At 46.4% G+C, this 501,236-nt stretch overlaps 20 protein-coding genes, 1 long non-coding RNA gene and 1 other non-coding gene across 33 annotated transcripts; 9 read left to right on the plus strand and 13 right to left on the minus strand.

Moving 5' to 3' along the window:
• Nucleotides 1-598: 598 nt before the first annotated feature.
• Nucleotides 599-6,455, plus strand: LOC119176184 (uncharacterized). Of its 2 annotated transcripts, XM_037427349.2 has the most exons (4): nt 599-809; nt 1,323-1,881; nt 2,207-2,400; nt 6,259-6,455. In XM_037427349.2, exons 1-4 carry the CDS (start codon nt 599-601, stop codon nt 6,378-6,380), a joined length of 1,086 nt encoding a protein of 361 aa, XP_037283246.2. In that variant the 3' UTR covers nt 6,381-6,455. The 2 variants fall into 2 exon arrangements, with proteins under 2 accessions (XP_037283246.2, XP_075745417.1); XM_075889302.1 differs by lacking the exon at nt 6,259-6,455 and having other exon boundaries at nt 2,207-3,804.
• LOC142803692 (uncharacterized) lies at nt 4,362-8,488 on the minus strand. Its single transcript, XM_075889304.1, has 4 exons — nt 7,731-8,488; nt 7,505-7,652; nt 5,469-5,513; nt 4,362-4,841 (listed from the first exon to the last, which is right to left on the minus strand). The coding sequence occupies exons 1-4, from the start codon at nt 7,953-7,955 to the stop codon at nt 4,438-4,440; spliced, it is 822 nt and encodes a 273-aa protein (XP_075745419.1). The 5' UTR covers nt 7,956-8,488; the 3' UTR covers nt 4,362-4,437.
• A 37-nt stretch (nt 8,489-8,525) lies between these two features.
• Nucleotides 8,526-30,949, plus strand: LOC119173574 (uncharacterized). Of its 2 annotated transcripts, none has more exons than XM_075889306.1 (4): nt 8,526-8,712; nt 26,023-26,166; nt 26,351-26,479; nt 30,809-30,949. In XM_075889306.1, exons 1-3 carry the CDS (start codon nt 8,526-8,528, stop codon nt 26,365-26,367), a joined length of 348 nt encoding a protein of 115 aa, XP_075745421.1. In that variant the 3' UTR covers nt 26,368-26,479; nt 30,809-30,949. The 2 variants fall into 2 exon arrangements, with proteins under 2 accessions (XP_075745421.1, XP_075745420.1); XM_075889305.1 differs by lacking the exon at nt 30,809-30,949 and adding an exon at nt 26,954-29,598.
• A 3,251-nt stretch (nt 30,950-34,200) lies between these two features.
• Nucleotides 34,201-35,488, minus strand: LOC142803693 (uncharacterized). The gene is made up of 2 exons (XM_075889308.1): nt 35,043-35,488; nt 34,201-34,773 (listed from the first exon to the last, which is right to left on the minus strand). Exon 2 carries the CDS (start codon nt 34,770-34,772, stop codon nt 34,497-34,499), a length of 276 nt encoding a protein of 91 aa, XP_075745423.1. The 5' UTR covers nt 34,773; nt 35,043-35,488; the 3' UTR covers nt 34,201-34,496.
• LOC119161762 (scoloptoxin SSD14) lies at nt 35,039-46,598 on the minus strand. Its single transcript, XM_075887824.1, has 9 exons — nt 46,543-46,598; nt 45,300-45,596; nt 43,670-43,792; nt 42,543-42,631; nt 41,577-41,784; nt 40,496-40,659; nt 37,507-37,787; nt 36,175-36,428; nt 35,039-35,156 (listed from the first exon to the last, which is right to left on the minus strand). Exons 1-9 carry the CDS (start codon nt 46,596-46,598, stop codon nt 35,039-35,041), a joined length of 1,590 nt encoding a protein of 529 aa, XP_075743939.1.
• Nucleotides 46,599-48,734: 2,136 nt separating this feature from the next.
• On the plus strand, nt 48,735-50,373 carry LOC142803694 (inosine-5'-monophosphate dehydrogenase 1-like). The gene has a single exon (XM_075889309.1). It carries the CDS (start codon nt 48,760-48,762, stop codon nt 50,281-50,283), a length of 1,524 nt encoding a protein of 507 aa, XP_075745424.1. The 5' UTR covers nt 48,735-48,759; the 3' UTR covers nt 50,284-50,373.
• Nucleotides 50,374-70,453: 20,080 nt separating this feature from the next.
• Nucleotides 70,454-86,977, plus strand: LOC142802784 (uncharacterized). The gene is made up of 7 exons (XM_075887825.1): nt 70,454-70,735; nt 73,067-73,161; nt 79,518-79,632; nt 83,330-83,334; nt 83,453-83,699; nt 85,029-85,148; nt 86,523-86,977. Exons 1-7 carry the CDS (start codon nt 70,454-70,456, stop codon nt 86,670-86,672), a joined length of 1,014 nt encoding a protein of 337 aa, XP_075743940.1. The 3' UTR covers nt 86,673-86,977.
• Nucleotides 86,978-90,916: 3,939 nt separating this feature from the next.
• On the minus strand, nt 90,917-102,412 carry LOC142803696 (uncharacterized). The gene is made up of 3 exons (XR_012894233.1): nt 102,276-102,412; nt 91,380-91,511; nt 90,917-91,087 (listed from the first exon to the last, which is right to left on the minus strand). It is a non-coding gene; the product is annotated as an uncharacterized LOC142803696 (long non-coding RNA).
• On the minus strand, nt 92,109-98,646 carry LOC142803695 (uncharacterized). 3 transcript variants are annotated; one of them, XM_075889311.1, is made up of 8 exons: nt 98,286-98,642; nt 97,245-97,374; nt 96,940-97,115; nt 96,422-96,481; nt 96,291-96,350; nt 96,121-96,225; nt 95,952-96,065; nt 92,109-95,655 (listed from the first exon to the last, which is right to left on the minus strand). In XM_075889311.1, exons 2-8 carry the CDS (start codon nt 97,358-97,360, stop codon nt 93,494-93,496), a joined length of 2,793 nt encoding a protein of 930 aa, XP_075745426.1. In that variant the 5' UTR covers nt 97,361-97,374; nt 98,286-98,642; the 3' UTR covers nt 92,109-93,493. The 3 variants fall into 3 exon arrangements, with proteins under 3 accessions (XP_075745426.1, XP_075745425.1, XP_075745427.1); XM_075889310.1 differs by having other exon boundaries at nt 97,245-98,642; XM_075889312.1 differs by having other exon boundaries at nt 95,621-95,655; nt 95,952-96,225; nt 97,245-98,646.
• A 3,831-nt stretch (nt 102,413-106,243) lies between the features above and the next one.
• On the plus strand, nt 106,244-114,622 carry LOC119160065 (uncharacterized). 2 transcript variants are annotated; one of them, XM_075889314.1, is made up of 4 exons: nt 106,244-106,930; nt 109,564-109,843; nt 112,660-112,698; nt 114,481-114,622. In XM_075889314.1, the coding sequence occupies exons 1-4, from the start codon at nt 106,739-106,741 to the stop codon at nt 114,489-114,491; spliced, it is 522 nt and encodes a 173-aa protein (XP_075745429.1). In that variant the 5' UTR covers nt 106,244-106,738; the 3' UTR covers nt 114,492-114,622. The 2 variants fall into 2 exon arrangements, with proteins under 2 accessions (XP_075745429.1, XP_037268702.2); XM_037412805.2 differs by lacking the exon at nt 112,660-112,698 and having other exon boundaries at nt 106,253-106,930.
• A 748-nt stretch (nt 114,623-115,370) lies between these two features.
• BCL7-like (chromatin remodeling complex subunit BCL7B-like protein) lies at nt 115,371-131,884 on the minus strand. 2 transcript variants are annotated; one of them, XM_037427330.2, is made up of 8 exons: nt 131,654-131,884; nt 130,960-131,018; nt 130,613-130,629; nt 130,064-130,105; nt 129,392-129,476; nt 129,136-129,207; nt 128,533-128,658; nt 115,371-116,323 (listed from the first exon to the last, which is right to left on the minus strand). In XM_037427330.2, exons 1-8 carry the CDS (start codon nt 131,743-131,745, stop codon nt 116,232-116,234), a joined length of 585 nt encoding a protein of 194 aa, XP_037283227.1. In that variant the 5' UTR covers nt 131,746-131,884; the 3' UTR covers nt 115,371-116,231. The 2 variants fall into 2 exon arrangements, with proteins under 2 accessions (XP_037283227.1, XP_037283233.1); XM_037427336.2 differs by lacking the exon at nt 130,064-130,105.
• A 49,936-nt stretch (nt 131,885-181,820) lies between these two features.
• LOC119176131 (uncharacterized) lies at nt 181,821-247,502 on the minus strand. 3 transcript variants are annotated; one of them, XM_037427285.2, is made up of 15 exons: nt 247,077-247,502; nt 241,563-241,596; nt 240,977-241,030; nt 239,268-239,339; nt 236,047-236,364; nt 232,172-232,446; nt 222,043-222,290; nt 220,834-221,036; nt 220,199-220,390; nt 213,415-213,676; nt 201,096-201,280; nt 198,029-198,167; nt 197,532-197,816; nt 184,794-184,817; nt 181,821-182,371 (listed from the first exon to the last, which is right to left on the minus strand). In XM_037427285.2, exons 1-15 carry the CDS (start codon nt 247,115-247,117, stop codon nt 182,364-182,366), a joined length of 2,340 nt encoding a protein of 779 aa, XP_037283182.1. In that variant the 5' UTR covers nt 247,118-247,502; the 3' UTR covers nt 181,821-182,363. The 3 variants fall into 3 exon arrangements, with proteins under 3 accessions (XP_037283182.1, XP_037283173.1, XP_037283190.1); XM_037427276.2 differs by having other exon boundaries at nt 241,563-241,599; XM_037427293.2 differs by lacking the exon at nt 184,794-184,817 and having other exon boundaries at nt 182,008-182,371; nt 241,563-241,599.
• Nucleotides 247,503-249,325: 1,823 nt separating this feature from the next.
• Nucleotides 249,326-268,810, minus strand: SmD3 (small ribonucleoprotein particle protein SmD3). Its single transcript, XM_037427265.2, has 2 exons — nt 268,368-268,810; nt 249,326-249,572 (listed from the first exon to the last, which is right to left on the minus strand). The coding sequence occupies exons 1-2, from the start codon at nt 268,684-268,686 to the stop codon at nt 249,523-249,525; spliced, it is 369 nt and encodes a 122-aa protein (XP_037283162.1). The 5' UTR covers nt 268,687-268,810; the 3' UTR covers nt 249,326-249,522.
• A 651-nt stretch (nt 268,811-269,461) lies between these two features.
• On the plus strand, nt 269,462-281,252 carry pyd3 (beta-ureidopropionase pyd3). 2 transcript variants are annotated; one of them, XM_037427234.2, is made up of 12 exons: nt 269,462-269,841; nt 272,758-273,017; nt 273,142-273,236; nt 274,794-274,949; nt 275,113-275,167; nt 277,581-277,777; nt 278,026-278,083; nt 278,187-278,213; nt 278,691-278,731; nt 279,470-279,556; nt 279,650-279,782; nt 281,004-281,252. In XM_037427234.2, the coding sequence occupies exons 1-11, from the start codon at nt 269,738-269,740 to the stop codon at nt 279,752-279,754; spliced, it is 1,185 nt and encodes a 394-aa protein (XP_037283131.1). In that variant the 5' UTR covers nt 269,462-269,737; the 3' UTR covers nt 279,755-279,782; nt 281,004-281,252. The 2 variants fall into 2 exon arrangements, with proteins under 2 accessions (XP_037283131.1, XP_037283140.1); XM_037427243.2 differs by having other exon boundaries at nt 278,026-278,068.
• LOC119176109 (zinc finger SWIM domain-containing protein 7) lies at nt 281,197-289,219 on the minus strand. The gene is made up of 5 exons (XM_037427257.2): nt 289,029-289,219; nt 288,909-288,930; nt 288,604-288,785; nt 282,715-282,740; nt 281,197-281,553 (listed from the first exon to the last, which is right to left on the minus strand). Exons 1-5 carry the CDS (start codon nt 289,108-289,110, stop codon nt 281,449-281,451), a joined length of 417 nt encoding a protein of 138 aa, XP_037283154.2. The 5' UTR covers nt 289,111-289,219; the 3' UTR covers nt 281,197-281,448.
• Nucleotides 289,220-289,633: 414 nt separating this feature from the next.
• Nucleotides 289,634-325,772, plus strand: kz (putative ATP-dependent RNA helicase kurz). The gene is made up of 26 exons (XM_075889315.1): nt 289,634-289,818; nt 290,306-290,491; nt 291,576-291,676; nt 297,902-298,325; nt 301,156-301,304; nt 302,081-302,267; nt 302,994-303,107; nt 305,415-305,516; nt 309,595-309,675; nt 310,948-311,180; nt 312,143-312,329; nt 312,728-312,835; nt 313,458-313,582; nt 313,682-313,778; nt 314,723-314,788; nt 314,872-314,950; nt 315,294-315,487; nt 317,014-317,061; nt 318,185-318,341; nt 319,356-319,476; nt 320,201-320,264; nt 320,892-321,006; nt 321,592-321,729; nt 322,667-322,835; nt 323,705-323,802; nt 325,626-325,772. Exons 1-26 carry the CDS (start codon nt 289,735-289,737, stop codon nt 325,706-325,708), a joined length of 3,510 nt encoding a protein of 1,169 aa, XP_075745430.1. The 5' UTR covers nt 289,634-289,734; the 3' UTR covers nt 325,709-325,772.
• Nucleotides 325,773-327,667: 1,895 nt separating this feature from the next.
• On the minus strand, nt 327,668-347,829 carry Ald1 (fructose-bisphosphate aldolase). 2 transcript variants are annotated; one of them, XM_037427209.2, is made up of 7 exons: nt 347,631-347,829; nt 343,125-343,249; nt 341,647-341,913; nt 340,074-340,234; nt 338,969-339,227; nt 332,514-332,713; nt 327,668-327,956 (listed from the first exon to the last, which is right to left on the minus strand). In XM_037427209.2, exons 2-7 carry the CDS (start codon nt 343,234-343,236, stop codon nt 327,864-327,866), a joined length of 1,092 nt encoding a protein of 363 aa, XP_037283106.1. In that variant the 5' UTR covers nt 343,237-343,249; nt 347,631-347,829; the 3' UTR covers nt 327,668-327,863. The 2 variants fall into 2 exon arrangements, with proteins under 2 accessions (XP_037283106.1, XP_037283098.1); XM_037427201.2 differs by lacking the exon at nt 327,668-327,956 and adding an exon at nt 329,211-329,475.
• A 236-nt stretch (nt 347,830-348,065) lies between these two features.
• Nucleotides 348,066-351,725, plus strand: LOC119176069 (rRNA methyltransferase 3, mitochondrial). The gene is made up of 5 exons (XM_075889316.1): nt 348,066-348,423; nt 348,525-348,769; nt 349,092-349,253; nt 350,096-350,299; nt 351,188-351,725. Exons 1-5 carry the CDS (start codon nt 348,197-348,199, stop codon nt 351,610-351,612), a joined length of 1,263 nt encoding a protein of 420 aa, XP_075745431.1. The 5' UTR covers nt 348,066-348,196; the 3' UTR covers nt 351,613-351,725.
• Nucleotides 351,726-357,689: 5,964 nt separating this feature from the next.
• On the minus strand, nt 357,690-422,773 carry LOC119176062 (piwi-like protein 1). Its single transcript, XM_075889317.1, has 20 exons — nt 422,694-422,773; nt 422,529-422,608; nt 414,668-414,798; nt 410,302-410,698; nt 399,104-399,321; nt 398,230-398,354; nt 398,009-398,089; nt 396,516-396,710; nt 396,298-396,406; nt 395,154-395,277; nt 387,633-387,750; nt 386,865-386,982; nt 386,088-386,275; nt 382,138-382,286; nt 381,916-382,040; nt 372,074-372,248; nt 371,254-371,407; nt 361,218-361,349; nt 359,063-359,210; nt 357,690-358,368 (listed from the first exon to the last, which is right to left on the minus strand). Exons 3-20 carry the CDS (start codon nt 414,794-414,796, stop codon nt 358,252-358,254), a joined length of 2,802 nt encoding a protein of 933 aa, XP_075745432.1. The 5' UTR covers nt 414,797-414,798; nt 422,529-422,608; nt 422,694-422,773; the 3' UTR covers nt 357,690-358,251.
• Nucleotides 422,774-443,982: 21,209 nt separating this feature from the next.
• LOC119176053 (malectin) lies at nt 443,983-451,958 on the minus strand. The gene is made up of 4 exons (XM_037427168.2): nt 451,418-451,958; nt 450,020-450,199; nt 447,348-447,405; nt 443,983-444,635 (listed from the first exon to the last, which is right to left on the minus strand). The coding sequence occupies exons 1-4, from the start codon at nt 451,772-451,774 to the stop codon at nt 444,397-444,399; spliced, it is 834 nt and encodes a 277-aa protein (XP_037283065.2). The 5' UTR covers nt 451,775-451,958; the 3' UTR covers nt 443,983-444,396.
• Nucleotides 451,959-452,307: 349 nt separating this feature from the next.
• LOC119176040 (protein phosphatase PTC7 homolog) lies at nt 452,308-479,093 on the plus strand. Of its 2 annotated transcripts, XR_012894234.1 has the most exons (7): nt 452,308-452,709; nt 453,019-453,198; nt 462,793-462,991; nt 463,456-463,579; nt 466,304-466,433; nt 476,105-476,250; nt 478,714-478,850. XR_012894234.1 is itself a non-coding variant. In XM_037427155.2 (6 exons), the coding sequence occupies exons 1-6, from the start codon at nt 452,466-452,468 to the stop codon at nt 478,827-478,829; spliced, it is 993 nt and encodes a 330-aa protein (XP_037283052.2). In that variant the 5' UTR covers nt 452,308-452,465; the 3' UTR covers nt 478,830-479,093. The 2 variants fall into 2 exon arrangements, 1 of the variants encoding a protein (XP_037283052.2); XM_037427155.2 differs by lacking the exon at nt 476,105-476,250 and having other exon boundaries at nt 478,714-479,093.
• Nucleotides 479,094-489,185: 10,092 nt separating this feature from the next.
• On the minus strand, nt 489,186-489,258 carry TRNAT-CGU (transfer RNA threonine (anticodon CGU)). Its single transcript has one exon. It is a non-coding gene; the product is annotated as a tRNA-Thr (tRNA).
• Between the last annotated feature and the right edge of the window lie 11,978 nt (nt 489,259-501,236).

Here is a 501,236-nt window from a genome sequence, read left to right on the forward strand (position 1 = left end):
TCCTATCTCGCGTTTCCGTGATCTCGTTATTATAAGAGTGCGCCCGGGTTTGGTGGGGGGGGGGGGGGGGGGGGGCACACTTTTCAGTCACCCAAGGGGTGGAGCAAAGGCAGCCCTGCACACGGACATAATTGAAAGAGGGGGTGCTGCGAGTCCGGGGAGGGGGGCGCAGTCAGCCCCATACATTCACATAATGCGAGAGGAAGGCACTGCGACGAATCTTCACTCCCCCACCCCCACTGAAGAGGCACCTGCGCCCGCTGTTGATCGTCATGGCCCTTGAGTTTGGGCGCCGTTCTATATGCTGACGAACGCCAGAAAGAACATAAATGACGCCGATTCAGCACGAAAACAGCATTCCCGTGTACATGGACGCGACGGGGGCGGGCACAGTTGAGTGGCGGGTTCAGCTTACCTCGACGCGCCCGAGTTTATATGAACTCGCACGGACAAGTTGAGGTGAGCGGTGATCGCAGCGACGCTTTGCGTCGAGGCGAGCCGAAAGCCCGTCTTCCGGTACCGGTTTCCGCTCCTCCAAGCCTGCGCTCTCGCCGCTGTGGGCTGCGGTTGTTTACGCAGTTGTCGCTCCGCCACCGCGATGGCTATCTCAGCTCCCGTCTTGGTATTTTTTCTTAGTTTGCACCAGCTGTGCTTTATGGTTGTGTTGGTGTCTTGGCTAACACTGCACAACGCGATGGTAGCAGTGGTTCTGTTTCGGCACAGCGCTCGCCGCAGGCGTATCCGCAGCCTGACGCACCGTCCCCTGTTCACCCCTGGCTGGTCTCTCCAGGAATTCGCCGTGATTCATGGTTTGTAACGCCTTTCATTTGTGTACCTGATGCTGTGGAAAATCCTTTGAAGCCCTACACGCGAGTTATTTTTTGCAATAGTTGTGGCTTGTCGCTAATACGAATTAAGCGGCGGCCTGAACCTCGTTGAAAATTTTAAATTGAAAACAATAAACAGTTTTTAAATGAAAATGACTAAAGACCCTCATCAATTCTTGGAACAAAGTGTGCAGTTCCACCACAATTAAGTGCACCGTGTTCCTCTTGCCTCGTACGCTCACCCTGTTTGGCTAATCTGATTTCTGTGGCTTTTGGACTGGACAGCGAGATCCTTACACGATGAATCTTTAATCTGACGGCTTGTAATTTCAATTGGAATGCAATATACATTTTTGAGTAAAATTTCTATCGGCTTACGTAAAAATTCATACGGCCGCATACCATTTTGCCGTAATTTTACACCTCTATTTCTATTGTGCCTCGTTTATGCTTAAAAATGAAAGTAATTTGCTATTTTTTTATATTTCCTTGCAGGATTGGAGTGTACAGCACCACCGACTAAGCGGGCCGTGTGGATGCGAGAACGGTGCCAAGATTGGTGGGACCGAATTGTGGCTACCAACTTCAATGACAATGACTGGCGGGAGAATTTTAGAATGTCGAGGCATAACTTCTGCCACCTTGTTGCTGCCGTGGCGCCATTCATGTCTCCTTGTGAAAACTACGTGCGGATTCCTGTTCCTCTCGACAAGAGGGTGGCTATGGCTCTCTACAAATTAGCAAGTTGTGGAGAATATGGCATTGTGGCCAACCGATTCGGCGTGCACAAATCAACAGTAAAGAAGTTTTTTTATATGTTTTGCCAATCAGTGACAACGCACCTGGCAAAGGAGTATGTGAAGTTGCCGTCAGCAAATGAAGCAAAAAAAATTGCTGAACGGTTTGAGGCAAAGTGCCACCTACCTCAAATTTTTGGAGCGATTGACGGTACTCACATACCAATCGCCGCACCAAAGACCGGCTACCGAGACTTCGTGAACCGGAAGCACTGGGCGTCATACAACGTGCAAGCAGTTGTGGACGACGGAGGACTGTGAGTGCATGTTCATTCTAAAATGCATGGGTACGCGCGCGGGGGCTAGCACATCACTACGTGAGGCACAAAACATATTCTGTTCTGGAATAATTCTAGGCTACATTAACTGTGCTCGGTAACTTCTCTGGTCTGTTTGGGGGGGGGGGGGGGGGGGGCTGAAAAGTTCGAGCCCAGTTTCTGTTATTGGCCATGTTTTGCACAAAATTGATCCTTATTTCATATGTGCTTTGCTACTGCCTGTTCAAAGGTTTTTTTTTACTTGCAGCAGCAGCTACGAGTACCCCACTTTGTATTGTCTCACGTTAGAATTTTCGCTGTGCAGGTTTATGAACGTGTCATGCCGAGCCCCGGGCAGCGCTCATGATTCCACAGCCTTGAAGATGTCAGCGCTGTACAAGCGCAGCGACAACTTGGTGCCGCATGGGTTCAGCATGCTCCGAGGCACAGCCATCCCTTTCATGCTGGTTGGAGACCCGGCCTACCCTCTTCTGCCATGGATAATGAAGGGATACACAGGTAGACTCTCAAGAGAAGAAGAATCCTTTAATGTTTATTTAAGCAGCGCACAGAATGTTGTGGAACAGGCATTCGGTAGGCTGAAAGGACGCTGGCGCATCCTGCTGAAGTGTGCTGACATATATTACAAGTTTATGCCAACTGTTGTTATAGCAGCGTGCGCGCTTCACAACTTCTGCGAAACGCATTCAGAAGGCTATGACGCTTCGTGGGATCAGGTTGTCACGGAAAGTGAATCAGTGCTCTTCCCACAACCCTCAAGCAGACCTCGCAGCGGGGTGCGGTCAGAAATCAGGGACCTTCTCAAAGACCACCTTGCTGCTAATTTTCCACTACGCAGAAGCACACTGGTATGATTTCTGCTCTAAGAATTGTCTATGCAATGAGACGTAGGTAAGAGTTCTCACCATAGTTCCATTAAAATGCCTCGTTTTCAACTGAGTTCAACATTTTATTCATCCATCTAAAATTCAGTGTTGCGAACAAAGTTTTTTTGTTCAGCTTTTACAAAATATATTCATTTCAAGACCAAGTCTTCGTGTGTATGCTAATTGGAACACCTGAGCTACTAACAACCAAAAATGTGCAACAGATGTAAACAAATCAGGCACCGAAACGTACCATTGTCGTGATATGAAGTTAGCTTTATGAAGTAACTATGCTCAGGCATGTTCATTGCCAATCTCTTGGTATATAGCTTGATTGCACTTTCTAGGTCAACTGTCTGTTATCATTCATTGAGACGACTCCATTCATAAAGGGAAGTCAAACTTGTTCGTGAACTGGAGAGACTATGACGATACAGTACCAATGCTCGCAAAGCTATGTAAGAAGCCAGTTTAGGTTTGTGAGAAATGGCATTTTGACTGCTCAAGTGCAGGGTATTGGTCGCTGGGGATTTTCGTTAAGCTTCGTCCATCACTGTCCCAGAATTTTTTTTTCATGAAAAATTTCTGTGCCTCAGCAATGGCTGTACTCACAAAGGCAACATGGCAGCTGTAGACAAGTAATTTGTTTGTTTCAGCACTGTTATAGTGTCAACTGTTTAAAGTGGATAATGCCTGCATACAGCTGGTGTATGCTTGTTTCGAGCTACATGGTTTTTTTATTACTTTATATTGCCAATACCCTTATTTTTAACATTTATGAAGTTTTTTGCTATGTAAATGTACTTTCATTGTAGCCATCCTTTCCTTTGTGAATTTTAAACCGCAGTCCCTGAGTGTGTGTGTATTTATTGCTCAAACTTGTAATGTCATTTTTTTCCCCTGTGGTGCTGTATATTCCCTGGTCCCTTCTGTTGTTAGCACTAAAAGTTGACGCTTTTTTCTTTTCCAATGTTGTCTTCCAGTGTGTCAAAGTTGTGATTTCAATTTTGTATGCAAATAAAAAATTTCAAATATAGTTTCGTCTGAATGGTGCTATAAATTTACGCTTTAGGCTATTTCAAGCAAAAAAAAAACAAACTTTGAAGCAATTTTTGCCTTCTACGGTTGAGGCTCCATTTTGTGAAACGTTATTTGAATTTCTCAATTTAAGTTTTTTTTTTGGCTCTACCCCGCTGTTGCCTTTAGGCTTATATAAAGGTTTCTTGATTTTGGGAAGTTTCTGATTTAAATAATTTAATTCATGGGTCCCGGGCGACTTTTCAATCGCGGTTTTACGGTAGTCGTGTCCCACTGCCGTTGTGTGTATGCATCGTACTTGTGTTAAGCAGTAGAAACCAAGTGGAATTCCAGACAACGGAATGGGTGTGATGTGACCATCTTCCACTCAGGTCCTAGAATTTCCTAAGATGCACAGCATTAGTCTCTCACTACTGTGCCTTGTTTGTTATCCAAAGAGGCAGCGAGGCGAGACATTGCACTGTGGCATATCTGAAAAATCAGAAGAAAGGGCAAACGCGTAAGCCTGGAGGTGAAATACTGGGCTGAACTCAGTAGCAGTAGGCGACAAATGGGTAGATGTTTAGGGGTTTTTATTTTGTTAACCACACACAACTCCACACATACATTGCACACACAAAGAAAAGTTGGTCTATTGCTTCGGAGCGTGACTGTGTTCTGGCAGGTCGGACATGAACGGTGGCATTTGGGCAGGAGGAGGGGTGTGCATGCCTTGAAGACTGCTTAGAAGGTTGGCCTGATGGGCAAGAAACTGTCCCATAAGGGCTTGTGTTCCCTGCAAGAAGGAGTTTGTGACTCCTGCCAGGAGCTCCTTCATATTTTCATGCTCTCTTTGGAGAAGCTGATTTTCCATTTCGAAGCGAATGGTATTTTGCTTCTCTTGCTGCTCAATGTTCTTTTCATACATCTTATCCAACACCTTTTCAAACGTGGTTGTCTTGCGGCGCTTCGGGGGGGGTGTTGCATCAGGGGTCAGGTTTCCACGTTGTGTTCCTGATGTGCTTGGTTCTCCTTGCGATGGCGTAGATGTTGCAGCTGAAAATAGAATTCCCATGAGAGAGCCTTTTTCACATTTATCACAGCCTCTTTAGCTTTTTTTCTTCTTCAGTCTTGTGTAGTTTTGTCTCATCCATTTCAGAGGGGGATGTAATTGACCTTGATGTTTTATGTATGCTCCTTTTTATGACATGTGTAGAAATACGTGGTCTGTCTGCATGTTGGCTATAAGGCGAGTATGTGAAAAAGGCTTAACCTCTTCAATTTGCAAGTGCTACAAGTGTTATTTAATACTTTGTATTTTCCCACATATATTATGGTCTGAGGCTTTACTGTGTATGGAGGGAGTCTAAGAATCGAGAAAAGTAATTAATATCTCGAAGAATTCTTGTACATAGAAAAACTGAGGAACTGTGGAGTAAGTCTTTTAAAAAGTGACTTGTGCCTTAGGGAAAACATGAGCCGCATATGTCTTGGAACACCTGACCACACTTGTTTTGCTGGCAACTTTGTTCCAAGAGTGGACATGACCTACTATGAACTCATGTATATGCAGTAAATAAAGCTTGCAGGCATGTTCTCTGCATCATTTTTTTCAGTCATATTGAACATTGAAGTAGGAAACATGACTGCTGTGGCATTACAGCGCATAAAGAAAGAACTTACAGGTTTCTAGATCGTCGGACGCATCTCCTTCCTCTTCGCTGCCATCTGCAATTATAAGTATTGGATTAGTGCATTTGCCATAGGTCTTCATTGTAATCAGGGACGGGAATATTGACAGTACAACCATGTGCATGGTCAATTCATGATCTACATTTATCCTGCGTAGCATTCCTTGCCGAGTAGCCCATTACCTTAGACTGTGGAATGCCCTGCCTTCAAACAAAAATGCGTGACGGGTGGAGTAACACATTTAATTGTTATAACCGAAATGGAGATAATTGGTCAAACAGAATTTTATCGCCATAAGAGCGCAAATTCCCTTAATTGGCCATACGTCATTATCAATAAAAAAAAGAATAACCACAATTTAAAAATATCACAAGAACGAAGTTACGAAATAAATACATAGCTCATTCCACGCTAAACGTTCCAGGCAGTACGCTCGACCATCTCCGATAAGAATATAAAATTTCATGGTCAATCGTTTGACTACACTAATCGCTTCCATTTTTGTTTTGAGACCAGTTTTCGGTGGAAATTTTTTCTAACTCCCAGAGCAATTTAAATATCGTGGCAGCGCCCAATAACTAGGTTGTGAAAAAAAAACTTGTGGGTAGAAAAAACGCAGCGTTTCCTTGGCACAACGCATTCACAGCTACTAGGTTGTCTCAAGATGTTCTTTGAGGGGAAGCAATGCGTTGTTCTTGGGCGATATTTAAACATTTTTTACAGTTCTTACAACTTTTTATGAGATAATGCAGCTGCATAATTTGTTTGTATTACTGCGCAGGAAAATGGAGCACGAACCAACAAGCCGGCTTTGGTGCATTTAGGAGGCTGCCGAGGAACCCTCGGTGCAGTGAAGTGCGCTTACGGTCCGCCGTTGACAGCCTTGGGGGCAGCTCAATATAAATAATATTTTCTCGCGTAAAACAAAGATTCGTATTAAACTTACAGAAATAAATATCGTTTCTGCACCCTTTGAAATGATCCAAAGTGTATATTTTTATATGGAGCGCCACACAGACCGATAAGTGCCTGAACATGAGCAATATTGCAAATTTTTCAAAGTTCATGTGCCAGCGCTTCCAAACTACTGTCTTCGCGACTCGTGTTTTTCCCCCACTTACCGTCAACAATGCAAGCAAGCTATGCAGCTGCGTTGTCTCTGGAAAAGTTGAAAAGCTGTAAAAATTTCTGACTTTGGTCAAGAACACTGCATTGCTTCCCCGCAAAGCACATTAACATACACTAGTGGTGAATGCGTTTTAACAAGGAAATGCGGTTCTTTTCCTACCGACTGGAATCGTTTTACCGTGCTGCGTATAATATTTCACTTTTTCGAAGTTTCGTCGCAACCTAACTGCCACCATATTTAAGAAATTAAAATTTTCTTTAGAAAATTGGTTCCAAAAATGAATAGTGTAGTAAAGTGACCAACCACTACTTTTTATAGTGTAATCGTAGATGGTCTAGCGTACTGTCTGGGATATCTGGCGTGGAACGACCCTCATATCCTCCAAAATCCGAACACTAAACCCGAAAAAACGTTCGAAATGCCTAAGTCCATTCAGGGATTCATGAAACACGAATTAAAAAGAGCGAAACCAACCCTGGACTACGCTTTTCCTCTGGGGGAAATTACATGCATTGGTAAAGGCACTTAATTTTTGTGATAAAGTCAATTTACACCACTTGCAAAAAAACCCAAAACAAAACTTACGAAGAATAAAATACCCGAAAGTATTTGCCTTTTCATAGTCGAACCTGGCTGTGAAGAACGCAAAATAAATGCAAGCGGAGTTGGAATGCTGCGCATTAGTAGACAATTCTGTGAATTTACGCAAATGTATTCTGATGGCGAGGTGACCAGAAACTTTATTAAAGCGTTCATGTGCACGTATTTGAGATTTCTGGCGCACAAGCCGATTTCCTGCTACGTGCAGAGCAAAATAGCCGGTCGGGAGAACGATAACCAACAAGCTCTCGTAAAACGTGCCAAGCAAGATTTAAACGTAAAAGTGATCTGCATTTACCGCATAACAGAACGATGTCTTCGGCGGCGGTGTCAACGCCGTAATCTCTTGCTTGCACCATCGGGCGGTCGCCAAGCAGAAGGCTCATTTTGTCAAACCACTTCCACTTTGACGGCTCCCCGCCACTTTTGCATAGGAGCAGGCGTTCCTGCGAATGCCAAAAAAGTCATTAGAAATTAAAGCGCCTGCAAACTTTTCGAATCAAAGCGAACAGGGAGGTACTTACAGCCGTGAAGCGTTTCTTCAAATTCTTCCAACAGGTCCTTATTTGCTCCCACCTCCACGTCAGGCCCTGTTCCTTCAAACATCTTTCCAGGTCCATGAATATGTCCTTATTTTTTTGCCGCTTGCTATCGAGCAAATCGCCCAGTTTTTTCTCGTTGACTAAAGCTAGCAACGTCGTTATTTCATCATCTGTCCACACGGTGCGTGGAGCCCGCGAGGATGTCATCGTGCCTAGCGCGCGCGTACCGGCCGACAGAGAAAGAGCAACGTCGGAGTGATGGGGACAGGGGAAGCGGATGTCTTTCGTGTCCTTGTTGTCTCTGTGTCGTCGTTTGGTCTCGCGCTATAACTATCGTCATGCCATACCAACTAGCCCAAGCTGCCACACTTCTAAGGGCGGGAGAGGTCACGAGCCGTCAACTCAGCGCGACCGTTTATACATGCTCTTTCTGAGCGCGGCGAGTTCGGTGAACCTACCCCCTGTCTCCGGGTCTCGCCGCGACGACTCTCCGCCCCGACGTGTCCGCTTATACATGGGGAGGGCGAGCATAAAGAAAGGAAAAGACCTTTTTTTTATTTCTCTATGGGGCGAGTCCAGAAAACCTGTTTATTTCGACTCAACGTGCAGGGCGGGGCCTCGCCGCGATGACGTAGCCACCATTTTCTTTTTTTTTTTCTCTCTGTCTCTCTCTCTATCCGTTTGACGGCGCGGTACGCGGTCGCTGGTGGCGTGCACTCCACGTGAGCGAGAAGCGTGCACTGTCTTGTTAAGTGGCCGGAAAATCTGAACGCAACGATGAGCGAGCCTCCTGACCGACAGAAGGTGATCGAAAAGTACCTCCAAGGATTACGTCATGACGACGGCTACTCTCATGGCTACCTGAAATCAGACGAAGAGCTAAAGCTTTTTGAGAGGTCCCTGGCTGCCGTCAACGAGAGGTATGCTGTGCGGACATCAAGAGACCTGAGCAAGTCGTCTAAATGTGAGGATGTCTCGATTGCTTCTTAATGCATTGATCTGCGCGTAGATCTAGCATTGAAACACGCAGTAGTAATTTAAACTAGCTAGGGACACGGCAGGACAGGCTTCTTCTCAGTTGCGGTTATTGGTTTTCGCCTTTTTGAAGTTAGGGTTAGGTATCATTGTTTTCGTTACCGGTTCACAGCATGACCTACTACACTCCTGACCTGTTCAGATAGCGGGGTTCCTATGGGAGCGCGTGTCCCCGCTCTCGTTCAATCGCTCGCCGTAGGTGGCGCTACCTATAACCTGTTCGTCTGCTACTGTGCGGCCGGCAGGAGGGCGACGGACTGATACCATGCGTCTGCTTCTGTGACAAACTGCCTATACGTGTGATTGTTTTTTGCTGAAAAGGCTAACGTGTGCTATGTGTTACATTTTAGTAGTTAGGCTATACTGGTTGATTGACTTCTAAAGCTGTATATTTGCGTAGAAATGTCTTGCTGCATGGTTGTTTTTGCCATTCCAGCCTAAAAAAACTTCAATTTAGTATTCATAAAGCTTTTGACTAATAATGTACTCATTGGTAATAGAATATCAAACTGATTTTAGGTTGTTTAGGACGCGTCAGGTGAAACGCAGTGCCCCTGTTGAGCACTTACCTTGGACACTCGCCCTGGACAGGTGTTACACTTGTAGTCAATTGATAGAAGAGAATAATGCACATACGCCCACGGACGCATATCAAGGAGAGACACAGGAATTGAAGCTTTAACTCTTACTGTGACCTACACAACAAAAATTGTGCGTCAAATTTCGCTACGGGAGTTTGTCTGCTGGAACGGGGAGCGCTGGCCGATGCGCGTTTCTATGATTTTATATGTCCGTGCGATGAGACGATATGGTAAAGGCAGTGATGTGCCTATCGAGGGCAACACATTGCGACCCCAATAAAGTTTTTATCGTCATCATTATCATCATCTTGTCGAGCATAGTTAATAATAATAATAATAATAATAATAATAATAATAATAATAATAATAATAATAATGTTTTATTTTTCATCAATAGTTTGATGAAGGACAGCGGCAGGTAAAAGCTGCTCTTCGAAAGAGGCAGCTTGACATAGGCCCACAGACGCCTTTAGCACGACAGCACTGGCAAACAGTTAGCAATGTTATCTAAGCAACAATTACAAAAATATCAAGTTCAAATTCTAAAAATAAAAATAGCAACCATGATAACAATGTAGCAACTGCAAAGAAATCTTGAAAACTATACATGTGTATATCGTGCAATTGAGTTCGGGTACAGAGTAAGAAATCTATGCCAGCTTTCACATATTTATCAATTAACGTAGAAACTGTGTAGAACAACCTATCTGTGGAGTAGTTTGTTCTCGAAGTTTTTATTTTCCATGTTTCTTTATGTCATGTTTCGAACAAATTATTTGGCTGCAGTTTCGAGAGGTCGTACAAATAATGTCGACTTTCTTGAAATTGACGCCTGACCACCAATGCTAACTTAAAATCGTAGAGACGATGTAGGGGTGGTATTCCAGCCTGTTGAAACAATTCACTTCTGCGAGCATCATACGACCAGTAAAAAATTATTCTAATATACGTCTTTTGCATCAGGTACAGTTTTTGTAAGCGCGTGTTAGTCGTAGTCCTTCATACCAAGAAACAATAAGCAAGATGCCAACAGAACAGTCATTTATAAAGTAAGAATTTTACCTTGTATAGTAGAACAGTTTTGCCACTGTACACCGTGCCCTCTACGCGAGATAACTGACCCAGCACACTGTAAATGCGATCGTTTCAAAGCATATTGCTCGAAAATGTAACTCCAAGAATTTTTATACAATTTACTAACTCAATAATAGTATCGCCATACTTGAAATGTATGTTTTCATTAACAGACTTATTTTTAGGGCGGAATAGTACCGCCTTTGTTGTACTAGTGGTTATGTTTGATTGATAGCGCCCAAGGGCGACACCCGCAGTTGGGGCGCGTACACATGCTGAAAATGTGCCATTATACTCGTTTGTCAATGAAAAGCAGATCCCTCAAAGTGATATCAAGGTTTCTGCTAAAAGAATTTGGCGAGTGTATGCGTGTGATTCGAGCAATGTTACAGCACTTCAAAATGAAACAAAACACATTTGTCGCTTTACTTATGCGTGCCACAATATGCCAGTTAAAGCTGATGTTTCAAACAAAGTTTCTGCACTTTCGAAGAATATCCTACTTGCTGGCACACAGTGACGGCTTGTGTCTGCAATAAAGAAAAACATATGTACGCGTACAGAGCTGCGTGCATTTGGGTCATAGTTCAATAAAATGTGCTAGCAAGGTTCTGGGCGCGTACATGATACAATGGAGGCATGCAACTAAACTTTTAAAATCTTGCGAGATTTTGGCTTTTCGGCTATTCTCTTTCTCTTTCCTTCTTTGGCTGTTTTGTCCCGCACGTAGTTTGAGAAGAAAGGACGGCTAAATTTTTGCAACACTAGCCGCGCCATGGCTTCTCGGTGCTCGCTAGTAGCGCCTTTATGGCTGAAAAGAGGGTTCAAGGCCACTGCAGGTAGCACAGTTTGCACAAAAAGTGCCATCGGCCTCTTTTTGGAAATGGCCAATGGCGCAAATGCTTCCGCGGCCCTTTCTAGAGTGCTCACAAAGGAAAGAAATGAGATCGTTGGGTATGAAAGCCCTCCCCTGTCTAAATTAAATATCACAGCAGTAGCTGGTCCAGATGAGCTGGGAGCCTTGATTTTGCCGATGCAGTCGTCGCAAGTAATGCAATCCTCAGCTGCTTTCACCAGGAAGCCCGCTATAAGGCCAAGCGTGCTGGCCCTTATGCCTGGCTGTGGGGCACCTGTGGGAAGGTAGAAATGAAAAGTGTGCAAGAATTTTATCAGTATATAGATAAGCATGCATGATTAAACCGACACGTGTCCGTATACAAAATATGAGAAATATATATATATATATATATATATATATATATATATATATATATATATATATATATATATATATATATATATATATATATATATATATATATATATATATATATATATATATATATATATATATATATATATATATATGGATGTTAATGCGCTTTCAGATAACAACTGTTGCCCCACCGCGGTGGTCTAGTGGCTAAGGTACTCGGCTGCTGACCCGCAGGTCGCGGGACCGAATCCCGGCTTCGGCGGCTGCACTTTCGATGGAGGTGAAAATGCCGTAGGCCCGCGTTCTCAGATTTGGGCGCACGTTAAAGAACCCCAGGTGGTCGAAATTTCTGGAGCCCTTCACTACGGTGTCTCTCATAATAATATGGTGGTTTTGGAACGTTAAACCCCACATATCATCAAGATAACTGTTCATTCAGCCGACGTTTGCGTCGGGAGAGCCCCGTCTTTTTCAAGGTATAATAATATTTACACATTTTCCGCGTCGATTTATAGCTTGTCACGACAGGAGGGAAGAAGTCCGGAGAATAGTATAAACAACAACATAAAAAAAACTGAGGGAGAAACGTTTAAAAATAAAAAAAAATCTAGGAGAAGAAGCAAGAGAAAGACGACGGGATTAGGAAGGGACAGCATCTCAAGAGAGTAAGGCGAACGCAAACGAGCCATGCCATCATCTGTGTGCCAGTTATGACAGCGATTCAAAACCGCCGAAAATTTCTTCCCCGATTGCGGGAAAGGGACGTCGGTTAGTCGAGTTGTGTGGGCGCCTGGTGAAAGCATGTTATATTTTTAAATGTAAGCCATAGTACCTGCTTGTACCATGGACTTATCGTTACATACATACACAGTATAACTGATTGAGAAGCATGTTTTCATCTACATCGTGCACTGACGCAAACGCTGCCTCACGCGGCTTGCATGTAACACAGTAAGCAGCGCAGAGTTTATAATATATGCATAATATCGTATAGTGGGGAATTGTTGGACGGTGTGTAATAATTTTTAAATAATGTAAATCATTCCATTACACGGAATCAACGAGATATGAAAAGCGCACCACGGCAAGTCTGCAGGGCTTCTAGATGTGGCCGCATCGTCTGGGTTATAGTAGCAGATGTCGATGCCGCGCACTCGCCTGACGACCCTTGATTCTGGTTTACTAGCGAGTGCATTTCCAGAGGTTGTCCGGCTTGCTTTACTGCTGTGGAGCACGACGCCTGCCTTGCACTGGGCGATCCAAGAGGAGACGTTGTTTGCTCTGTACTGCCGCTTGGTGATGAGTGCATCATTCCCATCACGAGGACTTTCTGCAGTGATGAAAGCGCAGCACGGGCGTCTGTCTGATCGTTGCTTCCTTGAAGCTGTCTGATGGTGGAAAAAAGTGCTTCGACAGGGTCACTGGAGAATTTGGCAGTCAACACGTATAGGAAACCTGAACGGATGAGAAATTGTGTGCACTGTACTGTGGACATTGTGGTCAGTTGGAGAGCTTCGTATGTTTCAAGAGATATGAATGCCCTCTTATGTGGTGCCGCGGCTTTCCATGCTGCGAAAAAGGGCAGAAATTCCTGCTCCAGCCATATCAACCTGAAAATAAAGCAGTTTATTGTAGAAAATATGAAACCTAGCGGGATAAATGGAATGTACCTGTCATCATCTGGGGAACTGAACGGCATCCTGTTTTGGTCCCGGCTTACTACGTGGAAGGTTGTATTTCTTATGTTGTGTATGGTGAACCATTTAAATATCATTTCCATCAGCTCGATGGTTGGCAGGCAGTCTTCAAACCCGAAAATGCCAAATCTGCGGCCGTATTGTAAGAGGTATCGTAAGGCCGATGTCACCTAGAAACCAAGGAGACGCGACATATTAAAAATGATCGGAATTATTTAGAGAGAGGTTTCTAAGCTTGGACGTTCGTATACAGCAAGTGAGACGAGTTACAAGTGGCACTGCAGTCATCAATAACGTGCACTTTTAAGTGAGTTTGTGTTAGTGAACATATATTTATAGAAGCTCTAATGATACGTAATTATTGTGTGGTAAGCAATACGCGCAGGTACATTCGTTAAGAAAGGGAAATTGTATGTTCAGATAACCATGCGCTGTTAGCAGCAGCAGTAGCAGCAGCTCATGTGCATGTTTTTATGTGACCATACTGATAAATATGTTAGCAGTTATATACGTATTGAATTACATTTTCACCATTTGCTTCCGTTTGGGTTCTACAAACAAATAAACCAGAAACTAACATGAATATTCACGTATCGTTTGCGGTGAATTACTATTAAAAGGCAGTTTTTGTACTGCTTCATTTGAACGAAAAGCTGCAAAATTTTTTCTGCTTCTGCATGAACATTCACTTGACGTAATATGATGTAAAATGAGTTGTGGCGTAATATTAGCGCATAAAAGTTTGCCCGAGCGCGCCAAAGAATTTGAGAAGTATAAACGTCACTACTGATAGAAAACTGCGAGCATGATTCTAGCTCAATTAGATGTATTTTTTTGTGTAATACAGGTTGCAGGAAGCATACATAATTTACAGCTAACGAAAAGGCATTTCCTGCATGACCTGTGTGCGTCACGCATTGTGATGTCTACAAGGAATACAGAGAATCTGGGAGTGTGTGACACTAACGCTAAATGGGTTTACACCTTTTCTTATACATGCCTGTGGAGAGAACACTTCAACGGCCCTCTTCACGCTTAATTTCTCGAAGTTCGTCGGGTAAACGTGCTTCTGCGTAAGGTTCCGAACAAGCTTGAACGACGACTGTTTTTCTGTTATGTCCAGCAACTTTCTCAAATACGTGGGGCTGTAGTAATGCCCATTGTTGAACAGAACGCGTTTGGTGGACAACATCTGGTTGCGGAGATTTTTCAGGATGTGGCAGTGGTCAAAAGAAAGGAAGAGCCTCCGATTCATATCCATTGGATGTCTGCAACAACAACAAAAAAAAATGAATAAATAAATTGGAGAAAGGCGGCGTTTGCGGTGTGAATAATTAGTTGCATATACGGTTTTCTGTTTTTTACCAAAGTAATGTAAATGTTAGCCATTCGAAGGACGTGTGCGTTGTTAATTATTACCTTATTATAAAATTTCTCCACTCATGCCATGATCCTGCAGGTCTGTGTGTGTGTTTTATTGAGATTACCTACACCTTAAATCTTCCGAAACTTTAAGTATACTCACCCATTCATACAGTCGCATGCAGGTGCGCATACATTACGCAAACGCGTAACGTCAATTGATTTGTAAAGACGGGCTATTTACAGCGATTGTACTGTTGATAGCAATCTTGTTATGGACACGGCTTTCTTATATGGCAGCGCTGATTAAAAAAAAAGAAGGGAGGGGGGGCTCTGATGCTGATACAGGCTTTTTTTTTTGTGCGACCAAGTCTTTTGTTTTTTTTTTCACTCAAACACGGCATGCATGCGCGTGCATACATTGATTGATAGATATGTGGGGTTTAACGTCCCAAAACCACCATATGATTTTGAGAGACGCCGTAGTGGAGGGCTCCGGAAATTTCGACCACCTGGGGTTCTTTAACGTGCACCCAAATCTGAGAACGCGGGCCTACAACATTTCCGCCTCCATCGGAAAAGCAGCAGCCGCAGCTGGGATTCGATCCATGCATACATTGAGGGCACACTGCGAATACATATAAAAAAATATTTACACTAGGCATTGCGCACAGCTTAATGCGAGCTGAGAGCAAAAATATATACTTAGCAACTTACGGCACAACTGGCATCATACGACCATTCCCTAACATGGTGAACATCTTTTTGTTCGAAGCGTGGTTGTCAGCTACAAGTCGGACCACTTGGAATCCTGCTTCTTCGATGGACTTAATTACTTCAAGTGTTAGTTGATGCAGGTGGTCTCCTTTTACTGACTGCGTGAAATAATATCCCACGGGTAGCCTGAAAAAGATAAAAATTAGCAGTATTCTGTAGCGTCGGTGTCAGCTGGGCTTAAAATCTCACTCCGTTGGAGAGAGGAGGAGAGCCAATTGCTCATCTCGAGTGCTTGTCAAATAAGTGCACAATGCTAAAGTTGACTTGCCGGGGGAAAGGGGGGGGGGAGCCCTCCTTAAAAAATAGAAGACGACTCCCCCTGCCCCTCCCCAGACTTTCAGCCCTGGTCGCGGAATAGCACATCATTGGTTAATTAAAGACAACGTTTTCTTTTTATATCTATAGGTGGGGTTAGTCTTTCAGTCACAGCGAAACGTATAGTGATAGACAAAGTGATGATTCACTTACGTGTAGTGCGTTGATAAGCCTACAAATACAAAGGCGAGAAGGTGTGTGGCCAGCTCGTTCTGAATGCCCACTTCTTTTTCTAGGCCTCCCATTTCGACTAGGCCATGGACTTTGTCTCCTTTTTTTTCGTACGTCAGTGCTTGCTTTAAAGACATTTCATCCACAATCAAAGAGCCCATTTTTTCCTAACAAAAAAAATGGGGGGGGGGGGAATTCACTGTTAACAGACATGCGTTATATATCGGCGGAGACAGTTAATTATATAAATAACCTTCTTTGTTGTTCCGTACATGACCCATAATTTAACAGAAATGATTAGGGTTTAGAGCAAACATAGCGCACTGCCGTATACTCTTAAACAATACATCTTACGTTCGAGTAATCCTTGCCACAGGTCTGGTCCCTGTTTATTCACTTTAAATCACTTTTCATTCGGCTATACTAGCATGTATTTTGATCAGTCAAACACTGCCGCGTGCGCTGCTTCCTTCGTTATTCGCGTGCATATTGTAAATAATTCTGATCGAAGTAACGTACCCGTTCGGACAAGTGTGTGCTTTCCGTGTGCAGCCTTTGCTTCATTAGCGACGAAACAACTGCTCCAGTACAGTAGCCAATGTAACGCTTCAGTGTCATGCGACTTGGAAGGGTGAGGCACCCAGACCTCCGCAACATTTCGTACCCGCAGGGTGATTTAGCTTGCCACATTATGGCCTGCCTGATGGTCACCTCTTTCCAACGGTGATTTTTCTCACGCAGGCATTGCAATTGCTCCTTCAAAAATTCAGCCTTCTTGTCGTTCTCGTCCAGCATTTCCTGATGATGAAAGGGCAGTTGAAATGCGTAAATCACGCGCAAGATAACATACTGGAAGAAAGCGGAAGTGCAGGGGAGAATGGAAGCTTGACCCGCTGAAACATCGTAGAGCAGGGAATGCCGGCGCATCCAACAATTCGACATTTACGTACTGGACTTGCCCTTGTCAAGACAAGTTTAGATGTTGTGGGAGAGTGAGCAAACGTTCACACACACGCTACTAAAGGAGGCTGTTGCTGTCCTGACAAAGAATAGTGCACCTGATTGTCGAAACCTTGCATTTGGCATCATTCCTTATTCAACAATTCATAATCGCGAGAAAAGATATGCGTTTACTCTTAAGACAATAATAGATGTTTCATGTCACCACGTGGACATTCAATTGCAGCTATGCTACATTAATGAATTGCGCAACTTCAGACTTGCGTCATGTTCAGTAACCGGCCACCGACTCACACATACGGACTAGCGGAAACTGTTCACTTACACTTTCCAAACCATTCCTTCCTTTTTGAATGCAATGCTGCTCGCTCAAGTTTATAAGGCAGACATCACATGTGCGTCAAGCGTGGCTTCCTGTACGAGCATAAACCGATCGGCCCATAGCACCAACACAACACAGCTTGCAAATTACTGTCTTTCCAGTTGTCAGTCCAATGTCCCTAATTGTTTGCGACGACAGAAATTTGAACTCGTTGTTCGCAGGATAAAGGAATAAACTCGGGGTGCGCCAATCACGCAAGGGGGTACACACCGACCTTCGTATCTTAAACACTTGCTCATGTGCGCGCTTACCCACCAACCTTCTTTTATTCCGTGTCCTTATGTCAGGCCTACACCTTCGTATGACCAGAAAGATTGCCAGCATCGGCGTACACTAAAATGTCACGTAAATTTATATGAAGAAGAAAATCTATAAACAGAGTTTCTCTCGAGCAGACATCATGACAGCGGACTTGTCATCCTTAAGGCTATAATTGTATTTCAGTCTTTCAGAAAACAAGCCTGCTTGTCGAAACGCCGCCTCGAAACAACTTTGCTAAAACTACTGATTAAGCGAGTTGGTTCATGATTATTTTCAGTGTTTGTGTGTGTGTAAACAGCGATTAAAGAATGGGAACAACCCCTGTTCACAGGTTTTTTACTGCAAGCTTCCATCCTCCCCTTTCTGACGTTTCTTACAAAAAAGTATAGGGACACTAAGTTAATAGACTGATAAATGAGTACCTGATAATTCTCTATCGTTCCTGTTCCGATCATACGACTATTAGAACAGAAAAAATTAAGACTAGGTTTAATGTTCTGAGTTTGGCGAACAATCTTCGACACGTGCACGTCGCTTTATGTTGCGTCGCTCCTTGTGTACTTGGCCGCATTGGCTGAGAACATTTCTTTGAAACTTGCTACTTCAGACCTTGCATCTACTAACACAGCAGTCTTAGACATTACCTGAGGCCGTCAAAGTATGACGTCACTGCTAGCCGATGCGCGAGAACTTAAGGGTAGCATCGCCACCTTTACAATCTCTTATAGTTTCGAGAATTCCTTCGCTCACCGGACGTCCTCTCGTAGTACGGGTGATGTTGATAGAATTGACTTACTCCTAAATTGTTATTATGTTCAGAGTCATTTAAAATTAAGTGCGAATATAAAAGGATTAATATAACATTCGTCCACTGACGTAACTGCGTACCTGCAGCGTTAGAGCGCCATTCGCCTCGGCGAGGGCTTTCATCTCGAAAAAATCTTTCTTTAGCTTCTCTAGCTGTGAATGCAAATTACTGTTCATTTCTTTCAGCCTGCTGCACTTCCGCCGCAACGTCTTAGTTGCCGCGACCAGGGAGCGCATCTTCTTCAAACCGATCGACGTTTGCGACGTCATGGAGCGCCGCACTGGCCTCTTCTGGTGTTCCCCTTGTATAACTGAACTACAGTCCTCCATGTTGTCCTGACTTGATGGAAAATGCAACCACTCGGCCTCTTGTGCAGTTTCAATTGGGTTTTCAGAACTATATACTTCCCCAGGCTCCGCTGATGCTCGCTCTTCTTGAGAAGAATCTGCGTTGGACGTTCCCCTGTTAAGCCGAAAAAATAGCGAAGCATGACAGATATATTGTCCCGCTAAACGCATAAGGGAATACTGCTAACATTATTCTTATCCGTTGTTGTGTTAGACTTCAAGTTTTACTTACAGTATTTTTACTTGTATGGGTGCCAGCGTTGTTTCCCCCTGCGTTCGTTTTAGCCGCTTTTTCCGCGGCATTGGATCTTGCCCACGTGGATCAGGAGAAGCGGGAAATAAGGAAGGCACGGCTGTGGGCTTCAACATCTTCCTTTTCGTCACTGTTCTGTAATCTTCAGCGGTAAAATGCAGGCTGCATACCTTCGACCGGTCGCTGGGCTCCCAGCGATGCTTTCCTGAACCTTCATCAAAGGTAAAGGCGTATACGCATGGCTAGCAAGATTGCAAAATAACAGTCCATAACACCTTTTTTGTAATTAATTTTTCCAAAATGTAACAAGCCAAATGGGGAGGTTAAGAAAAAGCATAGCCACGATTTTATTCTGGGGAAGTACCTGTATACCCATTTAGTGCATTTTCATATTTTCTCGCAGCCTTTGTAAATGTCTTTTTAGATGACTACATTCGTCGATTGATGTTTAGTGATGGTACGTGGTCGAGTCCAGTGGCATACTTGAAGCCCTTTATTCGAAGAGCTCATTGGCTATACAAGGTTTCATAACAAAGCTGAATTTCCTAATGGCTGCTCAGTAACGAAGCGCGACCCAATACGACAGAGCCGAAACCGAGGCGCACTTGAGCGCCTTGGTCTTGGTTTAGAGCGCAAACCTCTAACCTGTACAATGACTCCGCCGTTGACGACGATGACTTCAGTGGTTTTTGTTCTTTTGCATTCTCCAAAACGAATCTTTGTCATGCATGATGTAATCTCAGATGCAGCACGCACATAAATAGAGTATCTGTCGCTGATTATTCCAGGTTCCTCATTTCGGTTTCACCGGCTGGGTCTCTTAACCCTCACAGAGCCGATGGGCTCATTGCACGAAGGACTTCAATTATGTCATTATACCCGACCGCCTGCCAGCCCTATATAGAGTGAACAGTTAATCGCCACATTTCGTTACCGGCGTAACGTTTCTAATTACCTTAAGTAAGCTTATACAGAAACGAACAAAGCTGTATGGGAAGATAGAGGTTTGAGATGAGAAATACATTTGACCAAATTCGGTCGCTAACTTCAGTGACACCCAGTGTTCAAGAGTTGTCCATCGCTAAACACACACACACACACACACACACACACACACACACACACACACACACACACACACACACACACACACACACACACACACACAGAGAGACAAACTGTGGAGGCAGCACGTAAATATTTCATATCATTAATTTTTTTATGGATTTCGGCGGCATTTGTTGAGGCAGCCTTCGGGAAGGGTGCTCGAACCCCTCGCAACCCACCGCTACGCATTTTTACATAATTTACAGATTTCGTATATTTACTTTTTTCTTGTGTGCTATATTTAAATTTCTTGGCACTATTTGTGGAGCCTGCCATATTAGCCGCGGTACTTTAAAAAAGCTTTCATGTTTTTTAGCTCAGTGAATTAGCATAACACACGGAAATAAAGTTTACTAAAGCACCCTGGTGCTTCTTGCTAGCTTGCAACTCGTTCTGAATTGAAACGACTCTCAAAAACACAAGACTCACCTTTTCTTCCAATTGCCTCGATCCATTCTTCCCGTATGTCTGTGGCAGGAAACTCGTGAAAACTTACTTTACTTTGTTTGCCTTGTTCCGATTTGCAATATGGCACGCAGCAATACACCATACTTACATTTGAGGTGTCAGCTCATCTAAAAAAAAAAAACTGCACGCGGCCACTATTAGAGCTGACTACTGCAGCTATCTGCCGTCTGCAAGTTTCTGCACACGACCTACTGTGTTTCTGCGTATCTTCTGCAATTTGTGTATGCGTATCGTCTGGAACCATCGTGATTCAGTGTGAACAATGAATGCCTAACAATAGTTTTTTTATCTCGTTGGACTACGTTTTCATTCAAGAAATATTTTCATAATAAATTTTCCTTCATTTGTAGAAAAGTTCCCGTCTGCTTGCCACTGTGACCCTTTGTGTGCTTTTTTTACGGTTCTATTTCTGCTTCAAACGTCCACACGAATGCAGCCAACTCTGACGAGGAATCATATCGCTTTATTTGCCATATTTTACACATTCATACACAATTCATGCACAATAAGAACGATTTGCACTGCCACAGCGATGGCTGAAGCAGACGACAGCGAACAGGTGCTGCCTAGCGCCACGCCGCTCGTAGGTGACGGCCCTAGCGGCAGAAGGTATGAACTAGAACGTGGGCGCTGGAAGAGGTGCTCTCTGGGCAGGTCAGGAGTGTAGTAGGTCATGGTTCACAGTTCCCCACAGAACACCTACCAGTTTAGAGAACGGAAACTGTACCTTTGGGCTGTTGTATCAAAATAACATGCAAATACGTAGCGGCGGCGTACTGAACTGCAATACCGCGAGGCCAGATGGCGCTGGCAGTACTATTATTATTAATAAACAGACGCATGTTTTTTGGCTGCAGGGGGGGGGGGGGGGGGGGGGGGCTCGCGGCTGGTTTGCGCTGCTCGCTTCCTCTGTTTTTTTTTTGTTTTTTTTCGTTGCCCAATCGCGTTTCGCGTCTGTAATTATCGCCAGGGGACCTATCTGGCCTCGACTGGCAAAAACAGCGTCAATCAAGTAAGGTTTGCATCGTTTATTGCGAGTGTCCAAGCCGGTACAATCAATGTACACGGTCGGGTCCGAACAAAACAAGTCACTCATACATATCGAAAGCTTTCAACCCATGTGTAAAGACTCTTGAAAGCTAACAAGCATATGCATATAACTGAACATCGAAATCGCTGAATGAACGTCGCTCTCATTGTGTTGCGGCTCTCGAGTTTAATAGCGTGGCTTCAGGACAAGGGTCCGATTCTGCCGTCAGATGCGGCGCTTGCCCCGTAGTGTTGATCTTGAAGGGAATGCATGATGTGGAATCGGGAAGGAAACTTGCACATTGCCGATAGATAGCTCGCGCAGTTAGAGCAATGTAGTTTTGCTAAATTTGTTAAATAAGCAATTGCGGATGCGTGCATCTCTGAATCATTCTTGTTCTGCAATGCTACATTGAGTACTTCACAATTCTGCAATGTCGTGTCGAGAGGGTAGGCACTAGTTTTAATACTCAGCCGTGAGCCCATATCATAGGTATTATGTATTTAGGGGATGGGCCTAAAAATATTTCAGGCTTGCTACATTTATTGTTAGAGTTAAGTTACACAGTTACCACAGCTAGAATTTCTCGTCGCAGGTAATGACCAGTCTGCTGAGTAGGCAGCGAACATGTATGCTAAAGGGACACTTATGAGGTGTGTGCTTACAGATCGAAAAGGCCCAATTCTAAGAAAATAAGTTTCAGGTATGCATTGTACAAATTTGTTGTCTGTACATCTTTGTTGGTACTCTTACATCACACTATCTGCTCAGCCCTGAGCACAATCTCTTTTTTTTTGCATAGACATATCCATAGAACTTGAGTACTCTCTTGCAAGCAAGCACTCCTGAAATCAATTGGTGGTACATGATGTGAATCTGTCCGAATACTGGTTCAATAAAGGTCACATTTATTACACGCTTGTTATTATGTTTACTTTTTCAGTATACTTGTGCTTGAAATGAAGTTGTTTTCTCCCTGCTCTTTTTAGAGGTTAGGACTTGAAATACGTACTATCTTGCAGTGTGGCTGTAGATAAATGAAGATCATGTATGTTTCAACTACCTGTGCGATTTCCTAAATTTTTTTTTCATGACCGTAGTGCACAGAATTTCACTTCGAAGTGGTAGACACTATAGTTATGACAACTTAAGTTAAACAGAAGCAGATGTGCACAAAGAAATCTGGAATGTTCTTCTGCCAAAAAAAAAAAAACAGTACCACATGCAATGAACACAATCTTGCTCTTCATGACAGCATTCACGTCTTTAAAGAAGCTGTGCTGCAAGTGCTCATCACCTTTATGATTGATTATTTTAGGAGCCCAATGAACATATGTGCAAAGCTAAAGCGATTGAGTGCAGTCTTATGAGCTTTGGTGAATTTTTTTGTAAACTTGTATGAGCTAAACACAGTTAAGACAAAACAGTTCTCGGTGTGTTTGGTAAACTGTCACAAGGCACAACTAAATGTCGGAAAGCCTGTTAATGCCCATCACTGTGGGTGTGTTCATTATGTAGTGCAAATAATAATTTACGACGATTCACATGCCAACTATGAAGTGATCGTGAGTCGTACAGTAGTGGGCAAATTTAGATTGATTCTGGCTTCCAGGCGTTCAAACAAATGACATTGTAGGCTCACAGGAGACAAGACTGCTTGTCGAAACATTTGCTTTGACCCCTTATGTTAACATGTTTTTCATATTTTCAAGCTTCCATCTTTTAAGGGTCAGTTTAGTTCACCTGCGCCAATCCGAACTGGTTCACAGCTGTGCACGAGAAGTTCAGAACCTGTGCGGCAGGAGTTCAGCGGTGCGGCATCACAAGTGAATGACAAGGTGCCGACAAGGTGGAATCCTTATTTTCGTTCACTTAATTTAATGAGATGCAAACATCTTGGCAAAACACGCCGCATTTATAGGGGTGCGTACAGCACCTACGTCTAATGCTATGTTGTTTGTTAAGCTGTGCGAGCGGCTGCACCAAACCAGCGCCGTCAGAGCAGAAGGTACAGTGTCATGAAATAGTTCTGGTTCTGTACTTCTCCTGCGCTTTTTGAAATGAATGGCAAGATTTAGAAGATGCCATTGCTGCGCCACTGAAACGAATGGCAAGGTGCAGCACTTTGTAAAATGGATCATGTGGTGCAGGCGAATCGAACAAACCCTTAAGCACACAAGCGTCTTAGCGTTTCACCCCCATCGAAATACGGCTACAGCGGCTGGGATCGAACAGTGTGTTGTTGAGCTCAGCAGCGCCACACAATCTAACTAATAGTGTTACAGTTTCAACATTATTGAAGTGTAGATTCCATGCCACGGTAGGCAGGCAATGCTTGTAGCCAATCTAAAGCACCTCTCCACGATATGCGCAGTAAAACATTCACAAATACAGCATTACATGTGTGAAGTTAGAGACGACATGTGTGAAGTTAGGGCATTCAGATGTTTTAACGTGCTTGCAGAGTGGACATTTGGGGGTAGTCATCCTGTCATTGCATGGCAGTCTGGAAAAACAAGTAACATCACCAGATATCAATGCATGAAATCAATGCATTAAGTTTTCCAAAGTAAACAAATAAGCTCAGTTGATTAGTAAACAGCAGTATTTTATACATATATGTAGTGGTACCTCATAACACGTATATCACTCAGGGCTGCTTCTTCACAAGGCATGTCATGTAGCAGGTTCCTCGCCCATTGTACACATTTGCTTCCATGTCAGGTGGGCCAGGAGGCTGTGGCAGAAAAAGAAGTATTTCTTATTTATGTGACGCTTCTTTTGTCACACTATAGCAAAATCAGACCCATAATTATGTGATGTTTCTCCAACGCAACTGCAGTACACTATTAACTAGTAGGTTTTTTGCACTACTATATGGGCTAGCTAAGAAGACACATGCGAAGCGACAGTGATTTATTTGCCTTCTTTTATCGCAACGGCCTGGTTGGTGTTACCTGGTGATAGAATTTCAGAATTAACTATTGAGTCAGCGACTCGTTCCCACGTGAAGCCATGCACGCTGCAAGTAACGCACATTTTTCCGGTTACAGATTGATACGTTCAACAATTTTAAAATTTAATACTGGAATGCGCTGCCACCGCGTGACGCCTACGCAGTCATTGGCAAAAAAAACTACATATGTTGAATTGAACCAACTAGCCCCGCAAGCAACCATTCTTAAAAAACTGAAGTGGTTTCTACTCACCGGCCCGGGCTTGTAACGGGTGTTTATCCGATGAAAGCTTCAACGGTCGCTTCGTTCCGCGAAAGTCACTCGAACTGCCTTCGCGAAAGCATTTTAACGAGTCAAAATAAACAGAATGAGAAGGAATGTGGCGGTCGGCAGAGGCTCGAAATATTTACAGCAAAACAAAACAGTCCGAGACACCTCCGAACGTACCGCGAGCCGTTACCTGCCGTAGCAACCGTTGGCCGCCGCAAACTTTGAAATGAGGATAATGATGTCGATAGGCTGCTACTGACATCGAGTCAGCTGGATAAAAAAATTATTACAAAAAGTTCATGACGCAACACATATTTAAGAAAACTACTTGCTAGAAGAACAAAATGTTTTTTATGTGTAGCAGTTTGCAAACGTGTAGTATTTGATCATTTTAAAATAAAATTTGGCCCCGACGAAGGCGCCTCTACAAGAAAGTGCAATAGCGGGAGTGGCGAGAGAAGTTAGTAGATCCACTCTGGGTGCTTGAAGCAGAAACGCGCTGTGGTTGATTTTTTCGCCCCCTACAGGTGAGCATTTGAACTTGAGAGTTTCCGGGGCCTGAGTTCCCCTGGAACCGATTCATTTCGGTGTGAGTGAAGTATTGTTCGGATTACCGGGACATGACCAGATCTTCAGAGATTCTATAAACGTTATTGGAGCTGTAATTGGCGCCTTGTCTGTGTCTGCGTGTTTCTTTGGTCCCCGTTGCTTAGCGCCCCAAATTATTCAGTTGTAACTGAACTGTATTTTTTCGGTTTTAGTCATGATTAGCACCGCGCTAGCAAGCTAATTGTGACACGGCCGTGCGTGCCATCCGTGGTCCTCCAGGAAGTGTGAATTAGACGTCTAGAGCAAGGCGGGCCTGATGTTGAACGCTGTATATGAGAAGCTGAAGGGTCAGGGTCGAGGTTTTTTGCCCAATTATATTAAAATCCAAAGGCCCAACCAAACTGTAACGTGTTGGTGCTGCTTGTAAGTTGTAACTTAAAAACCGCATAAAAAGTCTGGGTAATTATTAATAATAATAATGATAATTATATTTATTATTCTGGTTGACGAAAGCCAGAATTTCTTGCCAGAGGCAGCGCACCTTAAAGTTTTTTTGCTGCCATTACACAAAAACTAAAACAAGATTTGATATTGCCCTCTGCCATGCATAAAACTAGGTGCCTTCATTAAATCATCTTTGTTGTTTATTTTCAGCCAATGTCGTCTTCTCCATGATCCACTGCGGATCTCGAATCTCTCTGGACAATGTGCCGTTCCGAGTTGTCAAGGAAACCGTCAAAGTGTGCATATTTGGAACGGAGTACTACAAGAAAACTCAGGAGAAAAAGAAAAGAACAGGTATGTTACATGGTGATGCACTTCCAAAAGTTTCAATCTCATGCATGTATCCAGCAGTTTCAATCTCATGCACATATCCAGCAGTCTTCCAGTTCAAAGATTGTGTGTAGGCAGTGTAAAGAAGATTTACTTTAAGTTACTACAAGTTTACACGAGAAATAAATATTGTTAACTTCATTTACAGAGTTCAAGTACCACTGACTGGCAGAAGGAGGTGTACGAGAAGAAGCGGGTGAACTTCCAAGGCACAAAGAAGAAGGGGTGTGCAGCAACAATGAATTTGAAGTGGATTGAGTTGTACCCAGATTTCCAGGTATGTAATGTGCAATGACAAGTAAAAAATAATTCCAGATTAATTTCTGGGGACCTTTATCATGTCATTTATGATTGTGAAATCCGACACAACACTGTTGGTTGAAGATCATTATGGTTTCAAGCAGCGCAACAAAATGAGGGCAAAGTCAAGATAAGACAGAAGACAGTGCTCTATATTTCCACCATTTCCAGTATGTATACACGTGGGAAATAGCAAGATAAACAGGGTGTGAAAGATAAAATGAGCACAACGCATACAGTCTCGGCATCTAAGTTAAGACTGTATGTGTTTTGTGCTTTGCGCTCTTATTTTGCTATTTCCCACATGTATACATACTGGCAATAGTGGAAATATACTTCCAGCTATTAGTTCAGCGCTGTCTTATGTCTCATCTTGACTTCGCCCTCATCTTGTCGCACTGTTTGAAACCATAAAATATGATCTGTGTACTTAACAGTGCCTGCTTTCTAGGTGGATGTGCCCCAGCCATGCGGCCAGACAAGAGAGGGTCGTCTGAAAGCCGACAAAGCCAAGGAGCTGCAGGAGGCACTTGACGCAGAGCAGCAGACTGTGGCCAAAGAGACGCGGGTATATGTTAGGATTGCCGATTGCAGTTCCCATCAAAACCATGGTTTCGAGGACATGGAAGCTTTCAGCCAAAACATGGACAAGAGCGTTGCTGAGCGAATTCAGATGTTGGCAAGAGAAGGCATTACTTCTGTATCAGATGTGAAAAAGTACCTTCACTATTATGTGCACGACGTACTTTTTGCGAACAAGGAGAAGCCTGATAGCAGCTGCAGAGCCTTTTTCCCAACACATCGTGACATCAGCAATCAGATCCAAGCTGTGCTTAAGAAAGACCGCTTCAGCACAGTTGATCAAGAGAATGCTAGAATCCTAATTGAAAAGATCAGGGGTGAGCAACCCGAATCCTCCGTTGTCTTATCGGCCGTATGCAGCTCACAGCTTCGTGAATAGTAGCGACTCGGACAACGTGGAAGAGGGCGTTGCCAGCGAGTGTGAAGACACGTTAATGTTTTGCTTCCAAGCAAAATTCGTGAAAAGCATGCTTAAAAAGTACGGAGGCTCAGTAGTTTGCCTGGACGCAACGCACAAGACGAGTGACTATGCCCTACCACTTTTCTTGCTTGTCGTGAAAACACTGTCGGGATACACACCAGGTGGTGTGTTTATCATACAGTTCGAGACGGCCCACTGTATTGCTGAGGCTTTAGACGTTTTCAAGCAGTGGTGTGACAACTGGTCCCCACAATACTGGATGGTAGATTATAGTAAGGCAGAAATAAGTGCCATCAAGCAAGTGTTTCCAGAGAGTCAAATCTCCATCTGTGACTTCCATAGACTACAGGCGTGGCAGAGGTGGCTGCGCAAAAAGGAAAACAACATATCCGATCCAGATGAGGCCCTGAGACTCATGAAACACGTAGCCAGTGCTTCAAATCAGCATGACTTTGACAAGGCGGTTGAACTCCTTGTTGACTCTGAGTATTGGAAAAACGAAAGATTCCGCAGTTACTTTGAAGAAGTGTGGCTGTCAGTAAAGGAGCTGTGGGTCATGTCTTACAGGCTGGTGTTTGACGTTGTGTTGACCACAAATAACGGCATTGAGGCCCAAAAACCGCATGTTGAAGGCACAGTACGTGAAAAGTTCTAGTGGGAAACGGTCGTTAACATCCCTGATCATGACTGTCGTTCATGGCTACCTTCCAGACAAAGAAGGGAAATTCCATGAGGCAGCAAGGAGGCAGTCATCAGCGTACAGACAGTACAGTGAAAATGTTCCTGCATACCTGCACAACCGGCCTCATGGGTTCGTTAAGCATATGCTGAGACGGCTCGTTAACACAGAGGAATACACCCCCACAGATATGGAAGAGCTCCCCGTTGAAGGTGTGTTTACGGTTCATTCTGAAAGAAGTGATGATGATCTGTACACTGTCGACTTCACCAAGCCATCGTGTACCTGCCCTGATTTCAGGAAGCACAAGTACCCATGCAAGCACTTTTGTGTTGTTTTTAAGTACAGCGACAGGTGGGGCTTTTCCTCTCTTCCGCAGAGTTACCTCAATCGACCGCAAATTACTCTTGGAAGCTGTCCAGAATCCAAAACAAGTTCCGAGATTCCCCTTGTCAATCAGCCCAGCCCTTCTGAAGTGTCTTCACAGGATCTTGGTACAGCAGCATCAGAGTCAGACATTCCCTTTGTCAATGAGACCAGCTTCTGTGAAGTGCCTTTACAGCCTGGGGTTGCTATGCTTCCTGGGACAGCAGCCCCCTCAGTGTCGGAGCTACACAAAAGTATAACCGAGGAATAGGAAAAGTGCAGTTCCCTCCTTTACTGCTGCCATGACGTTTAAACACTGGTGGAGGCTAGGGGCTTATTGCAAGCCACTTTCCGTAAGCTGGCTGAATCTGTGTCACAGAGTTCTGGCCTTCACATTCGGGGCTCACTGACAAAAGGATGCTCGTCTCTGAAGCCTCTTCCGAAAAGAAGACGCCTATAGTGTGCTGTCACTCTGCCATTGACTGGAGCTTTGACTGCTGGGAAAGGATCGGGGGAAACAGCAGAGATGGACCACTCGGTGATTTTTTTTTTTTCATTCTTTTTAAAAAAATTGCAATTGTTGCAAAACTCAATTTATTTTACCATTCGTAACTTTGGCCTAAACACAGTGTTCGGACATCTTTGCGAATAATTTTTAGAATGTTTAGAGCTTTTAAGATTAATATGGTATGTTTTATACTAGACTTCATTATAGTCATGCAATTGTGACATTGGCAACGACTGTGTACGTGTATCAATGCAGCCGTAATTTTTTGTGTTGGTGATACTCTCAATTCAGAGAGTGTGTGAAAGTATGTTTTTAGGCTTCTGCTTTCAATCTATGTGTATAAAACTGTTTGTAAAGTTGCATTCTTTCTGTACTTGCTACGGACGTGCTTGCTTTTATACTTTCCTTTTGACATTTTAATGTAGTACCTGTTGTATGTGAAAGCATGTTAGTACATTTTTTTGGGTGGTCATTTCAAGATGTATTCATAGCGTGCTTGTAATATCCATAGACTGTAAATAAACCAAATGTGAGAGAATGCGTAATGTGCACAAAAAGTTTACTGTGAAAATGTGAAGTATGGTTATCTACACAGCAGAGCAATTTCATCAAGACTGCTGCAACAGCTGTGACCGATTGATGTAGAGGCTGGGCAAACAAACTGGCCTTTTTTTTTTTTTTTTAGGGCAACTATGGGAACTACCCCCTCAGTGAAACGCTTTAGGTATACATATTGATACTGCAAATGAAAGTTTGACATCCACCTAAATGTGGATGTCAAACTTTCCTTTGCAGAATCTTACTCCACCTTGGGGGTTTCCCCTAAATCTGGTCCATATTGATACTACTGACTTGGGCGAGCTGCTTAATTATTCAATCTGAAAACTTTTTAAATGGCACCATATGGGAATGGGGATATAAAAAGGGGTTGCATAAGGAACACGAATGCACAAGAAAATATTACCGGAAGGTGATCACCTCAACTTAGCATTTATCAGCTAGTATTTTTCAACTTAAGTCATTAACATGTACATTCAGTATCGTGAAACTAGAAATAGTCAACGTAGAGCTGCCTAATTTTTGCCCATCATGTATCCAAAACATGCAGCCCAATGTATGGTGCATACTACATAGCCTTTCCATGCAAAGGAGAGAAACCTCATGAACCCTCGTCTTTGTGCCTTGGAGGTTTGGTCACTTTTTCCGTACACTCCTTCGGCCAATCAGCGGTACTTGCATGCTGTAAATGAAATAAAGAATATTTATTTCTGGTGTTTTTGCATGTTAACAGACACACAGGTCGGCTTTGATAAGTGCAAAAAAAAAAAAAGCCCATGTTTTTATAGCTCACACCAGGGATGTAGCCATGATTGTCTTTCGCTCGCAACTACTGATGGGGGGAAGGCATGGCAAAACGTCAAAGGTGGGAGAGGAGGTAGAAGAGGTCCCAGCAAAACTGAACATTTCGGTGTGCAGCAACCCCCAGCTATGTGTCTCGTTCACAGTCATAATGCTCTTGGGCTTTTCCTAAATGTATTCATTGGCTAGAAATACCCTAAGGGCACCAAAAGGGGCATATGTATAAGGGAAAATACGTTAAATACAGCTGCCACAAAGTATGCACCTTACACTGCCTGCACACAATCTTTGAACTGGAAGGCTACTGCATATCTGAATGAGATGAAAACGTTTGCAAGTGCATCACGGTGTAACATATTTGGTCTTCTTTTTCTCCTGTGTCTTCTGCTAGTATTCCATTCCAGATATGCATACTTTGACGGTTCCCTTGACAACTGTAAACCGCACATTGTTCAGAGGGATTCGAGATCCGCAGTGGATCACGGAGAAGACGACATTGGCTGAAAATAAACAATAAAGAGGATTTAATGAAGGCATCTAGTTTTATGCATGGCAGAGGGCAATATCAAATCTCGTTTTAGTTTTTGTTTAATGGCAGCAAAAAAACTTTAAGATGCGCTGCCTCTGGCAAGAAATTCTGGCTGGCTTTCGTCAACCATAATAATAAATATAATTATTATTATTATTAATAATTACCCAGACTTTTTTCGTATGGCTTTTAAGTTACAGCTTACAAGCAGCACCAACACGTTACAGTTTGGTTGGGCCTTGGGTTTTTAATACAACACTACAAAAAAGCTCGACGCTGGCGCTTCAGCTTCTCATATGAGTTCAAAACCGGGCCTGCCTCGCTCTAACGTGTAATTCACACTTTTAGCAGGACCAGGGATGGCACATACGGATGTGTCACGAATAACCCAACCACAATTCGTGTCTCGTGTTGCGCACGATTGCTTTTTCGGTGTTGAAAATAACATAAATGTTAATTCTGAAACGCACAAATGGAAACAAAATAAACGCCCAAGCACAGCTCTGCCTTGAATTCAAGGCAATTATCTAAAGAGCACAGGAGCAGAATAGATAAGGTATGTGACCCTATGGCAGACCTTTAATTTTTTTTAAAGTCATGATTAGCTTGCATGCGCTGTTCTAATCATGACTGGAGCCCGAAACTAAAACAGTTCACTCCCAATAACGTTTCTTAAAATTTCTGAAGATCGGGTCATGTCCCGGACCCGGTACTCCACTCAAACCGAAATGAATCGGTGCCAGGGAAACTGAACCGGCAACCAGAACAATGATAACCCGACCTTCAAAAAGGCGAAAACCAATCAATTGTCTAGTGTTGCACTAACCGCAACTGCAAACAAGCCTGTCCTGCCGTGTCGAGTCCCTTCATCTACGTGTTTCAATGCTAAATCTACGCGCAGAGCAAAACATTAAGAAGCAATCAAGACATTCTTACATTTAGGTCTCTTGATGTCCGCGCAGCATACCTCCCGTTGACAACAGCTTAATATTCAACAGCTTAATATGACAAGACAGCGCACGCCGCCACAGAACAGGGAGACGCCGCGCACAGCGTACAGCCACAGAACAGCACACAGCGAACCAAGTCTAGGTGGTGTTGAGCGAACGCGCTGCCAAACAGAGAGCGAGGGAGAGAGAGAGAGAAAAAAAAAAGAAAATGGTGGCTACGTCATCGCGGCGAGGCCCCGCCCTGCACGGATTTGTTGTGAGAACAGTCGCACCCGCCCTCGTCGGGTCAATGTAAACGGGCCTAATAGGACTTGAAAGCTTACGTAAAAAAAAAGACCATTGTACGACCTGCCCCCCCACCCTCCAAAAAAAAAGGGGGGGGGGGAAGCGATGAGTGGTTTGTGAAGCATGCCCACGCCAAGCTACGCTTGTTCCCACTGCTCCAACAGAAGAAAATACTCTCTTTTTTTTCTACGGCATTTTACTCTGCTATCTTGCATAGCTTCATGTTGTGTTAGGGTAATAATAATTATTATTTCGGCCTTGATCAGTCAATCGGTCAAGTGATTGTTCCACGACATGATTGTAGTCTAAACCAGTACTGCTCATTAAAACAAAACTAAAGCAAAAACCTTGCCTCTTGAAACAAAAATTGGGGGACACTTAAGCTTCGTTTCCAAAAGGTGAACGCGATAGCGATATCCTATGCGTAGTGCGTACTTCAAACACTTGGTGCATGAAATCTTTTCGAACTTGTCATGCACCCACTACGTGGCCTTAAGGAAATAGGCGCAGTAACGTGTGTGCCTTTTGTAGTGGGGGACCGGCTTTAAACCATAAAGTTCTTTGGATAATGGCATGTTCTGACGCCCGACGGCAATTTACGCTTGTACGACGCATTATTACTGCAATATTTCATGTTGTATTGCGAAGCATGCATACAGGGCACGTGTGTTTTCAAAGCATGAAGGTTACGTTCACTGCATTTCAAGCAGACAAGGGGACTTCCAAGCAGACTTGTAGCAGTGTTGTAGAACATCCGCTTGCCACTCAAACTGTTCGATTCTCACCCAGTTCAAGTATTCTTTATTATTTACTATCAATTATATGGACACGCTAGGCCTAATTTTGCCACTAGAATCGACGCCGCCGTCACTCACCGTATCTATATATATGAAAACGCAATAAAGAAAAAAAATAATTAAAAAAACTTCGGCGCGTGAAATCGAACGTGGGACCTCTGAATCGTAAGTGCGAGGCCCTAACCACTGAGCCACAAAGGTGCACCTCCTTGAACGTTCAAACGGCAACTTCTTTATATCCACCATTTACCGCTAATGGCAGGCATCTCGGGGGGAACTATCGTGCTTTCAGCATTACCGTCAAACTAGCGCAATGAGTGCGCGTCGCCACATCGTCACGACGCTGCGGTTCACGCTCTAATCTCCCACGCGTACTTTGCCCCGCGGAGAGATAGCAGGGTGAACGCTAACGCGCGCGCGCGCGCTTATTTCGTGGTTGGGACAGTCGTACGTCTTGGCTGGCCTTGGGCTTTCTCCGGAATGATTTTGATGTAGTCACCGGGTGCGCAAAGGTCACTGCAATCGGTGCACAGTCCCTGTTTGCGAAAAGGGCGCGCTTTTCAGATAGCGAAGTAACAACGGAGACGTTTACGTTATTTGGGACGTTTTGATCTGCTTGCCATTCTGCGTGTGACTTCCAATCTGTTGCTATCGCGTTAATTGCTTCGCCTTTGCGGAAAAGCTGTGACTTTGTTTATTTCAATCTTTCTCGATGTTTCAGTCACGCACGAGATTTTTCGCTCACAAACAACGACGCCGACACCGGAATTTCTTCGAAACGAGCTCTTTAATGATATTGCGTTAAAAGGCACACAACGGTGAACGCATCGCACGTTGTCGTTGGTGATTGAGATATTTGGTTTGGTGATTGCATCCGGTGACAAAAAAGGATCCGTGTGCCCAGCGATGTCGAGACAATTCTTCCCGAGGTGTGCTTTCAGATTTGAGCAATCGTGCAAGTGAGGCCGACACTTGACCAAGAGGGACATATTATCACGGAGTGGAGCAGAACTGGTCCATTACATACTGCATAATTAAAGGAAATATACGGGTGGCGTCGCCGCCTTGAAGTTCCCGCACTAGCGTGCCATGACGTTATACCATGGTGCGGAAGCCAACAAGTGAGCACTTTGTATATTGTCCAATAATGTTTTCAATCAATCAATATATTTAACGGTGCATCTACGGTCACCTACGTAGTCGTTCTTGGCTAAAAATTGTGTTCTGTCCAACGAGATATGTGATAGCATAGCAAGTTTAAGAAAATTTCACTAAATTCATGTGGCCAAAATGCGCAGAAAGACTTGTAATTGCGCGAGGTCCCACTAACGTTCATGGGCTGAAGTTTCCGTGCGATATTCAAGCACGAAAATACTACGTTCATTTGCCCTTATAACAATTAAACCATAATAGCGAAATTCACGACAATGGAGTTCTGAAAGATTATAACTTATCTGTCTAAACTGTTCTGATGTGTTACTTTATGGTGTCCCTTTGATACATATCCGCAATCCGATTTTATGGATAGCGCTGAACAGGACACCTGCTCACCCATGCGGCGTACTGCGGCAACTCGAAGTCTTCGGATGTTGCGAGCGCAGCGACAAGCCGTCCTTCGGCAGCGTCCAGCAGCACCGAGGGAGCCAGCGGTGACAGGGGCCGCTTCCCGGGTTGCGCGAAGTTGAGCGACACGCCGGCGTGGCCCAGGTAGCGTTCGGGAAGGCGCGACGTGAACGCGCTCAGCTCGTTGTTCAGTAACAGGCCAGTGGACGTCGAGGCCTCGTGAGAACCCATCCTGCGGACGTTTGCCGCCGTTTGGATCCACTTTGTGGCCCCGACAAAATGGCCGCGACTCCGGTAACTCTTAATTTCATTCCGCTTTCCATGAGCAATGTTCCTGCTGTATACATCGTAACCGCCCTAACGTCGTTTGAAGACGTATACCTCAGTAGAATGCTGGATCGAATTTACGCGTTTCAAACACGTAAATTCTCGACCAAGACCTAAAAAATTAGAGGATATGTATGCGATACGCTGCTAGGCTTAAGCCAAAGCCCCACTTACAGCGTGCCGAGGCTGCCGGAGAAAGCGATGGCATCGCCGTTAGGTGCCAAGAACACCGCGTTCGCTGCTGCGTGCTTGACCTCGAAATGCGTCGCCGTGCTCTTTTTCGAAGAGCTGCAAGAACGGGCGCAAATGTATGACGGCCGTGCGCGCAACAAAATACGGGTGCGCTACGTCACCTATGGAATGGAAGTACGCGAGCACGCAACACTCGCATCAACCCAGGAAAAGCATTAGGACTTCTTTAGGAGTCGAAGTGGAGCAAGGATTCCAGGAGTTGGAAATTAGGAGTGGGGTAGAGTTCTTTCAGGAGTGGTTAAGATCCGATCTAGCGTAACTCTACGCAATGCTAGTCTAAAGAAATACGGCCGCTGAAGCGAGCAAAGAGGTCCTCGCGCTGTCTCTTTTCGCGGTTCAACGCGAAGTAAGCGGTGAAAGTACAGTGCGTACATATATCTATGAGCCATCTACTGATCTTGGTAGACACATAGCGCGAGCCCTTTTGACCAAGCATAAAGGAGTGCTGGTGAGGGGATGCGTCACCGACTCTTACCGGCACTCCTTTAGACTTTTTCTTGCGGCAGAACCGGCCGTGGCGTGCACGCTTCATCTCTGCTTGAACCGCGCCTGTCTGCAGCATTTGCACGCTTTGCTCGCACATAGACGTTAGGCGATGTTATCGATTTGGACTTTATGCGGAGCATGACGGTGACGGTGACGGCACAAATGCGCCTCGAGTGTCCATGTTAACTGTTATCGCAACAAAAGAGGCCCTCATATAGCTTCTGCATCTTCTACAAAAGCACCGAAGACCTGTAAATGAACTCGCGCAGTCATAATATGAAAGGTCGAATCGGCATGCAGTGACAAAATGAATGTGTTCAGCAGAAACTCGGACTGCTTTTATCACGCTCTTCCATGCAGAGAAGCATGCATGGAATGGCACGCTTCTTACGGACACTGGCTGAGCCAATTGGGAGAAGTGCAGACACATTCTCCAACTTCGTGAGAAATATGACTCTTTGCCGGCGTCCACTAGGGCTAGAGAAGACAGCGCCGTTCTCTCTTCTTCAAATAGTAAATATATTTTCTATTTGGTTTCATACATAGAGAAGACACGTTGCAGGCTTACCGTGACCTCGGCCTCCGAGTAGCGCGGTCGTAGTGGACGCCGCCATGGCGATTACCACTGCTGGCGTCGTGCTCGGGTTCTCTCGGTATGTCGCCGTAGTGCTCCAGCGACTCTCTCTCGGCGACGCCGCGAATGGTGTCTCGCACTAGCTGCATGTCGAACACGTAGAATATGACGTCCGAGAAGGTGGACGTGTCGCTAATGCGGCCACTGGTCTTGAGTGCTTGGCCTCGGGACACTAGATTGGCCACCGTCTGCATTTGTTTAGCGAAACCACATAGTTCTCAAACAACCGCTTCAGAGCACCATGCATGTAGATAGATACCATGCATATCTACCATGCATGCATGGTAGGTATAGGTAGGTAGGTAGGTAGGTAGGTAGGTAGGTAGGTAGGTAGGTAGGTAGGTAGGTAGCCAGGTAGGTAGGTAGGCAGGTAGGTAGGTAGGTAGGTAGGTGAATGCTGTGGCCTCTCTATTACAGGACTTGACAATATGGCGGACTTCAATACTTTCAATCCAGAATATCGAAGTTTTAGGGTCTTGGATGCCTCAAAACGCGTATACTCTTCATCACGGGACCACTTTCTTTTTTTTTATTGGCACCAGTATGCCCTACGGCATCAGTCAAATAAAAAGAAAAAAAGTTATGTTTCATGTATAAAGGCCAGGAGTTGTCGATGCAGTGGACCGTGCGTCCAGCGCGTCAAGTCAGGTGGTCGGCCGGGGTGGTGGTGAAGTTCCGTAGTGATGATTTTGCACCACTGGTATTGACTGTCAGCGCCAACACAGTGATGAAAAATGATCACCACGTGATGACGTCACCATACTGTCATGACGTCAAAGCAGAGGTGTTAGCGCAAAGATCGAGGTAACACAAGCAAGTCGTTCTCGTTTTAATAGAGCGCGCCAGCGAGTTCTCTTTTGTCCTTTCTATTGTCCTTCATGGCACATGCATATGTAAATGTACTGTTTTTCTTGCTTTCTCGCCGAAGTTAAGCACGTGGCAATATGATATCATCTTGACGTCACAGATGGCCAAAATGTATAACGTCACTATGAAGTCACGTGATGACTTTTTCATAGGACAACGTAGCTTGATTAAAGTTGGGCCGATCACTGAGGCACTGCAAAACTTGCTGAGATGCAGAAATCTTGGAATGCTTTGCCTCTGAGGCAGTGCAAAATCAAGTTAAGGCAGAAAGCTTCTGGAGGGGGGCCGGGAGGATATATCCAGTGACTGATATGTAAAACAAAAAAATGGCTTCACCTTCGAGTCATCTATAGCGAATGCAAAATGGACCCTGGGAGATTCGTTTCAGCGCACACGTACGTCATCGACGTTCTCGACAGCGTCGTCGCCGAGGTCTTCCCGGAATGGATGCGCGAACTTCATCGCCTCGATAAACCGGTGGTACGTCAGTGGCCCGTCACTCAACAAGTCCTTCCTGCTGGAACGGAACATGTCCATCGTGGCCAGCATGAATGCTAGCAAGGGGCCACTTCCCGGAGGAGGCGGGGCGTGCAGCCGTGCGCCGGCCAGTGACACGCTTTGTACGGGCGCTTTCCACGCGGGACGGTAGAGCACTAGGTCCTCCTGCGTCACTGGAGACCCTGGGGCCGTAGAAGGCAAATCATAGATGAAAAGTAGGTATTTCACAAATAGGCGCTCTGTAGTCAGTTATCGCTTAGATGTCGGCTACGTCCACAGACATCGCTCATGCTCCCACAGGGAATTCGCATAAGTGCAAAGAGACAGACAGCGATACTTAATGCTACGCAAAAGCACAGGCGGCCGCAGGGTTCCCCATCAGGGGGGCGAAGGTTGGTTGCAGCGTCCACATCCCTATTAAAGGGGCCCTCTAACACTTTTCAACCCCCCATTTTTTACTCGTTGACTGCATAGACTGACGCACGGACAAATTGGTGCAGCAAGAACGGCAGCGATAGCGGCACGTATTCAATTAAAACAATTCAAAATAGAAGAAAAAATACCCTCAACTCGAATTTCGCGCGGTGACATGGCCACAATTCACTCTCTGCTGTGGCGTTGCATGGGGCCTCCAATGACATGGGCTGAAAGCTCTTACATAGAGAAAGCTCCTACACCATTATTGCCTGTTCATTCAAATTTGTTTATGACGCTGTTGCTACAGCAACAGGCAACGTGGTGCCTGACCACGCCGTTTTGTTTACGCGGTCGAACAGCTGGGTGAGGCTGGTAGAAATGAGCCTCCCCGACTTGTCAGAACTCGAGCAGGCCTGACGATAGTTATAGCGCGAGAACAAAACGACGACACAGAGACAAGAAGGACACGAAGGCCCTTTTGCTTCGGAGCGAGGCTTTACGCGTCCTGTGATAGGCTGTGCTCATCGTGGTCATTTCTGCCCGCGTAGTTCATGCGAGCGCCACTGTGCGCCGACGTGGTCGGCAGCAATGAAGTGACTTAATTGCATAATTAAAATACTAAATGATTTGATATCGGTGCGTGGACCTATGCTAAAATTATCCCCGGCCATCGGTCTACGCAAAAGACATACGAAAAATAGGCGCTTCAAAAGGGTTGGAGTCAATGTATGGTGCAGATTTTACACACACACACCCCTTGGCTGACTAGGGAGGGGGCATTCACCCCCGCCCTTGCCCCCACCTGCCACCCTGACAAGTACGCCTATCCACAGGACGGCTTGCCCTACTTTCGTTCTTCGCAGTCGTATAACGCCCTTGTGTGTATAGAAAAAGTGGGCAACGGTTTAGAGTACTTGGTACTCTACTATGGGAGAGCATAAAGCCGTCCCGTGGGCCTCACACCTGATGAGGGTCTGTTGAGAAAAATCACACCGTGAACGAGTTCATGGCATGGGGGGATAACTACCAACACGCAGTGGACGTGCGGACTACTTATAAGGAGACACAAGATCGACTTTGTAATGCGAATGAACTTAATCCAATAGCCCTTACTTATTTTCGTGACGTCAAGCACTTCTCGAGTTTCAGATAGCCGGCTTGCCAAGCCCAGGTTCGTGTCACCGGTACAAGCTCAGAAACTTGGACGTCCTGGTAAATTTCATGAGGCAATCAGACAACGTTGCTCAACGAAACGTAATGGTTTATGTACTATAATCATGATATTTAATTCTCAGCACGCATTGTACATACTTTAGCCGAGAAAAAGCACTCACGGTAAGAGCGGAAACCAGCTAGTACGACTGGTTAAGCGTAACGGGTAAGTGATTTTAAATAAAGAAAAAAAAATGAAAGGAAAGGGAACCCCGCAACTGTCTGCAGCTAAGTGTGACAAGTCAGCACTTGGTCGCAAGGGATGGGTAAGGAGGGACTAAAAGAGACTGACAGAGATGTAGAGATAGAAAAGTGAGAAATAGGGAGATGGTTAGAGAAGTCTGTGGACGGGGCCCCGATCGGCGAGCGGTTGTCGAAGAGAGGAAGTCGTGGACCGTCAGCTTGTACAGCGTGGCGTCGTTGGGAGGGGGCAGGGAGGCGAGCGATAGACGAGAGCGGGAGGGATAGCACACATTCTCTCCACATTTGAAAAAACTGGTGAGTTTCTGGCAGCACTTGGAATCGAAGCCAGTACGGCCCGCTCTGGAGGTGGACGCTCTAACCACTCGTGTACACAAACATGTACAAACGCACACAACGAAATTAACTTTTGCAAATTGTATGCTTCACTTCTATTGGAACGTGGACGTCGGCTTCCATATTTAACTGAATTAAGCTTCAGCGCGGTAAACAAGGGCTACGCAGCCAAGTGCTTTTCAAAGCTGGCGCCTAACTTTTTTTTTGTACGAACTTTCAACGTTTTCAGGACAATTGGTCGCAATTTTGACTTCCATGTGTAAGCGGCTTTGATCAGCTTTTCGCAGTGTGATAAAAGAAGTTAAGGCCAACCATTCGCTTTCTCTCACCATGGCCTATAAAGTGTGGCCTTCTACAACGAGAACCAAGACAGAGACAGACGACGACACTTAGCCTTACACAGGAGGGTGTGTCTACAAACAAAAAATTACTTTCATTATTCACACCCTTACCATTACTTTGTGTCTGACTGTTTTATTTTTTATTAATTGTGCGATTAGCAGAAGTCTACAACCGTTCTTACGTTGTCGTTGCTCTTTGTTTCTAAGGGTTGTTGTCGTGCACAGTTAAACTGTTGTGTCGGTTGGAGGTGTCCGCCTGTCCTTAATGACGTCGTCTGGCGTCCCGTTCATCCATCGTCGCACCACAATTCTAGTACTAATCCGATCCATTAGCTCCGCGTGAACTCTCTCAGAGGCCCACAGCGCGAGCGTCGTGAACATACCGAGCCCTTCGAGGTCCCCGACGAACTGACTGGCCAGCGTTCCTTGGCTGAGTGCCTTAGGACCTTCGCGCGCCACTCGGAGGAGGGTGAGGGCGAGCTCGGGCTGCAGGAGAGTCTCGTTCTCGCGGTACACAGAGCCCGTTTGTCGGTTCCAGAATATGTGCCTGCGTGAGGGCGCCCCGTGAGAGAGACAATTAAGCCCGCTTGAGCCAGAAAAGCGCGCTTTGTTTTGTAACGCGTGCTTCTCCGCGTAAATACCTTTATGGCGGATAAGCAGCTGTTACATCGCCACTGGCTATTTTGTTCTCTTCAGGTGATAGCTTCGCAAAATATAGAGAGAGAGAAAAAGGGAAAGAGAAAGAAATAGAGAAAAAAGTAAAGACAGACAGACAGACAGACAGACAGACAGACAGACAGACAGACAGACAGACAGACAGACAGACAGATACATAGACTGATCGATACATAGACAGATAGATACATAGACAGATAGATACATAGATAGACAGATAGATAGATAGATAGATAGATAGATAGATAGATATATAGATAGATAGATAGATAGATAGATAAATGGATCGATGACAGACAGACAGACAGACAGACAGATAGATAGATAGATAGATAGATAGATATATAGATAGATAGATAGATAGATAGATAGATAGATAGATAGATAGATAGATAGATAGATAGATAGATAGATAGATAGATAGATAGATAGATAGATAGATAGATAGATAGATAGATAGATAGATACTGTCTCTAATGTTTGCCACAAGAGTACCTTATTTCCGCTATAGCCTTAAAGTGGGATCAACAACAGTCCGCGACGGTAGTGCAGCGAATACGGTTTTCGACTGCCAAACCAAAGGTCACGAGTTCGATGCCGGCCGTGGCGGTCATATTTTGATGGGGGCGAAATGTTAGAGGCCCGTGTACTGTGCAATGTCGTACTGTGCAAGGTCAAAACTTCCGGAGCCTCTCCACTACGGCGTCCCTCATAATTGTATCGTGGTTGTGGGACGTAAGACCGACCCCATATATTTAGTGGGATGAACATCGTCAATGTTCAGCTTACCTGAGAGAGTGTCTCCGGGCGATGGTTTTCTGGAAACGCGCCAGAACGGCAGCCAGCTCCGGGTATACGGGAAAGCCGAAGTGCGCCAGCGAGACGGCGCTCTCGAACAGCGATGACCACGTAAGCCGACCGAACCGCGAATGCAAGGCTTCGAGCCCGGCAAGGTAACCCGGGGTGGCAATGACCTTGCCGCCCGAACTCGATGTGGCTGCAAACGGACCGTAAAACACGCCGATAAGCCAAACGGACAACGGCAATAACCATTACGTAAAACTCACGGGGTCTCTTATGCATTCGCTTAGGGCGACTCGAAAGTGACAGCCATCACCTAACGCAGTTTTGTAAGGCCTCCATGATCGCGGACATTGCAAGAACTGATTTTGTGCTGTCTCCGACATCGGCCCACCTTTGAGTCAACAGCAACGTCATGTGACGATGTCATCATGTCACGTTGCTTGACGTAATGATGATGTCAAACTTCGGTGATGTGTGACATCACCACGTCCATCACTCGTCTTGACGCTGATGTTCAGTTTTTGCGTTTCATGAATCTTCTAAGGGTTTCGTCCTAAACCAGCAACGGCAGCAGACAGTCGTGTTTTCTATCAATATTTGTCTTTGGGGGGGGGGGGGGGGGTTCGCGACAATCTTTTGACCATTCTTCTTACATGCGCGTGTCCTCTCAGTCACGCAACTTAAAACAATGGAACGTTTGCTTGAAATTTGTAAATAATTTTGTTAAGGTATATGGGAAGGTCCTCAATATGAGCCACGGAAGAGGAGGAAGAAAGAGAGGTCAGCTGGTTCGGCACGTGGACTCCATCGAAGCCTATCCCTGCCTGACCTCATCTGCAAGTATGAAATGAATATGCCAGTGGCCTACCACCCCGTCTCCGTCTCGATATTTTGACGACGGCTTCGACGACATACACACAAGCACACACATGCGGTGGCGTTGATACCTACCTACAGAAGCATTGACGTCCTCGTCCACCTCGCTCAGGTTCCTCGGAGCCATCGGGAGCGCGTCAAGTACGAACACCTGCTTGGATTTTCTGCGTCAACAAAAAAGGACCAGGAATTTAACCGGCTTAGAATTTACACAGTCATTCTTTTTGTCGAATTACGCTTATGGGGGACAACTTTGCACAACCACTGGGGCCGGAAATGGAAACCGACGCGATTTACATGGCAACGGAGTGCCGCAGCCCGTACGCTTGCTCGTACAGGCCTGTGGTTTTTGTGCGTCGTATGAATATTTCAAATTGCGTGAGGCGTATGTTGAATTTCTAAACGAGTGGTGATGACACGCACTAGAAAATCCTTTTCGAAAAAAGAGTGGTTGGAAAGATGCCACCATCCTTAAAAAAGAAAAAAAGAGTGGTTGGACTTTATACGAAACTTCACAACGACGGCACTAGTTCCGCCTAGAGTGTCCACTTTATGGCTATCACAAAAATCTCAGGCTCCCTTGTGCATACGCCTAAGACGACCCGAAAGCAAAATCCACCTACACATTTTTTTATCTTTTCCGTCAATGTAGTAAAACTGCCGGCGCCCTGCCCCATAACCCCCTTAAGCTTTCTGCAGATAACGTGGCTTTGCGTTGCTTTAAGAATAGGATATATTGGGCAATGCAATACACATAAATACTTAATAACGTAGCTGTCTGAACTAGTTGGTTATTCATACTCAAGCTAAACAGTGCAAAAATGCACTTCCACGAAAAGCAAACACACAAGACAAGCGTTCACTTCCAGCCGAGTCTTTAGCTTGTCCCAGGTGTTCGCTTTTCATGGCTGTTCAGCTTAAATTTATGAACCCATCTGAATTTGCACTGCCACGGTGATCGGCCCACCTTCGACCAGATGGTCGATCTTACGTGATTATGCCGCCATGCGACGTCACAATGACATCACATATTTCGCCGATATGTGATGTCCTAATGACGGTCATCAAGTGATGATTTTCTGCCTCGCTCCATCGTGCAGACATCGTCAACATTGAATTTTCGCGTTTGTTGAGGGATCCAAGGTTGTCATTCGTAATAAATTACCGGTGCATATGGCGTGCGACGCGTACACGCCCCGTACCTCTCGTAGATGGTTGCGAGGAATCCTCCACCCAGGCCCACCCGGTGTGGGGCCACCACGGCCATGCAGAGGGCGAAGGCCACAGCGCAGTCGGCGACCGTGCCCCCTCGGCTGTACACTTGCCTGCCGAGCGAAACGAGTCGGTCATGTATTTCACACTGCGGCGAGCGCAGGGGTCAAGGCTCGGAGTCATATTAGTAGTAAACAGGATCTTAATACAACGTAAAAATAAATGAGTGGAGCGGTCGCATTGTCCTAGTTACTTCTGTGTACTTTAATTTGCTTTTGTTATGGCATGTCGTACATGTAATTGGTCACATTTCACATATGCTGTCGTGTATATAATGCTCACATATGTCTTGTCAAGCCCTTCGCACGGCCTTTAGCCCAGCGGGCCCTCGAGCATATTGTCTGGTGAACGAAATTCGATTCTTATATCTACATGCGGATGCCCACATAGAAAAAAAAAATCACAGCGTATCCACGGATTGAATGATGATGAGTGGGGCGAAGCTTTGAAGGGATCTATGGGCAAACTGTGAATCATACGCTGGCCGCGTCCGTCCGTCCGTCCGTCTCTGTCTGTCTGTCTGTCTGTCTGTCCGCCCGTCTGTCTGTCTGTCTGTCTGTCTGTCCGCCCGTCTGTCTGTCTGTCTGTCTGTCCGCCCGTCTGTCCGCCCGTCTGTCCGCCCGTCTGTCCACCCGTCTGTCTGTCTGTTTCTGTCTGTTTCTGTCAGTCCGTCCGTCTATCTAGTGCACACTCCAAGTACCACCATCTCGCATATTTTCATCATATACAGCCATCCAGTCGACGTACCAAGGACTAAAACGAGAGGTGGCTACTTCGGTAATTTTAACTACACGCGGCTATACATGTTGCAGAGTTGACGCGACTACCGCCACCATGCAGAGCGGGGCGAAACTAGCCACGCCGCGCAATCTCGGAAGCTGTGGAGCATGATAAGCGCGGAGGTATTTGTTGACGGACACGAAGAACACACGGAACCGTGTCTTCACTGCAAGAAAACTCACATGGTTCCTTACACATTCGTTTAAGACGACTCGAAGGCTTAAGCCATGGTCTAATTTCTCGTTCGATTGTGTCGATCTCCCCGTCCCCGAAATTTTTTGGACGTAGCGCGTTTTTCGCACTGCCTCCGTGACCACGACCAAAGTGACGACGTCATGTGATAACCACCCAATGCGGCTTGTCAGTGATGTCACAATGACGTCACAGACTGATAATTTGTGACGTCATGATGACGTCATCGCCCCGCCGCGGTGGTCTAGTGGCTAAGGTACTCGGCTGCTGACCCGCAGGTCGCGGGTTCGATTCCCGGCTGTGGCGGCTGCATTTCCGATGGAGGCGGAAATGTTGTAGGCCCGTGTACTCAGATTTGGGTGCACGTTAAAGAACCCCAGGTGGTCAAAATTTCTGGAGTCCTCCACTACGGCGTCTCTCATAATCAAATGTGGTTTTGGGACGTTAAACCGCACAAATCAATCATCAATGATGACGTCATCAAACAATATATCGCTTTGAATCACTCGTGTTGACGCAGACATTCAGTTTTTTTTCTTATTTGTGGAGGCACCTAAGGTTTTCGCCTTAATATACGGATTGCTTCACCTCGGTATCGTTCCGCACAGGTCGGGCACGTCGGCCGCGGTGGTGTGGTTGGTGTAGGGCGTGGTGACTCGTAGATCGCCGCCCGAGAGGCGGAACACGACGTTGCTGTCGCCGCTTCCACCAACGATTCGGCGTGCGTACACCACAGCCAGTATGAGGCTCAGCTCGACCACACCGGCCACGACGAGCGAGCAGAGCAGCGACCATTGGCTGCCTCGACGGGGGCTCACGCTCCTTTGCAGCGAGTCGCCACCAGCAGCGACGTCGACTGCGGTGCGACCACTCGCACTGCGTTGTCTGACAAAGTTAAAAAATATATACATACTTATGCATATACAAAATCACATGGTGACGCCGACGCCAAAAGCCCGCCGAAAGTGTTCACGCAGTTTCTTTTCCAATAAAATGATATATACTCATAGCTTCGCACGTAAGGCGTAACGCTGCTCAGCTCGAGGGCGTGGAATAGATGAATGGCCTCGGCAGCCGCATTTCGATGGGCGCGAAATGAAAAAAAAAAAACCCCAATAATCGCGTTCACCATTCCCCGAGAAGGTTAGCCACGTTATCTAAAATAGGAACACAATAGCGTGACTCATCAATAAGCGGGAGCCCCACCTCAGTGGTCTAGTGGCTAAGGCTGCTGACCCGCAGGTCTCGGGATCGAATCCCGGCTGCGGCGGCCGCATTTTCGCTGGAGGCGAAAACGCTGTAGGCCCGTGTACTAAAAACTCAGGTGGTCGAAATTTCCGGAGCCCTCCACTACGGCGTCTCTCATAGTCATATGGTGGTTTTGAGACGTTAAACCCCACATATCAATCAAATTCAAGTCATCGAGGCGGGATAGTAACAATGAAAAAGCTATGCCTTTCCTCCCGTCACCAAATTGTACAATCTGCTCGATAACATTGTGTAAATAACTGAAACAAGTTCACCAGTTGGCTCGCAAAATGCACCGCAAGAGAAAAGTTTATTGAATATAAACTAACGTCGATTTTTGGGTGCTTCTGTGCATGACCACCCTGTTCACTTCAGTCGTTATCCTCGTCGTGGCATCGCATCTTGTTTTTTGTATTAGGCACTGATTGATATTGCTGTCTTTATTTAAGAACCGCGAGTTTTTTCGTTGGGGTGAGTGAAAGTAAAGTTCCCCTTCTAAACCTGCGACATTCACTCACTCACTCACTCACTCACTCAATCAATCAATCAATCAATCAATCATTCATTCATTCAAAGTACTTACTCAGTCCTTGCCGACTGACGAAGCTGGTAATCGGGGACTCCTTCGTCCAGTACCATCGGCCTGAGAGCAAGGATGGATATAAAAAGAGAGATGTCGTAAAACGACAATCTTTTGCTATTGCAAGATCATAAAGGAATGGAGAACTATTTTCTAAACCTTAACCAGCGCCTCCTAATGAATGTAGGTGGACCGCCGGACATACGCGAATGAAGAAGGAAAAAGAAAAAAAAAATGTTGTCGTAATTCTTTACGCACCGTACTATTTCGATTGCCGGTGTCGCTAAAAAATATCGCTGGCAGGATACCATCAGGACTAGTATCCGTGCTGCTCTAATCAAGTCTACGCTATTGAACGCTCTCTCGCATCTGTGTTTGCATCATCCCATCGGCAGAGCAAACGTGCCACTCGAATACAAAAAAAGCGGATATATTTTACTTGCCTCGGCCACTCTGGTTGCTGAGGAACATTCATAATGTTTGCGGCAGGTCAATTACAGACGTACAAAATGGCCACTATGACTTCGTCTTCTTTCTCATCGTGGCCGAAAACCGTGCGGTGAAATTAGCCACAAACTGCTGATGTGGATAGCACCGTTAAGTCTATCCGAGACTTCAACCTCGACACGTCCCCGAGTAGGTAGGTGCCTATTAATCATCATCTTCATCATCATCGTCGTCGTCGTCACTACCACCACTACTCCAACCATAACCACTCTTGTCGTCATAATCGTGGCTTTTCATAACGGCAGCCCACAATACCGAGACCCCGTATAAACACGGATCTAACTTACCAGAAATGGCCACAAAGTAGCCTGGTAGTTGCCAGAAAATTGTTAGCATTAAATCCAATGTTTTATTGATTGAAGATATGCTTAGAAATGTATATTATTGTAAAGGCAAACAGTGGTTCCATTTATAGGCAGATGTTACAACCAGCTACTTTATTTAATGCAGTATATTCGCGTGCTCAGCCATCACGCGGCTTTATTAGCCAATTTCGCACCCAGCCTTTGTAGTCAACGGGAGTCGTCAAAGCCGAATATTCTACAAAATCGATTTATTAACACGAAAGTGTTTATTGCCGGCTTCCACCACGGCTCCACTGACGTACTTCTGTCACGGAAATGACGTTGAAAGATATACTAAGTGATTGCAAACAACAACAAAAAAACACAGCAGACGAGCATCTGTTGCGCGGAATCGAACCATCAACCCCTAGATTTTCAGCGCGTGGCGCTAATAACTGCACCACAGAGCATATATTGCCTTGTGTGCTAACGGCAAGCTATTAATATACACCTGAAACCGTTTAGCAGTGATCGGAGCTTCGAAACGTTAGCGCGTTTTTGCTATCAATGGCGAGATGGCGCGACAGGCTCGTGTTATTGTTGGGCGCGCTCTAAAGGTCGTCGTCTCCACAAAGCGCAGCCTCCACGGAGCGTGGTCTCTCCTACGCGCTTCTCGGACTCGTAATTCGGGAGAGGACGAAGATCACTTCGCACGCTTCCACGGCCGCGTTTACAAAAGAAGAGCGCTGCTGACGGACAAAGCAGGAAGAATTGTGACAGTTGTTCGCGCTTGTCCTGTGTATCTTGTGCGCTAGTTTTGTGCGTCTTTATTTCTGTTTGAACGGCGCACTTTAAGTTCCGAACTGTGATAGTTTTTAGCCCGCACTCGTCCTGTGTATGCTAATTTCGTGCGTGCTTTCTCCTTGAGGTGTGCGCTGCAAGCTTTTAGCTCTTGCTGTTCCTATACCTGACTGAAATTTGTTGCTGCTGCTAAATATGGTACAAAAAACGCTCAAATAGCTCTGTAAAGACACATTTGAGTTTCGTGTTATACCGATTCCTATACAGGGGGATCAGCCACGTTTTTCTTAATATTATCTCACATTACTTATCCAAAATCTGTCGTAATCAAAAATTTCAATTGGTAACTTAAATATCATTTTGCTTTACCTGATTCTAGTGCGAGGCTTGGTAGTGGGTATGAGACTCGTTTGGTACATTAAGAAAAAAGAATATCTCGGTGAAAAAAGCATTATAATTTGTTCATTTTCATAGGGCATCGAAATTTCATTATAAAATTTCAAAGTTATATTCTATAACCCGCATTACTATAAAATTCCGCAAAATTTTATGAGACCGCCAAATTACTGGCCAACCCATCTCCCCTCCTTGTGGGTATGAGCTACAAGAGAAGGTGAACAAGAACAAGATGTCGGTGAAGCCAACGGTCCCCGAGGATGGTCTCACCGCCCAACAGTTACTTGGATCCAATGAAGGGCTAACCTACAACGACTTCATAATCCTACCCGGCTACGTTGACTTCGATGCTCAAGAGGTCGACCTAACGTCCAAGCTCACGAAAAAGATTGTTCTCGAGATACCATTGGTGTCATCACCCATGGACACGGTTACGGAGTCGGAGATGGCCATCGCCATGGCGCTCTGCGGGGGCATCGGCATCATCCACAACAACTGCACCGCGGAGCACCAAGCCGAAGAGGTGAAGCGAGTGAAGAGATACCAGCACGGCTTCATCAACAACCCCGTCGTCTTGAGTCCCGACAAGTGCGTGGCCGACGTGATGGACGTAAAGAAGACGCGTGGATTCACCGGCGTTCCCATCACCGACACCGGCGCGCTGGGCGGCAAGCTTCTCGGTATGGTCACCGCCAGAGACATCGATTTCTTTCCTCCGGACAAGCACGACACGCGTCTTTCTGAGGTGATGACATTGCTGGAGAACCTGGTCGTAGCGCCCTCAAACATCTCCTTGAAAGAAGCCGAAGCCCTGCTCCAGAAGAGCAAGAAGGGTAAGCTTCCTCTGGTGAACGAGCAGGGGGAGCTGATGTCCCTCATCTCTCGCACGGACATAAAGAAACGTCGCGGCTACCCGCTGGCTTCCGACGACGAAAACAGGCAACTGCTTGTCGGGGCAGCTCTCGGAACGCGGGAGGCAGACAAGCAGCGCCTCGAACTTCTAGTCGAAGCCGGCGTTGACGTCATTGTTCTGGACTCTTCGCAGGGCAACTCCATCTACCAGATCAGCATGCTGAAATACATCAAGAGCAAGTACCCGAACCTGCAGGTCATCGGCGGCAACGTCGTGACCTCTCCTCAAGCGAAGAACCTCATCGACGCCGGCGTCGACGGTCTTCGCGTGGGCATGGGTTCCGGCTCCATCTGCATCACCCAGGAAGTTCTGGCGTGCGGGAGGCCGCAAGCCACAGCCGTGTACAAGGTGGCCGACTACGCGAGAAGGTTCGGGGTTCCAGTCATCGCGGACGGTGGCCACCGACGTCTGGGCCACGTCATCAAGGCGTTGGCACTCGGTGCTTCCACTGTTATGATGGGGTCGATGCTGGCCGGCACGACCGAGGCACCCGGCCAGTACTTCTTTTCCGAAGGGGTGCGTCTCAAGAAGTACCGTGGCATGGGATCGCTGGAGGCGATGACCGGCGTCAAAGATAGCGGAAGCCTCAACCGTTACCACCAGAACGAACGGGACAGGGTACTGTTGGCGCAGGGGGTGACGGGCAGCGTCGTGGACCGTGGATCGGTCCATCGCTACGTGCCACAGCTCATCACTGGCATCAGGTTGGGCTGCCAGGACATCGGGGCACGCAGCCTGGACGCGCTCAGGACGAATATGTACTCGGGCGACGTCAAGTTTGAAAAGAGGTCTACCTCTTCTCAGGCTGAGGGGAGAGTGCATAACTTGAACTCGTATATATGAAAATGAAATATCTTACTTGGGATCACAAGTAAGGTGGCGACGAAAATAAAGATAATCGCTAAAATCAAACGGAACTTTGGAACCATCTCTTGGAGGTAGCGTGAAACCGGCGTCGACTACTACTATAGATGACACGACTAGGCGGCGCGGACGCTGTGTGTGATGGGATCCCGGACTAAGGAGCCCACTCACCGACACGATTTCCCCGGTCTCAAATAAATGTTTTATTCTCTCTCTGTGTGTTTTTGTCGACATCTTGCATTCATTTTAAATGCGGAGCACATTAGTGGCCAGGACTATCGCACGCTGTCATCGTCTCGCGTAACGCAGGAGAAATAACATTTAGCAGATCTGTGACATACTTAGCGCGTGCTCGCGCCAGACAGGAGTATTCTTTCTATTGTTCTTCGAGCATCTTGATGATATCAAATCATATTAGGCAAAACCTCATATAAGAATTCATAAAAAAAGGAAGCAGAGGAGAAAAAGAAAGAGAGAAAGAAGAAAAGTAGGAAGAAAGTAGAAATAAAGAGAGAGAAAAAAGGAAAAAAACTGGTGCGTAAAGAAACAAAGAAGAGAAAAAGAGAAAACCGAAGAAAATCAATCCGCCGATTTCACTCTGGTTCAGTACGGTGTGGCCAATCCACCTTACGGGTATGAGCCAAGATCTTTTAGGCGACAAACAAGCAAACAAACTAACAAACAATTAAACAAACAATCAAACAGCCCGGGTTTCCAAGCTGAGTTCCTCATGGCCGTCATCATGGCAGTGCGAACAATTCAGACGTGCGAGAGCCGGGCGGTAGTAATAGCCAATTCTCTTTTGGTATGCACAGATCTTTCGACTTCACATAACTCGCGGGCCCTCAAGACGCGTTGCTGCAGCACCTAAAATTAGTGTGGGTCCCAGGTCATAGCGGGTTTAAATTAAATGAAACGGCCGATAATTTAGCGCGCGCATCACTATAGATCTCCCAATAGTTCAAGTTCTTCCAGTGGTAGAATACTTCGCCGCAATCGTGATTTCGGTGATGAAAATTGATTGATATGTGGGGTTTAACGTCCCAAAACCACCATATGATTATGAGAGACGCCGTAGTGGAGGGCTCCGGAAATTTCGACCACCTGGGTTCTTTAACGTGCACCCAAATCTGAGCACACGGGCCTACAACATTTCCGCCTCCATCGGAAATGCAGCCGCCGCAGCCGGGATTTGAACCCGCGACCTGCGGGTCAGCAGCCGAGTACCTTAGCCACTAGACCACCGCGGCGGGGCGGTGATGAAAATTGGTGATACACGCAGATGGGATGGAATCAATAACAACGTAAATGGAATACAAGTACCTAAACTTCCCGTGGAAAGCTCATTGGAGATGAGCTTTTCAGTCAGAAATGACGATCGCCAGATTTCGATGCCATGTCCCCCCATCAAACTTATGCCTACACAGGGCTAGTATGACGATATCACCCTTCTGCCAATTCTATGGAGAATTAAAAAAAAAACATTGCACGCTACTTTCTGTCATATCGCAGACATTCAAATGTTAGAACACGACTTCGAATTAATATGCCTTCAAGAATTGGCTTATCCTTAACTGTAGAAACTGTATTAAGCCTCGGAGCCTGAGGTTTGGGATACTGCCACAGAGATGTATTTGATGCCGTGTGCAATTTCATTCTAACTATTAAACGAGTACCTTTTTATGTGAGGGCTGGGCGGGCTAGGCATGAAGGCTGAGAGGCGTTGTGAACGAGAAGATGGCAATTAAGGCAAAAGGAACATCCGACACTGGCATGAGACCCATTTTGCCAACACTTTTAGATATTGGGCGGTTGTTGCTTTGGCAGATCTGGCATGCTGTGACGTAGTGGGTCACTGAAGACGTAAGGTTTGGCCACCAGTAACGTTCTCTCACTTTGGTCAGTGTCCGGGTTACATCCATGTGGCCTCCACCGTCATGAACAACCTCCAGGACAGCCTGGCGCATCTTTGCCGGCACTACAATAGCTTGAGAACCTGAAGTCGCGTCACTATGGTACAGGATGTCATCAATTATGGCAAGGTCATGGTCCCACGATTCTGAAGATGACAGAGAGCGACGAAGGTCCTGGCACTCTTTGTCTTCTGCCTGCATAGCTGCGAGAGACTGTGTCTGATGGAGGACTGCTGCAGATAATCGTGACAGCATGTCAGCAACCACGTTTTGACGGCCTGGATGGTGCTGCACAGTGAAGTCGAACTCTGTAAGATCCATCAACATGGTCGTAAAACGACGTGAAGGCCTGATGTTGGCTGTTAAGCATGCAACGGTCCAGTTGTCAGTCAACAGGCAAAATTTCTTGCCGAACAAGTAGTGTCGGAACTTGATCGTAACCGCCCAGTGGACACCAATACACTCCCAAACGTTGCTATGCAACTTCTTCTCTGCGGCCGTGAGTGCACGACTCGCATATTCGATCACAGTTTCTTTTCCACACTGTTTCTGAGAGAGCACAGCACCAATTGCGGTTCCTGAGGCATCTGTTGTGACTGTGGTTTGGGCGTCTGGATCAAAATGGCCCAGTACAGGTGCCTCTGTTAATGCTGTGCGAATTCGCTGAAAGGCTTCATTGCAGTCGCTGGTCCAGGCAAACTCCTCAGACCGTATGAGACTCTGCAACGGTGCTGCTATCCGAGAGAAATTCTTCACAAATCGGCGATAGAAGTTTGCTGTCTGGAGCCATGACAAAACTGCTTTGCTGTTTGCAGGCTGTGGGATTTTCATGATGGCTTCGACTTTGGCAGGGTCAGGCTGCTTGCCGTCCCTGCTCAAAATGAATCCGAGAAACCTGATAGACTTCAAAGCAAACTTACACTTGTCAAGTGAAACTTTGAATCCACTGGCAAGGAGTGCACCAAGTACTTCGTCGAGTAACCTTGCAAACTCGTCAAAAGTTGGCGCAAAAACCAGAACATCATCCAAGTACACCCGCACACCGCACTTTGGGCAATGGGGCTGCAGGTTAGCAAAAATTGACTGCATGGCTCGCTGGAAAGTGGCAGGTGCGTTCTTCAGCCCAAATGGCATGCGGGTCCACATAAAGGTGCCATAGTGGGTCACAAAAGCAGTTTTTGCCTGGTCTTCCTTACGAACGCGAACTTGCCAGTAAGCAAACTTTAGGTCAAGGCAGGCGAAGTACTGTGACCCAGCAATGTCATCCATGATGTCATCCGCATGTGGAAGTGGTTGCACGACGTTCACAGTCATCTTGTTTAGGGGCACATAGTTAACACAAAGGCGCTTCTTGCTACCTCGGCTGACAACCACTGCGGGGAATGCCCAAGGTCCTAAGGCTGGTAGAATGATGCCTTGCCGAAGGAGTGTGCTTATTTGAGCCTCAAGAAAACGACGGTCTGCAGCAGAGTAACGGTAAGGGGATCGACTGTATGGCACAGCATCGGGAAGAAGGTCGATTGAGTGTTCAACACCCTCGTACAGACCTAAGTCATCCTCTTCACGAGCGAATACTTCAGCGTGCTTCGAAAGAATGCTCGTGATTTCCCGTTGTTGATGTGCTGGCAAATGGCTACCAACCTGAGCGGCAGGCAAGGATGGGTCAATGCAAACCTCTATTGTTGAAGAAGCACCTCGCCTGCATTCAGAAGACGGGCCGTTGGTGTTTGAAACCTCATATTGACAAGATAGTGCTAACCACGGGGGTTCATCTGGGCCTGGGAGTGGCATTCGCTGGAGGCCTGCTGAGCTGTGGTGTCCAGATACATGGTAATTGAAAGATGACCCCTGGATCATAACAGCGTTCGACATCCTGGGCAACAGTCGCTCATAGCACCGCACACTTGTTCCTGTGGTGGGATGACGAATTTCAGTTGGCATGGGTGGCTGGAACACCAACTGTGCGTGACTGGCAGCAAACCAGTCTTCCCCCAATATAAGTGGCATGGCATTGTTATCGAGGACGGCGGCTTCCACCAAACCGGTGATGGGTCCCACAGAGATCTTCAAGCAGATAGCACCAGCAGGAGCCACTGTCGTTCCTCCAACGACAACTAGAGGGGGTCTGGTCCAGGGCAGGAGGGGCAAAGATCTGACAAGGTGACGAGAAACAAGTGTCACCTTGGAACCACTGTCTGGAAATGCGTCCACTTGGCCGCTTCCAGCAATTGTGGCGTTTACAAGGGCGCATTGGACCAGCGATCCATCAAGGGTCTCGGAAAGTGTGCTGTGAAGAGCTGGCGAAGGATGCGTTGTAGACTGTGTGGCAGTAGCTCTGGATGGGCACTTTGAAGCTAGATGTCCTTTTTGGCGGCATTGAAAACACACGGCTTCGGCCAAGTTCTGGCCAGAACGGTAGGCAGGAGCGCCGTGCCTCGTAGAGATGGTCAGGTACCGAGCCTCTTGTTGGTCTGGTGGTAGGGCTGCGATTCGCTGCGGCTGTCTTGTTTTGTCTGGTACCGCCTGAACATTCGTGCCCTCTTCACTGTGGTGGGGCACCTGTGGGCTTGGCATTACTAGTTTGGTGCTTGAATACCCTGGGCGTGGGAGTCGACGAGACAAGTGGCTCAATGTTTGGTCAAGCTGCGTTACGATGTCCATATAGGCGGCGACGGTTTCTGGCCGTTGTGCTGCTATAGTAGTGGCCAGGTTCTCGTCGGAAATGCCCTGAAGGGCGTACTCTATGCGCTGAGTGTCGGTAAGAGTGACTGGGCATCCCGAAATGAGCTTCAACTTCGCCAAAGAATAGTGGACCAGGTTCTCTCCGTGCGCTTGCACGCGACAAGTAACAGCTTGTTGCCACTGTAGTAAGGTTTGCTTGGCGCTGAATTGATCCAAGAAAGCTTGCCTGAAGGCGTCCCAGGTGGGACACTGACGGCCAATGACTGCTTTCCAATCCGCGGCTGCTCCACGGAGCTTTCCCAGAGCGACGGCGAGTACGGTTGAAGGCTCCCACGAAGCTAGGTTTCGAGTTCGTTCCAACTCTTCAATCCAGTGGGACGCTGAAATGCTGCCGTCTCCATTAAATGTAGGAAGCGATGCGGACAGGTCTGGAAGGGTCGTGACCTGAACTGGCGCTGCAGCGCGTTGTGACACTTGAAGGAGCTGTTGAAGTAAACCCGTCAGCAACTCGGTACTTTGGGCTGCATCGAAGCTCGAAGGAAGCGGCGTAGTGTTCGGGCGCTGGCTGGACGCTGAGGAATCTGGGGAAGGCGACAAAGGCGTCATTGAGCGGTTTTGGGCTATATCGGCGAGGAGACGATTGATCACTTCTTCCTTCGGCCCCGTAGCGTCCAGGTTTCGGCGAACCAACTCTTCACGGAGGAAGTCTGCTGTAAAGCCGGCGAGGTCCTCAGGCGTAGCCTCGTTCCAGTTCACAAGCGGCATGGCGTTCACAAGAAATTAGCAGAAGGAGCACAAGACTCACGAGAGACGAAAAAGGCGGGCAGGTCAAGTTGGTTCGGCTCTGCAGGCGAGCTACTTCATCGGGCGGGTGGGCGTCAGCACGACGGTCGGCGAGACAAAAGGCAAAGGCACGAAATGACTCGGACGAAGCGGCCGAAAGGCGTATCGGGCGGCGGACGGTAAACACAGGACGGAGCGCCGCGCGGCTAGTCCGGCGGATCACTTCACGAGGCGGGCAAAAGGCGACGTTCCAGGCATGGTTCGGAGTCGACTGCGCCAGTTGTGAGGGCTGGGCGGGCTAGGCATGAAGGCTGAGAGGCGTTGTGAACGAGAAGAATGCGCTTTATTCGAACATGAAAACGTGCCGACCGCCCCGGAGGCGGGAGCGAGATTGATAAAACGTGTCCCCGGCCCTCGCTTGGGCTTGGAGTTTATCTGAGTAAAGGCGCCGCAGGTGGCGCTGCCGATTAGATAGGCCGCTACGCTATAGTGCGCATGCGGGCGCTCACATTTACTGTTGCCTTCAAAAATTTTTGTTATTAAAATGTGGCAAACATGACTAAACTCTTCTAAATTATTCCGATCAAGCTGTAAGTCTCAAATACGAGCTCAGAAACTCATTACTTGTAGTCATAATTTAAGGTAATACGTATCATTGTCATTTAATTTTTTAAATCACCTAACATTTTTGAATAACCTTTCAATTTTTGAACTACTTATTCTTGGCCAATCACTCAAAGTGGGTAAGTGCGCCTTTGTTTTTGAAGGCAAACAAACAAACAAACAAACAAACAAACAAAAATACCAAACAAAGATTACCATTTACCTTAGTTGGGAATTCTTAACGCAATAGCTACTCATGTATCCATGTGTAAAAAGGAAGCGAGGGTAAGCGTTCTCGAATAGGCTTTATCTTGGTTAGTCTCATTGCGTCTCCCGAATCATTGCGTCTTTCGGAGAGCAAAATTTTAACAGTTCTTTTATCATTTAGAAACTTTAACCTCCATACCTTTCCTTGCATCTCTCTCTCTCTCTTTAGAAAACATTCAATGAATGATTCGGCAGTAAATGTAGTAAATGAATGCGCTGTTCGTACGTAAACCTCTCACTCCACATTCTCATACCGAGTCTTCTATTCAGAATGCATTAACGTCATTTTAACCTAAAAACGTGCGTAGAGTTTGAGTGGTATAGGTTCCTAGCCATAGAGGAATATTCATAAACAAGATTTCCAGTACTTTGGGATTCTCACTTATTTATGAATCTCAATTATTAGCTCTATACTTAATTTATTCGTACGTAACCTCACTATAGTTCAGTTTTTATGTCCACTAGATGCCTGATTATTTAATTTTATGCTCAACATCCCGTACAAGGTACCCCCCCCCCCCCCCCCCCGTACCAGGTTTTGCCCGTGTGCTCAGATTTGGGTGCACGTTAAAGAACCCTAGGAGGTCGAAATTTCCGGAGCCCTCCCCTACGGCGTCTCTCATAATCATATGGTGGTTTTGGGACGTTAAACCCCACATATCAATCAATCAATCAATCGTACCAGCTTTTATTGCCAATCAACCGTACCAGGTACGGGTCAAAGTATAGATACAATCGATCACGCAAACAGGGTCAAAGTATAGATACAATCGATCACGCAAACAAGAGTCCTGATATCAGGGCTCAACTGTGGGCTGTCCTATGATGTGGTGGTCGGGATGGCCTGACTGTCCCAACGTGGGAGGCGGCCCTCTGCGCGTTGACTCGTGCTCCACAGGACGTACAATAAGGTTTTGCATCCATACATCCATAATAATATGGGTTCATCTGCTAACTTGCGTATGTGCACATGTCTCATTGGCTTTCGAGATTTGCCACAATCGTTCTTAGGACAATAGTAGCGTGCAGGATAACAGAATAACTGCTGATGTCGACAAAGAAGATAGAGAACTGTGGGAACGAATACACTTTCATGGATGCCGATTAGCTTTAGTCATAAGTTGCCTTAGCGTTGGTTAAGGAACATTAGCGATTTTGTGTTTCAATAGAGGGTTGGGTTCCTGGGACACATTTTCCAATACACCCGCACAGGAACACAATTGGGTTCGCGTGAACACGCGCACTTTCTTGTTCAGTTCGCGCGACCTGGGTTGCGACAGTTCCTTCATGCTAATGTTACATTAAAAAATGCATCTCTAACGTATCAAAGCTTACAAAATATTAATCATAAATCAAGTCTATGATCCACCCGACTGTTGGCCGATCCCCCCGAGTGGGTAGGTGCCAAAATTCCAAGAAGCATCATCATCAGTTCACTGAAGATCTACCGAGCAGCACCTTCTTTCGAGAGCTCGATCAGTTATGACGACACAGACCACTGACCAAGGCAGCGTTGCCACGCCGACACCGGAACCCGCGGTTACCGGTGAGCGACGCCGACGAAATAACGTTCTACGCATCACGGTGACCCCATGCCTGAGAAAATGTAACAATCGCGTTATGGCTTGCGCAGACGTCCCTGAAACGGCCATGTTGCATCGCATGGTAGAGCGCAAGGTTTAATGTTAAGCGTTGAGCGCAAGGCGTTGATGTTAAGGCCTAACCACAGCGCGTGGCCTTTCGACGCGTCGCCGAGCCCTCTCCCATATATAGAGAGAGGGCATGCAGCTTCGCGTAACCACGCGTCCACTCCCTCCATAGGGCGAGGGCGCGGCGCGGCGTCAATAAGCCGCGCACTGACGCGCTGGGACGCGCACGCGTGGTTAGGCCTTTATCACTACGTCACTGTTTCATTTGTTAATGGCGCACAGATGGCGGTAACAATGTGGTCGCATCATAATGAAGTGAGTTAAACGCGATGTTATCCCGATTCCGTTACGTCATTAAAGCCGGCATGTTGGTGAAACAGCCAATGACAAACAAATTTGAGTTCTGCTCACTGCCGCCGTGACGTCACGTGTCTTGACCTAGCGAGCGCGCACGGGGGGGCTATGAAGCAGTGGCAACAACGTTTTCCGCGAAAAGATTGATTGATTGATATGTGGGGTTTAACGTCCCAAAACCACCATATAATTATGAAAGACGCCGTAGTGGATGGCTCCGGAAATTTCGACCACCTGGGTTTCTTTAACATGCACCCAAATCTGAGCACACGGGCCTACAACATTTACGCCTCCATCGGAAATGCAGCCGCCGCAGCCGGGATTTGAACCCGCGACCTGCGGGTCAGCAGCCGATACCTTATAAGCCACTAGGCCACCGCGGCGGGGCTTCCGCGAAAAGATAGAACGCTCGCAGCGAGCTTTACGTGTGAAATAGCTTAGTATTGCATTTTGCGTCATTTATTGATTGATATGTAGAGTTTAACGTCCCAAAACCATCATATGATTATGAGACGACGTAGTAGAGGGCTCTGGAAATTTTGACCACCTAGGGTTCTTTAACGTGCACCCGAACCTGAGCACACGGGCCTACAGAATTTCCGCCTCGATCGGCAACGCAGCTGCCGCAGCCGGGATTCGATCCCGCGACCTGCTGGCCAGCAGCCGAGTACCTTAGCCACTAGACCACCGCAGCGGGGCAAAAACGCGAAATTTACGCAGCTCGTAACTGTCTCAGGACGCTACGTTATCGCGAGAGTGCATGAGCGTCAGCGACGCTTACCTAATGGTGGCTAATTTCAAGGCTAACACGACATCATTTCACAGAAAGAACTGAACGCGTCGGAAATTTAGAACAAACGAAAAGCATACCTTCGAACCACGGAGAGAGCGCACATATATGCCATCCCGGTGACCGGCCGCTCTCACTCCGCTTTTTGGCCGCCCTTGGGGAATGAAAACACTCGGACGTTCGTTACGTTGTCAATGAAGGCGACAGTTGGGCCCACATCACTGCCCACTGGGACAGCTTGCAGCTGTAGACTGCGCGAACATTCAGTGAACGAAGCACACCATATCGCCATGCACGCAGCACTTCACAAACGCAGAAAGGCAAGATATTCTTCATGAAGTCACGGTGTCTTCCATTATCATATGGTGTATTTGGGACGTTGAAACCTACATATCAATCAATCAATCAATCAATCAATCAATCAATCAATCAATCAATCAATCAATCAACCAATCTTTATGAAGTCGCCGAAAGAAACGCCCGCCCGCCATCCTGCTCTCTCGAACTGGGGAGCGTGCGTGCGCACGTCCGCTCGGTAGAACACGAGGGACGTGCGAACTGAGTGACGTCAGAAGCCATGCACGGAGTAGTGGGCAGACCCGATAACCACCACATCACGAAGCTGCGTCAATGACATCACGAGCAAGTTATCTCTGCGTTATCACTGGAGTGGGTGACCTGTGTGAAGCCACGATATTTGTGGTTGATTTGTGGCATACACGATCGCATGGGTACTCAACTGGTGGTGGAAGAAGGGAGGAGAAAGGGCGAAGTTCTTCAGCTCACTCAATTACCTTTGGTCGAATTTGAAAAGATAGAAGCTTGAGGATGGATGCAAAAATAAAAAAGTAAGCGTTGACACGCTTTTCATAACGGCCTGCTTTTGGTCCCCGGCTTGGTGAAGCTGAGAAGTACAGTCGGCCAAAACTTTACAGCTATTGTGCGCCGCGGTCACTTTTTCGTCTGTCAGTGCCATATTATGGAATGAAGATACGAAAAAGTGCTTTGTGGGCATGTGCTTTGTGGGCATACACTCATCCTTAATTCAACTGAAACTTCATTCAGTCGTATGGCAAAGATACCAAAAAAAAAAAGAACTGCCACTCATGCACGATAGGTAAAGATTTGGCCGACTGTACAAACGGAATAACACTTGTCTAGAGCACCCAGTCGGTCGCTTTAGCCGCTGTTTTCTCACGAAATATGCAAAATGAAAAAAAAAAGACGACACCGTCATGCTACCTATCATAATCACACTGCGTGCTAGGGACTTATAATTCAAGCATAAAAGAAAGCTTGTAAGCTTGTCTGAAATAGCAGCTGTGGACACCAACCGCGTTCACATGCATGCGCTCCGCTGCCCTATAGACAAGTGTGATTCCCCCTGTACTATAGTGAACTAGAAGTACTCTAGTGGCACGACCGCCAGGCCACGCCGCCTCTCTTGGCGGTCGGAAATACCACGGACCGCCGCTAGGGTTTCTCGTGGCGCTACTGCGCCTTTTCCTAGGCGAGGCGCGGTCACTTGGTGATTCAGCGCGTTAGTTCAGCACGTCTGCCGGTATCCTGCGCATCGCTTTGTCTGCAGCTACTGTACTGCACGTGTACCGGTATACTCTGCTCTGCATTTTCTCGCACGGACCGTTGTGGAGCAGCTGTCTTTACCTGTTCAGGTATTCCGTACCAACAATTATGTAGCTCGTGACATGTCGAAGCGGAGGACGGATTCACAATGTTTTGCTCCGGGTTGCCGAAGCGGCTACCCGGGCGCCCCGAAGGCATCGTTGTTTGCAGCTCCTAGAGAAGACGATCTCCGCAGAAAGTGGGAGCGTAACCTCCGGAGGGATGACAAGCCTCTGACCGAAACATCAGCGGTGTGCGAACATCACTTCGAGCCAAGATATATTCTGCGCGAATATGTGCACGTGATAAATGGCTGTGAAGTGCGCACTCCCCGAGGAAAACCGTCATTGGTGCCTGATGCCGTGCCAACGCTTTTGCCAGGTTGTCCAGCGTACCTTTCCGTCGCTGCGCCCAAGCAAAGACCCGAGAGAAGGAAAGCAGCCAAACCTCCTGAAGGCGCAAGCAGAAAACGCACCCAACACCACGCACCCAACACCACAGCAGTTTATTAGCACTATCAACTGCTTGAGCTTCAACAATCTTGCTCACTCAGCTTCAAAGGGAAACTGTGAGCCTGCAGTGCTCCATGCCCTTCTACCCGCAAATTCAGGTGCTGAAAATGTTCTATCTGGTAAACAGCGCTTAATGGACAAGTTTATAAACAGTGACAATGTAGCTGCCGTGCAGAGCTCGCTCCCACAGAGTGCGCCAGACCATGCGTCATGCATTATATCTGCCAGTGACAACCGGCTAACATCTTATATAGCAGGATCTGTAGCTAGAAAATGCCTACTGAAGTCTGGCTGCGAAGAGTGCCGTAAACTTCTTCTAATGCAAAAGGAGTCTGCTGAAAGTCTCAAACACCTTGCGCAATTGACACACATGAAAGACAGAGGTGGCCTGCTTTATCCGTCTAGCCTGTTGTTTAAGTTTGTTCATGATTTAGAAAAAGCCTTCACAACGTGTTTCAGTTTGCTGGAGCTGCACGCTGATAGCATACTCGACATTTTAAGCGAAGTTAAGGCAAAGCAAAAAAATGGGCTTGGTTGTCGTGACCATTCTGAAGGCATTGCAGCTGAGGTCATCGTTTTTTACATCACTACTCGTCTGCATTTCCTAACTAAAAGCGTGAACCAGAATAGTGCTAAAAAACGAGAATCAGCCAAGCACCTAAAGCTCAGTAGATGTTAAGTTCTGCACATGTCCATCTCACGTGTCTTCTTTTTTGCGAATCCTCATAATAGTTTTGGAAAGCTGTTAAACTAGTGAAATTTATTTTGTTATTTTGTATTTTTTGTACTCTTCCAACCATCACAATAAATAAAAAGATGTTCCTGTTTTCATTTTCGATGCTGAGCACTGTGTCCTTACCATGGTGCTGAAAATGACCTTCTATGTAATAAGCCAGCACCAAAACTATAGTGGAAGCGCGCCGTAAGCTTGTGATGGTGATGAGCAATCGCTTTGTAGCGAATGTTATTAGCGCGTGTGGTAAATATGAATATATATATATATATATATATATATTCTTGGCCAAACTATGTATATACAAACCGCTGAGCCACGCAATAACTAACCTAGCAATTTTACGTTTGCATGAGCCAGGAAGCAAACACGCGCGTTAGAATTGACCATAGCTGCGACTCAGAAGAAGCCAGCGACGGCCGGTCAACGCAGCCGAAGCTCCTAGGAAATGGAGCAGTGGCTCCACCTCGCGCCATCCGTGTGAAAGGCTGGCGCCAGAGCCTGGCCGGTCGCACCACTAGAGTACTTCTAGTTCACTATATTCTGTACAGTTCTTGCAATGCAGGTTTAGGGGTTATTTCTCACCACTATCGTTAAAAACCTGCAAAAATCCCCCCAACCCCACTTTTCAAACAATGACATAGCTAGTGCGACTGAGTAATGATATGTAATTTAGTGCTCTGCTTAGGTGATTTAAAGGACGCAGCTTGTTACGAAGATCGTTACAAATGTATTGAGCTATGTCACAGAGGCGTGCACATTATAAAAGTGAAAGTAGTTGATAAAAACGCTGATTTGCTAAGGGCCGCTATTCGCTCAGTTGTCCAGGTATCTCGGTGACGCCTTATATGTACCTTACCGTTTTGGAACTTGGGATTCGGTCATTCCAGCGACGCAGGCGGCGCCATGTAGCCGTGCTCCGAAGCTGTCAGGCGGTGATAAAACTGCGACTCAGTTCGGTCTCTCAGTAGTCATGAACCAATGAACGCGTCTTCACGCTCTGCGACGCTGACGTACACGTATCACCGTCTCGTCCACCATTTCGACCTTCTATTGCGCCGCCTATAGTCGCTGGAATTATATGCTTCAATTAGTGGGACACTTACACCTAACCTGGGCGAAAGGCATGAGAGCACGAAGGAACGCTATAGTTACTGCACTGTATACTTTCCCCCACGAAAGTCGCAGACGCCGACCAGCTGGTGGCGGTGCTGTCAGACGCTGAACTGGAGGCAGCGCGCCAGCTTTTGATGCAAGGGCCCTTCAAGCAAGAAGAACAGCAGCAGTGCTTAGCCGAGGTCGTCATAACGATTCCCGACACCGGTGAGACAGTCAAGCAGACCTTGCAGAAGCTCCGCGAGACTGCTGTGACCGCCGTTTCATCACCTGTCGGTACGGATTTCGTTGATGGATCGCATCACTGTGAAAAAAAAAGTACCGCCATATCCACGAAGTCGATGATGATGAGTGGGCGAAGCTACGGAGGTAAACCTGGTAAACCATGAATTCTCTGTACATTTTGCCCACTCGATTTTATTACATCGCTCCCCCTAGCGTACGTCACCGCACTAAATCGAACGATTGCCTTCAACCAATGACACGCGCCATATGTGACATCATTCTTATTTTATAACATCTCGCATCTTTCATCAACTACAAGTACCGCTATCTATTTTATAACATCTTGCATCTTTTCATCATCAGCTACAAGTACCACTATCTAGCAAACACTACAAGAACTAAACGAGAGGTGCCTACATACAAAAGACGGTACCGCCTCTAGTGAACACTGCAAGAACTAAACTAGAGGTGGCTACATACAGGGGACGCACAGCCCACGCCTTGAGGAGCTTCGCCCCTAAAAAAACAACAAAAACATTGAACCATTGTCAGACACCACTGTCAATGAATTGAACTTTGATAAATACGATGTTACTCGTTATATCAGTGGATAGCTAACACTAGTCAAATATAACAAATGTTGACCGAAAGTTATAGCCAAGGTTATAGCGTAACCAGCGCTCAAGAATAGTATAGTCTAGGTTGTAGAATTTCGCTATGCTGTAGAATTCACCATTTTGTCTATTTTGGTTGGCCCAGGGGGCAGTCGCAGCTTCTGTGATTGGCGTAAATTGCCGCCATTGCGAAACTATACAAAACGGTGGAGCTTGACAGTGTCTAGAATAACGCCCCTGATAGTGCGCGAGGAAATGCAGTAGCCTGCTTAGGGAAGGTCTCCACTTGTATCATACACAGTGTAGATATACACTAGTATGTGTATATCTACACTCTTAGTGAGGTCCGGCTTAAAGTGCTGGATATAGCCAGAAAATCGGACATTTCTCGTCCGATTTTCTGGATGTAGCCCGCATGTAACCAGGACCTGCTCAAGGATGTAGGGGGGGGGGAGAGTGTGCGAATAATGAACCTTAAAACCAAATTGCATGCGAATCGAATTCAATTACTAATCAAATACAATTACGAATTGAATACTATTCGAATAGTTTTCTAATAGTAAGCCTACAGTTTTCAAATCAGGCATTGACTGGTAAGGTGAAATTTTCAAAAGAGCCCAATAATTCTGCAACAATTTAGTTGAAATGATTATTCGAAACCTTTAAAAAAGAGAAATTACGATTACTTTTAATATACAGGCTTCGAAATATTTTGTAACTGCAGGCTAAATTATAGCAGTGACATTGACATTGTCATTAGCTTTTAAATAAACCTGATACCTAAATATCAAGCAATTTTTTATCATTTAACATCATGAACTTCATATTTAAAGTAAAGTCGATCAATTGGTGACACTGCTGTTTCAGCGACACCGTTGTTCTGAGCAAAACGCCTTCGTCCTGTGTTTTTTTTTCTTTCTTTAGACTAGACAAACTGCCCGTACATAGTCCCGCATGGCTGCTGTGGCCCCAACATAAAAAAAAAACGGACAGTCTAGAAACGTTCACAAGTGCCTATACCAGTTCGGACGCTTGGAGTGCTACCATCGTTGTAGATAGGCCTATGGGAAGCATCTCTTGAGAGCGAAAGCTGATGTCAGTTCACGAAAAACAAAAAAGAGCGCAAGGAACACGACAACAGAACAGAGACAGACTCTGTGTGCTGAACCTTGTCTAATCTGCTGTCCTGTTTGCGCTGCTTCTCGTCTTTTACGGGAATGTATCAGTATAACAATGACTGTTGGGGTTTAAATCCACAAAACCACGATGTGATTATGAGGGACGCCGTTGTGGGTGGCTTCGACCACCTTGCGGTTCTTTAACGTACACCGAGGTCTAGGTACACCGACCTCAGGCATTTTCCTTTCCACCAAAAGTACGGCCATTACGGCCGGGATTCGATCCCGCTACCTTCGGGACAGCAGTCAAGTGCCATAACCACTAGACAACCGTAGCGGCCGGTCCAAGTGAGCGACGTAGTGCAGTTCATTCCTTTGCGAGTTAGGCACAAGCTTTCTTATTCGAGTGCACGGCTAACGCAGCCTACAGCCCGCAAGACGACGAAGAAAGACCCGAGTCGATATTGGTCTACGAGCAGGCGTCGCCGTCAGAGGCACTTTCGTCCCCCGTAGCACCGACGACGGACGAATCTCCCGAGTCGAGCCCGAGCCCCGCGGTAGTAGAAGTGTCTCCGCGGACTCCGGAGCCTTTGTCGCCGGTCGAAGTCGAATCCACAGCCGAGGTCGGTGTCGCGCTCGAGCCTGCGGCATCGCCATCGCCCGCCGGAGCCGAAGCTGCGGCCGAGCTTGTGGTCGAGTCTGCGACGTCCCCGGCACCGTCTCCTGCTCCGAGTTGCGTGTCTTCGGGCAGTATCTGCGGCACTTGCGGCGAGAGTCCACACGCTACCAGGAAGCACGGCCACCACAGACACCCGCACCACCAGAAGGCGGCGGGACAGGCCGGCAGCGACGGCCACCAAAAGCACGTGTTGATCGACGAAGCACCCGGGCTGCACGAGGCCGGCCTCAAGACCAAGGGAAGTATGAAGCACAGGTCTGTATGCACCACTTACGCCATAGTCACAGCTGAGTACTCATAGCCACAACGCGCGAAAGAGGAAAAGCGCAATGAATGAACGAAATGATTTGAACTAAAGGTACGATAAAAACAGTTTGACACCTCTTGGGGTTCATCTATAGGCGTGCTACCACAGCGCCCGCGCTCTTACTCTTTGGAAGAGTACGAAACAAACAAACAAATAAACTGACAAACAAAAAAAACTGCATTGTGAATGCAAAAATGAAAATAAAGCGACAACGTGCTTCTCACAGAAGCCTTCCATTGGTCCCTTATTAAAAGTTCAATGTAAGCAGCTCTTGCAATGTTGCCTTGGTCTGTAGCCTGGCCGCATGCATATATGCGCCATACGCTAACAACTCCTTGGCTTATGACGTCCCAGCCCCAATTCTTCGCAAATAGCGTGCGTATCCAAGGTGCCCGCAAAATTTATTTGCGTGGATCTTGTGAAAATCCGAACACAATGCGCTCCCGTCAGAGTTCAAAAGAGGACAAACTCTGATAAGATCTATGGCTACCCGTTTGTAAAACGTTTTAATGTTGCTATTACACATGATGGCGCATTATCGTAACACTTGTCATCACTTATTTACTCTAGCCGATATTTGCCAATAAGTAGCCCACACCATCCAGCACTAGCAATCCGTTGGCCATGTTTATCCATTGCATTTACGAAAAAAAAAGAAGAAGGAAGAGGACAAAAAGAGGGCGCCAAAGGACGCCTTACACACCGCACCTCTCGTTAAGGCTCAACTACCGCAATATACTGCATGTGAATGCCTTTGATTTTGCTGCGCTTTTAAAACAAAGTCCCTAGACGTATCATAAGGGCACCGATTTTTGGGCCCTCGAAGGATTAACCCCCCTTTTCGCCAATAAAAGAGCATGAATCCAATGAAAGAGACAACATATCGTAGAGACTGCAGTACACAGTTCATTGGCATCAACAAGAGTGGCCAATGGCGCAGGCGCCATCGGCGCCGTCGAGGTCCTGCTCCGCCACCGACGGTTGCCGACGTGCTGGTCATCTTGTGCGGCTTCGTCATCACGCTCGTCGTGCTCACCGGACTGGCCGCCTCCACGCGACACTTGTTCAAGCAGAAGAGTAAGTAATGTACGTCGTGGAGGAGGGAATGGGTGCATTGATAGAGTCCCTGTGACGACACGTTACGAGAAGTATAGTTGAAGCCAGCGCCTCGAGAAAGGTGACTTGCTGAAAAGGACAAAAAAAAAGTGAAGATATCAGTCATCCAAGTGTATGCATATAATGAAGCTACAATGGAAGTACATGCGGATGTTACAAAAAAGAAAGCTTTCAAACATCTGAAAAAAGTAAAACTTTTGCGAAATGTGCTAGAACATAGTGTGTATAAGAAAACCGAATGCTCTTACCATTGTAGCACCCATTGTTTTCTTTGCAGAAAACCTGAATCAATTGAACATGTATATCTGGACTGTTTCGGAAAGTATTTCGTACAATACATTCTTCAACGGACTTTTGAAAAAAAGAACTTGTCGATAGACAGTTATGGCACTAGGTTTTTTACCATGTGACAATCAACAATGCATGCCTTTTAACATAATGCTTTTGGGCCTATTTAGTATTTGGTTGGTATAGATGTATAAGGTTGATAAAGAGTTGCTTTCGCGAATCTATTAGCCGAATAACTGGGATTACGAACTCCGAGAACCGGAACCGTACTGTCTTCTTGGGTTGAAAAAGCTGATGCCTAGTACACACCTGATCTTCTATCTTGGAAGCCTGTGTTTTCTGGTATTTCTGTATCTTATGTCCTCGTTGAATGAAAGCCGTGGATATCTGAAATAGCCGCCACTTTCCGCATTCCCAGTGTACTATAGCCTTCTCCTACCGTTCATTTTCAGGTCTGTTGGTCGTTCGCCTCCACAGAATCAATCAACCAGGTAAGCACCGTCCTGACAACTTTGTGTTTCATTTAGGAGAATGCTGGACTCTCAGTGCCGTTGGAGCACTATTCGTATACACGCTTTCCAAACTACACCACACTAAACAAACATATAAATGCAGAAAAAACAACCTTGTAATTAAAAAAAACGCAACTTACCACGCATCAGATAGCTTGGACTGACACGTGGCCAAGCTGGTAATAGCGGAGGACTTATAAAACTACTAGGAATATATTTTTTTTCGGAATAACGCACGCAGTGCGGCTATTTCCAGGGATTCCTTCTATCTTGCAATAGTTGCCGATATATTTGTTCCTTGTACTGAATGTCTTTGATTTCAGGGAGGCTCAATGCGAGGAGGCTCAAGACCTCGTACCAGGGATGCTCAATACGTCGTATCTTTTTTTATTTCAGGGAGGCTCAACGCGGACAGCTGTAAGTGCACGTTTGACATCGCAGCCGTATTGTTAGTGGCGTTAAGTGACGCAGAATAACCCCGCATGTTGAAGGGTTCAGTTAGCACATTTTGGTCTACTTGTTTCCTTGTATACTGTTTTCAGTGAGAAGCATTTGATTGTACTTAAAGTTGAGTCAGCTATCCCGACTTTCATCTCTGACTCGAAAATCGTAGCGAGACCTACCAGACTTTGAGATTTAAGCAAAAAAAAAAAAAAAATCAGTCACTTCACGTCATGAAACTCGTCCGAAAGCGAGAGCTGCTAAAAGAGCGAGTGTGTGCATGTGACTAGCTGGCGAGGTCACGTGGTGTCGTGAATTGATTGATTGATATGTGTGGTTTAACGTCCCAAAACCACCATATGATTACGAGAGACGCTGTAGTGGAGGGCTTCGCAAATGTCGACTACCTGTGGTTCTTTAACGTGCGCCCAAATCTGAGCACATGGGCCTACAACATTTCCGCCTCCATTGGAAATGCAGCCGCCGCAGCCGGGATTCGATCCCGTGACCTGCGGGTCAGCAGCTGAGTACCTTATCCACTAGACCACCGCGGCGGGGTTGGTGTCGTAAATCCACCGCGATGTTTGAAATGCGTGGGCTTGCACCTGATTCTGCAAGCGTGGGGGCATGACCTAATAACTATGCCACTTGCATTCGGCTCGTGAGAGTCTGTGGTCGAACGGCACTCCACCAAGAAAGTTTGTTTCGTTTGATTTACTTCACAATTCACTACCCACTCTACGTCACGTGACGTGCGTGATGCATTCTCCTAGCACTACCAGGAATGCAAAGAGTAGGCTAAAGCAGCATGGCTGTAATGTGAAACGCCGAGCTAATCGTCTCGCGCGCGACTCGCAGTCGCTCCCCCGACGCTGGTGTGCGGAGTGTCCCGGTTGTCCGGCATGGAGGAGCTGTCCGGCATCTGCTCGCACATCATCTACACCGGCGACATGGACATATTCAGCGACGGCATCGAGTACACGCTCCTGCCAGCCGGTATGCGTTCTCTCCTGTAGGCAAGAACGCAACGAACATCGCTAATTTAGGAAAAGTAGGGTGCCGTCTGTTTCAGAGCACGCTGCTTTGGACAGGACTCTAAAGCCAGCCATGACAATGTACCGACGGTCCGCTGGCTGTCGGGCTGCGTCCAATCAGCGCAATCTGAAATAGAGCGCGTACGAAGTGGACCCATGGAGAAGAGACTGTCGTCTCGAAGGGAAAAAATATACTAAAAGACAATGGGTGATTGGGCTGAAAAACAATAGTGCCCTTCCACTAACTGCTAACCCGTCCGCACCGATGAAAGCTTCAAGTTTTGAAATACCAATATACTAAAGGAAGTATTGCCAATTGCTTAAAAGCAGGAATGAAATATATTGCTTCTCTGTCAAGTAGCAGACAACTATATGCAGTCAGATGCGGCCATAACTTGAAGAAAAACTCATTTTTCATCAGCCGCGATGACTTGGTGGCTGATGACACGAAGGCTGAACACGAAATCGAGGGTTCGACCAGAGACTGCACTTCGATGTGAGGTGAAATGTAGGATCGTTTCTGTACTTAACGCAGATGTGGTGAAATAAATCCTAGAAAATCAAGATAAATTGGACCACAGCGACATCTACAGTAAAAAAAAAGAAAGTATTGTAGGATTCGTGAACTCATCTTTGCCTCAGTGCAGTAATAGCATGCGGTGAACTGAATAAAATGCGTAGCATTGAAGAGAGTTGAAATGGGGCACTGTCACGTAGTAAAATAAGTTACTCGTCTCCAACGTGTGTTTAGCGTTTGAGATTCAACTCACCGCAGTATAGATTACGTTACATGGAGCTAGTAATTCCGCGCTCACCATCGCGTGCAGACGCGGTCAACTTCGAGTCGTTCCGCAAACTGGGCAGTCCCGGTTCGCTGGTGCCTCAGCTGCTGGCTTCGGTGCCGCTTGCACCGCTGTGGGAGCGGCTGCCGGACCACGTGCGCTGGCACCGGTTCGGCCGCGGCATGGCGCGTTTCATCAACAACGCCAGCCTGCACGGCATCGAGGTGCGCCTGTCGCCGGGCCTCGCACTCCACGAGGACGTCCTCTACAGGCTGCAGCTGTCGTGCAAGGCGAGTACGTCGTCCGAGACGTCATCACCATCAGCCTGACTACGTCCACTGCAGGACAAAGGCCTCTCCCATGTTCCGCCAGTTAACCCAGTCCTGTGCTTGCTGCTGCCAATTTATACCCGCAAACTTCTTAATCTCGTCTGCCCACCTAACCTTCTGTCTCCCCCTAACCCGCTTCCCTTCTCTGGGAATCCAGTTAGGTACCCCGGCCGGGACGTGTCCCTGTTTTAAGGCGAAAACCTTGGATGCATCGTGGACTTATTTACAGCGCAACACCAGAAAACGCAGGGCAGGAAAGGATCCTCGTTTGAACGCGCAAATCGACCCGTCAACGCGAGTGGTGCCCAAGATAATCACGCGATGACGTTACCACGCGACGCCGTCATGATGACGTCACATGCAACGAACATTTGTGAAGGAAAATTGTACGATATATCAGTAGGGCTCGCTTTCTCTGTTACACACAATATTAATGAGATCTAACAGACAAGTATACCAATGAAAGCATAGGGTATGTTACTAGATGTAATTTATTTCCACTTTAGCAAGTGTAGAGGGCATTCATGAGCAGAAAATGCTCCTGCGAGCTTGACTATAGGCTTCCCAGCCGGTTAGAGTTCAGCAAGTGGTGATGGTACACAGAAACTGGAATACGGAAATAAAAGCACAAAAAATATACGTACGTTATTCTTATGCATAGTCACCGAAAAAACACTACACGTACATAGAATTCAGGAAAGAAGGAGTACACCAAAAAAAAAGCACAAAACTGCCATTTCAGTTATCTCACGAAGAAAGCATGCAGCGCGGGCCTGGAAGATGAAATGCAAAAACCACTTTGCGATAAAAGGTTCAATACAGGAGGCAAAGCTATTCGTAGCATCTGGGCCTCGTAGTTTGTGCGTGGTGCTCTTGTTCCAAACTTTTTCATGAACCGTAAGGGATACAAAGAAGAGTATTCAGCTAACTCTGCTAAATCTGCAAGCATTGAAATATTGTTCTTTATTTCATACTGAGAGCGAAAAACAAGGCGAAACTTGTAAGTTTTGAAAACCGTTGAGATATCAGCAGCTTGGAAGATTTGTGCGGAAGGATGATCTCTGGCCAAGTTGTACACGTGATGCAAATGTGTAGAAATAAAAGTGGATGAAAAAGATAACTTGCCGGGGGAGGAACCGAACCTGTGACCTTCGAATAACGTGGCCAATGCTCTATCAACTGAGCTACCACGGCGGCTATCCCTCCGTCTACTTTATGGGGTATAGGCGTTTTAGCCGAATGATTGCCGTACACCCCTGCAAGTTTCTGCAGAACAGCAGCCACAGAACAGAAAGACGGCACTGCAGCTCCTGTCCTACCACTTCCTTTTTTACGTGCGAGAGTCTTGGCTTACTCTCTTGGCTCAATGCCTTAATGCCTCGTACTGAACTTAACAAGGTGTGGGCTTGAGATAGTTGGTACTTCATGATAAACTACTCCTTGTGCAATTTTTTCTTAGACAACGGAGAGCGCCCGTTTTTGTCTGTTTCGTCCGTTGTCGAAGAAAAGTTTCACAAGAAGTATAGTTGATCACACTGAACCATAGCACTTAACATGAATCGCGTTGAACGGGACTCGTACCTCGGGAGTCTGAGAATCGGGCTTCCGGCCGAGTCGTGAACACAAATGCCTCGGTATGCCATGCGACCAAGTGACGACGTGGTCAATGAACTATAAGTCACAAGACGGCGTCATTGAATTACACCATTGCTTGGTAGAATATGGGCTGATTCCGGAAGTATTGCGAAACTGGATAAGGTTCCGCAAACGTCAGAGGAACGAAGAGGGGGAAACACAAGCGAGTGAGGACATCAGAGAAATTTTGTGTCTCGTGAGCACGTAAGTGGTTGTTATTTTTCATCTACATACATATATTACATATACATACATATATGAAACATCATATATGATTAGCACCGTATATTATCACTGTAAACTGCCTGTAGAGGTAGAGAAGCAAGGAATGAATATGCGTCCATCTATTCAAATACATATTCAGGCTACATATTCAAATATTAGAGGGTGTGCAACGCAACGGCTTCAACGGGGACAAAACAAACACGCTCAGTTAAGCATGGTTGTAGCCGTTAATGCGGTATACTTCCAAGGTGCCTCAACAACTATAGAACAACCAACTTTTGTTCTAAGTGAGGAGTAGCGCGGTGGCAGGCAGAGAAAGAAGAGGGCGCATGTTGACAAGTGAGTGATGCGATATAGATAATTGAGAGGCGTTGCATCGGGCCCTATACATCCTTTTGATTCGAGTAATCACCTTTTTTTTTTTTTCAATAGGAATTGAAGGCGAACGACCCAGATGCCATCATGTTCCTGCGACTCCGTTACGGCACCTTTCTGGCCAACAACAACAACATGGAGAGACTGGTCGAGTAAGTACGCCCCCACTGCTTCGTTAGCGTGAGATTAGAGTAATTGAATTACGATAAATAATGACACTGGTTATGAGGCGTATTGAATTATATATACATCCACTGGAGTGCACAGAACTGTGCCCAAAGCGTAGGTTGCGAAGAGCACTTTTGGGGGGGATATCCGCGTCTGGCACAGTTCTTGGAAGCATTAGCCAGCCTTATTTTGCTCTGGTGGTGAACACAGAGCGTTCACGAAACTATACAGACTTCACGCAACACGCAGCGCGAAAGGGCACTTTCGTGCGCTGCGTCAGGACGTCAACGCTACCGGAGCCGAGGTGTTTTTTTTTTCTTTTGACAATATAATAGAATAATTTCAAGAAAGAGAGAGATGAACAGCCAAAAATGGTAATGGCTGGGATATTACGAGCGAAAACGATATTAATATTGTTGCGGGTTCGCGGCTATGCAGCTATGCGGGCGGTGCGAAGAAGAAGACGACGACGTTTTTGGGCTGTTCGAAATACACAACGGCTGCCATCTTGACTGCTGGAGTACTTTTCTACTCTAAAGTAGTAAATACATTCGCAACATTTTGGTGGAGGTGCTGGGTACGACGCAAGACGGAACTTCGAAGCGGACGTGTTCTCGACTGCCCGACCATGGCAACAGAAACCAATTCTGCCGCTCCTGTTTCAGCCGCGACTCCGGCGCAGCCTGTACAGCCGGTCGTATTGACGCAACCGCGCGACCCTGGCAACTTCTGCGGCACCGACCATGTTGACGTTGACGACTGGATTCCGAAGTTCGAGCGGTTTGCAGCAGTGTACCGGTGGGACCCTACGATGATGCTCGCCAACGTTGGCTTCTATCTCTGCGGAACAGCTGGCGCGTGGTTCGAGGCTCATGAAGCGGACATAACCAGCTGGGATACTTGCAAACAGAAGCTTCGTGACCTGTTTGGTAAGGCCGTCGGACGCCAGCGGGCCGCTTCTAAAGAACTCTCTGGTCGGGCACAAACTACGACCGAATCATATGTCACCTACATCCTTGACGTTCTCGCCCTTTGCCATCGTGCCGACCCCAACATGTCCGAGGAAGACAAAGTAAGCCATTTACTTAAAGGCATTGCAGATGATGCTTTTAACATACTGGTTTCCAAAGACTGTTCCACCATTGATGACATCATCAAAGAGTGCCGCCGATTCGAAGAGCTGAAGAGTCGCCGGGTCGCCAAGAATTTCTTGCGACTTCCGAACACGGCCGCTACGTCATCTTGCGAGGACCTTCAGCCGCCATGCAGTCAACCACATAACAACGAAAGTGTGGTTCGCATCGTTCGTAGAGAAATCGAGGCCGCGTCTCCGTCTTTTCTGACCCGCCCATCTGATGATCGACCAACGATCTCGTTGATCCAACAGGTCGTGAGAGAGGAGCTGGCAAACGTTGGGCTGCAGCCTGTGTGTTCGTTGACGGAACCTCGGGTCAGTACCATAGCGCCTTCTCCTGCACCAGAAAGATTCCGCCGCTATCGTGATCCTGCTCAGTGGAGGACACAGGACGACAAGCCTATATGTTTTCATTGTCATGGTGTAGGACACATCTCCCGCTACTGTCGTTTCCGCACGTATCCACCTCGGTCGTTTCCTGGCTATCGACGTGACGACAACCACCGGCCCCTGCAGTACAGCGCTCGTGACGATGGACCGTACAATGGCACTCCTGCGACACCAGTCCGCCGGTCCAGCCGTTCGCCGTCCCCGCATGACCGTCGCTCCAGGTCACCTCAGCACCGCCGCTATTCGTCGCCCCACCCTAGTGGACGCCCTTCTTCGGAAAACTGAGCAATGCAGCTCCCGGAGGTGACGCTGCATTGGACTCCCGACCTGAAAACCCTCTGCTGACCTTGACTACGGACAAGAACCTGCTTGATGTAGAAGTGGATGGCCTTCCTGTTACTGCCCTTATTGACACCGGCGCACATATTTCAATTCTGAGCTCTGACCTCCGTGCACGATTAAACAAGGTCCTTACGCCGCCAGAGTCCCTATTTGTACGTGTCGCTAGTGGAGCGACCCCGGCTGTGCTCGGAATGTGCACCGCGCGTGTGAGATTCGCCGACCGCCAGACGTCCGTTCTATTCCATGTTCTCGCTCACTGTCCACATGACGTCATCCTTGGACTCGATTTTTTGTCCGACCACTCCGCTGTAATTGACTGCTCAGCCGGCGTCGTGCAACTTGACTTGCCTGCGGCCACCGAAGAGTCGAAGATGGTACAGAACAAGCTTTCGTGCGCTGAGTTTGTTCGCCTCCCACCCCAAGCCCTAACTTGTGTCATAGTTGAACCATATCCCAGTGTTCCGGATGGGGATTACGTGGTCTTTCCCTCTCCCGGTGTTTTATTGGCCCGCAACGTTTCCTCCCCGTACACCATATTAACTGTCACCGCGAACAAGACGTGCCTTCCTCTTCTGAACTTCGGACTCAGCCCTCAAATCCTACCACAAGGCATTGTTCTCGCCACTCTTTCACCGTCACACGAGTGCCAGATCTCATCAGTGTCACGTGAACTGGCCACAGTCGCCTCGCCGAACCTGCATAGCACCGACGCAGCCAAATCTACACGGCTCAACAATGTAACTAAGATGATTGCCTCAGACCTCTTGCCGTCTCAGGTCAAAGACCTCACTGATCTTCTCACGAGCTATTCGGACATATTTGACTTTGACGGTAGGCCCATAAGTCAAACATCGCAAGTCAAACATCGCATTAATACCGGTGATGCAGCTCCAATTCACAGGCGTCCCTATCGAGTGTCACCATCAGAACGCCAAGTTATCCAACAGGAGGTGAATAAGATGCTCACAAAAGGCATCATAGAGCCCTCATCGAGTCCGTGGGCGTCCCCTGTAGTCTTAGTTAAAAAGAAGGACAATACCTGGCGTTTCTGCGTGGACTATCGGCATTTAAACAAGGTCACCAAAAGGGATGTCTACCCGCTTCCTCGTATTGATGATGCCCTGGACTGCCTTCATGGCGCAACCTATTTTTCTTCGATAGACTTACGCTCCGGTTACTGGCAGATCGCCGTGGACGACCTCGACCGGGAGAAGACCGCCTTTGTAACGCCTGACGGTCTCTACCAATTCAAGGTAATGCCGTTTGGCTTGTGCAATGCGCCGGCAACGTTCGAGCGGATGATGGACACGCTTTTGCGCAGCTTTAAATGGTCTATCTGCCTGTGTTATCTGGACGACGTGATTGTGTTTGCCCCAACCTTTAAGTCTCACCTCGAGCGCCTTTCCTCAATTCTTTCAGTATTTCGAGAGGCTGGGCTCCAACTTAATTCCTCGAAATGCCATTTTGGGCATCGCCAAGTTACTATTCTAGGGCATCTCGTTGACTCCTCCGGCATCCGCCCCGATCCCGACAAAGTCCGAGCTGTCCTGGATTTTCCTGTACCGACTTGTGTCAAGGACGTTCGAAGTTTTGTGGGCCTATGCTCATATTTCCGACGATTTGTCAGAAACTTCGCAGAGGTCGCACGCCCCCTCACTGATCTTTTGAAGAAAGATGTACCATTTGAGTGGGGTCCTGATCAAGGCACGGCCTTTTCCCAGCTCATAACACTTCTGACCACGCCACCGATTCTCGCCCACTTCGACCCGTCTGCTCCAACCGAGGTCCGCACTGATGCTAGTGGCTACGGTATTGGCGCGGTTTTAGCCCAGCGTCAATCCGGTCACGATCGAGTTCTTGCGTATGCCAGCCGGCTCCTTTCTCCTGCCGAACGCAATTACTCTATTACGGAACGCGAGTGCCTGGCGCTTGTATGGGCAGTTGGTAAATTCCGCCCCTATTTATATGGCCGGCCTTTCACAGTTACCACTGACCATCACGCTCTATGCTGGCTTTCAGCCCTCAAAGATCCAACGGGGCGCCTTGCTCGTTGGGCTCTGCGCCTCCAGGAATTCACATACACAGTGGTTTACAAGTCTGGCCGTTTACACCAAGACGCCGACTGCCTCTCTCGGTACCCCGTTGACGCTCCAGATCTAGTAACCGACGACGCGTCCATCTGTATTTCCTCGCTCTCTGCTTTCGGCAACATAGGATGTGAGCAACGGCGTGACGCGTCCCTACGCGAGCTAATCGACCGCCTGAACACAGGCTGTACAGACAATTCGCTTCGCATGTTCGTTGTCATAGACGGCATTTTATACCGCCGCAACATGCACCATGTGGGAAACGAACTACTACTCGTAATACCCACTCATTTGCACTCGACCGTACTTCAGCAACTACATGATGTACCAACGGCTGGCCACCTTGGTGTTGCCAGAACGTACGACCGTGTCCGCCGACGCTTTTTCTGGCCCGGCCTCTACCGTTCTGTACAACGTTATGTTAGGTCTTGTGAGTCGTGCCAACGCCGCAAAAGGCCAGCGGTACACCCCGCCGGGCTCCTTCAACCGATCGACGTACCTGCCGAGCCTTTCTATCGTGTCGGCCTCGACCTGCTGGGCCCTTTCCCTCTTTCTACCGACGGTAACAGGTGGGTCGCCGTCGCCATAGATTACTCGACCCGTTTCGCAATTACGAGACCTCTTCCAAGCAGCTGCGCTACAGATGTCGCCGACTTTTTGATTCAAGACGTCATCTTACATCATGGTGCTCCTCGTCAACTGGTCACCGATCGCGGTCGCTACTTTTTATCTAAGGTAATTGACGATCTACTTCGTTCTTGTGCAACCAAGCACAAGCTTACGACGGCCTACCATCCTCAAACAAACGGCCTCACAGAACGTCTGAATCGCACACTCACTGACATGCTCGCCATGTACGTGTCGACGGATCATCGTGACTGGGACATTGCCCTACCCTTTGTCACTTTCGCTTACAATAGCTCACGCCACGACACTGCTGGATATTCTCCCTTTTACCTTTTGTATGGAAGAGACCCGACATTGCCGTTCGACACGCTTGTACCCAACCCTACCGACCTGTCCACAGCATATGCTCGCCGCGCTATTAGCACCGCGGAGAAAGCCCGTCAGATTGCCCACCAGCGCCTTTCGGACTCGCAGCTCCGTCAGAAACGTAGCTATGACAGCCACCATCGGGACGTCCACTTTAGTCCAGGTGACCTCGTTCTTCTGTGGACTCCGTCGCGACATGTTGGTCTGGCTGAAAAGCTTCTACCCAAGTATTCCGGACCTTATCGTGTGCTACGGCAGGTAACTGATGTTACCTATGAAATAGCACCTCTAAACCCTTCGATACCTTCCACATCTTCCGACATCGTCCACGTCGCTCGCCTCAAGCCGTACATCTCGTCCAACACCTGCTAACAAGCGCCGGGTCGGCGCTTTTCGCCGCCGGAGGTCGATGTTGCGGGTTCGCGGCTATGCAGCTATGCGGGCGGTGCGAAGAAGAAGACGACGACGTTTTTGGGCTGTTCGAAATACACAACGGCTGCCATCTTGACTGCTGGAGTACTTTTCTACTCTAAAGTAGTAAATACATTCGCAACAATATGAGACGCACAGAGGGGAACAGAAGTATAGGCGTGCACTCGGGGAAAGGTAAGGGGGGGGGGGAGCTTTTCTACCCTTCATACTAGTCACCAAGGGGGGGGGACACAAAGTAGGCCCCATACATTGAATTAATATAGGAAGGGCGCTGCAATGAACCGTCCCCCTCCCATAAAGAGGAGCCCTGTGCACGCTTATGAACAGAAGGGCACAGTATATTCCAAAAACCTCGCGAAGAGTAGTATTAGTGCGGTCGAGAGTTAATGAATGCCTATATAAATCAATAATAATAATAATAATAATAATAATAATAATAATAATAATAATAATAATAATAATAATAATAATAATAATAATAATAATAATTGTTGTTGTTGTTGTTGTTGTTGTTGTTGTTGTTGTTGTTGTTGTTGTTGTTGTTGTTGTTGTTGTTGTTGGGGTTTAACGTCCCAAAACACCGAACCTAACATCGGATTAACAGAGATGCCGTAGTGAAGGGCTCCGGAAATTTCATCCACCTTGGGTTCCTTAACGTGCACCTAAATATATATAAGCACGCGGGCCTCAAACCTTCCTGCCTCCATATATATAAAATGCGGTCGCCACGGCTGAGATTCGGACTGGATTTAGCCGGGGTTCGACTGCTCAGCCGTCCAGCACGTTAACCACTACTATACCACCGCGGCAGGTGATATAGATATCTTGTAAGCAATATCGGAGCATGTACTTTGGTGATTAACTCAAGGCTGCAAAGACTTGTCGGGCCTAACCTCAGTGTAGCTCTTTGTTCTACAAGCGTTCTCTGTACTGAATTGCGAGTCTTATCCAACTTGCGCAGCTGCCCCGACCTGGTGGTGTTCCGCACCGAGAACCACGAGCTCAGCACCCGGGTGCTGAGGGCGCCTAACCCGTACCGGCGCTACATCGGCGCCGACATGGCTGAGATCTTTCTGGTAGGAACATATATGCTTGTGAAAAAGAAAAGTGGGAGGGGGGGTTCAAAATAGGCATCATGCCAACATGTCTATCTTTTCCCAACATATTATTATTATTATTATTATTATCATCAGCCTGACTACGTCCACTGCAGGACAAAGGCCTCTCCCATGTTCCGCCAGTTAACCCGGTCCTGTGCTTGCTGCTGCCAATTTATACCCGCAAACTTCTTAATCTCATCTGCCCACCTAACCTTCTGTCTCCCCCTAACCCGCTTCCCTTCTCTGGGAATCCAGTTAGTTACCCTTAATGACCAGCGGTTATCCTGTCTACGCGCTACATGCCCGGCCCATGTCCATTTCCTTTTCTTTATTTCAACTATGATATCCTTAACCCCCGTTTGTCCCCCAATCCACTCTGCTCTCTTCTTGTCTCTTAAGGTTACACCTACCATTTTTCTTTCCATTGCTCGCTGCGTCGTCCTCAATTTAAGCTGAACCCTCTTTGTAAGTCTCCAGGTTTCTGCTCCGTAGCTAAGTACCGGCAAGATACAGCTGTTATATACCTTCCTCTTGAGGAATAGTGGCAATCTACCTGTCATAATTTGAGAGTGCTTGCCGAATGTGCCCCACCCCATTCTTATTCTTCTAGTTACTTCAATCTCGTGGTTAGGCTCTGCGGTTATTACCTGCCCTAAGTAGACATAGTCATTTACAACTTCAAGTGCACTATTACCTATCTCGAAGCGCTGCTCCTTTCCGAGGTTGTTGTACATTACTTTAGTTTTCTGCATATTAATTTTAAGACCCACCTTTCTGCTCTCCTTGTCTAACTCCGTAATCATGAGTTGCAATTCGTCCCCTGAGTTACTCAGCATTGCAATGTCATCGGCGAAGCGCAAGTTACTAAGGTATTCTCCATTAACTCTTATCCCTAACTGTTCCCATTCTAGGCTTCTGAAAACCTCCTGTAAGCACGTGGTAAATAGCATTGGGGAGATTGTGTCCCCCTGCCTTACACCCTTCTTGATTGGTATTCTGTTGCTTTCTTTATGAAGCACTATGGTAGCAGTTGATCCCCTGTAGATTTCTTCCAGAATGTTTATATACACTTCATCTACGCCCTGATTCCGCAGTGTCTGCATGACGGCTGATATTTCTACTGAATCAAACGCCTTCTCGTAATCTATGAAGGCTATGTATAGTGGTTGGTTATACTCTGAGCATTTCTCTATTACCTGATTAATAGTATAAATGTGGTCAATTGTTGAGTAGCCTGTTCTAAATCCTGCTTGTTCCTTTGGTTAATTGAACTCTAATGTTTTCTTTACTCTGTTAGCAATTACCTTTGTAAATAGCTTGTATACTACAGAGAGCAAGCTGATCGGCCTGTAATTCTTCAAGTCCTTGTCATCTCTTTTCTTATGTATTAAGATGATGTTAGCGTTCTTCCAAGACTCTGGTACCCTTCCCGTCAGGAGACACCTCGTAAACAGGGTGGCTAGTTTTTCTAACACAATCTGTCCTCCATCTTTCAGCAGATCTGATGTTACCTGATCCTCACCAGCAGCTTTGCCTCTTTGCATGCTTTCCAAAGCTTTTCTGACTTCTATCATTTCTGGTGGGGTGTCGTCTGGGTTACTGCTAGGTCTTATAGTATTAAGGTCGTGGTTGTCTCGGCTACTGTACAGATCTCTGTAAAACTCCTCCGCTATTTTAACTATCCTATTCATATTGGTAGTTATTTTGCCTTCTTTGTCCCTTAGTGCATACATCCTACTTTTGCCTATTCCAAGTTTCCTCTTCACTGCTTTGAAGCTTCCTCCGTTTTTCAGAGCGTGTTCAATTCTCTCCATGTTATACCTTCTTACATCGCATACCTTACGCCTATTAATCAACTTCGAAAGCTCTGCCAGTTCTATTTTGTCTGTTGTACTTGAGACTTTCATGATTTGACGCTTCTTAATTAAGTTCTTCGTTTCCTGGGAAAGCTTGCCAGTGTCCTGTCTAACTACCGTGCCTCCAACTTCCACTGCACACTCCGTAATGATACTCGTCAGATTATCATTCATTGTATCTACGCTAAGGTTGGTTTCCTCACTAAGAGCCCAGTACCTGTTCTTCAGCGACACTCTGAATTACTGTACTTTCCCTCTCAGTGCTAGCTCATTGATTGGCTTCTTGCGTATCAGTTTCTGTCGTTCCTTCTTCAAGTCTAGGCGAATTCGAGACCATACCATTCTATGGTCACTGCATCGTACCTTGCCAACCACATCCACATCCTTCACGATTCCTGGGTGTGCAGTCATTATAAAGTCTATTTCGTTCTTATTTTCGCCATTAGGGCTCCTCCATGTCCACTTGCGGTTTTCTCGCTTTCGGTAGAAGGTATTCAAAATCCACAAATTATTGCGTTCTGCGAATTCTACTAGTAGCTCTCCTCTGGCGTTTCTAGTGCCGATGCCATAATCTCCTACTGCCTGGTCTCCAGCCTGCTTCTTCCCTACCTTTGCATTAAAGTCGCCCATCACTATAGTATACTGTGTTTTTACCTTACTCATTGCCGATTCCACGTCTTCATAGAAGCTTTCAACTGAAGCGTCATCATGGCTGGATGTAGGCGCGTAAGCCTGTACTACCTTAATCTTGTATCTTTTATTCAGTTTAATTACAATACCTACCACCCTTTCATTATTGCTATAGTATTCCTCTATGTTGCCAGCTATGTTTCTGTGAATTAGGAACCCCACTCCCAGTTCTCTTCTGTCTTCCAAGCCCCGATAGCAAAGAACGTGCCCATTCTGTAGCACAGCATAGGCCTCATCTGTCCACCTAACCTCACTGAGCCTTATTATATCCCATTTAACTTCCTCTAGCTCCTCGAATAGTACAGCTAGACTTCCCTCACTAGATAAGGTTCTAGCGTTAAATGTTGCCAAGTTCAGGTTCCAATGGCGGCCTGTCCGGATCCAGAGATTCTTAGCACCCTCTGCTGCGTTGCAGATCTGACCGCCGCCGTGGTCAGTTGCTTTGCAGCTGCTGGGGACTGAGGGCCGTGAGTTATTTGACGTATGCATGTGGGAGGTAGTGGCCAGATACTGCACCAGGGTGGCCAATCCTTCTCTGGTGAGGGAGTGCGTTCCCGGCGGTGGTTACCGGTGAGGCCGCACCCCAGGCCTCTTAATGCAGTTCCATCAACACGCGGATTTTTTTTAATCCGGTTGGGAACTGCGCGGCACCGGGATTTGAACCACGGACCTCTTGCATGCGAGGCGGATGCTCTAACCACTACGCCATCGCCGCACCCTTTCCCAACATATTGAGTCACAATTACGGCCCTGCAATTCTATTTGCTTATGAAACACAGATAAGTGATCGAACACTCTTTTTGTGTACGTTCATAAGTACAACGGTAGCGAGGGGTCGTTAGCGAAGCTATGTCGTCACTACGTCTAAAATGTATCTTTTTCGCATTTATCTTCAAGGGAAAAGCTGGACAGGGAGGTGGGGGACCCTGCCTTACCATTGATTTTTCTTACGTTTTACTTGTCGTGGTGTACATTTTTTGTCGTCATGATGACGTCACCAAATGGTTTACGACCAATGCGCAGTAAGTAAAAAGTTTAGTTTACTAGAAATTATAAGGTCCTCAAGAGCTGAAAAGCTTTCGCAAAATTGTACACTCCAATGGCTAAAAGCTTATCGTTACGTGCAGTCCAGGTATGTAGCCTGAAGGTTTTTTATGGGCTTGGGAGGGGGGGTAGGAGAGGGGGTTTCAATCTGCCACTTTAGTATGTTTATGCGTGTGTTTGAATTCACCAAATTGTATGCTTTCTAGGGGTGTTTGTTTGAGCCACCTCCCCCCACCTCACCCCTCTGGCTACGCCAGTGATGCAGTACATGTAATTTCTCGCCAATGTCCACAGCTACAAGAGCTGGAGAAGATCGCTCGTCTGCGCAAGCCGCTGGACGGTCAGGAATGGTGCTTGAGCTTTGCTCTGGGAGGTCTCCTCTACCGCTACCACATGGGACTCAGCTTCGGAGACGACGCGCAGACGGGACCTCAAGAGATCTCCCTCTCCGAGGTGAGCCTTGTCGCTCTGCATACACGGCGTCATCGATGTTATTGGCAGCCTTAAATACGTGGAACTGTACCCGAATCACTCTACCACCCGAAAGAGCAGTAAATGTGCCATTCAGGTTGCCCCGACACTTTCAAATTTCGCCTTGTTGGAGTTTTGAGGCAATTGTAAGGGCCACAGACGTCATCTGCGCCAAGCACAGCGCTGACAAAACTTGTACGGTGTAAGACGAAATGGCAGTGTTCATAAGAGCATCACACCCGCCCAGAGTGGTCGAGCGCTGACGTCAAACTCGCGGGATCGGATCCCGGCACCACCTTTCCATGGAGGCAGAATATTGATTGATATGTGGGTTCAAGGGTTCAACGCCCCAACAGACGCCGTGGTGGAGGAGCACCAAAAATTTCCTGGAGGCGTAGTCTTAGAGGCCTGTGTGTTTAGATTTAAGGGCACGGTAAAGAACCCTATGTTGTCGAAATTGATGGAACGCTCCAACACGAAGTCTCTCCCAATCATATAGTGGTTTTGGGACGTGAAACACTAACAGTTATTATTATAGAATAACAGAACCCCACATTTGTTTTGAAACTGTGCTATACTCGCGGACAACTTTCCTTTGCAATGAAAGGAAGGCTAAAGGGGCGAGGCTTTTGCATATGTACTAATGCGCGATGTAGGGTCACGCGTTCAGTACAGCTATGGAAAGTGATGGCTGTGTGCGACAAGCGTTTCATACTGACGCATGCAGATGCCGCTTGGTATTCGAGGTACGCGTAAAATGTTCGGCTTCCTCTCGCGTTTGAAAGTTTGAACTGACGACGAATAAATTAAACTGGTCGACGAATAAATATCTTACTGCCGTGAGCTGCCTCCTTTGTAAGAGAGCTACATGAAAAAAAAATAAAGGCAGTATTCATTATATCTAATGTAGATAGTAAACGCTCAATCGTAGGACTATACATTCATTGGCGGCAGGATACGTGCGACTTGGCTCAGAAGCATTCATTGCGTTGCCAAGAAAAGTTGTCCGCGATATATTACGGTGATGATAGGAATTAGGATTGAACAAATGAGAACGCAAAAGCGCTTCATAGCTAGGTGAAGATAAGTTGATGGAGAAAATATTCCTCATGAATTACTCACAGTCGTTCTAGCTGCGCCATGACACATACTTCTGTCTACACTGATCACTAGCTTCCTCTAAGCTTGTCGCCGTTTATAAACCCTCTCAGCCAGGCCTATTAGGCGTAGTCACTCCGTGCGCATTGGAGATTCGACGTCCATACGCTTCATACACTAAAGCGATGAATGTGCTTTGTCTATTGCGTCCAGGTTTGCGAAAGGTTCCCGGTTCGGCACTTCGAAGATCTGCGCACGCTGTCGTTCTACGCCATGGAGCACACGAAACACACCTGGGTAGCCTTCGACGACGACTGGTCACTGGCGCGCAAGGTAACCGAAGACGTTTTATCCGCAGTGTGGGCTGATGTGTGATCCTCTCTGTATGCTTCGAACTAAGCCCATATGGGTATTAGTTGCCGCATATTGGCTAAAAGCCATGGTAGCCGGATCAACTGCAGGGCGGCCCATGCATGCCATGTCATCCGTCTCAGTATTTGCACTCGAATAATTATTTTCACCTTTGTTTCATTCGGTTTTCACCCGCAAAGCCCGTCAGTAATGCCCAGCGCGAACTGCTCCTCATTGTTAATGAGAAAGTTCGCGATTATTGTAGATCGTTCTGTTAAGACCGTGCGCAAGACGCAAACACTCGAGATTATTCCAGAGCTTGCGTGAAGACCAGTGATAAAAGTTGGAATATTCGACGTCACATTTATAAATTCCAACGTGTTTCGCCGCTTGTCAGTTGATCAATGGCCGATGCTTTGTTCGCTGCTATCAGTGTCAGTGTGTATGGCTGTAATGTGACCTTCACTTTACCGGCCACAAGTTCTACCAAACGAACAGTTTCGTCTTGGACGTATACAGCCCTTTCGTCGACGTTGCGACCCCATGAAAGCATGATCATTTATATCATTCAGGTCATGGTGCGTTCAAAGTACTACTAATGCTATAGGCTACACATTCAAGCGGTTTTATATGCAGACTCGACCTCAGAGATAGCTCTCGAAATATCCTTGTCGTATTATAGGCGTTCGTAAGGTTCTCTTTCAAGGTGGGGGGGGGGGGCGAAGGTTTCCCCTCCCTTCTTAACTAGGGGGGGGGGGGGGGGCGCCCTCCTGCACGTTTCCCATTTCGTGCGCATGCCTATGCTCGTAACACCTTTTGAAGCATAGATGATATCGCCATTTTTCCTTTGAAGTAATATTCTCAGAAATAAACAAGTACGCGAAATTGGCACTAGCTTGTCTTCACGTATATGAAAATTCTGTCGTATACAGAGAAGTTTCACGACGAAAAAAGCGCTTTAGATATACACTCGCATCGGTTAGCGCTCAGAACGACCCCGTATGTGTCGATCTCTACAAATATTCTACAGGTACAGGTTCTGTCGTTTATTGCTGAGCTCTTGCGTTTCGGAGGTTGGGGCACCTCCGAACATGAACCTCTCCAACGGGCTTCTGACGCTCGCCTTCGATCAGCCGGCTATGAAACGATCAGTCAAAGCGTTCTGAAGCGCTCTAAAGTGCTTTAAACGCTCTATAGAACGCGTCACCAATCGATTGCACCTAAAGTGGTGGTGGTAATGCGGCATGCAAATGTGGCGATTGAGGATGACATGAATGTCGTTAATAACTTTTCGTCCACATCAACACGAAGACTGGTCGGACCGTTCAACCACGGTGCCAATATTTCCGCGCGCAGGCCTTACTCGCCCGGCAGCGGGAGGAACCACGCATGTGCGTTGCCGTGTACCACGTCGAGCTGGACGACCACCGGCAGTCGTGCGGTGTCGGTCCGGCACCCGTCCTTCGCAGGCTGCAGCGCCTGGTCATCAATGGGACCGCGACGTAGAGCGGAGGCGCCGTCGCCCTCTCTATAATCGCCTCCACATCCCCGTCTTTTGTTCCTGATTTATTATGTCGATATTCTTTAGCTTTAGCGTTTATTATAGCACGATTGATTGTTGAGTTTCGCTTCTCGTTACGTTTTAGTTCTACCACACACCCGCGCACCACGCAAACACGCCCGCACTTTTTTTGCTGCTTTTCAAAAAGTCGACGTGTACATGTTTGTGAACACGTCTTTGTCATCATGAAAACTTCTGGAGAATTTTTTTTTGGTGACAGAAAGTCGACGTGTACATGTTTGTGAACACGTCTGTGTCATCGTGAAAGCTTCTGGAGCGTTTTTTTTTTTTTTTGGTGACAAAAAGTCGACGTGAACACGTCTTCCTCATCAGAAAAGCTTGCATCATGCTCACCATCATCCCCACCATTTCTTCACCATTATACGCACTCCATGAGCAGCAATATTGATACATAACAGCCACTAAACACGGCTGCATGAAAGAGGAGGACGAAGTGAGTTTTCGTTTGATGCTGGTCTGGCGCCATCTTGCTCGTCGAGTTCTGTGCGCTGTAAATAGATCATTAAACAAGTTACTCGTAACAATATGAAATGGGGGCACGGTTCGTGTGCACAAGTTCTGCGTTGGTTGAAGTGCTTCGCTAAATGTTTCTCGCGTTTCCATCGTACATGAAGGCGTACGAAGGATGAAAGAGTACATCATCGACACTTCTGCGGGCACATTGTCCACCGTACATGCCTGTCGCGTTTTAATACTGTCAGTCTGCAATGGCGGCATTTACATCATGTATCGCAGAAGCATGCAGCAGCCGTACGAGCTGAGAGTGACGAACCAATCGGCGCTAAGAAAATATCGAGAAAAAAAAACAGTGGATGATGACCTGAACTACAGATTACGAGCTTCAACTGTTGAATAAAGTTTTTACAATGAAGATATATAACTATGATCTCCAACTTGAAATTCGTTCTTTGGATAGCGAATAGAAAATTTAGAATTGAGCTGCATATATGCGTGTCATGTGCCAAGGGGCAACGGGCAGGTATGTGCCAACACCTCTCCTCCTTGCACTGTTCTACTGAAAATGCATAGTTCCTCTTGCTAACGACTCCCTAGAGCTCGGAGTTTCTATCACACTCTAGAGCCTCAGAGTTTGCACACTATATAAATAGAATTAGCCCTTTGCTGCCAAGTGTCACAAATTCGCGACCTACCCGAAAAAGTCCGAGCAAGCAAATGTAAAATGCGTGTCGTCTTTAATGGCGGCTGTCACCCAGCAGAGTCTTGTGTAAGGTGTTCAGTGCTAGAACAATGTGGTGTGCAGCTGATGGCGGAGAGCGCGAAACACGTGCTTCCTTCTCTCGCTCCTTCTTTCTTTCTCCGGAGTGATGCAAGTTCAATCTTCTATCATTTTTTTGTATGTGCACACTCAAGAGGTGGCACACGAAATGTTAGTATTTCTGACGTATACGTTTTTCGTAGGAAGATCCTCGCTTCTCTGCCATGTTACGCATTCGTGACATAGCTAAAAGTGTGCATTAAGGTTGCGTTTTAGGAAAAAAAACTTGACTTCAGAATCAATTAAAACGGTTGCTATTTCGTAGTTCAGGCATTTGAACAACAAAGTGAAAGTTCAAAGCATATAGTTTAACAGTACATAGTTCACTAAGCAGTATGGAACACGATCAAACCATAGATAAATAAAAAAAGGTTCTCTATGATCAAACGTTCTCGCTGGTTGCGAGAAGGGACCCGTGGCTTCGGGTTGACTTGCTCAACAGTCGGGTGAAGCATGGCCAGACAGCTGGAAGCACAGCTCGGGAGCCCATGGCTTGACTACTACTGATCGCCTGCCAGCATCGAAGCCCGCAGGCCTGGAGTTCGCGTACCATACTTGAGTTCTCTTCGCCCGGGAACATGACGGCAGAAGGTTTGCGGCTGCTTGAAGCCCTAGAACAAACGAACAAAAAAGAGCTATAGTGCGTACTGGACATGGACCGGGCATGGACATGGGCCGGGCATGTAGCGCGTAGACAGGATAACCGCTGGTCATTAAGGGTAACTAACAGGATTCCCAGAGAAGGGAAGCGGGTTAGGGGGAGACAGAAGGTTAGGTGGGCAGATGAGATTAAGAAGTTTGCGGGTATAAATTGGCAGCAGCAAGCACAGGACCGGGTTAACTGGCGGAACATGGGAGAGGCCTTTGTCCTGCAGTGAACGTAGTCAGGCTGATGATGATGATGATGATGATGATGATGATGATGATGATGATGATGATAGTGCGTACTTAGTTAACAATAAATTCAGAGGCAAATCGCGGGCATCCTACCGCCAGTGGGTGTAGTTCCACATCATCGCCCGTATTTTCACCGTGAAATATAGAAGTTCCCGCCTTATTTCTTACGTGGAGCTGTTTGATACAGGACGCAGCTCCCACTATTAAAATAGTCTTTTAAATTTATTCGTTGTGACTTCTCGTTTTTGTACGTGCGAGAAAGTCCCGTCTTTTTACGTGCACCTCGAACGCTAAGCGACGTCTGCGTCAACATGAAACGCTGATGGCGCGCTCCCTTCACTTTCCATAGCGTTATGAGACGCGGGCCAAAACGGACTACTTCGCGTAGTGATACATGTGCAGAAGCTCCGCCTCCGTAGCTTTCCATTCAGTGCCAAAAAAAGTTGTCGCCGAGTATGCATTCTGTGTAATGTGTAGCATGTTTTAAACCACGGGCGAAATTTTTTCAAACTTGCTGTGCGCCCCCTACGTGGCCTTATATTGCACAAGGCGCAGCAACGTATGTGCCCATCGTATATAACGAGTGGCCCACTTAAAACCATTGAATTCGTGATAATTCGTGTTTTGACACCCGATTGCAAAGTATGCAAGTACCACGCCTTACTACTGTGATATTACATGTCGCATCGTGAAGAATGTGGACGCGTGTGTTTTAAAGCATGCAAGTTACTTTCGATGCATTTCCAAGCTGAGTAATTTATTTTCACTGCATTTTGAAGCAGACACGTGACTTTACCACGCCAACCAACCAGGTTAGATTTTATTGAATTTCGTTTGCATCTTGATTTTTCGGCCACGCACAAGATTGTTTTTCGCTCACAACCACCGACACCAACACCGACACCGGAATTTCAGAGAAACGAGCTCTTTCACGCTATCGCGTTAAAATTTCGGGAGGGGTTGTTGAACCACAAACGTCCCTTTTCCTGGATACGCACATAGCGTACAAAAATGGAGCAGCTGGCGGTGTTGCTCAATCGGAGCAGCGCCTTCGTCCTTGCGCGAGCTGTACTTGTCGCACCCTCTCTTGCGGCCCCGACCCGTACTATACTTCACGTGTCGAAAGTGCTGAGGGTAGAACACCCGGCATTTGTCGCCGCGGACTGGGAGCTCGTGGAGTGGAGGCCATCCAAACCCACGAAACTTTTTCAGTTTTTTTTTTATCCTTTCTTCATGTTGATAAATCGACGTCACTTCCGTGACGGAAACGACGTCAGCGAACTCGCGGTGAAACCAGACATGATGAATTTCGATTCTGTTAAAAAAGATTCGCGTTGTGCCTTATGCATTCGCTCAAGACATTTCGAAGGCGAAAGCCGTCCGGTATGGTTACTTTGCCGCGCACATTATGTGATGATGCGAATGCCGCTTTTTCATGTCTTTGTGATGCAAGCGCCGAGTGACACTCTTGCTTCTTTTCCAAGCATACCGGTCGAAAGTGAGGCGTTACAAAATTGAACAAGCGCTATTGGACGAAGCATTTATGCACGTTTTACATGAAAGGGACAACAACGGCTGTGGGCTGAGCGGACATTGTTACGTTGTAACCGTGTATACTTTAGTAAAATCACGTAACTACATCGACATAAGCTATGTAGGAGTTTCCAACTGCACCACTGTTATGGGCATTTTGCCAAGTAGGGCTGTAGTCACCTTGCAAAATAGGCCGACACGTTATAGATGACATTTGTGGGCAACTGCAAGGAGACATGCAAAGTGGTGTTGGTAATATTAAAGGTGCAGGTATACATATACAGTTAACCGTAAACAGCGAAGTTGGCTGTATTCCATAACGAGACTCATTGACGAGCTCAGGAGCTGCAACGAAGCGGCTGAACCTGCGCATACAGAATATTGTCGCTCATAAATAGATAACTAAATAAATGAATAAATGCTGAAAATGAGTTCATGACATATGCTGGTGTGGCGTGTGGTCACCCGCGTCGTATAGATTCTTGATGGGTGCGGTAAAACTCCCGAAACCCTGTCAGGCGCTCGAAGGGTCCTTTGAGACACGTTTGCGTGAGGTCTGTGAGGTGCACGTTGAACAGAAACCAAGAGACGTTTGCTGACTTGTAAATCCTAGCTGTTCATGACGAGCTGAGCCTGCGTGGGAGAAACATTTAATTAGACTGTGGTTAAGATAAATTACTGAAACGTGGCCACGGAAGATCGGGTGCCTTGGCCCAAAGGTATGTAAGCTTGATGCTTTTACGGACAGCCCAGCATAATGGACACTCAAGGAGGATGTCAAAAATATACGGATTCCGCAATGAAACTTGTAGAAGTCTTAAAATGGCGAGTGTTTTACAACAGATATACCTTTCAATTGTTCAGCTTAGGCAGAGAGAGAGAGAGAGAGAGAGAGAGAGAGAGAGAGAGAGAGAGAGAGAGACACCTTGTTTTTCATGAGATCCAGCGTGTCGAAAGCCTGGAAGATTACTCGGCCCAAGTCCACCTTCTGCTCGCGAGTGCTCAAACCGATGCTCGTCTTCTCATAACTGAGCACATTTGTTTCTCCTTGGCACGCCTGAATAAGAATGAGCCGAGGATACATTAGAGTCAACATTATCAGCCAGACCTACGGATCGAACTATGGTACTGCGGTGGGCGACGGCAATATATGTACTACAGTGTCATAAACACTACCGTCGAACCCAAAGAGAACTTTAGCTTTCTTACTTAAAGCATTAAGTGCTGTAGCTTTAGTAGAGAAGCGGCGAACAATCTGGTTGAAATCTTGTCCGCCTTCGTAAAACGTAGACGAAGCACGAGCGAATGAACGCGCAGAACTATAGCCATAGAGAAATAAAAAAGGTGAAGAGTGGACACTCCCGTAGACCCCAGCGGCCCAATCGACTCTAGCACACCTAGTGGTTGATGAGAGCAAGTGGCTCGCGCTTCCGGTTTCGGTTTCACTGGCGCAACTTTTGAATTACTTTGCATAACCGACGTTTGGCTATGTCGTAAGTTCATAATTTCAGACCACTATTCATCGCCCAAATGGATAGTTTTTGTAGGTCGTTTTGATTTAGCGATTCCCTGTTTTGTTTTGTTCAGTGGTTCGTGCGAATCGGTCGTGACGTAATTTTTATTTTGATTAAGTTATAAAAAAAAGAGATGCAGGTAATGATAATTCACTATCGTTTTATTCATCGCGCTTGTGTTTTTCTTTTGGAACAAGTGATCAATGTATATATCAGTCAAAGAAACAGAGCATCCGCAATGTTTTATTCAAAGGCAAGGTAGAGTATGAGAATATAAAAAGCACAATATGACAAAGGTAGACAACAAATGCATCTCGCCTTACAAATAAATTGTAACAAATATTGTAACAAATACATAGAGAACACAGACAACGCACACATCGCTAGAGTTGGCAGAAGCCGAGAAACTGGTGAAGTATGACACACCGGGCCAGTGGGTAAGTAAGGATCTATGGCAAAAACAGAGCGAACAATGCTGATGAAGAAGGAAGAAGTGACATATACACAGCAATGAAGTCGCGAATCACGCCTGGGCTTAACTGAAATAATGCATAGAAAAAAAGAGCGCACAGAAACCACACGACACAATATAACAGAAAGGCAAAGGTGCAGTGTGCTGGCTGTGCTTAAGAACAGCTAGTCCAAAATGAAAAAAAGCAGACTTGATGCCTGCTTGTCCTCAGAAAGGTAGGGCTTTGCAGCTTGCTCACTACGTGAAAGACAAACTTTATGCTACAACACTGGCAGGTCTTGTGGCTTTTGTTATGCGTCGCCTTCATCAAAAACTTAAGATCCCAAGTGATTTGCGTTTGGGTGTTGCTGTGACGCTTGCGAGCTAAAATAGATTGTAGTCATCACTTTATCCAGAATTGTGGACTTTAATTGGTGCTACGAGAGCGGTATTACAGGGCTAATAAATAGCAGAAGGAAACCACTTTGGCTCATTATTTTTCACAAAGGCTCTACATCGTACGTTATCACTCACAAGCTATATAAAAATAAAATGGCAGCGTCCGCAGCCCCATCAAACACTACAAGTTTGGGTATTCTTTTGAAAATTTTGATGGGCAAGATGAGGAGGTTGATGAGAAGCTAAAATACGAAAAGCGTGATAACATGAACCGTGCCCACTTCATACTGTGTTCCTTACCCGCTCGAAGACATTTCAACAAGCGGTTTTGTTATCGATATATTACTTGAGCTGGAGAGATAAAGCATACACAGTGACCAAGCGACCCACAGTAAAGTGTACAGTTTGCCCGTATTTGCTACAAAAAATACAGACAGGATGCCCAACATTCTTTTTAAGGTTATGCAAATCACTTCGAGCGAATACACAGTGTTTGTACTCCTCATAGCGGGTAACCAAAACAATGAATGCAACGAAGGAGTGGTTAGTCCAGTTGAACTGAATATAAGCATATAAGACCATAATGAAGTCTGCTGTAACGAAGTAATAACATAACAAAGCTATTGCAGGATTCGGCTCAACTCCAATACTTTAGTGTAAACCCGCCGCTAATTGCTAACCTTTGAACTTGTCAAGCTGCATGCCCGAGATTGAAGACTGGAACCTAACCCTGTCTAAGTTTCGGTTCACAAAACGCACATGCCAACATAAACGAACCCGGCAAAACATTTTCAGAAACTTAGCGCGACACCCAGCAGAGCAGAAATGAAAATCGCCAACACTTGACAGATGGTGATACAAAACATCGCACACTTTCAGGTGATGTGCAGTGGCCTCAATTATGGCAAGAAAGCGAGATTCAAGTTGTTGTACGTATGCAAAAGCTGCTTCTGATGGCACAGTGAGATTCCCAAAAAGTTTGCTGGGGACGTGGTATGCTTTGAGCATTGTGAAATACTGGTGGGTACCCTTAAGCGTCTCACTGTCGTCTTTCAGTAACTGTGGGCAACTGCAACCGTCACATGCATTCCGAAGGAAGTGTTTGATGAGAAAACCAGCTACATAATATGCAGCGGAGTCATCGATAATATGGGAGTGAATGTTTGTCGCAAGTTCAGAGAGATCGTCTAGAGCGGGAAAGTCGTCAGGCTGTGGCTGTGCACACTCCTCATTATCCACAAGAGACGCACTGGTGAGGGAGAATGGCGACAGCTGTTCCTGGAGGAGGTCACATTCATCATCCTCGACATTTCCGTATTCTGACAGCTTGAAGAGTTTTCTTATGCAGATGTGCTTCAGGCCACAAATAAATTGTGCTACATTGGGGTTGGTGTTGCAACCCTGTTTTTGCCTAATGTGGCCAAATATGTTCTCCAGAGGATCCTGTTGAAGCCTGCGTGTTAACAGGTATTCAAAATTGTAATTTTTGGAGAGGTCGTCCCATAGTTGACAAATTGCCTGAATTGTAATTTGCCAACCTACGATGGTTTGTGGTTGACGTCTGCCAACAAACTGCCATGATGCAATCCAGGGAAGCTGGCCTCGGAGGAAGTCAATCAGCTCTGAATCATTTTTCATGATTGCATGCCGCAGCTTTTGCGAAGTTCTTTTTTTACTCGAGCTGTTCAAGGCATCGAAAATCCTGTCCATACGATCACAAAATTGAGCTGTAGTGATGGCCGAGGCAGGCAGCACCTTCGCATACACCATTGCCGTGATAGCAATCGAAACTGATGCACTGAAGACCTGAGTTGCTCTGCTGACCTTCATATTAGAAAAAGGTTTCTGATGAACGTGCCGTTCAGTCAACTTTGGAGCCAATCGCAACCGCAACTCATGTGAGGATTGGTAAAGGCTTACAATGTGCGACCAGTTAACGATGTCATCCCCAATGTATAACTTGTGTGCTTGGACATTATTGCGCGTTGTTTTAATTAAATGCGGAACATCAAAAATGTAATATACCCGCTCACCATTAACTTCAAAAAAAGGCTTTGCTACAGTCACTTTTAGTTGGTTAGCGAGACTTACATTTGAACTGCCCTGGTCACAAATGACTGCTTTCACTGCAATATTAATGCTCCTAAGCTCCAAAATGAGTGACACCAGCAAGTTATGCATAACAGATGATGGTGTTGATGTGTGCCCTATAGTAAAAGCAACCGGTTGAACCCACTTTCTCGAAACACCAACAAGAAGAAAAACCAGTGCTCGATCAGCGATGGTTGAAGTGCGATGAGTGCCATCATCTGTAAAACCCTGGACAACGTCTCTTGAAGCATCATAGTACAAATTCTTTTTGAGTGCTATTTCGTCGAAAACTAAAGCGCACACTCGGTCCCGTTCATTCCAAGCTTGAGTATTTGTTGCAATGGAAGAAAGGATTCCTGGAATTATGCCTGGAGTCATCTTTACATTAGCTAGCCACCTCCTTAATGAACGCCGGGAGGGCAAAGAAAAATACGGAGCCAGAAATCGGTATGCTCGTGGACCTCGGAAGTTTAAGTGAAGAGCGAATTTCTTGAACCACACGGGAAACCGCTTGCCCTTGCATTTGGGCCTCAAGCGAACATGTGCAGAAAGAAGTTTAAAAACCTCCTCGGTGACGTGCGGTCGGATAACTTCAAGGGCCTTCGTAGTCGATGACGGTGCTTGGTGAGGCTGTCTCTGCAGTCTTTTGATAGTTTTCCGCTGTGCTGCTACTTTGGCTTGCAGATGTTTAATGGTTTGCTTGTACTTCATTGATGGAGACATTGTCGCTGGCACACAGGAACGCACTGCAATAAACAAAAAAATTGATGTAAAAGCGAAGAACAACTAATCCCATACGAGCACTTTCCTCGCTCTTTCAGACCCAAGGTGCACAACTTTCTGTGGTACAAAGTTTTCGATTCCACTACCTAAAAACAAACCATTCACAATGTTGACAATGCACAAAAAAAATGAAAATCACTGAGAGCCCACCCTTACATTTTGTAAGTGCACACGTAGTGTCCTTTTGAGGATAGTTTCCTCAGAATGTCCTAAACATAAAATAGCACATTAAAAACTGCTGCAATAAAAGCATAGTCACCATTTTCTCTAAGGCACTCAGGCGTGGAGCTGTTGGCGGAGACGTCTTCTGGAGGGTCTTGTGAAGCTTGTTCAGTGCCTCGGACAATGCTGTCGGAACAATCTTGCGAGCGGCCTGCGGAAGTCTCTATATCAATCCACTCTGGTGTTGAAGTGAACATACAACTTACCGGCCACACAAGTTCCTTTTGTGACAGCTGAACGACTGGTTAAGGTTTTCTCCGGCAAGACGAAATCATCAGAAATTCTTTCACCAGCTACAAGGGAGCTGCCACCTGCAGAGGTTTGGTCAACAGTCAATTTGGGTAAAAAAAAAAAGAAATCGCGACACTGAACGCACCCTGTTCATCGGGGCACCTCAATGTGTGGGAGCCGCTTTCTGAAGCCTCTACCGCAGGTCCTGAAGAGATGAAATTACGACAATGTGTCAGTAAGAGGCTTATAATAACACAAACTGAAGCTCATCCGCACCTTGCAGTGCAGCTTCTGCAGCCATGTCACAGTCACTACTTGAAGCGACGCTCAGAGAACCTGCATATATGTGCAGTTGGTACAAGTTACAAAGCTTGTAGCATGGGGAAGCTTAAACAGCTCTTTCAAACGCATAAATTGGTCGAACGTGGAAGAAAAGAGACGGCACCAACTAGGAAACAAGTAATTTGTGATTTTTGGAATTATCAACAGTGGCAGCTTTCACTGATGAAAGGTATACGTACATGTGCACTCAGGCTTGAAGGTAACGTGAAATAGCCCTTTTAAAGTCTTTCAAAACAAGTTGCGCAGGTCCAGAGCATCAAAAAATGACAGAAATGTAAAGCTGTTGTTAGGAAGGTAATAGCCCACAATTCACAGAACTTAAGACTTTCCAAGTGTTACTTCTGTAGTGAGGTTTCTCTATCGGCTACAGAGATCTTCACGGTTAACTGTCGCCACTGATTCAATACAAGTGGCTGCTATTGCACATATTTGAGTTTCAGTCAATCACTTACATGGTGCAGCTGGTTGCACACTGGGAACAGCCATTCTTGTAAGCCTTGTGTGCCCAGGGTCCATGAAACTTTGAGCAGTAAAATGGTCGCTACAAACCCTGTACGTTGCGTACAATAGGCTGGCCGGCTTACTCAGGAGATCATCGCGTCCAGCATACTGCATCCATGCTTTCATCCTGCATTGGCAATGAACTATCAGCTGAAAGGGGAAGTGCTTGAATAGTGATTTTTTATTGTTACCCTCACTTAGCAAGTACGAACAGTAAGCCTACAGACATGCAAACCATACAAAAGCTTTAACACACCTGCCGTCCCGTGGTACGCGGAAGAAACTCGTCCCAGGCTTCTTGTGGGTTCTGCCATTGTTGAAGCACCACGATACACAGCAGTAGCTGCCGTAGCTTGGACCGCCGGACGGCATGGCGTCAGCGCGGTCTGAAAATGTTAGTAAGTGGATGCTTCGCTGTCAAATTACAAAAAAGATATGTGCACGTCATAAGTGTACCAGCAAACCCCTTTGAATGATTAGCTAATCGATGCACAATACAAAACCAGTGATACATCTCTGACCCATAAAACTCTGACTTACAAAGATATACGTCAAGACCACGAACAAAGATCTTCAGAAGTTTCCAGGCCGCTATCCCTTGTAATGCAATGGTATCGCGGCCTGGGAACATTAGAACACCTTCGTGCGTACGCAGTATCAGCAGTACATTGGGAAGAAAAATCGTAGTTGAAATTTGTGCGGTAAAATTATATTGGAAACGTCAAAAAAATTTGTGGGCAGCTTGCACTAGTGGCACAAGGCTAGCGAAGAAACGAAGATGATGGCCACTTGGCTAGTCCAGATTTGCCTCCGGCACACCAAGAATTATTCGTGTTCCGAGCCTTCGGGAAATGCGTCGTGAAGCATGCGAGGCCCAACAAACGCTTCTCAATATTTTGCACCGAGCCTACGACCTAGCTGCCCAGCTATGCTCAGCGCACAGACGATCGCGTCCGTGGCAGACGCAGCACGCGTCGCCTCGGCTTGACGCCGTGCCGCCTTTTCTATACTGCATACGTTGCACAATGTTCCCGTCTAACCGCCGCATAGAGCCACAAACTTTCTTTTTAGCGAACCTCCCAGTCCTTACAAGCTTCAGAAAAAGGTTACAACTGCGTGAATGACACGCCACGTAAGAAACAAACTCGCACACACGAAGCGCAACGTGTGTGTGTGCATCTTTCTATGTTTGTTGCATGGTGTCTTTTTCGCGCAGGCGTAACCGTTTTCTGAAAAAATGACCCAACAAGACCAACAACATGTCATTCAACAAGCTTCGCTTGAAAACGTGCCTCACCTGTTATCTCACGCTTGAAAACGCCGACGCAGCCGACGTTGACGAAAGCGACGAAAGCTTCTCGCTGTCAGTCATGCATGGGCTTGTCGCTGGGTAGATGGTGTTTATGACAGTACGGCTGAAGAAAAATAATCGCGTAAGGTGTGTTGAATAAATCGTTTTTATGTATAAAGAACATACCAAATTTGGGCGTGTAATTATTAATTTGTGAAAACAATTCTGTTGCATTGATTATAACTGTGTTTTTTTTTGCGCTTGCGCCCTCTGACGTGTGGTGGGAGCACTAGTTCGTTACGTAGTCGTGACGCACTTCCTGAGGCCAGGTTTCGCGGAGTGTCCGCTCTTGTCTTCTTCTTTCTCTATGCTATAGCCCTCGTCATCGCTTGTACGTCACAGGTGGGGTCGCTCTTTTTTTTTTAGAAATCTGTGGTCAATCTGACCAATGAACTATGCTTTTGGCCCGCCTATCCGGCGCACGTTAATGTGTCATACAATAACTTGTTAGTTCATTTCCGTGGTTTCAAGCAACCTATTTATTTATTTATTTATTTATTTATTTATTTATTTATTTATTTATTTATTTATAAAACACCAAATACGACCCCAGAAGTTATGGCGGGGATGGTTAGGACAGTTTATTAAGAATTGTTGGGGTTTGGCTTCTGAAAACCACGATATGAATTAGGGACGTACGCCGTTTAGTTAAGAGGTAGGTATTTTTAGGGGCGAAGCTCCTTATAACAACACTTGTTCGTTCCTTGTAGCCGTTGTAGTGTGTAACAGGTATAACATTTGGACCTTCAAGGTGATGCCGGTGAGAGATTTCTTCTGTGCGTTGTTGAACAATAAAAGATAGTGCTCAATGCACATGTCAATGGCTGCTAAGGGGGAATGAGGGGCAGGAGAATTCGGCTTTTAGTTAACGCGCACGCTGCGATCCCCATTAGCAGCCATTGGCATGTACATTGAGCACTATCTGACAAGAAAGGGTTGCTACGTTATACTCGCTGGGTGTAACCTCCTTAGCTTTAGAAAGGTTTAGCGAGCGTTGGGCCGCCGTGCCGTAAATACAGTGAACTAGTATATATACCATGAACTCGAGGTGGTTAAAGGTGGGAAGTAGACTCGAAGCGCAAGCCGTAAGAAAGTAAAAGCCGAATTCTCCTGTCTCTCATTTCCCATTAGCAGCCATTGGCATGTACATTGAGCACTATCTGACAGGAAAAGGTTCCTACGTTATACTCGCTGGGCGTAACCTCCTTGGTTTTGGATAGGTTTAGCGAATGTTGGGCCGCAGTGCCATAAATACAGTGAACCAGCATATCCATGAACTCGAGGTGGTTAAAGGTGGGAAGTAGACACGAAGCGCAAGCCGTAAGAAAGTGTGCGTGTGCCTCCTCTCGTTCAGTTCTTGGAATGTCCGCTGGACGGCGGTGCTTCTATATGAGGAATATATGATGAAAAGATGCGAGATGGTGGTGTTGAATAGGTGGACGAACGAACACACAGACAGATGCATGGACGGACGCACGGATGGCTGCACGGACAGATGGACGCATGGACGGACGCAGAAGCGGATGCATGAACGAACGCAGGGACGGACGCACAGATGAACGTGCGGACGCACGAACAGACGCACACACGGACGGGCGGGTGGGCGCACGCGCGGCCACACAGACGCACGCATTGATAAACGGAAGCAAGAACGAATGGACGGACGGATGCTTCGCCGCACTATCCATCATTCACTCCGTGGATATGCTGCAATTTTTTTTCCTTGATCTATGGTTGTAAGTTTCCTGCGCGAGTTTTGCATGCTCGAAAAGTTTTTACAAAACAAAGAAAAATTGTGGCTTACTATAAAAATCAAAATATTGCTTTCTGCAGAGTCGACAGACATAGAATTCCCTCACTTTGAGCCAACTTTCAATACCTTGTTTTTTCGGAATGTGTAATGAGAAAATATGTGTTGATAGAGAGACTGATTGATTGACAAACTGATTTTATTCATTTCTTTTCGTTTTCACACAGAAACAGAAGGAAAAGCAAAAGGGTGAAAAATCTGACGAAGGCTTTTTGCCTGGAATGCTGTTTGGCATGTAGAATTATACAGGGCACGCAGTCCCTCAGTTAAACTGCCCAAACAAGCACCTTGCCTCAGTTATATAAGATCGTTTTTTTTTTTAATATCTAGTCTGTCAACCTTTTGAAGCGGTAGGCCAAGCTGCATGACGCCGACACAGCAGATGCCCGATGCGAAATCATGGGGTGGACGAGGTGGAGCTGGCTTTGCAGCTAAAAAATGAAAATTCACCGAATTCGCAGCAATTAGAAAATTGAATCAGGAATCGGGCTCATTGTCAGCCCGTTTGTCGACAAGTTGCAATCAGATGTAGGTCGCATGCGAGAACCCCGTTTTAGGCCATGTTGGCCACCAGACAAGGAGTGACAAGGAAAAGGGGGGAAGGTGTTGATGTTGTTACAAAGCAGTAACGAAGTCCTTGGGCCGGCTGCCCCCAAGCGTGCCTTCCCGTCATCTCGGACATTCTTTTGTGGGGTGCGGGTTGTCACCTGCACCGGCTGTATTTGTCTCGGCTGTGCGCTTCACCTGCGGGACAGTGGCTACGGGCGGGCGCCTCTGGAATGTGCGGAAGGCCGGTTGTGTGCTACAGGAGCGACTGCCGTGAATTTCTCCTGCGTGGTCGCTTCCTAGTCCCCGCGCGTGTGCCACGTGCATCTGCCACGTGTGTGAAGGGATACTTGTGTTGTTCTCTCCATGAGTTGTTGGTTCCCCGAAGAGACATTCCGCCTATATCTTCGAAACTGCACGGCGAGGCAGCGGGAGCAGCCCGCCAGAAGGAAACAGGAGAGAGTCGCGAGAAGAGTCGTCGTTCGGACGTTACTGTCCAACATGTTGCAAATAAACGGCTTGTTAAGTTTTCATCTACGCCTGTCCCTCTGCCTCAGCTCTCTAGAGTTCTGAATGTCCCCGTGGCCTGCGGAATGACGACCACCACCCAGCTCCATGCTACCTACTGGGTCCGCTGCGGCCACCGACGCGGCTCGTAACAATGTCTAGGGTAGAGTTGCTGCGTACGCTACCTTCAGTTAGCATAGGGAGCACATACAGCGACTCTAGTGATGGGGGCCACATACTGCCACGTGAGCCGCATGCAGCCTGTAGGCCGCAGGTATAAAAAGCGTAATAAATAGCTGCCCAATAACAAACAACCAGGAAAATAAGCTAACATATAAACGTACATATACATAATTGACATGAATAAAAACTATAGAAGCTCAGATATAGAGCTAGAAGCAAGAAAAACGCACATCAGGGAGGGGGGATGCTACTTTAACTCTTTTTATTCATAAATCCTGACATGTCACATGTATGACTCCCTTCAAAGAGAGTTCACGTGCATTTTATAGAGTTGCATCGGGACTCTCAAAAAACACTCAACGATCCCTAGCGTGTGAAGTCTTTGGGCGAGAAGCGAAGTGCTACATCATGCAAGTTGTAAGGATGCATTGCACGTTAAATGTTATATGTTGAAGTTAACAGTTAAATTAAATGATGCATTGCACGTTAAATGCACGTAAAAAAAGTTTAGCCGAAGCCGTTTTTTTTTTCGAAGTTTCGTTTTTCAGGTCCGATATATTTTCAGGTCAATTTGAGACAAGAGCGCAAGCGAAAATTTTTTCGGGGGTAAGGGGGCACTTTTTACATCTGAAGTGGCCACCGGGCAGGCAGATGTGGTCGAGTGACATTTGAGGCTCTGTGTACCACGGCAAAGATTTTAGGAGGAAGGGGGGGGGGGGGGGGGGCATTGTCCCGGTGTGCCATGATTTGGCTACACCATTAATATGAGAGATTGGGCACTTGACATTTTGAACGGGGGAAAAAAATGAGGGGGATTTTGATTCGGATGTACACGTTCGTCCGAAGCAGAAGGCAATCGTGAAGTTTTGTCGCCGGATGGAACAACTCACATGCGTCCTTGTCGTCGATGTAAGGCGAAGCGCAGAGGTCGCTGGTGGAGGTGGTAATGCCGTCTTCACCCGCTTGGTATGATAGGTGCCAGGGCCACGTCACTCGAAGTGGTGGTCGCCGTCCTGTCGTAAGCGTGTATTTTGCCGCCCAGACTGCCTGAATATGCACACGCAAGAAATTTGATGGTAAGAACGAAGAACGTCTATCCCTCCTACATAGGTATCAGTCACAAAACTAAGGTGCCCTTTCGGTATCTGTAGAGGGAAGTCCCTTCTCATGGTCAGGCTTCGCTGCTTTGTTGACGTCATTTCCGTGACGAAAATGAAGTCGGTAAATTGTGTAAGAATCGGCCTAAAACATTCGGGCGAAAAAGAAAGGAATTTTATCGAAATTAAGCTGTCAAGCGCAGTAGGCGTTCATAAATGTCAAAAGCCCGCTTATTTGTAGTCAATTAACTATGCTTCACTAAATAACTTTTACCTAACTGCACATATTGCAGTCGTCGAATTGTAGATACTGCGTTTGAAAGGCGTATCTAATTTGGAATGAAAGTCATGACCGAAATTTCTGAGATATGCGCCGTAAGGCTTGTAGCTAAAAATGAATCGTTGTCATCGTTTTCTTAAAAAAAAAGGAAGAAACAAGAAAGGAAGCGCCGTCTTGTGCAGCGTGTAATGCCCACGTTTCGCAACGAATATCTCAAAACTGGTGTCGCGGTTAGAACTCGTTCTAAGTGGACATATAACGTGAATTACCCGGCTACAATTTATTAAGTGCAATATCAGCTGTACTGAAAAGTTCATGATTAAACGTTCTTCAATTACTAAGAGTGACCTCAAAGTTTGTGGACGTCTGCCGCACCTTACAGTCGACTTCTGGAACGATTTTCGATTTTCCCAGATTGATTGATTTGTAGGTTTTAACGTCCCGAAACAGCGATATGAATGTGAGAGACGCCGTAGTGGAGAGCTCCGGAAATTTCGACCACTTGGGGTTCTTTCCTATTTCGTTAACTATTTCTTTAAGAACATTCCGCAGTCAGATTGGAAAGAGCATTCGGTACACTGGCAATTAAAGAAAAGCCTTTACCCGGGGCGTATTGGCCGTCTGTGACCATCCAGCGTATATGTGCCCGCAGCGAAGCACGGGACGCCACTGGGTGACTCCAAGACGCAGCCCGGTCTGAAGTGCGGGAGTCGAGACTTCAGGGCGACACCCAAGATGGCGGAAGCCTTTGGGAGCGTTCAGAACAGCGCAGCGCACCGGACGGTTTCGAAGCTTCTTCTGAGCTCTCGCGAGTCCCACTCGTACCCGCTGATGATGATGATGATGATAATGATGTGTTAATTAATGATGATGATGACCTCTTATGGATGGCGCTCACCCACGAAGGGGGTTGGGCCGAGAACCGAGCGGCAGGATGCTCAAGGTAAATATACTGCGAAACTAAAGCCAAGCTGGGAAATTAGATTAAAAATAAAACTTCGAACAAATGAAACTGCTTACTGAGCAAATGGTCAGACTGTCTGAGTTTCCTGATAGAAATAACGACGAATATCAAACCACGAATCTGAATAGATAAAGATAGCCTAACACGGTGATCATTTTGTTGCTTTGATATAGCCGAAGACAGTAGAGCAGAAATCCCTGTGGAAGTAACCTAATCGTGTGTCACACGGCACGCAGCAGCATTACATCGTCGTATTCATCATAACTTACACAAATGCGCACGTGCCCACTGTAATTAGCCAAGCGCTTGATACTGATTTTATTATGCGAGAACTGTTAGCTTAGTGAACACCTTTCTCAGTGCTCGCTAATCAGCTCTATTACGTTTTCTGCTTTCAATTGGGCTTGACACGGTTAGCCTTTCCTTTTTTGTGTTTTTCTCCGCCAGGATCTATAATATTATAATAATTGTCGGGGTTTAACGTCCCAGAACCACCATAAGGGTATGAGAGACACTGTAGTGGTGTGCTCCGGAAATTTCGCCCACTTGGGGTTTATTAACGTGGCTACCAGGGGTCTCAAACTCAGTTATCGGGCCACCAGTCACGAAATTCAGTCCTCCCGCAAAGACCGGGGCATTGAAAAAGGTGGGACAGGGAAGGGGGGGGGGGGGGGTAATGTTGCAGAATATCAGCTAACATTTCCATTTGAAAGAAAGACTTCCCAGTATCTCATTGGTTCGTCGAGATGATTTGCCGTCATTAATAAAGAAACATGTTGCTTAGTCGCCAATGGCGAGAAAATGATACGGGTACCATCTTAGCAATGTCACACAACTTTATATTCCGCGAAGCACAAAATAAGTGATAATTTAAACACACTAACTTAATGCGTGACAACGCTTAGCTGCGGCGAGAGTAGAAACACCTGCCTTAACTTTTTTTGTGTGTGTGTGTGTGCAGATACGACCCTCATGGTCGATGGGTGCATGGTTTCGTCGTTCATTTTCGACCGAGAGCTGACTGAATCATTAGGAAGAAAAAAAAGCATCAATACGAAGACAGTCATGTGCGGACAGGGCCGCTACCAAAAATGCACTTGGGTACATTCCTGAGTATCCCCAGCTACATATTCCAGTCAACACGAAAAAAAAAAGAGTGACGGCCCCCAGTTTCGTGATATTCATCGCGCGGCCCTTGGCAGTGTCGCACAGTCTTATTGAACCGTGGGGAAAATGAGTGACGCGCTTCTTGACTACCACTTGTTCGTTTTCTGCCGTGTCACGGTCACATACACATACGGTTCCATTCCTGCGCAGCAGAAACGCATTAAACCGCATCGTGTTGATATCCCGAACAGGTGCGTCATGTCACGTGGCTCTTACGCACGGTAAAATTTCCACTTGGTGCCAACATCATAATAAAGTGGCTATATTATTAGTAAAGAAAGGCACTTCTTTGTCTCCCGTATCGGGGACACGGCTAAGCGCCCCAACGTCAGGCGTTTTTCACTGTATGCTTCTGTCGCTCTCCAGCCCATATCAGCCAGTCTTTATATTCCGATAAAAAGGAGTCGCTTATTGTCGACATTCTTCGCGGGATTGAATCCCGGCTGCGGCGGCTGCATTGCCGATGGCGGCGGAAATGCTGTAGGCCCGTGTGCTCAGATTTGGCTGCACGTGAAAGAACCCCAGGTGGTTGAAATTTCCGGAGCCCTCCACTATGGTGTCTTTCATAATCATATGGTTATGACACCTCACATATCATTACTATCGTCATTGTTACGGTTGTTCTCCACTGCCCAGATCACCACGTCACACAAAAGAACAGCATCGCTCGAGATAGCAGATAGAGGGTCCTTATCAAAACGCCAAAAATCAAAAGGCAGAACTATGGAACGCCGAAAGTTAGAACGACGAAATATTGAAATGCCGAAAATTCTTAATGATGAAAAAAAAAGCAAAATGCCGAACGATCTAAATGTGAAAGTCGTTTGGCAGCTGCTCTGCCCAACCGGGACAATGTGGATGTCATAAGTTTCCTACGAGGCATTGCACACAATTTATCTCCATGACATGAAATTCTATGAACAAGGAAATATATTCCTGTTTTCAAAGGGCTAAACCATATGCGAAGGGGACATGGCTATTGGAAATGAGGCCGAAAGCGCATGCACATCGAACAAAGCCGGTGGAACCTTTATCTTGTTATGAAACATTATCTGCCACTATAGCTGGGTTATGTCGGCATTTTGGTGCTTGTATTTTTCGGCATTTCACATTTTCGGCTTTTTATACTTTCGGAGTTTTAAATTGGCATATCGATTGTTCAGCCTTTTGTTTTTCGGCGTTTTGAATGCCACCCCCAGCAAGCATGTGCGCATTCCTAAAGAGTAATTTAACAAAGCCGCGTTAAGTTTTACATTCTTATTTACACCTTTCTTTTCTTTTTTTTATTTCCGGACTGTACAATAAGAACGAAAAGCTTGATCAGCCCTGCGTGAATGCCACAATAACGGCAAGTAGAGAGTGGAGAGGGCATTGCATCCGGCACGTACTCACGCAACGGGTCAAGGTGGTAAGTACATGGGACTCGGGTCAAGACGAGAAAGAGGCCGACAAGAGACGGAGAGAAGCCAGGTGGGAAAGGCGCCGGTTAAAAGGTAAAATAAAGAGCGAGTGGATTGATCGGCTTGCGGCGAACTTCCTGACGTCGCCCGGCGGCGAAGTGCGATCGCAAAGGGGGGAAACCCCTGGACCAGGAAGGACCAGTTTTTGGGAACGCACGAAGGTCGCCTCGCCGCTCGAGGGGGTACTTACCCCCGCCGACAACGAGCAACACCACCCCCTTCCCCGCCCCCTGCCACACCGAACCTCCACAGCCCCTTTGCGCACGAGAGGAGCGGTCCGCCGTCACCCCCGTGAACCGATCACTGGCAACAACCTCCCATCACCTCTGAGGCTTTCCAAATATCGCCGGGCTGAAGCAACACCTCGTACGTTGAAGGAGCCGCGATGTGTGCCCAACGGAGCAGTGTCAGAGTACCGTTGTCTACGGCGGCGTTCATAAGGATGACCATGTTCCTTGTGGGGGCCGCGGTCGTTTGCACGAACCTGCCAAAAGCGGGCGCCAGTCTATCGCCGCAGCACTTGTACGCTCTGGCGTTGAGCCTCAACGCCTCCGACGAAGGCACCGCGTTCAACAAGGTTAGTGACTTTCATTACGTAATTTTTTTTCACCTGCCCCTCTCCCCAAAGCTGCGCTGAATAGTTCGGAATTATATTCTAGTTGCCTGGTGGTGATAGTTTCAAGCTTCGTCTCCGTTTTGATCACTACAATGTGAAATAATATAATAAAATAATATAAGAGAAATCAGACAGCCAACTTAGCAGGAAAGCCGACTCCGCCGGGCAAGGTGCTTGGCACAACATACATCCCACAGAGGCACGCCTAAGTAAGTGGCTAACAATTTGATCAGAAGGGGTGAAGGAATAAGATAAGAAGGGGTGAAATCTGGAAGGAGTTGAAGATTCAGCACTGTTGGTGCTGGATGTTCGCCCGTGTTACGCGCTAAGAGTGTAGACATTGCGATCAGTGACACTGGCCGGCAGCTGTGAACATGACAGTTTGTGTTTGTGTGTCTGTGTACAATTACAAACAGTAAACAATTCGCCTCACGACAGCCCAATTTACTGAATGTGTCTGGAAGCTATAGTTTCAGTTTCTGTGCACGTGACAGCGTCACAATACAGTGACTTGCTTCGTTCTTTTCCGGTGGCTTCGTTCCTTGACCAGAAATAGTTTGTTACGTTGACGCTTGTTAAGCGAACGCAGCGACTAAAAACATACTCAGAGCTTGCTTTTTTTTAAATATCCAAAGCTGCTGCACGACAACGGCAAATCTCATTCAATGCCCAATGTACCATGACGTCACCAAGTCGATGACTCCAAAGACAAATGAAAGACTATTGTTACGACCGTCATCATTATTGAAGTTTTTCGGCCTTTGTGAACGGGACGAAAATATTTCGACGCATTCCAAGCAAGGGTGTGCCGTCAAGACGGATTAATTTCCTCTCGGCAAAACCTGAACGAGGGGTTCGGGACTGGTTCACGCAGAGAAAACGCACGAGCAAAGAGAGGCCATTGTGAGCTCGACTCAAGAAAGACCATTGTGTTTGTGCGAGCAAGGCTTTCGAGGCAGACAAGGAGGCAGCTGGACCATTTTCGAGGTCACCGAGAATCTGGAAATCTCGGAACCAGCATGGTATTTGCAGTTCAGGCTGCAAGCCAAAGCCAAATTGGTTGTGGATGCATCTTGCGAGGTCAAGCGGAGCCCCGAGATATGTGCAGCTAAGCCACAGCTTCTAGCAAACAACCAGAAATGGAATGTGGGGGTGAAGAAAAGGATGATGCGCTATGTGCTGCAGCCCTTGCGGGAGCCAGCCTCGACGACGAGGGATTAGTCGACCACTCCTCCTTCCCCCTTTCTCCATAAGATAGGCTGAATGGGGTGGCATATTTTGACGATATGTGGGCCCACCACTACATTGTCCTACCCAAACAGTCAGGCAAATTTGACACGTGTACTGGCAGCCGGTTTTTTGAACCTCACCTAGCTTCCAGAAGAATCTTGGAAGCCAATGTAATCAGGCGTGCGCGAAACTTGGTGACGTGTGTTTGACACGTGTACTAGCAGCCGGTTTTTCAAACCTCACCCAGCTGCCAGAAGAATCCTGGAAACCAAAGTCATCAGACGTGCGCGAAAACGTCGGTGCAGTACTTTGGCGACCATATTTGGGCATCGTGCGGACTGCGCCCTCTCCACATGCATTGTGTGGTGTCTTTCCCCTCATTCGTGGGGGAGCACCTAGACCATGGAGCGCCGTATTGGCTGAAGTCGCGGACAGTGCGCCCAGCGTTGGCAACGCGGCGCTATATAAACGGAAGACTCTTGTGTATTCTACAAGTTCTACAGTTCAACAGTTCTCCTGTACAGTTCTGATCACTTGATCACCTCCTTTCTAATTCTCAGTTACTAACCATGTAAATAAATTGTTGTCGTTATTACGAGCGCCTCATCGGACTTGTTCGACGATGGATCTTTGGACGGGGACCAGCTACCAAACTGAGACCCGCTGGACCCAGAGTCGCAACACCATTTAGCCAACACGGGATATCAAATGTCCCATCTGTCATCCCATTCGGCGTCTGTAGTATTGTCAAGTGGCCGTGACGTTTAAGAACGCTGCGCCTACACTGGAAAATACGGAACTTGTTGGTGGAAGAACTTGTGCCCAGGTATTTAAAACTCAAAATGAAGTACAAGCAATACACGCTGTACACTGATAGTAACGAGAACAGTCGTCGAACGTAATCTGATTAGCTGTAAGGTGCGCCGGCGTTTATACATGTGACAAAGACTCTAGCGTTATCACTGCCGATCCACTTGACCCACCGCGGTGGCCTAGTGGCTAAGGTACTCGGCTGCTGACCTGCAGGTCGCGGGATCGAATTTCCGCTGTGGCGGCTACATTTACGATGGAGGCGAAAATGCTGTAGGCCTGTGTGCTCAGATTTGGGTGCACGTTAAAGAACCCCAGGTGGTCGAAATTTCCGGAGCCCTCCACGACGTCTCTCACCATCATATGGTGGTTTTGGGACGTTAAACCCCCATATCATCATCATCGTCACGCTTCCCAGACAATCCTGCGCGGCTAGACAAGGCAGTGTTTAACGGACCGGTTAACGTATCAAGTGGATAATGTAGCACGCGTGGCGTTATTTACCTGTCTCCCCACGCTTTCACTTAACGACAGCGGGCACAACAATGTTACAGGTGGACGAGCCCGATGCGGACGGGGCCGCCGGCAACCGGCACAATGGCGGCCGGCAGATAGACCTGGGCTTCGGCATGTACGAGATGTGCCCGTTCCCGCTGAGCTTCATGCACGCGTGCGAGACGAGCGACCAGTGCAAGCAGACGGGCTGCTGCGCCATGCACGCCTTCCCCGGCACGCGCCGATGGCAGAGGCCCTGCTGCGTCGTCTCGCGGCTCGTCACGCTCGCCCGCATCACCGGCTCGTGCATCAAGAGCAAGGCCACGAGGCCCGAGTCCGGTAAGTGATGCGCGCGTACTTGGCGGAATAGAACAGAAAAAAAAAACTGTAATGAAATATAAGACATTGTTATGGGGCACACCTTATTCAAGGGCCCGCCCCACTTGCCTTAGCGGGCCGCTCGGCCTGGTCCGTCAGCGACTGTCCGTCTGACCAGGCCGACCATAAATGGTTGGCCTGGTCAGAGTTGGACAGTCGCGCCCTCCAGACGGCTCCAACTTGAGTGTTCTGATGTCACTTCCATGTCTGTCAGGTGCGGCGGATCCTGTGAGAAGCCTCAGGTGATGATGTGACACAGTGTAGGAGTACTTCCTTCGCACCAGGGGCAGGAACCTCGATAGCACGTCGGGAACTTTGTGTGCAATAAATTTTATGTGGGGATCAACTCCGCTTTAAACTTTTCTTCGCCTTATGTCCTTGGTGGGATGCGATGTTTGTCATGTCACGTTAATGTTATCAGCGCACCGCATGCTGGTTCTTTTGTTATTCATGTAAAATGGGCAGATATACATTTCAGCGGTGTAAGTCATCACATTGAAACAAATTAACCACTACACGATTATGCTGCTTTGACGTAATCAAAGCTGCCGTGTTTCAGTACTTACGTGCGCTCATGACATCATGTGCAAGGCATCAATTGCAAAATTTTATAGCGGGTTTAAGAGACAAAACTCCAATCAGCTCGTGTAAATTATGCTGATGACGCAGACTTTTTTATTGACATGTATGAAGATATATTCCTTAGGGCGGCACTCCTATGACTTCAGCGATGGCCTTACCCCTAGCTGTGATTATTCAGAACTGTTACAAAACTATTCAATTTCCCCCTTCCTCTTCTCACTGTCAACCATCCGCACTGTATACACGTGACCGCCACCCAATTGCAGGGGCGTATGCTGAATTTTTTTTTCTTTGGGAAGGATGGGGGGGGGGGGGGGGCTCTTTGACTTTGGAACAAGAGGGGGGCCGGCGTGCTACTGACAGGCTGCCCGAATTTCCGGCAGATGTCGCATGCAGGCGTCGTCGCGAACGGCGATATGTCATTACTCTCATAGCCCAAAAAGGGCGTTACGAACTGGTCCTGTACAACTGATCACAAATACGCGCATTCAGAGAACTTAGCTGTGCAGGAAAAATCCTAGTGATAAACTCGACGTAATCGGTAGGGGCAGTCTTGAATGATGATGCGTTGTTGATGCAGCTGACGAAGAGGGAATGTAGAATCCACTCTGTCCAGGCCATGGGGAAAAAAAAACGAAAAAAAAAACCCCGCAGTAAGCATTCAAACTACCCGAGTTGTTTATCCCAACATCGACAATGCCCCGACCAATATAACGGGCAGTGAATCTAGTTTCTTCTACATAACACATGTAGAACATTCTCTATGGTTTGAGAGCTCTTTCTCACTTTTCTAGCAATAATATTCATGCTGAAAAAAAATAGACCCATTTTAGTTTGCGTTCAATATCATTCAAGCGCAGTATCTTTCATGCCGTTTATATGTCAATTATGAGTGCAACGTACACTAAATCGGGAAAATAAATGGCACGGTAAAAATTATAACGAAAACGTGCCACGAATCGAATCAAGTATTGAGATGCACTTTTTTTTCCCTTGCACGGGGGGGGGGGGGGGGGAGAAAGGAGGGGAGATGGGGGGGGGGGGCAGACACCCTCTTGGCTATGCCACTATACCTTCATTAATGACAACAAAGAGGCCTCGTCAACAAAGCGGTGAAGCACGATTTTTGAGCCTTACCGAAATTTTCACATCCATCTATATTGTGCTCACATTGGGCAAACATCTGTCTCTATAAATGACACCGAGTCAGTTACACGCAGTGAAAAGGACTGTTTACTTGAGAATGAGTAGCACAAATATTCGAGACACCTGTATTTCACAATGTGGTGCGAAGTTTTGCTGTTTGTGCCTGAGAGAGAGAGAGGGTGAAATAGCAACAAAGAAAACTGTGGGGCCCACTACTTTGACAATCAGCGCTAAATAAATCAGGACTAAATAAAGGTTCATTTCACCTTCAGAGGAAGTATGTTTTATGTCTAAGTGAAATATAAAAATAATCGAGTAAACAAGGCAAATCAACCCAGGCGAAAATACAATCTGCAGCAAGTGGCGACTGAACCCACCTACATTCAGCATTCAAAGGTCATGCTCGCACGTAGTTTCTTAGTAGTTTGTGTATGCGCAAGAAATCAGTGTCGTTGGAGTACAAATGCATTCGACGGGAACTCCTTAACTACGGAAACACAAATTTACACTGGAGGAAATCTGCAAGAGTACATATACGCAGAGTGCAATGACACTCAACGGAAGCTTCTTTTAACTCCACAACTATCAAACACCATTGAAGTAGTTCTTACGGCATTACACATCCCCGGAGTCCAAGTACATTTCACGGAAATTCCTTTTACCTCCAGAAATATGTACTCCGTTAAAGGAACCGAACGAAGATGGAATCATGGCCGTGTTACACGGCACCTTTATTAGCTTTGAAAAGAAGCCAGGATGCATTTCTTTAATCAACGCACACTAACGCAGACTTAGGCAAGCGATGTCAGACGCACTTCTGGTGTTGCACAGTGTACAGTTGAAATTTTTTAGTTTTCTTCTATAAGATGTGTTTGTATCAGAGTGTATCAGCCAACTTTCTGTGAGAAAGCATCAAAATTTCATTTGAATTACATGTCCAGTGTACCATGTACTGGTCATGCCTAGTGCTGCAGCTGAAATTCGCACAGTGTTGCAAAATGCAAAATAACCATAACAGCGCGAGTAATACACTGCTGTGTTCCTTGCAGAGGTTGTGCGTCTGGGCTTCCCTCGCATACAACCTTTGCGTGAGTATTGGCCATGTACACAGTGTCACGCAACTTGCACATACTATAAAGGTGTGACGTGGAAGTTAAAACCCCGTGTTTTTCTTTTTTTCCTCGTAAACCCGCGAAAGTCACGATGCCGTGATCGGTGTTTAGTCGTGCCTTTTAGTTGCAACTCAATCGACAGTCTTCCAGCCATATTCACAGCGAAGCGACAATTTTCTGGAAATACTTCCAATTTTTGCCCTTCGCAATCCAGGTGAGAAAAACAATGTTGCCACTCACACAGAGCTTTAGATTGTCACATTTTAATTGCCTGTGATCCCATGAGAGATAGGGAGAATAAAACTTCATTATAGTACATTGCAAACGCCAAGATTGCCCCGCACCACCAGGCTGCTCCCGCGCGGCGGCATTCTTTTGCGCCAAATCCCGTCTGCATAATTAGCACGGGTCATGTGCACATGTGCGCCAAGCTACTTGGGCATGCATGCACTGGCGGCCCTGCTCTGAAGCGACGGACCGCGCTGAGGCAAACTGCCTAAACAACTTCATCAATATGCCAAAAATAATACCTTAGATATTGACGAGGAGCTTAGGCTCACCACACACATTAGAACATGTTAGCAGTGAACACTGTGTGTTAAATGAAAAATCATTTTATGGAGGTGTAACTGGAGCCAGCGTGTCGACAAGTGATCTTGTCTTCACTGCCTCCCAACGTTGGGCTGATCAAACCAATCGTTCAAGATTTAGAGGAGGGGGGAAGGGCTTGAAGCAAGACTAGAGAAAGAAGAGGCGGTGGTGTCCAGACTTTTTTAAGTAGTTACTATCATCGCAAGAACTCCATCGCAGCATAAAAACTGGTAATTGGTCCCACTCATTTGCCATAAGCGAGGTGGACTACAGGCACTGAAGGCAGGTGGAGGGGCTGTTGACAGAGACTTAGGAATCGTCCCTACCGCTCCCACCCCCCTCTTCCCTTTGGATACACCGCTGGCCTAAACGGGAGACTGCACTAAACGTAAATCTGCCAGTCTCAGAGTACAAGTCCACTTTACAATAATTGACTCCAGCGACGGCTCTGATGAAAAATTCATTGAATTTTTTGGTCTACTTTCCTTTCCCCGAGCTCACTACGTCCTGCCTCACTATGCGTTTGGGAATTTCATCCCCGCGGCAAAGCGACTGCATCATAGTACATTTATATGTAGCGGCAGTGGTGCAATACTAAAACAATCCGGGAAATTCTCACAAATCAGCTTACTCTGAATAAAGCCCATCGCGCCGCATGCAATATAAGCCCTCTAGCGACCGTCTGAGCGAGCCAGACAGTAAGCCGACGGACTGCATTAGCGTGTAGTGAATGCAAAACCGGGGTCCCATTCGCGGTCCTTAGAGCACACGCATGCGAATATTGCCTTCGCGGTTCAGTGTCGACAAACAAACAAAATGGAGACTGGGAGATGATTTAGACTCCAACCAAAAGTTTTGACTAAACCCGACCTTTCGAAACCGACTTGGTTCCTTCCTCAGGGGCGACTGTGGAGACTACGTAGCAGCGGCGTCTTCAACTGCTATGTTGTCTCCACAGTCACCCTTGAAAAAGGAACCAAGTCCGTTTCGAAACGTCGGGTTTCTTCAAAACTTTTGGTTGGAGTTTAAATCATCTCCCAGTTTCATACCCAACCAGACAGACTTCTGTCGAATGTTTACACTCAAAATGGAGACTGTGTTTCACACACGAGGCGTACGTCTGTTCCTGACCGAGTTTGTGTGCTTTTTGTGTTCTGGCTGTTCTAGATGACGACTGATGTGATGCCCTTCTTGTCCATGGCAGCGTGCCCTGCTAACTTAGTGGTAGACGAGTGCGGCGAGCCGTGCGTCGACAACGAGGACTGCAAGGAACCGGGACTCGCCTGTTGCCGCTTGAGCTGCGACGACGAACGAGGATCCTTTTGCTACGCCGTGCACGACAACCGGTAGAGCGACACCCAGGCAAAACACATATTTATTGCTTCAACAGTTCCCAACATTAGTGCCAAATAAAGCTCGACAACAAGGTTTGCTTGCTTTTTTCATTCGTTTGAGAGTGTGTGGTGAAGAAATCTGCCAGAGCAGTCTACAGCCCCTCACGAACTCTTCCTACACGATAAGAACTGCTACAAATCGTACGTAGTACGTACTACACGCGGAAGCAATTATGGCCTATGGGACGTGGGATCCGCAACAAATGTGAATTTTTTTGTTGATGCACACTATCATTCCAATAGACTACTCTGTAGGTAGCAAAAATCAGCATATGTTGAGGCATTTAACTGAATGAAAGGGAAAGGTTCACTTGCTGCTCTTTTTGTGCGTAGCGCGGTGTAACAAGGGAGCCTCAAAATAGTTCCTCAGAAGGAAATTAAATGTTTAGGAATACGAAACCGGGACCAACGCCGCTTTCAAACCAGTCGCTCTGCAATCCGAGCTACATGAATGAAGCCTTAGTAGCCACATATACTAATGGAAACCCATGCATGATAGTGCCCCCATTGTCCTTTTTTTTTCTTGCAGCGTGGGTGTCATTTGATGTCATCTTGAAGACTGCATGGACAATTAAAGATATAAGTTATCTAATAAGGACAATGATCCTTCTTGTGGACACCACAAGACGTCACCTTTCCAGTGATAAGGAGTGTAATGAGAAATGTTTGTTACTTTTGTTTTATTGTATCCTGTAACACAAGAGTTTTCATATTACTAAGATGTTTCTGTCAAACAAAAATGAACATAATGAGAAAAGATGTCTGCTATGAACATCACAATGAAAGATGAAATCATCGACAAGGACATAATTCATACCGCCTGTGCTTATTCACATCAGGTTCTCAGTAGTATATTTCGAGAAGATTTAGCTGTATCTGCCGAAAGTGACACCAGTGACAAGTGAACGAAACAAAGCAGATCGCTAAATCAAAAGTACGCTACTGATCAAACTGCTTCATAAGCACAAATTCATCCTAGTAATATATCTATAAAAGACTATAATATAAGCAGGCAAAAGGCGCTGCAGTTATGCAAGGTTAATACAAGTGCAAGGCATCGGGGCTTGTTGCAGTGGATATACAGCAGCTGTTAGCAGATGATTCAAAGAACGGGATCGTATCTGCTAGACCAGTCGGCACAGCCACACTTTTACATCATCAACCACGAAGAAAAGCTGTGGAATAAATAACAATGACCTAAGCATTTGCTAAAGTTTATCTACAGTTAGAGTACAAAGCTGCTTCAATTCAACGGACATCCTGAAGATCGCTATTCTCCTTCAGCCCTATATTTAAAGTTGTGCAAAGTGACATAGATCACGGCACAAAATATTCCTACACCCACCTGCACACAATGCACTTCATTATCGGTTCACTGCCAGCGCCGAGATACCGACTGACCCTTCTTCACAGCAGCACGTGGGCCGTGGCTATGGTGCACTGCACGACACAATGTGGGTGGTCCTGGCCAACACAAATGATCGTTAGTTGTGATGATGACGATGGCGTTTCGCCGCGATGCTACTATGCCTTGGAACAATCGCTGTTCATTTTCAACTTCTTTAGTGGTGCCTCCGTGCTGTCTTCACTCGACTCGTCTCGTCTTGTTGAAAGGTCTGCAAGCAAACACAAAAGCATTTGTCTCGTTCTCATGATCCTGTGCGCAGAGATCTCGAAGACAGAGTATAAAAGGCCAAGAATGAGAATAAAAGCCAAGCTAGCTGCCATGAAATGAGGGAGAAAAAATTTTCAATGCTGCCTAATGAGAGGAGTATGTTGTCACATCCATACACCATGTTCCCAACAAAACATAACTGGTACTTTTATTTTCTTTTATAGTCATAGTGGTGTAGAAAATAATGTAAGCAAGAATTGCACAACATGTTTAGATTTTTTCTATTTAGAGTATTATTCATGGATTGATAATGCCCATATAAACGAGTTACTAATCACATGATTTAGTCAAACAATTGTTAATCACTAAAAAATGTTGATGCAAGTGATCTCGTTGGGCTATGTAAAAATGCTTGCGACCAAAAATATAGCACATGTCGCGCTTTTTTTAATAATTTGTTCAATTTTGGGCCCCCTGGCAAAACATTTTCTTCTGCTTCCTTCTGTAAATTCTGCTTCCTTCTTTAAAAATCGCATCTGATTTCTACAATTTGACGAAACGAAAGTGACGTGGACGGAGAGTACAGGGGGAGGGCCCCTCTGGGCTGCATTATGGGGGGCGCAGCCCCCCTGGAGCTGGCCCAGGATATTTTTCAAAGAGCTTGGCTAAGGCTTTCATGCAGTGCCAAGGGCCATCCTGTCTTGCATTTATTTCACAGGGGACTGTCCATGCCTGTTCTTTTTCCTTTCAGGCTTTTCAAATTCGGATCATGCAGCAGTGACAAATAAGGAGTCGGACTTTGTGGTCCCATTGAGAATGAAGTTGCAGGATAACTGAAATTGCAGCATGTGTGTGGCTCATGCGCAATATAGGTATGGGATGTACGCGTGCCACGTACGCATGAAATCAATGGAACCCACTTTGTGTAACAGACATTTGTTTATGGTTTTAATACTTTCGAAAAGTCTATCTGCAGATATATATATATATATATATATATTGTTGCGGGTTCGCGGCTATGCAGCTATGCGGGCGGTGCGAAGAAGAAGACGACGACGTTTTTGGGCTGTTCGAAATACACAACGGCTGCCATCTTGACTGCTGGAGTACTTTTCTACTCTAAAGTAGTAAATACATTCGCAACATTTTGGTGGAGGTGCTGGGTACGACGCAAGACGGAACTTCGAAGCGGACGTGTTCTCGACTGCCCGACCATGGCAACAGAAACCAATTCTGCCGCTCCTGTTTCAGCCGCGACTCCGGCGCAGCCTGTACAGCCGGTCGTATTGACGCAACCGCGCGACCCTGGCAACTTCTGCGGCACCGACCATGTTGACGTTGACGACTGGATTCCGAAGTTCGAGCGGTTTGCAGCAGTGTACCGGTGGGACCCTACGATGATGCTCGCCAACGTTGGCTTCTATCTCTGCGGAACAGCTGGCGCGTGGTTCGAGGCTCATGAAGCGGACATAACCAGCTGGGATACTTGCAAACAGAAGCTTCGTGACCTGTTTGGTAAGGCCGTCGGACGCCAGCGGGCCGCTTCTAAAGAACTCTCTGGTCGGGCACAAACTACGACCGAATCATATGTCACCTACATCCTTGACGTTCTCGCCCTTTGCCATCGTGCCGACCCCAACATGTCCGAGGAAGACAAAGTAAGCCATTTACTTAAAGGCATTGCAGATGATGCTTTTAACATACTGGTTTCCAAAGACTGTTCCACCATTGATGACATCATCAAAGAGTGCCGCCGATTCGAAGAGCTGAAGAGTCGCCGGGTCGCCAAGAATTTCTTGCGACTTCCGAACACGGCCGCTACGTCATCTTGCGAGGACCTTCAGCCGCCATGCAGTCAACCACATAACAACGAAAGTGTGGTTCGCATCGTTCGTAGAGAAATCGAGGCCGCGTCTCCGTCTTTTCTGACCCGCCCATCTGATGATCGACCAACGATCTCGTTGATCCAACAGGTCGTGAGAGAGGAGCTGGCAAACGTTGGGCTGCAGCCTGTGTGTTCGTTGACGGAACCTCGGGTCAGTACCATAGCGCCTTCTCCTGCACCAGAAAGATTCCGCCGCTATCGTGATCCTGCTCAGTGGAGGACACAGGACGACAAGCCTATATGTTTTCATTGTCATGGTGTAGGACACATCTCCCGCTACTGTCGTTTCCGCACGTATCCACCTTGGTCGTTTCCTGGCTATCGACGTGACGACAACCACCGGCCCCTGCAGTACAGCGCTCGTGACGATGGACCGTACAATGGCACTCCTGCGACACCAGTCCGCCGGTCCAGCCGTTCGCCGTCCCCGCATGACCGTCGCTCCAGGTCACCTCAGCACCGCCGCTATTCGTCGCCCCACCCTAGTGGACGCCCTTCTTCGGAAAACTGAGCAATGCAGCTCCCGGAGGTGACGCTGCATTGGACTCCCGACCTGAAAACCCTCTGCTGACCTTGACTACGGACAAGAACCTGCTTGATGTAGAAGTGGATGGCCTTCCTGTTACTGCCCTTATTGACACCGGCGCACATATTTCAATTCTGAGCTCTGACCTCCGTGCACGATTAAACAAGGTCCTTACGCCGCCAGAGTCCCTATTTGTACGTGTCGCTAGTGGAGCGACCCCGGCTGTGCTCGGAATGTGCACCGCGCGTGTGAGATTCGCCGACCGCCAGACGTCCGTTCTATTCCATGTTCTCGCTCACTGTCCACATGACGTCATCCTTGGACTCGATTTTTTGTCCGACCACTCCGCTGTAATTGACTGCTCAGCCGGCGTCGTGCAACTTGACTTGCCTGCGGCCACCGAAGAGTCGAAGATGGTACAGAACAAGCTTTCGTGCGCTGAGTTTGTTCGCCTCCCACCCCAAGCCCTAACTTGTGTCACAGTTGAACCATATCCCAGTGTTCCGGATGGGGATTACGTGGTCTTTCCCTCTCCCGGTGTTTTATTGGCCCGCAACGTTTCCTCCCCGTACACCATATTAACTGTCACAGCGAACAAGACGTGCCTTCCTCTTCTGAACTTCGGACTCAGCCCTCAAATCCTACCACAAGGCATTGTTCTCGCCACTCTTTCACCGTCACACGAGTGCCAGATCTCATCAGTGTCACGTGAACTGGCCACAGTCGCCTCGCCGAACCCGCATAGCACCGACGCAGCCAAATCTACACGGCTCAACAATGTAACTAAGATGATTGCCTCAGACCTCTTGCCGTCTCAGGTCAAAGACCTCACTGATCTTCTCACGAGCTATTCGGACATATTTGACTTTGACGGTAGGCCCATAAGTCAAACATCGCAAGTCAAACATCGCATTAATACCGGTGATGCAGCTCCAATTCACAGGCGTCCCTATCGAGTGTCACCATCAGAACGCCAAGTTATCCAACAGGAGGTGAATAAGATGCTCACAAAAGGCATCATAGAGCCCTCATCGAGTCCGTGGGCGTCCCCTGTAGTCTTAGTTAAAAAGAAGGACAATACCTGGCGTTTCTGCGTGGACTATCGGCATTTAAACAAGGTCACCAAAAGGGATGTCTACCCGCTTCCTCGTATTGATGATGCCCTGGACTGCCTTCATGGCGCAACCTATTTTTCTTCGATAGACTTACGCTCCGGTTACTGGCAGATCGCCGTGGACGACCTCGACCGGGAGAAGACCGCCTTTGTAACGCCTGACGGTCTCTACCAATTCAAGGTAATGCCGTTTGGCTTGTGCAATGCGCCGGCAACGTTCGAGCGGATGATGGACACGCTTTTGCGCAGCTTTAAATGGTCTATCTGCCTGTGTTATCTGGACGACGTGATTGTGTTTGCCCCAACCTTTAATTCTCACCTCGAGCGCCTTTCCTCAATTCTTTCAGTATTTCGAGAGGCTGGGCTCCAACTTAATTCCTCGAAATGCCATTTTGGGCATCGCCAAGTTACTATTCTAGGGCATCTCGTTGACTCCTCCGGCATCCGCCCCGATCCCGACAAAGTCCGAGCTGTCCTGGATTTTCCTGTACCGACTTGTGTCAAGGACGTTCGAAGTTTTGTGGGCCTATGCTCATATTTCCGACGATTTGTCAGAAACTTCGCAGAGGTCGCACGCCCCCTCACTGATCTTTTGAAGAAAGATGTACCATTTGAGTGGGGTCCTGATCAAGGCACGGCCTTTTCCCAGCTCATAACACTTCTGACCACGCCACCGATTCTCGCCCACTTCGACCCGTCTGCTCCAACCGAGGTCCGCACTGATGCTAGTGGCTACGGTATTGGCGCGGTTTTAGCCCAGCGTCAATCCGGTCACGATCGAGTTCTTGCGTATGCCAGCCGGCTCCTTTCTCCTGCCGAACGCAATTACTCTATTACGGAACGCGAGTGCCTGGCGCTTGTATGGGCAGTTGGTAAATTCCGCCCCTATTTATATGGCCGGCCTTTCACAGTTACCACTGACCATCACGCTCTATGCTGGCTTTCAGCCCTCAAAGATCCAACGGGGCGCCTGGCTCGTTGGGCTCTGCGCCTCCAGGAATTCACATACACAGTGGTTTACAAGTCTGGCCGTTTACACCAAGACGCCGACTGCCTCTCTCGGTACCCCGTTGACGCTCCAGATCTAGTAACCGACGACGCGTCCATCTGTATTTCCTCGCTCTCTGCTTTCGGCAACATAGGATGTGAGCAACGGCGTGACGCGTCCCTACGCGAGCTAATCGACCGCCTGAACACAGGCTGTACAGACAGTTCGCTTCGCATGTTCGTTGTCATAGACGGCATTTTATACCGCCGCAACATGCACCATGTGGGAAACGAACTACTACTCGTAATACCCACTCATTTGCACTCGACCGTACTTCAGCAACTACATGATGTACCAACGGCTGGCCACCTTGGTGTTGCCAGAACGTACGACCGTGTCCGCCGACGCTTTTTCTGGCCCGGCCTCTACCGTTCTGTACAACGTTATGTTAGGTCTTGTGAGTCGTGCCAACGCCGCAAAAGGCCAGCGGTACACCCCGCCGGGCTCCTTCAACCGATCGACGTACCTGCCGAGCCTTTCTATCGTGTCGGCCTCGACCTGCTGGGCCCTTTCCCTCTTTCTACCGACGGTAACAGGTGGGTCGCCGTCGCCATAGATTACTCGACCCGTTTCGCAATTACGAGACCTCTTCCAAGCAGCTGCGCTACAGATGTCGCCGACTTTTTGATTCAAGACGTCATCTTACATCATGGTGCTCCTCGTCAACTGGTCACCGATCGCGGTCGCTACTTTTTATCTAAGGTAATTGACGATCTACTTCGTTCTTGTGCAACCAAGCACAAGCTTACGACGGCCTACCATCCTCAAACAAACGGCCTCACAGAACGTCTGAATCGCACACTCACTGACATGCTCGCCATGTACGTGTCGACGGATCATCGTGACTGGGACATTGCGCTACCCTTTGTCACTTTCGCTTACAATAGCTCACGCCACGACACTGCTGGATATTCTCCCTTTTACCTTTTGTATGGAAGAGACCCGACATTGCCGTTCGACACGCTTGTACCCAACCCTACCGACCTGTCCACAGCATATGCTCGCCGCGCTATTAGCACCGCGGAGAAAGCCCGTCAGATTGCCCACCAGCGCCTTTCGGACTCGCAGCTCCGTCAGAAACGTAGCTATGACAGCCACCATCGGGACGTCCACTTTAGTCCAGGTGACCTCGTTCTTCTGTGGACTCCGTCGCGACATGTTGGTCTGGCTGAAAAGCTTCTACCCAAGTATTCCGGACCTTATCGTGTGCTACGGCAGGTAACTGATGTTACCTATGAAATAGCACCTCTAAACCCTTCGATACCTTCCACATCTTCCGACATCGTCCACGTCGCTCGCCTCAAGCCGTACATCTCGTCCAACACCTGCTAACAAGCGCCGGGTCGGCGCTTTTCGCCGCCGGAGGTCGATGTTGCGGGTTCGCGGCTATGCAGCTATGCGGGCGGTGCGAAGAAGAAGACGACGACGTTTTTGGGCTGTTCGAAATACACAACGGCTGCCATCTTGACTGCTGGAGTACTTTTCTACTCTAAAGTAGTAAATACATTCGCAACAATATATATATATTGTTACGGATGTGATGGGTTTATTTTCAATGAAAAATGTCAGCGCTCTACCGTCACTGCCGAATCACCATCGCTCGAGCGCGTCTGATCTCTTCTTCTTCCTCGCTCTTTCAGTCCGCGTTACATTTCCCTCCGGGCCAGACGAAGCTCACCGAGCGAGTAGAAGCGATCGGTTGTTGTAGGGCTTCAATCGGGCAATGTGCACAATTTGCGTCTTGCGCGAACGCCGGTTCTGAGCTGTCACTCTCGCGACAGCGTAAGTGATGTCACTTAAGCACTGAGTAATCACAAACGGTCCTGAGTACTTAGAAAGAAACTTCTGGCAAAGTCCCTTTTTTCGAACAGGCGTCCACAGCCAGACCAAATCACCTGTAGCGAAAGTCACGGGCGGGTGTTTTGCGTCGTAACGGTCTTTCGCGCGAGCGTGGGCGGAAAGAGTTCGGAGCCGAGCAAGTCGACGAGCTTCTTCGGCGCGACACAACGTCTGCGCGACACTGGCATTTTCGTTCGTCGAAAATGGAAGTATGGTGTCAAGGAAACTTTGCGGATGACGAGCATAGAGAAGAAAGAAAGGCGTATAACCTGTGACTTCGTGTTTCGCGGTATTAAAGGCGTATGTAACAAAAGGTAATACGGCATCCCAGTTCTTGTGATCCGCTGCGACGTACATTGAAAGCATGTTGATGATGGTACGATTGGTGCGCTCAGTGAGGCCGTTGGTCTGAGGGTGGTATGGCGTGGAATGGCGATACTGACACCCACAAAGCCGTAGCAACTCTTCGACAACGTCAGCGGTAAACTGACGGCCGCGATCACTTATCACCACACGAGGAGCCCCGTGACGAAGTATGATCGAGTGTAGAAGAAACCATGACACATCAGATGATGTGGCTGAAGCAACCGCCATCGTTTCAGTATACCGCGTCAGGTAATCTACGCACACAATAATCCAGCGGCGGCCGGTGGTAGACTTGGGGAAAGGGCCCAGTAAATCTATGCCGACTTTTTCGAATGGTGATGTCGGTGGCTTAACCGGCTGCAGTGGGCCGGCCGATGGTGTGGTAGGTTGTTTGTGACGTTGGCAGACATCACAACTTGCGACGTAGTGCTTGGTGGTCTTCCAGAGTCGAGGCCAGTAAAAACGTTGTCGGATACGGTGAAGCGTTCGGGCAAATCCAAGGTGCCCAGACGTGATGTCATCGTGCATGGCTTGGAATACCGCAAGACGCAGGCATTCTGGCACGACGAGTAGTAGTGTGGAACCATGGCTGGAGTAATTCTTGCGATATAGTAGGGCGTCATGAATCACGAATGGCGTGGTGCGTTTAGAGCTACGAGCCACATCAATCATTGGTTTCAGCGAAGGGTCACGCTGTTGTTCGTGACGAAAGACATCCAAATTTGGGAAGTTGGATGAGATTGCGGCCAGGTAGTTGTCAAAATCATCATCATCAGCATCCACAGTTGGAGATGGAAGACGAGATAAGCAGTCGGCATCTGCGTGACATCGACCGCTCTTGTAGGTCACAGAATAATTATATTCTTGAAGCCGTAAGGCCCAGCGAGCCAACCGACCAGCTGGGTCACGTAGTCCGACAAGCCAACAAAGCGAATGATGGTCTGTGACGATCTTGAACTGCCGGCCGTACAAATAAGGTCTGAACTTTTGGACGGCGAAAACAACTGCAAGACATTCCAGTTCGGTGACCGTATAATTCCTCTCCGCCTTAGTCAAAGTACGACTTGCATACGCCACGACGTGCTGCCGGCTATCGTGATATTGAACTAGCACGGCACCAACTCCGATACCACTAGCATCTGTATGCAGTTCCGTGAGTGCCTCCGGGTCGAAATGGCGCAAGAGGGGCCCGGAAGTAAGCAAATACTTCAGCTGCTCGAAAGCAGCCTCACACTCAATGGTCCATCGAAATGGAGTGTTTTTGCGGAGCAACTCTGTCAGGGGATGAGCAAGCTGGGCGAAGTCTTTGATAAACCGACGAAAGTAAGAACACAGGCCCACGAAGCTACGGAGATCCTTCGAAGACGTCGGTTGCTTGAAGTCTCGGACAGCACTGATTTTGTGCGGGTCTGGTCGTATACCGTCCTTGTCAACTAGATATCCAAGCACAAGGGCTTGACGCTCACCAAAATGACACTTCTTTGCGTTTAAAACGAGACCAGCTTGTTTGACGCAGTCTAGAACAACGCTAAGCCGATGGTTGTGTTCGTGGAATGTCTTGCCAAAAATAATTACATCATCGAGATAACACATACATATCTCCCATTTGAGACCGCGAAGGATTGAGTCCATGAATCGCTCGAAGGTAGCTGGGGCATTGCATAAGCCAAACGGCATAACGTTGAATTCAAATAATCCATCAGGCGTGACAAAAGCAGTCTTCTCTTTGTCAGACGGATGCATTGGTATTTGCCAGTATCCAGACCTTAGGTCGACAGACGAAAAGTATGCGGCCGAGTGCAGACAATCAACAGCATCGTCGATGCGTGGTAGCGGATACACGTCTTTCTTTGTGACGGCGTTGAGACGGCGGTAGTCTACACAGAATCGCCAAGAGTTGTCTTTCTTTTTTACCAATATAACAGGAGCTGCCCAGGGACTGCTTGACTTTTGAATAACGCCTTTCTGCAGCATGTCGTTGACCTGATCGGCGATCACTTGCCTCTCTGACGGGGATACGCGATAGGGTTTCTGGCGTATCGGTGTAGCATCTCCCGTGTTGATGCGGTGGTGCATACGGGATTCGGGCAACATGGAACAACGCTTGTTTTGAGCGAAATCAAAGACTCCCGCGTAGCGTGTAAGTACCTCCTCAAGGACATTCTGCTCGGAAGAAGGCAACGACTTGTTGATCATACGTTTAATCTCGGCTGAGTAGTTGGGCGCAGTCTGACTGATAGCTGGAGACTCTGAGACCATTCTCACGTCAATTGTGGCCTGCTCCTCGAACGTACCCAGTTTGAATCCGGCTGGTAGAACAACAGGCTCTGAGGCTGCGTTGAGTGCCCACAAGCAAGCATGTCCGTCGATGGCTGTAAGGACAGACCGTGGGACCAGCACATTCTTCTTAATGGCGTTTGCATGATCAGGCTCCACAAGTCCAGTGCAGGGTCCTGAGCGGACATGAGAAGAGCATACGGGTACAAACACTGCTGTTCGACCAGGGATCGTCACATCTTCAGACAACGAAAGAGCATCGATGGGCAGAGTCGGAAAATCGTCAACTATTGCAGCGGGCAACGTATTTTGTAGAAGAATCTCTCCAGTTCCACAGTCAAGCGTAGCGGCGCATTCATGAAGGAGGTCTATCCCTAAAATGATGTCATGAGTTGTGTGAGCCAGTACGGTGAATTCAACTCGGAAATTTTGTCCACCAATCGTGAGTACAACTGAACAAATACCAACAGGGCATAACGTTTCGCCTCCAACTCCACGAAAAGTTTCTTTACGATTCCACGCGAACATAACTTTGTGACCCAAGAAACGATGTTTGAAACGAAGGCTCATAACCGAAACAGCAGCACCAGTGTCTACAAGAGCAAGAGTATCTACACCGTCTATACACACACGCACTTTGTTCATCAACATCACAGCAGAAGGAGGAATTGGCGAAACTGACCGTTCCGCGACCGCACCTCCATCGGTCGCACCAGTTAGTTTCCCAGCTGATGCGGGGAAGGTGACCGACGACGCGGAGACGGCGACCGGCGGGACCGTGTCGGAGGCGGGGTCAGGCTTCTCTCGGAGGCAGGGGACTCGCTGCGAAATTCGTTAGGCCATTGCTGTCGGGGACGGTGGTCGGCCGAGTGAGAGGTCCAGGTTTCGTGCATACGAGGCGGGTGCGTCGAAAAACGTGGCGGCACAGGCGTTTCGTACATGCGAGCCGGATACGTCGAAAAACGTGGCGGTGCAGGCGGCCGTCTGGGACAGAAGCGCGAAATATGCCCTGGGAGACCACATGTGTAGCAAACGGGGACTTGTCGACTTACGTTAGCCGGAGCAGAGGTGGCAGAAGTACGCGGAGACGGGTCGTGCTCCGCAGGAACATTTTGTGATGAAGCATAGTAATCTTCTGGTAGAGGCCTGGTTGACGACGGTCGGGGGTCCGCAGCGGCACGTCGAGATGATGACATCCGGTGGTGGCCACGACCTGTCGGGGAAAACGGAAGCCGCGGGGTAAAATCTGCAGTTTCTGTGCGTGGTCGGTTTTCGACGTGACGCTCTCGCATCCAGTAGGGAGGTGGTTCGGGGCACGCGGCGAACGAGCATTGGTGGTGAACGTCACCTGCTTGAAGTCGTACGAGCTCTTCTCGAACTACCCGACGTACGAGGTAGGAAATGTCTTCGCAGGTGGCGACGTCCATACTTGCGACAGTGGGAACATTGTCCAAGCGCCCGAACTTGGGTAAAATTCTTCGGGTCTTCAACGCCTCGAATGCGCGACACTGCTGCCTGAAAATCGAAGGAGTGTTCAAGTTTTCTTTTGTTATCAAAAAATTGTACACGTCCTCGGCAATGCCTTTCAACAAATGACCGACTTTGTCTTCGTCAGACATATTTGCGTTGACAATTCCGCAAAGCTTCAACACTTCTTCAATGTAGGTTGTGCACGTCTCGCCGGGCAACTGAGCCCTACGTGACAGCGTTTGCTCAGCTTTCTTTTTCATGGAACTCGTGTCCCCAAAGCAGGCCTTCAGTTCCTTAACAAATATATCCCAAGTGGGGAGGACATGTTCATGGTTCTCAAACCAAAGCAAGGCTGTCCCGGCAAGGAAGAATACTACGTTCACGAGCTTCGCCGGTGCGCCCCATTCGTAGTAGCGGCTCACTCTCTCGAAGTGTTTTAGCCAAGCGTCCACGTCTTCGTCAGTTTTACCTGAGAAAATTCGTGGCTCAGGTGCCCAGTAGTCTGGTTGTCGAGGTCGACGGCCACCTTGCGCCGTGTCGGTGGCACTGGTGGATGCAGCAGCGTAGTACGTCAATGGGATTGCTGCGTCGTCGTTCATGGTGATGTTGTCCGGAGGTAGGCCAGCTAAGCGTCTGCTTCTTCGAAGAACTTCTGCTGCGGGGTCCAGGATGGCAAGTTACCCAGCACCGCTCCACCAAAGCTGTTACGGATGTGATGGGTTTATTTTCAATGAAAAATGTCAGCGCTCTACCGTCACTGCCGAATCACCATCGCTCGAGCGCGTCTGATCTCTTCTTCTTCCTCGCTCTTTCAGTCCGCGTTACAATATATATATATATATATATATATATATATATATATATATATATATATATATATATATATATATATATATATATATATATATATATATTCTTATTTACATTACATTGGTTTTAATAACTTTCCTTATACATTCCTTGGCATTATTGTCTGTTAGATCTCATTTTTATTGTGTCAAAACACGGAAAAACGAGCCCTTAGGTATACACTTCATTCCCTTTTATATATATATATATATATGAAGAGAGATCCATGCAGAAGAGGAAGTTGGGCTCTCTGCCATCTCCAGGAATATAAGAACTAACTTTCATTTAATAAAATAGCAGAAATCGGATGTGATCCTTGAGGAAGAAAACAGAAAATTATTTTGCCAAGTAGCCGAAAGTTTGTTTTTTCTTTGTAAACTGGACAAATTATTTTGAAAAAAAAAAAAGGGGGTGGGGGGATGCAATAAGTGCTATATTTTTGGACACCAACATTTTGCATAGCCCAATGAGATTACTTGCATGACACTGCCACTTCACCAATTTCAACAATATAGGATTCAAAAATTACATTCAAAGACAGTCAAGCTTGTACTGATATATGTAGCCCTCAACTGGTAGCGAAGCTACAGTGCAATCTGAAAGTGAGGACAAGGGGGAGACACTTAGCACAGCTGGCCATAAACAGTTGCAGTGTCACTAGGCCAAGGAATTAGCTTAATAAAATGCTTCGCTGAGTGCACCGATTCATAGTCTGAATTAGCGTCAAAAGACGGGACACAAGACGATATGTCGTCTTGTTTGCTTGTCTCATCTTTTCGAGCTCGAATTTATTCCAGACATGGTTAACCCAGTCAAGTCAACTCGGCTTTCCTTACCTCCCTGAGAGTCTGGAAACTGGGTGTCACTGCTGTTCTCCGTAATGCATGTGCTAGATTCTTCTGGCCTTGCATCCCTCATGACTTGACTGTCACCCTGAGAGTCCTGGCTGAATTCCGAGAAACCTTAAGTGAATAGCATGTTGAAAATGTTTTAGTCAAACAGAAACGAAAAACTGTTACACATAATTGGCAAATTGTAATATTGGACTTGAGCACTTGAGAACTAGAACTTTTCATGTTTCACAAAAATATTACTCAGATTTACTCAGGAGGACCAAAACAATCTACTGCGTAACAATCAACCAGTCAAAACGGCAAGAGACAATGGAGGGAAGCGGCACGCACAATGAAAAATTCACTGGATACACATACTGTGGGAATGTCACAAGATAATAAACAGTACTGGGGACGCAACTTATAGCAATCGCCTCTGTTCTCTTGATTATCAACACTGGACGGTCCAGCAGGCCGAGGAAGCCACCAGAACTGAAGGACTGCAGGCCACTACATAGGTGGAATCTTTTGCCGCTCTCACAAGCTTGCAGGTCATTCCATTAAAGCTATTTGTATGTATGTGTCTCGATAATTTGCGTCACTTACCGGTGAAAGATTCCTCTAGCCCTTCAGACATGTTTGAATTAGACTTGTCTTTCCCTACCAAGGACTGGGAATCTGTAAGATTGTGAAACAACGTTAAGAAGAACTACATGGCAACTTAGCACAAAATTTAACTGAAGACTGTAAGACTTACAAAAGCAACATAAAATTACAAGTTTCATCATAAAAGTAAGTACATGTGTAGCATACAGCACTGAGCAGGCAGGGTTCACCGCACATCGAGACAACTAGTGCTTACCATCATTCTTGATGTCGTGTTTACCCGATGTTTCAATGTTTTCTTTGTTGCTTGAAGCTGCTGGTGCTTTGGTTTTCGCCCTAGCCTAAACAATGAAAATGAGTATCTTACAACACCACCTGTACAGGCACGTATAACATTGACATTTCTGTCAACAGAGCACTAGACACAAGAACACAAGTCATTACTTGCTGAACTTGTGAGCTTCCGATACCTGGCAGAAGCATTTCAGGTACAATATTGTGTACTGGCAAGCCTCAGACCAACCTCACGAAAGGCTTTCTATATACTGGCACCACATACACTATAATTAGAAGCGGATAATTGAGGGCGCCCTCCAATACTTTTTCAGGATGCTCAGAAAACACTGCCTATCAGTAGTCGACCCCCCCTCCCCCCCCCCCCGAGAACACACAAGCCAAACATTATAGCGCAACATGCAGCCTGTAATTAACGATTAATTCTTAAAAGTCAGCTAGAAATCATTCCCTCTTCTTTCTACACATGATGTCATATACATAATTCATGGCCATTGGTTGATTTGAACATAGTGAGCTGCGCAGCTACCGCAGTTGTTGGAGGCCCTCATGTGGTCACTAGCGGTAAATCTGCAAGTAAGCTGCGCAGTCGAAGAAAAAACAATAAAAGTGCTCAATGTGCACGTGACGTAACTTTTTTTTTCTGTGCCATCCCTCCTTGCTTAGCTTCCGGTGCCTTCAGTGAAATAAGAGAACAGAAAAAGCAATTACAGCATGTGAGAAATATCTGTAACTCCGCTCGTACAAGACACGATTCTACACGTTTTCGCAGCAGCTGGTTTGTGAATAATTAACTCCTTTGATTAAGCCATTTGATGATTGCTTTTAAAGTGTTGCAGGGCCCACTTGACTGTCTCGTATTTCACCAGCTAGAAAAGATTTCGAACGTCTCATGTGAAAGCATATTGCAGAGAAGAACCTTTTCTTTTTTTTTTTGATAGCCTATATTTGTCAGCTCCACCTGGCTGCTGGACTCCTGTTATTTGTCGCAACTCCTGTTATTGAACGCAACAGTAACAGGCCCAATCTGAATATACTATGTAGTTGGAAATACAAGCACACTGGGAGAACGAAACGAGAGGAAATTTATAATACAAAAACTCGCTGCTCAAACTTTCCCAGGACTCTCAACTGTGAATCGAAATTTAAATTTAAATTGGACACAGGAATGGTGTTTACATACCTGATCAGTGCTTGGAACTGAAAAAAGAAGAAAAACGAAGTTGAAGCAGCAGCATCCGCTATAGCTTTTCATCTGCAAAACACCCTCACCTATAACCTGCACGGCTCTGAACCCATTCCAAATTGCATTAAAACCTGCATTGAAGTATAGTGCCCCCCCCCCCCCCATGAAAAAAAAAAAAAAAAAACTCGTGCTGATTCGTTTCGACATTCTTTCTCCAACAGAACCCAAAACATGTACTGGACCCTCGGTCATGCTATTACAAGTTTGCGAAACACGGCACTTTTAACTAGATAAAACAACCTGGAGCTTTTTTTTTTTTTTTTCAACGTGTGTTTGATACTCGCCTGGGACCCATTTGTAGATTTTCATACTCGTGTCTCCTATGGTGACCCACTTCTTTTCCCTGAAAAAAAAATTGTCACACTAACGAGATTCGGTAGAGCGTGGTGATCAAGACAATTGAAAGTGTTACACGTATAACTTTCTAAGCTAAGTTTAAGGAAGGGCGAGTGAATGCATGGTCAACACACAATAAAGGAGAAAATGTTCGGATCAGCATACATGAAATGTAAATACAGGTTGGAGCACATGTACTAAAAGCACGACACAGTAAAAACACCACACAGCCACTGCACGGAACTAGAAAGAACGCCCGGCCGAGGTTTTCCCCTCCGTGTCAATTACCCGTAAAAAATAATTTCAACTCGTTCTGCCAATGCGTACTCATAATCGCGAAAACACCGAAGCGAGCCGCTGACAACAAACAAACGCGCCAATCGAAGCAGGGTGACAAGAGAAGCTGTGTTGCGACAATCCGCGGAACCAAGATTCACGACTATCATGTCTGCCGTTGCCAAGGGCCGTATGAATCTGCGGCTGTTGGTGGGATCGTACAACGACCGGGAAAGTGGCTACGGCGCGAAGCACCGCAGCGTAGTCCTTGCGGCAAGCAACGCCTAGAGCGCGCTTCGGCGTGAGCCGGTCGCGATGCACCGTCGAGACACCGGCAAACACGTTCACGGTATCGATTCCCCCTACCATTTGCGAACCTTGTCGATGGCTTGCATGACCCTCTTGAAGTCGTCCTTCGCACGGCTCCGCGTCTCGGCGCGTACCGACCTGGACATCATCGTCGAAGCAGCGAGCGATCGCCTGACACAAACGAAACTGATTCGGCGGCAGTCGGCGCCGGTTAACAGTAGTCGGACAAAGGCTCGTCCTGCAGCGTGCCGACTCAGTCACGCAAGCAATGTAAGCGGGAGGGGGGAAAACCGAATAAAGAAAAAAAGCCATGATAAAAGCATAAATGAATGGATGAATGTGGTTGTACCCCTTAGAGTGGGCGGCGGCTAACGCCATCTAGCCGTAATACTTAGTGAACCAACCATTAGAATTAGCTTTTATTTTTTTCTTTAAATAGTGAAGTTGACGATTTGTACTTTGCAGTTAAGGGTTTAATTTTTACTCATGCCTTGACTTGAGAAACTCATCGCCGTGAACTTCACTCGTGCCTTGAGCAACCGCAACAAAATGGGCGCCACGAGCGGCTGTGATGTTTACAATATGGCGACGATGACGTTTTTGACTCGCCAACACGGAGGAAGTGACTCGCCAACTTGAAAGATTTGCAGAATACAAATGCACAGCCTTTGAGACGTGCAACTCGTGTACAAAATAAGTTTTCTTTTTTAAAAAATTATTAAACAATAATTAGGGTAATACCTCAACACTACTTCTTGTTACTTTATAAAATGCAATAAATTCAACACTATTGTTGTTATTTAAAAATGCAATAAAGTAGTTTAAATACCTTTACGTTTTTAATAAATATACAAAACACACTTGCGATGGTAGCGCTCAGTGCGGACCTATAACTTGGAATAAGACATGATACATGGCCCCTGAGACGAGTAACGCCAACAAGTTCCTCTTCGGCCGTTTGAATCACACGGAGAGAGCATGTTTCCAGAGCTGGGCGCGGCCCGCTCTATTCTCTGTACCACGACGCTCCTTCGTATGGTCGCGCTCTTGGGGAACCTTGCATGTGGCGAGAAAAAATTGTTTGGCGCTTTTATGTAACTTGGCATTCATTTGGGAATGTCGAGACAAGATGTACGAGAGGCAAAGTCAATGCTTGGGCGCGTATATATTCTCAAATGGGCTTTTTTTTTTTTTTTTGCTGTAGATTTGCGCTGTCCTTACAAGAACACTTATAATTGCGATTCCTCTGGCACTGCGCCGTGCTCCCGACCGGGTTGCAGAAATTAGGTGCCTTTTCTCATCTTCTAACCACTACCACCACCACCACCGATTCCTCTGCAAGAGATCCGCATCTGCTAGAAACTTACTCTACTTCGAAGTTTGCAGGCTGTATAGTATGCAGGGCACTGGCGACGAAAAAAAATTACAGTCCACGCGCGATCAACAGGCGAAGTCAGAAGAGTGCCGCGTTCTTCACTCACGGGTTACACTCGATTGGAAGGGTTGCTTTTTCTTTCCTTTCGTGGAACTAGCGCTGCTTTTTATTGTAACGCCGCTTCAAGAATCCTCCCTTCGAGCCGCAGAAGCAGGATACAGGAAGGAAGGTGCAAAAGATCGCCATGCGTCTAGACTATGTCTAGACTAAACGTCGCCAATTCAGCGACGACCAGGGGCTGGGTAAAGCATGTTTTGGTCCCTTGTGGTCGCCCATTCGCACTGTGAGTTTTACGGTGTTCAGTGGATACGTTGGGCAAAGTAAGAAGGAACATCGAAATGTTTTGCTTGTTCAAGAAGTACGAAACACGCGTTCAGAGTTTGATGTACCTTATATGAAGAACTGCGGTGTTACATAGCAGTGACAATTAGCACTCTTTATTTCTTTAGTAGCCTACCTGGGCGAATACTTAGTTTTCATTAGAACGACACCGTTATGCTATGTGCGACCCTTCGATTTGGATGCAGTCGAGGGTACAGGAAATGGCTGACATTGCCATATTGTGCTACCAAAACAATGACAAAAGAGGAGGCGGTGACAACTCAGGAACTTTCACTGTGAAAGACGTGGGGAGTGAATGTAGGTCAGCTAATCGAAGCCATCTACAATGTTCCGGCAGAAGTACTTCTCACGCACCTCATTTCAAATACATTAACAGGGCACTCAGTTATATAGAGCGTATTTATGAGGTCGACCACCTCGTAAAGATTTGTACGTGATATAATAGCAAAACGACGATAGTTATAGCACGAGAACAGAACGACGACAAAGGGACGAGAAGGAGACGAGCGCTAGCTATGTCGTCGTTCTGTTCTCGCGCTATAACTATCGTCATGTCATACCAACTAGCCCAAACCGCCACACTTCTAAGTTACGTGAAAGTAAAATTAGTCAGGATAGGAGAGCAATACGATTCAAAGACGATAATTAGTCTTATTTTCCCCATACAAGTCTCCAGAAAGGAGGAATGATAAAATGCCGCTATATATCTCAAATCGAACTATTTAGCACCGAGACAAAACGGACCATAATAAAAAAATAACACTGCCATAGACAAATTTATGCCTCCTTACAATTAGCTATTAGAGAAATGCAGCAGTTGCCATACTTTTCTTCGCAAATTGAACCAAAAATAACGCAGTAACAGAAAAAAAAAATATGTTGCTTCAGTTCAGCCACAAGATCCTGCCGGAGATTCTTGCTCGTAGGCAAAAAAAAAAAAACATAAGCTGTATGCCATGCTCTTCACCACGGAGGAAGGAAAGGTAGGAGAGGGCATGCCTAGCCAGCGCAGGGCGTAAAAAATTTGGCGGAAATTACGTCAAAGCGGCCATACTCACTGGGCACAATGGCGGCGTTTTGTTATTATTGATGTAGTGCGGTGCGGCACCGTTCAGGCGGTCCAGCTGTGGTGTGCGCGTTTTCATGGGCCTCCCACCTAACCGTGGCGTACTGCAGGTGTTCTACTGCATCCATTCTTTGTGCCGCATTGTTAGCCACGCGAATGTCTTCCGGTGGTGGTTGTAACCAGGTGTCTGAACTAGAAACCACGGAACGAGCGCGCGCATACGTGCTCCGATTTGGCAGCGTCCGTCAAAACTGTGTCTAGCCCACAGCCTGACCGAAAATTTCATAAAGCCTAAAAAGAAACACAAAAGGGGAAAAAGTGATCTGAAAGAAGCTGTACAAATTTTGGTGCCTGGTTCGTCGCGCGGCAATGTGCGAAATATCATCTTTATTTTCACAAAGAACACATCAAATAAAAAAAAAAGCTTAACGTGCAACTTACCGTGTTTATTGTAAACGCCGGCAGTGCAAGAGTACAACACCCATACACAGAGATTTCGTCAACCGTATCGCGACAGGACAGCGTTTTGAAATCCGTTCCGTTGGTTTCGGATAGCACCGGCACACGCGACGCGCAGACCACGTGCTTTTTGAGACAGAGAGGAGTCGCCCCTTCTGCTTCGCATTCATATGTAAGCAAGAGAGGAGAATTTGCCCAGTCAAAATGGCCGACTTCCGGCTTCATCTCGGCTCATGGATCTCGGAAGGAGAGGCCCTGACGTCACTCGTTGTGAAGCCGCGATGAAGCCGGAAGTCGGCCATATTGACTAGGCAAATCCTCCTCTCTTGTTTACATATGAATGCGAAGCAGAAGGCGCGACTCCCTCTCCGGCTCGGAAAGCACGTGGGCTGCGCAGCGCGTGTGTCGTGACGATCCGAAACTAATGGAACTGGGCTCATCACTCTGAGCCAGCGGGACACCTTCAGCGAAATCGCTTCGTCCGAGTAATAACAGGGAGTAACAGCTCGCCGACAATGAAGCAACTACGAGAGAACGCGCGCTAGATGCACTGACAACGGCGAGTGCTTTCACGTCATTAATTCAGCAACTGTACAGACAACACGATCGGTCGTGCGCCTTCTACGGTTGCATTCCGCCACGCGGCCGACGCAGCGTCCTGCCGCTGTGTCCGTGTTCCGCGTGAAACTCACCGGCGTCAGCATTCTGCGACCGTGGTGACTTTGAGCACGGAGCTAGTGACAGTTGAACGCGTTTGCTGTTACGTCGAGATTACATGCAATGCTGGTGGAGAGTGCACCAAGCGGAACAGAAAAGGTGTTTTAATACGCACATGCATGTTGTTTCTGTACACACACAACACGAAACTACGTATGTGCACATGGTCCTCATGGCGTCTTGCGGTGCTCAACAGCGTCGTGCGTTGTCACAAGCAGGAGCACTGCTCAAGCAGGAGCACTGCTCAACCGTCACTGACCTGCAAGGCGTTCGTCGTCATTCAGCTTCGTCATGGTGCCCAACGCAATTTCGCTGAACACTAACAGCTTCATCCGCGTCATCCGCCGCATGACACATGGATATGCACTTGTTCTACGCACTGTTGAAACCCCGTGATGGACAAAGGGATTTATAAACGTTGCTAAAAGTAATGTAACAGCCAGGAGAACACTGCGTAACCAATAATGCGGCGCAGAGCACAGATATTGTCCGCCACGGCTCAGCACGAGACCTGGGGAGGCACACATTCCGCCGCAAGCCGCGGCCGCTCACTGCTAGACAAGCTCCACTGCGCAACACGTAACCATAACAACGCCGCCATTGTGCCTAGTGAATATGGCCGTCATGATGTCGTTTCCGCCACATTTTTTACGCCCTGCGCCGGCTGGGCATGCCCTCTCCTTACCTTTCCTTCCACCGTGGATCTCGGCTTCACAACGAGTGACGGCAGGGCCTCTCCAACCTTTACTTCCTCCGTGCTCTCCGCCAACGCCGGATGAATGGATGGATGGATATGGCTGTACCCTTTAAATCGGGCAGTGGCTAGCGCCACCAAGCCGTAATACTTAATGAAACAAAAACTAGATTTTTTTTCAGGTTAAGTCTACCCGCTTAAAGTCTATTTTGCCCACCCGGTCCCTAAACCCCCGTGCTTTGAAAAACTCTGCGCCATTATCCTGAACTATAGGGTGAAGCCCTTTACAGAACATTATCAAGTGTTCGGCAGTTTCTTCTTCCTCTCCACACGCACTGCATAATGTGTCTACCCCTTCGTATTTTGCCCGATATGTCTTGGTTCGCAGTACTCCCGTCCTGGCCTCAAACTGTAGAGAACTACCTCGAATTATCATAGATCCTTTCCTTGGCAATTTCCTGCTTAAAAGTTCGATAGATCTCTCGTGCGGACTTCTTAATCATGCACATTCTCCAAATGTCAGTCTCCGTTTCCTTCACTTTCTTCTTAACCGATAGTTCTTTTTGGTTTGGCTACCTGCTGTTTTCTAAGTATTTACCAGTCAATTTCCTGCTTCGCTTCCTCCATTTTGTATCGACATTCTTCATGTACAAGTAGCTGAAAACCTTGCTAGCCCAACGCTCCTACCCCATTTCTCTCAATCGCTTCCCAAATTTTATCTTGCTGCTAGCTTCCCTGCCCTCAAATGATGTCCATCCCATATCACCTTGTACTCCCTGATTTGGTGCATTCCCGTGAGCTCCTAAAGCAATCCTACCTATTCCACGTTGCTTAATTTCTAATCTTGCTAGAACTTCTGATCTCATGCACAAAACCGCATTGCCGAACGTCAGCCCAGGAACCATGACCCCTTTCCATATTCCTCTCACAACATTATACCTATTGTATTTCCACAGTGCCCTATTTTTCATCACTGCTGCATTCCTCTTACCTTTAGTCGTTACGTATATTTCGTGTTCCCTCAGGTACTCGGTCCCATTGCCTATCCACACGCCCAGATATTTGTATTTATCTGTTATCTCTAGCGTGAGCTCCTGTATTCTAAGCTCACTACCTTTGTTGTCATTGAAAATCATGACTGCTGATTTTTCTTACTGAGTCTAAAATCTAACCTATATCCCTCATTACCGCAGATGTCCATCAATCTCTGCAAATCTTCCTTGTTGTTGGCCATTAGCACTACATCAACTGCGTACATTAATGCTGGTAGTGCCTGATCAATGAGTTTTCCTTGTTTGACTAAAGAGAGGTTGAAGCCCAGTCCACTTCCCTCTACTTTGGCCTCCAATCCTTGTAGGTGCATCATAAGTAATAAAGGTGACAGGGGACACCCCTGCCTAAGCCCCCGTTTTACCTCTGCAGGCTTGAATACCTGTTTTTCCCACTTTATAACTACCTTGTTACCTTTATAGATATCCTTTAAAAGATTAGTGACTACATGTTCCACGCCTAATGTGTCCAGTATTCCCCACAATTCCTCTTGAACCACGCTATCATACGCTCCCTTGATATCCAAAAATGCTAGCCACAGGTGCCTGTGTTCCTTTTCTGCTATTTCGATGCACTGCGTCAGTGAGAACAGATTGTCTTCCAGCCTCCTGTGTTTCCGAAACCCATTCTGCAGTTCCCCCAGCACCCCCTCATCCTCTATCCATGCCTGCAGTATTTCCTTTATAATCTGCATCGCCAGCCTGTAGACCACTGATGTCACTGTTATACGATGGTAGTTGTTTATGTCAGCTTTGTCCCCCTTTCCTTTATAGATCATGCTCATCCTGCTAAGTTTCCATCCATCGGGAACTTCACCATTGATTATTATTTTTCTCACTGCCTCTCTCAAAGCCTGCTTAGACTTCTGACCTAATGTCTTTATCAGCATAATTGGAATGCCATCTGGGCCTGTTGATGTACTGCTAGGAACCCTTTTCTCAGCCCTTTCCCACTCTCGTTGTGAAAATGGAGCCATTGCACCACAATTGATTCGTCCTTGTCTATTGTAGTGCATAAAGTACTTCTTTGTTGAAATTTTTCTGTCACCCTTGTTCTTATATATTCAATAGCTTTGTCCCCTTCTGGCCTAGCACCTTGGGCTGTAGTTATAAAACTCTGCTCTAGGCTCGTCGCATTTCTTAGGGAGTTTAGATGGTTCCAGAATTTTGCAGCGGCCTTTCTATCCTTTTTATGTGCCTCTGCCATCCACTGAGCCCCCTTTCTTCTAAACTTTTCATTGATCAGAAGGAATGCATCCCTTCTACAGCTTAGAAATATGTCCCATTTTCTTTCAAGATCATCTGTCGGTTCACCCCGCTGCTTGGCATGTCTGTGTTCCCTAGAGGCTTTCTGACGTTTTGCTATGGCTCTCTTAACTTCCTCATCCCACCAACTTTTGGGTTTGTGTCTTCTTTTCCGGGGTGACTTGTCACGCGTCTTAGCAAGCTCTAGCTCAAAGAGTCTAATTAGATTCGTGTATGTCCACTCTGTCTTATTATCCTCCGGGATTACTTTCTCAATTTGTTTAGTGGCTATTTCAATTTGCCTTTCTGAATAAAAATTTTCCTGTAGTTGCTCATCTTGTCTCCTTCCCACTTTCACTCCTCTTCCAAAACTTAGCTTGATACGTTTGTGATCACTACCCAGACTTCTCGAGCAGTCGCTCAATGCGCCCTCTCAAGGTAGACGGGCGCGCAAAGCGGTACAAGTTGATTTTGCTGGGTGGGGAGAGCGGCGATTTGGACTACTGATTGGGACGGCCGGAGAGAAACACAACGCGCTCCCACCATCTCGGAGGCCATGCATGGTATCTGAGAATAACATGTAAAGATTAAACAGCTGGCAAATAAAAAAAAGGTCAAACAAACTGAGCTAACTTTTCTTTAATGCTTCAGAAAGTTGCAGTACATTACTTCGCTGGCTCAGAATAACCTATATAGCTTTCCTTATTTGAGGGTCTTGAAAGCAGACGAGCACAAAATAGACAGAGTCATACCTGTGAATCTCAAGAAGATTCTGAACCTTCCCCCGAGGACACTCACGGAATGTCTGCTTCAAATGGGGCTCCAGAATACCACATCAGAACTATTTCAGGCACACCACACGAATCAAGTCATGCACCTCGCCATGACTAACACGGGATGGAAAACACGATCAGAACTTGGCATTGAAGCCCCCATTGAGAGAAGGGGAAACAACGTATCCCAGATGAATGGTGGCAGGACTTCATCATCAAACCACTACCACGCAAGATGCATCCTCAGTTCCACGAACATCGACGTCGGGCACGGGCAAAAGTTCACGAGAACTACTCAGATACTGAGTGCGCCTTCTTTGTCGATGCAGCTGGACCACAGAACGGCAAATATACAACTGACGTCATTCATCGTGGAAAACGGGCTGATTGTATATCATCCCAGGACACAGACACAACTAGTATGGAAGAAGCAGGAATTGCCTCGCTCGACCACTGAACGGCAAATATACAACCAACGTCATTCATCGTGGAAAACAGGCTGATTGTATATCATCCCAGGACACAGACACAACTAGTATGGAAGAAGCAGGAATTTTTTTCGCCCTGCGAAACCCAAGGTCCACCTTCGTTCTGGCAGATTCAAAAGCAGCCTACCGAAATTTTCGTAAAGGCTACATTGGCCCCATTGCGCATTGACTTCTTACTCAACTCTCGTCCTCACGCTCAGTGGACGAATGTAAACAGCTGATATGGATACGCGGCCACTGCGGAATTAGAGGCAATGATCCCGCCCATGCCTCGCCCCGAGAATTACTCTTCTGGATTTCCGACCCCGACATATATCGCACCCACCCTCGGCTATGCGCGTATGGACCCGCTGCCAACATACACAGATATTCTAGAACATCAAAGACTCGATAGGCTGAAACTTCCGCCCCCGGGGCCAAAGTTCAGTAAAGAATCTCAGGTAACATGGCGTCGCCTACCGACCTTGTCTTACCCCAAGCCATACATACTGTCAAAGATAGATCCCGACACATACGCACCACAGTGTAGGTTCTGCGTCAATAAACGGTCACCCTGTACTACATGGTATGGGAATGCCTATGCAGTCCACCTCTAATACCCAGAGCATAACAACACTGTAGGGTGGGAAGCAGCTCTGTCCAGCTCGGATCCGAAGACTCAAGAGGCCCTCGTGAGACGAGCGAGGACAGCGGCCCGTGCTAATTGGATCCCGGACTAAGGATCCCACTCACCGACATTCCTTTCTTGGTCACAAATAAATGTTTTATTCTCTCTCTCTCTGAATAAAACGCTAAACTAAACATATTAGCAGTCGAATGGGTGGAGACTGGTGATCCAACATCTAACAAAACAGTCGGCAATCATGTTTACCATGAATGTTTAGCTATAGTCTGCCTTGAGGAATCGAAGGTACGAAAAAAATCACTGCATTTCAAGCTGGTTGAAGATAATTATGGAGCGAAGCTTTTGGAGGTGATTATTGTGATTAAAGTTGGGATAGTACTGAGACTGATTGTGGTTGTGATACTTATATATTTTTATTCAAAGAGATAGTGCTGAGACCGATTGTGATATAGCGGTGATTCTTCTTTATAGCTGATATGAGGTTCCGAGTTCCAGGTTATGTTTTGACTTCATAATCACAGCTTCTATCGTCTCTGGTGTAGGATTTTCTTGTCGCTATTGCCGCCTTGCATCCGCTTCAAGTTGTCCCAACTGCGCGTCAGCTTGGCGTTTTTCCCGCTTAGCCTTTGCTTACTTAGCCCTAGTCTGTAGTGTAGAACTTTGTTGTCGCCGTCGCCGCTTTGCATCCGCTTCCTTCTCGATATGACGATAGTTATAGCGCGAGAACAAAACAACGACACAGATACAAGAAGGGCACGAAAGTCCTTCTTGTCTCAGTGTCGTAGTTTTGTTCTCGCGCTATAACTATCGTCATGCCATACCAACTAGCCCAAGCTGCCATACTTTTACGCTTCCTTCTCTTTTGTCTCCGCGGTAGCTTCCCGTCGATGGCGACGCTGACACTCGGCACGTCGCGCTTTCCCGCGTTCATCTTCGTTCACATGAGAGAAGAGAATGTGTGGTAATATATATATATATATATATATATATATATATATATATATATATATATATATATATATATATATATATATATATATATATATATATATATATATATATATATATATATATATATATATATATATATATATATATATATATATATATATATATATATATATATCGTTGACAGCAGTGCCACCTCATCTACAATTATCCACAGCGCCCTCTGTTGCTTATAAGTTGAAGGTTACATGGAAAGTGGTTCAGAAATGTCAGACAGATGACGACGTGTTACGGACAGACGGGAGACGGAGGACATCGTGAGGTCTTAAGGAGCTTCGCCCCTAATAACTGGTATAATGCATGGGAAAGCTCCAAATGTTTGAGGGTCAAGGAGGTGTGAGCACATGTCTCGCTGACAAATCACCTGCGATTTGCACAATAAGATAGCTGTAATATTATGTTTATGTTTCTCCCCTTGAACAGAGAAACAGTTCTGGGTATGTGAGAGACAGAACAAAAATGTAGAACATGGCATCTGCCATTTGCGTCTTTTCTTCGTTTCAAACTTCTAGGTTGATTCACTCGGCGGCTGAGAAATTAAGATGAAGAGACAAGCCATTTCTCGACGTTACTTTTGTGTCAACATTCACGAGTTTCTCTATCATTATGGCAACACTTGGGGAGCATTTCACATTTGCAGTGATCAGACCTTGATATAAATACTGCGATTTTTGCGTGTTTTATACTATTTCTCACTTCTATTTCTGAAGCCTATCAGGTGATCCCTTTTCCAAATAAAGTTTTACCAAGTGATCGCTTTTCCAAATAAAGTTCATTCAGTCATTAGTTAGTTATTAGTATACGTGAGTGGGTCAACAAGCTAATTAGATAGATAGATAGATAGATAGATAGATAGATAGATAGATAGATAGATAGATAGATAGATAGATAGATAGATAGATAGATAGATAGATAGATAGATAGATAGATAGATAGATAGATAGATTAGTTAGCTCAATTTCTTATCACTTTCTTGCTTGCCAGTCACCTGTAGTAGTGGGTTAGTGGAAAGAACACGCATGCTAATCACACAAATAGATTGATAGATAAGTGCTTAGTCAATTTTCTTTGTTATTGCTTCCTTGCTTGGTCCCCTGTAGTAGTGGGTAAGTGGCATCATGCCTGAGAATAAGGCTTTCATCGAAATCGTGGTCGGTCTTTACTTGGTAAGTGAAACCTATCGCAATGACTCGGTCACTGGCAATGTACGGCACTCTGGCCCGATGCCGTGGGTTCGACTTCCAAGTGCATTGCTACTGCTGCTGAAAACGATGACGAATCGTACACAAGGCGGTCGCGCACGCTTATAGCTTTATGGCAACTCTGTGAATCTCAATAGTCGCACGTTATCCGGAACTCGCCGCACCAATATTTCTGTCAAAGCTGGTGCGTTGGCTTGCGTTCGACCTTATGTTGATCAATTTATAATTAATTTGACAGCGCAGCTATACCAGCTTCGTCCGATGCTTTATTACAATGGTGCATTTTGCACGCAGCATGAACACTAATATGAACACAAAGAACAGGAGGGGAAGAAAGAGCTCGACAAATGAAATATACCTATGGTCGCACCATTTGGAGTGTCCTGCATGCGTCCGCTTTGCCCAATCTACATCGCAAACGCGGCTGATACTATTAAAAGAAAACTTTCTCTAACTTCTCTACAGGGCCTACGAACACTGTTATTTAGGGCTTACTCTGTATGTATGTATGTATGTATGTATGTATGTATGTATGTATGTATGTATGTATGTATGTATGTATGTATGTATGTATGTATGTATGTATGTATGTATGTTCATGGAATGCTTCGATCACGCCTTCAGCTTCATTTGCCGATAATGCTTACAACCCTACTATTATGATCCCAGCTACAGTCTTTGTTTAGCAGCTGGTACCATGCACCATAGACGTAGGTTACAGGGGTGGATGGGAGGGTATTCATTTAAAGGGGCTCTGAAACACTTTTTTAAGCTTCAACCATGGAATGAATTCACTGGAAGAGCTTATTGCCTCACGAATTCAACGCCGAAAAAATTTTAAGAATCCGTCTAGTACGAGCGTAGTCACAAAGATTTGTCGCATGCTGCAATCGCATTCTCTTTTGTCATCCCGACGAAAGCGCGGGAAGCTAAGTATGGAGGGACGGTAGGAGCAAAGAAAATACGTCACGCGCACCTCATAACCTTGAGCACACTTTTCTTTATTTTTCTTCGATTACGCGGCTTCTTGAGTGAGATCGCGCGCGCGCGTGGACAAGCCACGGCCTCTCGTGGCCATCTCTGTAACGACCGAACGCGCCATGTTAAAATCGGCCAATGGCTGATAGATGATCTTCTACGAGTGACTTATGAGCGTCTTTCATCATTTGTCGAGGGAAGAGAAAGCGATTTTTAGCTAACTTTGATAATTTATTCTGAACTTAGGCTGTGTGCTGCGCTATAACATTTAACTAGCGTGTTCTCGGGAGCCTCTACTATTCAAAAAGTGTTGCAGGACCCTTCAAGGGGCACCGATTCTAGTGTGCACTGCAGCGCAAAACAGACACACACACAACAGACAGAACACAAACGAAAACGACGAGCGCCAATTATGTAACATATACCTTTACTGATTCGCGCCCTATTTGTCACTTTTTGAAGAGGAGGCTTACGGCTGTACACGTATTTGATGATGTAATATGGCAGCGGTGGGTCTCCGATGTGGCACTTCAGGAACTCTTTACTTCACAACTTTACCCTACGAACCCACTCGCTCACGCAAGCAACGTTTTTTGCTGAGATTCCGCATTTGACGCGCGCCACTTAGGTCGTCCGACGTTGTATATACGGTCTATGCGTTTTCGCAGTGCCTGACCTTCGCCCTGCTTGTCGTGGAGGGAATGGTGTCGTTCATCGACGCAACCAATGTGGATAGAAACAGTAAGCGACCGGCTCAATACGCAGACCTTGTCGCAATAGTCATCGTAGCCACAATTTTTGGAGAGACGCTGCATGGTATGTTCATTCGCTCGCATCAAGCATCACCTCATAAACTAACATTCCACAAAGCAACGCGCAAAGATTGGATCGATTAACCTACCAGTATCACTTACGAGCATAACCAACAATATTAATTTCAAAATCACACCGAGTTTCATTTCAAGTTGATGTGACTGACTGTTTTTGTATGACATCGATCTCAGTCGATGCCCTATTTTCAAGCTAATGCCCTATTTTCAAGCTATTTACCTTCACGTAAATTCTCATTCTTGTATTTATAGCAAGTTTCATAAGTTCGGTCATGTATATTTCTGCTACGCTTATCATATTTTCGTTTCACGACTTGTCCTTTTTTTATATTATTTGTCATCTCGTTTCCTCTGTTCGTTTTGAATTCAGCGACCTAATTTTCTAACACTTCCAGAACAATCATTTATTTTAATTGAATTACTTATTTACCTAGTGTATCTTAGCCTTCGCCATCACGACTGATATTTGTTAAATTTCACATATAGTATATTGTATTGTGTTTGCGAATTCGGAATGTGCCAACTATTTCCCCTCCCCCTTTTAATATAGGTTCACAGCATGAGGATTTGTTAAATACATAAATAAATATACAAACATGAAGTTCAGATGGAAATCAAGTTACGTCCATGAAAATCTCTCAGTGTATGTTGCCTCCCATGGTCTAGAAAATTTTGCACCCAGGGGCGTTCCGTACCACCACTTATGGCGTATCTCGAGATATATCTGCCACAACAACTATACAGGCGACGGAAGCTTAGCAAGTTTTTGTTATTGCCCCTGACCTGTCGTGAGTTGCGACTACTATAAATTTAACAATGACTAAAAAATGAAAAAGAGATAATCGTATTTCGTTTTACCTGCCGTTCTTCCTTCTTACCCGCCGACCGGGACGGTGTAAGCCACGGAACGACCAAACGCCCCTTTTGCACCCGTAAAAGTGTAAATCTGTACTAACTACATGTGTACGAGGTAACACAATGTCGCCGGGAACATCCGTATTTGGGACAGTACGCCTGCGCTCAATATCGCCTGCGTTCAATATCGCCTGCGTTCAATATCGCCAGCGTTCAATATGGGTTGCACGCTTGCGGACTCCACACCCATCCACTACAATGACTATACTGTTTTAAGCAAACATAACTCGTGTTGTTCTCCCACCCACTGTTTTGCAGCCCATACTCTCTCTAATATTCTTGCCGCAAAAGCGTCGTCTTAAAATTTGTTCGTTCTCAAGTGAGATAGGGCCAAACGGAAATCCCGTGTGGAAGTTTGGGCTAGTTGGTATGACATGACGATAGTTATAGCGCGAGAACAGAACGACGACAAAGAGACTCGCGTCACGAATACACGAGGCGATCGCTTCTGCAGCCAGTACGCTACCGTCTTCATTTTTCTGAATGAGCGTTGCCAAGAGGACGCGTCGCATTTACGTCACGAGTCCAACATCATAAACCACACCACCTACTTGTTATCTTTTCGTTCGCTCTAAGAACTTTTTCTTAGTTTATACTTCAATGATGGAGCAACTTCATCTGAACTGATTGAGTGTTTTCTTCGTGCGCATCTGTCCAGGACGTCCATACATATGGATGACAGGTGCCTTCGACTGCTTTTTCCATGTTATCCACCTGATACTTATCTTGGCCTGGGCCGCCTGCATGTATACGGTATACCTGCTTTCTTCGTGTACTGTACAATTCATTTTCAGCTTGCCGCGTGCAGTTTGCGTTAGTTTGGTCCATTGATTTTTGTTGTCAATTACGACGGCACGACGTGAGAGTCACCCTGTCCTTGCAAGACAACTACGGGGACGTGGAAATAGTATCGTTCGTGTTTAGATAAGTGAATTAATGAATGGCGTCAAAGCTAACATAGTCATTGCGCAGGACGACTTCATGACATGGCTGTAATAGGTAACGTTTAGATAAATTATCTGATGACGTCACGAGCATTGCCATTGCGCATAATAACTGCGACGACAAGATTGCGGCATTTGAAGTTTATAAACATAGACGTCAAGATATCACCTTATTGCGCAAGACGACTTCGTCGACAAGGCTGTAGGAATTCGTGATCAATGAATGACGTCAAGGGTCACGCTGTTATTGCGCAATACAACTTTGATGAGATGGCTCTAGTTGTTAGATGAATGAATGAATGAATGAATGAATGAATGAATTATGTTGATCAAAAGTCAAACTGCAGCCAGCGGCGATTAACTGCAACGTCAAGGCTGCAGTAGTTCATCTCTAGATGAATTATATGACATCAAGAATCACGCCGTCACTGCGCAGGACAACTACAACGGCATGGCGAATGTCCTGGTGGGAATCTCGGCGCACGTTATGGGAATCGGCCTTTGCACTACCATCGACGTCGTGAGGATGTTCTTCGCGAAAGTACGTCGCAAGGGAAAACAATCCACATGCACACTTTTCAGTGCTCATCGATCTTATACCAGCGTAACACGGCTATCGCGAGAATGGTGCATGGAAAAGAAGAACCAGACGATCCAACATTTTCGGTTCGACGGAATGAAATACCTTCATGTAGACCAGGCTTTTTATCGGTCGCCTACATTACACACCAGAACGCAGCGAGAGTGTGTGCTGCCATATTGAAAAGCACGCCACGCCATCTGTTGCAAGCACGGCGAAGCAACACCCATGCACTGCCACGCGAGCAGACGCTCCGCAAATCAAACTCGAAGCTGCACAACCCGAGTCCGGCTGTAAAGATGTTTCGCGCTCTTCCTCTCTTGGAATTTCGTGCTGATTTCGCGTGAAACGTCTAGCAGACATTCTTTGACAGTCCTGAATGTTTACAGCACGTGCATTGCAGACTACGGAAGCAACTTCATTAATTACGTGCTATTGCGATTGAAAGAAACGCAAACAGCGAAAAGCGTTGCTTTCGACTTGGTCGCACTGTGGCGTGCCATGGCTGTGGCAGAGTTTGTGCTTTAAGTCGGCGTCAACGTGGCGCTAGAATTTCACTCTAACTTGAGCTCATCCACTGCATGTTTTTATTATTTGCAACTCATGCCGGGCACTCGGAACACAGACGCGTTGCGAAAGTGCCAACCAGAACAAGATTTTAAAATGCTATACGGTGACGCCGACTGAAAGCACCGACTCGCCTACTGAGTCAAGGCATGCCACAGTTCTAAGTCGAAATCTATGCTTTTCGTGCTGTACGCGTCTCTTTGCATCGCTATAGTACGCCGTTACGATTGTATAAGTGCGCGGTGCTTGCATCCACTCCTGAGTCGTAATCTATTCTACTGCTGGCACGCAGCCTGCGAAAGAGTACGGTAATGATTTGGTGCCGCATACTATATGCAAGCATTCTGCACGCAAATTACTGCTGTAAGGCGGAACAGCTGGTGTCGCGCCAGCTGTTCCGCCAGCTGTTCCGTTGAGTAAACGCAATAATTATATTTACTCGTACACTATTAGCGGATCCTTAGCAGAATGGTTCCTTAGTAGAATGGATCCTTAGCAGAACTGGATCCTTAGCAGAATGCTAGTATGGATCCATGCAATTATAACATACATTAATTAGAGGCAGGAGAAAGAGTTGTATAATGAACGACATTCTCTATTGTGGCAAGATTTAACAACAGAGCTTTCAGCGTATAATTTATCTGTCAGAAACTAATCTATCGTTTAACTTTAGTGTCCTTTTAAGTAGTAGTTATGCACCTACAAAGAAAAATTTCGAAGAGGTACATAAAATCAGTTTCTGAGCTTAGAACGATCAAAAAGTGGGAGGTGTTAAGCATGGTCAGGTGTTAAGTGGTCATGTGTTAAGCATGGTTTAGACGCTTAAAAAGAACAGAACCACCTCGAAGTTTTATTACTGATTACATTGTAACGTTCAATATTAGCAGAAAGAAATGAATGTCAAGCTGCGATTTTGTTTTACTTTGGTGCAAACATTTCGTTTTATGTGCAGGTTGACGTCGCGAATTTCACATGTGTGTTTTTTTTTCTTATTTTGGTCTTTTTGACTAACTGAAAGTTCTCGAAACGTCCTGTTCCAAACCTGTTTGGTTCCCTTATAGAAGAGAACTCTATGAGCTTTTTATTGTAAACAATTATACTATAAGGCGCTATAGCAGATGCTGTCAGAATATCACCATTTTGAGATGTCTGCGCAATCACTTCAAGTCTATACATTTTTTTTTTTTCACGCAGCCCCCGTACCTCGGTTCCTATTGGCAGCGGCAGATTATGCACCGGGAAAAGGCAAGTAGCCGCATATCGAGAACAAACACTTCTTTTTGATTCTTTATATTTGTCGCCCTAATGTAACTATACGTGGCATGTCGGGCTGATAGATTTAGCTGCCACGGACCGACGTAAGAGCTGCTGAAGTATGTGAAGTATGCACCCTCACGCTGAAATCACATCCAATAGTTAATTAGGGGAGAGCCTTTATGGTCATCGTGTCGAAAAAGGCATTTCGGAAATGTCTTTCTGGTCATTTCCATTGACTGCCTCAGAATCATGCTTCAGGACGACAACGAATGGCCAACCAATATGCGCGTTGTGTGTTTTATAAATAATTACACACGCTATATAGACCGGCTCCCACTCTAAACCCGCAATATTTGCCCCCACAAAAGATTCGCTGGAGTAAAGCAGAGTTCCCAAACACGTTACGGTCTCAACGAAAAAGGATTGCCGTAGAAGTGACCGTGGCTGCCGGAGCGGCAAGAGTGCGACATACGGCGCTGCGTTGTGCCCCAGCGCGACGACATCGAGTCTGTCGAGCACATTCCATTTTCCTAATCGGGGAGTGACCGGCAAAAAAACACTCCGATAAGCAGTTTTTTTTTTCCTCTGCAGCTGGCTGCGATAAAAATACGTTTGCTCGCAACTTCAGCGAAAAAAAAACAAGAAAAAAGAGAATACTGTGTGTATGAAGGGCTGCTTTCCTCTGGTCCACCGGCTACCCTTGCTACGGAAAAAGGAACGTGCTTGGCAATCTCGCTATCGGCGTGATCATGAACAGCAGGGCCGCGTGCCACAATCTTGCGGCTCTGGCCACAGTTCACTTGTGCAAATAATTTTTTGTTTAGACTAAAACTCGAGATATACAAAGATGAACATAAGCGTGTGCAGGGTTCTTCAACGAAGGGTGGGGGGGGGGGCTTGTGGCAGCGCTTTTTCTCTACCTATTAAATCATTGTATGGGTCAGGCATTGCGCCCCCCCCCCCTCCCCCAATCCTATGTGGCTAGGGAAGGGGCACTCCCTCCCTCCCCCCGATATGCCCACGCCTATGCTAGTAAATGCGCGAGAAACTGCTTTTGTTTCGTAATCGACTCCTTGCTTGAGTTGCATTATTCCCCACAGGACTTCGAAAAGAGGGGGGGACACTCGTATCCTGAGCGTGACCACGAGAACTGTCTGGGTGCTTCCCGTGTAAGAGGGGAGCCTCTCACACTCTAAGCACCCTTTGGGTTGTCTGTGTGATACGACAGCAATCGTGATCTTAGCTTGCTTACGTTTGTATTCTTGAAAACTCGGCGCTCGATACTTTACAGTTGTAGATCGACATGGCATGCTGATAGCGAGCACGCAAAGGCACGCCAACCAGGTTGATTGATATGTTAGGTTTAACGTCCCAAAACCACTCTATGATTATGAGAGACGCCGTAGTGGAGGGCTCCGGAAATTTAGACCACCTGGGGTTCTTTAACGTGCACCCAAATCTGAGCACACGGGCCTACAACATTTCCGCCTCCATCGGAAATGCAGCCGCCGCAGCCGGGAATCGAACCCGCGACCTGCGGGTCAGCAGCCGAGTACCTTAGCCACTAGACCACCGCGGCGGGGCGCGCCAACCAGGTTACGATTGACGCTGCGTGATATATGCCTCAAATAGAGCATGCAAGTGTTTCTAGAGTTCCGAATAGTTGGGTGGCGGCGTGGTCTACCAATGGTGTTTATATACAAGCTTATACAACTGCAGGTGGTGTCAGCGAAACCCTTTCTGTACAAGGCCATTCTGCTGTTTATAGAGGTGAGTTTGAAAGGCCCCTCTTTCTACGGCTCTTTTGACGACCGCATATTCGTTTGCGAAGTGCCTGAGTCATATCACCCTGGTTTTCCTTATGGCCGTTTTCGTATGCCTCCATATTTATTGTGTCTGTCGTATATGATATGCCGAGCATAGAAACTCGACAACAGCCGCTTGCTCAGTGCCCAGACTGATTAACGCCGCCATTGAAAAATCGTTCCAATATTTGTAGATGTACAAGAAAAAGACGCAATATAGCGTGGACATGGTCTGGTTTTGAGGTCCTGTACGTATAGGTGGCAATCAAACAGCAATGTCGACATGTTTTCTGCTAGCTATGCCGCCACTATGCGTAGCACTATTTGATACTTTTCGGGAACAATTCTATTCGTATTCTCAGTTCTGTTTTGAAACCTATCCTGTTCGCAGATTTCTGTTGGAATATTAATCCTTGCCGGAGTCTTCGATTCAAGAAAGCCGTCCACAGTGTGTCTTTGTCCTATATATATATATATATATATATATATATATATGTGTGTGTGTGTGTGTGTGTGTGTGTGTGTGTGTGTGTGTGTGACGCTACGATGAATGAGCGACGTGGCGTGGCTCATACGCCATGTTTATTCTGTTCTGCACTTCTTCCTTCTCGGTCTCTATCAACCATCGCTTCATACGTCACACGATTCCCCCTCCCCCCGAAAAAATGCATGAATTACGAACAAGAAAAAGTAAACAAGGAGAGGCTTAAAAGTCACAAAAGTCAAAATTCACGATTGGTTCTATGCTCCAGAGGAGTTCCGTACACTTTCAAAGACTTCAGGAGGGAGTGCAGCAGTCCGGTTAACACAGGCGTTCGGGTGGGCGAGGCTGACTGTGGCGTTCTAGAAAAGATAACCACGTCTTACACAACTGCACTGACCATGACACGGCTTCAGCAGCTGCGAAGAACGAACGAGGTTGGACGTCCTTGTAGCCTTTGAAGGTCAGACGTCGTATGCGCCAAATTTTCTGTCCAGGGTACTGTATTTTGTGTCGTGGCTGAGACAGAAGCATTGCTTCCAGCTGGCGTTTGCCAGAACCGAAGTTGATGATACGATGTCTGTGTTCCTGAATTTTGCAAATGGTAGCGTTCAGTCTGTTTCTTGGTTTTCTGTGATGGTATCTCCGTCGGTAGGATTGTACATGATGCCTTGATATCTGGTACAGAAGACTTACTTGACGTTTCCTTCTACGAATATGGCTCAGATGTTGACTTGGTCTTTCCTTTAGTTGGTGTCGTTCCTGACGACCACTCTTAAGCCGCAAATCTGCTTGTGATCTTATTTTAGTTCGTCGTAGTGCTTGATGTAACTGCCGTACTTTCCTGAGTTCTTTGAGTTCTTGATGGTACTGCTGATGTTGCGGAATCTGTCGAGGTGGTACTCCATTAGTAACACGAGCATGTTTTTCTTTGATAGTTGGTGTGACCAATAAATAGTTGGTAGTCGTTGGATTGTCGTGATGTTCAAAAGAAAATGAAGGTGGTGCACTAGAATGGACAGAAAGGTCTTTGGAGGCTTCTTCTCCACTGTTCAATACGAGGGGCTTTTGCGCCAGGTAGCGAGCGACGTTCGATGCGTCTGAGCGTTCTGTTTTGTTTGGACTGTGGAGGGTGTGTGCACCGGACGGTGTTGCATGAAACCGTACGGAAGAAGAATGGCTTGACAGGGTATTTTCTCGATGCGCCAGGTCATCTACCATGAATACGGCGTCCTTATAAGGCAAGTGGTGAGCGTTAGGAGTGCTTGAAGAACAGCGTGATGGAAAACCGGATGGTGGACCACGTATACGAGACGAAAAATGAAGTGTATGAGGTGGATAAGCAACGCCTCGTGTCGTGTGCTGGAGCGACGACTTTGAAAATACCGGCTTTCGTGAAGGGTAACCTGGTGGAAAGCTACGTTCCTTCAGAAATAAGCGTGGACTGTGACGGCCGTGTGTGGTTGCATGCAGATGGCCGGTAATGTGGAAGTCCTTGTTGCAGTCGTTAAAACGGGCAATCATCTCATCTCTGATCTTTTGCCATGATTCGTCGTTTTCGAATATGTGTACCAGGTAAAACTTAAATGCCTCACCAGTGACGTAGTCGCTGAAGTTCGTAACCATCTCCCGTTCCGACCAAGATGCAGCGGTAGCGTGGAACTCGAATAGGTCGAACCAGTCCTGTACAGGTCCATCGTCCGCTGCTCCGGTTTACTTGGGGATGGGAAGGTCGGTCGATGATTCTGTCATGGTGCTGGTCGCTGTGTGTGGCTAGGAGATGATTCTGTAGTCGATGTATGGTCAGGGCGTCTTGTGTAGAACTTCGTCGATGATGAGACACTTATGAAGTGGCTGGGAGGTCTTCATCCTGTCGACTCGTGTGACGCTACGATAAATGAGCGACGTGGCTCATACGCCATGTTTATTCTGTTCTGCACTTCTTCCTTCTCGGTCTCTATCAACCATCGCTTCATAAGTCACACACACACACACACACACACACACACACACACACACACACACACACACACACACACACACACACACACACACACACACACACACACATATATATATATATATATATATATATATATATATATATATATATATATATATATATATATATATATATATATATATATATATATTGTTACGAGGCAATGGGCATGGCCCCACCATCTTTGTCAACCTTGCGCCACGTATTTCAGCCTGATATGTACCAACTAGACCAACATAACGTACTGCTAAGAATCGAAGAGGAAGAAGCGGACTGAGCGCGCGAAAGGCTGGCAGCCCTAGTGGTTCTCACCGACTTGTAAATGTTGGAAATAGACTCATGTCTTTCTTCCGTGTGTTTGTAAGCCCCGTAACAATTTGGTGGAGGTGCTGGTGGAGTCATAGAGGCCTCTTCAAGTCCATGCGGCGTCACCTGTTGTTTTAGTCAAAAAGAAGGATGGCAGTTGGAGATTTTGCGTTGACTACCGTGCCTTGAACAAGATAACCCGCAAAGACGTATATCCGCGGCCGCGAATCGACGACGCCCTTGACTGCCTTCATGGCGCTCGATACTTTCCATCTATAGATCTGCGTTCGGGCTATTGGCAAATTTCTTTCGACGACTTAGACCGAGAAAAAACTGCCTTCGTCACACCGGATGGCCTTTATCGGTTCAAGGTTATGCCTTTTGGGCTCTGCGACGCCCCGGCAACGTTCGAACGCATGATGGACTCTCTCATCGGTGGTTATAAATGGTCCATCATCCTTTCCTACCTCGACGATGTAATAGTTTTTTCCCCAACATTTGAAAGCCACCTAACTCGTTTGTCGACCATTCTAGCCGTTTTCCGTCGAGCGGGGCTCCAGCTGAGCTCGAGAAAGTGCAATTTCGGCCGACGAGAAATCACGGTCCTTGGTCATCGCGTAAGGGCTGCTGGAGTCCAACCGGACCCTGACAAGATTATCGCTGTGAAGAACTTTCCTCTGCCTTCTTCGACCAAATATGTTCGTTGTTTTGTGAGCTTATGCTCGTACTTCCAACGCTTTATACGCAATTTCGCTACAATTGCACGACCACTAACTTATCTTCTCAAAAAGAACGCGCCATTCTCTTGGGGCCAAGACCAAGCTGCTGCGTTTGCCACGCTAATCGACCTGCTCACTTCACCACCAATACGGGCTCGCTTCGACCCGTCCGCGACGACTGAAGTTCGCAAAGACGCCAGTGCTCACGGCATCGGCGCCATCCTCGCTCAACACCAGGGAGGCAAAACGCGTGTTATTGCGTATGCCAGCCGCCTTCTCTCCACATCTGAGCGAAACCATTCGATAACGGAGCGCGAGTGTCTTGCGCTGGTCTGGGCGGTAGCGAAATTTCGCCCCTACTTGTATGGCCGGGAGTTTTCAGTTATTACGGACAACCACGCTCTGTGTTGGTTGTCGTCGCTCAAGGACCCAACTGGTCGCCTAGGTCACTGGGCTCTACGTCTTCAGGGGTATAACTTCGACGTAATTTATAAGTCTGGCAGGTTGCACCAAGATGCCGATTGTCTCTCGCGCTATCCGGTTGAGCCTGCTAGCCTCGCTGTCCATGAGAGCGATTTTTGTGTGCTCGCCATATCTGAGTTGCGTGACATCGGTACAGAGCAGCGCCGGGACGCAACCCTGAAGACGGTCATTGAGCGAATATCTTCAGGACATTCCAACCCTTCGCTCCGTCAATATGTCCTCCGCAACGAAATTCTGTATCGCCGCAACATGAAGCCTGATGGCCCGGAATTTCCGCTAGTTATTCTCCGACACCTACGTGCGACCATTCTTCAATATCTGCATGATGCTCCGACGGCAAGACACCTGGGGTTTTCACGCACCTATCACCGCGTGCGGCAACGGTTCTTTTGGCCTGGCCTGTATAAATTTGTGCGCCGCTATGTCGCTGCTTGCGGCGCACAAATTTATATATATATATATATATATATATATATGAGATCTAACAGACAATAATGTCAAGGAAGGTATAGGGGAATTTATTAGGCCAATTGTAATGTAAATGAGAAGAAAAGATCCTGCCCACGGCAAGTTATCTTTTCACCCACTTTTCTTCTCATTTACATTACAATTGACCTAATAACTTCCCCTATACCTTCCTTGGCATTATTGTCTGTTAGATCCCACTGTTATTGTGTAAAACACGAAAAACGAGCTTCCCTTGTATATATATATATATATATATATTGTAATGATGACAAAGCGGCGATCGTGCTCGGCGCATACCTGGGAGAGACGGAAGACGACGAAGAGGAAGCAGATAAAGAACAGCCGGCCTGCAGCAAAGGCGTTGTCTCTTTGTCTTATTTCTCCACGTTACAATGGCGCAGTCGCGAACTACTGACCCCGATATCCCTGCGTCCACTACACTTCGAAGTGGACGAGTGCTCTCGAACTCCCCACCGATCACGGACGGCGTCCAAGCCTCCACGGCGGCACCGCATCATGACTGCAGCGAGGCCATTTCTCGAGGCTTCTCTCTGTTCGCCCAAGAGCTCAAGACATCCGGGTTTGGCTGCGCCTCTTTTGGATCGTTCAACGAGAACGAAATTCCATATTTTCATGGATTCAAGGATGACCCTACCAACTGGGTAAGCGTGATAAACTCGGTTGCCCTTAAATACTCGTGGAGCGACACGATTAAGAAGTCGGTCGCTGAAGGACGTTTGCGAGGATCTGCCCAAGCGTGGCATCGTTTCCAAGGCAGTACATACGCTACATGGCAAACATGGAGCGCGGCCCTGATGTCCGCGTTTGCGCCGCTTCCGAGCGCTTACGACGACCGTTTCATGACCATGCGGTCACGCCGGCAAGGTGCAACCGAGGACGTCGCGACTTACATCTACGACAAGCTGGACCTTTTACAAGCTTGCGATATACAGTGGACCTCCTCCGCAGCCAGGCAGTACATCATTGACGGGATCCATGACTCGACGCACGCAGCCGTCTTGTCCGCCTACAACCACCCAGTCCACATCTCCACTTTCGTACGCCAGGCAATGGAGTTGCAGGACACGTCTCATCGCCGGGCGGCTGCAGTTGGCCCAAAGGAGCCAGCTTCACCGAGACGCGGATGCTATACGTGTGGCCGCATCGGGCATGGGTATAAAAGCTGCCCACAAAGCCAACCTCAAGCGATGCAATATCAATCACGCCCACTTCCAACCCTCAAGGTCCGCGTCAACGGCATCGGAGAACTGACAGCTCTCGTTGATACCGGAGCTCAACGTACGGCGTTGCTTCGCCGCCACGCCTCCGAACCTCTCCAGCCTTGGACTGAGCCACCACTGCGGGGTCTCGGTGGCGACGTACTACCGGTCGGTGCCCTAAACCTGCAACTCAACACCGAGGCCGGCAGCAAGTTTTTGTCCTCGGTGCCCGTCTTCGACGACCTGCCCACAGACATGGTTTTAGGGGCCGACTACCTGCTCTCCGGGGAAGTGCGCCTCACGGTGGAAGGAAGTACCGTCAACCTCCATCCTGTGGCTCCAAGTGTGCCTCCGGCGCAATCCCAAGGTGAGCTGACGACGCCACTTACACTTCCCGCAATACTCGAGAGGCACGCATCGCTCTTCGCTGATACTACTACTCAGCTTCCCGGAACTAGCGTGCTAGTGCACCATATTACTACCGACAATCATCCGCCGGTGTCCATACCGTTACGTAGATATGCCGAACGAGAGCGGATATTAATTGACCAGCAGGTGCAAGAAATGCTTGCCGCAAGCATAATCAGGCCATCTTCTAGCCCGTGGGCAGCACCTGTTGTCCTAGTCCGTAAAAAGGACGGCAATCTCCGATTCTGTGTTGACTACCGAGAGCTGAACAAGCACACCATACCAGACTCGTACCCGCTGCCACGCATTGACGACGCTATTGACGCCGTACGAAAAGCGAGGTTCTTTTCGTCGCTAGATTTAAAAGCAGGGTATTGGCAGATCAACGTGGCTGAAGAAGATAAGTTTAAGACGGCCTTCCGAACACCATCTGGCTTGTACGAGTTTAATCGGATGCCGTTCGGTCTGCGAACTGCTCCAAGCACCTTTCAGCGTGCCATGAACACAGTGTTAGGCACACTGATAGACCGTGCCTGCGTCGTGTACCTCGATGACGTTCTAGTCATCGGGGAAACAGAAAAACAACATCTACAAAATCTCGACACGGTTCTGCAGAGGCTATACAACACCGGCTTTCGACTTAACCACGAGATTGTCTATGGTCAGCTCCCGCAACTGAATGCTACGTTCGGTTTGGACACTCCCGTTAAAGTAGGGCGTTCCGCTGCACGCCAGAGACTTTGTCGCGATATCCGTGTGGAGGCGCGTAGGAGGATTGTGCATGCTCAACAGGCACAAAAGCGATACTACGACCGACGCCACCGTCCCGCGCCGAAATACAGTGTAGGTGATGAGGTGTGGCTACAGCGAGGTGCGCCATCGTCTTCAAACAAACTGCACCCAAAGTACGACGGCCCTTACATTATTTCTGAGCGCTTGGGAGATAACACTTGGCGAGTACGATCCACAGCTTCTGATACGCGCAGAGACAAGAGAAAACGGAATAACTTTGCGGTGCATGTGTCGCGGATGAAGAACTGCATACGGCGGCAAACGTGACATTGGTTTGTGTTTTTCTTACAGGAGTAGACCAGCTGCAGCGTGGCCGAGTGTAATGATGACAAAGCGGCGATCGTGCTCGGCGCATACCTGGGAGAGACGGAAGACGACGAAGAGGAAGCAGATAAAGAACAGCCGGCCTGCAGCAAAGGCGTTGTCTCTTTGTCTTATTTCTCCACGTTACAATATATATATATATATATATATATATATATATATATATATATATATATATATATATATATATGTATGTGTGTGTATGTGTGTGTGTGTGTGTGTATGTGTGTGTGTGTGTGTGTGTGTGTGTGTGTGTAATGCCACGCTCACTGTGTTGGTAGCAGAAGACGACAGCGAAGAAGTGAATGGCTGCTGTGGCTAAGTAAACGGCCGTCCACTTCGAGTTCCTGTCTATCGTTTCCTCTCGCGACAGACCGGTGGAGGTGCTGGGTACATTACTGCAACGTCTTATGCCTGCTGGTCCTGAACCAGAAGCAACCACCGCCAGTGCACCACAGTCTGCTGATATCCATCGAAGCAGCAGCCGCCTTCAAGGACTACCACCGCAGTATACGGCCCCTTGGCAAGTTCCGTGAAAATATTCGCCACATCCGCAACCCAAACCGAGCATGACCCATTCGCTAGAGTACCCCGTGTCATCAACACGTCTCGCACACCCAACCTATTCCATGGTGATGCCGGTGAGGATGTCGAAGACTGGCTCGACCATTTCGACCGGGTCGCTGCCATCAACGACTGGGACAATCACCGTAAGTTGAATAACGTGTACACCTCCCTCTTAGACGCGACAAGGGTGTTGTACGAGAACCGCGAAACTTCATTCACAAGTTGGCAGGAATTCCATCGGCAGTTTCGCGAGGCGTTCAGTAACCCCGAACGGAAAGAGAGAGCGGAGCAGGCACTTTCTTCGCGGTTTCAAATGCCGAACGAGAGCGTCGCCATGTCTGTCGAAGAGATGTCGCGATTGTTTCGACGGGCTGACCCCAACATGCCAGAAGACAAGAAAGTGCGCCTGCTAATGCGAGGCGTAAAAGAGCAACTTTTCTCGGGTCTTGTGCGCAACCATCCTGCGATTGTGTCGGAGTTCATACGTGAGGCCACAATTAAGGAGTGCATGCTTCGGCAGCGGTTGTCCCATTATGAGCGTCAGACGGCAATGTCCGCTGCGTTCTCGCTTGTACCAGGAGGTGATAACAGGGAGGTCCTCACAAAACTCATACGGCAAATTGTACGCGAATAACTTCGGAAATTTCATGCAGCGTCCCCTCCCAGTAGCGCTGCTCTTACAGACGTCGTTCGTAACAAAATCAGGCGGTTCGTTCACTCCTCACCCCCATCGCAAGTCGAACCTCCCATGCGTTCCTCGTTTCCTCTCGCGACAATATTGTACCGGAGCATATAGTGTAGCCAGCTCTGTGCCAGCGTGAAAGAAGACGTTTGGGTCCGTGTGGCTCGTGCTTGCCGGGTTCCTGCCTGCGCAGCTTGTTGCGGCTAACGCTTCTTGAATAATAACAAGTGTTTTTACGTGAACTCGCTCTTTGAATTTGGTGGAAACGTGCTGGGTAACGTCCCGGAGCTCCGCAGCCATAAGCTACCATGCATCTGATTCCGCGATGACCGAGCGCGTCGATCCCCCATAAGCCTCTTCCACGCCGCCTGTCATGTGCCCTGGTGTACTTCGTCTGCGTGACCCACCAGTCTACAACGGCACTGAAGATCACGATGTCGAGGACTGGCTGGCAGAGTACGAGTGTGCCAGCGCGATTAACAAACGGGATGACCCTGCGAAGCTGACTCACGTCATTTTCTACCTGACAAATTTGGCCAACTTATGGTTCACCAACCACCAAGCCGACATCCCCCACCTGGTCGTTTTTCAAAGAGAACGCGTGACCTCATTTTTCGGTCGTCCAGCGATGCGCAAGCTTCGCGCTGAGCTTGGCCTGCGGGGACGACTTCGGCGAAATGGCGAGAGCTTCACGAGCTACATTGAGGATGTGATCAGCCTCTGTAGGCGAGTTGATGCGAGGATGACGGAGGGTGACAGAATAAAGCATATTAAGCTGCTCTCCTTGAGCCGGGGCGAGATGGCTGTCAATGGAACGGTGAAATGCATCGGAAGACACGCTGTTCGAGGCAAAGCGAGGAACCAACGCGTTCAGCTCCATATTCGGCTTGGTGTCGAAGAAATCAGCAAGCACGATAGTACCTTCACCGATAAGCTGAATGTGGCCGAGCGTCTCGTTGCGGCGCAAACTGAGGGGGCCCGAGTTGGGATCGGAAATCAATATTCCGGTAGTGTCTTGACAAAGCGCAATAACGGCGAATGGCAGCGATGTGGGGTGGCGGCTACCGAAGATGCCAGACGGCGTGAATAGGACGGTAACATCAGAAAGTGAAGCACAGCAGGCAGGGACAAACTGGGCGCAGAAAGGAGGAAGGTCTACGTCCGTCGCGACGACAGGGTTATCTACACGGCCCGAGCGCAGTCCACGACGGCGTGATTACGTGATAAGAAATTCCATCCTAGGATGACATCGTGGGAACATCAAGCCAACACGTGAAATTCAATGGTGTACAACACGTCTCGAATAACCACTTTCGTTGTACATGCCGCGACGGGCTCAATTTGTTGGGTGCTCGCAGTGCTAAGAGAAACCACGGGAGAAAGCACCGTCACTTTACGAAGAGAGCGGCAGAATCTTTGACTAATCACAGATATCGCGGCACCGGTATCAGTGAGTGCAAGTGTTCGTACACCTTCGACGATTACATCGATAAGATTGGCGGGAGACAGGCGAGGACTTAAACGATTAGACGATGACGCAGCTCGTGCCTCCGGAGCTGCGGCAGTTAATTTTCCGTCTCAATGGAGGTGGGTCATCGACGCATAGGCAATACAGAACGACGAATCGTTGAAGGGGAAGGTGAGCGGGAAGTAGAACATCGAGAAGCGGAGGTTCGGGTGCTGAAATCAGCTTGCGCATCCCGTTTGTGAACTTCAGGTGGCACGTGAGGCGCGTGGTATATATGGAGGCCGAAACGAGCAGTCAGGGTATCTTGGTGCGTAAACTGCGAAGCGCCGACGACATAGACGTGCAACGTGACCTGGAATTCCGCAAACGTAACGTTTGGGCCGGTTGTCAGCAGTGCACCAAGGATTTCCGGCGTGCTGCTGAGTAGCTGGAAACGGCGCGGTGGACGGTCGCACAGGTGCGATTTTCTGTACATAGATATACATAGATACGTATACATATACTGTGCATGAGGCCGACGTCGACGCCGGAGGCGAAATCCAGCCGAGAGTGCCCATATAATTGCTATCGCAATAAAATGGCGCCCACAACTTTCTAAGGGAGAACTCGGGTAAGTGCGTCGCAGAGTAGTGGGGGTATCGCGGGAATGTTGCGTCTATTCGAGTCCAGCAAAATGTCAAGTCAAGCGACAGTCGAGCAAAGACGCCCTTGACTGCATTCCAAACACACACTCCACCGCTTATATGCACTCCGTCCGCGTTTAAGGGAGACGAGACGAGCCGGACATGCGCAGTGGAGGTGCGGACGACGCCAAAGCGTGACATCATGAGACTAAGAAATGCTCCACAATTGAAATAGCCAGGGCACTTCATATATCGAACATTGGGCAGCGCGAAACGCCTCGTGAAGTTGCCCCCCCCCCCCCCAAAAAAAAAAAAAAGAACAGAAGCTACATGGTTCGAGCAGCGTGATTGGGGCATCGGGAGCTTGGCGCCGCGTTGAGAGAGTTATACTGAGCTTTACGATACACCGAACTTTTTGCGAGAATGATGTATGGGGATTTGTTGACTGCATACATCGACATAATCTCGAATGTTCTGCTCTTGTAATCGTTTTGTACTCATATTAACATGCGCAGACACTTATCGTCAGCCAAATGGACATTTATCAAGTGCGTGCCGAGTCCGAAGCGGCTCAGCACCGTGTTCTCACATTGGGCACTGCATCACCACACACGGGCCTAGTGTCTCCCACGCAACAGTCGACCGCCGTCAACGCCGACGGCACAGTGGTGGCGCTGCCGGGGTATTACCAGGCGCCACTGGGGACCTGGCTCCTGGTCGTTCCCGTGCAGCCGCCCGAAGCGGAAGCCCAGCAGCTACAGTCGACGCACTCCATGCAGCCCCTGACCGACCACAAAAATAAGGAGGAGGCCGCACGGACAGCCTCGGGGGCAACAGACGCCGAATCAGGAGCCGGCACACGCGTCTGATTAACACTCGCATAATCAAACAACGCGCCGTCCGTGGTAGCAACTCACAGAGTTTCGGCATGCGCCACTGTATATTTAATTCCTTGCTTTTTGTTTCATTTGTGAATGAACGTTATTGCGTACGAAAGTATGGTATTCAGCGAACAGCCTTTACAATCGCATGTGTAGTGGCGCTCTATACGCAACTTAAAACACGGTGGTCACGACTGAAGGACCCCCCCTCCCCCCCCCCCCAGCCCTACTTTAGAAATACCAGTAGTTGAACATGTTTGCGCCATTGATTGTTTCCTATGTAGCCGTACCCAGTGGCCGTACCGTGCAGTGTTGGCGCCGCGCTGATAACGACCGGGTCACGTATATCATGAAATGATGAAGATGTGCATGGGGGTGGTGTTTATGCCCCATTCAACGTAATCTCCTTGATTTCAAACACTAGTTGTTACATCAGGTCTTCTTTCAAGAACCCTAAATAATAATAAAAATAAATTTTAGACAGCGATCATTACGTGAAAAAAAAAAGCGATTTGCTGGAGACGTAGCTTGATGGCGGCCATGATGGTGGAGGGTGACACATCGCCGTTTGTAAAAGAAAAAATACCGTTTGCATAAATAAAGCCAGCAGCTGCTTATCGTATTCCCGAAATTGGAGCGAGTTCTCTCTAAACGGCATATCAGTTATTTACTTACTTCTAAGAATGCGACAATCCGCGGGCCGCAGCACAAGTTCTCGGAGCAAGCGAAACGAGGAGTACGCGTGCACTAGCCGCGTTCCGCTATACGTGACATATCAATAAGCGGTGGACAATTTGTACACGCCGGCTCAGCCAGTAGGCTGCAAGACCATTCTCGTTTGTATCAGCAATAGCTGCGATCCATTTAATACTTCCATTCACTTTCAAATCCATGAGGTTCAAAAAGGCATGAGGCTGCCTTATATGCCTTTGAAGTTTTATTGTATTTTCCTTTTTTTATGAGATATGATCATCTATCGATCCACCGTGTAAGTAGGTGCAAATTCACGTGGAAGAACCCCAGGTGAACGCCTCCACTATATTTCATCAATGCCAGCCAGATGTGTCCCATCCAGCCGTTGGCCATTCTCTCCTCTAGCACTTTCCGGCTCTCACCCATCGCCTAGCCTTCGCGTGTGCTTTGCGGTCATGGGGAAGAGATCCCCTCGTGCAGTACCTCACGACGGAAATCTCTATCGCGTCCAGCTCTAAAGGGACACCGAACAAAATTTTTTGCCACCAAGCATAGCTCGGCGAACTCACTCGGACTCGGACCGAACCGTAAGTCTGAGTCTCGTTGAGTCCGGGTGAGCAATATTTTCGCGAGTCTGAGTAAGTGCGGCTGAAGAAATTTTTCGCGAGTGTGAGTGACTTTAACTCAAGAAAATTTTGGCGAGTCTGGAGGTCCGAGTGAGTCCAAAGCACAAGATATATGTCTTAAGTTGGTCTGAGTGAGTTTCACTTTCTGTTGCCGACCTAAAGTTGTATCTAGTCATCTTCAGCATTACTATCGACAATACCTAGATTCACGTTTATACTCACAGGTATTCCAAGGCAGGTTCGTTCATAGATCATTTCAATATTTACCAATTAGAGGTGTGAATTACGTAAGAGGGTGCATTGACCTCCCCCCGCCAACTCTTCCATAGCATTTCTTGAGTATTATATCTTATGCTGTCACCTATTTCAAGTAAAAGGACCTTACTAGTTTGCAAGCCCTCAGAACTCGTTTTCGGAGATGCTATGTCAAACGGCATCAAGAAGAGCACCGAATGCGAGAGATATTGGTGTTAAAGAGAATTGACACCGCGGTCGAAAAAGCTAATTCTAGGCTGACGAACTTATGAGTCTACTCACTCAGACCGAGCCGTCAGTCTGAGCGTACGTGAGTCCGGGAGATTGATGTTTTGGTGAGTTAGAGTGCGGGTGAGTTCAGCAAAAGAAAAGTTTAAAGTCGAAAATATTTGTGAGTCTGAGTCGTGAGACCAAAGCTTAAAACATATTTCATGAGTGAGTCTCACTCCACAAGTTTTTCCGACCTATGCCGCGAGGATTTTCAACCAAATCGAAAAATTGGGTCTTGAAATCGATACAGACAACCTGCATTCCAGGCAGAAACTGTAGGAAAATAATGAATTTACCGAGTTTTTCACAAACTGCCGTCTAGTGGCCGCGTCGTGAACAACAGGAGGTGACGTTTGGTGACGTTAAACCCACTTGAAACGGGCAAGCCTCATTATAGGTCCGCTCGATTCACCTGAACCGGTTCACGGCTGTACACGCGAAGTTCAGAAATTGTGCAGCATCAGTTCAGCGGGGCAGCCACAGCGCGACCCCCGAAACGAATGATTGTGTGCCTACAAGGTGCAGGCCTTTTCTGTTCGCTTAATTTACACTGTTTCGCTAACGCTGAACGATGGCGAACCGCACATGTGGATAGTTTATGAGGCGCAAACCATAGTGTTTCCTAATATACACTAGAGGGAACTTTGGCGCTAATGTCTATGGGAGCTGCAACGCACGGCGCTTCAGCGAGCATGAATGGGTAGTACACACATTTGTCTAATCTTCGTAATTCTGGCCTGCTTTTTGCTCCGTGTGCTTTCGTGTGGCTTGGAGCTGTTTTCTCACGAAACAAAAATAAGCAAATGTTCAGCAGTTGCGCTTCATCACATTATATTTTTAGACTTACATTTCCAAATCGGATCACGAAGTTCAAAAGGGTTGAATATTCCTTTCAATACAAAACCGAAACATAGCAATAAACGAAGCCACAAGTACGATTCGCGCCCGCAAGTACGAAGACTAGACAAGTGTGTGTACTACCCCATCATTTCCATGGTCACTGAATATATGGATGTATAAGGCTGTACCCTTTAAACCGGGCGGCGGCTAACGTCACCTAGCCGTAATGCTTAGTGAACCAAAAACTAGATTCTTCTTTTTGTTCCTTTAAATAGTGAAGTTGAGGACTGGTACTTTGCAGTGAAGGGTTTAATTTTCACTCGTGCCTTGACTTTAGCCACCAATCAGATAACCTCTTTTTAGTTAATTCTACCCGCTTGAAGTCCATTTTGCCCTCCCTGTCCCTAAACCCTAGTGCTTTGAAAAACTCTGCGCCATTATCCTGAACTACAGAGTGAAGTCCTTTACAGAACATTATCAAGTGTTCGGCAGTTTCTTCAATTCCTCTCCACACGTACTGCATACCGTGTCTACCCCTTCGTATTTGGCCCGATATGTATTGGTTCGCAATACTCCCGTCCTGGCCTCAGACAGTAGAGAACTACCCCGAGTATTATCATAGATCCTTTCCTTGGCAATTTCCTGCTTAAAAGTTTGATAGATCTCTAGTGCGGACTTCTTAATCATGCCAATTCTCCACATATCGGTCTCAGCTTCCTTCACTTTCTTCTTAACCGATAATTCTTTTTGGTTTGGCCACCTGCTGTTTTCTAAGTATTTACCAGTCAATTTTCTGGTTCGCTTCCTCCATTTTGTATCGACATTCTTCAAGTACCGGTAGCTGAATACCTTCCTAGTCCAACGCTCCTCCCCCGTTTCTCTCAAGAACTTCTCAAATTTTATCTTGCTACTAGCTTCCCTGCCCTCAAATGATGTCCATCCCATATGTCACCTTGTACTCCCTGATTTGGTGTATTCCCGTGAGCTCGTAAGGCAAGTCTACCTATTCCACGTTGCTCAACTTCTAATCTTGCTTGAACTTCTGATTTCATGTACAAGACCGCATTGCCGAACGTCAGACCAGGAACCATGACCCCTTTCCATATTCCTCTCAAAACCTCATACCTATTGTAATTCCACAGTGCCCTGTTTCTCATCACCGTTGCATTCCTGTTACCTTTAGTCGTCACGTATACTATTTCGTGTTCCCTTAGGTACTCGGCCCCATCGCTTATTCTTACGCCCAGATATTTGTATTTATCTTTTATCTCTAGCGTGACCTCCTGTATTCTAAGCTCACTACCCTCGTTATCATTAAAAATCATGACTGCTGATTTTTCCTTACTGAATCTGAAATCTAACCTATCTCCCTCATTACCACAGATGTCAATCAATCTCTGAAAATATTTCTTGTTGCCGGCCATTAGCACTATATAATCTGCGTACATTAATGCTGGTTGTGCCTGTTCAATGAGTTTTCTTTGACGAAAAAGAGGTTGAAGCCATGTCCACTTCCCTCTAATTTGGCCTCTAATCCTTGTAGGTACATCATGAATAAAGGGTGACAGAGAACACCCCTGCCTATAAGCCCCCCTTTTACCTCTGTGGGCTTGGATACCTATTTTTCCCACTTTATAACTACCTTGTTACTTTTATAGATAACTTTTAAAATATTAGTGACTCCATCTTCCACACCTAGTGTATTCAGTAGTCAGGACAACTCTTCTTGAACCACGCTATCGTATCCTCCTTTGATATCCAAAAATGCTAGCCACAGGGGCCTGTGTTCCTTTTATGCTTTTTCGATGCACTGCGTCAGTGAGAACAGATTGTCTTCCAATCTCCTGTGTTTCCGAAACCCATTCTGCAGTTCCCCCAGCACTCCTCATCCTCTATCCATGCCTGCAGTCTTTCCTTCATAATGTGCATCGCCAGCCTGTAAACCACTGATGTCACTGCAGAGGACGGTATAGATGTTTATGTCGGCTTTGTCCCCCTTAATAGATCATGCTCATCCTGCTAAGTTTCCATCCATCGGGGACTTCACCATCGATTATTGTTTTGCTCACTGCCTCTCTCAAAGTCTGCTTAGACTTCGGACCCAATGTGTTTATCAGCATACTTGGAATGCCATCTGGGTTTGTTAATGTACTACTAGGAACCCTCTTCTCAGCCCTTTCCCACTCTCGTTGTGAAAAAGGAGCCATTGCGACACTTGATCCATCCTTGTCTATTGTGGTGGATAAGGTACTTCTTTGTTGAAATTTTTCTGTCACCCTCATTTTATATATTCAATAGCTTCGTCCCCTTCTACCCTAGCACCTTGAGCTGTAGTTATAAAACTCTGCTCTAGGCTCGTCTCATTTCTTATGGAGTTTAGATGGTTCCAAAATTTCGCAGCTTCCTTTCTATCTTTTTTATGTACTTCTGCCAGCCACTGAGCTCCCTTTCTTCTAATCTTTTCATTGATCAGAAGAGATGCATCCCTTCTACAGCTTAGAAATATGTCCCATTTTCTTTCAAGATCATCTGTCGGTTCACCCCGCTGCTTGGCATGTCTGTGTTCCCTAGAGGCTTCCTAACGTTTTGCTATGGCTCTCTTAACTTCCTCATCCCACGAACTCTTGGGTTTGTGTCCTCTTTTACGGGGTGACTTGTCACGTGTCTTAGCAAGCTCTAAGAGCTCAGTCTGATTAGATTCGCGTATGTCCGCACTATTTATTATCCTCAGTGGTTACTTTGTCAATTTGTGTAGTAGCTATTTCTATTTTTTTATTTTTATTTGAACATACTGCAGGCTTTTCACGGCCCATGCAGGAGTGGAGACAAGAAAATACATACTAAGCATAATACATAATACATAATAAAAATTTTCCTGTAGCTGCTGATCTTGTCTCCTTTCCACTTTCATGTACTGCTCTTCCAAAACTTAGCTTGATGCGTTTGTGATCACTTCGCAGACTCCTGGAGCCAGATTCATCTATGTGCATTCCCCTGAGCCTATCATACATCCTATGTGACGTCAGTGCATAATCTATCGTCGACTGCAGCCATCCTACCTACCATGTTAATCGCCCTTCACACTTCTCAGTACTGTTGCAAATGATCAAATCATGCCTTTCACACATATTCATCATCATTTTGCCTGTTGGTTTGGTATACCCATCTATATCTTCTATGCGCGCGGTCATATCTCCCAGTATAAATATCTCGCGCTCTCCTCCTAATTCTTCAATGTCCTTTGAGATACACTCCACCTGGTTTTGCTCTCTGGCCTTTGCTTCCGTTCACAAGTACACCAAACCAAGCAGTGTCTTCTTCCCAGCTACGTTCCCTTTTAACCATAAATGTTCCGCGCATCCATAATTCACTCTTTGCGAGGTTGTGGTTATAAGAGGGAGAAGAAGAGAAAAGTGAGCCTCGTAACTGTCTGCATCAGCGTGCGACCTCTAAACAGTAGCTCAGACGGGATGGGGTAAGGAGGGATTAAAAGTATAGGATTAAAGGTATAGAGAGAGAGAGAGAGAGAGAAAGATGCGCAAGGACAGCGAGCGACGACATAAGAGAGATAGGAAAGATGAAACATGGTCACGCAAGTCCGTGGACGGGGCACCACTTGCGAGAGCTCTTGTCGGTGACAGGAGATGGCGTAGGGCTAATCCAGTCGGCCAGAGCAGCGCTGACGTCGTCGTAGGGGACCGGCGGCAGGAAGTGGCGTAGGACCAACGTAGTCGGCCAGAGCTGCGCTGTCGTCGGAGATCGCGAGGGCACAACCGGTCGGCACGGAATCCAACGAGCGAGTCTCACTCTTTGCCAACACATACTTTTATGTACATACTTCTATGTAATCGCACAAGTATAAACGCTGAATCTTGAGCCATATGCAGCGCTCACCAATATGGCTCAAGATTCAGCGTTCATACTTGTGCGATTGTCAATTGGGAAGAAATTGTTGCGCATGTCTGGGGCACCATAACAGGTATGTATTCTGTATGTGTGTCTTTATGCTGGAGAGGGCATACATAGGTGGTTTTGAGGACCACAGCGTTTATCGCGCTGCGCTGGCGGTGCGGCGCGATGCTCGAAAAAGCAGGTGTTTCCAGCGCTTTGCTCCGACGACACGGTGGTGGCGCCTGCCCGTCGCTTTGCCTTCTGCACCTTATCGCCTCTGAGACAGGCACGCACGCATTCCTTCGTTTTCGAAGATAACTGCCGGATGACGCTGGTCTCTAGCGTGCCTCGGTGCGCTCGTTCGCCTTCGCTGCACGGATCGAGACACTCTGGCGCAGAGCCTCCGGAATGCCATTCCCCGATTTTCTCACGCAGAACATCAGATGAACGTTTTGTTCACTTTCTCCAAATGCAAGACTATCGTCTTTCAACGAATTTAGCAGTAACGCAGATAAGGAGATAATTTCTTTTAGCGCTTCATAAGCTTCCTGCTTGTCACGGTGGTTGAGATACGCGTTGTCTGAGCATGGTTCCATCAGGTAGAGTTTCCGCCATCTAGTGTTGCGATGCAGCGCTGGTGAAGCGTAATATGAGGAGTGCTCACTCATTCATCGAGGGGATGGCGCCCTCTTTGAACTGGTCCTGGAGTCAGCAGTGAGCTTCCTATACGTTATAGGGACGAAACTGCTTTGGGTTAAGCCTTGTCCCCTGTCCGTCGGCGTGACACGCTATGAATATCCATGCCAATATGGATATTCATATGAATATCCTTACGAACATCCATATCGACTTCTCAACCCCATATTTTTTTTCAATTCAACTTTATTTAACATCTCAGAAATGTTTGATGAATGAACAAAAAGTCTGAAAAGGCTTGACTAGATCAGTGCACCAGAATATGGCATACACTGGTGTGAATTACAACAATTTTATAGGTAGAACGCATCACACAAGGAGGAAAAGAACCACAAGAAAAAAAGCACAAAAAAGGTTCGCATAGATATTTATAATGCAAAGGAATGATATGGATATCCGTATGGGTATTCATATGAATATCTATACGGACGCCTTAACACCATACACTCTTAAAAAGTTAGTAAAAAGGTAGCAACTGCAAGCAAATAGGTAGTAACTGCAGCGGTTGCTACCTTTCTGGGACCGTTACTACCCTTTTGTACCTGTTTACTACCTACCTTAGTCAACAGTTACTAGCTGCAACCGTTACTAACTTTTTGCGACCTGTTTACTACCTATTACACAGCTATTACTACTATTACTACTATTATTACAGCTATTAACTGGAATCAAACAGTTAGTAACTGCAGCCGTTACTACCTTTCTTGCCCCATTACTACCTTTTTGCTACCCGTCTGTTGACTATCTTATCCAAAATAGTCTGTGATTCCAATTTTGATGATTTATGAGCGGAATCGTCTCGACGTATCATCATTAAACGAAAAAATGACATAGAAAATATCCATTGATCAAGAAAATGCAGTTTGTTTTAAATCACACAACCGAGATATGTGAACGTCATTCGGCTATTGTAAAAACTGAGAAGTACAAATTAACGAACCATAAGCAAGTGCTACACGCGTTGTAATAGATAAATACAACAAACTTAGTAAATTATAACAAATTGACAAAGCTGGCGGATCGAAATAACCAAAGGGTCATAATTAGTCCCGAGGATGGTCACAATTAATCCACTGCGACGCGTCTCTAAAGTGCCAACCACTGGCACGCGTATGCACGCGCCTAGTCAAACACGTTTAGTCGCGCCTGTGGAGGATAAGGGCGCGCAACCATTGGCACGCGTCAACCGCGTTGACGCCCACGCGTCCAAGGCCGATGCACAATGTTTCTTAACCTTTTGGCTTAGAACTGTCCAAATTCAGCACAGAACTGCACATTCCTAACTGCAGCAGGTTTATATGTTTTAGAGGATATGGAACACGTTAAAAAATTGATAGTGCTTCACCCACCACAGTTTAGACTATTTTAGAAGTAATTGACATTACAGTGCCCAAAGTAACTATAGTGGTATTCACCAGAAATCAATATCGGTGCGTGTGCCGCACCCGCGAATGAACATTCGCGTCTAGCATACTGTACGCCTATCTTAGGCATGTGCAGAGTTCTCCTTAAAGAGGGGGGGGGGGGGGGGGCAAAAGTTAGTCGCAGTGCCCCCTTCACGTAGGGGCTGACTTAGCGCCCCCTCACTATTATGTTAAATATGGAGTTGACATTGAGCTACCCCCCTCCTCTCTTTAGGGAATGAGGTGGCGGCTGCCCTCCTGATCAGGTTTACAAACCACCGGGTTTCTATACCTGCACTACCAAATTTATTAACAATATCTTGAATATGCTGGTTTCTTCAGTATATTTAAACATCAAAATTTATAGCACTCAACTTAATAATCACGCCTGAAACTTCATGATCTGACAGATTTAAGTCAGTCATAAGACCACAATTGAGGCCCGAGTAGCAGGCTTTCGGCTGATGAGTGTTCGAAATATCCTCTGATGCAACAAAGCACACCGGGTTCTTATTGATACAACAGATATTGGTCATAAGATAGGAACCAAATACTGCGTAGAATGCCTTCGGGCATTTTCCATAGTCGAAATATGCTCTAATACAACTAACTGTGCCTGACACTTCATGATGTGACAGATATCGGTCATAATATTAGAACTGAAACCTTAATGCAAGACTTCTGGACGTTGTCTTTAGTCAAAGTATATTCTAAAACTACAGACACCCTATTGTTCATGAAGTCACAGATATCGGTCATAATATTAGAACTGAAACCTTAGTGCAAGACTTCTGGTCGTTGTCTTTAGTCAAAGTATTCTCTAAATTGACAAACGACACCCAACTGTTCATGAAGTCACAGATATCGGTTATAATATTGGAACTGAACCCTGAATAGAAGGCTTTTGAACGTTGTCTGGAGCCGAAATGTTCTCCAATGCAACGACCCACACCCTACTCTTCACGATGTGACGGATTTAGGTCATGAGGCTGTAATTGTGCCCTGTGCGGAGGGATTTTGAATGATAAGCGTATTGAAAAAATCCTCTAATGCAAGAAACCGCATCTGGCTCTTAACTATACAACAGATACTGGTCATAAGAATAAAACCAAGCACTACCTAGAATGCCTCGGGGCATTTTCGGTAGTCGAAATATGCTCTAAGGCAACTAACTGTACTTGAAACTTTCATCATAAGACGAATATTGGTCACAGGACTGCATTTGAACGCTGTATGGAAAACTTCTGGACGTTGTCTGTAGTTAAAGTATTTTCTAAAACGACAAATCGTGCATAACTCTTCATGAAGTCACAAATATCGGTCATAATACTGGAACTGAGCCCTTCATGGAAGGCAGCCAAAATGTTCTCCAATGCAATAAAACACACCCGACACATCATGATGCAACAGATATTAGTGATCAGATTGGAACCAAGCACAGCGTGGAACACTTTCGGATGGTATATTTATTTATTTTCAAATGCGGCAGCCCAATGTGAGCATACTGCAGGAGTGGCGTACATATATAGAAAATGAAAGGATTTAAACAGTAATATCACCGTAAATGTGCCAACGGAAACAAATATCACTACTTTTTAGTGCACCCCGGTAAGAAATGAGAGAAATAGAACATTATTACAATACAAGTGCCTCCAAAAAGTCAGGCACACTGGTATGACGAACCAAACCGAGTAGACCAATCCAGTGTTCGATAACTTTATTTGAACGTGTTAGAGAGCACTACAAATGACTTCTAAGCTGGATGGTGATTGCAGATCAGTGCTGCGTTTAAGGCTCCAGCACTTTGCTGGTAGTTTAAATATCCTTTAACATCTACAAAATGCATCTGACACTTCTTGATGAGACAGACATTAGTTTTGAGATTACAGCCGAGCACTGTGGCTTTCACATGTCAATTGCCAAAATACCCTATAATGCAATAAAGCATGCCCAAAATTTTTGATGGGACAGATACCGATCACAGGATTGCTCTAGAGCACCGTACAGAAGTTTTGGCAAGTTTTCCAACAGAGCTGAACTGAATATGCTTAAGTGCATGCATATATATAATCCAAGTTAATGCATATACTAAAAAACCGAAAAGAAATGAAGCACTCCTTGTAAACACATACAAATGTTCAATGTTCGAAACAATCGAACAATATCTTCAGCTCATTACAGTCTGGAGGAACAGATAAATACATGCACAGTTTTGAAAGGTCTCATAAGTCACATTAGGTACTTTCTGCATTTCTTCTATACAAAGTGCAGTACCATACTAGTGCACCTTCATTCATTCTTTGCATAAATGTGGTGATCTTCTCTTCCAACTATCCTGTCACCGTGCAGCTGATTTCAAATCAGGTGCTTCTCACAAGGTTTTCAGTTATCTGTCCAGCTGTAAAGAAAACGCACATTATATTATAGTAAACCGTAAAACGACGGAGAAGCGCCATTGTATGCCTATAGCTATGAGCATCAGAATGAACAATAAATTAAGAATGTGTATGTTAGAATGCCTCCAAACAATGTACGTGCTACAGAGCGTGGCAGAGAAGCAGAAGAAGCGAGAAGTGAAATAGCAGGCGATACCAGCAGCACTTAATCATGTACCTTTCTTTTTCGATCACCACAGCAACGCACGCTCTAGTTTCTGTCTTGTACGTGAATGGAAATGAGACCACTGACAGCTGATTGTTTCAGCGTTGGTGGACTCCGACACGAAGTCACCTCACACTGCTACCAACCAGCGCATGCTTGTTATTAGCTTGGCAACACACGAAAACGATTAGCGCCGAAGCCAACGAATGTTTCGGCGTTGTACAATCCGCGAATACACTTCTATAAGTACGTACGTTTTCACATCACCGAAATATGTTGGCTAGTGCGAGGTTCGCTTTCAGCGATGATGAATACCGATGTTGAAAACAAACACAGTGCAGATAAAAACTCCTTCGTATGAACTACGCGATGTTTCGGGCGTCATATATGGTGTCTGTGTTGCGACGGAAACTACCGTAGAGTTTTTTCAGCCGATGTTCCTCGCATGTGCTGGTTCATACGAACTAGACGGTAGAGGCCTGCGCTGGGTGCAGATGACACCGCTCTGAATTGCCTACGCGGTAGGCGAGGGCTCATGCTCAAACCTTCGAACCTCCTAAGTCTGTTTACACTCGTTTTTAGCACAGAAAGTCACAGATCAAAGCACAAGAACACCGACATGCTCCTTTCGCTCGGCCGACGATCGCACTAGGGACCGGCGCTAGCATAGCCGGCCGGCATTCGCTTTGTCGGCATCACTCAAACTCGGCACAAAACCGCGTCACGCTGGTAGCACTCGCTGTCGTTCGTCGTGTCGTAGTCGTTCTAGATTATGAAGCGGTCATTCGGGAACGTTTGGACTCAGTTTGCGCGCTTGCTTCGAGCACTCGACTGTGCCTTCGAAGCGGCGGCCATTAAGCATAACGTTCCGAGGCATCGCGGCCTCTGGTTGGTTGGCGCGCGGCCCCTGGTTGGTTGGCGCCGCTGTACGCGTGGCAAAAATATCAAGCCAACGCCAACTTTTATAATAAATATATATAAAATATAATTTTTTTTTATATGTAAGGCTAAATAAAAGCCTTGAGCTACGTCCCCAAACAAACGTAACCACGTAGTATAATTAGTGTTATAGGTTCACATTTTCTATAATTCATCCTGAAATGGAAGTGCTCCCCTGTGCCGGACATGCACCTGCAAAGTAGGGGCTATATATACACCAGGAGTACTTCATACAGTGGGCATAAGAAATGGTTAACTTGTTTGCGTCATGGTGCACCATGCTATGCGTGGTAGCTGTGTAGCCATGAGACAATGTTTGACCATCATCAGCAAAAGAAATTATATTCAAAACGTACGAAGAGGGACGCACACGCCACCAATATACAATCTGCAGGAATATCCTCAGCTCCAGTGGCTAGAATACCACTCACTGTACATCAGCTTAAAGCTGATGAGGAGGATGATGCAGAACAATCTCTCTCTGGGTATGGGTCCCTGGAACAATCAGCTCATCATTATCAGGTGGTGAGACCATGTATGAGACATAGACTGAAGATGACGGTAAGTCATCCTTAGCTGCAAGAACACAGCGCAGACTGTGATGAATTGGCAACAATAGACCATTTCTTTTTGACATTACGAAAAAAACCCTAATAACCTTACGTGTTATTGGTATGGACTTATCTCTGCCTGTCATTTTGTCTTTTGGAGCTTCCATTTCTGGTCTCTCTAATGCGATAGTATATATATATATATATATATATATATATATATATATATATATATATATATATATATATATATATATATATATATATATATATATATATATATATATATAATGCGATAACATATGTACTATATTGATGAAACTAATAGGTTGACTAATTAACCAGTTTCATTATCCTAACATGTCCACATAATTATATACGTATAAAACCAGATTATTGCTCTATTCTAAGAATACATTCGCTTATGTAAATATTTGTATGCATTATATTAAGCACCACACTTTCCTAGGCTATCGGTAATCTTTCTGTTATACCTCCATCATTCCAAATCTGAACAGTAAATTTTAAAACCACTCGATTCTTGGCCGATCCCCCACAGTAGGTATGCGCCACTAACAATAGGAGAACAACAACAACAAAGACGCCCGAGACGCCCAGTGGCACTGAGCCAGACATGAAAGATGATGCCTCGCAGCATATGGAGTCTGGCACTGAAGATGGCACTGGAGATTTAAGTAAACATTTGCTTGGCTCTGTTGGGGATTCTGTTCCGAATAGCCCAGCATCTGTGCTGCAGGGGTGAGCATTACTCTTTTTTTTTTTACTGGTACTGTATAATCTCGATCAAAAGGAATTGCTTAAATGGGACAGACACTTTTTCCACATCTTCATTCGGAAATAATTTATTACAGTAAAATATAAGTGATACTGATCTCAAAAGCAAGCAGAAATATTCATGTGAACCAAATTTCTCATCTAAAAAAATGTTAATGTTTGCACTGGGTCGCGCAAAGAAAAGACTATATGAGCACTCTTGTAGTCATCTTCTCTTCTTGCGTCTTGTTCGTTTGCATTCAAATCTATTTGAGAAGAAACCAACACACCCAACAAAGCATTCTATTAAGCGGAGTAGTGGGATTTGCCCAAAATCTGTGGTGCATACCCGTTTGTGATAATGATGGTGGTGGCAGGTTTGACACTTTACATCTGGTTTAAACAGTTTCATTGTTATAAAACTAGTGAAACATGTTCTCAAATAGTGATATATGCACAAAAGGTTAATTTCGGTAGAGAGATCTCGCATACGTCTATCTGGGACACATGCGATTGAATGAAGCTGGCTGCCATGGATACCCGCGTCCGAGCTTCATCTGAAAAGGCCCTACAACACTTTCATAATTAATTGTTGAATGGCTTCATTAAAAGAGCTTATTGCCTCACAAGTCGAGCGCCGTTAAAATTTTTAGAGTCCAGAACTTACAGCGGAATCGCAGAGGTTTTTCGCATGCTTCAAACGCTTTCTCTTTCCTTTGATACTAGGGAGCTAGCTGTAATCTATGCTGGGAGTGGTATGACAAAGAGACTAGAATGTGCATTCTTTCGTCAGTGCGCATCATTACCTATGGCTTACTCGCAGGCATGTGGTGGCATCCTGCAGTGGCCTTGGTAATCATGCAGTTCACGATGCTCAAATCAGCTGATAGGCTGTGGGTATTGAGTTTTTGACACGGAGATTTGGATTTACGGCATCATTCTCGGGTTAAGAGGGAGCAATTTGAAATGGTATTTGAGAATCAATTGCAAATTTCAGGCCACTTGCAGCGATGTAATGTTTGGCTCAAGTGTTCTCAGAAGCCTCGACTACCAATCAGCTGCATTTGCGAACCACGCAGAAAGAATGTTGCTATGTTTTTTTTTGGGTTAACTTAAAGCTTTGGTGCGTTTAGTCGCTGTCAATGCTCACATGGATAGCTACGGCAGTTTTTTTGCGCAGCAGTTGCGGCTATTGGTAGTTCTGTTTTAAATATGTGTGCGCTAGCAGTGCCTGTGCCTTTGGAACTGTGTGCTGCTATCTATGATAATGTCTACCTCGGTTGCAGCTAATGACTTGGTGAGCATTGGTACGCCTGTACTTTCGTAGCTGTCGTCGCTTCCACAGAGGATTGTGTCGACAGCGACCGTGCAGTTTTGTTCACAGCAGTTGCGACAAACAATAGTTCCGTTTTCAGTCTCTGGGCACTGGCTTCAGGCGTACTTCCTGAGCACGCTGCTGTCGGTTGTCGCTTAACGGTATCTGCACCCAATATCGCATCGCACGGGGAGGCATGCAGAAGGGTTTGGAACATTCAAATTATGGCCCATTGGACACAGTGCGAATTTTACGAATTTGTGTCGGACCGAAGTTTGTGTCAACTATGTTACGCACCAAACAGCACCGATAACCTTTTCTCCGTTTATGTGCACTGCCTGTAAAAAGTGATACAATGTCCTTATAAATGAATGAAGGTGGTGTTCTTGCTGTTGCAGTCAAAGCTCTCATGCAGGAGCTGAAATATCTTTTTATGTAAACATTTTCTTCCTTGGCACCATGTGTTCATGATTGATGTATTCTTCCCCGATCAGGCAAATTTTGACTTTAGGGTGTTACTATATGTTTTCGTTATTTTTCTTGTATATACAAGAATGCGCCTTTCATAGTATAAGCAGAGACAACTAATGAGTGTACTTTCTGGTCGGTCTTCAGTGCTGATTGCTTATTTGGAAGTGAGTGTAGCAGTTGGAGCACTTAAGAGCTGTAAAAGGCATACTATGCTATTCTAGGGAGCAGCGCAGGCGTAGTGGTTAGAGCATCCGCTTCGCATGCAAAAGGTCCATGGCTCAAATACCGGTGCCGCGAAGTTCCCAACCGAAAAAAAAAAAAAGGTCCACGTGGTGATGGAACTGCATTACGAGGCCTGGGGTGCGGCCTCACCGGTAACCACGGTAACCACCGCCGCGAACACACTCGCTCACCAGAGGATTGGCCACCCTGGTGCAGTATGTGGCCACTACCTCCAACATGCATACGTCAAATAACTCACGGCCCTCAATCCCCAGCAGCTGCGAAGCAACTGACCACGGCTGCGGTCAGATCTGCAACGCAGCAGAGGGTGCTAAGAATCTCTGGATCCGGACGGGCCGCCATTGGAACCTGAACTTGGCAACGTTTAACGCTAGAACCTTATCTAGTGAGGGAAGTCTAGCTGTACTATTCGAGGAGCTAGAAGATGTTAAATTGGATATAATAGGGCTCAGTGAGGCTAGGAGGACCGATGAGGCCTATACAGTGCTACTGAAAGGGCACGTCCTTTGCTATCGGGGCTTGGCTGACAGAAGAGAACTGGGAGTGGGGTTCCTAATTCACAGAAACATAGATGGCAACATAGAGGAATAGTATAGCAATAATGAAAGTGTGGTAGGTATCGTAATTAAACGAATAAGAGATACCTGATGCAGTTGGTATAGGCTTACGCGCCTACATCCAGCCATGATGACGCTTCAGTTGAAAGCTTCTATGAAGACGTGGAATCGGCAATGAGTAAGGTAGAAACATGGGTTTCGTAGGGGTCACTGTTGCGAAACCCAGCTTTCCATTTTTGTTCATGACCTTCATGCCAACCTCGATATTAACAAACAAACCGATTCTATATTCCTTGACTTTGCGAAAGCCTTTGATAAAATACACCACAAACGCTTAATATTAAAACTGTCTTCGTTAAACTTGCACCCTTATGTACTTAACTGGATAAAAGAATTCCTCACTAACCGCATGCAATCAGTGTTTACAAATGATAGTTTGTCTGTCCCTCTTCCGGTAACATCGGGTGTACCGCAGGGCTCTGTCCTTGGTCCACTTTTATTTCTAATTTACATTAATGACCTTCCGATGCACGTATCTTCAAATTGCTGCATGTTTGCTGACGACTGTGTCACTTATCGTAGTCACTGACCCTTTTGACCAAATGTTATTACAAGAAGACCTCAACCATATCCACAATGGTGTGATGACTGGCTTGTGACCTTAAACCCTACTAAATGCAAACTAATCCAATTCACTCGCCATCTAAACCCTCTTCGCATTTCCTATAACATAGCTAACGTCCCTGTCGAATCAGTAACCACTTACAAATACCTTGGAGTCACTCTATCCTACAATTTGTCATGGAACACTCACATTAATAAAATCGTATCAACATCTAACAGAACCCTGGGCTTCTTAAAACGCCACTTACGCAGCGCTCCGTGTCATGTAAAACTACTTGCTTATACATCATTAGTTAGAATATGCATCTCCCATTTGGAACCCGCCTGAAGTTGGTCTTACAGATTCCCTTGAATCCATTCAAAATCGTGCAGCTAGATTCATTCATGCCTCGTACTCACACATCAGTGTTTCATCCCTCAAAGCCGCGTGTAACTTATCTCGAGATAAGTTCCTTTATCATGTCGCCGACGCATCGCAACCCTCTCATCATATCACAAGTTTTTTCACACTCCACTTAACCGCCCTCTTTATATTATTCCTGGAGCTCACATATCTCGTCGCACCGGCCATGCGCTTCAAGTTTTTCGCCCGCGTGCCCATACTAAAACATTTTCTGCTTCTTTTTTTTCCCAGAGCAGCAAAAGACTGGAATGGCCTTTCCCACGATATCGCCACAATCACCTATCAAGCTTCATGCATATTTCAAATGTAACTTCACATTTATCATTGTGACAAAAATATCGATTGTATGTTACCCCCCCCCCCCCCCCCCCTTATGTAACACCCTGTCGGGGGTCTTTAAGGAAATAAAAATGAAATCAACCCCAGGTGGTCGAACTTTTCGGAGACCCAATTACTACGGCGTACAATAATACGGTGGTTTTGGGGCGTTAAACCCCACATATCAATCAACTCTCGCAGTCGCACATTCCGTTTAAAATACTAAGTTTTGTTTGTACTTCCAATTTTTGTTCAGTATCCCTTTAAAGGTTCCCCATTTCTTTACGTGCTGTCTGGAGAGTGACTACAGAGCAACGAGTATTACCACCACTACCTTGTACCATACGTGATGATGGCAGCTGCCCCAGCAGTACCTTTATCTCCAAGCATGACAGTTGCAGTCTTCATTACAGTTCCTACACGTTCGTTAGTTGATGGAAGCAAAGTACCGGTCGAGGTGTTTCCTCCAGGTAACTGCAATAAGTGCACGGCAAGTTGGCGCAGGAACTTCGTAGTATCCTCACAGCCTGTCCAAGTGGGCCACACTGGTCGCCGTCAACCTCGGGCTGATGGCCATCTAACACGGAATCGTCCGCAGTTGCTTCCCGACGAAATTAAGTCTTGCCATCCATCCGTCATATCAAAATGTTCTAGAAAGGGGACCAGAACACTTTAACAATGTACTAGTGCACTGCGAGTCAGCCGTCGGCGTGGGAACTTCGTAACGTCCTCGCAAGCACTACTGTTTGTGCACTTCCTGGTCAATCAATTGAAGCGTACCTTTGTGGATCACCAAGTCTTTCTTGATGTCAGGAGTAGTGCTTTTGAAGTCTCACTTCAAAAATGCACGTATGTGCTCCAGCAACTAACCTACATGCACGCGACACTTTTTTGCTTGTAGGCGACACTTCACTACCGTCTAATGAGCCCGAAAACGCATGTTGAGTACCGCATCAATGCTTAAAAAATTCCATAGGTCACCATTTCTTGATGGTTCTTAAGTGCAACATGGTGCATTTTGTAGAAGCCATTATATTGTTCCCTTGTCAGTAGGTGTAAGTGTTGTAAAGCAAGCATGCTAGCAACCACATTGGCACATGTGAGGGGTACAAAAGCATATTTTTCTTTTTGAGCTGGTGATGACCAGTGCAATGAGCTGACAGCTTCACTTCACTCGAATAATGCTTTGAGAGATTCAACACAGTGGTATATATTTCCCCATTTTCCTCTACAACGGCAACACCATTTTTGCCTATGCCTGCAAGAAAAAGCTGCTGGAACTGCACATAGTCATCTAGCTCTCATTAATGTAGTGTGGCAAATGTATTATATATTTCAGACTCATTAAATATAGTCACCCTCATGAAGTCTCATTGCAAATTAGTAAGGTGACCCAGGCTGATATGTCACTTCTTGAATATAACAGGATCTCGGAGGCTGAGACAAGCAGCATGAGTCTGGAACATATGTATAGCAATCAGCGCTTCTGCACTACAGCCACCGAGTCTTACATTTGAGATTGGGGACTGCCGCTGAAGATACATAAATGGTGGGGAAGACTCCATTTTTGTAAGTAAGGCCTCTTCAGTTGCTCTACTGTTTTCTCGTATTCCCCTATCTTGTTTTTAACTTTGCATAGTCCTAAGTCAGGCTAGAACACTACCACTTATGCTGTCCCAGCTGTATTGAGGTCAAGTCGCTCTTTTTTATGAGCTCGTGCCCGCTTTGTACAATTTCAGGGAATGGAAGAGTTGTGTAGGAATTTCTGTACACAAAATAGTGACGCACTTACTAGCACCAATAGAAGAATTTTGCTGTTTGGTATGTCACACACGACACACGCACATACAAATTTAACAGACACGATACCAACTGAACAGGTCTCGGACACACCAAAACGGGGACGGGCGATAAAAAAAGTTTTCTCAGTTTTCACTTCTACAGCAGCAGAAGCAGAGCACCTGGTGTAGCTTTTCCTTTTTACTGTAGCCATGTTTGCACTCCAGTAAATGAGTAATGTTACATTAACAGCATAGATGCCAACAGTAGCACAACCAAAAGTGTTTTTTGTCACCAGTGTAGCCAGGGGCGAGAGAATGAAATGTGCCCATGCTAATTGTGGAATAAATTTTACGGCAGCACTTGCACTACTGTCACCAACAATGTACACGTGTAGAAGCACTCCTCAGGCGACATGGCTCGAAAAAGGCCGTGTCAACCAGTTTATACAGCTTACGTTGCCAAGCATGCAGCTTGGTCACTGCGATGGCAGATTCCTAAACTGTGCACACCATGCACGCCACATCCATAGAAACATGTGGCAACCTTCCACACAAGAACCACACAACACATCCTGTCTGCGTTTTACTAGTAAACCTTTGTTTCTTTTCAATCTTTTTTTTTTTCATAGTATCTTCTGTTCATTTGGTTGTTTCCCTAAACAAGCTCCTTCCCTCTCAGCACAGGAGGAGAAAGAGAGCAACAGCTTTCAACGCTCACTGCCAAGGAAGTGGAAGCCTCGGCGAATGCTCCGAATCGTTCCTTCGACCAGTCTTCCCCCAATGGAACTTGGCATCTTTTTTTCTTTCGTTTCAGGGGTGTGTGCAGGGAGGGATTTGAGAGGCGCTTGCGATGATGCCAGGCTATGGCTTGCTTGCCAGCTTGCTTTTTGGCTTGCTGGATGGAGCAAGTACGGCTTGATCTTCATAGCGGTTGTATAATTTCTTGTTTTTCCCGGGTCCGAATTAAGGCTGCTGCTGTCAATCCTTATATTATTTTTCTTCCATCTTCAGCGAAGGGTATTGGGGAGGGGTGTAGGGCATAGAGCTGATGCAATAACTTAATTCTTCTAGCACTGTCTATTTTTTTCCTTTACCTAATTTCTTCATGCTTCTTCAAACACCTGAAACGACACAACCAACAAAAGTAGAAGGTCAGTGAAGCACTCCTTTGAGCTGTGCTCCAAGTTTACCAAACTCACTTTTATAACAGCACACATATCAAAGCTGCAAGTACTCAGGGGGCAGGAGGGGGGGGGGGAATTTACGAATTGGCTACCGATGTGTGGATTCATGCAAGCGAGTTAGTGGTTGCAGGCAAGCCTAAAAGCTAGCAACGAACCAGCTTCCTCCAACACTTATGGAAGAATAAAAAACAATGCTAAAGAACATTCACTACTTGGCAGTCTCAGGTTGAAAGAGGCTTTTGAAATGTTGCTAGAGTCGCATGAGAAGTGCAATCACTCTGTTATAGTACCTACGAATCACGCAATAAAATCTGAACAGAATCTGGAATGCACAGCAGAATTAAAGTGATGCTGTGTAGCCATAAAAAGAATTCTAACTTTGCAGCACAGGATTTACATTTAAGAACCGAAAATTGTAACGCTTTTTTGGTGTGTCCAAATTACCAATTAACCTTGCACAATTTTGTCACCATGTTGTGCCTTCTCCCGAACTTCGCAGCTGCTAAAGCTTCAATGTTTACATTTCAACAATGGAGACAAGGCAAAAATTGTCAAGCATGTTCAAATGGTAGCATTAGCAAGAAATACACCTTGCAGATATTTCGACCCACAGAGTCAAGGTGCAAACATTCATTTTTTATTTCCCGAAATGCCAAGGGTTTCTCAAAAATATCCTTCAGCCACTTCATTTCCCATGTGCTTTGCATACTACGATGTACTTACTAGTACAGTAGTGTATTGGCACCACAACTCCCTTTTAGGCCTACACTGCACATAACTACACAGTAAAACATTGCTACAGTGACGCATAATGCCCCTGCTGCTAGTATAGCATAAACAGAATTAGTTTATAGAGCCCCACTCCACTGCTCCTCCAGTAGGGAGATGCACACTGCAAGTGCTTCAGCTAGGCCAGCCACATGCCTGATTACACAGTAGAAAGGGATCTGTGCGAACGAGTAGTCACATCATGCAGCGAATCGCAAAGGACAGTAGGTCGCAGGCACAGTGAATCTACCACTCTCACTCAATAGTTTACCGTAAGAGACCGCAGCTTGGGCAAATTTCGTTAACTGCAGGTAAATTTCTTCACGCATAAAGTGCTTGCCAAAGGCCGCTCATCAATCGCTTAACACATATAGCTGAGAGGACCTTGGGTGCTGTACCACCAGAAACAGAGCCCACACTGCCTTAACAACATAGTTTTTCAAACATGCAACACATGCCTTTGTTGGATAAAATTTTTTCCTTGTTTCATCAAATGGGTGAAGGGGAAGCAGGTTCGTTGCAGAAAACAGCCAAGGAAGGGGGTAATAGGGGGGGGGGGGGAGAGGTAAGAAATAAAGATGCATCCTACAGCTTCCTTAAACTACATGTGACAAGAGCAGGCAAACGAGAACCAGTCATGCAATGGTCTCATCTCCATGATCTTAGAGGCGATGCCAAGAAATGACACTGGCTACCTGTCTACCCTGCCTGCCCCTGGCCTTCAGTTTGCCACAGAAAAGGGCTGTAACAATGCAAAAACGCCATCACTGGGCCTCGGAGGGGCTTGCGACACGTTACTTCGCTAAAGATGCATTTCAACGATATACGCACACTTGGCTACGCTATTGAGAAGGAATCTCTGTAACAATGATGTGGTGGTGCCACAGATGCCTGCTGCACGTTACTGCTGCACAGAAAAAAGGTGTTGCCCTAGTAAATGAACTTTGCTGAGAGTTTTATGCCCCAATGCTGAGAGTTTCAGTGTTGTGAAATCCAGCAATCAGACCTGCTACACTAATATGGCTGGTGTTATTTACAACAGCAGTTGCAACCAACATGCTGGAGTCAACAATGCATTTAAGTGCCTTTAAGTACACTTAAGAGAAAATCAATTACAGCTCATTAAAATGCTGAAAAGTAGACAAAATGTGCCACCAAGCATTGAAAGCACACCTCAAAAACCCATTAGGATATTGGTTATGCTAGCCTAGGAGCTACAAAATACTTTGAATAAAACTCAAGCGAGGAGCAAAAACTCGTGCAGCAGTTGCTCTGGTTAATGGCAGCACCAATCATCGCTCGACATGTGGTCACAAATGCATGATGCTAACATTTACTTCATAGGGCAGCGGCAGCTCTAAGCTGCAAAACAATATAGTGAAAATAAAAAAAGGCCTGATGGTAATTCAAAATTATGAATTAGCAATGAGTATGCAAGGAACACTATGTAGATGAACAAAATTAGAAAAAAAAAGGAACAATTGGATGGAATGTGTACACTGCATGCCTTCAAATGAGGAAAAATAAAAGTAGAAAAGGTTGAGTGACTATCTTATCTGGGGAAGCACGACTTTATCGCACTGGGCATTACCTGGTGGCAGCAGCCTGGGGAACACTAAAATAATAGAAAACACAAAAATGGTCAAGGAAATGAGACAGAGCACACACACACGTACACACGCACGCTTAATGAAAAGCAAAAAAAAAAAAAAGAAATAATGGTGTACAGAAGAAGACATCAGACCCCAATCGGAGATCACCAGAAAAAGGGCGGGCAGGAAAATGAAAAAAAGAACAGAAAAGGCTCCACCAGAGAGGTTTTTCCATTCTTTTTCTTTTTCCCAGAGAATGCACACACTTCCACCAACCACTGCTGCACAGGGATAAAAAAATAAAGCCAAGCCACGCATATTTTTTTCTTCTTCTAGTTGGTCACCCTACATTTCCCGAAGCAAGGCGGTGCCAGCCAGAAAAATATGGAGCGAGAAAAAAATCCCTTCTCGTAGAGAGTGTACAGCCAGGCCCAATTGCTGCACTTGTGTTTAGTTACTTCTATGCATAAGAGTGAAGCGCTTCAGGCACTTTCGCACAAGTACTGGGAACAAGAACCCGTATTCTATCGCTAAGTAAGATTGTATGTGATGCAGCCAATGAAACCAAACTTCAAACTTGAGACCAAATTGGCACGCATGCACGGATGCCCATAAAAATATTCGGATAGACTGCAGGGAAACCCTGGTTCCGATCTTGAAGACCTGAGCTTTGAGAGTGTACTTCTTTTTTCTTTCCTTTCGCAAGTTCCTCTCGGCTCACTAAAACCCAGCCAAATATTTGGCTTACAGCTTGTAATGGTAGTACGGGCAAGCAACACAGTGTAGTGCAGTTTTACTAGTAACAGTTTCACATTTGCTTAGATCTCAGGCATAAAATTTCGCCTAAGCTGTAAGGGACTCAACTTTCACAAACTTTAGAAAATATCCTGCATACCACTGCTCTTTCTGACATCTTAATGCTAGTTCAGTCCAGTTTGCGAATGTTCAAAATTTTCGACCACTACACAGAGATCGAAAGAACATCAACATCATTGTTTTGAAAGCATGGTTCTAAATATTTACTCCTACCCTAGGGTTATCACTGCACCTGTGCAGTTTCAAAACATAGTAAGCCCCTGTTGCAGTACAAAAGAAAATTGCATCATGTGCACACGTCGACAATGCTAAATATCGCCGAAAAATGGTCTTTTCAAAAATAGGAAAACTGAGGCCAAAGAAGGCAAGCAGTGGGTGAAAAGGAAGAGTTTGCACCTCATCAGCAGAAAGAAAAGGAAATAAGGGAACCACCACAGGAACAGCAGCAAAAAAACATCCAAGCGTGCCGTGTCACACTATAGTTGTATGTATATGAAAAAAAAAAAAGAAATAAAGACAGCGGCAAAAAACAACAGCGTTATGTACACTTGCCACTAACCATATATATGTACAAAGAAACCTCAGAAGAAAAGCCAGTTGCGTGTGCGCCCAAGTCTTTGTCAACAACAGTGAGGGTGCAAAGCCCCTTGTACGCTGCGATAATAGCGAAGCCCTCACAAAAAAAAAACGCCAACACCGCCATTCCACAAAGTCCAGCAGAGGTGGGAGGTTGGGGAAAGAAAAATAGACCAAGCCCACACAATGAATGTAACAGCAAAAAGATATGCATGAAAGTGTTATTAACAGTGTAATAACAAAACCGACTTCACATTTTGCCTTACATATAGTATGTACATAAATAAAAGCTAAGAGTATGCCAGGAAAGATTTACGCACGCGAGAGAGAAAAAGCATGGTTTGCTTGCTTTCTTTACACATACTTTACAGCTATGGGAGTGGCACGGCCGCTAGGGATTTGCAATATGCTTAGATACTAATGGAAACTATTACAATGCCATTAGCAGTAAAAAGAAGGAAGGCCATGTGCTCAACACTGCAGTGAAATAATATGTATGCATGGCTTATTTTTCTTGTTTAAAGCTAGGTTCACCAGAGCAAGTGAATAGTAGTCAGCTTCTGCCTCTCACATTTTCTTAATAATAAGTTGTAATCTCACAGTGGCAACGACGATCTGTGCAACTGTAACAAGGTCACTTTTTTTTTCTTTCTTCAAACCCAGAGACTAGTCTGACATTCAGTATTTACAATTAACAGTACATACAAGTGGCTCCGTGTTAAATACACGCCCTTCAAACAACGGCAACCATAAAAATTCGCACACACACTCGAATGCTGCTTACGAAGCTAATATTGGTGTCACACGGGCACTTTTAATCGCGATCAGTGTCGATCCGGATGAACCATGATCCAGATTAGGTGCTGCTACACGGCCACTTTTAATCACGATGAGGCGTGATTGGGATCAAGACTATCGCGATTCGAGATCTGCCCGAGAGATAGCGATTTTGCTGTCATCTGCACCCCCTAGCAGAGCTTGTTGAAAGCACAATAAACAAGAAAATCGAGAATAGGTCAATAAAAACGCTTTTGAAAAACTGAATCTTTATGAGAAAGCAAATTATCAACTGTTTGATTTGGAACAATATCTGAAGTAGTGCATATTTTAGGATTCGCATCGATCGCATGTAGTTGCGGGAGAAGCAGAGGACAAGCAGACGAAAAGCAGTCGATTGTTGCCTTCAGCGCTTAGTTTAACTCTGGCCTTGTCGGAGCTGTTGGAGCACCTCGAAGCACACTGATTATGAGTGTCGCAAGCCTTTCGACTACGTCACAACGTATGCACACTTCGTGGTCGAATGGAGAGATCTTTACAGATATTTACCACTGGCAGGAGCGACTGGAACAAACTTGAGGCACCAGAGGTGAAACACTGGCACCTACAACGAGATTGACGCTTCCCTGCGACCACACGGCTACGAACGAGGGCCATCAGAAATAAAAACGAAGGTTAAGAATCTCACATAGCGATACAGGTGTACTAGGGAAATTTTATCGAATGATGGATTTTATAGAATCACTATTATAGTGGCACGCAAAGTTTGTGACGTTCGAGCGGTTCTTGCACGAATAACATTGCTGATAAAGGGTTCTATATATACATACACCACGTGCAGTTTTGCCAGTGGCATGTTTTGTCACCTGGGGCATTTATTCTGACCCAAGCTTGAACCAGATTAGCTTGGGCCGTGTAGCAGCGGTCATAAAGTTAATCGCGATCAAGAAAACTGATTCGGACCACCCTGATCGCGATTAAAAAGTGCCTGTGTGACACCGGTATAAGTTCATTTAGCTTCCTTGTAGCCTGCCATGCTTATTACACATGTGCTAATGCAAAACACAGAAAAAGAGGGGCATTGTAAACAGTTCCATTTAAAAGCAACTAATCAAGTTTTCTCTCTTTTTTTTCTTCCAATGGTAAGCAGGGACTAGGGCTGGCCACTTGTTAAGAGAACAATGCAGCATTAGGTAAAAACAACAGGCACAAAAAGGACACTACTGTAGCATGTCTGCACATTCTTTGCAGCAGAGCACAAACACTGCAGCATCATTAAAGCAGCAATCGAAGACACTTTTCTAAGAGGCTCCAGAAAATCTCATCAGCACGTCTACAATCGGCACTTTCATGCTTTTGCAGAACCAGAATAAAGCGGCACTAAACGTAGAAACCATCACAAGCACCTGTATGCACTGAATAGACCGATTTCACTGCATTCTTAAGCGTGAACCTCAGGATTGATTTTAGACAATAGTGGGAATACCCCATGCCTTTTTTTTTTTTTCAGTTGATATTAGAAGTTTTAACAAGCCCACTGTTATAGCAGATTTTTTTTCATCTTACAACTCTGCTTTCATTCTTACAAGTAGGTTTCTACCCACACAAATGCAGCAGCACATTTCTCGAAAGAGTAACCAAACCTTTAGTCCAATAAAAATTTATTTGTGGCAGTGGAGGTACAGTTGAAACATGCCATGAAATTGGTCTATCGTACGTCAGTATGGCGAGGCAAATCTTCTTGAGCCTAGCATATAGTCATGTTTCCGTACGACTACACATTTTTGATTGCATCACAGGGAGCTTTCAACATTGCCCCACTGTTGAAACTGAACAAAAAGCAGAAGAGTACGCAATGATGATTAGCTGTGTCAATGAGGTGCGTAAATTTTCAAATGCTAGTGCCACAGCCGACAATTAACAGGAAATGAGTAGACCACCATAACGTGCATTAAAATATTATTACTTGTTGCAACAAGACGAGCTGCAATATAATGAACAATATCAGCAAGACAATTCCCCTTAAAAGCCTCCTAAAAACTAATGTGCCTAAAGGAGCACCGACATCAAATTTCAAGATTGAGATGTGCCCATCATTCGATCGCTTGGTATGCATAGGCCTTCTTGGCCAAACTTGAACGACATCCGTCGTGTGAAAGTTATTTTGATTCGATGTCAAACAGCGTAGAAAAGCTAAGGAGAAAAATGTGAAAATAGACTGCCCTGCGACATCGACACTAGTGCTGTGTGTTCAACGTGATACATTCCAAAAATACCATCCTGAGTGAAAATGCCCAAGTAGTGATGACGTGTACGATCCGAGTGTTCTTATCGTGGTGCCGAAGCGCAGAAATGGACTCGCTCGTCGCGTCTGATCTTCATCGCACCGGTTTGAATAATTTCGTGAAATTAACAAGATAAAAACCTTCCTTAAAAGAATGGCGAAAGAAAGGAGCATGATTAAACGTGTGCTTGTCGGTCAGCCTGTCGGGGAATCCTTGTGAGTTGCAGTTGAGTTGCAGTCATCTAATTCGAAGCATGGAAAAAGCGCAATGAGGGTGTCTGTTCATAACACCTATGTGTTACACATCAACACGACCACGAGCTATCAAAAGTGGAACAGCGTATAGTCAGATATCATTGCTAACAAATAACATGCAGGTATCATTCAATTTTTGTTCATCTGTAGACTTTGCGTCCACATAAAAGTGGTAATACTGTGCTAAACGCAAGAGGCTGGATAGGTGGGGCCATTTGGAGGCGCAAAAAAGAACCTGGCAAAGAAAAAACGTATTCTATTTCTCCGCTGATGCTCATTCACGATAGCTATATTGTATTGACCCCTCTGCATATACCTGAATGCTTTGCACGCCAAAACACACCAATATAGCTAACTGAGACACACGAGCGAACATGGCTGAAGCGTGCATCCTCGGGCACTTCTAGAGTTCTGCTTAGAACGGCGTCCATTTCGGAATCTCTGTTCTGCAAAAGGTTGATCGAAGCAGAAATAATTCACAACGTCGCGAATCGTGGGGATTTCAAGCTCCAGGCTATTGTATTGAGCCCGAAGCGACAACAGCAATGCAAGTGACTGAATGTGTCTGCCTAGCAGATGATATGTTTGCGGAGCAGCTGAGCCTGATGTCACTTTTCTGTAGAGAAGTGGTCAGCTGTGGCGTGCTCTGGAGGTGACCGCAAGGCAGTGCCACTGCTGGTGCTCCCAGCGCTAAAAATGGCGGGATTGCCGGCCGTTTTGAATAGTGCTAGATACCAGTGATATAAATCAATAAAAGTGATTGTTATCCATCCCTAAGTTGCGTTTTAGATCACGAAACGCTGCTACGGGGTCTATAGCTACTCGCTGACGCAAGAATCTTGGCATGAGTAAATTTGATGTCAGTGCTCCTTTAAGACCTTGTTTGAAAATAGGTAAAATTTGTCTGTTATAGAATAAATGACCATACTTTGTCAGGAAATTAAATTTTGAGCAAACTTCTCAAAAAGTACAAATCAGGATTTTAATTAAAACCACGCAACTTTCCCGTTTTATCTCCGAAACACAGTTACTTTGCATTGTACCGCAATGCAGCGAGGTGCTATTTCCCCTACTATTAGATTTGGTTCTATGCAGTGCATAATATTTGCAGTAAATTATCACTGCAGCTATAACAAATCTTCATATAACAAGCAAATCCTAGTGCACCTTCAATTTTACTGCAACGAGGTTTAGTTGCATCAATCTGTGGCGCGAGAATGCACTGTGGCTCGCTTCTGAAGTGCGCAGTAGGAACTGCACAAGTAAAGAAGTGCAGGCAAAATGTACGAAATAGCATTCTTAAGTGGATGTACCGCACAAACACTATCACGGCGTTCACTTCTGCTGCCATTTCAGTCTGCTCGCTTTGCCAGCCAATTATAAAAGCCCCAACTGCGTTACTGATAGACGCAGGGTTTCACAACAATGAAGGCCAAGAATGCCAGGCCATACTGCACAGCGGAAGTAGAGTGTACTAGAAAGGGGGAATGTATCCAGATGGAGCTCTGCCGTCGCCTTCGCCTGAAGGTTACCATGGTTACCGTTGATGTTGCCATGGTTATGGTCACGCTGTGGCCCGCGGCATCCGCTTCGCCGTCGCACATCAGTCGCGTCTCCACCGACTCAACAACCAAGATGAGCTGGCACTTCAGGTGAAGGCGACTGCAGTGCCACTGCAAATTTCCTGCGCATTTTGCTTTGCCTGCACCGCTTGCCATCTGCTCCAGTGGACCCACTATCCCATTTTAGTACACTCTAGCAAAAGCGCAGAAAGCTTTGGCCCAAATGCACCGCACGACACGACAAACGCAATTTCTCCAGCAGGTCCCGTTTTAATATCGAAGTTTAAAACAATAGCTGTTCTGCTAAAAGCATCCTACAGTCTGAAGAAATCTCTCACTGGCTGCCCATTGAGACAGCAGAAAACAATTTGTGCAAGAACCTGAGAAAACCAACTCGCTGTAGCAACATTTAAAAAAAAAAGGATTGGTTCAGACTGTACAAGATCTGCAGCAGGGCTGACACGACACTTTTTAGCACAATCACCACAGCAAAAGCAGAGGCATATATGAAAGGGCCATGCACCATGCATGCCACCACCAACAGCCACATTGATTACGCGACTGCACAGTGCCACTTCAGTGACCAACATGTCACCGTGTTGATAAGCTTATTCTACCACTTGCTAATATTCAAAAGCAGTTTTTCCCGCGTTTGCCTCGGTTAGATTTCCAAGTCACCTGATTTGCCACGGTTAGACTTCCAAGTCACCTGATTCTCCCGGCAGCACCTCTTGGGAGTGGCCTATCCTGTTGCATAGACCTTACCGAGGCTGTGCTGGCTACAAAAGCTAAGAAAGTCAGCTAAATGTCTTTCCACTGCTCATTTTTTTTAAGGGATGCGAGGCTTGCATTGTTATATGTAGCGTGTTTGCTAGTGCAACCTTGATGCACTTGCACAGCATGCAATGAAAAGTTTGGCCGCATTGCGAGTGCAGCTTACAATCTTTCCCATGAGCAGCATCAAGAAAGATTTACAGGAGCTGAAGAACAAGTGAATAAACATTACATGTTTAAGCAGTGGTTCAGTAAAATTTTTCATAAGGTGTTCCTCTATGCCCCTCCACACATTAAGCAAGCTGTGCCGCTTTGGCAGGGTTAATAGATAAATTTTCAGTTTTCGAACTCTTCCTTTCGAGGCTGGCGCGATTTGCTCCCAGGGAGTGTGGGGGCTCGCTCTGCAGTCTAACTTTGCGCCAAGTAACTGGCTACTCTTCGCTGACTTCACTGCCGTTGCAGTTTCGTGTTCCATGCTGGAGTTCGGTGGCCCATTTCTTTTTTTCTGTGCATATGTCTCATCGCTTTCTGTACACGTGGCATGCTTCTACGGTCTACTGAAGACAACTCGACGCCTACAACAGGAAACACTCTAATTGTTGACATCGCGAGCACGATATAAGCACTGACCACATGTGGACGCACCGAGCACATGTGTACGCCTGTCTCCTGCGGTTAGTTCTACTGTTGCTGCTATCTCGTGCGCCAAAGCTCAGACTTTCCAGACATCACAATGATGTTTTTTGTGCCCGGTCGCTCCGTCGGGTACAGGAAAAGACCCGAGAAACACTTCTCTCTGCCGTGTGACCTACTGTAACTGCAGAAGTGGAAAAGATCCATGAGAAAGTTTGGGAAAGACAGGCAAGGTGAACGATGTTCACTTTTCAAGAAAGTGACATCCTGAAGACATATAAGCATATCATAAATGCAGATGTCGAAATCGACCATGGTACATGGGCGTTGAGGTGTGATGCAGCTCCTTGTTTATTTCTGAACCTCCCAGAGTACGTGTCATGAAGCCGCTGTACAACAAACAACTACTGCTGCCTAGCGATCTACCAAAAAAATCCTGGCAACAGGTACCCGCTCCTTCATAGGCCTTTAGTTTTTCTGAGCAATTGGAAAAAAAAGTGTGCTTTCAATAGAGTTTGGGGGTCACTGAGGAGGCGAAAAAACCTCCGGTAGTAATCTTCTATAATGCAGAATTCAAATGATACAACTACTGGCACAGCGAAAGGCGAAGTGTGTCGCTTAGAAATATTCATTACAAGGACTGTGTGGTCATGACTGGTGCTAACAGAGGTCTGTGTGTCTTGTGCCATTTTAGAGAGAAAACTAAAGAAAAAAGAAAAAAAGCCAAAAACGAAGGAGAAGGTACAGATTACAACCAGAGAATTAAGGAAACGCGTGATCTGTGCCACCACAGCTCGAGAACAGAGAAAACTTGAGATACGCTAGCCGAGTGAAAAAAAAAAACAAATTGATTGGATTGGATTGGATAAACTTTTATTTGGTCCTCCAAAACACAGATCACTGTGTTGCGGGCAGCTCCCACGTGGGGACTGAGATGCCAAGCTCCTCAGCCGCCTCGCGGGCTTGGTGGGCAGCCCAGAGCTGATCTGCCAAGGACGAGCTGCGGATTGCCGCCTCCCATCTGGCAGAGGTGATGTGCGATAAATGAGCGAATTTGGTGCACTGCCAGAGCATGTGTTCTAATGAAGCTATTTCCCCACAATGTGGACAAAGGTTACTTGGGTATAGGTCAGGGTACATGATGTGTAACATTTTCAAAGTAGGGTACATCCGCGTTTGCAAAAGCCTTAATGTAAGTGCTTGGGGCCGGGTTAGATTTTTGTGAGGTGGAGGGAAAATCCTTCTAGACAGGTAGAAATGTTTAGTGAGCTCGTTATATGTTGTAAGAATTGAAGACTGCATGCATCTAGGAAGACTCTCAATGATCTAATTGAAGATTTACCTAAGTGCAGAAAGTGTCCATTCATTGCACATCCATTGTGCACCGAGCAAAATGACCGAATGGGTACAGATACACAACAGACTGGCTCTTGTTTTGTTTGCTGCTTAAGAGCCTAACTTATTTCAGGAATTCAGCTATGCGCTTTTTTGTAATTCGAATGCCCGTGACTAAGTGTGTGATAGTGACAAGTGCTCTTTTGTCAATGCACTGATGTTTTCCTATATTCCAGAAATTTGAATTTTTTTTTATTGATCCCACTGAAAGACAACCCTAAATCTGTATACTTCAATAGAAAGTGCACTGGTTTAACTTTCAATAGGGTACAGCCCACCGAGGTGCTTATCGCTGCGCAAAGTTAATGCGCCCAGCGTCGAAGAACCTTGTGCTAAGACTCGCAAAAATAGCTTTCAAACGACTAAGCTGGAACTAGATGAGTCACATCTTTTTACCGAGATTTGGTTGAGACATGACTGATACAACTGAGCTTTAAATTTTGTTTCTACTACCTGGAAGAACAAGAAGTTAGAGGGTTACAAAATGGCTCTTTAATCGACAAATGCTAGCCTAGCACCACGCTTACGCGAGCTATTATTTTTGCTAGGGACCCGCAAAAACATCGCACACGCATCTAGGCCCGACGTTGAACTCCTCGTGCCTAAACCAAGAAGTTGCGGGGTTGTGTAAACGCTGCTCACTGGCTACACCGTGCCTAGCTGTCGCAGACGACCCTCGTTTCCTTGGTGCAAAGTTGGACTGCAGCGCGGCGGTGGCTGGGACTGCAGCCGGCCACCTGCTCTCCAAGAAGTAGAGAGTTCTAAAACTGAAAAAGTATCTGGAAACGTTGGGCGGGGCATATTCTTCAACTCATGTGGGTAAGTATCATTGGATGTTCTTGAGTCACAATTTTCTTGTGTCACAGGCGTACAAGCTGGCATCACGCAGTCAGTTTTCAAAGAATGCTCAAGTGTTACCACTCCTTGTGCGACAATATTGAACCAAATTTTTCCTGCAATGCGCTAAAGTATCAAGAATGTCCCTTAAAACTTCAACCATCACAGCATGTAGGAATTGGGGCTAGCCCGCCGCCATTGCACGGGCTTTGTCGCCGTTCTCATGTCCTAACATGACTCTACCCTCCTCTGCGGTCCATCAGCACCGGGGGCGCGAAGTGATGCTGACCCAGCTCACCCGGATGTCGATCGTGGCGCTGAGCTCGAGTCTCTCAGGACGTTTCATGCACGCGCTTCGGGAGTCAGTCAGAGACCTCTTCGGACAACAAAGGGTAAGCACACATTTTCTTTCCGTCCATAGGCTCCTTTTGTTTGAAGCTCGCTCAGACTCGTCAACGGCGCCTTGCACCAGCGGCGAACGCTTACCTTTTATTGCTCCTACCGAACGATAGGACAAAAAGCAATGCGGTGTGCTCGCGCATGGTCGTACTACACCAACACGTTGGCTCTTGAAGCCAACGCAAGCAGAGTGTGGCCTCACTAAAGCAATCGGGCCCTGCGGTGACAGATCGTGAGAAGAGGCAGCATAGTCGAGAGAGCTCATTGGATATATGCCCGTTTCCCTCAGCAACGTGTCACCGTGAATTCCTTTTGGCTGCAGCGTGGATAAGCCCCGTTTGCTTTCCCGCAGCCTTTTGCAACGGGCACTGTACTGCGTTTTTAGTGCTGCCACAGGCAATAAAGTGATGCGACTTGTTTGAGAGCGGTACTGTGTACTTGCCACGCTGCGCTCGGCACCTTAGCTGTCCGAATGCGCGTGTGCAGCGGCGACAGTCATGCGAGGCGACGGTGAACTAAGACCGAACCCACGCCAGTGGCCGTATCCCTTCAGGATACACTGTACAGTACAAGCAGAACTGAGGCTCAACAGCGCTATGTCACATATACCATGGGATGAGAATGGAATGAAATGGGAACATGAAAATCAACGTTGCTGCTAACGCTCTGAGGTTTATCCAGTGGGTCATCCGCATCTTTCTGCATCAAGTGTCCCACATAGAAACGCCAAAACACTAGAAACGAGGCAGGCATGCAGGGGCTTTCTTTCATGCCGAGTTACCACCAGTGCCACATGACGTCCAACTCACCAGATGTGTCTTTCTCACCACAGCTCTCGCTCACAGAGAAGGAGCTAAGGTCACTCAAGAAGTCTTCACCTAAAGAGCCACTCTATCTTTCAATCCAATCCGCACCGAAGTCTGCGTTTCTTAATTTTTCAATAAGACTTCCTCCAGTAGTATAAGTTCGCTCTAGATTACACAGCCCCATGGACTTCCGTGTGTCGAAGCATAACAAAGCATTAATACGAAAGTGGCTATCTGCTACGAAACGATAAATACCGATGACAAGCCTAGCTCACCTTTGGCCATCTGTACTAGAGGCGAGTGGGCAAACACAGCTCCTCCAAGGCACTGAAGCGGTTAATCTTTCGCTTCACTGAACTAATTTCTAATGAATTCTATGAATGTCTTATCAAGGACAAACTGGCACATCCAGTGACTAGTGTAGAGGCTATAACATAAATATTAGCAATTTATTTTTTGTCCCGGTACACATTTACCGAATGCATTTGCTGGAGCCCTTGCCAGCCTATTCTTATGTGCCGCAGGTCGCTGTCTCCATGAATGCTGATATGACAGTTTGTGAAAGTAAAACATAAAACAGTGGATTGCGAGCAGCAAAAACGACATTCCGCACACAAATGCAGCAGCTTTTGTTATGTTATGGCTAAGCCACATACGCTCAACAAAAGGAGGGCCATTGTCGGAAACAAGTAGAGCCACGAGTCGAGGTCAGTGGTATAAGATCGAAGCACCCGCCAAAACTTCCCACCCTTTCTTGTTATCCGCTCAAACACCAACACCCCAAGTTCTCGAATCGCATAAGAGGAAATGTCTGTATATGGGGATCTCAACAAAACCTTTCATAGTCCATTTACTGGCTGACAGACGTGCTGCACATGCCACTTCCAAGGTGGTCTTAGTTGTGCATGCAAGCTTGATATTTGGCTCAAATGCTGTTGACTAGTGAACTTGATCGTGAAACTCCAGAGCAGCCAGCGTGCCTTGTTTCGTAAAATTTAAAATGCCAAGGACGCAAGTTCGTTTAGGCACTCAATGTGTGAGTAAATCATGTTTGCACTTGCAAGCCACTCTGTACGAATGTACACTTGACAACATTATGGCTCGGTAACTTTGCATAAAAGCAAAAGTGCAAACCTGTGACAGTTGCATACCTCGGAACCCACGCATCTTACGGACCCGAATGACACAACAGCAGTTATGTCGAAGGTCCAGTGAATCAAGCCAAATCACTTTCCAGTATAGTCTGCAGCTGTGTGTGGCACTGTGCTACGCGCAGAACCCTGCCAGCAAACTTCAGCACATCTATATAAAGATTGGGCCACTGATCGAGTCAAAACGAACTAGAGATTGTTCAAAACAAGGGTTTTGTATATCAAAAAACACTTTTTGACTTGGTCAGTGAGCACCCCAATCTTTGAGTCATGCTTCCATCGTCAAGTAAAAACGCTCAAATTTCATTAGCTTCTGTACACTGTACATCACTTTATTATTTCCTCAGCCACAATCACGAAAACGAAGATGGAGTGCTTGGGCAACGAGCAGGCAGGAAAAGCTGTGGCCAGCCCCTTTGCAGACTGTACCACTGTTTTGCCGCCTGCTGGTGTGGTGGCTGCCAACACTCACCCTGGTGGTGCACAAAGTGTGCAGTTGCCAACTGTGGGGGCACCATAGGACTGTGGGGCATCAGGTGTGGGGGAGTGTTAGCCCCCGAGTGGGGCACCAGCACCAGATTTGGTTGCGGAGGCGGAGGTGGGCCCGAGCCAGCCGAGGGGGGTGGCGGCTGATGGTAGACGACCGGGGGCGTGCCTGCCTGTGCCCCGCCCACAGGCGTGCTGGCTCCCGGCGTTGGCGGGCTGGAGTGCGGGCCACCCCCCGTGCTGGCAGCTTGGTGACCCTGGCCTTGCAGCACTGCATAGGCACGAGTTGCACATTTCATGCCAACTCACAGAAGAGACGTCCAGTAGGGCTAGGAGATTGATTTACTAACCTTCCAAGTAATCGGGCAACGCTTAAAAGGAGTAATGGTAAAGGAGCAACAACTTAAATATGCTGGCAGTATGAAAAGCTTACAAGAGCTTACAAGAGCTTTCAACAGAAGGAAGCAGGCAGTAGACACTCACTGTAAACCTGGGCAGGGAGGTGCGTTGCATCGCCATAGGAGGCTGTGTGGGTTGCAGCCACCATGCCCATGGGCTGCGGGGACATGACCCGATGGCCCACCATGGGGTACATCTGCGCCAAGGGCCCAAAACACTGAGCCTGCTCCGGCAAGATGCGAGTGGGAGGAAGAGAAAAAGAAGAGAAACATTACATTCACGACAAAGTATAACCACATTACGTATGTGATAAGCAGTCATTATTGACCTTCTCAGCATAAAGTGAAATGTTAACACTTGAGGCTAATAACCTCAAGAAAATGGTGGACATGACAGACACCACTTTGATGACAGCAAAGGGGAAAAAAAAAAAAAAAAAAAAAGCTCTTGGGAGGTAGACAGGCAAGCATGGTGCATGACAGCTTTCACAACTAATTCCTCGTTCACGTCACCAGATACCTGGTCGTCAAAGATGGAATGGGAACTAGATTATGCCCACCAGCCATGACAGTAATTCAATATACAGGGGTGAAATGAAACTGCTCAGATTAATTTTAATGTTATGCAGTTCATTTTTCTTTGACAGGACAAGACATTGCCTTCATCAAAGATTACAGAAGAGGAAATAGCAAAGCCCCAAATAGAAACAGTAGCACAGAAACACTACAACAGAAACAGTAAAAATGTGCATTTACAATCAACCATTTTTTGAGATCTATGACATCCGTAAGCAGTGCACTGCATGCCTGTGGAAAAGCATGATCACGAATGAATAGTTTCATGGAGCATGAAGTACAGTGCTGATAAAATAAACGACTTAATTTGGGAATAAGCGCACATTTTAATTTTCACCACGTTTAACTTCTGTCGCATCACCTAAACAATGGCCTATACACTTGCCTCAGAGCCAAAATCATCTCCTGTGGCCAGATCCGTAGCAGAACGAGGTTGCCTCGAGCATTTGTGCAATTCATTCTTGTCATTATCTTGAGCAATTGTGCAATCCATTCTTACAGTTGATGTTAGACTTTAATCCACGAGCAGCACTACATAAACACGCTTTGTGGCTGCCATTTAAAGGCAGAGAAAAAACAATGCACTAAACTAAGCCCTTGCTCGAGCTTGCCACAACACAGCCAATGAGGGCTAGGGTGAATTATATCACAAAATCCCGATGATGACATTGGTGTGGCTTTGCCTGTATTGTGAATTGGCAGGAATTACAGTTAAACCTGGATATAACGAAATTGATGAAGTCTCGGAAAAATTTGTTATAAAGAGGATTTCGTTATAAGCAGGTTTGGTAAAAAAATTCAGAAAATAAATGCACAAATTAAACAAGAGGTGTACTGAACGAGAGCTAACCCAGAACACTTATTTTAGAGAAAAAAAAAACTGCGTTATTATTGTGATAGCAATTAAATGGATACACTCGGCGAGTTTTTCCGTCGCCGCCATGCGCCGTAACAAGTTTAAATTGATAAGATGCCCCAGCGCATCGCAACTTTCACGAGCGAATAAAAGCGCGCGAGCGCTACTGAAGCGGAGATCAAATCAGTCGGCCCATTCCTATCACCTGGATAACCCCGTGTGTTGGAACTAACGTTGAATGCTCAAACAGAGTAAACCACCCGCCTTGAACGAGCATGAAACAACACGGGCAAGGCGGGGGGAATCGATCTAGGAGCCTTAATGACCTTGGATTTTAAGGACGGTAGGGATCGCTGGCACACTCGCTCGCTCGGCAAGTATCAGTGCAGTTTCAACGCGAAGCGACTGTGTGAAAAGAGCACTTCTTTTTGGAGAGGTGGTATTTGCTCACACTAGCGTTTTGTAGGAGTTCCGCGATATCGGATCCAAAAGAGTTGGCTGCCAGCTTTACTTCATATACCATTGTAATCACAGGTAATCACAGGTACAGATATACAGATATGAGTGTGAACTAACAAGTGCCCCAGCTGTTACTTCGCCGCATTTGAGAAGCGCACTCTTTTCGCAAACGGTGCCTGCCTAGTGAAAACGGCAAACGGCGCCTGTCTAGCGAGTGAAGTAATCTTTGTGCGCCCGGCAACTAAATGCAATCGTTCCTGTCAAAGTCGAAGGCGCTATTTCCCCCGCCATAAGCGCGGTGCACAAGCATCTAGCCTACCCCCCTCCCCTCTATTTGTCGGGCAAAGATAAGGCGCTGTCAGCGAAGTCCGATGAGCGCCGAGCGACTTCATCCGTCACGGAACAGCTATATCCGACGTCAACTGGTCCTTCGGGCAAAATTCGTTTGGTTACAGCGGCTTCCGGTCACTTTAGCGCCCCGTCAGATGTTGCTGCATGCCGACGCTCTTTCCTTGCACCTTATTTTTCGGTACTACGTGCGTGCTAGTCAAGGCAAAAGGTATTCACAACTGCTCCTAACGTCGCTAGGACGATACTGACTTCATAAGAAACATGGCACAGACATTGGTGGGTCCAATCCACTTTTTTCCGATGCAGCAGCGCATGCTCCCTTCCCTAGTGGAAAGCTCGCAAGGCGTTTCATAATATGGGATGCTTCCATCCTGGCCATGGCGGTTTTTCCGGCCCTTATCAAATACCTCCCAAAAAAGGGCAAGGGGCAGCAAAGGAAAATGAAGGCGGCTTCCATCGTCATACTCCGCAGCCACAGAACACCACCGGCATGCTGTGCAGAACCGAAGCGGAATCTAGAAATACAGAGCTTTGATTTCCTTGGTATCGGTAATTTTTTCCATTTTTTTTTTTTTTCAATTCAGACGACTCTTTGCTCTCGTCTCAACCCCCCTACTTTCCGCGCCGATCCGATGAGCCCCACGCCGGTCATGTGCTGCCGCCAGAGGTTAAAACATCGGCGTGCCGCCGCTGGCAATTTCGGCACCAGCACACAGGTCTAGTTAAGAATGAAACAATGCAGGTTCATCGTTACTGTTAAATACGTGCGTTCCCTGCTTCTCGGAATGACTCCCAATCTGAATCCACTCTAGCACACTCAGCGGATAACTTCTTTGGCTGTGCCCTCAACCTTAAACACTTGGAAGCTAGGAAACATGGAATGAAGCGAACAGGAGGAGGCAACACTGACCTGCTGGTAGGCCACGGTCGCCTGTGGTGGCCCAGACGGGTGCATCATCCCCTGTGCTGGTGTGTACTGCACCATCAGTTGAGGGGCGTTGGGCAGGCCGGCAGGCGCCAGGATGGGCTGGCCTGTTGCTGCAGCCACGTGCATAGAAGCTGGAAGGTCGTGCCTCGTTTGGACAAGGGGCATGGCTGCACAGTGCAAGCGACGAGGGACACTTTTGTCAAGACAACACAGACCTGCAGTGGATGTGCAGCTTTTGCCCCAAGCTCCTAGGTGGGGGGAGGCTACCTTGGAAGGGAAACTTTATTGTTTGTTCAACATCCTAACAAAATGTTCAGGATAGGTCAATAGCAAAGCCACTTGAATACAATTAAACCCCTTTATAGGAGGCATGCTTTGAGCACCAATTCTTGTCTCTTATAAACAGGGCACCTCATTAACATTTTCTTATCAGCCCGTATTTTAATACAGTCGAACACTTTGAGCATTGAGCACCAATTCTTGTCTCTTATAAACAGGGCACCTCATTAACATTTTCTTATCAGCCCGTATTTTAATACAGTCGAACACGGTTACATCGAACCCACATATATCGAATTTTGGGTATATCGAACACGCAAGTTATTCCCTTGTAAAACTATCGAAATTCGCACGTTTATATAGAACGTTATTTGTACCCACCCTCGGATATATCGAATGCCGCGCGAGCTGGAAGGTGTGCTTTTTTTTTAACCCCCCCTCCCCCCCGCCGTCACCGCAGCTTCGCGTGAGAGTTGGAAGGCGCACTTTGGCACTCGCAGTGCCTGGCGACCTCCACGCGGCACCACGCCTCCGCCAAAACCTGAAACACCTGAAAAAGATAAGGGCGAAATGGCTCGAACTGCACAATCTCTAACTTGCGGAATGGTCTTTTTTTTTTTTTTTTCACTTATCTTTCTCTCATGCTTTTTCCACGTCCCTTCGTTTCCGAGAGCAGGAACGAAGAAGCTGACGTCTTCCTCCTTCGCCTTTTATTTTTTGTTGCTCTTTTGAGAGTTTTGATCACTCAACCACAGCTCACCCTTTTTGCTGTTGCCCTCGCAGGTGGCCGTCGCCAACGTACCACCACATGTGTAGCACTTCTCTTTTTCATGCATAGTGTGCAAAGCCTCGGCGGACTCCTCCAATTGTCGACTTCTCGTGTAGCTATGGCCAGCATCAAGAAGCGCAAGACCCTTGACTTTGTGCACGAAGTTGAAAGCTATTCAGCGTGCTGAGGCGGGCGAGCAATGTTCGACCGTTGCAGACAACTTCGGGATACCACGAAGCTCACTGAGTACCTTGTTAAAAAACAAGGCAGATATAAAGGCAAAGGCGGCAGAGCAGCGAACGTAGGAAGCCAGTCATTGGCGCGCTACTGCCCACGGGGATGTAGAAAAGGCACTCTATGCCTAGTTTTTAGAACTTCGCGCGAAGAACATTCCGGGAGATGGCCCGATGCTGATTGCCAAGGCCAAATAATTTTCCGCTGCACTTGGTGAAACAACTTCACCAATAAGAGCGGGTGGCTTCGCCGATTCAAGCAGCACTACAGTATCGTTGGCAAAACTAACTCTGGCAGAAGCAAAGCAGTCAGCAGCCAGGACATCCAGCAGTGGATGACGAAGGAGTGGCCAGAAATCTTCGTGGAGTTTTATCCCACGGAGATCTTCAATGCATGGCGAGACGTGAAGATGGACATGGTGGTCAACTGCTTCTGCAAGGCAGGCTTCATGACGGAGGACCTTGCGGAAACCGGTGAAGATAACTACAAGCGCATAAACGACGCGTTTCGCGAGTTGTCCCGCTTCCCGGCAGCAGTTCCACACGAAGTGTCTGCGGACGACTTCGTGGAAGCGGACTGCAATGTCCAGGCCGACAGCTTATGTGACGAGGAGGATCGTCCGGACGAGGCGCGAGCTACACGCACGTACTCCGCCACTGAAGTGGTGGCAGCGTTTGGCATCATTTGCCGTTGTATTGGCCACATGGAGGGAAGTGGGCTGTCGCACCCGGACAGCCTTGATAAAGATCGAGACTAGTGCCTTCAACATTTCAAAAACGAAGAAGCAGGCCAAGATTGCCTTTTTTTAACTCAAATTATTCTGTTGCGCCGTGTGTGCGGAATTGTCATTCTTGAATGCGCCTATTGTAGGTGATGAACCGCTACAGGTAAGCTCTCGGGGCTTCAACTTTCTTTATATCATATTCATTTGCCTCTTGTATCAGTGTCTCTTGTGAAGGGGTTTGACTGTAACCACGAAATTTCATGCATTTATGTTCACTGGTACCCAAGTTACAACCATTCATCAGCGTAATCCACATGGGTTTCTTAGCCAGGCTCTGGTGCATTTAGTGAATGTGCTAGCACTGCATAATTCCCTATGATCATTCCTGGATGGGTGCTGCACACTGTGACAGCGCTCTTTTCTAAAATTTCCTTGCTGAAAATTTCTAGCAGAGCGCTGTTTGCCATATGGCTTTTATCAATAAAATTTTAATTACCGTATTTAATCCAATGTAACACAAGTTTTTTCAAAATTTCTCTGAAGTGGTTTGGGGGTCCGCGTTATAATCGAAGCAACTCAAATCATGCCTTGGCGGTGCCGCCCAACTGGTTCCTTAAAATGGCTACGACAAACCTAGAGATATTTCAACATTGTGCTGGCAACATATGCATGCTGGAAAATCAAATAGAGTGCAAGTCCAGTCCAATCCTATTGTTTACGAAGTGCACATGGCGACGTGTTGCGGACGGTTCATTTCCTTTGTGCTTCTGCGACTTCGGCTCGAGCAAATGGCAGCGCGACAAGTTCATTACGAAGCCTGCATTAAGAGAAGTGCAATACTAATGGCTGAGAAAATCGGGAACTCAGCCTTGGCTGGACGGCTAGATGTTACGAAATCTACTATCCATGGATGGAGGCTCCAGCATGAAGCGCTTCAAGAGTGAGCACGGCCGAAAATGCTTCCGTGGACCTCGTGGACCTCGCTGTGGCCGTCACACAGAACTAAAGAAAAAAAAAAGTGGCGGAGTTTGTGATTGAGCAGCGAAATCGCCTATTTGGGGTCAACAGCCCCGCCGCGGTGGTCTAGTGGCTAAGGTACTCGGCTGCTGACCCGCAGGGCGCGGGTTCGAAGCCCGGCTGCGGCGGCTGCATTTTCGATGGAGGCGGAAATGTAGGCCCGTGTGCTCAGATTTGGGTGCACGTTAAAGAACCCCAGGTGGTCTAAATTTCCGGAGCCCTCCACTACGGCGTCTCTCATAATCATATAATGGTTTTGGGAGGTTAAACCCCACATATCAATCAATTTGGGGTCAACATTGAGCTGATTCAGTGGAAAGCCCGAGACGCAGCTCGAGAGATGGGAACCCTGCTGGAAAACTTTAAGGCTTTCTGTGGATGGGCACAGAAGTTCATGCAAAGAAATGAATTTTTCCTCCGGTGAACAACATCGATAAGGCAGAAGCTACCAGCAGATTGCGAAGCAAAGCTAGTGGAGTTTCAGCACTATGTGATCGACCGGCGCAACTCGTCGCAAATGCCGTTGGAGGCACGCAGGTCAACGCGGGTCAGACTCCCGTTTTCTTGAACATGCCTATGTAAATGGACTGTCAGCGAAACAGGTGCCTCTCAAGTTCGCATAAGGACAACAGGCAGCGAGAAGACGCGGCTAACCGTGATGCTAGCCTGCTTGGCAGATGGGCACAAGTTGCCGCCATACATCATTTCCAGCGCAAAACATTCCCGAAGGAGCTGTTCCCCACGGATGTGATTGTCTGCTGCCAAGAAAAAGGTTGGATGGACACTCTGCTTATGCTTGACTGGGTCAAGACTGTGTGGTGCCAACAACGAGGTGCACTCCTCCACCCCGTCTCCATCCTAGTTCTCGACTCATTTCACGGTCACCTGATGCCCGAAGTGAAGAAGCTGATGCAGGAAACTGAGATGCAGCTCGTGGTTATTCCCGGAGGTGTGATGTCCGTGCTGCAGCCATTACACGTTTGTCTGAACAAACCATGTAAGGATAGAATGTGGCAGCTGTACGGAGAATGGATGCAAGAAGATCGGGCTTTGACACCTATGGGTAGGATAGAGCGACCTAGCGCCGCGAAGATTGCCGAGTGGGTGTCCGCAGCTTGGTACGACCTGCCGCACGACATGATAGTTGGCGCGTTTAAGGGGGACACGGTTCTTGGCAACGAAAAAACGCCAAAAAAAAAAATATTTTTTGGTTTGGTGATTTTCGTTATCTTCATATCATTCAGCACCTGCCAGCAAAAAATGAACTCAAAATGACGCGTCATTGAGCCAAAAGATGTGTTTATTCATCCCAGCACTTGGTTTCGCTTACGAAAACACCGAAAATAGCCGCCTCTTGCATTGCTCAAATCGCGCTAACCACTAATGGGATCGCGGCCATCTTAGTCTCGTTTGAAAGAGCCTCTGTTGCGCTCGCTTTCCCGCCAGGAATGAACCTTCAATGCTGCAGCCAGTCGGCGCTACTAGAGGCAAAAACAAGCGACAAAACCGTGCGGTATCATTGGTCCATAGCAGTCACGTGAGAGAACAGCGGCTTGTGATTGGAGCCCGGAAACTAACAACACTGATCAAGCGCGCGCGTTGTCATCGCCATTTTGGAAGTTTTGTAGTTTTGCGATCGAAATCGAGATGCCGAACTGTGCTCGAAAGTTCAGCACACTTCTCAAATTTGGCAAGTGACGGAAAAAATGTGCTGTGCAGCCCAAGGAGTCGTCGCAGCCACCGCAGGCTACGTCAGCAGAGCCGAGCGGGACAGGAAACCGGCAGTCACCGCGATGCAGCAGCTCGATATAAAGGCAGCCTTTGATCGCTACAACTTCTACCAGTGGCGACACGCGCTCAGAGTGCCACAAATCACCACAACTGCCGACGAAGATATCTGCAGATCTCAACGGAAGAGCGCGACAGATTCCGCGACGAAGCGGCGTTGCAACACAAACACAAGCGATCGCGACGGCGACCACGGTGCCGTAGGAAATCACCTGATTGCGGTAATACTTCAATAAGGTGCCAGGAAACAACGCCGCCGCTTGTGATTAAGACAGCAGAAAATGCTGCTGCAGCAGATCTCGCAGCCGGAGAAAGCACGGCGGCAACTGCGACCACTGCCTGCAGTACTTAGAGTTTGCACGATCGAGCTACAGGGATAGACGTGACATTTTTGACATCGGCTGACCAAGAACTCAACGAGCGTCGCGCCCAGCAAAAAGCAGCGGTACTTTCCTCAGTCTCGGCAACCGTTCGCAAAATGACTGGTCACTTCAGACGTGAACATTACGTGTTCATACAAAGTGGCGAGTCAGTGCAGCACCGAAAGTTCGTCGGACCGGCGTATACCATGGTTGACCTCGACATGGTGAACAGTTTACTAAACGAACATTCTGCTTGCAGAGTGTGCCTTCTTCAGTTGACCATCGAACGCGACATGCGTGAGTACGGCGTAGCTGTTAAGCTGAAGCTTCACTGCAGCAACTGGGCAAAAGTTGGTTCGAAATGGAGCTCGCGGCGGCGGGTTGGTGGCAGCAGTAACTGCAACCCGTTCGAAATCAATGTTCGCACGGCGCGTGCGGTTGAGAGCACTGGGAATGATCAGACAGCTCTGAATGACATCTTTGCCGCTATCGGTGTTTCACATCGGGGCCTCCATACGAAAACGTACCAAAAGTACTTGAAAATGAAGCTTGTGGGGATGCTGACACCCCCCCTGTAAAGTTGTCTGCGCTGCGTGGCGCACGTGTCTCGCCCCAAGGCTTTATTTCGGTGGTGACCACCGCCGGTCGATAGATGGCGTTGTGTTCGCTTTGAGTACCACTGTTGGTAGAGTGGTAGCGCCGGCGGTGGCCCCTGGCGGAAGGCAGGCCTTGGTGGTAGGCGAGAGTTGAGCGAGTCTCTTCTGCGCGTGGCGGCTGCCGCGAACGGTTGTCTGTAGCGTGGGTCCCCGGTGCACGGCACCGCGGGCTTCGCGCCGTGATCCCACGTGGAAAGTTAGGCGTTGGTGACGCCGCCTTGGGTATGTGTTAGAGTGTTAGTGTGTGTTTATCATGTTATTGTGTGTTTAGTGCGTCATTGCGTTATGTTGTTTGTAGGGTAGCGTGTTAACCAAAATTGATGTATCATTCGTCGGACGATATCGTCGTCTAAATTAGTTAATAAATGTATGTATGTTGTGTGCTTTGTACCGACCGTGTCCACTGTCTCCGTTCACTCCAAGAGCGTGGCGTGGCGATGCGCTCGTTTGCCTCGCCGAGACCCCACAAGCTTCAGCCAGCAGCGAGAGCTAGTGCCGAACATTTGACTAAGGGTGCCACAGTGGTGAAGTGCCTCTACAAGGACCTCAATTTCAACAGCCCCAAAAATATTGTCGTCTCTTTTGATGGAAGCTGGCACACAGGAGGACACACCTTTCACATTGGAATAGCCACTGTGATAAAAGTTTTTTCAGGTTATGTGCTAGACTATGTTGTGCTTTCTCATTTTCGCCTCGGCTGTGAATGTGGTCCAAAACCCGAGAGCCCAGAATACTCCGAATGGTAAGCCAAACATTCATGCCAGAAAAATACCTCATGCAAGGCTGGCCAAATGGAAGTAGAGGCAGCAATTATTTTTATTTCAGCACCCCCTTTCGCTTCATGCCTTCAGGTACATCACCATGCTTTGTGATGGTGACAGCCGGTCGTACAGTGCTGTCAAAGAAGCTGAGGTGTACGGCTTCATAAATGTTAAAAAAGAAGACTGCTCGAACCATGTGCAGAAGCGCATGGGGACTGCGCTTTGGAACCTTGAGCAGAAGCACAAAGGGGACAGCAGCAAGCACATCAGTGGCAAGGGCCGCCTCACGGGTGACATCATTACGAAATTGACGAGTTATTACGGCTGGGCTTTGAAATCCCGTTCTGGGAATGTGAATGAGATGCACAAGGCTGTGTGGCATCCATTGACGATCACCATGTGACATCCACTGACAAGAAATCAAACCACAGGTTTTGTCCACACGGCCCGCGAGTCTTGTTGCAAGCATAATGCAGCCATGGCAAGGAATGAGCCCATCCCAACAGGCAAGCACAATTCACGAGAGGCTGTGAGCAATGCACTGCGTGCTGTTTATGAACGCTTGTCCGACAAGAAGCTCCTGAAGAGATGCACCAGAGGGAGGCCGCAGAATGCAAATGAGGACTTGCATTCGGTCATTTGGAGCCTCTCACCCAAGGACAAGAACGCGTCATTGTTCGCCGTTTAGACTGCCATGGCAGATGCTGTTATGCGTTTCAACTTAGGGAACAAAGAATCTAGTTCGCTTATTTTGCGTGAACTGCAGCTAGATCAAACATGCACAGGTAACCAGCGGGCGGTTGAGAAAGACTATCGCCGTGCCGTCAGCTCGCAGAGGAAACGTGCATCTTTAGCGGCATTTCAGGCAGCCGCAAAGAAGAAGCGCAAGCAAAAGCCTGCTTCAGACTACTCCATAGGGGCTTTGTGAGTGATTGTGAATACAAGTGCTGTGGCTTTCATGCATGAAATTTTCATTTTCACAACTTTTTCAGTTTTTTGCGTTTTTCTCAAATACAGATTTTTGCATGTTGTGAATTTTGGGATGAGCACTGTGTCGCTAATACTGATTCGATTTTCTTGATCTTTTTTCTGTTTGGATGCTAGGGTACTCAAGTGTGTAAGAAAACCTTGATAAAAAGTTTAAAGGGTGTGGAAATTGAGGCTGGCCCGCTGCCTTTGCGCGGGCTTTGCCGCCTTTTCTTATGTCCCGACATGTCTGCCCTCCTTTGCTGTCTGCCGCGCTGAGAGAGCGGAGTGACGTTTAACTCCCTCACCCGGTAGCAGATGTTGACTGTGGCGCCGCGCGTGGAACCTCCCGAGAGGTTTTCGCGCGCTGCGTCGGGAGCGGTCAGATACTCTCCTGGACAGCAAACGGTGAGCCACGCATTCTTTTCCTTCTGTCGACTCCCGTCGCTCGGGGCTCGTCGGACTTCGCTGACGACCCCTCGCGCCCGAAGCGAACGCTCACTTTTTGTTGCCCCACTGCGTACTCACGGCCGAAGGGCGGTACGGTGTCCTAGTGCGTGGCCTAGCTACGCCGACCCGTCTCCCTCCGAGGCCAACGCGAGCGCCTTTGCCCTCGCTCGAGCAACCGGGTCTTGGTCCCAGTGTCTCCGTGGATCACCTTTACTGCGGAGACGTGCTCGTGGCACCCTGTGTAGTACTTTGTGCCCGTGGCGTGGATAAGCCTATTTGCTTTCCCGCCGCGCCTTTGCAACGGGCTGTACTGCGTTTGGTGTTGCCACAATAAAGTGTTGCGACTTGAGCAGTATCGTGTTCTCGCCACGGCGACGGTTAACGTGTGCACTGCGGCTCGCTAAGACCGGACCCACCCTGGTGGCCGTACTCCTTTGGGATATGTGTACACCACAGGGGAGAAACGGGTCTTAAAAGGCCAAAAATCGGGGAAAAAACGACTTTTCTAAGTTGACATATTCAGAATCTGCAACTATTTTTGCACTTATCTGAGAAGTTTCAAGCTTCTCGCGTCACTATTTCTGGCACAAAATCAATTTATAACACCCCTGTGCGATAAATCTGAGCACAAATTTAAGGGGTGACGCGGGTCTTAGAATGGCGAAAAATGGCCAAAAAGTCGATTTCGGCCGATCGGTGCCATCTTGGGCTTGTTTTGAAGCTGATTCCTTTGTGCGCATTTTGCCACCCTTCAAAATGACGTCGCTTAAACAGAACGGCTGCCCTCGCCTCTTTTCCGGAGCCCCCTTCCGGGCCGCTGATTGGCCGGAGTGCACGCGCACCAAGCGAGCCCCCTGTTCCTCGCTTCCCATTGGCTGATGCGGCCAAAGTTGCTTGCGCTTTTTTTTTATATTGTTCGTCGGCTGCCGGTTCCAGTTCGCGCACGTTGTTCGTCTGCTTCCCGCATGCGCCTGCTTGTACTACGCGACAGACGCACTGACTTTCCATCTTTTGCCGTCATGATTGGAGACGCTCGTCTAAAGAAGAAGACGCGCCAAGCGTACGGCAAGAAACGGAGGAGGCACCCGTGGAACGCCCGCCAGAAGAAAGCAGCCGGCAACGTGCAGCCGATTTCACCCGATGCGGCCGAAGCGGCGCATTCCGACGGCGGCGCGCAGCCGCTTCTGTCCAAAGCGGTGAGTTCTCCTGAGCCTTGCAGCAGCACCTCATCGGATTGTGTCATCGTCGGATCGTCATCTTGCACTTCCAGCAGCATCCTAGACCGCATTGACACGGCGTTTTATTCGGCGGACGAGTTTGCTGAATGCGCGAGAAATGCTGCGGGCTTGAAGGCATCACTCGCATCGCAGTGCGCGACGGAACGTAAGCTCGAGTTACTAGATATTGATCTGGAGGATGGTGGGAAAGAAAACGGGACAGAATTTGTTATTTTTGATCTGGCGGCGATACGCTCGTTATTTGGACTTGTCGCGTGCCCAGAATGCGGTGAAAGAAGCGTCACTATTTCAATGGCCAAGAAAAAGTACGGGCTGTGTTCAAAGCTCATAGTCACGTGCGGCAGTTGTGACTTTTGCGAAGAGCGTTTTTTGTCCCCACTAAAGCCGACGAGACCGACGCCAAAATAAGGCCGTTTGAAGTTAATATGCGTGCCATGAAGGCCATCAACAGTATCGGCAAGGGGGCAACGGCTCTGTCGGACTTCTTCGCCGAGATGAATATTTCGCATCGAGGGCTTCACCACAAGAGTTACCAAAGCCACATGAATATAATGAAAGAAGCCTGCTGTGCGACTGCTGCCGAATGCGAAGTGGCGAGCGTTGCTCGCGTCAAGGAGCTCTATGCGGAGTTCGGCAACGCGCCCGGAAACGTCGACGTCATTTATGACGGCACGTGGCTTACGCGTGGACATAGGTCGCATATATGTGTTGGCTGCATTGTTGAGATGTATATTGACGTGATAGACCATATCGTGCTATCGAACTTTTGCCTGGCTTGCACCATAGGACCCAAGGAAGGAGAAGCAGGACATTCTGCCTGGCTCATTCAGCATGCCCCTCTGTGCCAGAAGAATATTGATTGTAATGCTGGCCAGATGGAAGTAGAGGCAGCACTACGCTTGTTTGAGCGGTCACTTGAAAATTCAAGCACAAGCTTCGTTATACGACACTGCTGTCGGACGGCGACAGCAGGACATCCCATGCACTTACAGAAAAAGAGGTGTACGGCTTCATAAAGGTGGCCAAATAGGATTGCATAAATCATGTACACAAGCGTATAGGAGCTGCCTTACGTACCCTTGTAGAAAAAAAAAAAAAAAAAAAACACCCTCAAGGTGGCTCAATTGGTGGAAAGGGCTGACTTACGCAACAAAAAATACACCTCATACTATGGCTACGCATTGAGAAGCCACAGGAACGATGTTCCAGGTATGCAGAAGGCTGTTCTAGCAACTTTGAACCACATGTCTTCAACTGACGAGGCACCAAAGCATGACCTTTGCCCTGAAGGCCCTGAATCCTGGTGCAAATTTCAGAGAGCTCTTGCGAAAAATGAGAAGCCGCCACCACACAAGGACAGCCTGCCTGATTTGGTAACTGAGGCATTGGAGCCTGTGTTTAGAAGGCTGAGCGACAATGCCCACTTGGAAAGGTGCAGCGATGGGATCACCCAGAACCCAAGTGAGAGCCTGCACGCTATGATTTGGCAGCAGGCCCCCCAAACTCGGCATGCATCCTTGCGGAGCATTGAAAGGGCAGTTGCCGAAGCCATCAGCCGCTTCAACCAAGGCACAACCAAGAGCGACGTGGAAATTGCCGAGAAGCTGGGCTACAGCGCTGGCAATAACTTGGTGCGTCGCAGCCTTGAGAAGGACAAGGGCAGGCTGCAAAAATCGCGAAGAGAGCATCTCGACAGCAGTTCAATAAAGGAAAGACTTTCAAAGCGTCACAAGCCAGCAGGGGACTCTGCTTACAGCCCTGGTCTGCTGTAAACAGTCATGATGGCAAATAGTGAGAATTTTCGCAAAATAAATATTCTTGGTTTTAGACCTAAACATTGTGTAAATCTATTGTCTATCCAAGGACAACATTATTACATGATTTTTTTTTTTGTTCCTTTCACTTGCAAGGTACTGGAACGACCACAAAGTAAAAAAAATAATAATTCTCATGCTGAGTCAATGGCTACTTTACAGTTCTAAAACAAGCTGTGAGCAGTATTCTGGGTGGGTACAGTGAATTTTATCATGGCCATTTATCCTATAATATAGAGCTACAGAATGATCTCATTATTATCGCTGTAGCTTCACTTCAGCAATTAGCAAAAGTGAATCTTGCTAGAAATTTCAAACGCATTTTTCTCAGTACGATGTTTTTGCACATTGCACTCGGCCTTACTGGGGTTTTTTCTTGAGTGAATGCGACAAAGTTGGTATCATTTTATTCGTCTTGATGGAGATCTTCAAGAAATTTTATTTTTGCCAGAAATTGGAGCATAAGGTGGGTGTGCCTACAACACTGAAATGCAAGGTGCGACAAACTTTGGGAAAATTATCAAATCGAAAAAAAAAAAAAAAAGCACTCCTACCATTGTGTAGCTTATGTTCATTAGTACACAGTCATGTGCCAATAGTAGCTAGCTATGCAATACAAATTTTTGTGTCATTGTACCAGCAAACAATAGGGTAATTAATTTTAGGATATCTCAAGAACTAATTGGCTTAGAGGAACAGTAGTTATTTTTGAAATAAGCATCAAAAATTCAATCACACTTTGAATTTTCTTTCAAAACACATAAAAATATCTGGCATTTCGTCTCAAGTACAGTGTCCCCCCTTAAAGACTGTAAAATTTCGAAATTTTCCAGAAATCACCAGTGAAAGTTCAGAGCCAAGAGACTGCGACATAAAACTTCATAACTTAGGGGTAAAACTTAGATACTCGCATGAAATTGCATATTTACACTATTTGAATATTCAGCAATATACAGGTTCAATTACAGCTCTTTTGATGCATTACGTTTTATGCAAGGCACATCCCAAATTCATAAAAAAAGAATAGTTATAACTTTTTTTGGATTGATGTAAAGAAAATGTAATTACATATTTTGAATCAGTGTACAAGGCTGAATATTCCCTGGAAAAACCATGTCTCTAGGCCTAATACTAATATATTTCACTATGGGGTCCCATGTCCCCCTTTAGTAACACTTTTACAGTCAGCGCTCACACGAGTTGCCGTGCTACTCTGGCCAGTGAATTCAGCGCTTGTCCTCACCCTTGCGAAAGCGTGGTCCCTGTCCGGGTGCAAACTGTGCCACACTGACAGGGGTGGCAGGCATCAGGTACTGGGGTGCCATGGTTATGATGTGCTGCCCGGCGGGCATCAGCTGCTGCGGAGGCGCCTGGCCGACCCCGACCGACGGGGGACCCACCAGTGGGCTCGAACTGAGTCGCACACTGCCCGTTGGGGTCGTGACCACTGCGCCGCCGCTGCCACCGGCGCCGTTGGGCGGACTCGTCAGAGGCAGAAGGGTGCGCTGAAAGTCACGCGAGAGGTCATCATGAAACCAACCAAAGTATGCTTGGCGCAACTTATTGGTTTCAAAACATTTGCAAAAGAGTTTTCTACAGTCAAATCTCATTACAGAGAAGCTCAGATTCACATTTTCAGATTGATGACTTTTTCGGAGATCCCCTCCGCCAAATGCTCATTGATATAACGTGAAAATATTTCACTACTACGAATTTCAGAATATTGAATGTTTCAGAATAACATATCGAATTTTATCCCCCTCACATCTTTACAACACTTCAATATAACAATTAGTGATTTTAAAGAGTTACTCACACTTGTGAAAATAATCCCCAGCTTTGTACCTGCCCCTATCATCATAATCGCAACGCCCTCGTATTTCTTTATGCGCTCGCTCTATTCAAATGGGAAACAGCCATATCACCATCATCATCACCAAGTACTTGTTTTTTGCATCGGGCTTCGTGCCATTGCCTTTGTTTTTATCGGGCAGCTTTACCTGCTCACTTATTACACGGTTATTTCCTAGCCTTTTGGTTGGTAGTTGAACATTCAAGATAACCTCCGGAAGCACCATAAAATTCTGAGACAGTGAAAAATGTGACGAAAGTGACCTATGGGATGAAGTCGCCAATCGAACATTACGGGCAGTGCGACGACGAAGCGGGCACGTGAGCTTAGCTGACGACCAGTATGATTATAACCATTCGTGGTGACAAGAGAATGGCGACGACAGCGAAAACTGCATGGGCGAACGGCGTGGGCGAACCAACGTGAAAAATCGATATTTAACGCCGATGCTTCGCGGTGCGTAAGGATGCACATGCTTAAAAGTAGGCTTGTGTGAATATTCGAGTGCTTCGATTATTCGAACAAATAATAGAGTATTCGAATTCACTGCGATTCTTATTTAGGTTCTCAAATATATCAAAGTATTCGATACGAACGAATAGGTGTATGTTAGGCCCTATGCAACAGCCTGTAAGGATCGTTTCAATGCAGTATAACAGTGCTAAGCCTTGAAAACAATGATCCAAGAGAACTTTGCTCTGCCGTGAAGCCCCACTTCAAATATAAAAGGGTCCTGCAACAATTTTTGAGCATGGTTAGCAAACACTGCCGATCGGCAGTCTAGCTAGTAAGAACACGCGAGCTGAATATTGTGGCGCAGCACACGACCTGACATTCACCAAGTCAAATGAAAATTTCTACCTTCTCTAGGCAAATGATGCTGCAATGTCAAAAATTCCTTGTCACGTCAATTGTACCAGCCATTGACTGATTTGAGCATGTAGCGCTCGGCCGTTACTGGGACGGCTGTGGGTGGTCGTGATTTGTCGATGTGTACATGTGCGATCACACTGAAAAGCAGCTTAAAGAAAAAAACAGAGAGAGCGCTCAAGATCACAATGCGCACAATAAGAAAACTCTGCTCACACTGGACATACCGTATTTACTCGCATAATCCTCAAACTTTTTTGGGCGGAAAACAGATGCAAAGTTGGGGGGTGCGAGAATTACACAGGGAGAACTTACCAGAAAAACGTGCAATGCAAAAAAAAAAAAAAAAAAAAAAAACCCTCAAGTGGCCGCAAATCAGGATTCTCACACCAGCAACTAACAGCAAGCTTAGAGAAGTACTAATTAATAATTAAGACTTACCTCGACATTAAAAGCCCTGGTTCAACACAAGGCAAGGTTTATTTGAGATACTAAAAGTGCAAGCAAATAGTCGAGAATTAGAATACCATACGCAAAGCTTGTGGGTGTTGCGGCCGTAGCGGTAGCATTCGTCTCGCAAGAGGAGCCCTCAAAAGGTAAGCCCTCACAGTATTTGTATACGTATCTACAGTTAAACCTCGTTATAACGAGACGGGCTATAACGAAATAATGGATATAACGAGCAAATCCTAATTCCCCTTGAAAGTCCCCATAAAACCAATGTATTGAAAACCTCATTTTAACGAGGCAAAATTTGCCTGTTATGGGATATAACAAACATATTTTGTTAGGAAATAAAATTTTGAGCTGATGTCACGACAGTGCACAACGCGAATTTGAGACGGCGCGCAATTTGAGAACTGTATTTAGCAGTTCAAAACTCCCGCCACGCGCTCTCCAGCAACGCGCGCAAAGCAGACGGCACGCGCTGTTTCCGGAGGAGAGGTCGCTGCACGTGCGCTTGGCTACCACCGACAGCGGAGCGCTCCGCGAACGTCTCGCCCTTTTCTTTTCATTTGTGTCTTCTTTATATTCTCCCTCTCCCCTTTCTCATAGCGCTGAGGCGCACTTCCTAATCTTACATACCCCCTTCCCCTTGAGTAACCGGTTCCTAGAGGGCAGCGCAAAAGAGCGCCTCTTCTGCCCCTTCCTCTTCACAGTCACTTTCTTTGCAAGTGTTGTCGCTCGCCGACGTGAGCCGCGTTGCTTTTGCGTGCGTGTTTCTTCTCTTTTTCGACCGCTTCCGCCTTATCTTTTATCGTGCTGCGCTCGTGATTCCAGCAACATGAATGCGCCAGGCGGGAAGCGAAAGCGCATAACGCTAGATCAAAAGGCGACTATGATAAGAGCCGTCGAATCGGGGACCAAAAAGGCAACGTGGCAAGAGACTTTGGCGTATCGACGAGCACACTTTCAACCATCTTGAGCAAGCAGGATTCCATCATCGACGCTGTTGCACGTGGCGTGAGAGGAAGCGCTAAGAGGATGAGGGCACCTGCCTTTGAAGCGGACGAAAGGGTCGTTTTTAAATGGTTCTTGGACACGTGGGCCGTGAATCTGCCGGTGAGTGGCGCCTTACTGCAAAGAAAAACGAGAGACTTTGCCTGCATCATGGGCTATGACAACTTCGTAGCAAGTTCGGGTTGGCTCCAACGCTTTAAGGAGCGCCCCGACATTGTCGGGAGAGCGGTCTGCGGCGAATCCCAATCTGTCGACGAAGCAGAGGCTACCAAGTGGGCCAAAGAAAACATCGTGCGGCTGCTAGAAAAATACAGCATGGAGGATATTTTTAACGCGGACGAAACCGCTCTTTTTTTCAAGATGTTGCCGCACAAGACGTTAGCCCTCAAAGGCGAGCCGTGCCGTGGCGGCAAACAAAGTAAGCTGCGGATCACTGCGCTACTTTGTGCAAACATGACCGGCTCTGAAAAGCTGCCAATTTTCGTAATTGGCAGCTGGCGGCGTAAATGCTTCAGGCGGCGTGGATGAGTGTGACGGCGACCACGATCGCAAACTGCTTTTGACACGCCTCATTTGCCGCCGCACCAGACGCCAGCGATGAGCCATCAGACGAGCCCACTGTGCCGGACGGTTTTGCCACATCAGACAAAGTCGCTGCATCATGGACGGCACTTCGTGACGCCGGTGTCGTGCCTGACAGCGAGTCGTTTTGCGTACTCTGAAGTGGTGGCAACGGAGCAGCTCCTGGATGACGATATTGTGCGCGCTGTCAGTAATCGTAACGAAACCAGTGACGATGACTCTGTCGACGAACAGGAGACAAACGTCGTCGGAGACATTATACGTGGTGGACGTACTGCGTCACTACTTCGGCGCTCACGAGGGTGGCGAAGATGGCTTGAACATTGCGGCCGCAGCTGAGCGAGTCATCGTTCGCATCAGGAAGATGCATCAACCTCCAATTACGGACTTCTTTGCAGCTAAGTCTGCCTGAAATGCAAGCTGTGTATTTTGAAGTGCATTAAAACAGGTGCATGACTTTTTCCTTTTCATTTGGGAATGCGGTTATTTTGTTGCATACCACCGTGCGGCGGGATGCTATTTCGCCCTCTATTTTTTTTGGGGGGTAAGTACAGTGCATAATATTTGCGGTAAATGCCCTCTACGGCTATAACGAAATATTGGTTATAACGAGCAAATAGAGGCGGCCCTCCAATTTCGTTATAACGAGGTTTAACTGTATATATATATATGAACACTCAAAGAAAAAAAGCCGCCCGCGCGATGCGCCGAGCTCATCACGATGCGCCGAGCTCATCACGATGCGCCGACGCGAGCTTATCTCTCACGTGTATATTGCTCCATGGATGGATGCCTGAGTGCGCGCGCTTATCCTTTGGTGGGGGAATCAAGTGCCTTCGGCTTTCACTCAAATGAAAGCGTTATTGGCCGGGCCCACAAAGGTCACTTTGGTCTCTGCACAGGCCTCTTTTTCAAAAACAGCGCGCTTTTCATACACAGCGAGGTATAACAAGTGGGACACTTGTTAGTTTGCACTCATCTGTACCTGTGATTACGTATCGTGCATCGTTTGTTTAAACAGCGCGTTACATGTCGAGCAATAAACATTGTTAGTTCGCTCTCGTCTTGTGAGTATCATTTTCATGCGTCATTTGTGTGTGAGCAGCGGGCAGCACGTTTCAATCTGCTTGCCGTTCTCAAGAGTTAAGGCTCATTTACACCGAAAGCGGCGCGGCAGAAGAGGTTTGCATCTCGAGCTTTTGCGTTCTGACTGGCTGCGGCAAAGCAGCGAGCCCCGGCAGGCGGCAAAAAATTGCTCTGAGAGCGATCGCCTTTGCCGCCTAGTTTTTCTTCCACTTTCGCCGCCTAGAGAGGAGGTTTTCGCCACTTTCCGTGTTGCTGCCTCACCGCTTTGGCTGCCCTACCTTCGGTGTGAACGAGCCTTCACATTCCAAGTTGTTGCTGTCGCATGTATTGCTTGGCCCTTGCGGCGAAACTAACTGTTTTAGTTTTTTATGTATTTACTGCCTTTAACCTACCGCTGCGTGCCCTCGGAGTTCATAAATCGCTATCGCCTCGCCGCAACCGCGGTTTTGTGCGCGGCGGTTGCGGCAAACGGCAGTTCATTTTACAATCCCCATGCGGTTGGCTGTGCACGCACCTTCAAAACTAAGTCGTTTTATGCCACTTGCGATAGCATCTGCCGCAGTTTTGTCCGCGAAGTTTGCGGAAAGCGTTGCTTTGAGTGGTTTGGCGCAAACTTTCAGAATTGTCACTTACGTCGTCGCCATACATAATCGTGTCAAGTGCGACTGCGGTTTCGTCCACAGCGGTTGTGGCAACGACAATCACACACACTGTGGAAGACAGTGGGTGCGCCGGTCGCACGCGTACTACCGAAGCTTCGAGTACGCTGCTCTCGGCCTTCGTTCGACGGTTTCCGTATTAAAGTTCGTATCACCTGCCGAGATTAGGAAATGTGTTCGAAACATTCGAATTGAGGCCCAATGAGCATGGTTGGCTGGGGAATTTCAAGAATTCGCATCTGCCGCGGTTTCACATCACTGAGATTATACTGTACATTTACATGAACGCCTCTTAAACTCATTTATAATAAAATGGGGTAGGTTCGAAAAGCCTGGAGCGGATTGAGCTGCTTTTTTGTCAATGCGGCCAGATCACGCACAGAAATTTCGATTTCCAGGAGATTTTTCATGACAGCTGTACAACCGGAAAAAAAGGGTCAAAATCCAGGAGTCTCCCAGCCAATCCAAGGAACTTGGCAAATATGCATGAGGCAATAAGCTTTTATAGTGAATACATTCCATAGCTACATGGAAAGCTGTTGAAAAAGCCTTTAAAAGAAAATATGATCCTCAAATCAACTGATCATTTTTTTAAAGCTTACAAGCTTATTTTGCCAACTTATACCCATTAACTGTAATGAATATTGCTACATATTTTACAGGCTATCACTTATATCTTACTGAAAGTCAAATCCTGCTACTTCTCAAAGCCGTTTAAACTTCCTTTGAATAAAAAAAAAATCACTAGCATAGAGGCCTTAAATCAATTTTTAAAAATATATTGTGCAGGTTAGTTAGGTCATGATTAATACGCCTATTTTTCTTTATACATCATATATTCTAATCGAAATTATTCGTCTGAAATCACTATTCGTTTCAAATTCGCTTCGAACCAAAAATTCACCATTCACACAAGCCTACTTAAAAGTTCCCTTCAGCAGTTGAGCTGCCCACATCAGTATAGATCGCACCCTTCCTCAAATAAATATTCACAGGTACCATAATATTTTGTGTTTTGTTTTGGGGGAGGGGGGGGCTTTTTAGAGCAATCGCAGTCGGGAACGTATACACAGCATAGGTAGGCGACTAACGTGGTAGCTTTTGAGATTTTTGCGCAAATCTTCAATACTTTAACTACAATAATTTTAAAAAATAACCAATGATTTTAACGGTCCCTTGAGATTTCTTGTATCGAGATTTCACTGTACAGTATAATTACTGAAGAGAACCAAGGACACTGGTATAACAAAGAATTGCAGTCCTCCCGGATTGAGAAACAATTGCAAACAAAAACTTCAAATAAAATATTGCATTACAGAATGACGCACAGACTCATCAATTGTGTGCATTTCAACACATTGGTAGTATATCCAAACGAACCACAATAATGCAGAAGAAGCTGTGAATGCAAAATGTTACGAAAATCGTTACCAGTGTAACTGAACACACGGGCTAGATTCATGCCTTTAGCTATTGGCAGATAACACAAAGCCAGCCCATAACCCAACCCCGCTCACCGGAGTGAAGGCTTTTGCATTGGGGTTGAGCACAAACTCCTTGGCATTGGGGTTGAGGGTGGACTTCTTCACGAGCCGGTCCGTCTCCTCCTTGGCAGTGGCAGCTTCATCCATCTCCTTCCGCTCCTTCTCCTCGTCTTCCGCTGCGGCAGCAGCACCAGTCGTCTCCTTGGACTCCTTGCCCTCATCGAGCTGCAGGCAAGAGATAGCGAAGCAACACTTTTGACCGCGTTTTTACGACTGTAAATGTCACAAATTAGGGTGCCGCCACAAGCCAGTGCTAACAGGAGAGGCTGGCACACTGCAATGCCCTGGTCATTCAGATTATTTTCCACAACAGGGGTGTAAGCATTGTACAGCGTGCCCCTCCAACGCGGCAGCTACTGAATTCGACTCCCAGTGCCTCATAACCCCCAATTGTTTGTCTAAAGGGGTGAAAAGGCACGTTCCGACCAGGGACTCAATTGCATGTGGGTACTGACAAAAAAAGTTGGCCCCACTTCTCTCCCCATTCTTTCACTCCTTGACCGAGGCTTCACCGTGATCTTGTATGGGTTTACAATTAAGCTTTTCAGGAGGGCAGCTACGCTGTTTAACAGTCACTATGAGACTATTTGCAGTCCCAATCAGCTCACCTTGATGCTGGTGCTAAACTTCTTGAATTCTTCAATCTCCTGCACACGGCCCTTCTGGAGTGGAGGCGGTGGCCCCTTGCGGTCTGCAGGCCCCTTGTCCACAGCAGGTGGCTCGTCAGCTAAGGCTACCACTGAGGTCTCGTCGGGCACCGGCCCCTCGCCCAAGCCAGGGCTCATTGGGCCTTCTTTCTCTAGCTTAGGGGCTGCCAAGGACATGATAGGAGATGCATGCTCAGCACACATCACTTTGTGCCCAGCTGACAAAAGTCTTCCGCAAACAACAATAAAACGCTTGGCTTGTGCAAATAGTGATCGAGTCAAATAAGAGTAACAACATGGGAGTGTTTGTTTGATTACCCATACACTTAATGCAAAAAAAAATCTGCTTAATGAGTCTATTGTGAATACAGTGTCCGATATCACACAGGGCAACCAAATGGTAAGGTAAGAGAAGTGTTACTTTTTCTTTGGGGGGAGGGGGGGACAAATAGGGTGAGGCGCCTGGTCAAACACTTCCTCTCTTTTCATACAGTCCCCTTCTCTTGAATTGGTCGTTAACAACTGTCCTAAGATGGGGAGTGAGAATGACATTTTAGGGTTCTAAGAGTGCTGAAGACTTATGCGACTACATTTGGTTTTTCCTCATTAGTTTCATCGCACGGCGGTGTTAAGTAGTCCGTGAACGGTGAGAAATTCCACTGGCAGCGTCACTCAACGTTCATCAATGCGTGATTTGCGAACAAACTGGGCCGTGCTGAGCACACTCGCAAGCGTGGTTTTCAACAAGAAGGAGGGAATCAGTTGGGCAAATTTACAAGACTTCATTGACGTTTATTGTCGATTGACGACAACACTGATCATTTCAACAGCGTTTAGAATGCATGAGTGTTCTTTATATGTGACCGAGACTGTGCAGCTCAGTTCCCACATGGGCTGACTTGACATAGCGTTCCGTCGGTTTTGCAATAACACGTGCAACGGATGCAGGAATAGCGTTCCGTCGGTTTTGCAATCAACACGTGCAACGGATGCAGGAATATGGTGGTTAGCACGAACGCGCACAAGCAGCAGTGCTAGACATGCTCTACATAGGGATTTAGGATTACGATAGGCACAACGAAGGACATTGCGCAATCACCAGAACAACCACCAGCCCCTAACAAACTAGGCCCAATGCATGAACACACACACAGCACAAACACCACTCACCCCCGTTAAGCCGTGGGGAAGTGTCAAGCTCGGGGAAAGCAGCGGCCGTGTGGGGCGGCCCATGCTTGGGCGGATGGTGCAGCTTGGGGGGCAGCGGAGCCGAGGGCGACGAGGAAGACGGGCTAGCCAGGCCCCCCTTGAAGCCAGGCAGGCCCCCGCGAGGTGGGCCGCCCGCAGCCGCCACTGCTGCCGGGGGCGGTGTGCCACGAAGGGGCTTGGATCCGCCCAGGGGCTTCCGCCGCACGTACCTGCAACGGGCACGACGTGTCGGTTAAAATCTGTCACCACCCACTGCAGTAGGTAGCTTCATCATCATCAGCCTGACTACGTCCATTGCAGGACAAAGACCTCTCCCATGTTCCACCAGTCAACTCGGTCCTGTGCTTGCTGCTGCCTATTTATACCAGAAAACTTCTTAATCTCATCTGCCCACCTAACCTTCTGTCTCCCCCTTACCCGCTTGCCTTTTCTGGGAATCCAGTTAGTTACCCTTAATGACCATCAGTTGTCCTGTCTTCGTGCTACATGCCTGGCCCATGTCCATTTCCTCTTCTTCATTTCATCTATGATATCTTTAACCCCGGTTTGTTCCCTAATCCACTCTGCTCTTTTCTCGTCTCTTAAGGTTACACCTACCATTTTCCTTTCCATTGCTCGCTGTGTCGTCTTCAATTTAAGTTGAACCCTCTTTGTAAGTCTCCAGGTTTCTGCTCCATTGCTAAGTACTGGCAAGATGCAGCTGTTATATACCTTCCTCTCGAGGGATAGTGGCAATCGACCTGTCACGATTTGAGAGCACTTAGTGAATGGCTATTTTTAAGAGAACAGCTGAGCTCAAGGCCATTGTTACTGAGCTCAAGGCCATTGTTACAATCCCAGCCAAAGCAGCAACAGCGACTCAATTGAAGTGAAATGCAAAAAACACTCGATTGCTTATTACACAGCAGAACCCCACGGCATGTTTTTTTATACAATTGGAAGGGGGGGAAAAGGAGGTATGTAACCAAACAGAAAACAGAATCCAAGAAACAGGAAAATATGAAAGTAGAGTCAAACCTGTGCACAATGAACTCGAAAAAACTGCGAAAAGTGGTTGTTATACCAATAGTTCTTTGGATGTGGACTTGTCCTTAGAAACATGCACTTAATGATCAAGCAATAGTTTTTTTTCTGCAAATTTTCATTAAAAAGTTTTAAAAACCCATCCAGTGACAAGTTAAGCCTTAAGGGGGGACAAGGGTCTTGAAAAAAAATTTTTTTCATTATCCTACTGTCGTGGAAATTACCATGCACGTATACCATTGAATGGAGATTTTAAATCTGCAAACAGATCTTTAATATCTCATTCAGATAATGACGAATTTCCACATTATAATTAGGTAATTTCTTATGGGTTGTTATAACTCACAATCAAATAGTTTTCAAAACTACATGTTTCCTCTAAAAGGTTCATCCCACAAGCTAAAGCAAACTAGATGTCAAAACGGCTGTTTCTTTGATCAGAAATAATTTTTAAACGTGGTAGGTAAAAATAAGCTTCCAGTAATTAGCTAGTATTTATCATATAATTACAATTCTACTAAGGTTGAAAGAAAAAGAAAAGCTTTAGCCTGTAGTTCAAGTGCTGCAGAAAATAATGGTATCAAGTTTGTTTAGATATCCTCATAGAAACTTGCTCAAAACTTCTGTAAAGCAGATTCATTTCACAAAAATAACAATGCCAAGAAAATTATGTGTCTAGTTTTAAGGGGGGATGTGGCTTTGAAAAACCAGCTTTCTTAAAACTTAGCAGATGATGAAAATTAGCACAAATATTCAGCATATCTTCCTAATGCTTTCATGAAAGTTTCAGAGAAGTATCTTCAGAACTTTTTATTTAAAAAAATTTTTACTATTTGCAATCCTTAGCACTTTGCACAGTGCCTTGGAAAGTTTAAAAATGCACTAAAAGGCTAAAAAAATATTCGATGTACAGCTGAATGCACGCCGATTGTCATGACATGCCTCCTTTATTTTTTTTTTGATAACAAAATTTTTCCATTGTGATTCCTTTTGCAACCTTCAACCTTCACACTAGGCACACTCTAGGGGTGAACAACTAGTCACATCGTAAAATTGCACAGAGTGCAACTAAGAAAGAATGTCATTACATCATACCTGCCAAGTTCAAGGATTCTGAATCCGGGAGATTTCCGCAAAGGGGGTGAGGGGAGGGGGGGGTGCGCGGGGCACACACAAAAAACAAGGGCATACAAAAAAAAACATCACAAAAAACAAAAGGGTGTGGGAAGCGGTCTCAATCACAAGCGCCAACATCAGCGTTGCAGTCTTATAGTGGCTAGGAGTCGCCGAACACATGAGGGTAGAGTTTTTCCTTAAGGTGAGAGTCTCAAAAGATCAACACAACTAGCAGAATCTATTTTGGTCAAAACGACTCGCGTGTGTCTTCCTGGGACAGTGAACGGACGGGATGGCGCAGCTGGCTGCCGCAAAAGCGCGGGTCAAAGCTTTGCTCACTACTAGATTTTTTTGACAGGAACGCCAACAGGCGTCAGACCCCTTTTTATTGCAATAGAAGTTATATAGACAGTCCATGCTGTTTTTTTGTTTTTTGCCGTCGCCACCGTCACCGTATATGTATACCTATCTATCTATATGAGAACACTCAAAGACAAAAAGAAACTGGCCCCGTATCTGCATGTTACACTGCAAATGCCATCGAAAGACGATAGTCTTGCGTCTGGAGAGAGTGAACAAAATGTTTATTTGATGTTCTGGGCAAGAAAATCGGTGAACGATATTCTGGAGGCGCTCCGTCAGAGTGCCTCGAGCGTGCAGCGGAGGCGAACGAGCGCATCATGTCACAACACACGTGAGACATGATCGCTATCTGGTGATTATCTTGGGAAACGAAGCGCACGGCATGCGCGCCTGTCTCGGAGGCGATAAGGTGTAGAACGCAAGGCGACGGTTAGCTGCCACCATTGTGTCGTCTTAGCAAAGCATTGCAAATACTTGCCTTTTTGTACAAGTGTTGCATCGTCAGCGCAGCGTAATAAGCGATACGATCCTTAGAATTACTTATGTATGCCTTTTCTAGTAAAAAGACACACACACAGAATTTTAACGTGTTGCTATGGTGCCTCCGATATGCGCAATAATCGCTTTTTAAGTGACAACTGCACAAGTATGAACGCTAAATCTTGAGAAATATTGGTGGGCGCTGCGGAGAGGGTCGGCCATTTGGGGTATCGTTTGGTGCCGTTTAGGGTATCGTTAAGGGTGGACAGATCAATGTACAGACAGACTAAAATTTTGGCGATCGAAGGTCCCCAAGAGAGACTATCGTCTTTAAAAAAGTCGCCCGCGCTCGGTGCCGGGCTCGGCGCGATACGCCGATGCGTGCTTATCGCTCAGGTGTACTTTGCCCCATGGATGGATGCCTGTGAGCGCGCTTATCCTTTGGTGGGGGAATCGTAAGGCTTTCACTGAAACGAAAGCGTTAGTTGCCAGGCCCACAAAGGTAACTTTGGTCTCTGCACAGGCCCCTTTTGCGAAAACAGCGCGCTTTTCATACACAGCGAGGTAGAAAAAAAGGAACACTAGTTTATTTGCACTCATCTGTACCTGCAATTACGTATCGTGCATCGTTTTTGTTTAAACAGCGCGTTGCGTGTCGAGCAGTAAACGTTAGTTCGCTCTCATCCTGTGAGTATCGTCTTCGTGCGTCATTTGTGTGTGAGCAGCGCGCTGCACGTTTTGACCTGCTTGTCGTTACATTCCAAGTTGTTGCTGTCGCATTTATTGCTGTGCCCTTGCAGCGAAACTGTAATTTTTTAATTTTTTACGTATTTACTGCCTTTAACCTACCGCTGCGTGCCCTCGGAGCTCATAGATCACTATCGATCGCCGCGACCGCGGTTTTGTGCGCGGCAGTTGCGGCAAACGGTAGTTCACTTTACAATCTATCTTGGCTGCGCACGCGCCTTCAAAACTAAGTCGTTTTACGCCATCTACGATAGCATCTGCCACACTTTTGTCCGCAGAATTTGCGTAATGCAGTGTTGCTTTGACTGGTTGAGCGCACACTTTCGGGGTTCTGTCAGTTATGTCATCGCCATACACATCGTCGTGTCAAGAGCAACCCCAGTTTCGTCCACAGCAGTTGTGACAACGACAATCACACGCACTGTAGAAGACAGTGCGTGCGCCGGTCGCATGCATACTTCCGGAGCTTCGAGTACGCTGCTCTCGGCCTTCATTCGACGGTTTCCGTATTAAAGTTCGTATCACCTGCCGCGATTAGGAAATGTGTTCCGAACATTCGAATTTAGGCTCAGTAGACATATAGTGGAATTTGGCTGGGGAATTTCAAGAATTCATATCTGCCGCAGTCTCGCATCGCTGAGATTATACTGTAACTTTACATGAACACCTCTTGAACTCATTCATAATAGAATGGAGAAGGTACGAAAAGCCTGGAGCGGATTGAACTGCTTTTTTGTCAATGCGGGCAGATCAAACACAGACATTTCATTTTCCGGGAGATTTTCATGACAGCCGTACAACCGGAAAAAAACTGTCGAAATACGGGAGTCTCCCGGCTAATCCGGGAGACTTGGCAAGTATGTTACACGCATCGAAGTCTAAAGAATATGGCAAAAAAAAAAAAAAAAAAAAAAAAAAAAAAAACAGAGTCAAGATTGGCCAAACTGTTACGAAGAAAATCACTGCACAATCTCAGCAGGTAGGCAAAAAAACACTTTTGAGAAAACGGCTCAAGAAGTTTTTCCTTGCCTTCACTTATCTAAAATGCGCCGATCCATAGTTCTTGGTGTCCTTTGTGATGCGAGCCCTTTTAGGCATTTGATGCTTGCTTTGGTGCGCTTTTGATGTTTTTTTCCCCATATTTTATCCTTCTCTGCAGCTCTGTGAATGGAGTGATTTCCAGGTTTCAGGCCGAGCGATGCACAAAACTCTCTATAAGAATGGAGAGGGCCAAAGTTATACTTGCAGATGGCCTCATTCACAGCTGTTTCGGCGGCATTCAATGAAGCATTTTGTTCTTTAGGGAGAAAAGACCAAATTACTGAATGAAGACTCTCATCTCCGTTCTGGGTTTTCTTGCCTTGGCAACGATTTAGCAACTGAGGGTCATAAAGGTGTTGGTAGAGTGGCAGCAATGCAGCTGCAACATGTGCTGCCAGTTTATACGCTTGCGATGGTGATCCCTTGCCTTAAGCTCCTGCGGCACGGTACTTGCACCAGCTCAGTGGTCCAGGCGGCCATAGTTCATGGTGCGGCTCTTCATCTCTAGAGGTGATGTGATGAAACGTTGCCATTATGGCTCTTAGCATGTCATCAACCTCAGTGTTGTCACAGATGGCCATCCCATATTAATTCGTTTGTCTTTTAATCAACTTTTGAGTCAGGCCACCCTTTCCTCCTATGGGCAGATTTTTTTTTTTTTTTTCACTTTTTGCTACAAGTGTTTGCAGAGCTGAACCCACCCTCATTTTTACATGATTTATGCAATCTTCTTTTGCCAAGAGAATCAAGCCATACGTTTTTTCTTCAGAAAGAGCCTAGAAAGTACGACTGTCGCCATCACAAACAATAAATGTGTACCAGAGGTCGTTCTTCTCCAGTGACCTTCTGAACAAAGTTAGTGCAGCCTCGACCTTCATTCAGCCTGAATTTACGTTGGTGTTTCTTTTTTTGACAAACATGGGCCTCTTTCCAATCCTTATACCTTCATCATTTTCTTTTGGCCCAAGTGTGCAGCCATGGCATCTGTTGGAGAGAACGACGCATTCAAGCAGCAAGCCGGTGTCGAACTCGTTAACTGTGCCTACACTGATGTCAGACACGTGACCATTATCCACCGTCCATGTCCCATCATACACTACTGTGACATTTTTTTGTAAATGTCTGCTACATTTGGCTGTAAGCAGAGCACATCGCTGTCACAGCATTGGCAAAAACACTCGCTGCAGCCATTTCACCAGCAGATTTGAACTTTGATTTCAAAGGTTTTTGAGAAGTTTTGTGGTATAGGCCCCAATGCATTATAGACCAGAAGTCATTTAGACCAGTTGCACCTTTGCCAGTGGTCTTGATGGCTTGTATAGCACGCTAATTCACACCAAAAGCCTTGCCATCCTCCATTCTTTGTGATGACCACTCGGCAGACACAATGCCACAGCTATTGCAGTTCAATATCATTCGTGCTGCTAAACCATGCCTTGTTCCCAAATGAAGATTGAGTTTACTCTGAAAGCACTTTTGGGCACAAAACATCTTTATACGAGGCATTTATTGCTGCTAGCTGTGCAAGCAAAAACTCTTCTGCCAGCTTCACATCAGTGTATTGCTCATTCTCCCCAAGAAGCTTCATTTTTCGCTCAGTTGCCGAAACAGACTTGAGCGAGGCTTTCACTGCTGTGCGCTCACGAGAGGCTTGTGGCGATCTGTAACGAGGCCTCCAAGCGAGCTTCAATTGCGCTGACAGTCACCGATGGCATTTCATCTATGCGCGATGAACACGGCCGCGGGTCCGAGAGATCGTCGGTCGACAATTGCGGCCGCGGGTTCGAAAAGTCATTGACCAAGAAGCACGGAGCAAACGGCAGCGTGTCAGCAACACGTTGAGCAGCAGAGGCAGCACTGGAAGCTGTTGATATATTTTTTTTTCACGTGCGGAGATTTCCGCTTACGACTGCCAAATTGATGTAATTTTCGGTATCTTCTCTTACACCGTGGCCGATCCATGATCGCTGGCAAGAATCTACGGCGAAACTGTGCCGCCCACGACCGAAATATTCACTCAGCGCTTCAATGGCGTGCTTGAAGGCACAAAGTGTAGACAGCAGGAGGAGCGCCCCAGTTCGAGGATAATTTGCACCGTTGCCAAGGGCAACTGTTTAGGAGACCAATGGCGCTCCCGCGTTTGTGTCGCGTGGCACACGCAGCCAGTCAGGCTTCCGCATGGGACCTTCAGGACTTTGCTTTTTATGCGTTACTTTTCGCCTGCAAATGGTGGCGGATGCGGGAAAATTGAGGCCGGAGGAACGTTCTCTCAGACGAGACAAAGTGAAGAGTGGTTTGCTGGCAAGCTTGAGTTGTTTTTTCACAAGGTATGCACCCATGCCTGACAAACTAGCTAGAAATTCTGGACAAGTCTCATGCTCAAAATAGCGCTGCAAAAGTTCAACAGCCTCTTTAGATGATCGTTCTTGTGGCACCACTGCACTGGCAGTATTGTCATCACATTCATCGCTGGAAGGTTCCTCATCATCTTACACTTTGGCAATTATTTCCTCGACAGTCTCTTACCGACAACTATGAACATTTTCGTCAATAGATTCGTAGTCCTGCAGCGTAAAAGGGGCAGAGGGCACGACTTGGCTGAATAATGTCTTAATGTCGGCATCAGCAGGGCTTTCTTCTTCATCAGGTACTGCTTTCTGGCGCTTGAAAGCCAGCATGGTGAAAAACATCTGTGTATTGTCGTTGCCTTCACTTGTTCTCAGGCACAAACCAAAATGTGGATGGCTGCCAATAAATTTATGCTGTAGCATTTCCCGCTGCCTGCTATAAGCAGCATTTGATGGAGCAATTGCCTGCGGTAATGAACTTTAATGTTCTGAATTACCCCTTGATCCATCGGCTGGATCACTGCCGTTGCATTGGCTGGCAAGAACTCAAGAGTGATGGCTTGGAGTCCTTGAACCTGACTGTGGGCTGGGCAATTCCCCACGATGAAGACAACCTTCTTGCCTTGCCTTGTAAATCTTGTGTGTTCCTCCCGTAGCCAGTTTTCGAAAATAGCCATGGTCATCCAAGTTTTTCCGTTCCCATGGTACGCAGCGGAAAGGTGTAGAACGCCTTTGAAACAACGTGGCTGCCTTGATATTCCTATTACCAACAGCTTCAATTTCTCATCTCCTGCCATGTAGAGTCAACTGCCGATTTTTTGGACCCCCTAGGGAGCGAAAAACCGTTAGAAACTTTGGGCAGTCCGAAAAAATGAATGCAAGCAAAAAAAAAAAAAAAAAACGCATTATTTTACCGATAATTTTCACTGCAAGCAAAAAAACGCACCATTTTGCTAATATTTCTCAATGCAAGCAAAAAACACATCATTTCATTAATATTTCTCGGATCAAGAGGGTCAAGGTCGAAGTACCAGACTTTCGGAACTCTGCCATAGCATCAGTGGGGTGGCTCTGAAAAAAGCCGTTAAAAAAAAATGCATGCAGCCGACAGCAAGCGCCGTCAGGGCAGCAGGTGTTAGAGCTGCAGTGGCTTGAAAAACTTGTTGATTCTTGTTTGAGCGGCGTTTCGCTTGCATGTGATCACATTCGCCTCGATCTGAGCAAGGGTCATGTCATCGCTGTACACCGATGACAGCGTCATCAATGCTCGCATCAATTCGGCGGTCGTAGGTGGCGCAGGCATTGGTTCCTCTTTTTCGACATCGCGCAACGGCAGGCGACGGTGCCTCGGGTACTCCGGAAGTGGCGCTGGCAAACATTCAAAATAGCCAGTGTGGCCAGACCAAATCGGTGTGTGACGGTTAGTTCTAAGTGGTGAAACGCTTCGTGAAAGCACTGCGCGGGAAGCCAGAGTGGCACGCACGAGCACAAGCGCTAAAGCGAAAGGAACTTTATTGGCGCCAAAAAATTTCCGGGTGGATAATTTCGATTGTCAGCGAAGCACCCTTGCACGATAAACACGGCCAGTGTTAGGAATTTCGGAGGCCGTGTGTGTTTCTCCACTAATGATCAACGAGTCCAAGCAACAGATGGCACCACAGTAGACCGGCGGGCTCATTCATGCGATCGTAATTCGTAATCGCGTGTGACGCAGTTGTGGTGGTTTCCACTGGAGGCCGGTGGTGGTTTCCGACCTTCCGTCGCGTAAAAAAATCCGGAAAATTGGACTCCGGGGGGTTCGAGCGTCCGAAATTTCAGACTTCCTTATACATTGATTCTATGGGGCTCGTGGCGGTGCCGCGAAGATGTCCGAATAATCGGGCATGTCCGAAAATTCGAATGTCCGAAAAATCGGCAGTTGACTGTATGCACCCACCAGCACAGTGATGCGATCTTTACTGCGTTTTCCTCCACTACAGGCTTCGCCTTTGAAGGTGACAGTTTTTGATGGAAACGCCTTATAAAAAAGACCCATCTCGTCGATGATGAAGACATCACGTGGCTCAAAACTAATCAAAACTGCCTTAAGCCGCCCGTGTTGCCAGTCGGTGCAAATGACCCTGTTTACTGCACCACTCTCACCTGAATTGCTTTGAAGACTAGGCCATGGCGTGTTTTGAAGCGGCCGAGCCATCTGCTGCTTAGGACAAAGTTCTTAACACCCATTTGGATGGGGGATCTCTCGAGCTTGGTGCTCTAGAATCGGTCCGCTAATGGGCAAATCGGAACTACGTGCATGCTTGAACCACAAAAAAAGAACTTTTTCTAGTTCTTCATAAGGCATTGTCCGCATCTGTTTAGATGTAAAGGTCCCATTCTTAACAGTGCCTTCAATCTTTTCTCCGTCTTTCCAGATCCCCGACAGTGTTGATTTCGGGATGTATTTTTTCCGCCACCTCCGTCTTGGGCAGGCCGCTTCGATCGAGCTCCTGAAGAATTTGCAGCTGACAAGAAAAGTTCTCGCCGAGTGTGAGCATTGTTTACCTCACAGATATCATTAGCTCTTCACATCTCCACCCATTCGCCAAGCCTAATTCGATCTGTTCTCTCCCCATGAGTAGCGTTCGGCGGTGGTGACACACTGGCACTTGGTTCATTTTATTTGTATATGCACATGTTTATTTGTATTAGTAGACGCCAAGGGAGTAAAGCATACAAACCCACAGATATATTTATCTGCCTGAGCAAGTGATGAAAGACTCATATAGAAGCAGTAGAAAACCAATGTCATTTAAGATCATTGCCGTCGCCAACGAATTTGGGAATCGCGAAGCGGGAGACTGATCGCAGGAGACAAGTGGCGCAGAGGAAACACACTGAGATGGCTCGAGACTATTCAGGGTCCCATACTCAACGCTGGTGCCAGTCTACCTAGAGAAGAGTGGTCCAGCCTATCAATGAAGCGAGCTCACCTGGCACCCTGTGGTGCGTTGTCACCAGAAGGTCGCACCACCGCACTGTATTTGTCCTCCTCGTCCCCGTTCTCCATCTCGATACGCTTCTTGAACACTGGGTTGCTCTCGATCTCTTGGGCAATTTTGGATGCTTTGGCTTCTTGCAGCTTGTACTCATCCGTGTTCTTAGGCTCCAGCTTGACAGTGTAGCTCGAGAGTGCGCTGTCGTAGGATGTTGTCACCCCGTACTTCTCGGCGTTTGTCTTGAACATCTCATTGGCGTCCCAGCCATTCTGGAAGAAGCAGGCAAAACAATGCGGTAAACCCACACAAGAAAAAAAAAAAGGAGGGAAGGCAAGAACTGGCAGAGTTTACAGCTTTCAAGGTGGTCGAATTATCTTGTACATTTCATAAGCTATAAAAAATCTCAAACTTTGATAAGAAAAAACTTCAAATATTCAAAAAATTTTAAAATATGAATCGAATAGCACACACCCAAATTACCGAATACTTTTTTAATAACTTTCAAATAATTAGCAATGAGAAAACCTCAAACACTGAAAAAGCAAAGTGTGTGGGAGCACCTATTAAATTAGCGGATTGCCAAGATGTGTGTAGTTCTAGCCTTTAGGGATCTATCAGACATACTCATCACGTGATGAAAGAATTTTGGCTTTCAACTGCAGTGTCACTGAAGCGAACGTATTCTCAATCCGCTACTATTATGATGAGATTGATTTATCATGTTAATTCATGAAACTCTTAGGACTTCCCAGCATTTAAGGGGGGACGCGGCTTTGGGATCGCGAAAAATGGCAAAAAAATCGATTTTTTGAAACTCAAGTTTTCAGTTTCTGGAACCCTTTTTCTATCTGGTTTCAGAATATCCACACTGAAAACCGCGCAGAAGTACTTCGGAAAATTCTTTTCACCCACCTAGGTAGCAAAACTTTTTCTGGAAATGGCGAGAAAACGGCGATTTTCAAAAAATTATAGCTTCGCTATGCTTGGGCCGGGAGCCGGCTTCTTGGGCTCATCGGAAAGAGCATTTCTCCGTGTTTAACTTTCCCTCCTCAGCTGGCTCCTCCCTTTGACAACAAGCGAGCGAAAAATGTTTGAAGGTCATTTTGAGGCCCTTGATTGGCCGAGGCCGCCATGTTGCCCCAGCTCGACTCGCCATTGGCCAATGCTCGCTCCGGGAAATCGTCTGCTGCTTGTGCGTCGCGAGGACATGGCTCTCGAAAATCGCCACTTCGTGACGTGTTCACGGCTTGATAATCACTTAAGATATAATTACGCTTTAGTTACGAGCAGTAAGCGCGCTGCACGATCAGGTTACTATGGCACTAAGAGCGGGCGCGCAGTCTACGTGCGCCGCGTGTCATCGGAGTCGTCTTTAGCCCTAACTCCGCCGACAACGAGACTGCAGGCAGGAACGACGCGCTAGCGCATTCGTGGCGACGTGCTTCTTCGCGAGCAACGAAGCTGTAAGCAGCGACACGATCTGATTACTAAGAGTGGCCATACCGGATGCACGATCAGATAACTACGAGTGGGCGCGCGGCAGTCTACGAGTGCGGCACGTCATCGAAGTCGGCTTTAGCCCTAACTCCGCTGACAACGAGACTGCGGGCAGGAACGACGCGCAAGCGCGCTCTTGGCGACGTGCTTCTTCGCAAGGAATGTACCACATCACTCGCTAGCTCCTCTGAATCACGTACGGGCATTTTACGCATCGGCAGCGGACAACACAGTCAAGCTCGTCACCCCCCCCCCCTTCACTGCCAAGGATTGCTCGGAACAGCGGCTAGCAGTTTCGCGCGTCGTCATTCGAAAATGCGATGCCAAGTGCAGTGCGCGCCGATTTTTTGTCATCGTAGTTACACATTTCGTGCATCGTCATCGAACGCCGCCGGCAAGTGCATTATGCGCCGGCTGCACTGTACACGCGGCCGCGCACCCCACGGTCATATGAAGCGCTGTCAATAAGCTTTTGTGATGAGATTCAGACGTGCTTGGAGCCGTGCTTGATATCGCCACGAACGTCTATGAATGTTCCGAGGTTAATGAATTGCTGTAGATTAGTTTCCGCGACCGGCTGTATGATGATGCGTTTCACGGCTAGAGCATGTATGAATCAGGGGCACGAATTTTTATATGTCCATTTCGTGTCATTAATTATACTGCTAGAAATTCCTGTGCCACCAGTCTTCTGCCCACAACTTTGTTATTTGGAAAGAAGGCATAGGCCGTCATGGTGTGATCCATTTTTCTGATGCAATAAACCTCTCTCCAAATAAAGAAAAGTTCAGTGAATACTTGTAATCAAGTACTTAATTACCCTAATTACAACTTCAGCACAAAAAATATGTGTAATTTCAGTATATGGTTTTACTCAATCACAATCTTTTCTGTCATACCTATCACACCACTCCTTCATACAAAGAACTTGGTTTGAAATCCATACTTGTTCTTTGTAAATCACGAAAAGGAGTAAATCATGAAAAGAAGTCAAATATCACAAGAGAAACCTGAGATCACAATTTTTAGGTGTCTTAGAGACGTAAAGAAAAGTTGAAACTTTAAACGCAGCTTTCTCAATACTGTATATTTCCTTATGCTCAGTCCCTCCACATGGTTCAATGAAGGAACAATTTGTTTCTCGTGAAGTATTTGTGGTATCGCTTCGAAATTTTTATGGAAGCACTGTGAGGTTATTCTTAGTGTCTGTGCCAATTTTCATCAATATCCAACGAGAAACAAAAAGTTCATTGAGAAAAGCCTGTCGAAAACTTCGACAGGCTTTTTCTCACAAGTGTGTTTTGGTCATTGTGCATTGCTCGTGGAAAGAGTAGCACGGAAATGACTGGACCGATTTTGATTTTTTTTTTTTCCTGAATCTCTGAACACTGCTTATGGGTACAGCAATCTTCAATTTGTTTTATGGCCCTGTTATTTTTCTAGACGATGATTTGTACGTGCCACTGTTTCTGACAATGTGTGTCAGCAGCCATGATGGTCCCTTAAAAAAAAAAAAAGATAACTTATTAAAAAATTCTGAGAGTGCCATACCCTGTAGCTTTTTTTTTGAGTAAAGATAACACCATTCGCAGCTTCCTGGCATGTTTTGTTGCAGTGCTAGGCTTTCTAGGAGCAGACCATGTAATTGGACCATGTAGCATTATGTAACTTGAGAACTACTGAAGCTATCATGATGAAACTGCATATTTCCCTATTCGGGACACTTATGAGTATGCATGCCAAATTTCATTGCTGTAGGTCAAAAATAAGTTTTTTTTCAATGCCACCTTCCCCCTTAAAAGCTGATAAAAAAGCACCTGCTTACTGAAGTAACTGCTGCTTTTACCCTACATCTAAAAAATAACATGAAGGCTTTAGTCACTACTATATAGAATATTACGTCAGCTTACGTAACCTATGTTTTCTCAATGTGAACTTCTGCTACTCTGTTAAGATGGTGAATATTTGTTTGAAATAAAGCTACAAAATTCTAGGCCTCTTTTGAAAACAGTTGCCTTGCTATTTGAGAACTATTTAATTGTATCCTTATTCAATTTAGTTTTAAAATTCACTATTCCCACAAACTAAAAAAAAAAAAACTTTTAAAATCAGCAACATCTGATTACTGTTGGAGATATTTGCAGGAAATTGAGAATTTCCTTTTGACATTGACTGTATCACCTGTTAACATAAACCTATGGTTATGAAATTAACCAACGCTAGTGTTTTTAGGGTATAATTTGACAGTCTTTACTAGTTTAATATTTCAATCTAGAGTCGCTATAGTAATATATACTAACGGCTTCGTTTTCAATAACGAACTGTAGACTATAGCATAGTGACAACGGTAGCATAATGACATAAAGACTCACGGTGTCCTCCCCATCGAGTGGAGGGTCATCGAGGCCGCCAATGCCGTCCGCAATGCCACCATCCATCCAGGGCTCGAGGGGTCGCTCACCAAGCTGGCCGTTGAACTTACTGATGGCAGTGTCCGTGAAAGAGTCCCGCGTGGCATAGTCTAAGTCCGCGTTGGGCGCGCAGAGTGAGACAACATCTGGCAGCCGGAATATCATCAGCTGCACGAGCCGCTGGTCCCGGCCCAGCGAGGTCAGCAGCCGCGACAGTGACGACGGCTCTGACTGTGCCCCTGGCTCCACGGGGTGAGCGGTCTCCAGCACTACCTCGAGCTGCACAATGGCAGGGATGACGGCAAACGTTACAAGAAGCAGCAAAGGTATAGACAGGTTGAGCTGCATCAGAAATTTAACTTCACTACACAGCTGAACTTTCTTTTCACCAAGTCACAGCCAATACAGTAGAGTCAAACAAATGAATTGAACAGACAGGTTAGCCAGTGGAAGCTTAGAGGACCTACACAGGACATCCACTATGCTTTGCCTAACTTTACTGTCTCCCCGATTTAATTGAATAAAAGTATTTTATAAACAAGCCCCTGGTAAAAAAAAGAAAAACCCTTTTTCAACATGAGTTTCATGCCAGAGTCCTTGGCTCCACTGACGTATTTCGGTCAGGGATATGACGTAGTAAAAGATTCCAAAGAAGAAAAAAAAACGAGATGGAAAAGTTCCGTAGCGAGGCATCGAACCAGTTGACTCTCACTCTGAAGGATGCAACAAAAACCACTAAGCCACGGAATGTACGTGGTCAAGCTTGCTAACAGCAAGCCATTTATATACACAGTATACCGTTGGCAGTCCTCAGAGCACCTCCACTTCACCGCGTTTTCGTAATCGGTAGCAAGATGGCGCAACAGGCTCACGTCGCACGTGTTTCAGAGTTTCCTTGAGCACACGCATCCACGGGACATAACTCACCTGTGCACACGCGCATCGAATCAGACTCGACATTCAGGAGAGCATGAAGGTCACTTCGCTCGCTGCCGCGGCCACATTTATGAAAGGAGCACGCTGCTCACATATGATGAAGTAAGAATTGTGACAGTTGTTCGCACTCGTCCTGTGTATACTTCTGCGTTCGTTTCTTGTGTCTTTCTGTTCGAGCAGCATGCTTTACGTGTCGAGCTGAGACAGTTGTTTGTTGGCGCTCATGTTGTGTATGCTCATTTCCTCAGTGTTTTCTGCATAGGGTGCAAGTTTCGAGCTGCTTGCCATTCTTCGCATGAAATTGCATACCTGCCAACCTGGCAACAGAGAAATTCATAAAGGCCTCGAGCGGGGAAGCGGCTGAGGGGCTAGTGACTTTTTCTTTTATTTGCAGCTGTGATGGATTTGCCTTAGGCGACAAGCATAATCATGTTTTGCTGCCATAAGCCAAATTGGCCCACTGAATTATTTTCCCCAATTTGTGCCACCAAAAGAGAGAAGAAAAAAAAAAAACGTCTCCAAAAACAAGAGGGGGGGCGGGGTCCCAAACGCAAGCGCGAACATCGGTGTTGCGGTCTCATAATGGCTTGCAATGGCCAAACACACGAGGGTAGGGTTTGCCACTAAGGAGAGAGTCTCAAATTGGAGGGGGGGGGGGGGGCTCAGATGCTCTTGAAATTTGGCATCATCAAAGCTAGCGAAAAAAATTGATTTTTGTCAAAACAACTTGCGTGTGTCTTCACACATGAACGGATGGGTTGGCGCAGCTGACTGCCGCGAAATCGTGGTCGCTACTAAATTCTTTGGACAGGAACGCTTCTATCTTTTTTTACACCTTTACCGCCTTAAATCTACTGATGAGTCAGCCAAATGGCCTCTGGGCTCGTGGCTGACTGACTAGATTGCTATCGCATTGCTGCGGTTCTGTGTGCGGCGGTTGCAGCAAACGGTAGTTTTGTTTTCAATCCCCGTGCCTTCAAAACTAAGTCCACGTATCTCAAAACTATGTGGCTTCCAAAACTAAGTAGATCGCTATTGCACTGCCGCAGTTTTCTGTGCGGCGGTTGCAGCAAACTGTAGTTTTGTTTTTAATCCACATGCCTTCAAAACTAAGTCATTCTACGCTATCTATGATCGCAACTACAGCAGTTTTGTCCACAGAGTTTGCGGAAACCAGCGTTGCTTTGACTGGTTGAGTGTAGGCCGGGTGCACAATTTTGGAGTTCTGTCAATAACCTCCTCACCATACATGACCGTGTCAAACGACCGCGGTTTCGTCCACAGCGGTTGTGGCAACAACAACCACACGCACTGTAGAAGACAGTGCGTGCACACTAGTCGCACACGTACTTCTGAAGCTTTGAGCACGCTGCTCTCCATCGGCCTTCGTTCGACAATTTCAGTAATAAATAAAGTTCATATCACACGCCGTGATTAGGAAAAGTGTTCGGAACATTCGAATTTCGGCCCAACGGGCATAAGAATTTGGCTGAGGAATTTAACGAATTCGTATCTGTCACGTTTTTGCATCACTGAGACTACTGTACGTTTAGATGAACACCTCTTATATTCATTTATAATAAAATGCGGTCGGCTTGCAAAAAGCCCGGAACGGACATTTGCATTTTTGTCAATGCGGCCAGATCTCGCACACAAACTTCAATTTCCGGGAGATTTTCAAGGCAACCATACAAACGAAACACAGTGGAAATCCGGGAGTCTCCAGGACAATGGGGGAGACTTGGCAGGTATGAAATTGCTATTTGTTCGGTAGAATTAATTCCTTCGCCCTTGTGGAAAACAATTCAAAATAAACGCTTAACTACCTCAGTGAAGACACATTTCACTTTCGTGTTATTCCAATTCTTAAAAGAGGGATCAGCCACGTTTTTTTTTTTTTTTTTCGTTCACCCAATATAATAGTCACAGTTGCACAAAAGGACACGTAGAGGGGAAGGACAGGACAACAGGAGTTTCAACTGCACATGACCTGTTAAGCATACTGTATCAGGCTTAGCAGCACGACACCTCACTAGCAAAAAAGATTCAGGATATGGTCAAAAACATGCGTAATGTATGAAAAAGAAATCTTTATTGATTAAAATTAGCTTTAACACATTGAACTGATTTGCACCAGTCGTGTTTTAACAATTTCAAGAAGTCGTCAGTGCAGAATTCGTTCAGCTAAGCTGGACCATTCTATAGACGAGAAAGCACTGCCACAAGCACAAGGTGTAAAGGCCCACCTCAGGCGAAACCGTCCGGAATACGCCCTCGAAAACCTCTCCGTCCCGCACTTGCACTTGGACGACATGACCCTGGGCGGGAAGAAAAGACAAGCATCAGCATCAAGGCTTTTGGGAGTCGAACAGCTCACCCCTTACATCAGCATCAAGGCTTTTGGGAGTCGAACAGCTCACCCCTTAAACAGCCATGCAATGTGTTACGAAATGTCACACGCTTTCAAACAGCAAGAACGTCCCCAACTATTTTTTCATATTACACTAGCTGACAACTTACAGTGAAAACGAAGAAAAGACAGTGGGGCTGACCGATTTGTGCAGGCGTCAATGCTTTTAGTTAAGAGTATAGAGTTCGGCAGCACTTCATTAAAAGTTTCTCTGAGGAGATACTGAATCAGTGCCTCCAATTGCTTGGTACAGTTGTGTATCAACCAAAAAAGAGAAACAGGGACAATTAAGGTCATACTTTGTCATATGGCAAACGACTGCATCTAATCAGCACATTTTAGTGAACAATCTAAACTCCTCAATACCTCACACCATGCTCCACCACGTGTGGTTCAACTAAAGCATAAAATGACGTAAGGAGGAGCAGCAATACAGTTGAACACTGCAATAATGAAGGTCCTCAATAACAAAATTCTTGTGGTAACAAAGAAATCTGGTGTTCCTGGTCAACATCCATAGAGTTAAGTGCATATGATACCACTCGACAACGCAGAGGTTTTAAAAAGCACTCCTGCAATGACAAAAAAGTTTCAAGTAATAATCTGCCAGCCACCATTCAAAACTGCTTCAAGTCGGCTTTCCGACTTGTCTGCACACCTTGATGGTAGTAGGTATTTTTTTCTGCAAGCGCTAATAACCTGCAGTCACTAGCAGTCATGGGACGTGATTTGCCATGTCGGAGCGAAACCAGATGCTTGTAACTGCATGACTTTTCTGACCTGGTTACGCGCGAAATGTTTAGCAACTACCCTAGCACACAAACCGCAGGCAAAGGAAATCTGAATGACGACATGAGTGAGGAATGCAATGCAACTAAGTGCAAGAAAGGCAAGTAAGTTCGCGCAAGTCTTCAACATTACTTGCACTTTCCCCTAAGGCCACAGTGACAACAAAGCTATGCAAAGCTTGACCTGCCAGAATAAAGCTACTTCAAAAGAACGTGGGACAGAGGAATATCAGCAACTTTTTTCAACAAATTTTGCTTTCACAACTATAAGGTCCTGATGAGAACGAAGAAAAATTGTCTCCTTGGTGATCACCTTATTGAGATTCGTCTATATGCATTCTAGTCTGCAGTACTGCATGCCGTCACTTTCTTGATGTGAAGAAAACATCAGATCCAACAAGTATTAGTTCTGTTACATTAGGGCATCAATGAGCACAGTTTGCAGGAAAGTGCATCAGTCAGTTTCAGTATAGCGTAGTCAGATGATCCATTTCTACGTTAATCCTGGCATTGACTTGTCAACATGGTAATATATTTATGGATGATACAACAGCACGCCAGGCACTTCCCCGCTACATCACACGTGCTTAACTTCATATGTTTATTGTCGCAGACATGCTTTTTATCATTTGGTACCTGCCCCAAGATGACCAGGCATTACAATACACCCCCCCCCCCCCGATGCATTAGTTGTCCAAATACACCACAAAAACCGCAAGAGGCATTTAGTGTACCAGTAAACGGTACAGCAACTTACCACAAGTGATGCAGCGATGTGGACAAAGCGGGCATTGTTGTATATGCCTTCAAGCTGAAAAACAAACAGTTTGAAAATATGACGATTAGAAATTTTTAAAGTCGATTCCACTTTCTTTAAAGCAGTAAAAAAAGGGGGTTAAGTTTTTTTACCTAGTTTTTTAGTATACCCTCAGCAGCCCACAATGACACCTTATTGCAGTTTGTTAGCCAGAATGGAGTGGAATGAAGGGGAACGTCGGTGAAGAAATAAATGTAAGACAAAGAGGTCATAACATGCACATACGGAGTTAGAAGCTGTCCTTGTAGAAACACAACACAGACCCATCATTCTGAGAAAAAGTTGCGACAAGTGTCAACACTTCACAGGCTCAACAAGTGGCGATGTTAGTAGGTTCAAGATGCAGAGGGCATTAATTGCAAATGGGCTTTGAATAAACGTCAGCCCATTTTTTTTCTGGTCGCTTAACGTTTAGAACACTACAGCAACTGTAAACTACCTCATACTACAAGATTAAAGCCATATTTTTAATACCTAATACCAAGAAGGCACTGCCAGCATTTTATACAGATGAACACACTCTCACCTTGCGATCCTGAGAAACTTTCGACCTGGCCGGCCTGCTGAAATTAAACAATACAAGAAAATCTGTCATGACATGACACTCAAATCCGCTGAAGCAAACCAATAATAAACACATTGAAGTGGATGCAGAAGGATGTATTTAGAATGAAGAGTCATTGAAGATGTTTACAATACCAAATGAATTCCAGTCAGCTTTTCTGCAACTATTTATTAGAGGGTTGGCTACTTGTTACTGGTTTTAAGAGGTCATTTGAAACGGGGCGAGTCAACTGTTGTTTTCACCTAGAGCAGTGTACTTATAAACGTCGGAGAGGCCCAATCTGGGTAATCAAAACGCAATTTCAGATTGCCTCCACGAGCAAAAGAGTTTTACCCGTGAGTGGACTGTCAACTTACCGGCCATCCCACTTCCGAATTCAGTCTAGCGCGCACATTCTTACTAAACTGACGCCTAAAGTTGTACCCGACTGGAGTGGGCAAAGCACACACGATGTCAACCTGTGATGTCACGTATCACCTGACACCATTACAGCAGTGTCCTACTTACAAGTACAGGTGAAACATGGTACAGTCCCTGGTGCACAGTGAAACATGCCCCATTATTTGCTTTAGACAAATGCCTAGCTAAACCCAGAGAAATGTTGGTTTTGTGCAAGGCTTTTATACTTAGTGTAAAAGATGACGACCACATGAAAGCGAGTAGACAGGGTGCTCACTACAAGGCTATGTGATGAACTGCTATCAGCATGAGTGACAACCTCGCGTTTTTCTTTCAATTTGTATATATATATATATTTCTCATGTCGGCACTAACACTGCACAAGGCTTATGTCCCATGGCACACACAAAAAGGAAACCTTTGGATGAAATTGCTTGCTTTTCTCTTCTAAAATACTGCTCTAAGCTTAAGGCAACAAAACCAAGGCCTCACTCACAGCAACTGAGCAAAGGCATGTGAACAAATGCGACCAGCCCATCACCACACTGAAATGAGTTGCAATAGGTGTAGTTGACTTATGTTCGCACCGCCATCACAGTCCGCTTGCATTGGCGGACGTCCTGTTACCTGAATGGTGCAGAGCCTTTGTGACAGCAGTAGCGTGACTGAATCTTTGAGGAGTGACCCAAACAGTCACTTTTTGATAAAAAGAAATGATTTGCAACAAATTGTGACAGGTTGTTGAACCAGTCATCTAGAGAGGTCGCACTGCCAAGTTAGTAAAGCGCGGCCAAGAAGCAAAGCAACCAGTCACAAATGGTTATTTTTGGTCTAAGTGGAGTTCATTTCAATTCTTGCTTGATTTCACACATGCAACTGTACAACTGAGGGGCAAACGAGTGATCCATAACAGTCGCTTATAAATCAAATGTGGCCAGCCAATTTGTCGCTTGAGCATCCTAGATTTGCAACCGACTTGTCCACTTGACCTCCTGGTGTGGCCACTATCAATGAGCTCTAATAAGCGAAACATTGCCCAAGCATGGGATGAGGGTCACCGACAAGAATATCGAGAGGCTAGACTCATTTTTTGCCACCTTCGCTTTTCTGAGCAAGCACACAGAACCACCATCTTTGGCCAGGTCAGCATATTGCCTCGCATAATTCAAGTGAATCGAGAAACTTTTATCCAATTAATGACTAGAGAATGGATTATAGCCAAATGCCTATTTTGCTTTTTGTCCCTATCGTGCCACTTTGACATATGAGCATGAATTAGAGGTTAAGAAGGGCTTCATAGTGTTTTTATGGTGCCTATAAATGCCTATTTTCCAAAGTGGTGCCTTTAAGACCGTTATTTAGCCTCAAACTTTGCTTTCTAGTACAGTTTGAGAACGGTATTCATGTTACCGGGCAACATTAAGCTTTTGAAGCTCTATGGGGCACAACCTATACTCCATCTCATCAGTTACTTTCAGCACTGACAAGGCTACCAGGCCTCTTGGCCAATAGGAAAGCCGATTACCCTCTACACATGTATTCATGCACATCCCCTGGTCTGCTCGGCATCTCCCCAATGTCTGCTCGTATGCATAGGGAACAGGAGCTGCTTCTGTGCAGCCACAAGACGATGACCGAATGCGAAACTGTGGAGTGTCATGAGGGCAAAGTAGAGTGTAGATAAAAAAAAAAAATGTCCACATGGTTTTTGATTTGTTTGTCATTTAATTCTTGAACGCACTTGACTAGGTCACACTACATATTTTACTTAGAAACTGAAAGTTGTTGCATGCCGAATAAAAATCTCTGTAGCTCTTTCATTTTTTATTGGTTCATTACAAGCCACAAAAGCATGATGTGAGAAGGCGAGCTTGAAAGCGAAATTCCTTCACTGCCAGCTTCGGTATTGGAGCAACCTGCAGCTAAAAGATCACGACGCAGACGCATCAACACGTCATCCGCACGCAAGGTTACATTCGCATCACATGCCCATGCTAGGTTGTGCTCGCCAGCTGGTGTTGTGTCGTTTCGACTTTCACTGCACTGTACTGCCTATTTCTGTGGGATGGATCACTCTACGTACTCATGTTTGCAGAGGCTGCCATGGATCATGTATCATTACCAATTACATAGCGTCGCACCGCTGGAACTACTTTAAAGGACCCGGCTGCGGCGGTTGCATTTCTGATGGAGGCGGAAATGTTGTAGGCCCGTGTGCTCAGATTTGGGTGCACGTTAAAGAACCCCAGGTGGTCTAAATTTCCGGAGCCCTCCACTACTGCGTCTCTCATTATCATATAGTGGTTTTGGGACGTTAAACCCCACATATCAATCAATCAATACTTTAAAGGACTATGCTCCAAAAACACACCAAGCGTTGTTGCACCGGCACGGTGCGAGAACGGTAAGAACACCTACGCAAACGAAATAGAGGCAGCTTAGTCTCGCATCTCACTCGATACAAAGTTAAAAAAAATAATAGACTCCATTTGCATGTTTTGATATTTTTGTCAACATTCTTACTTCTATTCAGGCAACAGATTGCACATGTCGCATCGAATATTTATCAGTGCCACGTACTACGTTGATGTACGCAGGACCATTCATTCCTGTACGTCACCTCCACCATGTAGGGGCGCACGCTTGCGACATGAGGGGCAAGCAGCATTTAGTCTGTCATTTCACCTCTTTCCGGGGCGCATAGCATTTCAAATTTTGGCAGACGAGATCATGAGCGCCCAGTGAATGCATTCCTCTAGCCAGTTCAAAATTCTCAAGCCTGGCGAAAGGCCCTTTAAGGTGTCCAGACAGAAGAGAAAATTGACCCTGTGCGGTTAGACCAAGTTTATAAAAGGCAAGAAGACCCCCTTGGCCTACTAGTCATCTGGCTATTTGCTCCTGTGTTGGCCTTTTGAGACGTGCCAAAAAGAAAGAGTCCCAGGAGGGTGTTTATTTGACAGTAGACACTTAACTCACCATGCTGAACAAGGAAAGGAGTGACCGTATTCTGCAAAGCCTACGGGAAAAAAATTGCATGGCTATGCTACTAAACCATTGGCGCCTTTGTACTATCATATATATATAACTAACGCATTTCTGTTTGCTTTCCTGTCATACACAGATAGCACACATTTCTTCAAAAATTTGAATTTTGTCAATATTTATTGTGCCTATATTTACGATTTTGGGGGCCTGAAACAGTGTTTTTCTGCATATCTTTGGTGCCTAAAACCCGGTGTCTTAGTGCCTATAAATACAGCCTCTAGTCATGACACAATACTACTGCAAAATAAGTGTCTAAACTGAATGGCAACTGAAATTGGCAAGGCCTTCAAAGAGTTCATCAGAGAAACAGTGAACATACTCTGTTGGGAGCTAGAAGCAAAATTACAAATCACATAACCTGATGCTGCCTAGACTTGGAAAATTTAGAGATATAAAGCACCTCCAATAGCTCAAACGAAATTCCTATAGGTCCTGCAGGTCAAAGTAAAACCCATTTTTTCACTGCTGTATGCATTCTAGATGCATGTTTTCTTGGTCTGAAGATCTTTCTATCTACAGTTCCAACCTATTTGAAAATTTCCTTTCACTGACAGAGCCCAGCAATTAAAGCAGCATGATGTCCATACAATATCAGTAACATTATGTGTATACGAATTACTATGACAAATTCGATGTTTCGAAGAATGTGCAACATCATTGTTGCACCAGTTTTGGAGAATAGGTCTAACAAAATATTTTGCAAACAGGTGAATGATGTTGCACCCGAATTAACATTGGCTCTGTCCATAGCACATCAAAAGTGTTCTGTACAAAAGTGGTTACCTTTGACACGTAGCACTAAACGGTTAAGCGAAGCCGAAGTACTGTCGGACCTTTTTTAGGAATTTTGCTGAAAACTCTACGAACGACGCATAAGCCCGGCGGCAAGGATCGACGCCTGTGGTACTTGAACCTTACAACTCATGGTGAGCAGCCGCAGCCCGAATCCGCACCAGCAGCGGTGGCCCCGCGCATGCTACATAGCACAACTGTACTACTACATCTTTTGCAGTGCCCAGAACCACCGCTTCGAGTTGGACTGGTTAGGTCTACACCTGCGCAAATGAACACCACAGTCGAAAACAGCTAAGTCGTTGCACCGAGACTGAGGTGGCAGCTATTTTACCCTTGTCACAAAAAAAAAAAAAGGGGGGGGGGGAGTGTTCACAGACAGAAGAGAAACTGTTCGCTCACGAGATGGATACGTGGCTACTTTCAACTAGAATCGCATTCCAGAACAATGCAGAGGCAAGAGACGCGGGCGTCTCTTCGTTTCCTTTCGAGACGAAGCGCCCTTGGATGAGGAATGTTTGGGACATCAACGAGGTCACTAGGAAGCGTTGTTACACGTTGCTCGCAACTGCATCCCGTCAAACGGACAACGCGGGGCCTTTCCAAGACAAGAACCACTTAAAATTCCTGCTACGAAACTGAAACAAACAAGTTCAAACGCGGTCGCGATGAAATCAAAAGAGCCAGACTTTCCACATGAAGTGTAGTAGTTAAGATTTTTTTTTTTCAGCTTGAACATAGCAGAATGCTCGCCATTCATCGCCGACTCGAGTGCTCGGGCTGAAATAAAGCACTTGTAAAAAAAAAAAGCGCGGATGCAAAGCGAGGAGGCATGCTAATGTAGCTTTCTGACAGAGTCCGACGCAAACTTTTGTTCCCACACGCGCGCACACACTTCGGGGCGTTTTGCACCACGAACATCCAGGCGACAGAGAAAAGGAAGGCGTGCGTTTAACCGCGCAATAACGTAACTACATTCCGTGTAACAAACTGCACCGGCGCATTCCTTAGCATCGCGGGGACACCCCAAAGACGCGGGCCGAAGATGCTGCTACACTGCATCGATTCATAGGCGAACATGGGTTAACCTAGGCCTACATGTTAATGCGAGGAGCATGTTTCGAGTCGCGGCAAATAATAAGCGGCAGAAACGCTGGGGTTTCACTGCCCACGAAGTTGCACGCCACGACAACCCGAGCGCTGAACGCAGAAAACCCCGAAGAGAGGCGGTACACAAACCTCGTGTTGCTCTTGCTTTTCCGCTTCGTGTCTCCACTCATGATTGTTCGCTGGACGATGGGACGTTGCCCACTCTTGTTTCCACGCACTCACACACACAAAAAACTGTTTAAAGAGTCCAGTCCTAGGTTGGCGCTCACCTCCTAGGTGTCCGGCTTATTTTCCTATTTATACTATTGTACAACTATTGCAGCTTCGTAGCGTAGTACGAAGTGGGTTGAGTCGATCACCAGAACCACTAGGCCTAAACGGCCGATTCTCGTACAGGCCAAAACGCCGCAGTCCAGAAATATCACAGGCACAAGTATAAAAACAAGGCATCTGAGAGGGAATGGTTATTTACAGTACTTGCTATGTTACACTTGTTTTTCCCTTCTAGTAGTAGAATACCCGCGCGGATACGGGGGGGATCGCTTAAGGGCCAATTGCAGGCCCCTTCCTAAGCCTAACACAGCTCAAGGGGCAAGCAGCGCTAGTTCCCGAATACACACCGCGGGTGCTACCGCCGCCGGACTACTTTATCCTGTGGAAAACAGAGTCCTCGTGATTTGCACACGCACGCAGAGCACGTTGACGCGTTACAAAGCGACAGTAATCGAGAAAGGGCATACCAGTACTGTCGATTTAGCTGAACTAACTTGGGCAGCGCAAAAAAGCCGGTCTTCGACAACGTCGCACAACACTTCCTCGTGCTGGCCAAGCGCCCATGCTCTTGAACTGCCGGGAGTTTAATCACCCCAGCGTGGCCAATGTTTATGTGTCATACATTCGTCGCGTGGGCTCAGACACAGCTCGCGGTCTCTCACGGACGGCCTGCTGCGAACGTTTGCACAACAAAACTAGTTAGCGACGGAATAAAATAAAAGCGCACCAAACGCCACAACCGCGTGGTCCGGTATTTACCTTGCTGTCAGAACCGATTTCCTCTCGCACGTCACGACGCGCGCAAATTTCTCCAGCGCGTCAAAACTTGCTGTTGCTGCTGCGAAGCAGCGTTCGCGAGGAATAACAAACAAGCTTCGCACGACACGCGAGCGAATTCGAATCACCACGCACCGAGACTGCGCCACACAAATTTCTGCTTCAATCTTTTCACTCACAAGCCCGCGCGTTTGTCGGAGAAGTCGTCCCAGTACCGAACTCCTTAATTAAATAACTTGCGATAAAATGATTAGCATCATCCATCCGAAGACAGTTCGCCCTACCATTTATAGGCTATGTGAAAAAAAGTGCGACTGCGCTTCACACAAGCACCTGCTCTTCCAATCACGCGGTCATTCAGGTATGTAAACAACGATTGCGCAATACCAACCCCAGACCCGGGTTCCGCAACACGACGCGCGCAGGCCGATTCAACGTCACTTGGGTGATGGCTTGCGCAGCTTCCGCCATTTCAGCAGCAGCGCGTTGTCAGCAGTTTCCCCTAGTAAGGCAAATATAGATTTGACGGCTAAGGCATAACTGACTGTATGGTTAAAACGTTGGTTGCCCTGTTTCACTATGTGTTTCACAGAAGTGCGCCGTTGCGGAGACGGCGTGCACGAATGCTCGTACGTGCGTACGAGTTTTGTTTGGACATGCGACTTTTTGATACCCCGATGAGTAATAAACGCCAATTCGCACTGCAACAATAAAGGTACCACTCCAAGCACGGCTCAACTTGTTCTGGCTCCTTTGCATCGAGTTTCTTGAAAGCCCGATGGAGCAATACTGGTGTTTTAGAAACATGAAAACGGTATGAAAGCTACTTTTTTCAATATCACAGCCAGCCTAGACATTAAAAAAAAAATGACTGGTAGATTTCTATTTTTCAACCCTTAGCGATAATCCGAGCAAGCGCTGCCCAAGCCCGATTACCAATGCCCTAGCAATTAACACACAGATATTATGCTGCATAAGGGCAAGCACTGAAATGCTCACAACTTGCCTATGTCATAACACTGTCTTTTTGACCAGCGGCTGACTGGTTTGCAGCTGATTATGGGCTTATGCATGCGGCTAGAAATCTTAATCAAGCTTCAGGCTATTGATATAGACCATAATTAGTTAGTGCACTTACCAACAAGCTTTGCACTGCTTCATGCTCACTTACCACTGACGAAGATTTTTCGTAAGTCTAAAAAGCTTTATTTATTCCATTTTAATCTTCACAACTCAAAGCAACAAGAACCCACAAAAAAGTAAAGGGTGGAAAGGACAAAGGCACCACAGCGTGTCGTGCCAGAAGATGAGATCTTCACCGACAACAGTTTATTTCTTCCAGAACAGTTTATTTCTTCCAGAGGTTACGGCGCTTTCCAATGAGAGATGAACGCTGTGGCATCCGCACACAACACAAAATATGATTCATGCACCTGCCATGTGTAGACCCCACAAATGTTGACTTCTGTGGTGATGTCGCGGAGGTGGTGTGCACAAGATATGAAAAACAGGGAGGGCAGCCGTTTCATTTCCGTCTCTGGAATAAGGCTCTGGCTCGACCTCGTCCTCTGGCAGCTGAGTAAACAAACAAGAAATTCCAGAGTCAGACATCTGAAAACAGTCTGGCTTGTTACCACTAAACACACCACATTCATGATTCTGAACAAACACTTTTGCAAGCTGCCAAAGAGACAAATGCAAAAATGCTGTGTCTGCAGCTTCCCTACATTGGTATAACGTATTTCCATTTATTGCCTTTGAAAGAAATTTGTTCAAAATAAAGCAAGCAGTCACAGGCTTGCTTGACATTATCATACCTGAGCATTTCATGCACTAAAATGGCAGTTATCAGACAGCTACATTATCATACAGTGCAACAAAAAGTGCTGCTAACTGAACACTTCAGGTTACAATGACAGTTGAGGCTGGTGCTTAATACGTATTGAACATCACTCAAAACTTGAAGACGGAATAGCTTATCTGAAACGTGTTTCAAAAGTGCTGTCTTTAGGCGGTGCCAAGGCAGCATAAATGCACAGACGCATTTCAAGCGCTCTGCATTGAATGCGGTTTCAAGTCAAGAAGCGTGTCTGAATACGGGGGTAAGTTTACCTTTAACTTTTCCGACCATTTTTTTTTTCCCCCACCGAATTATAGATAGCGAATATCACGAGCGAATGACGTATAAGTTTTTCCTGTGTAGCAACACCACAGATAGAATGGCATTCGTTGCACCAAATGACATTCAGACCTCCTGTGTGACAGGGTAGTTGAGATCTATTGAAGGGGCACCGAGTCTGACACAAATTTTTGCGGCGAATATAGCCTGTGGAATTGATTCCCGTGAACATGCGTATATCACCTGCAAAATATAAACAGCGAATATAGCTTGGAAGGTATTTTGCATGAATTTTCAAGATTGCATGGGCGAACGAGCCTCCCGACATTGACACCCCCCAAACGTGACCCCATGGTGATCCCCATCCCCCTACTTTCTCGTCGTCACCACCCTGCAGTCAATACATGCACCCAAATGACGTCATAGCCGCCATTTTTTTTTTTTTTCGCTGTGTTTGCACCAGCAAACTACCTGTCATCAACCCCAGATGTTACTGGCTCCCTCCCACCGCCAGCAACCAACATTTCGCTATGGCGTGTGTGACAGCAGCTGCTGCATGAAGTGAAGCTGTCATCTTTGATCAAAGTTTCAGTCATTGCAAGTTGCTCCATTTCGATATAAAGCTGAACAAGCATGGAATAACACGATTGAATGCGCAGCTCCGCACAGAACAAAATCATTTGCAAGAATGAAGACGCTACCACAGCAAGCAGCTTGTTACGTCACAGCTCGTGGGTGCACCAATGTTGCCTAACTCTCAGGCTGCTCGCATGTTTGTAAAGATGATATCAGTCATAAATTATTGTTGAACCAAATGCGCTAAAGTTTCACTGGCATCCTTGTGAAGTCACAAGGTTTACCACACATTGCAAATTGTGATGAAAAATAGGGTGTCATTGTCCATTTAAATGTCAATCAAAGGTATGACTGCCAACCACTGGCTTGAATAAACCCAGAAGCAGTGCATATGTTGTGCATCTAGGTAAATATCCATATGCTGTGTCAAATACAGCTGCATCTCTTTCCAAGCTGCAACTGCTGGCAACTTTTCAATGTGAAAAAGGCCCTTGCCGCACATTTCTCAAGAGCAACAGCTCATTTCAAACTTTCTACATATCAAGCTAGTTCTGCCCACAAGACATTTTCGTGTTCTAAAGCAATACCAGTGTTCCCATTAAGTTTGCATGCTTTGTAAACGGGGACACTAAAGCACCGAAATCTTATATTGACCTACAATGGCGGAGTTTGAGCAAGCTTTTTTTGCTTCTTAGGAGCAAGCGTGTTCCAATTGTAGAGTTACTGCTTGAGTAAAGTGTTCCGAGAGTCGGAGTATATTCAGAACGTGAGTGACTTCAAGGAGAAAAAAAAAAAACGTTGCTCTGCCGAAACAGGCAAAGTGGACCGGAACTCTCTTTAATACATTTGCGCGCTTAGGGAAGCCGCTGCTATACCGCTGTGTCATGTGCTTTGCAAGTAATGGCGGATGACATGATCACACAAGTGCACAAGCAGTTTATCGGATCATGTCACTGACACTAAAACTACTACGTATGAGGGGTAATGCAACAGAAGTCGACTGCAAAATGGAATGACTACATGAAAGGTATTCTGGCCAACTCCAGGACTTCTGCTTTCTCCTTGCTTCTATGCTTGCTCTGGCAGTGCGGAATGTGTTCAATCACGGATTCGGAGGCGCTGCTCTACGCCAGAGCTAAGTGCTTGCTCAGAGTCAATTGGCTGCTCCAATTAAGCTATTCGAACTCAACATCGGTCACCTTAGCCCACCAGGAGAAACCATAAATTATAACTTGGATTAAAACAATAGCTTGTCATGGGGAGAGCAAAAAACAATATGGAATTACTCTGTGTCCTATAACAATCAGGTTGTGGTCATGTTAAAGGGTCACTAAAAGCAAATATTAAGTCATTATTGATTGCTATAATAGCAGTACAGAAACCTCGTAGTGCAACATGTGCCAAGAAAGAGCTTACTTTGAAATAAAATCATGTTGCAGTGGTCTGCATCGCGTTAGCACACTTCAAATCCCTTACCTAGAAGTGGCCCTCTCATGTCACTATTGCCATGTACAAAGTTGCTCGGCTTTACTGTGCGGCCGCCGATGCTAGTAGCAGCACAGCGAAAGTAGCGGGAGCCACAGCACCAACAATGGCCATTGAACAATTTCCTGCCATCACCTCCAAAATGGGAGCTGTGCTTGGTTCAACTGGGCGCCGCTAGATGGCACGACCTGCCCAGTTAGCAGCTTTATCACACATATAAAGATGCCATTGCCCCAATATCTGTGTATGACAACAGTGGTGGTAGTAAGCTACTGTTCAAAGCACGCATGGGAGCGCTTCGCACGCTCGCATACCACAGCCACTTCGACCCAAATATCTACTCGACCCTATGCAGAGTGTGCGAAGCAGAACAGGGGAAAGAAGAGCACTTGGTGCTACAATGCCAAATAATCTCACCCTGCCCGCCAGAGGCCACTACAATACCTCAGACACTGGCCCTGACGGACAGGAATGAAAAGCACTTTCTACTACAAAGACAAGGCTCCAACAGTGGTGGAAGTGGAGCCAAAAGTGAACTCTACTTTGTGCTTTCGATCTTTCTTTTACGTTCTTTTTTTATATACCTAGGCTGGAACACAACATATGTGTTCACCCGTTACAACGGGCAAAGCCACAAATTATCACTATCATCAACCAGGCAAAAATTTAATTTTCAAACCACTCACGCCATTCCCTGTAATAACATCCGACAGTTCTTTTTTTCTGTGACTCAAACAGAAATGAACAAGCAGCATTTTATTACATCTCTTCATGCACGAAAAGTTTTTCATTTAGTGCAGCTAGTTCGATTACTAAGGATTATTAGTAGGTGTTGACTCTGACGTCATCGGGATCATTTTGTGAACGTCCTACTCGTGGCACATGTGTTCTCGTGCATTTAATTCGACTTCTCGGCAAGTAGGGCACTGCTGTTAATAATATTGTCATGCACAGTTGACAAGTAGACTAATGAACATAGCTAAAACGGGCGAAGTTGTGCCCCACAAACAAACAGGTTAGAGAAAAAATGTTTACGCCCAGAACGCCTTCTTCCAAATTCGGCACCTCGTCGTCTTCTCTTATCCCGCACAGCTCGAACGTGCCCGAGTTTTCCATGTCGATTCTTGTTGTCCCTACCGGTGCTTCGCTTGGTCTGTTTTGCACGCACACCACAGGCAACATTTAGGGCGTAGAAAACGACTGGCGCGCAAGCTTTAAATGTATCTTGCGTCATTATCCCCCTTCCGAGAATGCACCGTCCCTATGCTTGTTTAGGTTCCAGGTTGGTACTGTATAGTAACTATACGGTAGTAGCAGGAATCATCCAGCGGTGTTGCTTTATTGCTCATGCATATCTTTCATGGTATGCCTTCATTTGGATGACATGCACAGTTTCTGTGCGATGCCGCCATCTGGATTATGTTACTTGCTTCTCTGGGACAACTTCATATTTCAAAAGACGAAGCTGGTGAAGCACCTTGTAGAGGCCAAATAACGTTTGTAAGGAATGGACACAAAAGTGCTGTGTTTAGGTACGATTTGTGGCTAAAAGGACTTGCAAGCGCCGAGGAACGCCAAACCGAAACTAAAGAAGACGAGCGGAGGGCAGGTGGCACGAAGGCGATAACAAGAAATGAAAAAGAAGAGGAGAAGAAGAAGGAACGTGCGAAAGCGAGCTCGAGCGTGGAGGCCACGAAGGCAGACGAAGCAGTGCGCCGCTCGAGAGGACGAGTGCCTGGGAGCGTTCCTGAGTCGGACGTGGGACCCGTACGTGTCGGCTAGGTCGAGCTCCGGCGTGTTCGCTCGGGGTCGAGTCCGCCGGCCGGTACAAGGTGCAAGGACGGGGCCTGCTGAACGGCTCCTGCCTGGGTGCAGTGGCCGGGAGCAGGTTCGTGGCGAGGCCTACCGGGCGTGGTCCTCGTGAGCCGGGGCCTGACCCTGAACCTCAGGAGTTGCGACCCTGACTGCTGGCCGCGACGTCTGACTAAACGGCGCTGCACACGGTAGCGCATCCGTGTGCCGTAAGCCGTTCCAGCCGCTCCAGCCGTGCCACCTTTGCCCTCGCGCACGTCGACAATCGCATCATGTCGGGACGACGGGGACCCAAACTGTGAGGCAGCGTTTTCCTTTTGCGAACTGAGAACTCTACGCGCTGGACTCGGAGTAAGCGTAGCCGCGAGCTCTCCGCATGCTAGAGGTCTGACTCTCATACATGTTGCGTGACGCTTGGCGTGTAGGGTTGGACATATAGTTTTATTTTCACCTGCCACTTCGTTCTCTAGTGTATAATATAACGCTTCTTTTGTTCGCATCCAGAAATTGTGATGGTTAAGGACGTTCGTCACTATGTTTGTTGACAGCGGACGAAAAAGGATTCACATCAACAATGGATGCGAACAAAAGAAGCGTTATATTATACACTAGAGAACGAAGTGGCAGGTGAAAATAAAACTATATGTCCAACCCTACACGCCAAGCGTCACGCAACATGTATGAGAGTCAGACCTCTAGCATGCGGAGAGCTCGCGGCTACGCTTACTCCGAGTCCAGCGCGTAGAGTTCTCAGTTCGCAAAAGGAAAACGCTGCCTCACAGTTTGGGTCCCCGTCGTCCCGACATGATGCGATTGTCGACGTGCGCGAGGGCAAAGGTGGCACGGCTGGAGCGGCTGGAACGGCTTACGGCACACGGATGCGCTACCGTGTGCAGCGCCGTTTAGTCAGACGTCGCGGCCAGCAGTCAGGGTCGCAACTCCTGAGGTTCAGGGTCAGGCCCCGGCTCACGAGGACCACGCCCGGTAGGCCTCGCCACGAACCTGCTCCCGGCCACTGCACCCAGGCAGGAGCCGTTCAGCAGGCCCCGTCCTTGCACCTTGTACCGGCCGGCGGACTCGACCCCGAGCGAACACGCCGGAGCTCGACCTAGCCGACACGTACGGGTCCCACGTCCGACTCAGGAACGCTCCCAGGCACTCGTCCTCTCGAGCGGCGCACTGCTTCGTCTGCCTTCGTGGCCTCCACGCTCGAGCTCGCTTTCGCACGTTCCTTCTTCTTCTCCTCTTCTTTTTCATTTCTTGTTATCGCCTTCGTGCCACCTGCCCTCCGCTCGTCTTCTTTAGTTTCGGTTTGGCGTTCCTCGGCGCTTGCAAGTCCTTTTAGCCACAAATCGTACCTAAACACAGCACTTTTGTGTCCATTCCTTACAAATATCCCCCTGCTCAAGAAAGTTGTTTGGGGGAAAACAACTTTTCACAAGCGCGCGAGGTGGAGTACCCAAAAGCGAAAACATAGCAAAAAAAAAACATTATTTACAGAAGTTCATTCTGTTAGGGAAAGGGTGAATTGACATGAAAAGAAATTGTGCCACCAGTAAACGCTAACCAGCGGAGAAGTCAAATGCGGCTGAGGTAGTCGGCACCTACGTTGTCGGAGCCCTTAATGTACTCAACCACAAAGTCATACTCAGTAAGCAATAGGCTCCAGCGGAGTACTCGGCTGTTGATGTGTTTTGCGGAATTTATGTACGCAAGCGGCTGGTGGTCAGTTTGCAGCACGAATCGGTTTCCGAAGAGGTACACATGAAACTTTTGTATAGCCCACACAAGAGCCAGCGCCTCTCTTTCGATTGTTGAGTACCGTGACTCCCGTTCGAGCAGTTTACGGCTTGCGTAGGCTACTGGATGCAACATGCCGTCGTGACGCTGCATTAAAAGGCTCCCTTTCGTGGTATTTCTTGAGAAGGTTAATGTGAAAAAGACTTCTCCGAGTTCCGAGATCTATCTCGTAGTCATAGTCACTGCGTTTCTCAAGCACTGTGAAGGGTCCCTTCCATGTCAAGATCAATTTATTCTTATCTGATGGTAGCAACAGCAATACTTTGTCGCCGGGTGATAGGTGTCGAACTCTTGCTTTCCTATCGTAATATTTCTTCTGTGTCATTTTCGCCTTCAGGAGTTCTTCGTGCGCTACCTTGCAGGTGTCTTGCAGTCGCTCCCGAAGATCTATAACATACTCGTATGTTGTTTTCGTTTCAGGATCGATGTTGGCCCCTGTCCACAGTTCCTTAAGGATCGACATTGGCCCGCGTACAAATCTGCCGTAGAGGAGGTCGAACGGCGCGAATCCAAGGCTCGTCTGGGGAACTTCACGGTATGCAAAGAGCAGGGGAGCCAAGTACCTGTCCCAATGTCGCGGCCGTTCTTGACACATGCGGCGAACCATTTGTTTGAGAGTGCCATTAAATCTCTCCACAAGTCCGTTGGCCATGGGGTGATAAGGCGTTGTGGGTAGCTGACGAAATGAAAGTAGCCGACCGAGTTCTTCCATCAGACTCGAGGTGAACGACTTTCCACAGTCGCTCACTATCTCACGGGGCACTCCAACGCGGGAGAACATCTCTACTAGTGCTTCCGCTATGCGCTTTGTCTCGATGCTCGGTAGTGCCACCGCATCCGGGTAACGCGTAGCGAAGTCTACCATCGTTAAGACATACTTGTTGCCCTTGGATGACGTTGGTGACAGCGGGCCAATAATATCGATGGCGACCCGCTGAAAAGGTGTGTCTATGATAGGCATATTTCCCAATGGAACTCGTCCGACGAGGTGTTTAGGCACGGTCCTCTGACATACGTCGCACGACTTCACGAACCGTATCACATCAGCCCGTACACCCGGCCAATAAAACTCTGTAAGGACACGGTCTGTTGTCCTTCTTTGCCCTTGGTGACCAGACAGAAGGCCTTCATGAGCCATCTTCATTACGGTGTTTCGAAGATCCTTGGGTACTACAAGTTGCTCCAAGTCTCGCTTTTCTGCCGTGCGGTGGCGCCGGAAAAGAATGTCGCGTACCAGCACAAACTCAGTGACTGTTGGCTTCTTAGATATGACCTTCCCCAATGCGGCGAAGCAGGTTTCCAGCGTGGGATCTGCGTGCTGTAAATTCTTTAGCGCTTCCCGGCTGATATCCAGGGGTTGGATCCGAGGAACAATCAGTTCACTGGGCTTTTTCCTTTCTTTTCCTGCAGCCGCCGACATGTCATCTTGTCGTCTTCTATCTGATGAGGTTGCATCTTCAGGTTCTTCTTCAGTGCATACTGGATCATGGTGAATCTGTGCTAGTTTTGGACGTCCTGCTGGCTGCTTCGGGGCTGGTCGGGCAGCTGACAGTACACCCGCGATGTTGCCAAGCACGACTTCATACAATGGATTCTCCATACAAACAGCAAGCACCTGACCTCTGAAAAACGGAGAATCTATGTACACCTCTGCTTCTGGTAAGACTTTTGCAGATCGGTCCAATAAGCGAACGGTACGGGTGTTGCCAGTCAAGTTGCAGTCAGGAACTAGCGATCGTTTCACCACTACTGTATTGCAACCGGTATCCCGCAATACGGTAACCCGCTTCCCTTCGAGATAGCCCTTTACAGTTGGCATTTGTTTTGACCCGTTGTCGCAAGTTGCGTTGCTTTGGGTCCCATCACACATGTCATGACAATGTTTCTCATCCTGATTGTCAGGCGCATCTTCCATTGATTTCTCATGCTGCACTTTCTGGTATCCCAAGACGGAACATGATGCCTCTCTACGTTTTCCCAAGTTTGCGGGACAACTATCGGATCTGTGCCCTGACTTCTTACAGATCCAGCACGACGTCGACTTGGGCGCTCGAGACTTTGTCCAGCAATCGGAAGCTCGATGACCCGGCTTGTTGCACAGAAAACAAAGCGGTTTTCCTTTGCTTTCGCTGACAGTGTCAACTTTAGCTGTAGCCATCGGTTTCCCTTTTTCGTCTTTTCCTCTAGCGAGATTCACAATTCCCTGAGCTTCCAAATATTGATCAGCCGTCGTTGCCAACGTGTCCAGGTTATGACATCCTCGCTCCTTCAGGAAGACAGCCAACTTCTCGTCGCACCGCCTGAGGAATTGCTCGGACACCATCTTGTCTCGCAGTGCATCATATGTTTTGGGAGTCTTCGCCAGCTCCTGCCAATGGTCGAAGTATCCACAGAGACGTCCCGCGAACTGTCAACCTGTCTCAGTATTCTCGGGCCGGGCATTCCTAAACTTCGTGCGGTATCCCTCCTCTGTATAACGGAACCGCTGGAGGAGCGTCTGCTTGAGCTTTGCGTAGTCCGTAGAGTCTTCTGCAGACATCCGTCCTACCACGGTCAAGGCTTCTCCCGTTAGACACAAGCTCAGTGACAGGGCCCACTTGTCGGTTGGCCAGCCTTGGCTCATGGCAACCCTCTCAAATCTCTGGATGTACGCATCCAGTTCGTCCCTACTCTCATTGTAGGGCGGAATCATTTTGTGTGGGCTGCGAAAACTCTGACCACCACCCATACTATCATCCGCAGAACTCGTGCTCGGCCGCTGCGCTTCTGCGACACGACGTCGCTCCTCGAGCAGGAGCCTTTCTGCCTCCATGCGAGCCATTTCACGCTCATGCTCCACCTGTGCTGCTAGCCGTGCCTCCTCTCGATCTTTCGCTCTCTGGTCCCTCATTTCTTTTTCCTCTGCGCTCACCCATGCCAGCAAAGCCTCACCACTCAGCCCCATCTCCTTCCCTAGCTCAACTAGCTTCCTCTTGTCGTCCATTCTCGTCCGCCACACACAAACAACGTGAGGCTCTCAGATGTAAGGCGAGAGCTTAGTCCTGTCTCGCGGACGCCAGAAATTGTGATGGTTAAGGACGTTCGTCACTATGTTTGTTGACAGCGGACGAAAAAGGACTCACATCAACAATGGATGCGAACAAAAGAAGCGTTATATTATACACTAGAGAACGAAGTGGCAGGTGAAAATAAAACTATATGTCCAACCCTACACGCCAAGCGTCACGCAACATGTATGAGAGTCAGACCTCTAGCATGCGGAGAGCTCGCGGCTACGCTTACTCCGAGTCCAGCGCGTAGAGTTCTCAGTTCGCAAAAGGAAAACGCTGCCTCACAGTTTGGGTCCCCGTCGTCCCGACATGATGCGATTGTCGACGTGCGCGAGGGCAAAGGTGGCACGGCTGGAGCGGCTGGAACGGCTTACGGCACACGGATGCGCTACCGTGTGCAGCGCCGTTTAGTCAGACGTCGCGGCCAGCAGTCAGGGTCGCAACTCCTGAGGTTCAGGGTCAGGCCCCGGCTCACGAGGACCACGCCCGGTAGGCCTCGCCACGAACCTGCTCCCGGCCACTGCACCCAGGCAGGAGCCGTTCAGCAGGCCCCGTCCTTGCACCTTGTACCGGCCGGCGGACTCGACCCCGAGCGAACACGCCGGAGCTCGACCTAGCCGACACGTACGGGTCCCACGTCCGACTCAGGAACGCTCCCAGGCACTCGTCCTCTCGAGCGGCGCACTGCTTCGTCTGCCTTCGTGGCCTCCACGCTCGAGCTCGCTTTCGCACGTTCCTTCTTCTTCTCCTCTTCTTTTTCATTTCTTGTTATCGCCTTCGTGCCACCTGCCCTCCGCTCGTCTTCTTTAGTTTCGGTTTGGCGTTCCTCGGCGCTTGCAAGTCCTTTTAGCCACAAATCGTACCTAAACACAGCACTTTTGTGTCCATTCCTTACAACGTTGAAGTAGCTTTTCGGAGAGCCCACGTTCGCGTACGGGTGTCCATACCCATACTTTGTCTCCAGGAGCGTACTTGACGTCTTCTCGTCGCAAATTATACCTATCGGCATCACTTTTTGTTGCTGCTGAATGCGATGTCATGCCAGCTGCCTTGCTTGTTCAGCTCTTTGCGTGAAGTCACTGGTGCTATGGTCATGGTCGGAGTTATCATCAACAAGTAACATTGCATCCAGGGGTGTCGTGACTGTTCGGCCAAAAACAAGTTGAAAAGGTGCCGTTCGTGTTGTCTCCTGCACAGCGGTATTGTATGCGAACGTTGCGTACGGTAGTATTCTGTCCAAGTTCGATGCTCTATATCGACGTACATCAACAAGTCAGTCAACGTTCTGTTGAGCCGTTCTGTTAATCCATTCGCTTGGGGATGATACGCCGTGCTTTTCCTATGACTTGTGTGTGTCAATCTCATGATGGAATTTGTCAAGTAAGCTGTAAACGCTGTTTCTCGATCCGTGATTAGCACAGTAGGAGCTCCACGCTGCAGTACAATGTTGGTCACAAAGAATTCAGCTACTTCCACAGCCGTCCCCCGAACAAGCGATGCTGTCTCCGCATATCTAGTTAAATAGTCTGTTCCAACAATGATCCATCGCTTTCTTGATAACGACGAGGGAAATGGGCCAAGTAAGTCCGTTCCCACCAGTGCAGAAGGGGTATCTGGTGGTGCTATAGGTTGGAGGAGACCAGCTGGCTTCACTGGTGGTGTTTTGCGCCTTTAGCGATCCCGGCAGGTTCTTGCGTAGTGCTGCACAGAATTCAGCAACCTTGGCCAGTAGTATTTCTACGAATACGTGCAAGCGTTCTGCTCACTCACAAATGTCCTGCTGATGGGTCATTGTGGCATGCTTCCAAGACCCCGGGTCGTAGCGCTGTAGGAACGACAAGGAGGAATTTCTCCAGACCAGGTTCGAAATTTCTTTTGTACAAGACTTCATTTCAGAGGATGAACGACGACAGGCTTCAGGAAAAAACACAAGGAAGGTCAACGGGTTGTTCCTGCAAGTACTTGATCAGCAGCAGCAACTAAGGATCAGATTTCTGCTGCTGTGCCATTTCTGATGCAGTGACAGCTCCTCCAAACAAGGAACGTCCTGTTCGCTTTCCGTACAGGTTGCTTCCGTGGAATCAACCGGTGCACATGACAAACAGTCAGCATCACTGTGCTTGCTACCAGACTTATAGAAGACCGTTACATCGTATTCCTGCTGTCGTAGGCTCCATCTCGCAAGTCGTCCGACGGGTCTTAGATATTTGCCAGCCAGCACAGTGAATGGTGATCGCTGATGGCTGGAAAAGGTCTTCCGTATAAATATGGCCTAAACTTGCTCATTGCCTAAACAACCGCACAGCATTGTTTTTCTGTCGTTGAGTAATTGGCCTCAGCCTTCGAAAGTGTACGACTAGCGTACGCAATGACCCGCTCTACACCATCCTGCCACTGAACGAGGAGGCCCCGAGACCCAAGTTGCTTGCGTCAGTGTGAATATCAGTCTCGGCTTCCTCGCCAAAATGTGCGAGGACTGGATGGCTCTGAAGGCGGTGTCGCAGCTCATCGAAGGCATCCTCCTGTTCCTTCAGCCAAATGAAAGGTACATCTTCCTTTGTCAGTCGCGTTGGAGGTTCGGCGATCTTCGAAAATTTTTTTTTACAAAGCGCCGGTAATAAGCGCAAAGTCCCAAGAACCGTCTAACCGTTTTTTTGTTCGCTGAATTCAGAAATTGTTGTACTGCCGTGGTCTTCTCAGGGTCTGGGCGAATACCTTCAGCACTGACAACATGCCCAAGAAAAAGGAGCTCTTGGAAGCTGAAGTGGCAGTTCTGTGGCTTTATCATCAGGTCCGCCAAACTAAGCTTCAAGCACAGATCGCAGTCGCTCGACAAGCTGCTCGGAGATAGCCAAAACAACCATAACATCGTCAAGATAAACAAGGCAAAACTGTCACTTCAGTCCGAAGAGCACACTGTCCATGATCTGCTGAAATGTCGCGGTAGCGGAACAAAGGCCGAATGAAAGTACTTTAAATTTGTATAGCCTGTCCGGTGTCACGAATGCAGTTTTCTCACTACCTCTTTTGTCGACTTCTATCTGCCAGTACCCTATTTCAAGGTCTAGGGAAGCAAAGAACTTCGCATCTTGCTGTCTATCGAGAGTATCGCCAATCATGGGAAAAGGATAAACATGTCGCTTAGTGATGGAGTTCAGCCTCGGGCAGTCTACACAGAATCGTAAGGACTGGTTTTTCTTTTTTACGAGCACCACCGGTGATGCCCATGGACTCGTCGACGGTTGAATTACATCGTCTTTGAGCATTTCTCGGACCTGATTTCCGATCGCTTTTCTTTCCTTTAATGACACCTTTCCTTTCCTTTCCTTTAGGGGTGCTGGCAGATAGGTCTGACTGATTCGTCGACAATGATGCCGTGTTTCGAAATGGGCATTCATTGGACTTTGGATGACGTTGAAAAGCATGCGGCGAATTCTCTCACGAGGTTTTCTATTTGCCTCTTCTGGCTTGGCAACAGCCGTTGGTCTAAGTCGATGGATTCCAGTACAGAATCCACGTCTTGGAGATCAGGTGATGACGTCTCAGAGGTGCTCAGGTTCACAACTTGGACGAAGTCTTGTATACTGGCAATGACGGTCGCCTTCGCAAGGTGCTGTACTTCATTCCCAAAGTTTGTCAGCAAGACGTTAGCACACCCGTCACGAAGCTGTACAAGGCCCTTTGCCATGCAGATTCCATTTTCGAGTATGAGCGCAGTGTTGCTGTCAGAGAGCCCTTATGGTCACTAAATGCATTGCTTCTTACCCAGACAGCTACGCTGGACCTTGGAGGTACCGCCACGTCGTCGTCCGAAATACCCAGGTGATTGACTTTTTCTTCTGTTTCGAACGTTGCAATCGCGTGCTTGGTTGAAAATGAGACACATGATTCCGGAAAATTAATTACCCCACCATTAGCCTTCAGGAAGTCCATACCCATAATTATGTCTCTAGAGCGTTCCGGCAGCACAATGAAAGTGGTGACGTGTGTGAAACCCCTTATTCCAATTCTTGCCGTACACGTTCCAATCGGGTTGATGAGGTGTCCCCTGAAGTGAAAACTTGAGGTCTATCCCATGGAGCTAGTACCTTGTTGAGTGTTCTGGCGAACTCACAACTGATTACTGAGTAATTCGCACCTGTATTCACTACTGCGTTCACTTCATAGCTGTCAATAAATACATGCAAGTCAGAGGTGACGTCTTGATTGCTCTATCGGCTTCTTAGTTCGTTGTTATCACGCAGAGTCAGCAATGAAGGTTCTGTTTCAGCATCAGCCTTACCTACACAGGTCGCTGGCTCTAGTTTTCCCAACCCGGGCTTGGTGAATGACGCTGTAGCGCCATCATCACCATCGTCATTTTTTCCATCACCGCGCCGCGTCTCTCGCGCAGCTGGCGCGAGCTCGAGCTGCGCGAGAATTAGAACGAGCTGACACGCCTGGCGTGGCTGACGCTGGTAGCCGACGTGGCTCCGCTTCAGGCCTGCAATAAAGTGGCGAGATCGGCACGGCCCCATCGGCCGCCTTCGACGTCATCTCACGTCTCCTCTCCTCCTCGCCGCTACATTGGTGACCCGGAGAGCACGCCCTTCGCCGAACGGCCCGCTGCCATGTTCCCGCAACTCTGCCCGCCAGTGCTGCCGTTTCAATCGACCTACCCCAAGGTATGGTTTATGCAGCTCGACGCCGTTCTTGCGGTGAATGGCATCACGGACCAGCTGCTGATGCACGCCATTCTTCTCGACGCCCTACCGGTAGAGTTGCGCCATCTCGCTGCCACTTCAAGCACCAGCCCGCAGCCTTACGATGCCCTCTGCACTGCGGTGCTCGCCCGCAGCGGCAACACATACCATCCGCTTCCGTTTACCCGCACCAGGCAGGTTTCCCCGGCGTCGCAGAGCAAGGTACGCACGCAAGCGCACGCAGAGCAAGCGACGGCACGTGACACCGTGGCCCTCGCCGCTTCCGCGACCACCAGTTCAGACGTCTCGGCCTCCTCCTCCTCGCCGCAGCTGCTGGTCAGCTCCTCGACGGTGCCCCCTGCCGCTCTGCCACCTGCCACTGGTGCCAGCAATGGCCTGCCGGGTGCCTCGCCACATTCCACTCGCACCTCCCCGGCCAGCAGCCGACCACCCTCGGCGTCCCCTGTCCCTGTCTCTGTTTCGTGGTCTATGACGGGCCCCAGCGCCGTGTCTTCGCGGAGCCAGAGCCTGCTCTCATCGTCGGCGTCGACACCGGCAACCACCAAAGCAACTGCCACCATCGCCCCTCTGCCCGTGGCGCCGCAGCAGGCACCTGCGTCGAGACCCGGCGTCGCACAGGTGGTTTCGGCCAGCCCCAATCCTCGCACCTCTGGTGCCCCCCGGCTCATCCAGCCGAAACAGCCACTGACGCTCCAACAGCTGCAGGCCATGCTGCCCACGCAGACCACGCTGGCCCAGCCCACACTGGGTGCGTTCCAGACAGACCAGCACCAATCCCTGGTGCAGATACCGACGTTCACCCAGCCGCAGATACTGGCGCATGCCCACCATCACCACCACCCGACAGGGCCCCATCATGGGGCCCTGTCGGGACCTCTAATCTCGACAGGCGGCAGTATAGTGTCCTCTGCACCCAGCGCCAACATTGTCACCCACCATCCTGTCATGACCTCGCGACACACGGTCCACTCTCGGCCTGTCCGACCAGGTCACCGTGAGACCCGCTTGTCGGCTACCAGCGTCAGCCACGCCAGGCGTGTCAGCTCGTTCTAATTCTCGTGCAGCTGGCGCGAGCTCGAGCTGCGCGAGAGACGCGGCGCGGTGATGGAAAAAATGACGATGGTGATGATGGCGCTACAACGCTTTGCAGTGGGAGAAGCTAATGATCGACAAGACTGTGACCCATATCTTCAACAATGCTGTCGAGCGAGGCTGATGTGGCTGAAGGTCATGAGAGTACTGACGAGAAGACAGGTCCTGCTGGATCTCGAAAGGACGCTACCCGTTCCGAGGCCTAAGTGCACTCACTGTGAACCCCGAAGCCCTGCCTGACGCTACTGGCACATTAAATACAGGTGGCCGGCCTCTCCACAGTAGTAGCAGAGAGGTAACCTGGCAGGAGTGCGCCATATATCAGTCTTCCTTGGTCTCCTATCCGGTGGCAGGAGCGTGTTTGGTGGCGCAGTGCTGTGCACCGAAGTGGCTGCAATGTGCCTACGCTTGGAGGGTCCTTGCAGTAGAGCGGCGGCATATGAGACTCTCCGCGATAACGATGGTGACACTTCTGGCTGGGCATACTGCTGACGTTCTCGAATGGGCTGGGGATCCCGACCCGCCAGTCTGACTTACTCACGCGCGACGTCGGCCAGTGACGACACAGCTGGAGCACTGTAGACGAGTCGCTGCCTCTGGAGCTCCTCTTGCACGACAGACCTCACAAGTTCACGTAAAAACTCTATGCTGTTTCCCAAAGCAGTGGGCACTGCGTCTACGGAGGCGATGCAGAGATCCTGGTTGTACATCCTCGCCTGTTAATGAAGAGTTCTTTCTATTGTGGCCGCCTGGAACTCCGTGACGGTGAACGACGGATTTCTAACCAGACTGGCAAGAAGTCCCTGTCTTAACCTCGCATTAGATGGCGAAGCTTTTTGTCCTCGCTCATGTTAGGGTCTGCTCGGCGGAAGAGGCGGGTTATGTCCTCCACATACATGGCCACGCTTTCATTGTTCCGCTGGTTCCGAGCTTGGAGAGCGGTCTCAGCTCTCTTCTTGCGATCCATACTCGGGTAGGTGACAAGTAGCTCCCTTTGAAAGTCATCCCAGGTCGAGATAGCAGCCTCGTGGTTTACGAACCACATTCATGCGGAATCCTCCAACACAAAATAAACACATCGTAGCTTCCGAGTAGCATCCTAGCCATTGACCCTCGCGACGCGCTCAAATGCTTGAGCCAGTCCTCTACATCTTCGTGTACGTCCCCGTAAAATGGTTCGGGCATCATCGGCGGATCTACAACTTGTGTTGGCGCGACCTGGAAAGTCATCTCAGTAGCGTCTCCGTTGGGAACTGCGACTGTTCTTGTAAAATGCAAAGAGGAAAACCCAGGGTCCTCACCGCATAGGTGACAGCCCCTGTGCTTGTGAACAGGGATCAGCTCCGTGGGTCCGAGTTTCCTCTCCTCCGAATTGCCTTCTCCAAGTTCAGAAGAAGTTAGGTTCATATCCCAGCTCCTCCACCAGATTCGTCACGCAAGTTGAAAAGTAGACTTTCACGAAAATAGCTAAAATGGGCGAAGTGTGCCCCACAAACAAACAAGTTAGAGAAAAAATTTTTACGTCCAAAACGCCTTGACTTCTTCCGAATTCGGCACCTCATCTCTTATACCGCGCAGCTCAAACGTGCCTGAGTTGTCAATGTCGATCCTGGTGGTCTCCACCGGCGCTTCGCTTGCTCAGTTTTGTACGCACACCACAGGCAACATTGAAAGCGTAGCAAACGACTGGCGCGCGAGCTTTAAATGTATCTTGCGTCAATATTGTAGTTTTAGACTACATACATTCAGCTTTCACTCTGACATAAAATAATATTGGACTTTAGTGTCTCTTTAAGGGACCCAGCACAGAGAGCCTGTCTGTGACGTCGCGTCACGTGAGAAGTATGTATAACACAAATGGCCCACATTTATGTCTTTAAAGGGACCAGCAAGCTCAGAATAAATGTGGTTAAGTATAGTTACAAGAACTCCTGCGAAAGCAGAACGACAGCGTGCATGGGTCGCCAAAAGGGCACATCTGTGTTCAGCCTTTCAGATCGAAAAATAAGATGACCAAGTGCTTTTGGAATTAATTACGGCAGCTACGAACACTACGAAGAATAAGCTTTCTGTCGCGCCAAAAAAAAAAAAAAAAAACACGAGTCCAAAAAAATTAGTTGTTGGTCCTTCTTAAAAAATGTATTTCAGAAGAAGCTTGGCAACAGGTCAATGCAGGAAAAACATGGCTGCCTTAGATTACAAGCGAGCACGCATAGAATATGAGACAACACTTAAATAGCACAAGTATATGAATAGAAAAACAGCATTTGGGTTTTCATTGTTCAATTAAAATATTTTAACCGCATTGTACTCCTGCGAAGGTGACAAACCCTGCTCACAAAGGAAGCATAACAGCGTAAAATCAGCCTGGAAAATTTTTATCACAACTATGCTCTACAGATTAATTATACAAACAGCTATGATGTCCACTCAACTGTAACCATTGGTCTTCATACATGTTGCATCTACAATGGCACTAGTGGTGTTCAATTTTGAACACACTGCAGTGAGGCAAGCGACTGAAAGATCCTATGGCCATGTCTTTCTGTTCATTGCGCTACTGTATCAAGCTCGAAATATCAAGCTACAAGTTTCTTCAACAGAAAGCTTTCCAAGTGAGCTCCGACGCCGCGCTGAACCACCCGTCACATTAGTCACAGCTTTTGCGATAAGTGCTTGCATCTGAAATCTGAATTGGCAGTTTTAAGCAACTCGAAAAAGAAAGTACCACTGCCCTACTCGAAGTACATCTCTTTCCTTTAATACATTTAGTCTTAACACAATCAATTTCTCAGAAATTGAAAACAAGAGAAAGAATGTGATTTAAATTTTTGGCATGCAGCGAACTTCATTACAGTTGGTAGACGGCTACACAAACAATGCAGTGGATCACACATAAGGAATGAGTTTCCTTCAAAAACAGTAATCGGCACTTCAAACATTCTTAAACGAAGAATTTATGCATTACCAGTGCTCGTTCTTAATTAGTCCCTCAAGTACTTCAATGGCTAACAGGTTTGCACACAACCTGCATCGTGACCCTTTCTGACTTTGAAAACTGGTCCACTTAGAGTGAAATTTGAAACTTCTGAAAACAGCACGTGTCATGCGGGTTGCATGCGGTTTCACAGGGTGTCAAATCGAATTTCAGCAAAGGGGCAAAGCAGGAATTGTTTGCGTCTCCACATGATAGGCGACGTTTAAAGTTATGCTTTGTATGCGCAACACTAAAGAAAAAAAACAAGGGAATGTCAATGAAGTCACTTCGCAGACAAGATTCGCAATGTTCACTATGAAGCTGAGCCTCAATAAAATTCCATTTGGGCCTAGTTGGCACGAAGGGTTTCGGGCCTAGTTGGTACAAAAGTATGCGCAAAGTTGGCATCAAGGTTTTAGTGCAGCTACGACAGCAGTTCACAAGCCGAGTTGCCCTGAAGAATTTCCTCCCCCACAGCTTCTGCCATTTACAATACACACGGACAAGCCGAGCACACTTTGCGTTCGATATGGCAAGTTGAAAGCAAATCGGAGAGCGAACGAGAAGAGTTTGACTTCGCATGATGTCAGCTACACCAATGAGCTCGAGACAATGGAAAACGAAACAAGAGCATTGGTCTACCATAAATGGCCTACGAACGCCGATTAACAAAAACCAAGGTAGGGTTACGATAGATGCATACTCCAATCGGCCTTTCAACAAACGGCAGTGAATAGAAGGTATTTTTGTGCTAACCTTGTGCTCGTAGAATCGCCGACTTGCCTCTGCCGGCGGACGCCGTCGCACTTTTGACACCGGCTTTTTTGAACATGGGAGCGTTTTTGAGCATGTCTGGTAGTATCATGAAGCGTATCTTGCTTCCCCTGATGTAGACGTTCTCGAGCTGAGCCACTCGCCCGTCGCGGTAGGTGACCGTGATGTTGCACATCTGACAATTCATGTTGTCCTCGGCCTCCACCAGTTTGCCCCGGTAGACTTCGCCGGTGTTCGTCTCGCAAGTGACGATGTGCCCTTCGGCTTCATGCAGAACTTTGATGGGCACGCCGATCGACATGCTGGATCAATTTATCCGAAGGAATTCACCGAAATCGAGCGGATTCAAACGGATGGCGAGAAACACCAGAATATCGCACGGATCTTAAACGTTACTGGTACGTTTCCTGCTGTGAAGATTAGTACCGCAGCAAACAATAACAAAACATAAAAATATTTAATGATTATGTTAATAAAACCAAAACACTATATTATGTTTCATAAAAAAAAACATTTCACGTTATAACAAAAACTTATAGGTTTTAACATTTATTATTTCCTGCGTAGCTGCAAGGCGTACTCTTTGTTTCTGTTTGTGGCTTTGTTGATGTGGTATTGATGTTTGATGTTCCCCATTAAGAAACGGCGTTACTCCTGTAATAATGCCTGATTTCTTAAATTTTAAAGCAGCCATTAGGACGTGAGCGGTAGTCTTGTTCGGAGCAATGCCTTTAAAGTTTATGCCTTTAGACTTTTATTTTAAAATTCTTCCCACTTGGAACACGCTTCTCTTTGACGTCGTAGTTATTCTTTGGCTGGCAGAGCGCGCAAAGTTCTTTGCATTCTGTGGAGTCCAATGGCACGTCTTACAACATCAAACATGATTTGAGTTTGACAAAATTATATATCCAAATACATAGCCGTCATACGTGCGTGTAGCAGATCACGTGTAGCAGACGACGCTCAGGCATAGCGGTAGCAAATAGCTGCATTTCGAACGAGGCGGTGTCATCTAGTGACGCTAGCAGACGCTCACTCTCGCTTCTTTCCCAACGCCGTGGCATCCGACCCGTTCTGTCTGCGCTGCACAACGCCGCTGGGAGCAAGACCCCGAAAGACGTCTATCTAAAGGTTGCGCAAGTGAGCTTGAACTTCCCCTTCGCGAGGTCAAACAGGTTTCGCCAGCGGCTCGTCTCCTGGCAAGTGGGTCGAACGACGCGCTCTGCCACAGTACACTGTCAGCGGCTCCGAAGTCGAGACGCAGTGCATACGGCTACGCGCGCCGGCAGGTTCCGTACTCTCGAATCTAAGTTTGCTGCGCGGAAAAAATCTCGCGAAGAACGGCGGGGGAAATGGCCAGCCAGGAGTTTGAGAGCGTCGAGAAGATCCTCACGGAGCATCTGCCACCGGAAGAGTATCAGAAAGTGCGCGGCGTTCTCTACGGCAAGGAATGCGCGTGAGTATGCACGACTACGGCGTCTTATCGCACCTCGGGCCGGCTTGACGCGGGAGGTTGCCGTCGCGTCTTGACCCATATCTCGGGGCCACGTAGTAGTTAAGATAATTTATTTACTATATCGTGGGAGAATCTTTTTTTCTTTGTTTTCCTTCGGGATCGTAACGCGATTCGCTGGCGCTGCGGATGGTAGTGCTACTTTCGTTGGTTTCTTTGTTTTGAATGAGATTGCTGTCATTCAGCGGCAGTATAGCAGCTATATATTTCGTCTGGCAGAGATTCTGCCGCATTAATTATATTTTTGCCGGCGTAAACGTAATCCTTCTCTCGGCGACCTTTTGTTAGGCGTTTGCAGCCGATGTATGAATTAAAAGTAATGATGAAAAGGCCTTTCTTTCGCTTTTTTGTCAAGTTTTACAGGAATGTATACAGCAACCTGTAGCGTCAGTCTGAGAGATCAGCAACTTTAGAATCATAATTACGGGCAACAACCCTACGTGCACAGCCTGTAAGCAAAGTAGAGCGTCAGTGCATGGTGAAGTGCAATAAAAAAATAAATAAACATTCATGTAATATGCCATTGCAGTCAGTGCCTCAAGCTTGTACAAGTCTATTTCAATTTTACTAATATATTAATTATCAAACTTCATTTATTTTTAATGGAGACTATAGTGTCTACCCATCTTGGCTTTCAGCCGTATCCTGCATTCTTGACCATTGCGTCATTGCTGGGAAGATTGCCAGATTCATTGACCTTGCGCTCTCTACGGCCAATCACTATGCCCTACAAGGACATAAAGAAAAAAGGACAACAGTTAAACTGCAGCTGCAATGCTAATTGGCATCAGTCAACAAAGATAAGAATACTTTAGAGCGAAATTATGGAAGCAAAATAATTAAGTAAATATGTAACAAAAAAGATTGACATCTTTGGCGGCCTTTGCCATGGAAATTAATGAACTATGTCTTTTAAAACGGGTGCCAGGTTAAATGCTGAGAAATGAAGATCGCCAAGGAGTAGAGAGCAAGAAACCATGCACCGTGCCGTGACAAGCCTATGCGTGCTGCATCATATAATTCTCGATTATTTCCTTCAGCCCCATCTTCTTCATACTGCGCATCTTGTATTACGTTCGTCTAGCAAAAAAAAAAAATAATGCATGGCATGGCCATCGCAAACACCAAAGATTAGTGGAGCTGAGGGAAGCCCAGTGAAGTATTGCCAAACCACACCATGTCTCGGTTAGATACAATAAGTTCGACCTTTACGTGACCTTTGCCAAATGCCTCTTGGTACCTAATGGTAATCACGTCCACAAGGTGCTCTTTTAACCTAGCAAGCTCGGCACCCAGTCTTAAGTAGATTATCCTTTCGCTGCTAGAAAGCGTAACCTTCGTATCGGTCAAGCGAAGCCTTTCGGTGTTAGACATTCACACAAACACAGCACTTCTCACGCACCATCGTTCAGCTCCTCAAAGTATTGGCAGGCTGCATTGGTTCATTCAGGTGTGCAATCTCCTTTATTGGTTCTCGACCGAACTACTAACACTGTGTCCATTATGCCACTAAGCAGTTTTATAGGATGATGAGCTTACTTGCTTGAACCTTAATTCTTGGGTTTTACCAACTATAGGGGATTTGCCATAAAACCGGCAGTTAATATAAGGAGAAAAATTTAGATCTCAGGTGAAAGGTGAGAAATTAATCGGTTCACATATAGTTGTGCATTGCAAGGAGTTCGGGTGCACCCCTTGATTAGATAAAACTAGCATCATCATCAGGAGTAATATTCAGACAACTCTGGAGATAATAGAGGCTTTGCACATTTCTAACACTCATGTATCAGCATTTCATCTATCACCCTGCAAGTGCTTATTGGAATATTATTTGAATAGGAAAGCATGACAAAATCTTGCGCGCTGTATCACCTGGTTTTTGTAACCACGTGCCTGTATATATGTGTGAGTCGACGTGAATAAAGATTAGTTGCGAGTGCGGCGCCCATCATCGTGTTTTTATAGTTTTGTGTGCCGTTCTTAACTATGAACTCACGCCAACTGTCAGAGCTACTATACCTGTCTCATTATGATTTTCACGCATTTGAAATATAATGCAGTGCAGCAAGCAAGACTGTGTGGATGGGCATAGAGAAGAAGGTGACGATCACACAGCGCTTTGTGTTACAGTTAGTCCCAAGCAGTTAGCCTACCAATATTCTTTTATTGTAGCATCAGGGAACACAGTGCATTAAAAGGGGAAGGGCTACTGTACATGAATATATCAGTCTAATAATAAGCAAAAAATAAATTGAGGACCTAACATGCGTTACAGAGTATAGCAGCAATACCTACGCAAATAAATAGAATAACATATATATTCAATGTGCAAGGTGACTTGTAGATATACAACTGAGATGAAATTTCACAGTAACTAAAGTTAATTAAATGGTTAACAAGGCTTTTTTAAACAATATGTGGTCGCGAATGCTGGTTGTAGACCCAGGAGAGGGGTTCCAATCTCTAGCAGGCTCTGGCAAAAATGACAATGAATGAGCACTTTTGTAACTTTTCGGAACATGAACCTTCTAATGATGACAGTATGCCCATATGAAAGGTGCGGAATGTATTAACAGTAAAGACATAGAACGAAATAGTTCGTATGAGCAGCGAGTAAAGACTGTTCTAGCAATGCTTTCATGGAGATTATGCTGGATGTTTTGTAGTAATTAGACAAGATGAAATGGGCCGTGTGGTTTTATACTGCCACAATGTTTTGCATTAATGCAACACGGTGAGGGTTCCCCATAACCGATGGATACTCCAGCTGTGGGTGAACGTACAGAGTGTATAAAAGTATTTTAGCAGAGGACAGTAGTGCTCCTGTTTTAGTCAATGGATAACATGTTTTTGTCTCAGAGCTCTCGACCTGGATCGCGAGGCTCTCGCACTGGCCGAAGAGCACAAGTTCGAGATCAAGGGCTACAAAATGACGGCCGAGAAGGAGGAGATGCGGCCACCGCGAGTGGTGCGCCTCGGCCTGGTGCAGAACCGCATCGTGCTGCCCACGACCGAACCGGTGGTCGCACAGCGGGAAGCGCTGCACCGCCGCATCGAGACCATTGTCGAGGCGGCTGCATTGTGCGGAGTTAACGTCATCTGCTTTCAGGAGACCTGGCGTGAGTAACGTGAGAAGACCGCAAAGTATAAATGCATGCGTAGTTGTGCAAGGCTAGTTGTTCGTAACTGTTTATACATTGACGTTAGTGAGAGTTAATTTTTCATTTCAAACTCTACTTTCAGACATGCCGTTTGCGTTTTGCACCAGAGAGAAAACACCGTGGTGCGAGTTTGCAGAATCTGCTGAATACGGCCCATCTGTTCAGCTCTGTCAGCAGGTGATCTCTTACTGCCTTTGTGAAACAGACCTATCAATTTTTTTTCTGTATGGTACCTTTAAAATAATTCGCATGAACTTTCTTGTGCTTTATATGCAGCATTTAAAAGTTTGAGGTCAAATAGGCCCTGCAGAACTTTACCAAATAACCATCGAATCACCTCGCTATCAGAGTTTATTCCCTCGCAAACTAATTCTCGCAAAAAAAATTGTAGAATACATTAAATACCAATAGAGTAACAGTGATTAGTCATGCACCTGTCTTCTCTTTCAAGCAAGCATATTAAAAACTACACTGCACAAGGGGGGGGTACATTGCACAAGAGGGCAAGACCTGTCAGGCCTGTCATGACCTTGTGCACTTTTTTTTTTCCCCGTTAGAATGCATAGCTCGCTTTCAGCGTGATAACAAATGCGCTGGTGTAATTCTATATTATGAGTAATTCTATCACTTCAGATTGCAGTGCAGGCACGTTGCAACACCCCACAGTATCAGTGATAAGTATGTAGCTCACGATACTTAAATCAGCAAACGGCTTAAGCCAAATTGTGTTTATGGCATATTTTTGCTGAGAAGAGTACAAGCGATTTCTAGCCAACTTTATTCTTAATAGTAACTTCCACGTTGCATGCAGCGCTATGTTGGGGTCACATGTTCGCAAAAGCAGTGACTACCGATATGCAGCATCATCTGGCCATGCTCAAAAAGTGTTGCAAGGCCCCTTTAGAGGAGTGCCGGCATATTTTCAAACCTGTACCAAGTATCCGCCGCAGTGTTCTCACACGGCACACAGTATGTACAAAGGTACCAAAATGTTTGTGAGACATTTCAACTGAGGCAAAAAATACATATATCTATATTCAAGACTTTGCATCATGGACATTATCCTAGCATAAAAAAGTTTGTCAATGTAGCTATACCGCACCTCCATATGCCAGCAGCAAAAATAAGGTGCTCCCCATGGTTACTCTGGTGACGCTTGTGTGCAATGGCATGTTATAGCTACACAGCCTGACATGCTTTTCTGAAGTTATTAGGCATCCATATGCGGGGGGGGGGGGGGGGGTTAAACTATCATTCGCAGAGACTTATAGTGAATTAGCTAGGGCACCCTTCAACTTGTCATTATTTTTTTAGGATCTCGACTTATGTATAATACTAAAAAATTACAGTTTAAAAGTTCCGTATTGGTATTGGTTTATGTTTTCATGCTTTTATGAAATAGTGAATGTTCTTTCAATGTTATATTCAACTATATTATTTCTCAGAACTTGTTTTACCATGTCACGATGATGTGTTAAACCTGGCAATGACAAATCCTGTTGTCAGACTACTGTCCCCGGCAATTTTACTATTTGAGCGCACTTGCTAACAAAACAGAGGACAGATTACAGGGACATGGCACTACTGTGGCATTCTTCTGTTCTCTGTTTTGTTAAAAATTTCGCTAAAATAGCAAAATGGATTACCAACACGCCCTAGCCTACGCTCTGTCAAGCCATAGTAATGTTCTTTATTTAATGACTTCTCCTCGTGACATTGATTCGACATTTTCAGATGGCTAAAAAGCACAACATGGTGGTGATCTGCCCTATTCTGGAGCGCGACGACTCCGACGTTCTCTGGAACGCCGCCGTGGTGGTCTCAAACAGCGGAGCCATTCTGGGGAAGTCCCGAAAGAACCACATTCCGCGAGTGGGTGACTTTAATGAGGTGAGGTTTTGCGACTAATATGCCGGAACAAGTTGATGCTTTTGTTTCTAAATTGCAAAATTTTGCATGCCAAGTACATTAACTACATTTACGAATGGATTTGGTGCATTAAAGCTCTGTATAGTGAACAGATAAACTCTTACCAGAATGTATTTTGTTCCAGTCTACTTACTACATGGAGTCAAAACTCGGGCATCCAGTGTTCCAGACACAATTTGGTAAGACTTGTTTGAGTGACATTCATTGAGAACTGATGATAGAGAGAGCCAAATATTACAGTTGAACCCACTTATGACAATACTCAAGTGCTATGAAAAAATTTTATTATTTTAACCAATACTTTTCAGAAACAGGTTACATGAAAATAAAAAAAAATCGCTGCATGTCCACCGGATAAATAAAGATGAGTGAGTGAAGCTCCAGAGGGTTCATTGGTATACCATGAATCTTCTGTAAAAATTTGCTCAGTACCTCACCAAAGACATGACAAACACTATATACACAACAAACTGATTTCGTCATTCATAAATGGTAGCTAGACAAGCCTTGCATTCCCCATTCATTATAATGGCTTTATGGTCGGTGAAGTGGAGGGATAGGGGTTCTTGGATGTGTTGCTGTGGGAAGTTTGCAAAGACGAGATCGGTGCAGGTTTCTCGGATGGTTGTGGGTTGCATGTGGCTGAACAATATGCATGCATGACCATATGTTGTATGAGCCAACTATTTTATGTGATGTCGACCTTAATGTCACCCACCAGTACGAACGGTTTGTTTTTTACTTGTTTGCATAGTCTTGTAAGGCGGTGTATATGGATGTCTTTATGTTTCTGGTTATTACATTAAGTGCTAGATACATGGTAAGTAGATCGATTCCACTTTCAAAGAGTTTTACACCCGCATGTTCGTCATTGTGGCTCCGACTGGTGAGCAGTAATTTAAGATCTTCAGCAGTTTCGGTTTGCTTGACACAGATGGCCACACCACCCGTGGGACGGTCTGCTTCCTCGGTACATACGATGGGAATGTATCTTTCAATGAACAGTTGTTTTGCGTTCTACGTCTTGCTAAAGCAGAGTACGTCTACCGCGGTCAGTATAAGGTCCCATTAGACGTCGTCTACATGAGCATGTAAAGACCGAATCTTAAGCAAGGCAAGGGTAAACTCCAATAAATCAACATCTTCTCGCAGGGATAGAGATAACGCTGCGTCAAGGTGGGTAATCGATGTCGTTCGAGACGCTGAAACTCTTTGAGCATTGCCTTGTCCTCGTTCCTATTCACATCCAATGAGATTCGAGCTTAGGTGAACCTCTAGTGGGGTCTGATTAAACTAGAGAAATGCACCTTTATCCAATCAGACTAAAGCAAAAATGCGCCATTTAACAAGCTCATCTCGCACTCGAGCACGCATCTCAAATGCAGCGAGCGTCATCTAGTTCGCAATGATAGTACAGGAGTACCCTCAGCGTCATCGACAACGCGGGACTAGCCTATGCCCGAAGGAGCTTCACCCCTAATAGGGGGATGGCAGGCTGTCGTGAGAAAATGATAACATCAGATGGGACATGCCAACAGACATTAGTGACAAGGATCACAGAGCTGCGGCTCTCTCGGACATGTTTGAGCATTCGGATACTTTCACGAGGCCACTACAAGCCCCATAGAACTAATGTATGACAACCCCTGAAATTTCTGATGCTGAAAATCTTCAAAGTGCCAACTTTTTACTCAAACTGCATGTTCCAACTGAAGCCACTGCTGCTCCCGCGTTGTTGCAGATTTCAAAAGCCAACTTTGCCGCAATACCACAGTGCTGTGCTGTGAAACATACCACAAACTGAAGAGGTGCAAGGTTACACAGCTTAAATATGTCGTTTTCTTCATTATTTTTAAGTATTTCGCTTTCCATTACCTTTCAGAACGGACACCCAACAGCCATAAGTCATTGTTACAACCAATAATGCAGCATGCGAGCATGCTGTAAGCGGGTTGTTTCGCCATAAAAAAACATACAAAAGTTGACGGTGTAGCAGTTTCTCCTTGGTATAAACAATATGTTGTTAAAACAGGTATCGCTGTAAGAGGGTTTGACTGTACTATGTTACTGGAGAAACGACAGGAGTTTCACTTCTTCCAGCTGTACCCTGTCCGACTTTATAAATGACACTTGTATTTCAATTGGCGTATGAATGCTATTTAAACAATACAGGGCACTTTGCAAGTGTTCTCGAGTATTAAGAGCACATTTTGTGCCAGTGGAGACAATGTGATGTTTTCTGCTTCAAGGGAAACTGAAACGACGTGGCAAATATATATTGCGACTACATCGCTTATTTTAAGGACTTTGGCTCTCAAACCACAATCGGTGATACCATATGGCCGTGCTGAAGACGATACATACAATCAATAACAGGATGGAAGACTGCTTGCTTGCTGCATTCTATCTTCTTTTATTACCTTGTCCTTGTTCGCACACTTGTTTTTTAACAAACTAAGTGGTACCATCTTAGAACAGTGCTATGAAAACATTCGATGAACTTATATCATGCACGCTATGCTTTCACTCTGTCGTTAAGGGCCTTAACACTCTCGCAGTCAATGTGCTTCTTTGCATAACCTGTGTTGGCAGGCAAGATTGCTATCAACATCTGCTACGGAAGACATCACCCCCTCAACTGGCTCATGTATGGTGCTAATGGAGCGGAGGTTGTGTTCAACCCCTCTGCGACAGTGTCTGGACTGAGCGAGCCATTGTGGCACGTCGAGGCCAGGAATGCCGCCATCGCAAACAGCTACTTTACGTGTGCCATCAACAGGGTGGGAACAGTAAGTCAATTGATCAGTTCATTCAAGATTCGTTCAAGAGTTATGAAGGAAAAATAAAACGTGCTCAACTGTAAAATCAGCTATTTCAAATGTAGTTTGCATTTTGGGACATCTGCGGGTCACTTTGAATAAGTTTGTTCTCAAACGAAGTGCTTACATACCTTGAAATGTGCAAAGGAGATGAATGCCTTAAGTATGAATCTGTACAAATCAGTCATACCCTTGTTGCCTCTCTTTCTTTTATGCAGGAAGTATTTCCTCGAGAATTTACTTCTGGTGACAAGAAGCAAGGTGAGGTTTGCTTGGGTAAGATTGGACTACGCACACTGTAATTTGGTTGGACTACACACACTTTCTGAATTTCTCACAGATTCCCACAGTGCTTAATGTTTTTTCTTCATCTCTATAGCTCACCGGGATTTTGGACATTTCTATGGTATGTACATCATTTCGTTCAATTGCCTTTCATACATTTTCATGGTACCATGTACCACAAATTAAATGTCGATAAGTGGGAAATAAAGTTTGTGATTGCAACTGTGTACCATTAATGCAATAGTTTGGCACATTTGCAATAGTTTGGCACATTTAGCTGTGAATCACAAACTGGAAAATACAAAAGTCAAAGAAAGCATAATTTCTACTAAATTATCGTTAAATACAACAATCATGCTCAGTTGTTGCTCCACAGTTGTATAGTTACTTAATTCATGTCAAAAATTTAATTTGTCACCTTCCTATAATATGGTTTCTGACTTATTTTTAACTTCTATTTTTACAAAGTCTCAACAGTAAGAATGCCTAAAATCTGAGCTTTTTATGTATACACAAGAATATATGTGAAATAAATGCTCCTCTTGATAGATGTGACCATTTGCAACTAATAATGCTGTTTGGGGATACAATGGTGCAGGTTCCAGTTACGTGACTGCTCCTGACGGAAGTCGCACGCCTGTAAGTTCATTTGTTCTCACTACATAAAATCAGTTCTTATAATGCAAGTTTTCTAACATGCCAAAAGCTTATTGCCCTTTATTAGCACTAGTTAGCAGAGTTTGTGCAATTAAGTTGGCCACAACATTGTGACCAGTCATAACTAATAGCGAACAATCACAAGTTCAAAAAGAGAACATCCTAGGTAAAATTTCTCATTGTTCAATTTCTGATTGGACAGTGAGTGATCAGAATTCAGAACAGTAAAGAATCAGAACAGAGAGCAATCAGTGCGTTTGAACAGCTGCAAAGCTTGTTAATCAGATGCACAAGAATGGCACCTCTGCTCACTTCAGAGAGTGGTGGCGGTGCAAGCAGACGTAGATGGTGCCGATTGCGAGGCACTTCAGTGTGTGGTGGCAGGCAGGCCATGCTAGCCGGTGTAAACATCGGTCGCAGAGAGTCACTGTGCCCAGGTGCAGTCCATCATGTGACTGTTGTCAGTTGTCAATGAAAATGAGCCTTTTGAGCACAAGACAAAGATTGGAGTGTTGATTGCAACAGCCTGCAATCAAAGCCTTCCGGTAGCACATCCTTGATAACCTGCTGTGCAGCTATGAATGTGAGCCCCGCACATTAGTCGCGGGGCTCTACGTCGATAAGCGTAACTAGAGCTTCACAATTCAGAAGCACACATTTCTCTTGAACACACCTGTCGAGGACCAGATCATAACCTATATTGTTCTCACCTTACTTCAGGGCCTCTCGAGAATCAACGACGGCCTCTTGATCACTGAGGTGGACCTGAACTTGTGCCGACAGGTCCGTGACACCTGGGGCTTTAGGGTGAGTGGTGTGCTGCAGCGATTCCAAACTTTCTGCGGCAATTGTTAAACGACATCTCCCATGTGTTCAAAATGTTTGTCACGTGCTTTGCAGATGACGCAGCGCACGGAGATATACGCCGATGCCCTCTACTGGGTGGCTCAGCCTGCGTTTGAGAAGCAAGTGGTTGTGGACCCGACAGCGGGAGGCGACTACTGAGGCTTCTCTAGAGCTGCGAAGCACTTGGGTAAGGCAGTGCGATTCAGTGAAAGCTACGTGGCATACATGTCCAAACTGTGTCCAAACTACGGGCACTATAAGTGTACAGGCATTCTGTCATTAACCATAACACAAGTTTGTTAGTGGGATACATGTGCATTTTGCCATTGCAATATTCTTCATTCATGCAGCATTGTGGACAGATATGATATAACAATCATTTGCCAATATGTCATTCCATATTGTGCTTTGTCAATGGTTTGAGTGGTGCTCCGTTTACATTATAACCAGGATAAGTGGGTGATAAAAGCAAGGTTGAGTTGTACTATGAATCAAGTCATCACAGTGACCTTGATAATGTTTTTTAGCATACAACACATGCAATCAAAATATAAAAAAGAAGGCACAACAAGAAAGCACGGGCATGAAGGACAAGATGAGTGCCGATGTCTGAATTATGTGCCAAGAGCGGGTCTTAGTCGGCTAATATCACAAGGCTTTGCTCTACGAGGATCACAGTTGGCTCATTGCCATGTCGGCCGGTGCAGTACCTCTGCTAGGGTCTTCCATTATTTGAATACCAGCTGAACCTATTTCATTCCTTCAATATCATGTGAATATTTTCGCTACATTTACTATAGTCGACACTTAATTTTCTTTTGCAGGTAGTCTTTTACCGCTTTTCCAACTTTCTTCTCATAAACTTAACTAAAATATCATGTTTTATCTTTAATCTACTATATAGTGTTTGCACAGCCTTAGCTGTCTTTCAAGTTTGTCATACTCCAATACATATATGTTTTTCTATGGTCCCATAACCTAGTACTGTTAGGTTGGTTAAGTAGTTATTATATACTACCCTTCCAACAAATATGATTGAATGCATATTATGACCAAATGTCACGCTTGTCATCAGCATCGTTATTAACAACTTGAGTAGTTAATCAAACAGACAGAAAAAGTCTTCTAGCTAATGCAGCTTAAATACTTTTTTTTTTTTCAGGATGACTTGTTACGTGGCATGAGTGAGATGAACAAAACTAATATTACAGTAAGGCATAAAATCTATAATACATATACACAATATTTGAATGATTTACAGAGATGTTTTCTTCAGTATCAAGCTAGTGTTGTGCTGAGCATTGTAACAATACTTAAGTTTTGTTGGGATAGCGTTTATCTGAGAAGTTTATCTTGATCAAGAAGTTCACATAATCCTTCACCCATGCATGCTTTGCTTGCGTTACAGATATGCTTCACTGAGTAATGCCCAAGATCTGCTACAACTGGGCTTCAGCTGGAGGTGATGGCCTGTTGCACGAGTTCCTCTTCGGGATCACACCAAGCGCTCTCAGGATTCTACGGCTTACTGGATTTATATCCTCAATTATGCAATCAAACATATTTTTTTCTATCGTCGACCATCAACTGCAACAGACAGCTGGCTTTGGAACATATATTTTTTTTTACAGAATAAAATATATACACTTCTTATCGATCTGTGCTTGCATTTCACATTGCTAAACTCTTCACACATTGAGTTTGTGGTTTGGGCGACGAGATTGCGTCAAAAAGAGAATATTCGAGCTGCACAAATGTCGGGAGTGTTAATATTAGAACAAGGTTTGAGCACAAAGTCCATCAATTATACCTGCTTAGCTTGTTAGAGCAGCGACGGCACAGGAATTTGTTGATCAACAAAGACTTTGCAACATGAACAGCATTGTGTCATCCGTGCAGCTGACATCTTCACAGGCTCCAAGTGCTTCTGCCAGTCTTGATGCAAGGACGTGCTTACACTGAAAAAAATAGTACATGTTTATTAGTACAAAGGCTCGCAAGATCACACCATCTCAATATGCCAGGAAAGGAATTCAACCTTAGGAATAGCTGTAACAAGACAGAGGGAAGGTATGGATATGAAAGCATTCGTAAAGACTAAAATCAGTGTAGACCTTTTTTTTTTTCTTCACTTCCTTTTTAATTAGCTGCTTTGATACACTATTCTCTGCATGTTTTAATAAAAATCTGCAGATAATGAAGCCGAGGAAGCTTCGTTCGTTATAGCGACGGGCCTTGTTCTGGCACAATTGGTGTCTTCAGGTAGCACGTGAGGGCTTATTGGTTAGCTGTCCGCTTGATCAAGGTGCATGTGCATTGTGACACAATCTGGCAAAAAGAACATGTTCTACATTCACTGGATGACTACTAGTGATGCTAACACTCCCATGTTTCGTGCACATAAATACCTAATGATGTAAACGAAGAGTCATCCGCCGCTGTAGCTCAATCGGTAAGAGCATCGGGCGCGTGATCCGAAGGTTGCAGGTTTGGTCCGAGCTGGCGGCGAGAATGACTCGGAAGTTGCCTTTTCGTCCACTTTATTTCTTCACGTCTATATCATAATTACTACAATATACTTAAAACAGCGCAATTAACACCCCCTGTATGTTCCTTGGCCTAAATATCTGCTGGAATTCATTAGGGTTGTCCTATCAAGTGCAATCTTTTCATTAAAGTTGTGTCAAAAGAAATACAAGCCCTTAAGATTCCCTATGTTCCTTCATTCTCAGCATCTAAAAGTGTAGCAATTGCAGCAGTTCTTGCATCTATGCACCAACAGTTCTGCTTGCCCCAAGGTTCTGCCAGAATTAGGGCCAGGTGCCAGAAATACGGGAGCCCCCATTTGTAATCTAAACTAGGCACATCTGCCTATAATCTTGCACATCTTGTGACTTCAGCACTGACAAAAAGCATCTGGATTGCTTCTAGCTCTTAGTTCTGTATGACTGAGAAGTTGGCGGTATTTTTTTCATTAATATAAAGCGTCTGAAATAACCACAGCTTAAGTCTAAACGGCATAATCACATTAATCTCATGCGAAAATTGGGCCCCTATGAAAGCATTACTATGAAAACCCAACATTGGCAAAATGACATACACACTAAATAATTTCTTACCATTGGTATCTCTTGTTTTCGAAGCACTGCAGAGACAGAAAAAAGTAAAAGCAAGACTTGAAATTGAAGCTTACTGATGTGATGTACAAATCAGCTACATCAAATCTGCAGAAAGCGCAACTAAGGAAAATAGGAGGAAAAGAACAGCAGGGAGGTTGACCAGTCTATAAGCAGCTGGTTCGCTACCCTGTGCGTGGGAGGGGGATGAGGGAGATGAAAGATAGAGAGGAGAGAGGGAAGAGAGATAAACACAGCACATAAAGCAGCACACGCACGCACAAAGCGGAACTAAAATGTGTTTTGAGGGTATCTGAGGGTATCTGTAGTATCCCTTTGATTTCAAGACTCGGCAGTTTAGAGCACGTAGGCTCAATTTTAACATACACAATGAGAAATGGTACGTGATCAACCGTTCCAGGTATCTTGGAGAGCCCTGCAACATTTTTTCAGCATCATCAGAAAAAGCTGTCGATTGGTCGTCGAGGCTTCTGAGAACAATCTAGAATTTACAAAGTTGGCCAGAAATAGCTCATTTCTCTAGAAAAATGATGCCGTAAAACCAAGTGACTGCACCATAAACACGAAGTCCACTAGCATTGGCTGATTTGAACATCGTTGGATGCAATTACTCCCGCAGCCGTGGGGTGTTACGATGCACCCTTAAGCTTGTACGAAGGGAAAGCAGAAGCACTTGGAGCCAGAGGCAAATCCCTGTAACACCCTTATTTTTTGACAGATTCTGAATATTCTTGCAGCAGACTTTTCGTGAGGCAATCAACTCTTCTAATTAAGATATCTGACAATTCAAACAAATAAAATAAACTCTCCAGCCACTTATAGTCCAAAGTCTCTAGAGTTAAAATTAATAATTACTTGGAAAAAAGTTGCAGTGCCCCTTTGAGGGCAACACATGTGTATGCAGAAGCATTGACTTGACAGTTGAATCATATACATAGTATTGCTACAGCCCAAGGTGAACTAAAAAAATGCTTCATCGAGGTGATTTCCTTTATTGCCAGTACTATACATAATTATAACCTCTAAATCTAATTTGCTATAAGCAATCAACACGCTCATATCGGTGGAACCTACCCAAACTTACACACGTGAAATTTAAAAAGCACCAACCAGTCTGCACCAAGTAACTTGCAGCTAGGGTGTGTGTGTGTGTCCCTTTTTTTTTCATGGGAATTTTCTAAGTTGAATGACTGAGATAGAGAGTTTACCAGTGTGCAGACGATTTGTGACGCTCTTAAAACTTTAGTGGACGTGACCCACTAGCTCTGGTCGTGCCCTGGCCTATAGCAAGCGCGCCTTCGGCGTCTCAGAACAGCCAGTTACCATCCCAGTCACCCTCCGGCTACAAGGGTGGTGTGGACATTTAGTATACGCATCCCCTTCACCGGTACATTATCATCATTATCATGTGTGGCTCATGCATCCTCACCGTTGCCGCGTAGCATCATCATCTTGGCTCATTGATCGTAGCTGTCGGCTGCCGGTTCCTCGGGCCTAATAAAAGCTAATCCAAACCAAGACTTCATACGTGGTGGAGCTGTTACGTTAGTGTTCATACGTGCTGTTAGATCCCCCGCCATCCTCTCAATCACTCTACCACCTGGAGCTACGTTCAGGTCGCCGCTTGGGCCAGGTGTCCGGAAATATGTCGCACCAAGATGAGGTCGGTGCTGCAGCCGTTCCCACTCAACCACTGCGTGCCGCGCCTTCTCACGTCATCAACAGCCTCCAGCGTGAGCCCCATCCCTTTGCTGGTATGCGCGGGGAAGATGTGGAGGAATGGCTGGACGATTTCGAACGTGTCGGCGCTGCTAACCGGTGGGATAACACCTACAAACTCGCTCACGTGTCATTCTACCTCACGGGTGTCGCGAAGACGTGGTTCCTCAACCACTTCATCGACATCCCTGACTGGTCAGCCTTCAAAGATCAGCTTCGCCATGTCTTTGGCACACCGGCTGTTCGTTCGGCTCTCGCAAAGAAAGCTCTCGCGACTCGGTAACAGCACATCGGGGAGTCGTATACATCCTACATGGAGGACGTTCTTTCACTTTGCCGTTGGGTTGACACACCAATGACAGAATCAGACAAGGTGCGCCAGCTTCTTAAGGGGATTGCACCCGTCGCATTCAATGCCCTTGCAATCCAGAATCCGGCTACCATTGCTGACGTTGCAACAACCTGTCAGCGCCTCGAAGGACTTGAGTCTATGCACCTACAACCAGACAGTGACGCGGCCCGTATTACGACTGATCCAAACCTGCGAGACACGATAAGGGCGATTATACGTGAAGAACTAGAATCAATGGGATTCACACTACCTTCAGTGAGTCCCATTCAGTCTTCTTCAACGTCATTGCGGGATGTCATCAGGGAAGAGCTCACGTCCATGACCCACATGGTCAACCTGCAGCCAATTGTCTCTCGTACTCTACCATCGTTCCCGCACACCGCCGCTACACCAACAGGCACCGTCAGCTTGACGTCCCCGCCACGAACGTATGCGTCGGTTGCTGCCGCACCTCTTACAAGCTTTCCCACGAGCTTTTCATCACCACCGCCTGAGCCGTCACCTGTCCCTCTGACTGCTCTCTCTCCCGGTGCAGTTAGCGCAAGCTACTACCCTCCTCATCGATCGACTCGGCCTACGTGCTATTATTGCGGCTATCGTGGTCACATTGCACGCTTTTGCCGCAAGCGCCAGCAAGACGAGCGCCGAAGGTATGACATACGCGAACGGGACTATACTGCAGGAGCCTTGTACCAGGGCCGCCGTTATTCGTCACCGCTGCGTCGGTCTCCATCTCCGCCAGCATCGGGTGAACTGCGCAGTAGTCACCGATCAACCCGACGCCGTTCGCCGTCGCCTTACCGTCGCTCTTCTTCAGCCTGCTTCCCTCACTTCTGATCGGCGTCTGGAAAACTAAGCGATGCAGTTTTTGGAGGACAAACTGCATTCCAACACAGGACTCCAATTCCTCCAGCGCGCCCCTACAATATGATTGCGGTCACAGTTGAGGGAGTGGACGTTGATGCTTTGGTGGACACTGGGGCTGCGTTTTCTGTTATTCGTGCTGATTTGTGTGCCCGTCTTCGAAAAGTCACGACGCCTTATGATGGATCGACACTGGTTACAGCCCAGGGAACAATGATTCGCCCTTCCGCTCTCTGTACCGCCAGTGTACTAATCGACAAAATTCTTCATCATATAGAATTTGCTGTGCTATCCCCGTGCTCCCATGAACTCATTTTATGCTGGGACTTTCTTTCCTCTGCTTCTGCGGCAATTTGCTGTGCACAACGTGTCGTCCATCTTACTGAAACAAACCACTTGCTCAACGACGAAACCTACAGGCCACTTCGACTCATCGCTGCAGTAGACATCGAGTTACCCCCAAACGAACATCAATTAGTCACAGTTTTGTCCAACAACGTCGACTCTGGTGACATTTTGGTCACTCCATTGCCCCATTGCCTTAATAAAGGCATAGCTCTTGCATCAGGTGTGGCTCGCTTCAACAATGAATCAGCTGTCCTCGCTGCTACCAACACCACACAAGATAAAATTTTACTGCCACGGGGCACTACTGTCGCCTGCGTTGCCGATCTGCAGCCTGTGTGCGTTGTGCCTCTTACCCCTGTCTCCACTAAAGGCCATCCTGCAGATCATGCTGCTTCCTCGGCCTTTACAGCAGCCATCAACAAAGACTTGAATGACTCACAGAAGCAGCAGCTGCTTGATTTGTTGGAAAAGCATGCAAACTCCTTTGGCATTCATTCATCCACCCTGGGCCAGACAACCGCTACAGCACATCGTATTCAGACCGACGGAACATCCATTGTGCACCGCCGTCCGTACCGCATCTCTCTAGCCGAACGAAATATCATTGAAGAAAACGTAGACGATGTGCTCCAACGGGAGATAATCCGACCCTCAACCAGTCCTTGGTCGTCGCCCATCGTTCTGGTTCGTAATAAAAACGGTTCCGTACAATTTTGTGTCGATTACCGAGCACTTAATAAGATCACTAGGAAGGACGTATACCCCATGCCACGCATCGACGATGCCCTAGATTCCTTACAGGGTGCTGAATACTTTTCGAGCCTCGACTTGCGTTCCGGCTATTGGCAAATCCCCATGCACGAAGATGATAAAGAAAAAACTGCGTTTGCAACCCCGGACGGCCTATACGAATTCAATGTTATGCCGTTCGGTCTATGCAATGCGCCCGCAACTTTTGAGCGCATGATTGACACCGTGCTGCGTGGCCTGAAATGGAAGACTTGCCTATGTTACCTCGATGACATTGTTGTCTTTTCATCGACGTTTCCTCAATATCTGCTACAATTGGACGAGGTCCTGACTTGTCTTGCGGGCGCTGGTCTTCAAATTAACACTAAAAAGTGCCATTTCGCCAGCAGATCAATCAAGGTACTCGGTCATGTTGTGAGCAAGGACGGAATTCGTCCAGACCCTGATAAAACTGCTGCAGTGCTTCGCTTCCCTCGCCCTGACAAACCGAAAGATTTGCAAACCAAAACTTCATAGTGGATAAAAAGACCATTCCATTGATCCTTGTTAAACTTGATTCCCGAGTGTAACTTGTCTGTTTATTTGTGATAAGGCTCCGGTATTCTTATGTATGTTTGTTTTACCAAATGTCAGTGATGAGGCTCTGGTATTCCTATGTATGTTTGTTATGCCAAAGGGCAGTCTTTCGAATAAAAAAAAATGAATGAAATGCGAATGAAATCAGTGGTGCAATTTTATACGCGTTTTAAATCCAGACAGAGGCGTTTCGTTCGTTATGTCAAAAAGTAGGTGGTCCGCGTTGGTCGCAAGGATGAAGAGAAGCGAACAGCCAATGTGGGAAATGGAGGCTTGCGTCACAATTTTGACACCGGCTTGAGGACCCATATAGCGCAATTGAAACGTGACGCGTCCAGTGCCTCTGTGGGACGCGCTCCATGAGAAAAGAGATGCGTCGAGCGTCTCTGTGGGACGCGCACCGTGTCTCAGACCTGCGAAAGGCGCACCCATTGTCTGTGACGGACGCACTCAGTGTCAGGTCCAGGACCAGATCTTGGATTGGGCCAAGAGGGTAGCGGAGAGCTACGCTGAGTAGGCTCCTCTGACACTTCACCACAGCACCTTTCCCTCTTGGAATAAATAAAGTTTTTCTCCTTCTCCTCCTCCTCTGCAAGGAACGCAGCACACTCGTATCACCATGGAGTGAATGATGATAAGTGGGGTGAAGCTTGAAAGGGTTTCGTCAGTAAACCGTGAATCCTTCATCTATCTGCTTGTCCGTCTCTCCGTCAGTTCATCTGTCTGTCTATCCGTCCGTCCATTTGTTTGTCTGTACGTCCGTCCATCTGTCTGTCTGTCTGTCTGTCTGTCTATGACAACAGACACGGAGAGACGGACTGGGTGGCTACGACAACGGAGAGGGGATTGAGAAACAGCATAGGTGCATAGAGCCCACTGCGATGTCATGTTCTCAAAGTATCCGGATACTAAAAGGCACGAGGCGCTTTTATTTAAACCCAATCCATGCCGCCTCGGAGCCATTTAAATCCATCCATTTTGTTTTGGACGATCTCACCGACCGTTCCTTTGCCTCCGTCCGAGAAACGGACGAAAACAGACACCTGACACCTTGGCTCACGTGACATAAAACGTCACGGCATTCCCCTCCCGGCTCAAATGTGCCAATCACGAGCGACTCAACGGAACGGAACGCCCCCGTCCAGATTTGGAACACGTAAAAAAATTGTACCACAACAGTTGTTAGTGCGCCCCCGTCCAGATTTGGAACACGTATAAAATTGCACCACAACAGTTGTTAGTGATCAACGGCTGTGGATTACCTTGGTGCAGATACGAATAGCAGGCGCAGAAATTGCTACTCGGCAGGCAAGTGTAGAATGCCCGCGTTTCGCCAGATACTTGGTAGACTACCCGTCCTCGTGGGCAGGTCAGCCGCTTGACACGACGCCTGTCAATGAGTCTCATAGCCGGCTGTAGGGGGGCTCTGAAGAAGTGATCCAGCCTGCGTGGTCATGCGTTGCGTTTCAGAAAAGCTCACATAAAACAAAAAAAAAAAGCCCACGTCTTTATCACGTAACGCAAAAACTCTATTGAGAAGCCAACGCACGAATGCGGTGATACTCACTCATTCAGCGTTTGGGTAGAAACTGAAACACGTGCACGAACGAGGTTTGTCAATCAGTGGACATAGTTCCAAGAAATTTTGATACTGGGCTGGCGGTTAGGTTCCGAAAAGACTACGTACCCGTCTTCTTGTCACGGAACTCCTTGGCAAGATTCTCGAATAGGAGTTTCATTACATCGCTGTGAACTTGAGCGAAATTCATGTTAGCTGATGTTTTTTTTCCGCTGCTTTTTTGGAAAGCGCGCGTAGTTTGGGCAAAGTTTAACACGCCATAGTGCTCAAACTACAGTCATCAAGCGTACACACTAACTTTTTTGCCGCGGCAGCACAAATTCAAAACAAATAGTAAAATTAAAATAAAACATGTTATATGTCAATTTAGCGTAATTTTAATACCATTAAAACAAAAACTTTTTTTGTGTGTTTTAATTAAAATTTTAATTACTAAAATTTTGTTATTAAGTTTGCAGTGTCACGTAGCGGTAGTAATTAAAGTTTAATGCATGGGTGAGGCGTGCATAGAAGCACTAACAATCATTACACTATCGCAAATTGTTTTTTTGTATTTTGTTTAAACAAATTTAAAAGTTATAAAACATTTTACAAAGCATAAAACAGCTTGAAAATGCGTGATAAAAATTGCGGCAAATAACATGCGAAAGTTTTTAAATTGGGCGCTACATTAAAGTTTTTCTGGCGAGTTTCTATTATTACGATAGCAACAATGTGCCTTTCAGCGCATCAACTCGATCCACGTGCGTTTCGTTGAGTGTCGTTACTTCTGGTACACTCTAGTGTCGTGTAGCGTTGTGCGATCTCCAGCGGAATGGGTCGATCGCGCCGCAAATACGATGCCAAAGCAAGAGGCTCGCAAGGTAAAGCGTCCACGGACAACGACAAACCAGCGCAGGTCAGTTCCTAGCTAGTGACTTACGTCGCAGCGTCCCGAAAGTAGTAATCGCGATCTCGGGTATCTGCACTGCTTGTGATGTTCTGCTAGTGTAGTCGCATATACTGTGTCCGCTAAGATATATGGCCGCGGAAACGGTATCGAGTGACATCCGAAAATTTTGCTGGTGGTTAAAAAAAAAATGTTCTTACTTGAATTAGTGTGTAAGGATCACGATAAGCGTGTTGCTCAATAGGACGCAGTGCAGTGTTCATGGTTGTGTTGCGTGTGTGTTGTCAATCACTTTAAGTTCGCCAGCTGTCACCATTTCCCGCGGTAAATTTAGAACGAGTGATGTCGTTTCTGTATTATCGGAAATGTTGCGTACAGTGTGCCTGGTATAATGCGTCGCAGAAACGCGTAACTAAACTAAGTGTCGTCCTCGCAAAAAAAAAAAAAAAAAAAACAGTTAGTGGAGATGATCCATGGCTTGCCATCTTGCCTGCAGGTCGAAGTGCGACTAGACGTTAGGGAGGACAAGTACGACAGCAGCAATGCCTTGGTACTGCCTTCCAAGAAAGCTGGCAAGAAAGAAGCCAACAAACCACAAGACGTCAAGGCGGCCCCAAAGCTGTCCAAGAAGAAGAAGAAACTGCTCCAGAAGATATTGGAAAAGAAGAGCAAAAAGATCAACGTACGTTTTTAAACACCTAATCAAATTTACTATTATCATTTTGTACTCGCATTGTACTGACACATTTCTTATAGTGTTTCCATCGTGTCAGGCTGACGCAGTACTTGCGCAAAATTTCAAATATGTGTTGAAATTCAAAACGAGAGAAATGTAAATTGATCAACCATTTCTAATATCCCAGACATTGTGCTTGACCGCCTCAGATTTCTCCATCCAAAGATCATACGTTAATGTGCAAAGTTTATTTTCTGGTGAAAAATAATTGTTGTCAAATAGACAATTGAATTAGCTTTGAAGGGCTGAAATATTAGGATCAATGAAAAGGGCAGTTTAAATTGCAGCACGTAAGTTAAAAAATGCATTCAATGCACTCGCGGGTCTGGGTTTCCACTGAAGATGCCTTTTAGAATTGTTGAAGCATGTGCAGTACGATATAACTCACACTTGCACTGGTTTGTGATCTCTCAATGGAAGTTCTAAATTCGATCAATTGCACTACGCTTCAGCAGTGGGCTGAGTAGCACTACATTTTACGACTTCAAAATTTTTTGCATCTGTCTTCTACAACTAGCACCTGGTACTGCATTTTTACTTAGGTCTCTGTAACAAACTGCTCATGTCTCTTTTGTCAGTATTGTTATTTTTCGCAGTCTTTCCCAAATTTTTATTTTTAGTTTTCTTTAGCATTGAGTCACATTAGGGGGAAAAAAGCATACACGTCACGTAATATATAGAAATTGAATTCAGAAATTATAACTCGGGGGGGGGGGGGGGGGTGCAGCCATTAGTAAAATATTTTTGAATGTAAACTTGGCATAGTTTAGTGTTTGGAAAGGGAAATAAAATGTGCAGCTCCAAAAATGGCTCTATGTAAACACATGTATTAGCAAAGTTCCTTGACTGCATAAAAAAATGTTCCAATCAGTGTACTTCACCTTTCATTAATTTTTGTGTCACCTATATGCCTATTCCTTTAAAATCATGTATTTACAGGCTGTTCAGATATTTGCAGTTCGAGTAATTTTCTGCTCAGTAATGCTATTTATTATAATTTATATATTTTTCACCTTATCACTCAATTCAGAGGGCTCACCTTCTAGAAGAACTTCAGAAATCACAGGCCAGCCAGAAGGAGCTTTCTATGCTGATTTCCACGTCCGCCATGCAGACCAAAGGTCTGAAACGGTAAGAGGATTACCAGAGCTGTGATTTCTAAAAAGCTACGTCATATTGTCACGACGTCAAAACAGAGGTCTTGCCGTAGAGACTGAGACACCAGAAGCAGGTCGATCTTTTTAATTAGAACGCGCAAGCGAGTTCTTCTTCTTCGTCCATTTCGTAGTCCTTCGTGGCACATGCACAACTGTCATCGTCTTTCTTGGGCAAGCACGTGACATTTGCCTCCCTCCGAAAGAAGCATCGTCCCGATGCGCAACTTAGGTGCTCTACCAGGCGTATGAAGTGGTCGTACGAAAACGGTAACCGGGAGCTAATTAACTCGATAAATATGGTTTCATACGCACGACGTGCACGACTTCGGGCAAACGCTTTTGGCGCTTAGAACTACAATTAGTGTCGGGAACAACTTCGTAGTTCACGTCGTTCAAGCGTCGCGTGACGCTGTATGGACCAAAGTACCGTCTTAGCAGTTTCTCAGACAGTCCACGTCGACGTATCGGAATCCAGACCCACACTTTGTCGCCTGGTGAGTAGCTAACAAACTTGTGTCGGTTGTCGTAGCGTTGTGCATCTTGATGCTGCTGATGACAGATGCGCACGCGCGCGAGCTGTCTGGCTTCTTCGGCACGCTGAGTGAATTCTTCGGCGTCTACATGGATGTCGTCACACTCATGCGGCAACATGGCGTCTAATGTTGTCGTGACTTCGCGACCATAGATCAGACTGAACGGTGTCATTCCAGTGGTTTCTTGTCGAGCGGTGTTATAAGCAAAGGTCACGTACGGCAATATCTGATCCCAGTTTTTATGTTCTGTGTGAACGTACATACTGATCATGTCTGTGAGGGTCCTATTGAGGCGCTCCGTCAGTCCGTTTGTCTGCGGATGGTATGCAGTTGTTCTCCGGTGAGCTGTACCGCTGAGTCTGAGAACCGACTCCAAAAGCTCTGCGGTGAAGGCAGGTCCTCTGTCTGTGATCACTGTTGTCGGAGCGCCATGCCGAAGGACGATGTTTTCGATGAAAAACTGAGTGGCTTCTGCTGCTGTGCCACGCTGCATAGCTTTAGTCTCCGCATAACGGGACAGGTAATCAGTGACCACAATAATCCATCTGTTCCCTGTTGTGGAAGTTGGAAAGGGACCCAGGAAATCCATTCCAATCTGGGTGAATGGCTTTTCTGGTGCTTCGACTGGATGTAAAAGACCGGCTGGCTTGCTGGAAGGCGCTTTGCGTCTTTGGCAGTCGGTGCACGTTCGCACGTGATGGTTAACAGCAGCAGGTAACTTTGGCCAGTAGTACTTGCATCGTAGTCGGCACAATGTTCGGGTGTAGCCTAGATGACCAGAAGTTGCTTCATCATGGCACGCTTCCATAATTTCTTTTCGAAGAGAGGCAGGCACGACGAGCAAGTGCGGGTTACCAGTTGGTGAAAAGTTTTTCTTATAGAGAACATCATTTCGCAAGCAAAAAGATGGCAGTCCTCTAGCAAATAACCGCGGCACGTCTTTACGTCGTCCTTCTAAATATTCAATGAGTGGTAGCAGCTCAGGGTCACTGCGCTGCTCTCGTGCAATAGTGGCTGTGTTGACAACTCCCAAGAATGCCGCGTCGATGTTTTCGTCATCAGGAGCGACAGTTTCCACTGGCGACCGTGAGAGACAGTCGGCGTCGGTGTGCCTCTTCCCAGATTTGTAGACGATGGTCATGTCAAACTCTTGAAGTCTTAGGCTCCAGCGCGCCAAACGACCAGATGGATCTTTAAGGTTGGTGAGCCAGCACAAAGAGTGATGGTCGCTAACAACCTTGAAGGAGCGGCCGTACAAATACGGACGAAATTTGATGACTGCCCACACCACGGCGAGACACTCCTTCTCGGTGGTCGAGTAGTTCTCCTTCGTGCGAGAGAGAGTTCTGCTGGCGTAGGCTATTACTCTTTCACAGCTGTCTTGCCACTGCACCAGAACGGCACCTAGACCTACATTGCTGGCGTCAGTGTGAAGTACTGTAGGGGCGTCCTGGTCGAAGTGTGCAAGGACTGGAGGTGTTTGCAAGCGTTGTCGCAGTTCATTGAATGCCATTTGCTCCTGTTCACCCCAAAAGAAGGGGACGTCCTCACGTGTGAGTCGTGTCAATGGCGCCGCAATAGACGAAAAGTCCTCGATAAATCGCCGGTAATAGGCGCTCAACCCTAAGAAGCGTCTCACAGCCTTTTTGTCACGGGGTGCAGGAAATTGCGCTACAGCGTCTATTTTGGCCGGGTCAGGTCGAACACCCTCGTGACTGACGAGGTGGCCTAGGAAGCTGAGTTCGTTGAAACCAAAATGACATTTTTCTGGTTTTAAAGTCAGGCTGGCCGAGCGCATGGCTTGGAGTACGGTGGATAGACGGCTGAGATGTTCCTCGAATGATGCTGAGAATACAACAACATCGTCCAGATAGACCAAGCATGTTTGCCACTTCAGGCCCGATAGTATGGTGTCCATGAGACGCTGAAAAGTGGCTGGCGCCGAGCACAACCCAAAAGGAAGCACCTTAAATTCGTAAAGGCCATCAGGCGTCACAAAGGCCGTTTTTTCACGATCTCTCTCGTCGACTTCTATCTGCCAGTAGCCGCTTCGGAGGTCCATTGAAGAGAAATAGCGCGCATCACGCAGCCGATCGAGTGAATCGTCTATGCGAGGCAGTGGATAGACGTCTTTCTTCGTGACTTGGTTCAACTTGCGATAATCAATACAGAAACGCAAGCTGCCATCTTTTTTCTTGACCAAAACCACGGGGGACGCCCAAGGACTTTTGGAAGGTTGTATGACGTCATCCACGAGCATCTTCTGTACTTGCTTCTGAATCTCCTCGCGTTCTTTCGGAGCCACACTGTAGGGGTTCTGCCGAATCGGTCGCGTGTTGTCTTCGGTGATGATGCGGTGCTTGGTCAATGGTGTCCGCTGGACCTTTGACGTACGTGAAAAGCAGTCTTCGAATTGGTGTATAAGTCCAAGCAGACGCTTTTTATCAGAGGACGGTAGCGTGGAGCAGATGTCCACCGACAAAGTTGTCGAGGCAGGGACTGTCGCGTCATCTGGTTGCAAAGCACAGCAATCCCCGGCTTGGTCTATATCGTCGAAGTAGGCAATTGCGGTACCCTTCTGGATTTGACGGCGCTCGTCGCAGAAGTTTTTAAGGAGCACTTCTGCCTGTCCACCAGTAAGCGTTAGGATGCCTCTCGCGATGGAAATGCCTTGAGTGAGCAAAAGAGCGACTATGTGCTCCACTATCACATCCTTATAGGAAGGCCACCCACTGGACACAGACACAAGGCAGCAGGATCTCGGTGGGAGCGTCACATCGTCGGCTATTCGCAAACTGCCGCGTAGTTCGCCGCTGCTGTCGTCGACATACGGATGTGTGCAAAACGTCACCATACGTTGAGGGATGTTGATAATAGCGTTATGATCTCGAAGAAAATCCATGCCCAAAATTAGCTCTTTACAGCAGTCTGGCAACAGGACGAAAGTGGCCACGAAGCTAGAATCCCCAATGCGAAGTCGAGCGGTGCATTTACCCGTGGGAATCATCAGCTGACCACCAGCACTCCTTATGTGTGGCCCTGTCCACGATGTCTTGACCTTTCTTAGGTGGTCGGCGAGTTCTTGTCCCATGATTGAGAAGTCAGCGCCAGTGTCGACCAGTGCTGTAACGTAATGTCTGTCAATGAAAACGCCAAGATCAGCACGTACAACTTCAGTGGCATTAGTATTAGTCGTCGTATTCGTCGTGGTTGTCGTCATACCTTCTTGCGATGATAGGGGGAACTTTTCGGTGTCTCGACGATTGGCAACCTTGCCCCTGGAGGTCGCAGCAGTTAGTTTCCCCGGCGCGGGCTAGGCGAACGGCCTCTGGTGACGTCCGCGTAGCTCTGAGGGAAGTCACGGTGACGCGCAGGAGATGGAGATCGCCAGCGACGCGGTGTAGTTGCTTGGCCAGTCGACAGTTGATCGGCATCGTGGGCACGACGGTCTTCAGAGCGGAAAGAAGCGGGACGAGAAAAGTTCCCGAAGCCGGAATCGCTATGACGGCAATAGCGAGCAATGTGACCTGGTTCTCCGCAGCGGAAGCAAATAGGTCGACGGTCGGCCATGCGCCACAAGTCAGTTCGGCGTACTGGTGGTCGTCTCATGGAATCCCGTTGCCACAAAGGTACGGCCGCTGGTCGTAGCTGGAAGGATGACGCCACAATTGACGGTGGAGGACGACGGACCACATCAGCGTAGCTCGCTGGATGTCGCTCAGGACTTGGCGCCGGTGGTGTAACGGCTTGCCTCAACTCCTGGCGGACGATTTCGGCAACAGATGCGACGGGCGGTTGGGTAGGAGGGACGCAGAGGGCCCGAAGTTCCTCACGCAGTATTTCCCTAATCATTTGTCGCAGGGAACTTTCACACACGGCAGTGTTCTGAGCTGCAGCACTTACTGCCGTGTGGTTCGGCAGGCGGTCAAAGTGTCGGTATCGTTGTCGCAGTGCGCGCTCGATGACAGTCGCCTCTCTTATGAATTCATCTACTGTTGTAGGTGGATTTCGTACGAGGCCCGCAAACACTGGTTCTTTTACACCCTGCATCAGGTGACGCACCTTCTTCACCTCGGGCATGTCAGGATCAGCTCGTCGAAACAGACGGATCATACCCTCTGCGTACATGGCGGCTGTTTCGTTGGGTTTTTGTGCGTGAGCCTCAATCAGTTGCTGTGCGCGATCCCGTCGGTCCGTGTTCAAAAATGTGGCGAGAAGCTTTCGGCGGAAATCTTCCCAAGATTGGAAAGTAGCCTCGTGGTTCTCGTACCACGTGCGAGCGCTATCTTCCAGGGCGAAATATGCACGGCCAAGTTTATGCTGTTCGTTCCAGTGGTTAGATACAGCCACCCGTTCGAACTGTTCGAGCCAGTCCTCGACATCCTCGTACTCTTCCCCATGGAAAACTTCAGGAACGCGAGGATGTTCAAGAGTCACCTGGGAGGGAAGTGTGGTCTGCGATGGAAGGGTAGCCGTGGATGTGGTAGGAGCTGCCATGCTGGTTAGAGGCGGAACAGGTACGGACTCCGGACTTAGGCCTAGTAGGCGCCGACTGAATCGGTGCACCGGAGTCGTGACGAGGGGCTGGGTCTCTGGACTAGATGAACGGGTCCGAGCAAGACTGTCCTGCATCCGGTTGTACCCCGCACCTCCACCAGTGTCACGACGTCAAAACAGAGGTCTTGCCGTAGAGACTGAGACACCAGAAGCAGGTCGATCTTTTTAATTAGAACGCACAAGCGAGTTCTTCTTCTTCGTCCATTTCGTAGTCCTTCGTGGCACATGCACAACTGTCATCGTCTTTCTTGGGCAAGCACGTCACAATATTGCTTGGTCGTTATGTAACTTAAAAAGAAACAGTTGTGGTCTCAATGCTGCACAGTTCTGCCATACAGTTAAAGGGCAATAGCGATATAAAGTGCATATTTTTCATTAGTCATGTTTTATGCATGTAACTTTGGTGATTCGCCTTCAGTGATTGATGACGAGTCACTGTTTTTATGCCTTTTGAATGAAACCAGACATGCAAGAAGATTTATATTTCGCTCTGTTATTTTACCCTGTTTCTGTGTCATAAAACATGTACGTTACAAAGAATTCTCAGTACATTTGGCACTGAATTGGCTGTATGATACATCTCCCCTTCTCTCGACCTGCTACCTTCTAGTCAAATTTATACTATAACGCCACCTCCTACTGGCTGCCTCATTTTGTTTTTCTCTCGCTATATGCAACGTCGGTGGTATTTCTGCTTCAATTTTAACTCATTTCTTAGGGACTAAAGCATCTGCACACATCACACTGCATGCACATTCTCTACAAAATTGGCTGTCCTCTCCTGCCTCCTACAAGAGGCTGGACAGCACAGTGGTAATTATCTTGTTCTTGGTTCAAAAAACTCCCAATATCAGGGGTGCTATTCTGAACATGTTCTGCCTCAAATTTTATTATAGTGGAATTTTAAGCGTACCAGAGAGGTCATATCAGTTCTCTGGGCCAATCAGAGTTGATGAGGGGCAGAATTTTACAATGTCCAGATTTGCACTCCTGCTAAAGTTGGTTGTGAGGCCCCATGACTCTGCCTGAGCCCAAGGCATCCCAGACCGAAGGAACTTATCCTTGGCTGTCTTGTAATTATAGAGATCTTCACTCTCTCTCTCCAACAGCCTAAGCGAGCTCACAACAGCGCCTCAGTTGGACGAGAAGAAGGGGCCAACACGAATAAGCAGCGTCAAAGGAAGCAGGCGAATGGAACCCAAGAGAGCCCGCATCGACAGGGACGATGTCTTGGGTTTCAATTCGGAATCATCCGAATCTGAAGATGATGCGACGGATGACGACGAGCAGTCCACTGGCGAGGAGGGGTCTGGTGGTGGCAAGAATGATTCGGAAGGGAAGGAAGACGGAGAAGAGAGCAGTGACAATGTGAAAAGTGATGGCGTGGCAGAAGGTGCAGCCAATGTGGGCATAAAAAATGCTGACACTGACGCAGCGACACCAGCGGAAAGCAAACAGCAGCCTCAAGTGAAACCTGTTCAATGTTCCAAGCCATCAGTTTTTATGCCTGTTCACAGGACTGAAGAGGTCCAAGTAAGTCGATTTCCTTGCTCTCTTAAGTGGCCCAATTTCATTTTTGGTATATGTTGTGGATTGTTTTGTCTAGTTCTGGTTTGGTTATCCAATTCGCTGAGTGGCACCTCGCTAAGCAGCGATGGTACCATCGTGCACACCGTGAGGGCGCTCACGAGGTGTTGTGTAAAAAAAGTGTTTGAGCAGTGTGTGATGAGCACTTGAATGTATATTCTTCGCCGCTCAACGCCGACCCCGCCGTGCTGTAGCTATCTGGTGTTCCCGCCTGCCGCACCGGCCACCCGTCATGGGTTTCTTCCGCTTCTTCATTGGAGCCGCTTAGCCGCAACACGACAGCGTATTCCCTTGGTCCCCCTTTTATGAAATGCTGGTGTGAGAAAAAAAAAGATATGCAAAAAGCCAGTGCACTCAAGTGAAGTAGTAGTTTGTAAGCCTAAAAATTGTGCCGTAATATCAGCAAATAAAAGTTATTGTTGGGATTAGTTTGATAAGAATTTACTTTCTTGTGTCATTTCCTTAGGCAATATTATTGTGGAGTGCCCGAAATACCGCAGCACTTTTGATCCCTCGATCTGTGAACGTGTTCTGATTTTTTTTAGCGATCCTTTCAGTAGCAACAGTCTTGTCAATTCCTAAATCTTATGCAGAGAATAATACAATATTTAGTAATATGTTTGGTGCCACGACCAGAACATCGGAATGTAACGAAAACCGCAAATAAAAAACGATATTTTTTTACTGGAACGAAAAGGTAACCGAAATGAAATCTATCATTTCGTTCTTGAGTGAAACCGAATTTTTTTATTGCTTTTTATTCAAGTGGAAACATGACTTTCCAATAACAGAGGTCATATAGCGCAAGCACTAATGCACGTCTACTAGCACGTATTTCGGTGGGAATTCCTAAGTAGTGATGCGTTGATATTGTGCGAAAAACGAAAGCAGTGGCAACCAGAGATCTTTGTATGAACTCAGGGGGACTTTTGTGTGCCTGTAACGCATGCCAGCTTGGAGAAAGCGTTTTTAGCGCTGAAGTTGGTTTTCATATGTACAGCGGTCTCGCATTTGAGAGGTACACTCTATGACGGGTTGCTTCTGAGATCATGACACTCCTTTGACACAAGGGAGTGCCTGCTCAAAAAAATTTATAATTGACTTTTGTGTAGTAAGTTGTGTTGAGTTGTAGTGGAGCGTCTGCTCCACTACAACTTCTGAGAAAGTCTGCTGTAATTTAGAAGGGCACTAGTTTGCGCTGATTCGTAGGAATTTGTGGTATAATTATCTGTGCTCCTCTCAAGAATTTGGGAAGAACATTTCTTACTCTTGTGAGTAGCTATACGACAAAATTAATATTTTTATCGTTATTCGAAAAAATTTCGCACATAAATAAGTAGCATTACAAACCATTACAGAACTTTCTTTTTTTTTTATCTGAAACAGAAACGGAACGGAACTTTTGGTGGTAGCTTAAAACTAAAACCGAAAGAAAAAAAAAATCATTCTGACGCCCTGGTTGGTCACTGTACGAGTGGTTTTAGACTGTTAGACTCTAAAACTTGTTGCACGCTGTACCTACAAACTCAGCGCACAGAAAACGAGTTAGCCCAGCTGAGAAAACTGGGGATGTGTTCTCAGACGGCTATGTTTTTAGATATCTTCGTGAGATTTCGTGCGATCAGCTAAGCTCATTGCTTTTTGTGAGTAACAGCAGTGTTTACTTTGCGCTAGGCTTGCCGTGCTAGCACAGTGTTGTGAATGCTCTCACTTCAAGGCTCGTGCTACAGGCCACGTGGGTAGCTTTTGTGGGGAAAAAACAAACATACTTATTGTTCCGGAGCATACATTTGGTGTTGCAACCTCTCTGTAGATTTTATGCAATTACAAAGGACCAATAACCAATTTTTGCGGTGCCTGTTTTCTTTAGCACAATGAAAAGCTCACCACTCTGAGTAACTAACTGCGGAATGATAATGCGGAAAACCTCGTGAACCACTTATCTTATAAATGTTTTGATCTGCGGGAACTACTTAGTTGTAAACACACAACACATGCTGCAAACAGTGGGAGATGAGCACGAAAGCAGATCGTGTTTATACGCGCCACTTTACCACGCATGTGTAGTGGTTCATGCATGTCACCAGTTTGTCAAAAGGAATCGAGAACTGTAAAATACCAGTAGTACACTCAAAGATTGATATAATGAACCTGGATATAAGAAAATATCGATTGTAATGAACTAAATTAAAAATAGTCTTCCAATAGATATATTACTGATTGTTGGGCAAATGTGTCATTCTTAACTATAAATAGGTACAATGTTAAAAATGTACAGCTATAACAAATTTTCGGATATAACGAACTTATTTTTATGTAAGGTCCAACTTTGTTATAATGAGGTTTGAGTTTATTATGGACAGCTAAGTTTCTGTGCTTTTGCATGACAGTGAAATCTGGCCCCGCTGCAGTGGTCTTGTGGCTAAGGTACTCGGCAGCTGGCTCGCAGGTCGCGGAATCGAATCCCGGCTGCGGTGGCTGCATTTTCAATGGAGGCGAAAATGCTGTAGGCCCATGTGCTCAGATGTGGGTGCACGTTAAAGAACCCCAGGTGGTTGAAATTTCCGGAGCCCTCCACTACGGTGTCTCTCATAATCATATGATGGTTTTGGGACGTTAAACCCAACATATCAATCAATCAGTAAAATCTAGACATGCCCTGCACAGTGGACCAGACCTGTCTGTACACCCACAGTCCCTCTACTTCTGGTTTGAGTGGGTTATTCAGCACCCACATTGCTTTTAATTTCTTTGTGTGTTTGCTATTTCCTTTCAGAAAGCTCGCCACAAGCTTCCAATCCTGGCGGAAGAACAAAGAATAATGGAAGCCATAGCTCAAAATGACGTTGTGGTGATTTGTGGCCAGACTGGCTCGGGCAAGACAACACAGGTTCCCCAGTTTCTTTACGAGGCTGGATACTCCAGGTATGCAAATTACTGGCGGCTCGCCAAATTGCTTCATTGAATTTGTAGAATGCTTGCAGGTGGAAAAGCTAACGAACAGTTACCCAGTGCATGGTGCTGTCCTAGCTGCATGGGTTAGCTGGCTACTGCTGTTATCCTTTTGAGTAGCGGCCGAAACTGAAGGACACCCTGCTTCGCTTTCTTTTAAGACAGGGCATGCAGGCACTAAACAAACACAAATGAGAAGTCAGGCAACACTAACGCCATGCTGTCCTGACTTCTCTTTTGTGTCCGTGTTTCCACACCTACTTTTTTATCATGAATTACTGCCAATTAGCTCAGCTTTCTGTTATTCTTTTTTTATTTGTTTTGATTTTTGATGACACTCCAATGGGTGTAGAATTTCTGTGGATTACAAAAAGGAAGCTTCTAAAGGTGATGTCCGAGAATACAGGATGCAATTAATCACAATTTGCTTTCGGGTAGATGAGTTACTGCTATGTGTGTACAGTTCTTGTCGGTAGCCTCAAATTCACCAAGGCAGAGGCCAGGACATGAGAACAGATTACCATAGAGTAGTGCTTCACCGCCAGATATTGCACTGTCTAGTGTCTTTCAGGATGTCTGGAACTCTATAGAGAGATTTAACATGGTGGTGCCCCAGTAGGGCGAGGCCTGTGGGAAGGTGCGATCGCATTAGAAAAGCACTTGATTGACCTACTCTCACCTGACAGTGTTGTAATGCACGTAAAGGCTGTGTCTTGACTACAAGCTGTCTATTACCTACTGTCTTGCAGGGAAAAAATTGTGGGTATTACCGAGCCCAGACGTGTGGCCGCCGTGTCCATGTCAAAGCGAGTTGCCGAGGAGATGAGCCTTTCGTCGTCCGAGGTCTCGTATCAAATCCGTTTCGAAGGCAATGTCTCTCGCGACACCAAGATCAAATTTATGACCGACGGCGTCCTCCTGAAAGAGATTCAAAACGTAAGTGTACTCGATGTGTTTCGCATCAGCTCCATGCCACGCCACCCAGAAAAATATAGCACTTTCTCTTGGTCATTCAGGTCATCAGAACTAACATTTACTGATGCGATGTGAAAATGTGTGAAAGCCTAAAGAAACACTGAAGAAAAATGTAATTTTTCTTGTATTGGTAAATGACTATTTCGTGACACTAAAAACAGCATGCTTGCCATTGGAAAGTGCCTGGTAAGTAAAAGAATGCAAAAAAAAAAAAAGAAAAAATTACAGCTGCTGATGCTCTTTTGTGAATAGCTGGTACATAAATGTGAATAGCTGGTACATAATTTTCGGGATCAGAAAGAGCCTGAAAAACTTGATACCTGTGCACGGTGCTTCCGTTGCTTCATAGAGAGGGACATTTTTTTTACTGTGCTGTTGCCACAGTTGCTAGTCAGCGAAGTTCATCTTTGCTTGGATTCTAACTGGAACGCGTTCTTTCACCTGCAGAACATTGATTGCAGATGTCTTTAGCATGGCCTGCTTGTAATCCGTTAATCTGTACCTAACAAAGATTCCTGGTTTGTTGAATTTTCGTCTAGGTAATGGGCGGGTTATGAGACTCAAAAGCAGTGAGATGGAGAACACCGGACAGCGTTTGTCATCTTGCTTTTGTTCTTGGCACTTGGCGCCATCGTTTGAAGAATCTCTGTCATCCACTCTTTTTTGCGTCTCTTTCACACGTTTCAGAACTTTCTCCTGACTGGCTACTCCGCGATAATAATCGACGAGGCTCACGAACGGAGCATCTACTCTGACATCCTGATTGGCCTCCTGTCGAGAATCGTGCCGCTGCGAAGGCGGGTGAGTAGCCTTGCACCAAACCTGACCTAATTTTGTTCAATTTAAAGACATAAAAGCGTGTCATAATAAGAAGAATCTCATTGAACGAAACCTAAAGGGGCCAAGAAAATACTATTTCCATTCAACCGGAGTTCTGTTTATTGATAGATGAACAGAGTGGCAGTACTCAACTATGAAACCATCCAAATTAGAGGTGGTAGTTTTATTCGAGCAGCAATTCCATTCTAAGAGATGCCACGAAAGCACTAAGCAGCAGTACAATCATGTTTTGATGATTCAGTTACCTCTGTTTTGAACATCATTGCTTCTTGGAGAATGTGTCTTTGCATGTTTGTGTTTGCAAGTGTTCTATAATTTTTAATGAAGCCTGCGGTCTTCCTAGCACTTTCTGGCAGTTATTGGCAGTTATTGCTTGGTGAAGAGGCGCACAGAAAGGTTCATTGTTTGTACACCCTTATCTTAGCTCTTATTGTAAGTAATATAGAGTGGCTCAATCAGGTAATAGAGAAATGCTCAGAATATAACCAACCACTGTACATAGCCTTCATAGATTACGAGAAGGCGTTTGATTCAGTAGAAATATCAGCCGTCACGCAGACACTGCGGAATCAGGGCGTCGATGAAGTATATATAAACATCCTAGAAGAAATCTACAGGGGATCAACTGCTACCATAGTGATTCATAATGAAAGCAACAGAATACCAATCAAGAAGGGTGTAAGGCAGGGGGACACAATCTCCATAATGCTATTTACTGCGTGCTTACAGGAGGTTTTCAGAAGCCTAGAATAGGAACAGTTAGGGATAAGAGTTAATGGAGAGTCCCTTAGTAACCTGCGCTTCGCCGATGACATTGCATTGCTGAGTAACTCAGGGGACGAATTGCAACTCATAATTACGGAGTTAGACAAGGAGAGCAGAAAGGTGGGTTTTAAAATTAATCTGCAGAAAACGAAAGTAATGTACAACAACCTTGGAAAAGAGCAGCGCATCGAGATAGGTAATAGTGCAGGTAATAGCCGCGGAGCCGAACCATGAGATTGAAGTAACTAGAAGAATAAGAATGGGGGGGAGCACATTTGGCAAGCACTCTCCAATTATGACAGGTAGATTGCCACTATCCCTCAAGAGGAAGGTATATAACAGCTGTATCTTGCCGGTACTTAGCTACGGAGCAGAAACCTGGAGACTTACAAAGAGGGTTCAGCTTAAATTGAGGACGACGCAACGAGCAATGGAAAGAAAAATGGTAGGTGTAACCTTAAAAGACAAGAAGAGAGCAGAGTGGATTAGGGAACAAACTGGGACTAAGGATATCATAGCTGAAATCAAGAAGAAGAATTGGACATGGGCAGTGCATGTAGCGCGTAGACAGGATAACCGCTGGTCGTTAAGGGTAACCAAATGGATTTCCAAAGAAGGCAAGCGGGTTAGCGGGAGACAGAAGGTTAGGTGGACAGATGAGATTAAGAAGTTTGCGGGTATAAATGGGCAGCAGCAAGCACAGGACCGGGTTAACTGGCGGAGCATGGGCCTTTTTCCTGCAGTGTACGTAGTCAGGCTGATGATGATGATCATGATGATGATGAACATATTTAGATCTGAAAGCAGCGTTTTGGGAAACATAAGAATAAAGATAACAACCTGATATTATCTCAATTATTTGAAATTATTTAATCAAGTTTGGCTTGTGTAACCATGCTACAAAAGAAAACAAAGAAAAATTTAAGATCTTGCAGCTGTTGTAGATTATTAACTTTCATTCTTTCAACTGGTCTGTATGAAAAAGACACTAAAGGCGAGCATTAGGTGAGCTTATACTAGTAGCGCATTTTAAACTATTTTTCTTAACTTAGCTAAATGAGCTTGTTTACTAGATGAGAAAAGAGTATGATGGAGAAACAACTAAATATTTTCTAATTGTGTCTGAATTTCAGCATTTCTATGTCAGTGTTCTATTACTGCATTCCGAGTGATTTTCACGGCTGTGTAATTTTTTGCATTAAGATATCTCTAAACCTGTCATGCCTGGCCTGTGCATTCTTTACAGTGCCATCTAGTATGTCTTTAGTGGCGAAAATAAGTAGCTAGACTAGAGCAAACGTCTCTCTTAGCTTTTTAAGCTTGCACCAGAGCAGTAGTTGCTTTTATTTTCTGTCCTGAAAGGATACTTTAGCAATGAAACTTGGCGTACTTTTTCTTTTTTAATGTCACTTAATGACGTTTAAGCTAGTCTGGCATGCTATACTGAAACGTTACAGATAATAATACTTGTTCTGCTAGTTAACACTTATTATTTTAATGCAGAAAGCAATCCCTCTCAAGCTCATCATCATGTCGGCAACACTCAGGGTGGAGGACTTCACGCAAAACACTCACCTCTTCAAAATGCCACCACCTGTCATCCACGTAAGCCTGGTTTTTGCTGTGAACTTCTGTACTAAACCTTGTGACAGCACATCAAACTGGTGACTGCATGCGAGTCACAAAAATAGCATCAAGTGCAGTTTGTAAGAAGTTTTCCTTCTGTGTCTATATAGCATAAAGGAAAAGAATTTTGAGGGTTGGTTTTTTTTTGTGTGATGCAATCTTAACGAAAACAAACAGGTAATGAGGCCAAGGAAGGGGTAAGATTGCGTATATATAGACATATTATGCATGTGAAGTTAGCAGATAGTGATGTAAAGGAAAGCGTAGGAAAAGGGAATGTTTCTCTTCTAATAGAAATTTAGAAATAGTTAGACGATCTGGAGTAAATTTGCAAGAAGATTCATATTCTAGTAGAAGGAAATGGAAATGAAAAAGAATAAAGTTTTTATTAGTGGAAACTGAACCCATAACCTAATGTGCACAATGCCCTGCCAAATTGTTTTGGCTTTTATATGCCTATAAACCTTTCTAAACCTAATCTAACTTCTGATGACGGTGGTACATGTGGAACATCCTTTTACTTATTGGCATCAAATGGTATGTGATATTACCTAGAAGCATGCGAAACCAGTGCTAATAAACCTGCCAATATCCACATTGCATTTAGTTGACACTGTCTTATAAGTTTGCTCGGTACTGCTTGGTGACAGGCTGCGATAAAAAATTTTCCTCTTTGATGAATCAGCCTTTTCTTAAATAACAGCGCTTACAAACTGAACTTTTATTACGATGCTTCCCCACTTAGCTTCCTCTGGCCTAGTGCACGCATACCAACCTAGGCTTGGTCAGGGTGTCTACCAACCTGGAAAACCTGGAAAACCTGGAAAAGTCAGGGAATTTGAACACGTCTGGAAAAGTCAGGGAAAAGTCAGGGAATTTCTAAAAATCCGGCCAGGTCATGGAAACTGACTGTAGTCTTTCAGATCGTCACGAAAATATTCATTAGCATTAATCAAAGCTTTAAAAATCGCTCCTTAAACCACACAGAACAGCTAAGCAGAAGCATAGTTAAAAAAAAGCAGTGCATAGCTGGCGCTTCTACTTTACGAGTACAACGTTACTCACGCGCATAAAATTGTGCATGTTTGTCTTGGCCGCGATCTCGGCTCGGCTTAAGGGTTTTCTGGTTAGGCTGGAAGTGCCATCAGCAGAGGGCAAGGTGCACAGAATATGCGAGTCGTAATTATTTTTTTACTGAAATGTGTAGTTTACAGGTGCGTAAATTGGACTAGGATACAAAAACAGTAGTAGAGCAAATATGGTAATCCAGATCGGATCCAATCCAATCCAATCCACATATCAAGATGCCTGGGCTGCAGCCCTATTGCCATTCTTCTTGTGATGCCGTGAGCATGCAGTGAGTTGCTATGCCTCTTGCGAAGAAGTGTTCGTTTAACCCTGATTGGGTGAACGCGGAAATATCCGAGCACGCCTCATGGATTAGAGCAGTGCCGAACGATACAAGTAAGGCTCACTGTGCAGCATGCCAGAAGACTTTCTCGCTTAGCAATATGGGCATCGCTGCTGTCTCCAGTCACGCTGTGAGCAAAAAACACCTAACTGCTGTGAGCATTGTGCAAAGAGCTTCCCAGACAAACATCCGCGCGTTTTTCGGTGCTGGACCCAACTTGCCGTGTTCCATGACTGCTACGACTACGAGTGAATGTGTATCGACTGTGCCAAGCACGAGTGTTGAAAGCGTGCCTGCTAAATTGGTGGCCGTCGCGCCTGACGGGAAGGCATCCTTACATGGGTTTCTGGTCAAAAAATGTGTCACGAAAGCAGAAGTTGTTTGGTGTCTGAACACTATAGCGACCCATGGATCGTTTCGTTCAGCAGCAGCGTCAGCGGCGCTTTTTCCCATCATGTTCCCCACGTGCGACGTCGCGAAGAAGTTGCAACTTGGTAAGGACAAAGTTGGCTATACAATTTGTTACGGTATAGCCCCGTACTTCCGAAACAGGCTGCTATCAAAGCTGCATAGTGTCCCACACGTGGTCGTGGCTTTTGACGAGTCCCTGAACAAAATTGCTCAGAAAGAGCAAATGGACGTTTTGATCAGGTTTTGGGACCCAGCTGACGACGTTGTCAAAACCCGCTACCTGACGTCCTGTTTTTTAGGACACACTCGCGCATAAGATTTAGCTGCCGCTTTCAAAAAGGCCACTGAGAACATTGAGCCGGCAAAAATACTTCAACTTTCGATGGATGGTCCAAACGTCAATTTGAAGTTGTTGAAGTCGTTGAAGCAAGAGTTTTCTGCGTCTGATGGAAATCAGAATATTGTGGACTTTGGAAGCTGCGGACTGCACGTTGTGAGTGGTGCATTTAAAACAGGCCACAATGTGACAAAGTGGAACACAGTAGTGTTTCTTAGAAGCTTGTACAATTTGTTCAAAAACGTCTCTGCACGCCGAGCCGACTATGTCAATTTCACAGGGAGCATACTGTTTCCGCTAAAGTTTTGCTCAGTGCGCTGGCTGGAAAATGGCAAGGCTCTTGCTAGGGCACTGCAAGTCCTCCCAAATGTGGTCAAATATGTTGAGCATGTCAAGAAAGAAAATAAACTTCCAGCGTGTGGCAGCTATGCTCATGTCGAGACGGCTGTGAAAGACGAGATGCTGCCAGTAAAGCTGGCCTTTATGCTTTCAGTTTCAGAAGAATTGGAGCCATTTTTGGCTAAGTTTCAGACAGAAAAGCCGATGCTACCTTTTCTTGCAACAGCACTAGACGGCCTGTTGCAGTCACTGCTGGGACGAATCGTGCTAAAGGAAAAGCTGGATGCTGCAGGCACATTTTCAAAACTGATAAAAATTGATCTGGAGAACCCAAACAACATCATTGGTATAGCTAGCTGCCTTTGACATAGGCCTTGCCGCCAAAAGTGAGTTGCGAAAGATCACTAAAGCATCTCACACTGCGGTGGTAAGTGTCAAAAAAGAATGCATCTTATTTATTAAGGCCTGTTCAGCAAAGATAATCGAAAGATCACCTCTGAAATACAAGCTGACAAGGGGGGCCAGTTGCTTAAACCCAGCAGTTTGTGCCGCTTCTGTGGAAGCTGGCCAGAAGCAGCTAAACATTGCACTTGAAGTACTTATAGAGCATGGGCGCCTTACAGGCCTACAAGGAGAGAGAGCAAGTAGATCATATGTACAAGTGTGCTCAAACAGCACTGCACAAGTGCGTTTGCGAAAATTTGATCGTGCAAGAGAGCGCTTGGAGAAGCTGTGGGTAGAACTCTGTGCAAGTTCTCATGAAGAGCTACTGCTGTTTGTGAAGATTGTGCTGTGCCTTTCACATGGAAATTCTTCCGTGGAGCGGGGATTTTCAGTGAACAAGGAATGTCTTGTGGAAAATATGAAGGAGGAGTCACTTGTAGCACAAAGGTTAGTGTACGATGAGGTGTCTGCAGCAGGTGGTGTTGCAGAAGTTGACGTAACAGACAAGATGATAGACATGGTTCGAAGTTCCAACATGAAATGGAAGGTAGACCTGGAGAGGAAAAAGAAGGAACGGTTGGACGTATTGGATGCTGAAAGGAAAAAGAAGAGGACTGCGGCTCTTGTGAAAGAGCTTGAATCAAAGAAGCAAAAAGTGATGGAAGACGCACAGCTTCAGGTCTCCATGCTGCAGCAAGAGATTTAATCCTTGAAACAGTGAAGGCATTGCCGATGCAAGTAAACAAGCTTTTCTGTTTGTCGAGGGACAATTATTGTCTTTGAATATTTTATTTATTGTAAAAAATGCTTTCAGACAAGGGAATGCAATAAAGCAGCATGGTTTCCATTTTATATGAGCACATAATAATTTCTTTTTACCGCTCAGGAGTTTGTTTTCCAGTGCGCAGTTTCTTCCAAGCAGACGTACCGGTCATGGAATTTGCTTGAAATGGTCATGGAAAACCTGGAAAAGTCAGGGAATTTGGAAAAATGTAATTGGTAGACACCCTGTTGGTGCTAATTGAGTTCTGGCTGGCTGCCTGTCTTCAGTATAATGTGCCTATCAAATACATAACTTTTGTGAACTAGTGCTGAAATACACTATTTGTTTACAGGTAGACTCTAGGCAACACCCCGTGACCGTTCACTTTAACAAGCGGACACCTGATGACTACATGCACGAAGCGTACCGCAAGGTAAGCACCTTTGGCCGAGATTTTCCAAGCTGTTAATCTTGCTTGAACTAGTTTCGTGAGACAAATATGTTATGTCTAACAATTTTCTATTGCTTTATACATCATAGTGTCTTTGTGTGCGTTGAGTGGATAATTTCAGTGATTGTCCTGCACGGCACCAATTCAGTCACTCACACTGCATGGTTTTCTGGAGGTGACCTGTTCATCATCATCATCAGCAGCAGCAGCAGCAGCCTGACTACGCCCACTGCAGGGCAAAGGCCTCTCCAATGATCCACCAATCAACCCGGTTTTATGCTTTCTGTTGCCATGCTATACATGTGAACTTCTTAATCTCAGACCTGTTCTCACACATGTTATATAATTTGTCAACTTTGCCACGTGACATTTGTTGCTTTGCCAAGGAGTTTTATGTCTGGTTATTTTGGTTGATTGGTTGAGGAATAATTACTATGTTTACAGTGCATCATGGTCTTGATTCTGAAGCAATATGGCCACAAAAAATATTAATGGAATAAAACTAGTTGTGATTTTGTGGTAAGCATACAATGGGAGAAACGAGAGTCATATACCCAACATCTTTCGTTGCTGATGTGTGTGGGTTTTTTATGTCACAGGGCTTGTTTGTTGAACAGCATTTCACGTACTATCGTGAGCATTGTGAGAGGGAACATGGAAACGCTTGCTGAATAGCGTCAGACCCCAGTTCGCCCAGCACTCACATGGCGCTGTTAGAAATAAGGCGGAAAGGGCAATATTTTGCCATGCATAGTTGTCTCTCCTTCCTCTTCTCAGCTTTTACGCATTTTTTGTGCGTCTGCTTTTACGACATGTGTATGGTATGATACAGTTAACTGCTTGAAATCGTAACAGCTGCTGTGTTGTGACCCACACACTAAAACACTAATACACACAAACAAACAAGCACATGAATTAATACACAGTGATCGCCGCGCCCTGCTTCGTTTTACCGCCCTATCACTGTGAATGGCCGGTGACAAGCAGTAAGCTGCCCTTTTTTGTCAGCACCAGCAAGATGAGAGGGAGTTCCAAGGTTAGCAGAATTGTGCTGCACTTTCCACACTGTTTCCGTCAGCTGCCACTGCGAATGGTCCAACATCAAGTTCAAAGCTGTATGCCACATGTTCGAATCTTGCCTCTCATAATACTCATGATAGTACTGGCAAGTCCTAAGGCAGAATGTGTCTTTCACATATTAATTTTGGTAGCGTCGAACAATGCTGAAAAAACAAAAACTTTTTCCCCCCCCAGGTGTGCAAGATACACCAGCAGTTGCCTGAAGGAGGCATCCTAGTCTTCGTCACAGGACAGCAAGAGGTCCTGACGTTGTGCCGCAAGCTGAAGAAACGGTTTCCCGAAAATTCTGGTCATCACAGTCAAGACCAGAATGATCAAAAGCAAGGTTCTAGTAAGAGCAAGGATGACAATGGCGGCAAGGCTCCTCAAACAGCTGAGACGAAGACAAAGAGCGTCAACTTAGATGAGTAAGTGCAATCATGTTCTTATTAGCACCATGCTATATTGTGCGTTGTACAATAGAAGTTGTGAATTACAACTCGGGGAGCATTTTAGCATTTAAAATGTTTTTCAATATTGTACAATTTTCTGGTGCTGGCACTCAGCAAGGGAAATGCAAGAAGTGGCCCACTATAGTTGCATCTATGTTTACTGGTTTGCAATATCCCAAAAAATGCAGTCTTTCGGCACAGACATTCACTGTTATGTGCAAACCAGGATTGCAAAAAATGATATATTTTCAGCGCATCAGAGGATTTTGCAAGTAGTTTGTATTGCTGCTGGCTATTTGTGTGCTTTAGGCACTTTATGCTGAAGTGCCACGAGTTTAAAATAATTTTCTATGAGCCCAGTAGCTTTCTCAAATAACAGGGTTGTCTAGTTACTTTAGAGAATGTTTTTGCAGTTTTTGTGCCATATAAAAGTGTCATACTATGCTGACATGTCTGGCCTATTGACATACTGCACTTGTCATCCTGGTTCCGTGACCCAAACGTGGTAATGGAAAACCTTTTAACATGAGTGGGAACCTTGTTGTGGCATTGGTTCTAGTAGGTTTATGCCAACTCTGAAGTCACTAAAGCATGCTGCTTAAAATTGTTGGAAACTGATGTCAGAAATTACTTTTCTATTCTGGCAAGACATCTTATTGTACAAGCTTCAAAAAATGTTATTGTTCATGTTTCAAAAGGTTAGTTAGGAGCCTAATACTGTTTTGTTGCTATTAGAAACTAAGTGTTTGCCAAGCAGTGGCGAGGACTGCAAACTTACTTTCAATGTTTCTGTTCAATGCATTGCTTGTGCCCTTTCCCCTTCAAAACATGGTTGCCATTACTTCATTCACGTGGCTGGTGTATGTTTGGTTCCAAATCAAAGAGAGTGCTGCCACTTGACTCTAATGGCATATTCATGACTCTTGGGATCATTTCAGTTATTCTGTGGTGCCACTAGATGAGGGGCAGTTGGAAGAACTTGTAAAGGACGACAAACAGGAGGATGGCGACCTTTCCTCCTCTGAGGAGGACGACCTTATGGAAGAAGCCGCTCCAAATAGGAACACGCAGCCGCTTACGGTTCTCCCTCTGTTCTCTTTGCTTCCCTCAGAAAAACAAGCTAAGGTTTGTCACTTTCCAATGCCCTTACATTAATTGTAGTGTTTATTGTCTTATAGAAGTTCACACAATTCCAAAATACTTGCGTTTTTCCTTTTACCTTTAAAAATTGTCATTGATCGTTTCATGCCCCGTACTTTTCCCAAAAGAGTGTGCAAGTGTTTTGATGCATATAATACCTTGCTTTACTAGGTACTATAAAAACTATTCTTGTCATGCCTAACTGACTGACAGCATTTGGCAGGGGAGCATTTTTCGGTTGGACTGAGAAAAATTTTCTTTGCGGAAAGTTGTGAAAACATTTGATCGCATTAGTTCAGTTGAGCTTGCCATTTTTCTCAAGCGTGTTGTTGTGAAGCTCCCGTTTTAGGTGTAATTAAAAGTAGCACCTCCGATGATTGCAGGTGTTTCAATCCCCACCAGAAGGCACCCGGCTATGTGTTGTCGCAACCAACGTTGGCGAAACTTCCTTGACCATTCCAAATGTTAAATACGTCGTGGACACCGGCAAGGCAAGATTTCGAATTTTACTACCTGCTAGCTTTCGTTGTACAGTAAGGTTAAAGGAGCGTTTTTTATTAATGTGCCAAATCCAGATCTGAGATCGGCTCATATAAGGCTCTATTGGCACATACATACTCTCAAGTTTCCTCAATAGTAAAAATGATTTTATAACAGCAAAATAATTTTTAAGCGGTTAAGATAATTTTTACTGTTTTAGAGGAAAGTGGAGAGTATGTAGTGCCATTAGAACCTAATATAAGCTGGTTTCGGTTCTGGATTTGGCCCATTCTAAAAAAAGCTCCTGAATTGTTCTTTCTGTTGCTCGTTATCCAATGCTTTCTTTCAAGCTTTGAGGATATATTGGAAATATGTCATAGTAATAAAATTTCAATAATACAGGTTTCATTGGTGTGCTGCTGACCCAGAAGAAATACGTGATGATAAAACATAACCATCATGCACATGTAATACTTCTGGTGTAGGCTCAGCACGTGGGCTCGACATGATAACCGATTACTCGCTATATCAGTGTCTATGTCAGTGAAAAAATTAGCACGTGTCTTACACATACAACGGTCTCACTCGTGTGAATCGAAGGACGCATAGTGACACTTCTGTCATATTTTTCAGGTGAAAATGCGTGTCTACGACAAAGTGACCGGAATATCAGCTTTCATCATATCCTGGGTTTCCAAAGCATCCGCAGATCAAAGGGCTGGCCGAGCAGGCAGAACGTGCCCTGGCCACTGCTACAGGTCAGCAGGCCCATGTCTTCATTTTTTAGTAGTTTTGTCATAGCTAGAGCACAAAACATGACAAAGCTTCATTATCCCCCTTTGACTCTCGCCACATAGGTTGTACTCTTCAGCTGTGTTCAACGACGAATTTCAGAAATTCACACCACCTGAAATAACTCGGAGGCCCGTCGATGACCTAGTCCTACAAATGAAGGTTTGTGTCTTTGTCAATGTTTCACTTAAATGATCACTACAGGTTTTATGGTTGAGTATATATTAACTTCAGGCAACAAACTAACAAAAAATGTCTTTCTCTCTCGATGAGCATCGCCTTTGTGTCCAGAGTTTATTTTACTGATTGTCTTAGCCAGCACTGAATGATCGGCAGTAGGAAGGTGTGAATATTCGAAAATATCAAATTATTTGAAGCCTCTGGTTTTCGCTGTGTATCAGCTTTCCTCAGTTTAAATATTTCGTTATTTTTTTTCTTTATTTCAAATTTTTTGTAATAAGTAGTCGTAACATTCATTTGTTAGAGCTTGTAAATATTTGTTTTAAATAAAATGTGGAAATTTTGAGTTATTTTGAAAATTGTTGCGTTAGCAGTCCTGAGCTGCTTTTAAAATGGTTGTCTTACTATTCGAAAATTGTTCAAACAGTATATTCTATTTGTATTCGTATTCTATTTTGTGTCATCACTATTCAATTTGTATTCGGTTTGGTTCTAAAATTCATTATTTGCACATTTCTACAAGACAGCAAGCGGTATGCTAAAATTCATCATTACTTGACACGTGATTGAATGTCTGCTTAGTTATTTTTTTTTAATTGGAAGGACTATCTGTGATGACTTATCCTTGAAAAGACCTTGCTCTAAATGAAAAAGCAGCTATTGTAACTCAAACCTCGATATAACGAATTTGGATATAATGAAATATTGGTTATAACAAAGTAAATTAAGAATAGTCTCGCTATAGATTTAGCTTAGTTTTTAACCTTTATTACAAATTTTTGGATATAAGCAACTTATTTTTATGTAAGATGCAAGTTTGTTATAATGAGGTCCGAGTGTAGTTGCTGTGTGGGAATGTGTGAAATATGAACGTTTTCACCATATTTTATCACTGGTGTTATAATGCCTTCCTTTTACACTAACAGGCGATGAACATTGACAAGGTTGTGAATTTCCCCTACCCTTCACCGCCTGACAAAGAAGCCCTCAAGGTATACTGTGTTACCGATTGCATTTTACTGTAGTTAGTGCTATGCTCAAAAAGTATGCGCATTGGCCCTCTCCTGCTTTTCAGGCTGCTGAAAAGAAGCTTATCCTGATGGGTGCGTTGGAAGAGCTTCCCAAACCGACACGTTTCAAGGATCTGCCAAAATGTATGTGCTTTGATTTTCTTGTGGTGGTGTCAGATAAGGTCTACATGGGCCTCATTTGTTGTGGTATGTGTTCTACTAAGGCACAGTGGGACATGGCATGTACTTTCACATTGTCCATGAGGGAGTGCTGTAGTGTTTCGGTTATTCATTTATTATGGAAGCCCCCTAAGATTGAGCGTGTGTTTATGCATTTACTGCAATTCCTCAGTGGCATTTCCTATCATTTACAGTCTGTCTCTTTTTCCCTCTCTCTTCAATTTCTCTGTTCGTAACCCATTTCAGTACTTCTGGATTGCAAGCCAGATAAATGATTCCAGCCTCCCATGATTGCTGTACCTTCCAGGGGAGTGGAGTGCACGAATTACACCCCTAGGGCGTGCCATGTCATGCTTTCCTGTAAGCCCCCGCTACGCCAAGATGCTAGCCCTGTCACACCAACATGGCCTGCTGCCCTACATCATCGCTGTCGTGGCTGCCATGACTGTGCAGGAAGTGTTCATTTCTATGGGGTTCTCATCTACAGAAGCCAACAAGCAGGTACTTATGCCGTGGACATCGTTAATGTCGCTGTCATCATCTGTGCTTAGGGTGTATCTATGAATGTTCGTCTCTGTGGGTTATTCTCTCTACAGAGGGCAGCGAGGAGGTAAGGTTTTCATTTCTGGTGAGTTCCAATGCAAGATTCGGAGTGGCTGATGAACTCTGCGCCGGAGCACTCCACTCTTTCAGAGCACAACTTGAGATTATTTGCCAACGTAACACAGGCTCTTGCACCAGAGCTAATGTCAGGGACTCTTGTGCACATCCATTTCCAGAAGCACCTGGCATTCGTCGTGTAAGCAATCATTGATGTTGCAATGCACCACTTCTTATTGCCTTCGGAGCCACGACTCCCCTTCACGGGCGCGCTGGGCAGGCTCATTGTGATGGTCACGTTGTACACAATGCTCTGCGCATGCAAGGAGCCTTACAACTTTCAATTCAATCTGCCGTTTTTCGTGCAGTAGGGGTAGCCCCTCCATGGAGTGGATCTGTTGGCGGAGCTGCTCCAGATCGGCCAGTGGGACAGATTCGCTCGCACAGAGCAGAAAAACTGCTACCCGAAGTGCTCCGAATCTGCCATTGTAATTCACCATTAGTGGAACTGACAGTTCAGCGAGTTGGTGCGAATGCCTTATATAGAAAAAGTGGCATAACATAAAGAGGAAAAACAACAGAAAATGGGCATGTGTTCTTGTGGTTGAAGTATTTTCGTGTTTTTGCACCATTTTTCTTTATAATGCATTCAGTAGATTTTGCTGTCAGGCTAGTTGTTGAGTCATGGACCATCTGACACATACAGTGCTCAAAGTGTGTGGGAGGCAAATTGTATCTGTAGTGTAAACTCGAGTACAGTACTCACTCAGTAAATGGAAGTTTTTAAGATGGAAATGTTTAAGATGGAATAGCTTTCTAAATGGAATTGCTTTCTATATGCTTGGTTTCATACTTGAATGTTGCACCCCTGTTTGTATCTCAAAACTCGTCAAACATATTTTTCTAGTCTCTTCAGGATTTGTTTTAGAAGTCTACTGTAAATGCATGTGTGAATGAGTGTATAAATTAGTGATAATTTGCATCTGATTACTTTGTCATATTGTTGTTATTGAGTTTCAACGAGCTGTGGTGAGACTAACTAGCATTGCTATAACTTTTTTTTTCTAGTAACTTCTTGGATCTGACGTTTGCTTGTGCATACTCTTTGTTCAGTTGTAGGGATCTATAAAGGAAACAGGTGCTTCATTGAATCATTTCTCTTGTTTCGCTGCCTCGCACTTGTCTCTATGGGTTGAAATCTGCAGTCATGAATGAATGAACAAATTTGTGGATTCTATGCTGCTTCTTGTTTCAAGTGAATGCTGAATCACAGTGGCATGCAATGCATGCACAACCAAAACACTAATAGTAGTTGTCCAAGTTAAATGCCATTCGTACTCGTTTGAGAAAATAAACCAGACATTTACGTCTGGTTATGAAACAGCAGAATGATGGGTACACTCCGAGATTTTTTTTTTCTTTCACAGGATAAGCAAGCAAAGTGGAAGAAAGTCCGAGAAATGTGGGCAGGACAGGTGAGCATCTTACACACCTGAATTATACATAATTTGTTAATTACATATTCATAGTTCATCCTCTCGTTTCTATCCTGGAGTATTTGTACTTACAGTCATGTGCTGCTACAACGAAAGCTTCTGCTACGAAATAGCCTGCACATGAAAGTATGCCACTTGGCCTCGTGACATTCCCACCTTTCCTATGTATTGTGAACACCACTAGAATGAGAACCACTTCTGCAAATTCGCATGTTTAATGAAGCAATTCATATGCTGTCAATCACTGAATTGTTTCTTTACAATGAATACACTAAGCCGCACATGTAACGAGCAGCAACCAAATGAAATGGATCAGGGAAGCTGTCAAGTCATTTCACAATGAGTTTTAAAGAACTATGAACAACAAAAAAAAAATTACTGATATCTCAGCGGGCTGCTCTTCAGCCTGGGCCAATTATGGTCAGGAGGCAGGCCACAAGGTTTTGGTGAGTTTCAGCAACAGGGCTAGGGGGCGACGTCCAGTTACAGAAGAATGGCATTTTGACTAGCTGTTAATAATCTGCTACATTTTACGTGTTATAAATTTGTGTTCTCGCTCCCTAATCATGCGCTGCAGTGTACCATGAACATGGACAGCATCAGATCTGCAGTGGTTGAGCATTGAATAAGTCATACTACTGCGCAGTAGAAAAAATGCTCTTTTTTTTCAGGGGCTGTTCAAATGTGCTGTAAATAAACATATTTATCTCCCAGTATGTTTATCTCATTTATTGAGGTCGTTGAAGTGTGCTATGCTTATAACGAAGTGACCTGTATAATGAAAAATTATTGCAGTCTGCCAAGCTTCATTATAGAAATGATTAACTGTACTAGTGCGTTAACAAAATTAGGCCTCAGAGTATATGTACTGCTCAAGGCCAAATAGTCAAATCCGACTAATCCGGTTTGACGTGCCACGTAGTGTGCGTGCTTAGGAGCAGACAACTGGTAACTTTCATTTTCTCTTATATCTTATTTCTATATTTTCGTTTGACATGATTTGTTTTCCTGTGCTGTCTCCTGCTTGAATGTCTGTTCCTTTTTATGATTGTGACAGACAAGCCTAACCCCTGCTATACTGTACGCAACTGTTCTCGTGCAGGGTCACTCTCTAGCTCTTGGGGACGTCATGGTGCTGCTGAAAGCAGTTGGCGCATCTGAGTTTGTCGGCTGCACGGCTGGGTTCTGCGAGAGCCACGGTCTGCGTTATAAGGCGATGGTGGAGATCAGGAAACTTCGCATCCAGCTCACAAATGAGTGTATGTCTTGCTTATAAAGTGATTGAGCGAGGAAGAACTTTTTGTTTGTAATATAAAAGCGGCAAAGGCCAGAAATAGCCTTGTTTTAAATCAAAAGGCGTCCCGCTAGCTAAGCCATGTGGCTACACCCAGGGTGGTCTTGGGAAGTGGAGCCTCTCGGAGATGTCCTGGGTCCTTAGGACAACCAGGATTTGGTTTGGGAGTTCCATGCTGTGCACGGCAGCCTCCCAGGAGGTTTTGTCTTTTCGACGTCACGCGATACTTGTTCCTCGCCTGGGCGTCCTTCAAGATGAGAGAAATATGGACATGTCTGGCAATTTTATCAGCTTAAGCCCTGGCATGTCATCTGCAGTGTCAACCATGGCATTAAAAAAAGAGCTGATTGTCCCTGTCAGTGTAATGTGATCCTGGCTGTTCGTTTTTGTGTTAATATGAGGTACCTTGTTTAAGGTGAAATTATTTTGAGGAGGTGTTCTTGTGAGATAAGTCATGTGCCTTTACACGCACAAAAGATAATTATTGCCTTATGATAACTGCACTTTTCCTTTTCGCAAATGGTATTTGGTGGCCTTTTATTGGTGGTTTCTTCTATAGGCGGCCATACTGTTGCATCATCTACAGTTGCAGCTAGATTACATGTATTAGATGGGTGCCAACAGTGTACATTATTGAAGTGATGCTTCATGTGATCGACAATTGTGCTGTATAAAAGTTGCTAATAATTTAATTAAACACTTTTATAATGTCCCTGTAAGTTGCTTTGTTCAGTAGCCTAGTAGTCGCCATATTAGTAGCGGCAGCTGTAGAGGTACTACTAATGTTTTTGTAATGGAGCCTACTCTCTTCGTAGCACTTACAAAGAAGCTTGTGCTATACATATTACATGACAAACACACTGAAATTGCTCAATATTTCAATTTATGCAAGTTGGTACACAAAGTAAATTAAACCATAAGTGATTAACTAGCCAGTAATTAATGTCTGACTTATTTTGTTATTCTCTTTGCATCTCAGTGAACCTCCTCATTCCTAACCTGAACCTGTCAGTAGACCCAAACATGGAGCCACCGACAGACCTACAGGCGAAACTGATTCGTCAGGTTCTGGTCATGGGCTTCAGTGACCACATTGCCAAGTACGTGGCAGGATGTGTTCGAATTTGAGCTTCGATGAGAAACTTTCTATTGTGTCCGCAAATCATTTTCATAGGAGTCAGGTTGCTGAACCATGTTCAAAAGTTAGCCAAACTTCACCAAAACAAGTTTTAAGATCTCCAAGCTGAATCATGCTCTAATGCATTCCCTCTATATTGTAAACGCCTATTTCTGAGCTGTCTTCTGTAAATGTTAGAAGTGGTGAGGGCACGCATAAGTCTTTAGAAAAGATAAGGTTAAATTATCGTTAAAACCTTGTTGTCGCTTCTTTGCAGTTTATGTTGGATGCATCCTTTACGCACACCACACTCCTCTTACTCAATATTTTTTCTGTGCCCTAAAAACTACCTTTAAGTAAATAAATAAGTTGGCAAACAATTCAACGGAGGCAGCTTTCGATGTGAACTCTGCTAAGCTGAATTGGAGAATCTTCATTTGGCTTTCGTCATTTTCGTCATACATCTCTCGAGTGTAATTTTAATGAGACAAACAATTTTTCAAGATCCTTTCATATCAGTACAGGAACGTATTAGTGTCATGGAGGCTCGGTGTAAATACATTTTGGGGGTGCCGTATAGTGAAAAGCGAGTATAGAAATTTAACAGAACGGGACAACTTCTTTGTCTCACATTACCAGGACATTGTGTGTCCGTCTTTGCAATTAAACTCTGCTTATATCTTACCCTTCCTTGCCTTTGCGCATAGGAAAATGACAGATGAAGAGAGATGCAGTGAGACGGAAAACGCCATTGCAAAGAATGCATATAAGGTGAGCCGCGTGAGCCTTGCATAATCGTTTGTTGTGAAATGTTAATTGCTTCATCGCTCGTTTTTGAGTGCAGTGTAAATTTGTAAATGTGCTTTTTCCCCCCACTCTTCAGCGCTGATAGATTGGAACACAACAATTGAGGAGTCGGTGGTGAACATATTTTCACTTCCACCGTCTTCACTTTGTGTGTTATCGGAGCGATTTTTACTCTAACATTTACATCAGAGCCAATATTACATTTAGCGACGACATTCATAGAAATACGATGCAGTTATCTCAAGCAGTTGTGAATAAGAACTATTATACTAATTTTTTTGGTGTTGCATTTCAATCCAACTGCACTGTACATTTGGCCAAGCAATGGCTGCGCCAGCCGTAGTGCATTTGAAAACAAAAAGTTGGCTGCACATGCCAGTGCTTGCCAAGTGCACTTGGTTTCATCACTGGAACCAAGCCTACGTTTTTGATGTAACAAGACGACAATTGATTGTGAAAATGGGTTCATCTCTATTCCTTCGGCAACCAGCAAAAAAAAAAGCGCAGGATACAACTTTATGTTAGTGCCGTGTGTATAAATAATTTCTGCATGCGTGTATTGTTGGTGACTTTAACGCTTTCATCATGCAGAGCATGGAAGTAGATGGCCCTGTGTTCATACATCCTAACTCGGTGCTTAGCAGCAAGCAACCGCCATTTGTCCTCTACCAGGAGATATTCGAGACATCCAGGATGTTCATGCGAGGTGAGCACGGCAACACGTTGAAGCACTTTGAACCCAACTGTTGCCACTTCACATTACTTGTGAGAAAATCAACAAAGAGGCAGCAAACTTTTTGTTGACTGCCTTTGGTCACAGCCAGAGTTATGCCTTGCACATGGGCCTTGTATAGATCGTACCAAAGATAAACCTGTCGCACATGTTTGAGAATGTACTCAGAATAACTGCATTATGTATAATATCGTTGCATTGTTTTCATTTCTGTTCTGGATTATATTCGCGTTATTTCGGGTGAATTCCTGGAGTGACGGCTAGGCTAGGTCAGGCTGTTATACTAAACATTATGTGCTAGGATCGCCAAGATTCAAAACCAGTAAGTTCTTTGTTATTTCAGATTATAGTGCACACTTTTGTTAAGTATCGATGCAAACTGTTATTCTTGGCTTGGTAAACGCTGTTGTATGGAGCCTTTAGGAACTGCCGATTTATGCATTTGGGGAGCTTGATATACATTCTACTTAGGTAGCGTGGCTATGCCAAGTGTTATGTGTTATGACCACGTTTAGTTGAGTGATGTAGTCTTTTTCTCTTAATCAATGCATATTCCAGTGGTTGCAGAGGTGGAACCCGAGTGGCTGCCGATCTATGCCCCAAAGTACTGCACATTCTCATCTCCTTTGGAAGACCCACCGCCTCGCTATGACCGCAAAAAAGACAAGGTCCTGTGCTATGTGACGTCGACATTCGGTGAGAATAGTAGCCACGCCCTTTTTCTTATCTTGCATTAGGAAGCTTCGATTTTCAGACTTCTGGCCCAGTGAGGGGCACCTAGGTGAAATACCGAGGTGCCCCTCACTGGGCCGAGGTGAAATATCGCACTAAAATACAGAGGTGAAATATCGCACTAAAAACACTGTTGCATTCACTATTTTGGAATAAATAGGTTACGAAGGGGTTCACGCGCTCAAATGTATGAAGAAGCGAAATAAGCTAGTTCTCGATCGCAGTCTCGTATTTGCTAACTGTACAGAAAACAGACTTCACACCCTAGACAAATACCACTACAGAAAAATAAATTCAAAAGGGGCTTCAACATATTTGTGCAAACGTGCTTTTTAGACATGTGCTCAATGCAGTCAGAGGGCAACTCCGTTCATAGAAGGGAGCTCTACGAGACATGTAAAATAAGAAAGAGAATATATTAACTTCAAATGTTCACCAGCACACGTAATCGCACCATCTCGCATTGTGGTACGAGCTTTAGAAGACGACAAGCAGGTGTAGACACCAAGCACCTGCACTGCAATCTGCCGAGTCCTCACGAAGATGGCAGGGTGCACCCAGATAATTGTGTTAACCTTATTTTGTTGGTTAGCTTGATACCATCAGTATATAACCACTTCCTATTTTCCTCATAAAATCATGGGCAGTAATTTTGGCAATGTACTACAAGTTGGCCTTGTGTAAAACAAAATGCGAGTGGTGTAATGTATGATATGCAAACTGTGCAACATATAGTAATGTGATGCAGTGCTTGTGTCTTTGCATGTACTGCCCTAAGCAAGATGTACTTTACCGTACGAGCTCACCACAGTATACTAATACAACGCGCGTAGCAATAGTGTCTTCCTTTCCTGCTTTATATACACCAGAATTTGAACAGCTGCAAGCATGCTCATCGCAGGGCCCCATGCGTGGCAGATGGAGGCTGCGGAACAAGAATTCGGCGAAGGCCTTGACAAGTTCCGGTGGTTTGCACGTTTCCTGCTTCAAGGAGATGTACTTCCCTTTTTCAAGAAGTACAGCAAGCTACTCTTGTCACCACCCATCACCATGATCAAGAGTTGGGCACGGTCAGTGAATTCAGTTTGGTGATGCGTGGTCTGTTTTGTCGTGCAGAACTGAGATGGTACTATTATCCTGATTGTTCTCATCTCTATCAGTTGTCCAAAAAGATAACAGCGCAGACAGTTCTACAATTTTATCTGTAGGTGCTCTCGCTAGTGCTTACGAAACGTGTAATCAGTAACGGCTGTCACACCAGTCACAGCTACATCAACATTTTCCTCTTGCCGATTTGGAAGACTCTTAAAACACAGATGACAGGGAGACAGCCGCAGAAAATTGCCTTGGTCGCTTCATTAGCATTTTGCTGTATATGACTGATCTTAAACTGTCAAATGTCAAAGCTCATTGATATAGTACTTTATTTGTGATAAACTTCACTCTGTTCTGTCACTGGCACTGCTATTTTGATTTTATCTAAAGCAGATGGCCCATTTCAGAGGCTTTTCCTTTCCTTTTGCAGTGAAACTCCTTTATAAGAGACACTGATGACCAATAGATATAAGAGAGACCAGCGGGCCTACATTGCAATAGTGGTTGATAAGAAAGTGTGTACGTGGTGCCCTGCTCATAGGAGTCACTCTATATAAAACAGAAAAATTCCTCCCCGGTGCATGTCTGTTATATAGGGATTCAACTGTATTTGAAACGCTGTCTGAAATACCCAGGTGCCCCTCACAGCAGTTATAGCAAGTCGAAAGGCACGAGTCACGACAGCTCTTACACTTCAGAGGTGACCTTCGCACATGTGCTAGGCGTGCCTTCTCCTTGCTGTGGTTTGAGTTTCCGCATTTGGCGCACTGATGGGTCCCGCATCCAGGAATAGCATAAGACACTGTTGTGTGTATTGTTTTCAACCCCCTTTTTTGGCCTCCAGGTTGCAGCCACGGACCGAACACCTACTGCAGACCCTGGTTTCCAGATCCGCTGACTCGAGACAAAAGTTGTGCGACTTGTGGGAGAGCGAGCCAAAGTGTGAGTGACCAGTCATTGTACTAATTCTACTTTTTGAATATGCCTCAGTGATAATCACAGTCTGAACAACGCTTCAAACAAACCATGTAGCTGTACACGACCTCAAGTATTTTCTTCACTCATTCTTGCCCTACGTTGTGTGGACACAGCTGCACTTGAACCGATACAAATCAGTATAGCATAGCACTACCCTGTTTAGTATACTATAGCAAAAGTGCGCTGAAGGAAAGTGAGGGTGAGGGAAAGAGGAGTGAAGCTTAGTGTAGCCATTCAGAGTATATTATAGCAAAGGGTGGGAAAGGGAAGTGAGGTGTGACATTAGAGTCACTTCTCACTCATTAGGAGGAGAGAAACAAGGAAGGAGGCTATAGCATAGTATAGTAAGGGCAAGTTTGAGATTGGAGATGTACATTGTTACGTTATTGCACATTGCTTAAAAGATGATGACATAGTAGACAAAGAACCACATGAGAACAAGCGCTTGTGTTTGTGTGGTTCTTCTTCGTCTCCCAAGTCTTCGTCTTTCAAGCAGTGCGCAATAACATCACAATGAATAGCTACCGACTCGCCCGAGCAAGCACCCTTGGACATACATGTGGTCAACTGGAGAGGAGATGGTGGGGCCGAGTCGGGAGCTCGAGTTTTAGGACGTTTCTGACGACGTCGGCAGTCTTCAGTGAAGCTGGCCTCTTAGACGCGCGGTGCATTCGTGTTTGGTTTTAAGATTTCCAAGTTGCACAATATTTTTCTGACTGCTCAAGTAGTGCAATGCTTGCTTCTTTCACTGTCGGCCAATTAAGCCCTCCGCGAAATATGGGCGAGCTGTTGTCAAATAGGGAAAGCAGATAGAGGGACTAATAGTAATCTAATGAGCCTTCTTTCAGAAACAAATTTGTACTTGGTGCTGTGTAGCAAAAGATCAGTCAGTTGGCCATGAGAGCCAGCTGTGTAGAATGGTCCATTATTTGCCGCCATTAGTACTATTCATTTATTTATTTGAAATAACGCCAGTATCTGCTGAATCTATAGCACTATGTACAGGCACTATGTACAGGTACTATGATGGCTCATCATAGTTGTGCAAACCAGTAAATAGAAAAAAAAAACTAGAAAATCAACTGTGCTCTTTGTAGTGTGCAATTCGCACTACATAATATATAAACAAAATAAAAGTGCATATGATAATCGCAAGTTAAACATTAAAGGCTGTATGCACGACTACTTACAGAACATAGAAGTACATGCGGGTTTCATGATATCACTTGCAATATCAACATGCTACGATGTTTCAATTTTTTGCTCAAACTGAGACAATTACTCAGTGATGAGAGGTCCTAACATATTCTATTCACAGATGGCAATTGTAAAAAAGGCACATTTAAAGCCATCAATGTCACATTTTCAGTGTGCTATTATAGGGTGTTTGTATGTTTGTGCATGGTGTTTGTGAATAAGAAACATGCTTGTTGTGGGTAATGAAGCCCGAGGGTTTCATGCATAACACTCAGGCATTGAAAGCTTCATTATGAGAGAAAAGCACGGGGCACAAGAAAAGAGTGTGCAAGTTGTTGTCTATCTTCAACAGTTTAGGCCTTAAAAAAAAAAAAAAAAGACTCTGTCTATGAAGTATACCTTTATCAGAATGCATAACAATGTTTTTTTGCTCCCTTTGCATGAAAATCGAACAGACTTGCTGACTGAATACCTGGAGTGTCTTCCAACAGTTTAGGCCTTAAAAAAAAAAAATACTCTGTCTACGAAGTATACTTTTAGCAGAATGCATAACAATGTTTTTTTGCTCTCTTTGCATGAAAATCGAACAGACTTGCTGACTGAATACCTGGAGTGGATACAAGAGAGCCTTCACAACGAAGTTGCACTAGCGTGGCCTCCAAAACCCAAGTGAACTTGCAAATTTCCTACGCATTGCATGTACATAGTGAAATAAAGTTTTAAGTTATTGCTTAAAAGGAGGTTTTCAACAGTCAAGAGTCCAACTGAATCCAGTCTGGTCGGGTACAAACATAGTGCAAAGTAACGAAAATGCCGACCAAGGTAAAATACACAAAAATTAAAAAGACGTTTCGGCTCCCCACATGGGAGCCTTGTTCACAGTGACCGCAAATGCGCTCTTTTTATGCATGTTTCGTCACATGTTGCAGACATCACACGTACATAGGGAGGAGTGTCCCGATATTTCTGTTCGGCGTCTCTGGCCATTCAAACTACTGAGCATACGCTACTGAATGCACCAATGATCACACGTAGCTAGAAAACTTTTCCTGCATCATGTGCATACAGTGGTTATGATGGCGGCACCCAGTGAATTCGTAGAGTTGGTGCATCTATGAATCCAGGAATGACTGAGGTTTTAAAATAATAGGTGCCACCACTGCAGTGTTGCCAGTAAGTGAAATGTCATTTGTCTGCAGTTTCACAAGGCGTTGCATTGACAAGAACTTCACTTGTCAAAACGTTGGCTCCAGCAACATTCCCTGCAACGATCTTTAGAAGTATTTGGTCCATCACATGTACTTTAGTGACAGTACTATAGAAGTAAAGACTCGAGCCTTTCATTAAACGCAATTTTTCGACAGGAGCTTGGCTGCGTCCACCAATTGATGCTGAAAAACCTTTGCAGAACTAGAAATCTCTGGGTTAGCACACTGCAGAGCCGTGAAAAACTTCACTTGTCAAAGCGTTGACCCCAGAGGCATTCTTTCGCTATTGCCAATGCGAACTTTTTTTTTTTTTTTTAGAATGTCGCTGGGGCCAAGGATCTTTAGAAGTATTTAGTCCATCACATGTACTTGAGTGACAGTATTATAGAAGTAAAGACTCGCAAATTTTGAAACTGCAACTACAAGAATTTCATAGGAAAAAGCGGCCTATAATTACGCGCTTGGCGTATAGCGTGCACCTCCCCCCCCCCCCCCCCCCCACGTAGGGACCAACAAGGAGTACCTGGCATGGCCGACTTCTTGACTTAGCTCGCTGCAGCTTCTGTTCTCTGCCTGCCACAATTTGAAATCTATCTATCCTGTAGTTGACACGCCAACAGAGTGAGCGCCAAGTTCCCCCGTGCTTCACCTTATTTACAATTTACGAAACACGACATAAAAGAAAATTCATAAGGACAAGCAAAATAGTTTTTTACAGGTGTAAAACTTTTTTCATTTGTAAAACTTGTGAAGGCCAATAAATGTGAAAACTCGCATCAACCTTAGGATGCTTAGCAACCACTATGAGCGTGCATGGGGCCCAATTAGCGTCCAATCTAATGCTGGTGCGTGCAAATGAGTGCACCAAAGCTTCAAGAAACCTGAAGATTTTTTCTTCACAGTTCTATTTTCCCATTATCACTGCCAGAGCCAATGTTGATGGTGTGTGTTTACTTTTAACAGACCTGCACTTTGCTTCTGCCTGCATCTTCTGGAAAGATATGCAGGCAAAAAATGATGGCAAACTGGCATTTTCATCCTGCATCACTGTGTGCATGGAACTTTTGGAATCTCCCATTATCTGAAACAAGCCCAGTCTCGAATTACAGGCTTCAAGTGACAGAGCCGAGCATAGCGCCATGCCGGACTGCAACTACCAAGTGCCAGCTATAGTTCATATGCATTCTCGTGTGAAGGTGGAGCGCCGTGTGAAGTGAAGTGCCAGCTATAGTTCATATGCATTCTTGTGTGAAGGTGGAGCGCCGTGTGAGGGACTTAAAAAAAACTAGAATTCATGAAGGCACAAATGAAAAAAATTTGTCCAGCTCCTAACCTCTTAAGGAGAGATGCAAGAGTATAGACTGCACATTTTCGTAAAATGCAGTTGTACCTACAGAGTGCGTAAGCAAAAACAATACGACGGGTCAGCTCTTCAACTTTTATTGTGCACAGGACATCAAATGTCTTGGGAACACCAAATAATGGAGCTAGCATAATGGGAATGTCCAAACCACACAGGAGGAGGTTACAATTTAGATAAGACTAACTGGGAGCAGCACTGAAAGGTGCGGGGACAAGTGCTATGACAGTTAGTCGAAAGAGGAAAGTTTCGGGGGCCCCTTAGTACTCGTGGTTTTTGATAAAGAGGATCTCTGAGGCAGCTGCTCCAGTAACGCCACCGCCGTACTTTCCCAGAGAAGCTTCGTGGTTGGCCTGTGTTGAAGACAGAACACATTGTCCAACAGTTTAGTTGCACGCAACTACCCTTTACATCCTAGGTGTGGATCACTGGCAGGAGGCGCATTTCCCATAAGCAAGGCAACTCTTATCTAAACAGTACATTTCTGGCATATAACAGTGCAGAAGACTAAGAGTGCAACAGTTTCACATACTTGGCGTAGATTTACATAAATCGCCATCACCAGCTGGTGGCACGTTTTACATAAGGCTGCACACTTCTCAGAACGGCACATTTCTGGCATATAACTAGTAATGCAGATAGCAGAATCGAAACAACCTGTTGCCTACTATGGGTGGTTCGCTTGGCACAAGGCTTGTATAATCATGCGTTTTTAATACAAGAGTAATACAAGAGTCCATAAAAAATATTTTTCTGTACACAATTCTCTTTTGTAAATAAAGGGCCCTGTAAATAGAGGTATGGCAAGAAAAATGCAAAACATAACATTGCCTACAAAAAAATTTTCTTTCGTAAATAAAGGGACTTGTATATAGAGGTATGGCAAGAAAAATGCAAAACGTAACATTTCCAACAAAAATTAAAGTGACAGCAAAATAAAAAATTCACAGAGCTCTTGAGCAAACCAAGTCGTGCAATGCAAAGTTTTCGTAAAAACCGCGTGTACACATTCTGGTCCAATCTGGTGATAAACGAGGCATCGCAAAACAGAAGCACACGCTTGTCAAAAGGAATGCCTAATATAGCATGCAACACGTGCAAATATTAAGACTTGCAAGAACTCTCAAATATACAAGCATGCGTAGAAGCAGTGTCAAACAAAACATTCTCGTAACCACAAGCAACCTTCTACAGTAGATCATTTTGTTATAACTAGTTCAGGCAAACATTCTGAAAAGTGTGCAAATAAACTATGGTCTCTAGAGGAATGTCAAAGTGTATTAAGAAACTGGGCCACTATTGCACATAAAGCCAACAATATGGTTGCACAAATGCAAGTAAAATCTGGCTAAAATGTGAACAAGTTTGTAAACAATGCAATCAGCTACACAGCAGCAAGTGGCTCCATGCGTACAAGTACAAAAATACGTCAAGGTACCATGATCACAAAAGGTATCGTCAACTTGCTCATCTAGTCGTGCAAAATTAAAGGTATCGTCAACTTGCTCATCTAGTCGAGCAAAATTAACAACAGTAATTAACTCTTTAGCAAAGCGGTGCTCAGGGGCGAAGCAGTGCAATCGCAGGAAGTGTAGGGGACTCTCGTGCATTCAAAAGAGTAAAGAAAAAAAAAAGTTGTACAGGCAGGGTCGGCAGATAATCAAGGAAAACATAACAGAAAATACAAGGTGCTTCCCCAAACAGAATGGGCAAGGAAAACGAAGGAATTAAGGCAGGTAAAACAGTGCCATGACTAAAGAAAAAAAAGAAGCAAAATCAGTAGGAGTGGGTGGGGACAAAGTTGGACTGATCGGCGACCAGGCTCGCAATGGAACCAGCGGCGTAGAGCCCTTGGCAAGCCAAGTGGTTAGCCTAAAATAAATTGGAAAATAAAAGAGGGGAGAGGAAACGGGGGGAGAAGGGAATGTGGCAATAAAGGAAACAAAAAAAGAACATGCGTTACTAAAAACATTTCTTTGCATTCCAACAAATGTTGCGACAGCAAAGTTTTCAGTGGCAGTCCTCCCCCATAATTAGAAGTCTGGTGAAGCTTCGCGTACATCTGAATATTTTCTAATGCACACATAGCTGAATGTGTTCCACGCTTGCCGCAATTGACTGGCCTTGTTTTGAGAACAGACCCTCATACCCTTGTTTGCATACCGTATAACCTGGCCTGTAGTTAACGGACATAAAAATGCCACATCACATCCGATATTACACAGCACTGCATGGTGGCATGCACAGGGCGTCCTGTAATTGTTGGTAACTTAGTAGCTTGCCAAGCTAACAGAGCACATTTTTTTTTAAAAGCTATCACTGGTCTTTCAGACTGATACAACTGATTTTATCACACAAGGTCAGTATTCTGGCTTGTTATCTTGAGATATTTGAAATTTTGTCTCCTAGTAAAAAAGCAGGAAGCTTGTGCCATCAGGCAAGCCTGAACAATGTGGAAGCAATTCTGTCTATTACATCGTTTGTGGTATTTGCGCGCTCAAGAGGTTCTACTGTGCAAGGCATACAAGCCGGTCAAGTTTTACGCAGCATCCTATTGCCCAGTACACGTGTTGAAATGCAAACGCGTGCAGCATGCGAAACTACCGTGCAGCCGACGCTACACTAAAAAGCATGCAGCACAGCAACATGCTACGCTTCAATCGCAAACTTACCATGCCCAAGAGACTGCAATCGCAAACTGAATGTTGAGAAACTGAAAATGGTAAGCTCAGTCTGCTATGTAATGATAGGCACATGGCAACAATCACTATGAATAACGAGATTGAGTATTCTGTATTACAATATTGCTTAGTTTACAAAAAAATTTTAATGTACCCTAAAGAATTGACACGAATTGCCAATATGTGTTATATACCCTATATTATATTTTTAAGAGTTATATTACACTATGTATAATCATTTTAACATGAATTGCACATCCTTAGCACTTCACACATATTGCATAGGCAGAGTTCCTAATGAACCTGTAGGTGTCTGGTTGAAGCTTGTTTGCCGTATTTGACCCAGTGTAGCCACAGGCAATGAACCTATTGCCTATTACTAAAGAGACCTCCTTTCCATTTTCATTAAATAGCCTTAATCTTTGTACACTAAAAAGGCACTGCTTAAAGGGACGCTAAAATCAAATAATTTACATCAGATTGAAAGCTGAATGTATGACATCTAAAAAGACAATATTAACAACAGTGCCCTACTTACTGAGAAATTAAGGTAAATGCACAAGAACACAAGCGCAGCAGTAGGACATTTTCAAAATGATCCCGATGACATCAGACGGACTGCCTACAATTAATCGCGAGTAATCGATCTAACTGCACTAAAGAACCGTCCCTGCATCAAGAGACGCAATAAAATGCTGCTTGTCAGTTTGTTTGATTCACGGAAAAAAGAACCGCCGGACATTACTGTGGGTTCAATAATTCAATTTTTGCGTAGTTACACGAGACAGGTGGTGCCATCTAGCGGGGAGCAGTTGAAACAAAAGCGTCTGCAATCTTGAAGATAATGGCGAGAAATTGATCAATGGCTGTGGTTGGTGGTGTGGCTCCTGCTGCTTTTACTAGCGCAGTAAAGCCGGGCAACGTTGTGCGCGGCAACAGTGACACAAGTCTGGTCCGGTCTGTCCGCTTCTTGAGGCTGGTAATTTGAAGAGCACTAACCCGATACGGAGCACTAAAACTTGATTTTATTTCAAAATAGGCCCTTCCTTGGCACAAAAGTAACACTAGAAGGTTTCTGGACCGCCATTTTAACAATCAACGTCCACTTAATAGTTGACTTTAGTGTCCTTTTAAACCCCACGCAGGTGATAATCTTGATACCTAATGTAAAACCAGAGGTGGTTTCCTATTGATACTGTTAAATACATGTTTAAGGCAATATTTAAGCATCGTATATCAATATTTTATGGCAAATCGTTATACGACCACCCAGATAACTGCAGTTTAGTCTATAATAATGAGCTTTTCTTTTTTTAATTTAGACGATAAATTTCATCAGGAGAGTGAAAACAGTTGAAAGTGATAATTCTGCAGCTAGACTGCCATGAAGATGAAAGGATTGGTAGGCAGCAATGGCTTTACTTCTGCTGGTAGTAACATCCAGAGACCATCACTCAATTTTTTAAAGGGACATTAAAGGCATATCAAGTCAACGTTGCTGCAATAGCAATCCAAAAGCCTTGTAGTGCTACTTTTGTGCCAAGTAAATGCTTTTGAAGTACAATCACGTTTAAGTGGTCCGCATCGCATTAGTTCACTTCAAATCCCCGGCTTTACTGCGTGGCCATTGACACTAGTAGCAGCAGAGCAACAGTAGCAGAAGGCGCAGCAGCAACGACAGCTGCCGAATAATACTCTGCTTGCTTAGTTGAACTGGGCCCCACTAGATGGCACCAGCTGCACAGCCTAACCAAGCGAAAACTGAAATTTTGAACTACTCACACCATTTCCCATAGTAAAGCCGGGCGGCTCTTTTTTTATAAATCAAACAAATGAATAATCAGTATAATATTATATCTCTTACCCACGAAAGGCTTTTTATGGCAGCTAGTTGATTACTGGCAATTAACTGTAGTCTAATGCTCTCACGTTATTGGGATAGTTTCAAGAATGTCCCACTCGTGGCAAATGTCGTGCAATGGTAAGCAGGCCACAGCTGTTGATAATACAGTTTTAGATGTCGTAGATCGAGCTTTCGCTCTGAAAAATTGTTATTTGTCTTTACTGTGTCTTTAAAACCTTGACAGCACCCTCAAAGAGATCTTATGTATTGCCTCTGTATGTAGCTTATTACCCAAACTAAATGTTTCCATTCTGAGGACAGCTTGCTAGAGAGCAAATTCATGCCTCAAGAGACAGCCGCATAAGGCACCAGCATGCACAACTCACCTTGGCACGCTTCAGGAACTCCTCCTGGCCAGCCTTGACGCTTCCAGGCTTGCCGCTCCAGGCCTTCAGGGCACTGGCTTGCAGGGCACGGCCATAGCTGAAGGTCAGGTGCCACGGTTTCTTGGCAGGGTACTTGTTGATGGCATCCAGGTGGATGGATGCCTCCTCCTCAGACTGTCCTCCAGAGAGGAACACGACGCCTGCACGCCCACAAAAATGCAATGTCCACGTCATGCAATGAGCAAACAATCTGAAACAACGAAACTTTACGTTGCCCATTATTCGGTACATTTCACGGCTGCCATGAAAAGCACATGAGAATTGACGAAGGTCCGCACATATGAAAGGTGCCTTGCTCGACAGGCTGTGTTTGTGTTCCCTTCTCTAAGGCAATCCTTTGCGATTCAGCAATAGTTTCTATGTAATTTTTGTATCTCCATTTGCGCTGCTGGCCACACTACAGCACTGTACACTTGTGGGTGCTTGACGTATGTATGCATGTACGTAGCCACCGGTTGCACATACTTGCTCTAGAGCGGGTATATGCCACAGGGGTTGCGTGTTGAATGCACAGACTCATCATGATTGAAGTAAACATAGCAGAACATGCCCAGAAGTATGGAGATTTGTTTATCAGCTTGACTCTTACTGCTGCCCCTGCAGTATGTGCCAGTAAAGTTCGGTTAATTTTAAGCACCAAGCCTTGCAATTCATATAGGTTACTAATGTCTGCCTTCACCATTCCAGGGCAGATTTTAACTGTCAATATCCTGTGGTGCATAGCCACCTATCGTATACGGGTTATGTGCCAAACATTGTAAAGGATACGACTATGCAAGAGCATAGGTCAGCGAATAAGTCAACTTGCTTAGACTGTTCAGGCTACGAGTCTGAGCGAGTAATACTTTGGAGTGTCGGATAAAGTCTGGTTGAGGAAAATATTGGTGAGCGAGTTCAAGTGGGACCTAAGTACGAAATATATTTCGCGAGTGAGTGATTGATCTTTAATTGCCAACCTATAATGCCATCTACTCTTCAGCACTACCGTTGGCAGTATAGTCTCGCCTTTTCACAGATATCTCATGCGCCACTTCATTTGTTGATCTGAGGCGTTGGTTCTCTCAAGGGAAATTTCCGATACAAATATCTGTTGAGAGTCTAGTGTTTCACAAAAAAGGACAAGTCGTATTTGAAGGTACAAGATATAAAAGCATACCACAGACCGACAATTAGACGAGATATTGGCATTCAAGAGCATTGACACCAAGATTGAAAAGCTAATTTTATGCCAACGGAATCTCGAGTTGGCTCACGAGTGAGTGAATAATTCACAGTTGAGGAAATTTTTGGGGAGCGAGTCCTCGGAGCAAAGTATACTTCTTGAGCAAGTCTACCGAGCTCCAATTTATTTGCAGACCTATGTGCGAGTGAAAGGACTTTCACGTTATTCACGTCGTAACCAGACAGTCTTATTCCTCAAACCCTCTTATTCTCCCATAGCAATTTTGGTCCACACCAAGCTAAAGAGGCGACATACAGTAGATTGGCATTAAACAGAACTTGAAGAGACCAGGAAAATGTGTTCCGTTAAACAGGAGTTTTGTTCACCGAAAGGTGAACTAGGGTGGAGAATCCAAGCATGAAACCAATCGCGCTGCAGGCAGTTGTTCTTAAGGGAGGAGGCTACCCTGGAGACCGAACTTTTTTATTTTTTAAGATATCTGGATGAAACTTTCAGGGGTTGTTCACTACAATTAAACTAGCACAACTGCTAAGTTTCGCGACGCTGTGTTTCTTAGTTCCAGAGTTATTGAGGTTTAACTGGGTGCTTCACATGGGTGCCTGAGGAAGAGTCGTGAGAAATCCCAGGACATAGTAGAAAGCTGAAATTCATTGTGGTCATTCCTTGATAGCTATCCCAGGGCGCTACAAAGCCGTTTTTTTAAATCCCCCCCCCCCCCCCCCCCCAAAAAATTTCACGCAACTTTGAATTTGATGTAACCAGTGTTGAGCAGATTCATCAAAAATTAATTGTTTATTATAAATTAACAGCACCAATTTTCAAAAAAAGGAGCTTGTTACGCCCTTGCAAGGTCATTCAGGAACAGAATAAAAAAATGGCACACAAATCTGATGAACGGTTTTCGAGTTCTTGCTTTCCTCAGCACCACAACTAGCAAAAAAAATCCGTTCTGAGAAAACAGGCCGAGAAAGTTCAAAACACGTGTTTTCTTCAAAAAGCTCCAGCACAGTAGCTAGAAGTGTCCTGGCGCACTCTTTTCTTCTTTAGCCTGGCCTCTATTTTTTCTTGGTGTCTTTTAGAATTCTTTTTTAGACGTAAAGCGTCTTTTTCACGAGCTCGCTGGATGGCCAGATGACCTGGTTGAAGTCCAATGGAGTCCGATATCACTTGGGTTGCTTTGCAGCAGCCGGCATTGTAGCGCAGCACTGCTTCATGCAGTGCTGTTTCTACCGCGATCAAGGATGAGCGTTGTTCCTTCGGCATCAGAGACCACAGAATGGAGTGGAATGATTCTGATGCATTTTGCGTCTTCGCTCCCAGGCAGCGCTGAAGAATAGACTTTTGTGACAGTCTTTCGTAGATGGGCAGCATAGCTGCAGCGACATAGTCCGGTAGGCTGTGTTTATGTTTTGGCTGTGGCTCACGCTTTGGCTCTGCAGCTCTATGGCGGCACCATGATTGAGCCCCCTCTGGGCAAAGTTCATGGTGAGGGTCCTGGTCAGTCGATGTGACGTGGTGATATGTTGCCATCACTGCACGCTGCATGGCTGTTAGGTCAGTTGAATTGTTTCTCAGGGCCCAATTCTGTCAGCTTTTCAATGAGGGCTTTAGTCAGCTTCCCCTTCCCACTCAGTGGCTTATCACTTTTCTGCACAATGTTTCGAAGAGCACTTCCAATCCTTTTCTGAACATGGTTCTGACATTCTTCTTTTACAATTGGCACTAGCCCGTACACATTCTCTTCTGTGAGGGCAGCGAAGGTACGGCTGTCTCCGTCGGACACAAGAGTGGTGTACCGCAGGCCATGCTTGGATACAGACCGCCCAAAGAGAGTCAAAGCCTGCCTCCACTTCCATGCTTCCCGATTTTGCATCTGTGTTTTTCTGGCAAATGTGGTGCTTCTGCCAGCTTTCGTATGCTGCATCTCCAGGTTTGGGCCCTGTTTGGCATCCAAGGCAGTGGTTTGAAAGAATTGCATCATCCAAGATGAGACCTGTAAAGAAGTCAATTACCGATCCCACTCCGATGTGTGACCCCGCTTATGCCATGTGCCATCGTACACTACGGTGATGTTCTTGCAGAAGCTGGGGTCCATTTCTTTATATGTTTTGATCATTGCTGTGGCAGAATCAGCATAAAACTTCTCCAAAGCGGTGGCCTCTGGCTTCCTGAACGTCTCTTTCAAGTGCTTTTGAAACGTCTTGTGGTGAAGACCTCTGTAAGAGACGTTCATGGCAGCCCAAAAGTCATTAAGAGCTGTTTGCCCCTTGCCTATTTGCTTTATAGCCATTATGGCGCGGACATTTACATCGAAGGCCTGCGTGTACTTTTTGCGGGGTGATGTCCATAATTTATCGACGGTGCCACAACAGGCGCACACGACTTCAAGTTTTGTGGCAAGTCCAAGCTTGGTGCTCTCTCGGACAGTCATAGCACCTTTCAAACATTCTTTGCACACTGTGCGGCTGAGCATGACGTTAAAGATGTTCATTTGAACGAGCGAAAAAGGTACGCCCTCACTTGTCACTGCAGGTGCAAGAACCGGCTGCATCAGTTGAAATTTCTTCTGCGTCGCCGGCGTAGACTCGAGTTCAGCGCGAACGACGTCACGACGTTTCGCATTCGCATCGATTTCTTCCTTCGTTAGGAAACGCGTCCGCAGATAAAGCGACGGTCCACTCAGCTCAATGGCGGCACCGATTCAGACGAAGTGCTGGGTCCGGCGATATCGGAAGCACTCGGTGTCACACTGGATGGCATCGATTCGGAGCACGTGTCGAGCCCGGCGATATCGGAAACACACTGTGCATTTGCGGCTCCAGCCACACTCGATGTGTCGGATTCTCGACTGGCGACAGCCGACAACACAGTTCCGTCACTGCAAGAGTCTACGCAGTCGGCACCCGCAGCAGAATAGCGGAATTTCGATGATCGTACAAGCCGCATAGCGCGCCTCCGCGCACCGGACTTCCGCACCGACTTCGGCTTCGTTGCCGGCATCGCCCGCAACAACAAAGACGAAAGGCACAGAACTAGTGCAAAAAGGAAAAAAAACGAGAGAAAATGATCGAAAAGATAGCACAAGGCGAAGAGCGGCTCGTAAGCAGACGTCTGTCGAGGCGGACGGAGCAGAGAGCAACAACGAAGCGAGCGCGCTGGACGCGCCATCGAGAGGAGCGACCGCCCCCGCTGCTGCACAGCAGCCAATGGCGGGCACGCTTTCTCCCGCGAGATATGAATGCGCTGCTCTAGCCAATCAGCGCTCCGCATCGCATCGCGGGAAAACGCCAACAGCGTCTCAACTGTGCTGCCGACGCCATTTTGCAAGGCGGCGAACGCGAGAGAAAGAATTCATGGTCAAAACAACACCAAGATGGCGCGGGACGACCGCATGGTCCGGGAATGGCGCGCGCGCGAAGTTTGGTTTGATTTCGGGATTTGCGGCTGTTTTGGACACCGTGGCGGCCTCGAAAATAGTACCGTAATTACTCGAATCTAACACGCACCTTTTTTCCGGTTAAGCGAGTTCATAAGTCGCATGCGCGTTAGAATTGAGTACGAACGAAAAAATTTCGGTCAATCTATTGCCATCGGCAAATCTAAAATGGCCGCCCCCTACGTGCGTCGGCATGGCGCGTCGGCCATTTCTGCCTATGTGTTTCCCATGTGCGGCACTTCGTACGTGTACTGAGGAGTTCGTCATCTAGTAGTGCATTAGCATCGGCGGCGTGGAAGGGCAGACTCCAAAAACTCGAGTGCACCACGATGCCGCTTTTAAAAGAAAAGTCATCGCGTGTGCAGAAACGGACGGAAATCGGGCCGCATCGCGGTCGTTCGGAGTTCCCGAAACGTGCGTGCAGGACCGGCGGAAACAAAAGCAGAAGATTGTCGACAGCAAAGCTTCACGCAAAGGCTTCAGTGGACCACAGCAGGGTCGGTATCCGCAAATTAAAGAGCTGCTCGGCGAGTATGTGCTTGAGCAGCGAGCGGCACAGCGGCCCGTGACAACAAAACTGCTTCAAGTGCGGGCTATGCAATTAGTCTTAGAAAAAGGTCTAATGCGGAGCCAGTTTAAAGCGAGCAGGTGCTGGTTAACTAACTTTATGAAGAGGTAAGGCTTTTCCCTCCGAAGGGGAACATGCATATGCGAAAATTTTTGCAGTGGAGTACGATGAAAAGCTTCACAAATTTCAGAGGTTCGTCCTAAACTTGCGGCGCAACAACGGCTACCTGCTTGGGCAAATCGGGAATGCTGGTCAGACGCTTCTTTACTTTGACATGCCTGGCACCACAACCGTCGAGAAGAACGGGGCGAAGCAAGTTCGCGTGCTGACATCGGTCCACGGTAAAACTACAGTGACGGCAATGCTCTGTTACACATCAGCTGGGCACAAGCTTCGCCCGTACCTCATATTTAAATGGAAGACGCTCCCGAAAGGAGTCGTTTTTTCGAATGGTGTGATCGTGCGGGCCAGCGAGAAAAATGGGTGCGCGTTGCAATCGATGTCTTACGTTTTTTTTTTTTTTTTTCGCGGTGGAAATCGGGTGCGCGTTACAATCGAGGGCGCGGTAGAACCGAGTAAATACGGTATTTTTGTTTGCACTTTGCGATTGAATTAGGTGCTGATAATTACAGAATAGGTAGTTTATGAGACATACAACCCAAAAATGTCGTTTTTCAAAAACCGACTTTTTCGCGATTTTTCGGTTTTTAAGGGCCGCGTCCCACCTTAAGCAGCAGTTCTAACAAATTTCCTTTTACTGAGGGAACTGTATAGATGCAGATAGAAACCCTCAAAGTAACTGCAGTTCTCCAAAAATTCCTCGCATTCAAAAGTGGGTGGGATAGTGACTGCTGCTGTGAATGAAGTGGTCCAGATGTGTGGCAAATTTTTCAATTACTTCCATTCCTTGTCAGTTATGTAATAATTACTACACATACAAGAAGTGATGTCCCCTATATATTTGCTTCATTGGCTTGTCATTATGATGCCACTGGTGGAGAGGCATTATGCTGGAGATTGAGAGCAGGCGCCTTTGTTTCCTGGCACTGCATTTCAAAAGACAACGTTCAAACACTGACACAAAAGAGAAGTGAAGACTCCACAAACGCTTGCACGGCCGTCTTAACACAAACACATACAAACTTATGCAGCTCTTATTCTAAGCTGGCATTGCAGCTTTTAGTGCCGGAAGCAGAAGTTGTACACACCGGGAACGGCGGGCGGCACAGTCCTCTGCAGGCAAGTGACGGTGGCACGGGCCACGTCTTGCGGGCTGTACTTCTTCGTGCAGCTCTGCCCTTGGGTCACCATGTTGGGCTTGAGCAGAGTGCCCTCCAGGTAGACATGGTGGTCATTCAGGGCCTTGTATACAGCGGCCAGCACCTGCTCGGTGACCTTCTGGCACCGCTCGAGGTCGTGGTCTCCGTCAGGAAGCACCTCTGGCTCCACAATGGGCACGAGGCCCGCCTGCAGCCGTTGGATAACCAAGAGGTCACAGTGAAGCCGAACGGCACAATCGTATTCTGTAAAACTGAGAGGTAAATAATGTTTTGTGCCAGAATGAAAGCTCAATCATTACTTGAAAATCTAATACCTCGGTTTTCTACAGAAGTACTTCAGTAATCAAGAAATTAAGGCAGGTGTATCGGTTGATTTCGAATGGCTAGTTGCCGATATTTAAACTTTGTTCCAGCATCTCGTGAGCTTCGGCATGCATTTTTGCCACTGCTTGTGCCTTAATGAGTAATAGAATGATATCAGATGCTTTACATCCCAAAACCACAATCTGAGGAGGGATGCCGTAGTGGAAAGTTCCAGTTATTCCAATCATCTGCTGTTTTTCAACCATGCACAGACGTCACACAGTAAATGGGCCTCTAGCATCTCAACTCCATCAAAACGTGACCGTCGCGACTGGGATCGCACCCGCAACTTTTGGGTCGGCAGCTGAGCACAACACCGCATCTGAATGCATTGATAGGCATTTACTGGCTAATAATAAGTGATAGGCTGTCAAATGACTCAACAAAGCTAAATTGGGGCTATGCTATGCTAACATTCATCACTTGTCAACTAAGTGATACAACTGGCTTGATCGACCTTAATTAGGCCGAGCTAAGACCTCGTAGATTTAGATAAGTTCTATTTTCTGAACGTCTCAACCATGTCAATCGAGATTAAGCTAGATTACGCTAAGTTTGGCTGAACAAGCAACACTGGGCAGAGGTTCTACTTGTACGAGACAACACAACAAAAAGCCCACCAGCTCCGCTGTAAAGAAAAAAAAATGGCATGAGAAATCAAAAGAGTCACCTGCTGACAGCAGACTGCGTAGCGGGCCAGAACATTCGCATTCTCCAGGATGGCCAGGGGCGATGGGCAGTGGTCACGGATCTTGAGCACACAGCGCCACTTGGCGAAACGGCAACCATCTTTGCGGTACTGGACGCACCTCTTGGTCAGGTCATCGAGACCTGAAACGACATTGAAAAAAATGGATATGTATGTTGCTGTTGCAGTTTATAGCACTGTGCAATAGCACAGTTTTTCTTTATCCACGCACCCATTTTTACACATATAGTGTCAGCTTTTGAAAGCTTTCTGTATGCTTTACTTGAGTGTTTTAAAGCTTTCTCACGCTCCAAGAGACTCCATTTAGAGCATAAACAATTGAAAATGCAGCAACAGTGCCAAGTTTGGAAAAAAACAAGCAGGGGGTGATTAAATGGCAATTTTACAAGATGAAGTGAATCTATGATTTTAAAGAACACTCACGTACATGGGAAACAAGTGCCTCTGGAAATTGCTACAAGTGGCTGGGCGTAACGCAACCTTGAGATAACTGAAGCGGCTATCTGCACCAGACACCCGCAACAGGTTTAGACAAGGGTAAGAGGCTATAAGAGTTATAGACGATAAGAGAGAGCACACAAACACTGCAGTCTGCAGCATCTCTTATGTCAGGCCAGCTTCAAGATAAGACGACCGTACAATGGGATCCAGAAGACTCCACACATATCAAGTCCCACTCTGTCCTCTAATCACTCCCAGTGAAATCTGCCCCAAGGTCTGTCCTACCTACAGATGGCAAGATTTTACGTGAGATGTAGGTTACAAGAAGAAATCAGCTTGTGCCAAGAATGCAGAAGAAGTCATACATACTGAGTTATGGCCTTGTAGTACTGAATACTACAGTGTTGATAATACCCATGTCACACAAGCCTTTTTTTAAGGCCAGCCAGTCAATGGCCATCAAAGTTTTGGAGTAGTTGTGGCGACCTGTGGTTGAATCGATAGGACTTCCAAATGTCCATTTAGCACCGGTACAGCAAAGCTGCCATGCACATTATTCCTGATTGCATTCAGGATGCAAAAAGTATCGGTCTGCAGATTGCTTACTAGCGCAAAGGGGCTACCCACTTCCACGAAGCATGCAAAATGCCATCGGTCATATTTAGCACGTTATTGAAGGGTACAATAGCACTGCACTAAAAAAGCATACTTCCTAAATTTTGGAAGCTACTGTTGTAAACCTCATAACAATTTTTTTGAAGTTTGTTCTTTCGCAAGAGTTGCCCTTCTACTGACACTAATTTGCCTTCTCCAAACTAATTACACTAGCTAGCAATTACACTTTATCAGATCTATGATTCTACCGACGCAATGAATAAATCAATTCCATGCACTGTGGCTAGTTTACTTTTTCTCGCAACGATATTGACAAAACGTTCCACATGTTAGTTTCTTGCAAACAAGTTTGCAAGAGAGAAGTTCTCGTAACCACACTGCTACATTAATCCACTCACAAAGAAAGGATAGTCAAGAGCATACATAAACACGAGACACCAAATATGCACCGAGCTCAAAGACAACATTATGTGCATACCCTGGGTAGTGCTTTCCTCGTCAGTGCCCATCAGGGGCACGACACCTTTGTCCACCTTGATTCCCGGGATGATGCCACGGTTTTCAAGGATCTTGATGAACGGAGTGCCGTTGTCGGCCTGCTGGTAGACCGTCTCGTGATACAGGATAACACCACTGATGCAACTGTTCATCTGCTCGTCGCAGGTGAACAGCAGCTGCCTGTACTGGCGCCGGTGCTCTTCCGTGTTCTCGACACCAATTCCCTGCAGGCGTTTGCCCATGGTGCCTGCGAATGGTCACAACAAGCAGTTGCGTACGACAATGCTGGCACTCTTACAAAGGCTTGGGTTACTTAGTACAAATTTACACTGACACAGTGATGCGTCAACAGCAAAGGCTGGGTGGAACCTGCAATGATCAGTTACATCAACTCAAAGGTTTAGGTCGCGCTCACTATTTCTCTGCATCAGCAGAATACTATTGGCAAGTGCTTATGAAGTTGCTCAAAATTAACATTTAAGGTCCGGAAACATTACGCAAATGTTCAAAAACTAAAGAAGAAAAATTCAATACCCTTGCACAACTTAAATCATGCACTGGCATGTCACCCATCTCTCACAATGCACTGAATTTATGTGGACCTGTGCATAATAGGCTTAAAACTAGAGATTCGCATATATTCGAAATTTCGAATATTTTTCGGATACTGTTTGCTATCCTTTTTTATTCGCACTGGAATTTTCACTATTCAAACTTCCCGAAGACAAATGCAGTAAACGACAAATTTTAAAAAACCCCTTCAAATCTGTAGTATGCTTCACCTCATGCATCCTCGTATTGCAGCAAAGCTGCCTTTAAAATTTCACCGTGGTTTAGTTTTTTAAATACAGTACAAATCTAATTAAAAGTGGCCCTTTTAAATTTTTCAAATGCTTCACCCCATTACATTCCTGCATTGCCGCAACGCTGCCTTTCTGTTCTGCTATAGTGTCAAATGTATTGACTCAAAAATGCTGGCTCCAACATGGAGATCTTAGACATAATAGATGTGAGAGCTCAACGGTGTCTTGTTTGTGTTCTAGTATGTTGATGTCTATGAGACAGATTTGGAACTCTTAACTTTTCTGCTACATTATTTGGGCTTCCACAGAAGCACTTTAGTTGCATAAAATCATGTACTACTACAATTTGGCCTATGCATTACCCCTTTCTTGATAAGACAACTATAAAATACCACCCTGCCAGCACTTCGTTAACCTAGTGATAAGAAATGCTGTAATGTTGCTATATTGTCATAGTAAGCTTAAAGATCCTCTCCACTTTTTTTTATTCCACAACTTGGTTTTGAAGGATTCAAGAAATGTTAGAATTATTCAACAAATATTAGAAAAACATTGCATTTGATTTGTACTTGTACTTCAATATTCGAGCTCACTTCACACCAAAAATATTGCCATTGGCACAGTTTTACTTGAAACCACAATGCTATCTGTTTACCTGTACTCTCATCGGCAGCCAAGATTCCCTTGCCAGGTGCCACAATGGCCTCGGCAGTGGCCTTGAGCTCCCTCATGATCTCAGGAGGAGGGTAGGAGAAGTGGCCAGCCATCTTGTATTTTTAGCTACAATACAATGTGTGCATACACATAAACACATCGTAGATGCAAGCTCGTATTATAAGAGTGAGCCGCCTGTTTTAGGTTTAAATGAAATGCTTGAAATTTTAAGGTTTTACTTTTAAATTTCATGCCTAATGTCTGTTATAGGTTTTATTGAAATGTTTAATACGTCAGGTTCAAATTGCAAGCCTGTTTTAGGTTTAATAAAATATACAATGGGTAACACTGAGTCATTGCAAGCACTGCTGTGTTAAAGGTCTCATGCGCTGAATGAAAGAAGGGCTCATCCTGGGCTCCTTTCTCTGCTCATACAACCGATAGCGACGCCAAGGGAAGGTTAGAGGATACTGACTTTGCTGATGTATCTGGAACTTGTATTTACCTAGATTTAAAAATGCAAACGCATATGCTGATACGCAAGAAGCAAATTGATGAGCTAGAGGAGAAAGAGAAAGTACAAGAATTCGGTTTCGCTTCAGAATATATTTGAGGCTCTAAACGAGGTAACCGACATAAGTGTTGACACAATGAACGATAATCTTACTGGTATCATCTAAGTTTGCAATGGAAGTCAAAGGCGCAGTCACTCTAAGAGACGACAAACCATGAAAGCCTCCAAAGCATCTGACAACATCGAGCTAGTGGATATTTCGAAGTTATAGACGCAAGGTAGCCGACGTCAGAAAGTATAACATGGAGAGAATCGAGCAGGCAGTAAAAAGTGGCAGAAGTCTAAAATCTGCAAAGGCAAACTTGTGCATAGGCTAAAAGCGGATGTATGCATTAAGGGACAAGAAATGCAATGTCATAACCAATATGAATAAGATAGTTGTGATGGGGGAGGAGTTTTGTAGAGAGCTGTACAGAAGGTGAAACAACCAGGAAGATATAAGAAGCAATAATAGCCCTAAGAAATTCGACATCCTACCAGTAACGACAGGGGAAGTAAGAAAAACCTTAGAAGGAATGCAAAAAGGCAAAGTCGCCGGTGAGGATGAGGTAACAACAGACCTACTGAAAGATGGCGGAGAAATTGTATTAGAAAAACTGGCCACCTTATATACAAAGTGTCTCTTCATGGGAAGGATACCAGAAGCTTGAAAGAACGCCTCATCATCTTAATCCATAAAAAAGAAGGCGCCAAGGACTTGAAAAATTACAAGCCGATCAGCTTACTGTCCGTTCTCTACAAACTATTTACAAAAATAATACCTAATAGAATTAAGGTGACATTTGAGTTCAATCAACCAAAGGACCAAGCAGGATTTCATACAGGCTACTCCACAATATACCATATTCATACAATCAATCATGCAATAGAGAAGTGCGTGGAATACAACCAACCTCAATACATAGATACATAAGCATACTGGAAGAAATCCACAGTAGATTCACAGCCACAATAGTCCTCCATAAGGAAAGCGACAGAATCCAAATAAAGAAGGGTGTAAGGCAATTTCTCCTATGCTATTCACCGCGTGTTTACATGAGGTTTTCGGAACCCTAGACTTGAAAGAAAGACTGAGGAATAAGAGTCAATGAACAGTATCTTAGTAACCTGCGATTCACCGATGATATTGCCTTCACGAGTAACTCAGTGGACGAATTACAGCTCTTGATTACCGAACTGGACACAGAAAACTGAAAAGTAGGACTGAAAATTAATATCCGCAAAACTAAAGTAATCTGCAACAGTCTCTGCAGCAAACAGCACTCTGCAAAAGGTTGAGAGACGCTGGAAGTTGTAAAAGAACCATGAGAGTGAAATAAATAGAATAAAGATGGGGTAGATCACATTAAGCAAGCATTCTCAAAACATGAATGGAGCAGAAACCTGTAGGCTTACAAAGAAGGTTTAGCCTAAATTGAGGATGACGCAGCGAGCGATGGAAAGGAAAATGATGGGTGTAACCTTAAGAGACAAGAAGAGAGCAGAGTGGGTCAGGGAACAAACTGGGGTTAAGGATATCACAGTGTAAATCAAGAACAAATTGACATGGGCGGGGAACGTAGCACGTAGACACCACAACCTATGGTCATTAAGGGTAACTAACGAAATTATCAGAGAAGGCAAACGCACAAAGGGGAGACAGAAAGTTAGGTGGGCCAATGGGATTAAGAAGTTCGCAAGTGTAACGTGGCAACGCAAAGCTCTAGACCACGTTGATTGGCAGATTATGGGATAAGCGTAGTCAGGCTGATGATTTAACAGCTGTAGTCATTGTGATATAAATGCAAAAAAAAGTAAAGTGGACAAAAAGAAAACTTGCCGCGAGTGTGGACCAAGCCTGCAATCTTCTCTGCTGGAAACAAGTTTCTTTTTTCATCCAATTTACTTTCTTCACATTTATATTTTAATTACTAACAGAGTCAAAGGCATAGTTATCATGGCTTAAAAATTCTTTGGCTTTATTATCCAAGATTGTCTTTTTCATAGACTGAATTTGATGACTGAGGTTGTACACGCTGCATTCGACCAACTCATCAAGTAGAACAACTAGTACATGTACTACATGTAAGACTAAACACAAGAGTTTGTAGACCACATAATTATGCACCTTAGTGTTATGTTGCATGCCACAGTTCGATTATACAAGAGCAACTGGTGCACAGGGGCCGCTCTGTACCATACTACACATGAGGTGGCTCACATTAGTGCTGCTTTTCTTGTAACAACTACATAATTCATCACCGGGCTGCAGGATGCGTACCCAATCAATAATCTCCAGTTCAAGTTCTTTAGTCATGAATGCACGCAGAGAGGTCTCCCCAGCTTTGCAGTGTTGCCTATACTGTTAGAAGACTGGAAAATAACCCGTATCACAGACGTGACAGAAGATTGTCATGACAACTTGGTTTGCCAGTCCCCAAAAAACGGGTTCATATACGAATCACATGACAACTGGCATAACCCCAAAAACCTTTGCTAGCCTATTTTCAGGCCGTTAGGTTGAAGGCAATGGACATACCAATTAAGCATGCTTTAAACAGAGCAATTCATTTGTGAATATGAGAACACCTGCAAATATTACAGCTTAAAAACAGCTACTTAAGGGGACGGAGGGGGGGGAGGGGGGGTAGTCAATGCACGCCTGTGGTGTGAATACAATGCCAAAATCATCTGTGCGGAAAGAAAAGTCGACAACAGAAACATAGGTCCCAAGAGTAGTGGATCCTCGCGTCAAGCCTTTAAATAGATGGCCTCAGGAAAAGCCTTCACGAGGTACACTGCTATTCGTTGTCCCGTCTTTCGAAACACGGGGGAATGAAGATCAAAAAAACGCTTAAAAATGAGTGCACGGTACTCCAGGATAAAAACAAACAAACAGTGCAGTTCAATCAACGCATTCCGATACGCCGAAACAGCAGCTGCGGTCCTCGGGAGGAATGCGCCCGCGCCTAGTCACGCCAAGGCGCGTAATTCGAGGTGAAACCGAAAACTCGGCCCTCCAAACTGGCGCATCAGTTTCGTGTCTCCTCGTAGCCGCGATGGTAAACAAGATACACCAAGTTTCGTCAAGGTCACCTTGGACGTCAACTGCAATGGCCTTTGGCCCTTGCGCAAGCTATCTTCACTCGTACTACGATCGTAAAACGGTCGCGGCGCAACAGCTTGACACGTTGCCAAGCCACGCACTGCCCCGTTTGGTGCGCGAGCAACGACCCGAACTGACCAGTGTCGTTATGCAAAAAAACACTAGGCAGAGCGCGCGCGCCCACTAAGATTACCTTCAGGCCACGGTTCGCAAGCTGGTTAGAGCCAATAAGCTAAACCAGGATGTTAAATGCAAAAGCTAAACCAAGTGTGCGATCAAACCAGAAGCAAATTTATCTTCACAAAGTCGTCGACTAGTCTGCAGAGACTTAAAGAAGATGCACCTCACGCGCTAGCTAGAGTTCCATTGCAATGCACATGCAATGAAACATCCTGTTGCACTGCATATCTTCCTGGATAATCTAAATTTGAAAATATCGAGGAAGCACCGTGGATTAACTTAGTTTACGATCAGAGAAGGCAGGGGTACGTTTCTGCTCATAAATCGCATCGTATAACGCGAAATGATAATGCCGTAATGTTGCACCAGATCGAAGACGACGACGATGGCAAGGCGGTTCGAACCTCGAGTTTCGCGCCTCGGGAAAAATCGAAGTGTGCCTTCGTGCGTTGCGAAAAAAAAATGGGTGCCGAGCGTTAATCCCTCAAGTTATAAACACGCTTACGCGGCTTTCAAGGCCCTCTGTTTGGTAACACTAGACGGAAGTGTCATTTCCGAGGGGCGAAACTGCCCTGGGCTCGCGCATCGATTCGAATGCTAGCGTTGTTGCGGAAAATCGCCCGCGGCCGCTGAAATCAGGAACCGAAAAGATGCCGTCGTCCACTCACCCGAACGACGAAAGCTCGCGAAAGCACTTCACGGGTTGGAAAGGAACTCGGCGAGCTGTCGCAGGGTCGGCCTGGCTCCGAGTGCTGCCGTTCGCCAGATGCCCAAGGTGACCTGTGCCGAGCTGCCCAAGTACCGCAGGCGAGGCGAAGAGATAGGGGGGCGGGACACCAATCACGCGCCACCACGCGCCTGTCGCGTTCACAGTCTCGCTTTCTTCCTCGTTTCCCGCACCAGCGAGCATTCACCCGCCACATGAAAATGCACTGCAACTTTCGCAATTTTTCGCGCCGAGCGCTGATTCCATCGGTATTCATAAACCATACATCTGACCATTGCCTCCTTTATGATTTGACGCGATGCAAGAAAGCGCGTCTTCGTTCTAGTTTCGGTTTCGGATTTACTTGCTGTTCAAGTAGTCAATCCGATCCATCAGGAACCTAAAATGGCCGCTCTCATTGATGCACTTAGCGGCATGCTGTAGTGAAATTAAGTTTATAGGCGAGTCGGCGCAAGTCCCCACGCTTCAGGCATCCTGTTTTCACGTTTTTTTTTCCTTACTTTAGTCATGGGGACTCTTGGAAAGAGCGCCTCTGCGTTTGTTACGATGTGCAGCCACCACGTTAGGTCGGGTATCTATGTGCAGTCGGTTCGATTTCGTCGGAAGGGTTTCGTAAGAACGGCTCAAAAGGTAATCTATCCGACCTCAGAAACCGAAGGTAGTACGAGTGTACCGCCAGTGAGCGACAACGTTCCACGATACGTAAAGTTGGGCAGCAACGACGACGAATTCGCGTAAGTACCGCCCGCCAGAGCCTCTGGTACCGCAGTCGAGTGTTGATGGCTCGCGAAGGGGGCAACCGAAAGAACTGGGTTAAGGTTGTTCTCTCTTACAGAAACACCATGATGCAACTCAAAATGAAGCGAAAGCGGGAAAAGCTAAACAAGGTCCTGCTGGAAGGAAAGAGACTAATCGCCGATGCGCTAAAGGCCGGCGTTGAGTGCGAAAGCATTTACTTCTCGCTTCCTGAAAACATCGAAGGTCTGCCTTTGGACACACTACAGGAGGAGCAGATAAAGAAGGTGTTTTACAAGAAGATGAAAATTTGGTCGGACATGACGACATGTCCCGGCGTCATGGGTAAGGCATATTTCGTGTGACTTCGTTGTTTGCAAATTTTAGCACACCGCTGCACATCACATCCTACATGCGCCGCTTAAGACTGAACACAGTCTTAGATGACTCATATCTGAGCAATCGTTGTTAACGTCCCTAAGATCTGGAAGTTCGAATTACGTAGGAGTAATTTGCCGTTATGAATGTTTATTCTAAATGCACCGAGTACGACTTTTGAGCACTTTCAGCCATACGAAGCTCAGCCTTCCTGAACTGCTTGTTAACGTGTGGGCGTGTGTATAATAGTGTCTTTCTCTTATCTCTCCCTCTCTCTCCCTTTTTTCAGGTGTGTTTAAAAAGCCGTCCATGGACCAAATCGAGTTTAATAGATCAGGTGACACAATCCCTGTGGCCATGATATTGGACAATGTTAGAGATCCTGGAAACATGGGAACGCTGATCCGAACTGCTGCAGCTGCAGGATGTAGCCAGTTGCTGCTTTCCAAAGGTAAACCATTAAAAGAAAGCAATTGGGATAGCCAGTCTCTGTCACGCCGGAAAAATGGCATTGCGGCCACAGATATATCGTGTGTTTACACATTGCACTTCACAAGACAGACTGTGCAGACTACAAATGCTAATTAGAAATGCACTGAGAGCGTGCTTTCACTCACACACAAGCACCAAGCTAAATATTTATTGGTACACTTAAATATTTATAGCGAAATAGAGGGATACCTACAATGATTTGTAAAGGTTTCAGACATGCAGCCATCATCATAATACAATCTGTGGTCTCATAAAGGTGTGATGTCGAAAATTTTAAATAGCTCGATTTTTTAAGCTGTTATATTGCATTACAAGTTATCTGAACTTGTTAGGTCACTGTTTACATTTTTAAGTAGTATAGCCATTATTTGTTTACAAACAGCTACACCTGAGCCCACGGCTAAAAAATTTCACGACATAAGCTGTAGCAGATGACTGTCTAAGAATGTAGTTTAAATGCACACCTGTGCAGCTCGAAATAATGTATTTGCATGCACCTACCAATTACATTCATTCAGTATCAGTGCACTTATGGAACCGCGTTTCCTAGCATGGAGGGCAGTTCAATGCTAATTCATTAATGCTTGTATTAAAACTTTCATATTAATAGCTAATATAGTTGCCAATTGAGAGATGAGAAATTTGAAAGTGAATTCAATTTATGACATCATTTTGTTTCAGTAGCGGCAGCAGTACACTAGCTGATGCCTGCTAGATCGGTCATATGTGACTAACTTACTATAAAAACACTACTTCATTTTGTATAACTGTCCTATTTTGTTGTCATTTCAACTGCTTCAGGTTGCGTGGATCCATGGGAGTTGAAAGTGCTACGTGCCGGTGCTGGGTCACATTTTCGAATACCAATATACAGTGGCATAGCCTGGGAATACATGCCGAGCTATGTGAGCCCCGAAACACCTGTTTACCTAGCGGACCACCATAGCGAAGCACTTATTGGGGCATGCAGACCATCTCCAGTGATGGACACCGAGCTGGGCGAAGGTTAGTGTCATACTGTCATCGTTCTACTTGACCCAAACATTCCTAATTGCCTTACTGTTTCTCCTGTTGAAAGCACCGAACTATGTAATATGGTTACCTTGATTGATTTGGCTTAGGCCCTGAACTATCCATCAGGCTTGATGTGAAAGTCTCTACGACAGACAGAAAATGAAGCTGTAGACATCTCAACCAAGTTTCATAGTAGTCCACAGCAATTTGAAGTTGGAATGGCTCTGCTGGTGCAAATTGAGTAGAATTGTTAACGAAATTTCCTACAATCTCGTAATTCAGTGAGCAATGCAGTGCTTTTTCTATTTAAGAACAAGCAGGAGCATTAGCTGCGACAAAAGTTTTGCTCTCGTATTCACAGTCCAAATACATTTGTGATTGGTAGGTGGGGATAGGAAGAGTTACTATTACTAAAATGGTGAAACACACAACAAATGCACCTAGGAAAGTTGCTGTAGTTATTTTAAGCACCTTCACACAAAACCAAGGGCAGCTAATTCTAGATACAAGCAATTTTTAACAAAATCGTGAACTGCTTGAGCCAGCTAGTGAAGTGTATGTTTAGTTGCATACCACCCCATGTCCAAGCACAACGAAAAGCTAATGAAAAAAATAGAAGTTTCTCAAGACTAAAATTTCCCATAAACTACGCCATTACGGCTCGTCGGAAATCATGTACAAGCTGCCATGTGCGGCACCTGGACATTTTGGACAACGCACCGAAAACCTACAAGACACCATGCTAACTGTTTGATTTAAGTACATAGAACTGTAAGGCTAAGCTTTCTTCCTCCCACTTAGTGACTGTTGTTTGGCTGAGTAGACTGCTAGAGCATGTGATATTGTGAACTTTAATTGTTACATCATTCTATTATGCAGAAACCTCCAATGATGAAGAGGAGGACGTGGACGATGAGGGGTCTAGGTACAGGACGGTGACTGCAGACGGGCAGAGGTTGACAGTGGACAAGTCGTTCCGAGACATGGATGAGTTGGAAGATATCAGGGAGATAGATGTGCCCCATTACGAGTACACAGCTGTGAGGTACGCCAATGTACCGAGCGTTCTCGTGGTGGGAGGAGAAACACAAGGGCTTAGCCTCCAGGCCCACAAGCTTGCCGTGGACTGCGATGGTGCTAGAGTGCATGTTCCAGCGAACAATGGTGTTGACAGTTTGAACACAGCAATTGCAGCGTCGATCATTCTGTACGAGATGAGGAGACAAATGCTTCTTTCGTCATCTGGCTCCGAACACAACAGCGAGGAAGAAATGAACAGAAGCCGAAGCTCACACAGTTGGTGAAAATCAAGTGGACATTGTGGCAGGATACATCATCGTTCGAGTTGAACCGCAGACTTAGCTGCTTACTATTGATTGCTGTTTTCATGCCATAAAGACAAACCCATACTTTTGAAGGACTTGGTAAACTTTAGATCATGCTAACAGTGGGATCCATCCCAGACAGCACTTTTGCACAGTAGCAGTTACCAGCATAGGCAGCAACATAGAGAACTTGTCTGTGGACATGCATGCCTAGAAAAGCCACCTTCAAGCCACCAGGGTTGCAGTAATAGCTAGCAAACTGTGCTGCCTTTTTTTATTGCCCACGTTTTCGCTGTTTATCGTCTTTCCATCAACTAAGTACTGATGAGCCTTGTTCAGCTACCTGCCACAGTGAACTAGTGGTGTAATGCTCACTGCCGATATGCAGGACCAAATCCCAGCTGTGGTGGCTGCATTTTGATGGAGGCATTACAGGCCCTTGTTCTCAGGTTTAGGTGCACATTCAAAAACTTCAGGTGGTCAAAATTTCCCAAGCATTCTAATATGGTATCTCTTATAATCAAAGTGTGCTTTTGGGATGTAAATAACAAACAATTATTATTAATGCTGTTCTGTTCAGACAAAAACCAGTCTGTTGCTGCTATGCCACCATGACACTGCTTCAGATTGGCTATTATTGCACTCTGCCATGTGCAGAACATCTATGTTCAATGTTCCATATTTTATTGCAATAAAAATGCAGTCTTTCCTTGTGGTTAGCAGATATTTTGCTTAGAGCAATTCCACATGAAGGGGGTGCATCAGAGTGGATATGTACCACATCTGCTTCTGTACCCACCATTGAGTTCATGCTATACAAAGCATTAAAAAAGTAGCTGCCAATCCATCACTGTTTGTAGCTGCTGGTAACATCTGCTATGCTAATTGAGGCATTTCTTCGAATCAAATAGTTAACACATATCACTAAAAATGACCATATGTCAATGCCCTGCCGAATAAGAGGAAATGCCGTGCCATAGTTTAGTACTATATAGGAAGACGAGGCCAGCAGCTCTGGTGATCAACCCAAACAAGAACCACAACACATTCTTAGATGCGACTCAAGTGGTCAGCGGGCACTGATCCATCGGGCACGGGGCGCAGCAGTGGTTGTTGAACCTGTGGACTGAGAGCCTCAGCCGAAACTTCTCAATTATTCAAATGAAAAGTTTTATCTCTCTACAATAAGTGCTCCATGATAACAGATTAATATGCACGTGGATTACCTTAAAGATATGTTACTGTAGGTAATTTGACATTAAGGTACGCAAATTGTCAGTTTCTTAACGGGCATTGAATGAACATAAAAGATTCATGCCCATTGAGTACAAGCATGCACAAAGTTACCCAATTGTACTTATGTACAATCTACCACAAGAGTTTACGAAACTACACGAGCGGGAGCTAATCTGGCTGTCCATGCCACCATGCACCATCTACAATTGACTGGAGCACTGGCCCGGAAATAGGGCTTGCTATCCACTGGCATGTCAATTTACCACTGACGTGCAGTGTATTGTTAGTCCATTTTTACGCAAAGGACCCGTGTGTAGTCTGACCGTTGTGGGGATCTCGGGCACGCCTGTGACCACATCGCGGGCATTCCGCTGTACGGCCGCTCTTTTTTCTTTCCCGTGCTCTGGTAATGGCGCGTGGCACTAGATGGCACCACGCGCAGGCGCGTCCCGTGTTCACGGGGGCTGCGAGAATAGAGAGAGACGCTGCCATGTGGCTCGCTAAGCCTGAACCCGCGGTGATCGTCCGCTACGGTGAGCTGCGAGGTTACCACACTGGCGCCCAACGTGGTGTCAAATGCTCATTAAGCCTTTGATTAGTCTTAGCCGAGTCAGCTCGCCTTTGCAAATCATGCTCGACGTGTTTACCCGCGTTATGTCTGCTACGCGTGAGTTTTGTCCGCTGATGCTTTTAGCAGGTACCGCACTGCTCGAGAACAGGGCCAGTGCCCCCCTTGAGCATCACAATCGCGCACGTTCGCTTGTCACAAGCCCCAGTCGGGATGTTAGGCGCTACGTAACAGCTCCCACTGAAGAGGTAGCGTGTTTTGGGTCCGGGGCCAAAGCTCAACCCGAACAGTGCACACGGGCAAATTGGACTGCTACTGCTCCCTTTGGAATGCACGGCAGTACCATGTCACAGCACTGCAAAACGGCTCTCAGTGCAGCTCCCGGGGCGCAGATCGGAAACGCGGCCTCGGCCATTGCCAAATTTTGCCCGCTGGCTGCTACGCTCATTTCGAGCACGCGCCTGCACCGCTAGCCGCAAGCGGCTTAGCAATTTTACGTGAAGCTGCCCAAAGAGGCGGCTGTGAACAGGCGCTCCACAATGGCGCGACGGCCAGTATCCAAATGACGACACAGTGTCGTCGTTTTGTTCTCGCGCTATAACTATCGTCATGCCATACCAACTAGCCCAAGCTGCCACACGGCCAGTATCCATTTTGAAACTGCGCCGCCAATGCACCGACTGCTTCCTTTGAATCGGGTGCACAGAAGCTGCTGGAAAATGCCGCCCAAATGATTCAGGCACTCACGGGGGCAGTCCAAACGCTTGCGGCCGTTTCAAAACGCCCTCATCCCGCTGTCATATTGGCCGTTCCGACCTACATCAAGTATGGTGATCTGCAGAGTGCAAGAGATTGCCTGGACTCCCTCACACGCTACCAGAGAGTCATATGGGTCTCGACGACCAGGAAGTGCTCGGACGCGCGGGCGGGGGGGGGGGAGTAATTTTAAGTGAAAAGTGAGCCCCGTAACTGACTGTCTCTCAGGGGGAGGACACCTCAAGAGTAGCTCACGAGGGATGGGGGTAGAGAAGGAATTAAAAAGATAGGATTAAAAGGTAGAGAGGAAGGAGAGAGCGAGGCGCAGGGACAGCGAACGACAGAAGTAAGGAGAAGACAGGAAAGATAGACACGGTTGCAGGAGTCCGAGGACGGGGCACCACTTGAGAGAGCTCTTGTCGGCGACAGGAGATGGCGTAGGGCTAATCTAGTCAGCTAGAGCTACGCTGTCGTCGGGGGCCGGCGTCAGGAGATGGCGTAGGATTATTGCAACGCAGGCGGCCAGAGCTTCACTGTCGTCGGAGATCGCGAGGGCACAACCGGTCGGCCTGGAATCCAGCGAGCGTGTCCCTGGCTGCGCTTACTGACACAGTGGCTAGGTGGTATCGGCTTTCCGGCCACCTAGCAGAAACCCTCAATGAGTTCCACGCGGCCTTCCTGCACGAATTCTTACCTGCTGACTACGAGAGCACGATACGGCGCGAGCTCGAGCTCCGCACACAAGCTCCTGATGAGTCTCTTCGGGAGTACGTACGCGCGATGGAAGACCTTTTCTCTATCGCTGAGCCTCGAACGAAGAGCGCGTGGAACGGGTGATCAGGCAGGCACACCCGACCTTTTCGGCATACCTGCGCGGCGGTATGCCGCGCAGGTATGCCGAAAAGGTCGGGTGTGCCGCAGGTATGCGCACGTTCGCCGTTCGTCCAGCGCCTAGGCGTCTCCAATAGTGTTGGTGCCTAAGAAAGATGGCAGTCATCGCCTGTGTGTAGACTACCACCGTTTGAACGGAGTAACTCGTAAGGATGCCTATCCGCTCCCCACGATTAGCTCCATCGTAGGAAACCTCGGCACTGCGCAGTACTTTACCACATTAGATGCCTACAGGTCCGGACGGATGGGCGCGACCGGTGCAAGACAGCGTTCACGTCTCACAGGGGGTTATTTGAGTTCACTCGTATACCGTTTGGTCTTCAATACTCCTGCGACTTTTCAGAGACTCATGGACCGTGTCCTCGGGGAAGGAAAGTGATCTTACTGCATGTACTACGTCGACAACACCTTCATTTATTCACGAACCTTTAAAGAACACTTGACCCACATTACATATGTGCTCGAGAGGGCGAGAGCCGCCGGGACGACGTTAAATCCCGCAAAGGCCCAACTAGCGCAAACCCGAGTTCAGTTACTTGTACGCTGAGCGAAGGCTCCATTGAGCCAGACCGGGAGAATTTCGAGCAATCCTCAATTTCCCCACACCCAAGGACATACGCGGCACGCGCCGCTTTCTCGGAATGGCCAATTTTTACCGGTCGTTCATTCCGTCCTTTGCCCAAGTGCAGGTGCCCTTGACCAAGCTAGTTGGGTAAGTCAGCTGAGTGGCGATGGGGACCTGCGCAGCAAGAGGCGTTTTGCAGTCTGTCTAGTGCCATTGCGAAGACAACGCAGCTCAAGCTCCCTGACCAGACCGTTTGTTGTCCAGACTGACACAAGTGAACTGGGATTAGGAGCAGTTCTCCTACAGGAATACGATGGCATGTTGGAGCCGTTGGTCTTTCAGCCGCTCGTTGATACCCACGGAAAAGAATTATTTCGTGACCGAGAGGGGGTGTCTCGCCATCGTGTTTGAACTACGGAAGTTTGATGTATACCTTGATGGGACAAAATTTGTGGTGTAAACAGATCATAGCGCGCTTAGCTCGCTGATGTGGCTCCGTGAGCCTGCAGGCAGGCTACCGCGCTGGGCTCTCCTACAGCATTACGACTTTTCAGTGCAGTATCGAAAGGTCATGAGATAGTGCGATAGTGAGATAGTATCGAAAGGTCATAAGATAGCGGGTCAGCTACCACTAACGTGGTAGCTGACGCACTATCTCATGAGCCAGTGTCTACCAGGAGCCTGAATCCCGGTGCGACAACCGCTAGCGGTGCCTTTGCGCAAGTGAGCGGGGCAAAACGGCGGCGGAGCCGCAGAGCGGAGAATAGGGTGAGTGCGCCGACGAGCAAACCCTTTCCGCGGTAACTTAGAAGTGTGGCAGCTCGGGCTAGTTGGTATGGCATGACGATAGTTATAGCGCGAGAACAAAACGACGACACAGAGACAAGAAGGACACGAAAGACAGGAGCGCTAACTTCTGAGTTTATTGCGCAGAGAGTATTGTTTGTGTTGTTCCATTTTTTTTTTTTTCTTCAGTTGCAGGGCTAGGCTTGAGGCTAGCTGTTGCCCATTGCGTCTTTGCATGCATCGGCGACGACCGGCTGCCTTTGCAGACCGGTATATAGAGTGAATTAGGAGAGGAGGATGTGGGAATCTGAGGCGCGCCCACGACCATGTCGCGGGCATTCCGCCGTACTGCCGCTATCCTTTTTTGGTGCTGTGGTAATGGCGCGTGGCGAAAGAGCGCCACGCGCGTCACATGTTCTCGGGGGCTGCGAGAATTGAGAGGCCGAGTCACGTGCGCGCCGGAAAGGTTCTGTTGGTCGGCCACGTCCCCTTTGGGAATCGCCGGACTGTAGCCTGCCTGGGGGCCTTGGCATCCCCGGAAGGCCTTTACCCGAGTGTTAGCTTCGGTACCTTACGCTACAACAGCGGTGCCTAGTGCTTGAAGTGGTCGCACCACACCAAGCCGCACCTGCCGTAGGCCAACGCGTACGAGGTTTGCCCTAACTCTCGTGACCAGGCCCAGTGGCCATCGTAAGAGTGCGCAGCATAGCCGCGAGGGACCTTTTTCCGACCGGCGTGTCAAAGCTAGCCATTGCCAGCTGCTACGTGCTCGCGGTTTCCCCTTTTTGTGAACGTCCGCGTGCGGGAGCCTTTGCTCTCCGCGTCCCGCAAGCGGACGTTGTGCTGTTCTTCGGGGTGCCACCAAAGGCAATGAAGTGTGTGTATTTCAGTTAATCGAACACCGTCTGTTTTGCCGCGCCGCGCTACACGTGAGCAGGCGACAGACACACGGCCCTGTGGCTCGCTAAGCCTGAACCCGCAGTGATCATCCGCTACAGCGAGTAGCAAAGTGATCACACCGCCATACTTTTAGTTCAAGTGCAGAATCAAAGCTATCACACCGTGCCTTGTACTACTTCTGGACTGTCACTACGATTTACAGTGTTCTACAACTTTCCGAGCAGTGTTATTAAGAATGACCGCTTGAATCCATGTGTTTCAGTGCCCTGTACGAGGTAGCCTGTGCACTTTCGTAGTCCCATAGTGACAACTAGCTAGAATAATACCTTGTAAGTAAACACAGACCAATGCACGTAGCAAAAAACTTTTTATTCATAAATGTTATGAACTTTTAACAATGAAATGATATGACAAGGCACTTAACCTCTGCCAAGTTACACCTTCCTTTGGCAAAATGAGTTGCTACATGACTCATTTATTGTAGCAATGAAACTATCAAAACGACAATACCACCTCGCCACAGTATTTCCACAAACAAATGATACAAAAACAGCTGCAGGGGTCTTTTTCTAAATGACGAAACTGGAGGTAGAGTGTTCATGTTCCGATAAAGAATTACAAAGTGGGGACTAATCTATATGTAATGCCCCTGTGTCAAAAACCTTTCTACGACTTGTTGGGATGATTCCATCACCAATTACCATTCAACTGCAAAAGTAATTCCAAAATAATACAAGATGGTCGTGATTAATAAAATAAGAGAAGGGGGGCACAAAGCTTGGCAGTCAGCCTCATCTAAAAATGTGAAGCTGACAAGAAAGAGACAGGGAAAAAAAAAAACACATTTTCAACTTTGACAATGATCACGATTTGGACTTGGCAGTGATTTGTGGCCTTCCCCGAGATGAGACTGCATTTACAGGTAGAAAAGCGTGGTCGCAAGCCTCTTGTGTGGCTCGGTGTGAAGACTCTGTCCTGCCAGGAAGGCCAGCTTGTGGGCATACTGGCATGGGGCAGGGACCCTGATAGTGCCCTGCGAGGAAAAAGAAGGCTCATCTGAAACACTCCCACACTCTTCGGAAAGCATAGTTTGGCACAAACTTTTGTTATATATAAAAAAAAAAAAGCAAGAGGGAAGTCATGAATATCATGCGTTTGTGTTTGCACACCCTGCCTTATAACACAGAATCAAAGTCGTAAGGACACTAATCGTGGAGTTTTAGACAGTAGTTACTAGAGGGAGCAACTGTAGTACAGCGATCGTTCAGGCAACGACAGTCAGTACATGGATTTGCAGATCCTTCGTGTTTTCGACATCGAATGCGCTTTCGGCTTAGTTCTTAGTGTTCTGGCTTTTGTTTCAGATAAAAGAATGGCTTTCCAGGAACCTTGCGAACTTATTTGGTAATGTGTAACTGCTGGACTTTGTCACGTGACAAAGCGGCTGCAGGCCACACGGGAGAAACACGAAGCTCAGCAAAATCGATGTCCTACCATTCACTCCCATGCTAACAAACACTAGCGCATGATTTCCCCCCAGTGAATTGGTATGAACCTATGAGTTTTACGACACATTTTTTTAGTATGTTACACACCAACAACAGAAGCTACACAATTTGTTCTTACAAACCCTTCTGCATTTATCTGCTGCTTATTAGCCCAATACAAGGCAGCCACACATATAACGAATCTGCCTCTTCTCTGTGAAGGTGTACAAAAAAACTTGCCGGCCAGTTGAAGTACAAGTGGGTGAGCTTGTACGAGAGACGCTGCATGTGCTCTGGCTTCAGTGTTGTTGTGTCATGAATGACGTTGAAGTGCGTGGGTGCCACAGTTCCCTGACGAACGCTCTGGGAGACTAGGTAGAAGTCGTACCTGCAAGGTACAGGTTCCACATTGAATACATGCGCACTGTTGCCTTCCACTGCAAGCAGCAGAGCATTTTTTTCAATGCAGTCAATGAAGAGCGAAACGAGCTGCTCCTCTACTTAAAAAAAAAAGGTCGTTCAAGGTCAAAAAGCAAATGCAAGACACCTATTGGGCAAACGCTGGAACCGCTTCACGGTTCCAGCGTTTGAGGCTTGACTCAAGTGTTGAGTCAAGCCTCCCTGAATCATCAGTCAGCAAATGTAGTGCTTGCTCAATGTTAAAACTAAAATACACTCAGCTTGAACAGTTTCTTGGCAACAGCTTAAAACATGTTTTAAATACAATTATATGCATTATAGTGAAACCAGAAAGCTAGCAATATAGTCAACAACAAATTTTTCTACTGTGTGAGGGCATCTGAAATTATTGACATTGAAATAATTTACTATTCACTTCTATGGATGGTGTCAATGAGCTGCATAGCTTCAGGTTTGTGCTCTCGCATGCAAATTTGTTTACCACTGTAGCAGTTCCTAGAAGTTAGCCTTGTTACAAGTGTGTTAAGGAGAAGCATGAAGAGATTTTATACGAGTTGCTGCCACGAAACATATTTTGGGGACTATAAACAGGAATAAAGAACCGAGTTTTCGGACCTCGTGGGAACCGAAAAAAAGTCCCAAAAATCGAACAGGCTGAAAAATTCTTTTTTGTCAGAAATATGAATTTTATTACATCAAGCAGGCTTAAAAAAGTCCATGATTCTGCCTTGCTTCATACTACGCTTGGAAGCAATTTTGTTAGCCCGTATTTGCGCCAAGGTGGCATCGTCACCGTAAATGCTTGACAAAAGCGTCACCGCAGCGGCGATCTCCGCTGCCGACAGCTCTGGCCGATCATCGGCGTCATTATCCGAACCTGATGAAAAATTTCGTCTGTGGGCTCCGCGCACGAAATTGTTATCGTCCGCACAAGCGAAGTCTTTAAATAAGGAGTTTTAGAATAACGTTTGCAGGTGCTGGGGGTATAGCAGACGCAATACAAGTTTTATAATAGCGTTTGCTCCCCCTAGGGAAAAGTCTAGGGACTTTTGCTCCGACCGCGAACTCAAATGCACGAAAGCTACACACAACACTTTGCGGGCCGTGATCGCTGCACGCTATTTCGAATTTTCTGCGGGGAGGCGACGAATGGCGACTAGCGTTACGACGCATGCGCAGAGGCAGCGAGCGCACGGTGTGCTATTCTAAAACCCCCTAATGTCATTGTGGCAGGCACATTCACTCCACCACAGTGCAGCTCCGTCTCCTCCCTGTACGGTGCGATGACGACAGCTGACCGAAGACGAAAAAAATTGGTCCCGTGCTGCGATTTCTAAAGCAGACACGGCCTCCAAAACGTGAAATATGACGTTTGCTTTCCAATCTTGAAAGCAGGAAAGCCACTTTAAAATTAAGCCACTAAGCTTAGTCAAGCCGGCAGAAAATTCAACATGGCGGCGTTCATACAGGTTCGTGGCATGGCTCAAAACAAGTGATTTAGTCCCAAAAAACCAACTTCCTAGGGCAAATTCGTATGAAAAATCGGCCGAAAAAATGATATGCCCTATGGGAACACTGATGGTGTTCCCATAGGGCTAATGCCCAGACACTTCTTTGGAAATTCATAACGCAAACATATGGCTAAAACTAACCAAGAACGAAGATCTAGACCGGTAATTCTTGGATGATTCTGTGACCCCTATTGGACCAGTGGAAATGATGAAAGAGCGCTTCCCCCCTCCGCCCCCCCCCCCCCCTTTTTTTTCACGAAATGTACTTTGTGCCACAGTCAAGTGTACCTAGGCAAGCTTGTTTTCTTGGTTTGGTCTTTGGGGATGGGTTTCACAAAAGCAGCTTCGCAAACCCTCATTTGAGATCCACTAGCCTAGACTTGAAAAGAGCATGTCCCGTCTCAAGTATTTTTCTCATCCACCTTTCATGCCATGTTCTCTGCACTACAAAGTGAAAGTCTCACCGTTCAGGCCTGGTGACATTGTTGTCAATCACAGTTCCCGGGGGAGGGTTCTGGTATGCACCACCCCTGTTGTCAACGCTAAAGAAACGAGCGGAGATTCTCTTGGTCACCACAACAAAAGCAAGCTGAGGCCTATTGAAAAGAAGAGGGCAGACAAGCACCAATTTTAGATAACTTCGGCAAAATCGATGCAAGCGCCTACGACATTGTTATAACAAAGCCAGAGCACATGCGCCAAAGAAGAAATGCACAAACAGTAAATCAAGGTACAAATAGTACACTCATACCTCGTTTTAACGTAACGGGATATAACGAAATAATAAATATAACGAAATAAATGAAATTCCCCTAGAAAGCTCCATTGATTTGATTGATTTGTGGTGTTTAACGTCCCAAAACCACCATATGATTATGAGAGACGCCGTAGTGGAGGGCTCCGGAAATTTCGACCACCTGGGGTTTTTTAACGTGCACCCAAATCTGAGCACACAGGCCTACAGCATTTCCGCCTCCATCGGAAATGCAGACGCCGCAGCCGGGATTTGAACCCGCGACATGCGGGTCAGCAGCCGAGTGAGTACCTTAGCCACTAGACCACCGCGGTGAGGCGGAAGCTCCATTGAGAACCATGCATTTTAAACATCGTTGTAACAAAAATAAATTGACCAGTAAATGTACATAACGAACTAAATTAGTCTATAAAAAAAAACTACTGTAGTGTGTTAAGTATATCGATTTCTGCAGAGTTTGACGCTCGTTTGGCACGGCTCTTTCAAAACTACTGCGCCGACCTTCAGCCACGCCACGCGCGATTGAGTGAGCGGTCCTCCTCACGCAGCCAGCGGAGAAGATTGAAGAAGCACTCAGCGGGTCACATGACCGAGAAGCGGCACTGTCTTGCAAAGCGATTTTCCTCGCCGCACCTTAAAGATGATGGCAACGACTGCATCTCCGCTGCTACCCTCTGCACCGAGAAAAGAAGACTCTCCGCGACAGCTTTTTTTTTTTTTCCCTCTCTCTACGCAAGCGGCCTTGAAAGGGGAAGGGTCTCTACATGCAGAGACAGAAAAGGGAGAAGCGTGGCACACGCGCTTCGCAGAGTGGCATTTGAGAGAGGGCAAACAATCTTTCCTTTTCTTCTTTTTCTTCTTCGCGCGCAGCGTTGAGGTGTGCCGCTGCAGGATTTGGCATGGCGCTGAGAGCATTTTCTGAGCGCGGTATGTTCGAATTAATCGTCACAAGTGCTTGTGCGTTTGAATTACAGGGCATTTTCTCCCATTGGAATACACATAGCTTTGACGGGACCTCAGCGCGAGTTCGAATTCACTGGAAGTTCGAATTAATGAGGTTCGACTGTGTTTATTTTCCGTCGCCAAGTGGTCGTGTAGCGTTACATCAGGCCGCGAGGCAGTTTCCTTCTTTGCATGTTTAAGGTGTGCGCCCATCTGAGCATGCATTGCCACAAACTGTTATACAGTCGAGTCCACATATAACGGCCCCACTTAAAACACCTTCCGCTTAAGGGGGGACGCGGCACTTCGGGACCGAAAATCAGCCAAAAAATCGAGTTTTCGCGGACCTTCTTTTCGCGTTCCCGACATCATTGCGCACCTATTTACAAAATTTCATAGCCGAATACCATCAACTTTTATCGTTATTCAACTTTAAAAAACCGAAAACGGGCGTCCTGCCCTTTAAATTGAGGGCGAATAGCGCAGGTTTCGGCTCTACGATACGCGGGAACTACGCGCTCGATCGGCGCCATTTTGGTCTTGTTTGAAAGAACGCGTTTTCAGCTGTTTTTTTTATTCAGTAAGCAACATTGAGCGTTTCCCCGGCTCGAAAAACGGGGCCTCAAAGACGAAGAGCCGCGCTCACTGCCATTGGCTAAACGGCGCACGTGACTGAAATGGCGCTTTCCGGTTGGCTGGAAGCTCGCGGCTTGCGCCTGCATATGCGACCCGACGCCATTTTGAAAGGGTTACCGCTGTGACGCCTCGAAATCGGCAGAGCACTCTGAAGCTTCTGATCGTATCGCTATGCCTGGAAACGCAAAAAAGTATCGGACCGTGCACGCATTTGGTCACAGGAAACGCAAAGGTCGTGGGAGAAAGTCTACAAGTCATCAGAGCCCTTGGTTGACTCCGACGAACGATGTGTCGACGCTCCACGGCCGTTCAGCGATGGTGCGACCGAGCGCGTTGCCTCCGACGACGATGACGGTGAAGCGAACTCCGGACGACTACGAATCGACGCCAAGGTGGTGACAAACGCCGAAGTTGAAGAAAATCATGCCCGGGAGAAAGCGACGCTCGACCGGCTTTCATCGGCGCCAGCAACTGCACGGAAAATTGACTTTTTCACCGCGAGTTGTAGCGAGGCAACCGCACAGGACTCGGACCATGCTGCTCCTTATCTGCTTATGCATCTAGATATCCTAAACGCGATAATGGGTGCCTTGTGTTGCAAAGCCTGCCACGGACCGGCTACGATCGTCAGAGGGGATCGGGACTACGGACTTGCCGTGAAAGTGCTAGTGCAGTGTGAAAGGTGCGGCGAGATCGCGAATGAATGGACTTCGCCCCGCGCGAACGGCACGAAAACGTGCAATCCGTTTGAAGTAAATCTTCTCGCTTCGAGGGCGATGGTGGCTACCGGCAACGGCCAAACGAAAATGAACGATATTTTCGCAACAATGGGCATCTCACACCGCGGTATGCACCACAAGACGTTTCAGCGGCATTTGAAGAACACGCTGGCACCCGCTGCAACGCGAGCGGCTGAGTCCGCTATGAACGAATGTGCGGAAAAGGTTAGAACAATTTATGATGACTTGTGCTTCGGCCACCGGGGTAATATTGCCGTTAGCTACGACGGCACGTGGAAGACGCGAGGCCATTCTTCCCACATCGGCGTGGGCACAGTTATCGAATTATTTAGTGGCTATGTGTTGGACTACGTCGTTCTTTCCAACTTTTGCCTAGGCTGCGAGGTGGGCCCAAAGCCTAGTAGTGAGGGCTATCAAGAATGGAAGGCTAACCACAAATGCCAAAAAAATACGAACAGCAAAGCGGGGCAAATGGAAGTGGAGGCGGCTCTAATTCTATTTCAGAGGTCGCTTGAACGCCATGGCCTGCGCTACACAACTATGCTGTCTGATGGAGACTCTAGGACATTTTGCGCCATACAAGACGCCAAGGTGTATGGTTACATTGACGTGCAGAAGGGAGACTGTATTAATCATGTACAGAAACGGATGGGCACCGCATTGAGAAACCTGGTGCAGAAACAAAAGTGCGATGGGAAAAGAGGCCTTGGTGGGAAAGGCAGGCTCACAGGTGAGCTGATCACCAGGCTGAGCACATATTATGGCCGGGCTCTGAAATCGCATGAAGGTGACGTGGGCGAGATGCAAAAGGCTGTGATGGCCACATACCGCCACGTCACCTCCACTGATGAATGCTCGGACCACAGTCTGTGCCCAGCTGGTGAAACTTCATGGTGTCGGCACAATGCCGCAAAAGCAAAGGGTGAGCCCGACCCCAGGCATGCCTACAATCTACCGAAAGACGTGGCAGAGGCATTACTACCGGTTTATACCCGGCTTTCGGAAAGAGCCCTGCTTCAGAGGTGCGAACGCGGCAAAACGCAGAACTCCAACGAGAGCCTACATTCGGTAATCTGGAGTTTGGCCCCCAAGGAGCACCATGCGTCCCTGTTCGCTGTTGAAGCAGCTGTTGCAGAAGCAGTGCTGCGCTTCAACACGGGCAATTTGAATTCTGCAACGGCAATCTTAGGTGAAATGGACATGAATGCGACAAGTACTGGTGCCAGGAGAGCGAGAGAAAAAGACCACCGTCGCAGCATTGTCTCCAACAAGAAAAGAACAGCCTCATTGGAACTCCGGAAGCTAGTGAAGAGGAGGCATGAGCACAGAATGCATTCAGATTATGCTTCTGGTGCGTTTTGAGGTTGTCTTGTTGCATCTTCTGCAATAAAAATGTGTGCCCACGTTTTTTCTCGATTTCTCAAAACGACAATTTTCATGTGCTTCCCATTATGCCTGAGCAATATCTCTTGTTCTATCTGGGTTATCATTACGATTTCTTTTTTGTTTCGAAGATAAATGCAGGGGATGTGTCGTAAAGTAAGTTTTATTGTAATAATTTTTGGAGAAAATTCTCTAAATGGATCTTTTGTTTCAAGTGTAGATGGGGAAATTTTTCATGTCATATTCAACATCCCACAACTTTGCTTCGAAATAGCCCAGAACAATGATTTATACTTTATTGCACACTGTGAACATACCGAATTGGTTCTATAGGTTGCACATCAATATCCAAGTTACAGTTAATTAGCTAATTAGGCCTTAATTGAAAAAGTCACAGTTCATTATATCTTTAAAACTAATTGTCACAGCAAAAAAAGAATTAGATTTTTGAAGTAAGCAGTAAAATCTACATAGGCTCTCCAAATTTGACTGAGGTACTCGCAAAAATAAAAGAGTTTTTGGAAGGTGTAGCATCCCCCCTTAAAATAAACAATATCCATGTGACCGTGAAAATATACATTGTTTCAATGGCACAAAATCACATTTACAATGAACGTCTCCAAGCACCGCCGACTGGCTACAGCGAACAGAATCGGTGCTCCACAGATTTTCAGGGAAACCACGTTTGACAACCGATCAGGCATCGGCGAGGTGCCCATAGATTCTTATTGTTAAATGCCGACCCTGCCTCCACGCCCCTCTAGTTACCGCTCTCCCCGACCGCTTTTTGTTACGCACCCCTCCGTCCTTTGTTTCACCGCTACTCTGAGCATCCCGCATTGCCAGACAAGGCCCGCATTTTTAGACTGTCACCGGTCTTTCGAAGACCGGTCAGCCATCGCCCGTTTTTGATCGCTGCTACTGTCGATGGCGTCGCCGGCATGGAGTGACCAGAGTGTTTGCCGACGTAGTCGTCCACCGAGTGTATTCGATCGTCTGCGTCTTGCCTTATCGTATCGTTCTAGTGCACGTGCGTACGCTACCCCACCGATTCTGATAATTCGAGATTTATTTCGTATTTAGGACCTGTTCTCGCACACTTCGCACTTGGCTCAGCATGCCTTCGCACGCGTGCGGAAGCGTAAAAACTGCTGTTGAGGAGGGACACCGTGCATGAGACGAAATGCCAGATATTTTCATGTGTTTATAGAGAAAATTCACAGTGTGCTTGAGTTCTTGATGACGATTTTAAAAATGAAATTACTATTCCTCTAAACCAATTAATTTTTGAGATATCCCAAAATTAATTACCTACTGTTTGCCAGTATAATGACAAAAAATTTGTATTGCGGAGCTACTATTAGCACATGCCTGTTTACTAATGAACATATGCTAAACAACGGTAGGAGTGCTTTTTGATTTGATAATTTTAGCAAGGTTTGTCACACCTAGCATTTCAGTGTTGTAGACACACCCACATTATGCTCCAATTTCTGGCAAAAATAAAATTTTTTAAAGATCTCAATTGGCCCCCCCCCCCCATGTAATACCCTCTTCTAGAGGGCCTTTAGGGGTAACCTGAATAAATAAATAAAAATTCACACCTACCATTGTGTAAACTAAAGATACAGCTACATGTCAAAACAAAAATTACAGTACTAGCTGCTCTGGAGGAAGAGACATCTCTTAGACAAGTGTGCAACTGCAGCAAAATTTGAATCCTGAGAAATCAGGCAAAAACACAAGTCCATTTTGGGCAGACAGTAGCATGGAAAAGCTGTTTATTTACAATGATTTGCAAATTCAGCTTTCTCAGTAAACACCAGGCATGTACCGTATTTACTCGCGTAATCCGTGCACTCGCATAATTCTCGCACCCCCCCCCCCCCCCCATCGCCCTACAAAAATACGATTTTTTTTTCCTCGAGTAATTATCGCACCCCCGAAAACTGACGCAATAATGTCGTCTGCTCGCTCCAGCTTCTGGATAGATGAATTGTTGTGGCTGTACCCTTTCAATCAAGCAGCTAACGCCACCTAGCCGCAATACTTAGTGAACCAAACACTAGATTTATCTTTTTTTTTCCTTCAAATAGTGAAGTTGAAATTCTGATAATGATAGCATGCGCCATCTCTTAAGCATCAAGCGTACTATTATAGCACGGAGATTCAATCCAACCTAAGCCAAGCCAAAGTGGCAAGTGTGCGTTGCGGCATGTTTAGTATGTTGTGTCGGTAATCTTGTCACATTATGGGGCGATACTGAAGCTACATGGCTGCTTTCAAGTTAAAAGTGATAGATCACGATCTAAGCAATGGCAACAGGGCCACCGCTAGGTCTTTCAAAGCATACGAGTTTTGTGTTCGCTACTGGTGACGGCAGCTGAAAGCCACCAAGACGCATTGGGCTGGGATTGATGGTAAACTTTATTTCTTCAGAAGTACCGTAATTACTCGAATCTAACGCGCACCTTTTTTTCGGTTAAGCGAGTTCATAAATCGCATGCGCGTTAGAATCAAGTACGAACAAAAAAATTACGGTCAATCTATTGCCATCGGCAAATCCAAAATGGCCGCCCCCTACGTGCGTCGGCATGGCGCGTCGACCATTTCTGCCTATGTGTTTCCCATGTGCGGCACTTCGTACGTGTGCTGAGGAGTTCGTCATCTAGTAGTGCATTAGCATCGACGGCGTGGAAGGGCTGACTCCAAAAACTCGAATGCACCACGATGCCGCTTTTAAAAGAAAAGTCATCGCGTGTGCAGAAACGGACGGAAATCGAGCCGCATCGCGGTCGTTCGGAGTTCCTGAAACGTGCGTGCGGGACCGGCGGAAACAAAAGCAGAAGATTGTCGACAGCAAAGCTTCACGCAAAGGCTTCAGTGGACCACAGCAGGGTCGCTTTCCGCAAATTAAAGAGCTGCGCGGCGAGTATGTGCTTGAGCAGCGAGCGGCACAGCGGCCCGTGACGACAAAACTGCTTCAAATGCAGGCTATGCAGTCTTAGAAAAAGGTCTAATGCGGAGCCAGTTTAAAGCGAGCAGGTGCTGGCTAACTAACTTTATGAAGAGGAAAGGCTTTTCTCTCCAAAGGAGAACATGCATATGCGCAAAGTTTTGCGGAGGAGTACGATGAAAAGCTTCACAGTTTTCAGAGGTTCGTCCTAAACTTGCGGCGGAACAACGGCTACCTGCTTGGGCAAATCGGGAATGCCTGGCACCACAACCGTCGAGAAGAAGGGGGCGAAGCAGGTTCGCGTGCTGACATCGGTCCACGGTAAAACTACAGTGACGGCAATGCTCTGTTACACGTCAGATGGGCACAAGCTTCGCCCGTACCTCATATTTAAATGGAAGACGCTCCCGAAAGGAGTCGTTTTTTCGAGTGGTGTGATCGTGCGGGCCAGCGAGAAAAATTGGTGCTCGTTGCAATCGATGTCTTACGTTTTTTTTTTTTTTTTTTTTTCGCGGTGGAAATCGGGTGCGCGTTACAATCGAGGGCGCGGTAGAATCGAGTAAATACGGTAAACTGCGGACGATTCTGATAAATAGTTACCTGCCGAATACTGACCTCCTACGCCTACCTTTTGAGGGCTCCTGTTGAGCAACAAAAGCTACTGCCACGTCCGCAACGCCCACAAGCTTTGCGTATGGTATTCTAATTCTCGACTATTTGCTTGCACTTTTTGTGTCTCAAATAAATCTTGCCTTGTGTTGAACCTGTGCTTTTATTTTTCAGGTAAATTTTAATTAGTACTTCTCGAAGCTTGCTGTTAGTTGCTGGTGTGAGAATCCTAATTTGCAGCCACTTCATTTTCTTTTTCGCTCTGTACGTTTTCGTGAAAAGTTTTCCCCGCGTAATTTTCGCACCCCCGAACCTTGCATCGCGTTTCCGCCAAAGAAAGTGCGAGGATTATGCGAGCAATTACGGTAGTTTCCTTTTCACATGAAGATTGCCACATTTTCGAGTGGAGGCTGCGGCGCAATATGTTCATCGTTGCGGACGCGTCGTTACAAGCACTCTACCTGTTGCCAGTAGCCTTCATTGCACGGGCGGCGAGCACGTTCACCGTAAACGAATTGATTTTCTGTTGTTTGCCGACGCGCGGCGAACTCCACTCTGATGACCAGTGACGCAGTTCACGTCAGATGAGAGGAACCCGCGGCATCGGCGCATTTAGCGATAAGACTGCGCTTCCGTTCCATCGTTGCAAACATTGCTATTTCTCGTAGCTTCACTTCTGCTTTTTTACTTGCCGTCCTGTAACTGTTGAAGCTCCAAACCACGGCCTCTTTCAGCGATGTTGTAGACAACCGATGGGCTCGTACGTGAGTTAGGCCTACACTAATGACCTGATGACCGCCGTTGATCGCCGCGAGTTTGCTATACTACCTGTCCTGAGTAAAAGCAGGGCTTTTTCAGATGTTCACAGCGAACGAACGATCACCACACCCGCTTTACAAATTAGTGAGGCGAGGAACTTCTTTACTGCAGCAAGCAGTCGACAACTCCATGACAACATGACACATGTCCGTGCGCGTCACGATGAAAAAGCAGATTCCGGGAACGCCACTTGGCCAATCGGGTGCCTAGCTTTTGTCACATGCCCCAAGCAGCCAATAGAATCGCGCGGTGGTGCTTCTTGATGACGCGTTTTTGCTGAAAAACTAATGAGCAAGACGCGCCACTGGTGGCAGGACATTGAAGATGAAGAACGACCCTTCCAAATGAGACCGAGATGACTGCGATAGCTCGTGTGCAACGGCAACGGTTCGGCGTGGAAAAAGCGCGACTTCAGCAACTATTTGTGCTCACATTCATCTCACAGGAGTGTTATTGATTTTGTGCCAGAAATAATGGCGCGAGAAGCTTGAAACTTCTCAGATAAGTGCAAAAATAGTTGCAGATTCCGAAAATGTCAACTTCAAAAAGTCTTTTTTCGCGAAGCAAGCTGCCTGACCTGCCTCTTTCCCGCGTGTTTTTGTTTTCAAGGTCGCCTTCCCACCGTATCTTCCCCTCTCTTCACCCTCTCGCAACTCCTTGCCTTTTTCTCACAAATCTGCTCCTTCGCCCATCTCCACCGCTCCACGACAACAGCCACACAGGCTCGAATTCAGAAGTTTCGTTTTCCGACTAGAAACGGGCACAGTGCTGTACCACGCATTCTGGCGTGTGTGTAGCTTGTGTGCGTGTTGCTCACTCTTGGTGCGTGCGTGCGTGGTCACGATATGGACGGGAGGCCTCACACGCTTTTTCCTGCCGCTCAACAAAAAGTCGCAAGTGGGACTGCTCGGCTTGTGCGTAATCCTCCCGTTAGGTGCCGCGTTGAGGAGTGCTTGCGCGTAACTGTTGATCAGCTGGCAGCCAACTTGCCGCTTCGGGCGTCCCAGTATTCAGTGGTGAATAATTCATGAGCGGCGGTGACGACTACATGTGCACGAAACTGTTTTCGTGAGCCTGACTTCGTCAACGTCGGGCCCGATGCGAAGCCTGAAGCTTCCGAACAGAACCACTGCAGCAGCGATTTGTGGCAGCGCGTCGTTGACTCCGACATGGGAGAGCGGGTGGGACATCTGTTGTGATGGTTTCATTACGGTCGATGATGATGCCGACACTACGGAACCGTGCACGGATTAGGGCATTGTGAGTGAAGTACGCGGCAAGAGAGATTAGAAAAAATCTGTTTGCGAGAACGACGAATATTTGGAGCCAGTGCCTAATGCAGCTTATGCCACGGGCCTCGGCGAAGAGCACGCTGCTATTTGAAATAAACTCGAGATCGCGCTTATTGCTACCGCTCTTCAAAATACATGCGTCACGAACATTTTTGGGCAAAAAATTTTGTTTTCACTTGCAACTTTTTTAAAAGCTGTGTTTCATTTACTACGAACTTTGGGATACATTGAACAGATGCCGCGTCAAACTCAAGTTCGTTATAAGCGGGCTCGACTGTAATCGATATAACGAAATAATTGCGGCTCCCTTTCAATTTTGTTGTAACTAGGTCTGAGTGTAATACAAGGCACAATAAGCGCGCAACTTACTCTCGCCCAGGGAACATCTCGGTGAGTAGGCTCTGAATCTGGCCGACCTCCCATTCCTGAACCTGGAGCAGCTGACCATCTGAGACACCATCACGGAAAAACAGGATTCGCTCGGGTACAGCGTTGTTCTCCTCCTGGTACTGCTTCATTGACACTACAGAGATGGGATGCAGTTGAAGCAACAAATCAGTCCACCCTTTTTGACAGCTTATCGGCTAGTCTGCTGCAACTGCAAGTCAATGCAGATTTGGCTGCTCCAATATGTGGTAAATGTCTAGCGTGTCTCACCCCTGCAATTGATCAGACTTGTGCTCAATTTACTTGCCATTCCTCTAATTGAGCACCACACAATGCTGCTCTATTATTTGAGACATTCTTAAAAGCATCTTGTGCCACATTCCACAAAAGTTTGTTCGGAGACCCTGTAAATTGATGCAGAGACCAAATGTGATACATTGCTCAGTCACAAAACGCCTTCACTGCTGTAGTTCAAAACAGCCTTCTCAGAGGCCTGCTAGCCTAGACTAGAAAAGAGTCTGTCTTGTCTTGAGCACTTTTCTAATTCATCTATCACGCCACATTCTCTGCACTGCTGCGTGAAAGTCATCGTTCAGGACTGGCGACATTGTTGTAAATGTCAGTTCCCAATGACACAAGCAGCCCCTTAGGATAGCAGACATTAGCTGAGGGGAAATAAGAGCTATCAATGACACTCTCCTCCACAGTGGGACGCAACTAAGAGCACAGTCCTCCACGTGAAAGTGCCGCAGTCCATTGCGAATGCGACAGGCGCATCTTCCAACTCGGAAAAAGCACTCACATGCCAGATGAGTCTTGAGGGCACTGCCCAGTTCCTGGTGTGTCTGGTGGAAGCCCACGCGGGAATACCAGCGAGTCAGGCTCTTGTTTAGGCTGGCAACAAAGCCGCCAGCCGAGAGGCCCTTTTGACGGCAGTCGTGGTAAGTGTCGTAGCCAATGCACATCACACCTTGGAGCTGCACAAGACAAGATGCAATATGGACCTCCACGAATACAAAGCAGGAACACTGACAACACGAAATTGTTAACCAGTACCACAAGGTCTAGTCGTCCAAACTTGCAACTTGCACCTCAGCTTGAACTTACTGGATAAACAGACCTTGAAAATATTCTTGTACACATAGCAAGCAATAGTAAAGGCTGAAACTGTATTAGTGACATCAAACTTAGGACATCAAACATTGTTTTAAGGGGGGAGACTACCATGAAAGGGGAACGTTTTTTTTTTGTTTAAGCATCCTAATGAAATTTTCAGGGTGGGGGGGAGGCTAAAGCCATTTGAATAACCACAAAATTTCATGCATTTAGGTTCACTGGTTCCAAAGTTACAGCCATTCATCCACATAACCCACACAGGTTTCTTAGGCTCTGGTGAATTTAATAAATGTGCTAGCACTGTGAAAGTCACTGCGACGATTCCTGCATGGGTGCTTTACACTAGGACAGAGCCCCCTTTTTGCTAATTTCCTTGTTGAAAATTTTTAGCTGAGCACTGAATTTGGCATTTGCCATTGAGCATTTATCAATGAAATTTTAATCAATTATCACAAATTATAGACAATAAATATAAAAAACGACTATGTCAGTATGTGGGTTATTTATTATGGAACATAATAAAACAAATCTGATAGAAATAATATGAGCGATTGCAGTGATATCACCAGACTAAACAGCCTCACTGGTCAAAAAAGTCATTCCGAGAAAATGAATTTTGAGCGTTTCGAAGACACATTTTGGTCATTTTGACCCTGCAAAGTAGCTAGAAGTGTTCTTTAAGACTTCTTTTCCTTTTCCGCTTTTCCTGCTTGTGTTGCAGCTGTTTTAAGCCTTTTTCACGCGGAAAGGGTCTTTCTTTGCCGCCCGTTAGTTGCCGGCATAACGCCAAGCTTTGGTTGCGCAGCAGCACGTTCGCTATCCTCCGTGGCTAACTCCTCACACGTCCAAAAAGGTGTTGGCAAATGCACAGTCGACGACGCAGTCGCACCGTTCGGGGCCGTAATCACTGCAGTTAGTGAGAACAATGCACCAGGTGCTCCTGAGCACGAAACACCTACACCAGCCTCACTTGTGACAACTGAGCGTTGCGCCGATTCTCGGTGTCGCGATAAGCATCAATGCAGTCGTCGTCTTGAAGAGACGAAGGAGAAGCTGCCCAGCATCGATGTGACTGTCGCTGACCCGTTGGCGCGTGAATGAGGACCACCACGCGTTGTGGGAATGGAGGCTAGCCCGCCGCCTTTGCGCGGCGGGCTAGCCTGCACGTCTCTGCACAACTCTCCTCCTCCGCTGTCTGCCGTGCTAAGAGCAAAGAGTGACGTTTAACCCCTTCTCATGTCCCTGCACAACTCTCCTCCTCCGCTGTCTGCCGTGCTGGGAGAGCAAAAAGTGACGTTTAACCCCTCTCATCCGGTAGCGGATGTTGATTGTGGCGCCGCGCGCGAAGTCACCAGAGAGGTTTTGCACGCGTGCATCGGGAGGACAGCTTACGGACAGCTTACGGTGGGCACGCATTCCCTTTTCCGTCCGTCGACTCCCATTGTTCAGGGCTCGTCGAACTTCGCTGATGGCGCCTCATGCCCGAGGCGAACGCTCACCTTTTGTTGCCCCTCTGCGTACACTCGGCCGAACGGCGGTACGGTGTCCTGGTGCGTGACCAAGCTATGCCGCCCCATCTCCCTCTGAAGCCCACGCGAGTGCCTTTGCCCTTGCTCGAGTAACCGGGCCTTGATCCCGGTGTCTCAGTGAATCACTTTTTATCATGGAGACGTGCTCGTGGCACCCTTTTTAGTACTTTGCGCCCGTGGCGTGGATAAGCGAAGCCCATTTGCTTTTCCGCCGCGCCTTTGCAACAGGCTGTACTGCGTTTAGGTGTTGCCACAGACAATAAAGTGTTACGACCTTGAGCAGTATCATGTTCTCGCCACGGCGACGGTTAACGCGTGCCCGGCGGCTCACTAAGACCAGACCCACGCTAGTGGCCGTACTCCTTCAGAATACGTCTCACGACAGCGTACGAGCTTTATCGGACGCTTTTCTTGAACAGAATGCGTGCAGAGTCCCAAACTTTGCCCTGCCCATCGTTAGTGACAAAACAACAATCGGCATCTCGTGAACACGGAGAAAGATTGTCTCGTAAAGCCGATGAAAGATTGAAGAGCACGCGTGAGAACCAAACAAAATGATAGCAAACGGAAAAACAACGCATGCCAAGAGAACACCGGCGCTTGCTGGGCGGGCATCAAAGCAGATGGCGAGCCGGGGAAACAGATGCATCATCGCGCACAGCGGCCAATAGGAGCTGCGTGATCACCCACTACCATAAGAGGGGTGCGCTTCCGCCACTGCTGCGGCCGCGGGTGGCGAATAAAAAAAGAGAAAGAATTCGCAAGCAAAACAAGACCAAGATGGCGGCGGTGGGCTGCGTGGTTGGGAAATTGCAAACGCGCGAAGTTGGGGTACAGTGAACTCCGATTAAACGAAACTCGCTTAAGGGGGCAGACTGCTCTTTGGGACCAAAAAGTGACAAAAAAATTCATTTTTTAAAATTGACATATTTGGTTTCTGCAAGTATTTTTCTATCTCTCTGCAAATTTTCACGCACCAGGAAGCAGTAATTTTTTTGTAATGTGATTTTAACTGTCCAGATTCTTGGTGCTGTTAACATGCAGAACCTGCAAAAAAATAGGGAACCGACTTTGAGGCTTCTTTATAATTTGCCAGCACCTTTGTCTAGAGCTCTCCTACTAATTTATGAGCGCCTTCATGAGGATCGCAAAACATGCACGCATTGATTGTTGTTTTTTAAAGAAACTGTGTGTTTTCAGTTTTTTCCATTTTTCTCAAAAAAGTAAATTTGTGACTATTCAATTTTGAGGCCTCATTTTCTCCGCAGCTTGGGCAGGTACAACAATAATTCTCTTTGCAGTGGAAAGCTGTATGTGTGTAGAATGCAAGTATGGGAGCAGAATTTAGAGCACATGCCTTTTTAATTAATTACTAATCAGTATTGTAACACAATTCCAACTGCTTTTGAAAATGTATAGTTCATTTTGCTGCAAAATAACCAATAAAGGCCTAAAAACAAAAACCTCTTTCATACTTTCACTCTATAGTCATTAGTCTATGTTGGCATATCCTAAATATCACTTTTAATTAGGCACTTTTTCTTCTATGGTGGCCTTAAACAATAGGGGGCAAACTTAAGTTATCTCAGGAACATAGTGAATGATAGGAAAACTAATTAAATATTTGAAATCAGCACAAAACTGCATAACCATGTGCAGTTTTATCAAGATCACTGAAGAAATAAAAAATGTCTAAGACCAGTCTGCCCCCTAAGGGGAGACACGGGTCTTGAAGACCGGAAGATTTCCGAAAAATCGATTTTTTGAATTCTTTTTTTTAAATAATATATAGGGCCTGAAGAAGGTGTTCCTAAAATGCTGTTGCCATGTAATGCGTACTTGAGTAATTCGGTCTCAAAGTCAGTTCCGTGACCATTTTCCCTCGCGAAACTACCTCAAAAATTGCCATATTCGACGCCATGGTGCCTGAGAACCATGCCAAGCAGCACGGCCATTTTGGTTTCATTGACCCTAAACTTCTTTTCTCGTTTTCTCAAAACAACATTTTTCGTCAAGTCCGAGGCCAATGCCCACAGTATCTTTTGATCTAGTGGTTGGATTTTGATAATTGTTGCAGCATTTGAAAGCTTATACATCGATGAGTGCAACAAGACCAGAACATTATGATAATTTCATTAAGAACACTGATTTAATTGATATAATTAAGGTACAGTTTCAGATTTCTGACGAATCTACTTGTTCAGGCCATAACTCTTGAACCAATGAAGCTAAAAATAAAATTGTGGTTTCCTTGCACACTCTGTTCTTTACAGAACACTGCTATATCTAATTTGCAGCAAACATTTATAAGAAAGCTGTCTAAACAGTGGGCAGAATGTAAGTTTGTGTAACAGTCAATATCTTAAAATCTGGAAGTGACAGCTGAAAACTAATTGCATATTTGTTTTCAGGTGTGAGAAATGCATATCACATAAAATTTTCAGCTCTTAATACTCAAAATTTAAAAAAAAGCAACAATGTCTCCCCTTAAACGGAAAAGCCGCATAAACGAAACTATTTACCTATTTACTCGCGTAATCCTCACACTCGCATAATTCTCGCACTCCCCACATCGCCTCACAAAAATAAGATTCTTTTTTCCTTGAGTAATTATCGCACCCCTGACAATTGCCACAATAACGTCGTCTGCTCGTTCCAGCTGTTGATGATAGTGCACGCCATCTTTTAAGCATCAAACGTACTATTATTGCACGGAGATTCAATCCAAGCCAAGGCCGCCAGTAGGCCCTTTGGAGTCGACGAGTTATGTGTTCGCTATTGGTGACGGCAGCTGAAAGATGCGTTGGGCCTGCCGTGTGCCTGAGACTGGGATTGATGGTAAACTATTTTTTCAGAAGAAAACTGCGGACGATTCTGTTAAATAGCCATCAGCCCAATATTGACATCCTACGCTTACCTTTTGAGGGCTCCGGTTGAGTGACGAACGCTACCGCAATGGCCACAAGCTTTGCATATGGTATTCTAATTCTCGACTATTTGCTTGCACTTTTTGTGTCTCAAATAAATCTTGCTTTGTGTTCAACCTGTGCTTTTATTGTTGAGGTAAATTTTAATTAGTATTTCTGCAAGCTTGCCGTTAGTTGCTGGTGTGAGAATCCCGATTTGCGGCCACTTCGTTTTCTTTTTCACTCAGTACGTTTTGGTGGAAAGTTTTCCCCGCATAATTCTCACCCCCCCCCCCCCCCCAACTTTGCATCGGTTTAAAAAAAAGTGCGAGGATTATGCGAGTAAATACGGTAGGCACATTTGGTTGTTCTCCTATATATTTAATGATAAAAAGTTGTGGGTAATTGGAACATTGTTTTCCTTACATTGGTTAAATGAAACGAAAGCGGGCAAAATCCATGAACAGCAGAAGTGGCCACGGCAGTCTAACAACCACACAACAAATGCCGAGGCTAGCCTAGCCAAGCCAATCCAGCTATTGCACATGTCTGCACACGCCGAGCAGCAAACAATCCATCTCAATTCCATCTTTCTTGCTTCCATCTCTTCGTGAACATAAGATGGAAACAAAAAAACGGCAGCACAATACACTTTTCCTCGCAACGAAAGTAAATATCATTCAAGAACTTGACCGCAACGACCTACCGGAGACAGGCATTGTGAAGAAGTTCAATATTCCCGAGCCCACGCAGTTGAGGATACTCAAGAACAAAGAGAAAATTGAAGAAGCTGCAAAGCTTGGGAACTTCACCACGGACAGAATGCAAATGAGAACGGTGGCGTACAAAGACTGTGCTCTTTTCTCTGATGCAAGCGTTTGCACAGAGCGAACTTTCAATCAGCGGCCCCATTTTCGAAAAGAAGGCCAAAGAGATTGCTACTCGCATGGGGATCGTGGACTTGCGGGTGAGCGATGGCTATCTAAGCCATTTTAAAAAGTGGCATCATCTTGTCTTTAAGATAGTTTCTGGAAAAAGTGCGGCTGTAAACAGAGATTCCTGTAAGCAATATTAGCAACATTTTCCTTTCTAATCAACTATATAAGTGCTGTATACTTTAAAATGTTTTTGTTCAGTCAGCCACAGTTGGTGCTTTTGAAATAAAGTCATATTTCATTCACTTTGTGGGCCTTTCTTAAATGAAACTTCTAATAAATGGAACAAATTTTCTTGCCACTGCGAGTTACGTTTAGAAGGAGTCCACTGTATTTTCAGTGCTCACTGGCTGCCGCGACATGCTATATAATCTATTTGACATACTTTTGTGATCAATTAAACATTGATATTTACAGGACAGATTGTTTATAAAGACACTACCCGAATGTGTGGTTCTAAAAAAAATCGACTTTTTCGCGATTTTTCGGTTTTCAAAGGGTGCATCCCCCCTTAATGAAACAACAGTTAAGGGGGGACGTGGCAAGTAAAACTAATTTTTTTATTAATGTACTGTTTGTGATGAAATTTGGTGTGTGTATGTGGATGATTGTGAGGATTCCAAATATGAAAACCGTTTTCAAATACCTCTTGTACTTTTTGAGTTACAAGCATAATTATACTAATTAATGCTCTTCACACTTAAAGAGATAATTATTGCTAAATGAAATTATTTTTTCATATTATTATGTTCCCAAAGCATCAACTTGTGCAAAGAAGCTATTAGTTGATTTTTCTAGTTCTTGTAACCATAAATAAAATTTCCAAAACATGGATGTTGTTTTGCGCACACATCGCAGTAATTATAAAATGTGTTCTAAAAATTTTAAATGATGAGTAAGAAGAGAGATAAAGCTTTATTGCACTGCTAAAGGCCTCCTGAGCCTAGTGCAAAAAACGGAACGACTCTATCAGTCTTTGTTAGAAAATGACAGATGTTCTAGCGAAGGCACATAGGCGAAAATCAAGAGTTGAGAAAACTGACTTTGAAAGTTCACTCTTGTTTGGAAGTTCACAACATGCCTAAAACACTCAGAATCCTCCTGGGCAGTAATCCTGAGATGCTGTGGCCTTGGCCTCTGTAGAGTGCAACCCAGTTTTGTGCTTCTTTGTCGTGGAACAATGTGCCTTTTGAGCCCTCTTTACCCTTTTGGCATCCTTTTCGGCTGCTCGCCGCAAAGAGCAGTCTCCTGGATTGAAGCCCAGTTGAGCAGTGATCTCTTGCAGCCACCATTGAAACGGCAGACTGCATCTGCAACTGCACTTTCCACACTTCGAAGGGAGGCGAACTGGTTCTTGGACTGGAGTGACCAAATGAGGCTGTTCATACTCTCCACAGCGTTCTGGGTTTTTCCCTGCGCACACCTTTCAAGGAGCTCTTTGTTCGAGAGGCGCTTGTAGATTGGCAGCAGTGCCACTCGCACGTGAGGGGGCAGTTTATGTTTGTGAGGCGGCAGCGGCTCTCCCTTGGCCAATGCCTGATTGTGCGGGCACCAGGAGTCAGTCCCACTTGGGCACAGGTCGTGGTGTGGATCCTGGTCTGTGGATGTTACATGGTAATAAGTGGCCATGATGGCCCTCTCCATGCCAGGAACATCGTTGGGGTGGCTCTTAATGGCCCAGCCATAATAATTCGTCAACTTCTTTATAAGGCCCTGCGTCAGCCGGCCTTTGCCACCCATGCTCAGTCCTCGGCCTTTGGATTTGTGCTCATCAAGAAGGTTGCGCAAGGAAGTGCCCATTCTTTTTTTCACATGGTTCACACACTCCTGTTTCTTAATCAACATGTAGCCATACACCTTGTCTTGCGTGAGGGCAAGGTACGTACGGCTGTCACCGTCGCAGAGCACATTGATATATCGAAGCTTGTACTTGGTAAACGATCTTTCAAACATGATCCTCGCTGCTTCTACTTCCATTTGGCCTGCATTAGCATCGGTGTTCTTTTGGCACTGTGGCTTGTGTTTCTCAAGCCACTCCTCATAGTTGTCGTCACCAGGCTTGGGGCCAACAGCACAGCCTTGGCAGTAGTTGGACAGGACACAGTGGTCCAAGACCAAGCCTGTGTACAGCTCGATTACACAGCCCACGCCAATATGACTTCTGTGCCCCCTCGTCATCCACGTGCCGTCGTAAATGACGTCAATGTTGCCTGGCACTCCTCCTAGGTCCTTGTAAATGTCATGCACCTTCTGTGCACTTTCTGCTTCAATGCGGGTGGCAGCTGATGTGGTGGCAGGGTGGCTGTACTTCCTTTGCAGTCTCTGGTAGGACTTGTGGTGCAGTGCTCGATGCGAAATGTCCATCGCAGAAAAAATGTCATTTATGGCAGATTTTTTTCTGCCAACTGACTGCACAGCCCTCAAAGCACGCACGTTTACCTCAAAGGGGTTCGTTTTTTGTTGCCCGGTGCACCTCGGGGACGACCACGCACTGTTCACTATGCCACAATTGTCGCAAAAAAGTTCCATCCTCGCCGCGAGTCCAAGGCAGTGCGTAGTCTCGAGGCGTATCGACCCTTCGTCGCACTTTACTGACGAAAGCAGACCGTTCAGCATCTTCTTATTTACAATGAAGAATGTGGAGTCCTTACCGCCGTCATTTTCGTCGCAGCCTTCGTTCAGAAGCTCGAGCTTCCGCTTTGAAGCGGACTTCGATGCTACGGCATCCAAAACATCCTGCCTTGTCTGCGCCCGCTGCGCGATTTCTTCACTGCTCGGAATCTGGGCCGAAACTCGCGATAGAATGTTCGACGCGCGCACGCCCGGAGTTGCAACGGCTGCCGACGCGGTGCCACCGCAATCGGGTTCGCGAGAGCGTCCATCACGGTCGACGGCATCCGGCGGTCTGACATACGACGATGTGGCACCTTCCACACTCTCGGCCTCACAACAATCAGCGAAGGGTCTGAGTAGAGGCTCCGTGACGCTTGAAGAGCATGCTCCGTCCGGAACTGCGACTGGGACGGCAGCCGCAGTCGTCTGCCCTTTGTTCCAAGCTTTCCGACGCTTGCCGTACTTGTGGACGCTCCGGAACTTTTTTTGCGACAACACAGCACCGCAGTATGAGCAAGCACTCAGAAGAGACCACCGATGTAAACAAAGCTTGGTAAAAAAAGCACGCGAACTATCACAAAAACAGCAAACTGGCAAAAAACGAAGCGCACGTCGGATGATTCTCGACACGGCGGCCGCAGATGCGCTCGCGTTTCCAAGGTTGCCAAGGTGCGCGGCGCAGCTTTGACCAGTAAGAGGTCGCGCCTGCTACCACGTGACCCGCGCAGCCAATTGCCGTTCTTCGTTTTCCTTTTTTTACTTGCTCCTCGCGCTTTTATTTTCACTCGGCGAAATACGAGACCGCGACCATCGGGAAGCCGGCTTTCTCCTCTTTCCAAAGCTACCAAAATGGCGGCCCACGGTCAACAACTTGGCGCGTTTGTGCGGCGTGAACAACACCGTTTCAGGGGCTTTTTTTTCGCACTTTTCGGCGACTAGCCTCGGCAAAAACACTATTTGCGGGATTTGTAGCGCACGTTTTGCTGTAATATTTTAGAACAAGGAAGTTGAAGGTCTGAAGATTACGAAAAAAAATAAATCAGAAAATCGCATATTTTGACCAAAATCGGCACTTTACTTGCCGCGCCCCCCCTTAAGTAAAAAAAATTAACAGGCAAGTAAGAAAATTCGATAACCTAGTGATAATGAACTCGCATCTACACCGACTACATGCTAATATTGTTACTAGAGAAGTTCAGTTTAGACAAACCTAAAACAAAGGCCAGAAGCTTCTCACCATGAGCATCTTTAGCGCTTGTCACTAAAGCACGCAAACGTACACTTACACAAGCCACCACCTCTGCTTTTTGTAAGAGGGTGCCACGCTGAGAAACACATACACGTAGTAGACAACACAGGGACTGTGGTTTCGGTGCTTGTGGTGTTTACTACGCATCTTTGTTTGTGCGTTTCTTAGCGCAGCACCCCCTCCAAATTATGACCATGAACCAGCTTGCCCAAAACAAATGTTCTACTACACGTCTGCCTATAGCAGTTGACAGCCTAAAGGACGCAGCAGCCGCTCAAGAGGGAGAGAGTCCATACCGGGATCTCGACAGCCCAAGCTTCTCCACCAAGCTTGCAGTTCATCTGAATGGCAACTTTAGTAGCTACGGACTTCAGATTTTTCTTGTTGCTGATGGTTCTTCCCAGCATCACTTGCGTGTGCACTGCAACAAAGGCACAATGACGAAACTTAGAGCTGCCCAGGGTAATGATCTGATACAAGGGACACCAAGCACACTGCGGCAAAGCTGAACCACTCACGTCCCATGTCTACACAGGCCACCTTCTTGAGACTGTCGTAACGATCCTTTCGATTGTTCGGAAACACTGCCATCAGCATCTCGGTTTCCCTGGGAATATTCTTGAGGCCATTAATGTAGCTGCCGACACGGTCATCATCCAGAGCAACTCTGCAAGGAAAAGTCAAACTGTGGGTACAAAAAGGAAGCCATAGCATGCTACAGCTAAGAGACCACTGAATGAAGTGCTAAATTGCTTCACGTCTGCAGAGCTTTATGTATTCAAGACCTCGCTTCAATAAAAGTGACTGACCCACCACTGGATGTAAACATCCATCTCCAATACAGAAAAGAGCCAGCTGGGCTGTGTAGAGCTCATCACTTTCCACCGTATTCAACACTTTTTCTGCGAGTTACTTTAGAACTTGAATAGGCATCGTGCAACGCTAGCCTTTCTCACTATTGCATGCATCTATGGTTCCATGACAGCTGAGCATAAACTGCGGCTTGCCATCCCACTTCTTTTATAGAAGAGTGGCAGATCAAATACACGCTGTGAGTAAATATTCTCAACGAACATTACGAGTTGCACAACATTTAATACTGCATTGTACACTGACAACAATGCTCGACAACCATTATGCATTGATGACTAACAATGAAAATGTTTTGGGGCCTGCTACCCAGGCCGCAATTTAGGCGCAGTGCCCCTTTCCCAAGCTACGCATCCTTTTCGCATGGGTACTTTTCAACCAGAGGAAATCACTACACGCATGAAATTCAATTACACTCAAACCTCGTTATAATGTAATGAAATATAACTAAATAATGGATGTAACTAAGTAACTGAAATTCCCCTTGAAAGCTCCATTGAGAACCATGCATTTTAAACCCCGTTGTAACGAAGTAAAATTGACTGGTAGATGGATATAAAGAACTAAATAAGTCTATCGAAAAAAACAAACCGTAGTGTGTTAAGTACAGTCGAATCTCATCAATTCGAAAACACTTAATTCGAACTTCCGGTTAATTCGAACTCATTATAAGGTCTCGTCAAAGCCATGTGCATTCCAATGGACCAAAACACCCGGGAATTCGAACGCACAAGCACTCTCGACGGTTAATTCGAACATACCGTGCTCCCAAAATGCTCTCAGCACCCCGCCCAATCCCTCAACACCTCAACGCTGCAAGCTAAAGAAATGAAAAGGAAAGAAAAGGCTGCGGTGGAATGCTTGCTCTCTCTCAAATGCCGATCTGCGACGCGCCCCTGTCACGCCTCTCCCATTTTTGTCCCTGCCATGTAAAGACCCTCCTCCTTCCAAAACCGCGCGCAAAGAGAGGGAAAAAAAATGAAAGCCGTCACTGAGTTGAATGATTGTGTGGTTGAAGGGAAGGATAAAAGCACTATCTTCTGCAGCCCTTGCCCCTTGCGGGAGCATGGCTCTGCGCCTTGAAAAGAAGCGGGGGGAGGGGTTTCTCATGAGCTGGTGCTATGCTTCCTTTCCCTTCCCTCCTTTGTAGCCCTTCTTTTAATGACGTGCGCGGAAAAAGAGAGCAAAAAAAAAAGGCTGTCGTGGAGTGTTGGTCTTCTCTGAAATACTGATCTGCTTCTTTCCGCGTGGACATGCTCCTCCTTTCTCGTCATGTGCTGCCCATGCTGCGACTGCGTAGCAGAGAGTGGGAGGCTCTGCTACGCAGCAGTCGTCGTTGTCATCGTCTTTAGAAAGTGTCGGTGGTGGACGTTTTCGCTTGCAACTTTTCTTGCCAGGACAATGCTGAAGCCAAAAAAGAGATGCTTGGGAAGCTGCATGCGAAATTGATTGACTTGCTGCAAGGCAAACGTGTGCAGACGCGCATCACCGATTACTTCAATTAATAACGGATGTTCTGTGATTTGTGTATAAATATAAGTCTTCTGAAACTTCCCCTTCGAGTGTTAGCTCAATGCACATGCACCACTGCATGTAGAGCCCTCGGTTTATTTGCCTTTCATTAATTCAAACTTCTTTTATTTCGAACAAATTTTTGAGCCCCTCCGAGTTCGAATTATCGAGATCCGACTGTATATCGTTTTCTGTGGAGTTTGATGCTCGTCCGGCGGGGCTATTTCAAACCTCCCGCGCCAGTCTTCCTCACACAGCCAGCAGAGAGGATTGAGGAAGTGCTGAGTGGGTCACATGACGGAGAAGCAGCGCCGCGGTGCAAAGCGATTGTCCTCTCCCGACGGCAACGACTGCGTCTCCACTGCTACCATGGCTGCTACCCTCTGTACCGAGAAAGGAGGACTCTCCGCGACAGTTTTCATTTTTTTCCTCTCTCTCACCGTGCACGGCTTTGAAAGGAGAAGAGTCTGTACGTGCAGAGACAGAAAAGGGAGAAGCGTGGCACAGGCACGTTGCAGATTGGCATTTGAGAGAGAGCAAACAATCCACCGCAGTCTTTTCTTCTTTTTCTTCTTCGCACGCAGGATTGAGAGGTGCTGCTGCAGGATTGGGCATGGTGCTGAGAGCATTTTCTGAGCGGGGTATGTTCGAATTAACCGTCACAAGTGCTTGTGCATTTGAATTACAGGGCGTTTTCGCCCATTGGAATACACATAGCTTTGACAGGACCTCAGCCCAAGTTCGAATTAATGAGGTTCGACTGTGTTTATTTTCCGTCGCCAAGTGGTTGCGTAGCGTTACATCGAGCCGCGAGGCAGTTTCCTTCTTTGCATGTTTAAGGTGTGCGCCCATCTGAGCATACATTGCCACAAACTGTTATAATCGATAATACAAAATAATGGATATACCGTATTTACTCTATTCTACGCGCCCTCAATTGTAACGCGCACCCAGTTTCCACGACGAAAAAAAAAGTAAGACATCGATTGCAACGCGCACCCATTTTTCTCGTTGGCCCGCACGATCACACCACTCGAAAAAACGACTCCTTTTGGGAGCGTCTTCCGTTTAAATATGGGAAACGGGGGAAGCTTGTGCCTATCTGACGTGCAACGGAGCATTGCAGTCACTCTAGTTTTACCGTGGCCCGATGTCAGCACGCGAACTTGCTTCGCCCCCTTCTCGACGGTTGTGGTGCCAGGCATGTCGAAGAGGCGTCTGATCGGCATACCCGATTTGCCCAAGCAGGTAGCCGTTGTTGTGCCGCAAGTTTAGGACGAACCTCTGAAAACTGTGAAGCTTTTCATCGTACTCCTCCGGAAACTTTTCGCACATGCCCGTTCGCCTTCAGAGGGAAAAGCCTTTCCTCTTCATAAAGTTAGTCAGCCAGCACCTGCTCGCTTTAAACAGGCTCCGCATTAGCCCTTTTTTTTAAGGCTAACTGGATAGCCTGCACTTGGAGCAGTTCTGTCGTCACGGGCCGCTGTGCCGCTCACTGCTCAATCACATACTCGCCGAGCAGCTCTTCAATTTGCGGAAACCGACCCTGCTGTGGTCTAATGAAGCCTTTGAGTGAATCTTTGCTGTCGACAATCTGCTTTTGTTTCCGCCAGTTCCGCAAGCACGTTTCGGGAACTCCGAACGACCGCGATGCGGCCAGATTTACGTCCGTTTCGGCACACGCGATGACTTTTTTTTAAAGCAGCATCGTGGTGCACTCGTCAAGTTTTTGGAGTCTGCACTTCCATGCCGTCGATGCTAATGCACTACAAGATGACGAACTCCTCAGCACATGTACGAAGTGCCGCACATGGGAAACACATAGGCAGAAATAGCCGACGCGCCATGCCAACGCACGTAGGGGGCGGCCATTTTGGAAATGCCGATGGCAATAGAATCATCGTATTCATTTTTTTTTTTTTTCGTACTCGATTCTAACGCACGTGCGAATTATGGACTCGCTTAACCGAAAAAAAGTGGCACGTTAGATTCGAGTAATTACGGTAACGAAATAATTGTGGCTCCCCTCCAACTTCATTATAATGGGTTTTGAGTGTAAATTCACTTGAGCTGCTTCAATACGTACAACTGCGGCTGCTGCATGGTCACTCCCATTGGCGGTCCAACACACATCAGCTCACGTACAAAGTCCTGAGCATTCTGCATGTCACGACGAGTGCACACAACCACCCAGGACCGGATCTGGACAGCCTTGAACATCGTCTTGTCACGCATCTCCCGCGAGAAGTCTGCAGTCATGGGGTTCACATTGGACTGAAAGACGAGGGGGCAAATAGAGCAATTTTAGAGAAAAAAAAGTCAATGCTGCCAGTCTTTCGACACGAATGAAAGAAGTAGGAAGCTAGCAAGAGGGCAAGAAACACCTTTATAGCATTTACACCAACTCTCTCGGAAATACACCACCATCGCACTATTCAAATGTAAACTGCTGCTGGGCACCTTGTGCAAGGTGCTTTAAAATTGTCCATACTCTCGCACACTTTTGTGTAACGGCAAGCCACAGTAGGTCTTGCAGTGTTGCAGCAAGGGTGCTCAATTTTACATGAACACAGGCACAGGGTCGATTTAGCATCACGCACAATTTAATAAACTTGACTTGACTTAACTTGACTTAACTTAACAACACCAAAGAGTAAAACAAATAGAGCCCACGACATCACATCATCGCCAATTTTAGGTGGCATGTCCCAATAATCATACTATTAGATTTCACATATAAACGAGAGCAAGTACATGAAATTTACACTTGACAAAAGTCGCATCAATGAACTTATCGGGGTAATGAGCAATGCTACTAATATGTTGACACTAATAAACGTTGATGAAAAGAAAAAAAGTATACCCTGATGTTATTTCCATGAATCACTCTTTCAGGCTGCACTTGACGAGCATCAATTTCAACGAGGGCCTCCGAGAACTTCAGACCCCACTGGCCCATTTCCTTTTGTACTTGTGGATGCCTGCAGAAAAGTGCAAATTTGTTGAATAATGAAATGGCGATAGAGCTTCCTGAACACAAGCACTGCATGTCTTAGCGGAAAATGTTGAAAGCAGAGCTGCTCACTTCTTTCGAAGCAAAGGGTGGAACCTACCATTTAGGCTGCAATGTTTCAAACTCTAATAAAACATTCCAACACTTCTTGTCAGCATAACTACATTCAATATGGCACACGTGGTTCTTTAATGAACATTTATGTACAGCTATATAAAAGTAATAATGTCTCCCTCGTCTTTTGCTCCCAGAAAGCTTACTGCACTTAACCCTCACTATAACAAAGTTGCATCTTATAAGAAAATAAGTTCATTATATCCAAAAACAAGTTTAAAGATTTGTTCTTAACACTATCGGAAGACCATTTCTCATTTACTTCGCTACAGCCGATATTTTGTTATATCCATGTTCGTTCTATCGAGATTTGAGTGTAACACTGCGCTTAGCAGGAAATTACAAGCAACTAAGCCCGAAGTGGTAGGTAATCAGATCTGCATAGCTAACCAATCCAGGAAAAGTATACACGACATAGGCAGGCGTACAAATAGCAAGGAAACCAAGATCCTTTTCACGCCATCTCAAAAGATCTAAGTGAATGCAGGAAACACTCATACACACCTGCTCATATTCCGCATGAATTCGTTCAGGTTGGCCACACGCTTGGCGGGGTCCAACTTCATTTCGCTGGCCAGGTCCTTCATGATGCTGAAGTTTGAGCGAATGTCGTCCGTCAACCCTGCAATGGAAAAGAACGGTCACCACATCATGGCCACTTTCGGCCGAAATCTGAGGGAGCACTTTTAGGCCGCCAGCTCTCAGAGCACACTCCATCAGAGAAGATTTCGTGTCATTAGGGTCACAGAAGTTGGTGCAGGTGGCATTTAATGTGCTTAAAGATGGCGTGCTTAGCGCAGTGCCATCCATACTGTCGCACCTACATGAGCCAATACACCCAGTCTCGCAAGACATAGCAAATGTGACCACAATCCCGAAGCAGCCAATAGCCGAGAACATAGAAAAAATAGACTTTCGTACATATTAACACAGAGCTTTATACAATTTCTGGGCTAAATAATAATTATATTTAACAAATACAGTGGAACCACAATTATATGACTTTTACGGGACGACACAAAACCGCTGTATAACCTGGGCATTGTATAATAGAAAAACTAAGAATACAGGCAGTGACACTCGGCCTTGCACAAAAAAACAGGTGTAGACCGCCTGCATAAGCCCACTACACGACCTTGTACTTCAAGGAAAGTAGATTAAATTATTCTAGCCAATAGCAGCACTACTTACTTGAAGCATGTGCAAGCGAATCGTTAATTCCCAACTTTTGTCCACACATGGAAACGACACCGCATTGCTAACACAGGGGTGGAAGAGGGCTTCGGTCTTTTGAAGCAGCCCAGGAAGAAAGAATAATGCAGTTTTGGAGCAGTAAATGGGTGTTTGGAAGCAGCTTTGAAGCACAAAAAGGTGTGTTTTGCAGCAATGAAAGTTGCAGCAACACATCACTGTTGATTAATTTTCTCTTTCTGCTCAAAACAATGGTTCCAGCCGTTTTAACTAAACGTCCCATGCTGATGATGTAACCGACACTGAAAGTGCAGCAACTCAAATAAAAAACATTAGCGATGCTTTGGGTAGCTACTAGACCTCGGACGAATGAAAATCGTTACTGCTAAAATGTAGGAATGTTAAACATCTGATTAAAACGCCGCATCACAAAACAACTCAAGACAAGAGATGAGCTAATAAATGTTATCTTCATTTTAAACCCAATACGAGTGTAAAGATTTTCATTAAAGAACTCATGTTCCAGTCATTAAAGTACCAGTATCGACATCAGAGCTGCGAGGAAAATATAAGTGTACTCGCCACGCCGATGCCAAGTGATGGCACGAAATGTTTTATTTATTGCAATAACAATTACTGTATATGGACACTTTCAACTAATTTTAGCTTTCACTGTGATGTTCCACGTAAGCCTCAAGTTGGTAATATCCCCCGCGCATCGCAAGTTCTACCAGCTGGTAAAATCGCGCAAGCATGGGGCGACTGACACTGCAGAGTATAAACGAGATGGCCCATCTCAGTCGCTCGGAGGGCGCATGCGATGACATCCCGCCACGTGTCAGAACTGCTGTCGAATGCTCAAGCAGAGAGGAAATGTGCGACCAGTCTTCAACGAGCATAAAGGGGTAAGGAGAGGGGGTTGCACGAGCAGCATTACAATTACAACATTGCAATTTGTTGCTGTAGCATTTATCGCTTCACTCTTGCGGTGAAACTGATTTTAATTTCATTTATTTTCTATTTGAAGGTCTCCATCGCAGAGCACATGTGATGGAGACCACAGTGCTCAATGGTGGCTCTGCAACGGCACCCCAAGATTTTTGCAACACCACTGCAGTCTTGATTGACCGACTAACAGCTTCGCCACTCAAAGACAGAGCCACATTGAGGTCTGCACACAAACGCCACTTCAACAAAATTCATGTATTTTGTTCATGTGGCGCAAGATTCATGCACGGTGTTGAGCTCATGCATGGTGCAAGCACCGTTCATGAACCGAAATACGACATGACCGAACCACACGAGATATGAATGCAGCTGCGTCCTTTGGGTGTCCAACGCATGTTGCTCGGTCGATAAGACTCTGCTAAATTTGGCGTTGCATGGGCAAATTGCAGTTTATGCACAGCAGGTCATATTGTCACAGAATGGCACAACCCTTCCAACCCTGCAAACAGCCTCTCGCCAGAAGAGACAAAGTGAGACACAGTGCCACTGCTAGGGAGCCTTAATACGAGCGCGTCTCCATGTTTTAGTGTGGTGTCAGCATTTGACCCACCACTTGCCGCCGCCCGCAAAAACACAATGTTGCCAGTTCCGGTTTCCATGGCAACAAGCGCCATGTTGGTTCGCGCGGCAAGGCGTTCCTGCTCCGCCGCACTGCACCAGCTGCATGTTGGCGCGGGTGTGCAAGCTGAGGTATGAGCTGCGTTTCACTACACCATAGACCTAGCTTCTGCTACAACACCATCCTCGCGTTAAGCGCACCTACAAAAACTTCGGAGTACAAATGCAAAGGTGCTGCGTGCCACAATACAAAACCATCTGGAGACTGCCCCATTTCCCTACTTGCTCTAGTCAACGGAAACGCTGGATTACACAAGTGAAGCGAGATTGCTTGGAGCCGTCTACTTCTCCCGATGTTGGTGAGGTAAGTACCCATCGTATTTCGAGTAGGTTGAGTATATCGTTGCACATTTCGTGAAATAATTGACTTATTCATAAAACGAAAAGCAGTTTGAGCAAAGTAAGTACTACAACTTGCACAGTAAAAATTGATCAGATTTTCATCACGGGAAACGCCACGACCGTAAACCACCGACAGACGCTTGCATTCACGTCTTCCTTTGCTGGCAGCTGGTCGCGTTTCCGCGCTTTCAGCTTGGTCATTGAGGAAGGGCACTTGGAGAGGTAGACAGGCGAGCCGACAAACACGTTCCCTGTAGACTCTTGTAGTCTTGCACAGTTGCAACACAATGAAATTTTGTGCAGCTTGCCAAGGGGTATTCGTTTTTCCCTTCAATGGCATGTGAAACCACACCGAAACTTGCTCAACAATGACAAAAAGCATTTTGCTTTTCTATGTGTTGCACAATAAAATTCAGCGGTTAATCGAAACAGTGCTTATTGGTCACCTACGGTTAAATGGCACATACTCTAAACACAGCATAGGCTCGCTCAGGCCAAAGGTAGTCTCACAACCATGGCAACACCTTGAGACAAGCCAATCCAGTAGCCATTCTCGTTTGTGGTGGCTGTGGCAGCCGAGTCGGCGAGTCAGTTGTGTGTTAGGCCTATTTGTGCAACTAAGTGCAGTCGATCACAATGTTTTTCAGCCCGATGGAAAGTAAGCGGCCACAACATGCACTCTCGCTTCAAAAAGGCTGCGAATTCTTCAGGAGCTCAATCAAAGCGGCCTGTCCAAGACGGAGGTGGCGAAAAAGTACAACATCCCAAAATCGACGCTGTCGCGGATCTGCAAAGACAGAGAACAGATTGAAGGTGCTGTAAAGAACAGGACCTTTACATATAAACAGATGCGGACAAAGCCTTATGAAAAACCAGAAAAAGTGCTTTTTCTGTGGTTCAAGCGTGCATCAAGTTCCAATTTACCCATAAGCGTACCAATTCTCGAGCAGAAAGCATGACAGATCGCCATGCAAATGTGTGTTGAGAACTTCATCCTAAGCGATGAATGGCTCAGTCGCATAAAAACACACCATGGCCTAGTCTTCAAAGCAATCTCAGGTGAGAGTGGTGCAGTCAACAGGGACATTTGCACCGACTGGCAACAGGGGTGGTTTTAAGAAAATTTTGATGAGCTTTGAGCCATGAGACGTCTTCACCGTCGACGAGATGGGTCTTTTTTATAAGGCGCTTCCATCAAAGACTCTCACCTTCAAAGGAAAACCTGTAGCGGAGGAAAACACAGTAAAGATCGCATCAATGTGCTGGTGGGTGCATACATGGCAGGAGATAAGAAATTGAAGCTGTTGGTAATAGGAAAATCAAAGCACCCACGTTACTTCAAAGGCGTTCGACACCTTTCCGTTGCATACCATGCGAACGAAAAACCTTGGATGACCATGGCCATTTTCGAAAACTGGCTACGGGAGGAAGACGCAAGATTTACGAGGCAAGGCAGGAAGGTTGTCTTCATCGTGGCCCAGCCCACAGCCAGGTTGAAACTCTCCAAGCCATCACTCTGGAGTTATTGCCAGCCAATGCAACGGCAGTGATCCAGCCGATGGATGAAGGGATTATTCAGAACATTAAACTTCATTACCACAGACAATTGCTCCATCGAATGCTGCTTTGTGCAGACAGCAGGAAATGCTACAGCATAGAATTATTGGCAGCCATCCACATTTTGGCTCGTGCTTGGGAGCGAGTGAAGACAACAATAATACACAGATGCTTTCATCATGCTGGCTTTCAAGTGCAAAAAGCAGTACCTGATGAAGAAAGCCCTCCTGATGCCGACATTGAGGCAGTATTCAGTGAGGTTGTGCCCTCTGCCCCTTTGACGCTGCAGGACTACGAATCAATTGATGAAAATGTTTGTACCTGTCATGAGAAGACTGTGGAGAAAATGATTTCCAAGTGCAAGATGAGGATCAACCTTCCAGCGATGAATGTGATGACAATATTGCCAGTGCAGTGGTGCCACCAGACCGATCAGCTAAAGAGGCTCTTGAACTTTTACAACCCCTTCACTTTTTTTTTTTCTCCTACTCATCCTCATGAGTAAGGTGAAGTTCATGCAATTTGAATAAAAGTTTTGATTCACTAAATAAGTGTACTTTGCTTAAATGAAACTTCTGATAAATGGAACAGTTTTATGGATCCCCTTTCAGTTCCGTTTAGGAGGAGTCGACTGTATATGTACACTAAGCAAATCTGTTCGTCCATAACTCAAATATCCCCTCTTTGAGATAGGTGCTGTGTCATTATTTTTGTCGTGCTTTTGTTCCATAACCAGCAAGAAAGATGATTTGATATCGTCAACTCAGTTTTTATTTAGTGCTTGTGGAGAAAATGTGTGTGGGCTCAGTGTATGTGGGCGGCGCTGTGTATAAATTTTTGCCTTGCTTTATTGTAGGCCCACTGCGAAGACACAAGCTTCCAGCAAAGGAGGCAGGACAGTTTGAAGAATATAATTGATTGATATGTGGGGTTTAACGTCCCAAAACCACCATATGATTATGAGAGACGCCGTAGTGGAGGGCTCCGGAAATTTCGACCACCTGGGGTTCTTTAACGTGCACCCAAATCTGAGCACACGGGCCTACAACATTTCCGCCTCCATCGGAAATGCAGCCGCCGCAGCCGGGATTCGAACCCGCGACCTGCGGGTCAGCAGCCGAGTACCTTAGCCACTAGACCGCCGCGGCGGGGCAGTTTGAAGAATATAAGCTCAGATGCTGTTTGCAATAAAATCTGAACTGGAAGAACTTGGTTTGTCCCTTGTTGCTCCCCTTTGCTTTTCTTCTAGCCTAATACACAGTCTTGTTGGGGGGATGGAGAGGGTTGGCGTAATATGATTGACTGCCCTACTATTTTCTGGGAGAACATTGCGAGTTATCTGGTTGTTTGATCTTCTGCCTTCCCTGTCGTTATGGGTAACGTCACACCATACAGCATGTTCTCGAGTCTTGCACTAGAAGGCCTTTGAGGTGTCTGCAGTGATAAGGTTAATTTGCTTCAGGAATGCCGCGCATACACTGAAGTCCGTTCACAGTGACATCAAGGTTCTCCCCTTCACAAATATAGGCTCCCTAAATATCCTCACTCCGCCAGTGCAGTGGGTCTACCAGGTGGGAGAAACGAACTGTTTCAACAATATTTTATACAAACTCGAGCCACGAACACGGCGGCTAGCTTCAGAAAACTACCCTTCAGCTTTCAGAACTTGCTATATAAAAAAACCACCCCCTTCTCGTTAAAACCCATGCTGCCTTCAATGTAAATGAGCGACCGCTCACAACCAACATGGCGGCCCCTCAAGTATGGCGGCCGTTTTAGCCAGTTGTAAGCAACCATGATCGAAGTTTTCACCACCCTAAAACACGGAGACGTGCGCACATGAAGGCTCCCTAGCCACTGCCATTAGATAATAATGACGGACCACAAGTTCACTAAGTTGCGTAAAATGCCTTCGTGCTTAACTGAACTGTGCGCATTAAAATTTGTTGTCTTATGAAGTGTGTGATATCCCGCTTATGTAATGAACGTTGGCGTCAAGTGAAAGTTATTTTGCACGGTGAAAACAGCTGCATCGCGCCCTTATGCGTGCTCGCTCTTGTGACTGCTAGTTGCACAAACCAAGACAGCAGAGCAGCTGCGCACCAAGCAGGAAAAGTTCCACAGAACGAAAACATTATAATATCAGTATGTTAGAAATGAGCTTTTGGACCAGCAGAAGCTACTCTGGACGGAGTTTCTCTAGATAACGACCCTATGTACCTGCACAATCAAGGCGTACACAGAAGTGCATGAACTGCCAGGAGAAGAAATTTTCCATTCCAAGAAGACATCCTGTCTCAATATATACTAATCAACCTAGAGGAACGCAAGTTCATATTTTGCACTGATGAGTATTTGGTCAACGTTCGTTGCAAGTAAAGGTGTTTTTTTTTTAGTTCAGACGAAATCGGAAAGTTGTTATGAGATGCGAGTTCGGCATAAAACTACATCACATAATCAAGGTTTATAACACATTAACTATTGTTATTTTGCTGGGACCAAACCAATTCGTCGCAAAAGGAGGATCATCGTCACACCCCCACTTAAGTCATTTTAATGACTTAAGTGTGTTTATTATGAGAGTGTGTTCATTACGCGAGTAAATACGGTATTAGAGAATTTGAATACCGTACACAAAGCTCGTGGGCATTGCGGGAGTAGCGTTAGCGTTCGTCACTCAACAGGAGCCCGCAAAAGGTTAGGGTATGACGTCAACTTTGAGCTGATGGCCATCTAACACAGAATCGCCCGCATTGCCTTCTGACAAAATAAAGTTTACCACCCTTCCCAGTCTTAGGCACACAAAAGGCACAACGCATCTTGGTGGCTTTCAGCTGCTCGTGCCGCCATCGCCAGTAGCGAACACAAAACTCGTCGGCTCGAAGTGTCCACCGGCGGCCCTGTTGCCGTTGTTTAGTGCACGATCAATCACCTTCAACTTGAAAGCAGCCGTGTTGCTTCCATATCAGCCCTTAGAATAACCACAGAACGAACACATTGCACACTAACACGCCACAATTCACACTCGCCACTTTGGCATGGCTTAAATTGAGCCTCCGTGCGCAGATGGCATCAGGTGGCACGCGCTATCATCAGTGGCTGGGACAAGCAGACGAATTTACTGCTGCGATTTTTGGGGGTGCGATAATTACTCAAGGAAAAAGAATCTTACTTTTGTTGGGCGAAGCGGGAGGTGTGAAAATTATGCGAGTTCGAGGATTACATGAGTAAATACGGCATAATCGAAGTTCCACTGCAACCGAATAAATACGAAAAAGAAAACAAATTTTACAGGTGCTTTCCACTAACCAGTGAGGAAGCACAGCTCTGGAATGAGGTACAGGTTGTCTGTGCGGCCAACCCTAATGTCGCGTTCTCTTGGGCGACACACAAGCAGAGGCTGATTGAGGTCCCTGATGTCCTTTTGGTAGTGCTGCACATGGAGAAGACATGCATGAGGTGGCATAATCCGGGCTTACAGCAGAGCCCACTGTAAGCTACAGGTTTTGGACAATACTCGTCGACGTAAACTGGTCACTAGAGGTGTTGCCCGATGCCTAATACCCGTCTGCCAATACAGTTGCAACCCTTTAAGGGAGGCATGCCCCTTGGAGCAGTTCGTTGTCCCTTACAAGAGAGATGGTACCATGGTAGCATGGTACCATGTTCTTATTTTCTGATCAGCACCTTTTTTTATGTAGATGCACTGGCACCAATTGTCTCTTACATTTGCTTGTGGTGCACCCCTTCCATTTCAGTCTTCGAACAGTTTTTCCGTTACAATGATTATATTAGTGCAGTGGTTCTCAGCCATGGATGTGTCGGGGACCCCTTGTGGACTGGTGAAAGTAATGGGGGACCCTTTGCAGCAAAAGGGAGGTGGTGAGGGGGGGCACGTAGGTAAATTAACACTACTGGAGCGTGAAACAGGAGCCTTTTATTGCTACCGAAAATATCAATAAACATGCCACACTGCTTCACTCTAGACAGTTCATCAGTATGTTGCACAGTTCTGCTTAAAGAAAAGTAAGTGTTTCGCAGATCTTACAAATAGCTTCGCGAACCCACATTTGAGAACCACTGCATTAGTGCATTACAAAAGCATTCAGTGCACCACCTAAGCACGTGACGAGAACAAGTTCAAATAATCCTTAGCCATTTTCTTGTAGAGCAATATTAACTTCTGGAGACATTATTTTAGAATAAACAAAGTCCGTAAATGACAAATTTTCATGTAGTTTTTGCACACAGTACATTGTTCAATTTATGATCAACAAGCACAATTATTATTATGCTTTTATTTTTTGTAAATGCAAAGAAGTGGGGCCAAGAAACATGCAACAATCAATTGGCAAGTTGCTGGAAGAGATTCGGTCTCACCACACGGCTTTGTTATAACACGGTTCAACAGCTCACAGCTTACCGATGCCACACAAAAACAGCATTCACTTACGTCCTTGTAGTACTTTATATAGGTGATTGGGCCCTCCTTCGTGTCGAAGGTCTGCTGTGGGTTCTTTGTCCAGTCAATATCATCCACTCGGTATGTCCTGTTGTTGTATCTGCACAGGGACACAAAGCGACAGGATGGGCACAAAGAAGCACGCTACCAGAAGCAACACCGCCAGAGGGTGTTTTCTCTAATCTAGTGCTACGGGACAAGAAGGCCACCTCGTCATGACGATGCAGCCGACCACAGCCTTGACTGCTTCGTCCTTGTAGTTGCCGCGAGCGTTCTGCTGCAGCGAGCCGAGAAGGTGGAGGACGTTCTCCGTGCGAAGCACCTTGTGCACAGTGTCAACTACCATGAGGATGCCACCGTCGTGCTGACCGACCGCAGTGGTCAGACCTTCCCAAACTTCCAGCCTGCGCGATGGAGCCACAGCCACAAGCTTTAGGTAAACACTACAGCCACATTGATTATGATATACAAGGACGGGGTATCTATCTCTCTATCTCTCGAGCCGTGGACAGCACGAAAGTGTGACTGCAGGCCAAGAAAAAAACCCAAGTTTCTTCACAGCATCACAGAACAGTATTTTAAGCCAGTTTCCCTCATTTACAACCTTTTTCATGATCTTGATCGACAGAACCTCTAGTATCATGCTATACACAATACTCAAAAATTGAAGCATATTATATTCTTTAGTATAATAAGTACTATTAGAGAGTGCTCGTGATAGTCGCATCATATTGCTTTATGTCTGGCTGCTAAATGTAACGCTGGCTCTGATGCAAGGGTTAACGCAAAAAAATTATGCCAATATAGCAAAGTGTAGACGCTGGAAATGAAAGTATGTGCACCACTTATCCCTAAATTATAGGCTTCTGCTAATACAGTCGAATATCATTAATTGAAACACGCTTAATTCAAACTTCCGGCTAATTCGAACTCACGATGAGATCCCGTCAAAGTTATGTGTATTCCAATGGGCAAAAACGCCCGGTAATTCAAATGCGCAAGCACTTGTGACGGTTAATTCGAACATACCGCGCTTCGAAAATGCTCTCAGCGTCCCGCCCAATCCCGCGGCGGCACCTGCAATACCTCAACACTGCGTTCCCGACACTGTTACGTTTGAAGACTTTGCAAACGTCGACAGTGCAGTGTCGTCGTGTGCCGGATTGAATGACAACAACATAATTGAGCAGGTTCTGCAACCGTCAAATAGCGGCTCTGACTGACGATGATGACGCGCCGTCTGCTCCGGAGCAGATGCATGCGGACCTGTCTCGAGCCCTCGCTGTTCTTTCATCGTCGCACAACGATCGTATCACACTGGAAGAGATACAGGCGGACTTGCGTGCACGTAAGCGGAAGTGCATGCAGCAACGCATTAACGACTTTTTTCGGCCACCGGTAGACTGAAGTGTCAATAAATGTTTTTTTTTTTTCTGACGCACTCGTTTTTTCGGACTTTCAATAACTCGGACTTATTTGCCTCCCCCGTGGAGTCGGAATTATTGGTCGTCGACTGTATTGCCTTCGCTGCTTTGCCGAGTAGAACCCAATATTTGCTCCAACTGAAAGTTCCCTCGAAATGAGTCTAAACTATTTGGTATGCTTACGTCCCCTGAACTTTCACAGCATGACAACAGAGCAAACACAGATTGCAAAATGAGAAATATGTGTAGAACGTGACGCAGACTGCTCACAATCTTACCCATGACGGCTGATTGGCTTCGGACCAGCAGCATTGAAGAACTGGCGCCGGATCTGAACAAATTGCATGCTCTCCAGGTTTCTGCACGAATAACAAAATACGATACGAGCACTATTAGTAATCGGGAAGACAGAATAAGACCCACGTGCACAACTGCTATGCGAGAGCAGTCTGCCATACTTCACCCCCCCCCCCAACACTAAAAAGTGAAGGCCCCTCACCTGCGCATCTGAGTGTTGAAAATTCTCAGCAGCTCTGGGTTGTTGGGGGCAAGCTCCTGGACATGCTTCACTGTGATGCGAATTTGCGCACCATCAGTGCGGCGCTGAGAGTACAGCTCTGTGACCTGAAATTTGGTTGGCAATGACACACATTGGCAACTCTCTCACACGTCCTTACGAGATTGCCTCGATCGTGAGAAACACTGAAGCAGAATTGAAATCTCTCGTAAAAAGAACTCCCAAAAAGCTTACATGTAAAAAGCTGTATGGCCACTGAAATACCAACACAGCATTTACTTGTTACCAAAGAATGCGACTCGCAACTAGTACCTGCCAAAATTAAAATTCTTAAGTAAGGAAGGCAGTGCATTATTTACCGTAATGTTCCAAGCTCCCACCTTTATGGGATACATACCTATTTCAAGAACGAGGTTTGCCTTTAGATGCAGAGAACAGTGGAAGCTAAACTGTACAGCACAATCTTGCAAGCAATACACAAAGGCGAACAACATTTGACTAATCAAGCCTGGCTGGAGAACAAATCTACAATCTGGAAAATCTACGCATATTTTTTTCTCGATACGGCGTTGCTCAAGCTCGGCAAGCTTTCTGAGAGCATCAGAGGGAAGGTCGGAAGCCAATGAATGAAGTTTTAGCAAATACATAATCTGGGTTTTCAAAAAGACACACTAAACGTTTACAATAATATAATCCAAATTTGCAAGTTACACCGATTATCATAAAACTAATGCAGCTTGGCTCACCACTTCCCGTGAGAGAAAAATTGTATACTCCCATATGCACTATGCTGGCCATTATAAACAAAGTGCGACAGGAGAGGAGTATCATGCGTGGGCAAACTTTACAATCTTACCTTATGCTCCAGCCGAGTGGCGCTTTTCAAATCGGACATCCCATCAAAGATGTAGCTACCACCAAATCGGTCCCGATGGTCGCGCAGGAGAGCACTTCGCAGACGAGATGACTCAATGTTTGGCGCAAACTCGACATGGTACTGCTGGATGGCCCAGTTGGGCATTGTGAGCAGACGAAAGTAGTTGGACAACAGTTTGACAGGGTTTCCAGTCGTACCTGAAAACAATTGGAAACATTGCAATTCGGTTTTTTAACAACAGACAGTTGGGCAAGTTCGCAACGATCCATGATGGTACTTTAAGCACATAACATGCAAAATGCACACGGCTGCTCGTCTTGGGTACATCTTGTGTATTTTGCGCTTCAGAGTACCATCACAGAATCTCAGCATTGCCACCGAACTTCAGCAAAACGACCTCTCGTTGCACATCAGAGAGGTGTCATGCATGCATGGGCTGCAACTTCAAGATGTGGAAGGAACAACTGAAACGAGCAGGGTAACCCCGCTCCGTATAGACAGTTTTTGTGAGGACTTGCTGAAGGCACTTCAGGAGTGTACTCAGTAGCGACCTCAGAATAAAAAAGAAATTTATTTTTGATGTCCCTGAGAAAAATAAAATCAAATTTTAGTGAACAAAGGTTGCTTCACAGCAATGCTTCAAAGTCATACAGAAAAGCTAGCTTTGCATACGTATGATGGGATTATTTATAGACCTTTCACACAAATTATTGCTGAAAGTCCTGTCTGTACACGAAAAAATGCAAAATATACACTCAAACATCGTTATAATGTAACGATATATAACGAAATAATAGATATAATGATGTGAATGATATTCCCTTTCAAAGATCTATTGAGAACCAAGCATTTTAAACCCCATAACAAAACGAACTAAATTAGTATATCAAATAGTCTTATATAAAAAAAACGACTGCAGTGGGTTAAGTATATCGTTTTTTGCGGAGACGCTCGTTCGGTGTGGCTCTCTCAAAACTACCGCGGCAACTTTACAGCCAGGCCTCGTGCTGCCGAGAGAGCCGTCCTCCTCACCGAGCCAACGGAGAGGATACAGGAAGCGCTCAGCGGGTCACATGACCGAGAAACAACGCCGCGGTGAAAAGCGAATTCCCTCTCGCTTGGCAACGACAGCGTCTCTCTCTGCTGCTACCCTCTGCAACGAGAAAGGAGGACACTCCACGACAGCTTTTTTCCCCCTCTCTTTCTCTGCGTGCGGCCTTTAAAGGAGAAGGGTATCTACGTGCAGAGACGAAAAAGGGCAAAGCGTGGCACAAGCGTGTCGCAGATCCCACACCCACACTTTGTCTCCGGGGTTGTACTGTACGTCTCTCCGCTTGACATTAGAGCGACTTGCGTCGGAGCTTTATTGCAAAATGATACGATGTCTTGCCAATTGCCGTGCCTCTTCTGCCCTTTCTATGAAGTCGCTGATGTGCTGGTCACTCTCATTCGAATCGTTGACAGGTAACATCACGTCTAAGGTCGTTGTGACTGCCCGACTATAAACAAGTTGAAATGGCGTGAAGTGAGTCGTTTCTTGTACTGCGGTATTGTACGCAAATGTTGCATAAGGCAAAATACTGTCCCATGTCTGGTGCTCAACGTCTACATACATCGAGATCATGTCAGTGAGGGTTCTGTTGAGTCTTTTGGTTAATCCGTTTGTTTGCGGATGGTATGCTGTAGTCCTATGGTCGGTGTGCGTGAGCTTCATAACACACTGCATCAAACGGGCAGTAAATGCTGTTCCTTTGTCTCTTATGACAACCTGCGGTGCGCCATGCCTTGTACAATCTGAGTGACGAAAAACTGGGCTGCTTCATTCGCCGTTCCTTTTGCGAGAGGTGATGTCTCCGCATATCGAGTAATGTAGTCTGTTGCTACGACAATCCAGCGCTTTCCCGGTGAAGAGAGAGGAAATGGACCAAGGAAATCCATTTCCACTTGCTGAAATGACCTTTTTGGTGGCTTTATCGGTTGCAACAGAGCCGCTGGTTTCGATGGTGGTATTTTGCGTCTTTGGCAATCCCGGCATGACTTGACAAAATGGTGCACCGAATCCCTTAATTTTGGCCAATAATACTTGCGGCGAATTCTGGCCAAAGTGTGACTACTACCCATATGGCCAGCCGATGGGTCGTCATGACACGCTTCTAAGATTTCTGCTCGCAGTGATGATGGCGCAAGAAGCAGAAACGTCTCACCGCTGTTTCCGAAGTTGCGCTTGTATAGGACGTCGTTCCGGAGGACATAGGATGTTAATCCACGGACGAAAACTCCTGGTACCTTAATTTGGTGACCCTCCAAGTATTGGATGAGCGGGCGTAGTTCCGGGTCTATTCGCTAAGACGAGCCATCTCCGACACATTCAGAACTCCAAGAAATGGGATGTCTTGTTCTTGGTCAGACGATGAAGACTCAACAGGTGCGCGAGACAGGCAATCCGCGTCATTGTGCTTGAGACCGGACTTGTAGACCACAGTGATGTCATGTTCCTGCAGACGCAGGCTCCATCTAGCAAGTCTTCCGGAAGGGTCCTTGATATTTGCCAGCCGACACAATGAATGGTGATCACCGATTGCTCGAAACGGTCTCCCGTAGAGGTATGGGCAAAACTTGTTGATGGCCCATTTAACTGCGAGACACTCTTTCTCTGTTGCTGAGTAATTGGACTCTGCATTCGATAGTGTGCGGCTCGCGTAAGCGATGACCTTTTCTTCTCCATTTTGCCACCGAACACTCCATTTTTCCACTGAACGTGGATGGCACCAAGACCAACGTTACTCGCATCGGTATGTATGTCTGTATCAGCCTCTTCATCAAAATGGGCAAGTATTGGAGGAGAGTGCAAACGGCGTCGCAACTCTGAGAAAGCTGCTTCTTGTTCTTCCCGCCAAGAGAATGCTACACTTTTTTTTCGTTAGCCATGTCAAAGGCTCAGCGACCTTAACAAAGTTTTCAACAAAGCATCTGTAGTAGGCACATAGTCCCAGGAATCGTCTGACAGCCTTTTTGTCTTGCGGTTTCGGAAAATTTTCACCTGCTGCAATCTTTTCCGGGTCCGGGCGGACGCCTTCCGCACTATGTGACCGACGAACCGAAGCTGACAAAATCCCAAGTGACACTTTTCCGGTTTGATGGTCGACGCTGCCTCGCGAATAGCATCCAGTATTGTTCTCAGTCGGTGGATGTGCTGCTCGAAGGTAGAAGAAAAAAACTACTACAGCGTCGAGGCAGACGAGACATGATTGCCACTTGAATCCAAAGAGCACAGTGTCCATGATCCTCTGGAAGATAGCAGGAGCAGAGCACAAACCGAAAGGGAGCACTTTGAACTCGTATAGCACGTCTGGGGTCACAAACGCCGTCTACTCGCGATCTCGTTCATCAACCTCGATCTGCCAATATCCACTTTTTAAGTCCAATGATGAAAAGAAGTGAGCATTGCGTAACTTATCCAAGGCATCATCGATCCGCGGAAGTGGGTAAACATCACGCTTTGCGACTTGGTTCAGCTTTCTAAAGTCAACGCGAAATCGCAGAGTGTTGTCCTTTTTGACTAGCACTACTGGCGATGCCCACGGACTGTTGGATGGCTGGATTATGTCATCGTTGAGCATTTCCTGCACTTGGTTCTTGATCACTTCCCTTTCTTGTGGCGCTACTCGGTATGGGCGCTGATGCAAAGGTCTCACGTGTTCTTCGACCACGGTGCGGTGTTTTGCGACAAGAGTACGTCCGACTTTCGACGAGATCGAGAAGCACTCTGCAAACTCTGATGAGGTCAGTAATTTGTTGTTTCTGAGATGACGAGAGCTCTCTGTCAATGTCTACTGGTTGGAGTACGTTATCTACTGTCTCTGAAGCTTTATCAAGAGTGCAAACATCTGAGACTTGCACATACTCATGCGGCGATGCTACGGACGTTCCTTTCGCTATATGCTGCAGCTCATTTCCAAAGTTAGTTAATAGGACATACGCACATCCATCATGAAGGCTCACCAGGCCTCTTGCCACGCATAGTCCTTTTTCTAGTAGCAGTCCGATGTTTCCGTCCGCTAATCCGTCAGTCACGGAGAACTTCACTCCTCACAAGAACAGTCACATTGGAACGTGGCGGCACGGTTACGTCTTTGTCCACAATGCGGAGAGGTAGAACGATTGGTTTCTCCGCATGACAGATGGCAACGGCATTCTCTGTAGAAAACGAAACCTGGGACTCTTGCAAGTCGATGACTGCATTGTTTATTTGCCAGAAGTCCATGCCTATAATCAGTTCACGGGAGCATTCAGGAAGCACTGTAAAGCTGCCGACATACACGAATGCTCTTATTCCTATCCTTGCAGTGCACAACCCCACGGGACTAACTAAGTGCCCTCCAGCGGTACGTATCTGAGGGCCGGTCCATTCAGTCATCACTTTCTTCAGCTTCTTTGCGAGAGCATGACTGACAACGGAATAGTCTGCACCAGTGTCTATTAGAGCAATGGCCTCGACATCGTCGATCGTGACTAATATCTACGAGGTTACGTCACTACTATTGCACTTGTCCGTCATTGCGTAACTGCGGCCGTCCTGTCGGGCTAACAATAGAGGGTCTTCAGTTGTCACTACATAGAGGCCTCACCTACAGAAGTCACTGGCTCTAGTTTTCCCGCCGCGGGCTAGGTGAACGTGGTCTTCGGAGATTTGGTGACGGACGAGGACTCGACGACCGATAGCGCATCGGTGCTGTCGAACGTGACTCCCGTAGTTGCGTGTCTTGAGGTGAATAGCGTGAAGACAAGTACTCTTCGATTTCGTAGGGCCGTTCACTGTTCCGTGGGCACGGTGCATTGACTGGAAAACCACGCAGTCCCGCTCGACGATACTGGCACGCCCTGTAAAGGTGACCTGCTTCTCCGCAGTGGTAGCGGAGGGGCCACCGGTCTACAGTGCGCCATACATCACTCTTGCGTGGTCTTGCTTCTGGCATTGGCAGCGGCGAACTCGGAGAAAATGTCGGAGGCATCACAGCAGTCGTAGCCCTCCGATTCATGCGTCCGAGGTCCTGTCGTACTACATGCACGTACGACAACTGAGGTGGAGGCTCCGGTTGTGCGCGCTGTAGTACCCGAGGTTGTGGTTGAAGAACCGCTTGCCGCACTTCTTCACGCACAACGTCGGCAAGTGAGGACATCGCTGGATGACCTTGAGTCATTTGTATTTTCTGAAGTTCTTCCCTTAAGACAGCCCTCACCATTTCACACAAGAGGTCAATGTTACTCGTGAGGGTTGTCGACACCGCTCTAACAGATGAGACGCTTACGTCCCTGTTGTATTGGCGCGTGCGCCGCTGCAGGGTCTTTTCCATCATTGTCGTCTCTGATCTGAACTCGGCAAGAGAGCGGGGTGCATTACACACTAGGCCTGCAAAAAGCTCCTCCTTCACTCCATGCGTCAGGTGCCGCAACTTCTTTTCCTCAGTCATGTTTGGGTCGGCCCGGCGGAACAGTCGGGACATCTCTTCAATGTACATGGCGACGCTCTCGTTCCGTTGGTTTCGCATCTGAAGAACGGCCTCTGCCTTTTCTTTGCAGTCCGTGTTTGGGTACGTAGCAAGAAACTCTCTTCGAAAGTCGTCCCATGTCAATAAGGACGCTTCGTGGTTATCGAACCACGTACGCTGTGGTGTACACGTATCCCGAAGGAGTACGGCCACCAGCGTGGGTCCGGTCTTAGCGAGCCGCAGGGCACGCGTTAACCGTCGCCGTGGCGAGAACACGATACTGCTCAAAGTCGCAACACTTTATTGTGGCAACACCAAACGCAGTACAGCCCGTTGCAAATAGGCGCGGCGGGAAAGCAAGTAGGCTTATCCACGCCACGGGCACAAAGTACTACACAGGGGTGCCACGAGCCCGTCTCCGCGGTAAAGGTGATCCACGGAGACACCGGAACAAAGGGGCCCGGTTGCTCGAGCGAGGGCAAAGGCGCTCGCGTTGGCTTCGAAGGGAGACGGGTCGGCGTAGCTAGGCCACGCACTAGGACACCGTACTGCCCTTCGGCCGTGAGTACGCAGCGGGGCAACAAAAGGTGAGCGTTCGCATCGGGCGCGAGGCGCCGTCAGCGAAGTCCGACGAGCCCCGAGCGACGGGACTCGACGGACGGAAAAGAATGCGTGGCTCACCGTTTGAAGTCCCGGACTGTACTCCCCGCTCCCGACGCAGCGCGCGAAAACCTCTCGGGGGTCCCCGCGCGCGGCGCCGCAGTCGACATCCGCTACCGGGTGAGGGAGTTAAACGTTACTCCGCCCTTCCCAGCGCGGCTGACGGCAAAGGAGGGTAGGCATGTCGGGACATGAGAAAAGAGGCGGCAAAGCCCGCGCAAAGGCAGCGGGCCAGCCTCAATTCCCACAACGCGCAGAATCTTGCAGTGCCACGTAGACGTAGCGAAGTTTCCCGTCTTCGTCCCAACTGTTGTGGGAATTGAGGCTGGCCCGCTGCCTTTGCGCGGGCTTTACAACCTTTCCTGCCATTCTCATGTCCCGACATGTCTGCCCTCCTTTGCTGTCTGCCGCGCCGGGAAGGGCGGAGTGACGTTTACCTCCCTCACCCGGTAGCGGATGTTGACTGTGGCGCCGCGCGGGGAGCCTCCCGGGAGGTTTTCACGCGCTGCGTCGGGAGCAGTGAGTACATTCCGGGACTTCAAACGGTGAGCCACGCATTATTTTCCGTCCGTCGAGTCCCGTCGCTCGGGGCTCGTCGGACTTCGTTGACGGTGCCTCGCGCCCGAGGCGAACGCTCACCTTTTGTTGCCCCGCTGCGTACTCACGGCCGAAGGGCAGTACGGTGTCCTAGTGCGTGGCCTAGCTACGCCGACCCGTCTCCCTTCGAAGCCAACGCGAGCGCCTTTGCCCTCGCTCGAGCAACCGGGCCCTTTGTCCCGGTGTCTCCGTGGATCACCTTTACCGCGGAGACGTGCTCGTGGCACCCTGTGTAGTACTTTGTGCCCGTGGCGTGAATAAGCCTACTTGCTTTCCCGCCGCGCCTTTTTGCAACGGGCTGTACTGCGTTTGGTGTTGCCACACTAAAGTGTTGCGACTTGAGCAGTATCGTGTTTCCCGCCACGGCGACGGTTAACGCGTGCCCTGCGGCTCGCTAAGACCGGACCCACGCTGGTGGCCGTACTCCTTCGGGATACGTGTACACCACACTGGCGCCCAACGTGGTATCAAAAGCTCTAGCTTTTGACTGCTCTTAGCGAGTCAGTTCGCCTGCGCGATTTTGGCTCGTCGCAACATGTCTGCTTCGTGGCATGCCGCGTTGCACCAAGAGGCCACCGCCTCTATCGACGGGCGCCCTTCGACGCTCGCCTGTGTCGTCACCCCTTTTTGTGGTAAATACACTCCTACGTGGTAGCTGACGCGCTATCTCGTGCCCCCTGTTGTCTGCCGAGAACCTGGATTTCGATGCGACGGCCGCTCGCGGTGCCTTAGCACATGCAAGCGTCTGGGGCGAAACAGCGGCGAAAAGAGAGAGTCCCCATGAGGATGACCTTGGCTGCTACCAGGTAAGCGGCGCACCGCGAAGCAGCCGAGCGGGGGAGCTTTCCGAAGGCCACAAGGCCGAGAGCGAACCCGTAACGCCGACTCAAGCGGTTGTTGCTGCGGTCCTGAGTGGGCGCGATACCAGACTCCCCCATTTGGGAAAATGGGAATCGCTTTCGGCAGTGAAGAGCTACTGAAGGCTCAGCAGAGTGATCCGTTTCGAGTCTCAGAGGGACGGAGCGCCGTATACGCTGCTTGCTTTGCGGCGGGCGCCGTTAAACCGTCTTGAGAGGCGCGGAGCGCCGTTACGCTGCTTGTTCTGCGGCGGGCGCGATTAGGGGGCTGAAACAGCGTGTGTCGCTGAGTCCCCGGCGGATTCATTTTGCTGGACCATGACGGGCTCCTGCTGAACTATATAGCCACTGACGACGAGTCCAGCGACCCGTTTAAGGTGGTTATGCCCAAAAGTCTGAGAGCCGCACTGTTGCGATCCTCTCACGACGAATCCATGGCCGGTCACCTGAGTGGCTCGAAAGTTTTTGCAAACTGAGCAATGTTGTGACCTGGCCCGGCACGAAGCGTGGCTTTTATCGCTATTCCGTGCCTGCCACGTCTGACAAACGGTTGAGCCAAGGGTTGGAAAGCCGCCCGGTCTTATGAACCGATTGTCAGTGAGCGTCCGTGGCGCGTGCTAGCTGAAATATCCCCTTTGGGAAAACTCAGCCGTGCCCACATCGCAGACCTGAAGCCCTTTGTCATGGTCTGACGAGCTTGCGCCAGTGCCCTGCGGCACTTCGCGTAAGCAACGGGCACACCCGGAGCGGCGGACCGCATTCGGACCACGCACCGGTATAATCTGAGGAAGCGGTCACCTTTGTGATTTCGCGCCGGACGGCGGACTTCTCCGCAACCGAAGGCCCTCAGTTTACTGTCTAGCCTCAGTATAGGTTAGCTTCTTCACGGCCTTTTCTCGTAAAGGAGTCGACCCCGCCCAGTCTGCTGCCAGTGTTTCTTTTTTTTTAAGTGTTCATGTGTATTTTATGTTTCTTTTGTCTAATATTAAGTGTTATTTGTGTTATGTTTTTCGCCAGATGTTGAGTGTCGTTTTGCTCTGTTTTACTTTTTTTCGTGTTCGTTTCGTCTACCGCGAAGGGAGCTGTGTGTGACCTTGAGTGTCGGTGCTTGCCGGGAGAGAGAGAGACGAAGGACGCTTTGCGCCTACGCTCGCGCAGCTGTCGGCGGTGTGTGTGCGTGTGAGTGCGTGACGCCTCAGTGCGAGCCCGCGAAGAGTGCGTCGGCTTCCCCCCCCCATCGATGCGGGCACTGGAGGTGCTGGGGGGGCATTGACCCATTGACATCGGACCATCCGGCTGTGCTCTGCTCTCGGCTGTCGCCGAAGAAGCCGTGCTGCCTTTCCACCATGGCTCCTGCGCGAGGCCAGCTGAAAGCAGCTATATGCTGCCCGCCAACGCCAGGGCGCCTCGCAGCCATTTTTGGTGCGGCCTCCCTGACAACTGGGGAGGCCCGGCTTCGCGCAACATCTCAGCTCCATCATCGAGCCAGAAATGCGGGGCCTCCGAGCCGACGCAGCGTTCGTCGGACTCGCTGCTTATCAAAACCCGCAACAAACCATCAGTGAGCCCCCTCCCGTACCTCTGACCTCGCACTCGGGCATCGCACCCAGCGAACACTGTCACGCCTTTACCGCCCCTCCGCGCACTGGACGCTATCCCCCTTCAGCACCACGAACACTAGTGCCACGTTTCTGTGCTCCCTTCCGCAGTTATCTTTATAGTGTCATGTGTTTACTTCTTTATTTATGGTTTGTTTCTCATTTGTGATCTTTTTTTAGCAGCAGTAACAGGGCTGAACTGAGGTTAGCTGTCGCTCATAGTAGTGTCATTTTAACTGCATGGGTGACGTCCGGCTGCCTTTTGCAGACCGGTAAAGGGCAAATTTAGGAGAGGGGGATGTGGGAATTGAGGCTGGCCCGCTGCCTTTGCGCGGGCTTTACCGCCTTTCCTGCCATTCTCATGTCCCGACATGTCTGCCCTCCTTTGCTGTCTGCCGCGCCGGGAAGGGCGGAGTGACGTTTACCTCCCTCACCCGGTAGCGGATGTTGACTGTGGCGCCGCGCGGGGAGCCTCCCGGGAGGTTTTCGCGCGCTGCGTCGGGAGCAGTGAGTACATTCCGGGACTTCTAACGGGGAGCCACGCATTATTTTCCGTCCGTCGAGTCCCGTCGCTTGGGGCTCGTCGGACTTCGCCGACGGCGCCTCGCGCCCGAGGCGAACGCTCACCTTTTGTTGCCCCGCTGCGTACTCACGGCCGAAGGGCAGTACGGTGTCCTAGTGCGTGGCCTAGCTACGCCGACCCGTCTCCCTTCGAAGCCAACGCGAGCGCCTTTGCCCTCGCTCGAGCAACCGGGCCCTTTGTCCCGGTGTCTCCGTGGATCACCTTTACCGCGGAGACATGCTCGTGGCACCCTGTGTAGTACTTTGTGCCCGTGGCGTGGATAAGCCTACTTGCTTTCCCGCCGCGCCTTTTTGCAACGGGCTGTACTGCGTTTGGTGTTGCCACACTAAAGTGTTGCGACTTGAGCAGTATCGTGTTTCCCGCCACGGCGACGGTTAACGCGTGCCCTGCGGCTCGCTAAGACCGGACCCACGCTGGTGGCCGTACTCCTTCGGGATACGTGTACACTACACTGTTCAGTCTGGCAACGCGCTTGAAACCATCGAGCCAGTCCTCGGAATCCCCGAAAATATCACCGTGGAACACCTCTAATATTCGGGGCGGGTCCATGATGATGTGAGATGGAAATGAAGTCGCTTGGGCGGCCATTGCAGGGGCTCCGAAACTTACGCCCTCCACTGGTCTCAAAGAATCGAAGAGGGCACCAAACTCGGGCTGCTCACCTCGTAGGCGCCGACTCGTGCGTTGCTGTACAAGAGTCAACTGCGCTGGTTCCAACCTTCGGGGTTCTGGGCTATGTTCTCTAACCTGAGATGAGCTTGGAATCATGCCCAGTGCCTCCACCAGTTTGTAACGAACAAATACAACGCCGGAAGCTAAAACAGCTATTTATTTATGGTGAACTTGTGCCCGTCAACTAAATACACTAAGGTTATCCTGAGCTCGCTAGAGAAAACCTCGTCAACCTCTTCTTTTGCGTCTCGCCGCGTGCCGCTCCTTCAAAAAACCGCCAGCCTTCTTTTTCCAGCGCGTGGTGTGGCGACACATGCAGCCAGCGTTGCATGGGGCGTTTAGAGCTTGGCGCGTTTGGCTTGTCAGTCGGTGTGACCGAATTCATAGGAGCAGGAAGCGGCGCAAGACTTCAGTAGGTGCCTAAGAACAGGCGGCAATATAATGAAATAATTGTGGCTCCCCTTCAACTTTGTTATAACGAGGTTTGAGTGTATGTCAGGTAGAGAGGAGGCAAAACTATGTTGTAAAAGTGCCATGATGTGCCAGACTTCTAGTTTGTTTTGGTGACAAGTCCATCAAAACTAGTTTTGACCCGAGTAAATTGAGAATCATCTTGCAATAGATAGTGTTAGGAATATACCTTTATAACAAACTTTGGGATTTAATGAATTTATTTTGATGCAAGATGCAACTGTCAAAATGAGGTTTAAGCGCAACACACCTTTTTTGTCTGTGATGCGTTGCGGACGAGTTGCGAGAATAGCGATGTCATCGCGGCGGCCACGACGAGCACCTCGGCCAGCAGTGTCACCACCACCCAAGCTCATGGCCCCCATTTGTTGGACGAGCGGCTGCACAGGGGCAACATCCCCTGGCCTTGCAATCGCTCCCGCAGGACGGTGGGCAGCCCGTCCCGTCGGGGGCATATGCGGCGGCACCTGCTGCGGGGGTGGGCGACCGGCCATACCACCAGGTGGCTGCTGATAGGCTGGCTGCTGCTGTGGGGGCTGCTGAAAGCCAGGCCTTTGTTGATACCCTGGCTGCTGTTGGTACTGTTGGGGCGGCTGTTGGTACTGTTGGGACGGTTGCTGGTACTGTTGAGGTGGCTGTTGATATCCCTGGGGTGGCAAGTAAATGCAAACATGAAAAAAAAGACGTTTTCATTTGTGCAACAATAAAAGATTGTCATGGTGCTTTAGGCAAAAAGACAATAGACCCTCTTCATAATCAACAAGTGCACTTCCCTGTGCTGCACATTTGAGGCACATGTTGTGGAGACCGAGAATGTCCCATTGCCATTGCACGGACTTTTTCGCCTATTTCTGCCGCCTTCACGTCCAAACATGACTCCCCCCTCCTCCGCGGTCCGTCGGCCCTGGGAGAGCAGGAGCGACGTAGACCTCTCTCGCCCGGCACTGGTTCATACTGGATGTCAACTGTGGGGTCGTGCGTGTCTCGATACATCGCGCGCCCAGCGGGGGTAGAGAGAACCTCTCTGGAAGCGAAGGGTAGTAAGTAGGCCTGTTCTTTCCCGTCTATCAGCTCCTTCATTTTTGGAGCTCGCGCGCACTCACCAACAGTGCTTTGTACCCAAGACGAATGCTTACCTTTCGTTGCCCCCTTCTGAATGCTAAGCTGAAGAGCAGTGCGGTGCATTCGCACATGGTCATACTACGTTGAAGTGTGCCTCTCGATGCCAACGCGAGCAGAGTTTGCCCTCGCTCGAGCGATTGTGAGAGCACGCAGCATAGCCGTGAGGGACCGCTTGCTTCAGCGACGTGTTGCCGTGGCCCTTTTTGCACACTGAGACGTGCTCGCGGCACCTTTGTGGTGTACTTTCGCCCGTGGCATGAATGAGTCTTTTTTGCTTTCCCCAGCCTTTTGCAGCGGGCACAGTACTGCGTTATTGGTGTTGCCGCAGGCAATGAAATGTTGCGTCTTGTTTGAGAGCAGTACTGTGTACTTGCCATGCACCGTAGGGGCCTTGGCTGTCCAAACGCATGTGTGCAGGGTTAGTCACCCAACGACGGTGAACGCCGCCCTGTGGCTCGCCAAGGCCGAACCCTCGCTAGTGGCCGTATTCATGCGGGATACATGTACACTACACTGGCACCCAACGCGTACGCTGCAATGTAGTGCTTGGAATGGTGAACCCATGCTAGTGGCCGTATTCCTGCGGGATACATGTACACTACACTGGCGCCCAACCCGTACGCTGCAATGTAGTGCTTGGAATGGTAAAGAGGTCCTAGTTTCACTTGATGGAGCTCGTCTATTGTGCATGTTCATATATATTAAGGGGACAGTCTCCATTTTCCACATAACAGCACACACAAACTGCACTTGGACACGATCTTTGAAACACCCTATTTACGTATATACTTCCCACAGCCCTAATATTTAGCCAGCTTTACTAAAAACACTGCCATGCCTGTGTGGAACGTCAAAGCAAAACCTAGAACAGCGGTCTTTCCAGAGCCTTGATTAAGCACTTTTGGGGCAACCACTACAAGCACACTTACAGTAATCCCCGTTGACTCGAAGTCGTAAAAACCAGGGAAAATTTCAAGACAAGTAAAGTTGCACTAACCACCGGGAAAATGAGTGCTTTTCAGAAAAATCACTACTAATCAGTAGTTTCTATTCTTTCTTCTTATGCAGGTTTAAAAAGAGAAGAAAAATAACATACAAGAGACTAACCCGCTGGGCTTTGCCACACTGCCATTTTATTTAGCAGAGAAAATCTGCCTAATCCTCGTCTCCTTTCAATCGTACTCGGGCCTAGGAAGGCGTCCTCCAGCTGCTCGACACATTGCATCAGACAATCTTACCCGCCAGTGCACCTGACCTTATTTTGAAGCCATACCATCAACGCCAGTTCAACGTCTGGGACGAAAACCTCCGAAACCGCTTCCACTGGCTGGAGATTGATTGATATGTGGGGTTTAACGTCCCAAAACCACCATTTGATTATGAGAGACGCCATAGTGGAGGGCTCCGGAAATTTCAACCACCTGGGGTTCTTTAACGTGCACCCAAATTTGAGCACACGGCCTACAACATTTCGCCTCCACCGGAAATGCAGCCGCCGCAGCCGGGATTCGAACCCGCAACCTGCGGGTCAGCAGCCGAGTACCTTAGCCACTAGACCACTGCGGCGGGGCACTGGCTGGAGAAGCTCTGCTGAAATTCATCCAGCACCATCAAAAGTGTCAAAAGCCTTAATTATGGCAACCTTTCTTTTTAGCGTTACCAACTTGCAATGCTCTGACGCCATGCCTGCCGCACTCACGCTAAGCTGCCGCTCCTCACAGTCAGCGAAAAATTCGTACCGCTCAGTTTGCGCAGATGAACGGAAATCACACCTCGGGGAAGATCACAAGCACTGCACTCACAGTCAGCGAAAAATCCATATAGTGTTCTTTGCGCAGATGAACCCAAATCACACCTCAGAGGAAATCATGTGCACTGCACAAAGCGAACGAGACAAACGATGCCAAGCGTGGGCAGAGGACCCCCTGCTCAGCGCATGTGCCACATGACGTGCCGCAGGGTTGCTTGACAAAGTTTATAAGAAGCTGGGCTGAGACTTCGTGCACTTCGTGTTTGCGGAAATGATTGACGAAGTGGCAGGTGCTGCTAAATATGAAAAAAAAAAAAGAAAAGACTGGACTTCAGGCGTGGCAGCATCGCACGAATCTCGTCATACGGTCCAGCGGCAGAACTTTCGTTCCACTCCCTGTCCAGATTTTAAATTATCCACAATCCGACTTAAATATACTTCCGGGATAAAGGAAAAACATAAATAGGTCGTATAAAAAAACGTTCGGTGCCGTGGAAAATTTTGACTTAGCCAATTTTTCTAGATATGAAAGTTTCGAGTTAACGAGGTATTACTGTATATGGTATCCACTACGCCATAAATCATACATACAAGAAAAACACAAGGGTTTCTCGACTCCATAGCATATAAATGCTAAGTCACCTTTAAAAGGGCCCTGAAACACTTTTCAGGTAACAATGAAATGAGTTTACTGGAAGGGCTTATTGCCTCACAAATTCAACGCTGCAAAAATTTCAAGAACTTGTCCAGTGCGAGTGAGCTACAAAAATTTGTCGCATGCTGCAATTGTATTCTCTTTTCTCCTGTCCCCACGAAAGCCCTGGAAGCTAAGCAGGGAGGGATGGCAGGAGCAAAAAAGTTGCGTCATGCGCACCTCGTGACCTTGAGCACTTTTTTCTCTTTCTTTGAATACGCGGCTTTTTCAGCGTGATAGCGTGCCCACATGCACAAGTCGCGGCCTCCCGCCGCAATCTCTGTAACGACCAAGCGTGCCATGTTTGAGTGATTTTTGAGCATCATCCGTCATTTGTCAAGAGAAGGGAAAGCAATTTTTAGCCGACATTGATAATTTATATTAAGTTCCAGGCCGCGTGATGCACTAAAATATTTAGTTCTGATGTTTTTGAGAGCCTCTACAACCGATTGGCAGCGTTTTCTGACCATGCTCAAAAAGTGTTGCAGGGCCCCTTTAACACATTGCAAATAGTACCCAAACGATCTGCCCTACGTTCATTTAAGAACTAGTGCCTAAAAAAACACGGTCCTAATACAGAAAAACTGATAAGGGCAGTTACCACTTGACATTCAAAAATCTCAATCATTCACAATGAAAATTTCAAACACCTATACCCCCATATAAACAACTGTTCATAGTGTAAATCTGCGGAATGCCCTCCTGAAAAGTGAATGTGCACAAACATGTTCAGATGTCTGCACGCAACAGACTGACATCATAGGCCGGATGGCTGGTAACTACTTTTGGGGAACACTGCCGAGCATGTATATTGCGGATGAATTAGCTGCCACTCCCGACATTACTTCAAACAAACTATATTGCTGCTGAAAGGCATATTTCAACAGCCTGCAAGCACCTGTTTCTTCAGAGCTTTACACTTCTGTGTTTAAGAACAAGCTGCAGCATAACGCCACACTGATACACTGACTAAGCCAGTGACACTGCACATGCTAAGGCGATTGAATAACAACAAAGTTGGGAGTACACAACAAACAAGGCAATGCCCACCTGAGACGGCCCAGCACCTTCAAAGCCAGGCCTCCGCATTGCAGATTCCTGTTGCGGCGGGCCTGTGGGGCCGCGAGACTTGCCACGCGATCGGCCTCTTGCTCGTCCCGTGGGAGGTTGATCCGCCATGTCTACAAATGGCCAGCACAATATGCCACAATAACAACGAAATGTGTAAGAGTATGGAAATTGCAATGCCACATGCAGAGAGCAGGCTAGCTGGCTGGCACTAAATACATAACCAAACAAACAATTCTAACTCAGGCTCTTATGCATGCATATTAAACTACTCCATGCTAAGAAACCAGGTGAACAGTGATCACAACCCTGCTCAAAAGGATACAGAATCGGAAAAAAAAATCACAAAAACATAGAAATTAAAATAGAAAGATGTTACTGTTCCGCAAAAGTTTATTGTACAAATGTTTTCGTTGTTAAGAATTCCCAATGCACACCGACAGCTGCGACCTCAAACTTCACCACAGCAGTTGCAAGCTGTATATTTTAATGCACCAGTGTTAAAGAGCGCGCTTTGTGGAAATTCTGGTGTCTGTGTCACCTTTGACTTTAAGCAAAAAAGCAGTATTGACCATAAATTTAAGGTTCATGAAAATAAAGATGAAAGCCTGAGGATATTTGTACTTTGGCTTTCCTTGTGGCACAGCTTAGGTCCCTACCAAGAAGCAAAGGCAGGCTAGCGACTGGGAAGGCAATAGTGTGTGTGAGAGTGAGCATGCGGGTAATGCCATTACCTCCTGTAAAGTAGTTTGTGCCGCATGGCACACATGTCTCGCGCATAGGACACACTTTGGCTTTACAACTACCGGGCAGTAGGTAGCGTTGTGCTTGTAAGCGTTTGTTATCACTACCACTATCATCGTCGTCATCATAGTTGTTAGATCGGCAGCGCCGGCGGTGACACCTGGCGGCAAGCCTGGGTGATGGCACACAAGAAATAAGCTGGTCTTTGCTGGCGTGGGACGTTGGCGCGGACGGTTGCCTCCAATGATGGGTCTGCAATGGACGGCACTGCGGGCAATCTGTGGTGGGCCCACGTAGTGAGTCAGGCGTTAGCAACACCGCCTTATGTTGTTTGAGTGTTGCATAATACTGTGCAAGGATTTAGCGTGTAGATCCCAACTGATGTGTAATAATTTGGCTGACGATACCGTCGTTAAAAAGTAGTTAAATAAATGTGCGTAATGTTTGGCTTGTCCCGATCGTGTCTACTGCGTCCGTTCACTCCAAGAGCGTGGTGGTGCTCGCCATTTCGAGACCCTACACTGGCTGCCCAACGTGGAGCTGTTGGGGCATCGGACGACAGTTTTCGCGGTTCGGTGCAAGCTTTTTGTTAGAGCAGGGGTAGAGTAGGCCAAGGGGGACTTCTTTGCTAGCGTCGGCAGTGTGCTTTGTTGAGAGCGAGGAGATCAATTGCTGTGAGTGTTCGAACTTGTCGGCACGTTCATTTCTTTTTTTTTTTTTTTTGCTGCTCGCAAGTGGGTTTTTTTTTTGTTGTTGTTGTTGTTTGTTTGCAAGAACGTTGCAATGCACCAGAGAACCATGCGGTCTGCAACTTGGGGTGAGCAAAGCTTAAAGCACGTGGATCGTAGCCCAAACCAGAAGCCTGTGAGTATGGAAACCTCTTGGATGGTCCGATTTTCTGTAACTAGCTTCTTCCATCTCTTTGGTCTCAAGGAGCCGGGCGTCGTTGCTGTCTGGTATTGCAGTACGACGCCGATCGCTCAATAAGCTGCTGTGTGCAGCGACCGATAGGGACACCTTACAAAGTGGATGTCTCCTTGCGGCTGCCTCTTCTGTGCCTAGGCTGGGTGAATGCCGGTTGTTGTCAAGAGACTTATTAGACCTAAGGCTCTGCGCAGCCGCCTGTCGCATGTGGCACAACTAGGTGGATTGTGGCGTTGAGGTGTTGCACTCTGCTTCCCTCATTTTTTTTTTTTTTTATCTTGTGATGCACGAGTTAGGAAAAGTGATTTTTGTTTTATTTTTATGGGCGTCTCGGCCGCCACCGATGTATTACCTAGCAGTACTGACCATAGTACCACGTGAGCAAGGAGCTTGAAGCTTTCTCTTTGCCCTAATGCATTGCTCTTTCGAGTGTTTTGAATGCACGCAGCAGGAGTGATATAACCCACGGCTGGCTGTCTTCTGCACATCGTCAGTGCCGCTGGCCAGGAATGCGGTTGTGAGGTCGGGCGATGGACATGCCTGGAACCTGCACAACTGCCTGCAGTCCGGCGCCCTCGTGAATGCTGTTCGCAACCAGAAGACGTGTCGGCGCGAGTGGCGGTTCATGGCGCCGACGGCAACGTTGCTGTTGCCGGACCGGTACTGTGAAGTCGTCGAGCCGGACAGTGCAGCAGTGTCGACCGGCAGCAGTGTCGTGGTACACTGACATTATGTAAAGATGGGTGTCGTCATTTTTTTTGTTAGAGCTTGTGTAGCGTATTTCTTTTCGGGATATGGTTTGAATTAAACTTGGGGAGATGTGCCCTGTAATGTTGTTTGCACCACATGACGCACGTGTCTCGCACATAGGCTGCATTTCGGGTTTATAACTACCGGCCGGTAGGTGGCGTGCTCGCGAGCGTTTGTTATCACCGCCACTATCACCATCATCGTGGTTGTTAGATCGGCAGTGCCAGCGGTGACATCTGACCACAAGCCGGGGTGGCGGCGTGCAAGAAATAAGCTGGTCTCTGTTGGCGTGGGGCGGTGGCGCAGATTGTTGCCTCCAGCAGTGGGCCCACGTGGTGAGTCAGGCGTTAGGGACACTGCCTTGTTTGTTATGGTGTTTGAGTGTTGCGTAATATTGCGTAAAGATGTCTTAGCATGTTGATCATGATTGATGTATAATAATTCGGCTGACAATAACGTCGTTAAATAGTAGTTAAACAAGTGTATTGTTTGGTTTGTCCCGACCGTGTGTACCGTGTCTATTTACTCCAAAAGCTTGGCTTTCTCGCCAACGAGACCCCACATGCCTAACTCTTAAAGGCCAACTGCAAAGAAACTTTACCTGGGCAGAATGGGTTCAGAATGCGCAGTATATGTTAGGGAAATAATGATGAGAGTGAGAAAGCCTGCATTCACATATTTCTTTCATAATGAGTGCTCTAATTGTCAGCTAGCAGACAACGCGGAGCTCTAGCGGTGTGGCAGGACAAATCTGGCACCAACAGAAATGACATCCATTACAGATCACGACCGCTCGTGAGCAGACCTCCCTGTAGCCGCATCCTTTCCTTTTCTGAACGATGCGCATATATCTACATGCAGATAATCCAGAGGATTTAACTCTCTTGTGGTACGAAAAGCAAGGCCGTAGGCAGCTGTATTACATGTTGCAAATGGGGACCAGCTTTCACGCTTTTTCGGAAAACACGAAGCCTCAAAAGCTACAGGTTATCGGAGTGAGGTGAAAGAATTGGAATGCATCGAAAAGCGTGGTGCTACACTAGCTGCACCATGTATGATCGCGTAATCAAATCCCGAAAGGCTGATCAGCTCGCTTTCAGTTAGTAGTCAAAGGAGCGAAGTTCGACATAAATGTTGTCGTGCTCAGTTCTAAGCAATTCAAGCCACATATGTATTATAAGAAAACGGAATGTGCTAGAATAGGTTTAATGTAAATTTTTTTGTGTGCAGTTAGACAAGTCCAAACAAAAATGCAGGGTCACTTTTGGTAGACATGGGAGTGTGTCAAACTGAGCATCGGTATCAAAAACAACATTATGTGATCGTCCGTAGTCTATCAACAAACGAGAATATTCGAAGTGTAATCGAGCGGCATCATTCATTGTGAACCAGCGACTTCACTAACACAGCAGGACCAGACTAAAGTGCACTCACTTTAACCAGACAGTAGGCGCAAAGCGGACAGTCGTTTAGGTATGCGCGTCAATGAGCTTTTGCAATATTATATCCTTCACAGTGCATGTTCACATTTTGTTACTATTTAAAGAAAAAACTGGGGTGTGGTCACGGCGCGCGTACTTTGGAATGCAGAGCAGATGATTCTCCTGAATTGGCCAGTCTGTTAAGCTGCTGTATACCTTAGTACCAATAAAATGTAATGGCGTTTTTTGTACTTTCGGTATCAAAAATTGCGTTGTTGAGTGTTTTTCTTAGGTAACTACTTGCATTTCAAAAGTAAAATTCGGCAGGCAGCACTGTCTCCAGCTAGACTGCCTATAAATCAACTTTTTGGCATGTGCACAATTTCTTTGCAGTTGGCCTTTGAAGAGACGCAGACAGAATAGACACAGACAGAAAACTTCAAGCTCAGAATGTGTTCATCATTCAATTGCTTGCAATGCATAGCTATTTTTTTACCAAATCAGAGTGGCACCCATCATCACAATGTTTTTATTTCAAGAAAAAACATTGTGCAAAACCTCAATAGCACCTTGCGACATCGATGTTACAGTGACGTGTTTAGTGTGACCCATACCATCCTGAGCGACAATGTGGTAGAAGTAATGACATCAGCAATCCAAGTGTTCCTATTGTGCTAACACCTGGAAACAGTTTCACTACCAGCAACGGCCGGTCTGAAACAGGGTGCTCGCACCTCCTGATTGGCTATCAAACGGCGACTAACACATGCAGAGCTTGTGGCGAAATATCCATGGCGTCTTTTACCGTGTGTCGTTCAAATTCATTTACTATGCCACTTAATCAGAGGAGGCATCTTTTTTGCCAGTCACGCCATAATGTTCGAGTTATGGTGAATAGAGGGGGAAGTGTAACGGGCGAGAGCGGAGGGCTGCAGAAATTCCCAATGAAAGATGGCGGTCACACCAGATGGTGCTATCTGCACAATAGGTGCTTGCAGTTGCATTTGCCTGCTTTGCTTATAGCCGCTAGACAGTTTCACCTGTTTTAAACAACTGCTTACACACTGTGCCCATGCTTTTCAAGGCACTGTGCTTTGAATAATGTGTTGCAAGTTTTGAGTGGCACTAAGTGATTGAAAATAATAATAAATAACGTGGAATGCCTTCTTGACATTTTGTAACATTAGTCATGTAGACTACTCAAAGTGTGATTGCATCAGTATTCCTTCAAATCTGAAGATAGTCCTCCTTAGAGGGGTCGTGAAACGCTCGCTCTGAAGCGACAATACGAAACCACCGGCGTCCACACGCTTTAGCTAGGTGACGTCATCATAAGTAATGCTTTGCCTATCGAGGAACGCGGAAATCTTTGGTAGTTGCAAGTGCAATTGGGACACCCATCAGCGTCTTTTGCATACACAATCGGCGCTAACTTCAACTCTAACGTCATACTAAGCAGCGTTCTTGCGGGACGCATATCGCGCATAGCAGATGCCAATGAGCACCTCTTGCACTCCGCTCAATATGCCGTAGAGTCCCGCGTTCCTCGATAGGCAAAGCCTCTATGCAGGTCCAACCGGGCTGATGATATAGTTACCGTATGTGGCTGGCGATGGTGCCGCATTGTCGTCTTAAATCTACCGTTTCACGACCCCTTTAATGGCAGCAGCAGTAGATGGGGGAGTGAAATGCAAAACCATGCAAAGTGGCCCCAGCACTTCTTTTTTTGTAGCCACATTATGTGGCTATTGTGCAAGGCTCATTCTCCCAGCAACAAGGCACTTTCACCACCACCAATTGAACAGTGCATCACTTTTCGTTTACTCAAGCAAAAGCTTGGCAAGTTTGAAAACAGAAGAGATTCAACTCAGAAACTGCGTTTAGCAAGAATATTTCCCTAACGCTGAACAAATCATGCTTCCATCTAGCAATTAGAAATGTCATCATCGTCAGTCTGACTGCACCCACTGCAGGGCAAAAACCTCTCTCATGATCCACCAATCAAACCGGTCTTGTGCTTACTGCTTCCACTTTACACCTGCAAACTTTTTAATCTTATTAGCCCACTTAACTTTCTGTCTCACGCTTGTGCGTTTGTCTTCCCTGGGAATCCGGTCAGTTACCCTTCATAACCAGCGGTTATCCTGCCTACATGCTACGTGCCCAGCCCATGTCCATTTTTTCTTGATTTCAACTATGACATTCTTAACCCCGGTTCGTTCCCTGGCTCACTCTGCTCTTTTCTTGTCTCTTAAGGTTGGTTACTTTTATCATTTTCCTTTCCATCACTCGCTGTCTCGTCCTCAATTTAAGCTGAACTCTCTTTGAAAGCCTCCAGGTTTCTGCACTGTACGTAGTACCGGCAAGATGCAGCTGTTATATACCTTCCTTTTGAGGGCTAGTGCTAGATTACCATTCATTATTCGAGAATGCTTGCAGAATGCAATCCACCACGTCCTTATTTTGGTTACTTCACTCTCACGGTTCGGCTTCGCAGTTACTACCTGTCCTAAATAGACATACTCAAATGTAAGAGCTTGAAAAATAGCACAAATTTGTCAATGCCTTCTGGCAACAATGAAAGATCAAACAGTGATTGCAGGGTATACTTCTAAGCTATCATAGTGCGCAAGTAAGCCACATAGGGGAGTACGAGATTTGACGCAGCGTCTCATCAAAAACCTCGAGATGGCACAAACGCACCGTCGACTATCAAAAGCAGGTGCTCGTCCTCATTTAATAGTTACATAATACGTCGCAAAATACCACTCTCTTCAGCGCCGCGCCCAACCAAATTGATTCGCATAACGCGAACGAAACAAAAGCTTTTCGCAACGCCGCCACACGTGCGAAACGCGAGCAGCTTGACGAAGCATAACAAACAAAGCGCGCGTTTTTTCACCCGCGGCAACAGATCAGCACCGCTGCAACAACTGCGTGAACGACGAAAACAAACAATGGAAGCGCAAACGTGCATAACAAATGGCTGAAACATGTTGCATATCGCAATACAACGTCGCTTCAAGCGCTCAAGGGAGATGACACGGCTCAACTTTAATAACATAGCGGAAAAACCACCTAGTGCGAACAAAATGGTGACCCAATGTGGTCACCATGCTCGTTTTTTGCCGACTAACGGGAGAGCGCAAATAACTTCGCATCTGCAAAAATAAAACAGCGTACTCTGCATCCTGCAAGGAGGCTACCGAAGCACGCTTGAAAATTGATGGGTCAGTGAAACTACGCATAGCTACTACAACGTCGAAGCTGCAGCGGCCGAGCGGACACTTAGGCCTAACAAATGCAGTGCAACACCACATGTGGAATCGGCAAGTGGGCGCGCTCCGGTAAATGAAATCTAACAAGGCAGCGTGCAGCCGGATGAATACTACTGTTTACTGAACTCTGTAGGAATGTGGAGGCGTCTTCAGGCACAAAGCCAGCGTGAAGTACGGTAGGGAGTCGCGTCAAAACACGTCGGCACGGGCATAATTCCTTCAACGTGCATGAGCGCTATCTCGGAACTTTTCTGACACACAGCGTGTTAACGGATGCGCAGCGCCCGTGAGGGATTCAACAGGAAACGGCGCATTTATTACGGAGAGCACATGGAAATCGCGGGAGACGCTTACAGCGCGACGCTATCACAGGAGCACGGTCGCAAATTATTATGCTGCGTGAAAACTTCCAACTGACCCCGTTACATTGCACTATCGACTTTAACAATGCACGGTGTACTTCGCATGGTGCATACTCGTGAATCACCTGTGAACAGCATTGTTAGATTATAAAAATGGAAAGCGAGCGCTACTAAGACAACTTACTAGACTATGCGACAAGCTGTGTATAACACGTAATTCCTGTTAAAAAACAAAAACGAATGCAGCCGCGAAACATGAGCGTAAAACATTAGAAGCCGCGCACATCATTTCTAAAGAATGAGCATAAAACATTAGAAGCCGCGCACCTCATTTCTAAACAATGAGCACAAAAAAAGTACGCACCTTTTCAGATGTGCAATGAAGACACCCTCGCTGAGAACTAATTGAAGCAGCCTACAATGTTCCAGGGCGCACGAATAGTCCTGTGTAAATATATTGGAGACAGTATTAGTTACATTAAAGCACCTGACATAATAATAAAAACAACACTTCAAATGCTGCACTCACGCCGAACGAGTGCAAGAAAAACGCGTGCAAACGCGCGTGTTCGATCAAGACTGGTAGGTGTTCTGTGTTCTGGCAACGCCTCCTGTACTTCGAGATGCCTGGCGTGTCGGCGCGACCCTCTCCGCGCGATCCTCTCTTAATTACGCACACCACCGCCGCGCCGCGGCGCTGTGTTCTGACACTATCGTGCGCCTTGCCGGCAGGCGAGCGCCCGCGCAGTCTTTGCAGTAGCCCGTTCGGAGTGAGCGCTAATGCTGTTGGTCATTTTTTTTTCTCAGGGTGCCACGAGCTACTTTTTATCGCGCGTATTGCCTCTTCGGAGCTCGATCTAATAACCGAGCTGAAGCCCAGCCATGCGGTACTGCTGCGTGCCTTTTTGCACCTCGAGCCAGCGCAAGAAGCAGCCTGGCGTTTCGTTCCACGAGATACCTGCAGATGTAACACTCCGGGAACAATAGCTGAAAGTTATATCAAGAAAGGACTGGCAGCCGAATTCCACATCCAACTCCTCAGCTGTCTGCAGCCTTCATTTTCTCGATGCGGACTTTCGCGAAGACACCAAGAGACGCATGCTGAAGCCAGGTACTGTGCCCAGTGTTTTCCCACAATACCCTTCTTACCTCAGGCCAGCACCGTCGAAGCCGCGAGGTGAGAGAACCATTGCAAAAAGGAAACGCGAATGTTCCCCGACGAAATCAGCTTCCAATGGCGCGTCTGAAAACCTCACTCGTGTTCGTTCAACGCAGCAGAATGTGTCGGACTCAATGTTGTCCATTGATTGCGTGGACGTGCCCGTGTGTGACAACAGCAGCGTCGCCTCCCAAGACTTCATGCAACAATGCTGCACGTCCCGTGCCAGCGAAAATTCCGATGAGAGGCCTGATCCAAATAGCGCAGATAGACTGCTACATGCCAGCCAGGCCGCATACGCCATGAGGTCATTTGGCACGCAGACGTCACGCAGGTCATTTGGCACGCAGCGAAGTTCGTCAGCGGCTTTCTTGCAGAGCAAAAAGTGGCGTGAGAAAGAAAAGGCCTTAAAGGCACAGAATGAGAGGTTACGTAATATGCAAAAAAATTATGAAGCCCCTATTTTCAAACCATGCATTAGACATAAGTGACAGAAATGCAGTGGCTAAGATGTATCACAACAAGCCGCTGTCACGCAAAGTACTGAAGCTTTGAAACGGCATATATTGGTTCTGTTCTTTGATTTTTTTTTCAGTTAAGTGATTTCTTTAGACTGCAGACATCAACTGTGATAGCAGTGTCATGGATTGGGGAACTCGTCTTCCACCCTATTCGCTTTAAATTGTTAGTTTCGCTACATATGCACGATGATGCCCCTCGTTTTTTACCATTGTCTGTGACAACAAAGTCATTTTCTGCTTTACACTTTCTTTGACTACCAATATTTTGCATTTTTTTTCTTCACAGCCGAAGCTGCTGCTATTTTGTATAGCTGTAATACTTACTCCAGTGATAAAATATGTACATGTTCCCTCTTTTTGTTTACAATTTTCTGGCCATTATGTGCATGAACCTGCAGTTTATCTTGCTTTACATCGATGTTATGTCTTTTTTTATGTTGAAGCAATATCTATTCGTATTATTACCGTACTGTGATATTGCGTTATCTGCAACACACCCCAGATCTTGGTAGAGAATGCTTAGGGTGGCCTTTTGTTGCAGTGAATAAATATTGTGCTATTGTAGTTCCACTTGATTTACTTTTTATTTTCGTTCTTGACTTTATTTTCACTCTGCTAAGCCCTATAAACCTTGAAGAACAAAATTTTCACAAAGATGAGCGCTGCGAAGCTCCACAGAGCGACTAACGTAGTGACTTTCTGTGACGAAGCGTAGTGTCAGAAGCTGACGCTGCCTCGCGGCAGTCCGGTAAAACACAGTGGCCGCGGGTGAACAATAGGATAGCAGCCGACGTGCCAGGCATCTCAAAGTATAGGAGGCGTTGGTTCTGGCAGTCGACAAAATGAAGCCACAGAACCCCTATGAAGCCGTATTCAGCATCAGCATAGACGGCGCGCGCAAACATCCAATTCCGTCATAACCAACGCCCCCTCTAGACAGATGCCTGCCGCATGAGAAAAAAAAACAGCTGCCACACCCTTTCTCTTCTTCAATTTGAAAATGTTCTCGGTCGCTAGCGTCACCTGTGGTAGGGTGGCTAGAATGGGGAGGTGTGAAAAGCGGCTGCCAAAACCGGTCCCCACAGCGCGCCGATGTCGCTTGGGGTGCTCCATGCACCGGCGCGGGTAACATTGCGGAGGAGACAAACGAGACAGCACGCGCCGCTCTCCACAAAAAATGCTCCCACGCTGTGTGGTGGTGACCCGTTTTTGGTAAAATCATTTTGATCGAGCAAGTGTAGGGCAGTACATGGCACCTAAGCTCTTCAAAGTCTCATCTCTGAAAACCATTCTTGAAAAGGCCTTGATATTGTTACGGAAGGGAGACGCCGTATCGACGAGGCTGTGGATGAAATATATTTCAAACCATCAGCAGCAGCGGCGCGACCGGTAGACCAGACACCGAGCGGAGACCACTCTTCGTCTTCCTCGTCAGGTACACATGCGCGTCGCCCCCTAGAATCTCAATTTGCATGCATGTAGCAACATGTTTAGTTTAACGTCCTAAAACCACCATATGATTATAAGAGACGCCGTAGTGGAGGGCTCCGGAAATTTTGACCACCTGGGGTTCTTTATCAATTATACTCCAAGATCAGAAGTTTGAATCAATGTGCCCGTGCCTCGTATTTATAATTGACATGTCATAAAGCATTCGTTAAACATGGTTGTAGTATCATAATTTATCTTGCTAAGATAAACATAAACCCAAGTGTTTGTCTCACTAGGCACGAAGAATTAAATGTGGATTTTACCTGTTCCTAGAAGCATTTAGGATGAACATTGTCCTACAGGCTACCTAACCTATTAACCACCTTAAACCATGAAGACATTGACACTTTGTCCTTTCTTCTGCTATTGAGAACTTCCTATGAATCTATTTAAATATTGCAAGAAACGTTGCTACGATTGGCTGTCATGCGCATTTTTAAATAATTCTCCTTACTGTATTGTATCTTTTACTGTGATGTCTCTGTGTATCAGTGTATAGTTTTGATCCTGATGATTTCTGACACTTCATTATAATATTATGTGTAATTATTTCTTACGATCAATTCCCAACTATAGCTCTATAGATATATGTAATTTTAAATAATCAAAATTGTCACATTAGATGCTTCGCCGAGCTAATTCACTTTCCCGAATAGTTGATCTCCTGGAATTTTGATCACTCTACTTATTGATGTTTGCTTTTAATGTTCATGCCAAGTTATGATACATATGTATTCCCTCGCTCTCTAATTGTGGAGCTTCGTTTCATAACTTTTGTATTCGTACTTGGTGCCATTTTATACTTCTAAAGTTTATTTTATATTCCACATGTATGAATGTCTGTCGTGTATTGCTGCTTTGCCAACTTGTGACTGGATCGGTACTTTGTCCATCCCTCGAGCTTTTAGTCCCGTGCTCCTCGACCTATTGAAAGAAAAGAAATGAAGTCTCTGACCAAAATAACTATAGCTAATTTAGGTGAATTAATCTAGCAAATTTTGCACAAGATGCTGGACGAAGAACACAGTGGCTTAATGTGCACCGTAGAGTTGCATGTGATGGCTTATAACAACGTGGCACATGTTAAATCCATTTCTCATTGTTACAGAAAGCCGAAATATTATTTTACCGTCAACCCTCTCCGCAAAGATATGATCACTGACCTAAAAAAAAAATTACAGTAATTCTGGCAGCTTGCATCTGCTAGCGGACCATAATCGCAGGTATTTGCAGTGTAAAATATTTCCAGTGTAAATAATTTTTGGCCCTTTAACCTACACAGGGCCCGCTAGAATTGCAACTGTTTATGGAAACGGGGGCCTTGCTTTTCCAGGTACTGCAAACTTAGTGCTCCATGACTTGTACTATCAGCAGAAGCAAATTTTATTTTGGAAACATAACTGATAAATAGTGCTACCGTGTTGCAGGAATGACTCGCTGACAACTACAACTTGCACAATTTAAGGAGCAGCTTCATTTCTACATGTATAATGAGTGCATCAAATACTAATTGCCGAAGTAACGTGCTACACCAGCAACGGTGTTACTTATAACGTGTAACCACCAACTTTGCGAAACAAGGCGGGCGTTTTTGCACTCATCACGATTATTACGAAGTACCAGATTTCTCACATCGTAGCTTGGCACATAATATACAGGGCGACCATCCACCGCTCAGCGGTGCACGATTCACGGGCGACAGACACCGCTAGTGCATCTGATGGAACTCTTTCGTAGTCTTCCTCATTTTATTCCATCTCATGCAGCATTTTTCTTCAGACAGAGTGACTCTTCCACTAAGTGATCCACGTTGCCACCCTTGGGACTCTTCAAGAGGCTGAACTGAAGCATTAAGTTTTGCGGACAAGCGTAATGCAGTGACGCTGGATCTACTTTTTTTTTTTTTTTGGTCGTTGATGCCTTCAGGCAATTCAGAGTAACCCAGCGCAATCACCGATTGACGAAGTACTTGTAAAGCAGCTACCGCCTCTGAAAAAAAAAAAAAAGCAGCGCACCCGAGGAAAATTCTGCGAAGTGCGCCGCTCCCTACCCGCGCCGCTGCCATCAGCGCCCCTAGCGGCATCGGCGCGCCGAAGGGCCTTCTCCGACAAGCAAAAAGCGCGGTGCTCATCACACCTCCCCATTCTAGCCACCCTACCTGTGGCGGACGGTGCAACAACGCAACACTTTGCATAGCCTTCGAAACAGTAATGCACAATTGCACTCCAACAATTCTCGACTGATGGGACGCAGATGAAAAACCATTAGCTGGTACCGCCCGCCACCGTGATGATGGATGGTGGATGTGGCTGTACCCTTTAGATCGGGCGGCGGCTAACGCTATCTAGCCGTAATACTTAAACTAATCACTAGGTTTATCCTTTTTTTTTCCCTTTAAATAGTAAAGCTGGACGGGTACTTTGCTATGAAGGGTTTATTTTCACTCATGCCTTGAGTTTAGCCACCAATCAGATAACCTCCTTCTAGTTAAGTCTACCCGCTTAAAGTCTCTTTTGCCCTCCCTGTCCCTAAACCCCAGCGCTTTGAAAAACTCTGCGTCATCATCCTGAACTATAGGGTGAAGCCCTTTACAAAACATTATCAATTGTTCGGCAGTTTCTTCTTCCTCTCCACACGCACTGCATACTGTGTCTACCCCTTCGTATTTGGCCTGATATGTCTTGGTTCGCAATACACCCGTCCTGGCCTCAAACAGTAGAGAACTACCCCGAGTATTATCATAGATCCTTTCCTTGGCAATTTCCTGCTTAAAAGTTCGATATATCTCTAGTGCGGACTTCTTAATCATGCCAATTCTCTACATGTCAGTCTCCGTTTCCTTCACTTTCTTCTTAATTCCGATAGTTCTTTTTGGTTTGGCCACCTGCTGTTTTCTAAGTATTTACCAGTCAATTTCCTGGTTCGCTTCCTCCACTTTGTATCGACATTCTTTATGTACAAGTAGCTGAAAACCTTCCTAGCCCAATGCTCCTCCCTTATTTCTCTCAATCGCTTCTCAAATTGTATCTTGCTGCTAGCCTCCCTGCCCTCAAATGATGTTCATCCCATATCTGCTTGTAATCCCTGATTTGGTGTATTCTCGTGAGCTCCGAAAGCAAGCCTATCTATTCCACGTTGCTTAATTTCTGATCTTGCTTGAACTCCTGACCTGACGCACAAGACCGCATTGCTGAACGTCAGACCAGGAACCATGAACCCTTTCCATATTCCTCTCACAACACCATACCTATTGTAATTCCACAGTGCCCTATTCTTCATGACTGCTGCATTCCTGTTACCTTTAGTCGTCACGTATATTTCGTGTTCCCTCAGATACTCATCCCCATCGCTTATTCATACGCCCAGATATTTGAATTTATCTGTTATCTCTAGCGTGACCTCCTGTATTCTAAGCTCACTACCTTCGTTATCATTAAAATTCATGACTGTTGATTTTTTTTTACTGAATCTAAAATCTAACCTATCTTCCTCATTACCGCAGATGTCCATCAATCTCTGCAAATCTTCCTTGTTGTCGGCCATTAGCACTAAATCATCTGCGTATATTAATGATGGTAGTGCCTTATCAATGAGTTTTTCTTGTTTGACTAAAGAGAGGTTAAAACCAAGTCCACTTCCTTCTAATTTGGCCTCTAATCCTTGTAAGTACATCATGAATAACAAGGGTGACAGTGGACACCCCTGCCTAAGTGATAGTGTCGGTCGCGAGCGCCACCGCGCGAAGCTTGTTTGAAACTGAAGGCAGGCCAACTCCGCTGGGAGTGCGAGCCATTCCTCAGGCATCTTTTTAGAGGAGGCGTTGTCACAACGTAGATGCTTGGGCTGGTTGGTATGGCATGACGATAGTTATGCCATACCAGTTATGCCTTAGTTCTCGCGCTATAACTATCGTAGATGCAGAACCACAGCCTCCTAGATTTCCCTTGCCTGCCGGATGAGTGCAAAATGCCCGTCATCAATTTTTTTTTAGGGTGGGGGGAGGTCGGGAGTGATTTTTAAATGAGAGAAAAGATTATAAAAGTGAGCCCCGTAACTGTCTGCATCGGAGTGCGACACCTCAAGTGGCTCACGAGGGAAGGGGATAAGGAGGGATTTAAAAAGATAGAGTGAGAAGTAAAGAAGCAGAAAGATGGGGACACGGTCGAGGGAGTCCAAGGACGGGGTACCTAGTAAACTGGTAGGTGTTCTGTGGTACCACTCAGCGAGAGGTTCACGGCGTCAGGAGATGCGGAGGGCGAGTCAGTCGGCCAGAGCTGCGCCGTTGTCGGAGATCGCGGGGGCATAACCGTTCGACACGGAATCTAGCGAGCGAGTCCCATCCATTTTTGTATATCAAGGGAGCGTATACCGTGGTTGAAGAGGACTTGTGGGGAATACTGGACACACTAGGTGTGGAATATAGAGTCACTAATCTCTTAAAGGACATCTATAAATAAACTACGCCATCGGGGTGCGGCGATGGCGTAGTGGGGTGCGGCGATGGCGTAGTGGTTAGAGCATCCGCCTCGCATGCAAGAGGTCCGTGGTTCAAATCCCGGTACCGCGCAGTTCCCAACCGGATTAAAAAAAAAAAAAATCCGCGTGTTGATGGAACTGCATTAAGAGGCCTGGGGTGCGGCCTCACCGGCAAACACCGCCGAGAACGCACTCCCTCACCAGAGAAGGATTGGCCACCCTGGTGCAGTATCTGGCCACTACCTCCCACATGATTACGTCAAATAACGCACGGCCCTCAGTCCCCAGCAGTTGCGAAGCAACTGACCACGGCGGCGGTCAGATCTGCAACGCAGCAGAGGGTGCTAAGAATCTCTGGATCCGGACAGGCCGCCATTGGAACCTGAACTTGGCAACGTTTAACGCTAGAACCTTATCTAGTGAGGGAAGTCTAGCTGTACTATTCGAGGAGCTAGAGGGTGTTAAATGGGATATAATAGGGCTCAGTGAGGTTAGGAGGACAGATGAGGCCTATACGGTGCTACAGAATGGGCACGTCCTTTGCTACAGGGGCTTGGCAGACAGAAGAGAACTGGGAGTGGGGTTCCTCATTCACAGAAACATAGGTGGCAACATAGAGGAATACTATAGCATTAATGAAAGGGTGGTAGGTATTGTAATTAAACTGAATAAAAGATACAAGATGAAGGTAGTACAGGCTTACGCGCCTACACCCAGCCATGATGACGCTTCAGTTGAAAGCTTCTATGAAGACGTGGAATCGGCAATGAGTAAGGTAAAAACACAGTATACTATAGTGATGGGCGACTTTAATGCAAAGGTAGGGAAGAAGCAGGCTGGAGACCAGGCAGTAGGAGATTATGGCATCGGTACTAGAAACGCCAGAGGAGAGCTACTAGTAGAATTCGCAGAACGCAATAATTTACGGATTTTGAATACCTTCTACCGAAAACGAGAAAACCGCAAGTGGACATGGAGGAGCCCTAATGGCGAAAATAAGAACGAAATAGACTTTATAATGAGTGCACACCCTGGAATCGTGCAGGATGTGGAAGTGATTGGCAAGGTACGATGCAGTGACCATAGAATGGTACGGTCTCGAATTCGCCTAGACTTGAAGAAGGAACGACAGAACTTGATACGCAAGAAGCCAATCAATCAGCTAGCACTGAGAGGGAAAGTACAGGAATTCAGAGTGTCACTGCAGAACAGGTACTCGGCTCTCAGTGAGGAAACCAACCTTAGCGTAGATACAATGAATGATAATCTGACGAGTATCATTATAGAGTGTGCAGTGGAAGTTGGAGGCAGGGTAGTTAGACAGGACACTGGCAAGCTTTCACAGGAAACGAAGAACCTAATTAAGAAGCGTCAAATCATGAAAGTGTCAAGTACAACAGACAAAATAGAACTGGCAGAGCTTTCGAAGTTGATTAATAGACGTAAAGTATGCGATGTAAGAAGGTATAACATGGAGAGAATTGAACACGCTCTGAAAAACGGAGGAAGTGTCAAAGCATTGAAGAGGAAACTTGGGATAGGCAAAAGTCGGATGTATGCACTAAGGGACAAAGAAGGCAAAATAACTACCAATATGGATAGGATAGTCAAGATAGCGGAGGAGTTTTACAGGGATCTGTACAGTAGCCGAGACAACCACGACCTTAATACTATAAGAACTAGCAGTAACCCAGATTACACCCCACCAGTAATGATAGAAGAAGTCAGAAAAGCTTTGGAGAGCATGCAAAGGGGCAAAGCCGCTGGTGAGGATCAGGTAACATCAGATCTGCTGAAAGATGGAGGACAGATTGTGTTAGAAAAACTAGCCACCCTGTTTACGAGGTGTCTCCTGGCAAGAAGAGTACCAGAGTCTTGGAAGAACGCTAACATCATCTTAATACATAAGAAAGGAGATGACAAGGACTTGAAGAATTACAGGCCGATCAGCTTGCTCTCTGTAGTATACAAGCTATTTACAAAGGTAATTGCTAACAGAGTAAAGAAAACATTAGAATTCAATCAACCAAAGGAACAAGCAGGATTTCGAACAGGCTACTCAACAATTGACCACATTCATACTATCAATCAGGTAATAGAGAAATGCTCAGAGTATAACCAACCACTATACATAGCCTTCATAGATTACGAGAAGGCGTTTGATTCAGTAGAAATATCAGCCATCATGCAAACACTGCGGAATCAGGGCGTAGATGAAGTATATATAAACATTCTGGAAGAAATCTACAGGGGATCAACTGCTACCATAGTGCTTCATAGAGAAAGCAACAGAATACCAATCAAGAAGGGTGTAAGGCAGGGGGACACAATTTCCCCAATGCTGTTTACCGCGTGCTTACAGGAGGTTTTCAGAAGCCTAGAATGGGAACAGTTAGGGATAACAGTCAATGGAGAATACCTTAGTAACCTGCGCTTCGCCGATGACATTGCATTGCTGAGTAACTCGGGGGACGAATTGCAACTCATGATTACGGAGTTAGACAAGGAGAGCAGAAAAGTGGGTCTTAAAATTAATTCAGAAAACGAAAGTCATGTACAACAACCTCGGCAAAGAGCAGCGCTTTGAGATAGGTAATAGTGCACTTGAAGTTGTAAAAGACTATGTCTACTTAGGGCAGGTAATAACCGCAGAGCCGAACCACGAGATTGAAGTAACTAGAAGAATAAGAATGGGGTGGAGCACATTCGGCAAGCACTCTCAAATTATGACAGGTAGATTGCCACTATCCCTCAAGAGGAAGGTATATAACAGCTGTATCTTGCCGGTACTTAGCTACGGAGCAGAAACCTGGAGACTTACAAAGAGGGTTCAGCTTAAATTGAGGACGACGCAGCGAGCAATGGAAAGAAAAATGGTAGGTGTAACCTTAAGAGACAAGAAGAGAGCAGAGTGGATTAGGGAACAAACGGGGGTTAAGGATATCATAGCTGAAATCAAGAAGAAGAAATGGACATGGGCAGGGCATGTAGCGCGTAGGCAGGATAACCGCTGGTCATTAAGGGTAACTGACTGGATTCCCAGAGAAGGGAAGCGGGTTAGGGGGAGACAGAAGGTTAGGTGGGCAGATGAGATTAAGAAGTTTGCGGGTATAAATTGGAAGCAGCAAGCACAGGACCGGGTTAACTGGCGGAACATGGGAGAGGCCTTTGTCCTGCAGTGGACGTAGTCAGGCTGATGATGATGATGATGATGATAAAATTAACAGAAGTTATAAAGTGGGAAAAACAGCTAGGTATCCTATGATGTACCTACAAGGATTAGAGGCCGAATTAGGGGGAAGTGGACTTGGCTTCAACCACTCTTTCGTCAAACAAACAAACAAAACTCATTGAACAGGCAGTGCCAGCATTGATGTACTCAGACAATATAGTACGTGCTAATGGCCGACAACAAGGAAGATTTGCAGAGATTTAGGACATCTGCGGTAAGGGGGAGATAGGTTAGATTTCAGAATCAGTAAAGAAAAATTAGCAGTCATGATTTTTAATGATAATGAAGGTAGTGATCGAGCTTAGGATATAGGAGGTCACGCTAGAAATAACAGATAAATACAAATATCTGGGCGTATGGATGAGCATAGGGACAGCTAGAGTACCTAAGGGAACACGAAATATACGTAACGACTAAAGGTAACAGGAATGCAGTGATCAAAAATAGGCACTGTGGAATTACAATAGCTATGATGTTGTGAGAGGAATATATGGAAGGGGGTGATGGTTCCTGGTCTGACGTTCGGCAATGCGGTCTTGTGCATATGAGATCAGAAGTTCAAGCGAGATTAGAAATTAAGCGACGTGGAATAGGTAGGCTTGATTTAGGAGCTCGCGAGAATACACCAAATCGGGGAGTACAGGGTGATATGGGATGGACATGATTTGAGGGCATGCAGGGAAGCTAGCAGCAAGATAAAATTTGAGAAGCGATTGAGATAAATGGGGGAGGAGCGTTAGGATAGGAAAGTTTTCAGCTACTTGTACATGAAGAATGTCGATACAAAATGGAGGAAGCGAACCAGAAAATTGACGAGTAAGTACTTAGAAAAGAGCACGGGGCCAAACCAAAAAAGAACTACTGTCGGTTAAGAAGAAGGTGAGGGAAGCTGAGATCGATATGTGGAGAACTGGCATGATTAAGAAGTCCGCACTAGAGATCTATCGAACTTTTAAGCAGAAAATTGGCAAGGAAAGGATCTATGATAATACTCGGCGTAGTTATCTACTGTTTGAAGCCAGGACGGGAGTATTGCGAACCAAGATATATCGGGCGAAATACGAAGTGTTAAACACGGTATGCAGTGCATGCGTAGAGGAGAAGGAACCTGCCTAACACTTGATAATGTTTTGTAAAGGGCTTCACCCTATAGTTCAGGATGATGGCACAGAGTGTTTCAAAGCACTGGTGTTTAGGGACAGGGAGGGCAAAATAGACTTTAAGCCGGTAGAATTAACTAGAAGTTTGTCTGATTGGTGGCTAAAGTCAAGGCACGAGTGAAAAGTAAACTCTTCACTGCAAAGTAGTTCACTATATAAAGAGAAAAAAAAAGATTATTCTTGTTTTTGGTTCACTAAGTACGGCGATGTAACGCTAGCCGTCACCCGATCTAAAGGGTACAGCCGTATTAATTCATCCATCTATCTTATGGCAGCGCTACCTACGTAGGGGTAAGGGTCTTTGTACTTGGCCTTTGAGATTAGCAATTTTGGCGTTTGTTAACTTTGGAGACTACGCCAGTGGAATGACATGTACACAGAACCAATGGGAACACCAATTTAAAAACGACGGTAGCACCATCTGAGTTTTGCAGGGAATTGTAAAAAGATTGCACAATGACTATTTTACTAATAAACAAAAAAAGTTTTGTTACCTTCTACAGATAAACATATTTTTGAACCAAATATAGCTAAAAATAGTGTTTGTACAGTTTATAATTGCGTATAAAATGAAATATGTTTCAAAAGCACCAGGGTGTTTCGATATGGCGGCTGGCCTTCCGCATAGCAGACGACATCGTCTGCTTTTGCGTCATGGCTGACCCCCGCTCGCTGAAGCAGCCTCATTTCTCAATTTCTGTCGTTTCCACATAGTACATTGCAGTAAACTGCGCATTATAAGCTCATAAGTATCTTGCATATTTACTTTAGTAAGTTGTGATGCCGCATACAGGCCGAGCGAAATGACAACGCTGGTCACACAAGTGCAACAATAAATCGTTCTATAGCACGTCAATCGATCGATGTTTACACAAAATAAAGGCCACATAAGTAAAATTTTAGCACGTACAGTAGTGAACAATATGCATGCATCAGCGCTCATGTGCAAAGAATGTATACGTACTACGCATAGCCCCAACGCAGATGCCCGGAGCACAGAAGCTGTCCAGCGCTGGCTGATATATCCATCGCACTGCACGAAACCTTTGCTGCAATAAGTAAAGGCATACCGCTTACGTCCCTGCACTTGTGTAGCTCAAGATTTCGCAACAACTTGTTGACAGTATTCGGTAAACTTTCTGTAACTGGTATCAACATAATTGCGTGCTTTTCACGATCAGTGCGGCGAGACCGTTCGTTTCCTGGTCCGCATTGCCAACTAAAGTGCGTCACTTCCCAATTTTTTTACGCGTTCGCACTTTGCGTGCGTCTGAATGTCTGAAATAAAATGAGGAACGGTTTTTTATGCTTACGAAGTCTTACAAATAAGATTGTCAAAAAAAAAAAAGAGCTTCGTTCGGTTTTGTTTGCCTACGCCGCCTGGTGTGCTGTCGTCATTTTGATGGTGGTGACTCCTAACGCTGTGGCCGCGAAGCCACAGAACACCTACCAGTTTGCGAAGCTCGCAACTTGACACGGGCCTGGCATGGAGAAAGGAAAAACTAAGGAGAGACCCTATCCTATCCCAAGGCATTGCGAGAAGTGTGGCGAAAGTGACGTCAAGCATGGGGCGAACAAACCGGCATGGGGCAAACATAACAGCAGACGCTCCGCGGCGTGCTCTCGCTGTTTCGCTTATATAATCCCGACGTTAACTTAACGCGTATTGTATGGTTTGCATGCGGTAAAATGTAGCGAGCACACCTTCCCGAGACCGTTCTTGCATGGCAGGCTCGAGCGCGGCGCGCTGAAATATTTCGTGGAGTGCTTTTGTGCAACGGCACAGAAAGCACCGGTACGTATCGGAATGAAAATCATTTAGCCCCTGCATCATCGTATTCGAACTCACCCGGTAGTGACTTACGCGTTCTGCTCGCCGCAAGGCTTTTTTTTTTTTCTCCGTCTCTCTTAGCCACATTTTCTGATCTACGGGTCGATTAGCAGTTCTTTGCTCGTACATAGTGTCAGTGTGGCAATGCACGATTAAATTTCGAAAGCTTGCTTCGCAGCTATTCCGTCCAACGCCAGCCTAGTACTTGATGTACTTCACGTCGTTAAGAAGGCACCACTGTATTGTACACGCGATTGTGCACGTAAAGTGTGTAATTTCAGGGCATGCGCACACAACTAACACGCAGCGAGCACACACTGTACAATACGTACACATTTAGTCCGACAACAATAAAAGTTTATTGTCCTTCCGTATGAACGACACAGCTTCTAAAAACGCGACACGATGCCTACAACACTAAAAACGAAAGTTCACGTGTGTTCTAGCTCAGTTGACGCAATGAGTAAGAACCAATGTAGCGTACAGTCGAGATCCTCATGCAAATACCATGCATTATTGATCAACAGTGAAGCGAACATACGTGAAAAGTGCCACCAGGTACATCCGGCGGTGCACGCCATTCGCACCGAGTATACATGCGCACTACAGCTGGGCATCACACAGCTTACCTAAAACGCGCAAAAGAAGCAGCACTCGTGCATTGACTCGCTGCCGGCAGAGCTAGAACACCTAGCACTCGGCCGGCGCCACTTCGAAGGCCGCTGCGGCGGCTGCTCGCCGGAAATCGCGAAATGTTTATCTGCTTTTCAGCTAGGACTAGGTAGTGCGGGTGTCTGCGATACGGAGAATTCACGAATATGACGTCATGGCACTGAGGAAGGAAAGTTAGGAGAGGCCCTGACGTTAGGGTCGTCACCGACCTGCTATATAAACTTCACGTTCACCTTTTCATAAACACCTCCCTAAGCGCCGCCATAGCCCTCCTTTGGCTGTGCTAGTTGGCGCGTTCCCTCGAAAATGCACCGACAACGCTGCGCCCTTAGCCTTTGTACTCCCGCGCACAGCCCATCATGGCGGTGTTTTTTTCCTTCCTGTGAAAAGGTGTATATAAGGTCGTGGTCGTCACTCGTTATGAAGCCAGAAGTCGGCCATATTGACTGGGCAAATTATCCTCTCTTGTTTACATCCGAAACATAGAGGAAGGAAAAAAACAGTTGTCCTTACCCCATGCATCCGAATGCAAAGCAGAAGGCACGACTCCACGGAGGAAGGAAAGATTTCTCTCATCAGTGCGAGACTCTCTCTCTCCATGCACGACTGACCTATGTAGACTTTTCCACAAGAAAAGGACGTCATGTATATTACTCCCTTCACGCACTTCACGAACATGTTTCTGTGTTTTGAGGAGCAAGCTTCCGAACCTATGGGCTTATTAACGCGTAGACATAGGCCAGTCAGGAAGATGCGTGAACGGCCGCCTTAGAGAACATCGCGGATCTGTTAAGGCATCAGGCAACAGTCATCTTACAGATCACTGTAGAAACTGCGGATGTTATCCTGTGTTTAAAGAAACAGAAATATTATTTCGAAACAAGGATCAGCTAACACGTGAGATAGGGGAATCTTACCTCATCCGAAAGAGGGAACATGACTGTTTTAGCCAAGCTATGATTAATTGTGCTGCATGATAAAAAGTACACGTATCTCGACACCTAGTACTTGTAAAATATAACAAATGATACATAATATGTACAATTCTTGTAATCCTGACAAGAGTGGTTTCTGTTGCACCCTGTTCTGATGCATATGCGCGAAAGACCATGTATCCGCTTTAAATACCTTTCCTGATGAATAAACCTTCCGTTGTGAGAGCAAGTGCTGTCCTTGTCAGCCTCTTCTGTTCGTCCGTTTTTAGTGCGCTTCAACAAAATTTTCAAGTCAAGTTGTACATAGTTATATACATCCAATCCTGCACTAAAGTCATTCCTTTGTCTAAGAGTCTTGGTGTGCCTAATCCTGTGCTCAACACACCTAAACTACCGTGGAACCCGAGAAAGTGTGTAATAAAGAAAAAAAAAAGAACCTGAGAAAGTGCATAGAACGGGCCACCCAGAGATACCCTACACAAATACTGCGTGCTTGCCGGGGTGGCAACGTCCTATCATGCGCGGCGCAGTTATCCGCGGAGGGTATGCTTCATACCCGGTTTTCGCAATTGCAAATAAAGTAATTATTTCTTGTTTGTTTCTGTAGTTGATATTGTTTTAACCTTGTCAGTTTACTTTGCACTCGGTTTGAGCCAGTAGCGTAGCCAGAATTTTTTTTTTTTTTTGCGGGAGGGGGGAGGGAATAGGGTCACTTCGCACATGGGACAAAGAGAGGGTGCTCATATTGAACAGACACTGGCCCTAATGCCAGTGTTTGTCAGATATAAGAAAACCACCAATCTGGCGAGATATTGTGCCAAACGTGGGTGATCCTCCCTAAAAACTTGAGTAAAAAAAAATGAGGCAGCTTCACACCATGTGTTGCCGTGCCTGAAAGTAATGTTTCTACTTTTCCACTTTATTTCGTCTTTCTTCCCTCGCTTAATTCCTATTTATTTCTTCCTCTATTTCCTATTTTTTCTGTCTTTCGCTTTATCGATGCTTCCTCTTTTTCTCTAGTTTTAGGACAGCCCGAGCTTCAAGTGCTCTGCACTTATCATCATCCAGGCTCTAAAAGAACAAGAAGATTTTTTCTAATCTACAAATGACTAGGCTATTGATGGTTTTGCCTGTGTGGCAAGCTACGACAGCCCTACACCGTAAAGTGCTCTGCACTTAAAAAAGATTTTTGCAACGATGCACTCCTTAGCCTGCCGTAATGTCGCAAAGGCTGGTGTAAAGCAAAGCTGAGAGAAGCCTCGGAGATGAAATGCAAAGTGATACAGATTAAGCTAGGCAAAGGTGGGCATGGTTTAGCCCAGTAAGAATTTCCTCTCCGCTTCACCACTACTCTAACACACCCACACTAGATTTGGCTAAACTATGCTATATAGCAGTGCCATTATTTGGGCGTGTTTGTTAACGGAAATTGACGACATGTTGAGCGCTAAGAGACAGGGAGAGAGTAAAACACAATGCGCTATACCAATGCTATATACCTTCCCTTCCCTTTTTCCTCATCCTCACATCATATTCCTCCTTATGCTGACATTCCCTTCAAACCACTTGCTATGCAATGCATGGCTATATTGTGCGGTATGTCTTAACCCTTCATCCTTGTACTCACTTTGTTTTCTAAAACCTTAAGCTACATTACACGTAGTGTAATGTATCTTAAGGTTTCACTGCTACGTTTAAGGTTTTGATACTATGCTTTACCCTCTTCACTTCCCTTACCCACCCTTGCTTTAGTATAAAGCAAGGATGGGTAGTGCTTTAGTATAAAGCATTTCATAGACAACATATGATACGTATTGAGTGTACCCATTCTTGTGGTTCTCTTTACCCAAGCAATGCCTGTCCCGAAAAAAAAAAAAAAGTGGCCGCAGGAGGTGGCGGAGGGATGGCACATTCTGGGTCGTTGGCCCTCATTTATGATTTCCCCAAAACTAAGGGAGCACTTGCTCGACATTTTATAGTATGCTACCTCCCCGGACCTTCTAACATTTTCCATATTCTTTCTATTCTGTACATTGCTATTCTACTCTTTACCTTTTCCTCCTCCTCCGAACCTTCCTTTCCCACCCCTTGCTGCACTATACTTTACATGGCTGTGCTTCACTCTCCTCTATGCTAAGGCACTGCGCCGTGCTCCCAACCGGGTTGCAGAAATTAGGTGCCTTTTCTCATCTTCTTACCACTACCACCACCACCTCTATGCTGCACATGGAGTAGCAGGCAAAAAGCCAGACAAACATCTCCAGCTCATCATTGAAATAATTCTTTCTTCTCCTCCCTCTTTCACTAAGCTATGGATCATACACCTTTAGATTAAGCAAAAGGCGTACATTCCAGCTGGAAAAGAGTATTTCTGGCTACATTATGTGAGCACCAGTATCCAGCTGTGAGGAGCATTCCAGCTGTAAATTTGAGACTTTGGCTGCAAATAAGATGTTCCTGCTGGAGCTGCATTTATGTTCAGCAGGTTGATAACAATTCCAGTTAGTCACCTTTTCCAGCCGAGGCTGAAATGTGCTTTCACCAGCTGGAACCGACCACTTCCAGCTCTTTAAAATGTAGTGCAACAGAAACCTTGATGTTTAGCTGGCAAATTTCAGCTTGAAACAGCCTATTACCATGGTAGCTTTAAAGATAGCTAGTTTCGCAGATATTCTGGTCTTGGCAGCGTTGGAATTGTTGGTTGTGAGCGCAAGATCCTTTTTCGTGACCAAAAAGACAAGATAGATGCAAATAAATAATAAAAAAAGCCTCGGCTCGAGTAGCAATTCAATCCGGGCCTACTGCGCATCAAGTAAAAGTGCTATTACGAAACTACAGGAGGCGAAAATGGTTGAGGCCAGTGTACCTGGATTTAGGTGGATGTTACAAAAAAACCTAGGAGGTCAACTTTTCCAGAGCCCTTAACTATGGCACCTTTCATATTCTAATCATAGATTTAGGACATTAAACCTCATCAATTATATTATTACTATTAAATTATCACAGAGATACAGCAGTGCTCAAAGTTAATTCAGGAAAAACACTACTATATGAAAATTAAAAAGCATGAGTTGTGCTATTATCACACATAATATTGCACGGAAGAAGTGTAAAATTTCACCAGAAATCAAATATATTAGTTTTGCAACAAGTGCCTGGTTTAGTGGCCTATCGACGACAAAGCCCACAGGCATAATTATCATTGCCTGCCACAGCAACAGCAAAGTAGGCAGATTTGCAAGTGTGCATGCTACTTTACGAACACATGGTGGGTCCGTGACTGTGAATCGGTAAAAGGAAAAGTCATGGAATAGTGAACAATGTGCAACTGTATTCGCAGTAAGCGTTTTAGAATAGTTTCAAAAGGCTTATGACACGCGTTTCTTTCCTTGTGGCACAGCTCCGATGTCCAGCAAGATGTGAAGTCAGGCTAGCGATTGAGAAGACGAGGTGAGCGAGCCCGGTTAGACTATCATGTTCCATTCTTGAAGACAAAAGTTCAAGAATCCCCCAAAATCTTCAACCACGCTAAATCATAACATGTACCACAATTTTGCTTTTTAACTTGACTATTGTGTACAATCTAAACGTTTAAACAGTTTTAACTTAAGCAGTGACAGTACACCAAATACATTGGGGGGATTTTACATAAAAGGTAAGGACCCCCCCCCCCCCTCCCTTCAACTACCGAATGATGCACACGTGTTCTCCAGCACTAGTCATGATGTACACACTCGCTTTTATTGCCAGGCCCATGTGCTTCAGCAACAATCATCCATATCGCTTCCCCTCCCTTCTTTTACAAGCTGTATATTTGTGAATGCACAATAAATGCATTTGTTGGACATCAGCACTCATGCTTGCATGCCGGTTCTTTATACAATCATGTTTGTAATCAATGCGGCTTTTCTTCATGATGGATTCCAGCCGACGAGCTTGCATTCAACGGTTTTAAAGTAACTCTCCTTGAAACTTCCCCCCATATGGTGCTGCATAGCCTCTCGGATAGGCCCCAAATGGCGATACCATGTGATCAGGTCATCATATGTCATGTAATTTTGGCAAGCTGGGACGTCACGATGATGCCATGTCTTAACTTTCTATGGCAACAAATTTCGGGTACTCTTCGTCCAGTTGACGAAGATGGTAACCATTTCCATTCGATAAGGCATGCGAGAATCCTTAAAGAATCTTATGTCTCTCTTATGTCAATCTGCCAGCCTGACCGGCATCATAAGCTGCATCTCATAAATATGGCATGCTCCACTTGCAAGATTTACTTTTTTACTAAAATAACTGCAATGAAACTGCTTCAGCCTTTCCTTCAAGACACTATAACCCCAGAAATGCACGTAATCAAGCAATCGAACGTTGCTTCCACTTGCAAGATTTACTTTTTTACTAAAATAACTGTAATGAAACTACTTCAGCCTTTCCTTCAAGACACTATAACCCCAGAAATGCACGTAATCAAGCAATCGAACGTTGCTTCCGGGCTACTGGTTACCGTGTTCCTCCCAAAGGTTGCCTTCAACTTAATCTGTTAACAACAGACTTTGTGCTCTTATGATAGACCACAGGTTAGGATGCAAAATCTTTTAATGTAGAACACACATTTGTATGTGACACGTACATATAATATAAATTTATTTGTGCCCCTCTCCCTTAAACCATCTCAATTATACAATGTATATCATTCACAGTCAAAAAAAGTCATGCCAATGAAACAACATAGAAAGTAAAAACAAGCGCATTTCAGAGTTCCTCCAACGCAAAACACGAGTCACGCACACTTCGGCAAACGCAGCAGCAAGAACACCATCAGTTTTTCGAAGCAGCAACATGCAAGTGTACACAACTCAGCAGCAAAGCAAACAACCTAGGCAACCAATTAACAAAAGGAAAAGTTCTGAATGAAAAAAAAAAAAATCAAAAGGTAGAAGACACAGAAAATGATTAACAAGTGCATCGTCCTCAAACAAGCAACAATGAAAAAGTGGAATCAAAATGAGCAATCACAACAAATAAATCCCTTGCACTCATCTTACAATAACAATAACAATAAAAAAACCCCACACCCTCTCGCCAACCAACCAAGAAAACAATGAAGCAGAACACACACAAGCACGAAGCAATACTTTTTTTTTTTTTTTCAATACTGGGCAAAAAGCCTGCATGTCAGATTGCATTGTGAAGAGATCTGCTGGCCTGCTTGAAAGGTAAAAGTGCATTGCATTTTATGTATCGCATGTTGTTTGACCAAACTGTGAAGAAATTTCACTGGAACAAGCAATTTCTTATAAAGTGGAGCATAAAAGCCCTTGGCTGAGTAAAAAATGCCTAGTCACTCGTGTGTTCTGCCCTTTGGCTCAGGGCAAGAGTGTGTCAATGCCCTTTTTACCTGAGTGAGAAGATTTGAAATTCTCTGCATTCCAAAGGCTGCTTCGATGGTTGGCCTGTTACCAATGTGTGCTAAGATGCTTCAATTCATCATCTCCCTACCAAGCGCACCTCTTCCCTTTTGCTCTTTTAAAGTTGCACAATGTAATGGTGTCTAGGGTAAAGAAAACATGCTATCAAAGAGGACACGTGTGCCCACTAAATGCCATTGCTCATTGCCATCTGATCGTGATCACCCTCCACCGAAGACATTCGGTACAACATGCAAACTGCTACTAGGGCCGTTCTTCCGAGGCAAAGGCACGCGCTGCCGTTTTGCGAGGAAGAAAGGAAACGATGCAAGGGTGTGCCCCTTTGGAGAAATGGACCTGTACAGTGCGACTGTCGATGTATAAACGTCGTATGAATGAAAGATGCCTGGAAAGATAATGCATCTTGTACAGCACAATCAGCCTTTAGGCCTGTACTTAAGCCACCGTTCATGCATCAGCATAAGAAAAACGAAAATTTCCATTTTTTTTTCCCATGTGGACTAACCGCGCCAAATGCACAACTACTCTTTGTGAATAAATCACCTTTTCTAATATTTACGAGCAGTTGTACAACCACATCTAAAGGGGTGCAGAAGAAAAATGATTTCAATCACACTCACAATCCTCATGCCAGGCCGAAATCACAACCTGAAAACCCATGCAACCGATGCACACTAAGTTGGCTTGCAAACGTGGCTCGCCCAGTCCCAGCAAAGACTGACTGTACGTCGAATGATGAAAGGAATGAAACACAATGTGCCAAAGTACTGTTCCATGCTACGTGTAGAGAAATGAAGATTGATGACACAATTACAGGCAAAGAGGGCCAGGCCTCAGTCAACACCGGACCTTTAGACTAGAATGCTTCGACACATTGTTGTCGCCTCACCGCTATCCTCACTGGTGCCCTTTGGTGCAGTCCGCGCATGGGTCGACAGATGCCGAGGCCGAAGAGGCGAGACAGCAACGGTGCACTAAGACATCCCGCCAACTTTGTTGTTCCGGGACCTCGAAATGAAAAGTTGCAACATTGTTGCTTTGCAACCGCGCAACTACCACCACACACAGTCACACAATGAGACCGTGGAGAATCCCTCCAAGCCTCAAACTGCAGCGGAAGCTGTTGCCATGGTGCTTCCTTCCAACGGCCCATTCCTTGAGCAGCTCCCAATGTGAAGGCAAAAGCTTCAGCTGCAGTCCAAGAATACACAAAAATGAGTCCCTGCCCCCCAATCACAAGCCCCCACCTGACATCTCCCTTTTCCCCATCACCTCTCGAAGACAGTGGGACACCGTGGCCCCCACAAAACACGGGGGACACGCTCAAAGTTTGCAGAGGCAGAACAGCAGCGGGATGAAGGCTCCGATGGCCACAAAGATGGGCAGGAGGGCGCTGCTGTCGTCTCCCGTGTACGGGTTTGGACTACGAGGCCCCGAGGGCCTGCGCGGCTGGTGCTGGGATCCGGGAGAGGAGTCGCCAGAAGCGTGCCTTGTGGGAATTTCCTCCTCCTCTTCCTCCTCTTCTTCTTCAAGCTCTTCCAATGGGGGAAGCTCGGGCACGTCTGCACAGCAAGATGGCATCGAGTAAGACAACACACTTATCCTACATCTCAGTTTCACACGGCTACAAGATAAGCTGACATTCTGTGTAGGTTGCGATCGTGATGAAAATACGAGGTGATACCAAAAAAGGAAAAGCGAATGAGGTAAACTAAGACTAAGCATCTACAACATGGGTCTTGCCTACTTCATGTCCCCCCAAGACACACCGTTGTGCTGTCCAAATAAATCATAAGTTCGCACCCATTCAAATTATACCTTTTGGTTCCTCAGAAATTCCGACCATCTGAGGCTCAATGTCCAACACTCGTATGCGAGCACACTGACAGTTACCTCAAACCCCCAACATTGGACGCTGTAGCCAATAAAATATTGACCACTATGCGTTCAGCAGTCGAAAATTGTAGCTGGTAAGCTACTCTAGCAACTGAAGGTAGCCCTTATGTGAAAACGAACTGGCACAAAAGATTGCTTTGACTGATTTGGTTCTGAATTAGTGGTTCGTACCAGCAAAAACATCCAAGCTGTAGACGTACCTCTTAGTAGTCCGCCTCTTTCACTAATGCACTTCAATCGGCGCCAAAGCATGTACTGACTAGCATTAAACCTTATGCCAAGTTGCCATACTGGATCTCGATGCTCCGGGCTCCGCATCATTTTTTCGTCCAATAGGGTCTTGAAAGGCCTAATGTGGCATGACAGCTCCTTTGAAACTAAGCTTTATGAAGTTAGGCTCCTTATATTAACAGAAGCATTTAATGTATCTTCTTTGGAGACTGACCAACCATGAAATTGTGCTTTTGCATCCCAGGGACATGTTTCATGAGCTGACCCCCTGCACCAGATGTGAAGTTTGCTTGGACATTCTCGGTTCATGCTATAATGAAGTAATGCAAACAACAACAAGCTTTTAAATGACCACACTGACGAACAAATAGAATAGATGAGCAGAAGAATGCCACACTGAGCTGAATTTGTCAGTGCTCACCGGAAACCAAACGAAGAGATACACTTTGAAGCTTTTTGCCTAGTTAAGGCCTCTATATCTGAACGATACGGGTAACTGTGTGCTTCAAGAACATTTCTACAAGCTGACACAAAGTGGTTATCTTTAACGAAACAAATAAAAGGTGTCGAATCACTGTCATCACTCAATAGTAAAGTATAGTAGAAGTTTTTGATGTGTGCTTTGTACCTTGGGCGTGCATCTAAGCCACAAAAGAAGAAAAGAAGGGCGGAGGGGGGGGGGGGGGGGAGACCCACTAAAACAGCGTCATGGTAATGAAAGCCTCCAGTGTTATACGACCAGGAGAGATACACCTTTATCTTGGAGAGTCATCTTCTTGAGGCAAGGTGAGCTCCGATAACACTAGACAATGTGGGACATTTTTTTCGGTGCGATGATGTGCCTTGCACGAACATTACGAGGAGTATGCTGACATGTAGCGTTGTGACAAGGTTATGAATTGGGCTGCAGTTCCAAGAAGTTTTGTTTTCACGTAGCGGAGGCAATGAAGAACCATTTCAAGCAGCCTCTATGACTTATCTACCTTTTTTTGTGATTGTACACGAAACTAAATTAAGAGGCTTTACATGCCAAAACCTTGATTGATATAACAATGAGATATCTCTTGCAGAGGACATGAATAATTTTGACAACCTGGCTTTATTTGATGTGTCCATAAATCTAAATACGTGGGTGTTTTAGCACTTTGGCTCCATCGAAATGCAAATGTCATAGGTGGGAATTTAACAGTTAACGTACTTTTAGGCCTGTGGCCTCTTAATATCTAGCCTAAATATATTTCTGCTAAATCGTTTTAGTTTGATATGGCCCTCTGAAGCCACGCAGTGTGTAGTGGCAATACCTACAAGGATATATGAAAGCTTTGCTTTAAATAAAGATGTTTATAAATTTTTAGCTTTTTAAAGTTAGGCTTACACAGTCTACTTTCAAGTGTTGTCCAGTTAAGGCAACATTATATTAAAAAAAAAAGAAAAATGTAGCTCATATAGTCATAGCAATGCTTGTAAATTGTGTTGATCTCAGTTATGTTCGAACACATGATGCTTATTCGCATGTGAGCGACACGAGGTGGATTGATTTCCGATAGAAAGACATTTGTTCTTTTTGAAACGATGTTGTTCTGTTCCGCATGCTGTGTAATGGCGATAATGTTAGAACATTTTTACACGTACTATGATCGTGTGTATGCATGAATTCTCAACTTTAATGCCTGCGTTTTGCAGCCAGTGTGGCTGGTTCACTGGTTCAAACGCAATCTCAAAGTCATTCCAATTGACGAAACTTTCCACACACGTGTTCAGGATGCGCAGTACAGCTGTATAAAAATTATATTCACGATACCTTTAATGCACAATCATACCAGCTGCTGTAGCTGTGCAGCAATAGGCGTTACAAAGCTCAGCTTCGGAATGGGGGTTTTATTCCCAGCCACGACATTCGCAATTCGATTGAGCCAAAATGCAAAAGCACCCACGTACTAAGATTTCTGTGCGTGTGAGGATCTCAGGGCGTCAAAATTATTCGGACGACGTACACTGCGACGTGTCTCATTATCGTCCTAAACCCCTTGTGTCTTGCCGGCACGTGAATGCATGCCGGTTAGCACAAGCACCTAACAGGCCAAAAAAATAACGTGCATAACAAAAACAAAAACGGCACGGAACATATGTGTGTTTAAGATGCTCACCGTCAAGCGTCCCCCTCATAACGTAAATGGCGTTGATTTTCGGGTTATCCCGGTAGCCCTGCAAAATAAAACGCACATGACAGCCACACGATTCAATCTAGTGTTAACACCAGTTTCATACAGTGCTTCGGGATGCTGGCTGTTTACTACTGCCCCCAAATCGGATTAGAATAGCAAACAAGCACAATATATATTACAAGCTCTCCCCAGTGAGCTTCTAAGCTTGTCAATGAGCCTTTAACCTTGAAATGAACAAATAAACAAATATAGAATACATGCGGAAAATCCCTCATAACCAAATTTAAAAGCGAACAGAGAGCTATACAACAGGCCAAGAGGAACACCATGTCATCAATGCTAATTTTGCAACTTAAACCCATGTCATATCACTGCTAATATGCCATTGTCCCCCAGGTACTTTAAGTTTCAACTATTCCCATTATGATGTTAGGTTAAACCAACTTCACGTCAGAACTGTAACATAGCCAGAATATTTACATTCTTTTGAGTTATGTGCCTGCCTTATCTGAAGGTAACAAAAGCCTACTAAATACTGTAATCCCAACACCAGCCAACAGTTGAAAGAAAAGATCACTCCAGACATGCTTAGATAAGCAAGCTTCCTGCATGCTCATATATTCACTCATCCTGATTAGCCCCTGAATGAAGCCGCACATACAAACATGGGGGTTGGCCTTTCTAACTTTTGAGATATAAACCCGCACACCTCTATTGCAATTCTGCAACCATTAAAAGAACAAAAGCTCCAGATGTGCTCATAAAAAAATATCAGGCCTGCGCAAAAATTGCAGCACAGTCACAGTGAAAGTAAAAAAGTGGCATTTCTAGAGCCCATTGTAAACTCTCTTCACATAACTAATAGAAGTACACTTCCAAGGTGCGGACTACACCATAAATTGCCATAATATTAGTCAAGTTGGGAAGCACAAATTACGCCGTTGCTGATCATTCTGCAGAGAAATGACTCAAATGAGACACCAACTATGCTTTGTTGATGCGGCGGTTGATGAAAAATTATGGCCGAGTCCTTTGTAATTGGCTGGAAGATTTAAACCACTACGCGATTTGCATTATGTGATGCAGGGTCATTATTTTACTCTCATATCACGCTATAATGGAACTTTATAGTGCTCATGGGCTTCCTTGGCAACTAATACATATACACTTGCAAGGTATCCACTGTGCTACAAACCAGAATTTTTGTGAAGTAGGGAAGCATTCAATATTTCATTATTCATCGTGCTGGGAGGAGTTGGGTACCTGTGACACGCCTGTAAGGTATTATGTACACTTTGTTGATGCTGCGGCCGATGAAGAATTATGGCTAAGCCTTTTGTAATAGGTTTGAAGCAATCAATGACTAATTACACAACTCGCACTGTATGAAACTAGGTTGCTATTTTACTCTTTCAAGCACCGGCACGGCCCTGTGGGAGGATACTGGGCTGCCACGAAGGGAGTCCATCAAACCCCCCTCTGATCTGCCAATTGCTGTGCAATATAAGGGACACTGCATCCCTGACAATGTCACTCTGCATTTTCCATTGCACCGCAAGAACTCTGTGAAGTCAAAATACAAGTAAGAGCTAATGCATGTTTCTGGCTTCCTAGCATAGCCAAGGTGTCCTGCAGTGAACCCAGCATGTGAAAAAAATGCTATATGTTTAACCCGGTTCCAGGCATTCTGCATGTTAACCTAATTGCAGCAGATAATGTGAAACATAAAATAGTATATGCTCCAACTGTGTGAGCACACTGTATTCAAATTGTTTAGGTCAACCACTACGCAGATAGCTGGTCCGTAATGTGAACAATGTTTGTGAGCAAGCGCGCTCCAGTAAGCAGGGAAGATAACAGATCGCAACACCGGAGTAATAAAAATCAGAAAAAAGAGCACAAGAGTGCTCAACATACAATTTCTATGTGCTTGATGCCGTACAAGAATCAGAGTTGACAAGGACTGCCTTCTCTCACTTTCTATAGCAGTTCTACATGTAACTACGACAGCAAAGTTTCAGTCCTGAAAACAACACCATGTCCTGCAGCGAGATACGTGACACCATGAATACTGTTCACAGGGTCTGACAACCAGCCAGAACATGTCACACAACACTTGTGGAAGTGGAAAGACTGTGTTAGATTGACAAGATAAAGCACCATTTTCATGGCTTGGTAAGGATTTATATTTTTCTATTGCATTTGAATGGCCCAAACTCCAGCATGTAGCATCTCGTGGCAGACAACACTTGATGCAGCACGAGTGAGTTGTTAAAACTGCTGTATGTGGTCTGCCGTAGTTTATGTGCATCACAAGTTATGCTTAATATTGCGGTGTGCATGTTGATGCGTACCTTATTCTGCATGTTAATGCACATGCTAAAGAAGGGACGCGAAGATTGATCAAACTAAACAGAAAGCTTGCTCTTTGCGAGACGCTACGCATCAACATCTGAAATGCAAAAAACTTCACAATATCTGGCGCGGCGGACAACTTGCAAAACAACCCTTCCGTGCTCACGCATATAGATAGCTCCTCCTCTTAACATCCTGCTTCGCAGTGCTCTTACAGACAGTGTAAGTTCTAAATGCGAATGATAAAAGCACATGTCCCCGCTAGAGAGTAAATATTTAAATATGAGCTGTTTCCACACCTTGATAAATTCGACCTTGATCTTTCCGTCGTGGGTGGACTCTTCATCGTTGATTCGCAGCTTGTTGCCTTTGATGCTGAAGGCAATATACTCGTCATGAGCGACTCCTCGCCCTACCCTGGCATGGATGTCCAAGTCGGCAACCACTGTGTGCTGGCCATTTAAGACTACGTCGAAGACCTGTAAAGACAACAGGGTGTTTTAGAATAAGACGCATAGCGTTTGAAGAGCTTGCGTATGCACACTACTGTCAAAATGCAACATGCATACTCGGGAGGTTTGCATGGGTGCTGGCAACACAGACCTCTGGTTACACTATTTTGAAACTGCCGAATGTGAGCAAGTGCGCTTACTCGCAACTTACGAGTACAACTTGGACTGTATAGTTATGTGACAGTTATGCTAGACAATTAAGTGCAACAATTTCTCAGCAAGTCAGCTCCTTAATAAACGAGAAAAATGCCATAATAGTAAGCTAAATGCACAATGCCTTGCAACAAGTTTTCTTGGCTGCAGAATTTTACCGCCAATCATTATGTATAACATAAATCACAGCAGCAACAACCTTTTATCATAAATGTGTTATATTATACTCAGATTTTTTTTTTCTTTCACGGCCTTTCACAGCTTAATAAGGTGAAGATTTTAAAAAGTTAACGACTTGTATCCGTGTGCCAAGGGGAAAAAAATCCCTCTTATGAATGAATTGCATAGGAAAAACTGATGTAGAAACAACAGATGTGGCACAAAAAAAAAGTGGACGAAAAATTCCGCGAAGAAGGTAAAGGATAATTAAATGCCACGATCGGAGAGCTCAGAATGTCAGCAAAGACGCACGCGACACAGCAGTGCCCACGTTCTACAAAATAGTCGCTAAAAAAAAAAAAAACGCTCTCGCACACGGCATGAATATGAACAAAAGACTGCAAACGTGTAAAAGAAAACATTGTCGGGTTGCCTCGTTGGCACGGTGTCCTGAGCGCGAAACCGAAAGACGGAAGTGTTCCATCCTATCGCCGCTCAAATGCGAAGACAAAAAATAAGGTGATCGGTGCAAAAGAACAATCGACGACGCTTTTCCGGGTCACCGTAGCAACAAAGCAGGCACGAATACGCGAAATCAAAATTAGAAAGTCGTATCGCATATGCGACCCGAAATGCGGCAGATGGCTGGACGTATCGCGTGCCACGAGCACATACCACGAAGTCGGATCGAATCAAACCGCGATATAAACTGGGGCACGAGCACTGTAATCAATAAAAACAAATATAGAGTTAAGGCCCGAGAAATCTAGTGCAGTGCAATGTGAGAGATGATGGCATGCAGGTAAGTGCCGTGGAATCAATGCAAGACCGGCAGAATGGAACGCCACGCAAGCCGGCCTGGGGCACGCTCACCTTTCGGCCCGGCGAATCGAAGTACACTTCGCAGAACTTCAGCACGAGGACGTAGTCACCGTCCTTGTTGACGGGGATGTCATAGCCGAAAGTGGCCGTGTGATAACGCTCGGTCTGGTACAGGATGTGGTCCTGCCTGGGAGCCCTGCCGATGACTAGAAGCTTGCCGTAATCGGAGGCAGTGCCAACTTTTCCGAAGAGCGGGTCGCGCTTGTAGCGGATGCCGTGGACGTCCACATGTTCCTCGCCGCCGGCGTTGATCGCGTAGATGACTTCGCCGAGACCAAGTGCGGGATCGCACAAACGGAGCAGAACGAAGACGGGGAGAAACAGGGATGCTACTGCGAGGTGCCGCATATCTTCTTCCGAAGACGACGAAGCGTAACCTACGATGATAGATGCCGGCCGGAGTTTTTTTTTTTTTTTCGCGGTGTAAAAACCTAGCGCGCGAAAGTTGAGGAAATGAGGAGACAGCGTTCGTCCAGGGACGACTTTCTACACCTTTCACGCATCAGCTAGTCGGTGCATCCTACGCGCGATTAGAGTTCAGCGACGAACACATAGCGTCCACGGGCAAACCCCCCCGGCAGCGGAACTAGCGGAACAGAAAATCCACGCGAGCTCGCCGGTAGCGAGGAGCCACGTATTCTTGTTGTTAGTTTCGTATCCTTATTAACAAATAAAACTACAATTAAAATAAAAAATTACTTATATTTTAAGTTTTTTCTGGTGTTAAAACATTAAATGTGCAATTTTGGTGATTTTTATGTTTTTATTTTTTTATTTGTTATCACAATTGGCCGGATTTGACGTAAGTCATGTTTGCGTCTGCTGACTCTGTGCGTGTGATTGCCGAAGTGAAGGTCGCCAGAGGCGCTGTTCCTCTTCATCCAGCATGGTTTGATCGTCTTAAGTAGTTTATTTATACCTCGTTCACCGCGTAGTCAAAGGAAGATAAAAAAAATTCGAAAATTCCCCCGTCGCTGAAAGTGTCAGCTCCGGAACATGTAAGCCACAAAGCGCCCTCCTTAAACACGCACACACTGCCATGCAGTCGGTGTTGATGTATGGACGTATCCTCACGCGGGCCCTAGCGAACAGTGTTTTTAGCTACTCGACATGCGCGACCAGCCCCGACGCGAAGTACGCTTGGGCCAAGGGCGATCTCGGACTGCAAACAGTCACCTGCGGCTTCCCCAAGGAGAGGAATCGCTTCTCCATCGGTCTCGGAAGGGGTCAGTTCGGAGACGACGCCTGTTTCGCGGCCAAGTACAAGTCCTTCGATGTCCTAGGTGAGAGCCTTTTAAGCCTAAAGGTGGACTTTCGCTCGGGCTCGCAATCGACTCCTTCGAACGTTGCAGCTGCGCTCTGAATGTGTCTGATCGTAGCTTCACTTGTCGAAAGTGTCGTACGATTGCTTCGTTTACGAGTTTCGAAAAGATGTGTCGCTGCAGTGTCGTGGGATGAACTGAATGTCATTCATTCCTGTCAGCAATCTCGGTTGAACTTCGCGAGAGATGTGCCCGTCCAGTTTTCACAGCCTAATCTGTCCGGCTTTTCAGAGTTCTTTCGTTTCTTTTCTCGTTTCCCTCTCGATGTAGGCGTTGCGGATGGCGTCGGTGGCTGGCGGACGTACGGCGTAGACCCTTCTCTGTTCTCGACGGCGTTGATGCGCAACTGCGAACGTGTCGTCCACTCCGGTAGGTTCAAGCCCAACTCGCCGGCGAGCATCATCGCATCGAGCTACTACGAACTCTTGGAGAACAAGAGGCACATTATTGGTGAGCCCCGAGGCACCTTGCGCGACAGATGTCGTGCGGCGGGGATATTGTTTTCTAGCATAGATCCGGTCCCATTCTCGAAAACGTGATGAATGAGTACCAGGCTTTCACGTGATTTGTTTCGCCGTCTATATCGAAATCTGTACTGGCCTGAATGATGGTCGGTCACTTTCGATATCCTTCTTACGACTGTAAGAATTGTCGCGAAAAAACATTCAAAATGGCAAAACAAAAAACAAACAGTGCATACGTTTACACAATCAATCAATCAGTTCGTAACCAAAATGGAGTACAATGGGTAATATTTATGCCGTTGGGACCCCAAAACTGAACACGAGTTGTGGGAGGAGTTCCTATAAAAATAATGTTATTGAAATCCGTGTGAAAGCATTCTATATACAGGTGAAAACTGAACAAGATAAATCGTTATCCAATGTGCAAAACTCAACTAAACTATGCAGTAGGTAAAAAATATAAAGAAAAATCCTTGTGGAAATATTTTATACGTAGGTGTATGCAAACGAAAAAAATGCTTATACATAGTGTGCACATGCGTCACGCAGCGCCGATTCGTCACTTCCGAAATGCGCCACTGACATGCCTAGGTACCTACTGACTCCGTGGCCGACCGCTGCCGTGTTGTTTCCTCGTGCATGCGCCCGTTCAGTTTTGCCTAACAATGCAAGTTGGAGCAATTATCAGCTGCTGGTGAGGCGAGTTGATATAACAGTCCACGAAGAGCGAGCAGAGTGTCAGGGTGTTCTCTCTGCCGAAAGTTATTACCTAAAATTGTGAACACACACTGCGATTTTCCGAAAAGCACCGGCATGTTTGGCTGGCACAGATTAACAAAAACGACTTGAAGAACCGATGATATTTGCGTCTTCAAGTGCAACTTCATTACGGGTAAGTAATGAAGTTACACCTGAAGCACGTACCTGCAAACAGAGATAGGTGCTGTATATACAAACTTGGCCGCGACCGCTGCGTGCACAATCAGCGTAGCAGGGAGGCGGTTAAAATTGTGAAGGCAATCACGGGAATTCGGGTATTGCATTCAAACAAAGTGTAAAAATGGATGTGAAGCAATATTCGTTCACTCGCGATTTGGCCGATCGGTTCGGGTTGGGGGTGCAGGTTTTTTAAGAATTGGTCGATTGATTCCCTAAAACAGTCTGCATCATTTTCAGGGACAATACAACAACAAAAGTAATATACAAGGTAAAAAATGAGTCCGAAAATAGGCGAAAAAAAAGTGACCGTCATCAGCACGGCACGCACCACGCGAAGTCTCTACCTTGCATAATTTATTCCTTGGCTGTTTCCGCAAATTCTAATTAAGGACGCTCAACATCAGCACTGTTTAAAACACTCGGGGAGCCGCACTGCCACTTTGGTGGTGTGGGCCGCAACAATATATTAAAATTTTTATTAATAATATATCTCTTGTAAACTTGCCTAGCTCTGCACAATGACTCGTTTTCGATGGGAGCTGTGCGCTTCGCTCATCCACTTTTAAAATTGCGGCTCGAGAGACTTTGAGCTTTCACTTGTTCTTAGACCACGCAATTTGTAGTGAAAGCGAGATAATGGGCCCTCGTAGATCGTGGTGGGCAGCCAGTGTACGCGGTGGCTGGTACACGTGTCACACGTTTTGATTTTCCGGTCTTGTATCGAGTGAACAAGCGAGGCCTTCCTGACCCGATGAGCTCGTTAAAGCATGACAACTAAAAACCGCACGACTTCTCTTCAAACATCGCGCACAGCAACAGATGACGAGCCCTCAACAAACCACGCTGCAGCACGCAAACTGCTGTAGGTACCCAGCGAGGTACCCGGGCATGGCGGGAGATGGCGAAAACGGCGGAAGTGACATCACATGAACACTATGTATACAGCGAGTAAACAGAAACTATGCACAACATAAAAGAAAATGTAAAAAACAAAGGACAAACAATAAAAGGCCGAACGTTACCCAAAGCACGAAAGAAAACACGAGCTTTTTTTTTGTTTTAGGAATTGCAGAGGAAGTACTGGCGCAGTGAGTTACAAGAATACTGAATGGAAGAATAAGGTATTTCTGTTGGAAGGGTGTTCCAAAGACTGGCTGCAGTATTCATCCCTTTCAGCACGACTGCTTTGTACACAATTGTATAAATTACTTGTTTTTGCTAGTCGTGTCAACTACGGGCTAAAAAAGTGAAAGATACCGGGAAGTTTAGATGAAGTGAACCTTCTCCTTAATGAACTTTTCATTTAACTTCAGTTTTGACCGTACTGTTGCATATAATCACTTTACCGAAGGCACTACCATAGTCGACGAGCAATTCGACGCGACGCTTCCCTGGAGCCACGTCGAAATATATTTTTTTCTTTTCTCAGTATCAACAAAACAAGAAACCAATTTGTACCGTATGTACAGTCTGAGATTTGATTCTATATTTTCAAGAACCAAGCATGAATGTCTTCAGGATAAGTAGATATTTAATGAAAGCTTAATTTCTCTTAACTGCTACAAAATGCATAAATCAATCTATCATAAAATTGTTGTTGTTGCAATAGAATATAGACGGCCTTGAAATCATGCTGTGACAATTTGACGCATTTACTGGCAGTTTTTCATAGGTGGCGTCTAAAAGGATTATAAAAGAAAATGCCCCATAGTTCGTGCATGCACGTGAAATTGTCAACAGCGTTAACGGAGAAGAACGTGTCGGGTAATGCGTTACGTGTTGATGAAATCGAACTGACGGACTGTGTATAATATTTCTTCGAAATTTGTACGTAAGAATAGCAATGTGTTTAAAACACTATAATGCAGTGGTAAAATATTTAATCAGGGATAAGTAAATGATATAGATTCAGTACGCCGGGAAAAACAGATTATTCATAAAACTGTATTTTGCGCCACCTGAATTGGCTGTAATGTGGTCGGATATGAAGCTAAAATACAATGTGATTCAAGAAAACTACGGTAAAGGACTAGAATCGTGCGTAGTGGAAACAGATATCGTAGCTTATAAAATATTCTTATATTTTTGTAAATCTTCCTAGGCACATCATGCGCATGACTGTGCCATGTCAGATGTTCATCTATGACTAATATCCTATGAATTTTGTTTCATTAGCTTTTTTTTTAGAGGAACTCAATTTTACGTCTTTACTAAGTGGCATATTTTGGCAGAAAAAATTTTAAAATTGCTTTTAGTAAGATTTGGAAGTAATTCATTTATGTGTAACCAGTAAGAGAGCCTGTTAAGAGGGTGATTAGCTTGTTGGTATAAATCTTTTGCAGTCTTAGTCACTATGAATGTATTTGTGTCATCTACTTAATAACAACAATTATTAAGTACTTGCTGCGATCATTGATCTTCTTCATAAAAAACAGTAAGGAGGCTTTTACATGCCAGTGTGTTGTGCCGTTGTTTTTAGACAGTATAGTAAGATATTTTCAATGTGATCAACAACCATAGTGCATGTTTGTTAAATTAATTTCTTTAGCATGTCATCTAGTACAGCTGTAATTATTGATCTGAAGTTAAAGCAAATAACATTAGCATTTACTCTTAAAAAACATCTAATTAGCCTAAGTGATATGCATTGTTACCACAATGCTGAGGGAATGCTACCTGTAAACGTGGCTAATGTCTACAGTGGTGTTGCAGTGCGGTGTGGAAGCGACAATGTAGTTCTACTACTGTTCTTCTATACTGTGGACCACTTTCCCCGAAGGGAAACTCTAAACAGATCTTTTTTAATCTTGACCAGTATTGGTCTTCATCTAACTATGTGACTTTGACACGAAAATTCAGCGTTCCCTAAACATCACGCATAAACGGTGATGCAACATCACTGAATATTTTGCAATGTTTGCAAAATTGTGTCAGAAATTTATGCTACCAGGGAACTTTTTAGAGCCAGTGTAAGATGAGTATATTGACGCGATGCAATATTGCACTAATAGTGTCTGTGCCCTCATATGCTTCGTAACAGTGTCATTAGTTTCATAGCAAGAAAGGGTTTCATGTGGTGCTTTACGTTGGCCTATGCTATGCGTTGGCCTATGCTTTATGGTGGCCTCCGCGTGAAAACTGAACTTTAGTCAGTCTTGGAAAGCTGTTATAGTGTTCTATGTAAAAGTTAATCACACTGTACACATGCCTCATCAAAATGCTCGAATATGTTCCCAGCCAGACAGATCTCAAATTCTGCAAAGCAAAGCTCCGTATTTTCTGGTATGTTCCAGAGTTAAAATATGCTGATGATGATAGTGCATACCTGTGGAGTTCAGGCAAATTTGAAAGGACATCAGTATGATGTAATTAATTAGAACAAGCCTGTTTTATCATAATTATATTTCTTGTTATGGTGGTGTTGCAAAGCTCCTGTAACTTCATCTCTGAACAGGAATCCGTATGCTAAACAGTATAGTCACTTTTTTGACCAGCAAAAATATCATTGCTCGGAAGATGAGTTTCTGGTTAGAGTGGTGGGGATGTTTTAAATTTTTACACCTACCACTGTTAGCACGTCTCGTGCGATGTTCACAATTGAGGAACATCCGGTTTAAGTCGGTATTTTTGCAGATTTTACTTCCTAATTGCACTGGAAAGCATCCTTTTAATCGCACGCTATTGGAAAGGGGTAAAAAAGAGGATTTTAGCACTTTACTGACATTTTTGGGCCACAGTCCTTATTGGTAGTACACCCACACACGCAAAGCGCTGGTGACACATATCATTACAGCCCTGTCTTTTGAACGTAGTTAAGGATGGCCGTTGCTTAGTTTGTTTAGCCTAGATTTTACCACTGGCCACGTCCCGTTTGCGTTCGCTGTAGACAACAGGAGTGAGGGCTAGGTATCACCTCTTGTCACGCAATAGTGAAAGGCTGGCAATCCCAAAGCAACGAGGGAGGAAAAAGTGGAGACCCTCTCTTGGGGCATAAGGCATGAGCTTTGACTAACTGTTGCTCTTCAGTTCTTTATAATGCGTCATCTCGAATATGCGAAAATGCATCTTGAAGGCAACATGACAGGTTGACAACAGTTTTCGTGTTCTTATTGAATATGTTGTGAGAATGGGTGCCAGGGAAGAGAGACTTAGCAGATGGTTACAGTGCACTAGGTAGAGTGTTGGTACTGGAAATTTAGCTGTGCCCATACAAGAAATTGGCTGTTTGAGAACTCTTAGAGGAGTAATTAGGCTTCCCTTGTAAGCGGTGACAAATGATGACTACCTAAGTCAAGCACTTACCGAGCTGTGTGTTGTGCATAGTTTGAAATGGCAACTAATAAAACGTGACCCTTGTGCAATAATAAATGATGCTTAATTAAAGCACGGTTGTAAAACCTTGCATGAATATGTGACGTATCAAGTGATGGTTAGTAGAGGTAGAGAAGGAAGAAGTCAGAGAGATGGAATAAACATGGGGTATGAGCCAGGCCACGTCACCTATTCATCGTAGCATCACACGAGTCGACAGGATGAAGACCTGGCCACCACTCATTAACCTCACATCATTCACGAAGCCACCTGCAGTACGCCTCAACTGAATATCGACCACAGAAGAGGTGATCTCAGGCGCATTCAGTGACCGGCACCATGACAAAACCATCGACTGACTTCGACATCCCCAAGTACACCGGATCAGCGGACGACGGACCCGTACAGGACTGGTTCAACCTATTTGAGCTCCACGCCGCCGCTGCATCCTGGTCGGAACGGGAGATGATCATCAACTTCACTGACTACATCTCCGGTGAGGCATTTAAGTTTTACCTCACCCACATCTTTGAAAATGACGAATCATGGCAAAAAATCAAAGAGGAGATGAGTACCCGTTTTAACGACTATGACCAAGACCTACTCAATGCCAACCATCTAGAGACAACCGTACACTATCGTCAATTCCTGAAGCAGTCCTCAACCATTCGAAAGCCCAGCGCGAATCGACAACTGCCTCAAGACGAAGTGGCACATGAGTTTACTTACAGAAGGCGATGCGTATATTGGGAAAAACCTAACCATCAAGCGCGCCTCCCTTCTGCACGAAAGCCGTCATTTCGAAAGTCCTCACTCCAGCCTATGGCGCGAGACGTTGCCCACCGACCTGATGCTCTGAATTCTTCGTCTCGCATGCGTGGTCCACCACCTGGTTTTCTACGACGCAGCTCTTCAAAGGCTCCTAACGGTCACTATTCGTGTCATAAGGACGCCTTGTTCATGGCAGACCAGCTGACACATGGGGAAAATACCAAACAACGCCAAGATGACTCAAAGAGTGAAAATGAGTCTTCACGCATTGGAGCAGCTTACTCCCCATCTCGCAGACTTGGCCCGCCTCCTGGTTTTCCACCGCTTGGCTCTTTCGTGACTCACAATGTCCATCTCGCATCTAGCACACTCACAATGGTCGGAATAGAGCTGCGGAGCTCGGACGATGCTACGCCAACCCCTGGACTTACCACCCAGATTCATGCGCCAGAACAGCTCGCATCGTTAGTTGCACAGAAAGAGGGCCATTCACAACTCAAACCTTACCGAACTACCCCTGTTGCGGTGTTGCCGTCCAGTGCGCAGCCACCAGAAACTCCAAACACAGAAGGCTCAGACGCATCGAACGTCGCATGCTACCAGGCGCATGAACCACTCATAGCGAGCCGCGAAGAAGAAGCCCCTGATGAACTATCTGTCAACTCTGAATGTTTTCTGTCGCAAGAGTTCTTTTCCACGGCACCGCAGACTTGCCAAAATTTGCATTTTCAACATGGTGATGCGACGTCACATGTGGTATCCCCATACAGTGCTTACAGCTCCAAGAACCGAAAAAATGCAGAAGTAATACATACACCAAACCTCGCACGCAGCTGTCTGTTCAAAGCGTCCATACTGGAACACCTTACCGAAGTCTTTGAAGAGCATAATGATGGCACATTACCAACTATGCCCGATAAGCAAGACACCAGCTCACCATGCATCAGCTGTCTACAGGACGCGTCAAACCTCGAAGAAAATGAATGCCAGATTCCCGAAGGGGCGCCACTACAGCCATCTCCTGAGCAGCACCAGCAAAGCAAGCAAAACGAAGTTCACAAACTCAGAAAACAACGAGAGAGACTGCAACGAGAGCATCGGCGAACGCCAAATTCAATGGAAGCGCGTTCGCCAGTTGAAGAACATCGAAAAATAAGATCTCCAAACCAACAAGACGTCAGACACTTTCGGACAAAGAAAAGTCGCCAGAAACGCTTCCAGCGCCTGCTATTCCGCCGACTGCAACACCACAGAAAGCGCCGAGAAAGACGTGGAAGCACTGCTTGCAAACCACAAGCACTCAGGCACTCCATCACAGTCTGTCGAGAAGCACGCAAGCAAGAAGCATCGGGATTGCATCATTCACGGCGAAAAATACAACCCCGACGACATCTGAGCTGCCGATGCAACAAGGCGTTCCAACCTTGGTCAGCCCGAACAAGAGTTCTAGCAGTACTGTCAGTATCCACGTGTATCCCGTTCTGTCCGGAACGCAACAGTCAGCCTCGCCCACCAGAGTTGTTATAGAGTTCACCGGACTGCTCCCTCGGGCTTGAAAGTTTAAAGAGACTGTGGAACTCCGTCGGGACGTGATACTGAGAATTTGGACATGATACTGAGAATTTGGACATTGTCTGTTTATTGGCTTCTTCAATTTTTGTAGGTTATAAACTGTGCCATCTTTCGGGGGAGGGGGAATCGTGTGACGTATCAAGTGATGGTTAGTAGAGGTAGAGAAGGAAGAAGTCGGAGAGATGGAATAAACATGGGGTATGAGCCAGGCCACGTCACCCAGTCATCATAGCGACACAAATAAGCATTGAAAAACATGAATATGCGGATGCTCATTGCATAATTTATTCGTTGAAAAATCCATACTGCAACAAAAATGCATGAAAAGTCTTATATCTGCTAACCAAGGCAAGTTCTAGATCTTTGCAAAATTTTGCACTTGAAATACAAATGAGTGTGTCACAAAAGACTTGAAGTAACTTTCATCTTTATCAAAACCATTATGTGATGAATGGCATTAAGGCGAATTCGAATTCCATTTGATATTCCTGTGTGGCACCGTGCAAATGGCAGTGAATCGTAAGACATTAGGAAGTTAATGCCATTTTGTGGGCCCATGTGGCACGGGTATTACTTGTCTGACTCGCTCAACAAGATGCCTTAATGAGTGTGGCACCCTGAAAAACTTTTGATACTGCAAAAAAGGCCGTACCTTTGTAATGATGTTTACCTCTCATTAATAACAAAATTGGCTAAAATGGCATTAAAAAGTTTATCAATCTTATAATAATAATAATAAAAGTCAAAATAATAAATTTATGACATGACAACGTAAGGTAATATCTACAGAAATTCATAATAATACACGAGACAAATATCTGGCACTTGAACCATCATGGGAAAAGGACAGGTGGTTCATGGATTTGCCTAGCTTCGTTCTTTCAGATCCTTGTGGCGTGTAGCCGCTTTGTCACCAGATGAAGTTCACAAACTTCCGCTGAAATACTGCAATCAAACTGGCACCTTGACCCCCTCCCCCCCCCCCCTTTTTTTTTTGGCTTGCTCATTCATTTTAGCTCAAAAAGTTCAATGTAATCCATTTTTGTATGTCAAACAAAGGCCAAAACGTTAAACAAAGCCACAAGTACTTTTGAAACAGTGTGCGGGAACGAAAGTTTCTTTCATATAAATTTTTGTTTTATTTCACTGAAAAAAGAGCCGTTCCATTACTCTTCCAGAAATTAAAAAAAAGGAAACGTGCCAGAGCGATTTGTAATAGTTTTTATTTGCATACAAGAAACTTGAGTTAATGTAACAGTGAAAACGTGTTATTTACGTTTCCTCTTAAGCGAGTTGCAAATTTGCTGAACAGGCTTAATGTGTTGCATCATGGGAGTGAGCGTAATCTCGGAAGCAGCGTGCCATCGAGCGATATGCGACGCCGCTGTTCTGATCAAACAAACTTAAGCGCCAAAAGCGCCCTCTCCACTCTGGCCTGTGTGGCTGGCACACCAGGGACCGCTCATGTTATTACATACATCTCCAGAAGCTGCTCTCTTTTGTTCTTCCCAAAATTTCAACATATCTTCGATTTAAAATCACTGCCCGAAACTGAGATGTGCACTTTCACACATCTCAGTGTTCTGCATTGCCAAATTTTCTCTGGAACCGAAAATCGGTAAGAAAAAAAAATCTTTCAGTTTCGCTCAGAAGCAGTATAATAGATGGCATTTTGTTTACGTTTTTGCTCAAGTCATAAATATAATTTTAAAAGATTTTAATTGCATTCTGACACACGAAGCGCAAGCTTGAAGATTAGTTAAATCCAAGTACTACCCATAAGTCTCATTGTGGCCGAAAGATAAAACAACCACGTTTCTCTCTAGTGAACATTGTAAAAAACTAGGGGAAAAAAACTACATCAACAGGCAATTTGCCCTTGCCATTTTTTTTCTTTCACTGTTGTCTCAAGCCGAGGATTTCGGTGACTAATGCTAGAGCTTTGCGCTTGAAGGTTGTGTGAAACACGGGTGGCTTGCCAATGCAGGAAGCAGCACGGCGTGCGTGCTCGTGCTGAACTGTGTCGAGAGGATCCTGTACTCTGCTAACCTTGGCGACAGTGGGTTCCTGGTTGTGCGACGGGGCCAGGTGGTGCACCGGTCGCAGGAGCAGCAGCACTACTTCAACACGCCCTTCCAGCTGTGCTTGCCGCCACCGGGCGTCAGCCAGTTTGTTCTCAGCGACAGGTGCTGTGCCAAATTCCTTACATTCTCTGCGTGCAGGAAGGATTAGGATTGTGGTGCAGAAGGAAGGATTGTGCTGTGAAGTGCCTTTCACCAGAAATGCCATTTTTCACCCTGTAGGCTGTCTGACTTTATCATAATAAAGTACGGCTTTGTTTTTTCTGTGCATGAAATGTGTACAAAGCCCTAGTTAATTGTTTAAAACCCAGTGTGATATGTGAAGCATTGGTTTAGTGCAGTAGCAGATATACCAAATATTAATTGGTGCTGCAAAATGCAAGATATTGGGAATGTGATGGGGAACTATTGACTGCCGCTGTTTCCACAACGATTTTAGCATGAGATGTGTTGATAGCTCTAGGTACAACACCTTTGTGTCATTAAAAAAAAAGCCAAAAAAAGGCTGCTAAAGCCATTTATATGTTAGTGAAATATGTGATCTGACAAACGAAGTTTTTTTTCTTCAGCCCTGAGTCGGCGGATACTTCTTCCTTTCCTGTCCAAGAAGGGGACCTGATCTTGATGGCTACCGATGGCCTCTTCGACAACTTGCCGGAGAACATGATAGTGAACGAGCTTGCACAACTTAGGGTACTTCAATACTTTTTTTTAAGATCTAGCGATGGTTCACAGGAGTTAAGAAGCAACTGAGTTGTAGGGAACACCAGTAGCAGGCCCACCTTTGTATTGATGAGGAAGTTTTAAATCGCGTACTGCCGCCTTCTTCCTCTTACACAGGGATTAATTACCTTTGTTAGCTCCTCCACTCAGTCAATGGGTAAAAGTGAAAGTGATGGTCGAAAATTAATTTGCATACTTGTGTAAGATGCACGGGGGGAGGGAGGAATGTGTTTTGGAAAGAATAGGTGAATTTTGTAAGCCACCAAAAAATGCTTTTAGTTTGCATGCACTGCATAAGAGAAAATGTCGATACATAAGTGCTAGGAATTCCAGCAACACGTGCGCTGAAGCACCATCAATTACTCATTTCATACACTTTTAATATCCTGCTCTTCCTGCGGTGATGCTCATGGCTATTTTTATGGCATGTTATTGGAACTATAGGTTGATCATGCGCAAAGTTTGGACGAACGAAAACCCATCGTGTTGATAGGTGTCGGGATATAAAAGAGGAACAAAAAAAAAAAAAGACTCCTTGCTGAACTTTTTCCGTAATGTGACCAAAAACCCATGCATGGGAGCTGTAATGCCTTTTCAAGCGAAGGCTTGAATGGGTTACAGATTTTAATGATGGCATTGTTGTACAGAAAAAAACCCAGTGCAAAATGCTGGCCTTGAAAGTGCACTGATTGTATGTGTACTTGTAACGTCTTTTTTTGAATAATTGTTGCTTTCTTAATCAAGGGCTTCCTGCCATTTCTGATACAGCAGTCCAATTCTTTTATCAAGGTCACTTGTTCGTGCAAATTTTCACGTTTCATTGTTTCCTGGATATGAATGCATGGCCTGGTGTTCCAGCTCCGACATGCAAATCATTAGGAATGCCCTCAAGCCATGCTGATGCCCAACCCGAGCCATTTCACTTCAGCCGAGGATAGAAAGAAAACTACCTTGAAACCCCGTTAATATGTACCTGCCGGAGGCAGCGGCATAACTACACACTAACCGTATTGCGCGTTAACCATCAGCATCGAATTTTCGTCTCCTGACATGCGCCATCGCCGCCAACAAAGGAATAAATTCATTGCCACATGAAACCCACTGCAAAGCCGTTTCTTTCTTTTTGGCAAAGTGCGGAAAAGGTTCCGTCATTCTCGCACAACCGTCCTGTAGCATGCAGTAGGGATGCCAAGAAACATTTCGAAACTACTATTGGGGGATTTGGGATACGTAGCATGGTACAGCAACAAAAGACATAATCTGCTGTCTGCGATACACAAGTTCCGCAGTCTGCTTCTAAGCGAGAACAGATGCAGTTTTTTCTATAACGCAGTATGTTCACATAGAGCCCAATCATTTACAGCATGGGTAGGTGCGTTCAGAGCTTCGCCTACTCCGAGCACAACATGACTGCCGAACCACTTGGCCCCGTCGCGATGGTCTGCTGGTTAAGCTACTCGGCTGCTGACCTGCAGGTCGCGAGATCGAATCTCAGCTGCGGCGGCTGCATTTTCGATGGAGGCAAAAATGCTGTAAGCCCGTGTGCTCATATTTGGGTGCACGTTGAAGAACCTCAGGTAGTCGAAATATCCGGAGCCCTCCACTTCGGTGTCTCTCATAATCATACGGTGGTTTTGGGACATTAAACCCCACATATCAATTATCATTAATCAATCCACTTGCTGTAGAGTACGCCTACTCCGCTTTAGGCCACGCACATATGCGCCGAGTAGCCTGTTTGGTTAAGGCGGCGACAATGAGCTTTCTGCAAGCGATGCGCTCTTTGCGGTGCTCTAGCAGTCCTGGCAGCGGATGGAAGAGCGTTTGGGCTGTCGCTGAAGAAACGCGTGCAGTAAAGTTACAACAACGCTACGCTTGTTATATGGTGCGCGTGTTCGCATAATACTGCAAAGTTTCTTGGTGCCCGCAACGTTTGACTTCGTGACAGTGAGCTGCTTGCGTTTCTGTAAAGCCGCGCAGGCTTGAACACGGTTTCGCACGACGAAGTGGCAGTAATCAGCGGCCCAGCGCATTCACGTAGTCGCCTAGTAAAAGCTTACAGTAGGCTTAAAGTGGCACTACGCCACATGCGCGTGCTTGAGCAGATAGCTAGGGATGCTTACTGTGATAAGTCTTTGTCAGTGATAAGCCATAACGCGTTTGTCAGTGGTCGCCACCTCGCCTTCGTTTTTTCCCTATGATTACCCGCAAAGTCATCACGGCAATCAAGCCGAAGTCGGAATAACTGATTGGATGATCTCCACGCTTATCAACATGACGGAAAAATGTTCGCAGCATATTGTGGCATCTGCGAGTTCAGTGGCGCAGTAAAATTTTCTGGTGCAAAATTTTATCGTGGTACTCACGTAGTACACACTAAGCGGTAGGCATTAGACGAACACTACGGCTTAAGCAGTCCGCAAATGCATTAGTCTCTATGAGACTCAGCCAGGGATTGGTTCCAACTAGTACGTTTTAAGCATACTAATGGTTAAAACGGGTACTTACTGACAAGGTTTGACTGCACTAGGACAGGCGCATACATGTTATGCTTTGCTTCCCTCTGTTTCCTCGATAGGGAAAAGGTCCCCGAATTTTTTCGTGAACATTTTGTGGCAGGTGTCCCCTTTGTACTGGCTATCCTCTTACTTATGCCTCGTTCGTTTTTCTTTTTCTTTCTTGCCTTGTGTTCAGGACACAAGCTTTGACAGCATTCAGCAGACGGTGAACTCTCTGGCGCTACAGGCGAGGAGGCTCGCGTTTGACGAAGCTCACTTGTCGCCGTTTTCTCTTCGTGCACGCGACAATGGCATCGACACCATCGGTGAGATTCCGTGCTTTCTTCTTTTAGTGTGTGTGCTCACTTTGATGCCATTATGCCTGGAATTTCAGCTTGAAATTTACTCCCTTGTAAATCTTTCACATATCATAGCTTCTGTCGCACTGCACACAGCTCTCTCAGTTCAGAAATTATTCCTGCTCCCAAATAGGCAGATGAAATATTGTGTCTTTTAAGAACTACATGGTATAATATAAAACTAATTGCACATTTGAAATGAGCACACAGACATAAACTCACCAAGTTTCAAGAGCAATCCACAAATAATGAAAAAAAAATAAATAAATAAAGAGTGATGTTGCCTTTTAAACTTGAAGGTGCACATCATACTACCACAGAAACTGTACCACAATTATCCCTGTTTCCATAGAAAATATTTGTGCCAGCAAAACGGCATAGTTTTTCGAAGATGCTTTTAGAGAAGCTATTGCGTCCGAAGGGAATAACTCAGTACGGTCCACTTATGACTATATCCAAGTGCCAAAGAAATCCCATCGTTATAACAGGTAAATGTTTTAAGCGGCTAGAGGAAACAAAGGCAGAGAAGAAATCAGAAGATTTCATTTGCATGCAAGTAAAGTAGTGCAACTATGTATGTACTTGTTTGTAGGAAAGCCATAGCATGTAAGCTTTGGTTGCTTTGCATAAAACTTGTGCACATCTTTCTCAAGAACATCCAAGTTCTCCACGTAGCTGAGCGGGAGGTCCTTTACGAAAACATCTGTTGGGCCTCCTGTGATGACAGTACAATAAAACTTCATTAATTCAGTCACTGGTATTATGAAGATCTTCTACTTAGGTGGGTTATGAATTAATTAAACTTACAAAATACTAGTGGGATGTAAAGAAGTTTGAAAAATCTGAAAGTAACAATAGGTGGTTGTTTGCTGTGCTGACTTATTTGCTGCTTCAAGGGTTATGTTTTCCCATAATACGGGGTTCCAAGTTTGCCGCAAACAAGGGTGAACGGCGGGCCCCGCTGCTGCCAGCAAGTAGGACAAGAAATAAATAAAGAATTGTCTCATGGTTAGCTAAAGTTCGCGCCTGAAAAAAGAAGTGCTTCACTGCAACAAGGTAGTAATAATGGGCATAGCATATTATCTGCTCCTCACAGCATTAGCATGTCATAATGCGATCCTGTGCCCATTATTTCTGGTAAAATAAAGAGTTTAATAATGACCAGTCTGACAGAATCCCCGATGTGCTTCGGCTGGAAAACAAGGTCATGAAGTTTTCGAACAGAGTTTTCGAAGTGTTGCAGGCAAGTTCTCTGCCAGCAGGGCAAATGCACAAATTGCTGGACTGACTGCAAATGGGAGGCTCGCATACATCGCGAATTTCGTCAGGCTGACCTTCGTTAATTTCTCTATCTTCCCAGAAAGAATGTGTAACTGATGGTGCGCTGACGTTGCAAGGAGCATGTGACATGTTGCTCACATGTCACCGCTGTGCTGCAGTGAAGCACACCTTTTATTTTATTTCTTTTTCTCAGATGCTTATTTTAATCAATCACAAGGCCTTTTTTTCCCTCTTGCCTGCTTGTGAAAGGGAGTTTAAGTTGCTTCAGCTGTCACTCATTAGTATCACTACTGTGCATTGCCTTTCAGCTCCTAAGAGCTGCCATTTCGATAGGTTTGCGGCGAAATCGGGACCGGGAATCGGCCCATGGCACTCAAAGTTTTTCAATTAGTCGAACTGGTACTGGCCACCGGCTAAAATAATCCACTCAACTTGCATTGCAAAACACTGGATCCCAGAAATCTCTGACCTTCGAATCAAGTGGGATTTCAAAACAACAGAGTTTGAATTAATAAAGTTTTACTGTACCTGGGCAGCCCGAGGGTACAGTCGAGCCTCGGTATATCGAACAGCGCGGCGATCGCGAAATAGTTCGATATATGCAGAATTCTATATTAAAAAAATCACGAAAAAAAATGCTTCAACAGCTTGCTGAAAACAACCAATGAACCGTTCAAGCGTGGTGCAGTAAACACTCACTTGAAGGTTCAAACGTAGTATTTATTGTGTTGGTTTAAAATATTGAAAAAGAGTAGCCTGCTTTTTGTTGGCCATGGCGTGTTTGACGACTGCGTCCTCAATATAGTCCAGGCGATCCATAAGTGACAGGCCGGTGCCTTCAATCGCGCCGCAGTGGCGGCGCACAAGGGCCAAGGCAGCTACGACCTCAGCTGATGTCGGGAGAGGGGCACCATCAGCGCTTGCGGGATCCACCTAGAGTCTTCATTTGGCTGCTCAGCAGTAGCTTCGGCGACGATCTCCACATCCGTGAGCGCCATTCGAAGTTAGGCCGGTCGCGCACCACAGCGCGATGCCTGCCGAGCAGGCATCGGTCGAGCACAACGACCGATGCCTGCCGATGCTACGGGGGAGGAGCTTGCAACAAGTGGTGGTGGTAGTGGTTGTAAGTAAGAGGAAAAAGGCACCTAAAAGGCACCTTATAGGGGTGGGGGGAAGGAGGGATAACAGGAATAGAAGGAAATAGATGAAGAAGTAGACAGGCAAGCCACGGAAAAAAAGAAGGGGATAGGAAAGTGGGGATCTGGTCGAAGCAGTCCAAGGGCGGGGCGCCACAATACGAGAGCTGCACGGCGTCAGGAGACCGCGGAGGGCGAACCAGCCGGTGGGAGCTACGCTGGCGTCGGAGATCGCTAGGGCTCAACCGTCCAGCTTGAAATCCTGCGAGCGAATCCTCCCAACAAGTGCGCAGTGTGCCGTTGACACCATAGAGACTGCAAGGACTGCAAGCTGGAAGGCTGCGGCACGCGTACGCCGCTACCTTAAATGTGGCGCTCTCGGCACCATCGATGTGTGCAGCATTCGTAAACGCCCGCCGCGCTACCGCTACTTTCGAGAGTTGCGGGAAAGCTCACCGCCTGTCTATGGAGCGCGGGCGGTTTGGGGTGGCTGAGTTCGATATATCTATTATATGTCAAACGTTGTTCGAAATGAAAAATCAATAATGCATGCGATTTCCTGCATGATATAGGAACCGTTCGATATTGGCAATAATTCGATATATCAGTGTTCGATATATTGAGGTTTGACTGTACTGTGTTTTCCGAGTCGTCGCTCTTACCGCTGTTTACGGCACACACACATGCAACAGTCACTGGGGCACTTGGACCTTTCCACAGCGTCATCTGTGTGGTGGAAGTCGTCCAGACTCGACGCATCTTCATTAAACGCCGACCACTACTCTAGCACACCTGTGTCGTCTGGCGCTTCACTGGTCTCTTTGCTTTGGGAATTCTGAAAGAAAGCTGTTTCTCATCTCGCTCCCTCGTAAGCAGAGCATTCGACTCGTTTTCCAAGGGTGTGGACGATGTGCTGTCAGCGAGTTCATTGTGGAGAGCCATTGTTGGTGCGCACTGAAGCCGGAATCAGTTTTGTGTATGTCATATCTGGACACTGGAGCACCCCAATAAGCAGTTCATTTTACCATAGAAGGCACGCAAAACTTGACGGTGCCATTGTCGTTCATCGATGCCGTATTTACTCGCATAATGAACCCACCCTTTTTTTTTTTTTTTTTTTTTTTTTTCCCAGAAAAGCTGACGCCAATTTAGGGGGAGGGTTCATTACGCGGGAGAAAAAAAAGTCACGGGAGTCATAACAGCGAAAATGTCAGGTGACAACTTTGCTTGTTTTGACCCGTGAAATGCGCGACAAATTTTTTTGTAGCTCGAAGCTCTTTTTGTTTCGTCCCGTAATGAAAGTGAATGGATCGACGCCGAAGTGTCGTCCAGCCGCTCGGTTACAATGCTCCAGCTCATACTATTAGTAATCAGCCATGTCGGTAGCGTACCGGCAGAAGGCACCCTGTGCAGCAAGTGTCCCAACTAAGTTCACAACAACAAACCCAACAACGAAAACACAGGGTCTGATGGCGGCGCACAAACGTATCAGACGTTGCGGGTGCACAACGCGCCATTGGCGTGGTGGGTGCGGTAGCGCTTTGCATGGGTCTGAGATCACTAGCGCGCGGCGCGTTTCATGACGTAGCGCGAGCGCCATTTTGGACACCACGCGCTTTGTTATTGTGCCGCTGTGTTTGCGTGGCGCTATCAGCAAAAAAGTTTCTCCTGCATTCGTCAGATGGCGCTTTGCCGTACAAGGCGCCAGGATTCCTCAATGCTGCAGCATGCTCAGGTTCCCGAAAGATCCAAATAGGCGACTCTTGTAGCTTGTGAAAATCAAGTTTGAGAAGTGGAACCCATGGACCGTCCGTTTTTGTGCAGCATAATTTCTGCCATTTCAGCATTTCGAGAGTTAACTTAAGCACTGTCACACGGGCACTATCAATTGCGATAAAGCTGGATGTGATTGACTCTCTTACACTAGCTGCAGAACAGCGCCAATCACTGTTGAGAAATTTAATTCCGATCGGGCTTAATTGCGATCACCAGAGCACCGGGTGCAATACGCTCTCATTTGCATGCTGTGTATATGTGTATTTAACTCGTTCATTCTGAATGGCACAAAATGCGTTGTTCTCAATCACTTCATGTACACAAGCTGCAATTGTGTGAAGATTCGCGCCTACGTTGTGCACTTCTTGCTGCCGGCGCCTTCAACCATTTCTTTTAGGGGCAAAGCCCTTTATGCCATGTGTCACATGTCGCGTGCCGTAGTAGTAGCCAGTTGCGCTGCATTGCATGTCAATTAAAACGGTGTGACAGCATATCCACGGAGTGAATGATAATGAGCGGGGCGAAGCGTCAGTCAGTCCGTCCGTGCTTACGTGCGTCCGTCCGTGCGTCATCGTGCGTCCGTCCATTTGTTCGCCCGCGTGTCAGTCCAGCTGTGTGTCCGTCCGGCGCCCTTACCTAATGCCTACGACATGAAATGCACTTTAAAGGTTGTATGTGTCAGCCAGTTTTTGGCACATGCCAACGAGCTCTAGTTATGAATGAAAATTGACTTGCAGTACCTCGTTGACATGATTTCCCAAGGAAAAACAGAGTGTTGTGGAGATGCTGAAGGGAAATTGATGATGGGGAAAACTTCTTCATTTAAGTTTTGACTTCAATAGAATGCAGAATTTTGCACCATATAGGTGTATTTCTTGTGTAAGGAATCTTGAAGAAAACGAAATGTGGGCAGTGCAGAACTGCAATGAAGGGCTCGGCCAGCCATGAACACGCATATTTAACTGCACTGAATGAGTATGTTCAGGATGGCAAAAACTTGTCTTATCCGAGCGGTGAGGTTATGAGCTCGCTCATATCTTCCGAAGAGGACTCGTAAGGAATCACATCTTGAGGAGACAACCTGTTCACCCTGATGTTCCCTCTCGAAGCTGTAACTGAATATTCAATCAAAAGGGCGAAGTGCAGCACGCAGGCATGCCAGCAATAGAAGGGTTCTCGGGAAAAAATGTTGATATCAAGTTATGCACGAGTAAAGCTGCGCGTTCACCTGCGCCAGCTCGAAACAACGAGAACCAGTGGAAGTGGAAGCAAGATATGCACTGCGGTTAACTTGCAGTGAGTTATAACGCTTGTTTTTGAAGTATAAAAAAGTTATTGTCCAAATAAAGCTGTGGCATTCGAAATTGCTGTATAATAAATGCAATTTGCTTGCTCATTGTTGTAAAGCCTTGTGGTCGCTTCATTTTAACGATATTAATGAACGCTTTAAAAATTTCTAATTTACAATATATTCCTATAGAAAACACGCTAAATCTGGTTTGACAGTCATGTCTGCGTGCGAGCCATGATTTAATGCCATTAAAGCCACATGTAGATCACCAAATAGTATGATATGCTTTCAAGAATTGTTGCCAATCTGCTGTTTCCAGTAAGGTATAAGAGATGAAGCCAACGTACAATATACTGTGCGTTGCAGGGTGTGGTCTTTAAGGGGAGATGCTACTCGAAAAACGATTTTCTTTAATAAGAGTCTGAATTTAACACAAATTGGCATGCTAATAGAGTTTTTTCTCCTCTTTTCAAATATGTCATTTATTTTCATGTAGGTTGCTTGGTTTTCTTTCTGCAGGTCAGATACTGCAAAATTACGGCCATTGTTATGCAACAATTCTGACCTATAAAAATTTGAGATAAAGCATGCAGATATAGCTGACTATGATCCTTTGGAACTGTAGAGTGCAAAAAACTATATAAATTTTGTGTGTAAAAAGGTGAAATACAATAATAAAATAGAAAAACTTACTATGGCTCTAGTTGCCAAGGGCTTTCAATGTTATGTAATTTTTGAAAAACATAATCAAGCAGCACTGACAATCTGAATAGATACTTGCACTCTATGGGCCTTCATCATGCTATGTGCAAAATTTCATAGAGGTATGAGAATTCTAAGTATACGTACTAGCGTCTATAAGAAGCACAGATCACACAAAACTGCAAAAGGAGAAAAACGCATTTGAAAGTTTGAAACCTTTTTTTTTATCACAGAGTTGTTAGAAATGCATAATCTTTGGCCATAATGTTCAACAGAACTTTGAAAAGCACTGCAAGTTACTAGAACTGTCCTGCAGCATAGGTTGTGCCCTCACGGTCCTTGCGAGCACTCTCTTCTAGCCGTGCCCTTTTCACTCCACGACGACGGTGGGCCTTTGCTTCTGCTGTCAGACGCTCGGACATTGTCTTGATGCGCCTCGCATCGCGGGAATCACTGAAAGTAACTAGATCTCTAGATGGCAGTATGTTGAGCTCTTCCAGGATGTGCTCGAAAGTAGCATGACCCTTGTTGAACCACAGGATTGCCATAGCTGCGGCAGTCTCGACAACCGTTCGGGAGACAAACTTAGTCTTGGGGCAAAGTAGCCAAATTTTGCTCTTCAGGGATTCCGATGCGTTCTGGGTTTTCCCTTTGATGCATCGAGCAAGGAGCTTCTCTTCCGTTAGCCGCTTATAAATGGGCAAAACAGCCAATCCCTGTGCTTTTGTCAGGAGAGGTGTGTGGCGTGGTGCAGGTTCACCAAGTGCTTCAGCGCGTTGATGTTTGCACCACGACTCTGTTCCTGCAGGGCAAAACTTGTGGCTACCAGCATTGTCAGTAGAGCATGAGTGGAAGTACGAAGCCCATACTGCAGTTGACATATCCCGTACACTCCCCCTGTTGCTTGTTATGGCAATCTGATAGTATGTTTGGAGCTTCTGAATGGCTGGCTCTTTCATTTTCTGCCCTCGTGGTAATGGCACATGCAGCTTCCGTAGTGCGGTGCCAAGTCTCTTGGCCACATGATTAGTGCAGTCTTCTTTTTCTATATTGACAGCACCATAGACTTTTGACTCTGCAACTGCACTATATGCTTTGCTGTCACCGTCACTCAAGAATGTCATGAAATGCAGTGGGGTGTCATAAGTCAATGTTCTCTGCCAAATGGGCATTGCAGCCTCCGTTTCCATGGCATGGAAGGAACAGTCTGCATTTTTTTCACAGACTGGGCCATGGAATGCCTGCCACACTTCCTCGTCTGGGCCCATATCCTTGTGCCTACTGCATGTCGGGAAGTAATTTGATATGACCTCGAAGTCTAAGCAGAGGCCAATATCTAAGGAGATAACTGCGCCAATCCCGTTGCGGCTTTTGTGGCCCCTCTTCTGCCAAGTGCCGTCGAACATAACAGCCACATCAGTTTCGCCTGCTACTTCTTTCGTCAACTCTCTGGATCGGCGCAAGTTTTCACTCACAGCTGCCATGGCAGCGGTGTGCACCTTCTTTGCTATCGAAAAAAATCCTCGGTGGTGCATTGGCTTTGGGAGTCCAATAATGGAGCAAAATCTCGACAATTGCTCATGCCCAATGCCGACAGCGCGTGCAGCCACCACCGCCTTCACATTTACAGCGAAACTATCTCGGAAGCTCCCACTGTCGTACCGTTGGCTCACTCGGCTGCTGCTGTCCGCTGTAACACGCAGTGACGTATAGGAGCACGAAAGAACAGTCGCTGAGCATTCGCTGTTTTCGCAATGAAGTTCGAGGAGCGACGAAAGTTCCTTGCGCTTTTCTGCCGGCTCCCGAACGGCAAGTTCTTGAATACCGCAAGCAGGGCATGCCGCACCTGCCACAAGTGCCGTCAGCAAGAGGGTGTCGCACAAAACTGTCGTTGCACAAACCTCATCGCGCTGTCGTTCGTCTTTTTCGAAGAATTCGAGCTTCTTTTCCGAAGCACTGACGAAAGAAAGCGCAGCGTCGTCAATCCGTTCATCGCAGCCACTGTCGCTCGCGCACTCGTCGATGCCGCCGTCAGGCCTTGCACACGTAGGCGCGTTCTCGTTCGTCGCCGTCGTTCGGGGTGCTTTACGCCGCCTTCCCTTGAACTTGTGCTTCGTTCGAAACTTCTGCGGTCTCATGTTGCACTTTTTCGGCCTTGTCATCGCGAAAATATGCCTAGACGCTCAGAAAAGCAGACGGACCAAATGCCGATGGCCGCCACCAACACAGCTGACAATGACTCGGTAGCCAATGGCGATGCGGCTTAGGGTGCCGATGTTTCAACCCGCTCAAACCACGTGATAAAAAGGCCTCATTTTTTATTTTTTTTGCCCACGTACGAAACTGGCGGTCGTCGGAGCTGTAAGAAGAAGGCCGGACGCAACTTTCCCAACCGATCGCGATGGCGGGCGGCACTGTGACGGGGAGCAGCGCGCAGTCAAAGATGGCCAATATCGGCGCAAATTCACGAAATTTTGAGCCACCGCGATGCCTTCATACACATTTTTTTGCATTTTGCGGTTCGAATTTAGTTTTGAAATTTTCACAGATGAAAGAAGAAGGTTTGAAGATTACAATGCAATAAAAATAAAAAAATACGAGAAATTTCGCTAAAAACGCGATTTTTCGACTCGCATCTCCCCTTAAATGAGGTAGCTATTGAACAATTCAGAAACAATATATAAATATATGGTACGCAATCACAGTTTTAGGGACAAAGCTTCTAAAGCCGTGGGTTTGTCCATGCATGTATCTGACCGGTTCTTAACCACCTAGTTGCACGACTCACTCAGCAGATGGTGCTATGTAAGTGACAGACAGATGCACGGACGGACGGAAGCAAGAACAGGTGGATGGACGTACGCTTTGCCCCACTCATCATGAATGATGATGTGTGGAACGATGCGTTTGTTCATCTGTGCTATGCTGTGCTCCGTGGATATGCTGGACGTACGGACGGGTGAATGGACGTACGGACGGATGCATTAACGGACGCACGGTCACGGTCGAAGGCATGGATAAACGCTTTGTCCCACACATCATCCACTCCGTGAATATGCTATGATTTTTCTCTTTTCTTTCGATAGTACATATTTTTAATTTTTTTTTTTTTTTCAGCGAGCTGGCAAATGGCAAACTATTTTTACCCTTTTGTGGAATGCACACAGACACGTTGAAAGGTCATGTGATTTTTAGGTGTGAGGGTTTCACATCTTTAACCTATATAATAAATAGTTAGCGACTAGTCCAAAAAGACTCTTATTGAAGGTGCTAACGTGGCTTGGGTCGACGGTGTTTTTCTGCTGCGAGCAACTCCAGCTGCTAATGTCCCTTTAAAAATGAAGACTAGAGACTAGAAACCTAAGACCTTCACACTCCCGATGAAAAAACTTTGTATTTCTTTCATGCTGTTTGAGTACCACACGTTCTGACGCTACAAACTTTGTATGCAGCCGCGCAACACTCGTTGGCTGGCCATTGTGACTATAGGCAGCTTGCGAAGAGGGCATCATAATGGCGGACTCCGTAGCAGACGACGAGGTTGTCTACCCCCTACAATGTGACGGAGGGGGGCGCACGCATCGAGGAACCCTACAAGGCGTGACTTTCGAATTTTAATTGACATCATCTGCGCTCGCGCTGCTCGCAATTGTTTAGCATGATTGGATAACTATCTTTGGCTTTCATTTCGTTGTTATTTTGTCATATAATGGTTTGATTTAACATTGCTTAAATTATTAATGGCACTGGCTATTATACCGAAATAAAATTAACAGATGCATTAAAAAAAATTTTTTCCTTTCTTCAAGGGTCAAAGTGCGGGGGTGGGTTCATTATGCGAGTGGGTTCATTACGCGATTAAGTATGGTATATCTGATAAATTGTTATAAACGGTATCGTTACTAGAACACTTAAGTGTATGTGTCATGGAGAAAAACTGGAGCTGGTTGTATGTCTTGAAATACCGATGGCTTATGTAGGAATGACCTTAATTGTGCTCTTAGCAATCAATCTTTTTAGAAAGTTTTGGTACAGTACATCTTTATTGTGACGAGGAATACTAACTCTAGTGAAGCTTACTATGTGCCTAGCGTTTGAAGTTCTTGTATCGAATTGCCAAGACAGCTTGCTACTTTGTTATTAGCATTAGATTCAATGTATTTGGGCTCTCTTCTAAAGGCCCTAGGAACGTTATGCATAAAGAAAAGAAAAAGTTTCAATAGAGCTAATAGTCCATTGGCGAGCAGTGGAATGGTGCGATGATGCTTACATTCCTCATTGTCAACACAAATTACAAGTGTGAAAGACCTCAGAATTTTGTTTGTTTGAATAATCAGAAGTGCTCATAAATATGACTTGGGGCAAGATACTAACTTGTGTTTTAACATTTATTGTCTTTTAATGTCGCGGCACCGTCACAGGCAGCTCGGCACAATTGCCAGTAAAGATTTTAGGCTTGAGCAAGCATACTGGCGCTTATTATAAGCTCATGCATCTGTGGGAAATCAAGGGACAAAATGGGTTTTGTCCCATGACAGCTCATAGCCCTTTCCTATTCTTAGGACACTTTACTGCATGACACTAGTGTACTGTGGCAAATAGACTAAGAAGCAATTGACATGTAATAGACCAACTGTCTCGATTTTTTGTTTGTCTGCCCTAGTCAGCATGCAATTGTTCACACACACGATTCGGCCAATTTGTCCATTTTGTAGTCAAGCACTGAACTTTACTCTCAACTGTTCATGACAGCAAAACATTAATGCTCAGCTAAAAGCAACAAAGGCGGCAGATATTTTCAGGCATGGACAAGCACAAAGTTTGAATTAGCCGAATAGTGCCATGGGGTAGTTTGAATTAACAAACTTTAAAATGCATTGAAAACATAAGAGGCTAACAAGAAATTAAGTATTTGTTCAAATTAATCAAAAAGTATGAATTATCATAGTTTGAAGGATCGAGAGTCTGCTGTATAGTCACTACTAAATAATAAGTGTGCCAATGCACTTCTGACAGTGGGCAGCAAGGCGGTTGAAGTTGCATTTTCACGTATGTTGGTGTTTGGCCAATGGTTTAAAGAATTGCATGTGTTCGAAATTTCGTGTTAATTACGCCTGTGGCACTCGCCAAACAGACACACGTGTTTCTTAGAGCAGCCCTGGCCACCTCCTCTAACATAAGTGCTATGTCTCGCAGTGATGTCTAATGGCCACATATGCACCAATATACCAAAGTGAACATCTCCATGTTGTCCCTAGTAGACCTTCTTATTAGGTGTGGTAAGGTGGCTTTCCTGCAGTAGTGAACCTGATCCACATAGTTTATTGTACACTCTTTCCACCCAATCCTCGTTAATATGGCGGCATCAAGTACAGCAGTGCCGATGTCTCAAGTTGCTTGTCCTCTTTACTGAGAGGGAGAGAGAATTAACTTTATTAAAGGTCCTGAAAGGGACTGGGCAGCCCTTACGGGGGCCAGCCTGGTGACTCCGCCCATGTGGGGATTGGGAGTCGGAGCTCGCCAGCCACCTTTTGGGCCTTCTGGACGGCCTGGTGTTAAAGGGCCCTGTAAGGGCTCCTGAGGTGGTTGATCCAGTCGTCCTCGGCGGCAGGGGACTTGAAGCTAGTGTTTAGCGCGGGTCACTGCCACAGCATGTGACTTAAATCGCACCTTGGATTTTGGCATTTGGGCCATTCTGGCCTTATATCTGGGAGGTATTTGCTGCAGATATAGGGGCTGGGATAACTGTGCGTTTGCAGCTGTCGAAGCGTTAATTGTTGAGAATTTGTGCACGCTGAGGCTTTCACTGTGAATGCGATAAACGGTGTCAACGAATTGCATTATGAGTCATAAAGCTTTCAGTACAAAATTATTCCCATACACCATCAACTGAAGGCAGGGAAAAACGAATGCATGTGCATTACTTAGCTCGAAAGTGTCGTGCTTCCGTCCTTGAGCACTGTACATATTTGCATAGAATGTCACACTTGTATTTGTTTAATGGTATATTATGGCCGGGTATTGTTTCTAACTGCATGAATCTTCCATCATCTTTTCGCAGGAGGAAAACCGGACGACATAACAATTTTGCTAGCATCTGTGACTTCCAAGCGAGGCCACAGTAGGGAGACGTTGAAGACAAATGTAGCGCGCAACACATCTCTTGACCACGGATAACCTATTTTCGCACCTCCTCCCTTGCTTCGCATCGTTCTGGTATTGTGGACTGTGCGGCACCCAAGAAGTCAACCCCGGTAGAGGAAGGAGGTGATCGTGCCTGAGGTGACTACAGTCAAGAACTTAGCCTAGACAAGAGCTACAGCCGTGTCGCCATTTTGTGCAGCCGTACGTGTAAATAAGTTTTGATTTGAATGTGAAATAAGTTTTGATTTGAGCAAGCGAATAAAAGTGCTGATTTAGGAGCCTCTCAGCGGCGGCGAACTTTGTGTGGTTTTCCTTCATCGGCGTACACAACACACAGCTTGTGTGCTGGTAGGTGTGCGCAATAGCAGACAAGCGTATGCGAACCAACAGTTAAGCTGCATGCAATGCTGGGCAAGTTACTAAGGGTTCATCTTTGATCAAAATGCCTGGCAGTTAGGAATAGGCACAAAGAAAGTGTGTCTGGTGTTGTGACCTCCCTGGATATGGTCGATATATGTTGACTACGTGTAACAGTGAGTAGGCGCCTCCGGCCTGCGGCCCTCTTTCTGCTGTTGTTGCAGATGCGCGGTCCTGCGTTTCCGTCAAGTAAGTACCGTGGGTGTCATTATCTGAAGATGTAAGTACCGTGGGTGTCATTATCTGAAGATCTTGTGGAGAACTCTCGTAAATGTATTGCTGACATGTATGCGGACGGAGGACAGTATATATACATGCCGCCTAGGTGTCACGATGCAGTGCTTACTATTTGAAGAGTGTGTACTCGAAAGCACGTGAAAAGAACAGTTCCCATTCTCAAAGGGACGAACAAAGCAGCTTCGGGCATTTTCTTGCCAGTTTTGCATTTACTTGCGTGATGGATTTGACCCGCGCAGACAGTGGGCCCATGTCTACTGGGTTATGTAGACTGCATGTGAATACAAACACGTGCCTCCAAAGTGTTTGCACCTTCTAAATGCAAAGGCATTTCGTAGCCGGCCTATGTCAGGCATCCGGCGTTGTCCATGGCACTCCCTTTCCCATAGCGACCGCTGCGGGCGCGCGTGCTTATTTTCGCCCCTAGCAACCGGAGCATGTGCACGGTGCGAGAGGAGAGGAGGTGCTGTGCTTCGCCGTTCGCTCTCTCCCCCTTGCTCCCTACACTCCCGTCCGCTCGCGCATCACTCTCGACCGTTCGCTCGCTGGGCGCCTCTCGAGCACATCCGAAAATGTGTGCTCGATACGCAGCTGTGAAACGCTAACACCGAGAACGCTGTTTTGTTCACTTCATAGTATTTATAAACCGCGCACGCTAGCTACTAGGGCTAGTAACATATACTGCGTTTCTCGCGACAGAAAAATGCTGCATGCGACGAACGGCGCTATATATTGGTTGCTCGGTGTAAGAAAAAAATGCCCCACCTCCACAAAGGGAATCGTGAGCGAATGCATTGCGTAGCGTCTATAACGGCGTTTCGCACGTGAGAATCCAGCGTTAGAAGAATATTGTTTTTTTTTCTTACACGATGCAGCCAATAGCACCGATAGCCGCACGCGGCATTTTTCTGTCGCGCTAGTAGTTAGCTTGAACGGTTAAGAAATGATTTGAAGTAAACATGTCAAAAAGCGTTTGTAGCTCGGCGTTGGCGTTTCACAGCGGCGTCTCGAGCACACATTTCCGGATGTTCTTGAGAGGTGCCCTGCCAGCGAACAGTCGAGAGCGAGGTGCGAGCGGACGGGAGAGTGGGGCGCAGGGAAGAGCGAGCAGCGAGAGAAGAAGCGGCGAAGCTCTTCACCTGCCCTCTCTCGCACCACATGCTCCGGTTGCTAGGGGCGAGGATAAGAGCGCGCGCCCGCAGCTGTTGCTGACAGCTGCCGACGCCGAAGCGTGACATGGCGGGGGCCCCGGTTGCTAGGGGCGCGCACTCCTGCAGCTGTTACTATGAGAGAGGGCGGCGTACGGATTCTGACGGACGCCTGACATAGCCCGACTAAGAAATGCATTGGCATAAAAAAAAACAAAAACATTCTAACGCTGGGTTCTCATGTGCGTTATATATACACCGTTATAGACGCTACGCAATTCATTCACATTTCCTCACGACCTCCTTCGGGGAAGAGGGGGGGCATTTTTTAAATAATAAGGCCTAACTGCAGGGTACATCTAGTGGTGTGAATTTCGCTCTCTCCTTTATTGAGCTGGCTGAAGTGAATTGATGTTCACTTCGAACGTAAGCATACTTCAAACGCACATTCATGTGCGCAGCTGTACTTGCTCACGCAAGCGCTAACTGCATGACCGAACGAAGTCCGATCCTGCAAGACAGTCTGTATGCGTCCCGCTGCAGTGGTACTTATATATATATATATATATATATATATATATATATATATATATATATATATATATATATATATATATATATATATATATATATATATATATATATATATATTGTCACGGGGTCGTGACGTGGCCGAAGACAGGAGACTTCGTGTTGGGGTTTAACTGTTTATTTGGGCGAACCTGTGCCCGGTAAACGGAAAGTCCAATTACAGCAGCAGTCTCGCACAGATAGCAGTCTCGGACTGATAGCGGCGAACGGAGCGTCGGCCTTCGATCAACAACTGACAAGCGGCGAAGCGCGTCGGCATTTATACTCTTGCCGTCGAATGTTCTAGCGTTATCGCTGGCGGTGGCGTAGCTTCCAGAACAATCTGTACCGTTCGCACAGTGGGCGTGATCTTATCGAAATGATCTACTACAGTCCGGAACCTTCTAGAAAACTGCAGGCGCGGTTTGCGCTAAGAATCGTGTGGTGTTTTGGGACGATAACAAAAACTTGGGAAATGGAACGTGGCATTGCCCCCCTCTGAAAAAGGCATCGTCCCGATGCTTTAACTAAAGATGAAAGTACAATAATAATGCAAGAAAGTACAATGAATAAATTCCGATACAACAATAATACAAAAAAAAAAAAACACTGGTTCAGTTTGTTAACGCGCATGAAACGGCTTGAGGCGCGCGACATGGACGACTTCAGGTCGCGATCGGCGTCGTTGAGAGTTCGTGATGCCGTCGGGGACAACCTCGTAATCAAGTGGGCCGAGACGTCGAACCACCTTGTACGGTCCGAAGTACCGTCGCAGAAGCTTTTCACTTAGTCCACGTCGGCGTATCGGCGTCCACACCCAAACACGTTCACCGGGCTGGTATTCCACGAAGCGTCGTCGAAGGTTGTAACGGTGGCTGTCGGTCGTCTGTTGATTCTTGATACGGAGACGCGCAAGTTGTCGGGCTTCTTCGGCTCGTTGAAGGTACTCGCTCACATCGAGGTTTTCTTCGTCGGTGACGTTGGGTAACATGGCATCGAGCGTCGTTGCCGGGCTCCTTCCGTAGACCAATTTGTATGGAGATATCTGCGTCGTCTCCTGCACCGCCGTGTTGTATGCGAAGGTCACATACGGAAGAATGGCGTCCCACGTCTTGTGTTCGACATCGACGTACATTGACAGCATGTCGGCGATCGTCTTGTTAAGCCGCTCGGTGAGGCCGTTGGTCTGTGGGTGGTACGCTGTCGTCCGGCGGTGGTTTGTTTGGCTGTATGCCAAGATCGCTTGAGTTAAGTCGGCAGTGAATGCCGTTCCTCTGTCGGTGATAAGGACCTCCGGGGCGCCGTGACGTAGGACGATATTTTCGACGAAGAACTTAGCTACCTCGGATGCACTGCCTTTTGGCAGAGCTTTTGTTTCGGCGTAGCGGGTGAGGTAGTCGGTAGCTACCACGATCCACTTGTTTCCGAAAGCCGACGTCGGGAACGGCCCCAGTAGGTCCATACCAATCTGCTGGAAAGGTCGGCAAGGTGGATCAATTGGCTGCAGAAGTCCCGCTGTCCTTGTCGGCGGTGTCTTGCGTCGCTGACAGTCCCGGCATGTTCTCACATAACGGGTGACGTCGGTGGTAAGACGTGGCCAGTAGTACCTTTCTTGTATCCTCGCGAGCGTGCGAGAAACACCGAGGTGCCCTGCCGTCGGATCGTCGTGCAGGGCCTGCAGGAGTTCTGGTCGCAGAGCTGAAGGCACCACAAGGAGGTACTTAGCTCGAAGCGGTGAAAAGTTTTTCTTTTGTAGAAGACCGTTCGGTAGAAAGAACGACGCAAGTGCGCGCTTGAATACCTTCGGGACTTCGGCGGTCCCGCCTTCGAGGTATTCTATTAGGGCCTTAAGTTCCGGGTCAGCCCTCTGTCGTTCAGCGAACTCGTCGGTAGTTATCGTTCCTAAGAAGTAGTCGTCATCCGGGTCGTCGGGTAGCGGTTGGTCGACAGGCGCACGAGAGAGACAGTCGGCGTCGGAGTGTTTTTTGCCAGACTTGTAAATGACAGTAATGTCATATTCTTGAAGTCTCAGGCTCCATCGTGCGAGGCGACCTGAAGGGTCCTTCAAGGTGGCTAGCCAACACAATGCGTGGTGGTCGCTCACAACTTTGAAGGGCCTGCCGTAGAGGTAGGGGCGAAATTTCGACGTAGCCCAGATGATGGCGAGGCACTCCTTTTCTGTTGTGGAATAATTTGCTTCTGCTTTGGATAGCGATCGGCTGGCGTAACTAATAACCCTTTCAAGTCCGTCAGCCCTCTGCACAAGAACGGCGCCAAGACCTACGCTGCTTGCGTCAGTATGTATTTCTGTCTCGGCGAATTCGTCGAAATGGGCAAGTAACGGAGGCGTCTGGAGGCGATGTTTTAGCTCCTGGAAAGCGTGTTCCTGCGGCATTTCCCACTTAAACTCCACGTCGGCCTTGGTAAGGTTAGTGAGAGGATCGGCGATGCGGGCGAAGTTTTTCACGAACCGCCTATAATAGGCACACAGGCCCAGAAATCGACGCACTGCTTTCTTGTCAGTGGGCGGCGGGAAGTCGGCGATGGCGGCTGTTTTTCGTGGATCGGGACGAACTCCAGACTTGCTGATAACGTGCCCCAGGAACAAGAGCTCCTCATACGCAAATCTGCACTTTTCTGGCTTCAGTGTGAGTCCGGAAGTCTTGATGGCTTGGAGTACAGCTTCAAGGCGCCGAAGATGCTCGTCGAAACTCGAGGAAAACACGACGACGTCGTCCAAGTACACAAGGCAAGTCTGCCACTTCAATCCTGCCAGTACTGTATCCATAACGCGTTGAAAAGTTGCAGGCGCTGAGCAAAGGCCGAAGGGCATCACCTTAAACTCGAAGAGGCCGTCTGGTGTTATAAACGCCGTCTTCTCTCGGTCTCTTTCGTCGACTTCGATTTGCCAATAGCCAGTCTTGAGGTCCATTGACGAAAAGTACTTGGCGTTATGGAGCCGATCAAGTGCGTCGTCTATTCGTGGGAGAGGATACACGTCCTTTCTTGTGATTTTGTTCAGGCGGCGATAATCGACGCAGAAACGTAGGGTCCCATCCTTTTTCTTCACTAACACCACGGGGGATGCCCATGGACTCTTGGACGGCTGGATAATGTCATCCCGCAGCATTTCATCAACTTGTCTCTTCATGGCCTCACGTTCTCGCGTCGAAACCCTGTACGGACTCTGACGGAGTGGTCTGGCATTTTCTTCGGTTATGATGCGATGTTTCGTGATTGGGGTCTGCCGAATTTTCGATGACGACGAAAAGCAATCTTCGTATTGCAGGAGCAGGGCCTTGAGCTGTTCTTGCTTATCGTTCGGAAGTCTGGGATTGACGTCGAAAGCTATAGGAGGGGCTTGGTTCCTCTGAGCAGGTTCCGCAGAATCGGCGAGGGCGAAAGCACTGGTGGCTTCGACAATTTCTTCGATGTATGCGACCGTTGTTCCTTTGTTCACATGTTTGTACTCATTGCTGAAATTCGTGAGCATAACCGTTGCTTTGCCTCCTCGCAGCTCTGCAATTCCTCTTGCGACGCAAATATTTCGGGTGACCAACAGATGCTGACTGCCTTCAACGACGCCTTCCAAGTCAGGTGATGTAGGAGCGCCGACTGAAATAATGACGCTTGAGCGAGGCGGAATGGTGACTTGTTCTTCCAGCACATTCAAGGCATGGTGTCCTGACGGCGTGCGCGGCGGTAGTGCTTCTTCTGTGGATAACGTTATCGACTTTGTTTTTAGGTTGATGACAGCACCATGGAGGCATAAGAAGTCCATGCCAAGGATGACATCTCTCGAGCAACGCTGTAGGACTACGAAGTCTGTAGGATAAATACGGCCGTTAATGGTGACTCTCGCTGTGCAGATTCCTGCAGGCGTTACGAGATGACCTCCGGCTGTGCGGATTTCAGGGCCTTTCCAAGCTGTCCTAACTTTCTTTAACTTCGCGGCGAACGACCCACTGATGACAGAATAGTCGGCTCCAGTATCGACGAGAGCGGTCACACTGTGGCCGTCGATAAGAACGTCGAGGTCGCTAGTTCGCCGTCTCGCATTACAGTTAGGGCGTGGCGTCGGGTCACGGCTGCGTCGGCTTGTTCCGCTGCTTCCATGTTGCGTCGTCAGGCCACCTTCGGTAAGTGAGCTTTCACCGTCAGGGCTTTGCCTGTTTGGCGTTGTGTTCGGAAAGCTCCGTCGCGGCGTCGTCGTCGTCGGAGGATCTTCGGTAGTTCGTCGCACAGCAACCGCACCTCCACCGGTTGCTGCCCTTAGTTTCCCGGATACGGGCTAGGAGACCGGCCCCGCGTTGGGCCAGAGTACTGCCGGTGGTGCGGTGACGTGCGGCGGCTGGGCGACGGGGAACGCGAAGGGCTTCGTGGTGTCCACCGAGTTTCTGTCAGGTAGTCGGCGATGTCACGTGGTCGTTCTCCAGGCTGTGGACGCGGTGCATTGACGGCGAAGCCACGCAGTCCCATCTGTCGGTACTGGCAACGGCGGTATGTGTGTCCGGCCTCGCCACAGTGGTAGCAGAGCGGGCGATGGTCAGGGGTGCGCCAGACGTCAGTCTTCCTCGGTGCACTGCGCTGGGCCGCTGGCGAACGGTATGACGTCGGTGGGGGTGGTGGCGGCGGTGGCGTCTGTCGACGGAAGTGCGATGGGGCGGCGTTTTGCCGTAGACGGGGAGGAGCGTTGTGGCGCAGTGCAGCGGCGTAGCTCATAGCTTCCGGCTCGGGCAGCGGTGCGTGGGGAACTTGAAGCGATTGCCGAACTTCTTCTCGCACAATGTCGGCGATCGAATCCACTTGAGGGTGCGCCGAAGGCAACAGTTTGCGCAGCTCTTCCCGCACGATCGCTCGGATCGTTTCACGCAGGTTTTCAGAGTCACTGGTTTGAGCAGCAGCGCATTCTGGAATCAGGCGACGATTATACTGTCTGGTGCGCATGTCAAGGGTTTTTTCGATGGTGGTCGCCTCGGATACAAATTCTTGGACGGTGTTTGGTGGATTTCTCATTAGTCCCGCGAAGAGCTCCTGTTTGACCCCTCGCATGAGGAAACGAACTTTCTTCTCCTCAGGCATGTCTGGGTCAGCGTGACGAAATAGGCGGGTCATCTCCTCTGTGAAAATTCCAACCTTCTCATTTGGAAGCTGAACCCGGGTCTCTAGTTGAGCAGCGGCCCTTTCTTTGCGAGCGACGCTCGCGAACGTTTGCAGAAATGCGCCGCAGAAGACATCCCACGTTCGGAGCGTGGACTCATGATTCTCTAGCCAGGTCCTTGCGGTGTCTTCCAGGTAGAAGTACACACGACGGAGCTTTTCTTCGTTGTCCCAGTGGTTGAGGGCGGCCACACGGTCGTATGTTTCCAGCCAGGTCTCCGGGTCTTCGAACGATGACCCATGGAAAATTTGTGGTTCCCTGGGTTGATGCATGACCATCGTGGGCTGGGATGCGGCGGTTGTCATTGTTGCTGCAGTCGCAGTCATGGCCTTGGTCTTCCGCGCTTTGTCTTCTAGAAGCCCGTACTCCGGTGGTAGCCCTTGCTGTCGGCGGCTTGTTCGCTGCTCCTGGTTGGCGTCGGTGTCTTCTCCGCGACGTGGGCTGGGTTCACGGCTTGACGGGGGCGTCCGGTACATGAACGAAGCAGCACCTCCACCAGATGTCACGGGGTCGTGACGTGGCCGAAGACAGGAGACTTCGTGTTGGGGTTTAACTGTTTATTTGGGCGAACCTGTGCCCGGTAAACGGAAAGTCCAATTACAGCAGCAGTCTCGCACAGATAGCAGTCTCGGACTGATAGCGGCGAACGGAGCGTCGGCCTTCGATCAACAACTGACAAGCGGCGAAGCGCGTCGGCATTTATACTCTTGCCGTCGAATGTTCTAGCGTTATCGCTGGCGGTGGCGTAGCTTCCAGAACAATCTGTACCGTTCGCACAGTGGGCGTGATCTTATCGAAATGATCTACTACAGTCCGGAACCTTCTAGAAAACTGCAGGCGCGGTTTGCGCTAAGAATCGTGTGGTGTTTTGGGACGATAACAAAAACTTGGGAAATGGAACGTGGCATTATATATATATATATATATATATATATATATATATATATATATATATATATATATATATATATATATATATATATATAGTGGGAGTAATAATTCAATGGGCCAGTTAGTCTTCGTGAAGGTATGGGATATGGCACAACGGGAGCGTTGTCAACAAGGATAAATATATTTATTTCCCAACAGTTTCGGGAGGGGACCTCCCTTCATCAGGGGATGAGTTATACTGACATGAACTTCCTTGCTGCCGCGTCCCTCTCGCCTTGAAAGACGTTTGCGAGAGTGAGAGGGAACTGGAAGAAGGAAAAAAAAAGAGAGAAAAAAGACGAAAAAAGCAAGAAAAGAAAGAAAGTAAAAAACAGGAAGAACCACTGTCAACACTGAGAACGAAGCCAACTGTCCGTCTACATCCACCTACGGTTCATATCACGTGCTGTTCAGTTCTTGGCGTGTGTCGGGCCACCCAAGATTGTCGCCGCGGTGCCGGGAGGGTCCGGGACGGCGTGCCTAAAGAAAGGGGTTTCCCCGTAATTGGTCGTTTGGTCGTTCGGCGGGCGGCGGGCCACCTCACGTGGTGTACCGCCGGGATAAAAATCTGAAGGACATTCTTGTCAGGGCAAAAACAAACACCCCCAAAATTCAATCAGGGTGCCATCCCTGCGGAAAATCTCGATGCAAGGTATGCCCACAGATGCTCACAACACGTGAATCCAAAGCGAACTTCTCGGATTTCAAATTCTGCATAACTGAAAGCCTTAATTGTGGCTCCAGTAACGTAATATACATGCTACATTGCAACATCTGCGGACAAGAATATATCGGCCAAACAGACACGCCATTTCGGCTGCGGTTCAATAATCACCGGTACCACGCCACTTCACTGCCGAAGCTACCTTTATCTAGACATCTGCGCCTGCCAAACCACAGTTTTAAAAATATTAGCGTAACTCTTTTGCAATCCGGTTTTTCAAACAGACGCGAGCGCGAACAGCGTGAGGCATATTTTATTTTCAAATTTCGTACATTAGTAGCCGGTATCAATGAGGACCCCGGAAAACTCAACTGCCTCCGAGAAGTAAGCCAGGAGAAAATTGGTGACAAAGATTGATAGCTGGAGACCATGCTTTTTTCTGACTGACTCGTACGTGTACACTGTCCTCTTCTTTTTTTTTTTTTTTTTTACATGCACATACAAAGTGTTTACGTTCGCCTACCACTTCATGACCGTTGAAGGGAAACGGACGAAGATTAAAGGTAAATAGCCGACCGACCCATTAACGAGAAACCTTTCCTTTACACACACCGCCCGCCGCCCGCCGAACGACCAAACGACCAATTACGGGGAAACCCCTTTCTTTAGGCACGCCGTCCCGGACCCTCCCGGCACCGCGGCGACAATCTTGGGTGACCCGACACACGCCAAGAACTGAACAGCACGTGATATGAACCGTAGGTGGATGTAGACGGACAGTTGGCTTCGTTCTCAGTGTTGACAGTGGTTCTTCCTGTTTTTTACTTTCTTTCTTTTCTTGCTTTTTTCGTCTTTTTTCTCTCTTTTTTTTTCCTTCTTCCAGTTCCCTCTCACTCTCGCAAACGTCTTTCAAGGCGAGAGGGACGCGGCAGCAAGGAAGTTCATGTCAGTATAACTCATCCCCTGATGAAGGGAGGTCCCCTCCCGAAACTGTTGGGAAATAAATATATTTATCCTTGTTGACAACGCTCCCGTTGTGCCATATCCCATACCTATATATATATATATATATATATATATATATATATATATATATATATATATAAGGGAAAGAAGTGTATACCTAAGGGCTCGTTTTTCCGTGTTTTTAACACAATAATAATGAGATATAACAGACAGTAATGCCAAGGAATGTACAGGGGAAGTTATTAACATTAATGGAATGTAAATAAGAAGAAAGAAAAGTGGATGAAAAAATTACCAACTGTAAGCAGGAATCGAACCTACGACCTTCGAATTACGCGTTCGATGCTCTAACCACTGAGCTATTACAGCGGCCCTCTCTCCATCCACTTTTTTGGGTTTATCTGTGAATTTAGAAGTAGGAGCGACAGTCAGGGGTTTCCTAATTCGAAGGTCGTAGGTTCGATTCCTGCTTACAGTTGGTAATTTTTTCATCCACTTTTCTTTCTTCTTATTTACATTCCATTAATGTTAATAACTTCCCCTGTACATTCCTTGGCATTACTGTCTGTTATATCTCATATATATATATATATATATATATATATATATAAGGGAAACAAGTGTATACTTAAGGGCTCGTTTCTCGTGTTTTACACAATATTAATGAGATCTAACTGACAATAATGCCAAGGAAGGTATAGGGGAAGTTATTAGGCCAATTGTAATGTAAATGAGAAGAAAGAAAAGTGGGTGAAAAGATAACTTGCCGTGAGCAGGAACCGAACCTGCGGCCTTCGAATAACGCGTTCGATGCTCTACCACTAAGCTACCACGGCGGCTATCCCCCCAGCCACTTTCCTGGGTTTATGTCAAAACACCCAAAAAAACAAACAATAGTTGTAGCGCGAGAACAAAACGACGACACAGAGAAAGGACATGAGTGCTAGTGTCCTTCGTGCCTCGGTGTCGTAGCTTTGTTCTCGCGCTATAACTATCGTTATGCCATACCAACTAGCCCAAGCTGCCGTACTAAAAAACAAGCCCTTGACCTGCCACGGTGGTCTAGTGGCTAAGGTACTCGGCTGCTGACCCGCAGGTCGCGAGATCAAATCCCGGCTTTGGCAGCTGCATTTCCTATAGAGGCGGAATTGTTGAAGGCCCGTGTACTCAGATTTGGGTGCACGTTAAAGCACCCCAGGTGGTCGACATTTCCGGAGCTCTCCACTACGGCGTCTCTCATAATAATATGGTGGTTTTGGGACGTTAAAAATCCCACAAATCAATCGATCAAAAAACAAGCCCTTAAGTACACATTCTTTCCCTTACACACACACACACACACACACACACACACACACACACACACAAATATATATATATATATATATATATATATATATATATATATATATATATATATATATATATATATATATATAGATGAAATAGATGATCAGAGTTTCTTCCGGCTACCGTAATAAAAGTTATAAACTTCAAGAATAGTGCAGTATAGGAAACAAAACAATAAAATATTTGTTTAATCCTAACAGTTTCGGCTGGTGGACCAGCCTTCTTCGGAGGATGTAAGTGAAATGATACAAGTTCCCGTAGCAGAGGGTCACCCTCACAGTTTAAAGACCCTCCAAAAAAAAAAAAAAAAAACGAGACAAACGGGCGAACGAGGTAGCAACAGACAACAAGAAGCAGAAGAAGGAGAGGAACTAGAAAGGAGCGACGGAGAGCCGCCGGAAACGAGCAGGTAATTCTGGCATTGTTACTGGGTATAGGTAAGACGCGCCGCCAGCGGAGGCGACCAAGAAAAACGGAAAAATGTGGAACATGTTACTCGCACCCCACACATGGATCGACTTTAAGTTCACGTGGCTCGGCGGCTGGCCCGCGGCATCGGGCCACACACACACACACACAAGAAGCATACGACCCGCTCCAGCTTTCGGAAAATAATGGCCACGTTGGAAAGCTAATGTGCCCTCTCCCCCTCCCTCCGCCTGCCTTCTCTTGCAGAAAACTGTACAACCAGTCATACTGAAAATAAATGAATGGGTATTCTTGTAAAGGATGAACAAAAACGTAAACAAAAAATATAAAAATTAAATAATACTAAAAAAGTACTCAGAGATGAAAATAAAGCCTAATAATACTAACACACGCCGTTTGGTTCACGTAGCATCGCATTCGTTCAGTTTCACGCGCTATATTGACCAACTTACGTGTGCGACTTCACGTATGTATAAATAAATTAATTGAGTAATTCAATTTCTGTGTTTCACGAAACGTCGCGAAGGCACGTCAGTCGCCCAGGGCTCTCGTTGATTCCGTGGGTAAGTGATCTGAATTTCTTTATGAAGTATGACTCCCGCTGTTCGCGCTCCCGTGTGTTCTGGAAGCCGGATATATATATATATATATATATATATATATATATATATATATATATATATATATATATATATATATATATATATATATATATATAGTTACGAGTGACTGTGTTTATTTAAAGATGAGGTGAAATGGCGTTGTGAAAGAGCGGCGTACTTCTGAGACAGGCCTAGAACGCTTCACCCAACCACACAGTCCAAGCGCTGAGACGAGTGACTACCACGAATGGGCCAGAATAGTTTGCTAGAAACTTCCGGTACAATCCTTTTCTACGAACAGGAGTCCACAGCCACACGTAGTCACCAGGAGAAAACTCTACGGGGATATGCTTGGCATCGTAGCGACTCTTGCTGTGTTCTTGCGAAGACAATGTTCGAAGGCGCGCTAGTTGACGTGCTTCTTCAGCGCGACACAACGTCTGAGCGATGGACAGATCTTCCTGATGCGAGAAAGGTAATAGAGTGTCCAGAAAACTCTGTAAATTTCGTGTGTAAGGCAGAAAGAAGGGCGAATGTCCAGTAACTTCATGCTTGGCGGTGTTATACGCGTAAGTAACAAACGGTAAGACGGCGTCCCAGTTCCTGTAGTCAGCATCAACGTACATCGATAGCATATTCGTGAGATTTCGATTTGTTCTCTCAGTGAGACCGTTAGGTTTGCGGATGGTAAGGGGTGGAGTGGTGATACGAGGAGCCACAGAGGCGCAAAATTTCTTCAACCACATTGGCGATAAATTGTCGTCCACGGTCACTGATGACAACCCGTGGAGCACCGTGACGCAGTATGACCCGACGTTGTAACAGAAAAGAAGAAACAGCGGCTGCTGTGGCCGATGTCAGTGCGTCCGTTTCCGTATAACGCGTTAAATAATCCACGCACACTATAACATATCGGTGGCCCGATGGGGTCTTAGGAAGGGGTCCAAGCAAGTCGATGCCGACTTTTTCAAAAGGGGATGTCGGTGGAGGGATGGGCTGCAAATAACCTGCCGGGTGGATCGCTTGTGGCGCTGACATATAGCGCAGCTGGCGACGTACTGTTTTGTGGTCTTCCACATTTTCGGCCAGTAGAACCTCTCACGTAGTCGATGTAGCGTACGTGTGAAACCGAGATGACCGGATGTTATGTCATCGTGCACAGAACGAAGGACGACCTGGCGCAGGCTTTCCGGCACCACTACAAGCAACGGGAGGCCATCGGCTGAATAGTTTCTTTTAGACAGCAAGCCATTTGAAATTTTAAAGTGCTTGTCGACGGAGTTATGTGCAGCTTCGAGCAAGGGTTTCAGAGTAGGATCGCACTGCTGCTCACGTTTGAAGCTGCTGGTATCTGGGAAGTCGGACGAGACAGAAACTAAATAGCCATCAATGTCATCGTCGTCAGCGTTAGTGAGTACTGAAGGAAGGCGGGATAAACAGTCGACATCTGTGTGACATCGTCCGCTCTTATAGGTAACAGAAAAGCTGTGCTCTTGGAGGCGCAACGCCCAACGAGCCAGCCGGCCAGACGGGTCACGAAGTCCCACAAGCCAGCATAGTGAGTAGTGATCGGTCACTATTGTGCACTCGTGGCCATGTAGATACGGTCGGAACTTCTAAATGGCGAAGACGACTGCTAAGCACTCGAGCTCGGTGACGGTGTAGTTCTTCTCTGCTCGGGTCAGTGTCCGACTGGCATATGCTACGACGTGCTGACGGCTGTTGCAGAGTTGGACCAGCACAGCACCAACACCTAGCCCACTAGCATCAGTATGAAGTTCAGTCAAAGCATCTGGATCAAAATGCTTTAGGATGGGTCCTGAAGTCAATAAAAACTTCAGCTGTTGAAATGCAGCCTCACATTTATCATCCCACAAGTACGGTGTGTCTTTATGAAGAAGGGACGTCAGTGGGGAGGCAAGCTGTGCGAAGTTCTCAATAAATCGGCGGAAATATGAGCACAGACCCAGAAAACTTCGCAGGCCTTTCACTGTTCGTGGTGGTTCAAAGTTGCGAACCACAGCGGTCTTCTGTGGGTCTGGTCGCACGCCTTCTTTATCCACGAGAGAGCCTAATACGAGGGCTTGACGTTCTCCAAAATGACACTTCTTTGAGTTTAAAAGAAGGCCAGCTTCGCGTAAGCATTCAAACACAAGCGACAACGCGGTGGTTATGCTCTTGAAAAGTCTTGCCGTAGATAATCACGTCATCTAAATAGCACATGCAAATTTCCCATTTTAGTCCACGGAGTACTGTATCCATAAATCTCTCGAATGTCGCTGGAGCATTGCAGAAACCAAAGGGCATAACGTTAAACACAAAGAGACCATCTGGTGTTACAAAGGCCGTCTTCTCTTTATCTGAGGGATGCATAGGAATTCGCCAATACCCAGAACGCAAGTCAACAGAAGAAAAATAGGAGGCAGAATGCGGGCAGTCCACGACGTCATCTATACGTGGCAAAGGGTAGACGTCTTTTTTTGTGATGGCATTTAGGCGACGATAGTCTACGCAGAATCTCCATGAATTATCCTTTTTCCTGACTAGAATGACAAGAGCTGCTCATGGACTACACGATTCCTGTATGACGCCCTTCTTTAGCATGTCTTCAACTTGCTCAGCGATGGCTTTCCTTTCAGAAGGCGATACACGATAGGGCTTCTGGCGTATTGGTGGTGCTTGGCCTGTATAGATGCGGTGTTGCGTACGTGAAGACGGTGGCGTAACGGTAGACGTCTCGTCTTGGGCAAAGTCAAAGACTGAGGCGTAGTGTGCAATCACCTCCTGCAGCAGCGACTGTTCAGTTGATGGAAGTGACTTGTTAATCATACGGTCAATGCTGGCAGAATAGTCGGGGTACGAGTTGGCGTGGGGTTTCTTTACATCCACCGACAGTTGGAGTGACCGTATGGTAAGAGTACTTTGTTCTTGAAAGCTTGCCAATTTAAGTCCTGCAGGTAGATATATGGGCTGCGCGGAAACGTTCACAGTCCACAAATCGGCACAACCATCGACGGTGAGCACGAGGCAACGAGGCACAATAACGTTTTTTTTTAAGTGCGTTACTGAAGTTCGGCTCGGCTAAACTGTAGTAAGAACCCGCACAAGAACGCGAAGAGTTTACGCGCATAAACATTGCGGTATGCGGGGCCAAGCAGACGTCCTCAGACACGGAAAACACTTCCAAGCAGTCATCAACGGTATCTTTCGTCAATAGAGACGGCAACACGGGACGGAAAATAATCCCACCACTACCACAATCTAGAGTTGCACCACATTCCCGCAAAAAATCTATACCTATAGAATGACGTCATGGGTCACTCATGCAAGCACCGTTAGTTCAGCTCGAAACGTTTGATTTCCTGCAGAAAGTAAAACAGAACAAACTCCAACCGGGCTCAACGTTTCTCCCCTTACGCCGCGGAACGTAGCACTCCGATTCCAAGCAAACATTACTTTCGTCCCAAGCCGATTTTTAAAAGACATGCTCATTATGGAAACGGCAGCACCGGTATCAACTAGTGCAACAGTACTCACATTGTCTACAAAAACACTCACTTTGTTCTCAACCATTACAACACAAGGGGGTCTTGCGGAAGATGATTTTGCGGCCTCGCCCCCATTGGTCGCACCAGTTAGTTTCCCAGTGGTGGTGGCGTCCCTGAGCGGCGACGCGGAGACGGGGATCACTGTTGGCGTGCGGGTGGTGGGATAACGCTGCGGTCGGAGCAAGGCGAGTCAGCACGTGCTGCGTGTTGCCGTTGGAAAGAGCCCTGAAATGGTCGAGACTCGCCAGCAGGTACATAGGACGTGTACACGTTTAATCGTGGAGCTCGCTGCTGGCGACGGTAGCAGTACCTAGCGATATGTCCAGGTAGCCCGCAGTTGTAGCAAGTACGGGTGTCGCGTCTAGTCGTCCCCGGCGAAGTAGACCTCGTCGGTTGATAAAAGCCGGGCGATGGTGGCCGAGGAGTAAATTGCTGTGATGCAGCTTGCCTGCGTTCCTGGTTTTCGAGTGGTCGTTCACTCCTTCGTTCGAACCGATCGGGGTAATTCGGGCGAGGCTCAAAGTAGCTCTGTCGCATCCGAGGTACCAGTGGTTCACGGGGCCGTTGGTCGAATGCACACTGATGGTAGACACCAGCGGTGTCCACAGCTTGCAGTTGAGCAAGTTATTCCTTAACCACTTGTATCATAAGAGAAGAGATGTCGTCCTGCGATGTAAGGTTGACCCTTAAGCAATCGTGGGCACATTCTCAAGACGTCCAAATTTCGGTAGGACTCTCCTCCTCCTTAGCGCTTCAAACGCTCGGCAGTGTCTCCTTAGGTCGGAAGGTGTGTGTAAGTCTTCCTTAGTGATAAGAAAATTGTACACGTCTTGCCGACGCGGTGCCGACGCGGTGCCGACGAGAAAAAACACCACGTTCTCGAGCTGCTTAGCAGTGCTCAAGCGGTTGCTGCGACTCGCTCTTTGGTAGTGCTTGAGCCAGTCGTCAACATCGTCATCCGGCTGCCCCGAAAAGGTCCTCGGCTGACGTTCCGGCATGCCGCAGCGAGCTTGTCCTGGCGGGTGAGAGTGTAGCTCATCAGCAACGAGGTTGTTATGGCCTGCTCCCGCGTCCTCCATGTCTGGTAGCTGCGGTGGCAAGCCTGCCAAGCGTCTGCTCCGTCGCAAAATCGGTAGAGCTGGGTCGTCCAGATCGATGTACCCGGCACCTTCCACCAAACTGTTACGAGTGGCTGTGTTTATTTAAAGATGAGGTGAAATGGCGTTGTGAAAGAGCGGCGTACTTTCTGAGACAGGCCTAGAACGCTTCACCCAACCACACAGTCCAAGCGCCGCTCCACTACTCTTCTTCTTCCGCGCCCCGTAGGCTCGCGCATCTTCGTTTCAATATATATATATATATATATATATATATATATATATATATATATATATATATATATATATATATATATATATATATATATATATATATATATCGTCGAAAAAGGTAAAAAAAGTTCAGACGCAGCTTGGCAAAATATGCTTTATCAGGCAGGTCTAGCTAATGGCGAGCGGCGTGCGCGAGCTACTACTGCAGCCACCGATCATCGTCGTCTTCTTCATTGCCAGCAGAGCGTCCGTTATTCAGATTCATTAATTCATTACAATTACTCCCCGCGAAATAAGGAGCCATCCTGACGACCTATGGACAAGTAAACACGGGAGGGTCGTAGCAGGGCTACGAGACGTGTACAATTTCCTGGCCACGACGACGTTGGTCAGAAGATGGTTCCAGTGGCTCAATGAGGTAATTCACTGGTGACGTTTTTTGTAGCACACGATATGGGCCGTGATACTTGGGGACCAACTTGGTAGAAAGGCCAGGTGTAGCAGAAGGGACATGCAGCCAGACGAGTGAACCTGGATCGTAGGAAGTAGTGTTACTTGATGCGTCATGGTGGTGCTTTTGGCGTCCTTGGTCTTGGGTTGTGAATGATCTTGCCAGTTGGCGGCATTCTTCAGCGTATGTAGCGGCTTGAGACAAAGTCGTGGACTCTGAGGAGTCAGGTTTGTACGAAAGAATGGTGTCCATAGTGCAAGAAGGTTCACGTCCGTAAAGGAAGAAAAAAGGAGAGAACCCAGTAGTGCTTTGAATGGCGGTATTATAGGCGAACGTGATAAACGGGAGCACTCGGTCCCAATTGGAGTGGTCTGATGAGATATACATAGACAGCATGTCACCAAGGGTGCGGTTGAAGCGCTCTGTCATTCCATTGGTCTGGGGATGATAGGCGCTTGTAGTGCGGTGAACGACGTGGCACTCACGCAGCAATGCTGTGATGACGTCTGACAAGAATACGCGACCACGATCGCTCAGTAACTCCCGAGGTGCTTCATGACGTAATACGATGTTGTGAAGTACGAAAGTCGCAACATCTTTTGCTGTAGACGAGGGAAGGGATGAAGTTTCGGCATACCGCGTGAGATGGTCGACGGCAACTATGATCCAGCGGTTACCGTCAGCAGTGTTGGGAAGGGGACCATAGATATCGATGCCGACGCGGTCGAATGGTCGGGATGGGCATGGTAAGGGTAACAAGGTACCGCTGGCGTGATAAGGGGGAGTTTTTCGTCTCTGGCATGTCGAGCTGGCCCGAACGTATTGTCGTATAAAACGGTACATGCCACGCCAGTAATATCGGAGACGTATTCGAGAATAAGTCTTCAGGAAACCTGCGTGTCCACATTGGGGGTCGTCATGAAACGTGGAACAAATTTCGGATCGCAGATGACGTGGAATCACGAGTAGCCACTGACGTCCACCGGGTGCGTAGTTGCGTCGGTACAGCACGTCGTCGCGAGTGGCGAAGTGCTAGACTTGCCGACGCAATGAGTGAGAAGGGGGGGAAGCCGTCCGCCCAGCCAGGATGTCTAGAATCGAAGCAACCCATGGGTCCTTGCGTTGCTCAGATGGCATGTCGGCGATGGTGACGGCAGTGGCATCACAGGTTAGCCTTTCGCAGCAGTCCGGGTCAGGGGGTAGGGGCGAACGGGATAGGGCGTCTGCGTCCGAATGTTTCCGGCCGGAGCGATAGACCACGCGAATATTATATTCTTGGAGGCGTAATGCCCATCGGGCGAGGCGACCGCTTGGATCCTTCAGTGACGACAACCAGCAGAGGGCGTGGTGGTCAGTCACGACGTCAAAAGGGCGTCCGTACAAGTAAGGTCTAAATTTCTCTATCGCCCAAATAATGGCCAGGCATTCCTTTTCAGTGACGGAATAGTTGATTTCGGCTTTGCTAAGAGTTCGGCTTGCGTAGGCAACGACGTACTCTTGGAAGCCGTCTTTCTTCTGTGCAAGAATAGCGCCTAGCCCGACACCACTAGCGTCGGTGTGGATCTCTGTGGGTGCCGATGGGTCGTAGTGTCGCAGAATAGGCGGCGACGTGAAGAGGCGGCACAGTTCATTGAAAAAATCGTCACAGGTAGCAGACCAGACTGAAAGGTCTCTAGAGCCGGCGAGGAGCTTGGTCAAAGGAGCGATGATCGTCGCGAAATTGCGAACGAAGCGCCGGAAGTAAGAGCACAGGCCTATGAAGCTTCGGAGCTCTTTCATGGTGGTCGGTTTGGGAAACGCTGAAACGGCTGTAAGTTTGGCAGGGTCAGGATGAATGCCGTCTTTTGAAACCACGTGGCCAAGGATCGTAAGCTTTCGAGCGGCGAAATGGCACTTCTTCAGATTCAGTTGCAGCCCCGCGGCAGAAATACACGCGAGGACTTTCTCGAGGCGGGTCAAATGGGTTGCGAAATCAGTTGAAAAGACGACAATGTCATCTAAATAACAAAGGCAAACGTTCCATTTGAGGCCTCGAAGGATAGAGCCCATCATTCGCTCGAAAGTAGCCGGCGCGTTGCAGAGGCCGAAGGGCATGACCGTGAATTCGTAAAGCCCGTCGGGCGTGATGAAAGCTGTTTTCTCGCGATCGGCCTCTGCCATGGGTACCTGCCAGTATCCAGAGCGCAGATCTAAAGAAGAGAAAAATTCGGCTCCCTGTAGGCAGTCCAAGGCATCGTCAATGCGTGGCAGCGGATAGACATCCTTGCGCGTGATTCGGTTGAGACGTCGGTAGTCCACGCAAAACCTGATGGATCCGTCTTTCTTCTTCACCAACACAACTGGAGAGGCCCAGGGACTGCTTGACGGTTCGATTATGCCACGTGTCAGCATGTCGTCAACCTGCTCATTAATGGCACAGCGTTCGGTAGTTGACACACGATATGGACGCTGCCGTAATGGCGTCTCTTGACCGGTATCTATACGATGAACAACAGATGACGCTCGACCTAAGGAAGGCTGATTGTGGTCAAACGAGGCCCGAAAACGCTGTAGGAGCTTGATCAGCTGTTCCTGCTGCCCAGGCGTGAGGTTGCAATCAATGGACTTGCGGAATACATCCATAGGCTCATTAGCGTCAGCTGCGCGTGTAATGGCACAAGTCGGTAAAAATGGCTTGTCTGGATAGATCGGGTCTTCGAAAATACAATTTAAGGTCTCGAGGCTCCCCAGACACTCGCCGCGTAGCAGGATGTATGGGCAAGCAGAAACGTTGCACGCATAAAGTACCGCCGAACCATTGGAAAAGTTGATGACGGCAAACGGGAGGATGATGGTTCGGTGTTGCACACTAGCTATAGTTGGTTGGAATAGGAGCGTCGAGTTAGTGGCAGCAGGGGAAAACACAGGCACTAGGACGGCGGACAACGGCGCGATGCGGACGTCAGCTGCGGCAAACACTTTCGAGGGACTTTGGTGGTCGATATCAAGCCACGGATTCGTCAACGTGAGTTCAGCACGAGCGCAATCGACGAGGGCCTGATGGATAGAAAGGAAATCCCATCCTAGTATGACGTCGTAAGATGAACGTGGGAGAACAACAAAGTTGACGGCGTACCAAACATCTTGAATAAGAACGCGTGCTGTGCACTGAGCTGTCGGCGCGATGAAATGGGAGGTGGCTGTACGCAGAGCAAGATTCGTAAGCGGCGCTGTAACTTTCCTCAAATCGCGACACAGTTTTTCACTAATTACAGAAACGACGGCGCCTGTGTCGACAAGTGCACGTACAGCAACACCTTCTACTAGCACATCAATTTCGTTGGTCGGACAAAGAGGAGGTCTTAGAAAGTTCGATGACGACGCAGTTCTTGCCTCCGGAACTGCGGCTGTCAGTTTTCCTCTCGAGCGGGGCTCGTGCGCCGAAGCATCGGGGAGACAGATCGGCGACGGGGTGGTAATGACCGGCGAGAATCGACAGGGCGTCGTGGGGACAATGAGTCGGTGATAGGAGAAGATGGTCGCTGGGGATTCTGGGCAGCTTGGTAATTTGCAGAATTCCCATGGTCTGGAGGCTGGAAGTTGCGACGGCGACAGTAGCGTGCTATATGTCCCACGAAACCGCATGCGAAACAGATGGGTCGATTATCCAAGGTGCGCCATGGGTTAACGACAGAAGGTGCAGGTGGCGAAACGGGATGGGGTGCCGTGTATGTAGGCAGCGTCGTAGGGTTGGAGGACCTGGTGCCCCGGTATGCGCCAGAGACAGGTGGGACTGGGGGTCTAGCAGCGACGGCAGCGTAGGTCAACGGCGTAGGGACGGGTGGCGATGGAGGCAGTGCCTGCGTGACCTGTGTCTCAATGACCTGGCGTAAACGTGGGTCTAACGAGGTCACTGGCGCGGATGCTTCGGCCACAAGAGAAAGCTGACGCGCAACTTCTTCACGAATGAATTGTTTTATGTGGGGCAGTAAGACGGTGTGATCAGCAGCGACGTCGTGCACGAGGGCGGAAACTTCGGCCGTATCTTCAGCGGCCCTGCGCGTCGAGACACGCTGCTTACGCAACTCGTCGTACTCCTGACAGAGCTGGACAACATCGGTGACGGTCTGCGGATTCCTAGCGACGAGCATCTGGAAGGTATCGTCGTCAACTCCTTTCATGATGTGCTTGATTTTGTCGCGTTCGGTTAGAGATTCATCAACGCGCTTGCAAAGAGACAAGACATCTTCAATGTAACTTGTAAACGTCTCATCTCTGCGCTGAACTCGACTACGGAGACGCTGTTCCGCGCGAAGCCGGCGCACTGCGGGACGACCGAAGACCGCGGCGATGGTGGTCTTGAAGGCGGACCAGTTGGTGATTTCGCCTTCGTGGTTCTTGAACCAGAGGCTGGCCACATCAGCGAGGTAAAAGCGCACGTTTGTGAGCTGGTCGCAGGCGTTCCACTTGTTGGAAGCACTTACGATTTCATACTCGACGAGCCAGTCCTCGACGTCTTGTTCGTTGTTGCCGCGAAAAATTGGTGGGTCGCGTTGCCGAGGTACGCCAGTACAGTAGACTGTCGTTGGTAAGGCAGCTTGAGAAGGGCCAGGAGCAGTCATGGTGAACGGTGAGGGTAGCGTCCGATTGCGAAGTT

This window comes from Rhipicephalus microplus, chromosome 3 (genome assembly GCF_043290135.1).
Source record: "Rhipicephalus microplus isolate Deutch F79 chromosome 3, USDA_Rmic, whole genome shotgun sequence".
Classification (NCBI taxonomy): Eukaryota; Metazoa; Arthropoda; class Arachnida; order Ixodida; family Ixodidae; genus Rhipicephalus; species Rhipicephalus microplus.

Excerpts from the sequence above, each read along its gene's own strand:
- Ald1 (XM_037427201.2), bottom strand. The coding sequence starts at position 343,236 with ATGGCTGGCCACTTCTCCTACCCTCCTCCTGAGATCATGAGGGAGCTC. Across the intron at positions 340,235-341,646 it reads CGAGGAAAGCACTACCCAGG|GTCTCGATGACCTGACCAAG; the intron begins GTATGCACATAA and ends ATGTCGTTTCAG. Across the intron at positions 332,714-338,968 it reads TGTGCCGCCCGCCGTTCCCG|GCGTCGTGTTCCTCTCTGGA; the intron begins GTGTGTACAACT and ends GTGGGCGTGCAG.
- LOC142803692 (XM_075889304.1), bottom strand. The coding sequence starts at position 7,955 with ATGACATCCTCGCGGGCTCCACGCACCGTGTGGACAGATGATGAAATA. Across the intron at positions 7,653-7,730 it reads TGAAGAAACGCTTCACGGCT|GAACGCCTGCTCCTATGCAA; the intron begins GTAAGTACCTCC and ends TGGCATTCGCAG. Across the intron at positions 4,842-5,468 it reads GTCCGACGATCTAGAAACCT|CTGCAACATCTACGCCATCG; the intron begins GTAAGTTCTTTC and ends TTCTATTTTCAG.
- LOC142802784 (XM_075887825.1), top strand. The coding sequence starts at position 70,454 with ATGGAGCTAGTAATTCCGCGCTCACCATCGCGTGCAGACGCGGTCAAC. Across the intron at positions 73,162-79,517 it reads AACATGGAGAGACTGGTCGA|CTGCCCCGACCTGGTGGTGT; the intron begins GTAAGTACGCCC and ends CAACTTGCGCAG. Across the intron at positions 85,149-86,522 it reads ACTGGTCACTGGCGCGCAAG|GCCTTACTCGCCCGGCAGCG; the intron begins GTAACCGAAGAC and ends TTCCGCGCGCAG.
- kz (XM_075889315.1), top strand. The coding sequence starts at position 289,735 with ATGGGTCGATCGCGCCGCAAATACGATGCCAAAGCAAGAGGCTCGCAA. Across the intron at positions 302,268-302,993 it reads TCCTGAAAGAGATTCAAAAC|AACTTTCTCCTGACTGGCTA; the intron begins GTAAGTGTACTC and ends CACACGTTTCAG. Across the intron at positions 313,779-314,722 it reads ACCTAGTCCTACAAATGAAG|GCGATGAACATTGACAAGGT; the intron begins GTTTGTGTCTTT and ends TTACACTAACAG.
- pyd3 (XM_037427234.2), top strand. The coding sequence starts at position 269,738 with ATGGCCAGCCAGGAGTTTGAGAGCGTCGAGAAGATCCTCACGGAGCAT. Across the intron at positions 269,842-272,757 it reads CTCTACGGCAAGGAATGCGC|AGCTCTCGACCTGGATCGCG; the intron begins GTGAGTATGCAC and ends TTTTTGTCTCAG. Across the intron at positions 274,950-275,112 it reads GAGTGGGTGACTTTAATGAG|TCTACTTACTACATGGAGTC; the intron begins GTGAGGTTTTGC and ends ATTTTGTTCCAG.
- SmD3 (XM_037427265.2), bottom strand. The coding sequence starts at position 268,686 with ATGTCGATCGGCGTGCCCATCAAAGTTCTGCATGAAGCCGAAGGGCAC. Across the intron at positions 249,573-268,367 it reads GGCGATTCTACGAGCACAAG|CTGCCAGAGGACGAGGTCGA; the intron begins GTTAGCACAAAA and ends TTGTTTACTCAG.
- LOC119161762 (XM_075887824.1), bottom strand. The coding sequence starts at position 46,598 with ATGGTACTGGACGAAGGAGTCCCCGATTACCAGCTTCGTCAGTCGGCA. Across the intron at positions 42,632-43,669 it reads CTCGCAACCATCTACGAGAG|AAAATCCAAGCAGGTGTTCG; the intron begins GTACGGGGCGTG and ends TTGTTGACGCAG. Across the intron at positions 41,785-42,542 it reads GGACGTCAATGCTTCTGTAG|CCACATCGAGTTCGGGCGGC; the intron begins GTAGGTATCAAC and ends GTCCGTTTGCAG.
- LOC119176069 (XM_075889316.1), top strand. The coding sequence starts at position 348,197 with ATGGGGACTCTTGGAAAGAGCGCCTCTGCGTTTGTTACGATGTGCAGC. Across the intron at positions 348,424-348,524 it reads AGCAACGACGACGAATTCGC|AAACACCATGATGCAACTCA; the intron begins GTAAGTACCGCC and ends TCTCTCTTACAG. Across the intron at positions 349,254-350,095 it reads CCAGTTGCTGCTTTCCAAAG|GTTGCGTGGATCCATGGGAG; the intron begins GTAAACCATTAA and ends CAACTGCTTCAG.
- LOC119176131 (XM_037427276.2), bottom strand. The coding sequence starts at position 247,117 with ATGAGTGGAGACACGAAGCGGAAAAGCAAGAGCAACACGAG. Across the intron at positions 239,340-240,976 it reads ACATCGCTGCATCACTTGTG|GGTCATGTCGTCCAAGTGCA; the intron begins GTAAGTTGCTGT and ends CTTCCCGCCCAG. Across the intron at positions 198,168-201,095 it reads CGACCGTGGCCTACCAGCAG|GCTCAGTGTTTTGGGCCCTT; the intron begins GTCAGTGTTGCC and ends TTGCCGGAGCAG.
- LOC142803695 (XM_075889311.1), bottom strand. The coding sequence starts at position 97,360 with ATGCCGTCCGGCGGTCCAAGCTACGGCAGCTACTGCTGTGTATCGTGG. Across the intron at positions 96,482-96,939 it reads TGTGCAACCAGCTGCACCAT|GTTCTCTGAGCGTCGCTTCA; the intron begins GTAAGTGATTGA and ends ACATATATGCAG. Across the intron at positions 96,066-96,120 it reads AAAAGGAACTTGTGTGGCCG|GCCGCTCGCAAGATTGTTCC; the intron begins GTAAGTTGTATG and ends AGACTTCCGCAG.
- LOC119160065 (XM_075889314.1), top strand. The coding sequence starts at position 106,739 with ATGTGTGCCCAACGGAGCAGTGTCAGAGTACCGTTGTCTACGGCGGCG. Across the intron at positions 106,931-109,563 it reads AAGGCACCGCGTTCAACAAG|GTGGACGAGCCCGATGCGGA; the intron begins GTTAGTGACTTT and ends ACAATGTTACAG. Across the intron at positions 109,844-112,659 it reads GGCCACGAGGCCCGAGTCCG|AGGTTGTGCGTCTGGGCTTC; the intron begins GTAAGTGATGCG and ends TGTTCCTTGCAG.
- LOC119176184 (XM_075889302.1), top strand. The coding sequence starts at position 599 with ATGGCTATCTCAGCTCCCGTCTTGGTATTTTTTCTTAGTTTGCACCAG. Across the intron at positions 810-1,322 it reads GGAATTCGCCGTGATTCATG|GATTGGAGTGTACAGCACCA; the intron begins GTTTGTAACGCC and ends ATTTCCTTGCAG. Across the intron at positions 1,882-2,206 it reads GTTGTGGACGACGGAGGACT|GTTTATGAACGTGTCATGCC; the intron begins GTGAGTGCATGT and ends TTCGCTGTGCAG.
- LOC142803693 (XM_075889308.1), bottom strand. The coding sequence starts at position 34,772 with ATGGGTTCTCACGAGGCCTCGACGTCCACTGGCCTGTTACTGAACAAC.
- LOC119176040 (XM_037427155.2), top strand. The coding sequence starts at position 452,466 with ATGCAGTCGGTGTTGATGTATGGACGTATCCTCACGCGGGCCCTAGCG. Across the intron at positions 462,992-463,455 it reads CAGTTTGTTCTCAGCGACAG|CCCTGAGTCGGCGGATACTT; the intron begins GTGCTGTGCCAA and ends TTTTTTCTTCAG. Across the intron at positions 463,580-466,303 it reads ACGAGCTTGCACAACTTAGG|GACACAAGCTTTGACAGCAT; the intron begins GTACTTCAATAC and ends CCTTGTGTTCAG.
- LOC119173574 (XM_075889306.1), top strand. The coding sequence starts at position 8,526 with ATGAGCGAGCCTCCTGACCGACAGAAGGTGATCGAAAAGTACCTCCAA. Across the intron at positions 8,713-26,022 it reads CCTGAGCAAGTCGTCTAAAT|CCAATGTCGTCTTCTCCATG; the intron begins GTGAGGATGTCT and ends GTTTATTTTCAG.
- LOC142803694 (XM_075889309.1), top strand. The coding sequence starts at position 48,760 with ATGTCGGTGAAGCCAACGGTCCCCGAGGATGGTCTCACCGCCCAACAG.
- BCL7-like (XM_037427330.2), bottom strand. The coding sequence starts at position 131,745 with ATGATGTCCAGGTCGGTACGCGCCGAGACGCGGAGCCGTGCGAAGGAC. Across the intron at positions 131,019-131,653 it reads ATCGACAAGGTTCGCAAATG|GGAAAAGAAGTGGGTCACCA; the intron begins GTAGGGGGAATC and ends TTTTTTTTTCAG. Across the intron at positions 129,477-130,063 it reads GGATGGCACAGAAAAAAAAA|GCTAGGGCGAAAACCAAAGC; the intron begins GTTACGTCACGT and ends TTCATTGTTTAG.
- LOC119176053 (XM_037427168.2), bottom strand. The coding sequence starts at position 451,774 with ATGCGGCACCTCGCAGTAGCATCCCTGTTTCTCCCCGTCTTCGTTCTG. Across the intron at positions 450,200-451,417 it reads TCGATTCGCCGGGCCGAAAG|GTCTTCGACGTAGTCTTAAA; the intron begins GTGAGCGTGCCC and ends TTGTCTTTACAG. Across the intron at positions 444,636-447,347 it reads TATGAGGGGGACGCTTGACG|ACGTGCCCGAGCTTCCCCCA; the intron begins GTGAGCATCTTA and ends CTTGCTGTGCAG.
- LOC119176062 (XM_075889317.1), bottom strand. The coding sequence starts at position 414,796 with ATGGCGGATCAACCTCCCACGGGACGAGCAAGAGGCCGATCGCGTGGC. Across the intron at positions 398,090-398,229 it reads TTCAACACTCAGATGCGCAG|AAACCTGGAGAGCATGCAAT; the intron begins GTGAGGGGCCTT and ends TTATTCGTGCAG. Across the intron at positions 382,041-382,137 it reads GGCCTGTGTAGACATGGGAC|TGCACACGCAAGTGATGCTG; the intron begins GTGAGTGGTTCA and ends CCTTTGTTGCAG.
- LOC119176109 (XM_037427257.2), bottom strand. The coding sequence starts at position 289,110 with ATGAATTTCGCTCAAGTTCACAGCGATGTAATGAAACTCCTATTCGAG. Across the intron at positions 282,741-288,603 it reads CTATTCGTATCTGCACCAAG|TGCTTCGAAAACAAGAGATA; the intron begins GTAATCCACAGC and ends CTGTCTCTGCAG. Across the intron at positions 281,554-282,714 it reads GAAAACAAGAGATACCAATG|TGTAAGCACGTCCTTGCATC; the intron begins GTAAGAAATTAT and ends TATTTTTTTCAG.